The sequence below is a fragment of the Carcharodon carcharias genome, chromosome 18 (assembly GCF_017639515.1).
Source record: "Carcharodon carcharias isolate sCarCar2 chromosome 18, sCarCar2.pri, whole genome shotgun sequence".
Lineage (NCBI taxonomy): Eukaryota > Metazoa > Chordata > Chondrichthyes > Lamniformes > Lamnidae > Carcharodon > Carcharodon carcharias.
In genome coordinates this window covers 68740732-69244029 of record NC_054484.1, presented here as the reverse complement: position 1 = coordinate 69244029, position 503298 = coordinate 68740732, and the positions used below count along the sequence as shown (strand labels likewise).

Here is a 503298-nt window from a genome sequence, read left to right as displayed (position 1 = left end):
GTAAAAACAAAAGAAATATTTACGCTTGCCTTTCCTACATTATACTCAGTGTGACTTCTGGCTGGATCTGTCCTCCACAAGCTTTCTTAGATTAGAACTCAGGGATGTGCAGATACTTCACAATTCAGCACTGAGGTTTCCATCCATTAGTCGCTGGGTCAAATCCCTGGAACTCCTTTCCTAATAGCACTGTGGGAGTACCTACACCACATGGACTGCAGCTCAACACCACCTACTCAAGGGCAACCAGGGATGGGCAATAAATGCTGGCCCAGCCAGCGAAGCCCACATCCCATAAATTAATTTTTAAAAGTCTGTTGCGTTTCTTGCATTTGATGTGTCTCATAGCAGAAAAAGTCTACTCGCATGCAGTGCTTTGATTGGACACAGGGAGCGCACGGCTCTCACAGTCAATGTTTGTGTGCAATCAGCACGCACCTCACTTCATGTGCCCTTGCTTTACCTATGTATCACTTTAGTAACACTGGTAGGGAAAAAAACTAGGTGGACCAAAACCAATGGAATCTGGCAACCCTGCGCATGGGCAAAGGTCAACAAAATGTTTCGCGGGCCGCACTCAGAACCCCAATGGACTGCATGCGACCCGCAGGCTGCAAGTTACCAACCACTGGAACAGATTCAGAACAGATGCAGCCACTCAAAACTTGGTATTCGTGGGAAGAAGTTTCCTGTGGTGAGCGGGGGTGGGGCCCACTCACCGATGCATAAAATGACACGGAATGACTTTGAGCAGAACTCCCAACGTCATCCCGCATCAGTTGCATTTTTAGGTTGGTGGGGGCGCAGCCGAGTCAGCTGTGCACCCGCCGACCTGTCAATAGCCCATTGAGGCCATTCAAAAAACAATTAAACCAATTAGTGGACCTGCCCATCGAACCTTAAGGTTGGCAAGCAGGTCGGGAGCGCTGGCGGCCACCTGAAAAAGGATCAAACCTCATCCAAGGATGGGATGAGTTTTCACAACTGAATTAAAAAATTAAGATTCACTTTTATTTAAAGTTATGTCCATGTCCCAACTCATATGATATTGTCACATGAGGGGACATAGATGGTAAAATGAAATTTTCGACAGAATAACTTTTTCACTTTGGGAACCGATCTCCCTGAGGCAGCACTTGGTCTCAGGGAGATCGGAGCACTCCTTCATGTGCATGTGTGAAGGAGCAGACTATCGCATTTGGCATTCCCCACCGCCTGCAAAGGAAGCGCCTAGCGCAAGGCCCGCCCATGGAAAATGGCAGCACGCTTCCGATTGGGGATGCCAATTGGAGGGCTGTCCGCCCACCCCCGTTCCCACACTTCCCCCTCAACTGGGGGACAATGTTGCCCCATGAGGTGCTGTGGGCCATCAGCATCAGCAGAATTGTATTCCACCACAATATGCAACCTCATGGCCTGATATATTCTCCATTCTACCATTACATTCAACCAGGTTCAACATCGACATCCTCAAAGATGGCAGAACCCAGCACATGAGTCCAAAAGACAAGGCTGAAGTGTCTGTAACCATCTTCAACAACTCAGTGACATGTAGATGATCCAGCTCGCCTTTCTCCTGAAGTTCTCAGCATCAAAGAAGCCAGTCTTCAGTCAATTTGATTTACTCTATGTTATGACCAAAGCAATTGGTAAAGCTGAGTTATTTAAAAATCCCAAAGGGAAACTTTAAATAACCTATAATTTTATGTGTTATGTTTGAGATGCAACTGTAAATTCAGGAATCAGACCACCAGTTCTCAAGGTTTTACATTAAACTAAATGAAACATTTTATTAGTTTAACAGGTTAAAATATGTATACACATGGCTAAAAATTACTATGATCATAACTTTCAACAAATTCCAAAACTAATCTCCTTTAAGGCAACTGCAACCCATAGACTTAACCAAACACCAGGCAAAGCATTTTCACCTTACGAATTCAAAATGAGGTTCTTGTCACTTTGGTTCCTGTGGAGACAGTTGGAGGCTTGCAGCTGCCTTTTGATCTCACATTGCTTCTGCTCTGCACACCCGAAAAAAGCTGAAGTTATATCTAACACCACCCATTGAATGTAAATTCTCACTATATCACCAACCTCTGAACTAAACCTCTCTAACAATAAAACCCCTTTCATAGTACCATTTTATTAATAATATAAATATATTGCTTGGTATCTGCTAAATAGGTGTCAGTTCACCCCACTTCTTGAATGCTCTATTCAAAAAAATGCAAATGTGCGCTATCTCTCTTACATATCAAAACTGGTACACATCAAAGCACCCAGACTAACTGGCTTTAATCCAATTAAGATACACCCACAGACTAAACCTCTATTTTAAAAGAAAAATATTTTCTAAAATATTATATACATTAATAGCTTCGTGACACTCTATATGATATCAAGAAACAGTTTAATGCACTGGATACAGCAAAGACTATGGGCCCCAACAACATCCTGGCTGTAGTACTAGGACATGTTCTAGAACTATCCAAGCCTCTAGTCAAGCTGTTTTATACAGCTATAATGCTGGCATCTACTCATCAATGTGTAAGGTTTCCCAGGTATGTCTTGTCCACAAAAAGCAGGGCAAATCCAATCTTATGAATTACTGCCCCATGCCAATTACTGCTTCGCCTCCAAGTCACTCACCATCCTGACTTGGAAATATACCCGTCCCTCCTTCACTGTCGCTGGGTCTAAATCCTGGAACTCACTTCCTAACAGCACTGTGAGTGTACCTGCACTACGGGGACTGCAGCAGCTCAAGAAAGCAGCTCACCACCACCTTCTCAAGGGCAATAAATGCTGGCCCAGACAGTGAAGCCCACATCCCATGAATGAATAAAACAAAAGTCAACTCTCAATCATCAGCAAAGTGATGGAAGGTGTCATTGACAATGTTATCATACAGCAATTACTCATTAATCACCTGCTTATGGATGTTCAGTTTGGGTTCTGCCAGGACCACTTGGTTACAGACCTCATTATAAACTTGGTCCAAACATGGACAAAAGGACTGAATTCTGGAGGTCAGGTGAGAGTGACTCCACTTGACATTAAAATAGCATGGCATTAAGTAGTCCCTATAGTAAAATTTAAATCAGTGGGAATCAGGGTAACTCTCCACTGGCAGTTGTCATACACAGCAGAAAGGAAGATGGTTTCAGTTGTTGGAAACCAAACATCTCAGCCCCAGGAGATCGAGGCAGCAGTTCCTCAGGACAGTGTTCTAGGCCCACTCACCTTCAGCTACTTTGTCAATGGTCTTTCCTCCATCATAAGGTCAGAAGTAGGGATGATTGCTGATGATTGGACGGTGTTCAATTCCATTTATAACTTCTCAGGTATTGAAGCAGTCTGTGCCCACATGCAGCAAGGTCTGAACAATACTTAGGCTTGAGCTGATAAGTGACAAGAAAGTGGTGGTTACCATTGACCATAAGCTTAATTGGACTAGGTATATAAATATTGTGGCTACAACAGCAGGTAAGAGGCTGGGAATCCAATGGCAAGTAACTCATTTCCTAACTCCCCAAATGCTGACCACCATCTAAAAAGCACAAGTTAATAGTGTGATGGGTTGCTCTCCAATTGCTTAGATGAGTTCAGCTTCAAGAAGCTCAACACTATCCAGAACAAAGCAGCCACTTTGATTGGCACCCAATCCACCACCTTAAAAATTCAATCCTTCCACTACAGTGGCAATAGGATATGCTGTCTACAGGAGACACTGCAGCAACACACCAAGGCTCCTTCAACAGCACTTCTACACCCACACCTCCACCACTTAGAAAAACAAGGGCAGCAGATGTAACCACATGCAACTTCCCCACCAACTCACAAAGCATCCTGACTTGAAATATATCACCATTCCTTCACTGTACCTGGATCAACATTTTGGAACTCCCTAATAGCACTGTGGGTGTACCTACACCACATGGACTACAGTAGTTCAAGAAAACAGATCACCACCACCTTCGCCAGGATAATTAGGGATGGTCAATAAATGCTAGCCTAATGCTCACATCCCACAAATGAATTAAAAGAAATTCCTGCCACACAATTGCCAGGCAATGATCATCTCATACTAGAGAAAGTCTAACCACCTCTTCTTCACATTCAACATCATTAGCATCAAATCTCCCACAGACAACATCCAGGGGTCACCATTGACAAGAAACTTAACTGGAAAAGTCACATTAACGTAAGAGCAGGTCAGAGGCTGGGTATTCCACAGCACGTGACTCACCTGAGAGGAGACTTGTGTGGAGTGTTAATACTGAAATGGACCAGCTGGGCTGAATGGCCTGTTTTAGTGCTGGATGTTCTACGTAGGATGAAACTCTCTGCAAGCTTAATTGTTAGATATGAAGTATTTTTAATATTATGGACAATTGTACTATCATATTGGAAAAAGGGAATGTTTCCCTCCAACCTCTGATGTAATAGAAACCAGTCCAGCAGATCATATTGACTATGGCCAGGATTTTGTCAGGCTGATGGTATCTCTCCCACAAGTTGCAGAACTGCTGGGGAACCCCCGCCAATTCCATGGGAGAAGCCCAGTGGAATCAAGTGCTCTTCAGGCACTTAAGTGGTCCCCAGAAGTGGTAGTCCCAACCACCAAGAGTGGCGACCAACCAGAGGCTGGAAGCTCCTTAGGCCACCAGCATTATTAGGATTGGCTGTTGGAGGCAGCACAATCACCAGAGGCCCAGGACCATCATGCGACCCCAGGCCATAGGCAAGTGAGGACGGGATGGGGAACATGAGGTGAGGGTTGTGAGAGAGGGGTGGACCAAGGGGATCAGAGGCAAGGGTAGAGGGTAGCCTTCCTGCCACCACACCACCCCCCGCACCTACCCCAAGGCCAGCTTGATTGGGCACAGAGTGCCTAATAACGATGGAACCCTCCCTCAACCCCCTGACCCCCCCCCTACTTTTCCAACCCCGGGATACTGCTGGCAAACCAACAGAGGTTTACTGATTTCCAAGGAAAGCCATGCAGCCTCCATTTAATCCTTGCGCCACCACTAAAATCACAGTGGGTTCAGGGATAATGGGTGACAATTGGTTCATTCCCAATTGTGTCAGTCTCTTCCACCATCTGACTTGGTTCAGGTGTGGTTTTGCCACTGGGAGACTGATGCAGGGCCTCTCCCACAATTAATTGGGCCCAGCTACCACATTTTCCACTGTGACAGCTGGATTAAATCCAGCCCTATGTGTGTGTAAACTGCTAAACCTTTTTTATGATGTGATCTCGCCCCAACCAGAAACATCTGGTTTCCTTTTGAAGGCATGCAGAGTCAGCTCACATTGCAGAAGCAGGTAATGCATTCCAGAAGCTCACTAGTCTCTGGGAAAAGAAGAACCTCCTGACTGCACATTTGGAAGAGAACAAAATATTTAAGGATGTAATGGTGGCATGATGAGAAGAACCTTTGCGATCTGTATAGTTTGTGCATGACATCCTTCACTAACACCATTATATTCTGTTAAAATGAACTGACATTATTTAGCACCCAAAAGTGACCACATTTTACAAATGTCATCATAACCACAGCAGAGTGCAGCTTGCTAAACACTCTGCAGAGAAAATTCACTGGTAGTCAGCTGAATGTTTCCTTTTCACTGACTTCAATGTAAATAATAGTTGAAAAAAACTCCAGCCTGCTTTTACCCATAGTATGTGAGAGGTGCCATCTGGAAAAGTTATTAGAAAGCTAGTGGAGCTAGAACTAAAACTTTTTGCAGACACATTTTAATTGGTAATTCTTTCAAATAGTTAGTTTAAAGTCATCAATCCAATTGAACAGATTCTGCATGGTCAAAATAAAGCACTGGAGATCTTTTTGCTTTGATAAGTGAACAATGAGGCTCTCCAGAATTCACACAAAGGGCAGTTTTGTAAGCTCCTAGGATTGCTATCAAGGCAAAGCCAAGAGTGCTTCTAGAAATTGTGGAGTTATGAAAGCAACCTAGGAATAAAATAACCTGCTGAGTTAAGCAGAAATTACACATTTTTTTGCATGGGAAATGTTATGACTAGTGCATTGTAGGTTAACTTCATTGAAAGGTAGATATTTTAAGATAACTGTTTTTGAATTACTTGCTTTAATTGATTGCTGCTGGTAATTAAATGAGCTCTGAAACATAATTAAATGGAAACTATGCTGCGCTTGTTCAGTACAAGCATGAAGTGGCAAATAAACTACAGTTTGCAGTATTGTTTGCGACAGCCATGTTTAGTTTCCATATTTTCATTTTACATTCATTACAGATTTCTGAGTTTATTCATCACTGTTTGACTCCATAGATAGCATGAATTTATGTTTTTTCATGTTGTTGATTAAAATCAATTAGCCCACTTGTTTGCATATTTCAGTTTATCCTTAACTCCGTAGCAACTATCACATTCACAGTTTCACTCTTATATTGTCTCAGTTCAAAATTATTTAGTCGACAAAAGACAAAGTTCATATACAGAAATATCATGAATAAAACCACATCAAAAACATTAAGTCAAATATTGTCCAAAATGATGCCATTGTACTCTATGTTGCTATTTCCTCCTGTCTATATTATTTTAGTCAAGAAGGTGAGGCAGTCCAGCTCCAGGAGGATTAGGTATGAATGTACTTTGATCCTTTCAGCCCAGAAACTGGCCATGGCCCCATGGCTGCTTTGATGGCGAGCTCCTTCTCTTCCACAGGTGTGGGGTCATGCAGCTGTGCCTACCAGTTAGATTCTGCTGCCTGTGATTTTGTGTCATCCTATCCTACAAGAGAGAGGGAAGTGTATCATTGGATATGGTGCAATGTGTTTGAATGTTGTGGTTGAATAGCAGGCAGTTTGTGCAAGCTGAGAGATGCACGTCAGGTTTGCAACAGTGCTAAGTGAAATATAAATGTAAGGTATGAATCATGGTTGATAGAGGTTGTTGCTATGTGGGTGTGGCTCAGTTGTAAGGATATGGCACTTCAAGATGCATTCACTGACTTTGACCACTTGTGTGACATCAATATACCTCTTGCACTGCACCCTGGTTCTCAGAGCTACACTGGTGCATTGCTCCCATTCCCTTCACAGTATCTGGCTGTAGGGCCTCCTGGTGCCTAGTGAATAGACCCCCCTCTCATCCTGGCCACTTCTTACACCAAGACCTCCAATGCTACGTCAGAAAACCTCGGAGCATGCTCCATGCCCTGCTGAGCCATACTTCAGTGTTCTTTCTGCTTGACCACTTTTACCCAGTCAAAATGCACTTTAAGATGTGCAGGCGGACTTCAAGTAGTATAACTTAGCTTTAAGTGGTGCTAGTCACTCATGAATTTGCACCCCGTGTCTAGGCGTGCAGCCACTCAGAATACACTCAGCACTGGCTGCAAAATACAATCATGGTAATGAGTAGGCAGCACAAAGTTTGAGTGCTGTATGTATTAAAAGGAACGAGCACAGGTTAACAGAGTATTGCAATTCAAGTATCCATTTTCAGATCTCAGCTAATTTTGCAGCCTTGATCTCCAGCTTGTGACACGTCAGCTGGTCTCAGTTAAGACTGAAATTGGATTCCTTCGGTTGCTCTCACCATGCCTGAGTCAGGTACAGGAAGGTCAGTCAGATTTCTCATTCCTCACTGGTATCCAATGATCAGTGCTGCAAATGCACTTATGGGATATAGAATGAGGACAGGGTAGGGTTCAGCTGTGCTCATTAACAGTCATTGTCAACACTCACATGTGGAATGGACTGGTTGGTCAGTGTACTGAAGCATTGCCAGCAACTGTGGAACCACAGGCTAACACAGTGTCATGACTTTGGGAGAGGTGAAAATTGGTAGAAGAAACTGACTCAAAGATATAAATACAAATAGTAAATGTTGGGCACAATAAATTACTCTTAAAAGCAGAGGTGGGTCTGTAGCTCACAGCAGTAACATTCCATGACACAGCTGTTGGGCCAACTGTACCCAAACACTACCACCACCAACCCACCACACCCCATCCCCTACTCTGTCATGATAGGAATGTGTCTCATTGCTTCTTAGCAGGATTGATTGGATGAGGTATTTCAAAGTAACCAAAATGATTTCACTACAACCATTGTGGAGAAATTACTGGTGTGCACCAACCCACCCTCCTCCCTAAGTGGAAGTAATATTTGTGTTGGTGGCATGGGGTGTGAGGAGACAACTACATTTTGAAAAGTTTCAATTAAAGCACTAACCATATTTCCTGTCTTTCTCAGCCTGTGCACTATAATTCAGTGTCTCTACATCCTGTTTTGTACTACACCCTCTTTAAACAAGAGAAACAAATTGATGTAATTTTTTCCAAATATTACCTAAACAATAATAAACACGTCCCCTAATTGTTGTTGAAGTAAGAATAAATTTGCATTTCTATAGTATTTTTCATGATCTCAAGATGTTGCACAGTGCTTTACAGCTAAATTTTTTTGAAGTGTATAAAATATCTAACTCAGAAGTTAGAGTGCTATCACTAAGCCAAACTGATGCTAGAGATAGTTAAACTCAGCTTATGATAAAGAAAAAATGTTTGGAATATATGCACAAGTCACATAATATTCATGGTAGAAGAAACTGATGCAAAGATATAAATACAGATAGTAAATACTGGGCACAATAAATTACTTTTAAAAGCAGAGGTGGATCTGTAGCTTATTGCAGTAACATTCTGTGGGCAGCAGATACATGGGAACACCACCACCTGCAAGTTCCCCTCCAAGCTATTCACCATCCTGACTTGGAAATGTATTGCCATTTCTTCACTTTCACTGGGTCAAAATCCTGGAACTCCTCCCTAACAGCACTGTGGGTGTACCAACACCACATGGACTGCAGCGATTCAAAAAGGCAGCTCACCACCACCTTCTCAAGGGCAATTAGGGATGGGCAATAAATGCTGGCCTAGCCAACGACACCCATGTCACATGAATTAATAAAAAAAAGTAAAGCCAAAAAATTTAATTTTTCTTGTGAGGCCAATCAGATGAAGTTCTTGAGATAGCTGACTCAAATGTAATGCATATTTGTCATGGCACCAAAACAGACAGTGAATTTGGAAACCAAAAACAATTAATAACAGGGACAAAATCCTATAATTATTGTGGATTCAATGCCCTTCAAGGATTTGAGCTTTTAGCCTAGCCTGACTGTGCAGTGCAATGATAAGAGAATCTTGCATTCCCTAGAGAGGTCCTATCCTTCAGAATACATTTAAATCAAGAGCCAGTTTGTGTGTTCCGGTGATGATTAAAGATAGGATAGCATGGCTTAATAAAGTTCTCCTAGGTAACATTCTTCTCTGAACAAATATCACCAAAAATAAAATAAAATAATTGTTCTTTTACCACATTGTTGCCTGGAATTTAGCTGTCATATTTTTGGTACAAAATGTCACTAAATTTCAAAATAATCTATTGTTTGTGAAGTGCTTGAGGTATTTTTAAAAATGCAATAATTCACTATGCACAACCAATTATACTTTTAGCTCAGTAAAGAGCAGTCATTCTTCCCTGCAGTCAACTTTTGAACACTAGTTTTACAACCCAATTTTCCTGATTTCTCCCCATGTACGTTCACATTATTCTTCTTTCAATAGTTATTCAGTGCCTTTTTAAGGTTATAACCAATCTCGTCTTGATTCTCACTTGCGTAAAGTGTTCTCCATTCCAATAATATGGGGATAATTTTAACTTTTGTTGATCATGTAAAGGGGACAATATCAGATCAGCTGTCTGTTACACACCTCTCCAGATTGTAGTTCCTATTTCTGTCATTAGAAAATATAAAACACTAGCTCAGTAACAATTTGCTCATTTACTTTAACATGGTCACATGATTCATGTGTATTCCTAATCATTAAAATGAAGTATTTTGAATTGTTGCAAATATCTGATTCCACAAATCATGTATTTTAGAGGTATAACTTTTAGTATTAGGAATATAATGTTTAGGTTGGGGATTAAAATATTAAATGTAAGATAAATGGAAAACCTGATTAAGAACCTAGTCAACAACCATGGAATGAATGCAAACCAAACAAGCTTCAGTTAATTACATTTAAAAGGTAATTTGTGTTTATCTTACAAGGTCAGATGTAGAAATGTAAAACTTAAACAATGAGTGACCCATCTCTATGTTTGTGAAGGATATAAAGGTCTACCCTTATCTCAATACAAGCTTGACATTATTTATGTAGTTCCCAGATGAAAGAAGGTAAAAGCTAGAAATTCTGGGAAAGAGGGTTGTAAAATCCCCACTAGAGATACAAATTATTCGTATGGGTGACAGAATCAAAGGGTTTGGTGTTGAAGGTAAAAGATAGTTAATTTGCACTTTTGTTTGGAACATCCCAAACATGTCATGTTGTAATGGAAACAGGCTGAGGGGTTATAAGGTTCCTTTCTTTAATTTATCCCGGTTTTGCTCACAAAAAGCAGTTGCAGATTTGGTCTTGTGTATTTTCGGGTCATTTAGAGTTCGTGAGGGAAAAAGAAACTGGAAGATTTCCCTTGCTTGGAGCTAGAGGAAGAAACCTACAGTGACCCTCATAGTGAAAACTAGCAGTTAACTTGGAGAATGCAATGAAGCTTAAGTTTGAGCCTAGAATTCCATAATCATAAGGTTTTGGAGGATAACTTAGCCAAAAGCTAATAGAAGGATCCCTATGAAATTTCAGAGATAACTGAAACACTGAGGAATGAAAGTGAATTCCAGAGGGCAGTGGCATACCTTTGGGCTGGTCCCAGGAAAAGTGAATGAACCTTCAAGGTTTTGTAAGATAAGGTAGAACTGAGTTTATAGCATAATTCTTTATAAACTATAGTGTTGTCAGTAGTGTTTGCTTTAATCTCCTTTCATATACCGTAAAGTTTGTTTTTGTTTAAAAACTTTAAATCTTGTGATGTAACTTTTTTCAGTTAATCACTGTTCAAATTTCTCTTTAAACATTAACGTTCTGTATGGGGATAATAGCAGAACATACAACCACAATACTCAAAATTCAGAAACACAATTAATAAGATATTTCATAAATGTATCTTATTACAGCACTCAAGTGGACTACTTATTATAGCAGAGGTTTCATTGAGATGCCTACATAGAGCATCTAGTATTTTTGGGGAGAACTTACCTTCATTAACAATAGGTGGAGGAAAATTCCAACTCATAGATACTGCTAGAATCTCCTCATTAAAGGACAGATTCAATTAGTTGTTCACATAATTCACATTAAGACTTAACTGATTTGTTTGTTAATTGTAATCTGAGGAATCTGACCATAATACCTTAGGCTTTATCTCACTTGAATTTTCAGCCAAAATTACAGATTATTTTATTTTTGTCAAAGGGTTTTGTATCCTGTCTACAATACTTTATGTTTATTATTTCACATGTGTCAGAATCATACTGAATTTGCAAGATCTGGTGTCCATCTTGGAAATAAAACATTTCAAACTTCAGAACTCTGAATTGGAGCAAACACTTTGGACTGACTCACACCAGTTCAGGGTTTTGGACAGAGTAATTACATGGGTTCCATAACCTGTGAATCCTACCAATAAATTAAAAAGTCATCATAGGTTCCAAGTGTTCCAACCCTTTGTAACAAATTTGGCATCTAATCCAGTTACAATTATTTCCTTGACTATTGCTCAAGACTGTGAAAAAGCCTTGAACAAATAAAGATCATACATACTTCATAATAATGTTGTTGACAAATGTAATTCTAAATTTACCTATTCCCCAGCCTCACTCACGATAGTCAATTTGCAGGTATTCCACATTTAGCCCCTGACAAGCATAACTTCTCTTGGCTGAGTATACATATCTATTGGCACAAAAGCTGTGAAGAAACTTGCAGCCCAAGTTTCAACATAGAAGTAAGTCCAGCCTATGGTATTTTGTTTGCTAATGGAGGTTTGAAATGATCATCAGTAGCCTGACTAATTTTGGCATCATTAAGGAATGTACTTTTAAATTAACCAACCTGTAAACTGAAATAAATATATGTAACCTTAAACTGATAAGTAAATGCATTTTTGCATATGGCATTTAGCTCTAATATTTGAACTTCCTATTTGGTGCTGAGGCATCAGCAAGATACCACACATGACTGATGACAGAGGGTTTCCTATAAAATTGCAAATACTTAATTGAGTACATGGATGACTAGGAGGAATATAACACATCAATCAACCCTCCATTTTTTGAATGATAAAGATAGAGAAAGTTTCTACAAAACAAAGGCCATGAGGGAAAAGAAAATTGAAACGCTTGGGAATTAGCTAAGTGTTTGTGAGAAACATAGATAAAGCCATGACAGAAATAGCTTCACTTTTCATACTCCTATTCACTGTCAGAGCTCAGATAAGAATAATGTTCACTTATCTGAAATGTCAGAGGGCACCTACCACCTGAATCTACAAAACTAAAGACATTGAAAGTGCAATTTGAAAAAAAAAGTAAGGATAAAATTGACAAGGTTATTGGCTGCTTTAATCAAACAGGTTGTGATGCTGTGAAGTTTAAATTAATTACAAGTTGGATTTATAAACATTACCAGGACAATAAGATTGCAATTAAATTGTAAACTATGCAGCATTTTAAAAAATGTAAACATCTGTCCTTTGTGAACATTATATACAAAGATGTTTGTTGAATTCAAAATTTTTCCATTTTAAAATTATAGTAGCAAAAATGCAAGTACTATTTTATCAATTGTGCTTTGATATGTTATAATTTTTGAGAAATAAGCTATTTAATCTACAGCAGTACCACTTAGAAAATAAATTATGCTAGATATTTCACCTTACTCTGTTCTCAGAGGGGTGAAGCTGCTAATCAAGCAGTACAAATAAACAAAAGGGATTATGAATTGAAAGAGTAGGAACTGGAATGGTAATGGTGACAACATCAGCTTGCATTTCACTGATTGGCACTGAACAAATGAGTCCATTCAGCCTATTTTTCCTATGCCAGTTCATTGGAGGAGCTAACCAATTAGTCCCACTCACCTGCTCTTTCCCCATACCCCTCAAATATATTCTTTTCCAACATATTCTCTCCATTTTGAAAGTTATTGAATCATTTTCTACCACCTTTTCAGGCAATGCAATCCAAACTATAGGTGCTAAAAAAATCAGTTCCTCCTTGGATTTATTGACAATTATCTTAAATTTGCGTTGTCTTGTTGCCAACCCTCCTGGCACTGGAAACAGTTTCTCCCTATCTATTCTATTCTCAGGGCTTTTGATACTGAACTCTTTTATTAAGTCTCCTCTTAACCTTCTCTGCTGTAGAACAATCCCAGCTTATCTAGCCTCTCTATATAACTTAAGTACCTCATCCCTGGTGTCATTCTAGTAGCTCTCCTCTGTGCACTCTCCAAGGATTTTACATTATTCCTAAGGCATGGTGCCTAGAATTGGACAAGACACTCCAGTCCTAATTCTTTAAGGGGTAGCATAACTTTCTTGCTTTTGTATTCTATGCCTATTTATAACGACAAGGATCTTCTCCATTGTTTTAACAGCCATATCAACTTGTTCTGCCACCTTCAAAAATTTGACTATGTGAACACTTGGGTCTCTGTTCCAGTATCCCTCCTAATATAGTGTTTAACATAGTAAAACATCCCAAGGCACATCACAGCAGCATAATCAGCTAAAAACTGACACCAAGACAAAGGAGATATCAAGACAGGTGACTAAAAAAACTTGGTCAAGGAGGTAGGTTTAAAGGAGCATTTCAAAGGAGAAGTAAAAAGGGGAAGAGGCAGAGAGGCTTTGGGAGAGAATTCCAGAGCTTAAGGCCTAGACAGCTGAAGACACAGGTGTAAATAGTCTATTCTTGTGTTACAAATTTCTGTGTTTTTGCATACTGCACCTTTTACAAGTATCTAAAACATTTCATAGGCAACGGATATTTTGAAATTTAGTGGCTTTTTATACAAGAAAATGTGACTGCTTTTTTTAGAATTTAGAATTTGCCGGTTATTGGTTGAAAGAAGAATGCTGACCACAATGTCAGGATAACTTCTTGATCATCATTGAGCAGTGTCATTCTGTCTCTAATCTCCATTGGAACAAGTAGTTGCCCCTTTAAGATTAGGATTTCCCTAATAATGCAACATTCCCACAATATGCATTGTTAGCCTCGGTCTGAAGCTCAGTTACTTGAGGGACCAGTTACAGTTGATTTTCCCTCTTACTAATTGTTTTTGGTTTCCAAATTCAACGTGTTGTGTTTAATTGGATGAAAATTTGGTTCAGGACTGAATGTTGGACAAGCAGTCTAACACAGTTGAAGGTCAGGAGAAGCGATGGCAAGATAGAGCTGGGTGTCATCAATGTACGTTTAGGTGCTGGATTTTACTGGGTACCATGTTCCTCTAGCTAAAAAACAGCCCACAGAAAATAAAAACAAAAAAACTGCGGATGCTGGAAATCCAAAACAAAAACAGAATTACCTGGAAAAACTCAGCAGGTCTGGCAGCATCGGCGGAGAAGAAGAGTTGAGTGGAGTAGAAAAGAGTCGAAACATCAACTCTTTTCTTCTGCGCCGATGCTGCCAGACCTGCTGAGTTTTTCCAGGTAATTCTGTTTTTGCCCACAGAAAATGCTGGCTTAACCACCAACCATATTACACTTGGCAGGGCGTTAATTGGTTTAAGGGTGGGACTTCTGCCTCTAGCTGGGGAGGAAAGCCCACCTTAGGAAGTTGCTGGCACATCTGATTGGAGGAATATAAAGGCAAAATACTGCAGATGCTGGAAATCAGAAACAAAAACAAAAAATGCTGGAAAAACTCAGCAGGTCTGACAGCATCTGTAGAAAGACTGTTAATGTTTTGAGTCCGTATGACTCTTCTTGAGCTCTGAAGAAATCATACGGACTCGAAATGTTAGCTCTGTCTTTCCCTCCACAGAGGCTGATTGGCAGAATGCTCCGTCATCCCAGAAGTGCCAGGTTTGAGCGGTGGCCACTGCAGGGATTACAACCAGACTCCGGCATGGTGACCAACCATCCATGATTTTCCTGGACTGTTCCGTAATTTGGCCTCTCATCCTGGGTCAGACTTTTCTGGGACACGTTCTGTTCTGATTTCTACTGCAGGCATCGTTCTGCACATGCGTTGGATGCATAAAGGTTGATGGTGTCTGTTCCCGATTGTCCTGTGGATATAGAGTGGTGGTCCGAGCTAGCAGCAGTAAAATCGGAGCAGGTTGCACGGCCTCAGGTCCTCTTCCCCCATCATGGTCTCACCAGCTCTCAAGTTCTTGTTAGCACTTTTTTCCCCCAGAGTAGGTCACCCTGGAAGAGGTGATTATGGGAAGTGGGATTTCAGTTAAACCTGGGGTATTACTGGGGCCTGGCTGACAGGCCCCAAGTGAGGGTAAGGGAGGTGGGGTACCAGGTTTGAAAGGTTGGCAGGGGGGGTTGGGAAAGGATTATGACCAAGGGTTATGGCCTGGGTGAGGGCAGAATTCCTCTGATGGGCACAGGAAACCCCTTCCCTGCCTGACATCAGTGTGCCCAGTAAAACTTGCCTGGCTACCCACTTGGCCTGGGCCTCCCCCTGCCATGGGTAAAATAGCAGTGGAGACAGGGTGAGGCACTTAAGTCACCCCTTAAGGGTCTCAATAGGTCCAAGGGCAGGCCTGAGGTCTCCACCATCCACAATAAAATGGGAGATAGGCTTCTGACAGACAGGAAAGCAGTAGGTGGGCCACACACTGCATTTTACCAGCATTCCTTTCCCCCTGCTCCTCAAACATGCCATCATTGGGCCCTAAAATCCAGTCTATGGTTTAACATCAGATCTGAACGGCAGGACATCTACCAGTGCAACAAAATGCACTAAAGCATTATTACCCTGTAGAGCTCAAACTATTCTGAATCAGATGAGTACTATAAACTCATTATTAATTTACCAGATTTCAATTAAAACAATTGAACAATTTTCTGAATATTTAATTTCAATCCCATTGCAAAAATTAATCTATAGTCCAGAAAGCGTAGATTAGCTTTCAACAGCTTGTATAACACCTTTAACTAAGAATATTCCACGGCGTTTCACAAAACGTAATCTAAAAATTAAACCAAACCAAAGGAGGAAACAAAAAAATAAAGATGCCATAAATCTGAAATAAAAACAGAAACACAGTGGATAATGCGGATAGAGTTCATACATTTCAATTCCTTTATTTTACTCAAGTTCTTTATTAGTTTCACTTCCCCCCCACCCCCCCCGGCGATGGCCGTGGCCTTTGGGTTCATTAGAAAAGCCATCCGTGGAAAGGGAAACAGAGGGTTAACATTCTCCAGTTCTGATGAAAGGTCATAGAGCTAAAATGTTGTCCTTTGAGAAACAGTATTAAGATATTGAGGGCGGAAGCTGGCCAGAAATGGTGGTCTTTAAAGAGGTGGATTTTAACGCGCGAAAGAATGAGGGGGCGGTCGAGAGATTTAGAGAAGGAATTCCAATCATGGGGGTTGGGCGGTTGAAGATATAGCCGTCAATGGTGGAGAGGATGGGGTGGAGTTAGGAATGGAGAGAAGACGTTTAATGGTGGCGTGCCATCCATTTGTAGGACGACTGCATAATCCAATCACGAAATGCAATTATTTATTCTGTTAATAAAAAATCCGAAATTTATCATAATTTAAGTTTACCAGAAAAACGTTGGGTTTTTTTTAAAAACGATTATCGGCATTGAAAATTGTAGCCTGGTTTCGAGTCCTCTGTAACACGTTTTGTACAGCAAATTCAAGCACTTCGTATATTATGAACTGACAAACTCCCATATACTGCCCATCTTTAATGGTGCCAGAGTTTTGACGTACAACTATTCCAAATACATATTTTGAACTTTACATCTTTATTTCCTATATATACACACATACAAGCTGTGCTGAAACTTAAAATTGTAACATTCCGTATAAGCCTTTCCTCATTGTGTCATTAGATCAATGATCTTGCATGTTTTATCAAGGATAGTTCTTTTAAAATTATCTTAAATGCTTCCGCTTATATTTGTGTCTGACGCACCCTGATCTGCGGGCGCATTGTTTCCCTTAGGGTCCTTCATTTCAACAAAATCACATCCACCCAATTCGGTAGGATTTTGTAATAACAGACGCAATGCAATATAATCAAAGCTCCAGGCTCAAGTCAACCAATGATCAGTGCAAGGAGGCAAAATCCAAGCTTTTGCTGTCGGCGGTATAGTTTACAGCCAAGAGGAAGCTAATAGTCATGGAGCTGCCCGGGCAAGGATTTCTCGCAGTTGTAAAAAGGCGGGGAAAGAATGCGGCAGGACTGACAAATGCTTCCACAACCTGAAACAATCCACTCAAGACCGCCTTTAATCAGACAGCACATTGCACAAGTTTCTGTGGGCAGGCTTTCTGTAGCTGGTGCTGAGTAATAAGAGAAATTATGTACTCCTCCCAAACCGAATTAAAAGCTTCAATGCTTGACTTGGTTCCAAAAGAAAACAGGCTTAACTCTACCAGTCAGATACGTTTCACCAGTTTTTCATGATCGACTTCTTCTACTGTGAATTTCAAATTTACCACAAGCTCGTGAAGATCTCACTATTTTCCTTTATTTTTAACATATAGGTTTTAATATACCACCCTGTACAAAAAGTAGGGTTTAAATAAGAAAAATAGGTTGATGATAGTAAGGAACCTCATTATCTTTTAGCAGAAATTCAGTCGGTTCCACGCAGCAACTTATCACACACGAGTAACTATGCAGCTCTGTCATTTCATTGGCCCTTTCAATAGCCTCATTTTGTCAGGGATCTTAAAGCCCTCTTCAGAAGCGTATTTTACAAACTCATGCACCAGAGATTGTAAAAGAAACGCGTCAATTTTGTGCGCTTATAAAAATGAGTAAACGGTTTACAAGACACGTTACAATTTTATACATCACATATATAGTACAAAGTAGTGCAAAGTAAAATGATGTAATTTCCACCGGCACTGCCGCTCATAACCACGCTTCAGTTCCATGAAAGTTTTATTTCTCAAGCACGTCCTACAAAGCCTTCCCTTCTCCCAGCAATAAGACGAAAACACAGAAAAGGGCTTATTAAGTGATCAAGTTAAATCCGTTTTTGGAGCAGAGCAGAAAATAACCTTGCAACTTCAGTTAGGCTTGGTTTGGCTTAACTTCATTAGTACTGGTAACTTGATCTGTGCTTAATGTCCCCAGCTGCCGAAACCGATTTCCTGTTTGTAGCGGTTAGTTAGAGTGTTCGCTTTTCTGGTCAGTTTTGACAGGACGGTGTATAATCCATTTAGATGATAGTGGAATTGTTTCTGCAAGTCTTCTTCTCCTTCCGCCTCGTCCACCCTAATGTCCATGGTGGCGGCTTTATCTTTCTTCCTATCGTCCAGTTGCACCACACCCCACTCTATATCGTTCTTGATGGATTTCAGCAAGACGTAGTAGTTGTACATATCCCGCTTATCAGAGTAATAGTTAGACGCTCCGGTACTGGAAACGCCGTTGACTTCGCTCTTGCCTTCATCTTCCAGAGGGACATCCCGCAATAGGCTGGGCACCATTACCGTCTGGTCCATGTTATTGACCGCACCGATAAACTTGTTCATAGCGTTGAACAGGGAGTGCTTCTGGTTGTAAGTATCCATAATTTGCATCATCTTCCTTAACGCGGTGTTTGCTTTCGCCCTTCTTAGATGGAATCCCTCAAACTGGAGCTTTGCAGTAACTTTGCTCCCGCAGTGCTGACCTGCTCTTCGCACTGCAAACCGGCTCACTTCCTCAGCGGACTTAGAAAGGTGTTACTTGGCAACGCTTTTTATTCGTTGCAAAGCAAGATGGAAACTGTCGTAAGATGACTTGGACGCTGGGCACTGACCCAAATATAATAAGCGCCTCCCTTCTTGTTTCCGGGCCGTTCTGCGGCTGCTTTCATGCTCCCATTGCCATGGAGTGAGTTAGTGAATGGCCAGCCCCGAGTGCAGAACAGACCCTGCCCTGCGAGCTCTCCGGGATACGCCCCATTTCCTGGCAACAAATCAGGACGCCTCCGGCATCATGACGTCCAAACTCACCCTCTCGCTGCGGACCAATGGCGTAGCGGGCCCTTTGTGAGGTCAATATGCTAATGAACCCCGCTTAAAAAAAACAAGCCCTTGGCCATACGTCACTGGAAACCCTGGCAACAGCCTGCGCCTTCATTTTGATTGACAAGGACAGCTTGTGAATGGGAGCTGCTGCTGGTGGCCAAAAGTGACATGTTTCAAAGCAGCATCTCATTAACGCCAATTAACATTCTGTTGCCGTTTTTATTATTTTCGAGCTATTTTATTCCAAATTTTGTACTAGTGAATTGTCTTCAAATCGTCCATCCAATGAAGGGTTGCTGTGTTCAATATGGGAGGGGGAAACATTGAGCGTATTGCAAGAACGGAATGTTGTCCTGCATAGATTGCACGGATTTTATTAAAATTGGACATTTATGGCAGAAAGGGAATCACATCTCACAGGGCATTTTTTGTATTTTCATTCAACGTAAAATTAAATTACTGGAAGATTAGTGGTAGGAAACCCCCGCTCTTTGCAGAATGTCATCTTGGTTGTCAGAGATTTTCTTTAAATAATTTATTTTTAGACGTTTAGCTTCAGCTTACTTTTTCTTTCTGTTCAGCCGTGGGTGGCTCAGTTGGTACCACTCTCACCTCTGAAGTCAGAATGTTGTGGATTAGGGTTGCCAACCCTTGAGGATTGGCCTGGAGCCTCCAGGAATTGAAGATCAACCTCTAGGACACTGCTGTGCGCAAACATGGAAAAATATAGCAACATTAAAATAGATTTTTTTCATAGGTGAGAAACGTGGTTGATGTGGGGGATGGCTTTTCAGCCCCTGAAAACAAATTAATGGCCTATCAAGACAGTAATTCATTGTGAGCACTTGTTGAACTAGGGGATGTTTAAGACTATAATAAAATCAGCAACTTGGTTGTTGGCAGCCTAATACATTTTTATAAGCCTTTCCATGGTCATGGCAACCAGAAGAATCAATTTTGTGATACATCTGACCATGGTGTGTTTGTTACTATTCAAACTGCTATGCTACTGAGTAGGCAAAAAAATCCTGAATATCTGTCAGAAGAAATTCATTCTGTGCAAATTCTAAATACTTCACTTATTTATATTAGAGGTAGCACAGCCTGTGGTGACTTATTTCCCAGCTTGCTCTCATTTTCAGTAACTGGTTCAGGGAAGCGTTCATCAGATCTGGAGTAAGTAGGTGGATTGATGGCAGGGTGAAATACATTTAACCTATAAATGCTGTTGTTCAGTGTGCAATAGGTAGGTTTCCCTTTCACACAACTCTATCAATATGAGTCATGCTTGAGACCGATTGAGATAACTGATTGTGATGTTAACTGTTGAACATTTACAAGCAGAAGTTGCTGAAAACAGTATGCAATTACCATTCATGTAAATATGGATTGGACAAAGCAAACAAACCATATCACAAGAATTTCTCAATGTGATAGCATATTCACAAGTTCATGAGTTCAGGATTGGGAAGGTCATTTGGCCCCTCTTAATTCATTCTTCTGGAAAGATCATACATCTGTCTCCATCCTGCATTGTAGCATTTCATTGATTCTTACATAGTTTCACAGTTTTTGCCACCATTACTCTGCCTGCAAGCTTATTCCACATTTTGGTCATTCTTTGGATGAAGAATAATTTCTTATTACTAATTTTAAGATGCTAAAGTAAAAGGAAAACTTCTTCTTCTCCAATTTCTTCTTATCCTCAGCTGAAAATTCTGAGTCATACTTGGATACGGTTTTACAGGTGTCTTCCCCTCTATATTGCTTTGCACTGATGCCATACCTTATGTATAAGCCAAGCAGGAAGAACACTCACTAATGCTGCAACAGTTGGAAGGATTTGGCATCTAAAGATGCATTCACTGAATTTGATTGCTCATGTCATTCGACTTCTCATGGCACTGCATATACTCCCACTAGTTTTCGGGGTACACTCCTGGCATTGACTGCAATGGCCATCTGCACACATTACCGTATCAAAATTTGTTTGGATGGCCTTCCGTTTGCTTGTAGATTCAGGATGTCCTTCTTCCTTTCTGCCTCCTACACCAAGGCCTCATGTGCTGCATTGAGAGCCTTGGAGCATGCTCTTTGCCCTGTTGTGGCATTAGTGAGTATTCCTCCTGCCAATCTATTTAGCAACTCCTTTATACCTATTTTTTATCCTACCTAGTATCTCTATTCACCATTCCTTTACTGTGACATTAACTTCATCCTCATTGTTTGTGAAGACAGATGCAAAATATTTATTCAGTACCACAATCATTTCCTTTGCCCCACAAGAAGATTTCCGTTTTTGCCCCTAATTGGCCCCACCATTCCTTTCACTATCCTTTTACTTTTTATTTGTTTATAAAATATTTTGGGGTTCTCTTTTATGTCACCTGCTAATCTTTTCTCATACTCTCTCTCAGCCCTTCTTACATTCTTTTTCAATTCTCCTCTGAACTCTGCATCCTGACTAATTTTCTACTATATTCTGTATCTGACATTTGTCATGGGCCTTTTTCCATTTTATTTTAATCTCTATTTCCTTTGTCATCAGGGAGCTCTAGCTTTAGATGCCCCACCTTTCCTCATTGTGGGAATATGCTTGAAGGCCTGTCATTGCTCATTTACTGTTTTCCTGATAAATCTTTGTTTCTACTCCATCTGTGCTAGACTTTTTCTCAAATTACTGAAATTTGCTCTAAGTTGACTGCTTTTGTCTTTGATCTTTCTTTATTGCTTTCCCTAACTAATTCAAACCTAATTATATTATGATCACCATTGTCCAGATGTTCTTCCACTGTAGCACACTCCAGTTGGCCTACTTCATTCCCTAGAGCTAAATCCAGGACTGCTTCCTTCCTTCTTGGGCTGGAAGCATACTGATTAATGAGGTTCTGCTATTCACATTTTTGGAATTCTTCGCCCTCTTTGCTTTTTACCCTCTTTTTTCATCAGTCCATATTTGGGTAATTGAAGTCCCCTGCTATTAGTGCTCAATCATTTTTACATTTCTCTAAAATTTTGCCTACAGAGTTGCTCCTCTATCCCCTTCTCAACATTTGGGGGTCTATGGTAAATTCCCAGCAATGTAACAGCTGCTTTTATGTTTCTTAACTCTAAACAAATAGATTTAGTCTTTGAACCCTCTAGTATATTGTCTCTCTTTAGAACTCTATTATCCATGATCAATACTGTCACTGCCTTCTGTCTTTCATCCCTCTCTCTCTTGAATATAGCCAGGAATGTGTAGTTCCCATTTCTTTCCATGTTTAAGCCAGGTCTCTATTATAGGAATTATATCATAATCCTAAGTGGCAGCTTGCGTCTGTAACTCGTCAAATTTATTTGTGATGCTCTTCACACATGCACTCCAATACCATGCTAGTTAGCTTTGCTTTTTTCCTCCATCTAATTCATGCACACTATTTTTTGTTCCATTGTGTTTTGTCTCTTCTACTTTTCTATGCACCTTCTCTCCTCTCTCTGCTGCCATGGTGCTGGTGCCCCTCCACCTGCCAAATTAGTCTAAACCCTCCTCCATAGGGCTAGTTAAGCCCCCTGTGGGGTCATTGGCCCCAGCTCAATTCTGGGATGATTTCTGTCACTTGAGTGACAGTTGAGTGTTCAGTTCCCTCCACATGTTCATATATAATTCCATAAAAAACAAAAGATGTGCATTTAAAAGAAATAAATGAGAAAGTCCATCAAAAATGTGATACCTCAGCATCATAAATCTATAACATAAACAGAATTACCTGGAAAAACTCAGCAGGTCTGGCAGCATTGGCGGAGAAGAAAAGAGTTGACGTTTCGAGTCCTCATGACCCTTCGACAGAACTTGAGTTCGAGTCCAAGAAAGAGTTGAAATATAAGCTGGTTTAAGGTGTGTATGTGGGGGGCGGAGAGATAGAGAGACAGAGAGGTGGAGGGGGGGGTGTGGTTGTAAGGACAAACAAGCAGTGATAGAAGCAGATCATCAAAAGATGTCAACGACAATAGTACAATAGAACACATAGGTGTTAGAGTTAAAGTTGGTGATATTATCTAAACGAATGTGCTAATTAAGAATGGATGGTAGGGCACTCAAGGTATAGCTCTAGTGGGGTTTTTTTTTATTATATAATGGAAATAGGTGGGAAAAGGAAAATCTTTATAATTTATTGGAAAAAAAAAGGGAAGGGGGAAACAGAAAGGGGGTGGGGATGGGGGAGGGAGCTCACGACCTAAAGTTGTTGAATTCAATATTCAGTCCGGAAGGCTGTAAAGTCCCGAGTCGGAAGATGAGGTGTTGTTGCTCCAGTTTGCGTTGGGCTTCACTGGAACAATGCAGCAAGCCAAGGACAGACATGTGGGCAAGAGAGCAGGGTGGAGTGTTAAAATGGCAAGCGACAGGGAGGTTTGGGTCATTCTTGCGGACAGACCGCAGGTGTTCTGCAAAGCGGTCGCCCAGTTTACGTTTGGTCTCTCCAATGTAGAGGAGACCACATTGAGAGCAACGAATGCAGTAGACTAAGTTGGGGGAAATGCAAGTGAAATGCTGCTTCACTTGAAAGGAGTGTTTGGGCCCTTGGACGGTGAGGAGAGAGGAAGTGAAGGGGCAGGTGTTGCATCTTTTGCGTGGGCATGGGGTGGTGCCATAGGAGGGTGTTGAGGAGTAGGGGGTGATGGAGGAGTGGACCAGGGTGTCCCGGAGGGAGCGATCCCTACGGAATGCCGATAAAGGGGGTGAAGGGAAGATGTGTTTGGTGGTGGCATCATGCTGGAGTTGGCGGAAATGGCGGAGGATGATCCTTTGAATGCGGAGGCTGGTGGGGTGATAAGTGAGGACAAGGGGGACCCTATCATGTTTCTGAGAGGGAGGAGAAGGCGTGAGGGCAGATGCGCGGGAGATGGGCCAGACATGGTTGAGGGCCCTGTCAACGACCGTGGGTGGAAAACCTCGATTAAGGAAGAAGGAGGACATGTCAGAGGAACTGTTTTTGAATGTAGCATCATCGGAACAGATGCGACGGAGGCGAAGGAACTGAGAGAATGGGATGGAGTCCTTACAGGAAGCGGGGTGTGAGGAGCTGTAGTTGAGATAGCTGTGGGAGTCGGTGGGTTTGTAATGGATATTGGTGGACAGTCTATCACCAGAGATTGAGACAGAGAGGTCAAGGAAGGGAAGGGAAGTGTCAGAGATGGACCACGTGAAAATGATGGAGGGGTGGAGATTGGAAGCAAAATTAATAAATTTTTCCAAGTCCCAACGAGAGCATGAAGCGGCACCGAAGTAATCATCGATGTACCGGAGAAAGAGTTGTGGAAGGGGGCCGGAGTAGGACTGGAACAAGGAATGTTCCACATACCCCATAAAGAGACAGGCATAGCTGGGGCCCATGCGGGTACCCATAGCCACACCTTTTATTTGGAGGAAGTGAGAGGAGTTGAAGGAGAAATTGTTCAGTGTGAGAACAAGTTCAGCCAGACGGAGGAGAGTAGTGGTGGATGGGGATTGTTCGGGCCTCTGTTCGAGGAAGAAGCTAAGGGCCCTCAGACCATCCTGGTGGGGGATGGAGGTGTAGAGGGATTGGACGTCCATGGTGAAGAGGAAGCGGTTGGGGCCAGGGAACTGGAAATTGTTGATGTGACGTAAGGTGTCAGAGGAATCGCGGATGTAGGTGGGAAGGGACTGGACAAGGGGAGAGAGAAGGGAGTCAAGATAACGAGAAATGAGTTCTGTGGGGCAGGAGCAAGCTGAGACGATCGGTCTACCGGGGCAGTTCTGTTTGTGGATTTTGGGTAGGAGATAGAAGCGGGCCGTCCGAGGTTGGGCGACTATCAGGTTGGAAGCTGTTTGTTTTTATCATAAATCTATATTTTGGTGTGTATGAAGAATGTTAACAACTAATGTATACAAAAATATTTCACTCTATTTTTACAATAGATTGAATATTCAAGTTTTCTATGCTTTAGTTAAGTCTTCTAATTCTAATTTATTATTAAGAGTAATTTTACCATCCATTGCAAGAAGGGGGAGACCCAGTTTTTTTTTACACAAGCAACTGTTTTATTTTTATGATTGTGACCATGGTTATGACTGCATTATAAATTTTGTAACTGCATGGAAGATTTGTGTGAACAGATATAATTCATTACCATGATTAACTAATTCCAGTGCCTGGTAATGCTTTGCCCTATACAGTAGGATTTCTATCTGCAAACAACTGTTGCATGCAGTCCTTATACAGTTCTACTAGCTGCTATTTAAGTTGGGACTTAAATATATATGTTGGTTTTTGATAATTATAACATTAGTAGGGCAGGGCTAATATACAACAATCACGAAATATAGAGATGGATGACCAATTGGTACATGGACTGACTAAAGAATTTTTAAAAATAATCATTGCTTTAAGCTTTGGCTGAATATTTTTGTTTAAATACATCTGCTATAGTTAGAATTCCAATTGCCAATTACACCAATAGCTAGGTTGGTAATAACCATTACGACCCCATTTAAGCCAGCTGAGTGATTTTGTGACTGACTGACTGACTTGTAAACACCTTCTCCAGCCTTTGGGAGGGTAGTGTGACCATCTAAGTAGTTATAAACAGCAACTTTAAAACAACAGTGGATTCACCAGCTTGCATATGTAGTTATATAGAAACAATGCCACATCTAGTAAAGCCATTCATAAGACAATTGGAAAACAAATGCCTACTTTAATCTCAATTTTCCTTCTTTGGTTCAAAATCAAAACCAGTTTCAAGCTCATAGATAAATGATGCCTGGCATAAGTGACATTTTGATTAACTCTGTAGGGTAGCTCTCTAGAAGTTTGTAGTAAATCAAAATAAGTATAGAGGAACATAAAACTTAGGAGCAGGAGTAGGCCATTCAGCCCTTCCAGCCTGCTCTGCCATTCAATAAGATCATGCCTGATCTGGTTGTAGTCTCAATTCCACTTTGCCATCAAACCTGTTTATGCCTTGAATAAATTTAATCAATACGTAGATTTCAATGTGTCCAATTCAACTGGCGACACTTCTTTCCTTTTAAAACCATGGTACAACATTTTTCCTGGAACATCAATTATAATAAAGCAAAACAAAAAATAAAATCTATTATTTAAAATGGAAACATATGGACCCAGTCACATTGAACACATTGAATTCTTTGTATTTCAAATTCCTACAGATGAACATGGGCTATGTCATCTGACTACACATTGTTAATCAATATTTTGATTCCTGAGATTGTGGATGACTTCTTACTGATAGTGCAAAGTTTAAAAAGATTAAATTTGTACCAAAGACAATCAAAAATGAGTAAAATAGTGGGTGCTTTTTTGCATTTTCTATGATCACTTACATTGAAGCTCTCTACAGAATTTTCAATTAACAGAATAAGCCTCAAAAATGAATCGGGAGGGGAGCAATTATGGGTTTATTTTCAGAGAAGCACATTTAATCAATGGTGGAACCCTGGTTTCCCATTATGATGAAGTACACCTACACTTAGCAGATATTAGAAATAAGCATACAATCCAGTTCTACATTTAATAAAAGCAAAACACCACTGATGCTTGAAATATGAAATAAAAACACAAAGTGCTGGAAAACTCAGCAGGTCTGGCAACATTTGTGGAGAGAGAAACAGAGTTAATGTTTTGAGCCCATATGACTCTTCTTCAGAACTGACGAATATGGGTTTCAAATAAGAGTCATAATGGATGCAAAATATTGGGCTGTAACTTCCAAGCTCCCCAGCATCATTTTGATGCGCTGGGAAATCCTCTTTGGACATTCCCAGGTAAAGTTTGTGTGGCAATTGCATAGAGGTGCAAAGTTCCCCTGGGCAATTGCCCTGCACTGGGAACCATCCGAAAATGTGATATAAATCACAACCGTCAGGTGGTTCCAAATGCGTTACACCAATAGTTACCCAGAAAAGGTTAGAAGGATTTAAACCACTTCTAACTTCTGGGTAACATTTGTACAGACCCAGACAGACCCCTCACCCACCACGCATGACTCCCCACCAAGGCACTCCCTCCACCCCCTCCTCATCGCCAACTACCCCACCCACAGGACTCCTCTGACCCCTGAACTACCCCCCAGTGGGATTCCTTCCACCTGCATGGGACTCCTCCGCTCATCCTGGTGGGCCCAACTCTCACCCGCAGCCCCCCAAGGCCCGACCCCACCCAACCCCGAGGTCCAACACCATCCAACCCCAATGCCCCAGGCCTGAGTTGATCTGAGGCCCGACCCATCGCCCCACCCATGAGGCCCGACATCCTTGCCCCAGCCCATGAGCCCCAACTCATGCCCCCTCGAAGGCCTGACAGCCCACGCATGGCTGGCCCGATCACCCACACATGGCCAGCCCGACCCCATACCCCACACACCCCCTCCAACCACCCCCCACCAACCCCCACTAAGCCTGACCTGACCTGAGGTCCGACCCCTCCCCAAACAAGGCCCAACACCACCCCACCAGCCACCCCTCCAGACCCAACCTGACCTGGGCCCTCCTCCGCCTCACCGAGGCCCGACCCAACCCAAGGCCCAAACCCCTCACGACCTCCGATCCAGCCCCCGATCTCCTATCCTCCCCTCCCCAGAAAGTTGGTTGAGATAGGATTGAAGAAAACTTAATCAGAGTAGCAATCTGAACTTCCTGAGAGTGGCAATCAGTGTCGGTTTGCCACTCCAGGCCCAATTTCTTACCTTAATTTTTCTTGGATCGTATTTCACCCAAATTTCCGACTCAGGCTGGGCGAAATCCAAGTGGTGCAGTGCATCCCAGGGGCCCAGCATCGAAGTGTAGGAGAGACGAAGTCAATGGACCAGCCCCTTTTTTTAGGGCACAAGGGAGAAGGTACGTGTCCAAGGTAAGTGGATAGGATTTGGGGTGTGGGGGGATTGGAGGTTGGGCGGGGAAATTGGAGATTGAGTGGGGTGAGATTGGAGTTCAGGGGGCAATCGGAGGTAAGGGAAGGGTGTCGGGCCTCGGTGGGGGTGGCTGTGGGTTGTCGGGCCTCAGGGAGGGGCAGGGGGAGGCTTTGAGGTGGGGGATTCGGGTCTCCGGTGGGGGGGGAAACCGGACCTTGGAGGATGTGGGGGTGAGAATTGGGCCTGCTGGGTGGTGGGGGGTGGGGGGTGGTGGTGGTTAGAACCCCATGTAGTTGGGGAATCCTGTAGTTGGGGGTGGGGTGAAGATCCCTGTTGGGGGGTTGGGGGAAGTCCCGTTGGTGGTGTTGTTGAGGGAATGAAGAGTCCCCTGTGGGCGTCAGGAGTCCCCTTGGGGTTCAGGGGTGTGGGTGAGTCCTGGGGCGTGGTACCTGGGGGATGTGGAGAGACCCCTGGGGATCGGGGGGTGGAGGAGCCCCATGGTGGGGTAGTTGGGGGGTAGTCAGTGGTGTAAGTGGGGGATCCTCTAGGGGGCTCAGGGCCATGGGGACGTCCCATGGGGGCAGTTAGTCTGGTTCTGTTCAATAGTTACTCAGATGTTAGAAGTGTTTTTAATCCCTTTAACTTTTTCTGGATAACTATTCGTATAGCCCTGGCAGAAACATCTTAAGTTTGCAATTTAAATCGCATTTTTGAATGGTTCCCAGTGCAGGGCAATTGCCTGGGGGAAGTTTGCACTTCTGGGCAATTGCCGTGCAAACCCTTACCTGGGAATGTCTGAAGGGGATTCCCCAGTGTATTTTTGGGATACCCCCGCCACCAATACAATACTGGGGAGCTTGGAAGTTATGGCCCAATGTACAAAAACGGACATGGAGTGTCAATCTGATGTTGATTGCCATTCTGATGAAGTTCAGGGCCTTTTAACTTTATGTCTCTCTCCACAGATGCTGCCTATCCACTGAGTTTTTCCAGCACATTTGGTTTTTATTTTATATTTAATATTTAGATTACTTTACCCAATATTTTGCTTGTGTTTTGTGCTGTTGTCAGTGCAGATAATGTTATTGTTTACAGTCAATCATTTTAAATTCTGATAAAAAGTCTTTCATTATGAACATTTCTTCTCACCAATATTTCTTAACAAATGCTATTGCCCACTAGTTGCTAAATCGATTTCCTTATTATTTCAACTGAGATCAGTGGGAACTCCCTTCCTGACCCAGAAATGACGCTACTCTAACCCTGACCCAACCTTGAATCATACTTGTCTTCACTTTAACTGTTTTCTGACCTTTTTCTGACAGCTTTTTCACATACGATCAGGTACAGCATGTGGATAATGAGAGCATGGATAATCAAGATCATATTATATTTGTTGTTTTCATTTATTTAATTCTAACATTTTAATTTTCCCCTTTAAAATCTCTAATATGGGTCGGGGATGAATCAGTCAAGATTAGGGACTTTTGATTTGGGGAATTGCGTGTGTGTACAGATGGAAAGGTCAAGGGTTGAAGATGTTGAATTGAAAAAAGATTTGCATTTATATAATGCCTTATCACAGCTCTCAGAGAAACCACTTTACATACAATTAATTACTTCTTCCTGTTGTTATTTAGGCATTATGGCAGTAATTTTGTCCAGAGCAAGTTTTTGGCTGAGAGAATAACATTTCCATTAACACCTCCCTGCTTTTCTTCAGTTAATTCAAATGGGATCTTTAACATCCGCTTGAACTACAGGAACAGCCATAAGACCATAAGATGTAGGAGCAGAAGTAGGCCATTTGGCCCAATGAGTCTGTTCTGCCATTCAATGAGATCATGGCTGATCTGCTAATCCTCAACTCCACTTTCCTGCCTTTTCCCCATAACCCTTGATTCCCTTACAGATTAAAAATCTGTCTCTTAGACCATAAAATAGTATTTCATTAGAAGAACAATAGCTCTAATAACAGCATTCCTCGGTGTAGCACTAAAGTGCCAATTTAGTTTCTATGTCCAAATCCCAATGTGGGCTTGAATCTGTAAACGTATAACTCATGGATTTAGCGATACAATTGGGGAAGCTAAAGTGGAAGCTACTTTCCTGTAGATTGTTGTTATGGGGCAGCATTTATGGAACAGATGAGACTGAATCCTCTTATTACTTTGGGCCTTTTAACTTGAGAACAATGTGGATATGGAAATATCTATGGGTATTGTTTCATGAAAATGTGTATGTTTATTTCATGTGGCATTGCAAAGGAAAAGTGCCATATTGCCCCCTACTGTTTGTTATATGGTAAATGCATTCAAAGGTATTAATTTACAGTCACTAAATCAGCCCATTGTTTAAGGTGGAATAGATTGACAATGAATTATGCTATTATTATTTGATTTTGTTGAACTAACAATCCCCTTTAAATGCAATGAGAATATAATTATGTGTTTAAGTTGAATGAGTCACAATTTCCTCCAGTTCAACATCGGGAAAATATTTTCTTTATTTTCTCCATCACAAAAAGTGACAACTTCCACATCTGTACAATTGCCCATCTCTACCTCTGTCTCAGCTTATCTATTGCTGAATCTTACAATGGAGTTTGGTTTTTAACCATAGGATCAGGAGCCATGGAAAATGGAATCAGTTACTGCTAAATGAAAATTCCTTAACCTCAGCTCATCTGCTGTTGAAACCCTCATCCATGACTTTGTTACATTTAGATTTGACTATTCCAAAAATCTTCAGGCCTTTCTCCTACCTTTCACCTTCTGTAAACTTGAGCTCATCCAAAACTCTGCTCCTGTATCCTAACTCGAAGCAAATCCCGTTCATCCATTAGCCCTATCCTTTCTGACTTACTTTAGTCCACCAACACCTGGATTCTAAAATTCTCATCCTTGTTTTCAAATCCCTCCCTCGCCTCACCCCTTTACATCATTGATTTCTCACCAGCTCAGGCGCAGAAAACTATAAGAAACTATAGTGATTATAATGTATTTATTGATAATGTGTTATAAATGTTATCAACATTTTGAAAAGGTAAGAGCTGGTTTTGTCGCAAAATTAGCTGGGGGAAAACCAACAAGTGGAACTATGAGTGCTCAGGAGTAGGCTGGACAGGTAGGGGAACATTGCCCCTGCTTATATCCTACCTTGCAACATATTCTATTCATACATTAACCTTGTCATTGCTTATCTACATTGGCACCTGGTCCTCTAATGCCTCATGTTTGAATCTCTCCGTTACTCACTGCTCCTATTCTTGATTGCTGTCCGGTGATCTTGGTGTGAAGGCCACCCCTTGATTAAACAGTCTGCAGGCAATGTGTAGATTCAGTGTATGAAAAGTGTCTATTTGGGTGAGATATTGCAAACTGTAAGATGTACCACCGCATTAGTTCCCACCTATAGGAAGGAAGGGAGAAAATGGAGGAAGGGATCATGTGCTACTTTACTAGGGTGACAATCTTTCTTTATCATGACTGAATGTTCTGTGAGCAAGAATATCACAGTGTCAGTTTTATTAAAATCAGAAAGCCCAAATAACACACTGCCTTTAAATAAGATTTCAACAGAACAAAGATAAATGGGAAAAATAAAGCAAACAAGCAACTTGATTACATTAATCCATATACTGGCATATTGATTTCAAAAGCTTAAATACGTAAATTCTGAATTTAAGAAAAAAACTAACCTAATATATAAAGTGTTGGAAATTTATGTTGTAATTAAGATTCCCTCTATTGGGTTGCATTGTTTTGAGAATTATTTAATGCAAGGATTAAATCTCGGTTGAGTAATGCTGCCACCTATTGGAAACTCCTGGTGTAAATTGGTTCGCACTGGTTAAGAAATTATGCCAGAATTTTAAAGATTAATAACAATCAAATTTTGGGGATATAATTATTCACAGATCTAAGTTTAAGGGTGGGAGTGGAAACTTCTGTACGAAGGAAAAAACTTGGCCAAGAAATGTATTGATGTATGGCCATTTTGCAGAAATAAAATGGATACCTAAGCATTCAAAATGATGGGCAGCATATGCCCAGCCCAAGCCAAAAGCCCATCACTTATATTGGCTCGGTTTCCTTTGTGGGTGTCCATTCAATGGTAATTAAAATATTTAAATAATTGTCATATGCTTCCTATCAGTCCGTTTTATAAATTTGGTCTGCCCTCAGCCCCTGACACATAATCATGGTAGACTCCTCGTTGTTTATGTCCAAGCTATAAGAAGTTTAATTGTCTTCTATTGGTCCTCTCATGATGAAGAGTCCGATGCAAGATCAGCAGAGACATCCCTAGAACCGGCAGTTCACATTGTTGTTTGTGTTTGGGGGAACTTCTGCGGCTGTGCTGACTCTCACCTTTCTCTGGGCATGTGGTCGTTGCGAGTTTGGCCCTCAAGTTTGGCACGAAACTTCAGTGCTTGCCTCCACACGGGCTGGTTGACTACAATGTTTTCTCAGGAAAGGCGGGCTGGAATTTTCAAGTCCCATTGGCATCGGGCATCATGGTGGGTGGGGGTACAATATGGCAAGAAGGCCAAAAATCGGTTTCATGCTGGTGTGAAAGCACAGCGGGATCATCCAATGGTGTCCACCATAGTGGAACGCCAATCCTGCTGGATCTAGCGTGAATCCGCTTTGTATCCCGCTAATGGGATGCAAAGTAAGGCCTGATGGGCACCGTCCCTGCATGCCAGATTTACTATTATGCCAGCAGGAAAACACGCCAGCCTAGAACATGTCTGGACAAGTGTGACATGCAGAAGTGGGGACTTAGCATTAGGGCCTTGCTCCAATTGTGGACATCTGAAAAGCAGAAGATGCTGGAGGCCTACAGCTATTGGACCCTGGAGAACACGTCCATCGTATGCTGGGTGGATTCTCATGGACATGACTCTGCCGCGAAGCAGCTGGCAGAAGGTGGAAGGCCTCCATTGATGTCTTAGGGCTGTTTTGGAACATCACGGTCATGGCTTTGGGCTGCTACTAATGATCATCAAGAAAGTGGGGAGAGGAAGGTCTATCTGTAAGTTGGAGAGGCAGGTGTACCAGGGCAGTGGGAGAGGAGATCCAGGTGTGACTGCGAGAGGAAGGTGTATTGTGAAGAGGTGAGGTTGGGAGGTGGGGGAACAAAGGTGTCAGTGCTGGGTGGGGGGGGGGGGGGGGGGGGGGGGGGGGGGGGGTGGGTGAGGTTCGGGCAGGGAGGACGGACTATGGGGGGAGAAAGGTGTAATGGGACAGAATGTGGCAAGTGGTGAGGTGGGTGTAAGGGGAGAGGAAAGTGTAAGGGGAAGAGTTTGGGGGGAAGGAGTTGGGAAGGGGTAAAGAGTTAAGAGGAAGGTGTTTGGGGGAAGGAGTTTGGGGGAGGGGAAGGAGTTCAGAGAGAGGGAAAGGAGTTCAGAGAAGGGATGGAGTTCAGGGGAAGGAAGGTCTCCAGGGGAGAGGAAGGAGTTTGGAGGAAGAAAGGAGTCTCGGGGAGAGGAAGGAGTTTGGTGGGAGGAAGGAGTTTGGTGGGAGGAAGGAGTTCAAGAGGAAGAAGGACTTCGGAGGGGGGAAGGAAGGAGTAAGGGTCGAGGAAGGCGTAAGGGTGGAAGGGGAAATAAGGCGGGGATGTCTAGGTGGATGTTCAAAGGCAGGTCTGTGGAGTCAATGACTACCTCCTGGGGAGCAAAAGGAGGTTGGGCATGGAAGAAGGGTATATTGAGTATGAGAGGGGACAGAGTGACCTGAAAAGGCTGAGGGTGAGGGTGTGTCGGTAACGGTAGAAGGGACGGCGAGGGTGGTTCATGGGGACTCAGAAGCAGACACAGACCCAGGGAGTGGGAAGGAAGAGGTCGGGGAGGTCAATGTAATGGGGGTGGGATTCTCAGGAAAGTGGGAAACGTGCACTTTCACCTGGACATCTAGTTGGTAGATGACAGTGGGGAGGTGGAAGGTGATGCCAGGGGGGTCAACAGTGATGGGGGATAGGACATGGGTGACTGGGGCAGAGGAAAGGACGATGGAGCTGATGAGAAGCTTAACAATTACCATGAAAGTGAGCGGAACCTTGTGTTGGATGGGCACAGGTGCTGCATGGGAGTGTGATCAGTGGGTGGGCGGAGATGCAGGTCAGCTCAGATGGACAACTGGAAGAGAACCCCTGTAGGCAGCATTGAAAATGCTCAGGGCAGTCAGATGAGTGTGACGGATGAAGGCATTGTGTGCATATGAGAGTGTACGCATGAAGCTCCGAAAGGCCCTGCCACACACACACACTTCTCCCTTCAAAGTTATTCGTGGTCCTGCTGAATACATCTGAACTGCTAGTGCGAGGGGTGGGGGGTGGTGGGCAGGTGTGGTTGGGAGGACTTGCTAAGTCTGTAAGTGAAGCTGAAAGACATCATTACATGTTATTCAGTGAAAGTGAATATATTTTCAGATTATAAAGTGACTAAACGTGTTCATCTATGTAACACTTGTGATCAGAATTTCTTAACTTTTCTAGGCCTACCACTTCCTCTAGGTGTTGCCCTGACATCCACAGGAAGGGTGGAGTCAGCCTTGGTTGGTTCTATTGCCTCTGATGACTTCTGCATGCATCCTCTGGAGAGCTGAGGCCTTGAGGGACCTTTAGCTGTCCTCCTGTGGACCACCTGCTCCCTGAGGTGACAGAGGATGAAGTTGAGGGGGGATCACAGGCAAACGGCCTTGGAGGGAGAGGACAGCCTCTGAGATTCCTGAGTGGATGACCCAGGGGTATTCAGCTGCTGCTCCTCCTCCCTTCAGGTGTCTGAGGCCCTGGCCTGACTCCTTGAGGGGAAGGAGCACCTGGAGGGACGTCGAAGCTCCCAATTTCCCACTTGCATTGCCACTACAGGAACTCACTCCTGGCTCTGGTGATGGAGTGCAGGTCAACGCGCAACTCCGTATTCTGCTGAACCAGAGTCTCCATGGCGTCTGCCATCCTTCCCATGGAGACCTCCATACACACATGTGGGCACCACTTCATCAGAGAGCAGACAGACGCAGTCCTCCGACTCGCGTGCCACTCTAACCCCCGACTCCTGCTGCCTCTCCACAATAGGTTGAAAGGCCAAATTCAGAGGCTCGTCACCTGACTCAGACCTGACAGATGCCTCTTCTCCAGCAGTCCTCCGAGTGCCGGGGAGCTCGGCTGAACCTGCATCCTCTTGCTGCAGACATGCTTCCTCTCCCTGCTGTTGTGAGCCAGCTTCTCCTGCATGAAAACAGATGGAGAGAATGTGAGTAGGATGCGTGGCACTGCGTGGAATGTTTGTGTGGTGAGCGGAGCCATGGACAGGATGAGGACACAAGCTTGAGAGCATATGAGCCTGATGGAGATGTGAAGATGTGTGTGAGAGTTAGTGGTGTTGTCCCTTCAGGTGTGAGATCCCTGTGGATATGTGATGGGTTTGTGAGTGTGTGAGCTGAGAGTGATGAGGAGGTTGACTTACCCTGGCCGAGTGGATGAGAGCATTCATTCTCTTCCTGCGCTGGATGGCTGACCTCTGTGCTCTGATGGTGCTGACACCGCTGCCACCACTTCCCAGGCTGGATTAGTGACTCTGATGACCTCCTGTGGCCAGAGTGGGGATAGAGGACTTCATGGTGGCCTTCCACTGCATTCAGTAGGTCCCCTAGAGAGGCTTCACTAAATTTGAGGGCTGCTGTCTTCTTTGCTTTCGGGGCCAGCTGAAGTAGGTATGCGCTCTGGTGCGCTTTAAATATGGCGCCCGGAGCAAGGAAGTGCTGAGGTCACGGTGGGCCAGGCAAATCCGAGCCTGCCCTCCAGCGATCCGGCATGTTTCCCGTGAATGCAATATTGAGACGGGACATGCCAGGAATGGGCTGATACAGCGCAAAAACATGTCCTTTCTCCTGTCTGCGACTGCACTTTGTGCAAATCTGGGACCATTCTACCCGTGGTCTGCAATGCAGAAGCCATTCTGCTTCCAGACACGATCATGATGTTGTCCATTGGAGGAACTTGCTCTCTGGATCAATAGTGGCATCTCGAGAGAGCCCACTATTATGATATGAAAATTTTTCTCCTTCCTTGTGACTGGTGCCATCAATGGTTATGTCTGGTGCTTCATAACACGTGCCTAATACTGGCTGAAACATAACTTCAGTTCTGGAGACATTAGCCACATGATAAACTTGCTTAGAAATTCATGGCACCATGACAAGGACCCTACTGCAGCACTATTTATGTGCTCATCCACTATATACAATTGCTGCTTTGTCCTTTAGTTTGGTTAATTTTTGTGCATTTTTGGGCCAATTTTTTCACATTTACAACTGATTTTCAACTTCTGAGAAGTTTTTGTTGGTCTGCACTGTTTTTGGTTGCTTTCAATACAGTTTTATTACAGTAGTGTACTAGGGCTGTCATAGTGGTTGAACGACAAGGGGGAATACCCAAGAGGACAAGAGAGAATTGAAGCAACTAGGATAAGGTAAGAGGGCAGTCATGCTGGCCTTTTCACAGCCCTTTGGATTCCAACATCGAAATATAGAAAAAAATTACTGCACAGAAGTCTATATGACTTCAGTCTGAGCTTCCACTGCAGTATTCCATGGAAGTTGCTTGTGCTACAATTGAAACTAAAACATTGGTCATCAGATCTTGCATCATGCTTGAGTCCACAGGTGTGCTAGTGAAGTTGGCCACCACTTCTGTGCTGGAAAGGTTGGGCTCCAAGCTCTGCACAAAAGCCTGTACCAAGTTAGTGCCAGATTCCTCCATATTCCTTGACATTGAATGCTGACCTCTGGCGAGCTGTCACCTCCTCTATTCTTGTCCCGGACTCTAGCTGCAGGCTACTTATTTCCAGTGTCTCATCACATACAGATTCTGTTCCTATGATACCCTCTAAATTACGTGTAGTGTCAGTATCTGAAAGGGTGGCTGAAAATGTGACAGTGACTGATATGTGTCTACATCAGCCTTTTTGTGCTGTTCCTCTATTGTCTGGCCATATTGCACTTCTTGAAAGAAAAAAGCCACAAGAGTACAGTTGTGGTGTGGGGATGCAGAGAGAGTAAGAGGTACATGCTTGTGGGATGAAATATAGAGCTGTAAAAAGATTCATGGCACAGATAGAGGCCATTTGGTCGACCATGAATAAAATCTCGTGGAGGCGACAGAGATCTCAGCCACCAGCTGGACAGCCAGCAAGAACCCACATCACCTCTTTGAGGAAGGCCTGTTGCATCATGAGCCAATCTTCGGAATTCTCTATCTCAGAGGGTTGTGGATGCTCCATCATTGAATTTATTAAAGGCTTGGATAGGCAGATTTTTGGTCTCTCAGGGAATTAAGGGATATGGGGAGCTGGCAGGAAAGTGGAGTTGCAGCATAAGATCAGTCATAATTGTTTTGAATGGCAGAGCAGGCTTGAGGGGTCTTTATGGTCTACTGTTGCTCCAGTTTCTTATGTTTTGTGTTATGTCATTTACTTGGATTCAGCCCTTGCAGAATCATGTGACTACTGTTAATCCCATAACAGAAAATATGGCTCAGTGTCAAAACCATATAAATACATCTTAATGTGCAATCTGCTCTTTCATGCATAGTTCAAAGTTATTGCCACTTAGAGTCCATTATAACTTAGCATTTTGGGCCTCAATATCTCGTGACATAGTCATCAGATGAAGTCTTAAAATGCAGTCAATTAAATGTTAATTAGTTCTGTTGCATTGTAAAGACAAAAAAAACTTACAAATAGATGTAAAGGAGAATTCAAATACAAAAATTGCAGCCCCTGGCATTATGGATCCATCCTGAGTCCCAGTACAGCTTCAGTGCTGGCAGGTCAACAGTCGACATTACTTTCTCACTTTGGCAGTTAACAAGAGAAATGCTGTGAGCAGCGCAGATCACTCTCTGCATTGCCTTCATAGACCTCACCATGGCTTTCGATCTCATGAGCAAAGATAGACCCTTCAAAATACTGCAGAAAGTAGGTTGTCCTCTTGGATGTCACTTCTTCTTTCCATGAGAACATGCACAGTTCCGTCAGTTACAATCGAGCAACATCAGCACTTTCCAGATCTGCAGTGGGGTAAAGCTGGGCTGTGTCCTGCTGCCAGCTCTCTTTGGTATGTTTTTCTCCACGCTGCTATTGTATGTTTTTGGTGAATCAAATGAGGGCATCTGCATGTATACCAGAGCTGATGGCAAGCTGTTCAACTTGACAAGACTGCGCACCAAGACCAAAGTGCATGAAGTCCTAGTCTGTCCGGTGTTGTTTGCTGATGGTGTCATGCTGGCACCCCATAGCACTCAGGGTGACCTACTCCAGGGGAAAAAAAATTAAGGGAAACTTCACCAGAGGAGTGGGGCTGGGGGAGGGGGAGTGCTGACAAGACCTGGGGAGAGGGGGAGGTGTTCTGTCCAGGCCGGAGGGGTGGGGGTGCTGAGTGACAAGATCAGAGTAGCGGGGGTGGGGCATAATACATGAAGAGGTTGAGAGTGACTACAGATGAGAGCTGTGGATTCGCTTGCTCAGCTCACTACATCACCCTAACTGCCCTCTCACCCTGAGGCCTCCCTGGACTCCCCCTCCCCCTTGGGTTAGCTGGACCTCCTTACCCCTCCTCCTCAGAACTTTCCTGACCCCTTCCCCTTAGGCGCCCCCAGATCCCCCCCTCCCATTGGAACTTTCCAGATCCCCCCTCCCCCTCAGGGCTCCCCGGAAGCCCCCCTTCCAAGGCCTCCCCGAACTCCCACCACCCACCCTCAGAACTTCCCCAATGATCGGACAGCAAAAAGAGATCTTGAGCAGTTTCCTCAGTGGCCGCCCAGGGAAATCCAGGACAAATGGCATCCCAGGAAGCCCAAGCCCGGGACACGGAACAGGAAAGTAAATTCTGGTACAGTCCCAAAAAATCCGAGACAGTTGGTCACCCTGACCGATGTCCACTTGCAACAGCTTGAAGGCTGGTTCTCCTGGGTCTGTGAGGAGTTTGGACTGACATTCAGTGTCGGAAGACCAAAGTTATGGGCCTGTATGCAGAGACTCCAATTCCATCAACATCAACAACCTCACTCTGGAGGTCGTCAACAGCTTCACCTACCTTGGGTCAATGATCACCAGCAACCTGTCTCTTGATGCTGAAATCAGCACCAGGGTTGACAAGGCCGCAACCATTATTTTGAAGTTGAGAAGGCAAGTGTGGACCTACAGCAACTAACTGAAAATAAAAAGCCCTGTGTGTACCAGGCTTGTGTTCTCAGCATTCTCCTTTACAGTATTGAAGCCTGGACAACTTATGCAAGCCAAGAAAAGCAGCTGAACAGCTTCCACCTCTGCTGCCTCAGATGAATATTAGACATCTCAAGGCAGGACAGAGTGCCAAATATTAAAGTAAACCAACGTGCAAGGATTCCCAGCATGTTTACTCTCAAGTTAGCAGCGACTGCATTGGCTGGGTCATGTGAGCCAAATGGATGACGGTCACATTCCCAAAGACATGTTTTATGATGAGCTTGCTATCAGCACGAAACCAACAGCTTGCCCATATGACTGGTACAAGGATGTTTGTAAGCGAGACCTCAAGCTGACCGAGATTGGAGCTGATGCACAGGGAAGTCCTTACTGTTGCCCGGAGCACCTGGAGACAAACAGTCAGGGAAGGCATGGAAAAAGCAGAGGACAAAAGAAACTACCAGATGGCAGAAAAGAGAGACTGGCAGAAGGAAATAACAACAGTTGACCTCGAACCAGTGCTGTTCACTTGTGCCAGCTGTGGAAGGGACTGTCACTCATGAATCAGCTTCTACCACCACAACAGACAATGTTCAGTCCAGAAGTGACACACACTCTGGGTGCAGTCCATTGTTTTCTGAGTGGACAGGTGCCTGCCTATCAAGTTTTGCAGCATTGTAAAGACAAAAAACAATTGCAATAATACTTAGATATAAAGGAGATTTCAAAAACAAAAGTATACAATTTGCATTGTTCTTGGAATAAACTATTTAGAAATAGAAACAAGTCACGTTTTCAAAGGTAGTTGAGCTAACAAAAGGATTATTTTCATCAAGCTTTACCAAAGTGTGAAGTGTTTTGAGAAATCCCAATTTGTAGCTATCCTACAGATTTTTACTATCCCACTTTTCCTCATCATAGATGAACAGCATATCATCTGGACTTCAACAACTAGCTTATTTGAATAGAAAGCTGGCATTCAGCCTAAACCTTAATGAGCTGCTTCATAATCTAAAATCTAAACAACATTAAGGGCAGAATTTGAAGGTCCCCTGTGGGTAGCTTTGTGGAGGAAAGGGGAGTGCGGGAATGGTGGCAGTGTGCCCATAAAATTCTGACGCCACCCATCCACCCTTCCCAGACTTGGCCACAATTTAATAAGTGGAATATGAATCCTTAGGCCAGCTCCTGCTTGGTTGCAATTTTCCAATCAGGGGAAGTCAGCAGGAAGTCTGCTTGGGCCACAGATGAGAAGAAGGGTGCCTCCTTCATGTGCCCCCTTTTCTGGTTGGAGGACCCCACCGCCTTTCAGGTTTCCTCTCCCATTCACCCTGGTCTGTGCACCTTGGCCTCCACTCTCTCTTGTGCCTCCCCACCTCACATAGGACTTCTTATCCTGCCCCACCAAGATCCCCCCTCAACTTATTTGTCACCCAGCTCCTGGCTCTTCTTCTTCAGAGACTGGCTGCGGCCTAGAGATGGCCATTGCTCCCAGTGGCATCGTGTGGACCAGAGAGCTGCCAGCCAAGGGTGACTTTTTAATGGTGGGATGGGAAACTCTGCCACCTGTACAATCTTGCCCTTAAGTGTCCTATCATCCTTTAGTATGTCCAGATCATACTGACATTAAAAATAGTAAAAACTTGCCAAGAAAACTGGCTCTGCTAAATAAGTGGAAGGTTCTAGTACTCTCAGCAGTAGTAAAAGGCATACATAGCAGCGCTGAATATAAAGAATGGCTTATGATTATTTTATCCCGAGAAATGAAAAGCAACAATTCAACAGTTTTCTCACAAAATCCAACAAATTAATCATTATTTGATCGAGGTTTCAGATCATTCTAGCTCCATAATATCACAATTCAATTAATGACCACATAATCTATTGTATTGAATTAGGAATTAAGATTTTAAGACTACCACCCTTTAGGAAGACACCCTGCAGCTGTACAATTTGGCCAAGTGCAAAGTACATTGTCCATATAGCTTTTGGAAAAAGGATAAGCAAATCAAACCTGTAGATTGTTGTGCAGGAAAGATTGTAATTCTAAAGTGTTCTGATACATGCATCACATAAATCACAGCACAGTAACCCAAAGAAAGAGATTGGAAACATGTGTAATTAACAGTATTTATTAATACAGAATTCACATAAGCTCACAATGTTGCAGTCTTGTTGGCATGCTAACTGGTGACTGTTCTAAAATGCATTAAATTCAACTACAATTTATTTCTGAAATGTTCTTTAGACTTGCTTAACACAGACCCATCTTGTTAAATTAACTATTCTGTGGCGCATGAATGAAGAAAACAGGAAATTTAATGGCCGAGTAACAGCCTTCTACATACATTACAATGTAAATGTTAACATACAAATACTCAAAACTGAAGCAATATTATTTACCAAATTCACAAAACAAATAGTACAATTATAACTACATTTTACACAGGACAGTGATGCTACATTTAGTGGCATAAGCAGCAATGTTTAATGACACTATAATTAAAAAACTTGAACTGTAGTTTAGGTTCAGGGAAAGCACTATTCCTTTTCCCTTCAAGCACTACATTACTATTGTACTTTTATTTTTCCCTCAGTAATCCACTTATTTCAATTCTAAGCCGATATGGCAGAACAATAGTAGTGTATGAAACAAATCAAAAACTAGAATATCTATATTAAATAGTCATCAATACTTATTCACTATAAATAAAAGATGTAAGAAATTCCAGTGACACTGCTAAACAGCCTCTACCCCCACCCCCCCAATTAAACCTCATACGTCACTACATGCAGAGCCACATCAATGCAGTTATGGTATCTGTTGTAATGAAATATGATACCCATTAAATTGACCAAGTAGAGAAACTACTGCAGTCATCAGCATCTTAAAAGCCTTGATGTTCAATATGAAAAGAAGCTACCCCTTTATTGCACAACAGTATGACAAGAAATGGGGCACTACCAATAACAGAAAGGGTAGTGTGTTTGGAATCCTAGGATGTTGGCCTGGTCTTCTACAAATCCTATATTAGAAAGTGTCCAATTAGATCATGTCCCTGTAAAAGAAAAAAAGCTATCACAAAATTGTCCAAGAGAAAGATTTTTTTAGAAACTATTCAAATGAATACATTGTCAAGGTTCTCTACCTGACTTTCTTCCCTTATCCATACCTTAAGGTAGCCTGTATATAGTCTGATGGACAGGAAAAGGACTCTAATACTTTACCCAGTTTATCATGTAAGCCTGGACAGTGAATGCCAGTTTACAATTTCACCACAAGCCTACCACATCAAACATAATCCTGTACCTACCTAACTTCCAGGAGCATGAACAATCTTCCCTATTTGTAGAGCAAAGACACCAAAGCTAATTGCAGCATCTACACTAAATTCCAGCTGAAATTGGAAACTTGGCACAGACTAAGGATTAAATCTGGGACCTTGGTCTATATGACCCAGAACCACATCACATAAGGTTTCGTTATCAAGCTGCCTTTCTCAATCCCCACAATTTTTGAGAAAAATTGGGTACAGCAACAACAATTGTTGTACCACATCTCAGGACTTTGGAATTGGGTTTCAAAATTACCATTACTCTACTCACTCACCGCTAGTCTTCCCATGCCACAAACCATTTTTCACTTGACAGGGTCAACAATCCTTCTTAATATCACTAAAATGTTAAGCATGTGCAAAACCACAAATCTGCACCTTCCTTGATAAAAATAGCTTGGAAGGGTACCACTGACTATCTCTCAGAAGACAATTAAGAGCAAATTCCCGCAAACCGAATAATTTGACCTGTTCAGGGCAACATCTTCTAAATTTCTAAAATGGCTCTTCTGACAATCTGAACACAGTTTTTCTCTCCTAATTTTTGCTCTATTTTGAAATCCATTCAGAGACACCCTCATCAGGACAGTTAGACAGTAATAAGAGAGTTTTAAGTACTGCCAGCAGGTGAAGCCATTTAATTGGAACTGATCCAGAAAATTCAAATTCACCCTTTCTTTATCCTCCAATCCCAAATAAAAGAATAGAAATGGATTTATTAAAATGAGAAACACATTTTTGTCTTCAAGATAGCCCTGGATCTGGAATGCATGATTCCCTTTTGATTAGGCATCACTTGCTCAACAATAAAGTATCAGCTAATTCAGAAACCATTTTCTAACACATAAATCTTCTGAAAATGGAGTTTGTTTTGTATTCTATGGAACATCAAAAACAATTTTATTCACATGTAGAACCCACCTTCTTCTTCCATCTATTACACCATTTCATACTGGTTTGCAGTGATGAATCGGGACAAACAACAGGCCAACAACATTCCAATTAACTGTAAAAGTCAAAAAAAATCTTTATAGCTTTTTGTTAGAATTCAGAGCTGGGGAATTATCTTGTGTGCAATGTACATGTTAAGGACAGCTAGGTCAAACATAGCATGGCTCTATTTTGAATCTAGTTCCATAGATTGACAACGGGTGAGTGCAATAACATTGCTACAAGTGTCTACCCTGCTCCCTTCCCAGTCAGCAACCCCATTCCCCTACCCTGAGAGAATGGCACTACTAAAACAAAGCAGGTGACCAAGACAACTAAAAGTGCTGGCAAATTTTGTTACCATCAATAGAAGTGATGGAGAAGAATAACACCACTGACCTTGTTGACTATCACCAAGAGCCTGAGGACCATAAAGAAGGATAATGCACTATGGTTCCAATCAAAGGGAATATGAGAAGCATAGGGTCAGAAAGGTAATTGAGCGATCAGGAGTTTGGTGTGCAAGGGCCATGAGTTGGGTCTTTGTCAAGAGATTAAATTGGAGAAGGTAGGTGAGGAAACGGAGAGAGAAACTACATAGGAATAGGGGATCAGATGTTGAGTGAATGGGCTCTGGTGAGTGATAGAAGTCACAGGAAAGAGCAAGTGGAGATACTGACAGACAGATGTTCAAAAGGTCCCAATTTTAAAAACAAAAATCCAATGGCTCTTAAAACACTTGTTGGAGATGAGGTGGAGGGGGCATTGAAAGAGGTTTTTGAAGGTGATTTGTCATGGCAAACACCTAAATGGAGTAACAGGCAGATTTGGCCAAAGTCTGTGAGGCAAAGTAAAATTTAATATGGTGGAGATAACATGGTAATGAATGACCAAGTCAATCATGCACTTGAATTTGCAACCCTCAAACTTAAGGGAATTATGATAGAAATTATACTGGAAAAAAGGAGAGAGAGTTGGGAGATAGTAATTTGGCGGGAACCAGGGACAGAAGAAATAAATATGTCAAGGGAAAGGGCTGGGAGGTTTAATGTAATAAAGATTGATCTGAATCTTAACAAGATATTACACTGAAGTTAGATGATGTGATGTCCCAGTATGTTTTAGGTAAGAATATGTGACAGGCAAAGTGGTTTACTTGGGCTCTTGTGAAGCCTTTGACAAGGTATCACAGACAAGACTACTGGAGAAGATTAAAGTTTATGGAATTAGGGAGAGAACAGCAAATTGGTTTAAGAATGGTCAGAAGGGAGAGAAAACAGATTGGGAGATGAGGACCAATTCTCAGAGCTGTTAGAAATAGGCAATCCAATCAGATTCTATACTGGACCACGTCAGTTTATTGTGCATGTCAATGATTTGGAAGTTGGGCTACAGAAAATCACATCCAAATTTGCAAAGAGAACTAAGCGAAGAAGCATAGTAAATCATTCTAAGGATCAAAATAAATTCCAATGGGATATTGATAAGAATGTGGAATGCACAAAAATGTGGCAAATGGAATTAATTGGGCAGAAATTTTCGCTCGGTGGGTGGGTGTGCGCCCAACCCAGTCGCGCATGAAATGACACACGTTGATGTCGGCTGAGCGTGCTATAGTTCGGTCAGCGGGCGCGCTGCCGGCTCCGGTGCCCTTTAAGGCTATTAAGCGAACAATTAACTTAAATTTTTCACTGCCTTGTCCAACCTAACGGTTCGTGGGCAGGCGAAAAGGTTTTTGGGCAACCTCAACCACGGGCAGGATGAGGTTTCCAAAAGCAAATAAAAATAAAATAAAAACTTTAATTTTTCATTAATAACATGTCCCTATTCATGTGACAGTCACATGAGGGGGCATATTTCATTACATTTTAATCTCAGGGAGATTATGAAGTGCTCACTTGCTCGCATGCGCAAAGTTTGCGCAATGCCCGCTCACCCTCCTCCACTCCTCCACATAGGCAGCGCTCAGCGTTGCCACTTGTGTTTCACTCTGGGTGGGCCTTAATTGGCCTGCCAGTGTAAAATCGTGGTCCGGTGCTGATCGTGGGTGGCGGTCGGCTTCCCAACCGCCCCTGCCCGCTGAGCCTGCCCGCCAAGGGTAAAATTCGGCCTGTTGGTTCTTCAATAAATGTGTGATAGTAGGTTTTGGCTAAAAATGTATTATATTTGGAATGGAGGAAGACTTGATGATGTGGAAGATCAGAGGGATTTGGGGTTCAGGTTCACAAAGCACGGAAAGCAGCATGTCAAACTATAAAAGGGCTGATGGAATATTCAAGTTTATTCCAAGATTAAGTGGTGATTTGATAGCAGCATTTATAATTATGGAGATGCTAGAGTAGATAGAAATTAATTAATTTCAGTGGTTGACATAACTTTGTGATTTCATTCTAGTCTTAAGATTAAATGTATGAGATTTAGGACATAGACTTGTGAGGCTGTGGAAAGCACCATTAGAGTTAATGATCGAATCAGAGTCCATGCCGATATTTATGAATAGGCCAGATAGCTGGTTGAAGGATAGAGGACAAAGGGTTATTGGAACAGGATAGTTACAAGCCACAAAACATAGCTTTTAATAGGGGTGAGGAGGAGAGAGAAGAACAAATATAATTTAAAATTGACTAATTCATTCAAATTAACTTTTCGCACTTAAGAATATAATTTAATTTAACTAGTTTAAGGGGTAAAGTAATGAATTTACTTTCCTGGCATGTGCCAGAGTTCCCAACAGGCAAAGTTCAGCATCAGGTGTGCAATGTCAGAAAATTATTCCTATAGTGATTGTACCTGTAAGAAGGCAATTCCAAATGCAACCCCAGCAATAATTCCCATGTTTGTCTCCATGAAGCTGGTCACCAATTCATAGCAGCCCTATAAATCAAATCAATGAACAGGTTAATTACATTTTCTACTTAATCCTTATTATGTTTATTCAGTCCTATTTGTGTATAATTACAGGAACCAATGAATTCTGACCATCATTTTCATTTATGTGATTTTTCTTTCTTTCTTTCTAATTTTCTCCCCTTTAGATGCAGATGCTTAGTGGTGGATAGCTTCATTGATGTCAACAATTTGTCTGGTACTTTGCCCAAATGATCATTCTTCACATGAGTCTCAATAATGAGTGCCATCAGACTGTATTCAAACTTCGTGTCACCCAACATTTTCCTCAAATTTGCAAAAGGGCTATGAGGTCAAGTGCTGCAACTGCTACTCAGGCTAAGATCAGCTAACCTTGCATACACCAAGATTGGTCTGTAGCTTATTGTTGCACCAGGAATTACCTTTACCCACTGGGCTATTGAGGGAACTGTGACCATTTGCAGCCCAATACGCTTTCAGTAAAGTCACCTTGAAGCCAAGAATGTGAATGGACTCTTAAATTTCTGAAACAACAAAACCATTTCCTACCATTTTCCTTCTTCAAAATTTATAATAGGAAATAAATGAACAGTAGGAAAATATCTGCATATACCGAGTAGTGCAGAACTGAGAATAAATCTGGCGATTTCATGTTCTGACCAGTAAATATCCCTTCAGATCATTAATCACCAGATGCACAATAAGATAAATTCTGTGTTGTCACCAGCAGCTAGCATATATTTGTTAATTGTGGGAGCACTTCATGAGTACTTCTGAAGAAAAACTCAGCCTTCAACATAGAGAAAAGAAATTCCTCAGTCTTCACTGAATTTCATATTTTTTTAAAGTTTGAAGTAAGAAGTGTTATGGCATCCAGCAGACTATGTTATGGTTTTACAATCATTACAATCTCAAGCCAGATGTTCTTGGGGAATACAGAACATTAATGGGCACTATCACAAAAGGTGGGAGGTAAGAAAACATTGATAGTGTTTGTTGCTGACTGGTATCAGCATGCCTAACATGCTGATTTGCTGACTGAACACTTTCTTAGCTGGGGTTGAAGAGCTCTAGATTTTATTTTAAAGAACAAAAAAGGAATAGCTATAATACAACAGTGCAACATCTCATCACAATGCTCCAGTAACTGCAGACGGTGCAAATAATTCTCAGAGTCCAGCGATTCTACAGTTCATTGACCAACAAACCTCAAATGCATCATTTTATCCCAAAAGGAACTAAAAGAGAAAGTATTTATTTCTATACAATCCATGCCAATGTGAGGTGGTACATTTTGCCAAAAGAAGTAAAAAAAAAGTAAAAAGTTCTAATTTGATATGTGGAATTCTGGAAAAAGCAGCAATATTTGGGTGTTCAGATTCACTTAACATTAAAAAGAGCATCTCACATGGATAAAGTAATTAAAAAAAGCAAATGGAATCCTGAGTTTCCAGGAGGCATAAATTTTAAAAGTAGAGACATAATAATAAATTCATATAAAATTTTAGTAAGATCACAGTTGGAATAGTGTGTGCAATTTTGGGATGCATATGAGGAAAGACGGTGACGTAACAGAGAGAGCACACTGCAGATTCAGTATGAGGAAATAAGAATACAAACAAAACTTGAAAAATGGTGGCTCTTTTCGTTAGAATGGGGATTGAGGAGTGATTTGATAGTAGTTTTTAAAATTTCAAAGGAATGGAATACAATACATGAGCTCTTTGCTTTTGATATAGGAGAGGAAGATGGACGAGAAGGGAAAATATCTTTCAAGGGAATAGTTTGTAGTGGAGAAAAGAAACCTTGAGTTATCTTTGTCTTTCAGGATGATTGTGGAATAGTAGGAAGATTTGGCTGATGAAAATGAGGTATAATAATGCTTGACATGGCCAAGTGAAATCTGGCCATCATGAATTCAGACACTTCAGTTTGTGGCCCTCTGAGGTAATATTAATGGGAATATACCTGGAAGCTACAGCCAGGTTAGGGGAGTGACTTGGTAGGAATGAAGGCAGGTGATATCAAATAGCCAACAGGAACAGAGGTTTTAAAATGGATGAAAGGCAGATAAGAGACAGTTGGAAATTGGAGATATTTTGTGAAGGAGCTGGTTTATCCAGGGGTAGGCAGTGATGGTAGTGGATTGGGGTAGGTTGGAGGATGTAGGAAGTAAGTGAGGCAAAAAAGTAGTCAGAGATAGCCCTCTTAATGATCAAGATCCCAGGAGCAGAGATGGTGATAGCAAGGACGTGGCTGTGAATGCAGAGTTTTAAATGAAGAATGAGATTGGGTGAGAACAAGGGAGCCGGGATGTTTATAGGGAGGGGTACAAAGGAATAGATTTAAATCTGAAAATAGGTTGCTTTGGCCAGAGGCTAAAGGAGAAGAAAAAGGTTATTTCAGTAAGGAATTCAACATGGGGTCTTGGGAAGACAATACATGACAAAGATTTTAACTGCAAATGCGAGGTGAGAAAAAACTTTTTCACACAGTGAGTAGTTAGGGTTTGGAATACACAGCCTGGCAGTGTGGTGGAGGTAGGTTCAATTGAGGCACTCAAGAGGGCATTGGATGATTATCAAAATAGAACCAATGTGCAGGGTTATGGGGAAAAGGCAGGAGATTGGTATTAAGTTAAAATGCTCAGAGAGCCGTGTAGGCACGATGGGCTAAATGGCCTCCTTCCACACTGTAACATTTCTGTGATTGCTGTGATTCTGAGAGCTAGAAAGAATGATCGCAGAATAGGAGCAAAAGTCGTGGGACTTGGCACCAAAAGCTATGGATTGGCAGTGGGACTGGTGATGGAATAATGTAGTAAAGGTGGGGAGGTTTCAGTGAGGGGGGTTAGGGATTACTGCCCCTAAGATAGGATTCTGTCACTCAAACTTCCTTGCCTCTCCCTCGACTTCAGGAGCCGGGATTTTCCAGTCCCTCTCGAAGTCAGTGGACCTTTGGTTGGTCTGTCAAATTTTCCGCCCCACCCATGGCGACTCCTGCCATGTCCCGAAAATCCCGGCTTCAATCTTTTCCACCCACAATGAAGTAATGAATAGTGAGGATGTTGTTCATGAGAAAGTGAATTTTCTCAATAGCAATGAAAATTGGGACTATGATTGATGAACAGCTGAAAAAGGTAACATGAATGGGAAGAAATTAACCCACCACCCCCACCCCATCCTCAAAAACTGGATTACATTGTCACCAGGAGTGGACAAAGAGAATGCTGGGTTAAGTTTGATTTTTTTTCCATGTTACACATGGCAGAGAATATCCAGGATGAGCTGGATTAATTGGTCAAACTCTGCAATAGCAACCAACATTTGCACTTGAAAAGACATAAAGATGGTCTTAGATCTAAATATATGACAAACAGCTAAGCATTGGAAGGAAGGTTCTTAAGGTAACAACTGATAGAAGAAAGCTAACCAGTACAACAGCTGAGTGCGCGTCTTGTGGGGGAAACTACTGAGTGAAAGATAACAGTGGAGAAAAGTCCAGGTTGGGAGCCAGCAGGAGTGTGCAGGTTCAGCTTGGAGCTAGTGATATATAGAGTCTAGACCAGAAAAGTTTAGTTCAGCTGCCTTGGGACTGATATTTGATTCAGAAGTCAGAAGAGGATTGGGGAATGATCGTCATGATATATTTAAAAAAGTAACTTTTCAAAGTGAGAAAGGGACAATGATGCTGCATACCAATTATCATTTTCATTCTTTCTGTGAAGACCACATTAAATACCTTATATCGTATTACATTTTCAGGTGAAGACATATATTTCAAAAGCTAAGTAGAAATTTGGTAGTCATATGTTAATAAAAATTTAACAGTCTATTCGAAATCCTTCAGTGAAATTGAGATTAATGAAAAATATCAGGATACAGATAGTCAAGATACAAGATTGATGTCTGTCTAATTCAGGGAGTATTAACATTGCAGTTGATTTTTGATGGGTCAAACAACTGCCTCCCATCAGTTCATTAAGTATACAGTAATAGCATCAGCACATATGCAGAATGAAAAATAAACTCCATACAAAAGGGTTTCTAGTTGTTGTTATTGGTTGTACAAGAGAACATAGAAACAAAAACCTGCATTAAAACATTGGCCCAGATTTTCATCCCCAGGTTGGGTTCGCCGAATTGGGAGATTTCCCGGCTCAGCGAACCCGACCTTTAAAAATGTCCTTCTGCAGGTCGGATTTTTGATCGGAGGGGACGGGCTGAAGCAGGATTCGGGGTGGGTGACCTTAGAATGAATGTGTAGACTGCTGGGTGCAGAGGCAGACTGGACACAGGGCCTGCCTCTGTGCCCTGGCATAGCGTTTAAATAAATAAAAGACAATAATAAAACCAAAGATATTCCTTCAGCTCTCACATCCTCACTACCCCCACACATTCCGTTTGTCCCATCCATGTCAACCAATGCCAATCCATGCCCCCCAACCAACCCCCACAGCCCCCATACTCCCTATGCCAGTCCGTTCCCCCCACCCACCTCTAAGACCTCTATACCCCTATTCCAACTTAGTTCCCCTCTACCCAACCCCCCATTGCCCCCATACCACCTATAACAATTTAGTGACCCTCTACCCACCCATGGTGCCAATTCCCCTATGCCAACTTAGTGCCAACTCATGTCAACCCATGCCCCCCACCCACCACCCTTGCCCTTACACCCTCCATGCCAACTCACCTTGTACCCTAGCACAGGTCTTGACAGCTTTGACACTTTCTGGATAGCTTTGACAGACTTGACAGTTTTGACACTTCCTGGATAGCTTTGATGGATTTGACAGCTGGACAGCTTTTTAACAGTTCCTTTACAGCTGGATAGTTCCTTGGCAGCTCTTTAACAGTTCCTTGAAAGCTGGACAGCTCTTTGGCAGCTTGACAGTTCCGATGATTTTGCGCGTAAAAAGTGCATAATCATACTCACTTTTAAAAATCTCAAAGAGTGCCTGACTTCTCCCAAAGATGTCCCAGGGCCCTATCCAAACACAACCACCAAGTTCATCTCTTACCTGTTCTGATCTGCACATTCGAGATTCCAAAATCCTGTTCTTCCAAAATTCCACTTCAGTGAAGGCAGCTGGTGATCTAACTGTCCAGCTGCCTCCACAACTTGCGCATGCATGAACCCCAGCCTGACTCTAATCCCGCCCCTGTGAAGATGGAAAATGCTGGGTTTGGGGGCAGACTTAGAAATGTTGGCCATTTCCGGGATTTTCCACCTGCGCCTTTTTCTAACAGTATTTTTTTCTTTTACAATGGGTTTTTAATGTTTTCATGTTTTAAATGATGTAAGTTAATGCAAGTAGTCTGAAATATTGTAGCATCTGCTCTTCCCTCTTTCTCCCTTACTGATCTTCAGTGTAATTTTTTTTTACTGAACTTCTTCCAGCCCAGACAACCTAAGAACTGAGTTCCTCTTGTCCATCTTCCACTTTGGCCCACCATCGTGCTTTCAACCTACTCGGTCCTCTGGTCTGGACTTCCCTCTCTGTCTTGTCACCTCCTTAAAGACACTTCTTAAATATCTCCCTTTGAGCTTTTGGTCACTTGTCCTAATATTTCCTTCTTTGGCTTGGTGTCAGTTTTTGATTGAATAGGTGCCAGTGTACCTCTTGGTAGGTTTCACTGCACTAAAGGTGCTGTATAAATGCAAGATTTTTTTGCAAGAACTTAAATTTATTTTTCAGCAAGTTATCTACCCCGACAGGTAGACTTAGAGAGGCTCTCATTCAAAGTGAACAAATGTCCAGCATCAATTTTTACAGACACTAAAACTGTGACTTGTTATAACTTCAAGACAAAATCAGCAAAGACCTCATGATTTTATGGTAAAAGTTCTAAGAAACATTGGACTGAATTTTGCCCTTGATGGGCGGGCGGGCCTGACTGACTTGGCGGCGGGCGAGCAGCCGATCGCTGCCGCTGAAACAGGCCACGCCGCCATTTTGCGCAGGCAGGCCAATTAAGGCCCACCCAGTGGGTTTGCAACTCCCGTGTACATTGGGAAAATTAAATCGGCGGCGGGCATGTTCGGACCACCGGTTCCAATGTGGAACTGGCAGTCTGTATAAAGAGTGGCCAGGCAGCCTCCTTGAGGCAGTTCACCATGGCCACTCATAGGGAAGAACATGCTGGTTTGCAGGCAGAGGAGGAGGAGGGGGGCAGGCTGCAGGATAGGCTAGCGGAGGGCCACTGTGCACCTCGGTTCTCAGATTCCTGCCTTGCTGTCCTCCTCCAAGAGTTGTCCAACCATCGGGATATTTTGTATCCGGAGGATGGGAGGAGGAGGGCCCCCCATGTCACCAGGCAGGCGTGGCAGGATGTGGCGGAGGCTGTAAGCTCCCATGACGATGTGCGGCGCACCGGAACACAGTGCCGCAAGCGCTTCAATGATTTGCTGCGCTCTGGAAAGGTGAGTACGATGTCAGCTTTGGCCATTTGACCCAGCAGATAGCCTTAGCCTTTGAGCATGCTCCCCCCCACGTCTTAGTATCATTACTGCGGTGGGCATTAGCAGAAGATGGGTTCTCCCCACAGCATATGTTGGTGTTTGTCACATTTGAGTAGTCTGGGGGCAACCTGCAGGGTAGGCAGCTAGACACATACTTAGAACTCCAACACATGTCTCATTGACGGTGATGTGATGGTGGAAGAGGAGCCTCAAGGTGTTGTGGCCAAGAGCCATCTGCTGGCATTGGCAATGCAACTAGTTGTGCCTCCTTGCCATGGGCGCTAAGACCCGTGTCTTACTCAAAGTGATGGAGGCCGAATGTGTCCAAGGTGTCTGTTGGAGGAGGGGGTTGGGACCAGCCATACTATCTTCTGGGGACTGATCACCAGTAGTGTGGACAGGAGCCGCTGGAGGCCTCATATGGGCCACTGTGGTTGGGGTGTGGCGTGTACGTGCAGAGTACATGAGCAATCAGCCCCAATAAATGCTCTTCTCTGTTCTGCAGGCAAAAACACAGCACAATATGAGGGAGCGCCAGCGGACTGGTGGTGGGCATGCCATGCTGCAGCACCTCACCACCTACGAGAAGCAGGCCATGGAGCTGGGGAGGAGGCAGGCAACCAGGGTGGCTGGGGGCAGCAAGGCTGGGGTGCAGTGGCCAGGTATTTGAGGTCCACAGTCCCATCCACTCTGTCTCCCCACCATCCAAAGCACTGATGGTTGCTGCAATTGTTAATGCTGCAACACTGCTCATTCACAGACTGATAGTCAGATGTGTGGGTCATATACAAAGGTCCCTTGGCCCCTTGAGGATGCACGTCTCCAGCAACTTCCAAAGTCGCCTTATCCTAATTGTGACCACTATGCCCATGGCCTAACATGCCAAGGCATCGCTGCTGCACATCCAAAGACTTGTTGCATCTTAGAAGGGTTTGTACCTCCACCATCCTTCCAGCCAGTGCATCCCACATTACTCTGTCCAAAAGGTGCTTAGCACCTCACCTGTCAACCTCAAGGCACTCAACTTAAATAAATGCCACCACGTTAGTCATCACTGTGCCAAGGGGAAATGTTGCCTTCTGTCCACCAGCTCTATGCCCCTCATAACGGTATGAAGGTCAATAATGTGACCTGTCAATCTCCTGTGCTCCAAGGCAAATGTCGCAAGTGTATGCAATGTTTCCTCATAACTCCAACTCTCCAGGCCAGCATGCATCCAGGTCAGGAACCTCTGCACTCTCCCCACTCCAATGCCATCCCTCCCACGAAGCGCAGGTCACAAATGGACGCAGAAGTGTAGATGTGGCTTCGACAGCGTTTTCTACATTTGCAACATGACCTCCCTTTTCATAAATTCTATTCCTTGTCTAATGAAGGCAAGTCTGGTTTCGACCTTGTTAAACGCCTCATGTTCTTGTTCTGCTACCTTAACGGGTCTGCTCAGCAAGGTCCCTGTAATCGTCGTGACTTCCTACGGTCCTACCATTACTCATGTATGCCCGTACCTTGCTTGTCTTGAAGTGCTTAACCGCACACTTATCCACAAAACATTCCATGTGGCATTCCTTAGACCATCTGAACAGCCTGTCTGTATGCGTGTGTAATGTTTGGGCCTCCTCTTGACTATTTACCACCCTACCAATGTTCGTCTCCTTAGGCTCTTGAAGGGTAAGCGACTTCTGAGGCTGGGGCAGAATGGAAGAAAGGTGTTACTGACTGAACGCTAACTGATGCACTGTCCTTGTTGTTAATTTAGCATCTCCACCACATGGCCGCCCCCAACACGTCCGGAGCAATCCCTCCACACCTGAGGGCCAAGGCTTGCAACTTGCGGCACATCATTTCAGACAGCCAGGCACCAGCGCAGCGACAAACACTTCGGTGGGGAATATAACGTCAGCTCATGTCCCGGGCACAGTGGAGAGAGCACTTCACAATCACTGGAGGAGATGGCACATGCTGAGTCCGGCAGCGATGATGTGCCTCTGGAGATGTTACCAATGTAGCAGCTGCAGGACAAGCGGCAGGATCGGTGGGAGCATCTGGCAGAGTTGCATGAGGGTGTGCTTCAGTTGGTCTCTGTGGTAGAGGAGTCTAGGCAGAATGTTAGTGAAGGCATGAACCTCAGGACAGAGCTTCAGGCTTCCTCCCATGAGAGATTGGCGACACTCATGGAAAGGGGCTTCAGTCAGATTGAGACTCTCCTGATTGGGTTATGCTCTGACCTGCAAGCCCCCGCAGCGGTAATGGCCACGGGTGGTCATTCCCAATGTGGGAGATGTTCTGGGCACCAAGTGTCGCCGCTCGGTGCCCATGCATCTGCAGTGAGCAGGGAGGTCCAATGTGACCTCACGCTGGTGCAGCAGCTGCCTGTCGTCGCTGCGAGCTCCCCTCAGGGCGCTCCGGATGAGGGCAGCAACTCCTCTGCCAGTGACCGTTGCATCCATTGAGGCTGCGACAACTGGGGAGGTGCCAGTTCTGGAATTGGCCACTCCCTCCCAGGTGGGGCCAGCACTGGCTCCACGGGCCAGAGGATGCCCACCAAGGTCATCAACGCGAACAGGACAGCAGAGTCAGCAGGCTGTCTCACAAGCCACTCTGAGCGATGGGGCGGCACCTAGATGTAGCACACGCAAAGGAAAGCATAAGGCACGTTAGGCACTCCACGGGTTTGTCACTGGTGATTTTATGTTGGCCCTAGATTAGGGAAAATATAATTATGTATGTCTGAGCGACGTTTCTGCTTTATTTTGGACTGAATAAAGTCCACTTTTCTGACCATGGCTGACAGTGTTTCCTTTGTGCTGCATTTGTATGTTTCACAGACATCTCATGAGTGTTTGAGTGGACATTGATATTTCTGTACTAAGCCCTTAGTTGCAGCTGATGAGGTGGAAGATGTAGCACCTAAGTGCCATGTGTGGAAGCGCCATGCAATGCTGGTCCTGCTGATCGATGTGTGTGGAGCTAGCTGAAGGTTCGTTGGATTAAAGTGTCCCAGATGTCCCTGCCTTCTTGGTGTAGTAACGGGTCAGTGTGCTGCCCCTCATCATCGCCCTGTGCTTCCTCATCCTCTGAGCCACTGTTGGATTCATCATGTGCAGCCTCATCCACTGTGTCAAGGTCTTCATCATCAACTGCATCGCCCCTTTCCAGCGCAAGATTGTGCAGAGTGCAGCATGCTATCACTATCAGAGAGATGCGATCTGGGGGATCCTGGAGTGCGCCCCCGAGCGGTCCAGGCAACGGAAGCGCATCTTGAGAAGACCAATGGCTCTCTCCACCACAGCCCTTGTGGCTCCATGGCTTCTATTGTAGCGCTCCTCAGCTTCTGTTCTTGGATGGCGGAGTGGCGTCATGAGATACCTTCTGAGGGGATAGCCCTTGTCACCCACCAGCCAACCAACCAGACGAGCCGGAGCACCTGGGAGTGTCTGAGAACGTAGGTGTCGTGGGAGCTGTCTGGGTACCTTGCACAGACTTGCAGAATTTGCAACCTGTGATCACACACTATCTGCACGTTCATGGAGTGGAAGCCCTTCCTGTTGACGAAGGCACCGGGTTCACCTTCTGGCATCTTGATGGCCACATGTGTGCAGTCTATTGCACCCTGGATGTGGGGGAAGCCAGCAATGGCCACGAAGCCTCTGGCTCGCTGTATCTGAATTGCCTGGTCACAGCGGAAGTGGATGAAGGTCAATGCTCGTCTGAACAGGGCGTCTGTAATCTGCTTGACACAAGTGTGGACAACTGATTGGGAGACACCACAAAGATCACCCACTGAGCCCTGGATGGAGCCAGATGCATAGAAGGGCAACTGTGATCTTCGGAGCCATTGGCATGGGGTGTTCACCCACACAGTTAGGGGTGATCTCAGGGCCAATCATTTGACAGATATAATTGGCTGTTTCCCTTGAGAGTTGGAGCCTCCTTCGGCACTGCACCTCAGTCATACTGAGGTAGCTGCTTCGTTGCCTGTATACCCTGGCAGCAGGATAGTGGCGTCTTCTGTGGCCCCTTCCAACTTGGACAACCTCTTGGCCCTGCACCCTGCGCCTGTCCTCCAAAAGGTGGCTCCCCTGGAGGCTCATTGTCCAGTCCTGGCCTCCTCCTTATTCTATCCCTCCCTTCCTCCTCAGGGGAGCTGCCTCCATTGGAGATGTCAGAACCCATAACCAGGCTAAATGGAGGCCTCCGGAAAGCTGCAGGCCCGATAAAGATTACTGTCTGCAGACTGCTGAGCTGAAGCTTCAAAGCACACAGAAAGCTCTTGGAAATCGATCTGAACTGGTAACAACCACACAGGCAAGTTTAAAACACTCTCTGCAATAAATACTTCAGGAAAAACATTAACAACCCCTCTGAGCCCACATATCCCGTCCGTGGATGAGGTTTGTTAAAAAATCAGTTACCTGCCTGCCTGTTGCGCCCGTGCGCCGAGCCGAATATCGCAGGGGTTCCTCAAAATCGGCTTCAATTGCTGAGCTAAGGGCCTTAACAAGGCTTTTAATTAATGGCGGGCACGCGTCGCGCTGCATTGTGTGCCAGCCGACATAAATATTGGACTCGAACTCAAGTTCTGTCGAAGGGTCATGAGGACTTGAAACGTCAACTCTTTTCTTCTCTGCCGATGCTGCCAGACCTGCTGAGTTTTTCCAGGTAATTCTGTTTTTGTTTTGGATTTCCAGCATCCGCAGTTTTTTTGTTTTTATAAATATTGCGATGCTGCGTGCTGACTTTGAAACGCTCGCGCAACATTTTAAGCACTAACGTGAGGGCTCCGCCACCCGCATGCCACCCAGAAAATTCAGCCCATTGGCTGTGAAAATAACCTAACAGAGGCTGGATGTCTATGGGGAATGGGATGGTGGTGGGTGCCATGAGAAACAGTGCATTTATATTACAGCAGAAGACAGGTCCATTGAATCAAATGACAAATAATCCTTTACAACTTATTAGTGCAATGCTCACTTCTGAGTCAGAAGATTGTACATTCAAACTCTACTAATGGACCTGAAGCACAAGATTTAGACTGCTGTTGTAAATAGTTGGGAATTTAAAAATGAGGCAAAATAAAAAGGTGCAAATATAGAAAAGAAACATAGCTAATTGCACAAGTCAAGTTGTGGTCAAGTTTCTCCTCACTAGACATTTACATTTTCTCTCTATTTCCTTGCTCCATTAAATCCTCCCCACTCAGCACCAAAATAAATTATACTACACAAAGCCAGGAAAGTAAAACAATCAGAATTAACATGAGCTACATGTGAATTAATAGGCAAACTGTGGTCGAACACACCCAGCGGCATTGATGCATTGTAGAAATGCCATCTTTCAGATAATTTAACAGATCTTCCTGTTATAATGCTTGGTCATAAAGGATTGCCTGTGCATGCTGGATGGGGAAAAGATTGGTGGGCAGGATCATTCATTATATTTTATATATTAAAATTAATGGCCAGGAAAAAAGTGAGCTGGCTGTTCAGCTGGTATTTCTCTGTGCCTTGCCCAACATGCTCTTCCTTTCTGTCTAAGTACTTGAATCGGAAAATCTGTCTTGAAATATTAAACCTAGGTTCTAACTGTCCGGTCAGCTGGATGATTAAAATATCAAATTCAGGACGAGCAAGAAGTTCTCCAAGTGTCTTAACATTCTTTACTCATAAATTATCACCAAAGCAGATTAATTGGTCCTCATTAATTTTCCTCTTGTGGGGCAGTGTGTGCAGTTTGGCTGCATAACAACAGTGAAGGCACATCGAAAGTTGGTTGTAAAGTGATTTGTGGTATCCCAAGGTGATTGAACACAATATACTGTAGTTAGAAGTTCTTTCTTTACTACATGTCACATCATTTGTGTATTTAAAAATAAAGGCGATTTATGTACAAAATCCAAATTACAGTTGCAGTAATAGTGCTTAATGTCCCTATACATTTAACTGGTATGCTTTATACCTGTTGGTAGACTTTAGTGGCAGCAACAGTCATGTTCCTTAAATCCACCGGGTTACAGTCACTGCTGTTTATACAGCAACTCCGAGGAAAGCCATGTTCAGGCCAGTAGACACTGGTGCTCCAATTTGTGTAGTTCTGCACACCACAGCAGCGCAGCTGCAAAGGAAAGACATTTGATTTGTCTAAGTTTGTCATTGCTTGAGAGCAAGAGACAGAGAAAAAGAGAAAATCAAAAGGAGAGAGAAAGAAAAACAGGAGAAAGAGTAAGAAAAAAGAATTTAAGAAAGTCTGGATACACAAAACACCAGGCTTAATGTTTACTCTTGTCCTAAATAAATAGAGACCTTGAATTTCCCATCAGCAATAAAATAATGGCAATCACTGCAGACCTCAAAAGAAAGTTGTGCACAAAAACCCATTGTCAATCTGGCGCCAACTATAGGGGATGGCTAGGAACCAGCAGCAGTAATGTCATCAAGCAGGCTAAGCAACCAATGACATTGAACAATTTTCAAAGATTGCAAATCAGGAACACTGATTACCCTTTATTTCTTAATTCTTTTTACAGAGACCCAAATAAAGATTGGGAAACCTGTCGACAGATGGGCAAAAGGCCAGAAAGATCATCCAGAATATTTTGTGCATCTTTGGACAAGGCAAAGGTCCCACCATATCAAAGAATTGCCCCAATTCTGCAAAAATGTAGGCCTTAATATTAACTCCACTGTTGGGAGAGGGTTGAGTTGGTGCGTTAAACCATCAAATGTACAAAACGTGACCCTAATACAGTGTGCCTGTGTCCAGGGTCATGGTGGGTTTTGCAGCACCTGAATGTCCCACTCTGGAGATGTGGGACACTTTATTAACTCTCCTTGTGGGCCATAAGAAACGGGAGAGCTCCCTCCCAACCCCACTGCCCCCTCAGGAAAACTTCAGTCTCTGGCATGGTCTTTTTCCTCCCCTGTCCCAATGGTGAACCTCCATCCCCCAGCCCCAATGTACTCTCTACCCCTCATCACCAGACCTCCAGTGCAAAACCCCCCTTCCGGTTGCCTGAGACTGGTCCTAAGCATGCCTGGATATGGCCTCTTGGTGCTGGTTTTCCCTTTCAGCCACAAGCCACTTGCTTGGGTTCTTTGGCTGCTTCTTCCTTCCTCCCTGTATTATCAGGGTCATAACTCACACTGGAAAACATGTTTAAGTTGTTCCGAAAAGTCTCACTCTTTGTAAACATGTACTGCATTTTTAGCTTATCCACCCAAGGTGACAAACCTGGAACTAAGTCTTACAGGAAGAGCTGTAACATAGCTGTAACAGCATTGTCTTCATGCAGGGAATATATCTTTCTCCTTAATAAGGTGCCAATTTAGTTGAATGAGAGATAAAACCACATCTTCAGCTAACAATAAGCATACTGTGTGCAATATTTTACAATTTGAAGGCCACATTAGTGCTCAAAGAATTGTCCCTCCTGTAAATAAGCAGAATATTTTGCAGGCAGCAAACAGTCTAATGGATGTGAGTCAGTATTTATCACTGAAAGAATTATAACTTTCCATCACTAGTGAGAAATCCTGATCTGTGTGCAGAGTGAATTAGTACACAAACTAAAAACATTTCTTTGTTTTTCCTTTTCTGTAGGTTTTTTAGATGCTTTTTCACCTTCTCCAATTTTCTTTGTGTACTTTCCTATCCTCCCTTTGGTAGCTTGTAGTGGACACTTGTGACCTTTTGGTACCTCTCCCAATTATCACTAGTGATGTTGGATAGTGAATGTTATTAAGCTACTTGACAGCATCACACCTAAGCCTGGCACAAGGCTATGTATACTTCCAACAGAGGCACTGATAACTGACCAACAGGAGGAACCTTGAACAACTTTCCCTTGTTGAACCTGGCATACCAATTCTATGCTACGATTGTTACTCCAGCTGAGATCTTTTAACATTCATCTTTCTGTGAACTATGTTGTGCTACGATCACAGCTGATGTTAATACTGGACAAGTCAGATGCCAGAGTGAAACCTGGTTTGATAGATACTAACTTAGTTTTTTAAAGAAACAGTGGATGAAAGTTACTGAACAAACTCACAGGAGTCTGCTAACTTTTAACACAAAGAATAAAACATTTATTAAACAAGAAAAATGAACCATATTACACCAGACAAAAAGGTTGGAAAGGTCTCAATACCAACACAAGAAATTATTCAAAGCACACTATTCCTTTACCCGAGCAATATCTTTACAGACACATATTAGTTCAGAAAGATAAACAATTTACAATAACAATATTATAATCTAGTATTCAGGGTAAGTATGAGGCACATGTAAATTAACAGGTGAACTGTGGTCAGACACACCACACTCCAAAATAAATGGCAGATGCGACCAAAGCAGATTCCATGGATTTCTCAACAACACACCCAGAAGTTTATCACATTGTGAGCCAACCAGTCTCACAGAAATTTTGTTTTTTTCATGAGGGTTTCCATTATCCACATTTGAAGAACTTGCCTTGGATTTCTCTTCAAACGTTGCTCCCATTTGAATGGCTTCAACAAGGATCCACTTCCAGCGTTCCAATCTTACATTCCGAGATTCCTTTCCCCTGGACCTCCGAGTACACTCAAGGTTCACCTTCCAAGTACAATTTCAGATCCTCGGTCATGCCAAGCAGAACACCACTGCTCCAAAAAGCCAGCGGTAAGGAGTCACCAACCTTCGGCTGCCTCCTCAGATCTTCAGGGCTTCTCTCAAGTCCACTTCTCTTCAAGTCTGCTCCTCGCAGCTCTCTCTTTAACTCAGAGTCTATTGCTCTGCTCATTTCTTTTGGCTTGATTTTTTGTACTATTTCTGAGCTCTGTCTCTGTCTCTTACCTGGGACTTCTCTCTGGGGCCTCTTTTAGATCCCTGTCATTGACCCTGTTTGGGGCTTTCTTCTGGGACCTTTCCCTGTCCTCCTCCCCATGTCCTGCTCACTGGGGCACATTCTCGGGAATGGCACTCTGGTTCAGGTCACCTGATCTGCAGTTTTGTGACATTTCACTTTGCTTCTGCACAGGTGCGCAGGGCCAGTTCCCAGCCTAAAGACGGTAAATTACACAAACTGTGCATGTGTGACCACTTCCCGGCCGGCGCAGGCGCAGATGGCCCAAGGCCTGCTGGGAACTGGAGTTCCTGATCTCCAAGATAAGTATTCGAGTTTCATAACAGCTGTACAAATACCAATTTGACACAAACTCCCTGGGCACAGTGATTTATCTTGTATGATAAATACATGCCAAAATGAAGGAGCAGTGAAGGGCAATGCCAGTACACAAGGTGTAGCTATGTTTTCAAATCTGGTTTCAGTATTTATGTGCTTTCTGTTTATTGCAGCCAACTTTTTTTTAATTCATTCATGCAATGTGGGCATTGCTGGCAAGACCAGTATTTATTGCCTGTCCCTAATTGCCCTTGAGAAGGTGGTGATGAGCTGCATTTTTGAACCGTTGCAGTCCATGTCATGTAGGTACATCCACAGGGCTGTTAGGGAGGGAGTTCCAGGAATTTGACCCAGCGATGGTGAAGGAACAGCAATATATTTCCAAGTCAGGGTGATGAGTGGCTTGGAGGAGAACTTGCAGGTGATGGTGTCTCCATCTATCTACTGCCCCTGTCCTTCTAGATGGTAGTTGTCGTGGGTTTGGAAGGTGCTGTCTACAGAGGCTTTGTGAGTTCCTGCAGTGTATCTTGTAGATAGTACACACTGCTGCTACTGTGCGTCAGTGGTGGAGAGAGTGAATGTTTGTGGATGGTGTGCCAATCAAACGGGCTGCTTTGTCCTGGATGGTGACAAGCTTTTTTGAGTGTTGTTGGAGCTACACTCATCCAGGCAAGTGGGGAGTATTCCATCACACTCCTGACTTGTGCCTTGTAGATGGCAGTGAGACAGGAGGTGAGATATTCATCGCACGATTCCTAGCCTCTGACCACCTCTTGTAGCCACAGTGTTTATATGGCTAGTCCAGTTCAGTTTCTGGTCAATGGATGTTGATAGTGGGGGATTCAGTGATGGTAATGCCTTTGAATCTCAATTGGAGATGGGGATATTGTTCAGGTCTTGCTGCATTTGGATATGGACTGCTTCAGTATCTGAGGAGTCACGAATGATGTTGAACATTGTGCAATCATCAGTGAACATCTCCACTTCTGACCTTATGATGGAAGGAAGGTCATTGTTGAAGTAGCTGAAAATGGTTGGTCCGAGCACACTACCCTGAAAAACTCCTACAGTGATGTCCTGGAATTGAGATGATTGAGCTCCAAAAACCACAACCATCTTCTTTTGTGCTAGGTATGACTCCAACCAGTGGTGAGTTATCCCTCAGTTCCCATTGACTCCAGTTCTGCTATGGTTCCTTGACACCACACTCTGTCAAATGCGGCCTTGATGTCAAGGGCAGTCACTCTGACCTCATCTCTGAAGTTCAGCTGTTTGTCCATGTTTGAACCAAGGATCTAATGAGGTCAGGTGCTGAGTGGCCTTGGTGGAATCCAAACTGAGTGTCAGAGAGCAGGTTATTGCTAAGCAAGTGCCAATTAATAACACTGTTGATGACTCCTTCCATCACTTTACTGATGATCAAGAGGAGACTGATGGGGTGGTAATTGGCCATGTTGGATTTGTCCTGCTTTTAGTGTACAGGACACATACCTGAGTAATTTTCTTCTAATAGTCCTTGCCAAATGCATTAGAAGAGTACTGACACTGTTATTATAAGTGACTGATTTACTTACACTATTCTGTACATCATCCACTGCATTACTTTGCTCGTCTTTTCCATTGTAATTATGAACCGCATCCGTATAAGTCTTGAGAAAGATATCCTTGATCTGCGGAAGGATGAAACAACATTTATTATTTGGACAAAGCACAAAATCTGTTGTTGATATTACTCAACAACCTGCACTTTTATAACAACTTTCACATAACAAAATATGCCAAAGCACTGTAGGTACTGGTGGGTCAGCCGACTCAACAGAGAGGAGGAAGGATTAGAAGACGCAACCAGTTAAAGAGGTTTTAAGAAGGGTTTTGAAGTTTGGCACAGACAGTAAGACAGAAGAATTGAGAAAGAAAATTCCATACTATATTTGGCTGAAGGCCTTGCTGCAGATGGAGTGGTGATGGAAGATGGGACACGGGTGACGTGGAGTAAAGGGAGATATTAATTTGGAAGAATGGAGGGTCTGTTGTTTTACACAATGATAACAGTCATTTCCTAAAGATTCCATTTATAAACAATGGAAAAACATAGTTCCCAGACACTGTTGTTATTTAAACACTGATTGAATTTTATTTTATTGTAGCGAAAAAAGTTTGTTATATTTTGCAATGTACATTTTTGGGCACTATAGGTCTAAAGACTCATTTTCCTTTCCATCCCCATTTATTGCTAACTTTCTATTGTAGGGCACAATGAAGTGGGAAATTCGCTCCGATACTGATGCGATGTCTATATTTTTACCTTTTAATGTTTGCCATCTTGCTAACTTCCTAAAATGATTAATCAGCTACAAATTAATATCTCCCTTTACTCCACTTCAACCCTCATTTAAAATACCCAGGCTCCAGGCACAACATAGCTCCACAGAAAACATATGCAACAACTTTTGGGGTGAAGAAAAGTTCCAATTTTTAAGTGGATGAACTAAAACACATTTTGCTGTAATGCAATGGAAGTAATTGAATGGAGTCAATATTGTAAATTATAATCAATGGAAAATTAAACTGAAACACTCCCTTTCATAATTATTAGTTCATATATTTCTCATGCTTTTTTGGAACACATACATTGTAAATAAAGCATATAATGAAGAGAATGTGAATATTTGCAATATGGATGAAAATAGTAGAACAAGATAAAGGAATTTTTTTGTGATCTTGTGATCCCAGTTCAAATAAAATTACAAATATACTTACCTCATGTCGAAACACAAACCCAGAAATGCCAGCCACCAACTCTGCCAAGAATACCAGGGAGAGGAACATGGCATACTACAAACAAAGAAGCAATAGTCTAAATGTTAGTGATATTCAGGGTCACTGACCAGATAAACCCAAAAGCATATTGAATGAAATCCCTGCTCCTGCTAACCTACATAGCTCAAAGACCATACACGACACTGTAGTGTCTGACCTTCTGGGGAGTTTCAGAATGCAACAAACAACAGGATAAATATCAAGATTTTGATTTTTCACAGAATAGGTGGCTTTTCTCCTTGTTTTGCAGCTAGTTTTCTCTGCTGTCCTTGATTAGATGTCTTTTTATATCTCACCCAAGTGACTTTTCTTGGTATGTGAGCTCACCAATGAGTGTCGTCAGCAGGGTATTCGCTCACAGGGAAGTACTTAAGCTTAGTCCAATCCTGTTTTCACCGGATGCCCACCCCTATGCTCTTAATTTATTAAGACTGAGAAAATTCCCAGATTTTCTACTTCCTCAGATTACTTCAGATGGTGGTGTGGGTTCTGAGACCAACTGCAGCATTCCTACTAGTTTAATCGGCATTGATTCTGGATCAGATGGTTGGTATGGCTCAGCTACTCACAGCACTGACCAGCTGAGCCATGGGAAGCCTAGTGCATTGAGCACTATTTGGAATTGCACACCATCCAAAAAAAAACAGCATATTCATTTTGTATATGTGCAATGCCACAATAAAATAATGGGGAGACAAATAAGAGGACAGAAAAAAGATGTACTTTACTGTGGAGTGGGAGGGAAGAATATATTTTTAATCAGTCTCAGTGGGAGTAGGTAAATTGCACAAATATTTTTTAAAAAGTTTAAAATGGTGCTGCAGCACCAACTCAGTGCATCACAGAGAAATGGGATACATGGCCATGCCCGTGGTTTGGAATGCACTGTTTGTAGCTTTAGCCATGTTGCTGTGGGAAGGTGAGGAAGTAGAGAATGAAGGCCAATTGCTTATAAGAAATTAATCATATATTTAACCTTCTGGCAGTATCTGTAGAGACCAAGAAGCAAGTTGCACAGGACTGTTAGCCGTGGCTCAGGGTAGCACTCTAGCCTCTGAAGCCAGTTGGTTACAGGTTCAAGTCCCACTCCAGAAACTTGAGCACAAATATCTAGGCTGATGTTACAGTGCAGTACTGAGGAGTGCTGCATTGTCAGAGCGCCTGTCTTTTGGACAATATGTTAAACTGAGTGTCCATTGGCTTTCTGAGATGAAGTAAAAATACCATGGCACTATTTCAAAGAAGAGCAGGGAGTTATCCATGGTGTCCTGGCTAATACTTGTCCCTTAATTGACGTAAAAAAAGATAATCTGGTTATTATCACATTGCTGTTTGTAGGATCATGCAATGTGCAAACTGACTGCCAGATTTCCTACATTACAACAATGACTACACTTGAAGAGTATTTCACTGGCTGCAAAACATTTTGAGATGTACTGAAGTCATGAAAGGTATATATATGCAAGTCTTTCTCTCTTTCACTACTCAAAATGTGGCACAAGGAGACCCAAAAGGAAAGAAAAGAAAGACTTGCATTTATATTGCACTTTTCATGACCACTGGACATCTCAAAGCACTTTACAGCCAATGAAGTTGTTTTGAAGTGTAGTCATTGTTGTGATCTAGGAAATGGAGGAAAAAGAAGAAAGTAAGCTGCTCCTACCCTTAAAACATATTTAAACTACAGTAACTTAGGAAGAAAGGCAATCTTCTTTATGCCCACTGAATTTATAATTTTGGAAACAGGTTGGAAAGCATCTGTAAAGGGAAAACATGGGTTAAATTGTAAAATGTAAGAGCCTACCTCAGATCACCACAGATGTTGACTGACTTGGTGTGTATTTCAAACATTATTTTATTACAGATACATTTGTAGTTTATTATTATTTTTTTAAACAGTTTTGGATTTAAGTAGATTTTTCCCCTCCCATCCCTTTCCTGAGGATATAGTTTGTGTATAGTATAAAGAAGGAATTGATTCCTTAAAATAGAGACCTTCTATCCTTTCTGCAGGACTAAATATTACTAAGAATGTGTGGAAGCCAGTCCGCTACAATCTGCCATTGTACCATGTGTCACCTGAGAAACTAGAAGAGAATGCAATGAGTACACAGCTCCAGTCTGCATACACTCACATATTTTAAATAGCACCAGCCCCCACCACCTTCACCAGGATGTCAAACTTGCCAGGATGCTGGAATGATTGTTAAATTAGCAAATTAACAGAATTGCAATATTAATCTTATATCACTTGAGATGTACAGCTCCAATAACTATTGATGAAGCTGTTTTTTGCTAAGTACAATATCATGTGGTAAAATTGTTGATGCGCCACTTACCAGTTTCAGCATCCATGGGCTTCCACGACATGTTGCAAAGCAACCAAACAGGCCAAAAACGACAATGGTGGTGCCAGTCCCAATGAGTACGTATGGGGCATTTGTGGAATTCTCAGCAACAAGTGAGATGTAAGTGCCTAAGGTGAGTTTCCCCCATACTCCAACAGCCAATAGGACCACGCCTGTGATCTGCAAAAGAAGAAAACATTTGTCAGTAAACAGTGAACTTTTAAAGGAGAACTGCTATCCACTTCTAAAGGGAATGAAAATCCTGGAAGAGAATAGAAAGCCCATTAACTTAAAGCTCCAATTATACCAGAATTATATGAAGTTATATGTCCCTTTGATGATACAAAACACAGGATTAAACCCCAGCTTTAGAACATCAATCCATACAACCACACCTATCAAATGCAGGAATTGTCTGGGACAACCTGGCTTAAGTAGTGAAAAATAGCTCGTCTTTCTTGCACTAACAGGACTAATACTTCGCGTTCAGACAGATGCGTCTCCCTCCTAATGGAAGGTGGGTTATCCCAGAATTCACAATCCAAGTGGGAAAAAAAATTACGAAAAATATAGCTGTTTAAGGGTCTCTGCCAGGGTGATTTTTAATGACAGGAGAGAGCTATTGACACAATCAGCTTTTTTCAGTTATTACAATGTGAATAATGGTACAGTGGGCCACCATAATTAGTTTTTAACTTTAAAACATAATTTTTTGTTGTGACATTATACTGGCTGCTTTCAAGGTTACTTATGGTCTTCCGAATAATATAAAATTGCATAATGGCATATTTTATACTGGATTTCTGATATTCCACTTAAGCAAATGCTGCATTGATGTGAAATTTGCAGAATAAAAGCAGCATAACTGATATAAGACAAGAATCAGATGCCTTATAGGAGCTATTGGCTTAAGATGTGGGTTGCTATGATACACTGAGATGCACAAATGGATATGGAAGGCAGCTTCCAGGCCATCTACACAGTCAAAAACAAGTGAACCTGATTTTGGTAACTTCTTCATCATTTTTGTTGTTTGATTGGTCCAGAGGTTGAGGGGTGTGCATTCTGCACATGCCTCATATACCTTCCATGCAGCATTTTGCTTTGTTGTCTTACTGAATTAAATAGTCAATTGCAAGCTGAGTGTAATATACATAGTATGTTAACTGGACTCTTGGTCAGGTCTAATTCACTCTTTCTCAGTTTCACACTAAACATGTTTTGCATCTACAATCTTGAATCAGTAGTGGGAAGCTATAGGATGAAAGTGTGCTGCAGATGACTGATAGTGAAAAGGCCTAATGGGTCTGAGAAATATCAAGTAGCAACTAAACTACCTGAGCTTTAGACAAAGAGAACACAAAATAATTGTGCCATTGGTGTTGATGTCACATCTGGTAATAACTGTGTTTCTTGGGAAGGAATGTGGATATTTCTATCTAAGTTAGAAGGGCAAGAACTTTGCTGGAAAATGTCTAGAAGATGTTTTTTTTCTGTATTCACTAAATATGATCACACAATGGTGTAACATGTTAAACATTACTACAAAAAAGGTTTAAGGAGGCAGTTAATTTATATATATATATACCTTTAAATATAAATAATGTTAAGTACGTATATGTATGAGTTTCACAGATGAAAAAATGTCAAGGTCAATGACCTAGGGTGGCTCTTTCCCTTAAGGCCGCTCAAGACAATGCATGTGCCCTTGTAACCAGCCTGGTAATGGTGTGAGCCTTCCATCTCCTAAGACATAGGCTTGTGTCATGGTGGTCAACTCTGTGTTAAGCATTACCAGGTGTGGCTCAGGAACCCCATTCTGACACGGAAGTCTCTGCCGTGTTTGCTGCAGAGGAAGACAGTGGGCTGAGAAGGTGCACGATTTGCTGGCCTCTGTTTTCTCTGGGCCCTCTTCTCAGCTAGTTGAGCTTTTTGTTTCTGCTCACTTCTTCTAATTCCTCTATAAACAGTCAGCGACTATCTCCCAGCTCAGTGTCAATGTCTGACATCGTCATATGTCACTTGCAGGTGTCCTTGTAGAAGAGATATGAATGCCCAGGAGATTGTGACCCAGTGGCCAGTTCACTATACAGGTATTTGGATATACAGCCATCATTCCAATGAATGTGGCTGAGCCAGCGCAGACATTATTGGCTTAGCAATAAGTGTATGCAGATGGAGTTAGCACACTCCAAAACCTCTGAGTTGGTGACCTTGTCCTGCCAATAGGTGTCCAGGATACATTTGAGACAGCGAAGGTAGAAACCGTTCACTTTCTTTCTGCCTAGCATTTGTGGTCCAGGTCTCACCACTGTAGAAGAGTGCACTAAGGATGCAGGCTTAGTAGACTCACGGTTTGGTGTTCTCAGTCAGGTTGCTGTTATTCCATGCTGGCTTACTCAGCTTGGATGTAACAGCTACGTTTTTGCGATGACTGCGTCAATTTCAGTACCAAGTAACAGATTGACCACTACCCTGACAGACAGCACTTATCTCAACAATATCCAAAGTTCGAACCCCAAAATTCCAAACTGCAGTCATTGCTTTACATTCTTCCAATAACAAACCACAGTGGTATATGGCACTGACTAGTAAGCACCGGTTGCTTCAATGATTTGATTGTCTTATGTAAGCGCCTGACTGGTACCACAGGGATACTGGCCCTATGTGCAACCCAGAAAGTGGAAAAAGCAATTACCACTTTCTGGCGCTTCCAACCCAAACTCTGACAATGCAGCTTTGATTAAACTTTTCTATGAAAGCTTTGCATTGTTTCAGAGTCATAAATTATTCCATCTACTTATGCTGCAAATAAGAATTTTCACATAAATCATATGCACATTTTTTAACAAAATACTGCATTGCTTTTGTAAGTGATATTTTGACAACATTTCTTTATTTGGCACAACCTTTTAATGGCCTCGATGTGTGTAACTTTAAACAACCAATTGCTTTAGAGTTTTTAGGGCAGCGAATTTCTGGTGAATATTTTTTTCCATATTCCTGAAGGCTGAACATATGAATTTTTTTATTCTTTCACAGGATGTGAGCACCATTGGCTGCGCCAGCATTACTGACCATCCCTAATTGCCCTTGAGAAGGTGGTGGTGAGCTACCTCCTTGAACTGCTGCAGTCCATGTAGTGTAGGTACACCCACAGTGCTGTTAGGCAGGGAGTTCCAGAATTTTGATCCAGCGACAGTGAAGGAACGGCGATATATTTCCAAGTCAGGATGGTGAGTAGCTTGCCAGGGAACTTGCAGGTGGTGGTGTTCTCATGTGTCTGCTGTTGTTGTCCTTTAAGGTGGTATAGTTTGCAGGTTTGGAAATTGCTGCCGAAGGAACCTAGGTGAGTTGCTGCAGTGCATTTGCAGATGGTGTGCACTGCTGCCACTGTGTGTCTGTGGTGGAGGGAGTGAATGCTTAGGGTGGTGGATGGTGTGCCAGTTAAGTGGGCTGCTTCATTCCTGGATGTTGTCAAGCTTTTTGAGTGTTCTTGGAGCTGCACTCATCCAGGCAAGTGGAGAATATTCCCTCACAGTCCTGACGTAAGCCTTGTAGATGGTGGACAGGTTTTAGGGAGTATCTTTAGGGAGTAAGGGGGTGGAATATTCACTGCATAATTCCCAGCTTCTGACCTGGGGCTCTTATATGGCTGGTTCAGTTCAGTTTCTGGTCAATGGTAATCCCAGGTTGTCAACAGTGGGGGATTCAGCGATGGTAATGCCATTGAACGTCAAGGGGCATGGCTTGGATTTTCTCTTGTTGAATGTGGTGATTGCCTGGCACTTATGAGATGCAAATTAATACATGTTGTGAAGTCAGTTTCCAAGCATGTAAAGACTTTCAACTTCTCAATTAGAATCACTTCTTATAAATTGTCTAACTGAAAACTGACAATAAAATCAGCGGCAGTTCCTTGAAGGGTTCATTTTAGACCAGTATTAAAACATAAGAGAACACAATGTAGCCCAGGACATCTTACAGTCTCATGTGAAACTTTCACATATGTCCTGCTAACGTTGAGTGTACCCTAGGGGGGGAAATATAGGCAGAACTTACATCTGACCTCTGGTGGGCTGACAATTTAAAAGGACATGGGGATTTTGGAATGGTGCTAGTGAGTTCCGCCTGGCACTAATCGTACCGGACACTAGCAAGATACCAGCATCAAATATTGCAGTGGAAGTGGGGCCCACAAGGGTTCCCAGGCTGGGGTCATTGCCTGGAAATCCCAAAAATGCTCTAGAAGATTGACTTTTGCAGAATTTAAATTGTCCCTTTACTAAAGGGAACAATTCCCACCAGTCCTGCTGGTGTCTACTAAACATGGCTTTCTGGTACTGCATTTTACATTATAACATGCCCAAAATGCACTAATGCTGGAATAGGCATCCACAAGATACTCTGACAAAAACAAGCTCTCAGCTCACTGGACTGAAATTCCTGCTTTGCTGCAGCTGTGGGATCACAGATTGTCACTGTTTAATCTTGCAGGTGAATAACAGTCGTTAAGGTACTAGAGAGCTGTTGCTATTCATGGACCCATGCACCAAAATGATTTACTGGCTTTAGGCCATGGTAGCTTCACATTTTCAGTCATAAGAATTACAATGATATTTTTAGTTTAGTTAAAAAGAACTCTATTGGGTCAAAACTGAAAGCATACAATTCCTTTAAGAGATTGACATTATAAACTTTGACATTATAATGCACAAACAGAAGCTTATGGTCAGTAAGAAAATTCATGCTTTGGCTCATTTTCAATTTTCAACAGAGAAATAGAAACAGCAAAAAGGAATGGATTTCTGAGCAGAGTGGCGAGGTGAAATCTTGAAATCATTTAAGAACAGCTAGATGCAACATTTGGTGCTGGCAGGGTGTAGGGTTGCCCTGGATGTATTAAGGTGGGTTAAAAATCCTTCCTCATCCATGAGCATTTTGTAAAAAAGAAAACTGAGAAGTGAATAACTTACAATGATTGTGTTGAAATTTGGCGAATAAAAATTATTTACAAACACAAACATGTCTAAATTCATTCCCCCTTCCCCAATACATAACTTAGTTCCATTCTCGGCATCCAAAATTTCAACCTATCCCATACATGGAACAAAAAATAATCTCAACTACTCCTACAGAGAAAGAAATGCTCCAGCCTACCGCCCCTTCCTCATGCAAATACCTAACAAACAAAATTCTAGTCATCGATCATAGGTGCCTCAAATCCCAAACAAATCAAGTTTAAAAATATGGCATGTTTCTCAACACATGGACCCATGTGTTTTAGTGATGAAAAAAAAATGTTTTATTGGTTTGCGTAATCTGCCTATTTCAAACAATATTATTGTGAATATTAACTGAAGATTTAAAGGGATCTACCAGCTAGCTGTGCATTTTTTATACTCTGGCACCAACTAAAGGAGCTTGTTTGTAATTATTTTACATCCCACAAATGCTTTATCAACACATCTAACTTTTTAAAATATGGTGTTCTTGATGTGTTTTCTCAACTCTTACGATAAAAATTCTGAAATTTAAGACAACTTCACAATAATAACTAGCATTTGATACTGTAGAAACATTCAGTCTTTTAACTTGTTTCTTTTACTGAGGTGATGAAAGAACAACCTGCAGGTCACATACATGAACAAATAAATTCTAGGGACTATAAATGGATTTTTGCAGTGTTGGATAATAACTTTGGGTGAATGTAATAGACTAGAATGGATAGGGTTGATCGAAGCAGCAGTAGAGATTCTGCTGCGTGTTTGATGGTGATGAAATCTGCTAGTTTATCACACTGTACATTGTTTTTTTTAAGAGAACAAGGTTACTGAACACATTATTGTTGTGGGAAATGTTACTTTTCATCTAGGAAACATGATAGCATAATCTTAAACCACAACATTTTGAAATAGTTAATCTGTGTCTGAGCTGTTCTGTATGTTTTGAGCAGATAGCCCTACATGGGAAATAGATAAGAAATTGCATTCTGTGGGAATAGGCAAGATAGTAGACAAATGCCCTTGTAATGAGGGCAAATGCTTGCAGGATCTGAAAACCTGCAAAGCATCAGACTCCCAAGGTTGAATAGTTATCAGAAATGGAAAAAAATGTTTTGCTGATGAAGCGCCATGAATTGGAAGTATACATGGGGCAGAATTTTATGTCCCACGGTCGGGAATGCGCTCAACCCGATCGGGCATGAAATTGTGCGAGATGATGTTGGGCAAGTGTCCTGATCTCATCGCGCATTCACATTTTTTGCAAAAGTTGGACGTGTGCCCGCTGATAATTAAACAGGCAATTAAGCCCATTAACAGCCCAAATGTCTGTGATTTTTCATGGTCTGTCCAACATTATGCCGGGCGGCCTTTATATTTTTCATGAAACATCATCCAAGGGCGGGATGAAATCTCCATTAGGAAATAAAATGAAAAGAAATCTTGGGGCTCTGGAGCCAGTCAGGCAGGCCCTGGTGAGGGGAAGGTGGTTGGGGGTTGGTAAAGGTGGGTGGCTCTGTTGTTGCGAAGGGGCCTCTTCATGGGTCAAAGAGTGCCGGGAAAGGAGGCCCCCCCTTCCCAAACCAAGCCTGCTGGGAAGCTACTAGGATTCACCTGGCAATCTCCACACCTGGTGGGCAGGCCCCCCACCACTGCTGGTAAAATGCCAGTGGCAGTAAGAAAAGGCCCTTAATTGGCCACTTAAGTGGTTCAGTTGGCCTCTGGGTGAGTGGGCTGTTTGCCATCTTCTCTGCTGCTCGCAGGAAAGAGAACAGGCATGCCACCCCGCCTCCCTGCACCAAGTTAGGGCTCTCCTCGACCTCCCAGACCATCCTTACAGGGCTGGTGAACTCCCGCTCAGTGTCACTGTGATCACTGTGTTTTGAATGAGAAGGTTGTCTCGTAATGGAACGCTCTCATGTTGCTGCTGTGCTGATATACCTGACATCTGTCAAAATTCAAGATTAAATTGTTTCTCGTTAGATATATATGTACCTGTATCTCATTTCACAGGTCTGAAGTTAAGTTTTATTTAGAGAAACAGTACACAATTTGCTAACTCAGGGCTTTGGACAGCAAAGGAGCATCGAGGCTTATGAAGTCATTGATCTGGTGTTTTGTAGGGAGAGTTTGGACTGGTGGTGGGTCACAGTGGTGGTTGTTACTCAGGTCCAAGTGCCCCTTAAGACAGTCAAGGTACCAGCACGGTCATGCTTCAACTATGTGGAGCGATTAATGACATTAGGAATTCCTCCTTTGAACAGAGAGATTAAGGAGATTTAACAGAAGTGTTCAAAATTGTGAGGGGTTTTGATGAAGTAACCAGAGGGAAATGGTTTTCAGTGGCAAGAAGGTCAGTAAAAGAACCAGAGGGAGATGAGGAGACCGTTTTTATGCAGCAAGTTGTAATGATCTGGAATATATTCCCTGAAAGGATGGTGCACGCAGATTCAGCAATAATTTTCCAAGGGAATTGGATAAATATTTGAAGGGGAAGTAACGTAGGGCTATGAACAGAGAGCATGGGAGTGGCATAGTTATATACTCAGAGCTGGCACAGACACAATGGCCAGGATTTTGTGGCCCCTCCCACTTGGCAGGATATTACAGTCCTGCTGAACCGAATGGAGATTTCAATGACACACCACATCCACTTGGGGGAGACATGCCATGGTGGGGCTGTAAAACCTTGGCCAATGAGTCAAATGGCTTCCTTCTGTGCTGTATGATTCTATCTAAATGTAAATAATATTAGTTCAGTCGACAGCATCTTCAAAACCTGCAACCTCTACCACCTAGAGGGACGAGGACAGCAGACAGATGGGAACACCACCAGCTGCAAGTTCCCCTCAAAGCCACTCACCATCCTGACTTGGAAATATATCTCCATCCTTCTCCATTTGTCGCTGGGTCAAAATCCTGGAACCCCCTTCCTAACAGCACTGTGGGTGTACCTACACCAAATGGACTGCAGTGGTTCAGGAAGGCAGCTCACCACCACTTTCTCAAGTAGGTGTGGGCAACAAAATTGCTGGCCTAGACCAATGATGCCCACATCCTGAGAGAATAAAAAAAAGTGGATTTAGTCTAATGTATGTGGTGATTTTTGCCATCTTGAACATGAGATTAAATTAAATTTGTAAGATTACTTCATGTAGGTTAATTGTAAATTGCTTGGTTATGCATCTTTATAAGGACAATGTACAGAAAGGCTTCATCTTCTGGACCTTAGAACAGAAGATTTGTTTATGGGACCACTGTAAGACCCTAGCAAGAGAAAACCTATTTAAAAAAACCTGAAATGGCAATAGCCAATGTTTTCCCCTTTCTTTCTTGAAGTGCTGGCTCATGCTAGGACACAGATATCCTCAAAGATGTTTACACATGTACATTTCCAACTAGAAATCATTAAACGATGATCAACATCTGGCCTCCTGGCTGATCTCTTTAAAGCTTCCGAATCCAATGCCAGAATTTTCAGGTCAGCGAGCAGGGGCAGGACCCGCTCACCGACGCGTAAAATAATGTGTAGTGATGCCCGACGTCACCGTGCGTCATTCAGATCTAGGGTTCAGTGGGCATGCACCGGAGTCGGCTGCGCACCAGCCGAACTGTCAAAGGCCTATTAAGGCCATTTAAGTAGAAATTAAGCTAATTAACTGAGCTGCCCATCCAACCTTAAGGTTAGCGGGCAGGCAAAGAGCCTAGGTGGCCTTCGCATTTATCATGAAACCTCATCCATGGGCGGGATGAGGTTTCATGAGGGTTTTTAAAGTTTAATAAAAATTTTTAATAAAATTCATTGACATGCCCCAGCTCATAATCTCCCTGAGGCAGCTCTGTGCCTCAGGGAGATTTTTGCACTATTTTACGTGCATGCGTGAAAGAGCGCGGGCCCTGACTCAGCCTTCTCCCCCCACATGCACAGGGAGCGCACAGCGCTTCCTGGTGCGCGTCACGCCGGGGGGGGCCTTAATTGGCCGGCTCAAGTAAAATGATGGCGCGCATCCAATCGCAGGTGGCGATCGGCTACACGCCTGCCCGCGCTCATCCAATCCCCTCCGACAGGGGGAAAATTCTCCCCCAAAATACTGAAGGGGTCAAACCCAAATTCAATGCATACTTCCAGCACTAAAGAATTTTTTAAAAATGAATTTACAGGATGTGGGCGTTGCTGGCTAGACCAGCATTTATTGTTCATTCCTAATTGCACTTGAGAAGATGGTGGTGAGCTGTCTTCTTGAACCACTGCAACCCATGTGCTGTAGGTATACTCACAGCTTTGAGCTGAAAGATGCAGGAAAAAACAATCAACAGCCTCGGCTGCAAGATGCTTTGCTCTAGCAAAATCTGCCTAATATCTTGTATTTGTATAGTTCAATACCATATCTGATAGGACACATACACTTAGCTGTTAGGAGGGAATGGCATGAGCACTTGTACTTTCATTTTACTAGTGACAGGACTTTATTGTAAACCTAATGTACAGAGAAATAAAATTTTTAATTATAAGCTACTGACATTTCTGAGGTAGTGGAATCATTGCCTATCCCTACTCAACAGCTAGATCATTTTCTCTGAAATTAATCTTATGTTGCTTGGAGAATACTGAGGCTGACAGAAATCTGTTTGTCACAGGTTTCAAAAATATAATTAATCATAAATAAAACAGGTTAATTGTTTTTTTAAGTTGAATAGATGGACAGGTTTTGTTATTAGTGACAGGAAATCTTGCTGAGAAGGAATTATATTCTGCTGAATTACACAATGATCCCTCAATGTAATAAACATGGATATCTGTACTTGCGTTACTCTGATGAAATATTGGATAGTGGCCGTGTGGGAGTAGACATTTTGTACAGAACACCCTCTCATGCGTTGGTCATCATGGCATGAATAGGCCGCACTGGATTGAGAATCATGATTGGAAGGTAATGTACTGATGTCATAATACAGCAGATCTATACAAAACATATGCTCCCATGCTGCTTCTATCTAGCAACAATCCTTGTAACCTGATAGGCTTCCTATTGCAAGTATGCAGACTGTTTCAGTGCAATCATTTCCTCCTCAGCTATTGATATTTTGTCTATTTTACATCATTAACCATAGGGCTGACCATGGCCTTCAATTTTATTCCTTTCCTCAGCCTGTTAAGGTTCTATTTGTCTTATTGGTTAGGCCACAGCTAGAGTATTGCGTGCAATTCTGGAATCCACATTATAGGAAAGATGTGATTGCACTAGAGAGAGTGCAGAGGAGATTTACCAGGATGTTGCCTGGGCTGGAGAGTTTTAGTTATGAGGAGAGATTGGATAGACTGGGGTTATTTTCCCTGCACCAGAGGAGATTGAGGTGGGACATGATTGAGATGTATAACATTATGAAGTGCATGGATAGGGTAGACAGGAAGGAACTTTTCCCTTTGGTGGAGGGATCAATAACCAGGGGGCATAGATTTGAGGTAAGGGGCAGGAGGTTTAGAGGGAATGTGAGGAAGAATTTTTTCACCCAGAGGGTGGTGGGGATCTGGAACTCACTGCCTTAAAGGGTGGTAGAGGCAGAAACCCTCATAACATTTAAAAAGTATTTGGATGTTCACTTGCGATGCCATGGCATACAAGGCCATGGGCTTACTGCTGTAAAATGGGATTAGAATAGTTTAGTACTTGTTTGACCGGCACAGGCTCGATGGGCCGAAGGGCCTTTTTCTGTGCTGTAGACCTCTATGAATCTATGACTATGACTGTTCCTCCAATTACAGCCTGTTTCACACTATTGAGCCTATCAGCAGCAAACATGGGACAGAAACAGGCTGTGATTGGAGGAGCAGCGAACACCAGGAACTGCAGTCATGTGAAGGCAGACCTCTGGAATGCGCAGACCTCTGGAACGCACAGGCCTCCACTCATCATGGTTTCCCATGGCTCCAGCCTCTTCCCCTCAGCTCCCAATGCTCTGTCCTGGCTCCTGCCGCTTGTTCCAGGCTCCAGCCACTTCCCTCCAGTTCTGGCCGTATCCCTCCCAACAACACCACCCCCCCCCCCCACCCACCCCACCCCAAAGCACACACACACACACACACACACACACCTGAGTCCCTCATGGCTCCTCCTCCATCAACCCCCAAGTCCATCAGGGTTCTTCCTATGTCCTTCCCGGCTCCCCCCATGTCTCTCCCAGCTCTTGGTGCTTTGGTGCTCCCCTCAGCAGTCACCTACAATCAGGCACTGCTAGGCCTTAGGACTCATTCCAAGTGTCTCCTCCACTCTCACTGCAACACCCCCCCAGTCGATTTACTAAGTGTGTGTGAGTGAATGTGTTTGAGTGAGTGCGTGTGTTTGAGTGTGTGTGTGGGTGGGTGAGTGAGTGCGTCTGTGAGGGTGGATGAGTATGAGTGTGAGGGTGGGTGAGTGTGAGGGTGGGTGAGTGAGTGAGTCAGGCTGAGTGGGTGAGTGAGGGTATGGGTGAGTGGCTGAATGAGTGTGTGTGAGGGCGGGTGAGTGTGAGGGCGATGAATGTGAGGGCAGGTGAGTGTGTGTGTGCATGTGTGAGGGAGAGAGAGGTGTGTGTATGTGTGAGATAGAGGGATGTAAGCATGTGAGAGAGTGGTGAGTGCGAGGGAGAGGGGTGTGTGTGTGTGAGTGAGAAAGGGGTGTGTTTGTATGTGTGTGTGTCTGCGTGAGTGTGTGTGAGTGAAAGAGGGGTGCGCGTATGTGCGTGAGAGAGGGGTTGGGGTGCGTGTGTGCGCACGCATGTAAGAGGGAGAGTGATGAGTGTATGTGTGTGTGAGAGAGAAGGATGAGTGCATGAGAGGGGTGTTTGTGTGTGTGTGTGTGAGAGAGAGAGAGAAAAAGAGGGAGGTGTGTGTGTGTGAGAGAGGGGGTGAGAGGGAGTGGAAAGTGTGCGCCTGCCTCACTTCAGTCTCAGAGCTCTCATTCACCCTCATGCCCACACACCAAAAGGCACTCTCATCCACTCTCACAGGAGATAAGGGTGAGTGAGTGAGCACCCTGAGACTGGGAGTGAGCCAGGCACATGCGCTCTCACCCTTTCACACTCTAATGGTCGTCTTAATTTATTATTCATTTTGAAAAATTATCAATTTATTGTTGTGACTTTTTTTTGCTTAGCAAATTGTATCTTTTTATATGTCAGCTTTTTTTTGAAATTCATATTTAATGTTTTGCCAAACCTTATCATTCCAAAATTTGCTCATGGGCCTCCCCAAGCGTGAGAAAAATTGAAAACTGGCTCCCCCCGCCCATGGGAAAAGGTTGGACAAGCATGTCCTAGTTCATTTGGTTCATTCCAGAACCAAAAATAAAGCGGATCCAAATTGGAAGTTGGTTTGTAAATAGTTACAGTTTTGAATGTTTGGGAAAATTTATTCCTAGATGTTCTGAAAGGGTAGTTCAAACAGATTTTCTGTGTTCTGCTAATACTAAAAGGTTTAGGAAAAAGCAATAATCTATTTTGCCAGCAGTCTGAATGTTATTGTTGCTGTTATGACAGAGTGAACAATCCCAAGTGGCAAGAGGTAATTTACAGTTGCTTTGTTTTCAAGCAGCATGCAGATTCTAAGGTAGTCACTTAATAAAAATGAAGGTCAAGTTATAAATAACTGAGATTTTTCTCTAATATTCTGTGGGTATATAGATCAGCTTATCTGGGAGAAATCCTGCTTGCTTTAGAGGCAATTGACCCCCAGTAACATATGGTGTGGTGCTTCCTGATGGAAGGTGCCACTAAACATTACAAGATTTTAGTATACAATCCATATGTGAAGCCTTTCTTCAAGTCACATCTTAAATATCTAGATTCTAAAGGTGTCAAGGGTTGCGGGGAGAGCACGGGAGTATAGCTTTGAGATAGAGGATCAGCCATGATTATATTTGAAGGGCTGAATGACTTACTCCTGCTCCTATTTTCTATGTTTCTATGATTGAATTAGACTTCATGTAGTTGCAATTCTGAAAAAGTAATGAACTGTTAGATCTGTCAGTATAATAAACTTACTCTCCAGAATAGGCTTTAGTGCGTATAAAAAAAGACTGAATTTTATAATCTAAAAACCTGTGAATCAAAAGAAACTGTACAGTACTAACTCTTACTGACAAGAAACTAGAGCTGTCAGAATCATTAAGGACGTAAGGAAATGTTATTTTGTTGGAAAATACAGCATTTGCTGAAGGTATGATGGGAAATCCTAGTGTAGAAGTAAAACTAAATTAATGTTCTACTACTGATTTCCCTATGCAGACAACCTTTGAACATAATAAGAATGTGCAGTTGCTTTCAATCATTACGAAACCATAAAGAACCTACACCACACTTCTGAATTTACTTTTAGCAGTTTGCTGAATCCATTCTGACATCTGCAATAATTGGTACATTTCTGTCATGCTCACATTAAAAACTTTCCATTTTAAAGAATTTTCTTCTTAGCTCTCTTGAAGGCCTCAACTCTTGCTGGACTCACTCAATGGACATTAGGTATCCTCTGGTACATTGAATCTTCATGGGAGACCAGATAACAGTGCCAGCAGGCCATCTCTTCATCAGATCTGCACACAATTCCAGGAGGGTCAATGAATTGTAATGAGATGAAGGAATCCTAAACAAAAACAGAATTACCTGGAAAAACTCAGCAGGTCTGGCAGCATCGGCGGAGAAGAAAAGAGTTGACATTTCGAGTCCTCATGACCCTTTGACAGAACTTGAGTTCGAGTCCAAGAAAGAGTTGAAATATAAGCTGGTTTAAGGTGTGTGGGCGGGGGGAGAGAGAGAGAGAAGTGGAGGGGGTTGGTGTGGTTGTAGGGACAAACAAGCAGTGATAGAAGCAGATCATCAAAAGATGTCACCAACAATAGGACAAAAGAACACATAGGTGTTAAAGTTGGTGATATTATCTAAACGTATGTGCTAATTAAGAATGGATGGTAGGGCACTCAAGGTATAGCTCTAGTGGGGGTGGGGAGAGCATAAAAGATTTAAAAATATTTAAAAATAATGGAAATAGGTGGGAAAAGAAAAATCTATATAATTCATTGAAAAAAAAAACAAAAGGAAGGGGGAAACAGAAAGGGGGTGGGAACGGAGGAGGGAGCTCAAGACCAAAAGTTGTTGAATTCAATATTCAGTCCGGAAGGCTGTAAAATGCCTAGTCGAAAGATGAGGTGCTGTTCCTCCAGTTGGGCTTCACTGGAACAATGCAGCAAGACAAGGACAGACATGTGAGCAAGAGAGCAGGGTGGAGTGTTAAAATGGCAAGTGACAGGGAGGTTTGGGTCATTCTTGCGGACAGACCGTAGGTGTTCTGCAAAGCGGTCGCCCAGTTTATGTTTGGTCTCTCCAATGTAGAGGAGATCGCATTGGGAGCAACGAATGCAGTAGACTAAGTTGGGGGAAATGCAAGTGAAATGTTGCCTCACTTGAAAGGAGTGTTTGGGCCCTTGGACGGTGAGCAGAGAGGTAGTGAAGGGGCAGGTGTTGCATCTTTTGCATGGGCATGGGGTGGTGCCATAGGAGGGGGTTGAGGAGTAGGGGGTGATGGAGGAGTGGATCAGGGTGTCCCGGAGGGAGCGATCCCTACGGAATGCCGATAGGGGGGGTGAAGGGAAGATGTGTTTGGTGGTGGCATCATGCTGGAGTTGGCGGAAATGGCAGAGGATAATCCTTTGAATGCGGAGGCTGGTGGGGTGATAAGTGAGGACAAGGGGGACCCTATCATGTTTCTGGGAGGGAGGAGAAGGCGTGAGGGCGGATGCGCTGTAGATGGGCCAGACACGGTTGAGGGCCCTGTCAAACACCGTGGGTGGAAAACCTCGGTTAAGGAAGAAGGAGGACATGTCAGAGGAACTGTTTTTGAAGGTAGCATCATTGGAACAGATGCGACGGAGGCGAAGGAACTGAGAGAATGGGATGGAGTCCTTACAAGAAGCGGGGTGTGAGGATCTGTAGTCGAGGTAGCTGTGGGAGTCGGTGGGCTTGTAATGGATATTGGTGGACAGTCTATCACCAGAGATTGAGACAGAGAGGTCAAGGAAGGGAAGGGAAGTGTCAGAGATGGACCACGTGAAAATGATGGAGGGGTGGAGATTGGAAGCAAAATTAATAAATTTTTCCAAGTCCCAACGAGAGCATGAAGCAGCACCGAAGTAATCATCGATGTACCGGAGAAAGAGTTGTGGAAGGGGGCCGGAGGAATCCTAGCCAATTTTACCTTCTCTAACCCAAGGATCTTGGAGCCAATGTAACTCCCTTCCTCTGGCTGATATCAATTAACTCAATTCAAACCAAGGATTAAACTTGGGTAAGTGGGGCTTGTGTTTTTATCTAGCAATGGCACAAATCAGCTCTGGTCATTTGCCTAATGACAAGGGGTGAGGGGAGAAAGTATGGTAAGCACTTCTTTTTGATATTGAGTTGGTCAATAAGAATTTAGAGCCAAGTTAGGATACTACAACAGATTTAACAAACATACCTGAGCTATGCCAGTTCACCTTCCCTAATGGCAGAGCAACAATCAGGAAATCACCAGTGTGAACTTGCATCTTACCATCCTATGGCCTGAAAATTTCAGATGGTGGAGTTTTCCTTCCCTGGGCTTCCCCGAACACATCCCCACTGACTCCGAGTGCCCCGCAGCCATTGCGCCCTCAAATAAACATCAATTGGCTGCAGGTGGGACTTCTGCCCCTCACCCCAGAGGAAGTCCCGCCTTAGAGAGCTGCTAGCCAATCTGATTGGAGGGTAGGCAAGGCCTGAGAGGTGCAAGGCGGTGGAGGGTGGGGGGTGGGGTGATTGGGGTGTTGGGAGAGAGATTGGGAGAGAGGTCCAGCAGCCACTAGACTTTAAGGGGGAGGGGACGCCGAAGTTAGAAGGGGGCATCTGATAGATGTGCTCCAGCTCTTCCTGCCAGAGATCTTGGCCTGTTCATTTTTGGGCTTTCCCCAGGCTAAAAATTGAGGCTGGGCAGGAAATGGCTCTTAAGCGACCAATAATTGGTTGGGGTGGGTGGGAACCCAGAGGGAATCCCGTTCCTTCAATATCACACTCCCCCTCACAGGCAAGTTCAGGCCTGTGTTATGGTCTGCGGGGACACCAGGTTATACTCAGAAGTTCCTCACTTTCTAAAATATTTTGTCTAAGATGGAAGGTTAAAATAAATTGTAATATTTAAGTACTAATCAGCTAATATTTATATGTTAACTGCAACCCTCAGTTTTGTTAAATAGAGCTAATTTTATGATTTGAGTTTTGAACTAGGCAATACTATAACAGCACACTAGTAATAGATATCAGTTACCAAACAAGTAGGGTCTTCTAACAGTGCCAACGACTTGCATGTGAATCTAATTTATGCCAGAAGATATTTTGAAAATTCAGTCCTATCGAATGAATAGATTGGTACCATTTAATTTTTTTGTCAAAGGGAATTGCTAAATTACAGTAAGATCAAGTGGGTCAAATACTAAATCAGAAACTTAGGTAGAACTTGATAATGGGTTAACAAATTTTACCAGATGATTAAAAATGTATTCTTTAAGTTTTGCATCCAATATCTCAAATTGGATCTTTTACTATGGCTGCAAAAGTGAAGATGGCATTTATTTTTCTGTGCTGTTTGCTTTCCTCCCTTTTCCTACTCAGCAGTAAAAAAAAAATTGGTCTGTTACAGTTCCTTCTGAATGATTTGCAATTTGAAGAGACTACATGGGAAATCTCTCCCACACACTTAAAATGATGCCGTCCAAACAGACTCTTCTGTCATCTTCAGAAGGTCAGGCTGGATTAAGGTTCAGACACATTCTTCTCAACCCAACTGTTCATCAGATGTCATCCATCTGATGTAATGTAAAAGAAAAAAAACAGCCCAATAAAACTGTAATATTCTCACTAGGCAGTAAGTGTTCTGATACCCTGCAATAAATTTCTTAAACATTCTTGTTTTTTCTTTTTAACACATCTCTTTATATGGTTTTAAACATGCAGCAGCCACACATGGTTCTTAAACTGGGGCACAATGATCATTAAACATAACCAAAAGATAATAAATACATGGTAACTGCCTGCAAGGATACCACCTTGGTACAATATTCACAATTGGCTGAAAACTTATCTGCCAAATTAAAGCACCTCAGACTGTAAGTGCAGTGTATTATAAAATTAGAAACTGGTGGACAAATGGGTAAAGCATAATTACAATAACCACTCATCATACAATTGATATGGCTTCACTACAGGTGGTGGTCATGCTTCTTCTGGTTGTTTGCCAGCATGATTTTTCAATTATATCTTACAGTTATGATTGCTGAGCTATTAAAGAAAATGGTGAAGACTAGGGTAGGATTTTGAAATGTTGTTGGAAAGGTAATCTAATTACTACACATATTTAAGTTCTAAAGATAGCACGAGCAAAGAATAAACATTCAGACAGGTTCGGCCTGACTGTAAATTTAATTTTTCATGAAGTTTCTTCCCAGAATGCTAGCGTTTTGATTAAAAACTGCAATTGACATCTATTTATTCATTAAAAATAGCTGAATATACAGAATAATATTGATACATCTGATTGTCGTAGCTTTGACATAAATGGAGGAATTAAATGATAAAAGGTGAATTGTTAGGACAGAGTCCAAAGGAGGAATTACAGCTGAGCTTAGTCTTAAAAATCTCCTGGATTGAGACCTGATTTCACTCATTCATTCTGATTAGAAAAACACCCAAATTCATGGGGGTGGATTTTAGAATTTTACATGGTATGGGTGTGGGGGTGGGCAGTGGCAGCGGAGTAGTGGGGAGGGGGAGACTGCTTGTTCCTCTGGAAGGCAAGTAGCTGGCAGCCAATGCACCTGTAAGAATCCCACCCTGCAGCCATAACTGGCGGGCTACAAACAAGCTCACAGTGGGACTTCCGCCCTCAGTGGACAGGAAGACCCATCCTGAAATAAAAACAAAAAAACTGCGGATGCTGGAAATCCAAAACAAAAACAGAATTACCTGGAAAAACTCAGCAGGTCTGGCAGCATCGGCGGAGAAGAAAAGAGTTGACGTTTCGAGTCCTCATGACCCTTCGACAGAACAGTCAACTCTTTTCTTCTCCGCCGATGCTGCCAGACCTGCTGAGTTTTTCCAGACCCATCCTGAAGATTGGCTGGCAACTTCAGCAGTCCTGGCAGCGGCAGAGGTCAATAGTGGGTGCTATCAGGACTGCAAGGAGGAGCAGGAAGTCTAGGGCAAGTCTAGGGCTTTTGTGGGGCGGGGGGGAGATTCTAGAGCCCAGGGAAGGGGGTTGGGATCTGAGTTTTGTAGGGCAGGCAGCAGGCAACAACTGTGTGGGGGATGGGGGCGCCCCTGATGTGCACAGCACATATTCTGAATGATGTGCCCCCCTTCCTTCCTGCCTTTTTTCAACTTGGCCTCAAAAACAGACTGCCCACTCCCACCCACCTGCTCATGCTAAATGTGTTATGGCATGGGCAGCATAATATTCCAGTCAATTGGCTTATTAACAGCTCAACTGACCTTTGAGTATTTATTTCAATATGGGGGGGTGGCTGCAGATTTCAGCACCCACCCACCTATTGCATTATGGAAACAGCTCGGGGATGGGCAGGAAGGTGGTGAGCTGGTGCTTCAGTTATACATGGCATTAGTGAGACCACATCTGGAGTACTGTGTACAGTGTTGGTCTCCTTATTTAAAGAAATATGTAAAAGCGTTGGAAGCAGTTCAGAGAAAGTTTACTAGATTAATACCGGGAATGGGCAGGTTGTCTTATGAGGAAGGGTTGGACAGGTTAGGCTTGTATCCATGGAGTTTAGAAGAGTAAGATGTGACTTGATTGAAACATTTAAGATCCTTAGGGTCTTGACAGGGTGGATGTGGAAAGAGTGTTTCCTCTTGTGGGAGAATCTAGAATTAAGGGCCACTATTTAAAGGTAAGGGGTCGCCCATTTCGGACAGAGATGAGGAAAATAATTTTCTCTCAAAAGGGTATGAGACTTTGGAATTCTCTTCCTCAAAAGGTGGTTGAGGCAGTCATTTAATATCTTTAAGGTAGAAGTAGAGAGATTCTTGAAAAGTGAGGAGGTGAAAGGTTATTGGGGGTAGGCAGGAATGTGAAGTTGAGTTAAAATTAGATTAGCTATGATCTTACTGAACGATGGAGCAGGCTTGAGGGGTCCAGTGTCCTTCTCTTCTCCTAATTCGTATGGACACCCCTTATATTTTACAGGACCCTCCCACAGTAAACTCGCCTAGTGGGACCATTAAATCCAGCCCATGGAACAAGCAGTGCAGGGGATCTGGAGATTTGATGGTGTTGGAGAGCTCAATGCCTCCACCAATACATCGCATGCATCTGGGGTCAGGGGCTGTGGGGAGAGTAAATGATGGGTAAATTAAACTTTTGCAATAAGCCAGCAAAAGCTTCTTGACAGTACAAAATTAAGTAGACTCATATTCATTCACCACACAAAATTTCTCACGTATTGCAAGTTCTATTTTATGCATTACTTTTGTCCATATAAAAAGGCCTTAGCCAGAAGAGTCACTCAGCGCTATCAGAAATTTTACATATAAAGGGACACAGGTAATTTGGAATTGTTGAACACCGAAATAGCAATTTAAGGGTACACTTATGATGTAGGTTACTTTTGCGGGGACGAAGTTACTCTTCTTTAATTCATTCATGGGATGTGGGCATCACTGGCAGGGTGAGAATTTATTGCTAATCCCTAACTGCCCTTGAGAAGGTGATGATGAGCTGCCTCCTTGAATTGCTGCAGTCCCTGTGGTGTAGGTACACCCACAGTGCTGTTAGGGAGGGAGTTCCAGGATTTCGACCCAGCAACAGTGAAGGGACGGTTATATATTTCCAAGTCAGGATAGTGAGTGCCTTGGAGGGGAAGTTCCAGGCGGTGGTGTTCCCCTGTGTTTGCTGTCCTTGTTCTTCTAGATGGTAGTGGTCATGGTTTGGAAGGTGCTGTCTAAGGAGGCTTGGTGAGTTCCTGCAGTGCATCTTATAGATGGTACACACTGATGCCACTGTGCATTGGTGGTGGACGGAGTGAATGTTTGTGGATGGGGTGCCAATCAAGCAGGCTGCCTAGTCCTGGATGGTGTCAAGATCCTTGAGTGTTGTTGGAGCTGCATTCATCCAGGCAAGTGGAGAGTATTCAATCACATCCTGCCTTGTAAATGGTGAACAAGCTTTGGGGAGTCAGGATGTGTGTTAATCACCGCAGGATTCCTAGTCTCTGACCGCCTCTAATAGCCATAGTATTTTTACGGCTAGTCCAGTTCAGCTTCTGGTCAATGGTAACCCCTAGGATGTTGATAATGGGAGATTCAGCGATGGAAATGCTATTGAATGTCAAGGGGTGATGGTTAGATTCTCTTTTGTTGCAGATGGTCATTGCCTGGCACTTGTGCGGCACGAATGTTACTTGCCATTTGTCAGCCCAAGCATGGATATTGTCCAGGTCTTGCTGCATTTGACATGGACAGCTTCAGTATCTTAGGAGTCACGAATGGTGCTGAACATTGTGCAATCATCAGTGAACACCCCCACTTCTGACCTTATGATGGAAGGAAGGCCATTGATGAAGCAACTGAAGATAGTTAGGCCTCGGACACTACCATGAGGAATTCTTGCAGTGATGTCCTGGAACGGAGAAGATTGAGCTCCAACAACCACAGCCATCTTCTTTTGTGCTAGGTATGACTCCAACCAGCGGAGAGTTTTTCCTCTGATTCCCATTGACTCCAGTTCTGTTAGGGCTCCTTGATGCCACACACAGTCAAATGCTGCCTTGATGTCACTGTCACTTTCACCTCACCTCTGGAGTTCAGCTCTTTAGTCCATGTTTGAACTAAGGCTGTAATGAGGTCAGGAACTGATTGGCCCTGGTGGAACCCAAACTGATTGTCAGTGAGCAGGTTATTCCTAAGCAAGTGCCACTTGATAGCGCTGTTGAGAACCCCTTCCATCACTTCACTGATAATCGAAAGTAGACTGATGGGGTGGTAATTGGCTGAGTTGGATTTTTCCTGCTTTTTGTTTACAGGACATACCTGGGCAATTTTCCTCATTGCTGGGTAGATGCCAGTGTTGTAGCTGTACTGGAACAACTTGGCTAGGGGTGCAGCAAGTTCTGGAGCACATGTCTTCAGTACCATTGCTGGAATGTTGTCAGGGCACATAGTCTTTGCTGTATCCAGTACCTTCAGCCATTTCTTGATATCACATGGAGTGAATTGAATTGGTTGAAGACTGGCATCTATGATGCTGGGGTCCTCTGGAGGAGGCCGAGATGGAGCATCCACTTGGCACTGCTGGCTGACGATTGTAGCAAATGGTTCAGCCTTATCTTTTGCACTGATAGGCTGGGCTCCTCCATCTTTGAGGATGGGGATATTTGTGGAGCCTCCTTCTCCAGTGAGTTGTTTAATTGTCCACCACCATTCATGACTGGATGTGGCTGGACTGCAGAGCTGTAAGTTCTGGACCAAGACCTTTGACTATTATTCTTGTTTGTCTCACTGATGGTTTACAACATGGGCATTTCAATGTGTACCTAATTATTTGAGTGTTATTTGGAGAAAGAAGATAAAAGGCAGGTGCCAACCAGGTTAAATTATGCCTGAGATGGACTGCATGCATCTGTTATAAAAGCAAAAAACTGCGGATGCTAGAAATCCAAAACAAAAACAAAAATACCTGGGAAAACTCAGCAGGTCTCACAGCATCTGCGGAGAGGAACACAGTTAACATTTCGAGTCCATATGGCTCTTCAACAGAACTAAGTAAAAATAGAAAAGAGGTGAAATATAAGCTGGTTTAAGGGGGGGTGGGACAAGTAGAGCTGGATAGAGGGCCAGTGATAGGTGGAGATAACCAAAAGATGTCATAGACAAAAGGACAAAGAGGTGTTGAAGCTGGTGATATTATCTAAGAAATGTGATAATAAAGGTACAGATAGCCCTAGTGGGGCTGGGGTGGGGGGAAGGGATCAAAATAGGCTAAAAGGTAAAGATAAAACAATGGATGGAAATACGTTTAAAAATAATGGAAATAGGTGGGAAAAGAAAAATCTATATAAATTATTGGAAAAAAAGGGGGATCAGAAAAGGGGTGGGGATGGAGGAGAGAGTTCATGATCTAAAATTGTTGAACTCAATATTCAGTCCGGAAGGCTGTAAAGTGCTTACTCGGAAGATGAGGTGCTGTTCATCCAGTTTGCGTTGAGCTTCACCGGAACAATGCAGCAGGCCAAGGATGGACATGTGGGCATGAGAGCAGGGTGGAGTGTTGAAATGGCAAGCGACAGGGAGGTCTGGGTCATGCCAGCAGGCAGACAGAAGGTGTTCCGCAAAGCGGTCACCCAGTCTGCGTTTAGTCTCTCCAATGTAGAGGAAACTGCATTGGGAGCAGCCAATGCAGTAGACTAAATTGAGGGAAGTGCAAGTGAAATGCTGCTTCACTTGAAAGAAATGTTTGGGCCCTTGGACGGTGAGGAGAGGGGAAGTAAAGGGGCAGGTGTTGCACCTTCTGCCGTTGCATGGGAAGGTGCCGTGGGAGGGTGTTGAGGCATATGGGGTGATGGAGGAGTGGACCAGGGTATCCCAGAGGGAACGATCCCTGTGGAATGCCGCCGGGGTGGGGGGGAGGTAAAGGGAAGATGCGTTTGGTGGTGGCATCATGCTGGAGTTGGTGGAAATGGAGGAGGATGATCCTTTGAATGCAGAGGCTGGTGAGGGGATAAGTGAGGAGAAGGAGGACCCTATCATGGTTCTGGGAGGGAGAGGAACGTGTGAGGGCGCGGGAGGTGGGCCGGACACAGTTGAGGGCCCTGTCAACCATCGTGGGTGGAAAACTTCGGTTAAGGGATAAGGAAGACATGTCAGAGGAATTGTTTTTGAAAGTGGCATCTTCAGAATAGATGCGACGGAGGCAAAGAAACTGAGAGAATGGGATGGAGTCCTTAGATGAAGCGGGGTGTTAGTAGTCGAGATAGCTGTGGGAGTTGGTAGGCTTGTAATGAATATTGGTGGACAGTCTATCAGCAGAAATTGAGACAGAGAGGTCAAGGAAGGGAAGGGAAATGTCAGAGATGGACCATGTGAAAATGATGGAGGGGTGGAAATTGGAAGCAAAATTAATAAATTTTTCCAGGTCCAGACAAGAGCATGAAGCAGCACCGAAGCAATCATTGATGTACCGGAGAAAGAGTTTTGGGAGGGGGCTGGAGTAGGACTGGAACAAGGAAGACATGTCAGAGGAACTGTTCCACATACCCCATAAAGAGACAGACATAACAGGGGCCCATGTGGGTACCCATAGCCACACCTTTTATTTGGAGGAAGTGAGAGGAGTTTAAGGAGAAATTGTTCAGTGTGAGAACAAGTTCAGCCAGACGGAGGAGAGTAGTGGTGGATGGGGATTGTTCGGGCCTCTGCTCGAGGAAGAAATGGAGTGCGATCAGACCATCCTGGTGGGGAATGGAGGTGTAGAGGGATTGGATGTCCATGGTGAAGAGGAGGCGGTTGGGGCTAGGGAACTGGAAATTGTTGATATGATGTAGGGTGTCAGAGGAATCACAGATGTAGGTGGTAAGGTACTGGACAAGGGGAGAATGGAGTCAAGAAATGAGTTCCGTTGGGTAGGAACAGGCTGACATGATCGGTCTGCTGGGACAGTCCTGTTTGTGAATTTTGGGTAGGAGGTAGAAGCGGGCCGTCCGAGGTTGGGAGACTATGAGGTTGGAAGCTGTGGAAGGAAGATCTCCAGGGGAGATGAGGTCAGTGACAGTCCTGGAAACAATGGCTTGATGTTCAGTGGTGGGGTCATGGTCCAGGGGGAGGTAGGAGGAAGTGTCTGCGAGTTGACGCTCAGCCTCTGCGAGGTAGAGGTCAGTGCGCCAGACAACAACAGCACCACCCTTGTCAGCGGGTTTGATGACAATGTCAGGGTTGGACCTGAGAGAACGGAGTGCAACAAGTTCAGAGAGACAGGTTAGAGTGGCTGAGAGGAGCAGAGAAATTGAGATGACTGATGTCACGTTGACAGTTCTCAATGAAAAGATCAAGAGAAGGTAAGAATCCAGAGGGTCCACGTGGAGGGAGAATATTGGAGGCGGGTAAAAGGATCCATTGAACGGGGAGAGGACTCCTGCCCAAAGAAGCGAGCACGGAGATGAAGGCGGCGGAAGAAGAGTTCAGCATCGTGCCGAGCCCGAAATTCATTTAGATGAATTGCATGCATCTGTTGTCAGCCGCAGATCCATATTTACAGTCAAAGGAACTCCTGTCTTTCAAGCTGTCCTCACAAACTGTACTTCATTCAAGAATCAGTGAAATAATTGTGCAATTTCCTAGAAATTGAAATCTCTCATCATAGAAACAACACTGCAATTGGCTGCCAAGGAGCATTGTGTTAAAAGTTTATATCCCTGGTTAGTTCTGAGCAGCCACAGGGAACTTCAGCAACATCAGTCAATATGCAATGTGCAGACATATCAAGAAAATGACTAATGCATTGTTCACAGAGACAAATATCATTATTTCTCCACAGACAATTCGCAGTGGAATGCAAATGCACTGCCTGTAAAAAAAACAATGGCAGTATGCAAAGTCCAGGGCACCATTGACAAAATAACACTGAGGTCTTAATTTTCACAATGACGCAGAATCTCTGTTGTGCTGTCGAAGGAACCGTGGCGAGTTGCTACAGTGCATCTTGTAGATGGAACATACTGCTGCCATTTTGCGATGGTGACGGAGAGAATTAATTCTTAAGGTGGTGGATGGGGTGCCAAGCAAGTGGGCTGCATTGTCCTGGTGTCAAGTTTCTCGAATGTTGTTGGAGCTGTTTCTCTCTCTACAGGTGCTGTTTGACTGCCTGAGTATTTTCAGCATTTTCTGTTTTTATTTGAGGTTTCCAGCATCCACAGTATTTTGCTTTTGTATTAAAAAGTTCAGGCAGTTCTTTTAAAATGAGGAATACTTTATCTGGTGTAGAGAAGATGATGAAAAGAATATCAAGAGAGGTTTGCATTTCCCGTCAGCTCATCTTGAATGGTGCCAATGGAGGTCACAGCTCAGCCCAAGTTGATCATTTTGTCCTTTCAGTTGCAAGGAAATGGGGAGGTAGCAGAAGGGGATTAAAATCAACTACAATAGAAAATATTCTATTTTATTTTTTGAAGCATTTTCATGAAATGTCATGTGTAAGTATAATTAACTCAGATCTAAAACCAAATGAACTGTAACTCTAGCTAACTTTTGAAAGTGTCCTCCATAATCATTTTATTCCATTTACTTTATCTCTACAAATCCAATAAAAACTTCAATCAACATAAAAGATAATAAAAATTAGCCAAACAGATTAGATCTGATTGTTATTATGCTTAATTAGCTAGTGGATGAATCAACTATAACTCAAGCAAATTAAAATCCATAGCTTTATACTGGTATATTTGAAGGGTGAGCTGTGGCTCAGTGGTAACTTTCTTGCCTCTGAGTCAGAAAGCTGTAGGTCTAAAACACCCCAGAGACCTGAACACATAATCCTGGCTGACATTGTGGTACTGTACTGTGGGAGAACTACACTGTCGGAGGTGCCGTCTTTAAGATGAAACATTAAACTGAGGTCCCGGTCTGTCCTTTCAGATGCACAATTAAGGTTCCATAGAACTACTTCAAAGAAGGGCAGGGATGGTTGTCTTCCTGATGACATGTCCAATAATTTTCTGCCAACCAACATCACTAAAATAGATTTTCTGATTATTATTGCATTACAGTTTGTGGAGCTTGCTGTGTGCAAATTAGCTGTCATGTTTCCTACATTACAACAGTGACTACACTTCAAAAGTACCTAAGGTGCTTTAGGATATCCTGAAGTCCTGAAAGGCACTTTGTAAACACAATTCTTTCTTTTTATTCCAAATTGTGTTAAATTATATTTCTTTTTCTTCTCCAGGTGGCATCCACGGCTATTCGAGAGTTGCCGAAACTTGGCTCATGCCATGGTTTTATTATGGGGCAGGGTAAGGAGGCAGGCCCCAAGTCTACCTGAGACAGAACAGGGATTCAACCTCATGCTGTTGGTGTTATTCTGCATCACAGTGTAGACATCTCACCAACTGAGCTATAACCAACCCCCGAAATTATATTTAAATTCATCAATTAACTTGAATATTGTAGCTTATTCTGCTAGAAGGTTGAGCGAGATTTTGCTCTGAATTGTAATATTTGAAATAAATTCACACTGTAACATTTTCTAAGATATTTAAAAATGTTATTCTTTGAAATAAAACTTCTTCAATATCCCAATTGCCTTGAAATTTTTGTCCTTTACGGTCCTGGTTTTAATTTTTTTCAGTCACATCATCCCTTAGACAAGAGATTTGCTAAAGCAGCTGCCTCTATTTACACAAACCACAAAATCTCACTATAAACCCTGGAAAACAAACATTCAGCAGGAAAATTAAGAATGTCAAGGTCTAATAAATTCCAACAGACACTTGTATCAGTGTTTCACATTAGTTCTGTATATTCAATAAACATTCTTCAAACTTGACCTCTTTTGCCCATTGGTGTCAGTGGTCACCCTCCGTAAATGTTATTACAGAGCCTTGTTAAGTCTATTATGGTAGACGCAAGGTACATGGAAAACCCCAGGAGTATATTTACATCTGAAAAAGCAGGAGAAATACTAATTTTTCTTCCTATTTTAAAACCTGTACCAAATTGCAGGAACGTATAGTTGTATGATTGTGCGAGTCATCATAACTGTGATAACAGAAACCAATGCTAGTCGTTTGGCAGTACAGAACATGAGCATTGCTGAAAAAAGAGACATGTTGAAGCTTTTCATCTTGCATTCATCAGGACACTTCGCAAGAATACCAATTTAAGAGGAAAACAACAATTTATACTGTATGAGAAGAGAGTGCTGATTGTTAGTAAGTGGACTCTGATTGGTGGAGGCGTTGCCATGAGAATGCACCAGTGATGGTGACTGGCGGTTAATTGCCAAGCATTGTTTGAAATTTAAACCTGGCAGCTTGACCCTGATTGGTCAAGGCATTGTCCTGAGGGATGAGTCAGCAAACGCATGTCACTTATTTTGTTTAGCTGAAACCGATGCAATGTGTATACATATTCTTTCCATCTGCAAAGAACAGGGCTGTGTGTATTAATATATGTAGCTTCCAGTACACACAAATTCGCCACACCACAAGCCCGACTGACAATCTTAAATTGGTTGTCAGCATAATTCTTAGCACACTGAAGATTATTTTGCAAATTATATCCGATTGCGGAGTTAAAAGACGAGTGCAAGAGTGCCAGACGAAAAGCTTCGACATGTCTCTTTCTTCAGCAATACAGAAACCAATGAATATATCAGCAATAATGAATTTTCATTTTAACCTGAATGATGGTCTCTAAAAATGACTATTGCTGATGTTAGATTAACTGATCTAGTTGATATATCCCAGCTACAAATTTTCAGGTTCAGCATTGGATTCAGATTCTCTGATCACTCTGAGCAGTGGACATCACAACCCCATAGAGTCTAGACTGGACCTATTTCAGCTCAATATCTAGTTAGGCGATAGCATGAGCCAGGATAATACTTTAAAATCCTGGCTATGTATACTGGCTATGGTAATCTCACATGTGCATTCTCCAGTCTTTACCAAAAGCAGTATAAAAGCAATATAGTAAGATGAAGCATGACCGTAAAGCAACAAGCTGATTTAATTTACATAAAATGAATTAAGCAGAACACAGCTTTTTAAATGATCCATTCATTTGCTATGATTCAGTGCCTCATACAAACAATACAAACATAAACTCCATTGACAATTCGGGCACGAACTTCCCCTCAATCTAGTTCAACCCAATCTACTGGCTAATCTTTTTCTGTTACAAGCTGCAAGGGTGTACGTTATCACTGTTGTGAGAGAGAGGGAGCACGAGTCTGTGAAAGTGAGGAGATAGAGCATGCATACAAGAGTGAAGACAGATGCTTGAGAGAGAGAGAAGACAAATAAAAAGAAATAATTTGTATTTATATAGCAGCATTCACAATCCCAGAGAATTTCACAGCCGATTAAGGGGTGCGGTCACTGTTGTAAGGTAGACAATGCAGTAGATAAATTATGCAATAGCAAGAATTTGAAATTAGCTGTAAGATGGGGAGTGTGTTGGATGAGGGTGTGAGTGAGTAAGAGGGGATGAGGGAGAGACAGAGGGGTGCAAGAGAGATGGGAAGCAAGAGAGAGAGCCAGGGGCATGGGGTGACAGGAGAGACAGGAGGCAAGAGAGAGAGAGAGAGAGAGAAAGGAGGCAAGAGAAAAAGTGTGATAGAGACAGGGGGCAGCAGAGAGGTACATGAGTGAGAGAAGCAGTGGGAGTGGGTGACAAGGACGCAAGCAAGCGAGGGTGAGAGATAGGGCGAAAGAGTGTGGAAGACAGAGGGTGTTGAGTGAGGGTGTGAAAAGAAGGGACTGAGAGGAGGTGGAATGAGGGATTGGGGGCAGGGCATGGGAGGTAAGAGATGGGCCGAGAAAGAGATGTGGGGGAGGGGTCGAGAGGAATGGGGAAAGAGAGAGAGGGCAAGAAAGGAGGTGCGAGGGAAAGAGGGATCAACAGGCAAGGAGCAAGACAGAGGGGTGAAAAAGAGAGGGGTGAAAGAGAGGGGAGTGAAAAAGAGAGGGGTGAAAGAGAGGGGGGTGAAAGAGAGGGGTGAAAGAGAGGAGTAAAAGAAAGGGAGTGAAAGAGAGGGAGTGAAAGAGAGGGAGTGAAAGAGAGGGGTGAGGGGGGGTGAAAGAGGGGATGGGAGAGAGGGGGGTGTGAGTGTGGGTGTGACAGAAGGGGTGAGAGAGAGGGGTTGAGAGAGAGAAAGAAGGGGTGAGAGAGAGGAGTTGAGAGAGAAAGAGGCGTGAGAGGGGGTGAGAGAGAATGGGGCACGAGAAGGTGGATTTGAGGGAAGGGAGGACAAGGAATTGAGAAAGGGAGGGTATGCAGCCAGAGTATGAGGTGGGTAGAAGAAGACATGAGAAAATAGGGGCGAATGATGAGACAGCAATGAGAAGAGAGCCTGTAATTGGGAAGAAAAAGGGTCGAAGGGTGAAAGTGAGAGCAAGAAAGAGGAAACAGGAATGAATACAAGTTAGTGAGACAGCAAAGGAGTAACAATTGAAAAAAAAGTGAGAAAGGTAGAAAATAGAATAGAAAGGGATTCTTTGCTCCCTCCCTTAGTTCCGTTTTTAGGATAATGCCTCATTGAGTTATCACTCTGGTCCCTTTGATATGGGAGCCCAAGACACTTGAGTACCTGTTTATTTAAGGCCTCAGTTGGGCTGATGGAATGAAAATCATTCTTGGGCATTTAGTGTCAGAAAGAAATCATTCAGCTGAAAAGGTGTGAAACGCTTATAAATGTACAGAACAATCCCTATTGTTTACTTCTCACACAATCCTTGTGTTTAGGATTTTAAACGTACTTAAAATGAAATACTGAATGCTGGATTTAAAAGATTGTCAAACTGGACTAAATAAACTACCACAGCAATGAAATATTTTCTTCTTACAATCTCATCTAAAGCCCATTAAATATAAAAAAAAATGGATACAATTTGCAAGTATACTCTCCTGATATGAAGGCTGCTGCATGGGAGGGCAGACTTTGGATTATCACACTGTAGGGTTGATCCTGTATCTCCCAATCCTGTTTTGCGAGGCTCCATGCCAGAAACCTCACCTTGCAAAACGTACCCAGTAGATTTTTTTGCCTTCAGTGGCCTACACGATGTCCTCTCCAATTCTATCAGTTTAACTCAGCTGGAAGCAATTGCGCCCAAGTTAGAAAGTTGTGGGCTCAAAGTTTCACCCCAAGGATTTGAAAATATAAACTAAGCTGATACTTCAATGCAGAAGAGGGAGTGTTGCAGTGCTAGAGTTGTTGGCTTTTGAGACATTAAACCAAAGGCCCATTGATTAATGTTAAAAATAACCATGGGCCTGAATTTTCAGCCGGGCTGGCAGGCAGGATCGGCGTCGGCAGGGAAATGGACCACTGACTGCGATCGGCCCCCAACCATGATATCACGTTGGCTGGCCGAATTGCACACTGAAAGCTCAGTGCTGCCGGGGTGGGGGCGGGAAGAGGGTGGGTGATTATGTTTCCGTGCACGCGGGCGAACGCTGCGAGAAAGCTCCCTGAAGGCAGAGAGCTGTCTCAGGGAGCTGCAGATCCGAAAACCATGGAATAAAGTTTTGAAAATCAGGAAAATATGACCAAGCATCACAACCAAGTACCTGAACATACAGGTGATAAAAATACTGCCCACAGATTTTTATTTTTATTTTATTTAATAAGGGAAACCTCATTCCGCCTTTGGATAAGGGTTGATGAAAAATGTAAGGTTGCCTGGCCGATTCACTTGTCCGCCAACCATAAGGTTGGGCCAGCTACAAAAAATAACAGGCAACTGCGCCATTAATGGGCTTAATTGCCCTCTTAATTGTCGGCAGGTGCGCTTCCAACTTCTGTGTGTACTCGCCTAGTGAAATATCACATGAGTGCAGGATAACGTTGGGATGCTCGCCTGATGTCATCTCATGGGGCTTTACGGCTGATCAGGTGGTGTGCGCGCACGCCCGCCCGTGGGACATAAAATTCAGCCCATGATATTAGGCTTAGAAGAGCAGGCAGTTCTCCTGGTGTCCTCGCCAGCCTTCGCCCTCATATAATACTCAGCACTCGGCACCAGATTTGCAAGCCACTCTCAATCTCTTCAATTTTTGCATACAAGAAACTCGGCTTGTCCTTGAACATTGCCAAAATACAACCCACATCAGCCCACACTTGGTCAGCCAAATATTTCACCTCCCATATAGAGAATATGTTGAGCACTTCCCATACCTTGGCAACTACCTCTCTCAAAAGGCCACCATTGATGAATGGGAGATCCAACACCGGATCAGTCACGCCAGCTCAATCTTCTACAAACTACGGGACTATGTTTGACAACAAAGATCTCCACAAATCAACAAAAGTCCTGTGTGCAGGGCAGATGCCATCACCACACTCCTGTATTGCAGTGAGACCTGGATTGTGTCGTTGTCAGCTGTCTCTTGATTCGTGGATGATGTCTACTCAGGGTCATGAGTTTCTGCCATGGATCTTCATGCCGATTCTTGACTCACAGGTCTTTGGGCACGTGGGTCAGGGTATCCCACAAGATAGTGGGATAAGAAGTACAGGTTTTGCTTCCTTTTCTTTTTAGTTCTGGGCACCACACTTTAGGAAAGATGCGAAAGTCATGGACAGCATGCAGAAAAGATTCACAAAAATGGTTCCAGGGATGAGGAACTTCAGCTACTAAGGTAGATTAGAGAAGCTGGAACTGCTTTCCCCAGAGAAGAGAAGGCTGATAGGAGATTTGATAGATGTATTCATGATTGTGAGGCTACTGGACAGAGTAGATAGGGAGAAACTGCTCCCATTCGTGAAAGGATCAAAAATGGGAGGGCACAAATTTAAAGTAATTGGCAAAAGAAGCAAAAAGGTTACATGAGGAAAACTTCAAGTAGTGGGTGATTAAGGTCTAGAATGCACTGCCTGAGAAATTGGTGGAGGCAAGTTCAATGAAAGCATTCAAAAAGGAAATAGGCTGTTATCTGAAAACGAAGAATGTGCAGGGTTATGGGGAGAAGGCAGGGGAATGGCACTAGATGAATTGCTCATTCAGAGAGCCAGTACAGACACAATGGGCCAAATGGTGATTCACTGTCAATTCTGTGATTCTCTGCTGCCACTCTGTCTCATCAATAAGGCGATGTGACTCAAAGCGTGATGCAGCTCGATGGACAAGTCTCTGCTGCCATTTTGAACGATTGGTAGCAAGCTCCGCCTAGCCATTACTGACAAAGCTGCCACGCTTCAAGCAGAACTTCAGCATGTCTTTGAAATGTTCTTTTTGTCTTTTCCTTGGAACATTGGCATTTGAGAGTTGAGAAAACAGGACCTTGCGGGGCGACACATAAGAGCGCTAAAGAAATTCCATCAGCAATGCCTCTGCCACATCCTCCAGATTCAATGGGCCGTCAAACAAACACCAGTGCCCTTTTTGAAGCCAGCTCCACAAGCATTCAGGTAAAACTCCTGTGAAGAATTGGACACTGTGTCTGAGAGAGAGAGATCTTTTAATTGATTTTTCCCTGTGTAGTCTGGAACAGAAAAAATTATGACACGCACCCAGAGTCCATGTTCTTTTCATCTCAGACCATTTACATGTTCTGAGATAATAAACCAACAGGAGATGAATTTTGGATGTCTGCTAAGATGTAAAATCAGTCTTCTGTCTCCGCAACCACAGGAGATTAAAGTTCAGTCTTTTGCATCTTTCCTATACCCCATTTAAGTGTCTCTGCTTGAAGAAGGCCATGACACCTTTTCAGGTGCAACATTCCATGTTCTCTCAGGACAGGTCTGTCAGTATTTTCCACATAGGAATTTTCTAGAAAGTGATCACTTCACATTTTCAGCCAGCTTTTGCTGAGTGTCTTTGCTTGTATTTCTTTCAAAAAACACAAGTCTTCCTTAAAAAGTTCAAGTTGTCCATAGGTAATTTGTATCATTAGTCTACTGTTGTACAATCTCTTGTCCAAAACCTTAAATCTATGTCCCCTAGTCCTTGTACCATTAACTAATGGGAACAGCTTTTCTTTGTTTACTTTATCCAAACCTGTCATACTCTTGTACACCTCTATTAGATCTCCTCTCAATCTCCTTTGCACCAAGAATAACCAACCCATCTTCTCCAATCTAACATTGCAGCTAAAGTTCCTCATTCCTGGAACCATTCTGGTGAATCGCATTTGCACTGTCTCAAGGACATTCACATCCTTCTTAAAGTGTGGTGACCAGAACTGGGTGCAATATACTAGTTGTGGCTTAACCAGTGAATTATAAAGGTTCATAAGATCATATGAAATTGGAGTAGGAGGAGGCCTTTCGCCCTCTCGAGCCTGCCCTGCCATTCGATAAGAACATGGCTGATCTGATTATGGCTTTAACCCCACTTTCCTGCTGGCTCTTCATAATCTTGACCCCCTTGTTGTCATTTAAAAATTGAACTCAGCCTTGAATATATTCAAAGATCCAGCCTTTGTATTCAATGGACAGAATCGTCCCAGGTTTGCACAAAGTGTGGTAGCTGGCAGGAAAAAAGTTGTTTCACCCATTGGCCACAATGCCAGGTTTTTGCACTATGTCATCCCATTCCCGGTGTGTCTGGCCTCATTATTAATGCATTCCCAGGAAATGTGCCGGATTGCTGGCGAAGCAGCCTCTGATTCACCCACCCCACCATCACCTCAGGCCTTCAGTAATCTGAGTGCCATATTAAACGTGTACCCCTGTACAGAGCTAGTATTGCCTACGGGATCAGAAGCTACTGCAAAGTCATGGCTGCCAAAAGGAGGAAACACGTTAAATTTAGTGATATCTCCCTCAGGCACCTACCAGACGCAGTGGAGGCCTGCCGTGATGTCCTCTATGAAGATAGGCAAGCAAGGTCATAAACCCTGCATGGGGGGAAGTGATAGCGGTGGTCAGTGCCAACGCCCTGCGAAAGAGGACAGCCACCCAGTGCCTAAACAAGATGAATGTCTCCTCCGTTCCGCCAGGGCAATTTACTCTTCACATCTCTCTCAACATGTGCACTCAAACCCTTCACAGCATCCACAGGGATCTCACTCACTGCCAGTTCAAGGGACATCAACATTCACTGTCTCACACACATCTTCATCTGTCCTGCGGATCGTGTCCTCATCCCATCCATGGCACCACTCACCATCCACACATGCCAGGCATCCTTCTCAATCGGACCTGGCAGATGTCCTGCTTTCACTCTCTCCATTTGTGTTCATGCAGGACTAGCTGGCACACAACAAAAGGGAGAGATCGCAGACAGATGGAGGAATGCTCGACATCAAGGTCCTCACAAACATTGAGGCAGCTGGCCAGCGATGATTTGGGCCGTTTCTGTGCTGACAAAGACGGTGGCAGTGCTCAACTAAGTGAGGATCCAGCAGTGCAATATCCATCAGGCAACCATGCTGCAAGTGAATTCCTCTATTCTGCATTAATTATCTCTCCTTGCTTTCGCAGGCACATCTGGGAAGCAGCCAAGGGATCCACAAGCCAGGTCCTCGACTCAAGCCCTGAAGACACCTCGGAAAAAGAATCTGATGACACCCTAATTGAAGACCAGTCACAACGCTCATGTACACCCTCCACCAGTGCAGAGGCGTACCTTGGTGGGACCTAGTTCTAGAATAGCCTTGGGGTCACAATCTGGTGATTTGGTGAGCACATGACATTGTCTGATCCACAGTAGGCGGAGGCAGGGATTTCCCAGGTTTCCAGCACTCGGAGGCCAGGAATCTGCTGTCCATCCACCTTCAGTCTGAGGTGATAAAACCGGCATGCCAACACACCGAGATCAACACTGGTAGGATGGCGGCTGCCAGGGGAGACCTCAATCCAAGACATCAGTCCTGCACTGCCACGCAGTCTGAACTCCATTGCTGATACCACAGTTGGCCTTCAGCAATGTCAATGCAAGAAGGGTGCGGGGCAGCTTGATCTCACTCCAGCTTTCCCTTCTCCTCAAGGAGTCAACTAGGGGCCCTCAGGCACCCATAGGGAGTAAGATCAGCAGATGCACACCCCAGGAGCATACACCCAGGTGACTCCGGCCGATTCAAATTTCCTCTTCCTGTGACCCCAGCAGCTCCAGGTCCACAAGCCGAGGAGAGTGTCACTGCCACACAGCAAGGTCCCGAATGCAGGCCGGGGCCCTCAAGTTCCCTACTCTCAAGAGGACGCCCATCAAGGTCATCACAGACAGGGCATAGCAGTCAACAGAGCGCCTCCACCTCAGCTATGGATGTTGGGAGAGCACCAAGGTGTAGTGGCAGGGTTAGGAAGGTTAAGAAGATGTAACTCTTTTGAATCAACCAAATAATCTAAATTAATAAAATCAGGGACAAAGTAAAAAGCAGTCCCTTAAAGAGAAACTGCAAAAACAACAACAAAATTTAAAGGAAACTTGCAAACATTAAACCAAAATGTGATTAACAGGGTCAATAAAACCATGGTGCCCACTGGGCTTGGAAGGCCTTGACAGTGTCGGCAGACACCGCGTGCTCCCTCTCCAGGGACACACGGCGGCGAACGTAGCCGGGGAAGACGAGCAGACAGTGAGGTCCGATGACCGCCTCGATCACCCGCTGCCTGGCCAACTTGGCCAGGCCCAGAGCAGGTACATGAGGAGGTCCTCCTCCCTCCCAGCCCCCCTCTGCACTGGGTGCCTGTAGATCAGGAGTGTGGGGCTGAACTGCAAACAAAACGACAGTAAAAGGTTTTTAAAATAACTGAAAAGGGAGTGCAGCCTACAACACCCTATAAAGACATGGCCCACGCACTCCACAAGGCTGCAAAAGACGCAGGTATCTTGGGAGTCCGTGAACTGACACAACATACGATTATAGGGGACTGCTGCATGCAACACCCTCCACCCCAGGTCCCCGATAGAAAGTGGGAGGACACCCTGTAGAGGGCCCTTCACTGGGGACCTCCACCACTGGACGGCAACAAGGCACACCAGGGCGTGTCCGGGCAGTGGGCGAGGGCAAGGAAGTTAATGGTGTGCAGCAGCAGCCCATACAGGAAACCCCTCCACACTTGCTAAAGGCCATGGAGGGCATTTCCGTGAGGCGACTCAAATTGCGGGGCACTGGCTCCCAAGGGAGGGTTCGGGGCTTGGAGTCAATGTGGAATTCCGTCTGAACATGTGTATGCTCGGATGGAAGACCACCGCACACCTCGCCACCTCGAGACCCAGAATGACATTGGGGCCGAGCACGACCATCCTAAGCTCTTGAATGGCCTTGGCCACGAGCCGGATGTCCACGGACATGTGATGCGCCAACTCCCGGGGAATCATGCAGCTCACTCCTCCGCCACCCAGCACGTCCCCAATCCTGGTCACCCCGGCAGCCACAGCCCTCCACTCCAGCAGACACTGAAAAGGACGGAGGGTCGGATTCCTGATCAGTAGCTTTCTGACGATAGCCGCTACTCCTGACAGCGGAGAGCTGTGTCATGAGGTGACCATGTTCCAGACTTTGATTAGGTCCTGGTAAAAGACGGGCAACGCCTCCAGTCTAAAAACAGGAGCTGCACATCATAATTCAGCTGTGCACCTGCTGGAAGAAATGCTTCACCAGGGCACACCATCTCGGAGGGGGCTCGATGTAAAGGTATCACTGCAGGGCCTGAAGCAGAAAGTTGCCACCTGAGTGCATAGGCACACTAGCACCTGACCGCCCTCCCTAAGCGGGAGACGCAGAACCTCAGCAGCGACCCAGTGCAGCCTTTTGTCCCAGAAGAAGTCGATGAGCATTCTCTGGATTTTTGTGACAAGTCCGGGGGAGAGGTCAAAGTGACCGGCCAGTACCACAACATGGCGGCAATCAGCTGGTTTATGACCAGAACTCGACCCCGGTAAGACAGCACTCGGAGCAGTCCTGTCCAGCGCCGCAGGCGAGTGGTGACTTTGGCCTCCAGCTCCTGCCAGTTCGCCGGCCAGGATTCCTCAGCAGACCAGAGGTGGACCCCCAGGTACAGGAGGCTGGTCCTGCTCCAGGTGAAAGGCCTGAGCTCCTCGGATAGGGGATCCATCTGCCACAGACTGACCAGGAGTCCAAAACATTTACCCCAGTTGATCCTGACAGAGGACACGGTGGAGCAGACCTCCTGGCACTTGCGCATCCTCCGCAGGTCAGCTGGGTTGGTGAACATGAGGAGCATGTCATTGGCATAAGCCAAGTGGACCACCCTGATGCCCGGCCCGTGCAGAACCAATCCCGACAACCTTCTCCGCAAGAGGCACAGGAAAGGCTCCATGCAAATCGAATACAACTGGCCCTGATGCACCCCTCTCCCAAAGCGAAGGGGCACCGTCAGGGACCCATTAACCTTAACTAGACACTCTGCGGCAGCGTACAGAAGTCGGATCTGGGCAACAAAATGCATCCCAAACCTGAATGCTCACAGGGTCCCAAAAAATATTCGTGACCTACTCTGTTGCGTGCCTTCTCCTGGTCAAGAGACAGGAAAGCGCTTGGCAGACCAGTCCTCTGGGAAAAGTGGATGACGTCCCAGACCAGATGGATATTATCAAAGATGGTCCAGTCTGGGACCGTGTAGGACTGGTCAGAGTGGATCATGTGGTCCAGCACGGTGCCAAGAGAAGACATTGCCTTGGCAAAGATCTTGTAATCTGTGCTGAAGAGGGAGACCGGGTGCCAGTTCTTAAGAAGGCGGAGGTCCCCCTTAGGCAGCAGGCCAATGACCTCCCTGCGCCATGTGTTGGGAATCTCCTCGGTCACGATACTCTCCCCAGGACCCCCGCGAAGTCGCTCCCCAGGATGTACCAGAACGCCCTGAATAACTCAACAGTCAGCCCATCCAGCCCCGGGGACTTGCCCCTGGAGAGGCTGTCAAGGGCACCGGTCAGCTCCCCCAGACTTATCGGGGAGTCAAGCTTTCCGGCACACTCCGGGCCTACCTGCGGTAGGTCCTGCCACAAAACTCTGTGAACATCCTCACTGGACGGATCCGGAGAGAACAGGGCAGTGTAATAATCTCGGGCAATGGCCCTGATGCCCTCCGGATCCGAGACAAGGGATCCGTCATCGCCCAGCAGCGTAAGGAGCTGCTGACGGACCCCATGCCTTTTTCCCAGCGAGTAGAAGGGGGAGCCATAGTCCAGGTCCCGGAGGAACCGGATCCGCGACCTCACGTACGCACCACAGGACCCAACGAGTTGCAGGTCCCGCAGCGCGCCCTTCTCCTCATCGTACACCAGCCGCAGGGCCGGGTCCGCATCGGGCTGACGGGTACGTGTCTCCAGATCCAACACCTCCTTCTCCAACTCCTCGACCCTGGGTTTCTGCCTCTTTATCAACCCCCTCGCTTACTCCTGACAGATGACGTGGATGTGAGCCTTGCCCACATCCCACCATAGCCTCAAGGAGGGGAAGCCTCCCTGCTTCCTTCTCCAGCCAGCCCAGAAACGACGGAACGAGTCCAGGAACCGCTCGTCCTCCAGCAGCAGGTTGTTAAAATGCCAGTTAAAGTGCAGACCCTGTCCGAGCGCAGAACGCTCCACCTACACCAGACGGTGGTCCGTGCACAGCACCAGTTGCATAGAAGCCGATGGAACACAGGACACATACGCCTCGGAAATGTAAAGGTGGTCGAGTCTGGATGCTCCGACTCCACCCACCCTTGACCCTTTCTCTCCTGTGTCTCCCTGTCCTTTACCTCTCTCCCTCCTCTCCTCTCTGTTTTTTGTCATCCTGGAGGGGAAGGTTACACCATCCTTTCCCCCCTCTCCCCCCAGCCTCACCAGCAGCCGAGATGGCGGTGGCTGCTAGCGGCACCTCCTCTTACGGGGAGGGAGATGGAGTGGTGGCGGGGGAGGAGCGGCGTTGCCAGCTGCGGCCACCTGGACGATGCTGGCAGCCTTGGCGGGGCAGTTTTAACAGACATGCCCCACCTCCTTGCAGACATGGCACCGCTCACCATCCGCAGTCCAGAAGACTCTGTAGGCAGCCCCCTCAAACTCCACAGTGAAACCCCCCTCAGTGCACTCTTCCTGGGCCAGGCAGGCAAAAACCTGGAGCCAGAAAGAATATACGTGTCGGAGGGCCGCATAATTGAGGCCGACCAGGATCGGCGCAACCCCTGACCTAACCTCTCCCAGTTGATGGAGGAGGACCTCACTGGGGACAAAGGGCGGGATGTTGGAAAGTATGATCCTCTGGCGTTGGCCTCCTAGGGGTCCACTGCCAGAAATATCCCACCCACAGTGAGCCCCTTTTCAAGGGCTAGGTCCAACCTCAAGAAAATTATGGCTTTATGTACATTTATGTAAATTATGTACATTCGAGGCCATGACAATGTCCGAGGGGCCGACAATCCCAGCCATCATCTTTACGCAGGCCTTGACTGTCATTTCGAGTGGGTGTCGCTCTTCACACACAGGGCCTTGGTGAGGAGGTGGAAAGGTGATGGGGCCACCGGAGCAGCTGCATCCGCATAGGTTTTCTTGGGGGGCCCCGCCACTGGTACCAACACCTCCTCCACATTCGCCCGGGAAGGGCCGGCTACAAGTGACCTTGTTGCAGCCCTAGGGGCTGAGCGACACTGATACCGAGCTCTATATTCAGCAATGGGGGGGCATGTCCATTAAAACTGCCCCGCCAAGGCCGCCAGGCGGCCGCAGCTGGCACCGCCGCTCCTCCCCGCCACCACTCCATCTCCCTTCCCGTAAGGGGAGGTGCCGCTAGCAGCCACCGCCATCTCGGCTGTTGGTGAGGCTGGGGGGAGAGGGGGGAAAGGATGGTGTAACCTTCCCCTCCAGGATGACAAAAAACAGAGAGGAGAGGAGGGAGAGAGGTAAAGGACAGGGAGACACAGGAGAGAAAGGGTCAAGGGTGGGTGGGTATCAGGAGTGGAGAGGAGTGTTGGTGGTGGCCTCGATATTCTTCCCATAGGGGGAAAGCAATGTACTCATCAGGCAGCCGGTACTGCCTGACAGACACGAGTCAGCCCTGTCTCTCTTCACCAGGCAGCACCAACTACCTGGAGTCAGATGCATTCAGTGCGAGGAGGGGTAGCAATGGGTGGGGGGTGGTGGTGGTGGTGGGGGGGGAGCCAGATCTTAAACAACACACACACCCCCCTTCTCCCCCAGGTCCCTGCAGCGGTCTTCTCCCCTCCCCCTATAAAACACATGGCTGTCTTCAGCCCCACCGAACAAAAGTCCAGACATCCATCTCAGATGTTTAGCCAAACAGTCCATGCCTCCTGACCTTCCCGTCCTGCAGCAGCACCACCTCCTCTCTTTCTTGCTCTCTCTCTCTCTCTCTCTCCCTTTCTCTCTTCTCCAGGCCTCAGGCCTTGCAAACTCCAGGTCCCCAGCAACACAGAGGATGGACGAAGTCTTGAGGGAAGGCAGCAACACAATAATAAGATCAGCCACAGGAATACAGCAGCATCAGGAACAGCCACAGCCAGCACCAAGCTCAACCACAGCAACAGCACACAGCTCAGCAGTAACGAGCTGCAGCCTGGGCATGGGTGTTAATCACTTGTACACAATATTCACCATTATAAATAAACTCCCAAGGATGTCTCTTTGCATCTGGCTCCTTGATATGATGAGCATTGTTCGTGTCACTCAGGTGCAAAACCGTGGTTCCTGCACAAGATAAAGGCAGGTCTCAGTCCATTTGCCCCACTGAAGTCCAGGTCACGGCATGAGCCTTGTTATACCATCTGCTGCAGTCTGAGGCCACTGCACATGCGTCATCAGCCACATCCTCTGTGGATAGCCCTTACCCCAGAGGAGCCAACCCTGCAGCCTCTCTGGACCCTGGAATTTGTCAAGGATCTGAGAGCTGCTAAGAATGTAGGAGTCGTGGGCACTCCCTGGGAATCATGCACAGACCTGTAGGATGTGTTTGTGGTGGTCGTACACCAGCTGAGCCTTCAGCAAATGGAAGCTCTTATGGTTGATGTAGTTGACCGCTTGTTGCCATGGAGATCTAAATGCTACGTGAGTGCAGTCGATGGCACCCTGCACCTGGATTAAATCTGAGATCTGTACAAGTCCTGATCCCAGGTGAAATGCGCTCTTGCTTCCTGGCTTTCCTGATCCCGGGTGAAATGCTGTGCCTTTGCGAAGATGGCGCCCATGGCCTCCTGGATACACTTGTGGGTGGACACTTGCAAGATCCCACACAGGTCACCTTGGAGCCCTGGAAAGAGCCACTGGCATAAAAATTGAGTGTCATGGTCACTTTCATGGCCACTGGCACTGATGCCTTCCATGTCCCTGTGGTGCCAAATCCTGCAAGTCAGCATATCTGACCAACCAGTTCCCTAGACATGCACAGTCTTTGGCAACACTGGTTCTCAGTCATCTGCAGGAATGACAAGCACCGTCTGTGGACCCTGGGTCTAGCGAGACACCTATGAGCAACATCTTGTTGTGGATCTTCAGCTGCTTGCACAGTAGGCCCTGCCATCTCTTCACTTTGAGGGAGGTGCTCCTCGTTTTGCTGAGCCAGGCACCTCCGCCACTCTCTTCTTCTTCTCTGCTCCCTGTAAAGCCATGAGGCATAGCGCTAAATCACCAGGGTCCATGGTCCTTATGTTGTCCTCCTGAAGGATCAAAGCAGGAGATGCGTGGGTTAGCATGGGTGCACTAAGAACCTCTCTTGGTTAAGTTGAAAGGCCCCTTCATGCATGCTGGAGAGTGCTGGCCACCACTTGGATGGCCAGTGTGTAGTGTGCTCATTGGCTGTCCGAAACCCCACCCATCCAACTCTGCCCCACTCCATTTGACTGATTGGCGGCAGCTTGGGCCACCAGGCTGCATACTGTGCTCTCAGCTCAGGCTCAGGCATTCTCCTAACCCACACTGCAAGGCTGCGCTGTTAGCTTGAACTATAATGCATACTGGTCCAAACCTTAATAACGAAATTGCAACGGGCTGTGAGCACGTCCACCAGTGAATGCACCATGGCCACCTTTTGCAAGGGGATTGTACAACTTGTCCAATCGGGCAATTGTTCTGATGCCCCTAAAACACACATTAATTTGCAGTCTGTGCCCAAGGGGTGAAAAGTTCTGGAGCATTTGGTGGCACATTCCTGCTTTTGCGTTGCTAGAGTGGGCAGAAAAGCTTCAGAAGCCGGACTCCAAGCATGTCAATGGAGCTGCAGCTGAACGATCTCAGCTGCGGAAGAATGCTCACTTTTGACAAGCTTTTCCAAGTGCATGGCCACTTCCCTCATCACCCAGCCTCCCCCAACCCCCTGCATGCGCTTGAATACTTCCTTCAGTCTGTGCTGCCTGCGCCTCTCCCACACCCTCCCGGCCTGACCAGCACTGGGGCCCTTGCCCCAGCACCGCACTGAAAGCCAGCCAGAAAAAAGCGACTTGCGTGTGCCCCCTGCGATCATGCAGAGCCTCTTCCTTGGTGTTCTATAGGCAATGTTTGCTAGCGCTGTGCAAGGTTGTGGGCACTCATGTCCGAATTTCCCTCACAGTTAAGCTTGCCCGGTACACACCTTTTAAAGGCAGTCATGAAGCATGCTGTTCTGAAGTCATACAGACGTGGGTGGTAAATTTGACAAGGGGGGGTGATTCCAGTGAGCAGGGCTGATAATGAGATGTTAAAGTATTGAAATTATGTCCCTGATGCGCAGCGATAGGAAACACGGCCCACGGGCGGAGCAGATAATTGCAAACTGGTTTCACGGTGGCCTTAACCCAACTTTTGGCCTTCTCGCCATACTGTCCCATTCTCCTTATTGCCTGCTATAACATCCAACGCCAACAGGACCAGAAAATTCCAGCCAATGCCTCTATTTATGAAACCCAAGATCGTGTATGCTTTTCTAACTATTCTCTCAATATGACCTGCCACCTTCAAGGATCTGTGCACATGGATTCTCAGGTCCCTGCACACGCTTTTAGAACTTTGCCATTAAATCGATATTGTCTCTCCCTATCCCTTCTGACAAAATGCATCACCTCCTGCTTCTTTGTACTAAATTCTATCTGCCACTTGTTCGGCCATTCTGCTTATCTAACTATATGTTACAGCTGATTTCTATCATTCTCACTGTTTGCCACACTTTCAAGTTTGGTATTATTATTACATTTTGAAATTTATACCTTTAATCCAATATCTGTATCAAAATGGTGGTCCCAGCATTGAGCCTTGGGGAACATCACTGTCTACCATCCTCCAGTATGAAAAACAACCATTCACTACAACTCGCTGTTTCCTGTCCTTAGGCCAATGTTCTATCCAAACTGAGACTCCCCCTCCTATTTAATGAGTCTCAATCTTCTTAACCAGCATTTTGTGTGGTATTTTGTCAAATTGTCTTAAAATCCATATAGACAACATTCATTGCATTCTCCTCACCATCCTTCTCTGTTACTTCAACAAAAAATTCGATTAGATTGAATTAGTTCATAGCACTCTCACCTCTGAGTCAGAAAGTTATGGATTCATAGTCCCACTCCAGGACTTGAGCATAACAATCTAGGTGGACACCCCAGTGCAGTGGTGACTGGATGAGACATTAAGCCAAAACCTCATCTGCCCTATGAGGTAGATGTAAAAGATCCCATGGCACTATCTTGAAGAAGAACAGGGAAATTATTCCAGTGTCCTGACCAATATTTATCCCCCAGTGAACAACACAAACGCAGATTGTCATTAACACACTGGTGTTTCTGGATGCTTTCTGTGCACAAACTGCATTTCCTACAGTGACAACACTGATTACACTTCAGAAAGTACTTCTTGGCTGTAAAGCGCTTTGGGACGTCCGGTGATTGTGGAAGGTGCTATGTAAATCCAAGCCTCTTTTTATTTACTCAGCAGGTCAGGCAGAATCTGTGGACAGAGAAACAGTTAATGTTTCAGGTCAATGACCTTTAGGCAGAACGATTCTGATGGTCATCAGACTGAAATGTTTATTGTCTCTACAGATGCTGCCAGACCCACTGAGTATTTCCAGCATTTTTGTTGGATCCAGAGCCCTTGATTTGTTGGGGTTAAAGGATCCAGGTTGCATGCGTGTTTCAGGGTGACCGAGTTGATACAGAGACGGAGAACATCAGGAGATCATTGTTAGAATGAACACATGCTGTTTATTTACGAAAACAAAACTCAGCAGCTACACTTGTGTGCTCACAACTCATAACTCTGTCTTCGCTCTTCAGTGTCTAACTCAAGACTCTCTCACAGAGGTAGCCCGCTCTACTCTGCTATTGGGTATTAAGACCATGTGATCTTACATTACAACACTTGTCTTAAAGGTATATTACACATTAGCTTACTACAATTTTCTGTTTCTCCATCAGATTTCCAGCATCCACAGGGCACTGTTACCTCTCCAGTCTGGAAACTGAAATCCAGTAACACCAGTTGTCTGGAAATTTTTTTGAGTGGGCCCATGCAAATCACACACTCACCACTCAGGGCAATGCAACAAATCAAGTAATAATAAATCTGATGCCATTTATGGTAATTCTAATTTTCCTGCTTCTACTGAAGATAAGAGTAACAGCCTTTGGCTGTTCCAGTGTCAGCTCCACAATCTCACAAACCTCTGTAAAAAAAATTCTTCTGCTCTCTGTCTTAACTCACTTACATTTAATCTTATACCTAGGAACATAGAAGCAAGAGTAGGCCAATCAGCCCATTGAGCCTGCTCTGCCATTCAACATGATCATGGCTGATCATCCACTTCAATGCCTTTATCCCACACTATCTCCATATCCCTTTATATCATTGGCATTTAGAAATCTGTCAATCTCTGCCTTAAACATACTCAATGACTGAGCTTTCACAGCCCTCTGAGGTAGAGAATTCTAAAGATTCACAGCCCTCTGAGTAAAAAAGATTCTCCTCATTTCAGTCCTAAATGCCTTCCACCTTATTTTGAAATTGTGTCCCCTGGTTCTAGACTCCCCAACCAGGGGAAACATTACCCTGTCTATCCCTTTAAGTAGGTTTCAATGAGATCACCTCACATCCTATACCTCCTGTTTTAAATTCTACCACTGGAAACAGTCTGCTTCTATCTACTCTGTCCCATCCCTTCATAATTTTAAACAACTCAATCAAATCACTATGTTTAAATAATACCTGCAATTTTTCAGGTGTTTCTTTGTACTTGTATACCCTCATACCAGGCAGAATCCTAGTGATTCCCTGCTGCCACCATTCCACTGCTTCAACACTCATTCTAACACAGCTCAAAACTGTATATAGTACACCAACTGTTGTCATACCAGGATTTTATATAGATTACCTATTTAAATTTAGCATTATGTTTCTATTATAGAATCATTAACTTGTATGTTTTATACTTGTTATAAAATCTAATATTCCATTAACTATTTATTAATATTACCTCAACTGAATAAGGCTGCTTTTAATGTCACGAGCTTCAATCCCCAAATCCCTCTCTGCTCTTCCACATCACCTATCCTTCTCTTATTCAAAGTAGTTAACTTTTTACCAGATGCTTACTAATTTATTCAATGAATTACTATGTATTGCACCTAGATTTACTTTCGATGCTCACATAAATAATAGGCATTCAGAAAGGGCCACCAAGTGCAACGTTCTTACAAATGCAAAGTTTATAAGGTTGTTTTGTTTTTGGGACTGTGGGCGGAATCGTTCCAGATTTGCACTAAATGTGGTAGCCAGGGTAAGGCAGCCATCTCATCACTCTAAACTGCCACACTTCCAAATCCATCACACATTCACTGGCATCTCACTCACTGCCAGCCCAAGGGACATCATCACTGACTCATTCACATAAACCTTCACATCACCATCTGGCTTCATCTCCTCTGGAGACTGCCTCCTCAGCCCTTGCCATCTTGACGCCACTTACACAGATCAACATGGGCCCCCACACACAGCCTTGGATACCCCACTTCCCCAGTACAGCACCTTGACCTGCAGCCTCTTCCCTTGCCTGAGGCCACTTCTCTCCCTTCCCCAAGCAAGCCCTAGCCTTGCAGCCATTTAAAAGCCACCCCGCCTTATGGCTGGTGTGATAGGTAGAGACTGTGAGCCCTTTAAAAGTGACGTGGTGCTGCCTGGTGCTAATGGCCATGAGTGCTGCCTGAAGAAATGCAGGCAAACAAACGTCGAAGTCCCGAATGAACCGCAGCTCGCCAGGTGAACGTTGCTTATGTACAGTTGTGAAAAATGCTGATGTGCTCAGATGATCCAGTATGGGAGGATAAGCAGGGCTTATAATGATATGCAGATGTATTAAAGTGACATTCCCGACATCTGGCGGTGGGAAACACAGCCCGCCATGAATGGGTGGCGTGGATGATTACAAACTGGTTTCACGATGTTGTGAAACCGATTTTTGGCTTTCCTGCCATATTGTCCATTCATTTCCGCCATGACGCCCAATGCCAATGGGGACAGAAAATTCCAGCTTGTATCTTTAATTTAAGGTAAAATGGAGGAATGAATGGGGCTCATGTGACCTGTTCTGAATTCTGCTCAATAATAAGCCTGGGTGGTTGGTTGCTATTGGGACAAAAGGGGCCCCAAGAAAAGAGACTTGCTGAGTAGGTACAAGACGTTCATACCTGTGGACAATGGCAAGAGCATCTGTGCTGACTGAGGGTACACTGCTAGTTTCCAAGTCTCACGGGGAAGTGTTAGGAATGCCAGGTTTTATAAACAGTTATACTTTAAGCTGTCTATTTAATTTCAAGCTAGAATAGAATTGGGAACTAGAGGATAGCGAATTGGCATTTCTACCTGGATACAAGGCACACTGCCATGGAGTTGGGCTTTGGAAAGGGAAGGGTCCAAAACAAGCCACTGTATTATCTGGTCACAGGCTTTTGTGGGCATCTGAAACCAGGCTTTAAGGTGTCTAAGCTTCCTTCAGCTGTCTGCCTCCTGCATTTGTAGGATAAACTCAGATGAACTCTGCATTTTGGAAACTGTACAGGGCCAGCAACAACAGGAGTACCTCAGTATGGGTAAGCAGAAGGCAAACACAGAGATGCAATTCCACAACATTTAAGATTCAGTGAATCCTATTGAATGTGCTGCAGTGAAAAGAAAGTCCCAAAGAACCCAGCTCCATTTTGGATCTGGTGGAGAATTCTGGCTCCAATGAACAGCCATACTAGTCGCTGTTAAACCTTCATCACTGGCTTAGTATCATCAAACATGTTTTTCTGCCCAAACTGGTGTGGAGACCAGAGTCCCAGAAGGGAAACAATAAAATTATGTAATTCTTTCTTAATCACACCCAATTAATAAACTGAGTGAAAAGGCTTAGTATCAAAATTAGGGCATTTTTGCACTATGAATCCACTCTGATAATTTCATTTACAGCCAGCTAAGAAAAAAAAGACTTGCATTTATATAATGCTATTCACGGCCACTGGATGTCTCAAAGCACTTTACAGCCAACAATATTTTTTTTGAAGTGTTGGCACTGTTGTGAAGTAGGAAACATATCTCACTGCAGTTTATGCTGGATTCAAATCCTGGTTCCAGAGGTCAAGCTGCAGTGTTGTTACATAGGTAGCATTCAGTCCCATGTGCTCACTTACTCTCTAAGCAAATAACTGGGGAAAACTTCCTGAAGTAAAATAAACCAAACTTTTTTTTTATATATGTCACATGGAATGTGTCACTGGCAAAGCCAGCATTCATTTCCCATACATAACTTCCTTTGAAAGGGTGGGGGGGGGGGGGGCCCAACTTCGAGAACCACTGCAGTCTGTTGTATAGGTACACCCACAGTGCTGTTAGGAATAGAGTTTCAGGGTTTTGGACTGGATGATGGATTGGTGATATATTGCCAGGTCTAAATGGTGCATGACTTGGAGGGGAACTTGCAGATGGTGGTGTTTATATGTGCCTTCTAGGTGGCAGAGATTTGGAAGATGCTGTCAAATAAACCTTGGCAAGTTGCTGCAATGTATCTTATAGATAGTACGCTCCTGGGCCACAGTGCAGTAGTGGAGTAAGTGAACGCTTAAGATGGTGGGTGGGGTTGTCAGTCAGGTGGGATGCTTTGTCCTGGAGACTTTTGACCTTCTTGAGTGTTGTTGCAGCTGCACTCATTCAGGCAAGTGGAGATTATTCCATCATGTTTTTGAATGTGCCTCATAGATGGCGGAAAGGTTTTGTGTAGTCAGAAGGCAAGTTACTCTTGTAGCCACAATATTTATGCAGCTTGCCCAATCAAGTTTCTGGTCAATGGGGATCCCCAGGACACTGATGGTATTCCTGTTTAAAGTCAAGGAAAGTGGGTAGAGGGCAGTTGTGACTCAGTGGGTAGCTCTCCTGCTTCTGAGTCAGAAGGTTTTGGGTTCATGTCTTGTTCCAGGACTTGAGTACAAAGGAAAATCTAGGTTGACAATCCAGTACTCAACTTAGGGAGTGCAGCAATGTTGGAGGTGCTCCATTTTGGATGAGATATTTATCCCCTCAATCAACATCATAAAAACAGATTATCTGGCTATGATCACATTGCTGTTTGAGGGAATATACTGTCAGCAAATTGGCTGTCACATTTCCTAAAACAGTGACTACACTTTAAAAAAATGTACACCGATGAGTGTAAAGTCGTTTGGAGTGACCTGTGGTTGTGAAAGTCTTTTTTTCTCATTTCCTCATGTTGATGATGATCATTACCTGGGAAATGTGAGGCACGAATGTTACTTGCCATTATCAGTCCAAACCGGAATGCTGCCCAGGTCTTGTTGCATGCGGGCACAGACTGAGGAGTTGCGAATGAAACTAGTGGCAATCATTCCCACTACTCACCTTACAATACAGGGAAGGTCATTGATGAAGCAACTGAAGATGAGATGGTTGGGTCTAGGGCACTCTCTTGAGGAACACCAACAGCAATCCCTGGGATTGAGATGAATGACCTCCAACAACCACAACCATCTTCCTTTATGCTAGGTGTGACTCCAACCAATGGAGAGCTTTCCCCTGATTCTCATTAACTTCAATTTCACTAGGGCTTCTTGATGCCACACTTGGTCAATTGCTGCATTTTACTTCTGGAATTCAACTTCTGCATTTATATTTGGAACAGGTTGTAATGAGATCAGGAGATAAATGGTCCTGGCAGACCCCAAACTAATCATCTGTGAGCAGGTTATTAGTGCATAGGAGCTGCTTGATAGCACTGTCTACTACACCTTCCATCACTTTGCTGATCTATTGCAATGCCAATTCTGTTGGAAATTTTAATTAATGTGCCAGTACTGTTTACCTGTTTTCCCAGCAATTTCCTCATTTTTCTGGAAGTGTAGTCTTCTTGCTGGGATATGGTTCGACGGTCATAGGTCACTCTCTGATATTGCACCCAAGTGATAATACTTGTGGTATCCTGGATAGTTGAGTGTTGGTCTATTGTACTGGAATGGGTATCACAATTGTGCCCAATCCTCTCTCACTGCACAGTGCCCAGTCGTATTACTAGGTAGCAAGCAGACGCAGGGACTTCAACTAAGCTTTCCTCCCCAAACGGCAATGACACTGAGGCCAACTCTATCAACTGTACTGTCAGCTTGGCAAAGATCAGGCATTAAAACTGGAACTTTCTTACTGTCCTTACCAATTAATTAATCAGGAAACTACAGACAAATAAAGTGATGTGCTAATAATCCCTATTGGAGACAGGATTGCTACACAAGAAATATGGACTTTTTCTGCCATGTGCCTTGAAATATGAAGGCTGCCTAATCTGTTGGCATTAATACTCTGGGCAAGAATTGTGAAATTTATATTTGTTTTGTGCATTCACATTTAATTCCCTAAAATTTTCCTCAATGAGAAACAGATATGTTAATCTTCCTTTCCAGCTAATTCTGATTATTTTATCACAATGATATATACTGGAATATATATATATATATATATTTATACACCTGAGGAACCCATGTATGATATGCTGCTTTCAAGATGGCAGGGGAAAATAATAAAAATGTAAACATCTAAACTTTGCCATTAAAAAAATAATTTTGTTTATAAAAAGTTACACAAACACCCACTGGAACAGACTCACTGTTCTCAAATATTCAGTCTGCTATGTACTTTTCTAATAGTTCTATCCTTATATTGGGCATAAAACATTCATCTTTAGCTTGTTTCATTGAACCCCTCCCTCCTGTTCCAGCATGAAAACTATCCTACTTGCTGATTGTAGGTTAATTATGGTGCTGGTTTCATTATCAAGGCTGTGTGAAGGAATTGGTTATAGGCGAGTCAATACACAATCAATCAAGCTCACTTTCACCAAATGCATTCCAAAATGAAATGTTCTCTTCTGGTCACATTCCACAGTTCCCATCTAATGAAAACACTTCTACATTTGGATTCACCCTCTGTACCTCAGTAACCCTTAATTCAATATGAATAGTCAACACTTCAGAAAGAATCTGCTTGTTTTAAACTATTCTGTGTCTTGTAGGTATGGTCAGATTAATGAAATAAATTTCCTCAATGTTCACTGCAGCAGACATAAATAGTAAATGCAAATATGGAATATTTTGTGATTTGACCCTTAAATCCCACTTACTGGTAATAACAGAATGTCAAACAGCTTTTGGCTTATTCGGTACAATGATAAACACTGTGCATAAGTGACAAATACTACATGACCTGGTTGCATTTTCATCAACGTTTGCTGAATTCCTCTATTTTATCTCAGAGTTTAACAGCTGTAATGCAGTAGGGAATTGATAGAAGCTTAAACAGGTGTGAGAAAAGGATGCAAAAAATAGACGGAGGGCAAAAAACACAAGTGGATAGAATTTCCACTTTGGGCACAATTGGGAAATCGCAGCCAAATTGCTCTCGAGCTTATGCTCAAGTTTCTGATAAAATCATTTGCATATTCACAAATGTGAAATCTTACATGAACCAGCACAATTGGGCAAAGTAACAGAACATAATTATTTTCTTCTTTCCCTTAAAAAACATTCCTTGATATACTTAAGAGGAGTAACCTGGAACAGTTTTATTAATACAGCTAACAATGAGTTTATCTTGAAAAATAAGTATTCTTAATAAGTATCCAGTCCTTCACCTGTGAGTAACCCATTTAAAATAACCGAAACAACTTAAAAATATTATACTGAACCATTCATTGACTTTCATTGTTGTACACAAGTCAGTTCCTTAGTAAATTAAGAATTGTTTGACATGGAAAAACTCCTAAAATGTGTCTGAGTGCCTAAGAAAATGAACACAATTTGAGGCTTCCCAAACCAATGCAATCAGTGAACCTCGCACAGTTGACCTGCAGATTCCATTATAGGCAGGGCCTGATCGGGCAAATTTAATCCTAAATGTAAAAAATCACGGAAAACACAAAGTGGTATTATGTGTAACTCACTTATGTTTGAAACTCCCCGCTCTTTTGTGCTGGTTCCACCAATTCCACTTGGATTGCACCAATAGATAACCAAGAAGTTTTACAGAAGTAAAAGGGGCAGAAACTCTGAAGTAGAATTTATATCAAACTTGATTGGATACATCCTCTCAGCCAGTGGATTTCTGGGAATAGTCCATTAATGTAAGACAATTTAATTTAGATATATGCATTCTTTGATATTTTGAATACCTTTTATTAACTACATAATCAAAGTCTTTCAAGGTGGAAGAGAAGTTTTATTGGAATTTTTTATTGTTTTAATTAGGAATATCCAGTTCTTCTGAAATAGGGTAATATTTTAATATCCAATGTTCAGCTTGTTTTTGTATGTCATAAGTACAAATTGTTCTTCTGACAATCAAATGGCACTGTTCCCTCCCTCCACCCATTGCATTGAATAAAACTTGTCTCATGCCTTGCTGTTGTGTTATGGGTTCATTTGGTATCTTATTGATGAGATCTTGAGACTTGTATGTTTAAACATGAAGCACTTATTGAAAATTCCTAATGACGTACAGATCCCAGTTACTGCCATGCATGGTGCTGTTTACATGAAGGTTCACTCTAGAAGACTGTTCTCTGAGTCTATACCATGTGACTCTATACACCATACTATGGGTATTGCTATTCTCCAGTCCCATGTTAACCCTTGCTCTGCTGAGCACCTTTACATTACAGTGGTATGCAGACACACAATATCACCCTTTCTTCTCAAAAGAAAACTTTTCTCCCTTCCAACAAAGTATAGCTATTTACAATACAATCTTTACTTACTATCCCTTCTCCGCCAACCCAAGTCTCTGACTTTATAAATTCAGATGGTCTTGAGGCTTAACAGTTCTTTCACATCTCAGTCTGTCATGTTTGGAGGAATGGTGGTGGTACTGTGTGTTTCTGGTACTTGGTTATATCCATTTGATTCGCCTTTTGCTCTCCTTCGAATTGTGTTTCTCTTTATTAACAACTTGTCTGCTTTTTTCGGGCACTGTGGGTTTGTCCCCTTCCTTCCACAGGGAACGTGCACTCTGCTCATTCCTAGAGTGGACTCAAATTATATTTTTCCATGATGTCCGCCATGTTCTTGCTGGACTTTGACATGTTGCGAATGGAACCTTCAGTTCCACTTGTTTCACCATTTGAGCCATTTCATTTTTCAACAACTCAATGGTTTCAGTAAATCTGAGACATCCAATGCTATTTCTTCTTCCAGTTTCTTGTGCTTCAGTGTCGGATGTACATTTTCTGATTTCGTTTCTGTTTTATCTTTCTCTGTCTGCAAAAGAACTTTATCCTTGTCCTTCATTTTGATTTCACTGTTGGCCTGGTCTGTCTCCGGCAAAGTCTTGTTTCAATTCTGTAACGGTGCTACTCATGGCTTCATATCCACTCACAACTTAGGAAGTTCTATGGCTTTTCTTTTCAATGCCTCCCTGTTGTCACTCAGCTGGTTCTTCAGTTCCTCTGTCTTTTTCTTGTCGATTTTGGCTTCCTCCTGAAATGTGGCACATTGCTGAGGGTTCTCCGCTAACTGGTTCTTCACTTTGTTCAGAGTGATGTTAAATTTATTCTGCTTCTCTTTGTAATTTTCTAGAAGTACAAACTTTGACCTGAGGGATCCTTGTAGCATGTGCAGGTCTTTCAACAGGTTCTTTTTCTTTGCGAAGCTTGCTTGTTTCATCTTGAGTGTTCCTGTAATTCAGCAGAGTCTCCTTGAGTTTCCCCCGCTGTTCTTCCATGCTATTGTTTAGGACAATCTTCATTTCTTCATGTTGCTGAATGGTTATGCATTCCTTTTGCATTTCATCTTGAAGGACAATCAGCTGTTCTTTCAACTGTTTACTTTCATGCTGACCCCTTGCCAACTCACTCTGTGCTTCAGTGCATCGTTTCATTGCCACTGATGGTTCCAACGCAGCTGTTTCTGAAGTACTATTCAATGTTCTTTTTAGCTCCTCATGTTTTTCAACAACTACATATTGATTCTTCAAGGAGTCTTTCAGGGTCACAGCTTTTTTGCATGCTTTTTTTAACCAGCTGTTTTGCCTGGCTGTACATTTGGTCGAGTTTTTCTAACTCCCACTTTGATTTGCCAACTGTAGAATTGAGGGTTGTTATTTCCCTCTGATACCTTTGTGTCATCTCTGAAATTTGTTTGTTCAGATCTCAAACAGCTTGGTTCATTGAAGACTTAAGTTTATTGTGTGTTTTCAAAGGTATGTACTCAGCTTGAATCTTGCACATCAAATCCTCTAGTTCAGCTCTGATGCAAACACTTTCCTGTAGAACAGCTTAATTTACTTTTTGCATGTTTTGCTTCTTTTGAGTTACCTCAGATAGCTTTCCTTCATTCACAGCCATTTGCTCACTCCACACAGCCATCTACTGTTGCAGTTTGGGTACTGAGTCAGCATTTTCAAAAAATTCTATTTTTAAGCCTTTCGGCTGCTTCTTAGCCATTTCTTTCTTCTGCACTAAACTCTTTGGCTCGTGCATTTCATTGCACTGACATGGTCGGCAACCATCTTGTGGTTTACATGGATATTGTCTCCCTCAATCTGGGATCGCCTGTCACCCTCGCTCTGGGGTCTGCTGGCTCCCTCTCTTGGGGTCTTCTGTCACCCTCTCTCTGGATTTTTTTGTTGCCCTCTCTCTGGGGTCTTTTGTTGCCCACGGCACTTTATTGGGGGCATTTTAGACCTTCTTCTAGAGTCTGCGTTCTCCACAACTTGGAGTTTAAAATATCTGTCAAAGCCTTTTAATATCTCACCAAATGTTGTTGAATGTTGATTGTTGGCTGTGGAGTGCTTCACCCACAAATGAACCAGACACGAATAAAAACTTCTCAACTTGTACTTCTTCTAATTCTTTATTTAATCCTGTATTTCTCCTGTAAACTAGAAATTCTTTTCTTCAAGACTCCCACTCTTGGGTATGGTTTAGCCATTTCCTTATTCAAAATGGGTCTGCCTCTTCCAATTTTCCATCCATGATTTTTTTCTGTATTAGTTGCAGCTTTAAATGTTGTTGCCCCTTTAAGGCAGTAACCAATTTTTCACTCAGGCTGTCTGCAACCTATCAGTTCTTTGTTTTTGATTTGTGCGCACTTTTATGATTTTGGCAAGTTCTTTGGCGATCGGCGACCTTGTTCCCTTCCAAAGCTTTCAAATTTTTTTTCTTAGACCTTCTGTTTTTAACTTTATTTTACTTGCAGCTGTCTTCCAGCTTCTGAACTAGCTGAGCCTCTGGGGCTGCCGTCTAATCTGCAATACAAGTACAGCTTCTTTTATGCAGTTTTGCTTGCCTGTCTTGCAATCTGACCAGGTTTCTTCACTCTGTGTCACTCAGGGTCTTGCAATGGACCTCCACTCATTCTGATGGATTCCTCAACTTTTGAAGCTTTTTCAACAGTTTCTTCAATTTTTCTTCTTAGGCGTACGTCTCTCTGGTCAGGCTTCAGCTACTTTTAGTTTTTGATATCTTGGGATTCTATTCTGGGTTAATCATTTAAATGTCACCTGTCATTTCACTGCTGATCACCATGGGTGAAATATTAGGGCCCCTCCCGCTGGCAGGATTTTCCCGTCCCGCCAAAGTCAATGGGCTTTTGAACGGATCGCTGTATTTTCCCGCCCCACTCCTGCCACAACCAGATCGGTGACAAACTGTGGCATGGGCAAAACTCCGCCCCATGTTGTGCTATGGGTTCTTTTGGTGTCTCATTGTGAGATCTTGAAACTTGTATGTTTAAACATGAACCGTTTATTGAAAATCACTATGTACAGATCCCAGTTACTGCTACGCATGGTGCTGCTCCCATGCAGGTTCCTTCTAGATGTTCTCTGAGTCTATTACCATGTGACTCTATACAACATATCGTGGGAGGTACTATTTTCCAGTCCCACGTTAACTGTTGCTCTTCGAGTACCTTTGCATTACAATGGAATGCAGGCACACACAACACTCCCTCACCAGATTAAAAGGAATAGAAGACTAAACATTTTAGGACATGCCTCTTAATTAGCAATACAATACTCCTCATGGTGTCACTACCTTCATCCTCAATCTTCCTGCCAGCAGCTGCAAATCCCACATTGAAGCCCAACCTAGATGTGTGTATGATCTGCCAGCAACTGATACGTATTCACCATCTTCAAAGAAAGTCAGCAGTAGCCAAGAAAAATCTGTCACCACTGATTAAAAAATCTCATTACCACTACAATTACTAAAACCATTACATTGCTCTGTATTGTGAAGAACATTCTAGGCCCCATGTATTATATATATGTAAAGAATAAATAAATAGTTAAAAAGGAAGATGAGGCAAAATGAAAAAAACATTGATGGATAAAGAAAAATGTTGACAGAAGATAACAAAGCATAATTGTAAATGTGAGCAACACAAAAAATTAACATAGCACAAATTGTTAATGCAGAAGGCTGTAAATGTGAGCAACACACAAAATTAACATAAGCACAAATTGTTAATGCAGAAGGCTGTAAGTTCAAGAGGCAACAACTAACAAAATCACTACATGTATAGCCTCTGAATTTCCACTGCATCTCACATTTGTGGCCAAATGTATACTTTACTGATCTCTCTTCAAATTATACAACATAAGATGATTAACTATACTGTTAACTCATGTTATTGTGATACTAGTCAAGCGTCTTGAAGAAAGTTGACCATGCATATCTTAATTATGGGCCCAATTTCATCCTGACATATACTGCATTTTGTATCAGTGTAACATTCTCCCCACCCCACAACACACAGAGCAGCCATATTTAGTATTGTTACTGTGTTCTAATCAACCACTTCGCAGGCTATAGGAGAATAAAAATGCCAGGTAGGCAAAATATGGTGCATAGATCCATCAACATTGCCAGGTTACATATAACATTGAACTAGCACAAGCTCCGCGAACAGGAGAGGCAAGAGATAACAATATACATTCTATTGCACCAACAGCATGGTGTTTAATACTAGCTTCTCTGATACTAAACAGAATACCATGTTACTGTCACTGAATCTCAATGCTAGAGTTTTATGACCCAGAGTAAAATAGCAACATACGTTAAGGTCATGGGCTAAGAAATATCACTTTTTAAACTTAATGGTGCAGTAAGTTTGCTTTGAGGTTCCTGCTGGCTGCAAGACTAGGGTACCAGGAACTGACAGCAGGAGAACAGCAGTACATCAACGTAAAAGTCATACAAGGTCAAACACTGGCTGGGGTAAAATGAACACAGTGTCGGATTTTGGCTACCGAGGTGGATAGCTTGAATGGGGAAATTTCCTGAATCGCAGGACATGCTTCAGTAAAAAGTGTCCTGAATTGTGCGATTCTCACTTCGGTGGAGCGGGTTTGGGATGAAGCCGGGCCCACCATCCCCAGAAGCAGATCCTAGGAGGACATGAAACAGGTGAGTGCTGAGGTGGACTAGTTGGAAGGCCTGCCTCAGTTCTCTGGGACTTGGTCATTTTTGAAGATTTTAGGCCATCTAGCCCTCAATTCTTACACATCCTCACCCTCCCCATCCATTCCCATGGCCCTTCATATCCTCCATGTCAACTCAATGACAACTCATCCAGTATCCACCATAGGCAGAGCTCAGGAGCCATGTAGAGGTGAAAAAAACCTCCTAAAATCGAATACAGTTCTCACTATATAGACTTGATAGTGAAAATGCTCCCATTCCTGAAAGCATCTTGGCATTTAAAACTCATAAAGAGGTTAATGTCTTATAAAAACAAACTTCTGCTCATGCCCTAATCCTTTAATAGATTCTTTAAGCTGTCAATCAAACTGTGAACTCAGAAACCTCTGCTGAGATAATTGTAGCTTTTGAAATTTAGCCAAGCATTTGAATAGTCCTTAGGGAAATAGCAACAATGAACGAGGGATTTAAAATCTTTGGAGCATGACAGTTAAAAAGATCGTATCCACCCTTCGAGAGCATTTACAACTCCTCCATAAATGTGTGACTTCTACACTGAATTAAGGCCTTTGCAAAAGCTAAAATGGGGTCAGTTTGAACTCAGCACTAAGTTTGAATCACTCTACTGATTTCAGGTTTTCCCTTCTGTGTTGAATCATGCCCTGTCCCCTTCCCCTACTGGAAAAAATGGGATCCATCAGAAATTGGTCTGCAGTGTCAGGAAGACTCGGTGAAAATTGGGCCCAAAGAGTGTGTTCCATTTTTTATCATAAACAAACAAAGAAGTAATTCTTCCTGCAAGTTCTAAGACATTTCCCTAACATATTGTAAAGTATGTTTATTCAGTGACATCTTAAAACATAAGATTAAAAGATGTAAATAGGACTGCATGCTTCAATGTTGGAGAAAGCTGAGTTCTCCCCATGGCACATGGCATTATACTTAGATTTTTAAAAAATATTAAATTAACATATAAAGAAAGAAACCATAGCAAACCAAAAATCAGGTATCATTCTCTGTGCCATTTAACTATTGTGAAGTATTTAAGAATACAAGTTCTCCACAAATCAGGAAGATGTTTTTAACTTACAAGAGAAAATAAATAGGCTAACATAGTTTTGATTGTAACTTGATGCTTCTGATTCAATATTCATTCACTAGTGCGTGAGAGTAAGAAATTCTCTCATCTGCTCTAGCACATTAGGTGGGCAAACAGGTTGTAAAATGATTTCGTATAGTATATGTAGGGTGTCTGTTGACAGACAGTAAACCTAACACCAAGCTGTCAAGGGGATTCTTAGGGAAAAATTTAAGACATGTGGAACTGAGGCACTTAACAGCTGACAGACTCATGACTCAGTATAAAAATAACAAAAATAATCTTCTACTTTCAAGAACAACTCAATGTGCACTCCCTGTGTCGGACAGTTTCAGCAGCCAAAGGCTTCTTTGTGTTGTTTCTTTGCAACATGCAGTAAATCTACTCTTTATCACTTGGCATATATTTATTTCCAGAGATGCTGTCAGTTATGGCATCAACCACTACAAAAAACAAATGCACAAGAACAGATTATAGGGGTCATTGTTATAATCTATTTTGTCTGACACATTAACTTCCATGCCTAAAATCTCTAAGTGTCTGTCATGTAGCACTTTGGGAGCACTGACATTCTAACGTTTCTCCCTGACTGTTCTCAACAGCTTAAAAATTTGACACACATATATTTTAAATAATAATCACGTAGCAGTAAGCCATCTTTGGGCTGTGGTGACATTGATAAATTGTTCAAGCTTTGTCCCTTAATTCTATGTTATCTATCAAGGTAAAGCAAAGTTGAAACTGTAGTTATCTCACATCTACAGGAATTGAAGCACTTCACAGCAAAATGACAACCCCGACAGGAAACATTGATTAAGGGAGAGGGGGATAAAAAGACTTTTCAGGTTATAGAAGAAAAAGTGCTGAGCACTTTCTTCTGTAACCTGAAAACAAGCTCAGCACAATTTTTGATTTGTTATTGCCAACTGTATGTTACTCCCATACATGTTTTTAACTTTAGTGTAAGCTTGGTTCGGTCGAAACACTCTTATCTCAGACTTAGAAGGCTGTGACTTCTAACTTCACCGTAGGACTTGAGCATAAAAGCAAGGCCGGCACTTGAATACAGTACTGAGAGTCCTGCACCATCAGAGGTGCTTGCTTTAAATGGGGTATTAAACTGAGGCCCCATAAACCTGTTCAAGTAAATTCAAAACACTCCAAAATTTGGGGGAACATTCCTCATAGCGTGACCAACATTTATTCCTTATTGAGTATCGACAAAACAAATTAACAAGCTGTTGGACACACTTGCAATTTGTAGGAACTTGCTGTTATGTAAAACAATTGCTACAATTGCCTACAACAACTTTATTTATATAGCATCTCTAAAATAATAAAATGTGCCAAAGTGCTTCACAAAGCATGACACTGAGCCACGTAAGGAGATCTTAGTTCAGATGGACCAAAATAAAAATTACAGTGTTTATATTTTAAGACTAACTCATTGTCCATGAACTGCTTTTCGATATCCTGGGCCCATGAAATGTGCTTTTAAAAAATTTTTTCTTGGGACTTGGGCATCACTGGCAGGGCAAGCATTTATTGCTCATCCCTAGTTGCCCTTGAGAAGGTGGTGGTGAGCTGTCTTGTTGAACTGCTGCAGTCCCTGTGGTGTAGGTACACCCACAGTGCTGTTAGGGAGGGAGTTCTAGGTTTTTGACCTAGTGACAGTAAAGGAGCTGTGATATATTTCCAATTCAGGATGGTGAGTGGCTTGGAGGGGAACTTCCGGGTGGTGGTGTTCCCATGTGTCTGCTGCCCTAAATGGCAGTGGCCATGGGTTTGGAAGGTGCTGGCTAAGGAGCCTTGGTGAATTTCTGCAGTGCATCTTGTAGATGGTACATACTGCTACAACTGTTCGTCGGTGGTGGAGGGAGTGAATGTTTGTGGAAGGGGTGTCAATCAAACTGGCTGCTTTGTCCTATATAAAGCTCTTTTTCATTCCCCAGCTCCAGAAATAATTAGTTTTAGCGTTAATATATTAAATTGTTAATTCAACTCGGATAAAATAGTGACTTAATTAAAAGAGCAGGTTAATGCTATGAGTATTACAAATTACATATCACACAAATAACTGCCCCAGTATTGAAAATAGCATTCATACCCTTTTCAAAAACGCGTCTCCCTTCCTCCATATGCTTTAGTAAACAATTTCAAATCCGTTTCCCCCTTATTACTGTTCACAACTTAGATGTTGCCACATATGATTGTCTTGTCTTTCATCTATCCTCATTCCAAGGGTTGGCCGTACTATGAACAATCTTTCTCTGCATATGATTATGACTATTAAATACAATGGTAAATTACTTACTAAAATTGAACAATTCCAGTGTGTCTATATTAGATATTTCCTTTTCCTCTCCTGATTTTCTACAGAGGCTCAGGTCCTTCCTCAAACCTATTACAGGGATGAATCCTGGTGTATGTGGCATACCATTCTGTTTGATCAGCAGAAACAAATTAGAAAGCAAGGAGCTTGGAGAATAAAATGCACTCCAATATCAAGATGAAGGAACCCAGAGAGTGTCAGAGGTAACCGATACTTCAGTCAAAGATTATGCAAAGATTATTGTGCATCCTCAACTTAACAATACTGAAACAGATAAGAAAATTCATCCATTTTGTTTTGGCGTTTTCTCATTCTACAACCAGTTATCTTTACATTCCTCCAATTCTAATTGTCAATGGAGAACAGAGAGTCCAGAGGCCACGTACGCCAGTGGTTAGTTAGTGTAACTATTGGTGCATAAAGAAACTTTTTGGTGGTGTGAAAAAAGTGTCCATTTTTCAGTTTCTCTTGGAAGCAATGCTTCTCCTATATTCAGTGCTCTGTCCTGCTGCAATGACTGCTAAGAAGTGTGAAACTCACTTAGCTGAAGCAAAGCCAAATGACCATCAACCCCTGAACTCAAAACTCATAGTACATGTACAGTGTCTCAAAACTGACAACCTCGGGACCGAGGCTGTGACAGAATTCAGATCTTGCCTGATTTTGCGTCAGGTGATTATGGCCATGGGTTGTTCAGGTCATGCGGGTTGTTTGGGGTCATGGGTCGCTCAGAGAATGGGAACAGACCGGCATGCAAGCGGCAGAGGAAATAACTAGTCCAACACCACGCTAATGAAGCACCTAGCCGAATTGTCCAGGCATGTTTTTTCTATTTTACTCAAGTAAAGTTGATGCATGGCACACTCTAAAATGGTCTGGTTTTCGGCCATCGCCAGTTTTTGGGCAGCCAGATTTGTGGCACTATATCTGTACTTCCAGGTGAGAATCAAATGCACAAGCTCCTAGATTGCTCCACTGCAATTTTATATCCACACCAGAAGCAACATTAAATTAACAGAATTGAAATTGATTGACATTTACATTAATTCAGGCCATAAATTAAAATATTAAATTAAAGTTTATCCCTTAAAAGGTGAGAAATTTGATTACCAACAGTGACATAACAAAATATTTTACAAAATACTACAAGTGCAATTTGACTCTTGTTAAAAACTAGAATACGTCGAAGCATGGTTCCTAATACCAATTACTGCACCCCAGTATATAGGAAGGGAGATGGAAATTAAACAAATATTTTAATTTCACATTGATTGAGGAGTGGAATATTCATACAATTACTGTCCCAAAGAAGGATGTTCCTGAAGTGGGTGCTGCATCTGTCACATTGAACAATTAAATTTGTTGACTAACAACCAGTTAGGTCCACCAGCACTAAATTTTATAGACATTGAACAGGATATCAGCATTTTAAAAAATATTATGAATTTAAGCTTTTTTTTTATTTGTTGATGGGATGAGGGTGCTACTTGACAAAGCCAACATTTATTACTCATCTCCAATCGCCTCTGAGAAGGTGGTGGTGAAGCAGCCTTTTAAACCACTGCAGTCCATGTGGTGTAGGTGCACCCATAATGCTGTCAGGGAGGAAGTTCTAGGATTTTGATTCAGTGACGTGGAAGGAGCGCTGATGGTATGTGATTTAGAGGGGAACTTGAAGTTGTGCTGTTCTCATGTGTTTGCTGCCCTTTTTGTTCAAGGTGGTAGAGGTCATGGGTTTGGAAGGTGTTGTCGAAGGAGTGTTGGTGAGTTGCCGCAGTATATCTTGTACCTCCACAGCTTTAAGGATAATAATACGTACAGGAATGCTTTTTTCCTACAAACACAAATATATACATCCACAATAAAAAAAAGTGTGGTCATGTAAGTAACTTAATTAATAATAACGGCATAAATTTGCAATATTATGAGATCCAGAAAACAGTCCTATGCTGGGTGGAAACTAGATACTCTCCAGCTAGAACCACAGAAGTTTAAGCACATGAAGTCAGCATTCAGCCTTTGATTTTTGTGCTGGCTATATGCAAATCCAAAGCTCATCTCACTTGCTCCCCCTCCAATACTCTGGAAGACAGGAAAGAAATGGTCATGGAGTTTGGCATGTGGTTCAATTTGTAAGCGGTTAACTAAAATTGACATGATGATTGATTTAGGCCAAGACTAAAAACTTGCAAATTGATAAAATGAATAAGAATTTCACAATTCAAATAATTTAATGGCTCCTATGCTATATCTCAGGTCAGATGTGCTAAGTGGATACTGTCCCAGATACAATAATTGCAGCAATCATGTATTCCAGGATATTGTATCTATGACCCTTAAAATCAATAGTCTTCTGGTTATACATCAAAATAGATTATGCCATGATAATACACTAAGGGCTGGATTTGGCTACCAAGGCAATTCGCTCCCTACTAGCCAGACCCGTCTTAGACTGTGGACAATTTTTGCTGTGGGCGTAGGTTGTAGGATGGAGTCAGGCCTGCTGACCTCAGCAGAGTGTAGGCAGCCATGGGCATGGGCTGGTTAGATGGTCTGCCTCCATTCTCTGGGACTTAGCCTAAATTATTTCAGAAGCTTTAGGCGCTCCAGCCCTCACCCCTCACCCTCTCACCCACACCCCTCCATGGCCCACATACCCTCCATGCCAACTCATTTTCAACTAATGCCCCACACCCAACCCCCATGGCCCTTCATACTGACCATGCCAAGTCATGATCCCCCACTGACCCCCATACCTTCCATGCCAACTCCATAGGCATCCACCATGGACGGACCTGGATGACCTCAACTGCAGTTCCTCCCTCAGTTACATTTGCCCTTCCCTCCTTCAGCCTCAACTCTCACTCCATCACCCTTGCCCTGCCTTCATTGGCCCTCGAACCAACCACCATCACCCTAGCTCAACTTTCCCTAGAACTGCCCCACTCCACCCCGTCACAACTGATGTGCCCACTGGAACCCTGGACCTTTCTCCCCATTCTTTTTTACCTGCCATCTGTCATCATCGAACCTCCCTCCATCACCCTGTCCTCTGGTACTCTCGACTCTCAGGGCCACATCATTGAACTTCCCTCTATAACCCTGATTCATCACACAATTATGCTTGATCTCCTGTCTGTAAATATTGACCTTCCTTATGTGGTCCAGCTTCCTCTCTCTGTCCCTGACATGCCTTTTTAGATCCACTATTATCCGCCCTCCCTCCCTCCATCAGCCATGTCCTGATCCCCTCGGATTGCCCCCATCCAATCTCAATGCACCAATGTCTCCTCTCCCATGGTCCAACAAAGCTCCCCTTAAAAGAAAAGCAGCTCCTACTCAGTCCAAATCCACCAGGAAGATTACTTAACTTGCTGCGCGCCACCTTTAACCAGCCTGGAATCTGAAGGCATGTGTTTCTCGTTCACTGCAGAGTTAACTGCAACGGTATCATTTAATCTGGTGAAATGGTGTTTTAATGAGTATGCATGACATGCTAATACATTACAAATAGGTTCCTGCTGCTTGGTGCGGGGAAGCTCGATCCACCTGCAATCCACCGCCACAACCTTAATTCCCTACTGTCACCCTCCATCAGGAAGCTGCCATTCCGCCTCCTGCTTGCCTTGTTCCATGCTGCTGGCAGCAGCACAAGATTCCGGCCGATGAATGAACGGCAAGACATTTCAAAATCAGGATAATGTGTGACTTGGAGGTGATTATGCTCCCACCCGCCTGCAGCCTGTGGGACAGATTGTGGCTGTTGAAGAAGCCTTGGTACTGCTATGTGACCTCAGCTCTTTAAGCACAGAAGAATATTACTGGATCAACAGGGCATAAAATTAAAGAAGAATGGAGAAAATTAAAAATGTTTACAACGAATTTATGTTGGATAATGTTAATTCATGCAAAAAGCCACTTTGTGCTGTAAGTTTCCACTTTGGCATACAAAACATTTATACCTATTAAACCCGATCTAGGTTGCAAATCCATAGTTTCAATTCATGAAATAACTGTACAGTAATCCTACTTCTATGTGTCTATGTAACAATGATTTACTGCAGGACAGATGCACCTAGATTAAATCATTTTCTCCGATAACGAACAGCTTTGCTAGCCCATGTGAAAATTCCAAACCATCTACGTTTAGCAGCTGATCTTCATCGGCTTGTGTAAACACAGCAAAGAAAAAGTCATTTGGACCTTTTCAACTTTTTAAAGCCTATTTAACTTTGAGGTTGATTAATTGAGAAATACACTTAAGATACAGCATGCCCTCTTCGGTGCCCTCTATATTTTTTTATTGAAATTCAGCCATCACAAATCAGCTGAAAGGGACACTGCAACATGATTTAGATTTCTAAATGCATGTCTATGAACCATATTGCAGTGGCAGCAGTAAAAAATATACTTCATGGTAAGGAGCTAAGGTATATCAGAATATGGAAAACATTCAAACCGAGCTCAAAGAGACTCCTGGATCACCTTTTCTGCATGTCAATTTCATCACATGGCAGTACTGATAATTGTTGAGATGATAATTACCCAATGGTCTGAAATAAAACTTAATAAATTACAGTACTTAAAATATATTTTTATTCAACACCATGTTAATTCAGTTCCTAATATTCTGAACACATTTCTATTTCACTCTCAATTACTGTATTGATACCATTTGCAATGCTTAGAGGACAGAACTGGCAGAAATCCTGTTGCCACTGGCAACCTTAATGAGTTGTCAGGGCAAATTTTATTCACACACAAGCTATTATTTGGTTTTAATTATCACATGGACTAGGGCTTACTATAGAGACACTCCACTATATGTCACTATAATTAAACCTCAGTCTTTTATAGTGATTCACCAATGAACTGGGCACACAAATGATTAAGGGAGATCTCTTCCTCCTTTTTAAAAATGATTAAGAAGCCTACTTTTTCCTGTTTTTCCCCAAAAAATGGCCCACAAAATTAGGTGTGCCTGCAATTTTTAAACAGCTGATCTTATGCAACATGGCTTAATCAGAAGGAACAGCAAAATAAAAACAACCAACTAATCATAATTCAGGTTTAAGAGTCTCTAACACTTCTCAATTAACTGAACAGCAAGCTAGCAAGTATAAATCGCAGAGAGTTTGTGCATTCAGCTGTGGAGCATATAACACTTTTGTGAAATGTCTGAGTGACAGGAAGTAAGCTTATTTTGCAGATCAGTCCCAAGTAGCCTACATAATGAAAGAATTGTGAAGCTTTTAACTGCTCAGATGCAATTTTCCAAATGGGTTTAAATAGAAATGAATAACTTACTTGAAAATATATTCTTATGTGATAGCATTTCAAATCAGCTCTTTATATCTAATACACATTGCTATTTTCCTTCTTAGATATACATACAGAATCGACACTGTTCAAGCAGCCACTTAGATTATCAAATTCTTCTCAAAAGCTAGGCAATATGATGTAAATTATAAATCAGCAAAATGCTCCATCTTACTCTCTTAGAAAATACCCATCAAAATACTGATGGAACCGGCATAGTGTAAAACTTGCTCAATCAAGAACATTAGCCTGGCTTTTCGCAACAATGGAGAGCCCCTTCATCATTGCAAAACGACAGATGAGCCCGAAACGTGGAAGTTCCGCCCACGAACATTGAACCTACCATTTTCGCAGGGGTGGGAACGGAGTTGGGTCGCATTTCACACATATGCATTCTGTGGAAGCAGTTGCCCATAGAAATGAGCAGCCACCTCCACTCATGTGATTTTGGTGTGATCTAATGTGCATAGATTAGACCTGGTAGGAGCAGATCTGAACTTTGTGCGTTTGTTTGGATATCCAGGGTACCCTTTTGGAGAGGTAAGATACTGCTTTGGATATGGTCCCAGGACACCTTTGGGGGAGATTAGGTGCCCTTTGGGGAAGGTCATATACCCTTTGGAATTCCTAAAATTAGACATGAATGTGTGTAAAAAGTGCATAAACTCATTGGAACTGTCAAAAACAACTGTCAAAAGTGTCAAGATGAACTGTCAAAGGGAGCTGTCAAGCTGTCAAGGCAATTAAAACTGCTGCCCTTTAACTCTTTGAAAAACCGTCAGGATTGTTAAAAAATGATTGCTTGCTATTTCACTTGGCCTGTTGACATAAGCCTTAGAGCTACCATTGGTGTCACATGACCGATTCACTACTGCCCATTATGACAGTAGGGTGCCTGCCATTTCACAGTTTGATTGACATCTATAAGTAGTGGGACTATGAATTCCAATACTTATTTTATATGGGATTACGCAAATGAATAAAATGTTTGTTGTTCTAATGGATAATGTAGTTGAAGAAATGTAAATGTAATATTTATGAATGAGAATGTGTTTTTAAAAATAAAGTCTGTAAAAGACACTTGGAACTTTCTTTTATTTAATAACAGCATGAGTCCTGAGATCTGCCCTTGGTGGATATTGGGTGCAAGGGCAAAGAATGGTGGGAAGGGGGCATGAGTTAGCATGAGTCATGAGTTAGAACTAGGTTGGCATAGGGGCTATAAAGGTCCATGGGGGTGGGTGAGGCACAGGTTGGCATGGATGTTTATGAGGGACCACTGGGTGGGAAGAGGAGCATAGGTTGGAATGGAGGGTATAAGGGCCATGGGGGAATGAGGTGGTATAGGTTGGCATGAATGGGGCCTGGGGAGTGTGTGCTGGACGTAAGGAGTGAGCGGGTGTGAGGGGTGAGGACTGTTTTATGTTTTCCTGATTTTTTAATAAAACTTGAACACAGTGTCAGTGCACCAAGGCAGGCCTTCCACCTGCCCACCTACCCACCCGACATCCTCTGCACTCATTCCAGCATCACCCAGCCTGACTTCTAGGGAACCCCATCATCCTGGAATGAAAATCCGACCTTCCATGCCACTTTCCCCCGATTCGGGTTGGCAGAGCCGGGAAATCTCCTGACACTGCACTCCCAGATAGGGATCAAAAATGCAGGCATTTAATTCTATAATCGTGGGAAGCCATAAATATATACAAAACAAAATCATTGCCAGGTAGTGATGCCATGCAGTGCCAGCTATGCTTCCAGTTTCTGAGATCCCCATTTTATTTTAAAAAGTCCATTCCTGGTTATACTTTTTGTACAAAGGAAACAGTTACCCCAGCTTTTTATGAGCTCTGATGGCTCTGCTCTGCTGGTCTGGGGCCTGCCCAGTCAGGCACTAGCATTACTCTACATGGCCAGGAAATGGTTCATGCAAGGCAGCTTCTTTGGATCACATTTTTAACCCAGTATATTTGTTAATTGCCTAGCAAATAGATTAGCAAACAAATTGTTTGCCTGTTAGTTCTGTTATTGTGATGTTCTACAGGGTTGGCACCACTGTCTCAAATGCACATACTTATCTGTATCAGATCTAGCAGCAGGTATGATCAAAAGACCATATCCTTGTTTTCTGGTGAAAGACCATCAATTTTAAATGTTCACCATGTCTCTTCTCTGCAGTTGCCACCTGACATGTTGAGTGTTTTCCAAAATTTTCTGTCCTTACTTTGGATTTCCAACATCTGCAGTATTTTGTTTTTAAAAATTCCCATTTATGGGATGTGATGCCACTGGCTAGGCCAGCATTATTGCCCATTGCTAATTGCCCTTGCGAAGGTTGTGATGAGCTGCCTTCTTGAACCACTGCAGTCTGTGTGGTAAAGGTACTCCCCACAGTACCATTAGGTAGCAAGTTCCAGGATTTTGAATCAGCAACAGTGAAGGAATGGTGATATATTACCAAATCAGGATGATGCATGATTTGGAGGTGAACTTGGAAATGGTGCTATTTCCATTCACCTGCTGCTCCTCACCTAGGTTTCAGAGATTGTAGGTTTGAGGTTTTATGAAGAAGCCTGGCGAATTGCTGCATTGCACCTTTTGGATGGTAGACACTGCAGCCATGATGTACTTGTGATGGAAGGAGCGAATGTTTAAGGCGATGGTTAGGGTGCTGATTAGGTAAGCTGCTTTGCCCTGGATGGTGCTGAGTCTCTTCAGTTAGGTTGGAGCTGCACTGATTCAGGCAAGTGGATAGCATTCTATCACCTTCCTGACTTGCGCTTTCTAGATGGTGGAAAGGCTTTGAGTAGTCAGCATGTGAGTCACTTGCTGCAGAATACCCAGGCTTTGACCTGTTATGTTTATAGTCAATGGTGATTGACAGAATGCTGATGGTGGGGGATTTAACAATGGTTTTGCCGTTGTATGTCAAGGACAGATGAGTAAACTCTCTTATTGGGGATAGTCATTGCCTGGCACGAATATTACTTGCCACTAATCAGCCCAAGCCTGGATGTTATCCAGGTTTTGCTGCATGCAGGCACAGGCTGCTTCATTATCTGAAGAATTGCCAATGGTACTTCAAACTGCAATCATTAATGAACATCCCCACTTATGACCTTATGATGAGGGGAAGGTCATTGATGAAGTACCTTAAGATGGTTAGGCCTAGGATGCTGCCCCTGAAGAACTTCTGCAGTGTTGCTCTGGGGCTGAATTGGTGAACAACCAGAACTATCTTCCTTTGTGCTAGTTATGACTCCAGGCTCATTTTTGCTACCGCATTTTCCGTTGCTTAGCACTATTAATTAACAGACAAAGCACTAAAGCAGCTGCGTAAGCAGTACACAATAGCTCTGTAGTCAAAGGGATAATACATAAACTTTTTAACCAGAAGGATGGCAGATATCCAGTTACCACTGGTAGCATTAACAAATTGCTGGACCAAATTTATTTCATATATTATCATTTAGTATTGGCACCTTGTGTAAACACACCCACCATATCCCTACAATTAAGCTCTGCCTTTTGTAATGCTCCCTAAATTAACAGAAATCACTAAAGTTTTAATTAGTAAGCAAAGGTTATACTTATCACGTTTTTAAAAAAGTGAGTAATCATTTTATGTAAAAGTCTTGCATCTAGCACAAGACCATGTCTTTATACAAAAACAGAATTACCTGGAAAAACTCAGCAGGTCTGGCAGCATCGGCGGAGAAGAGTTGACGTTTCGAGTCCTCGTGACCCTTCAACAGAACTGAGTGAATATTATGAGAGGGGTGAAATATAAGCTGGTTTAAGGTGGTGGTGGCGGGGTGGGGTGGGGGGGAGAAGTTGGGGGGGTGGTGGCTGTGGTTGTAGGGACAAGCAAGCAGTGATAGGAGCAGATAATCAAAAGATGGCGCAGACAAAGGAACAAAGAGGTGTTGAAGGTGGTGATATTATCTAAACGAATGTGCTAATTAAGCATGGATAGCAGGGCACTCAAGGTACAGTTCTAGTGGGGGTGGGGTGGAAAGACTAGCAGGGCATGAAAGATTTAAAAATAATGGAAATAGGTGGGAAAAGAAAAATCTATATAAATTATTGGAAAAAACAAAAGGGAGGGGGAAGAAACGGAAAGGGGGTGGGGATGGAGGAGAGATTTCAAGATCTAAAGTTGTTGAATTCAATATTCAGTCCAGAAGGCTGTAAAGTGCCTAGTCGGAAGATGAGGTGCTGTTCCTCCAGTTTGCATTGGGCTTCACTGGAACAATGCAGCAAGCCAGACCCAAACCTCCCTGTCGCTTGCCATTTTAACACTCCACCCTGCTCTCTTGCCGACATGTCTGTCCTTGGCTTGCTGTATTGTTCCAGTGAAGCCCAATGCAAACTGGAGGAACAGCACCTCATCTTCCGACTAGGCACTTTACAGCCTTCTGGACTGAATATTGAATTCAACAACTTTAGATCTTGAACTCTCTCCTCCATCCCCACCCCCTTTCTAGTTTCTTGCCCCTCCCTTTTGTTTTTTCCAATAATTTATATAGATTTTTCTTTTCCCACCTATTTCCATTATTTTAAATCTTTTATGCCCTGCTAGTCTTTCCACCCCACCCCCACTAGAGCTGTACCTTGAGTGCCCTGCCTTCCATGCTTAATTAGCACATTCGTTTAGATAATATCACCACCTTCAACACCTCTTTGTTCCTTTGTCTGCAACATCTTTTGATTATCTGTTCCTATCACTGCTTGCTTGTCCCTACAACCACAGCCCCCCCCCCACTTCTCTACCCCCACCCACCCCCACCTTAAACCAGCTTATATTTCACCCCTCTCCTAATAGTCACTCAGTTCTGTTGAAGGATCATGAGGACTCGAAACGTCAACTCTTTCCTTCTCCGCTGATGCTGCCAGACCTGCTGAGTTTTTCCAGGTAATTCTGTTTTTGTTTTGGATTTCCAGCATCCGCAGTTTTTTGTTTTTATAACCACGTCTTTATACCTCAGTGATCTCTCCTGATATATGTCACATGAGCACATTATTGTAGAAATGTAATATTTAGACAACTCCAGTGAAATCAAAACTTAACCATCCAAAGCAGCGCAATCTCCAGTGAGAAAATAAGGAATTATCAAAATACCAATGAGCAGCCAACTAAATCTACAAATACAAAATGAGAACATGAATCAAATCTCTCCAAATATTTTTTATCAGCCACCATCTTGGACTTTCTTCTAGTGATAAATTTAGTGCTCAAAAAGACATTAATAACATAATGAGGAAAAAAAATTACAAGATAATGATTTGTCTTAGCTATACAACAGCAATTTATATGTTTTAATATTGTGCCAAACAATGGATAGGATTTAATGGAGCTTGACAGAGTCAGCATGACAAAGTTTGGGGGGGGGGGGGGGGGGGGGGGGGGGGGGGAGAGAGAGAGAATTGGATGGGAACATCTGTTTCTGATTCCCAGTGTTAGGAAAACTGTCTCCAATTTAGTGGGTTGCATGAAGGGCCTGACACAGGAATCCAGCCCGCTGGTGGTGGGATGTCAATTAGGCTCATTAATGAGTCGGTTAAAGCCAATTATTCCTGAGCCCACCAGAATTTAAAGGTGGCTCAAAGATTTAACGGGACTCACACAGGTCTCCCATGGTTCCTGTCTACCAGCAGGTGGGGGTGGGGGAGGCAGTCTCCCATTCACAGACACTCAGTGCCTGATTGAACAGCCTGGCATTGGGAAGGGGGCAGAGGCCCGCAAAAAACCACCCCCTTCCACCCCACTTGCAGCAACCCCCTCTCCATGACCTCCATTCCGCCCACTCACCTGTCTCCAGGGATCCAGAGATGATCCCTGGTGAAGGCCTTGGAGCATTACCAGCAGCAACCACCACTCTCTGTGTTGCTTGGGGGTGAGATTTCTGCCCTCTTGGGGCCTCAATCAGGTTGAATGCCTAACACTGGCCAGTTAAGTGCCTCATTGCACTTAAACTGCTTTGGGCATTCCCAACAGAAACTAACTATTGAGTTCTCTGAGTTTCCAGGGTCTTCCTTGTTCACTGAAATACTTAACAATGAAAACACTACAGCCGTCAGAGTGCATTTCTGCCTGTGGTTCCCATTTCAACACTTTTCACAGTAAGGCTGCAATTCATAAAAGCATGCCGGGCTTTGCTGTTTGTAAGCCTAAAAGTACTGGGAGCACAAAATCAGGAAACCAGTATTGGGATTTCAATGTAGATATGACTTTGCTTTTTTTGCACTCTTTTGCTAAACCTGATTAGCAGCTGAGCACAGATGAAATTTCATGAGTTAAATAAAAGAGTAAGAGCTTTACAGTGAAATGACACTACAAAATGAGGATAGATATTCCAAAGTTTATTTTACACTTCTGTATTACACACTTGCATACATTATACTTTGCAAACATTAACCCACTTAAAATAAGGTAAAAATAGAATAGACAGAAATGTAGTGCCAGTGTACTTGTTTGTTAGTAAAATTTGCTCTTTGGAACTCTTTAGTTAAACTGGTACATTTGTTTTTTGGAGATTAACATGCCTTTCTTGTTTACTAATGAACAATCTTCCATTTGGAATCTCAGTTGTATATGTGATACATTAAATGACACACAGACCATATAATCATCATACTTCTGTACTTTACATTAGTGGTTTAGTGGCATGTTATTCTATTATACTTGTTGTGTTCTATTGTTATTCTATTCACAAGTATCTAGTGCCCTCTGGCAATGACAAAACACAAGGTAACCATCCACAAAAACTACCATTTGTTTCCAAGACAGTGTATCAACAATCTTTCTTTCTAAGACCATTCCCACAGAGGGAAAAGCTACCAAAGGAAATAGTCACAGTACCATCATTTAAAATCTTCAAGACCCATCTTTAAATTGTCTCCATTTGTAAGATTTTCATTATCATAACCACCACATGTCATGGCTGGTTTAGCTGGCGCAAACCACATTTATAAATGTTGCAGAATACGGATGCTAGTCTGTGGTGCCGACACAACCAAAGCAGATGTATTGATTTCCTACAACATTACCATGGTTCTCCATTGGAAAGCAGAGAATCGAAAGCAAATTATTCACCTCGTTCGGGGATTAGCTAGACATTGGAAAACAGAGTAACAGAGGGCCAAACATACATAATGAGGTTCGGCTGAGAGCCAAGACTGCTATTAGAATACCAGAACACCTGCTCCCCAGGGGAAACATTGTTTGATTCATAACTCAGGCTCTCTGATCTCTGCTGTCAATTTCACAATGTTTGTTTATATAATTAAGTGGTTTCAAGTGTTTACGGTGCTTGACACTTTAAAGGACCTGGATGATTTTTAAAAATTCATTCATGGAATGTGGGCTTCACTGGCCGGGCCAGCATTTATGCCCATCCCTAGTTGCCCTTGAGAAGATGGTGGTGAGCCGCCTTCTTGAACCATTGCAGTCCATGTGGTGTAGGTACACCCACAGTGCTGTTAGGGAGTTCCAGGATTTTAACCCAGCGGCAGTGAAGGACCAGCAATATATTTCCAAGTCAGGATGATGAGTGACTTGTGGGGGAGCTTCCAGGTGGTGGTGTTCCCATCTATCTGCTGCTCTTGTCCTTCTAGGCGGTAGTGGTCATGGGTTTGGAAGGTACTGTCTAAGGAGCCTTGGTGCATTCCTGCAGTGCATCTTGTAGATGGTACACACTGCTGTTACTGTGCATCAGTGGTGGAGGAAGTGAATGTTTGTGGATGTGGTGCCAATAAAGCAGACTGCTTTGTCCTGGACAGTGTCCAGCTTCTTCAGTGTTGCAGCAGCTGCACTCATCCAGACAATGGGGAGTATTCTATCACATTCCTGACTTGTGCCTTGCAGATGGTGGACAGGATTTGGGGAGTCAGGAGGCAAGTTACTTGTTGCACATATGGTGATGGTGGAGTCTGGGACATTATCTGTAAGGTAGGGCTGCGATTGCCATTTCCGGTGCCTAGGTCGATGCCAGGTAGTCCGTCCGGTTTCATTCCTTTTTTGTGTCTTTGTTGTGGTTTGTTATAACTGAGTGGCTTGCTAGGCCATTTCAGAGGGCATTTAAGAGTCAACCACATTGCTGTGGGTCTGGAGTCACATGTAGGCCAGATTTCCTTCCCTAAAAGGCATTAATGAATCAGATGGTTTTTCAAAAAAAAACAATCGACAATGGTTTCATGGTCATCATTGAACTTTTAATTCCAGATTTTCATTGAATTCAAATTCCACCATCCGCCATGGTGGGATTCAAACCCAGGTCCCAGAGGATTACGCTGGGTCTCTGGATTATTGGTCCAGTGACAATACCCCTATGCTATCACCTCCCTTTACACTTTTATTAGCTTGTAGTGCAGACTTTTTTTTCCAAACATAGGAGACAGTTACCAATGAATTGCTTATTTTTCAAAGCTTTTTTTTAAACATATGGCACTTTACACTATAGGGTTCATTGGTTGTAGAAATTGTACAGCGGGTCAATGGGCATGGAACTGCCACAGCTTGGCATGGGGGCATGAGGGGGCCATAGCATGTGGGTGAAAGGTCAGCTTGTCATGGGGGCCATGAGAGGCCATATGAGGTGGGTAGAGGGACATGGAGGAATGGCAAGTCCCATGGCATTGAGGTGGGCCTTTTGAATAGCCTGCTCTCGTACCCCTATGGCTGCCTTTGCACTTCATCCTGGGTCAAAGGGTTCCCATTGTCTATACAACAACTTACATTTATATAGAGACTATAGTGTAGTAAAAAGGCACTTTGCAGGAACATTATCAAAGAGAATTTGGCACTGAGCTACATAAGGAGACAGCAGGGTAGATGATCAAAAGTTTAGTCAAAGAAGTAGGTTTGAAGAGGATTTTTAAAGGAGGAAAGAGAGCTTGAGAGGTTTAGGGAGGGAATTCCAGAGCTTGGGGCCTTGGCAACTGAAGGCATGTTTGCCAGTGGTGGAACGCTTAAAATTGGGAACCTCAAGAGGCCAGAAATAGAGTGTAGTAATCTCAGAGGATTGTAGGGCTGGAGGAGATTATAGAGATGGGGACATGAGAGTCCATGGAGGGATTTGAAAATGGATATGAATTTTAAAATCGATGTGTTGCTCAACCACAGATCATTTCAACTTGGTGAACGGGACTTGATACAAGTTCGGATATGAGCAACAGAGTTTTGGGTGAGCTTACGTTTATGGCAGGTAGAAGATGGGATGCTAGCCAGGGATGTGTTGCAATATTCAAGCCTAGAGGTAACAAAGGCATGGATGAGGGTTTTGGAAGCAAATGACCTGAGACATGGCAAAGTCACGCTGTTACGGAGGTGGAGTTGGCTGGCTTAATGATCGTGTGGATATGTGGTCAGAAACTCATCACAGGGTCAAATATGGCACCAAGGCTGCAAGTGGTCTGGTTCAGCTGCAGACAATTGTCAGGGAAAGAGATGGGATCAGTGTCTAAGACTTTATGATGAGACTAAAGACAATGGCCATGGTCTTTCCAATATTTAGTTGGAAGGAATTTCTGCTCAATCAGTGCTGTGTGTTGGACAAGTAGCCAGGCAATTTAGGGACAGTAGTAAGGTTAAGAGAGGTGGCAGTGAGGTAGCACTATCCATTGTCAATGTAGAACCTGATGTGGTTTCAGAAGCTGTCGCCAATGGGCAGCTTGTAGGTGAGGAATAGGAGGGGGCCAAGAAAAGATCCTTGGGGACACCAGAGGTAAAGGTGCAGGATTGAGAAGAGAAACCAATGCAGGTGATTCTCTGGCATCAACTGGAAAAGTTAAGAATGGAACCAGGTGAAAGCAATCACAGCTGGATGATGGAGGAGAGGCATTGGAGGATGGCATGGTCAACTATGTCAAAGACGGCAGACATGTCAAGAAAGATGAGGAAGGATAGTTTAATATGTTCACAGTCCAATATAATGTCATTTGTGTTTGATATGAGCTATTCTGTACTGTGGCAGCAGCAGAAATCTGATTGGAGGGATTCAAACATCAAGCCCCTGAAAAGATGCGCATGGATTTGGGAAGTGACAACACATTCAAGGACTTTGGAGAGGAATGGGAGGTTGGAGACGCATGGTGTTTTGCAAAACAAAGGGCCCAATGATTGATTTTTTGAGGAGAGGAGTGATGACAGAAGATTTGAAGAGGAGAAGGACAGTACCTGAGACAAGAGAACCAGAAACAACATTCTTAAGGGGTTTGACAAGGTAGACTGACAGGTATTTTCCCCTGGCTAGGGAATCTAGAACACGGGGGTACAGTCTCATGATAAAAGGACAATCAATTAGGACGGAGATAAGGAGACAGTTTATCATTCATAGGGTTGTGAATTGTTCACCCCGTGGGTTTGTGGATGCTCTATCATTAAGACTGAAATAGACGTTGGTCTCTCAGAGAATCGCAGTATATGGGGAGTAGGCAGCAAAGTGGAGTTGAGGCAGAAGATCATTCGTGGTCGCACTGAATGGCAGAGCAGGCTCGAGGGACCATATGGTCTACTGCTATTTCTTATTTTCTTATTTTGTTACATCAGCAAACATGGGGGCCAGGAATGGAAGTTGGGTTGACAGTGTTAATTGTATATTAACTGTACATTAATTGTGTTTAATTGTAAATGGGTGATGAGCATTGATTGGGGTTTCACTTTAATACAAATAAAGGGACACTTGAAACTGTGGTGTGGCTGAGTTAGGAGGTTTATGCTTGTAATTTTTTTTACTGTCTACAAACCAAATGTTAGACTGAGTAAAGGTTGATTCACTCTCCGTTTGGCTTTCCAGATTAAAATGGTCAGCAATTTAATGAGGATAGTCTTGAGGGAGCAAGAGGTCAGTTTCATGAGCAAAATTAGCTCAGAGGGAATGTGAGGGAGGTAAGAGAGAAACCAGAGAAAAACCTATGTAAGTAAGCCTCTCAGGGAAGCAGATCTTACAGTATCATCCCCTACTGGTACCACTTCTGGCTCTGATATTTTAAATTAGCTTGGCCAAATATTCAGTTTCAACAAATTTTACTGATGAAGGAAAGTGTACCAATGTGACTGTTTTATCTGAATTGGTGAGTCATGTGTATTGCTTTTGAATCTAAAGACAAGTGCCAGTCAAGCCCAGATGTACCAAGTCATGCTAGCCATGATAGACAGTCAATGTATATATATTTTCTTGCCTCCCTCTCCATATCCAGAGGGTGACTTGCTTCCCCGGAAAGTCCATGACTTTGTTACAGTAGTAGCTAACATAAGAATTTCTTCACACATCCAGGTTTGTACGATATGCTAACAACGTAAACACATCCCAAGCAGTTTGGCATTGATTACGGCCTGGGTTTTCATTCTCGAGGCAAGTAGGGGCTGTCGGGAAAATTCCCGGCTTGGCCCGCCTGGCTTAGGAGAAAGTGGGATCTTCATTGCTGGGGGGAGGGCACGGGCTGCAGTTGGGGTGGGGGCTTGTTTCTGCAGATCAACTCCATTACTATTTTCTTTTCAAAAGATTGCAATTCCAGAAATGGCAAGAATTGTGCAATATGCCAGTTAATGCATTTGTATCAGGGAACAAGCACTTTATCTCAAAAACCAGCTGTAACCAAAAACTCAACCTGCATATTAGATGAAAATTAGGCTCCAAAAAAATGTTATAAGAATAATACATTCTTATTTTGAAGAAAATTAAAAGTTTAGCAATTTATTTTTTATGTGTAGCTTATTTAAGGGCAACACTAAATAGTCACATTGGAGCAGAGTTTTAAGTCTCCCATCTCCCCCTCCCCCGCTGACCTGCAGCCACTCGCCAAGCCTCCTTCAACAGCACCTTCCAAATCTCCACAATCTCCACAACCTAGTAGGACAAGGGCAGCAGATGCATGGGAATATCACCACCACCTGTAAGTTCCCCTCTAGGCCACACACAATCCTAACTTGGAACTTAACTGAAACTAGTGGGAAGAGGATCAGCAGGTGAGAAGTCCCTCTGGTTAGGTTTATAGGGCCAGAAAGAGGAGTGCACCTCCAGACCCCCAAGCAAAGTATAGGCCTAGCTCTCCAGCCCAGACAACTCCATCCTCTTCCCAAACCATTGACCGGAAAGGAAATGCCATCCCATCCCTGTTTCAGCCTCCAAAAGCCTGATTTTAACAGCTGGGCAGCCACTCCCACCAATTTCTTGTTACTTTGGTCAGAAGGTTGGTCAGCAGCATGTTATACCATTATAATGAGGCCTGGTTGTTAAAATCGCTACTCTCTCACTGCCACTTTCAGGATGAACCAGCTGCTGGAGCTAAAATTTTCCCCACAAATAATTACAAACTCTCAGAAACTAACTGTTCATTTTAAGCTTTTCTGCCTTAAGTCAAATAATGGGAGAAAGTAACATCAGATTAATTCCCACAGACTCCAAACTACCTTCTCAATGATTTGATTGTTTGAAACCAACAGCCTCCACTACCACTGAAAAAGCTAGCTGACACATGGTTAAAAAGCTTATCGTCAGCTTTAAAAAACTGATCATTGGCATGCATGTGGCCTTTATCCTGCGACCCCTGTGGGAAATGGGTGAATGCAGAAATCAGGCAAAGACGGAATTCTAATCATCTGTAGTATTACCCCTCCACTGAACTCTACCACACCCCATCCCCTTGCCCAACAAATCTAAGTACTTGCCAACACTCACTGTCAGGGCTCAGACATGCATAATAGCCACTTGAACCAGACAATGCAGGAATTATATCTCTGCAAAGACTCAATGACTTTGAGATGGATAGACATTTGTAAAATAGGTTGCAATTATTGAATGAATTAACAAAATGCTGTTGGCTCCAGGTATTCCTGCTTGTAATCAGCATTAGATATTTACCAAGTTAAAATTCAAGTTTTGTGCTGAAAGCATATGTTTACTTTTAAAGTACGGAAGACCTCAGGAAGGATTATATTTTGGTTTTTTAACAGCTATTCGGTTCATTGTCAGTAATGCTCTGCACAGCATGTGATTAAAAATAAATCTTTTTTTCTGCTAGCTGAATATGTGAGTATTCTTTCAGACTTTCTTTTACAATTTTACACTCCTGAGTCAGAAGTGGCTCAAATCTCATATTAGATACCTGAAATCTAGGCTGATATTCCAGTGCAGTATTGAGAATGGCTGGCCAATATTTAGCCCTCGCCAAAGCCATTTCTTCATTCCAAATTGTGGACAGTAAATAGGCAATTTGGGGGCTGCAAGAATATATATGTGGTAATACAGTGGCTCCAGGACACTTAGGTTACGCACTACTATTAGCAATGTTAAAGGGGAAAACAGTTTGTTTGCTACAGCATTGAAAAAGAGAGCTTACTGACTCAGTTGTTTCTTTTCCAAGAGAGTGTATCAGTGGATGCTTATGTGTAAATATTTGCTCATAAAAAAAATAAAATTTTGACCAAAAACACTGGAGTTGGGCATCTTGCCATGTTCCCTATTAGTTACATTCGTTTGTGAGCTTTTAGTTGATGGGAGTACGAGCTGATAATGGTCCAGTTAGGGGAACAGAAGCTGGGCTTTTACCAGCACTCTGGAGATAGGCTGACAGGTGGGAGGGTTGGTAAAATGTTGGCGGAAGGCATGGAGGGGGCAGTCTGCTGTCTTGCCACTGCCATGGGATATTCCTGAAGATTAGATGGGTAGCGTTTCAGCCACTGAGTGCAGGTGGGCGGCCAACTAATCCATCTCTTTAAACAATTCACAACCTTGAAGGATGAGATTTCACACTTATAACAGTTCATGTTCTGACCAAGAGAGGATGATTGGTGGTCATTAGGTTTCCGACTCTGCATATTAAACTTGCCATAGAAAATTAAGTCTATTAACTGTTATTAAATAATATTTTAATGAAGTGATAATTGTGAATGGCAACAACAATGTCTATTTATATAGTACCTTTAATGTAATGAAATGTTCCAAGGAACATTATAAAACAAAGTACTGAAACAGCTCTTATCAAAGTCACAAATCACATCCTATTTGACTGTGACAAAGGTAAACTTTGCCTCTTCGTCCTTCTGGACTTGTCTGCAGCCTTTGGCACAGTTGACCACACTCTTTTCCTCCAACGCCTCTTTACTGTAATCCACCTGGTCTCACCCAGTTCCATCTTTTCTACCTAATCATTGCCAGAATTACTTATAATGGCTTCTCCTTCTGCTCCTGCAGCATTACCTCTGGTATCTCCCAGGGATCTTGTTGTAAGTGGCGGCCGAGTTGATACTGCTGTTAGTTGATCTGCAGACACTTCTTGGGTGGAAACTAAGTTTATGTACAAGATACTTAGCAGCAACTACATGTGTGCTTTCAGCTCAAATTCTATCTCTACACTACTAACCCCTGACTACTGAGGTAGCTCACACTACTTTCCTATTGGGTACTAAAGATCATGTGATCTTCCTTAACAAGCATTATTCTTGAAGGTATATTACACACTAAATAAAACCATAATTACCACAGATATATCCTTAGTCTCCACCTATTTCTCATTTACATGTTGCCCTCAGCAAAATCATCCAAAGACACATCTACACTAATGACACCAAGCTCTACCTCACTACCATGACTCTTCCACTGTTGTTAACTATCAGACTGCAGAAATTTCTTCCAATTAAATATTAGGAAGATTGAAACCATTGTTTTAATTCCCTGTTCCAAACTATATTCCCTAGCTACTGACTGCATCCCTCACCTTGGCAATAGTCTGAGACTAAACCAGTCTGTTCGCAAATGCAATTTCACATTTGATCTCGAGATGAACTACCGGCCTCATATTCCTGCCATCACAAAGACCACCTACTTCCAGTTCAACAATATTGCCCTACTTCGCCCCATCTCAGCTCATCTACTCCTAAAGCCCTCACTTGTGCCTTTGTTACCTCTCAACTTGAGTTTTCCAATGCACTCCTGGCTGGTATCCCACATTCTAACCTCCGTAAATCTAAGGGCATCCAAAATTCTGCTGCCTTATTTTAAACTTGCAGCATGTCCCATTTCTCTAACACCTCTATGTTTGCTGATCTACACTGGCTCTTGAGTAATCAGCATCTTGATTTTAAATTTCTCATCCCTGTTCTTAAATCTCTCCTTGGCCTCGCCATCCCCTCTCTCTGTAATCTCCTCCAGCCCCACAACCCCCTGAGATATCTGCACCCTTCTAATTCTGGCCTCTTGTGCATCCCAATTTTAATCATTTTATCATTAGTGGCAACACGTTTAGTTGCCCAAGCCCCAAGCTCTAGAATACCTTCCCTACACCTCACTTTCATCACCTTAAAACTTATCTCTTTGACCAAGCTCTTGGTCTTCTAATAATATTTCCTTATGTTGCTTGGTGTCATATTTTGTTTTATAATGCTCCCAAGAAGCACCTTGGGACACTTCACAGAATCATAGAATTGTTACGGTGCAGAAGGAGGGCATTCGGATCAGTGTGTCTGCACCGACTCTCCAACTGAGCATTATGACTTAGTGCCATTCTCCTGCCTTTTCGCTGTAACCGTGCACATTGTTACTATTCAAATAATTCTCTAATGCCCTCCTGAATGCCTCAATTGAACCTGCCTCTGCAGGTTCCAGGCAGTACATTGCAGACTCGAACCACTCACTGTGTGAAAAAGTTTTTTCTCACATCACACTTGCTTCTTTTGCAAATAACTTTAAAGCTGTGCCCCCTCTCGTTCTTGATCCTTTTATGAGTGGGAACAGTTTCTCCCTATCTACTCTATCCAGCCCCCTCATGATTTTGAACATCTCTATCAAACCTCCTTTTAGCCTTGTCATGGAAATATAATAATTTTCATAATATTATTGTGATTTATTGTAAAGGTAGGTTAATAGTGAGGTTTGGATTAGTTTCTCTGTGTGGATGTGTGTGCATGGGATTTAATTGAATTGGAGGCAGCTAGTCTGAAACTTGTGAGTTATCAAAAGGGAAGCTAGGTTTGAAATGCTAAATATGTTAACATGGCTGAAGTTTTAGAATGCGAGGTGTGAGGAATATTTGCATTTTTAGATAAATTAGGTTAGTCTGAATTTCAAAGAGATGGTAAGATGTTACACTTAGCATTAAGAAGCTAAGCCCAACAGTGTGTTTATTTTTCCAAAAGTTACTGATAATATGAGTACTATGAAAGGTTTATATTATGAGAGAAGTAAAGTTGCAAAGACATATTGGAACAATGTCATTTACATTAAAAACGGAGAAACACGTATAAAGGAGATAAGGTTATGTGTAAGGGGGAAGGCATTCTAAGATCTAATGCAAGTATGAAAAGCCTCCAGCCTCTATGCATCAAACTGCTGTCTACAAGAGCCAAAGCTAAGAAAACTGACTGTGAATATCACTGTCCAGGGTTGTGTGCTTTGCCTGGGTCTGTTGAAATTTATTTGTTTTACTGTTGCCTTAACGGAGGTGTTACTGGGAGTCAGGTTAATTAGGGCTGTTAGGGGTTATTATAGTAGTAATTTGTAGACTTATGTATGTGCTTAAAATCTTTTTTTCTATTAATAAATGTTTTACTTAGTTTTGTAAAAAAAAACCTCTAAGCCCCAGTGGACTTATTACTACTGAATTCAAGGCACACATCTCAAAATAAAATACAAACTGCAAAACAGTTGTGGCAGCTGTTTCAAGTTTCCCTCTGGGATTTGAGCAACTCAGCATTTACCATCTGCTGTGCCATAATAGTCTTCTCTTCTCCAAGAAGAACAGTCTCAACCTCTCAAATTTTCATAACTGAAGTTTGTCATCCCTGTAACTATTCTTGTAAACCTCTTCTAAATCCTCTCCAATGTGTTCACATCCTTCCTATAGTGTGGTGCCTAGATCTGTACACAATACTCCAGCTGAGGTCTAACTAGTGTCTTATCTAAGCTCAGCATATTCTCCCTGCTCTTGCACTCAATGCCCCAATTAATAAAGCCCAGGATACTGTACGCTTTATTAACTGCTCTCTTCACCTGTCCTGCCACATTCAATGATCTATGCACATATACACCCCGGTTCCTCTGCTCCTGCACCCCCTTAAGAATTGTACCCCTTATTTTACATTGTCTCTCCATGTTCTACCTACAAAAATGCATCACCTCACACTTCTCTACATTGAACTTCATCTGCCACCTGTCTGTCCACTCCACCAACTTGTCTATGCCCTTCTGAAGTTCTATTCCTCCTCACAGTTTACAATGCTTCCATGTTTTGTATCATCTACAAACTTTGAAATTGTCCCCTGCACACCAAGATCTAGATCATTAATATATATCAGGAAAAGCAAGGGTCCCAATACCGACCCCTGGGGTACTCCACTACAAACCTTCCTCCAGCCTGAAAACTATCCATTGACCATTAACCTCTGCTTCCTATTTTTCAGCCAATTTTGTGTTCACATTGCTGCTGTCCCTTTTATTCCATGAGCTATAACTTTTCTCACAAGTCTGTTGTGTGACACTGAATTGAATGCCTTTTGAAAGTCCTTGCACACCATGTCAACAATATTACCCTCATCTACACCCTCTGTTACCTCTTCAAAAAACTCCAAAAAGTTAGTTAAACAAGATTTCTCCTTTAGAAATCCATGCTGGTTCTTCCTAATCAACCCACATTTTTCCATATGACTACTAATTCTATCCCAAATAATTGTTTCTAGAAGCTTCCCCACCACTGAAGTTAAAATGATTGGTCTGTAATTGCTGGGCTTATCCATATAATCTTTTTTGAACAAGAGTGTGATCTTTGCGATTCTCTAGTTCTCTGGCATCTCCTTTGAGTCTAGGGAAGACTGAAAGATTATGGTCAGTGCCCCTGCAAGTTCCAAACCTACTTCCTTCAATATCCTTGGATGCATCCCATCTGGTCCCAGTGCCTTGTCAACCTTAAGTACCGACAGTTTATCCAAAACTTCCTCCTTGTCAATTTTTAGTGACAGAGCTTCCTCCCCTGTCACCATGGCCTCAGTAGCATCTGCTTCCTTGGTAAACACCTTCGCCTCTTCGCATCTGTTCCGATGATGCTACCTTCAAAAACAGTTCCTCTGACATGTCCTCCTTCTTCCTTAACCGAGGTTTTCCACCCACGGTCGTTGACAGGGCCCTCAACCGTGTCCGGCCCATCTCCCACGCATCTGCCCTCACGCTTTCTCCTCCCTCCCAGAAACATGATAGGGTCCCCCTTGTCCTCACTTACCGCCCCACCAGCCTCCGCATTCAAAGGATCATCCTCTGCCATTTCTGCCAACTCCAGCATGATGCCACTACCAAACACATCTTCCCTTCACCCCCACTGTCGGCATTCCGTAGGGATCGTTCCCTCCGGGACACCCTGGTCCACTCCTCCACCACCCCCTACTCCCTAACCCCCACCTATGGCACCACCTCATGCCCACGTAAAAGATGTAACACCTGCCCCTTCACTTCCTCTCTCCTCACCGTCCAAGGGCCCAAACACTCCTTTCAAGTGAAGCAACATTTCACTTGCATTTCCCCCAACTTAGTCTACTGCATTCGTTGCTCCCAATGCGGTCTCCTCTACATTGGAGAGACCAAACGTAAACTGGGCGACCGCTTTGCAGAACACCTGCGGTCTGTCCGAAAGAATGACCCAAACCTTCCTGTCGCTTGCCATTTCAACACTCCACCCTGCTCTCTTGCCTACAAGTCTGTCCTTGGCTTGCTGCATTGTTCCAGTGAAGCCCAACGCAAACTGGAGGAACAACCCTCATCTTCCAACTAGGCACTTTACAGCCTTCCGGACTGAATATTGAATTCAACAACATTAGGTCTTGACCTCCCTCCTCCATCCCCACCCACTTTCTGTTTCTTCCCCCTTCCTTTTGTTTTTTTCCAATAAATTATATAGATTTTTCTTTTTCCCACCTATTTCCATTATTTTTAAATATTTTTAAATCTTTTATGCTCCCCCCACACCCACTAGAGCTATACCTTGAGTGCCCTACCATCCAATCTTAATTAGCACATTCGTTTAGATAATATCACCAACTTTAACACCTATGTGTTCTTTTGTTCTATTGTCTGTGACATCTTTTGATGATCTGCTTCTATCACTGCTTGTTTGTCCCTACAACAACACCACCCCCCTCCACTTCTCTCCCCCCACCCAACACACCCACGCCTCCACACCTTAAAGCAGCTTATATTTCACCCCTTCCTTGGATTCACCTAGTTCTGTCGAAGGGTCATGAGGACTCGAAACGTCAACTCTTCTTCTCCGCCGATGCTGCCAGACCTGCTGAGTTTTTCCAGGTAATTCTGTTTTTGTTTTGGTTCCAGTATATCCAGCCCAGCTCCATTCTTGCCCCATTGAAGTTGGATTTCTCCCAGTTAATTATTCTTACTCTGAATTGCACATTGTTCTTTTCTACCATCATCCTAAACCTTACAATATAATGACCACAGAGATAAAAACAAAAAAACTGCGAATGCTGGAAATCCAAAACAAAAATAGAATTACCTGGAAAAACTCAGCAGGTCTGGCAGCATCGGCGGAGAAGAAAAGAGTTGACGTTTCAAGTCCTCATGACCCTTCGACAGAACTTCAGAAGTTCTGTCGAAGGGTCATGAGGACTCAAAACGTCAACTCTTTTCTTCTCCGCCGATGCTACCAGACCCGCTGAGTTTTTCCAGGTAATTCTGTTTTTGTTTTGTTTAATATAATGACCACCGTTGTTGTTGTTGTTGTTGTCATTAACAATTACTGTGTAATTAAAAGAGCACTTGTGCTTATGGCTAGTTTAATGTGCAATAAATATGCAAATACAGAAAAGGGAGGTTAAGTACATGATGTTTTGTCAAGCTAAACTGGAGCAGCGGAAATTGGCCAGCAACATGGTGAATCGCAATTCATGGGGTATTTCTTCCTCACTATAAATTACTGGACAGTTTGCTTAATAACAGTGCACATTGTTCAAATGGTATTTTTTACCTAGCAAAATCTGGCCCATTATAGCCAATCCTTTGTATAGCCATATGGTAAATAGTTATCCTTAATCAAAATAACCTAGCTTTTGTGGATCATAAACCAGACTGTTCCTGTGCTGCACATTCTATGTAACAACAGATAGCTTGCCGAAATACACAGACAGATTACTGTGTGTATCTTTTAATGAATACTTCAGAAAAGAACACTGGGTAGTGTAACAGTCAATTGTAGCATTCCAATTGCTGGCCCTGCTGAGGTTATCTGAGTTGACAAAGACTGGGGATCAAAACTGGGACATTTCTGGTCTTTATTCTCTGACTAAATTTGCTGAACCAGTAAAAACTGCTTAACTGCAGTCTTATACAAAATAATCATTAAGATACATCTGCAAAATACCACTTTTATTTAAAAAGCTGCATAAAAATCTGTTTAACTTTGTGCAACTAAAATTGAAAGGAAATGTGAGCAATAGGTTTTCAAGATATATTGTATCTTGCATTAATATTTGGAAGTCGGGAGCTACAGTTGGAGATTGTTGACTGAGGGGGTTTTACAGTTTAAAACAGCGAGAGGAGAGCGGGATTTTTACAGTTTAAAACAGCGAGAAGACAACCGGGATTTTCACAGTTTAAAGCAGCGAAAGGAGAGCCAGGAGTTTTCCATTTTAAAACAGCGAGAGGAGAGCCAGGAGCACATGGAGAGCGGATCTGCATGAGAAGGACAGCAGCGGCGAAAGATAACTCCTTCAAGTTATTTCTACCTGCCAGAGCCAGTGTGTGACGTCAAAGGAAAACAGGTGATTGGTGTGTATCTCTTCCATGTCTCTTTTGATTGGCCAAGTGGCTTAAATCAGTAGACGTTATTACAGCTGAAGAGAACAGTTAAGAAATTCACTTCTAAAATATTTAATATCAAAATTAATTAATGGCTGGGCAGGCGATGTGTTGCAGCTGTAGCATGTGGGGGCTGGTGGATGGTGTCGCGATCCACGGTGACCACATCTGCAGCAAGTGTTAGCTGCTCGAGGAGCTTCAGCTCAGGGTTGATGAGCTGCAGTCTGAACTGCAGACACTGCGACCATCAGGGAGGGGGAGAGTTACCTGGGCAATGTGTTTCAGGATGCAGTCATACCCCTTAGATTAATTACATCAAATTTAGTCTGTGATCAGGGACAGGAAGGTGTGACTGCAAGTGAAGCTGGTCGGGGATCCAGAATTTAGCTTTGGAGGAGCCTCAGCCAGTGCCATTGCCCACTAGGTACAAGATTCTTGCTCCTGGTGTGGACAAGGGCACAGACTGCAGGGAGGATGAGCGAACTGACCACAGCACCTTGGCACAGAGCACCATTCAAGTAGGGGGAGAAAAGAGAAATGTAGTAGTAATAGGGGATGGCGTTAGTTAGGGGAATAGACACTGTTCTCTGCAGCAAAGACAGAGAGTCCCAAAGGCTGTGTTGCCTACCTGATGCCAAGGTTAAGGACATCTCTTCTGGGCTGGAGAGGAACTTGGAGTGGGAGGGGAAGGATCCAGTTGTCATGGTTCACGTAGGTACCAAGGACATAGATAGGACTAGGAAAGAGCTCGGGGCTAAATTAAAAAGCAGAACCACAAAGGTAATAATCTTCGGATTACTACCTGAGTTACCTGCAAATTGGCATAGGGTAAATAAAATTAGAGAGAAGTCAATGCTTGGCTCAATGATTGGTGTGGAAAAAATGGGTTCCGGTTCATGGGGCACTGGCACCAGTAATGGGGAAGGAGAGAGCTGTTCCGTTGGGACAGACTTCATTTGAACCATGCTGGAACCAGTGTCCTGGCGAATTGTATAACTAGGGTTGTAGACAGGGCTTTAAACTAATTAGTCAGGGGAGGGTTCAATTGAAGGGAAGTTTAGAAAATCAAAAATAAGTGGGAGAGCAGAGGTGCAGGGTAGTAAAGAGGCAAACAATAATCAAAGTGTGACAGGAAGGGGCAGAAAATATAAACAGAAGAATGCAACAGAAATTAGAGCCAGAATGAGTAATAATGATAAAAAGTCAAAGCTTAAGGCTCTTTATCTGAATGTATGCAGCATTTGTAACAAGGCAGATGAGTTGACAGCACAAATAGAAATAAATTGATATGACTTGATAACTATTACAGAAACATGGTTGCAGGATGACCAAGATTGGGAACTCAATATTCAAGGGTATTCAACATTCCGGAAAAATAGGCAAGAAGGAAAAGTAGGTGGGGTAGCTTTGTTAATAAAGGAAGGTATCAGTGTGATGGTGAGTATTGAAGTAGGTGCAATAGATCGTGATGTGGAATCAGTTTGGGTGGAAATTAGGAATAGCAAGGGGAAGAAGTCATGGGTAGGAGTCGTCTATAGGCCCCCAAAGAGTTGCTTCACTGTAGGACAAAATATAAATCAGGAAATAATGAGGCATGTAAGAAAGGTGCTACAATTGTCATGGGTGATTTTAATTTGCATATTGACTGGACAAATCAGATTGGCAGGGGTAAAATGGAAGATGAATTTGTAGAGTGCATCAGGGATTGTTTCTTAAAGCAATACGTTACAGAACTTACTTGGAAACAGGCTATTTTATATCAAGCAATATATAATGAGGTTGGATTAATAAGAGATCTCGTAGTTAAGGATCCTGTAGGGGGGTAGCGATCACAACATGGTAGAATTTCAAATTCAGCTTGAGGGCGAGCAACTCGGATCTCAAGCCAGTGTCCTCAACTTAAATAAGGGAAATTACAGAGGTATGAAGAAAGAATCGTCTAAAGGGAAAATAGACTAAGGGGAAGGTCAATGGATGAGCAGTGGCGGACATTTAAGCAGATATTTCATAAAGCTATGCAAAAATTTATCCCGGTCAAAAAGAAGGACTTGATGAGAAGGATAAACCACCCGTGGTTAACAAAGGCAGTCAAGGAAATTATCCAACCAAAAACTAAGGCATACGAAGCGGTGAAAACTAATGATAGGCCAGAGGATTGGGAATTTTTTGGAACCGGCAGCGGATGACTAAAAAGCTAACAAAAAGGGAGAAAATTGATTATGAAAGTAAATTGGCAAGAAATATAAGAACAAACAGCAATAGCTTCTACGGGTACATAAAAAGAGAGTAGCTAAAGTGAGCATGGGGCCCTTGGAGGATGTGACTGGAGAATCGAAAATGGGGAACAGGGAAATGACAAATAATTTAAACCAATATTTTGTTTCGGTCTTCATGGTGGAGGACACTATAAACATTCCAAAGATATCAGATAAGCAAGGAAATATTGGGAGGAAAGATCCTGTAACGGTCTCTATCATGAGGGACAAAGTATTTGCAAAACTGATGGGGGCCAAAGGCAGACAAGTTGCCAGGACCTGATGGACTGCATCCAAGGGTTTTAAAGAAAGTGGCTGCAGATATAGTGGAGGCATTGGTCAAAATATTCCAGAACTCATTGGATTCCAGGAGGGTCCCAAGGGATTGAGAAACTGCTAATGTGACGCCTCTGTTCAAGAAGGGAAGGAGACAAAAAGCAAGAAACTATGGGTCAGTCAGCCTAACATCTGTCACTGGGAAAACACTAGAGTCCATTATTAAGGAAGAAATAGCAGGGCATTTAGAAAAGCATAACAGAATCAAACAGAGTCAACATGGTTTTGTGAAAGGGAAATCATGTTTGACAAATTTGCTAGAGTTCTTTGAGTATATAACAAGCAGAATTGATAAAGGGGAACTGGTAGAAGTTGTATATTTGGATTTCCAGAAGGCATTCGATAAGGTGCCACATAAAAGGTTATTGCACAAGGTAAGAGCTCACGGTATTGGGGGTAATGTATTAGCATGGATTGAGGATTGGTTAATACACAGAGGACAGAGTTGGGATTAACGGTTCTTTTTCAGATTGGAAAGACGTAACTAGTGGAGTGCCACAAGGAACAGTCCTAGGGCCTCAATTATTTACTATCTATATTAATGACTTGGAGGAGTGGGCAGAGTGTAATATATCCAAATTTGCTGATGATACAAGGGCATGTTGTGATGAGGACATAAAGAATTTGCAAGGGGATATAGATAGGTTGAGTGAGTGGACAAAAACTTGGCAGATAGAGTTTAAAGTAGGAAAGTGTAAGGTCATGCACTTTTTGGTAGGAAAAACCAAAATGTAAACTATTATTTAAATGGAGAGAGTCTCCAAAAAAGTGCAGCACAGTGGGATCTGGGTGTTCTTATGCATGAAACACTTAGGGCAGAATTTTACGAGTCGGCGAGCAGGGGCAGGGCCCGCTCGCCAACGTGTAAAATGATGCGCGGTGACATCAGGCAGAACTCCCGACGCCACCACGCCCCATTTAAAATTTCAGGAAGGCGGGGGTGCAGCAAAATCAGCTGTGCGCCCGCCAACCTGTCAATGGCCAATTGAGGTCATTGACAGATCAATTAAAGTAATTAGTAGACCCGCCTGTCCAACCTTAAGGTTGGTGGGCAGGCCAGGAGCCCCGGCAGGAAGTAGAAAAAACATGAAACCTCATCAACAGGCGGGATGAAGCTTCATGTAGGGTTTTAAAAGTTTTAATAATGTTTTCTTGGAAATTATGAACATGTCCCAACTCATGTGACATTGTCACATGAGGGGACATATAAGGGAATTTCTTTTTCTATTTTTAATATTTTTGAAAGTAGAGGCGATCTCCCTGAGGCTGCACTTAGCCTCACCACGCGCATCAACCTCCCCCCACGACAGGGGGAAAATTCAGCCCTAAAAGTTAGCATCCAGATGCAGCTAGTAATTAAGAAGGTAAATGGAATTTTGGCCTATATTGCTAGGAGGTTGGAGTTTAAAAATAAGGAAGTCTTGTAATAACTGTATAGGGTGTTGGTGAGGCCACACCTGGAATACTGTGTACAGTTTTGGTCCCGGTATTTAAGAAAGGATATACTGGCATTGGACGCAGTTCAAAAGAGATTCAGTGATAGGCTGATTCCTGAGATGACAGGGTTGGCTCATCAAGAATGGCTAAACAGGTTTATTCATTGGAGTTTAGAAAAATGAGGGGTGATTTTATTGAAAGGTACAAGATTCTGAGGGGGCTTGACAAGGTAGATGTTGAGAAGATGTCTCCACTAATGGGGAATCTCGAACTAGGGGACATAGTTACAGAATAAGGGGACACTCATTTAAAACTAAGATGTGAAGGAAATTCTTCTCTCAAATGGTAATAAATGTTTGGAATTTGCTACCTCAGAGAGGTGTGGAGCCTAGATCACTGAAAGTATTTAAAGAGGAAGTCGATAGATTTTTGAAATATCGGGGAGTTGAGGACTATGAGGAGCTGGCATGAAAGAGGAGTTGAGGCCTGGGGCAGATCAGCCAAGATCTTACTGAATGGTGGAGCAGGTTTGAGGGGCCAAATGACCTACTTCTGCTCCTATTTCTTAAGTTCTTATGTAGTGAAATATAAATTTAACAATTTTTTTAAAAATGTATAAGTTTATTTTAATGTCAAGTTGTCAACTCCTGCACTATATATTACGTCAACAATAGATATTTAGATATTAATGTGGCAAATTCTAAGAATATTTGTCCAGTTAACCTATCCAAACTCCACTATTGCATATCCATTACTCTTGCTACATGTGGAGGCGTTCCTAGCGAAGCCAACACAAAGAAGATAAGGGAGAGGAATGAAAGAAGGAAGGAAAATCTTTATGGTTAAGTAATATAGCAAATTTTCAGTAAAAATTGGTTGGTCAATAGTTTCTTTGGGCAGAATTTTACAGCCCTGTCATGGCAGGGGGCAGAGCCATAGGGCAGAATTTTGCCCTTGGTTGGCAGGCAGGCCCCACCGCCTTGGCGGCGGGTGGGCAGCCGAACCAGGGCCCCCTGCCATTTTGAGTGGGCGGGCCAATTAAGGCCTGCCCAGCGGCCTGCCCGACGGGAAGCGCTATGCGCTTCCTATGCGGGGAGGGGGAGGGAATCCCCAGCTGTCAAAGTGCGCTCTTTCTCGCATGCGCACGAGAAAGCACACTGCTCCCTGAGACTAAGTGCTGTCTCAGGGAGATTACTGACATTCTAAAATACTTTTAAAATAGTAAAATATAAAATTTATTAACATGTCCCCCTCATGTGACAATGTCACAGGATATGGGACATGTTAACAAGAAGCACATAAACTTTATTAAAGTTTTTAAAAATGGACATGAAACTCATCCCGCCAGTGGATGAGGTTCATATATTATCAGAAGTCCCCTGGGGCTCCTGGCCTGCCCGCCAACCTTAAAGTTGGCCGGGCAGGCCATTTAACTACCTTAATTATCCTGTCAATGGCCTTAATTGGCCATTGACAGGTTGGCGGGCGGACAGCTGATTTCACTGTCCGCTTGCCTTCCTCAATATTTAAATGGACCAGGATGAAATCGGGGTTTCCTCCCCACGTCATCCTGTGTCATTTTCCCGTCGGCAAGTGGGTCCTGTCCCAAATTGCCAATGGGACAATTCAGCCCATAAAATGCAGCGAACTGTTCAAAAGTCCATTGACTTTGGCGGGACCATAAAATCCCGCTAGTGTAAAATTCCGCCCTTGGACTCTTAGCTAACTTGATTCATGCAATTTTATGTTGTGGAAAATCACATTTACCAATTTTTTTGTAACTTTGATGATCACTTAACCAATTTGGTTTTCCACGTGTGACCCATATTTAGCAAGAGCTAATAAATGACTTACATTTAGGTGAGATGAAATTAATCACTAGATATTGGAGGCTAGTCCTAGCAGAAAAAAGATGATATTACTGTAGAATAAAATCAGATTGAAAGAGACAAATAAATAGACAATAAATAAAATGCCACTCAAAGTTCTTTGCCAGGTTTACCAACAAGGTTACAAATTCTCACACCACCATCTGCATGCCCATGATATTTTAAGACACCAATTAAATAATGGATCAGAATGTTACAATAGGAGATTTTACCCTGAAGCAAACAGTGCAAACATTCTTGCAAAAATAAAACAATATAAACTATTCAGATGACTTCCGAGACAGCTCAGTCCCAAACTTGCAGTGAGTTCCTGGATGGATGTACTATTTATTCAAATCTAATATCGGTTTTATAAATAAACTCCAGCAAACTGGTGTTTAAATTGGTTCAGAGCCACCCTGGCTTTACATTGGAGTGCTGACCACAAATTAGAGGTGTCAGCTCTACATCTGAATCCTTTGCAGTTAAAAAAATACATTACTGTTGCTGACTCAGCCACCCCTGCCCTTCAATAGCACCTCAAAATTCAACTTGGAGTTTCCATAAGCTGTTAAAGACAAGAAGAAGGAAACATAGTAAAAAATAGGGTAAAGATAATAATAATACAGCACATGAAAGCTTACTTGCTATTGTTTTGCTTTAAAACTTTTTGTTGACTTATTCTTGGGATGTGCCCATTACTGCCCATCCAATCCTAGTTGTCCTAAGCAGGTGATGCACTTTGAACACCATTGCAGTTGTTTTACAAATCAACAGATTACTGGCGGCTTCAGAGTCAACTATGTACTTTAGAAATGGAGTCACATGTAGGTTAAACTGGGAAGGTTCCCTTTCTACAGGTCTTTAGTAAACCAGTTTGTTTTTCACAACAGCTCTCACTAATATCTTTTTCCCCTGCTGCCAGCCTGCAAATTATCAGAGTTACATAATTCAGTTGCACAACCTGCCATATTGGGATCTTAATTCAAGTTCTATAACCAGTCCCTGTTCAGCAACCGAGGCAGGGAACATTGCACAAAAAGGGTAGCCCAGCTACTGTTGGGGCTACAATAACCACATTTTCCACATAACTGATGGTTCATGATTTGAAACTGCCTTTAGTATAAATGGAAGTATTTCAGAAGATAGCAGCATTTTGAATAATTATTCTGCTGTATTAATAAATGTGGGGGAGGGGGAAGTTCAGTCACCATATAGTGCAGTTTTCTTCAGATATCTCCTTTTTACACCACTCTTTTGATCTGCTTTGATCTATTCCTGACCTAAAGGAAATACAGATGACCTGCCAGATCTCCACTAGTGATGCTGGTTGCTGAGAGGTGTGTGAGAATAGCTAGGAGTTACCCTCACACACTTTCCAGCTACTGTAATAATTGTTTGCCAGCTTGAGATCAACTAACTCAGCACAAACTGGGAAAATCAATCCTGGACTCTTTGGGCTTCTATGATTTAATATTATGTTGGTCAAGGCATTTACCTATTAGGCCTTAGACTGAGCTTTCAGGGGAAACATCATTGATCATACACAAAGTGCATGAGGGAAAAATATTTGCAGTGCTACTTCAAATTATCCTGCTTAACTAAACGTGGAAAATTAGCTCTAGGCCTTGTTCCTGTCTGGACAATACTGTATTACACCGTTATACTGCCAGCGTTGCTTGCTTTATAATTTGGCCACCTTCTTAACACCAAAATAAGTCAGGAAACTCCCCACTGTAATTTCTGAACATTCTTAGATTACATTCCATATTGTATGTATACGCCAAATGTAGCTATGAAGGAAGGAAGGAGGAAGGAAGAAAGTCAGCAGCTCCATTCATTTCAACAATATAACTCTTAAGGTATATCCCGTTTAAGTGTCTTAATCTTAGATGCCTTCAAATAATTTCTATTGGTGTCTATTCCACTAAGACACTTTAATGTGTAGATTTTTACATTATAGGTTTTTGCCCTCTATATATAAAATATACACTTAAGTTAAAGAAGCCTTTTAAAAAATGCAGTTCATTCATCCATCTGGCAGACTCAATTGGTGCAAATGCTAGATGCTTAAATTTGTTTAAACGATGCTAATTAACTCTTTTTGTAAATGGGATAGGATTTTCGCTAAGCTTTGCCCAAAATTGGCCAAACCAAAAAAGAAAATGTGAGGAATTTCAAGCTGAAGTTCCCTTAGGACAAATCAAGTTTCTGCGATTTTTAGAAATAGCTTAAAAAATATTGTGCTGGAAATTGGTCCCACCCACTAAGCGGCCACATCTCCAATCAAAATAATCATCATGCTACTTCCACTAATTGGGTAATACAATTCACTATTTAGGAGTTACAAAATACGATCATACTAGAGCCCAAGTGAAGATGGGGGCATTGTTTTTTATCGTGTCGTTGGTTGAGTGATGTAGCTTGACTTTCATGGTGGTTTATTTTATTATCACCCTGTTGGATTTAGAACGTGAGTATATAAATGCCCGAGCATGTTGCTCCAAAATGAATAAGTGGATACTGCCCGAGCTGGTAGCGCTAGGAGTTGTTACTGTGCTGATGTTCGTCACCATGCACTGGTTCATATTTCTGCTCAATCTGCCAATAGCAGCCTGGATCTTTACAGGTACTTGGCAGTCCCCTCTGGTAATGTGGGAGTCTATGAGCCAATCGAGATTCACAATCGCGGACAGCTCAAGACTCCCATGAAGGAGGCGATGATTAAACTAGGATTCTACTTATTATGCTTCTTCATTTACCTGCACAGTATGATCCTGGCCTTGATAAATGACTAACATCATTTGTTGACTTTCCTACATGGTTGTACAAGTACAGGCACAGGGCCGTCACTCCCACAAAGTTCTGTTCAGTTGGAAGTTCTCAAGTAATAAGAGAAGGATGCATCATGCAGTTTATTTTTTGGGCATGATTCAAATGTGTTTTGAGGTTATTTTTTTAAACAATAAAGTTACCATTTAAAACTAAAAAAAAGCCCAGCATTCTACCAGATCAGAACCTCTGGATTCCTGGAGGAGGTGGGCAAAGAAGGTTTTCACTGGAGATAATAATTGGACATTTAGTAGAAGCACCTCTTGACAGAAGATAATAGAACTCTTGCTATCCAATAACAGTTATGCAACATCAGTGCCCCAATTTGTGGGAACAAAAATTCTGAGTGACACATCAGAGCTGGCTATGGTAACCATGTATTAATATGACAGTTTAATTGTTATTGTTGCTCTGATTCATACTGAGCAGGATGAATATTACAACAACACATTATCAAGACTTCTAGGAGGTTCTTAAAATTAAGCCTCTTTTAGACTCAAGAGCATGAATATCCACCTTTTTAAAGATTTTAAACATGAAAAAATATTTAATTGAGGAAGAAACTGCCAATTGTACACCAATAAAACTAATAAATGGCTTTATATAGTTTTTTAAAGTGAGTTTTTAGTTATTTATAATCAGGCCACTCACAGGACGTAGCTAAACATTCTTATTAATAATGCTTATTTTTGTGGCAAATCAATTTCAGCTTTATTAATAAAGGGCAGTAACATGTTGCAGACTAAATACATCAAGGAATATTTTTTAATCCAAGGAAGAACATTTTATCATGTTGCCTGATTGTGCTGGCTGACAGATGATTTTATGTTTGTGATTTTGTAACTGAGTTTGAACAGGGATTGAATCATTAAAATCAATTTGGAAAACTAGCACTGTTTGTGCCTGGGTTGTCAATTATGCTCAAAGCAGAAAATCTACCCCATATCGTCCACTGATTTATATACGGCACAGGTTATATGCTTTCTCTCATGTACTCTACAGAATGGTATAACTGAAATGGCAGAGGAGGGGCAAATCTGTTATATATTTAAGACAACATTTTGTCTTTGAACTAAATAATTAATGATTTTATAATAAGGTGATGGTAATCTTAGGAATTTAATTTCCTCAGCTCAGAGCCAAACATTCTCCTTGCCTAGATGTGAAATTAATTTGTAAGATTTAGAGTGCTGTACTTGGAAACCTGTAAAGCAGATCTGAAGGTTTACACTCTTATGTGAAAATGCTATTTAAAGCTATTAAAGTAATGCATGGTCATTTATGAAATAGTTAAACAAATAAGGAAGCCAAACCTGCTTCTCATTGCATCTAATAATTTCCAAGACCTATTACAACAGAAAAGCATTGATTGAATTTTTTCCTACTTGGTTAAATTATAGCCACTTCTTTTCATAAACCATTTATACTTTATTTTAGCTTTTGTAATTGAGGAGGTAACGGAAATAAGCCTGCAACATTCTTAAGCAGGCTGATCAGGTAACGAGTTCAATAAATACTTCAAACCAATCTCATCATTAAAAAGAGGTGGTAATGTCCTAGTCCCTATATTTTCATGGTCTTGATGAATGACAGAAAACATTATACAACAGCCATTATTATGCATTTACTGTGAATGCAAAGCTACCACAACGAAAATTGAGGGTACTCTGCCTGTTAACCCTTCCTAATTCTAAACACTGCAATGAATAAAAGGTATCCAGTTTTGGAGAAGAAAGCAAACAATTGTAAATTGTGATAAAGGCCTACTTGATGAAGTGTATCAACAATGCAACAACAATTTGCATCTATATAGTATTTGTAATGCGCTGTAGTAAAACCTCCCAAGGAACTTCACAGCGTAATCAGAGAAAAAACTGACATCGAGCCAGCAATGGAGATATTAGGAAAGATTACCAAAAGCTTGGTCAAAGAGGTTACGAGTGAATATTGCTAGGATAGACAATTTCAGCAATGCAGGATAAATTATAGGTTTTATCTTACCTTGGCATCCTATTTGACTCTAAGTTGAGCTTCCAACCCCATATCTACTCCATCACCAAGATAGCCCACTTCACTTCAATAGCGTCATCCATCCTCCAATCCTGTGCCCGCTCATCTGCTGCTGAAACTAGCAAAGACTGTGTTGCCTGTAGGCCTGCTATTCCAATGCTCTCCTTGCTGGCCGACCACCTTACACCATTTGTAAACTTGAGCTCATCCAAAACTCTGCTGCCTATATCCGAGTTTGCAATAGGTCCATCAACCCTGTGCTTGCTGACCTACATTGGCCCCTAGTCTAGCAAAGCCTCAATGTTAAAGCCCTCATCCTTGTCTGCAAATCCATCTGTGGCCTCATCCTTCCCTATCTCTGTAACTTCCCCTAGTCCTACAACCCTACGAGATATTTGTGCTCCTCCAGTTCTAGCCACTAGTGCATTCCCAGCTTTCATTGCTGCACCTATCTAGCCTCTAATTTCTAGAATTCCTTCCCTAAACTTTTCTGTCTCTCTACTTCTCACTCTCCTTCTTTAAAGACATTCTTTAAACCTCTTTGACCAAGATTTTGGTCATTTGCCCTGATATCTCCTTATGTGGCTCAGGGTCAAATCTTGTTTGATAATGTTCTTGTGAAGTGCCTTGGGATGTCTTACAATGTTAAAGGCGTTATATAAATGAAGGATGTTGTTGTAAATGTGAAGGGCTGAACACTTATAATTCTGTCCATTGACAATTTACAGCAATGTTTTACACAAGTGGAGAAATATCTGTAGCCCTTTTATTCTAGAGGCACATTTAACAGCAGAATCCTAAATACAGATTTGCTTGAAATCAAAAATACCTTTCACTGCTGCGATCCTTTCATGGGTATTTTCAACTGCCACATATGTAAACAATGAATTCTGTGCTGAGTGAAACGACCAGCCAAATCATAGAATAAAATTGGATTACTAGACTGTCATGAATTTACAACCAGGCATTAACTGTTAATCGACTTGCTGTAAACATTACGCTTTTACATAGCTGAAAGTAAAACATTCATTAAGCATGGGACCACATTGTTAATTTCCCATACCCAGGCAGGCATAACTCCGACATTACAGGTTTTAAATATAATTGCAACATTTTATACATAACATTTACTGGTTTGTCACTATTGGTTTATTCAGGTCTGAACCTAAAATTAAACTCGGTTCTCTGGCTTTTCAGTCAGATCACGATAAATCCCTACCAATGAAGAAAGTGTTACACCAGTAGTAAAAATTGTTGGGGAAATGAAGCAAATATATATAAAAAAACAATTATTTCTGGTTGAATAAAACCTACCTACAAATGTAACATGCAGGTGGAAAACACTGCAGTCGAATAATAAGACAGTGTGTGAAATGTTGACTGAATTATTTCACGACAGCGTTTGTTTAAAAAAGTACAAGGAAATAATTCAACAATGCGGCAATATTTGTGTCGCTAGTGCTTTATTTAAAGAGAGGTGGATTGTATAATTAAATGTTTGAACCGTAGAATGTCTATTTGTACCTAAAGATGAGGAAAAATAAACCTAACGGAATGCGAAGACGAAGTTGTTTTGGATGTTCTCATGGGGCTGACGCGCTAGCAGTGAAATCATTAATTCACACAATAAGTATTTAAAAATGATAGATTTACTCAGTGAACGAATAATTTGAACTGAGCAAACAAACTTGGCGGGGGGGAGGGGAGGGGGGAGGTTCTGTGTGAGACTGATGATCTTTCATGTTTGCTGCAGTACTCTCGCGCATCACACAGCAACCAGTGCGTCAGGATCAAAGACATTCCCATATCACAAAAACAGGGCTGAGTTTCTAATCGTGGCACTTGCCTATCTGAGATTTCGTAAATCTGGCCAACATACAAATAAAAGGGGGCGAGGGGTTAAATCTGGAGAAGCAAAGAAGCGGCTTCAGTATTCTCGCTTTTCAATCTTAGCTTTTTTTTGTACCAAGCACACGTCCGCAAAACAAAACAATTTTTTTTGTCGCTTCTATTTCGGAGCTAAAAATAGGAAATAATCTATCACCCTTACCCAGAAAACGAAGCTGTAGATGATGAGGAGTGTTTTGAGACACGTTATCACCGGTTTAGTCTCCATTCGCCGCGATGCCATAATAATCTATGCGTTTACGCTCCAGTGCCTCTGCTGTGCCTCCTCCTCCCAGCGCCAGGAGACTGCAGCACTCAAGTCATTCGGCGGCGGCGCTGCGTCACCGGACCAATGAGCAACTCCTACTACGTCAGCTCCGCAATGAGCCCAAACGCAGCGTCTCCACAGAGAGGCACCACTCTGAGGAGAAGCCAGCTTCAGGAATGAAACCAAACATTGGAGCAGCACCAAGATAAAAACAAAAAAACTGCGGATGCTGGAAATCCAAAACAAAAACAGAATTACCTGGAAAAACTCAGCAGGTCTGGCAGCATCGGCGGAGAAGAAAAGAGTTGACGTTTCGAGTCCTCATGACCCTTCGACAGAACTTGAGAACTTCGACTATCACTGCTTGTTTGTCGCTACAACCACACCAACCCCCTCCACCTCTCTATCTCTCTATCTCTCCGCCCCCCACACACACACCTTAAACCAGCTTATATTTCAGCTCTTTCCTGGACTCGAACTCAAGTTCTGTCGAAGGGTCATGAGGACTCGAAACGTCAACTCTTTTCTTCTCCGCCGATGCTGCCAGACCTGCTGAGTTTTTCCAGGTAATTCTGTTTTTGTATTGGAGCAGCACCTTCGCGCGAACTGGAATGATCAAATTGGTGCAGTTTCTCATTTCCGCTTCTATTGATGGAAGTGGAAAAGAGGCGACAAAGCCGACGGGTTTAGAATTGTGAATGATGCATAAACACATTTATGCAGGGAAGTATTTACACTATTTACAATCCCAGAAACAAACCATTCGGCTCAACTGGCGGCTGTTTAATCCGCAGGCGTCTCCTCCTCCCCTTCGTCTCACCCCATCAACATCTTCCTCCTATAATATACTAGCTTTCTCTTAAATTGGATTGTGTGGAAGTGGAGAATCGCATTTTTTGGTTTTAATTTTACCAAGAACAAAATTAATACTAAATAAATATGAAGAAAATTAGAACTATTACAAACAAACCATAAAATAGAAAACATTGCAACCGAATTGTGTGCCATTGCCTAAAGTTTCCCCATTATATTCTTACCTGGCTGAGTAATCCTGTCGTCTAAGCAGCTGTTTAATGGCAATGGAGAAGTGTGATGTGGCGAAGTGAAGTAGAATGGAATTTGCATCTGGATTGTTACACAACTAAAATTGGAAAGGATATTTTAGGGGATCAGAAAAAGAAGCACTTAAATATGACGTTGGTAGATTTGCAGAGATATCGTTTAGGAAACCCTGAGCCAATAATTATTTCAGAATGATTCAACATGTTGCAAAAAATCTTTCAAAACGGTGTTATCTTTGCCTCATTCCTAAATAGTAACAGCAATAATGCTTTTGAACATAAATATTCCATACGTTTGCCTGAAAATTTTCTAGGGTATAACAATAAGGATGACAGCTCAAGATTTCTGCTGATGGGCTTGCTGGAAATTTGTATGGTCATAAGATGTCTTGTCCGACGTGTCCTGAATTAAGCAAGGCATTCTTGTTGCGAACACAAACATCTTGCTCAATAGTTTTTCCAGGTATTTTTATTTTTGTTTTGGATTTCCAGCATCCGCAGTTTTTTTGCTTTTATTTTTGCTCCATCTTCTTTTACTCCTACAGTTGGTGTCACTGAATGGACACTTCTTGTCCTCTGCCACCGAGCCCTGGCTTTCTCCTAGCTTTCGCAGCTCGAACACACTTTACACCAAAAATAACAATAAACAGAGTGGGGAGCTTTAATTTCCACACAAATGTTTGAAATGCTGAAATATTAGTCGAATTGAAAAGCCAGTTCTTTGCAGAATTCAGTTTTATTTTAGTCAGTTTCAATATTTTCACCAGGTATGTCCATGCTTTTGACTCCAAATGTTTATTACTGAGGCTGGCTGCAGTACTTTTCTGTAGCTTTCCCTTTTCTATGTGTTTTGTTATATGTTCATTTCCCTCTCTCCCAGAACATTATTCCTGATCCTTTCAACATCTCACCCTCAGCCGAGGCGGTTGAAACCAACATTTACTGTAAAAAGCCTGTGAACTTGACTTTGTTTCTGAAACTAATCTGTTTTTACAACAAACTGCATGGCCATGCGCCGGCAATGTGTGTGTTTCAAAGCTGCATTGAGATAACGCCGAAAATATTGCAAGTAGGTGGACAGAAGTACTTCAAATTGTTAGATTTGTAAGAATTGTGCATTCCTGCCTCATGATGAGTCTCCCCCTCTAGTGTAAAGAAACAGCTCTATAATTGCTTATAAACTGTTAAATATTTAACATTTTTTCAGGTTTGATGACAGATCATCGACCTGAAACGTTAACTGTTTCCCTCTCCCACAGATGCTGCCAAACCTGCTGAGCATCCCCAGTGTTTCTCTTTTTAATTTCGAATTTCCAGCATCCGGGGTAATTTGTTGTAATTTGTAACTAGCATCTGCCGACAGGGATGCATTTGAAACCAAGAAATCTGCCACATGGAAGATCAAACCGATATTCCACTTGGTACTACGCATCACAGATCAACGCTACTATGGTGCCTCCCCAACTGCTTACTCTGCGAGCTGTAAGGTTATTTCATGTTTTGTGCTTGGGACAAGATGTGAATCTAACTGAAAAAAGTCATTAAAATACCGATGTCGCAAACAATTCTAATGAGATTCTATTTATATATTTAGATTCTAACCATCTCATCAGGGGACTCTTCAGAGATTGAAACTGGGTTTGATTTAGTACACAGAAATCAAAAGGTTATAATCTTTCTGCAAGATTAGAAGATTACATTGGCCTTAATTGAAGGCAATTAACATGTAGCTGCTCAGTGAGACCACCAGAATTCTGTGGTAATAGAAGATTTCCGTCGATCACTATTTATAGTCGGATAGGCAGTTCTGGAAAAGGTATTCGACCTTGTGTTATTTCTGACTCTCCACAGATGCTGCCAGATTTGTTGAGTGCTTCCAACGTTGCCTGTTTTGCTGAAAAGAGAGACAAGTTGCTGAAACCTGAGTGCACTAATAGCTACACCAATTTAAGATAATCAGTCGAACTTGTAATGTCACTCATTTAGGCTTGCTAGAAGTGACATACATTCATTACACAGGGACCTGTTCTCTGCAAGCAGAAGGAATATGTTCAATTTTGCACCTTTTTTGAATTACCAGAGAGTTTGGGGAGCCTATAGTTCCCTATTCTCTCCAGGGCAATGTCTTGGCCAGTTAAGGCCGACTTGCCACCAAATCAGCATCCTTTTCTCCTGTAATGTAAATTGTTGTGATTGTTGAAATTTGGCATTCTTGCTTTTGTCCTGATGAGTGCATGACATAAATCTTCAACAACATGTGTGGAGAATTTTGTTTTTGTATTTTGAGTTTTAGTCTCAGGAATGGGATTTGAACCCAAAACTTTTATTTTACATTCATTCATGGGATGTGGGCTTCTGACTCAGAGGCAAGGCTGGCAGCACATGTAAGGGCAATGTATGCTTTCATGCTACCAAGTCATGTGGAACTTGGTGTAATTCAGAACAGTGCATTTTTACATGGGACAATTTCTTCTTGTAATAAGATATTGTTCTGTGCATGTAACAAAGAAACCAAAGTTGAATTAAAATTATTTTTCTTACATTTAAGTCCATTGCTGGATCAGTAAGAGTTACCTCCTTGAGTCCCTGCTTACCCCCCCCCCACCCAACTTTTAGAGAACATACCTGACCCATGCTCCAAATCTTTTGAGAATCCAACAAATTTTAACAATCCCTATATATTTATGGTTATCTAATATGCAGGGCAAGCAGTTGGCAGATCTTTTTCCTGATTTGGTGAAACCAGCTATTTACAAGCCTGAGCTGCAAAGGAGCACAGGGCAGGGCCTCTCTGGCTTTTTCTTTAATTTGCTCATAGGATGTTAGCTTCGCTGGCTAGGCCAACATTATTTCCCATCCCTAACTGCCCTTGAGAAGGTGGTGGTGAGCTGCCTTCTTGAACCGCTCCAGTCCCTGTGATGTAGGTACACCCACAGTGCTGTTAGGGAGGGAATTCCAGGATTTTGACCTAGTAACAGTGAAGGAATGGTAATGCATTTCCAAGTCAGGATGGTTCGGGGCTTGGAAGGAACTTCCAGTTAGTGGTGTTCCCATGTGTCTGCTGCTCCTGTCCATCTAGATGGTAGTGGTCGTGGGTTTGGAAGGTGCTATCTAAGGAGGCTTGGTGAGTTCCTGCAGTGCATCTTGTAGATGATACACACTGCTGCTACTGTTCATCGGTGGTGGAGGGAGTGAATGTTTGTGAATGGGGTGGCAATCAAGCGGGCTGCTTTATCCTGGATGGTGTCAAGCTTTTTGAGCTTTGCTGCCATGACCAAAGCTCCATGAGATACCCTGGTGACCACGAGCTATAATTGCAGGACATCCATAGGTTTATCAGGAGCTCTCCATCATTGGCTGCTACTGCAAGGGATTGAACATGCCATGAACCTGAATTTTATAATTATTATTTGAAAACTACTAAGTTTAGCTTGGACAGACTTTTACTTTATAGATGGTGTCCCCATTTTGGGGGCAATTGTAGATGTGTGGGCTTTGCTCAAAGTCAAACTACAGAAATCTGAACAGAAAATCATTCACTCTTCTGTACAAGACAGGACAGCCCAGCAAATAAATCAAGAATGTGTAGAGTCTCAAGTACAGATCCAGATCTTGCAATGCAATGACAAAACACATTGCTATATCAACATGCTCATCAAAATGTTGAAAATGTAATTTAATTTTTTAAAGAAATATAATGTGTATGAACACAATGACATTCAAGAAGAGGTTGAAACAGAGTTATCCATCAGAAGTTACTGAACATTATTTAAACATAGTTATTGCCATCTACTTATTATTGTTGGTTGATCCCAAACTATCAAAATAATCTTGGGTTGGAAAGTATGTTGCTGAAGAAGGGATTGTGCAGTCCTAATAAAATAATTTGAAGAGTATTATAAAAGTACTGTATCTTTCACAAATGAATATTATGTAGATATTATTACTGTTTGATTTGGCAAGACACACATTGTATAGGCTGTGTCTCTAAGTAATCCATACCAATGCTCTTGCCAATGTGCCCCCTTGTGGGTTCTAAGCTTTTTCAACAGTCTGTCAGAACATCTTAAATATGTGTTTTTTATAGGGCATTAAGCAAAAACTTTATACTGCACATTGTTTTCAAGTGCAGTGTACTCCCATACATTCCTGCATCTTTAATATCTTCCCAGCGCCACAAACATTCCCACAGTAATTATACATTCACCATTTTTATAAACAATAGCTGTTGTCAGTGGGAATGTATGGGAATCTCAGGAGAGTTCACAAAGGCTAAGTGGTTTCTATGGGAACAATTCAACATACAAGCAGTGGAAGCATGTATGTATAAAATCATAACATTTTTGCTTATTTTGCATAATCTTCCATGATTCATCACAAAATTCAATAGTCTTAATTGTCTCTGTTTACCAAATGCTAATGAGAAAAATATGGGTTGTTTCATAATTCATGTCTTTATGTACAATGCCAACGAACATTACATCAACATATTACTCTTCCCAAGAAGTGCCATTAACATATTTATAATTAAGTTGAATTTGAAATCAGAGTTGATGATCTAAATGAGTTGAATTTTCCATTTTCCATAAAATTGATCAGAAGAAATAAAAACTGAACTGCTGGAAACAGCACATCTGTCAACATTTTGACTGTTTTTCAGTGAGGATCCATCCTTCATCAGAACTGTTCCAGCTATATACTGAGACCGCCACAAAAAATGTTATCACACATCCAAATCATTGCTTCAAACCTGACCTATGGCTCAAATGGACCTCGGAATATCATTGTCAGATGAAGAATATCACCAGTATTGATAGATATTTATAAGGGCAGAAATAGATCTACGCAGCCTAGTTCTTCCATGTATCTTTTCCTGAATCTCACGTTGTTGTAACATGACTACTATCCGTTCTTTTGATTCGTCACCTCATTTTCTCTTTCACAGATGAATAAATCACCCTGTTGATTATTCACCTGGTGTTTTCCTTTCTCTGTCTTTGAGAAGACACCTCCTCTATCCATTGCACTTGTTTGACAGCCCAGCAAATGATCACAAATGCACTATGAATAGTCACAAAAACAAATCTAGATCCTACTACTTTACGATGCTGTATAATGGTTTATCAGTGGGATCCAGCACTAACATCTTGAAAACTAAAACTCAAGACTTATTGATCTCAATCTGTGCATAGAGGTAGCAAACCACATTGGTATATAACCATGCTACACCAACAAAATGTTGAAAATTTAATATTATTAAGAAATACAACGTGTATACACAAAAAGATATTCAAGAAGTAGTTGAAACAAAGTAATTTGTCAGAAGTTACAGCACATTATTTAAAATTATTATTGCTATCTACTTATTATTGTTGGCTGAGCTAGAGCACTGTTTGATCCCAAGATTATCAAAGTAATCTTGGATTGGTAAGTATGTTGAAATTAACCAGTGTTTGTTTAGCTAGGGCCATGTCCAACTGAGACCATTCTACTTATTAGCTCAATAAGACATGAAAAAAAATCCAAAACAGTATCAAAATTTCTTCTTTTTTCCTATCGTTAAAATAGACTTTCTGCTAAACCAAAAAGTTGGCTGCTACAAGTCGCATGACCACAGGACTGGCCCTTTTTTTCTGGAAGCTACCAACAGGAGTTACAAGAACAAAATAATCCTCCTCTCATTATCATGGAATCTCGCACCAACTTGTAAGGATATTATAATCACAAAACTAGGGGACTCGCAGGTCAAAACTTGTTATTCCTAGAGTTGTTAACAGACCCATCTCACACCAAGGACTGTCCAGATCCATTTCAAAAGGAGACAATGGGCATCATTTGCATCTTAATAAGCTTAGCCCTCTAGCAGTGTCAGAGGCTCTGCTTAGACAATGGTTTCCTAACACAAGAACCTCAATATGGATGGTAATTCTTTCAAAAGCTAATGGCTGGGACTATCAGTTCTGAAACCAAAGCCAGTCTAAGACAATAGATAAACATCCCTTTTGACATTATTGTTGAGAAAGAAGATCACATGACTCAGATGGCCAACTTGAAATCTCTATATTCCTTTGAGAAATGAGATATCCTCAGACTGCTGCTTTATCACCAACAGGAAAGAACTCCAGCAACTCCTGGCTGAGCAAGCAGCGGCCACCACCTTTCAACTCCTTGAAGCCTGTTTGATTTTAAATGTCTCTGACCATCACCTGCCAAGTGATCGAAGCACAGAAAGCCCATTGTCATTGTTTCAAGGATTTTTATGTTATTGCCTCCAACCAGAAACTCATCTGGACTGAACTCTGCCATGAAGGAAACACCCTCTGGACTTTGACTTCTCAGACTCTGGGAATCAATGAATTCATTTCAATGTCTTTTTTGTTATTGTTGCTGATAGCCATAAATCTTCCTCTTTTCTATACCTCCATTAACCGAATGTATGTGTGTGTATGTGTGTGTGTGTGTGTGTGTGAGGTTGTGAATACTCCACCCCCACCACCCCAGGTTTGAATGTGAATAAACTAACCTTCTGAGTTAATCATAACGTGAATTTGCCACAAATCATTAGTAAATTGGACCACACAAGCTGAGTGTTTTGGGCGTACTTTAAAAATAATTCAAAAACAATTCTGCTTGTGTACAGACAGGGAGAGAATAAAGAAGTTCAGTTTCTTTCTCTCTCCTGTATATAACATACTCCTTAATACACTGGTTAGTAGCAATGACTCAAACTGAATCAAAAGAATTTTAATCCCGTAAATGGTTATTAATTAGCTTGGCTGAACATAAGAAATAGGAGCAAGAGTAAGCCACTTGGCCCGTCCATCCTCCTCTGCCATTCAATAAGATCACGGCTGATCTGATTGTGGCTTTGACTCTAATTCCTACCTGCCCTCCATAACCTTTGACTCTCTTGTAGGTCAAAAATCTGTTTAACTTAGCCTTGAATATATTCAATGTCCCAGCGCCACTGCTATCTGGGATAGTGAATTCAAAGATTAATGACCTTTTGAGAGAAGAAATTCTTCCTCAACTCTGTCTTAAATGGGAGATACTTTATTTTGAAACTGTGCCCCCAGTTCTAGCTTTCCCCATGGGGGGAAACATTCTCTCAGCATCTACCCTGTGAAGCCCCATCAGAATCTTATATGTTTCAAGAAGATCAGCTCTGATGTTTCTAAAATCCAATGAGTATAGGCTCAATCCATAGGCTGGATAATCGATCATTAACAATTTCCCACAATACTATAGAACCGCATTATTCCGGAATTGGCTCGCTGGGTCAAATTAATATCGATCTCCCTTCACCATGTATTTCATCTCCAGAGACCATTTCATCTCTTAAGATGAATTGTCATTAGTTGTCACAGGACAACAAGCCAGGGTTTAAACAAATGCCCTGGGTTTAACTCCTTGCTAGGCATACTAAAGTACCAAAAACTCCTCCTGAGCAGTACACTCACTCTAAAATATGAGTGCATTGTTACCATACTCTTCAACATATCATCATGGACAAATTTTATGTTTCCTTTTTATTGCCTGTGATCAATATATTTGTGTATTTTCTTATCCTCGGAGTGGTTTACTCAATTTTTAATAACCCAGCATCGAGCTATTATATATTTAAACACAAAAAAGGTCATTTTATTTCTTACACACTTTCCCTGGAGGGCAGCAAAAACGTGATGTCTCACTCACTGGACTCACCCACACTATCACACACACAAAATTAAATACAGATTAAGATAAAAACAATGGTTATAAAAATGAAATTTATCTTAAGTCTGCTGTTTCTTATTTGAGTTTATTTTGGCTGGAGTGAAGGTCTTGCAGGATAAGTAGGGAGTTCTCAGTGGCTGTGAATGTGCCTATAGTTGATTTGCCAGAAGGTTGGTCAAGCCTTCCCAGGAAGTGTTTTGTCCTGGATTTCAGATGTTCCTGTGCATCCGTCAAGCCCTCAAAATTCTTCTCTCACCTCTGCGCCTACGTAGAACCTGGCACTTACTTCTGCTGTTGCTGCATATGCTTCGGACCTGGGCATTCTTTTGCTGATCCTGCATGTGTTGGACCAAAACATGCATGTAGTTTGAGTTTGGGATGTACAGCAGAACCTACCCTGCCCCCCAGTCCCCTGCTATTACAGTTCTGACACAAACCACACCTCCACCCCCCCACCGCCTCCACTGTTCTTATAGCTCTGACAGCACCCCTGCCACCGCCACCCCCCCACCCACCCCCCCCAACCCCTATTCTTATAGTCTCACTGTCATGTCAAAGTGTCCCTTAAACTTTTTGCTGAAAGTTGATCACCCTACTCTCTGATGAGCTTGATGTTGGAATAGGATGTATCAAAAAACCTTCTTTCTCTTTTAAGGTATTGCTGTTGGGTAAAAGCAAAAAACTGCAGATGCTGGAAATCCAAAACAAAAACAAAAATACCTGGAAAAACTCAGCAGGTCCGGCAGCATCTGTGGAGAGGAGCACAATTAATGTTTCGAGTCCGAATGACCTTTCAACAGAACTAAGTAAAAATAGAAAAGAGGTGAAATATAAACTGGTTTAAGGGGAGGTGGTGGGACAAGTAGAGCTGGATAGAGGGCCAGTGATAGGTGGAGATAACCAAAAGATGTCACAGAGAAAAGGACAAAGAGGTGTTGAAGGTGGTGATATTATCTAAAGGAATGTGCTAATTATGGGTACAAAGCAGGATGAGCAAGGTATAGATAGCCCTAGTGGTGGTGGGGTGGGGTGGGGGGAAGGGATCGAACAAGGCTAAAAGGTAGAGATAAAACAATAGATGGAAATACATTTAAAAATAATGGAAGCAGGTGGGAAAAGAAAAATCTATATAAATTATTGGAAAAAACAAAACGGAGGGGGAAAATCGGAAAGGGGCTGGGGATGGAGGAGAGAGCTCATGATCTAAAATTGTTGAGCTCAATATTCAGTCTGGAAGGCTGTAAAGTGCCTAGTCGGAAGATGAGGTACTGTTCCTCCAGTTTGCACTGAGCTTCACATTGCTGTTGGATACCTTGGCTGCTTAATTGACTGTAGCGGTCTGATGGCCTTTGATGGTATTTTGTGGACTCTCTGATGAAATTTTGCTATAAGTCTGCTATTATGTTTTAAAAGGGAGCCTTAACTATTTGACCTTGTATCAAGTGCTTGGTCATTGTCCAAATAAAGTTTGGCGCCAATTCAATAAGTATTCTGAACTGCAGCTTTTCACACCTGTGGTTTCACACAAGTGTTTGAAGGCCAGACCACAATATTACAATGAGGTATCGATGGGTTTTGTTTATCTTTTGGTCTGACCCACAAGTCACATCAGTCAATAATGTACTCTTTTGTTCTCTCTGGAAACAGAATAGCTTCAATTCGGAAGAGAAGTCTGGTGATACCCAGATGCCACCTTTTCAGTCTTCAAGATGTGTCTTTTAAAAATGGCTTCAATATTTTGTAATATCTACATGTCTGTATTGGGCATGACAATGTATACAACCATACCCCAGTGAAGGACAATTTTACCAGTTAAAGGTGAGTGCCTTCAACATCAACTGATTGTCTGTCTAGAATCCAGCTATGGCAGATACTGAACTCTGTGTTTTTGTATAACTGTCTGTTTTAGGCTTCCAAGACCAATACTGCATACGAGGATTACTTATCACCACCTGATTGATCTAGGTCCTCATGTAAGTGTGCACCACAATGAATTCCCTTTCCAGTACAGCCCAAAGTCCTCCCCTCCTACATTTTTCTAGACAAAGAGCAGGGTCTTAAAGAGGTTGTAGTAGAGAAAAGACATATTAATTAGTTGAAGGAAATGTCACTGATGATGAAGCACAAGAAAGGGGCCTGAGAACTATCTCTGTGTTTAAGGAGCAAAGGATATGTCCAAGACTCAACTTGTTCTTGGATGGGCCAGAGAAAACCCTTCCACTAAATGCTGAAAGCTCCAAACCATGCAGATCTGTCTTGACAACTTTTGCAACAGAGGTTTGACCTGCACTTAGGCCTTGTTACCTTTGGCACCAATAAAGATTAGAACATCCTCTCCCTTATCTTAATTCAGTCCTGAAGAACTTGTCTACTTCTGCAATCTCTTCAAGCCCATGCTCCTGTAAGCAAGCTGTTCTCTTCTGACCCCTGTATATTTTTCATTCCCCATTCCTTCCCTTCATTGTTACCAACTGCTTCTTCAGTCACTGTGGCTTCCCCTATCACCTCCTTCCAAAAGCATTAACTGCTTTCTGTGAATACATCTTTCCCCCCTCCAGAAAGCTCTTCTCTTTCCCACTCTTCATCCATTAACCAATAAAGCATTGAGATAAAAACAAAAAAACTGCGGATGCTGGAAATCCAAAACAAAAACAGAATTACCTGGAAAAACTCAGCAGGTCTGGCAGCATCGGCGGAGAAGAAAAGAGTTGACGTTTCGAGTCCTCATGACCCTTCGACAGAACTTGAGTTCGAGTTCGGACTCGAACTCAAGTTCTGTCGAAGGGTCACGAGGACTCGAAACGTCAACTCTTTTCTTCTCCGCCGATGCTGCCAGACCTGCTGAGTTTTTCCAGGTAAAGCATTGAGATGCTTTTGTGTGTGTAATAACTATGGAAATGCAAGTTGCTTCTATTGTTGTTCATGCTAAAGCTGGCTAGAAATCACTTCTATTAATATGAATTAGCAATTGGAACCAATAGCTTAGTACGTTCCTAGTAATATTTTTAAATTCTTGTCCAGAGCCATCATACTTGGGAAACTCACCACCATCAGCCCATTGACTAAGGTGGTGAATGGTGTGCTCTATATTGTTTTGGTCAATGCCTGTGGATCTAATCTATTTGAAGAAAATCCAAAGCTTATTCTGACTCTTTCATCTAATGCAAAGGAGGTAGCAATAAGTGAAAAAGATTGTGATGAGAAATTGAATCCCTAATTCAACAAAAGTTTCAGAACAGGTACTGCAGCAGCCAACATCCTAGGTGCTGCAACCAGGTTGAATGGGTATGGTGTATCAATGGCTGATTTACTGAAAACTATTTCTTCTTCATGCATTTTTGGTAAATAGAACACAGGTAGATTTTCTGATTACAACATTCCTAGCCTTTGAAAACTATGATTTTTCATCCACTAAAATTACTGAATGGAAAAATCATGGATTGTACGCGCAATTCTTGAACTGTGAAACTGGTAGGCAAGGCTCTAAGCTTGGACTTTGCAATTGGAAAATTAATCCTCTTAAGTCGATGCGAAAGTAGCTGGAGCTGTGCTTATTAACCGACACTGACTGAGAAGACTTAGCCTGAGTTTAACCTCTCAGGTTCTATGATTGAGCAATGTCTGTGGCCTTCCAACAATCTGATGACCCAGTAAATATCAGGAATCAGACTTTACTGGGTCAGAATCCAATATCTCCAGTCACATTATGATAAAGAAAGTTCTGCACAAAATATATGCTTCCAGTCTGCCTCTAATTAGCAATTCTCAAGAATAAATGAGAGCAACAAGATGGAGAGATAGAGAACACGTACCAGTATCTCAATAAGATGGATGGATGGATGGAACAGTTCAATATGTTGTTCCTTTGCTCAGTAAATAAAATGCGCCTATAACATATAGCCTAGAAAATCAAAGAATTATACAGTACATTTTGAGGGTTTTTTTATTTATCCTTATGCTTGAATTGTGGATGTTGGATTGTAGCATGGGATTCAGGATGATTAGATGAGATGTTTGTACATCATATTTACATTGCTTCATTGATCAAAGGATCACTTGTGAACTGCCAGTTTCTTTTTGATTACCATTAATAAGTCATATCAGCATCATAGTGTAGTGAAATTAAGTAGTGTATTTAAATATCAAAGAAATGTGCAGTTAAAGTTTCTCGGATTTTTTCATATTATCCTTCCACTGCATTGTGGACATTGGGCTGTAGGACAGAATTCAGAATTTTGGTTTGGTGCTCGTTGGAGAATAATTTGTTAGCATGCTCACCATTGCGGCCTGTAAAAAGAAAAAGAAAAAATTAGAGGCAGTTCATATGTTAACAATGCTAATTCCTTAGCGGTACAATGCTGGGCTTCTGCTTGGAGGGCTTCTATGTGAATGCTGTTTTTGACATTCAGAGTAAGCTAACTTTTGCAGATAGGACAGCAGATGGAATGCTTCATTGTAGTGGATCCTACCAATGCTTCATTGTAAAGGATTCTATTCAGTGTATAAAAAAATTAGCTAGATCCATTTCACACCTCAAGATATCCCAATTAGTGGTCAATGGTTAAATTCACATGAAGATATCAAAAGCTTTAACAAGGACTATCACTGGGGCACATATTAAAAAATATAAACAGGTTCAGTTTATGACTTTCACTTTACCTCTAATGCTTGATACATAGGGGATAGTATACGAACAAATGATTAAACCCAAAGATTGTTCAGCTTGGATATATTTAAACCTCTGTCCTTAACCAAAGCAGTATTGTATTTGGTGGCCTGATGACAGATTGGTTCAACAGCTCCCAGTTTAGCTGGTCTGCCTCCTTTAGAAGTCAAACTTATGCTTCCCACTTCAGCTCTACTTAAAAGTATAATCCATTTCTTCATCATTATCACTAACAGCTTGCATTTATATGTCACCTGTAATATTGCTACATTTATAGGTTCTAGAGTATTACAAAATGTCCCAAGGTGCCTCACAGGAACATTATCCGAAAAAAAAATGACACCAAGCCACACAAGAGGCAGAATTTTGCCCTTGATGGGCGGGTGGGCAGCCGATCACTGCAGCGGAAGTGGGCCCTGTTGCCATTTAAATTGGCCCGCCCAACAGATTGCCTGACAGGAAGCGCAATACCGGAGGGGGGGGGGGGGGGGGGGGGGGGGGGGGGTCAGCAAGCGGGCCCCGCCCCCAACTTGCCGATGGAAAATTTCTGGCCAAGGAGATATTAGGACAGATGACCAAAATCTTTGTCAATGAGGTAGGTTTTCAGGGATGTTTGAAAAGAGGAGGGAGGTATTGAAGCCGAGGTTTAGAGAGGAAATTCCACAGCTCAGAGCCAGGCCAGAATTGGAGAAACAAAGGAGTGTTCAGAGGATTGTAGTGCTGAAGGAAGTTGCAGAGATAGGGAGGTGCACTGGCGTGGAGAAAGAGGGAACAAAATTGAGACAGGTAATTTGCATGACATGGTACCATTATAATACTCCATTAAATGCTAGAAGTCCTGTTTGTGAGCAGAACTTGAGTAATCACAAGTTGTTCATAAATAACCTTTCTCAATGAGGTTTTAGTTTCTTTCAATTCGGTGAAGAAAAATTAAATGAAATTATTTGCACAAAGTGCAAGCGTAATAGATTTGGAAAGGTCAAACATTAGACTGTTAAAAGGAATCGGCAGGCATCATTTGCTCCATCTTCAGGATCTCCACTTCCATGGAAATTCATTGAACCATTGTTTGTGGCAAAGATCACTAAAGGTGCATTAAATGCCGATAGTGCTTGTTGGTACAAGAGTGGATGACGTGCTCCCTAGATCAATGCAGAAAACAGTTGCATGTATCACAAATCACTTCAGTGTACCAATATTCAGGCCATCAGGTTTAACTCAATTTTGTAATTAATTTTCTTTCTGTAATTAACAGGTTTAACCATAAAATCAGAAGGAATATGAAAACTTAAAGCTTAATAGGATTTGAACATATAATTTTCCTTGCATAAATAGCTCTTGAAGTTTTCAGTATCGCAAAAGTTAGCCAAATTTTATGTTGAGTCGAGTGAGGAACACGAAACGTGTTGATTTTCTTGCCGTTAACTTTAATTGAAATATTTATGTGACCACTATAAATTACACTTGAAGCTGTTGAATCAAATGTGATTTCAGCACTACGATGCTAAAAATGGCATGTCAATAAAGATTGCTAAATTAAAATTCCACTGTGACTTCTGCAAATGTAATTCTCTTAAGCTTCCTTTTTTTTTTTACAGAAAATCATGGTTTGACTCTTGTATCTGCTTTAGTGCTTTGAACCACGAGTGTTGAACACGGGCAGCTCAGTTGGCCTGTTCTTGTGATCTTTGTGCATGTGTACTTATTTGCACAATCAAACACCTGCTTGCTAGTTAAAAGCAAAATACCATGGATGTTGGAAATCTGAAATAACAACAGAAAATACTGGAAAAACTCAGCAGGTCTGACAGCACCCTGCAGAAGAGTCATATGGACTCGAAACGTTAACTCTGTTTCTCTCTCCACAGATGTTGTCAGAGCTGCTGGGTTTTTCCAGCATTTTCTGTTTGTGTTTCAGATTTCCAGCATCTGCAGTATTTCACTTTTATTTTCTGTTTTTATATCTGCTCTAGTGTTGGAATGCTGCTTTAACGTTTAATGTTATTAAACAGCTAACTGTCCCGTTGTGTAATTCCTAACTTTAGAAGTGGAAAAGGTGGTCCAACAAATAACTTGGGCTATTTTAAAACTATAAAATTAAAATTTAACAAGATTGTTTTAAGTGGTTGCAGTTCTATTGCAACTGGTGCAAAGCCCATGATCTGCAAGTCTAATTCTTAGATGTGATCTTGCACCACCTGTCAAATATTGAATCACTCCCAAATCAACAACTTCAAAGCAGTTAAGGAATACCTTGTGTAAAGCACATTGAGTTAATCCAGAAACTGCAATATAAATAATCCATTAAATAAAACTTGGATTCTTAATCAAATGGAACACATTTGGCTCATTAAGTATTATGATAATATATCAGCTAGTGACAATATATCAGCTGGTAACATATGCTATCAACACACAGACTGATAGGCAGGTAGATGGTAGCAGTTAGTCCCTAATGGTCTCATTAAAAAAAAAAATCACAAATAACATTGTTATAGCTCATTACATGATGTTCTATCTCTGAACTTCAATGATGTGCAATTTATCCAGTGACTTAAAGTTCAAGTTTTCATGTGGGCTATAAATATTTCAAGAATGTTTATTGCTTGCCCTGCTTCCTTTTGTTCTTATTACAGCTGCAGCTTTCACAAATTATGAAGTCCAATATTCTCAGTTTTCTTACCATTATTGTCCATTTCCTATTTTCAGCTTCTTGGAAGACCAGTGATCTTGGGGAATAAAATACTTCATCATCAACTTCCTCTGGTTTTCGTGGCAAACAATGCAAGAATACCCAGTTGGGTGCAGCTGACTGTCCAGTCTGTGAGACATGTAAAAGGCATCAGTTATTGAATACAACTGTACAATTTTAAGGCAGGGTCTGGTGTTGATTTTTATCTACTTACCGTGGGCAGCCTCGGATACCAGGCAAATGGCACTAACCACTTGTCATCTCCACTGAAGTCAGTTATAAAAGGTACTGCTAAAAGCATATTAAGCTATTTTGGGCAGCAGGTCAGAATTGTCATATTACATAGCATATGAAATAACTAATTGCAAATGCCAGAGGAGGTTTTAGGTGACATCCCACCGCTTACAACACCATCTGAGCCCTTTGTTGGATTAAAACCTTGCAGACCAGACACCTCCTTGGAAGAGAGTTGTTACCAGACCATTCATGAAAGAGATGTTACAAGGGTTGGTGTTCAACCCTTTTGCACTAAGTTTCTTTTGTGGTTTCCATGCTTCCTAAAATATACACTGCATTCAGTTCCTTCCTCCATCTTTCAGAGTATTTTCATTGTCATAACCAGTAGCAAAGAAGCCATTATACAGTCCACTGTTTGTAACGTACAAATTACATTAACACCATTGTGCCACTATAAGAGATGGGGATTGTACTAAAGTGTTGGTAGCCATAGTGCTCCTATCCTCAAGCGCTTAAATAACCAAGTAGAAAAAGAATTGAGTAGACTTGCCACCTCCAGTTTCTCCATATCTTTTTTGAGGTTGATAACTCATAATTACTTATGGTTCTACAGTCACGGCTAGTTTTCCAATACCAAATGGCCATTTTTCATTTGTAAAACCTAGACAGATAGCATGGGTCATGAGCCTTTTCCACATTTTAATTACACACTGTTTGAAATACTAGAGCAATATTCATCCTTACGACTGTAAATTGCCATGTGAAAACAAGAAAGATGTATGCAAGATTAATGAAGGAAAATGGCAGTCCTTACTGTAAAACCAACCAGTACATGAGCAAAATGCAGCCAAGGGCATTAACAAAGAAATACAAAAGTCCTTAAGAGGCCTGCTAAAGCAGGTAAATTCCCAAATACTCCAGTGCACCCATTGTTTATTGCTGATGTTGTCAGCAACTTGCTTGACTTGCAATATTTGACATGGGATCCCCCAATTGTTAATTTAAATTAAGTTAAAATTTATAAAGGATACCAGCACATGCTGGTAACTTAGTGTGCCTGAAATTGTTCAAACTGTGTAGTTCAAGGCTCTGCTCACAACATAGGCATCGCAAAACACACCTTTAAATACACTACAAACAAGCACGGATAGGTAAACAAAATAAAATGCTCAATAGTACTATCATCTGTCTTTCTTTAAAATGTAATTTTTTAAGACTAGTCTAATTTGATATAAGAAAAAGATACTCAAAATAGCCAGGTAAACTTACCCTAAAATATATTCAGAACATTCTGAATTTGGTGCTTCTATCTACAAAAGGGGCCATATGCAGCCTTCAAGGAAAAAAGCCATAGGTGATTGCCCACAACACCTTAGTGATTTTGGATAGCAGCTTCTGTCTACAAGGGAGAGGGGTCACCTGCCACCCCCGTAACCTCCATTTGTTGTGGTCTGGCTTGTTGCTGCTTCCCACTGGGAAGCATGAGTATACCTTTTTACCAATCACAAAGTTGTGCTGCATTTGTGCTTAATTGTTTTGCAAGCTCAGTCTAGGCATCTTGGAAGGCATGATCAGAGCAGTCCAAAAAGTAACCCTTTCTATTGATTAATGGCATGATATGTCCAAAGGACAAATGCAGCTTCTATGTAGGTGCTGTATTTTACCATGGAAATGACACATAAATTAATAATAAAATCGTTCTGCCTTACCAGCCAGTGCTGCATGTCAATGTTGAATAATATTTATCCTGAAATGATTTTATTTATGTTGCAGTAGTGAGTTACATATTGGCTGATCCTACTAATGTTTCCTGTTGCAGACATGCAAATGAAAATGTGCACTAAATTACATGTGCTCTGTGGATGCTGCTCCTTTGTCTGGTTTTAGGAGCCGAAACAATAGATTGTGTCCCTGGGGGTGCACTTTTGCTTGCTATGTGATATAAACGATTCTGAAATTGAATTAATAGACACCCGTAATGGTTGGTTGAAAATTACTGGACGGATCTGTGGAAGCAAGTTGAATGTGTTTGTAAAATCTAGGGCAGGGAAGGAAGAAGAATAAATGATGGGATAAAGGAAAGAAAACTGAGCTACAAAATTCTGCATTTTCTGTGCTAACAACTGCATGCAGGGAAATACAAACAAACCACACATCAAATGTGGACTTATGACAGTGAAACAATGCAGATGCATCTTTCTCTTCATTCAGCCATTACCCCCAAGCACCCAAACCCCACCACTGACATAGGCTTGCAAAGGAGCTTACTTTTTAATGGAGCAGACAGAACAATGTTACATCTATAGCTTTCAGACATAACATTATCAGTTCAATGTGCTTACAATCATACAAAAGCTAAAAATCCTTAATGCTTGGGCTCCAAAATGATTCTCTTTTTCATCTTTAGTAAGCGCATCTTACTGAATGGTTAAAATCACATGACAATCCATCCATGTCCAACCTTTGTCTCTCGCTCCCACTACTGTATTGAAAAATCCCACTATTGTATTGCAAAACGTGAAGCCTCAGGGTCACAATCTGGTGAGCACATCACACTGTCTGATCAACAGTAGGCGGTGGTAGGGACTTCCCAGGTTTCCGGCACTCAGAGGACTGCTGAAAGACAGGAACATGCTGAGCCCGAGCCAGATGAAGAGCCTCTGGACTCGGTCATACCTCAACTTCTGGAGCTGCAAAGGCAAGCACAGGAACATCAGGTAGGGATGTCCGCTGCATTCCTCAGATTGCGAGGCACAATGGAGCAGTCCGTCAGCTTCAGTCTGAGGTGATAGTGCTGGCATGCCAACATACTGAGATCAACATTGGTTGGGGAGCCCTTGGTCCAGGACATCGCTCCTGCTGCACAGGCTGAACTCCATAGCTGACACCATAGTTGGCCTCCAACAGTGTCTACAGGAGAGGGGTGTGGGGCAGCTCAATCTCACTCCAGCTTTCCCTTCTACTTAAGGAGTCAGCCAGGGTCCGTCGGGCACCCATAGGGAGGAGCAGCAGCAGGTGCACACCCCGGGGCCATCCACCCAGGTGATTTCGGGAGTGTCCGGCCCATCAGAATCCCCTCTTCCTGTGACTGAAGCAGCTCCAGCTCCACAGGCCAAGGAGGGTGCCACTGCCACACAACAGGGCCCCAAAGCAGGCTGGGACACTCCAGGTCTCAGCCCTCCAGAGGATGCCTGCCGAGGTCATCACAGACAGGGCGTCACAGTCAGCAGGCTGCCTCCACCTCCACTGTGGATGGTTGGGTAGCACCAAGACATAGCGCAGGGTTAGGATGGTTAAGATGATGTAGTTGCGTAGTCTGGGCATGGGCGTTAATCACTTGTACATAATGTTCACTGTTGTAAATAAACTCACAAGAATGTCTCCTTGCCTATGGCTCCTTACTGTGATGTCACTCAGATGTAAAACCTTGGATCCTGCACAAGATAAAGGCAGGTGTCCCAGTCCAGGGCCTCTCTCCTGTGCAGTGTGTAATCTTCAGAGCAAAGTGCTAGTCTGGCTTCACACTCACTGGATATGAGAGATGCCTGCATTTCGATGGTGCTTGTTATTGCTCCCAGAATGTCATGGGCAGCCGTCACAGAGTTCCAACATTCTCTCTGTGTGTTGGGCTGGCCCCCATCTCTTCAGCATCTGTGACTGGTGACACTGTGCTCCTGAAGGGGTCAGGTGCTGAGGGCTGACAAAGGATCAGGTGCATTTAAAGTTTCATGGCTGCATCTCCATGATATGACCCTGATCACAGAGCGCAAACGAGCTGCCTTCGGCCAGACAGGAGTCAGAAGTTCACAGAGGCTATGTAAAGATCTATGGAGTGTCCTCACTGCATGTTGTCATCATCCTCCTGGAATCTAGCAACAATTAGGGCCTCTGCTTTGTCTCCATGACATAAACCTGCGCACTGAGGGTGTGTGTGCTGCCATTAGCCACACAGGAGTGAAACGTTCACAGATGCAAGGTGAGGATGTCATGACTGTCTTCAAGGTTTCTGGTCATCATCATCCTCCATGGATCTTGCAGAAATGAGGGCCTCCCAAGCACACCTGCCTCCTCTGGCCAGTGTGATGGCCTCATCACCGGCATCCTCACCATCAAGGACCTCATCATTGTCATCACCTTCGATGTTCTCCTCATTGGAGGAATCATGCAGCTCCTTCTCCTCTTCCTCCTCAGCCAGGTCTGTTCACCACGCCCCCCCCCCCCCCACTCCGCATAGACGTCATCAGCCACTTCTCTCTCTGGGTAGCCCTTGACCCCGAGGAGCCGACCGTGAAGCCTCTCTAGACCTTGGAAGATTTCAGGGATCTAAGACTTGCTGAGGATGTAGGAGTTGTGCACGCTCCCTGGGAATCATGCACAGACCTGTAGGGTGCATTTGTGGTGGTCGCACACCAGCTGAACATTCAACGAATGGAAGCCCTTGCAGTTGGCGTAGCTGATTGCTTGTTGCCATGGATCTAAACACCATGTGAGCGCAGTCGATGGCACCCTGCATCCGTGGAAAACCAGAGATCTGTGCAAATCCTAGCGGTCTTGCTTCCTGGCTTTCCTGATCCTGGGCAAATTGCACAAAGTTCTGTGCCTTCACGAAGATGGTGTCCTTGACCTCCTGGATGTACTCGTGCGTGGAGGTTTGCGAGATCCCGCACAGGTCACCTGTGGAGCCCTGGAAGGAGCCACTTGCATAAAAAATGAGCGCCATGGTCACTTTCATGGCCACTGACAGTAGATGCCCTCCATTGCCCAATGGTGCCAAATCCTGCAGCAGGTAGTCTATGTGACTGACCAGTTCCCTAGACATGCACAGCCCTTGGTGACACTGGTTCTCGGTCATCTGCAGGAATGATAGGCACTGTCCGAGACCCTGGGTCTATGAATGACAACTCGCTCTGGATCTTGAGCTGCATGCACAGCAGGCCCTGCTGCCCCTTCATCTTGAGGGAGGTGCTCCTCGCTTTGTCGAGCCAGGCACCCCCACTGCTCTCCTCCTTCTTCTCTGGTCTCCGTAAGCCATGAGGCAAACGGCTAAATCACCAGGCTCCACGATCTTGATGTTCTCCTCCTGCAGGTTCAAAGAGAGAGATGTGTGTGTTAGCATGGGTGTACTAAGAACCTCTCTTGGTGGCCACCACTTTGATCAGTCCACTGGACTGATTGACAGCATTTTTGGCCATTGGACTACATACTGTGGTTTCAGCTCAGGCATTCTCCTAAGCCACACTGCAAGGCTGCACTGTTAGCTTGAGCCATGATGGATACTGATCCATACCTTAATAATGACATTGCAAGGGGCTGTGAGCACCTCCATCAGTGACTGCACCATGGCCACCTTTCGCAACTTTCACAGTCAGCCAATTGTTCTGCTGCCCCCTAAAACGCACATTCATTTGCAATCCGTGCCTGAGGGGTAAAATGTTCTGGAGCATTTGGTGGCACTTTCATGCTTTTGCGTTGCTTGAGTGGACAGAAAAGTTTCAGAGGCCCAAGTCCACGCATGTCAATGGAGCTGTAGCTGAACGGTCTCAGCTGCGGAAGAATGCTCACTTTTGACAAGAGTTTCCAAGTGCCTGGCCGCTTCCCTCACCCCCCCTGGCATGTGCTCAAGTACTTCCTTCAGTGTGTACTGCCTTGCCCCCAACCCCCGCAACCCTGGCCTGATCCGCACAGGAGCCCTTGGCCCCGGCACCAAACTGAAATCTAGCCAGAAAAAGTTACTTGCTTGTGCCCCCTGAGAATGTGCTCTTCCCTGATGTCCTACAGGTGATGCTCACGAGCGCTGCGCAAGGTTGTGTGCACTCACCTCCAAGTTCTCCTCAAAGTTCAGGTCATCAGGTGCATGCCTTTTAAAGGCAGCCATGAAGCACGCCGATGTGGGTGGTAAATTTGACTTGGGCAAGCAGGGCAAATATATTAGATGCAAATGTATTAAAGTGATGTTCCTGATGCATGGTGGCAGGAAGCGCAGCCTTCCATTGACGGGTGGAGTGGACAATCGCAAGCCGGTTTCATGGTGATGTAAAACCGATTTCTGGCCTTCTCATCATATTGTACCCCCGCCCTGCCCGCCATGATGCCTGATGCCAATGGGGCTGGAAAACTCCGGCCTATGTCTGTTACATTACTGGACAAGTGCAATTGTGCATTACTTCGAGAGGGGTAACTAATGTTCAAGGCCTTGGTGAAATTAGATAAAATCTAGTTGATTTAGGAATTGGAAAACCATTTAGCGCAGAGGTGAAGAACTGGGATGCATGTGCCAAGGAAAGAGGTTACTGAGGTAGGAAACACCATCAAAAGAATAATTACAATTTCTGGACATTAAATGATCAGATATGAGGACCAAAGCATAAATACCTATTTTCAGTTTTGAAATTTCACACTTCCTACCTTCATGGTGATTTGATAACCATGAAATGCTTTCAACCTCTCTGCTTTCTCTTCTTCTTGCCCCATGCTGATCCACGTATCTGTTACTAGAACATTGGCTCCACTTGCTGCCTCCAAAGGATCATTTGTGAAAAACATTTTGGTTCCGTGCTAATTTCAATAATAATTCAAAAAAGAAAATCTCTTAGGAATATATAACTTCATCTACAATATAAAAATACCCCCAAAACCTGAAATCCTCTCAAGTAAAAATATAACAAAAGAAATTACCTTTTCAGTCAATGACTTAGCAAATGTGGTGACGGTGGCATCAGGTTCAAAGCCCTATGAAGAAAAAATAATTTATACATCTTTTCTGCTGAAACTGCAGACTGGTTATAGAACAAGTTTACACAAGGTATTAAATAGAGCCCCTCATAGCAATGCTCAAACATTCACAATCCACCATGCAGAAGGGCTGATAGTATACTTTTAGTAATGGGATTATAAGAAACTGGTATCTCAAACTAAATAATCCTAATTGGAAAATTAGGAGTTTGTCTCTTGGTTGCCAACACTTGAGATTTGTCTGCCTCAGTAAGCTGAACGTTATCATTTCCTATAGGGAGTGAACAGGGTGTTGAACAGACTGTGCATAGGCAGTGTCCAGCACCAGTGTTACTGAAGTAGAAATGATCAATCTCTGGCTTTTTGTTAGTGTTCTACACAATTCCATGAGGGAAAGTAAAACAGATGCTTAGAGACAATGACAACAGAGCTTACATCATTGACCGGTAGATGAGAGCTTTAATCTATTTTTCTACGGTCAGGAGTAGCAGTGGTTCTCCAGGCACCACAAAAAGCTGGGCCATTACTGCACCAGAATCCCTACCTTCTGAAAAAGGATTCCAATACCCTCTGCCACATCCCAATAACTATACTGGTCTGGAATATTGTTTACTTATGTCTAACTTCTTGCTAACTTTATTAAAGAAAATAGGATTCAATAGGTCCCTTAGGTACACCACTGCAGTCACCATTTCTTTTTTCTTAACAACTGACAGCATGATGAGCTGTTTGTCTCACTGTGCGGATTCAGCAGGCTGCCCCAGGGTACTGGATTTCAAACACTGATCTGCCCTTCAAATAATCCTGGCCTTCTGTTTGGACTACGGAGTGGGCTTATTCCATCAGTTGGTCACCCTAGCGCCAGTTGGAGGGGAACATTTATCCTAATGTGTCTGGTAATATTTGAACTGCAGAATAACTTTGAAGATTGACTTGCACTGAATGGAAGTGCAAATAAAAAGATCGTGTCAAGGTAAATTCCCCATGATAGGATATATAAAATCTGAAGCACATAAATGCACCTGCAAAATGAACATAATATTATTTTATTACAAAATTTGTATATGTAAAATCAGTTTCACCAGCTGAGTCAAGATATGCGTGATGCCTTGTCTATGAAATTAGCAATAGCTATTCCAGGTCAAGTGTATTTGTTTTAAAAAGAGCATGGTGAGGCAAACAGCTGATCATGCTGCCAAATGTTAAGAAAAAAGAAACGGCGACTGCAGAAGTATCCCTAAAGGACACATTGAATTTATTTTCTTTGATAAAGTTAGCAAGTTAGACATGAGTAAACAATGGCAGAAAGTTCTAACAGACTGTTTATTATGATATTCCCAGGAAGAACATATTTGTTTTGAAACTTATGCATTAGCGCCATATTGTTAACTAGTCAATAAATTGTTATGAAAGGTTTGGGTGTGATTACTGACCACTCAGTATTATTGATCTGTTAGCAAGCTTAATAATGTGTGTGCACACACTTCCACGTATCTATATGTGCACTTCACAGTCGATTGTATTTTTGGTGAACTTTGGGATAATGCTTGGAGTGAGTTTACTCTCCTGGTTATTCTGTAACAGCCACACTCTTTCAAGAGGTTATTTGTTCTCCAAATGAACCTGCAGGAATTAATACAGTACAATACAATACCAAAAATGTACAAATGATCATCTTTTAACCAGTGTAGATTTATAAAAATAAACTCCCATGTGGTCATCAGTCAGATTACCTTAGGTGTAGCAGCACGAAGATGCATTCCAAGCTTAGGAGCACTCAACATGAAAGAATGTAACATATTGTTTCCATCTCCTATCCAAGACACAGTTAGACCAGACAGTGAGCCAAAATGTTCCTACAAAGGATAAATGTTAAAACAGACAGAAAAATGAGTATTTTCTGAACAGCCTTTTGGACTTGAAGCTTTTAGCACAGAAATAAGGCTAAATTGTCCTTGGGGGTTGAGGTTCCCAAAAGAAGTACGTTGGAACGGCACTTTGATCTGCTGGGGTGAGCCAACTCTAACCCTGTCACATTCTTCTGAACGAGCTTTAAGTTTTAACATTGAGTGAAGGCTTCCAGCACTATATGAACGACCTATTGGAAGTTTGCTCATTCGATGTGGGGTGGGGGTGGTGGGGCAGGAAGGAAGAGAGTCTCCTGCAGTTGCAGCTGCTGAAAGGAGCAAGCCAAAAACAACCTAGGGGCAAAGAATAAAACATGATGCTGACAACACTCAGGAGATAAGACAGCATTTGTGAAGAAAAACATGGGGTTAAAATTTTAGGTCCAAGACTTCTCATCATACCTAGAAGCTAAGATTAAATTTAGAGTAAAGAAATCAGATCTGGGGGGACTATTCAAACAAAGTTGCAGTGATGTAATTTTGACATGCATATGATTTCCTGACATTTGTGCATGAATTACTCAGATTAATCTACCCATCATTGTAAATAGATGTTTAAGGTCCATAGGGGCTGATCTATATATACAAATTCATTTGAAGAGTCCAATAAAAAGGATCAATGAACAATTTTTCAGACTATTTATCCATTACCTCTCTTCTGTTGGCACTTGGGTTTTCAGAAGCCCTTTTGGCAATCCTTGAGTTGATGCCTTTTTCCCTTACGAGCTCCCACTAGTGCTACAATAAGTACGGGACTCCTTCTGTATTTGTGCTTTTTGAAGGAAGAGGGCTAACAGGGAGATGATCTGCATTCACCCACTGATGCTACCAAGCCATCATCTAGAGTGAGGCACAACATAATGCAGCAGTTGGTGGAGATTGCAATTTACATGGGACATCATGATAGATATATACTGTATATATACTGTAAGCCACAGCTAAACTCCTCTGTAGACACAATGCCATCAGTAGAAGAAATGAAGACTTTTTATTCTTTCATGTGGTGTGAGCATCACTGGCAAGGCCAGCAGTTGTTGCCCATCCTTAATTGCCCTTGAGAAGGTGGTGGTGAGCCACCTTACTGAATCACGGCAGTCCATATGGTGTAGATAAACCTACTGTGCTGTTAGGAAGGAAGTTCCAGGGTTTTTACCCATTGAAAATGAAGGAACAGCAATATAATTCAAAGTTAGGACTGTGTGTGGCTTGGAGCAGAACCCGCAGGTGTTGGTGTTTCCATGCCTCTGTTGTCCTTGTCCTTCTAGGTGGTAGAGGTCGTGGGTTTAGAAGATGCTGTCGAAGGAGCGTTTGTTGCAATGCATCTTGTAGATGGTACACACTGCTGCCACTGTGCATCAGTGGTGGAGAGAGTGAATGTTTAAGGTGGTAAATGGGGTGCCAGTTAAGCAGGCTGCTTGTGCTGGATGGTGTTGAGTTTCTTCGGTATTGTTGGAGCTGCACTCATCCAGGCAAGTGCAGGGTATTCCATCACGTTCCTGGCTCGTGCCTTGTACATATGAACATATGGAATAGGAGCAGGAGTAGGCCATTTGGCCCCTTGAGCCTGCACAACCATTAAGATTATGGCTGATCTGATTGTGACCTCAATTCCATATTCCCGCCTACCCCAAATAACCTTTGACTCCCTTGTTAGTCAAGAAACTATTCATCCCTGCCTTAAAAATATTGAATGACCCTGCCTCCACTGCTTTCTGGGAAAGAGAGTTCTAAAGACTCTCTTATAGATGGTGGACAGGCTTTGGGGAGTCAGGAGGTGAGTTGCTCTCTGCAGGATTCCTGGTCTCTGACCTGTTCTTGTAGCCACAGTATTTATATGGTTAGTACAGTCAGTTTCTGGTCAACGGTAACTCCCAGGATGTTGACAGCGTGGGATTCAGCAATGGTAATGCCATTGAATGTCAAGGGGCGATGGTTAGATTCTGTCTTGTTGGAGGTGGCCATTGCCTGGCACATGTGTGGCATGAATGTTACTTGCCACTTATCAGCCCAAGCCTGAAATGTTGTCAAGTCTCACTGCATATGGACACTGCTTCAGTATCTGAGGAATTGTGAACAGTACTGAACATCAGTGAACTTCCCCACTTCTGACCTTATGATGGAAAGAATGTCATTGATGAAGCAGCTGAAGATGGTTGGGTCTAGGACACTGCCCTAGAGGAACTCCTACAGCAAAGTCCTGGATCAGAGCCGGTTGGCCTCCTATAACCACAACCATCTTCCTTTGTGCTAACTATGACTCCAACCACTAGAGAGTTTTCCCCAATTCCCATTGACTTCAATTTTGCTAGGGCTCCTTGATACCACACTCAGTCAAATGCTGCCTTGATGTGAAGAACTCTCACTTCATCTCACATTCAGCTCTTTTGTCCAGGTTTGGACCAAGGCTGTAATGAAGTCAGGGCCCTGGCAGGACCCAAACTGAGGATTGGTGAGTAGGTTATTGCTGTGCAAGTGCCACTTGATATTGGACTGTTGATAACAACTTCCATTGCTTTGCTGATGATTGAGAGTAGACTGATGGGGTGGTAATAAGCTGGATTTGATTTGTCCTGCTTTTTGTGGACAGGACATACCTGGGAAATTTTCCACATTGTTGGGTAGATGCCAGTGTTGTAGCTGTACTGGAACAGCTTGCCTAAGGGCACAGCAAGTTCTACAGCACAAGTCTTCTGTACTACTGCCGGAGATGTTGTATCCCATGCCTTCTACTGTTTCTTGATTTTGCATGGTGTGAATTAAATTGGCTGAAGACTGGCATTGGTAATGTTGGGTTCTCAGGAGGAGGCCAAGATGGATCATTCACTCTGGCTGAATGGTTGCAAATGCTTCAGCCTTGTCCTCTGCACTGATGTGCTGGGTTCCCCATCATTGAGGACAGGGCTATTTGGGGAGCCTTCTCCTCCAGTTAGTTGTTTAATTGTCCACCACAATTCATGACTGGATGTGACAGGACTGCAGAGCTTTGATTTGATCCCTTTGTTGTGGAATCATTTAGCTCTGTCTATCTCATGCTGGTTCTGTTGTCTGGCATGCAAATAGTCCAGTGTTGTAGCCTCACCAGGTTGACACCTCATTTTTAGATATGCCGGGTTGTACTCCTGTTCCATTATATACTGGCACCGTCTAAATGGATTTAAAAAAAATCCATCTTCCCAAGTTCAATAACAGATTATGAAAGTCAATTCTCACTTTCCAGGCAGTTGTCACAATACATTATTTTAAAACAGGCACTGTCCCATTAATATTTCAGCCACAAAAGCCAGTCATGGTGCTTCCTGGTACCATGGCTCATGACACCAGGAATAGTGGAACAGGGATCAACCATTTAACCCCTTGGGCCTCTTCTGCTGTTTAATGAGATCATGGCTGAGTTGTAGCATACCTCCATAAATGGGTCTTTGCCCCACTCCCTTTAATACCTTTTGGTTAACGAAAATCTCAGTCTCAGAGTCAAAATTAACAATTGTCCCAGTAGCAACTGTTTGCAGAATAGGGTTCCAAATTTCTACTACTTCATGTAGAAGTGCTCCCAACTTCACTCCTGAAAGGCTTTATACTAATTTTTTCACCATGTCCTCTAGTCCTAGATTCCCCAACCAACAGAAGTAGTTTCTCTCTCTCTCTTGAAAACTTTGATCAAATCATTCCTCAAATCTACTAAATTCCAGGGAATACAACCAGAGTTTGTGGAATCTCTCCTGGTAATGTAATCCTTGGAATCAAGAAATCATTCTAATAAATTGTACCCTGCACCCCCTCCAAGACCAATATACCCTTCCTAAATTGTTGTGTCCTGGACTAAATACGGTTCTCTTGGTGTGATCGAACCTGCGTTTTGTATCCTGGGACATCAGCCGAGCATGCATATAAGGTGCTGAAATCCATCACAGCAACTGTTGAAAACTTTATTGGCATACTGGAGATCACACTTCAGTGAGTGGATAGTTTAGTGGTATTTGAAATACATCCTAGGTAAGGTTCTGAGGACTATTGCAGTGTAGTTGTATGCTGCACAACTTCACCCAGCAATGCAGGATCATCGTGGACAATGAAGATACTCAAGCACAAGGGGCTCATGGTGAAGATAAAGCAGATCCTTTAGAGAACTGATGCCAGCTCAGGTCATTCAATAAGCAGGACACTTATTAATTTACAAATATGGACACCATGTTAACAGTCTTGTCTACATCTTCCTACACATTCCACATATACACCTTCACTTAAAATTACTTCATTTTTTAGGCAACTCCCAAGCATCACCAGTGAAATGTGTCCACAAATCTTGGCAAGAACATTCCCTGCACACGGTTCATTGCAATTATGCTTTTAACATCAAACCACATTGCATGTGCGAATACTTGATGCTTGCTTCCACAATGTGCCCCTTTAGAGATGGTACAATGCATACACACTTAATTCAAGCCCTATGCTGCAGCTAGTCCTACTTTAATTACAGGGTTACATGAAATAACTGCTTGCTGTGTGTGCATGGAGTCCTCTGGGACTGAACCAGGTCTGGCTTCTTACCAGCTGAGTCCAGAAATGCACCTTCTGCCAGACTTCACTACTACTGGTATATCCTGATCTTCCATGCTTTCTGGCACCACCCTAGGCATTGAAGAGAAGCACCAACTGTCCTAAGAGCCTTTTGCCTCAGAGAAGTGGGTGGATGGGTGGAAGTGGGAAGCTCCTCTGCAGAAGTACCTGGAATTGGTTCAAGTTTCATTAAAAAAGTCCAAAACTACAAACTTTTATGTACATGTAGTTGGCGGTCTCCACTACCCAAGCCACCATCTACAGAATGCAGCTTGGCATAGTCTCCAATGTTTGCACAAAGATTGCTGCAGGAAACAACTTTTAACAAACAGGTTCAATGGAGGTCAATATCCCCAGGCTTAGCAGTTGAAATGGGAAACGTGCTACCTCTGGACAGCATGATGTTCCTCCTCCTATTCTGTCACCACCTTCCCCTTCTTACTCAGAAAATGTTTCTCACTCTTTAGTTCACCCTCCAAATCCATTGGGATGAGTTTTTCTCTCAAGAGTAAGTGATGATGTACGGTGAGAAATGCCAGTATGGTTGAATACAGTGGGACTCTAGTTTGTGTTATGGAGAGGAGAGGGGTTAATTTAAACAGCATTAATTTCTCCTCTCACCATCGGTCCATAAACAGAAAGGTGTTTTGATTTGCTTCCCCCTTTATATGCAGTGGCGTAACCCAACCCCTCTTTTTGATGTGATCCAATTTATATTAGTAACCCCACAGCAAACTTGAGATAGGATGAACTCATAGGGCTAGTTTATTTGCTCACACTCAAAATGTGGGAGGAGGATCACAATGTTGCCTCCTTTGCATTCATACAGTAAAAGAGGGATAGGGAAAAGGAGATCTACAGTGCAGGGACCACAGAGAAAAGAAATATTGGTTCACATGGGTCCAGAACAGAATCAAGTCAAATGAGGTATTCCTTCATAAAGATCAGCGGGCTGAAAATCGATGTTGTATAATTCACTTTTTAAGCAGTGTTGCCTTCACATGATGAGATGGGCACAGAGAGATGCATCAGTCTTGTAGGTGAGGGTACAGAAGTTCCAGCTGAACCAGTGTAGATGGAGCCAGAGGTTCAATCTGAGCAGAGCTAATTTTTCTTGAGGCTGCTTGTAGCATGATAAACAGCAGACTGAGTTTGCAGTACAGCAAGGCAATATAACTGGTTCCACAAGCTATGGGTCTATTCACATGACTTCCACCTCTCCATATTGTCTTTGACAAGAGATGAATATGCCTTGTCTGGATCCCAACCATTAAGACTTGAAAGGAAGGTTGTCCTAGCAGACAAGTAGACTCCAGTTGGCTAACCTGGGTTATGAAATACAGATAGCCTTTGTATCATGATCTTCAGGCATAATAAGGCATAAGTTCCATTGATACCGCCAGATAGCTCCTTTTGTTCAAGATTCAGCTGTTTTAGAAGCTCTTTGTCCAGTTTTTAAAGTTTTAGAAATAGCCATGAGGATATCTATGTATATTTTAGATATTTTAGAAAAGTATACAGTGTGAGGTCTTAGTCCCCTCACATCAGCTTCTCTGTGGCACAGTTGGAGATGAGAAGATAAAGGCAAGTTACAATAGTGTCCTGATGAGCAGCATTCACCTACACTTTTGACAGAGTAAATTCAGGTTTTGCTGGCAGTAAATAGGATGAGAAAGAGGAGCAACACATGCTGTGGCAACCCCTCCTACATCTGCCTCTTCAGCCTCTCTTCTAGGGATTTAGATGGTTTATAATTTTTTTTTAAGTTCATTCATGGGATTTGGGCATCCCTAATTGCCCATGTTCAGAGGGCTTTTAAGAGTCAACCACATTGTTGAGAGTCTGGAGTCACATGTAGGCCAGACCAGGTAAGGACAGCAGATTTCCTTCCTTAAAAGGACATTAGTGAACCAGATGGGTTTTTACAAAAACTGACAATGGTTTTATGGTCATCATTAGACTTTTAATTCCATTGAATTCAAATTCCACCATGGCAGGATTCAAACCCAGGTCCCCAGAGAATTACCCTGGGTTTCTGGATTACAAGCCCAGCGACAATACCACTACACCATTGCCTTCCCTTCTCAGGTGAGATTAGATAAGGGATCTTCCTTCTGCAAGTGGATCTCAAATGGATGTTTTGGACTGTTTTCTCCTGCATGTAAAAAGTGATAAATTCCTATTAGGATAGGATGCTGTAATATCAGGTATTAGTATGCAGCCCTCTCTTTTTTGTATTGAATGCATGTCAAAATAATTAGAGGGAGATTTCTGACTGATGGCAGGGTGTCTAAAGAGCACCCTTTAGCATCACAGCATTTGTGCTTGGGTTGAAATATAGCGGGGGGGGGGGGGGGGGGGGGGGGGGGGGGGGGGGGGGGGGTGTGTGTGGCAGACGGAGGAGGAGGTCGTAATTGTAACCACCATACATACTTAATATATTCATGAATATTCATAACGGGTTCTCCTAATTTGGCTAAGGCTAATGTGATAGTGTAGGAGTTAGGAGTTGAATATAGTTATGATATATGTGTACTTTTTGTCCTAGGTTTAACTTCTGTTAGTGGATGATTACCTTTGCAACTCTGCAATCCCTGTTGACTTTTATCACTTGTGACTGTAACAACTGAATGTCTAAGAATATTTTAGCTAGCCCCCCTTGTAAATACTGACAATTGTTATCCTCTTACATTACACACACTTGGTGTAGATTTTTAGGATTACTTATGTATTAGTTTGATATTGCTATGTTTAAAGTCATAAATAAACTTTGCAATCTGTTTTTAAAAAGTAAAACAGCCATTCCAAACACAACAGTCACAGTAAAACATATCACCCAGCAGGAGACCTCCAAAAAGTCATTTAACAGTGACTGATCTAACCAACACACATAGATGCAGTAAGATAAGTACAGTTACAGTAAATTTACAGCCTTCTGGACCGAATATTGAGTTCAACAATTTTAGATCATGATCTCTCCTCCATCCCCACCCCTTTCTGATTTTCCCCCTTTTTGTTTTTTTCAATAATTTATATAGATTTTTCTTTTCCCACCTATTTCCATTATTTTTAAATGTATTTCCATCCATTGTTTTATCTCTACCTTTTAGCCTTTTTCGATTCCTTCACCCCACCCAACCCCCACTAGGGCTATCTGTATCTTGCTCGTCCTGCTTTCTACCCTTAATTAGCACATTCCTTAGATAATATCACCACCTTCAACACCTCTTTGTCCTTTTGTCTGTGACATCTTTTGCTTATCTCCACCTATCACTGGCCCTCTATCCAGCTCTTCTTGTCCCACCCTCATCCCCACCCCCCTCCCCCATTAAACCAGCTTATATTTCACCCCTTTTCTATTTTTCCTTAATTCTGTTGAAGAGTCATGCGGACTCGAAACGTTAACTGTGTTCCTCTCCACAGATGCTGCCAGACCTGCTGAGTTTTTCCAGGTATTTTTATTTTTGTTTTGGATTTCCAGCGTCCGCAGTTTTTTGTTTTTATCTTATTGCAGTAAGATGACTGCCTGATTTAATTAGGAATTCACACTAAATAAACAAAATCTGAGACAATGAGCTAATCATGCTTCCTATCCTGGAAGAATAGACATCAGGAGGTGACCATGCACTGTACATGCTTCACCTAGCCAATCAGCATCTAATCATGGACTGCCTGGACCAATCGGAGCTCAGGGATACCATTGGTCAGGCTGTGGCTGTGATTTGGAAAGGGTTAATAAGGTCCGCTTTTCAGTGGTACAGTTTGCAAAAAGCAGAAAGAAAACAGAAGAAGAATTTCGGAAGAGGCGGCACCCCAGCCAACTGAGGACCAGTATTCCATGGTGAATCGACTGAGTCTACTGCCGTTGTCACTTCTGTTGTACTTGTTTTGATAATTTAATATATTTGTGAACCTTGTCTAAACACACTCATACCTGGAGTGGTTTCGTTTTTGGTCAGTCTTATTATTGTTAAATTGGATTTCAGAATCCTATAATAAAGCTATTAAACATTTTTTTTGCTTTTGACATGGCTTCCAATGTATTCATACCAACGACCAGCTTCTTCTGGACTACCCTTCTTGGGGACCTGCAACGCTCACTGCCAATCAAAGCATGCCTCCACCACTCTCTACTGTTTCATATCCTCCAGGGAAAATCTCTGTGGACCCATCAGAGAAATATTCAGCTTTCTGGCTTCCTTCCAACTGTTGTATTTGCACAGGAAATTACTAATGTCTAAAGTTCTGAAAATAGCATTTCAAATTGTGCAGCAAATCACAGTTTTCTTCCCACTGAGGAGAGAGTTTCCAGTCATTTTCCTACAATTAGAACCCACCATTATATTATCATCTCGGGATTATGCAGCGGGTGGGGTCAAAGCAATATGGTTCCAGCAGATACAAATTGGACACCAACTCACTTCCAGTCAAGTTTACGCCTAATCTGAAAAATCAGTGCTCAAATGTCAGCAGGCCTCCCATCTGTAGTGGGCATCACAGCTGAGTTGAGCCCTGTCCTCCAATTTCCATATTTTCCAGCAAGAGTGATCAGGGTTGACTGTTGCCTTTCTCCTCCCTTTTGAGGGCAGAGGTAGCATTGAAAAGGGAAATGGATAGCAGTGAAGAGGGATGCAATGGAGGAAGGGTGACACAGGTCATACCGAACGGGGAGATTTGTGAAAAGCTTTGTGGAAAAAAGCTCCAAAATAACCAAGATCATGAATCTGCACTGCACCAGAATCAGAATGCCATGACCACTCACCATACATGTTAAACTATAATCATGAATTATATGCGATATTATGAAGCATATTTCTCCTTGGGCGATTGTTAAATTCAACCATGTGAAATGCTTTGTAGATACCTGAAGAGTAAGGTAATCAGCCAGGATCTGGATAGGATGATATAGCTCTGACAACCCATTGATCACAGGGACTGAGCCATCTTCTGCTAACTGCTCGAGATCAGAGTGTTTATAGACCCTGGCCAGGATCAAATCAGTCATCCCAGATAAAACCCTGGAACATGAATCAAGCAGATCCAAATATTAGCAAAGAATCTCCAATTTGGAAAACCAAAACCAGTAAGAATCAAATGTAAATATAATACATTTTGCAAATACTTATTTATTATTTTTATATGCATCAACCACCATCACGTTTGACAATATCTGAACTCACATTCACAGCTACCTTTGCTGAGAACATCTAGTTAATCTCGCTTTCCTAGGTCAAATCAGAGCATTCTAGTTGATCAGTTTGACTCAACTCGAAAGCAGATCACAGACATGAACAGATATTTCAATGCATTATGGCATCCAGCTCACCAATTCATATTAAAGGATAGCAGCTTCTGTGCTAAGATATGTAGTCTGAAATATCTTCTTTATGGCACAGGTGACCATGGCAAGTTATAATTTACAAGGGACCTGTAGAAATGCTCAGGAGTTTCTTGATTGATCAATACCAGCACAAAATCAATTGCACAGGACGTCAACATGGATTGTTTTCAGGTCAACTTAACCAATTACGTAGATTACGGACATTAAACGAAAAACTTTGCAAAACAAAAAAAATTAAAATATCACCAAGGATTCTAAAATATGCACATCTTTATATCTTCTGTGTTTTCTCCCAGTTTTATTCACCTGAAGGTGGCGCTCTTGCTGATATATGGGGTAGGATGGGGGGAGGGAGGGCAGGTCGGGGGGATGCAGTCAGTTGCTTAAGCCTACCTCTGGGGTTAAGTGTGTTGGGTTTTCCCAATGTGGATCTAGCACGCTCCAAGTTTAAAAGGCTCCGCTTAGAGCCTCAAGGGCTAATCCGCCCCGAAATCTCTAAATGGCCAGTTAAGCTACTTAATGAGCTTGTTTTCAGCTTGTAAAGGGCTAGTCTTCAATTTTTGATCAGAGGCATGGGATCCTAGCAACGTCTGAAAAACATCAGGGAAGAGGTGGTGCAAACAAAGTAGACAGCCAGTTAGAACATCGGGACAGCAGCAGGAGACTCCATCAAAGAGGGAAGGCTTGGGAAAGGTCCTCAGCCAGAGGCAAGCAGTTGTACAGATCTGGAGAATTATCTGTCATTTCTCCTCACTCTTGATAAACAGTAGGGAAGGTTAGACAGTCCTCCTGCTTATAAGCCTCACATTTCATGAGAGGAAAGCTCAGATAGACTGCACACTCCATTAGAAAAGAAAGAAGGACATTTTAAAAAAATGGGATATTAAGCTAGTTTGAGATAGGATTGACTAGCAATGAAGAGCAGCATCTCCAGCAGCAGAGGCAGATCCAAGGCAATCAGGGATGTAAGAGTTAGGAACAAGGAGCAGGAAAGCACCGACGGTGATACCCTCTGCAGTCGGTCTACTGACAATGGAGAGCTACCTGGTCAGTGCTGCAGAAGGCTACGCCTGTCCAGGCAGATGGTTGCTGACCTGTATGCCCTCACTGACGGTTACCTGAGGGTTGGTAGCAGCCATTGCCCATGGTGAAATGAAGAGACAGAAGTCTGCCTTAGTACAACAACACGGTCAATGCTTTATCAAAGTCCGTGGTGTGTCTCACATAAATAATATCCCAAGTGACATTACCAACATGGTAGCCTCTGCTTATGGTCACTCCTACAAGTTGCTCCCCCTACGGCTCTCTGCCTGTCTGGGCCTGGGATGCCCGTGGCTCTCACCCTAGTTGTGGAGGTGCTGGGGATGCATCTCCAAAGGTTGCTGCCACCAGTGTCACTATACTGCTGGCGGTCTGTCACAGGGCATGAATCCACAAATGCTTCGCGCATCGGAGGGGCCATCGAGGTGGATGTTAAGTGTGGCTCCCTCATTGTCATTTGTTGCGACCTCAGCCCTTTCATGGAACCCTTGAACACTGGAGGGAATCACTAGCTGGGGCACAACTGCCATCAACTCCATTCTCTGTTGCGTCATTTGTGCCACTGACCAGTCAATGCTACAGACTGTGGCATGCATTCTGTGCTCTCAGTGAAGGAGCTCATGCACTCAAAGCACTGAGAAAGTGGAACACATGAGATGAATGGACTCCTTCATTTTCATCTCATGACTCCGCAGTACCTCAGGTAAGTCCGACATGTGGGCACACTTCCCATACTAGTTCTCCAGGTAGAGCCGCCTGATTCATGATTCCCTAGGGTTCTACATCTCCACTTTGTACAGCAGGGCTGCACTGTTCTCCATCCTCCATGGTGGCTGGCCACAGCTGACTCTGCCTTCTCCATATCCCCCAGCTCTGATGTGATGTGCACTTCACCCTGTGCCACCTTCTCTAATATTGCGGGAGGACCCACTGAGGTGCAAGTATCTGCACCGGTGGAAGGTGCGCAAAGATGTGACGGTGCAGACTCGGAGGTGTCTTTCTCCTCTGAGACCTTGGCAATTTGTCTTTGTGTGGACTCCTGCCCCTCTGCAGCTGGCCCTGTGGGAGATATATAAGAGGATGGTGAAGAGAGATTGGAACAGTCAATAGATGCTCACTTTGCTTAAAATAATGAGATGACAGCTCGTGTTTTGACAGTTTGTTGCACAGGGGAAATTGATATTAACCTGGAGATGTGGAGATGTTTTAATCTTGTCTACAGTGGACCTCCATTTCTCCACCTGCAGTACCTGTGTTTGAACACTGGCCACATCAGCGCCATAAGCTAGGGCAACCTACCGCCCAGGCACGCCCTCTCATTCTCCCAGGCATCCCTCTTTTGGCCTTCAAGATGAGTAAAGATGCACTTAGGACAATGCTTCTTGCCCTCACCACTTGTAACTTTTCAGTCACACTAGATGTTGTGGTCTGGACTCCAACCTCCTGTCCAGCAGCACCAGAGTTCTGACTTTTGCTTGTGACTCAGTGCTGCTGAGCACACATCTCTCCAATTGTCAGGAGACCTCTATGCCCCCTCAGGATGTTTCTCTCCTTTTTTTCTCTGGTGACTGCTGACCATGAGGCATGCCATCGGGATCTATCTTTAGACTCATGTTTCCTGACCCGAGAAGGTAATTGAAATGTTTCTAACACTGCACCACCCCTCTGCTGCTGACCTTGGGAAACTTCCCTAGCTCTCTTGGTGAGCCTTGCAGTCTTTCTGGCCAGTGGCACGGGACAGGATGTTTCTTCCATCAGTACCATCACCAGCACAACCCCCAGTAGCACGAGAGGGGGTGCTGCTCTTCCTGGCAATTATTGGAAGGGGGGGGGGGGAGGTTATTGGAGGAGGGGGGGGGGGATGCGGCAGTGTCAGGTGTGGGGGAGAATTTCTCTTCTTTCTTCCCTTTGCTCAGCTCCTTCTTCTGTTCTTTGGGGGAATGGCAACCACAGCAATGGCTGCTGCCTGGCCTTTAAATCAGACCTTCTGCTGTCCAAGTCCCAACTCATTACTGCGTCTGCCACCATTAATTGGGTGGCAAATGCAACTCCAGGCCAATTAGCTACTTTCCATATTGAAATTACAACGCACGGGCAGGTTTTTGACCCTGGGGTTTTGACCCCGGAATGGAAATCCTGCCCTCAGTTCCCTTGAGGTCTGAAATCCTTCAGTACCTCTCCCAGACACCATTCTTCATTTTTGAACCAAGATACCGTCAGCAGGATACTTGGCAAGTCAGTAGCATATAATCAAGTCTACGCTGGCCTTAACCACACAGGTGTACTTTTCAGCAGGGGTGGGGGGGCTCACTGGACAGTAACTCGGAGCAGGAATCCTGGCTGATCATTACCCGCCCCAATCTCGTGCTGTTGAGACCAACTGACACACCACCTCAATTCATCTTAGGTGAGATTATAGTTAACTCAGCACATACCAAGGTTTAAATCTGGTGCCTTCCTGGTCTACATGGTTGAGTACCATTTTGTTTGCAAACCATAACAAGGGAACCTAAGAACTTCTAAAATTTTGGTTAATTTTTCTTTAATCTCCTAAGGGGCAAAATAAGTAAATGTTACAATGCATTCTATTAGCATCCTACACAAAATTGCTGCAATGTTTTCTAGGGATCATAAATGTAAACTGCTTTGTTTGTATTTAAGGGCATTAGGGCAGATTTTCCTGGTCTAGGTGCCTAAGTTGCACTTGGAAAACTGGCATTGCACTTGGAAAACTGGCATTATGCACAACAAAATTGGACATTAATCCTTTAGCTTCTCTCCTTCTCCTATAAATAGGAGTGCACCCTAAATTTCCAGAACAGCTCTTCAGATGGTTGCACTTGTACAGAGCATGGCTATGTAAATTAAATGCAAATAAATGTATGTTGTAACTACACACAGATTTCCTGCATTAGTGCTGGTATAGTCTAGGGCAGACTGATCCTAGAGAAACCTGGTGCTACAACTTCTGGTGATGTCCTTTCATTGTTGGCAGTCTTAAAAAGGGTCAGATTGGTATGATTCATAAAGGTTTTAATTTTTGTTTTTTTAAAAATAATACTGATAGCTTAGCTGCGTCGGTACTTGGTGCAGAATGCTGTTGGGTCTTTTACTCCTAATGACAGAAATCATGGTTGTTGGTCATCGTTGTGCCCATTTTGTGGATGAAAAATGGAGACAAAAACAATTAATTTTGCAGGGTTAGGTCTTGCACCCAAGAACACCTGAAAAACATATAAATTTGTCATATTGGTCTTAGATGATTTTCAAGCTTCCAGGGCAGCTGCCTAAAACAAACTCCTGCCCTATGCCACTGATGGGCCTAATGGCTGTTTCAGAACCCCTCAGGCAAATTAGGCTGTCATAGGTGGGCCTGCACCAGGCTGGCTTAGTAAGGGGACATCACCAAAAAAGTATATTTATACTTTTGTTCCAAAAAAAGTGAAGCAGAAATGCTTCTCAACTCCATTTCACTCCTGGCAGCAGGCGCTGGCCTTTTATCATTTACCCCACCTACCCTCTCCCCCTCGTCTTCTGAGCTTTAGGCCGGAATTTTCCAGCCACCCCCTCTCCCCCAACCCAGCGGGTTTCCTGCGGCTGGGCCAGTGAGCATTGAAATCTCCATTCACATTGGCGGGACCAGAAGATCTCGCCAGTGTGAGGAGCTGGCAAGGTCTTGCCTTAGCCAAAGCCGATGATGGAGAGGCATGTAGTCCGATGGAGTGCCAGCAGCTTGCCCTGAAAGTACAGGTGAGTACCAATTTGGGCTGGCTATGACCATTTGGTCAATGGTGTACTATTTGAAAATTGCTGAGCAGAAGCTAATTTCTAATCACATTTTCAAGATCACAGATCTCATCTTTTACAATATGGCTGATTTGGAAGCAGAGGAGGAGAAACAACCAAAATTCAGCTACTAAATTCATTTACTTGGCATTCATAAGCCATTAAAAATAGTTTCTCTCATTAATGATATGGAATCCCTCTTTCTCACTTCATTGCACCTCGAATAAAGAGTCAAGTCAATACCCTCTTTTTCCGATACCATAATTTCCCAAATGCACATTTACTTTCCCTCAGATTATTGCTTACTCACCAGCCCCCTCCAATGCAGACTGCAGGGGACAGTGACTGCTGCTGATATTCCAGCTATGGAACATTTTCACTGGGGATGCAACTTTTAGATCAATGTGAAGGCTACAAACCTGCAAATAAAGGCTTCCGTCATACACAAATTACTTTCCCAGCTGTCCTTATATGTAAAAAAATAATTCTCCTTCATTATGTGCAAAAAGCAAATACCTTTTGGTATACCAATGGGGCTTTGTTTAACCTGCCCTGTAATATTGCCATTGCCTTTAAGGTTCAGGCATTGCTTAGACTTCTTCTCCTAATACAAGGTACTTCACCAATAGCCTTCAGCTGGTCCTAATGTCTGCCCTTCCCATAGTAATGATGGTCAAGGGCAAAATTGTGTACTGTTCCGGCCCACAATGTGTTATACTTCAGAACATTATGCTTCCACAGCCCCAGTACTTGTCCAAGAAAATTGGCCCATTTAGGTTTATTGCCACAAGAGCCCAAGGTAAAAAAATGTGAAACAGCTACTCAAGGTGCTATTTTCTTTCACTGGGTTATTGCTGTACAGGTATGAAAGATTGGTGGTGCAATTTCAGCAGACAACAATCCAAAGATTAAAATGCCTTAGCTGTTTCATCGATATCAGTGTTGAGTGGTCCAAATTAAATGCGAGAATGTTCTTGCTCAAGCAAGTAAAAAGCACCATTAGGTGGCTCCACCAGATGTAGGAGCAGAGGCAAGCTATTCAGTCCGTAGAGTCTGTTCCACCATTCAATGAGATCATGGCTGATCTGATAATCCTCAACTCCACTTTCCTGTCTTTTCCCCATAACCCATCATTCCCTTACTGATTAAAAATCTGTTTACCTCTGCCTTGAATGTACTTAACAAGCCAGCTTATACAGCCCTCTGCAGTAAAGAATTCCACAGATTGACTGCCCACAGAGAAGAAATTCCTCCTCATCTCTGTTTTAAATGGGCGACCCCTTACTCTGAGATTATGCCTTCTGGTCCTAGACTCTCCCACAAGAGGAAACAACTTCACAGCATCTACCCTGTCAAGCCCCCTAAGAACCTTATATGTTTCAGTAAGGTCACCTCTCATTCTCCTAAACTCCAATGAGTACAGGCCCAACATACTCAACCTCTCCTCATAATAAAATCCCTCCATACCCGGGATCAACCTAGTGAACCTTCTTTGTACTTCCTTCAATGCCAGTATATCTTTCCTTAGATAAGGGGACCAATATTGTTCACAGTATTCTAGGTATGGTCTAACTAGTGTCTTGTATAGTTTTAGCAAGATTTCCATATTTTATTCTCCATCCCCTTTGAAATAAAGGCCAACATTCCATTTGCCTTCCCTATTACCTGTGGAACTTGTATGTTAGCTTTTTAGGATTCATGCACAAGGACTCCCAAATCCCTCTGTGCTGCAGCCTTCTGCCGTCTTTCTCCATTTAAATAGTATTCAGCTCCTCTATTCTTCCTGCCACTGTGCACAACCTCACATTTTCCCACATTATATTCCATCTGCCAAGTTTTTGCTCAATCACTTAACCTTTCTATATCCCTCTGTAGACTCTGTCATTCTCACCACTTGCCTTCCCAACCATTTTTGTGTCATCTGCAAATTTGGCGATGGCACATTTACTTCCCTTATCGGAGACATTATTATATATTGTAAATAATTAAGGCCCCAGCACTGATCCCTGTGGTGCTCCACTAGTTACAGGTTGCCATCCCGCAAATGCCCCACGTATCCCAACTCTGTCTTCTATTAGTTAGCCAATCCTTTATCCATGCTAATATGCTTCTGCCAACATCATGGGCTCTTAACTTTTAAGTGGCATTATGTGCAGCACCTTATTGAACACCTTTTGGAAATCCAAATATATTACGTCCACTGGCTCCCCTTTAGTTATCCTGCTTGTTATCTCCTCAAAGAATTCTAATAAATTTGTTTGGCATGATTTCCCCTTCGTGAATCCATGCTGACATCTGCTGATGTGATTATGTATTTCTAAGTGCTCTGCCATCGCATCCTTTATAATAGACTCCAACATTTTCCCAATGACAGATGTTAAGCTAACTGGCCTGTAGTTACCTATTTTTTTGTCTCCCTCCCTTTTTGAATCCTTTGGGACTTTTCCAGAATCTAAAGATTCTTGGAAGATTACCACAAGTGCATCCACTATCTTTGTAGGCACTTCCTTTAATATCCTAGAATGCAACCCATCAGGTCCAGGGGACTTATTGGTCTTTAGCTCCATTAGTTCCCTAGTATATTTTCTCTAGTGATAGTTATTGTATTTATTTCCTCCCCCTACATCCACCGCCTTTTGCCCCTTGATTATTTAGTATTCTTGGTATGCTATTAGTGTATTCTACCGTGAAGACTGAAGCAAAGTATTTATTCAACTCCTCTGCCACTTCCTGGTTCCCCATTATTATTTCCCCAGCCTCATTCTAAGGGGCCTATGTTTACTTTAGCCTCTCTCTTTCTTTTTATATATTTAAAGAAGCTCTTACTATCTGTTTTTATATCATCACTTGCTTGTTTACTCTCAAAGTTTATTTTCTGCCTCTTTATTATTATTTTTGGTCATCTTTTGTTGGTTTTTAAAGTTTTCCCAGTCCTCTGGCTTACCACTAATCTTAGCCACATCGTATGCTTTTCTTTCAATTTGATACTGTCCTTAACTTCCTTGGTTAACCATGGTTGGTTTATCTCCTTCCTTAAATCTTTCTTCCTCACTGGGATATATCTTTGTTGAGAGTCATGAACTATCTTCTTAAACATCAGTCCTAAATGTTCCCTCAAAAACCCTATTTGAGTTAGGAGACTAAACAGCACTTTAATGAGGGCTGCTGAGCATCAGCTTGAGTTAAGTACGCTAATACTCTGCTCTGGCTTCAACATTGTTAGGGAGAATATTTTAGAGTATTTATATCAATGCAAAACCATTATTTAAACAATTTTTTTCAATTGCCTAGGCCCGAAAATAAAGAAGATTTAAAGGGTGATGGTGTTAGCCTAACTTCCTTTTTTAAATCTCGTGTGGTTAATTGCTGAAAATACTTGACGACGTTCACTTGATTTAGGATACTACACTGAATACAAAAATAGCACTCAATTTAAGGCAATGTAGGTCAATTTGGCAACCAGCCAGTGCCTCAGATTATGACAACACTGATTTAGCTACATGCACTAATTTTAGTTGAAATAATCTTACAGAAAGTACAGGTACTTCATATGTACATTTGCAAGCAAACATTTACCATTGTTCAGTGCAAAAGTTTGTAGTCTTTGTCTTTTACCAAAGTTTGAAATTTTGACATGAATTTATGAATTTAACAGGCACAGCACATCTTCATGGAGCTCTTACAGTTTTTGTCCAGCAGTACGTTGACTCAGAGTGATGCTAACACACAACGAGACATGCCAGACCCACCCTTGCTCTCCACCCAGAGCATAGTTGGGTCTGGATTGTCCTTTGCCATGATCCACCATGTTGGAGCTGCTCATTATTGGTTGGGCTCACTTTCTTCTGCTGGCCTGGAGCAGTTATTCTGATTGGTCGAACTGACTGTAATGACTGCTCCCCATTCCATACAATGAAGCTGGTGTTCCCATGGTGTGTTTTCAGCTGAGTTATACATCATTTTTGCAAGTAACCAATAAAACAGTAACAAAAAAAGTAAAGCAACTATCAAAAAGCACTCACACTCTGCTTTTACTAATAAACACGCATGAAGGATTGAAGTACACAGGTATGGTCTGTGCAAATATGAGCATTGAGGTCACATGCTCAATAACTGTGACTAGTAACTTGCTTTTGTTTATGAATCAATCATACAATAAGCCACATCTGGGTTCCAATTCACAAGTGGCTAAGATAATGGGGAACATCTAGAATTCTATCATGTTGCTGTTTCTTTTCCATACACATTTCCCTCGTACTTTTAAATATAGGAACAAAATTAGTTAGCAAAGATGTATATTTTACAGTTTACTTACAACATACATCGTGCACCTTTATTCTTTCATCCTCAATGGAGCTCTACAGCTTCTCCTTCCAGCAGTGTACGTGCCTAATACTTTGATGCCTGCTTCTTTGAGTAGGTTTCTTTTGTTTCATAATCATAGGCTATACTACAACTTCATGAAAAGCTTTGTGCAAGTTACAGCTGTGGTTGTACTAATTGTATAGAGGTCCTATACAGTAAACTGGCTAGTACAATGTTTAATTAAGCTCTGTCGCTCCGGAATCACTGTTGATTGCTTTTTGCTTGTTTCACAGCTCAGAGCACCAGATGGCCCAGCCTGATTACCCAGAATGCAGTGCAGAAAGCAGGAGAAACAATGGAAAACTCATCAATAAAATGAAGAAATGCCAAGAGTCACATGCAGTATCAACCACAGGATCATACTATCGAGTAAAGGGTCTGGTATAAAATGTCGCGTCCCTATTGAAAGACTAGTTACTGGTGAAGCATTGCATTAGAAATAAGCTGCCTTCAAATTGTAATTGATTCTCAATCTGATCTATTCCAGTTGAATAGAATATTCCAATCTATTCCAACTCAACAAAATTCCTTTAAAATGTAAAAGCTGTGACTTGCACAAAACATTTTATAGACTATAACTTATCAAGTTAAAAAAGGGTAAAGCAGGCAAACATTAAAAACCATTACTTTAACATGATAATAGATATTCATATGCAAATCTGTACTGTTTGGTCAGTGCTGATAATTTGTGCGCTGACACCAGTGCCTTGAATAAAGGACAAAGATGATTCAAATCTCACTCTGCTCAAATATAGCTGCATTAAAAGGGAAGGTCCCTAAGTAGAAGCTGCACCATCTCCTTGCCGGGGGGGGGGGGGGGCACCATCTGGTGGACAATAACAGGGAACATTGGTAACAGGTTTAAAATAGGCATCACTCATTACCAGAGGATTCAGGCCAGGCAAATGAAAGTGCAAATATATAACTAGAGGATGGAAAGAGAAACAGGAAACTTTATCCTATAATATCCATGAAAGCAGTAAAAAGTGAACATTTATATTTTTTTCAAAGAACTAGATTGAAAGCTTCTTTACTTTTGTGCCTTAAAAAAATCTGCATTTATCGTGATGGATACAAGTTCTTTATTAAAGGGTTTGCACTTGTTCAGTAAATTTTGATAATTTGATGGGGGCTTAATATGAAATATTTTGGCAGAACTTTAATTTTTAGAATCTTCCGAGCAACTTGTGGGAAAGTATAACTAAGCTGTTGAATTGGCACAAGATAAGTTATCTAAGTGAAGAGTCATTATTTATAACCTACACTTTATTCTTTCTATACAAGTAGCCCGCTATGATTCATTTTTCATTACTGTTTTTCCACCTGGAAAGGAACTATTGCTTCATATTTAACAGACTTCAATAGGGCTTCAATGTAGTATGTAGAGGTAAGGTGACACACGGTTCAATCTCTTGATATTTACATACAATTTCTCACTTGTTGGTAGCTCGACTGAATTCTTTTATTAAAGACTATAAATTCTGGAGAACATTACATTCTAGCATGCTGTTGCAAATTCATTTTTGTACTGGAGGTAGATTTTTTAGTTTCAATTACTGTAACATATTCGGCATCATTTTGTCTTTACCCCTTCACTATCAATTTTTATGCTGCCACTCACCTTGCTGTGTCTTTACGACTCTCATTTACCCCCAGATGAATATCTTGTGTTGTAAGGAAGCATGGGTGCCCTCCAAGCAATGCAAATCCTTTGGGAGAAAAACAGAAGGAATATTAAAAGTAACAGTGAATGATGTAGAAACTATTCATTTAATGCTTCTGCATAACATCTTTATTGAAATCTCCAAAACGTATACAGCTTTTCGCTGAGCATTAATTGTGTAATTTGTGTCCGGTTGTCCAAGGATTTTTAGCAGTGCTGCAGGCAGAGTGAACGGACATTAATCTGAGGTGGCTCCAAGGTCAAAATCCCTATTGCCCAATGAATAATGCATGTATTCAATTCCCTCCCATGTCTGTAATAAATAAAGCAATTTTAGGTTTTTCATCTGTATTAAAGCTAACACTAAAAAACATACTACAGAGTGGGTGAAATTTGCTGTAAAGATCTAACAGAAATACAAAACTAAATAACTCTATTGTCCAGGGAATAGGGAGGAACAAATTTTGCAGGAAGTGGTCAGGGACCGGACACCTAGCAAGTTGGAAAGGCTTGTTGAGGATTAAGACAGTGGGGCTAATTTTTAATCCAACCTCTATCTAGGGGATCAGGTCAAACACCAGTTTCACACACCACATGACCTTAATATCGATTGACTTCAATGGAGAGTAAAATAAAATGGGGTAGAAATCCTGGGCTTACCCTGATTCCTTAATTTTCCCCCATTGGGTGGGTTAGATCAAAATTACTCCCAATACCTCGAAAATAACTTACAGGAAGAAATTTACATCTTTTGCTGTAGTTTTGATAGTGATCAGTGTTTATACACAGGGATTTCAAACTTAAGAGTTGACATTTTCTATTATCACTGCCCCTTTAATTACTTTAAAGCAGAGCTTGAGGTGAAAGTGTTAGATTGTGACACCCATTTCATCACCCTTTGTCCTATTTGCTTGCACGAGGAAAGTGAAATCTTTTCCACATGACACTAATTTATTTAACCTGAGATGGCTATGAGATTAGGCCTGTCATAGGATGGGAGGACATCTTGAAAAAAAAAACTATCATTTGAACCTATTATCTGAATGAATATTGTTCACAATGGATGTCAACATTTTAAAATACTTAATGTGGAGTTTTTGTATCTTCGTTCAGATGCAGTTCCTCGAGTTGCACATTTATTAATTATCTTCTAAGCTTTTTTAAAAATATAGGCAGCCCTTTGATGTCTCACCAGAGTCTTTAAGTTTGGTTGAAAGAATACAAACTAAGAGACATTGTTTTAACTACAAACAGGAGCTGTAGTTTAAAGGAGCATTTGATTTTGTTGATTCAACAGTGAAATAAAGATTTCATTAAGAACAGTGAAAATAATTTACAGTTCATTACCAAGGCTGATTCTTCAGTGAAATATAACAGTGGTGCTTGCAAGATATCCGCATGTATTCTTCTACCCATGACGTTATCTACAGATTACAGAGCCTAGCTTGATAATGGGTAGTGAGCTTTCCTCCCCATTTTGAGCTGCCAACTTCTGCTTTTTATACAGGGTGATCAAGCTTTAGGTTCATTTAAGCCTGTGCATTTCCAAATTGAAAACTTCAGTCTGATCCTTGAAATAGCAGTACATTCACTCAGTGCCTTATGATATGGAGACCTTTTCACCCTTGGAAACTACAGAAAACACAAAACCAAGATGTTGTCTTTTGACCTGCTCCTAGTCTTCCCTTATCCAACTTTGGACTTGGCAAAAACATTTGTTTAAATGGCAGATGCTTCAGCTACCTTTATGTGCTCACAGGACTACATCCAATGCCACATTACGTAGACGATATTGGATAGTGGTAATCATTTTGACTTTGTTCAGTTGATTCAAAAGCAGTATTAAAAGCAACTTCAAATAGCCATTAATGTCACTCTGGGCATGTTCAAATGGGTATTTTCAGAAATCACTGTGAACATCAGTCTTGCACCCAATAGGAAAGGATTTCACTGTGTCCTTTCCCTACAAATGTGAACACAGTTGATTCAAACTATTTGCTCTTGACTGGTTATCTATGCTCAACTTCATGCTTTTAACTGTAAAGCTGTTTTAGCCATTGGAGGTGCATTAAAAACATATTTTTAAACTAGACAGTTGTAAAATACACAGAGAGCTCCTGACTCATACTAGGGATAAGTTCTTTTTCCACCCTAGGCTCATGCATAGATGATCAGTATTTCCTTTGCCATTTGAGCCTCATAAGTAGCATGTTATGCTGACTGAATAATGATAGACTATGAAAATGTAAATTACATTGCAAATTTTGTCAGCACAGTATTACATTACACTTCCTCTTGATCTCTAAATCATACCCTACATTCATAACATTAAAATTTCAACCAATTACGACTCTTTTTCTCCTTTTCATTGGGAGTTGGATGACATGTGCAGACGCCAGTGAGTGACAATTGAATGGATACTCTGTCAGATGGTAGACTGTCTGTCTTCCTCATCAAAATCAATTGCAAACTCGGATCTCAGAACAATTCTGCCACATGAAGGGATCATGTATGCTCCCTGGTCAGCGTGTCACTGCATTAAAATATTTGCCTCTGGCACTGCAGACCATCTGTGCATGTGAAACAGAAACTCCACTAGGATGAGAGGACAGTCTTTTAACAGATATAAGGGAAAGAGGAACATGCCTATAGTCAAATGTACCAGCCACATTTAGCATTCCTAACACAGGGAAGAGGAGGACTATATTACATGGTTTTCTACACTAAAAAAAAACAATGCAGAGGTGTGCATGCCTGACTGAATATGTTGATATCTCCCTCATGTCTGAAAGCTACAACTCACGCAAAACACACAGAACATCATTTATATGCAACTTCAATGACTGAATGTAATGTGTATGTACATCCAAAGAAACCATACAAATCCCCAGAATAAAAATGTTAACTTTTGACATTTCCCATGTTGTGGAGCTGGTGCAGTCATTTTTAAGCAGAAAGCTCATTCCTGGCTTTGCTGTTGCAAATGACAAGGTTTCGATTTGTAACTGGGCAATTCCATGATACTGCATTTACAAAATATGATGTAAAAACTTTCCTCCTCCATAGTTGGTTAACTGGTTCCCCACCCACCCACCCCTGGAGCTACAAAGTCCACTAGGATCAGCTAAATATTTGATATGCAACTACTCCTTCCTCCAGGGTTACAGTTCTTATCGAAAGGCGGCACAGTAGGTCACAACATTCCTTGTGGGGCTCAGAGGAGTATCCTTTTCCTCCTGACTCCACAAAGAAAACTTAGATTGGAACACATCTTAGGCCTTTGGTAGCAGCTTTCCCACAGAGGCCAGAGCGAACATGTAAATCAATGTCCCATCAACAAAACAAGACCTTTATTTGCATAAATGAGGCTCCCATCTGCTTCTAGCGGGTGTCTTAGCCACTTCACTGCAGTGAAGTTAAAATGGTGACCAGCAGGATTTCTAAGAAAACAGGGCGTTAAGGCCATTCTGAAGAAGAGTCACACATTCTCAAAACATTAACTCTTTCTCTCTCCACAGACACTGTCAGACCTGCTGAGTTTTTCCAACCTTTTCTGTTTTTATTTCAGATTTCCAGCATCCAAGGTATTTTTCTTTTATATTAAGACCCAATGTTCCCTTTTAAAGCCCCTCTACCCTGTTCCTGTTGAGCAGGGTGGGTTAAATTAAGCCCCTAATCCATGCCCTCACATATTGTTAGAGTTTCTATTTGACAAGTGCACAGATGGCTGGCTGCTGGACAGTAACAATGTTCACCGCATGGTTTATTTTAATCTAACACTTCCCAGCAATGACTGGCCGGATTGGGTCAAGTGCTGGTTCAGCCCAACCAACCAATTTTATTCTCCATTGACTTATAGGGCGTATTTTAAAAACTTAATCCTGCAGATGGGACCATTAACAGGTTGGGAACCTGTTAGGCTCTCCAATGGGCATTGCTGTGACTCTTTCCCAGAAGAAATGGAAAATGCTCTGACCACTCAGGGAGGATGGGTGGGCAGGGTGATGCATCTTTCTAATTAAAAGCTATCCTGGTACGGTTTGCCATGGTTTAACAAGGCCTGGATTTTTGAGACTGCAGGAATGGCGAGGAGATCTGGAACGAGTGCATCCTGGGTCTCTCACTCTTACCTGGAGGACCTGAGGGGCAGGAGGAGAGGACAACTTCTCTAACCAAGCAGGTGTGAATTGAGGTGACCGAGGAAGTCAGTAGGAGGTGTGTTCTCCCTCAAACTTGGAAACGGTGCACCAAGAGGATCCAGTGCCTCAGGAGGCCTTGACAGGTGAGTGATTTTCTCCTCAGGTGCCAAGTCCCACACCGACTTTCTTAGCATTCTCCGGCACAACATGCTGCAGGATACCACACCTAGCAGTTGCATTAACTCCTCTTTTTCCAGGCACCTCACATCCCCATTTGAGCAGCCAACACACACCCTTAACCTCATCTTAGAAAGTCCTCTCATACCTATGCCTCACAGGCACCCTTCACAAATATTGTCCTTCCCTTCTATTCACAAAAGCCACTACTAACTTCATATCTCTCTGCTGTCCTTCGTTGTGGAAGAGAGGGCAACTTGGGGGAGACAGAAACCTTGGAAGGGCTGATTGTCCAATGATAGGCACCTTGATGCCACTGGCAATATGTGCCCACCTGCTCCATTGGGATGGAGGTCTTTTGCCAGGAAGCTACAGATGCCAGCAATAACCTGCTGTGCTTCCTGGTCCCCTGGTTTTCAGGCATGTCGAGAGAGGTGATCCTCTGCCTGGAGATCCTGCGTTGGGGGTCTTGCCTCCTTGGAGCTGGAGTTTCCTTCCACTCTGCCTTTTGGAGGAGCACATGTTGCTACTGCTGGCATTGTTCCTGATGTTGCTGGAGCTGATGGTGTTGGTGCTGCTGCTTCTGTTTCTCTTCAGAAGAAGTGCAAGGTAGAACTGCACAAGCTGCAGCCATGCCTTGGTGAAGGCTGGCAGCATGGAAGTGGAGCTGAAGGTGAGTGAAAAGTGCCTTCAAAGATATTGGTAAGCACAATAAAGCACTGAGCGGAGACTCTGAGTACTGTGAGCAGCAGCCTCACTTGGTCTTGCCTGCAGCTCTTTCAGTTTCAGTGATCAAAGGCTTCCCAGCCTCAGTCTCACTGAGAAAAGCTCTCCCTGCCATGCACTCACCTGGGTGATCCTGGCGAGTTCCACACAGCTCGAGAAATAGGTGGGTTACCTGTTAAAGTTGGAATTGGTGGTTAAAACAGAACTTAATTGTTTATTAGAATAATTGAATGCCTAACCAATAAATTCATGGGTGTTCCCCACTCACTTTCAAACCTGCCCAGGTGAAATCCAGAAGAGGGCAGGATGATAATCGAGATTTCTATCCAATGTCTCTCTTATGGGATTTAACTTCCCACATAGATCCAAACCCATCTACCCGTCAGCAAAATAAATCCCCATGTGTTTTCTCTAGTTTAGGAGTTCTTGTGCTGCTACATTCACTATGCAACATAAATCACTGGAAAAATATGCAATATGCCCAAAATCCACAAAGGATAATTTTGAATTTGAGAGTTAAAATGAATGATTGTTTCACATCTCCCTCAATATTTTTTAAATTTCCATTTTAAAATTTACATTTAAGTCATTAAGTGACAAACATCCCAATTTCCCCTCTCAACACTCCAACATGATAACCAGCAATCTAACACTCTTACATGTACAAAAATAAATAAAGCCCTCATTATTTGCACCTTTTTGTTACGCTGGAGACCTCGGCAGGTTTGTAGTATCACTTATTAAAAATGCACAATCTTTTTCAGTAAATTAATCTCAACAAGATCTCCTGCTGTCCTTTCCATTTACACTCACTGCTGATATGTCTCAGTACCCATTCTAAACAGGTTTCTGCATCTGTGCTAATTGACACATTGACAGCAGAGTTTACTTCAAAGTCCACCCCTAGAGAATGAGCTCACAGACGAAATAGCTTCTGATCTCATGGGTTGGAATTTTCTTCTTCATTTGGTTCTTAATTTAAGCATTTTATTTGCTAGACAGTACTCCATCTCCACTAATATTTCCTGATCAAAAGGAGCTTGATTTAGCAATGCTCTGCAAACTCCTCCCCTCCTCTTGCAAACGATGAATGATGCAAGTTCTCTGCTACTTCCATAATTTTATTGTGCTATACCTTGCAAGCCATGGGCACATTTCTCACCAACTTCTGTAGTAGAGACATTTTTAAACTTAGGTTTTGAAACTAAGAATTTTGTATCATCAAATAATTTAACATTTTTGTTTTCATCTTTTTAAAGTAGGTTAGAATAATACACTGTAATTACTCCTCTCAACAGTAAAGCTGCACTTTGGCTGCAATTCTATTTCAACCAGATAAATTCATCGAGAGTAGGCAAAAATGCCAACTATGTACTGGTAATTAATACAGGCAAGATTTTAAAAGATATGCAAGGCTCTTATTAGCAGCTATCATAGATAAATATGTCCCATAAAACTCTCCTTACAGTTCTCCCCAACTTCATAATTTCAAGAATTTTTTTTTAAAAAAGGTATAATCATTTACTTTCATTATTAGTTTTCCTATTATGTTGTAATTGAATATAAATCGAAGGGAGTACACTGTTATTGCTGTCAAGTGCAATGGATTTTCTTTCTTGTTTGGTGCTATTGCTGTAGAACAATTCCCCATTTTAAAATTATTTTTGACCGTGCCCATAAGAATATTGTACAGCCCATTATGGTGGTTTGAAGTTATTTTTTGGCTAAATATTCATAGACCAAAAAAAAGTTTAAGGAGGTCACATCACAAAATACTACAGGAATTCTAAAATTACTATAACACTTAAAAATGCCACAAAATATCAAAGCAACTATTAAAAGGTACATGATCAAAATTTGAGCAATCTATAAATGCCACAATGCAAAGTTCTGGGCATCCCTATCTGCTGAATTCACATGAATAAAGCCATTCCAGCATTTTACACAGGATTTTGGCCAGGATTTTCCATTCTGGGCCTACGTCCCATGGCAGGGGGCAGGGCCCAGGAGTGTTTCCCGCCGGGAAGCCTGGTGGGAATTCACACCAAATCCAGTGATGCTGGGCTCATTAATTATACAGTCAGGGGATTCCCGATGTATTTTGTGGCAGGGCAGGCTGGATGATGCGCCCTCTGCTGTCATATCCGGGCACCATATTTAAAACCCACCATGGAAGGAGCAGGTGGCCTAGCAATCCCAGGGAGCTCCAGCCCCTAGATCCAGCGACAGTTCCTTCGATGTGTTGCTCAATACAATGGAGGCCGGAAGGAGCGTACCATACCTCGAGGATGGAAGGAGGAGGAGGCTGAACCATGTGACCAACACTGCGTGGAAGTCGACAAGGTGGTCAGTGCCCACGGCTGCCACCAGAGGACTGCCCTGCAGTGCCAGAAAAGGATGGTGGGAACCCTCAATTGCTCACTAACCTCACTGAATGGCAGAGGGGAACATGGGCTTCAGTGACAAGGGCACCATCCATGCAACCCAAATATAAAAGAACTAGTCAACGTGATAAGGTAATGCCTCATAGCCCCACTGCAGTCCACCTGGTCTGCTGGTGGCAAGGCTACTGCAGATCCCTGACCCTCCCACACGCACAGCTTGGATGCAGTCTGGGGGGTGGAGATTGTGGAAAGGAGGTTAGGTGTTGAGGGCACCAGCAAGCACTGCCAATGACATGCCTCTGTGAGCCTTATCCTTCCATCTGCATGGGCTCACTGCTCTGGAGGGTGCTCCTAGAACCCTGGCGGACAACCTGCAGTGTATCAATCACATGGCATTCAAATCCAGCGGATTATTTATCAGACTGGGTTTTAGGCATCTTGCTCATACTTCCAATCACCCTCAACCTCATCTTCTCTCCTTGTGCAGGAAAGGTTATGTCACTACAGGAGAGACAGACAGACAGAGAAGACTGGAGGGGGTCCGTCTGAACTGAGGAATCTTACAGGAGTGGAGGCGTGGTCAGCTGAGCTGGCAAGAGAGGAACTGGACTGAGCTTGTGCAGATGGAGAAGTCAGCAGGTAGCCTTCACCCAATAAGAATCCATGCATAATATAGTCACATAGAAACCTAAGGGTCATGTGTTCCTCCATGTTGAAGGCAGCTCAAGCAGTCACTTGCTCTCTCCTCTCTCAATTATAGGTGCCAGCAGGAAAAGAAGCAGCCCTGTTCAGCCCAGAAGACAAAGGACATTGGGGAGGAGGATGAAAGTGCACTTATAGAGCCGTCACCTGCACCCTCCACCAGGACAGAGACACACATCTTGGTGAGTACTAGATCAAGTTTAAGCAGGGTCTCACATTGTGGTGGTCACAGAGACAGATGTCTGCAGCAGGAGGAGGCAGGGTCAGCCAAGGACTGCTGGGAGAAAGGCATCTGCAATGTCAGAGTTGGATGACGAGCCTCTGGGATCGGCCCTTCACGAGATGCTGCAGATGCAGCGAGAGGCAGGGGAACATCGGGCAGAGGCCCTCAACGGAATGGTGTATGAGGTGGAGGAGTCCGTCTGCCCACTCTCTGATGAAGTGCCTCCAACCTGTGTGTGCATGGAGGTTCTGTGGGAAGGATGGTGAATGCCATGGATAACCTCGTCCAGCAGAATGTCCAGTTTCAGTCGATGTGCACAGACCTGCACTCCATCGCTGTAGCCATGGGTGAGATCTTGCTGTGGCTACGCAAGAGGGTGATGGGGCGCCTTGATCTTCCTCCAGTTGCCCCTTTTCCACCAGGAGTCAGGCAGGGGCCCCTCGGCCACCCAAAGGGAGGAGGAGCAGAAGTTGGACATCCCTGGGACCTCCACTCAGGACTCTGAAGGTGTCCAGGCCTTTGGAATCTTGCCTGTTACCCCTTCTGCTTCATCCTCTGTGACCCAAAAGGGAGCAGCTGCTCCACAGCAGGACAGCCAAAGTAAGCCAGGGCCCTCCAGCCTCAGGTCTCCAGAGGACGCCTGCCAAGGACATCCAAGACAACAGGGCAAACTAGTCAGCAGGCTACCTCCACCCCAACTGCATCAGGGAAAAACCTAGAAAAACTGGTAGAGAACAAAAGATTAAGAAATTATGATTTCACATATGGTTGCACGGGTGCACTATAATTTTTAATGTTCTTACACTTTTGTAAATAGACTACCCTTGCACTTTAACGCGGTCTGATGTGGTTAAATTGCAATTCGTAGTCATTAAGCCTGTACGCTCCCCCCACCCCAACTCCACCAAGCACCCTCCACCATCTTCGGAGGGACACCTCAGGCTAGGTCCATGTTCCCCAGAATGATGCATGTGCAGGAAAGGCTAGGATCTTTGCCAGGGCCCTTGTGAGCCATGTGTAAGAAGCCTCCCATGCACACTGAGTCTTTGCCCTTCACACGCTCATGTGTTGAAATGTTCGAGCATTGTCAGTACCATGTGCTGGGGTGACCCTTCAGTTATTCAGTTGAGCTGACTTGAAGTTCCACCCACCCGATGACCCAACTCCCATCCAGCATCTCGAGATCTCCACCTCGAGGCTCTGGGTGATTGCAAGCAGCCATGGTGCGTGTGACTTTTCAGGCTGAGTCCAATAGCTTCCAATCTCGCCCGTAACACACACCACCCCCCTTCCATAACCATTGACCCTCCTGGTGTGATCTTTGACTTCCTCACAGTCATCCTAGAACTCTTCCCCCACCCATCACCCTCTGTCCCATGCAGGTGAATGCTCACGTCCTCTATGATCCCGAGGAGCCCACCCCCATGACAATAGACATGAACCACCCTGCCAACCCCCAGAATCCAGTTTTACTTCTGTGTCTCCTCCAACAACCTTTAGCATCCCTTCATTCGTCATCACAGAATTTTCACCCTCCCATCCTACCGGCTTCCACAGACCACTTTAACCCTCATCATGCCTTCCTATCAACAATTCTTTCAGCATACCCCCCAGGACGTAGCTGACACCACAGACCCCTCCCTCTGAGCCACTTCTCCTCTACTCCCCCATGCCCATTCACACCTGCACATCCGCCCACACACCCCCCACCGCCCACACACCATCATGGCCCTTCCCACCCACCCAATCCATAAACCTCCTCACCCATTCTGTGACCCCCGCAGCATGGAACATGTTCTGGAGACCAGTGATATCCCACTGGCAGCGTGGATAATTGGGCATGGAGCAATTCCGGTCGGGGCTTTATCTGCATCCCGTTAACAGGGATGCAAAAAATGGCTTCATGCTGGCCACATGCGGGAATGGTGACCTGCCATGATGGGCGGGAGCACACGTTCCCACCATCATTTCACACCAGCGGGAAATCGATTTTTCAGCTCCTTCTGCATTGTGCACCCCAGGCCCTGCCTGCCGAGACTGGAAAATCACGGCCAATGTCTTCTCCGAAATGTGCGAACAAAACCTCCTTGTCTCAAACTAAGTTATTATGTCATAGCTACCACCTTGGATAGATGATTTGTTTGCTTGCAATTCACATTCTCAGGGTGTGCACGTTCTGAGAATTTCATTCACTGTGAGCCAGATTTAATTTAGTAGCCCCAAATTCCTTCCAAGTTAAAAATCCAGAAACATGACATTGCTCAAGTGTCAGTCACTTCCTCAGCATTTGTACAGAATTGGACGCCATGCAAAGGTGGTGGTGGGCCAGTATATGTGCTGGTTCCTCCTCTTTGATTGACGCATCCAACTTGTGTCTCCTCCTCACTCTCACTCCACCAGCAGCAACATTTGTTTGCAAGTGCCAGCAATTTCCATGTTGATCAGCAATCTGAACATTAGAATCGCCTAATCAATGGCAATGATGGATTCAGAACTCAGATTTGCTGACAGTCACAACAGAGAAGAGTTGTGTGTGTTCTTCAGGAGGATGCTGTTGGTGTCTGTGGGTTCCTTAACTGTGACAGATGCAGTTGTTTCTTCACAGCTGGGGTGAATTTACAGCACTGAAAACAGTTGGCCACAGGTTTGCAAGTCCCACAACTTACAACCATCAAGACAATATTTCTGCCTCGAGATGCCATTCTTCACTTAAATTGATCTCAGGAACATGGAATAGGCACGGTGAAGGAGCCTTCAGTATTATAACAATATAAAGCTTCAAGAAATTTATAAAATACTCCGTATTGATGCTTTCTTTCTGTGGGACTGCATTTGTTTCTTCATGGGCGGAATTTTTAGGTCGGCACGAGATGGATAACTTCACAGTTACCAACATTATACTGCATCTGCCACATATTTGCCCGTTCACTCAACATGTCTAAATTGCCTCAAAGCCTCTTAACACCCTCCTTATCGCTCATATTCCCAAGTTTTGTGTCATCAGCAAACTTGAAAATCTTACATTTGATTCCCTCATCCAAATCATGGATATATACTGTGAATAGCCAGGGCCCAAGCACTGATCCCTGCAGTACCCCCTAGTCACTGCCTGCCCCTCCGGAAAGACCCATTTATTCCTACTGTTTCCTGTCTGCAAATCAATTCGCAATCCATGCCAATATATTACCCCCACTTACACACTAACCTTTTATGTGGGACTTTATCAAAAGCTTTCTGAAAATCCAAATACATCACATCCACTGGTTCTCCCTTATCTATTCTGCTAGTTACATCCACAAAAAGTTCGAGAAGGTTTGTCAAACATGATTTCCTTTTCATAAATCCACGTTAACTTTGTCTGATCTGGTTGATATTTTCTAAGTGTCCTGTTATCACATCCTTTATAATAGACTCTAGCATTTTCCCTACTACTGATGTTAGGCTAACTGGTCTGTAATTCACTGTTTTCTCCCTCCCTCCTTTTTTAAATAGTGAGTTTACATTTGCCACCCTCCAATCTGCCCAAACTGTACCAGAATTTTGGAGGATGACAACCAATGCATCCACTAATTTCATGGCCACCTCCTTTTGTACCCTGGGGATTTATCAGCTTTTAGTCCCATTAATTTCTCCAGCACTAGTTTTTTTAGTATTACTAATTTCCTTCAATTCCTCCTTCTCACTACACTGTTGGTTCACCAGCGTTTCTGGGAAGTTATTTGTGTCTTCCTCCGTGAAGACAGAACTAAAGTAGTTGTTTAATTGCTTCACCATTTCCTGGTTCTCTATTATACATTCTCCTGTTTTGGACTGTACATTTACATTCACTAATCTTTTTCTTTTTACATACTTATAGAAGCTTTTACAGTCCACTTTTATGTTCCTTGCAAGTTTACTCATACTCTATTTTTCCCCTCTTAATCAAGCTCTTGGTCCTCCTTTGCTGAATTCTAAACTGCTCCCATTCCTCAGGCTTGCTACTTTTCCTAACAACTTTACATGACTGCTCTTTGGATTTAATGCTATACTTAACTTCCTTTGTTAGCCATGGTTGCGCCTCTTTTTTTGTTGTGTATTTGCACCAAAGGAATGTATAAATCTTGAAATGCATACATTTATTCCTTGAGTATTAGCCATTGCCTCTCCACCATCATGCCTTTTAATGATGTTCCCCAATCAATCTTAGCCAACTCACGCCTCATATCTTCGCAGTTTCCTTTGTTTAGATTTAGGACCATTGTTTCAGATCTGACTACTTCACTTTCCATGCTAAATGAAGAATTCTATCATGTTATGGTCACTGTTCCCTAAAGGACCACGCACAAGAAGATTATTAATTAACCCCTTCTCATTGCACAATACCAAATGTAGGATAGCCCTACACACTCCAGGAATTCACCTGCCACAGTATTATTGCTAATTTGGTTTGCCCAGTCTATATATAGATTAAAATTACCCATGATTATTGTAGCACCCTTATTATATGCATCTCTAATTTCCTGTTTAATGCCATCCCTTACCTTATCACTACTGTTTGGAGGCCTATAGACAACTCCCACTACTGTTTTCTGCCCCTGTTGCTTCTTAGCTTCAACCAGACTGATCCTACATTTAGATTTTCTGAGCCAATCTCTCTCTCACTATTGCACTGATTTCATCCTTAGCTAACAATGCCACACCATCAACTTTTCCTTTTTGCCTGTCCATCCTAAATATCGAGTACCCTTGGATATTCAGTTCCCAACATTGGTCGCCCTGCAGCCATGTCTCTGTAATCGCTATCATATCGTACCCATTTACATCTATTTACACTGCTAACTCATCTACCTTATTGTGAATGCTCCGTGCATTCAGACAGTGCCTTTTGACTTGCCTTTTTAACATTTTCACACATCTTTTTTTGTACTAAAGCCCTATTTGCTGCTAGCCCTTGTTTCCTCTGCTTTCCACTTTTGCTTTCTACTTTTGTCATTCATTCCTATCTTTGTTTCTCTCTCTTGTGCTCAGGTTCCCAACTCCTGCCAGTCTAGTTTAAATCCACCCCCACAGTACTAGCAAATATCCCTGCAAGGATATTGGTCCCGGTCCTGCTGGGGTGCAACCCATCCAGCTTGTACAGGTCCCATCTTCATCAGAATCAGTCCCACTGACTCAGGAATCTAAATCCCTTCCTCCTAGCCCATTTCACCAGCCATGCATTCATCTGGGCTAATCTCCTGTTCCTGATCTCACTAGCACATGGCACTGGGAGTAATCCTCAGATTATTACTTTTGAGGTCTTGCTTTTTAATCTATTTCCTAGCTCCCTATATTCTGTTTTCAGGACCTCATCCCTCTTTTTATCTATATCGTTGGTACCGATATGACTACGATCTCTGGCTGTTCACCCTCTTTCTTCAGAATGGCCTGCAGCCACTCAGTGACATCCTTGACCTTGGCACCAGGGAGGCAATATGCCATCCTGGTGCTATGTCTGCATCCGCAGAAGTGTCTATCTGTTCCCCTTACGATAGAATCCCCTATCACGATTGCTCTCACACTCTTTTCCACCCCCCATGCCTCTCTGCAGCTGAGCTACTCGCGGTGACTTGGCTCTTGCTGCATTCCCTTGAGAAACCTAGTTAATTTTAGATAGAAATTAACAGCCCCTCTCTCACCAAACTCCAACTGTGGCAGTCAAATGCAGCCCAAAGCACCACTCCAGTGCAGTAAATTGGAGAGTTTACACTAATTGATCCATTTTTCTATGTGAAGCAACATGTCTGGTTATATAATGAAGCTGCTCTCCTATGACATTGTTGACTTGTAAAAAAAGTTATTTCTCCGAGAGTGGATTGTCTCTGATTTTCTCTGTCTCTCCCTCTGTCTTTCCCCATCTCCCATTCTTAATATCTTATTTTCCTCTTTATATGCTCCCATTTCCAGGAATTTATTTCTGTTTCTCACTCTCTCCATTCTGTAAACCTTTCCTTGTCTTCTTGTTTTTGTACTCAATACACCTCTCACACACTAACTCTCTTTCTCCATCTATGTTTTTCTTCTTCTGTGTATCTCTCCAGAAGAGTTTTTAAACATTGATCTGGACAGAAGAAAATCGAGGGTTCAAGTTCCACTCCAGGGCTTAGGTGTATCATGTAGACCACCACTTTAGTGTAATTCTGAGGGTATGCTATATTGTCTTAGATGTCATCTCTTGGAAAGATATTAAATGTACACATCATCTGCTTTTTCAGTTAAGCATAGAAGATCCCTTGTCACTATTTGGAGTACAGCAGGAGTGTTCTGACATCCTCACCGTCCTTCAATCAACGGCACAAATCAGATTAACTTTCATTATCTTATGGCTCTTTGTGGAACTTTGTTGTGCCACCTTGGGTACATAACAATGAACTTAAGAACCTAAAAAATAAGAGGAGTACGTCATATGGCCCCTTGAGCCTATTCCACTATTTAATAAGATCATGGATGATCCTCAACCTCACTTTCCTGACAATACTCATATCCCTATATTCCCTTAGGAGGGCAAAAAATCTTATTGATCGCAGCCTTAAATATACTCAACGACTGATGTTTCCACTCCACTTCAATTGAAAAAAATTCTCTTTATTTCAGTCCTGAGTCCGAAATGGCTGTCTCCTTATCCTGAGACTATGCCCTCAGTTACAGATTCTCCAATTAAAAGAAACAGCCTCTCAGTATCTACCCTCTAAGCTCTCTCAAAATTTTATGTTTCAATGAGATCACCTCTTATTCTTCTAAACTCCAGTGGATATAGACCACAGATGAATGTTTTCAACAGAGGAATGAATCTAGTGAATTTTTGCTGCACATCCTCTTAAGGCAAGTATATCCTTCCTTAGGTACAGAGATCAAAACAGTATACAGTACACATGGTGTCATCTCACTAAAGCTTTGTACAATTGCAGCAAGACTTCCTTACATGTGTGCTCCAAAGTCCCTTGCAATAACACACCATCTGTCTTCCTGAATAAATGCTGTACCTTCATGTTAATTGTTGAGTTTCCTATACAAGAACAGCCAAATCCTTCTCAAATCCTACATTTAATAGTTTCCCAGTAGTTAAAACTAATGTTTTTTGATTCTTCCTGTCAAGATACATAGCCTCATATTTCACCACATGTAACGTTCTTGCCCACTGACTTAACATGTCTCTATCCCTTTGTAGACTCCTTGGGCTGAATTTTCTGGGAATGGCAGAAGTCTCAGTGCTGGAGCTGAAAGCTGCCTTGGCTGGTGTCAGGACCTGGGGAAGCATATTGCCACCGGCAGCCAATTAAGAGGCTGCTGCTGGGAGCACCATCCAATTAAGACCTGCCCCCAGGAGCTCCCAGCCCAATTCAGCATCCTTGGGCGAAGACCTGGGCCAGACAAACAGGCCCTGACAATGGAGGTGGTGCCATTAGCACAAGGCTGGCCATTGCCACCCTTGGGTCATAGAATGCCCATAAAACAGGATGCAACCCCCGCCAACCCTGCCTCAGAACCTACTGGAAGCTACCTGGCAGTCTCTCCACATGGAGACCCCACAACATTCTGTGGGCAAAATGTCCGTAGAGGCAAGAAGTGACCTTTAGTTGGTCATTTAAGTGGCTTAATTGGCTTCCCAGTTTGCAACCGATCCGCCAACTTTCCCAGCGGTGGCAAAATGGCAAGGCAGAGGGAAGAATTGGGCACACACCCCCCCCGGCACCAGCCCCCCCAAACCCCCCCATCCCAACCCCCCCCACCACCACCACCCCCAACCCCCCCCACACCCACACCACCACCCCCCGCCCCCCCCCACCACCCAACCCCCCAACCCACCACCACACCACAACTCCCCCCCCACCACCCCACCACCCAACCCCCCAACCACACCCCCCACCCCCCCAACCACGCCCCCCACCACCACCACCACCACCACCATCCCCTCTCCCCCACCCCTCCCCGCCCCACCACCCAACCCCCCACCACCCCACCCCCCAACACCCCAACCCCCAACCCCCCACCACCCCATCTCCCAACCCCGAACCCCCCACCACCCCATCTCCCAACCCCCAACCCCCCACCACCCCACCCAACCCCCCCAACCCCCCCCACCACCCCACCCCAACCTCCCCCACCCCCACCCCCCCCCGCCCCCCCACCCCACCCAACCAACCCCCCAACCCCCCCCACCACAACCTCCCCCACCCCCACCCCCCACCCAACCCCCCCCACCCAACCCCCCCACCCCCCCCCACCACACCACCCCAACCCCCCCCCACCACACCACCCCCCCCCACCACCACACCACCCCAACCCCCCCCCACCCCCCCCCACCACCACACCACCCCAATGCCCCCCACCCCCCAACCACCCCCCCCACCCAACCACCCAACCCCCCCCACCACCCCACCCCCCAACACCCCCCACCACCCCATCCCACCCCCCACCCCCCCGCCCCCACCCCACCCCCCAACACCCCCCACCACCCCATCCCACCCCCCACCCCCCCCCGCCCCCTCCCTCCTCCCCCACCCCCCCTCCTCTCCCCCACTCCCCCTCCCCCAACTCCTCACAACTTTATATCAGCAAACCTAGGTGTATTTCACTCAGTTATTTCATCTAAGTCACTAATATATAGACTGTAAATAACTGAGGTCCAAGCATTAATCCTTGCAGCACTTTACCGGTATCCTGAAAATGACTTATTCCTACACTCTGTTTTCTATCCTTTAGCCAATCCTCTATCCATGCTAATATGTTTCCCCATGAGCCTGTTTCTTGTGCAATAACCTCTCCTTTAGCCAATCCTCTATTCACGCTAATATGTTTCCCCATGAGCCTGTTTCTTGTGCAATAACCTTTCCTTATCGAATGACTTTTAAAATCCAAATATACTATATCCATCTTTAACAATTTTTGAGCATCCTTTGCTCTCCCAACCCTTACTACTCTTATTGACAATCTAATACTACCTTTAACCTCTTTTGGTCACCATAGATAGACCTCTTTTCCGGTGGAGATTTTAATTCTCAACAAATCTATATTGAGAAATATGAAATATTTCTTTAAATATTTGTAATTGCTCATTTACCGTCATACCTTTCAAACTAAATTTCCCAATGCATCTTAGCTTACTTATCCTTCATACCTATTATTTTCATTTTGCTCCAGTTTAATTTATCTACGCCACTCTCAAACTCAATGTGAAATTCTATCATATGATCACACTATGACATTACTAATTAACCCTGTCATATTGCAGAAAATAAGATGTAATGTAATCATTTCCCTGGTTGGTCCCACAATGTGTTGCACTGGGAAACTTTCACCAATTTGATCAGTCTATTAAGATTAAAATTCTGCATGATTATTGTATTTGCATCTTACGGGCTATTCTCCAAAAATAATTTACAAAATGTAAAAATATTCAGATATGAAAGGCTCTATGAATGAAATTTCTCTTTTCCTTGGAAGTTTGACTTTTTTCTTTATTTTCTATGGATGCCTATGGGCAAACTTCCAACTTCAAAGTTATAACACTTTCAGACACACACAAGATGCAGGACTTTTGGATGGTAGTTGAGATACATTTCAAAATATTTTTACTTCAGTTAATCTTGAAAAACAATTTTAAGTATGTGCATCAGGAGTTTTACTACAATTTTTGAATTGTCTGGTCTTTTACATTTACTGTGCTGTTAGTATTTGTCATTCTTTTGCTGACTCATTAATTGATAAGAAAGTAAATGATTTAATTGTTTATCCAGAGAGTCATTCACCTTTGTGAAATAGACAAATAATGTTGCAAGGTGATGGATTAGATGGTTTTAGAGTTGCTTTTTAAAATGTAATTATTTTGTTACTGATTATAACATGTTGAGGACTGTCTTGATGTGGTGAATAAAGTTCTTTCATTTGGAGACTGCACATATATTGTAGCTTTTAAAGCTTGCAACAAAAAAATGTCCAGAGTTCACTCAACTAAAAATTCTGCAGATTCTAAATATGCAGTTTTATTGTTTCTATAGAAAAAAAATGGTCAGCTGAGCTATTTCTAGAGCCAAAATGAATAGCAAAGTGGCAAAACGATGTGCACTGAGCTTTGCAAGGGATTAAATATGTACAATTATTAAGAGGATTCTAAAAAAAAGTTTGATGAGACCAAATTTTATCCTTAGACAGGATTTTTTCTTGACGTACTCATGCCACTCATCTTGCTCTATGTGAAATAAAAACATTTGTAATTATGTTTGCATCTGGTGTTACAGTTCACTCAGCCAGTCCAAGTTGCTGTGGCAACATGCATTTTTACATGCATGTTGTAGTCTGGAGTTATGGATAGTGATGGTAGAGGCTCCAACATTCTTTCCATCACATGGCTGACCAGGAATCTCTCTCACTCTTACAGCCTGCCATTGTGTTGGAAGGATTTGCAGATTGATACTTAACCTGCTTGGCTGCATTATGAAAATTCCTATCTTGGCCATTGAGTCCAGGGGTGGGACTCAAACCTGGAGCTTCTGGCTCAGAGACAGGGACATTACCCACTGCACCACAAGACTACCTTGTAATTATGTTTATGTCATCAATTTTCCCACTTACATATTTTGTAGCCCCCAAGCTGTCTCCTCAGATTCAATTGGCCTATCTAGTTTGATATTATCTAAAAATAGTAGTGGTCCTTCTGTGTGCCCAACTCAGTAGTTGATTCAACTTTGATGCAACTTCTCTAAACAAGTACTGCTTGCTTCCCATCCTTCAACAATTTTTTATTTGTCAGGTTTTAGCGAGTCCATAGTGTTTTAAGCTTAACTAGTGGCCTTTTGCAAGGAATTCCTGATAATGGATCTGCAGTGCCTGGATCAGTTTGTCAACCTCTTTAAAAAGGGCGCCATGTTAGCTTGTTTCCAATCTACTTATGCCATCTAGTATTCATTGATTCTGTTGTAACAAGTTAAATGGTTCACAATCTCAGACTTTATCTTTTTTACTACTGGGAAGTAATAAGAGTTTTGATACTCAATCTCAAATTTCCATTTCTTCTATGTTAAAGCCATTATTTTTACTTGAATGATTGTATTAAGCAAGTTCCTCTTTATATTATTATTGGTATCCTGGACCTTCACCTATGTATTTCATAAGAACATTGAGTAGGCCATTTGGCCCTTCAAATTGCCTTCACCATCCAACAAGATCATGACTGATCTTTTGCCTCAACTCCACCTTGCGACTTAATCCCTATACCCCTTAATACCCAAATATTTATTGAACTTCGTCTTGAATATACTCGATAACTGAATGTCCACAGCTCTCAGGGGTAGAGAATTCCAAAAGTTTCAGAATCTTTTGTGTGAAGAAATTTCTCACCATCCTAAATGCCTGATCCCTTATTCTGAGATTGCAACCACATGTTCTAGATTCTCCAGCCAGGGAAACATTTTCCCGGCATCTCAAGCCCCTTAAAATTTTTATATGGTTTTAATCAGATCACCCCTCATTCTTCAAAAATTGAGGAAATAAAAGCCTACTCTACTCTGTCTCCTCACAGGACAATCCTTACATCTAGGAACAAGTCTAGTGAACCTTCGTTACACTGCCTCTAGGGTAGGTATGCCTTTTCTTAGGTAAGGAGGCCAAACTGCACACAGTATTCCAGTTGTGACCTCACCAATGCCCTGTATAACTGTGGCAAGACTTCTTTATTTTTATATTCTAATCCCTATGTAACAAAAGCTAACATACAATTTGCTTTTCTTTAAATGAGAAAAACTACCAACTTGTGCAACTAGAGAAGATCTACTGTCATATGTACACAATATTTGGAAAGAAACCTCACACCTGTTTCTGTAGAAATTCTTGTTCTGGTGCTCCTTTTTTCAAATATCATGGCAATAGATTTGCCTTGAAGTAAAGGCAGTATCTGTTGTAACACACAAAGTAGGGGAGCAAAGGCAAAACAAGATTAGAAACTTTGCTATAACCAAATGATCTCCATAATAGAAACATCAACAAACATTTCATCAATAATTACTGGACTCAAAGGCCCCAAAACTCCTTGAGTGGGAAAGGGTGAAAGTGAGAGAGGAACTCCACTCAAACTTTACAATAGTTCAGGGGTTATGTGTTACATGGTCCAGCAGTGCACTCACCTGGAACAGTGCTACCCAAAGTTCGAAAAATCCATATGGAGTTAAATCCAAGTTATTTCAGTTTTTTCTCATTCATTCACGGGATGTGGGCTTCGCTAACTGGGCCAGCATTTATTGCCCATCCCTAATTGCCCTTGAGAAGGTGATGGTGAGCTGCCTTCTTGAACCACTGCAGTCCATGTGGTGTAGGTACACCCACAGTGCTGTTAGGAAATGGAGTTCCAGGATTTTCACCCAGTGACAGTGAAGGAACGGCGATATATTTCCAAGTCAGGAAGGTGAGTGACTTGGAGGGGAACTTCCAGGTGGTGGTGTTCCTATCTATCTGTTGCCTTGTCCTTCTAGGTGACAATGGTTGTAGGTTTAGAAAGTGCTGTCTAAGGAGCATTGGTGAATTCCTGCAGTGCATCTTGTAGATAGTACACACTGCTGCTACTGTGCTTTGGTGGTGGAGGGAGTGAATGTTTGTGGATGTGGTGCCAATCAAGCAGACTGCTTTGTCCTGGACGGTGTCCAGCTTCTTCAGTGTTGCAGGGGCTGCACTCATCCAGGCTAGTGGGGAATATTCCCTCACATTCTTGACTTGTGCCTTGTAGATGGTGGACAGGCTTTGAGGAGTCAGGAGGCACATTACTTGTCACATGTTTCCTAGCCACAGTATTTATATGACAAGTCCAGTTCAGTTCCTGGTCAATGGTAACACTCAGGATGCTGATGGTGGGGGATTCAGTAATGGTAATGCCATTGAACATCAAGGGGCGATGGTTGGATTCTCTCTGGTTGGAGATGGTCATTGCCTGACACTTGTGTGATGCAAATGTTACTTGCCACTTGTTAGCCTGAGCCTGTATATTTTCCAGGTCTTGCTGCATTTGGACATAGACTGCTTCAGTATCTGAGGAGTCGCACCTTGGTGCTGAACATATTCAGTGAACATCCCCACTTCTGACCTTATGATGGAAGGAAGGTCATTGATGAAGCAGCTGAAGATAGTTGGGCCTAGGACACTACCCTGAGGAACTCCTGCAGTGATGTCCTGGAACTGAGATGACTAACCTCCAACAACCACATCCATCTTCCTTTGTGCTAGGTAAGACTCCAACCAGTGGAGTGTTTTCCCCCTGATTCCCATTGACTCCAGTTTTGCTAGGGCTCCTTGATGCCACACTTGGTCAAATGCTGCCTTGATGTCAAGGGCAGTCACTCTCACCTCATCTTGGGAGTTCAGCTCTTTTTTCCACGTTTGAACCAAGGCTGTAATGAGGTCGGGGGCTGAGTGACTGGCGGAATCCAAGCTGGGCATCAGTAAGCAGGTTATTGCTAAGCAAGTGCCGCTTGATAGCAGTGTTGATGACCCCTTCCATTACTTTACTGATGATCGAAAGCAGACTGTTGGGGTGGTAATTGGCTGGGTTGAATTTGTCCTGCTTTTTGTGTACAGGACATAGCTAGATAATTTTCCACATAGCAGGGTAGACGCCAGTGTTTAGCTGTACTGGAACAGGTTGGCTAGGGGCGCAGCAAGCTCTGGAGCACAACTTTTCAGTACTATTGCTGGAACGTTGTCACGGCCCATAGCCTTTGCAGTATCCAGTGCCTTCAGCCATTTCTTCATATCATGTGGAGTGAATCATATTGGCTAAAGACTGGCATCTGTGATGCTGGGGACCTCTGGAGGAGGCCGAGATGGATCATCCACTCGGCATTTCAGGCTGAAGATTGTAGCTTATTCTCCAGCCTTAACTTGTGCACTGCTGTGCTGGGCTCCTCCATCATTGAGGATGCGGATATTTGTGGAGCTGCCTCCTCCAGTGAGTTGTTTAATTTTCCACCATCAGTCACGACTGGATGTGGCAGGACTGCCGAGCTTAGATCTGATCCGTTGGCTGTGGGATCGCTTAGCTCTATCACTTACTGCTTCTGCTGTTTGGCATGCAAGTAGCCCTGTGTTATAGCTTCACCAGGTTGACACCTCATTTTTAGGTATGCCTGGTGCTGCTCCTGGCATGCCCTCCTGCACTCCTCAGTTCAGATTCAGCTAAGATTTCGCAGTTTTGACCTCCGCATTGAAATGTGCTGGAGTGGGCAGCAGGAACTGATTTCATTTATGAGGGCAGCTGTTCCTAAAGCTCAAGGTATCATGGGCAATTAAGTCCCAAGTCAATTTTTTGGACTTCCTTTCACTTGAACTTCTTTTTCTTGACCAAATCCAGAAGCTGGCCTATTGGAGAGTAGAATAAAACCTGATTCAAACCTGATCAATCACCTACTGCTCTAAATTCTGTTCCATGGCCTGACTGGAGTAGGAAATATGCCTGACCGGCACCATTGGAAAGAAAGAGAAAAAGAGAGAAAAATGCTCAAAAAGGACAGAAGGCCTTAAGGAATCTAGATATTAAAGAAATTTCCAGTGTTACTGGTGTTATGATCCCGTCATTTACCTCACCCTTCTCTTTTATTCTCATTTTCAGATCAGCTGCTGTCCACAATAGTTGCTTTATTTCTTCACCATTAAAATCCTTGAGAGTTAACAGGTGACGACCTTTTAGGACAGAAGCACCTAGCATAACTTGTCCACATCTGCAATCAGAACATAACAAACTATGTTAAATTCAGTTATATTTTAATGTGCTAAAACAAACCTGGATTTATCTTTTGCCATAATGTGAGCAGAGAACAGTTTTTGTTTCAAAGTTATTCAAAAACAAACCACACTTCATTATAGAAGCAGAAAATGCTATTAATAGACAGCAGGTGAAATGGATCTGTAGAGGAGTAAAAGACAGGTTAGCATTAGAAAGATTTATGGCACAGTCGGAGGCTATTCAGCCCATTTTATGCTGGCATGGAGGACAAAGTCTAATCCCACCATCCAGTTCTTGGCCTGTAGTCCTGTGGATTGCAGCACTTCAGGTGTATATCTAAGAATTGTTTAAATGTGATGAGGGTTTCTGCCTCTATTATCCTTTCAGGCAGTGAGTTCCAGTTCCCCACCACCTTCTCGGTGAAAAATAATTCTCAATTCCTCTCTAATCTTTCCACCAATTACTTTAAAGCTATGCACCCTTGGTTCTTGATCTCTCATAACAGAAAAAAGTCCTTCCTATCCACTCTATTAAGGCCCTCATAAATTTTAAAGACAGCATATAAATTTAATGGACCCATGTAATTTAGCATTTTCATTTTTGTCTCAATTTTTTCTCCCCAATTACATTTCCACAAAGTCATTACAATGGCCATAAACAGAACCAGAATAAAGACTTATAGGGCCTCAGTACAATATGAAACAAAGGCACCAAAACCCCAACAATTTGACTTATTGAATTGATTGACAATGACAAGTTCAGTTTAAAATGTGAATGCACTATGGACATGACAGATAGTTCCTTGGTTACTTGATCTCTTGTTGTAAATAAAACTATAAATTTTCAAAAGGGGCACAGTTAGTATCCAGGGTACAATGTACTTTGGTTCTAATGTGCCTCAAAAATCCCAGCCAACTATTTAATTAAAAAACTCAACTGCTAGTGATCATCAGGTAATGCCTAAACTGCAAGAGCACTTTCAAGACTTTTTCGCTACGCTTCAGTCACATGACGCCAGGTATTTTCCCTCATACATTGATTTTAATTGCCTTTTAAATAAAAATGATTTGGCAACGAGGGTGTCATTTTCAAACAGAAGGAAATCAAACATAACTGGTTAATCTACATCGACCCCCGCCCGGCAACTTTCTGGTTGCCCTGTAGACTTTTGAGTGCAATTTTAATTAGGAACTAGACCCAGAAAAAAAATCATTTTATAATGGGGAGTTTCTGCTTTGGCCACAAATTACATTAAAAGTTGCATTGTTTACCAAAAGTGAAATTACAGTTTAAGTTTCCATTTCACTCATTTGCATAATCAAACAAACAAATCTTCCATGAAGCAGCAAATAGAAGACAGTGCAATGGAAGATAATTGTTTTTGCTTTTTCCACCTTGCATTAGAAAATATTCATGAATAGATTTAAGTGGTAGCTGGTGAAGTTTTATTAATTCGGTTATGGTGGAGTATCACAAAACAAAGCTAGAAAAACTCAGCCTGTTAGGAATCATCTGTGGAGAAAAAGAGCTAATGCTTCAGGTCGACGACCTTTCATCCGAACTGAACCACTCCGGTTGTTGCATCATGAAATCTTTTGTTATTCAATCGCCCCTGGTCTCCACCCGATCACAGAGCTTCTCTTTTGCTCTTCCTGCCCCCTCCCCACTTCCACCGGCTGAAAAACTCTAACATTTCTATCTTTGTTCAGTTCTGAACAAAACAAACAAACTCTTGTTTCTCTCCACAGATGCTGTCTGACCTGCTGAGTTTTTTCAACTATTTTTTTGCCCTTATTTCAGATTTCCAGCATCTGCAGAATTCTGCTTTTGAATCACAAAAGTAGTATCTTCACTAAAACTGTCTAGCGGGTAACGCGATTGTAAATAGTTTCAAAAAACTACGCTGAACCAGTTAATTGTTTCATTGGTGAACTATAGTCAGTTTCTTAAATTATAAAATGTTTAAAAACTTCTAAAACTGACATATAACATAAAACTGCACCCAAAAATAGCTTAATTTTAAGAGCCTCGGAATGGTTGCGATCGGCGGAGCACTCGCCCAGTTCATTACTTTGAACCGGGGGCGTGACCAGTTGTGGGGGCAGGGTCGACTTCCAGTGTATTGTGATGTTTTATAAATCAGGATTAAAAAACGCAAGAACTTGATTTACTCCCGATATAACTTGCCCTTAAGTTCCTCTATTTTTGGGGGGGCTGGTTATGTGGCAAACCGCACTGGCGAAACCAGTTTCTGCTGGTTTGCGCTGACAGAGCAAACTTCAATCAATATGTAACCCAATCCCATGGGGTGTTTTAAAAGATACAAGGATGAAATCGGTTTTCGGCAATGTCAGCCACAATGTAAAACAGGCCGTCACATCGTTATCACCCGTTCTGCACCAAATTTCATCCCTAAACCTAACCTGACCCTGGGAAGTAAAAGTATTAAAATCACTTGTGATTTCTGCCACAGGGAGGATTATAAACATTATTGTAAACAATTCAAAGCTGTGTTTTGGGGGAAAATAAGATTTCTCAATACTTTTAACTAGACTGTGGCCCTTGCATAAACTTTTGCTTGCAATGTAAGTGCATCTTACGGTTTAATTTGAAAGTTATGACTCTCTTAATGAACAATGACCATTTTGTTTCCATTTTTTGTAATTGGATAGTGGCCTGTGGCCTCCTTTAAAAAGCTGGAGTGCTGCTAACGCCTCGCACGCTGCTGAAACTCTGCAGCCTGTGCCTGCTCCGATCCAATACCCATGAAAGAGATTTCATTACAATCATCGCGATATAAAAATCTCAAATTTAAAATAAGATGAACACAATTGTATTAAGTGGGCACCGTATGGATAAGAATACCTAACTTGGGGTGGGGTAGTAAAAGAAGAAGGAGCGAGTTCAGACACGACTTCCACATTCCTAATGTATTCCTGGATTAATTCTCCCTTTACATTTGGATTTAAATAAACTCACCGGAATGAGCGCACAGAGCATTTGTTGCTCAATGAAACCGTGCGTCCCAGAAGGTTCCTTAAAGTGAAGCTCATCATTTCTGATTTGGATTGTGAACTGAGCAGCACCCAATAATACTCCAACTCCCACCTGGCTTTAAGTATTGTGGGTGATCTTTACCCCCCTCTAGCTGAGTTTTATGCTTCATCTGACCCAGTAGCTGATGCAATGAAAACGGCAACCAGACGTCAGTGACGTAGCAAGTGGCCGAGGGCAGACAGCTGCAGAAGAAGAGGCTAAAGTCACCTGGGCTGAATGTAAAGTCAGTGAAGCACCCGGGGGCGCCTTTCCATGTTTAAGGCGTAAAAACATGCGTGTTGTTAGAGCTGAGCGGGTATATACATGGTCATGTACTATTTGCATAATATCCGACCAAAAACAATAAATGCTGGAAACACTCATCAGGTCTATGGACAAGTTAACCCTTCATCTGCTGAAGGGTGATATATCTGCAATATTTTCTTATCTGTTCTCTCCACAGATGCTGGCTGGTCTGCTGTGTTTCCAGCCTCTGCAATGTTTTGCTTTTTATTCAAAAAAGTGATGAGAGTATATTTTGGTTTGAATCAATCTGTTGTGTTCATTGAGGTTGTGTTCATTGAGACCTCTTTCAAGCTAAAGTGTTGTGTTTATTAGTAATGGACTTACCATAAAACCTGCACCAAAACCTTAATGTCATATAGTGTAAATTGAATTGCCTGTTATCTATGATGGTGGAGTGGAGATTAATGAGGACTACCCACTTAGCAATTACGATTGAAAACATTTTCCCCTTGTCTCCTGCAGTCACATGCTGAGTTCCATCACAGTTGTGGATGGAGATATTCATGGAGCACCATCCTGCAAAGTTAACTAGTTAACTTTTGTCATTTTGACTGGCTATGTATGATAGGGCTACTGAGCTTTTCTCTGATCCGAAATGAATTTAAGGATTGCCTCTGTATTAGCAAAACAGCAGACACTACTGATTCAGGGGGAAAATCCTGGTTGATCAACCTGGTTGTTTTTTTTGAGGAAGGAGTATTCCAAGTGGACTATGAGCAATCCTATAACATGATGCCTTGACACAAATAAAACATCCAACAATTAGTAACCGATGAAAGGCTACTAGACACATTTAAAATAGTGGGGTGCAAAATAGATCTTAGAAGTGGGTAGCAAATTGGCTGAAAGTAGAAGGCAGGTACTTGTTACAAGAATTATGTCAGGTTGCGGTGGAGTTGTGAGTTACGTGCCCTGGAGTGGTTTTGAAAATCCTAGTATTCCTAATTTAAATTAATAACGAAAGGAACCAAAATATAAGTTACGCAATAGATGCAAGTGGGAGAAGAAACAATGGCAGTTGAAATTTTATATGGACAAGAAATCAAGGGGTTTTAATACATTCAATGACTATTATGTCCAAGCAATTAACACAACCAATTAAATGTTACATTTTTTAAAAATGTATTCATTTACAGGATGTGGGCATTGCTTATTGCCCATCCTTAGTTGCCCTTGAGAAGATGGTGATGAGCTGCCTTCTTGAACTGCTGCAGTCCATGTAGTGTCGGTACACCCACAGTGCTGTTAGGAGGGGAGTTTCAGGATTTTACCCCAGCAGCAGTGAAGGAACAGCGATATATTTCCAAGTCAGGATGGTGTATGGCTTGGAGGGGAATTTTCAGGTGATGGTGTTCCCATGCATCTGCTGCCCTTGTCCTTTTAGGGGTAGTGTGTTTGGAAGGTGCTGTCAAAGGAACCTTGGTGAGTTGCTACAATGCATTTTGTAGATGATACACACTGCTGCCACTGTGCATCGGTGGCGGAGCAGGTGAATTTTTAAGGTGGTGGATGGGGTGCTGATCAACCGGGCTGGTTTGTCCTGGATGGTGCTTCTTGAGTATTGTTGGAGCTGCACTCATCCAGACAAATGGAGATTATTCTATCACACTCCTGATGTGAGCCTTGTAGATGGTGGACAGGCTTTGGGGAGTCAGGAGGTGAGTGACTCACTGCAGAATTCCCAGACTCTGACCTATTCTTGTAGCCACAGTATTTATATGGCTAGCCCAGTTCAGTTTCTGGTCAATGGTAATCCCCAGGATGTTGATAGTGGGGGATTCGGTGATGGTAATGCCACTGAATGTCAAAGGGCAATGGCTGAATTCTCTGTTGTTGGAGATGGTCATTACCAGGCACTTGTGTGGCATGAATGTTTCTTGCCACTTATCAGCTCAAGCCTGGATATTGTCCAGGTCTTGCTACATATGGGCATGGACTGTTTCAGTATCTGAGGAGTCGCGAATAGTGCTGAACATTATGCAATTATCAGCGAACATCCCCACTTCAGACCTTATGATGGGAGGGTAGACATTGATGAAGCAGCTGAAGATGGTTGGGCCGAGGACACTATCCTGAGGAACTCCTGCAGTGATGTCCTGAGGCTGAGATGATTGACCTCCAACAACCACAACCATCTTCCTTTGTGCTAGGTATGACTCCAACCAATGGAGAATGTTCCCTTTGACTTCAGTTTTGCTAGAGTTCCTTGATGTTACACTTGGACAAAAGCTGTCTTGATGTCAAGGGGAGTCACTCATCTCTTGAGTTCACCTCTTTTGTCCATGCTTGGCTCAAGGCTGTAATGAGGTCAGGAGCTGACTGGCCCTGGTGCAATCCAAACTAAGCATTAGTGAGCAGGTTATTACTGAGTAAGTGCCACTTGATAATACTGTCATTGACCCCTTCCATCACTTTTCTGAGAATAAAGAGTAGACTGATGTTGTGGTAATTGGCTGGGTTGGATTTGTCCTGCTTTTTATGGGCAGAACATACCTGGGCAATGTTCCACATTGTGGGTAGATATTAGTGTTGTGGCTGTGCCGGAACAGCTTGGTCAGGGGTGCAGCTAGTTTGGAGCACAGTACTCCAGCAAGTCTATAGTACTATTCCCGTAATGTTGTCAGGGCCCATAGCATTTGCAGTATCAAGTGTCTTCAGCCATTTCTTGATATCATGTGGAGTTTATTGTATTGGGTGAAGACTGGCATCTGTGATGCTGGGGATCTCCAGATGAGGCTGAGATGGATCATCCACTTGGCACTTCTGGCTGAAGATTATAGCAAATACTTCAGCCTTATCTTTTGCACTGCTGTTCTGGGCTTCCCTATCATTGAGGATGGGGATATTTGTGGAGCCTTCTCCCCCAATGAGTCGTTTAACTGTCCGCCACCATTCACGACTGGATGTGGCAAGGCTTCAGAGCTTAGATGTGATCTGTTGGTTGTGGGAATTGCTTAGCTCTGTCTATCACATGCTGCTTCCATTGTTTGGCATGCAAGTAGTGCTGTGTGTAGCTTCACCAGGTTGGTACCTCATTTTTAGGTATATCTGGTGCTTCTCTTTGCATGCCCTCCTGTACTCTTCATTGAACCAGTGTTGATCCCCCGGCTTGATGGTAATGTTAGAGTGACGGAAATGCTGGGCCATGAGGTCGCAGTGTTTTTCTATTCATTCATGGGATGTGGGTGTCGCTGGCTAGGTTAGCATTTATTAGCCATTGCCCTTGAGGAGGAGGTGGTAAGCTGTCTTCTTGAACCATTGCATTCTATGTGGTGTAGGGACACCCACAGTGCTGTAAGGGAGGGAGTTCCAGGATTTTGACCCAGCGACAGTGAAGGAACGGCAATATATTTCCAAGTCAGGATGGTGAGTTGCTTGGAGAGGAACTTCCAGGTGATGGTCTTCCCATGTGTCTGCTAAGATTGCCCTTCTTGATGGTAGTGGTCATGGGGGTTTGGAAGATGCTGTCTAAGGAGGCTTGAAGAAGATTTGGTGAGTTCCTGCAGTGCATCTTGTAGATGGTACACACTGCTGTCTCTGTACGTCGGTGATGGAGGGAGTGAATGTTTGTGGATGGGGTACCAATCAAGTGGGCTGCTTTGTCTTGGATGGTGTCAAGCTTCTTAAGTGTTGTTGGAGCTGCACTCATTCTGGCAAGTGGAGAGTATTCCATTACGTTCCTGACTTGTGCCTTGTAGATGGTGGACAGACTTTAGGTAGTCAGAAAGTGAGTTACTCACAGCAGAAAGCCTAGCCTCTGACCTGTTCTTATAGCTGCAGTATTTATATGGCTAGTCCAATTCAGTTTCTGTTCAACGATAACAATAGGATGTTAACAGTGGGGGATTGAGCAATCATAATGCCATTGAATGTCAAGGGCTGATGGTTAGATTCTCTGTTGTTGGAGATAGTCATTGCCTGGCACTTATGTGGCACGAATATTACTTGCCACTTGTCAGCCCAAACCTGGATATTGTCCAGGTCTTGCTGCATTTGGACATGGACTGCTTCAGTATCTAAGGGGTTGTGAATGGTACTGGACATTATCAGCGAACATCGCCACTTCTAACCTTATGATGGAAGGAAGGGGAAGCAAGTGTTCAATGTTGAAGACATAAAGGGGAAGTTAATGAGGAGAGAGGGACTATCAAAAAAGGTGATAACTAGAATGGTGATATCAGTAAGGGATCATGGAATTGTCCCTATGGTGTTTGGACCAAATAATAACTGATTTAACATATTAGTATGCTGAAATAATAACTCACTAAATGCCAAGTAATCCAGAGTAAATCCATTCACAGGGAAAGTTTTAAAAAAATAAGTGGAACCTTATACCTCCCATCTTTATTATTTGTCATTTTACAAATTTAAACAGTTGTCGTTTTCATCCCTAATGACTTGATCTCTGCTGTAGACATTCATTACAAAGTCTGGATTTCACAGTCAGCAGTGAAGTGACTGTGATCACCATTGACCTCCAAGAAAGCTGCCCACAAAGACCTGGTGATTTCTGTGGCATGTGTTTCCCTCTTCCCGACGTTAGTTTGATTCTGGTTCCAAATCAAGGAGACTTCCAATCTTCCAGCAGCAGTGAAGTTATCAAGCAGCCAATCACATTTAAGAATTCTCACAGACAGCCAAACTAGGAAGTAAAACATATTGATTCTTCTTCTTCTTTAGATAGCATCTTCAATTATTTGAGGATTGCCAAACCACAGTGTATGCCCTGCTTTTACTGTGGGGAAGGATGAGGTGGCAGTCTACCTCAACCAGATTGGGGATTGAACCCTGCACTGTTGGTATTATTCTGAACCATACTGTTAATAGAATCCAAGCCAGTTAGTGAAGTCAAAATCAAGGCATGTAGATTTTCTTTACTGAGAGAGTTTATGGGCTTTGTTCAGTCTCATACCTCTCCTCTCTCACACCCAGCTGTCCTCTATTTATATTTGCTCAAAGTACTTAAACAATTCTCTTCACCTGTATATCTAAACAATATAAGCAATATACTATTAACACATATGCTAGCTACCTAGCCATCTGAGCTAACTGTGCCACCCACCCTCCTCTTCCCCCAATGCATAGATTATCCTTCACTTTTTTAAAATAAATTTTACGGCATTAAATTAAGGTTGGGACATACAGATTAAAAGCTAAAATAGCGTAAACTGAAAAAATAATTTTTATTGTATTAAAAACCTTGGAATATTTATCATAATAGAAAGATTCGATACTGCACAAATAGGGAATTAGTTTTCCGGGGTCAGAGAAGTTGTTCATTAGTAGTTATGACTTAGTATACTATTAAAATCTCAGTTATAGCTTATTGACAAGAAATAACTTTTTCAGGGTCAGTAACAGTGATATTGCAGTGTAAAGGGGAAGTTTTCATCAGTTCAATGATTTCTAAAGATTGCCATTGTGGGGACGAAAACAACACATCCTGTAGAGCAGCAGTGAATCAGTGAGTCAATAAATTCACCAAATTCTGAATTTCCGTAACATGTTGCTGTCAGTTTCACAGGGTAATGATAAATGGGGATAATTTCTTCATCATTCCAACTGCAAAATCCAGGCCGTTATCTATTCGTTCCATACTCAGTGATAGCCATGTCCCCTTACCCATTATTTGTTTTTTGAGAACACAGTAGTACAACACAATTTGCATATTAAAATGTTCCTGCACATGTAGAGGTTCCATGGATTATGGAAAAAAATTATATGAGTCTTTAAAATATCAGATTCCGGTGTTTGAATCCAATTAAAAGTGCTAATTAATAGTTCTTTCTAATAACTGAGTTATCTCATAACTGGAGCTACAGATAAATAAAGTTTACAAATGTAAAAATAATTTGCACTTTGCAAACGCTTTCATTCAAGCTGATTTTTCACATTTGTTATCAAGAAGGAAATTCACAGTCGCCCCAAACTTCATTTGAGGTCTCAATTCAAATGCATGTTGCATGGTCTCTGGAGAAGAAGCTAGCCTTCCTTCTGTCCACTGCCTGTACCAAGGCCTCCAAGGCAGCATCAGAGAATCTTGATGCCCTCTCATTAATTCCATCTGTCATTTCTTGCTGTTTTGATTGGTGACATCAGTCACCCCATGGATCAAACAGAATCTAATAAACAATCACACCCCCTTTTTAAAGGGGCACCACCAAAAAATGGCCAATTTGGGTCCATAAATTAAAACTGGGAAAATAAACTTTATTAGTTTGCGGTTATCGCTTGGTTTGCTTTTGCACGTTAGTTCCTCTGGTGCCCACTGGTCACGGAAAGCCTCAAGCGTATCCGTGTGCATCACATGACCCCTCTCCAGGGTGAGGACCTAGCTGCGAAGAGAGACAGATACTCTGAATAGATGGTTCCTTTGTCTGCATGTTGCTTGTACCTGTCACATACATAAGATATACAGACCAGAGACAGGCCGTTCAGCCCAACCAGTGAATATCGGTGTTTATATCCACTTGAGCCTCCTCCTGTCTTTCCTCATGTATATCTATCATTGTAACCCTCTGTCCCCTTCTCCCTCATATTTTTGTTAATTCTTTCATGGGATGTGCGAGTCAATGGCAAGGCCAGCATTGTTGCTCACCCTTAATTGCCCTTGTGAAGGTGGCTATGAACTTGTGTGGCTTTCTCTTAAATGCATTTAACTATTGAGTTCAACCATTCCTGTCAGCCCCAGGAGCCACTCATGAGTAGGTGTGCCAGCTAGCCCACTCCCCTCTCCAGGTCAAGTGGCCAAAATTCTGGATCATGGGACTGAAGTACAGCCAGAAATTGAGGAGCAGTCCCTACAAGTAGTGGAAGTGGGGCTGCAACGTTTATACTCCATATAAAAAAAGAAAGTGGATTTATCCAAGCTGCAGGTAGCCTTTGAGCCTGTGAATTTATTTAAAAGCCTGTTGCACATGAATGCTCCGTGTAACAGTCTCTGGGCCAGCTCCCTGATGGAACAAGGGAGAACTCCTGCATAAAGAGCATTTGGGACCCCAAATTCCCACCAGATGGCGAGGTGGAACACCACAGCATGTCCGGGTGGGAAACAAGGGGGAGGAGAGTGCACAGGAATAGTTGGTACATGAAAATCCTACCACAAAGTGGAAAGCACTGAGGAAATTCCCAAAAGATGGTTCAAGTGGCGAGACAGAGGAGCTGATGAGAATATCCTTCTGAATGATAGTCAGCTAGGATGGGCTCCTTCAGCCATTTTTTTAATCAGAAGGATTTTCTTGGTTTGTGCAGCAAGAATGCATCACCCCTTTAAAAGGTGCTGGCTGCCTTCAAACTTCATCGATGCTTGATTTCTGGCCTGCCCTACAGGTGTGCAGTTAATAGTTAATGTGGGTAGAGCAGGCTGCAGGCCTGAATGACCAGGCTGTACAGTTAGCACGAATGGCATGTCCCTTCCAACATGCAAATGTAGTGCATGGCGCATCCCTGCACCCATTTTGGGGGCCATCAGAGTTACAGGACATTATCTCCTTTAAAGAGGGCCTTGGCTTTAATCATCTTAACTATCTGGATCAGATTCTCTCTAATTCTCTCTCTATCCAGTAAAGTATCAAGTATCTTACAATTCATTGATCTTAGAATGGGGATCATCCATGTTGCCCTTATCTGGAGCTTCTGTTTGGTCACTTCCTGAGAAGGGTGGACCGAAACTGAATGCAGTTCTCCAATTGGAGATCATCTTTACATAACCCGGTTATTGAGATGCTATGTCTGGGAAATACAAATGTAAGGAGGGTTGTTAATTGAATGGACAGAAGAGGTAATTAGGGAAAGGAGTTGACAGTGAGATTCTGATGGAGCGTTAGCACCTGGAAAAGGACACTCTACCAGCTGTAACTTGTTGCAAAACTAGAGTACATAGTTCATTGATTTCACCTTCATTAAGCCAGGTACCAGCCCTGTGCAAATGTGCAGTTGGTGCCTTTTACCAGCTTTAGGCCAAGAACTGGCCCCGCGCATGTGCACAGAAGAAAAGGGAGTAAAGAAGTGAAATGGCATAAAAAAGCATGTCAGGTGACCTGAACTGGAGTGCCATTGTGCTAAAGGTGTCCCACGGAGCAGGACAAGGGAAGAGGGACAGAAAAACGTCAAAGAAGGAAGTCTCAGGCAGGGACAAAGATCAGAGATAGATCCCATAGAGTCAAGATAAATGACAGGTGCAGAAAAAGGCTCCAAGTTAAACAAAAAGCTGACTTGAATCAAAGTGACCTTGAGAAGAGCCCAGAAGATCCGGGAGTGCAGCCAAAGATTGGCGACTCTGTGCTGCAGGTTGCAGGGGCAAAGGTACTCCTTTGGAGCAGTGGTGTTCTGCTTGGCACAGCCGAAGATCTGAAAATGTGTTTGGAAGGTGAAGCGTGAGTGTACTCGAAGATCCAGGGGAAAGGAATCTCAGACAGCAAGATTGAAACTCTAGACATGGATCCTTGTTGAAGCTGCCTGAGTGGGAGCGACATTTGGAGAGAATTCCAAGGCGAGTTTGTAGAGATTGGAAACCCTCATGAGAAAGACATAGAGCTGAAGGTTTAAAGTTTAAAAATTTAAATAAAGGAATAAAAAACTTTTAAATTTGCCCCCTCATGTGACAGTGTCACACGAGTTGGGACATGTCAATGAATTTTTAAATAATTTTTATTGAATTTTAAAACACTTCTTGACACCTCATCCCGCCTGTGGATGAGGTTTCATAAAAAATGCGAAGGCTGTCTGGGCTCTTTGCCTGCCTGCCAACATTAAGGTTGGACGGGCAGCACATTTAACTGTTTTAATTTGTTTTTAACAGGTCTTAATAGGCCTTTGACAGTTTGGCGGGCGTGCAGCCAACTTGGCTGCTTGCCCGCTGAACTGAAAATCTAAATGATGCGCAGTGACGTTGGGACGCCCACCCGATGTCACCTTGTGTCATTTTACATGTAGGCAAGTGGGCTCTGTCTCTGCTCGCCGACCTGAAAATCCTTCCCATAGCTTCAGTGATAGCAGTTGGCTCACGATGTGACAAGTGACAAGCATCTGGGTGGGTTGTTGAGAAATCCATGGAATCTGCTTTGGTCACCTCTGCCATTTATTTTGGAGCGAGGTGTGTCTGGCCACAGTTTGCCTGTTAATTCACATGTGCTGCATACCTACCCTCAATATTAGAGTATAAACCAGATGTGGTAAATTGTTTTATCTTTTCTAATTTGTGTGTGTCTGTAAGGAGATAGCGGGATGAAGAAATAGTGAATATTTGAATCATATTCATGTCCGTATTGAGAACTTTCCAACCCTTCTGTCTGGTGTAATATAGTTCATTTTTCTTGCTTAATAAATGTTTTATTCTTTGTGTTAAAAGTACATAAGCAGACTCCTATGACTTTGTTCAGTAACTTTCCTCCATGGTTTCAAAAAAATGTTAGGATCTATCCAGCTAGGTTCCGCTCTGGAATCTGACTTGTCCAGTAGTAAAACAGCTGGGATCATAACAAACTGCAGTTTGTCTCCTTTATATCTTTGTCCTTTTTTGTCTCTCCTTGGTTGCTCCACAGGGATGTATTCATTGTTATGTTGTGAATTGCAGCTTCTTTTGGTCTTCTACAGAGTTAATTTATAGCTTCCATTTTTACGTCATCTACATACCACTCCCTCTAGGTCTATATTCAAATCATTGGTATACATAGAAAACAGAAGTGGACCTATAAACCTTGTGAGACATTGCTACCCACTCCCAAAAACTGTCCTTAATTTTTGATTTTCTGATTTGTGCCTTTTTAGTTTAGTTTACTGTCCTCCCCAACAAAAACGTGAACCGTCAAAACATATATGAAAAGGCATTATCATTTGTAGGGCGACTGCTTGATGCTGGCGCTTCTCTGTGTTGCTGGTGGTTGGTCCTTATGGGTTTTGCTGGTGCAGTTCCTTAGAGAGCAGAGAGAGAGAGAGAGAGAGAGACGAAGATCAGGTGGGAATTTTCAATTCTGTGATCTGGCCACCGAGCGGCGCTGGCGGTCAGCTGCAGTTCAGCAGTGTGGCCACGGGTTGCCGCTGCAGAGGCCGGTGTTTGTTCGGTTGTCAATGGCAGACGGGTTTGTTTACTTCCGGGTCGGCACCCAGCAGCCGCACACCTCCCCACCCCACCCCCCCCTCTCCTCCCCCACTCCACTCCCCTCTCCTGGGAAGCCGGTGCTGGAGAGATGGCGGCGGGGCCGGAGTCGGAGGGAGAGGAGGTGCCCGGTGAGTGTCAGGTAGACAGTCTGTCTGTCTCAGGGCCGCAGCTAATAAATGCACTGAAATGGCCTGAGCTGTGAGTGAGGATATTAAACAGGGGGATCAGACCTGATGAATGAAGAAGTTTGTGGGTGAGCTTAGGGCAGGTTTGATGGACCAGCTGGAATCTTCCTGTGCTTTCCCATTTCTGGTCTTGGTGTTGGCGAGAGACAGGAGAGCAGTTGGTAGGAGGGAGAAGGAGTTCGCAAGGGGAAATGGATTTTGAGGAGAATGAGAATGGTACCTCCAAAGATGAAGACGATTCATTGAATCATAGAATAGTACAGCACAGGAGGCCATTCGGCCCATCAAGTCTGTGCCAGTTCTTTAGAAGAATAGTCTAGTTAGCTCTACTCCTCTGCTTTCCCCATAACTCTGCAATTTTTTTCTTCAATTCCCTCCTAAAGGCATCTACTGAATCTATATCCAATATCCCTATGCAGCGAATGGCGCCTCTGAGGACATAATTCCAATTCATGGCACACACAAAGGTGTAAGTTTTGGGCAGTAGGGAAAATGGTCACCAAAAGGAAGATTTTCACTAGTGAAATTGCTCTTTACACATTTCCTACAAATAACGAACGGTAGAATTCTTCCATCCTTGAAGTCAGTCACAGGGGACATGGTGCTGCAACATGTCAGGTATTTGTGAAAAACAAAGAGCCAGGCAGTTTTTTTTTAGCAAATATGGTATTTCATGCTGAAATGTAGAATTATAATTTCATTCTGTTCATGGTCAAGTAATTAATTAGATTAACCAATGTTATTTGAACTTATAATTTGGAATCTCCTTGTGGCACAAATACTTGCTATTAGATTAACCCACATATTGTACAGAGACTGTTTATGCCATCTGTGTAGCCTGAGAAGCAATGGTTTAGTTTTTCATTCAGCTGTTTTACTGTCTTAGTATCAGCCTCTTTACAGGAGAGTTTCTGAATTAGATTAACTGTATTTTGTACTGTTGAAGTAATGTTCTCTCTCTCCCTCTCTCTTTCCTTCCTGCTAGTGTTCTGCTTCTCATCCTCTGTTTGTTTGTTGGGAATTTGAACATGGATGCAAATGGTGATAGTACAGGCCTAAAGGCGGAAGAAATTGTAAGGTGTCGTACTGAAGTCACTTAAGCCTAAAGGCTACAGATTTGAACCTATCTGATGCATAATTGGCCATCCATTGTAAGCTCTGACTGGAGTATAATAATGTCAGTCTCTCTGCCAAAGCCACTTGCTACTCCAGGATAAGTGGCGAGAGCAAAAGTAACCTTTTCTCCCATACCCAATATCTTTTTAAATGTCTCTTTCATGTTACCTCCACCCTTGTCTCTAGCAACAAGTGTGAGTTGTTCAAGGACTTCTTTGTTAACCAAAGAGAGACCCATTCAGTTGCCTCTGCTGCTTCCTCCCTGCCCCTTGCACAGTTTTTTATATTCTTTGATGGGATGTGGGTTGCTGGCAAGACCAGCATTTGTTGCCCATCCCTAATTGTCCTTGAAATGAGTTACTTATTGGGTCATTTCAGTGGACAGTAACCACATGAAGCCAAACTTTCCTCCAGAGCAACTTGTTTTCCCTATGGTCTCTCTGCTTGGAAGCATAAAATCTTGTAGCACAGAAGACGGCTATTCAGCCCATCGAATCCTTTTTAAAGAGCAATCAAATTATTGGCACTCTTTGCTCTTTCATCATAGTCCAGCAAAGTTTCCTTTTAAAGTATGTATCTGGTTCCCTTATGAAAGTTAATAATGAATCCTCCTCCATCATCCTTTCAGGCAGTGCATTCCAGATCATAATTCACTGTTTTAAAAAAAAATCTCCTCATCTCCCTTTGATTCTTTTCCCAATTATCTTAAATTTGGATCTATTTGTTACTGACTTACCACCAGTAGAAACAGAGTAAATAAAGCCAAACCGTCAAAACCCTTCATAATTTTGAATACTGCTATTACATTTATTCTTAACCTTCTCTACCTTGGAGCATTCCCAGTTTCTTTAGTCACTCTACGTAACTGAAGTACCTCACCATGGTATCATAAATCTTTACTGCATCCACTCCAAGGCCTTGACATAGAGTCATATGGTTTTACAGCATCGAAAGAAGCCCTTCGGCCCATTGTGTTCACGCCAGTCATCAAGACCCTAACTATTCTAATCCCATTTCCCCACCTTTTCTAATGCGTGGCATCTGGAATTGAACACTTACTCCATCTGAGGCCAAGCCAATTATTTATAAAGGTGTAGCATAATTTCCTTGCTTTTGTATTCTGCTTCTATTTCTAAAGCCTGTGCACTTTATTAGTTTGTCCCATCGGCTGTAAAGATTTGTGCATTTGAACCTCCTGGCCTCTCTCTTCCTGCATCCCTTTAAAATTGTACAGTTTATTTTATGCTGCTTCCCTTGACCTGCCTTCCAGTTTGTATCAATCACACATCTGCCATTCAATATTATTTGCCATGTGTGTCTACCCGTTTCACTAGTCTGTTTATGTTCTCAAGTTTGTTATTATTGTCCTCTCTATTTACTCACCCATGAGATTAACTTTCTGCTCCCTTGACCCCATTCTAACTTTACAGTTGATCACCTAGCATTCCCATGCTAGCTGACATGCAGCTCTGTGGCTCTACAAAATCTTTTGACCCTTCCATTCCCTCTATGCTGCCAGCCTGCTTTTCCAACATCCATAAGATGTAGGGGCAGAAGTAGGTCATTTGGTTCATCGAGTCTGCTCCACCACTCAATGAGATCATGGCTGATCTGATAATCCTCAACTCCTTTTCCTGCCTTTTCCCCATAACTCTTGATTCCCTTACTTAAAAATCTGTCTATCTCCGTCTTGAATATACTTAATGACCCAGCCTCTACAGCTCTCTGCAGTAAAGAATTTCCACGGATTGACTACTCTTTGAGAGAAGAAATTCCTCCTCATCTCTGCTTTATATGGGTGTCACCTTACTCTGAAATTATGCCCTCTGTTCCTAGACTCTCATAAGGGGAAACAACCTCTCAGCATCTACCCTGTCAAGCCCTCTAAGAATCTTATATGTTTCAGTAAGGTTGCCTCTCATTCTTCTAAGCTCCAATGAGTATAGGCCCAACCTACTCAACCTCTCCTCATAAGAAAATCCCTCCATACTCAGGATCAACCTAGTGAACTTTCTCTGTACTTCCTTCAATGCCAGTATATCTTTCCTTAGATAAGGGGACCAAAATTGTTCACAGTATTCTAGGTGTGGGTCTAACTAGTGCCTTGTATAGTTTTAGCAAGATTTCCCTATTTTTGCACTCCATTCCCTTTGAAATAAACATTCCATTTGCCTTCCCTATTACCTATTGAACTTGTGTGTTAGCTTTTTGGGATTCATGCACAAGGACTCCCAAATCCCCTTGTGCTGCAGCTTTCTGCGGTCTTTCTCCAATCAAGTCTTGAATGAGCCACAATTTTTTTCAAATTAAACTTCAGAAAGACTTAAGCCAACATCAACAGTCACAAACTCTGCACCCATCACTGATTTTCTTCCCTTTCTCAATCGCTGACAGGTTGAATTATGCACTTTTCATCTTGACGCCCTTTGGACCTTGAACTGAACTCCCAACCCCATATCCTCTCAATCAAAAAAGTTGCCTACTTTCAACTCTTCCTCAGTCATTTGTAGCTAAAATTCTCATGCATCATGACTTTGTCCCTTGCAGACTTGACTATTTCAATGCTTTCCTGCCTACACTCTTAACCTACCCGTATTAATTTCATCCATAAATATGCCCTCATCCCAGCAACGAGTCCTAGTCGATCACCAACCATATCCTCACTGACCTGCATTGATTTCCAACTTAAATTGAAATTTCACATCCTTGCGCTTAGATTCTTCCATGACATTGCCTGTAGCCTCCTTCAGCCTTACAACCCTTCATTTCTCTGACTCTGGTGCCATATGCATCCTTTTCTTTCTTCTGCCCATCAGTTGCATTCTCAGTTGTCTAAGCCCTAGGCTTCAAAATTCTTACCTCTAAACCTCTCTGCCTTTCATGTTCTGAGCCCCTTTTTAAAACTTGCCCTTTATCCAAACTTCTGGTCATCTGTACTCAATCTCTTTCTTTGGTTCAGAATCCATTTTTGGATTTTGATTTCACCAACATTAAAGATGCTTTGTAGCTGCAAGTTGATGATGTTAGGCTGTGGTTTCCTGTCCACACCTGGAGGAAAGATTGAGGGGGGAGGGAGCAAGTTATGGTTATTGCAACACTGGGATTGAAAGTGCTGGTAAAGTGCAAGACTAATTCATGGTGCTCTCATTACTTCCCATTAAAGTCTTCTCCCCCCTTCTCTCCTTATCAGCACCTTTTGACATTGGCCACAGCTGGTGTTCCTCCCTGGTGACCCATCATTTGTTTCCAAACGTTTTGAATCCCTACTTGTATGAACCTCCAGTGAAGTTCTGTTTGTTTTTTCAGAACCAGGAATTGAGTCTAAGTTCTGGCAGCACACGTGTCCGATAAAATCAGTACTTTGTCCAATAGCTGGAAAGGCAGGGAATCAATCTACTTTTTCATACATCAGAGAGATCTACAAAATCCAGCTCGAGTTTGACTTGGTATGAGTTTCAGTGGTGTTAGCAGAGTTCCTAGTAAAGCTCAGTTATTTTTTTGTTTTGTGAGGAAAAATATTGAATGGCACATTTGTTAGCATGATAGTAAAGTGGTGTGGAGGTCTGTAATGTGTTGACGTGGCTAAGGTATTGAAGGGGTCACGAGTTTATTGTTTGGGCAGATAAAATAGAGGGGGTCAATAATTGGTATTCGCTAGTTAAGGTATTAAAGGGTACCAATAAAAAAAATGGGGAGACGATGGCGCAGTGGTATTGTCACTGGGCTAGTAATCCAGAGACCCAGGGTAATGCTCTGGGGACCTGGGTTCGAATCCCACAATGGCAGATGGTGAAATTTGAATTCAATAAAAACCATTGTCGATTGTTGTAAAAACCCATCTGGACTAATGCCATCCTTACCTGGTCTGGCCTACATGTGACTCCAGACTTACAAAGTCACAAAAAGGAATGAAACTGGATGGACCCAACTGGCATCGACCAAGGCACCAGAAACGACAACGGCAAACTCAGCCCTGTCGACGCTGCAAAGTCCTCGTTACTAACATTTGGGGGCTGGTGCCAAAATTGGGAGAGCTGTCTCACAGCAGCGGTCATAGTCATCCTCATGGATTAAAACCTACAGATAATGTCCTAAACACCACCATTACCATCCCTGGGTATGTCCTGTCCCACCAACAGGACGGCAGAGTTGGTGGCATACAGTCGGTAGGGAGTTGCCCTGGGAGTCCTCAACATCAACTCCATGCCCCTTGAAATCTCATGGCATCAGATCAAACATGGGCAAGGAAACCTCCTGCTGATTACCACATACCGCCCTCCCTCAGCTGATGAATCAGTACTCCTCCATGTTGATCACCGCACGGAGGAAGTACCGAGGGTGGCAAGGGCCCAGAATGTACTCTGGGTTGGGGACTTCAATGTCCATCACCCAGTTTGGCTCAGTAGTGCTACTACCGACTGAGCTGGCCAAGTCCTAAATAACACAGCTGCTAGACAGGGGCTAGCTGAGGGAACCAAGAAGAGGGAAAAACATACTTGACTTCATCCTCACAAACCTGCCTGCCGCAGGTGCATCCGTCCCTAACGGTATTGGTAGGAGTGATCACCGTGCAGTCCCACCTTCACATTGAGGATACCCTCCATTGTGTTGTGTGGCACTACCACCGTGTAAATTGGGATAGATTTCGAACAGATCTAGCAACTCAAGACTGGGCATTCATGAGGTGCTGTGGGCCATCAGCAGCAGCAGAATTTTACTCGAGCACAATCTGTAACCTCATGGCCTGGCATATTCCCCCACTCTACCATTACCATCAAGCCAGGAGATCAACCCTGGTTCAATGAAGAGTGCAGGAGGGCATGCCAGGAGCAGCAACAGGCATACCTAAAAATGAGGTGTCAACCTGTGAAGTTATAACACAGGACTGTTTGCATGCCAAACAGCATAAGCAGCAAGTGATAGAGAGAGCTAAGCAAATCCACAACCAACGGATCAGATCTAAGCTCTGTAGTCCTGTCACACCCAGCCTTGAATGATGGTGGACAATTAAACAATTCACTGGAGGAGGAGGCTCCACAACTATCCCCACCCTCAGTGATGTAGGAGCCCAGCACAGCAGTGCAAAAGATAAGGCTGAAGCATTTGCTACAATCTTCAGCCAGAAGTGCTGAGTGGATGATCCATCTCTGCCTCCTCCAGAGGTTCCCAGCATCATGGATGTCAGTCTTCAGCCAATTCAATTCACTCCATGTGATATCAAGAAACGGCTGAAGACACTGGACACTGCAAAGGTATGGGCCCTGACAATATTCCGGCAATAGTACTTGTGCTTCAGAACTTGCCAAACCCCTAGCCAAGCTGTTTCAGTACTGCTACAACACTGGCATCTACCAGCTATGTGGAAAATTGCCCAGGTATATCCTGTACACAAAAAGCAGGACAAATCCAACCCGGCCAATTATCGGCCCATCAGACTACTCTCCATCAGTAAAGTAATGGAAGGGGTCATCAACAGTGCAATCAAGCAGCACTTGCTTAGCAATAACCTGCTCACTGATGCACTGTTTGGGTTCCACCAGGGCCACTCAGCTCCTGACCTCATTACAGTCTTTGTTCAAACATGGACAAAAGAGCTAAACTCTCAAGGTGAGATGAGAGTGACTGCTCAAGAGAGAGTGTGGTATCAAGGAGCCCTAGCAAAACTGGAGTCAATAGAAAAAGGGGATAACTTTCCGCTGGTTGGAGTCATACCTAGCACAAAGGAAGATGGTTGTGGTTGTTGGAGGACAGTCATCTCAGCTCCAGGACATCACTGCAGGGGTTCCTCAGGGTAGTGTCCTAGGCACAACCATCTTCAGCTGCTTCATAAATGACCTTTCTTCCATCATAAGGTCAGAAGTGGGGATGTTCGCTGATGATTGCACAATGTTCAGCACCATTCGTGACTCCTCAGATCTGAAGCAGCCCATGTCCAAATGCAGCAAGACCTGGACAATATCCACACTTGGGCTAACAAGTAACATTTGCACCACATAAGTGTCAGGCAATGACCATCTCCAACAAGAGAGAGTGCAACCATTGCCCCTTGATGTTCAATAGCGTTATCATCACTGAATCTCCCACTATCAACATCCTAGGGGGTTACCATTGATCAGAAATTGAACTTGACTAGCCATATAAACACTGACTACAAGACCAGGACAGAGGCTAGGAATCGTGCAATGAGTAATTCACCTCCTGACTCCCAAAGCCTGTCCACCATCTACAAGACACAAGGCAGGAGTGTGACAGAATACTCCCCACTTGCCTGGATGCAGTGCAGATCCCACAACACTCATGAAACTTGACACAGTCCAGGACAAAGCAGCCTGCTTGATTGGCACCACATCCACAAGCATTCACTCCCTCCACCACCGACACACTGTAGTAGCAGTGTGCACCATCTACAAGATGCACTGTAGGAATTCGTCAAGGCTTGTTCGATAGCACATTCCAAACCTGCGACCACTACCGTCTAGAAGGACAAGGGGAGCAGATAGATGGGAACGCCATCACCTGGAAGTTCCCCTCCAAGTCACTCACCATCCTGACTTGGAAATATATCACCGTTCCTTCACTGTCGCCAGATCAAAATCCTGGAACTCCCTTCCTAACAGCACTGTGGGTGTACACCACATGGACTTCAACGGTTCAAGAAGGCAGCTCACCATCACCTTCTCAAGGGCAATTAGGGATGGACAATAAATGCTGGCTCAGCCAGCGAAATCCACATCCCGTAAATGAATGAAAAAAAACAACTGCAAGTGCTGGAAATCTGAAATGTTGGAAATATACAAACTCCATTAGATTCTGCTAAAAGAAAAAGATGGTTTTTTGATGTAGATCCTTCATCAGAACTCATTGTCCAACATGTCTGCCTGAGTTACCTCTAGCATTTGTCTTCTCTGTGCAAACTTAATAAAAGATTAAATAGTATTTGGCTGTTTAGGAATGGTTAAATGTTTTCCAGGACATGGGGGAACTCCCTGTTTCTTTCAAATTGTGTTATGGGGTCATTCTCACCCACCTGAGAAGGTGGACCTCAGGTTAATCTATCTTCCAAAAGACAGCATCCTTGCAGTGCAGCATTTCCTCTGTACTGCACTTGTGTTGAGCTAGATTACTTGCTCAAAATTGGAGTAAAAAACACAACCATCTGCCTCAGGCAAGAGTACTACCACTGCACCAAAGCTGTCACCACTGTGTATGATCTTGTGTGTTCCAAGTCCAACACCAGTGTTCTAATATAAAATAAAAACAGAAAATGCTGGAAAAACTCAGCAGGTTTGGCAGCATCTGTGGAGAGAGAAGCAGAGTTAATGTCAGTATGACTCTTCTCCAGTGCTGCTGAAAAAAGTTATACAGTCTCAATGTTAACTCTGCTTCTCTGTCCACAGATGCTGCCAGACCTGCTGAGTTTTTCCAGCATTTTCTGTTTTTATTTCAGATTTCGAGCATCCAGAGTATTTTGCTTTTATGCCAGTATTCTAATATTCACTGATTTGTAGCTTGTTACAAATCTTGTGTACAATTCATGACAGTTCATAAGAGTTCAACTGCTGAGACAAGGCAGACATCTAGAAAAAGAATTTATGAAAGAGTTTTCTGAACTGTGTAGCATGGCCTCATTCTGGTAAAAATAAATCAACAGCAGAAGATGCTTGAGGGATAAATATTGGCCAAGATATCAGGGATAAATCTCCTCTTAAAAGCAAAACACTGCGGATGCTGGAAATCTAGTGTTCCTCTCTGCAGATGCTGCCAGACCTGCTGAGTTTTTCCAGGTATTTTTATTTTTGCTATAAATCTCTTCTTTGAAACACTGTCCATTTCTCAATTGAAAGATGGTCCCTCTGGTAGTGCAGTACTCCCTTAATGGCATGTCAGCCGTGATGTTAATGCTCAAGTGGTTGAGTGTGACTTGAACCTGGAACTTTGTATCGTAGAGGCGAGAGTGCCGCCAACTGAGCCACAGCTGGCACACTTGTTTCTGACTTGGTGTCTGTTTTACTTTTACCTGTCTCTAAAGTGCCATGGGATGTTTTATATGTTAAAAGTACAAAAGAGATATGAGTTGTTGGATCCAAATTTGTGTTGAATTAGCTGATTTTAGACAAGGTAGCAATGAGAGTGCTAGAAGTGAACTCCGGTCACCAGTGAGGAAGGGGATAGGGCAGCTTGGATTCATATTTCTGGTTGTTCTCTAGTGACCTTTCCTGGAAAGTGTGTACTAGTGTACATCAGATGAAGAGAGGATCAGTCTTGGCTGCCATCCTTCATAATTGTTGCAATTTAGGCTTGCGCATGACTAATGGTTGATTAAGAAAGGCACCTTTGCAATTATATCCTGGCATAAGTAGGAACCTTTCATGTATACAGTTTAATGTGTTAGAGCTGCGGCAATTTGAGGCAAATCATATTTTCATTGTTTTTGTTGCACTTGGTCTGAGAAATGACCTATCTGGGAAGAATAATATTTTCTTCTAAATCCAATAAATGCTCCAAAGTGATGCATTGAATTAGCCAGATGGAATAACTGCTCCAAGATTAACTGGACAAAATATTTTTCCAATCATGGAAGGGCACCTCATTGCACATCATTACATTGGCTATCAGCTAAATGGACACTTAAGAATTTATTGTTCCAGTGTACTAATTTGACCTCACTCCTATTGCATTCCTGATTTAAATGTTTATGTTCTTGTATCTTGAGATATGCATAATATAATTGGCTCATCAGCTGCAACCCATTACTGTAACACGTCTTAGAAGTTCAATGAATGTTGCATAAAATATGTCTTCAGTGTTTTTGTATAGAGTTCTCTGGTTTTATCTCTAGTTTCACAATATCCAGGTCCAAGATATGCCCTTTTCATTGCCAACTTCTTGGTAAATTAGTGTTTGGTTCAGCAGATTTAGTTTGTCCATGTTCTCTCTGATTGAGGTTGACAAATTACTTGCATTAGTTTTGTACTTAAGGTTCGCTGAATGGTGTTAATGAGCTTGTGAAACTTCTTAAAGCCATTAAACACTGGTCTCTTGAAGCATTCTTTTATCACGCTGGTGCAGGATAAACTAGATTTAATATCGAATTTTTCAGGTGAAAATGCCAAATGACACAGGTAATCTCTTGTCAGTGGCAGCTGCCCCTTGATTTGAGGATGACGTCTACTCAGAGTCGCAATTTATTGTCATGGGTCCTAATGTGATTGAACAGGCCAATTCTCAACGCACAGATCTTTGATCACATGGGGCAGGATGTCCCACAAGGGATTGGATTCCGGAGTGCAGGATTTGCTTCCTTTTCTGCCACTGCTCTGCCTCATCATTAAAATTTTGTGACACAAAATGTAATACAGCTTGGTGGACAAGTTGTTGCCATTTTGAATGAGTGGAATTTTTATATCGTGATTAAATACAGTTTCAGCACAGAGTGCCTATTGTCTCAGTCAAAATAATATGGATATTAGTTGTTTTGTTAGGTTTAAAAATACTTTGGATGATTGTTCTTGCTTTTAAATGTATTTTTGTGTAGTTTTTAAGGACACTAACATTGTGATATATTGCTGTGCATATCAGTGATTGATATGCATCATTCTTCTTGGGTTTATTCCTTATGATTTGTTGACCTTATTTGACAGTTGGTTATATAAAGTGGGAACAAATGCCAAACAAAATTAATGTTTTCCAAGGGTCAAGATTGCCTTTTTTAAAACAATTATAAATATTTTGCCTGTTAATGTTTTCTGTAAAATAACAGTTTTAAAATTATTCATTATGGAAAGATCCTGAATGCCCCTCTCCCCTGCTCTCCACACCCACAAAATTCAATTTGTTCCTGGGAATTCCTGCTCCTCAAACTTTGGAAAGACCGTATCAGTGATCCATAAGGTATATGGAAGCAAGTGTTTCCTCAGCTTTGATGGCATTGTTAGCAAGGGTTGTGAATTGAGGTAACACATTGTGCTCTTTTAGTGGCAGCAACTCTGCAACAGAAGACTAATGTATTTACCTGTCTGTGCACTTCCCAGTCCCTCTGCATGGTTTAACTAACATTGTACCTCACTAATGTTATCAAAAATCTCCTTGATTGAGCTGACACTAAGTAAGAATGAAGCAACATGCCATGATGCGATGTGATCAATCATTTGATGTCCCCCAATTATTCAAAATAATGAAGACAGTCATGCTTACATGGTTGCTGTGTAGTTCCGCCAAGTGACCATCTGAAACTAGATGGGAATTGCTTGTCCATTGACAGAAATCTAGATTCAAGTCATGATTTCATGGATATTACTGCTTTGATATCTTGAGTATATTCAATAAGCAGATGTGTATGTTATCTGAATTGTTTTATTACCTAAGGATAATCTTTTCCAGGGAATGTGGAGCAGCTGCTTTCTTTTCTGGGGCAAATAAGTGCATACAGTTCTAAAGGTTACATAAACACTACAAATAAATATTTGAAATGAGCACTCATTGTGTCTAACCCGGCTGTTTGTTTCTAATTTGTAATGTGAACATCTTGTATTATCATGTTACCAGGTAATACTTGATGCCACTGAAAATACAGTGTACATACAAGTTAGCAGTCATACAATGTCCTAGCTATTTAATGGCTATTGAGAAATCTGCGTAGTTAGATGCTGTCATGTAATATTGCCTGTTAATACATTAGTTGATGGTTATCTTAACTTGTTGGTAGAAAAGAAAGGAAAACCAGAATGACCTCAATGATTACTCCTGCAGTCTTTTGATGTGCCCATTTATATAATGTAACAAATGTTAATTCATGTTGTGGTTGAGGGTAACATAAGCTCCTCAGTGTACCAGGAATATTTCTACAGCACATTGTCTTATTTGCTTTTAAAAAAAATACAGGTTGGTTGGTAATTCATCTGTTTTGCTATATGTAAAACCTGTATGCAAAATGATGGCTGTGTTTGCCTAACAACAGTGACTGCACTTCAAAGCAACTAATTGCATATAAAGCATATTGGAACATTTGAGATATGATGAGCCTGTATGCAAATGCAGCACTTTTAGGGATATAATTTTATAGAAACATAGAAACTAGGAGCAGGAGTAGGCCATTCGGCCCTTTGATTCTGCTCCACCATCCATTATGATCATGGCTAATCATCCAACTCAATAGCCTGCTCCCGCTTTCTCCCCATACTCTTTGATCCCTTTTGCCCCAAGAGCTATATCTAACTCCTTCTTGAAAGTATACAATGTTTTGGTCTCAACTACTTCTGTGGAAACGAATTCCACAGGTTCACTACTCTCTGGGTGAAGACATTTCTCCTCATCTCAGTCCTAAATGGTCTACCCCATATCCTCAGACTGTGACCCCTGGTTCTGGACCCCCCCCGGCCATCGGGAACATCCTTCCTGCATCTACCCTGTCTAGTCCTGTTAGAATTTTATAGGTTTCTATGAGATTCCCCCTCATTCTTCTGAACTCCAGCGAATATAATCCTAATCGACTCAGTCTCTCTTCATATGTCAGTCCTGTCATCCCAGGAATCAGTCGGGTAAATCTTCGCTGCACCCCCTCTATAACAAGTACATCTTTCCTCAGAAAAGGAGACCAAAACTGCGCACAATATTCCAGGTGTGGCCTCACCAAGGCCCTGTACAATTGCAGCAAGACATCCCTGTACCTGTACGCAAATCCTCTGGTTATGAAGGCCAACATACCATTTGCTTTCTTTACCGCCTGCTACACCTGTATGCTTCCCTTCAGCGACTGGTGTACAAGGACACCCAGGTCTCGTTGCACATTCCCCTCTCTCAATTTATAGCCATTCAAATAATAATCTGCCTTCCTGTTTTTGCTACCAAAATGGATAACCTCACATTTATCTATGCTATACTGTATCTGCCATGTATTTGCCCACTCACTCAGCTTGTCCAAATCACACTGAAGCATCTTTGCATCTACCTCACAGCTCACCCTCCCATCCAGCTTTGTGTCATCTGCAAATTTGGAGATATTACATTTAATTCCCTCATCTAAATCATTAATATATATTGTGAATAATCGGGGTCCAAGCGCCGATCCCTGCCGTACCCCACTAGTCACCGCCTGCCAATTGGAAAAAGATCCGTTTATTCCTACTCTTTGTTTCCTGTTTGCCAACCAGTTTTCTATCCATCTCACTACACTACCCCCAATCCCATGTGCTTTAATTTTACACGCCAATCTCTTATGTGGGACTTTGTCGAAAGCCTTCTGAAAGTCTAAATAAATCACATCCACTGGCTCCCCCTCATCAACTCTACTATTTACATCCTCGAAAAATCCCAATGGATTTGTCCAGTTTATTTTATTAACATGTTAGCATTCTGAGCAGGAGAAACCAAAGTCCCTTGTATGCATTTCCTCCTGATTTTTGGCAGTTATGTAAAGATGAGCAACTGAAAAATCTTACTTCTGTAGTTAGCAAATTTGTAGTCCAGATCATTTTATTGGAGCTTTATCTGACCAATTGGGAAAGAATCCTACTCCTCAAACTACCTTTTTTATAAATCTAAGAGGTATCAAATCCGATGCATCTATTATGGATAGAGGGGAGTTCTAGTATAGGAGAGAAAATCAGAAGGCAGGACACATGATAGGTCAGATTTCAGTCAGGAGCTACAGTTTGAAAGTTACAGAATAATTTACTATGAAAGCATCTTTCATGTCCTGATCCTGGAACAATCTGCATCTGAAAGCACAGCGTTAGTTTTCACATTTATGTTGCCAACAAGTCGAAAGAGAGAGAGAGAGGGCACCAACAAGCAATGAGAGAGTGGGAAAGGAGTTGGTGGGGAGGTTGGCAAGGGTGAGACAGGATGTGAGTGCATGGAGCACTAGTTTCTCAGCACTGGGAAACAAATGAAGGAAAAAGAAGAGTCTGTACAGGCCTCTGTCATGTGGCTTCAATCTGCCTATTGGCTTACCTCTCCTTGGGTTCTGGCTCAGACAGAAGGAAGGAGAAAAAGAAAGAGAGCTAGAGCACAACATTAGCACAATGAAAACAGTCCAGTAGGCAGAGGGTGATGGATGCATGGCAGCTAGAGAGCTACACAAACAGTGGTTGATATTTGATCAGAAATGGCAGTACTCCTTCACAACCTGTCTGGCCTTCCTTGGGAAGAGTGTATTTGAATTTATTCTTGAGTTCTTTTTGTTTGGCCATTATTTTGCTTTAGCCCCAAGATCTCTAAATTTTCTGACTGTTTGTCCAACATCCAGTACTGGATCAGCAGATGTTCCCCCCACTCCAGGCGTACCCCTGTCTCCCCACCCCCACACACTGCACTGCCCGCCCACCCAGCCTTAACTCTCCAGCCCTTGACACAAGGTCCTGGGAATCTGCTGCACTGCAGTGTTCTCGCGTGGCCTGAGTCAGAAAGTTGGGCGAGAAAGGGGCAGCCTCATTTCCAGCTAGGTAGGAGTGACATGGCAATCCAACTCTGCCATGCCACGCCACGAAAGTTACGTGTGTTGATTACTTAAACTGTGTATTTGAATTTTTTTTCTCTGTTTTCTTTGTTTGGCCATTGTTTGGCCTAGAGGTCTCTAAATTTTCTGATGGCTTGTCCATCATCCAGTCAGTACTGGATGAGCAGAAATTTGCTCCAGCACTACCTTGCCACCATCTCTCTGGACTCCTCCACTGTTGCCAAATTATCAGACTGCTTATCTGACACCCAGTACTTGGTGAGCAGAAATTATTGGGATGACTATGAAACCATTGTCTTCTGTCCTCACTGCAAACTTCATTCCCTCGCTACTGAATCCATCCCTCTCCCTTGCAACTGTCTGAAACTAAACCAGACTGTTCACACAACCTTGGTGTTACATATAATCTCTCGGTGAGCTTCTGAGCACACATCCCTGTAATTACTAAGATCACCTTCATCTCTAAAGACATTCTCACAAAGGGTAACTGACCAGTTACAGACTTCCACATTGTATCCGTACATGTACGTTCTGTGATAAATTATATAAATAAAATCTACATCTCACTGCTTGTCTATAAATATGTCCTGTGACATGATTTTGAGTAACATGTTTCATGTTGATTATTTAACATGGAGCTGCCTTTCTAAATGTTTATTATAGAAATCCATTAAGTAAACAGTTGTCTTTGTCAATGTTGCAGGCACCAGCTGCTCAATGCAGATGTGGCCACTCATCCAGCTTTACCTTTTAATTGTATCTCAAGCTCTGTCTTCTATCTTGTTTTTCCTCAATTGCAGTTTAAGCTTTTCAGTTTGAATTTGCAAATTTAAGTAGCCTATTACCTATCTCTCATTTTTTGGCAAAGATATACTTTATTTATAAAATATCTGAAAGAACTTACAAAATGTTTCAAAATGGCCATCACAGTGCAATAATATTCAAGTTATCAACATAGGTCATGTTGTACTCTGAGATTCTTGAATATAATTGTGATGCATATAATCACTGCACATGTTCAATGTGAGTCATACAGCTCTAGGGGGTCTATACAATTCCCAGCCCCTCAGTGCACTATGGCTGAAAGGTCTAAGACAGCAACCTTTCCCCATTGCACCTCTGTGGTGGCTGCCTCAAGCTTTAGTGCATCCATCCACACATAGTCCTGGACCTTGGAATGTGCCCGTCTGCAACACTTGATTGGGGACAACTCTTTGCACTGGAAGACCAACAAGTTTTGGGCAGACCAAAGAGTGCCTTTCACCAAGTTAATGACCCTCCAGCTGCAGTTGATGTTTGTCTCGGTGTGTCCCCCTGGGAACAGCCCGTAGAGCACAGAGTCCTGTGTTACAGAACCTTGACAAAAACCACTGCATCTCTCTCCAGACCACCTTTGCAAAGGCACATTCCACAAGGAGGTGGACGACGGTCTCTTCCCCACCACAGTCACCTTGAGGGCAATGTGGAGACAGGGTGAGATTCTGAATGTACAGGAAGGGTCTGATAGGGAGGGCCTTTCTCACCACCAACCAAGCTATGTCTTGGTGCTTGTTTGAAAGTTCTGGCAATGAGGCCTTCTGCCAAATGACTTTGACAGACCACTCAGAGAGCCATCTGACATGATCCACCATCTCCTTTTCCCCAGGGCCTCTAGGACGTTGCGTGCAGACCACTGCCTGATGGACTTGTGGTCAAAGGTGTTTCTCTGCATAAATTTTTCCATGAGGGACAGGTATTATGGCACGGTCCAACTACTTGGAGCACTTTGCAACAGCGTGGCCAGACCCATCCTTTGCAGCACTGGGGGGACAGATAGAGCCTCAGCACATAGTGATACTTGGTGTTTGTGCACTGAGGGTCTACACACAATTTGCTGCAGCCACACACAAAGGTGGCCATCAAGATGAGGGTGAAGTTGGGCATGTTTTTTCCCACCTTACCTAGAGGTTTGTACCTCATGTCCATCTGAACGTGGTCCATTTTTCGACCTCCAGATGAAACTGGAGATGGCTCAGGTGATCACCACAGCGCAGAAGTGAGGAATGGGCCACACCTGTGCCATGTACAGCAACACTGAGAGTGCCTCACACCTGATGACCAGGCTCGCACCTGCAATGGAGAGGGAATGTTGCTCCCACATGCCCAACTTATTTTTTAACCATAGCTGTTCATTCCTTCCAGTTTCTAATTCATGTCCTGAGTCTTTCAGAACCATATACCCAGCACCCTCGGGCAGTCTGACCTGACGGTGAAGGGACAAAGGATTGGTCAGCCCAGTTCCCAAAGAATATGGCCTGGCTCTTGCCACGATTTACCTTGGTATCTGAGGCCAGTTCGAACTGGTCACAGATGTTGATCAGTCTGCACATCAACAGCAGATCTGAACAGAAGACAATTACATCATCCATTTACGGGGAGGCTTTGAACTGAGTGCCTCCACTGCCTGGGATCATCACTCCTCTTATGCCTGAATCATTCCTGATGGGTTCTATGCAACACACAAACAGGACAGGGGAGAGGGCAGCCCTGCTTGACTCCATATTTAATTGGAAAGCTTTCTGGTTCCCATCCATTGATTAAAACTGTGCTACTGATGTTTGTGTAGAGCATTTGGATCCAATTGCAGATTCCCTCCCCAAACCCCAATTTTGGAGAGCACATGTACTATGTAGGTGTGCGATATCTGTCAAAGGCCTTCACCTGGTCCAGGCTGATGAGGCAAATGTCCACACCCCTGTCCCATACATAGGCAATCGTATCCCTGAGTAGTGCAAGGCTGTCAGACATCCTCCTGCTGGGTACAGCACAGGTCTGGGCACTAACCATTCGCTCCCTTTCCAAGTAAGGCTGTATTATTGTACTGTGACCTGCTGGCTCCTATTTATTGGCTTCAGGCTATCCCCTCTTTATTCCCTGCTTCTTCACCCATTTGTTGGGTTGCCTGTTGTCTTTCAAATGCACCACAGGGCACTTCTTTTATCTTTGTCAATTAAATACAACCTGTAAAAGAGTCTGTACAGGCCTCTGCCATCTGGTTCCAAGCTGTCTATTTCCTCACTTCTCCTTGGGTTCTGGCTCTGGCAGAAGGAAGGAGAAAAAGAGAGCTAGAGCACAACATTAGCCCAACGAAAACAGTCCAGTTGGTAGAGATCAGCCAGAAACTGAGAGTCCATTCTAGCGCTTTTAATTGATACATTTTGCAAGTTCATTTTCCAACTGTGGCCACATGCTAGGCTTTCTTCGGTTTACACATTTTATTCCTAGGAATCTGCCTCATCTGTATAGAGAGCTTCCTCCAGTCTCTAATGTTCTTTTCTGATACCTTGAATTCTCCAAATGCTGCACAATTATTTGTCTGCTCTACAATCTCAACAACTTTAAGTTTGAACTAGGCTGTGTGTCTGCTGTTCTTCTCGATATCATGTTGACATATTAGAGGGTGGGACTGGTGGGAATGCAGCATGCACCAGTGAGGTAGTAACCTTGACATCACGTGTTGATGTGAGCAGATGCGTTTTGAACAGCTGCCTTTGATGGTGTGCCATTCTATGATTCTATCAATGACTAGGTTTGCACCACAATGAGTTTGACCTCAGCAATGAGCGGATGGTAAGTACAACGAGTTTGCATTTTTTGGTTAAAAGTTGGGGGTCAATTTACGTACGGGATCAACCATTACTTGAGTGTATGTGGTAAATCTGTTTTCTCCCTCCATACGTCCATGTTGCAACAAAATAGATTTAGTGTATGATTTGGCTATCTTGTCCACTTTTCACCCAGTCATTACATGTGATTATCAATAGTTATTGGATAACAAACGCCTTCTAAAAAAAAAGCAGGAAGGTTCTACAAATTTATCTATCTCATTTTCTGACTGCTTTGATGTGTTCCCATATCTTACAATGCAAAATCAGTGGTATTGTTCCAACCTCCCTTCCAGGAGAAAGCACCACATCTATCTACTACCCTATACTTCCTGCCCTCCTTATTTTCCTGCCATTCTGGACCTGGTTCCTTTAGGTCACATCCCATTGTGAAAGATCACTGGAGGAAAAGGCAACAGATGGAATGAACCTGCGAGGGACACCTCTACTCAGGCAGTGGATAAATAGAGGGCAAAGCTTGGGGCCTTCGCTCCCTTTCCAGGAGCGGAGACAGCTGGACCTGCGAGGGATATCTCTACTCGGGCAGTGGGCTGAGTTTGAAAAAGAAATCCAGAAGTGACATCACCAGAAAACTCTAAGTTCATTGGTTGGTAAGAAGCTACTGTTAGGGAGTGTGTTTAAATAGCTTAAAACTTGAAATACATATCATTTATGAAGAAGTAGCTACTTGGATTCCAATAAGGAACACTAGCAATAGGGAAGTAAAGTGAAATAAAGTAAGATAAAGTTAGCTTAAGCGTAGTAAAGTTAAGTTATTCGTAATTTATTCTACTTCATCTACTTACTCTAAGTGTAATAGTTTTTAGAGTTACAGGATGGCAGGTCAGCTCGGCCAAGTGGAGTGTACATCCTGCGGTATGTGTGAAGTTGTGGACACACCATGTGTCCCAGCCAAACACATCTGTAGGAAGTGTAACCAGCTGCACAAGCTTGAGCTCTGGATTTTGGAACTTGAGTGGCAGCTGGAGTCACTGTTGTGCATCCACGAGGCAGAGGACCACGTGGATAGCAAGTTTAAGGAGGTGGTCACGCTGCAGATCAGAAGTCAGAAGTGTGCAGCCGGGGCGGGGGGGGCAAGGAGGAGAGAGAGCGAGGAGACGAAGAACGGAAGGGCAATAGTGATAGGGGATTCCATAGTCAGGGGCTCAGACAGGCATTTCTGTGATAGTAAACATGACTCCAGGATGGTGTGTTGCCTCCCTGGTGCCAAGGTCAAGAATGTCACGGAGCGGCTGCAAGGCATCCTTTGGAGGAAGGAGGATCAGCCAGAAAATGTGGTCCACATTGGTACCAACGGCATAGGTAGAAAGAGGGATGAGGTCCTGAAAGCAGATTTCAGGGAGTTAGGAAGGAAATTAAAAAGCAGGACCTCAAGAGCAGTAATCTCAGGATTAGTCCCAGTACCACATGCTAGTGGGCATAGGAATAGGAAGATTGATCAACTAAATGAGTGGCTGCAGAATTTATTTAGGAGGGATGGCATCAGATTTCTGAGGCATTGGGACCGGTTCTGGGGCAGGTGGAACCATGGGGTTTCATCTTAACAGGACTGGGACTGATCTACTTGCAGGGAGATTTGCAAGTGCTGTTGGGGTGGGCTTAAGCTAGCTTGTCAGGGGGGTGGGAATCTGAGGGGTGGCCCAAATTGGAAGGAAGTAAAGTTGGTAACAGGAAATAGTAGTGAGACTAGAAGGCAGGAGAAACAAAGCAGAGCATTGAGTATGCTTAGAATGTGTAATGATGTCAAAAAAGATAAAGTTAAGGGCACTCTACCTGAATGCGTGCAGCATTCGTAATAAGGTAGATGATCTAAAGGCACAAATAGAGGTAAATGGGTATGATATAAATGCCACTATGGAAACATGGCTGCATGGTGACCATGGCTGGGAACTGAATATTCAAGGCTATTTGACGTTTAGGAAGGACAGACAAGAAGGGAAAGGAGTTAGGGTTGTGTTAACAATAAGGGATAGATAGGATCAGTGCATTAGTAAGGGAGGATCTCAGATTGGAAGAACAATGTATGGAATCTGTTTGGGTGGATCTAAGAAACAGCAAAGGGCAGCAGGCATTGGTTGGAGTTGTTTATAGGCCACCAAACAGTAGTGGTAATGTGGGGCATGGTATTAATCAGGTGATGAGAGAAGCATGTATCATGGGCAATGCAGTAATCATGGGTGGCTTCAATCTGCATATAGACTGGGTAAGCCAATTGAGCACTAATGCTATGGAAGATGAGTTTCTGGAGTGTGTTAAGGATGGTTTTCTAGAACATTATGTTGAGCCAACTAGAGGACAGGCTACTTTAGATCTAGCATTATGTAATGAAAAAAGCTAATTAATAATCATGTTGTAGAAGAACTTTTAGGGATGAGTGAACACAATGTGTTAGAATTTTACATTAGGTTTGAAAATGAGGTAGTTCACTCTGAAGCAAGGGTGTTAAAGTTGAATAAAGGAAATTATGAAGGCATGAGGGACAAATTGGCTGAGGTGGATTGGGAAAATACATAAAAAGGCATGACTGTAACTAGTTCTTTGAAGACTATCCATTGCCTATTTTATAGCCTACAGCACCTATACATTCCTTCAAGGTGCAAAAACCCCCAAAAAAGTCAGTTAACCATGGCTGACAAAGGAAGTTAAGGATTGTATAAGATTAAAAGAAAAGTTGCCAGAAGTAGCAGTAAACCTGAGGATAGGGAGGTTTTTAGAATACAACAGAGGAAAACAAACTGATGAAGAAAGGAAGAATCGAATTTGAATGCAACCTAGCAAACATAAAAACGGACTGTAAAAGCTTCTATAAGTATGTAAAAAAGACCTGTTAGCTTTACATCAGCAGTAGGAAAAATGCTACAATCTATTATAAAGGATGTGATAAATGGATGCTTGGATAATCATGATTTGGTTGGGCAGCATGGATTTGTGAATGTGAAATCATGTTTGACGAGCTTGTTGGAGTTTTTTGAAGATGTTGCTAACAAAATTGGTAAAGGAGAGTCGATGGATGTAGGACACTTGGATTTTCAGAAGGCTTTTGATAAAGCCCCCCACAGAAGGTTGATTAGCAAAATAAAAGCACATGGGATAGGAAGCAATGTACTGGCATGGATTAAGGATTAGCTAACAGAAATTAGCAATAAACGGGTCATTCTCGCTTTGGCAGGCTGTGACTAGTGGATCAGTACTTGGGCCCCATAGCAATGATTTGGATGTGGGAACCAAATGTAATATTTCCAAGTTTGTGGATGATACAAAGCTAAGCGGGATTGTGTGTTGTGAGGAAGATGTAAAGTGGCTACAGGTGGATTTGGACAGACTTAGTGAGTGGGCAAGAATGTGGCAGATGGAATATAATATGGAAAAATTTGAGGTTACCACTTTGGTAGAAAGAACAGATGTGTAGTTTATGTCCTAAATAGCAAGAGATTAGTAGGGGTAAATGTACAAAGGGACCTGGGTGTCCTTGTCCATAAGTCACTGAAAGCTAACATGCAGGTGCAGCAGGCAATTAGGAAAGCTAATGGAATGTTAGCCTTTATCGCAAGAGGATTTGAATTGAGGAGTAGTGAAGCCTTGCTTCAATTGTATAGAAGCTTGGTTGACCACACCTCGAGTACTGGGTGCAGTTTTGGCCCCCTCACCTCAAAGGATGTTATTGCCATAGAGGAGGGAGTGCAACAAAAGTTCACCAGACTTGTTCTGGGGCTGGTGGGACTGTCTTATGAAGAGAGATTGGGGGAACCAGCCTGTATTCTCTAGAATTTCAAAGAATGAGAGTTGATCTCATTGAAACCTACAAAACATTTAAAGGAATAGACAGGGTAGATGTTTCCCCTGGTTGGGGAGTCTAGAACAAGGGACACAATTTCTGAATAGGGGGGGATCCACTTAGGACCGAGATGAGGAGAAATTTCTTTACTCAGAGGGTTGAGTGTCTTTGTAATTCTTTACCCCAGAGCGCTGTGGAAGCTCAGTCATCGAGTATGTTTAAGGAAGATATTGATAGATTTCTGATTAACAATAACTTAAAGGGTAAAAGGCATTGAAGTGCTCGATCAGCCATGGTCGTATTGAATGGTGGAACAGGCTTGATGGGCTGAAAGACCTTCTGTTCCCATGTTTCTAAAATATCTGTAGCAGATAAACAGGGTTGAAGGGTTACAGAAATAGAGCATGGTAACAAAGGGAGATGTATAAACAAAAGAGAGTAACATAATAAAATAAATGAACAGATATAGGGACTTATCAGAAGCAAAAAGAAACAATAAGAAAGAGAAAACCAAAAGTAATGAGAAAAACGGAGAAAAAAAGGCAGACATATATTTGTGTGGCAAATTCAACAAAGCAGCTTTTTCAGAACTTGATGTGTATGCCAAGTGCTTCCAAGCTGGGCATATGAATTGCTGCAGCATTGACATTTTCCTTGTGCTTTTACGATGGTTTTTAAAGGCAAAAGATTCTGCGAGCAGCATTACTGAAGTCTTTCTGACCTCAACCTTGCTGTCAAAGCCTGTCTCAAGCAGACCTGATCCCTCTATCCACTTTGTAAAATAAACAAAGCCCTCAAGAAATAGCTGCCAGACCTTGTTAAGACATAGCATCTGCTCAACACAATAACATATGAGAGAGACCTTGTCCTAGGTCTAAATCTGTACTGGAATCATATGAGTTTGGATCCAAGTTTCTGTTGAGATGAATAACTACTAGACAAGATTCAGCAGCACAGTTCAGCTAATGCTAATTGCTATGTTTTGTGTTACTGTTGTGAGGCAACAAAAGTATGCAATTATTTTCTATATTTCATTTTCAGGTTTGAAACACCACAGACTGGTGATTCAGAACTTTATTGCAGCCACATTTGCAACAAGGCTGAGAGTATTAATGTAGAGGAGTGCCTTAAATTCAATTCAGCTAGACTGTGAATATTTACAAAATAGATCACAAAATCTACTAAGAATAGTTTCCTTTGAATTACATAGCCTTTAGCATATCTTAATTGAAATTTTTTGTAAAAATCCTTTATATAATCCTGTGCCATATTCAAGAGACAAGGGTGACCCTATTAAAAGGAAATCTTTTATGGCAATGTATCAGAGTCTGCATGCCCCATATCTGAAAGCATGCTGAGCTGTTAGTGGAATAGCATGAATAGTAGCTGTTCAGGTGTCCAGATCAGATTCCGTTCACTTTGGAGAAAGGTGTTAGGGTGATGAAGGAAATAGTGATATGGTGAACTAAGCTACTACACCTCTATATTTCAAAACGAGCTCTATAAATGTGAAAAAAAGCGTTCCCTCAGAGGTATCAAAATTCAACAATGGCTACAAAGAAACCTTCGGGCTGTTGTTTGAGATGCATTAAGGACACCTAGCAATGCCATACAGGACTGAACAGTTTTTGTTTGAGTTTGTGTAAATCCTCACATAGTCATTCAGTTCCAAATTCAGCCAAAATAAAAACTTGACCGTTAACTGTTTGAGAACTGGCTTGGATTTCAGCACTAAAATTATTGTTTTTTTAAAGCATCAGTTTAACCATATCTGATTTCTGTCTGATAAAATATCATGGTAACATTTGTTTTGTCAGGCCCTTTGTGATTTATTTTTAACTTTAGTTTCTTGCCATTTATTCTTTGCATTTTTCTTTTGAATAATTTTAAGCCAAGAGCCCTTGTAAAGAACAAACTCCAATATACAATTGAGCAGTATTGCTGGATCGTTATTTAATACAATGATACAGTTATGAAAGGAGTGAAATTTGATTTACACAGGTGGATTAAGATGATAAATCGGCAGGTAGTTGTTTGTGATTAGTATTTGGAATTGTTTATTTATATATTCTATTTATCTCATGTTGAAAGTAAATATTGTTCATTTGTTGCCAAATGATGATGTACCCTGAGCAGAATTATGCCATGATGACAGTGTCCATCCTTGTTTTAAAATCTATTCTACAACTCCTTTTCGCTGCTAATTTAGCTAGATTATATAGGACCTGATAGAAAGCCAAGGGTAACCGCTGGAAAGGAATGTCAGTGGTTATCAAGGCGAGGACCTGAAGGGTTCCTATTAATTAATAGATAAAGAGAGAAATTTGTTTGTATTATGCCTTTGCAAAATCCTTCACATCCAATGAAGTACGATTGTAGTGTAGTCATTGTTGTCATATAGGAAAATGTCAGCCAATTTGTGCATAACGAGATTCCACAAATAGCAACATGGAAAATCACCAGATAATCTGTTTTAGGAATGTTGCTTGAAGAGTAAATGTTGGCCACAACACCAGGAAATTTCCTCCTTTTCCCTGAATAGTACTGTAGGATTTTTTATGTCAATCTAATGGGGTCATAGCTCAAAGGTGAGACCTTCAACAGCGTAGCACTCCTTTAGTAATCCATTTAAGAGCCAACCTGGATTATGTGCTCAAGTCTCTGAAGTGGGACTTAAAAATATGATCTACCAACTCAGAGGCAAGAATACTACCACCGGATACTGGATGGTGTAGATTTGCTGAGGGAACAGTTCTGGTGCATTCTCTTCCCTCATGTTAGACATATACTTACAAAATAATAACGCTGTTATAGGGCTGTATGACTTGGAGCACAGAACAAGTGAATTTACAAAGGTTGGTTTTTCTTTTTATATTTATTGGATGATGGTTTTGATATTTCATACTCAAACTTCTGCTGGGTGTGAGCACTTTAGCGCACACATTGTTAAAACTAGTAAATTAAATATTCAATTGTGACTTCTCAATAAATAAATCACTTGAATAAAGTAAAATGTTGCAGAGGTAAATGCTATTTATTATAATCATAATATAGGCTGGAATTTTATGCCTTCCCTTTCATCATGGGATTGGGCTGGCAGGCAGGAAGGATGGAATAAAATCGGGTGGAATGGCAAGGACACCATGCCTGTTGCTTACATGTCACTGGTATTTTACCAGTAGTGGGGTAGGTTTCATGTTGCCTACCCTGGGCCAATTGAGGCCCTTAGGTGGCCAATTAATGGCCACTTATGGGCTGCCTCCAGCGGCTGCTGGAAAAATAACCAGTGGTGGGGGGTGTCCACGCCATGTGGTGAGGCAGCCAAGTATACCTTGGCTGATTGGCAGTGGCCTCAGGTTTGGGGCAGGGGTCCCTCCTGTTTGGGAAAGCTGTGTTTTCTTACCCCATCTAGCATCCTAATCACCCTCTGCCACCCTGGGCTTGTCTGACTACCCCCGGCAAGGCTGCCCCACTTACCTTGTATTTCGGTCTCCAGCAAACATCTGGGTTGAGGATTGCTGTGGGTCTCAGCAGTGGCCACTACTCCCAGTGGTGCTGCTGGGACAGCAGAGTTGTTGGAGGCCAGACGCCCTCCCTCATAGGAGGATAGAGTGAGCCACACAAAATTGGGTTGTAGTTTCCTGAGTTGACCTCGCCCAACTTTCCAGCCAGTGAGTGGGGCCACCACCGCCATTGAAATACTGGCCATGGATATTTATTTAAATACGGACATATGTATTTAGTAGCCCACTTAGATCAACATAACAAAATTTAAGTGAGGTAATAAAGTGTAGGAGCACCTTTAGGCATTAGTGGAAATGCCTAGCTTGTAGTTCCGACTACAAATTGGCAGATTTTGGAAAATAATTTATACTATTCCAGCATTAGAACATGTCTTTGGTTAAATATGAATAATTTGTATAATTTATTTTGCTTTCAGATTCTGGAGCTGTTTTTACATTTGGCAAAAGCAAATTCTCAGACAATGTTCCCAGCAAGTTCTGGCTGAAAAATGACAAAGCTATCTCTATCAGCTGTGGGGATGAACACTCTGCATTCATAACTGGTGAGTTGTTGGCTCCAACTTGGAATTGATTTATTTATTTCTCTGTATGCAAAGATGAGGCAGAATTTTTTTTTGCTTTGACTGTTTAACTAGAGCAACAGATAAGGATCACGGAAATAAAGCTAGTTTTTATTGCTTCAACATCCTTTGCAAGAAGAAAAATCCATTGACAATATTTTGAAGCCAAGCATGTCAGGATGTTATTTCCAGGTGCACACAACTTATTGAATCTTGATTGTCCTCCTAAAATATTGTTTGGGAGAGTGAAAAATACACACACGGTACTTTTTGCATTCATCCTGGAGCCTGACTTCATTCGTTTTGGTTAATCTATGCACAGGAGTGTGACACTCTTCCTAGAGAAATGGCCAAAGCTCTGTGTTATAAGTTCTGTGAGAGTTGTAATCTTTGACTTAATACTGTTGAGTTAAACTTCGAAATTTACTTGAGAATTTTCATCATCCAATCAATCATCCAGTCAGGATTCAAACGCAAGCAATACGGTGGGATGTTGAGTTTTTAATAATAGTTTAAGATGGGATATAACATTACTAGTTATACTGCAAAAACATGACCTTGGCAACTAGTGGGCACCAGCCCAGATCAGGCAGGATGGCTGGCATGTGTCAACAGCTCTTGTCTCTACTTTTTCTCTTCGCAGTACTCAAGTCGTCTTGACTTCTGGAACCCCTCCCAAAGGTTTGACTGGAGTCTCCCTTAGTGTTTTTGTCCACCACCTACTGCAATGAACCCTCCCAAAGTGCCTTACTTTATGCTCTTTTTCAGAGGTGGATGCCTGGATGGATTATTGACAAAGCCTTTTAGCCACGTAAAGATTTACTTTATTTTAAAATACCGTATAGAGCGTTGAGTTCTTTATCCAAACTTTGGGTCGAACATCCCGCCGTTTGATGTCACTCACCTGCCTACTTTTTTGGCCAAGCTTTTGGTCATCTGACCTAATCTTTCCTCATGTGACTCAGGGTCATACTTTGTTTTATGATGCTTTTGTGAAGTACTTTGAAATGTCTCATTATGTTAAAGGTGCTATATAAATAGAAATCGTCATTGTTCCACTGAAAGCAAAAGGTGGGCAATAATGCTGGAAGCGAAGCCTTAACTGCTGTGTTTCCCAAGTCTATAATGAATGTGAAATGCAAAATACTGCAGATGCTAGAAATCTGAAATAAAAATAGAAAAAGCTGGAAATGCTCAGCAAGTTAGAATCTTTGCGCAGTGAAATGGAGTTAACTTTTCAGGACGGTAACATAGTAGCAGAAATGCAGCAAAAATGACAATCAAGACATGCATCGTTCTGAACTAGGAGGACATCTACCATGCAATATGATTTTTTCTAATTTAGCAATTCTTTTACTTTCTTTCCTCTATAAAGATGCCCTTTTCTGATCATTTGCCCTAATATCTCCTATGTGCCTCAGTACCATTAATCCTCCTGTGATTCTGCCTGGGGCATTTTATGACATTAAAGGGGCTATATAAGTGTAAGTTTTTGTTGTTGTGGATTGGGTGCGGGGTGGAATACTTTCCTTGAATTTTTGGGCCTAAGGCTTTTTCCTTATATGTGTTTTTAAATTGTCAGCCCTTTCTTTATCTTCACCAATTATTTTAACCTGAAAAGATATTAAGATTATTTCAAGAGAAAAAAATACTCATGCAATTGGAGGTTTGGTTATGAAGATTTGTTGAATATTTTACTCCCAGGCTGCCACCACTGACGCTTTATATTAGATACCAGGAGATTGCTGGCCTGAATTTTTTCCTATTCCACCCTCACACAGAAGGATCCTATTGTATTGATGCATTTGAACCCTGCGTCTCATTGTAAGATGATCTGAAGGGGTTAGGGTTTTGTGGCTCCAATATTCTGTTATTTTGCTAGCTTCACACTGAGGATGTCAAATCATGAAACAAATTTGAGACTGTAAGATCTAAGCAGAAAATTAGATGAGGTGACTTTGGGGAACGTCATGCCAGTTGATGGATACCTGCCTCCTTTCATCAATTAATTCAGACATGAGACACAGACAGATCAGATGTTCAAAGATTTGTATACTGAGGAACAATGTGAAGTACGGAATCAAGAGTCACATAAGGCATACTTGTTTTTTTGACAGAAAACGGCAAGTTATATATGTTTGGGAGCAACAACTGGGGTCAGCTAGGTTTGGGAACAAAGAATACCATCAACAAACCCACTTGTGTAAAAGGTAAGTTCTTTTGCCCAAACTCTCCTTTATGAACTTATGACACCCAGTGTTTCTGATTCTATAATTTTTAGTTTATATGACAGAAACAATGACATAAAAAGCTCAGAGTTCCTTTGTGCAATTTGTTTTCTTACAATACTTCTGCCATATTATTTTATCAAATTCATTCTGACTTAACTTTGTACTAAAAGTTGTCCAATATTATATTTGTTTGCTGTATTTCGTAATATCAAAATATGAGAAATCCAGTTTGTCAATGTCTTAATGTTGTTAAGATCTGGTTAGGGACTAGTAACTTATTTTAATAGTAGACAAAATTTGAAATCCCAGATAGTTAACAAGTGAATAAAGCCACAAGATTCCACTATTTTAAAAACAAACAAACAGAAGAACTTTTATTATACATGAGTCAACAAACCAAACAGTCAATAATATCAATCCTATACTCTAACACCCAGAGTTATCATGAGTTAAACATAAATTAACCAGCAAACTGTGGTCAAATATATACAATAAATTGCACACTAAAAGGCAGACACAACCAAGACAGATCCCACAAATTTTCCTAGCAGCCCACCCAGATGTCAGTGATCACTGTGAGTCACAAATTCCTTCCAACTCTGCCTTTCTCATGAGGGATTTCAGCTCCTCTCCACTGAGGATTTGGCCTCTGATTTCCCTCCAACAGCAGCTTCAACTCACCCTGGAAGCCCTCTTGCTTCTTCTGCCTGCAATGAGTTGTCAGGCAATAGGACTCAAACTCAGAATGCCCCAATGACTTCTCACCTCCCAGCTGCTCAATCTCTTCTCTCAAGACTGCATCTCACTGGGTTATTATTTCCCAGCCCCATCAGTCTACACTTGATCAGCAGTAGAGTGATGGAAGGGGTCATCAACACTGCTATCAAGTGGCACTTGCTTGCCTACAAGAGCAGGTCAGAGGCTAGGAATGCTGTGCTGAGTAACTCACCTCTTGACTCCCTGAAGCCTGCCCACCATCTACAAGGCACAAGTCAGGAGTGTGATGAAATACTCGCCACTTGTCTTGATGAGTGCAGCTCCAAAAACACTCAAGAACCTGACACCATCCAGGACAAAGCAGCTCACTTAATTGGCAACTCTTCCACAAACATTCGCTCCTTCCACCACCAATGATCAGTGGCAGCAGTGTGTACCCTTTACAAGATGCACTATAGAAACTCACCAAGGGCAGCAGCAGCATGGAAACATCACTGCCTGGAAGTTCCCCTCCAAGTCATTCACCATACTGAATTGAAAATATATTGCCATTCCTTCACTGTCGCAATATCAAAATCCTGGAGCTCCCTCCCTAACAGCACTGTGGGTGTAACTATACCACATGGACTGCAGCGGTTCAAGAAGGCAGCTCACCACCACCGCCTCAAGGCCAATTAGGGATGGCAATAAATGCTGGCCCAGCCAGCGAAGCCCACATTCTATGAATGAATTAAAAAAAAGCTTCACGTAGCTGGCCCCTCCTCCCCTCGGTTTCACCCAAGTGACGCTTTTCCTGCGCTCCAGATCCCCAGCTGCACTGCTGAGAACTTCCTTCTGCTAAATCTTGTCATGTGGGCTCTCTCTTCATTCTGCACACCAGGTCATGTGAGCAAGCTTTTTGGACCACCTCCCCTTGCAGGTGCACTGCTGCCTCTGGCCAAGCCCTTCAGCTGAGGCAGGATCTGGAGGCTGATGCTCTCCGCCTGCAGCTGGAACCGAATGAAATGTGAACAAGGCTCTCAGCTTGAATTCAGCAGCAAAAAAAATCTCCAATCCATCCCCGAGTGGCTGTCAAAGGAGACCTGGAAACGAAACATATGTGGCCTCTCCCCCTCCCGTGGTCTGCACTTGCATTGGAGCCAGAGGCTTGCTAGGAGGTGTAGCCCTTCGCTTCACCCCGAAAACACACAGAAACAATTTAAAGAGATGGATTCCCTCACAATATGCCAATACACTTGCCAAACCTTTCTTAATTAATCACTTTAAGTTATTCCTACCACTACTATCATCAGTGATAAAATGCAAGGATCAGTATTTGATCATTTTGTTTATACCTTTTAATGCTTTCTCCAGAGATAATCTACATTTGGAAAGATCTATTAATGTTAATCTGGGTATTTCCCCAGTTCAGGTGAGCATAGTATGAAAGTTCACAAAATAGGTAATGCTTAAAATTTGCACAAAAAACCTTTGCAGAATTAATGTACGATATTAATGATTCAGAACATTACCTGATTGCATAGGGTTTAATGTGATAGTAGTAGTACAGTGATCATGCATTATTAAACTTAATATGAGCTAGGATAAACCACCACCACAGGAAAAGAAAAGTGGAGGAGTTAGGACTCTATATTGTAGTGTCTTTTATAAGGAAAGGATTATTTGAGGTGTCACTATATTAGCAAATGTGGCAGCCATTTGTATATCCCTTGGTTTCACAAACAGCACATGAGAGGAATGCCCAGTTTTGGTAGTATTGGCTGAGGAATAAATGTTGATCTGGACATTGGGAAACTCTCCTACTTTTTTCTTCAAATAATGGCACAGGATCTTTTATGTCCACCTAAATGGACAAGCAGATCCCTAGCCTCCAAACTGCACTAAAAAGCCAGGTCAGAATATTTGCACATGCCCATAGTGGGACTTGAATTTGCAACCTTTTGATTCAGATAAAAATGCCACCACTGATCCAGGCAGATACTGGTATGCAACATTAAAAGACAAGGAAAGAGCTTAAACAGGCCAATGGTGAGATGGTGGAAATCCAGCAAATTTAACTTTAGGACAAAGTAAGAAAATCGAAAGACAGACTTCTAAGCATGCAAGGTAACCACATTCCAACAAAATAAACACAGATTAAAGAACTGTGACCCTAAAATATCTACTAAAGCAGAACAAAAAGAAGTTCGTTAGAAAAACAAATTCTAGAGAAAGGTCAAGAACACCACTATGCAGAATTTGGGACAGTGCAAGAAATGTTTAAAAAGAAGCTGACAGCTAGAGCCAATGAGGGAGATATAAAGTAGCATAACTGTAGAAGGCAAACATAAGAATTTGCATTCATATAAATGGCTTTAGTAAAATGCCCCAGGGTGCTTCATAGGAGAGTTAATTAAACTTTGACAACAAGCCACTTGAGCTTAGCACAGAAAACCAAAAACTTGATCAAAGTGGTGGGTTTTAAGGAGCGACTTAAAGTAGGAGTAAGAGGTTGAGAGGTGGGGAGGTTTAAGAAGGGCATTCCAGAGCTGGGGCTAGACAGCTGTGGACATTTCCTCCAGTAATGGAGCAATTAAAATTGGGGATGCACAGGAGACCAGAAATGGAAGATTTCTGAGGGTTGCAGGGATAGGGAGGGCTGAGGTCTCTGAGGGATTTGGAAACAAGAATAGAACTTTTAAATTGAGGCGTTGCAGGACCAGTAGTGAAAACAGTCAATGAGGACAGGAGTGATGGCTTTGATATCATTTGCATGAATGTCACAGATGGGCTTAAAAAGCTCAAAACCAGTAAATCCCTAGGGTCGGATGCTGTAATAGCGAGGTTGTTAAGTGAGACTAGGAACAGCATTTGTAAACTACTAGCAATCATTAGAAAGGAGTTATTTAATACCAAAGTGGAAACAAGCCAATGTGATACCTCTTTTTAAGAAGAGCAATAAAAATGCTAGGCTTGCATTGGTTTCAAGCAAAATAATGGAATTGATATGAATAATAATTTACTATATGGCAGATGGCGTAGTTTCAGAAAGGATAGATCATCCTCGACTTTTTTGAGGATGTGACAACTCAGGTTAGTGTTGGAAAGCCCTAGACTTCCAGATAGTATTTGAAAATGTAATTGGAGAGAAAGAGGAAACAACAGGTGGGTTGACAGTTTTCTTTTGTGAGAACAAAGATGGCAATCTGAAGGATGTAGAGGCCATGCCAGAGGATAAAGAAGGTTAAATATGTCAACAAACATTTGAGTGAGGAAATTTGTAGGGTCATTAGGAGCTTCCACATGAGGGTTTGAGTGGTGGACTCATGGATGTGAAAACTTTAATAGTAGCAGGGGAAATGGTGGAACAACTATGGAATGAAGACAGTGGAGACCACAGCATATCTTGTAGAAGACAAATATGAAGTTGTAGTCTACAGAAATAAAAATTAAAATAATTAACCTGGATGTTCACTATCTTCAGCTGCTTCATCAATGACCCTCTCTCCATCATAAGATCAGAAGTGGGAATGCTCATTGTCAATTGCACAATGTTTAGTGCCATTCTCGACTCCTCAGATACTGAAACAGTCTGTGCCCATATGCAGTAAGACCTGAACAACTTTTAGGCTTGGACTGATAAGTGGCAAATAATATTCATGCCGCACAAGTGCCAGGCAATGACCATCTCCAACAAGAGAATCCAACCATCGTACTTTGACATTCAGTAGCATTACCATCACTGAATCCCCCACTATCGACATCCTGGGGGTTACCGCTGACCAGAAACTGAATTGGACCAGCCATATAAATACTGTGACTACAAAAGCAGGTCAGAGGCAGGGAATTCTGTAGAGACTAACTCACCTCCTGACTCTCCAGAGCCTGCTCACTATCTACAAAGCACAAGTCAGGAGTGTGATGGACTACGCCCCACTTGCCTGGATGAGTGCTGCTCCAACAACACTCAAGAAGCTCAATACCATCCAGGACAAAGCAGCCTGCTTGATTGGTACTCCATCAACCCCTTCCGATATTCAGTCCTTCCACCTCCAGTGCACATTGACAACAGTGTGTACCATCTACAAGATGCACTGCAGCAACTCACCAAGGCTCCTTTGACAGCACTTTCCAAACCTGCGACCTCTACCACCTAGAAGGACAAGGGCAGCAGATGCTTAGGAACACTACCACCTGCATGTTTCCCTCCGAACCATATGCCATCCTGACTCAGAGCTATATCACTGCTCCTTCACTGCCGCTGGGTCAATATCCTGGAATTCTCTCTCTAGCAGCACTCTGGGTATACCTATAGCACATGGACTGCAGCCGTTCAAGAAGGCACTCACCACCTTGAGGGCAATTGGGAATGGGCAATAAAAATGCTGCTCTAGCCCCATGAAAGAATTTAAAAATAAGATTTACTAGGATGCTGTGTTTCATTGTAAATAATACCATAGATATCTTGAATCGTGCCTATGCAAGAAGTGTGATAGTCATGCTATTAAATTGTTGGAAGTGGAGCAATAATAGTTTGAGTGCTATTCATTTCTCATTTGCAAAATTGTAATGTTTGTGTAAAAAAGCAGCCTTTTGCAAAGAAAATATGCTGCCCCACTGGAGCAAAATTATTTATTTTTGAACAATATATATTGCAGTTTTAAGATGAGAACAGAATTTTGTGATAAATGTGTTCTATTTCAGCACTGAAATCAGAGAAAGTGAAACACGTTGCTTGTGGGAGAAATCACACATTAGTTTGCACAGGTATGGTCGACCAGGTGATGCTGGTTTTTCAAATATATTATTATGAATGCAGATGTTTAAAACTGTAAATATTTGATCTAGGTTGCAAACAATCATGAAATATATTATTGATCTAGTAATATTAAAATAATCATGTTTGTAGTTACTTCCTGCTTACTTTGTTTATATTTTTTTTCTATTATAAATTTAAATGGACATTTATAATAGAAACTGCCTATGTAAACTTGTCATACTGTGATTGCAACCTCCCAATAGCAGTGGTGCTGCAGCACCTTAGTTTTGTACCGCCAAGTTCTTCAGCCTAAACTGAAAGGATGTACTATGTTTCCTAACCAACTCTGCTCCCCGATACCTATAACATTTAAGTTTATCAAATTTACACGTATATCCTATCTACATTGCTTGATTTCATTTTGCTAAGTTTTCCTCGCACTTTGTCAGTTTTTACCATTATCGGTTCTTAATATCTACAGTCATATTGGGATTTGCCTTTGTCGGGCTGTAATGACACAATATAGACACTGCATATGTTGTATGGGGATAATTCATAACCTTCTTTCACAGATCTTCTACCACTGTCTTCTTCGGTAGCATAGCACAAAGATGTGAACCAGGAAACACATTCTTGGTGATCACGGCAGCCCCACAGCCATTTTGTGCTGCAAGGAGCGTTAATTGGCTGGAGACAAGGTTTCCGCCCCTCACTTGAGCACAAGTCCCACCTCAGAGCTGCTGGCCAATCTGATTGGCTGACAGCTCTGTAGACTGAGCAGCGCCAGTGGCAGCAGTGGCCAGACTGGGACTACAAGCAGCCCCCAGATTCTAAGCCCTGGATTCCAGGACCAGGTAATTGTGGGGGTCTCGCAGCAAGGAGAGGAGGTAAAGTCCAGAGGGAATGGGGGAAGGGGGTGGGTGTCTTGCTGGAAAGGCCAAGGGAGAAGGGAACACCCAGGGTGGGGTGGGGGGATGGAGCTGGGTTGGAGGGAAGGGGGTGCTGGATGTGGAAAGGGGTTCTTGAGAGAGGCACATTCAATTTCCTGTCCAAGGCGTGAGCAGGTTGATCTGCTGGGCGTCCCCCTGAGCTACTCCTGCCAGCCCATGTAAAATTGTGGACAGATTGCAGGTGGCTGGGAAGGTGGTAGGAGGGCCACCCAAGGAATTTTACAGCCACCCCTTGCCCCATCTGCAAACTGGCTGGCAAGAACTGTAAAACTTTGCCCTAGGAGACCTCAAGGCCTAACTTTTTTTTTCATTTAATATATTTGCTTTTAAGTTTTGGTTTGTTTATGTATATATGATATTTGTGCCCAAAAGTGACCCTTTTTGACATATTTACTGCCTTCAGGGTTTGTGCTGTCTTTCATCATGGGCTTCCCCTGATGCTCACCATTGACATTCCCCTTGCTTTCCCATCTGCCATTTCATAGGCAACAATTATGTCCCTGGATTCTTTCTCAGCCCATTAAGGACTGACAGGCAGATGTAGGGTAGGGTTAAAGAAAAACTCCAGGAAAACAAGTGATTAGAATTGGCAAGTTGATACACCTGCTGGGAATATTGTAAGACACCCATATGGCATTAAGCAGTTACTTGGTTGGTTTTAATATTAAAAATGACTCTAATATTACTCCAAGCCAATCATCAATAAGATGAGAGGAATCAGAGAAAAAATGTTATTTATTTTCAACCATCCACTTGTTGGCATGGCAGTAATTTTTTTTAAAGCATTACATTTTTTTGTATTTTTCAACTGGTTCCTGTGAGCCGCCCTACTGTGCTTTCCTTCAAAGTGCCTATCATGCTATTTTAGCATGCTAAAGTCTACATGTGCTGCTTTCTACTTCTGTTGGCTGTCTCCTTTTATGTCCCAGTTGCTCTTTCTTGAAACAACGAATACATTATTTACAAGTAACCTAATTTTATTTCTTTGTTCACATTCAACCTGTCCACCTTGGCACATTTTTTCCATGTTAATGATGCTATTTAATTCAAGTTATGGTTTGTTTCCCTTTCAAGTATATACATATGATTTTACTAACTGTTGACTGTCTGCACCCCATTTAAAGAATATTCTCACTGTGCTTTGAAAAGTGTTTTTCTTTACACATTACTCTGTTCCTCAAAGTAAACATTTTCATCAAGGCTGCATTTTACTGATGCTGCTGTCTCTTTCAATGAATTCTGTTTTCATCCCAAGCTTTCATGTCAAAATCTTTTTGTTCTGTAATTTCCCACTTGAACTCTCCTGTGTCTGGTGCTCTGGGAGATCAATCAATGTGTTATTAAGAAGCTGTCTGTCTATACTTTTGTTTACATTACTTGACTTCCTTTTGTCATGGTTTTATTTCACTTTGTTTTTTTTTCCATATGAAGTTCCTATGCCCACATTTCTAATGTATTTTGCCTATTCTAGTATGTTTTTCCTGTGCAATGCATTAAAATCTTGCGCCTACATGTATTTACTGTCAGCATCATTCTGTTTAAATTTCTATATCCTCATTTATAATTGGAACTACCAGAATAAATATGTCATCTTGTAATTACACCCAGCTATGTTTAAAATGGAGACTGAATTACATCTGTCCATCCCGGTTCACTTAGGCGCCTTAAGCTTACCTCCTCTGTACTGCAGAATAGACAGGGCCTTGACTGCAATGCTATGGGAGATTGACCAGTATAAAAATGAATTCTTATGGCTTCAGCTGGCCCTATCATTTCTAAAAGTCAGAAACATGCATGGATTTCTGGTATGGCATCAACCTGTCTGTTTGTGATTGAAGTATCTCCCTCAATTTGTTTTTGTATATCTGTTTTGTACTGTACAACACATGAAGTCTAACTTAGAGTTGACAGTCTTGTCTGGGCCAGGCTAAAATGTTCATTTTATGTTGTGCATTAACAAAGATTGGTTTTAAGTGGGTGGAACAGCTATTGCTTTTTAAAGATAGGCTTGACAATACTTGGGCAAGGGAATATAAGTCCAGTTGTGTATTTTTTTTTCAGAACCTTGTTTTGGCCGTTGTTTCCTCAATTCCACCCCTTTGTGGGTCGGATCTTTTCTTCCCATGTTTCAGCCAATACCAACCATTGTTTATATTAAAGACCTAAAAAATAAATAAATAAAGATGAAATTATAAGGATCGTGTATTCTCTGCCTCTGAAGGCGGTGGAGGTGGGGTCATTAAATATTTTTAAGGCAGAGGTAGGTTCTTGTTAGGCGAGGGAATCAAAGGTTATCGGGCTAGATAAGAATGTGGAATTCAAAACAAAAACAGATCAGCCATGATCTTATTGAATGGCAGAGCAAACTTGTGGGCCGAATGGCCTACTTCTGCTATTTCATATTTATTTGTTCTTAAGAAATGACCAATCTATCTGTTACAGAACAAGGAAATGTTTATGCTACTGGTGACAACAGTGAAGGACAGTTGGGCCTGGGAGATACTGAAGGAAAAACAACATTTCAACTTGTAGAGTTCTTCACAAATAAGCAAAAAATAAAACATCTGGCAGCTGGATCAAACATTTCAGCAGCTTTAACTGGTGAGAGATTTTGAAACAGTATTGAGGCTCATTGTGAATTACTAACTATTTGAATTATGGACAGGATTGACTTCATGGTGGTTACCTGTGTCTCTTCAGAATATTTCCTTTCATTACACCTTTTGCTATTTAATCCTCATCATGTCCTTTATGTCTGAAAGTGTCCTGCTACATTCATGTTTTAATTTACAAATCTGAAATGAACATCAAAATCAAGTGCATTGTTTTCCTGACCCTCAAAGAAGGAATACTGTGCTGTCATAAGGCCGTCCATAAAATCATACACTTCACACAACACATGTATGTAAATTGAACCATCATTTCTGTGCTGGAAACTGCTGTTTCTCTTGCCACAGATGCTGCCAAACTTGGCTTAAATTTTTTCCAGTATTTTCTGTTTAGATTCCCAAAACTACTCCCAATGGCTTGCTTTGTTGCATAGCCCCATGTCTTTCTCCCTTTAATTGATGTAATTGACTCTGCTTTAAACATTCCTTGTGGCAAAGCAATTCATGCTCTAACAACATTTATGCAAACCCCTCAAGCTCCTTGTGACTATTTTAAATTGATAGTTACTTGTTGCTGATGAGTGAACTAGGTGAAAAATATTTACTCATTCACCCGATCAAAAACCTACATGATTAAAGCAAAAAAACTTTACTAAATCTCTTGGCTACCCTGCTGGTCCCAGTATCACAGGTCTCCTCTATAATAACTGTAATTCCTCATCCCGGCATCACCTTTATGCTGTCTGTGCTCTATGATCTTAATTTCCTTTTTATAGTGGGCTGTGGAGGGAGAGCAGAATTGTACACTGTACTCTACCTGTGGTCTAACCATGGCATGTACATGTAAGCACAGTCTCCTTACTCTGTATGTATTGTCTTAATTTTTAAAAATGCATTTGGTCATGTTTTTAAAGAAGTATGCTCCATCAACTGTTTTAGCATCTTTCTGCTGAGCCTTTACTCCCATTCTTCAATTTTCTTTTTAAAATGCATTAGCTCACACTTCCTATTTCAGTGTAATCAATAAATGTCAAGATTGTACTCCATATGTCCAAGTTCAAATCTTCCATATGGACCCAGTACTAATCTCCAGGATACAATACGTACAACTCTTTGTCCAGTCCAAACAAAACTGATCATAACCATTTGTTTCCTGTCTTGTCAACCAAATGTTCATACTGCTCCATTTATCTTATTTAGTTACTGGTACTACAATAAAAGGATACAACTTGCCCAGTTTCAACAATATTTGAAAAGCTGTGAAATCAATTTGACCGTTTGCTTGGTGACGGCTCATTCATTTAATTATAAAACTCTCTGAAGAGGAAGTTTGGTGAAATGAATCATCACAATTGTTTCACCTTGGAAACCTGGGTTTGAATTCATTTTGGATTGATAAGACAAAAGTTTCCTCTTTCAGTGTTGGCTGAAAGATTTATATTGAAATAAACCTGGCAGTCTTGAACTAACTCCTAATGGACACAGATGCCCAGCAAAATCTGATATTTTCATTCAGATGGGCCATAGTAATACAGGTTAAAGAGTGCATTCACAGTTCAATTATAGTATTGATCTGAGGCACTTTGTTGTCAGATATGATACCAGAATGACATTGAGTGATATTCTGTTGAGGAGATGGTCTCATTCTGCTTCCCTTCAGTGTCAGCTTTGGCCTTGATGCCTAGATTACAAGTCAAGTTTATTGTCAGTGCAAAGTGATTTTGACATTGCACCATGCTAAACATGTTGGGTGTGAATACAATGTTAAAAAATCTGTGGAAAGAGACCTTCTGTCATTTGAAACCAGCAAATGTTCATCACAGCTGTAACTGGCGGATTTTGACATTACAGATAATGGTTATTGAGACCACATGATGTCAGACCACTACTGGACCTTGGAGACAGGTTTCTGGTACATTGTTTTAAGAGTTGTAGCTCCTTAGAATATGTTTTAATACGAATCACTTCAGAAAATTTTAATCATTATTGAAGATTATTTCTACTACTTAACAGTAATGTTTATTTAAAATGTTACCTTTTTAAATGAAGGTTGCTGCCATTCTTGTGATTTTGATTCTACAGTTGCATTTGTTTAAAAACTAAAGAGAAAAGTGCCAAGAGGTTGTGAAAGAATAGAGCTCATGTGCATTTCATGTCTAAAATTAAATTCATGAAATAAAATAGTCCAGCAGAGTGCTACACATCCTGTATAATTTAGAGATTTAGATCTGTACCACAGGAATGAGACCAGAGCATTTGGCCATCAAGCCTTCTGGATCATGCTCTTCAGCAACTTACTGGCCTTTCACTGCATCTGTTAATACCCATGGATACCCCTGTCAAACATTTCAATTTACTTTGCATCTATGGCCTTTTGGAGTTGTCCATTTTAGATTCTCAAGATTTGCTAATAACAATTTTAGTTTAAATTTTAAGATGCTGCCTTGTTCTAGATCCCCTTTCTAGTTTGATGAGTTGTTCTCTATCTGGTCAATTTAATTTATTACTTTAAACACCTCAGGTCAACTTCCTCAACACCGAGGATAAAACTCAAGTTTATCTAGTCCCATAGCTTCATTCCTTCATCCAACTACCATCCTGGTGTACTATTGGTCAACTTTCTTCAAAGTCCACTGTATCCTTCCTTAGTGAGATGCTTAATGCAATTGAACATAATACCCCAATTGGCTCTGACCGGTGTTCTGTGAATATTTCATGTAATGAAGCTCATAGCACCCTTTTAGCCTTTTTGTTGTTTTTTGTAATTTAAACCCAGTTTGTAATGGCTTAAGTACATGGACCCCTGAATCTCTTTGTTCGTCAACACCACCCACCCACCCACCCATCCAGCAATTTCTGATGCATATTATATCCTTAGTGCTATATTTATACCCAACTTGGAACTGCCATTGTTTTGTCCACTTGCTTAATTTATATCCTTCTGCAACTTTCTGCTCTTGTTTCTTCATTGTTTATTAAACCTCCAGGCTAAGAATCATCTGCAAACTTTGACATATTCCCTTCTATTTCCAAGTCTAGGGGCTGGATTTTCATTACTGGGGCAGGTAGCTTGAGTCGGGAAATTTTCCGACTCACTGACCCACCTTGATAAAAGGCCCCTGTCTCACGCAGTTTTCACCCTGGGGAGGCAGGGGCAGGATTAAATCAAGCCTGCCAATCCTGGAAGCAAATCAGAGGCAGCCACAGGGAAAGTGTTGGCCCTCCAGCCCTCATTTCACCTCCGCAACCACTTCCCATGCCCCCTCCATATCAACTTGTGCCTCCCAACCAGCCCCCATGCCCCCTCATACTCTCAATGCCAACCCATGTTCCCATTCCCATAGGCATTTATCTAGTATGGGCAGACCTCAGGAGCCATGTGGAAATGAAAAAAGTACATTTCAAACAATCTAATGGAGTTTTCTATATCATGCATGATATAGAAAAAAAACCTCTCATTCATGAAACCCATTTAGAGATTTTAAATCCTCTCAAGTGGTCAATTCTGTTCAGTAACCACATCAAAGACAGCTAATCTTTTAATACCTCTTTAAGCAGTCAATCAAAATGTGAATTTGGCACCTCATCCCCCTTGCAGGGATAACTGCTTTTGGGGCTTTTGAAACTCTGTTGTAATAACAGCCCTTGGGAAATGTCAACAATGAATTAAATTAAAATAGCAGATGGGAATTTTTATAAGCTACACCAGATGGCCTGTCAATTAAAGCATTATAGCAGCCTGGTATTTTCCATGTTTAAAGGGCTGGAGATTTAATTAACTTCAGATCATGACACTTAAACAGACCTTATCCACCCTTCAAGAGCATTTGTATCTAGTCCATAAATTCTTGGCTCCCACCTTGTCGATAAGGCCCTTAAAACGACAATAATGGGTCTGTTTGAACTCAGCACTAATTTCAAATGGCCCTGCTGGGATCAAGCTTCTAGCCTCTGTGATTCATCCCACAATCAGCAAAAAATGGGATCTGTCAGAAATGGGGTGAGACTTCCACATCTGGGTCCTGCCTACCATTTTTAAAGTTCTCTGGAACTGGCCCGCCTCTGCGAAAATCTGAACCATGGGCATTTATACATGGTGTGAAAAGTAACAGTTCTCACATTAAACCCTAGGAGGCACTACTTATCACTGCCAATTTAGAAAAGTCCCCTTTTTCCCCATTTCCCAGCTTCTAATTTCAAACTAATTTTCTATCCATGCATTAAAGGTTGACTCAAATATAATGTTTGCTGGAAATGTTCTGCACAGAGCCTTATCAAATAACTTCTGAAAATCCTAGTAGATAATATTCATTGATTCTGTTTAAGTCACCCTTCAGTGACCATCTAAAAGAACCCGATTGGGTTTGTTACCCACCTTTTTCAAAACCATGTTGGCTTTCTCTGAGTAGCCCATATTTTGCCTCTGTGAATTCTAATAATCACTGCCATGCATTAGCTTTTGCTGACTTCCAGTCTCTGGTACTGCTCCTGAATCCAGCAAGCTTTGAAAATGTATAACTGATGCATTCCCAATTTAAATATAATGAATGATGCAATGTTTATTATTTTTGTTAATTTTAAGTAAATGCTGGAAGATGGGTAATTTCTTTTAATATCCTTGGGTGGAAATCAGCTAGACCTTATGATTTGTCTGGCTTCAACCCTATTAAATAGATTTTCCAAAAAAAAAAAAATTCTGTTTAATAGATATATAACTTCTATTAACTTCTGCTAATGTATACATTAGGTTCCTCTTACTCAATAATTTCCAGCCTTTGCTGTATGTTTGATATTGTATCCTCTTTTTCCACTGCAAAGACCAAGGAAAATATTAATTCAACAGTTTTGATATGTCCTTAGTCCTTATCTGTTATACTTAAATGTATTTTAATGTGTTCACAGTTTACTGCAATAATTGTTTCCTTACTTATTGTTATTGCTTTCTGAATACAGAGCAAGTGTGGAATTATGTTTAATGTGTTATTATAAAAAGTGTGTATGTTTTAGATTTGAATACTATTTTATTTAAATTTAAGGAATAACTTCCACATGTTATAGTTTTCTTTTTATTTCTAATTTGTCTACTTGTTTTATTGAACGTCTTTTTTAGAGAATGGGAACCTCTTTATGTGGGGTGACAATTCTGAAGGACAAATCGGCCTTGATAGCAAAAACAATGCCAGTGTGCCACATCAAGTAGATGTCGGAAAACCAATTTGCTGGGTTTCCTGTGGATATTACCATTCTGCCTTTGTAACAGGTATTAATAACAGCAAATTCAGGGCTTTAAGCTTATTATTTTGTTTACTAGCCATATCCATACAAGAACCTAGGAGCAGGAGTAGGCCATTCAGCCTCTCAGGCCTGTTCCACCATTTGGTTAGATTATGGCTGAACTGTATCTGAGCTTCATTTATCCATCTTGATTCCATTTAATAGTCTTGCTTAAATAAGTTATCAAACTGCTTTGAAATTTTCAATTGACCAAGCCTCAACAATTTTTTGGGGGCGTGAGCTCCAAATTTCCACAACCCTTTGTGTAAATAACATCACCCATGAACTGGTGAGCTGTAATTTAGGTTATGCTGCCTTTTTCTGGGCTCCTGCGCTAGAGGAAGTATATATCCTATCTACTCTATCAAACCCTTTAATCATCTTAAATACCTCAATTAGATCACCCCTTAATCTTCTATATTCCAGAGAGTACAAGCCTGGATTATACAATCTGTCCTCATAATTTAACCCTTTTAGCTCCATGCAGTAAAATGCATTTATTGTTGTCATTGACTCAAAGCACTGCCATTGTTAAATATTTTCATTTCAAACTGTATTGTTCTTTCTATGTACCGAATGCGTGCAATTATCTGAAAAACGTGGTCCATTTTGCTGTAAAATACAGCTTCATTTAATTATCATCTCAACAAAGTGTTTTTAGAGCAGTGCAGAATGAAATGCAATTGAAAATGCCTTTCTCCAGTTAGCCTGGTGATCTGTAATGAGCCAGGAAAAACAGGTCAGATGTGATCTAGCTGAAATGACAAAACATACTGGTAATCTCAGTGGGGTCATCTATGAGTCACTGAGTAGATAATCTTCCCTAGATGAAGGCATGGAAAACCACAGGTGCAGTCAGCTCCAGAGTGGTATCTGCAAAAATTTGAGAATAGATTCCTTGTCCAGTCTCTGACAGAGAATGATGCATTTCCTAAAGTGGGGTGGAAAATATATTTCAGATGGGGCAAGAAGGAATCCCTAGCTGTTGGGGGACAACAATATTTCAAATTTCACAAGGTTTATAATCTTTAGTATCAAATGCTTTAAAGACCAATAGACTTCCTGTTGCATTGCTTGCAGGTTGCCTGGCTTCTCCAGTGATTTTCATGCCCCAATGTGACCAAAATTTATTTCAAATTACAGTGACACAACAAATTTACTGAACAAAACTATCACATGATGGGAATCAAAAATATTAGTATAGCTTATGAATACTTAGAGATGTGAACCTCACAGTTACACTTTTTAATACTGCTTAGCAACCATTTTTAAATACTTGCTGAAGATGGAAGTAATGTTATTCTTTCCTCTATTAATCCTTTCATTCTCAGTTATTTACGTTATAAAATATTTGCAGTAGTTTCTTAATATACTTTTACCCTCCTTCCTCCTCAAAATCCTTACCTTGTTAGCTCAATTATCACTGCAATTATAAATGACAATTTCTGCCTTTTGTGTTCTGTAGTAGATTTGTTTTCAAGCGAAACTGTCATCAGGGTTGTAGGACCCACAAAGATTTTCCCCATGATCAAGGATCCAATGGCTGCCAACCTGAACAACCTGTCATTTGTCATGCTCTGGGCCAAGTTTATTGGCTTCTTTGCTTACAGTTTTCGAAGGCAGTATCAAAATATCTCAAAACATCTTTGTTGACCTTGGTACAAATATCAACCTGGTTAGCCACACGAAAGAATTATCAAACCAAACAACCCAGTAAATTCAGACATTTAATTAGTGGCTTAAACTGCATAAAATGCTGAAAAAACATTATTCATTTTGCACAATTGTTATCAATTATCTATCTGGTTATCTTGGTAGAATTTGGGTATTGTAATTCAATAGGGGCAGGTTGAACAAAAAACCCTTTAAAGTAGCTCTGTTGTATATACAAAATTTGTCTGCAACAGCTGGAAATTTCCACATTGAAATAAAATTCCAGACAAAAGGCTAGGACGATGTGGGGGAAACATTGATGATTAGGTAATTGAGTGGTTATTTGAGCCAGTGGATGGATGGATGGATGCTGCTTTGAAGATGTGTTGCCCTAAGGTGTGACATCTCTGAGGCCACACGTTTTTTGAGTGACCACTTTGAAAGGCATCACATGACACACTACCTGAAAGACTTTAAGATATTGCCAACCTGAAGGTCTTAGAATCTGTTTGACAATAGCTCATTATTGCAAAGAAGTACATCAAAACACACTGTGACAAGTCTGTTTTAAAGTTTTTCCATTATCACTTGTGATGTCTGACCTTTTTGGATTTCACCAATGCATGCAAGGTTTCATGGAATTCAGATTGGATACACAAGTTTTCCAGTCCTTGTCTTCCTCACTCAAACCATATGTGATGATAAATGGGGTGAATGTTTGTGCAAATCAATCATTTATGTACTGAAAATTCAAATGAGTTTATATTTGCCACAGTTGCAAAACTTCATAATAATGAATGCCATGATAATTAGACAATTGCTTTTTTTCATTATTCTTTTACCTTCTGTTCTAAGTTTAATTCACTTTGACCCTGATTCATTTGTAATTTAAATCTGCTGAATTCTTATATAGTGACATTCACACGATCAATTCATTACAAATGTTCCCTAAAACTCCTTGCAAGGATATCCTTTAAAGTTTCAGAATAAACTTAGCTTTTCCTTTCACCTATAGGCCTGGAAGCAATAAGTTTCTAGTGTTGCAAACCAAAAGTAGAGTAATGTAAAAGACCATGACATTTTTCTGAATGGGTAACATTTTTGCACCAAACTTTTAAAAAAAATTATAGTTACAGATTTGATCTTGTTACAGAAATGCGACTGCAATGCTGTCCTTGCAAGCCTGCTTTATGCAATTTTAAAGCATTTGTTCCATTTCCCATCACCTGCTTATTTTTGGTTCTTAAAGTTTTGTGAATTTTGAATCAGCTACCCAATGATTGCAGTTTCAAGTTAGCAGAGTAGGGGCATCAGTAACTGGATTACCACAACACAGTTTTATCTGATTCCCACAGATGATGGACAGCTCTACGCTTTTGGAGAATCTGATAATGGAAAGCTGGGATTACTGCTTGATCACCCAATAAATCATCGGATCCCTCAGCCTGTCAGTGGTATTTCAGGAAAAGTCAACCAAGTTTCCTGTGGGGGAGATCATACCATTGTTCTTGCAGGTACATTTGCTGTTTGTCAAAGTGGATTTCAAAGATTAATGTGAAAAATCACACACCAATATATATCAAATTAAATTGCACTGGTATAAGAGTTGCTTCCCTATATTAAGGCTTAAAATTGACCTGTGTAGATTTATCTAAAATTGCTACTAAAGGGGAAAAAAATAAAGAAGCATTGAGACTTTTGGAAAAACATGTGTACTTTCAAATCCTTTGTTCTACGTGCATCTGTTATAGTATAGGAATTGATAATAATTGGTTCTTCATATTGAGTTTACAGAATTGAAGTTATAAATCATTGTATTTATCCTGTTATTTCCAATGATCCAAATTTTCTTCTACCTGCGCACCTTATTTTTCAGTAAACTTCTTTACATTTTGGTGTAGTAATGAGTGGGTATCAGAATTTTAAAAATAACATCCAATGGAATTCTACATTTATTTTACATCATTTTAATGCAAGCCCTTTATCTCATTTCATGGTAACAAATGTTTCAAATTCTGGTCTGTAAGATAGCAAATTCTTAAGACTATTTTAAATGACCTGCCAAAGAATATTTCCATTTGCAAAATGGCACTAAAATTGTCTATATCTAATGCAAGTGAGCACGTTGATTCCTGACCACAAGATTTGTTTGATAATCAAGGGAACCATTTTCAACTTTTACATTTTGTTGGTAATTTATGTATGCGCAGCTTGACTCCATATTTTGTGTTTGGTCTGTCTACAGAGGAAGATGTGTATGCATTTGGCTTTGGCCAATTTGGCCAGTTAGGACATGGCACATTCATTTTTGAATCTTCATTGCCAAAGGTGGTAGAACATTTGAAGAAGAAGAATGTAAGGTTTATTTCGTGTGGGGAGAATCATACTGCTGTAGTGACAGGTATGTAATATTTTTGTGCTGACGCTCAGAAGCATATAACTGAAAGCAAGGAATTATATTTTATATTGGTTCAGTGTTTTGTCAAAAACCTTGTATATAGATGTAATATTTAAAGTTAATATAATGGAGATAAGTGCAGAATGTGAACCTACAGTTATCTGACTCAGAGGTAAGTGCTACCAACTGGGTCAAGCTAATACTAAAGGAGGTTCCTTTCAAGATTGCATCTATTGTCACTGCGACACCAGGGGGAGCAGTTCCTGCAGAGGTTGACCCTGGAAACCACAATGGAGGTAAAGAACATTCCTTTTGAGCATCCCTTCCCCACTGAGTGTACAAGATCCTAAAATCACCCCTTAAGACATTCAACAGGCCTGCTATTCGTATTTTGGATATACTTTCCAACACGTAAATCACAAACATCTGCAAGCTTTTTTGCATAACTTGGGTTCACTGCACACTCCTCAATCTCCAAATTCGATTTGAGTTCAAAAGAATAAGAAGTCAATTTGTACATATCTTCCATTCTTAAACTATTTTAGTCACTTGTGCTTTAGCATTTGTTGTAAGACAAATATTGGGGCAAACTTCTAGATGAAGGATTTTCGTTCTACTTCTAACTCCTGACATTGTTTTGATAACATCACTGCCCTCATTGTGCATGTGTAAATAAGGCTTGTGCACATAAGTGTCCTTTTAAATATAACTGCACAGAATATTTCAGAAGTCAGCAATACTTTCTAATGCAGTACTGGAAAATACAAAAGATCAAAGGTGTATATAACATATTTAAAATGTTGTGTCTCTGTGCACTCCGTTTGTTCCACTAAGCTCTGAGAGAGAGAGAATGAGTATATATGTCTAAAGCTGAGAGAAAGTGTGTACCAGATATGGAGTGGAAGAAATATTCAACTTTGCCTTTTTTCCTTGCTTCCATCTTAATTTTCTGTTGTGTGCAGAAAATATTCCTCAGTGTTAACGTATAAAAGGAAGACACCTTGTGTTTCAAGTAATCAATTTAAATTAAGTAATAAGTGCTGCCTTGTTCTCGCTCATCACTGATTGTTCACTCTGCAAACTATTCTAAGTTGCACCTGGTGTCTTTCCCCCTTTCTTATCCTCATCCCTGTGCACCTTGTCCTCCTGGTTTTATTTGCTGTTGACTGTGTCTGGCAAATTTTTGCTCCTTTTTATTATTGACTTCCTGGCTAATTCTGTACTACTATGTTCAACCGTTGCTCATTCCTCAGGTGATTTCTCTCTTTCCTCACTGCTTTTGTTTGCTATTCTCAGCCACATTGGATGGCTTTCCATTTTGAATATATTTTGAGAATAATCCATTGTTAATGTATACTTCGTAAGATGTCATGGTCCAAACCTGAATTATGAAGTGAATGAAGACAGCAAACTGAAGAATCGAGGATTTGACCCTGCTTCTTGGATATGTATGACTGGATGGGTTAGCAGGCTTTCTGGTATTTAAAACTATGTGTTTTATAGTGACATTTTCTCACCCAGGTCACCTTCCATTAGCCTGAGACAAGAATCATTATTGTAACATAAAATTCACCATGGGTTTAACTTTACAGCAGCAGTCTTTTCACCACGCTTTTAACAGGTCTTTTAATAAAGAGGGACTTGGTGAAGTACTCTGTGATTAATGGTACACAGAATCCACATCTAACCATGTTTGAAATGTAGCCACAGTAACTCCTTCAAGAAATGAGACTTGTTACTGGAGACTGTACTGTAAGTTTTGTGGAGAAAGGCTGTTTGTTTTGTGCTGAATTTAATCAGTTAGGTAAAGCACCTTGGAATAAGGAATTAATGAATTTGTGTCCAGCGTTTATTAAGAGACTGTCAAATCAAAAACAGCCTATTTTGACAGATGAATGACACATGACTACAAAACCTGAATTTAAGAAACTGTTTGCTGCACTGGGCGTGCTCTCCTGTGTATCCCTTTAAGAGGAGTTGAAGGAGGTCTTTTTCCCCCAGCAGAAAAATGTATTTGCAGCTTTGTGTTGGTTCTTGAGTTTGTCTTGTTTCTTTAATACAGAATTCAAAACTTGAAAGCCCTTTTGAGATAAATTTGTAACGTTGCATGCAAGTTTTGTATTATGGACCATGGTCCAGGTTCAGCATTATTATGAAGTGTAGCAAGGGATATCGTATTTGAGAGCCAAGGAGCTCTAAGTTAAATGCCCTATGTTCATATCTGCTATGTTAAAGATTAACAGTTTAGGATTGACTTTGATAAACCTGATGTGTGAACCTAACTTAATCTGCATGGCGTGATGATCATTATTTTTTGAATGTCCAAAGACTGGAGAAATTCCAGAGGGTTCATGTTTTTTTCTGTGCATTGGTTTAATTTACAGTAATAATTAATCCTGGGCTGTACTATATTATCAGGTTTCGTATGCAGAAGGACACAGTTGGGCTCGTAGCAAGTGAGGGAGCACTTACACTGGTGTCCATCAGCACTGAGCACAAGTGAAAAATCTGGCATACCCTAAAAACTTAGCAGGGCTGTGTCAGTTCATACAATTTACTAAAAGAGAGTGCAGCAGACTTCTCCAACTGTCAATCTTTTATCATTGGTTATATCTTATTGGTAGGTAATGGCCTTTTGTATACCTTTGGAGATGGACGTCATGGCAAGTTGGGACTTGGGGAAGAGAATTTTACCAATCAATTCAAACCTACTCTTTGCTCTAAATTTTTGAAGTTAGCAGTTCAATCAGTAAGTATTTAATACAATATTTTATACTGTCATTATAATCCAGTTAAATGTAATTTTGAATGTGTAAAATGCCATTATATGGCTACATGAACTAGAATGATTTTAAACTTTCAAGCTTTAACTATATATAGGGAGAGCAGTTTGATCTGTGTAACAGGGTGAAGTTTTGTCAACAGAGCTACTGTTAAGGTTGGGATCAATTTGAGGTGACAAAATCAGCATATTGCACAACTATGTATTGACTGAAGTTTTTTTATATTTTCCTACAGTGTATTGTTACTAATGCAGTTCATAAAACTGTTAGCATTGTTACTCCTTTTTACAGCTTTGTAGGCTGTACAGTGTTGCCTCCTGCTGTAATATTTCCTGCTTCTGACAGAGGTTGAGTAGGGCTAACTGTAGGAGGCCAGTTTAAGTTTTATTATTCCCTAACAAGGGGCATTGTAGTTATAACAGAGCATGCCACTGAATGTAAGTAAGTCCTGATTGATCTCTGCCCATAAGATGCACCTTTCCATTTTTTTTGGAGGGGCCTGGATTGGGCAGTGGACATTCCCATCCAAAATAGAGTGGAGCTTCAAAGTATATTGAAATTAGCAGGAAGTAAAATCAATTAGATGTCAATACAATTTTGCAATGTTACTGAGCGAATTACATCAGTTTTTCGTTGTTCCAAGCTATTTTACTATCCACAGATTATTGGCCCAGATTTTGCAGTTGCAGTGACGACAAAACTGTCAGCATTTTCATCATTTCTCTGTGAAACTGAGAACAACTTCTGATTTTCATACATGTGCAGTTGAATGCAGAAATCCAGATGTTTGCTGTCAGTGATTCCCTGTTCCTCCACATGGTACGGTGGTGATGACCTTGCAAGTGGAAATCTTGGAAATCAACTTGAATTGATGTGAACTACCTCTCTCTGCTTTATTAGCTTCACTGTAAGAGCCCTTGAGAAAGTAACACATTGTTGAATGGGGTATAACTGGGTTTTTAAGGACAAGACCCTGAAATCTAATTTTACGCTTGTGGAATATCAAATTTCTTCATTATGATAAAAACTCCTAAATTTTGAAAACTAATTTTTTTGAGTTTAATATTTCAGCTTTTACTTTAATTCATGTATATAGTCCAATTTTATTTTTCTGTCCGTAAAATGATTAAAAAATGAATTATAATCAGAACTTTTTGCTTCCCAATTTGTTATCTAAGAATTCTTCTAAGTGGTTGGCTGCTTAGCCTGCTTAATTACATCACTGTTGCTGGATGCTAGAGATCCCCTATAACTGAAATTAACTTGGGAAATGTGAAATTCCACCACAGAAATTGCTGGATATTTGTGGGCAGCTTTATTTGGAGTTAGCAGCAAATGTTGCCATTTCACTGCTGACCGTAAAATCTGAACCATTGTTAAGGTTAAGCACTGCAGAATCATTTAATGGGCCATGTTGCTATGAATAGGGTATTTGGAATTTTGTTTTACTTGCTTTTCAGAATAGGTTTTAGTCACTGTTTGGAGATTTTTGGAATGTTTCCTCTTTATTTGGCTTATATAAAAGAAGAATCAAAGGAGTTTCATGAAGTAACACCAAGCAGAAGAAGGATTATTCCTACCTGCTTATACCCTTCCAATCAAATATAGGTCAAGGCACACTTTCCTGGAATTGTCAGAGGAGCAATGCACGCAGAAGCTACACTACACCAGGAGATCAATGACAAAAGTTATTTTTCATGTTACGAGGTGATCCCCAGGGCAAGATCACGACACTATCAGTTGCTGTAAATTCCATTGCTGCCCTTAACTTCCATAGAATTGTTTTCTATATCCACTGACTTAAGGACTAGTGCTGCCTTCCTTGATATCTTTTGTAGGTTGCCTGTGGAGGATGTCATATGCTTGTACTTGCCACACCCAGACCAAAAGATTCAGAAAATGTTGTGATTGAGGATGATGACATAAATGAGAATTATTTGACTGATACTTATTCTACGACACTGGGCAATTCAAGTACACCTAGCACGTTACGTCGAGCATTATCAGCACGTATTAGGCGTCGAGAACGAGTAAGTACAAAAAAAATCCATTTATTATCAAAATACAAAAGCTCCAGTTTTTTTTTTGAGAGGCCTAGAACAAAATGTTGTTGATACAAGGATATGTGTAAAGGATTTAGGATATTTATTACAGAGTTGTAAGGCTTACAGGATTAGAGTTTAAGGCAGAAACTATGTTAACATTTGTGATTGTATTGGATAGATGAATGAAGGGTTGAAGGGATATGGGAACAGTAGGTAAATGTGCTTAGCACTATTTGCAGACAGGATAAATGGTGACACAGGTTGGTTAGGGACACTGGCCTGTTTCAGTGTTAGTGGTTCTATGTTTTGATTGTTTTTTTGTTTTTTTAAATTTATTCATGGGATTTGGGCATTGCTGGCTAGGCCAGCATTTATTACCCTTGAGAAGGTGATAATGAGCTGCCTTCTTGAACCACCACAGTCCATGTGGTGTAGGTATGCCCACAGTGCTGTTAGGGAGGTAGTTCCAGGATTTTGACCCAGCGACAGTGAAAGAATGGCGATTATATTTCCAAATCAGGATGGTGAGCGGCTTGGAGATGAACTTACAGCTGGTGGTGTTTCTTTGTGTCTGCTGCCTTTGTCCTTCTAGATCGTAACGGTCATGGCTTTGGAAGGTGCTGCCTAAGGAGCCTTGGTGAGTTCCTGCAGTGAAACTCGTAAATGGTACACACTGCTGCCACTGCATTGGTGGTGGAGGGATTGAATGTTTATGGATGGGGTGCCAATCAAGCAGGCTGCTTTGACCTGGATGGTGTCAAGCTTCTTGGGTGTTGTGGGAGCTACACTCATCCAGGCAAATGGGAAGTATTCCATCATACTCCTTACTTGTGCCTTGTAGATGGTGGACAGGCTTTGGGGAATTGGGAAGTGAGCTGGTCACCACAGGAATCCTAGCCTCTGACCTGCTCTTGAAGCCACTGTTTTTATGTGGCTAGTCCAGTTCAGTTTCTGGTCAATGGTAACCCGCCAGGATGTTGACAGTGGGAGATTCAGCAATGGTAATGCCATTGAATGCCAAGTGTCATACCAGTTACAGGTCTGTACTACCTCGAGGGATGCCAAAATCTACACCTAGATTCCATACCTTTGTTTCGAATATGAGTTTATATTGGCCACTTGGGGGGAATGCATTATGGTAGAGGATATCTCCTTGCTCCGTCTTGTCCCACACTGCCTTCTGTGCCAGGAATTAATATTCACTATTGTGAAATGGTGAAACTTTGTGCGCTGAGGATTGTTTAAATGTTAAGACTGAAAGTTGAACTTGATAATAGGAATTTCATACTTTACTACTAAAGGATATGATAGTTATATCATGGCAGCTTACCCAAATTTTGATTTTGTAGAGGGAAAAATTAACTGATGACATGGTAATTATTTGTTCATTAGCTGTCAAGAACAGTACCAAAATGTAACTCCTGATTTTGTTTATAGTATATAAGATTTTGTTTACTTGTAGTTTTATTTTCAGGAAATGTCTCCAGATAAGTTTGGTCAGCTGGCACGCACATTACCTCCAATTGGAGCTAGTCTCCTTAATTCCTCCCTGCCCATCAGTAGTCAGACAATTCCTGGGATGAAAGTTGCTGAAGAAAACCTCGTTGCCTCAAAGCCAATTAGTGACGTTCAAATCTTTGAAGAATCACCATCTCCCAACATAGGTAATGTACTCATAGCCAGCGCCACTAAATAATAGTGACTAAATAAGTTGTTTTCATTACGTGAAATTACAGGATTTTTGAAGATGTTTTGGGACTTGCATTCCATAGTTCCATTTGCTTAGATTAGTGGTGTGTAATGCCTTAGCAGTAACAATCGAAACAGATTTTATTTATGTGTCTGTACTTAAAGTTTAAGCAGAAACATTGTATATCTTACTCTAACTGGATGCATAAATGTTTATTTCTTAAGTCTTAAAGTGCAATTACAAAGCAGTTATATTCTCTTCCAGGTGTAAGTGGTGATCTGATCCATCAACAACATTCAGTAATCAATGTATTATAAGATGCTTTCATGTAAAAGCAATTTGAAATTTTTGAAAATTAATTACAGTAATACAAAGGCATTAAAAGATTACTGAGGTGAATTAAATATACATTGAATTGGTTTTGGGCCAGTATTTTAACATGTGGCTCAGTAAACCTCAAACTAACCTGGAATATTTTGCAGTCCATGACTCTGATCTACCCAGAACTGTTATTTTGTGTCATGTATGTGAGCATTCATAAAAAAAATGTCTGATGTGTTGGCAAGTTAAATTAAGTACTCGTGTGGAGATTGAGGTCACTAAGAACAGTAGGTTACAGTTCACATGTGCATTATAATGTTAACATTCAAATTTGAAGGAAAATTATTTGACAAGGCCCAGAACATAGTTTAAGTTTCTTAATTTTGAGGAAATAGAGGCAGCGTATAAGCAAATTTAAATCACTTCAAGTTAATGAAGTGAAATGATTTCAATCTGTACTGTGCCAGCAAGTTATAGTACGTTGGCAGGTACCAATCCTTTTCACTGCTGCAGGTTTGGTATGGTATGTGAAGGAAATTATCTCCATTGTACTTTGAAATGCTTCCATCTTGAAATTTAGTCCTACATTAGTGTACACATGGAGTATACAGATGTACTAGCTTTGATTTATTGACATCATTTTTGATATTAATTATTAATCAAATATATGTATTTTTTCAGTTCCAAGGATCAAAGAGATAAAAAATTCTCAGAGAAACTCTGCTGAAGAAGAATCTGAAGAGGAAAATGATAAAGGCCTTGGCGACACCACTGATTTGTTGAACATGGTAAGGTGACCTCAGGATACAGAATGCAAGGGTGGGGATGCATAATGGATAGTTAATGAATGATATTCTGGAAATCTGATGGATGATTAGAAAATAAAATTCAATATAGCAAGGTATGAGGTGGTTCATTTTGGTATGAGGAATAAAGAAGCTTCTTGAAAGTGTAAAACGATGCTGGGTTATAAATAGTCGTTTGGTAGTACAGAACTTGAGTATTGCTGAAAAAAGAGACATGTCGAAGCTTTTCGCCTTGCACTCATCAGGACACTTCACAAGAATACCAATATGAGAGAAAAAACAATTTATACTGTGTATGAAGAGAGTGCTGATTGGTTGGCAAGTGGACTCTGATCGGTAGAGATGTTGCCATGGAGAATACACCAGTGATGTTGTTTGAAATTTAAATCAGGCAGCTGGTCAAGGTTGGTCAAGGCATTGCTCTGAGGAATGAATCAGCAAATGGCTGTCATTTATTTTGTTTAGCTGAAACAGGTGCAATGTATGTACATATTCTTTCTGCCTGCAAAGAGCAGGGCCCTGGGTATTAATGTATGTAGCTTCCAGTACATGCAAATGTGCCACAGTGTGAGTCCGTCTGACAATCTTAATTTGGTTGCAGTGTAATTCTTGGCACACTGGGGATTACTTAGCGAATTCACATCTAATGTTGGATACTGTGTTTTGAGTTTTGCAAGCACGGGCTGGTTGGGTATGGCCTGTACCTTGCCAGTTGTGATGACAGGAATTTCAGAATGTTCCAGATTGCTATGTAGAACTAATCTTTAGGCATTTAACAATTTTAAAGTGGTTGTTACATAAGTTGCGAATATCTATTTTATTGATATTCATAATTCTGTATTTATCATCTGATTATTTTGAAATATATTTCTTGTACATTTTTTGTCCTTCAGACACATACAGTGATTGTGAATCCTCACGACAAGACTTTGACCTTATCACCAGTTCACAAGGAACAGGTAAGAGTAATGTTAATTTTCCTGATCTAAACTTTGAAAACAGTTAGTATTAAATAATTTTGGCGATATGCTTATTTTAAAAATTTTGTAATAAAGCAATTATTGAATATAAAATTGAAAATCCACTTCTACAACGATAGAACTTGCATATGGGGTTTAGTCTCCTACAGTGTAGAATGTAGCAATTAAAAACACAGTTATTTTCGAGATTTATCTCCATCGGTTCTAAATAATGTAACACTGGAAATATCATCTTTATTCAATAAATGTTCAAATAATATTCAATCATGGTGAACACAGCGTACTATTTTTGTTATAGCTCTCTGTAAAGGGGTGTAGAGCTCTCTGGTTCATCGGAGGATGCATTTTTAAAATGGTCTTTTTTCTTTGCTATCTTTTTTCAGCATGCTGAGAAAAATACGCTGACATTGCCTCAAATTAGTGCAGAGCAGTATTTATTTGTGCTGAAAGACCATTAGTTTTGATGCCATAATGAAAGCCATTGGATGGCCATATTGTTGATTATCACATTTTTAGCACAATTTGTGATGATTAGCACAGTTAAATTGACAAATACATTTTTAATCACAATTGTCACCTTCCTGTTTTTAATTTAGCCCATTGCAAAAGTATTTCTGTGTGCTTTGCCCGTTTTCTTGCTCATTCTTCTGCTTCATAATTTAATATTCAGAACACAAAGCTGTGTGGGAATAAAATTCACGTTTCATTTATTTTATAATGTACTAGTTATTAATTTTCTTTTCTCCTTTCCATTCATTGCTTTTCATCTGGAGTAGAAGAGAGGTGAAAGCTCTGGTAAGGGTGGACAAAGAAAGATTAATTACAATGTTAAGCTCCAGGCTAAAAAGCCTACCAAAGTTCCACTGCAAACTCTGTCTCCAAGATTAAATTTGCACGGAAGTATGCTTGGAGCAGTAGGAGATGACAAACATACCAGGCAAAATCATAGTAAAGCTATTAGCAAGGAGGAAAAAACAGCAGGTAAAGAGAATTTTGCAGCCAAATTGAACCAGTCAGCCACACCAAAACACACCTGTTTATATGACAGTGGGACAATGAATGAGGGACAAAGTACTGTGGCCATCAAAGAAGCACAAGCACATGGTAAATTTGGTAAACAGAAGTCCATAAATTATTCTAGCAAGGCTGGGATTGGTCAAATCTTTGACTTGTCTCACGATGATACAAGTTCTAAAATTGAAATACCTCTTACAGCAGTTAATAGAAAAGCCAAGCCAACTTCATTGTTGTCCGCAGAGCAATATGAACAAAACATTCCAAAACAAAGTGAAGAAGCAGCAGGAAATGTTGAAAAGAAAGCATTTATATTCAACAGGAGTACCAAAGAAGGAAATAATAATAGTGTCAACAAACATAGAAATAGTGGTGTAGACAAAAGCATTAAAAAAGCAAATAGAAATAAGAGTCTAAAGAGCCATAAATCAGCGAAACATTTTCTCCAAAAAGAGCACATGGATAAAGAGATTGGAAAGGAACAAATAGAAACAAAGCTTATGCTTTGTGAGAAACAGGTACAGGGCGATTTAGAGGAAAATTTAAATGCAGAAATGGGAAAAGAAATTACATTACAAAAAAATGTTCTGAAACTAGGCAATAAAGTAATTGAAAAGACCATTGTAGATGATGAATTATTAGAGGATAGCACATATGCAGAAAAAGGAGGAAAAAAAATTGAGGAGGATGAAGACAAAGGAGCTGTTGGAGATGAAGATGATGTAACCTTGGGTAAAGGAAATACCATAGCAGATGACATGAGTGCTAAAGGCAATTGGGACCAAACCGAGCAGAGTACAACTGCTGATAAAAATATAAGTAAGGAAGAAGCTCAAGAACCAGGAGAAGATGGAGATGAAATTGATAAAGAAAGAAATGAAACTGAGCAAGACCAGAGTGAAGACAGGGAATGTGCAGTAGAAGAAAAGGAAGTAATAGAAGGTAGCAATGATGAGGAAGGTGATAATAGTGATGGTGGAGATGAAAGCAACAGTAAAGAAGCTAGAGGAAATATGGGAGGTGGGACTAAAAGAAACAAAATTAATGCAGAAGTTGAAAGTGGGACAGCTGGAACTGATGAGGATGAGGGTAATGAAAATGTATTTGAAGGTGAAGGAAACACTGCAGAAGAAAATGAACCAAATGATAGTGAGGAAGGTAAGAGTGCAGAAGATGATTCTGAAGAAGATGAGGCTGAGAAACATGGAAATGATGAAAGTGAGAGGAGGGATGAAGAAAGTGAGAGCAATGAAGAGGAAGATGGGAGTGATAAAGATAAAGGCCAGAGCAGGGAAGATGAAGAGGAAGAAGGTGAGAGCAGGGAAGAGAAATGTGAGAGCACGAAAGATGAAGATGAGGAACAAGAAGGAGAGGGTGAAGAAGCAGAAGCTAAGGGTGGTGATAAGGAGGAAGCTGAGGGCGGTGAAGAGGAAGGGGAAGCTGAGGGCTGTGAAGGGGAAGCTGAGGGCGAAGGAGGGGAAGGGGTAGCTGAGGGCGAGGGAGGGGAAGGGGAAGCTGAGGGCGAGGGAGGGGAAGGGGAAGCTGAGGGCGAGGGAGGGGAAGGGGAAGCTGAGGGCGAGGGAGGGGAAGGGGAAGCTGAGGGCGAGGGAGGGGAAGGGGAAGCTGAGGGCGAGGGAGGGGAAGGGGAAACTGAGGGCGAGGGAGGGGAAGGGGAAACTGAGGGTGAGGGAGGGGAAGGGGAAGCTGAGGGCGAGGGAGGGGAAGGGGAAGCTGAGGGCGAGGGAGGGGAAGGGGAAGCTGAGGGCGAGGGAGGGGAAGGGGAAGCTGAGGGCGAGGGAGGGGAAGGGGAAGCTGAGGGCGAAGAAGGGGAAGGGGAAGCTGAGGACGAAGATGGGGAAGGGGAAGCTGAGGACGAAGATGGGGAAGGGGAAGCTGAGGGCGAGGAAGGGCAAGCTGAGGGCGAGGAAGGGGAAGGGGAAGCTGAGGGCGAGGAAGGGGAAGGGGAAGCTGAGGGCGAGGAAGGGGAAGCTGAGGGCGAGGAAGGGGAAGCTGAGGGCGAGGAAGGGGAAGGGGAAGCTGAGGGCGAGGATGAGGAAGAGGAAGCTGAGGGCGAGGAAGAGGAAGAGGAAGCTGAGGGCGAGGAAGAGGAAGCTGAGGGCGAGGAAGAGGAAGAGGAAGCTGAGGGCGAGGAAGAGGAAGCTGAGGGCGAGGAAGAGGAAGGGGAAGCTGAGGGCGAGGAAGAGGAAGGGGAAGCTGAGGGCGAGGAAGGGGAAGCTGAGGGCGAGGAAGAGGAAGGGGAAGCTGAGGGCGAGGAAGAGGAAGGGGAAGCTGAGGGCGAAGGGGAAGCTGAGGGCGAGGAAGGGGAAGTTGAGGGCGAGGAAGGGGAAGCTGAGGGCGAGGAAGGGGAAGCTGAGGGCGAGGAAGGGGAAGCTGAGGGCGAGGAAGGGGAAGCTGAGGGCGAGGAAGGGGAAGCTGAGGGCGAGGAAGGGGAAGCTGAGGGCGAGGAAGGGGAAGCTGAGGGCGAGGAAGGGGAAGCTGAGGGCGAGGAAGGGGAAGCTGAGGGCGAGGAACGGGAAGCTGAGGTAGAGGAAGAGGAAGGGGAAGCTGAGGTAGAGGAAGAGGAAGGGGAAGCTGAGGTAGAGGAAGAGGAAGGGGAAGCTGAGGGCAAAGATGGGGAAGGGGAAGCTGCGGAAGAGGGAGGCGAAGGCAGGGAGGATGAAAAGGAAAGCAAGAGCTATAACAGTGAAACCAAGAGTGTAAAAGACAGATATGAGGAAGAAAAGAGTTGGGAAGATGATGAAGAAGAGGAGAGTAATGAGGAAGGTGATGGCACTGGGAATGCACAGGATGAAGAACATGAAAGCAATACAGCTGAGGATAAAGGAAGAAATCTAAACAAAACTACAGATGAAAAAGAGAGCAACGATGTGATCAAAGATAGAAGGAAAATGAAAGCTAAAACCAAACATATTGTTTGGAAGGAACTCACAGGTACAAAGCAAAAAGTGAATGAAAAGCATCAGTCAAAGGAAAATCCTAACTCTCAACAGTTTTGGAATAATGTGCTACCTCATTATTTAACACTGAAATAGTACTGGTACCAATAATGAGGAGGTCTTCTGGCACAATGGGTAGCGTCCCTGCCTCTAAGCCAGAAGCTCTAGGTTTGGGTCCCACCCAGGACTTGATGTCCAACGAAGGTTCACAATGCGGCCAAACAGGGCAAACAAACGAGGCCAAACAAATCTTTCTAACAGGTGTCAAAAGCAGGCAGTAAGAGTGGGAGAGATCCCTGGTCAGCCATGTAATGGAAAGAACATTGGAGCTTCTACCATCACTATCCATAGCTTCAGATTACAACATGCATATAAAAGTGCATGGTGCTACAACTCTGACTCCCTGAGTGAACTGTAACATATTACCACCACCAAAAGTAACAGCAAGAAATAAATGTTTAGCTAGTCGGTTGCTCTCCCATGAGATTGCTTGCAGAAAATGAAAGTAAATGTTTTTGTCTTTCTGCTTCTGTCCACTCACAATTCATATCTTATTCTGTTCTTCTGTTAGCCAAAGAAAGAGAATGAAAGGCGTTCATACACTTTGTTCTGTGATGTGTGCCCCTCTGTCTTTTTTTGTTAATTTCTGTATATCTGTCCTTTTTTCTAATTTCCAGTGTATCTCTTTGCCTCTCATACATGTTCCTTTACTAATTTATTACATTTGTACATTTTAAAATATTTTTTAGAATTGAAGTGCATTCGGTAAAGTGAATGACATAGGGGGTAATTTTAATCTAACTCAACCAGCAGGAAAATGAGGGGATTAGATTGGCCACCTACATTACCTTACCTGATTTTATTTGAAAAGTAAAATCAGACTGGGCCTTCTGCTGTGGTGTTAAAATTATCCAAAAATACACCAGAACCTGCAGATCAGGTAATTTCCATAACCCTGTGTCTATTGCTGCTTAGTTTTAATTTTGGTAATTGCAGCACAGTGCTTGGAAAATTACCTATTGAATCTGAATATGAGTGAGACAATTCAGCTACTTAAAATTTATGGTCCTGGCCTGCAATGTTGCCCTGATGTTAGGGAGATAGGAAATGGAGGCACCTGCAAGGGATGGTGCAGAGTTGCAGCATTGAGTTAAAGGGAAGATGTGTAGCTGGAGTGCTAACGGAACATGAGCCTGTTCGTCATTCATTTAGATCATTGCTGATATGTGCCTCAACTCCATTTACCTGCCTTTGTTCGATATTCCTTGACACCATTGCCCAACAAAAATATACAGATTTCAGTGTTGAAATTATTTTTTAAAATCATTTTTTGGGAAGTGAGCGTCACTGGCCAGGCCAGCATTTATTGCCCATTCTTAATTGCTCTTGAGAAGGTGGTTGTGGGCTGCCTTCTTAAACTGCTACAAATCCATGTGGTGCACACCCACAGTGCTGTTAGGAAGGGAGTTTTAGGATTTTGATCCAGTGACAGTAAAGGAACGGTGATATAGTTCCAAGTCAGGATGGTGTGTGACTCAGAGGAGAACTTGCAGGTGATTGTCTTCCTATGTGTCTGTTGTTCTTCTTATTCTAGATGATAGAGATCACAGGTTTGGAAGGTGCCGTTGAAGGTGCCATGGCAAGTTGCTGCATTGCGTTTTATATATGGTACACAGGACTGCCTCTGTGTGTCAGTAGTAGAGGGAATAAATGTTTAAGGTGGTGCATGGGATGATAATCAAACGGGCTGTTTTTTTTTTTGAATGGTGTTGAGCTTCTTGAATGTTGTTGGAGCTGCACTCATTCTAGGCAATTGGAAAGTATTCCTTCACACTCCTGACTTGGGTCTAGAAAATGTGGATGGGCTTTGGGGAGTCAGGAGGTGATTAACTTGCCACAGAATTCCCAACCTCTTCACCTGCCCTTGGAGCCATAGTACTTATATGGCTGGTCTTGTTAAATTCCTGGTCAATGGCAACCCCCAGGATGTAGATAGCGTGGGATTCAGTGATGGTAACGCAGTTGAATCTCAAGGGGAGATGATTAGATTCACTCTTGTTGGAGATGATCATTGCCTGGCACTTGTATGGTGTGAATATTACTTGCCACTTATCAGCCCAATCCTGAATATTGTCCAATTCTTGATGTATGTGGGCTCAAACTGCTTCATTTTCTGAGGAGCTGCGAATGGTACTAAACACCTCAATCATTAGTGAACATCCTCACCTCTGACTGTCTGATGGAGGAGAGACCATATGAAGCAGCTGAAGATGGCTGGGCTAGGACACCACCTTGAGAACCACTTGCAGCGTTGTCCTAGAACTGAGATGATAGGCCTCCAATAATCATAATCATCCTTTGTGCTAGCTATGACTCCATCGAATGGAGTGTTCTCCCCCAAATCCCTCAACTTCCTAGGACTTCTTGATGCCACACTGAGCTAAATGCTGCCTTCTCGTCATGCACAGTTACTTTCTCTTCAGCTTTTTGGTCCATTTTGCAGTTAAAATTCCAGTTGACCCCCAGCATCCACAGCCTTTAAGAGGAAAAAGTTCCAGATTTTCACGTTGCATGAACAAATGCTTCCTAATGTCACTGCTAAATGACATGGCTCTAACTTTATTACGCCCCCTTATTCTGGAGCTCCAGCTAGAGCCAATTGTTACTCTGTGTCTACCATATTGAATATCTTTATCACTTTAAACATCTCATTGGATTACCCCCTCAACCTTAAACTCAAAGAAATACCAGTCACCTTTATATAATCTGTTATCATAAGTTAACTTCTTAAACTCTGGTGTTAAGACCTAACATTATGAAGGAGTTTTGATAGGGTAGAGGTATAGACATTTCCATTTGAGGGGAACTCAAATCTAGGGCCTGTAAATATTAGATATAATATTTCCAATAAAGAATTCAGGAGTAACTTATTTACCCAGAGAGTTGTTAGAATGTGGAATTTTCTGGCATATTCAGAGGTTGAGGCGAATAACACAGATACACAGATAAATGCATGAGGAAGAAAGGGATAGAAGAGAATGCAGATAAGGATAGATGAAGTAAATTGAGAGGAGGAATGTGTGGAGCAGAGAACAGGTGGCTGAATGGGTGTTTCTGTGCCAAACATTCTATGTAATGTAATCATTCTGGGTGAATCTACACTGTATTCCTCTAAGGCCAATATGCTTTGCCTGAGATTTGGTGCCCAAAATGGAACACAAATGGGGTTTGAATAATAGTGACTTGAAGTATCAATTTCTTATTTTTCTGTTCCAGCCTTTTTGAGGTAAAAGTCAACTTTCCATTCGCCTTTTTGATTCCTTTTGTACCCGTGAACTAGCTTTAAGTGATTTGTTTTCATGAGTACCTAAATCCCATTGTTCCTTCACAGCTCATAGTCCATAGTCTTCCCCCATTAAGAAAATATTCTGATTGGATAACCTCTCACCTACCCATACTGGACTCTATCTGTCAATTTTGACCACTCATTCATCCTGTCTAAGCCACTTTGTAGCTTTTTGCCCTTATCCACTGAACTTATCGTGCCTCCTAAATGGTGGTACCTTCAAGTTATTAACATATAAAGTGAAAATTTGAGGACCCAGGACAGATCCCTGGGGAACACAACTTGTTTCAGCAAATGTTCCCCTTATCCCTACTGTGTGTCCTACCTCCCAACCAATTAATGACCCATGTCACAAGATTGTTTCCAATTTCATATGCTGTCAGTATTGCTGATAGTCTCTTGTGTGGAACTTCTTAAATGCCTCCTGGAAATTCATATAGACACTCCCCTATCCTCATGCTAGTCAAAAAATTCAGTTGGATTAGTCAGACATGACCTATCCTTCACAAATCCATCTCTGATCAGCCAAACTGGTGAGAGTAAGATTAAGGCTGTACATACAACCCTAGACTGATTAGAGCATTTTTAACATAGACAAAAAGAATTTGATTGTTTTTCTTTCAAATGCTTGAGAGCCAGCATTTTCTGTAGTGCTCACAAAAAAGCCAGAGCATAGTTTCTTTCTTAACTGTCTCTGTGTTATTGCTTTCTCTCTTGCCTCATCTGGTGTGTATTCCTGTCTTCTCTGCTTCTCTTTCTCTCCTGTTTTTTCACTCTTTTTAATTCTTTCATTTTTGGTGGTGTGTGGTTGATATGACACAAAAAGTGAGTGTCGTGGGCCAAATTTTCAGGCGATGGGTGCAGGACATTGATTGGTGGAGAAAGGAGCTGAGATGGCCACAGGGTGCATTTTCAGGTAGCAGATGTGGAGCATTCTTTAAAGGATGGGATCTTGTCAGCTGCAAATTTGCTCCAGGTGGCAGGGTCACAGAGAATTCTTAGGTCACAGGTGGCATATATGAAGAAAGCTCTCGGGGCAGCAAGCAGATGAGATCGGCAATCTGGCCAGAGCACTGGCCCTGCCCTTCCTATACCTACCTGTCCTCCATGTCTTTACTCATCTCAGGTGAATGGATATTTTTCTCTATTCGGGTTATTTCTGTTTGTTGGGGAGTCTAGGATTAGGGGACATAGCTGAAAAGTTAGAGCCAGATCTTTCAAGAGTGGTAGAAGTTGTAAATTCTTTATTGCAAATTCTAGGTAATTTGCTCATTTTAAATCTGAGATTGATAGCACCTTTGATTAACAAAATCTAAGAGATAGGGGGCAAAAGCAGGCAAAATGGAGTTAGGTCAGTGATCAGCCATGATCTCTTTGAAGGGCGGGCCAGGTTCAAGGAGCTAAATGGTCTATTTCTGTTCCTATGTTCTTCCCATTGCCTTTTCTATCCCTTCTCATCACCCTCCTGCTTCCCCTTACAACTGACTCCTCCATTGTTATATCTTCTCACCGACTGTTCCTGCATCCTCCTTCCCCTCACTATTATCTTCTCCTCTGCTTCAACTCCTTTCCCTTTTTAACCTTAACTGATTGCTTATTTCCAAGTAGTAAACTTGGGAGATGGTAGTTTCCTGTTGAAGCACATTGTACTGCGTACCTCTTGCATTCATGCAACCTCTCCTCCTCCTTCCTTCCCTAGTTTCCTTTCTTTTATCTCTTCTCTAGCTATCCCACTCTCATCTATCACTTCCATATCCTCTTCTTCCACCAGCCCTTATTCCCCATATTTCTCTTCTCCTTTCCCCAACCTCCAGACTAACCTCAAAGCTTATTTCCCAGTACTAAACTGGGTATCCCACAACTCCTCTGTTTTCTTAAATCACTTATTGCACATAACTAGACTATGGTGCAATAATTGCTTTAAACATAAATTATTAGTTTCCCAGACAGGGACAGACATGATGGTCAGTTGTTGTATAGGAACTGAAGCAGCCAGGCCCAAGCCCCAAAGGCTGCAGGACAGCAAAGACAGGAGCTGATGCTGAGGCTCTGTGGTAGCAAGGAGCAACTGAGGATAGGCATAAGGATACTGATAATCAGCAGCAGGATAGTTGGGCCACATTAAAGAAGTGTGACCAAGAATTGCAGTGGAAGCAAGAACAGTAAAGCAGCCACAAATAAAAATTAAGCATTTACGGTGTCATTAAAATGCATTTTTAAAGTATGTATCTGGAATGTTTAACTAGTCTGAAGCAACACTGTCCAGGCTGCAAACTTGGAGGTATTCAAGAGTGCCATCTACCTGCAATGCCAAGTAATGCACACCTTAACAAAAATATGATGAGCTTGCATAATGAACATAGTATGCATGACGCAACCAGTTTTCCATTTAAATTTAGTTGTATTTGGCTAGATTTTTCAGTGTGCAGCCCCTTTGAATTTTTTTGCATGACCTTACAAGCATGGTATTTGTTATGGGGCAAGGCTTGTGCTGTTTCCTTCAGGTTGTGTGCAGCTGCACGACTTAGTGGAAGCATTGAATGCCAGTATGATTGTGACACCTGTCGTCCTCCCACCCCAGGCAGTGACCAGCATTCACGCCAGATGTCCTCACATTTCCCCACAGAGCAGGATATGTATAACCCAGCCCAATTCTTGCTTCACAAAAATTAGCATTTCTACCAAGAATGACACATGATAAGTTTAAAGTAAACAGTAAAAGTATAGACTATGTTTATTTTGTAGTAAAAAGTATAGCTAAAGCTACCTCAGAAAGAAGCCTAGATTCAAATCTATAGAATATGATAGAATTAACACCCTGAAATTAAGTCAGTGTTTAAAAGGAAGTTTCTATTTTACGAGTAGAGGGTTGATGGATGACTCCTGGCAAAAGCAGATATAATTTTAATCAAATTTTTGCAATAAATATCTTTTAAGAATACAATTGAATGATATAGAAGTGAGAATTGATAGCAATGGCCAAATAGCTCAGAGATTGCAAAAGAGATTGTGTTGCTAGGAACATGGATGTGTCACTTGAGAATGCAGCTGACCGGAGTTGAAATTTGTGATTTGATATATTTGAATAGAAATTTGTTTCATTGCTTTAGGAGACTGAAACATTTCACAGATTTAACTTTTATCAGTTTATCTTGTGGTTGGTTGTCTCACAGAAGAGCCTAAAATAAATTTCACATTGCTTACGAAGGCCTTTTGCTTTGTAACACTGATTTAGGGAGAATAGATGAAACAGCTGCAGCCATGGTGTTGGTGCAGTGCACTCCATCTGAGGCAATAGTTTGCCTCTCTTGCAGCAGGTTGCAGGCTCATTCATGGCACTTGCTTGTACAAAATTGCATTGTGTCCAAAACAGTATCTTTAAATATTAGTGTGTTAACAAGCTGCTATCTCAAATTGTCTGATTACACTTGGAAGTGTTGCCACAGTTATTATATGAATGAACTAAATTGTACTATATGATTTTGTCAGGATAAACTTGGTATTTTTATTACACATTTGTATACATTTATATACTTTTTTAAACCACATTGGTAACTGTACATCGTATGTTATGTTTCACAGTGAAAAGAGCAATTTCAAATTATTCACCTGTGTCAATTTTCTGAACTGTATTTGATTAAAGCTGCTCTTGTTCAAACATGTTTGAGAAACTGGTGTTCTTTAAGTTTGATCAACCCTGTTATTCCTTCATACTAGGAGTGTGCATTATTAGAAATGAATAGATAGAGATATTGACTTTGGAAGCAATTATTTGGCAGATTTTGCCTGTGCTGCCACAAGCTCCACATTCGCTATATGAGTTCCAAACTTGGCAATTCAACCCCACTGTTAGTTGGTTGGGTGGGCGAAGCAATTTTGGGCTGGTCTAAATTATAGCAGGTCATCACCTTTTTTAACCTGTTCTACCAGCATTGGAAGCAGGGGCTATTGTATCCACTCACCACAGATGTCACAGAATATTGCAAGGGGAAACTCCCACCAGCTCTGCCTCCCTCACCCTCAAAGCTATATATGTAGCAAGTGTACTAGTATATCAGGATCTGATTTTGGTAGAAGTGAGGACTATTCTTCTTTGAGGCTAGTTTGTCCATTGAGAAAACAGCAAATTTGAAATTAGACTTTTAAAAAAAGTTTAAAGTTCTTCAGCTGGCACAGTGGCCCATGCTATGCTATGGCAAGATGCCACAGCAATATCAACATGAACAGCTTCTGGAAAGATGCTAAGATTGTGCTCTGCACTAATTTGCCTCCAGGAGGCTGTCCTCAGAATATCTATACTGTCTGCTTTGATTCCGTTTTCCTATACTTTTCTGCGTATCCTTGAATACTTTATGATTGAGCCAGCTTCAGTTGCCACCTTGTCCTTCACTTGTTCCCTCCCTTTGCATCTCTGGGAGACACATTACTGCCCTCTTTCAGTGAGGAAATGCAGTGAAACTAAATTGTACCATATGATTTTGTCAGGATAAACTTGGTATTTATTTTTATTACACATTTGTATACATTTATATACTTTTTTAAACCACATTGGTAACTGTACATCGTATGTTATGTTTCACAGTGAAAAGAGCAATTTCAAGTTATTCACCTGTATCAATTTTCTGAACTGTATTTGATTAAAGCTGCTCTTGTTCAAACATGTTTGAGAAACTGGTGCTGTGTCCGGCCCATCTCCCGCGCATCTGCCCTCATGCCTTCTCCTCCCCCCCAGAAACATGATAGGGTCCCCCTTGTCCTCACTTATCACCCCACCAGCCTCCGCATTCAAAGGATCATCCTCTGCCATTTCCGCCAACTCCAGCATGATGCCACTACCAAACACATCTTCCCTTCACCCCCACTGTCGGCATTCCGTAGGGATCGTTCCCTCCGGGACACCCTGGTCCACTCCTCCATCACCCCCTACTCCCCAACCCCCACCTATGGCACCACCCCATGCCCACGCAAAAAATGTAACACCTGCCCCTTCACTTCCACTCTCCTCACCGTCCAAGGGCCCAAACACTCCTTTCAAGTGAAGCAACATTTCACTTGCATTTCCCCCAACTTAGTCTACTGCATTCGTTGCTCCCAATGCGGTCTCCTCTACATTGGAGAGACCAAACGTAAACTGGGCGATCGCTTTGCAGAACACCTGCGGTCTGTCCGCAAGAATGATCCAAACCTCCCTGTCGCTTGCCATTTCAACACTCCACCCTGCTCTCTTGCCCACATGTCTGTCCTTGGCTTGCTGCATTGTTCCAGTGAAGCCCAACACAAACTGGAGGAACAACACCTCATCTTCCGACTAGGCACTTTACAGCCTTCCGGACTGAATATTGAATTCAACAACTTTAGGTCTTGAGCTCCTTCCTCCATCCCCACCCCCTTTCTGTTTCTTCCCCCTTCCTTTTGTTTTTTTCCAATAAATTATATAGATTTTTCTTTTTCCCACCTATTTCCATTATATTTAAATATTTTTAAATCTTTTATGCTCCCCCCCACCCCCACTAGAGCTATACCTTGAGTGCCCTACCATCCATTCTTAATTAGCACATTCGTTTAGTTAATATCACCAACTTCGACACCTATGTGTTCTTTTGTTCTGCTGTCTGTGACATCTTTTGATGATCTGCTTCTATCACTGCTTTTGCCTACAACCACACCACCCCCCTCCACTTTTCTCCTCTCCCCCCCCCCCCCCCCCCGCGCCATACCCTTAAACCAGCTTATATTTCACCCCTTCCTGGGATTCACCTAGTTCTGTCGAAGGGTCATGAGGACTCGAAACGTCAACTCTTTTCTTCCCCGCCGATGCTGCCAGACCTGCTGTGTTTTTCCAGGTAATTCTGTTTTTGTTTTGGATTTCCAGCATCCGCAGTTTTTTGTTTTTTGTTTTAATGCAGTGAATGTTCCTACTTGGTTAAGTGCCTTGTCAGTGCTTTTTTTTCCAGTGATCACTAGGAAGTGCTTGAGGGTTGCATTTGGGAACCATTTTTCCCTTTTAATCTTTTTCCCCCAGATCCAAAACTAAGAAAATATCTAGTTGGAGCTTGGCAGATCCCTTGATGATATGGTACTGCCAGGATCTTGAACTTGCAGCAGAAGGAGGAATTGTGGGAACAAAGCCACATTCTAACTATCTTGCATATTGTGCAAATACACCTGTGCTTTTGCAGTGATGGTTTTAGATTGCAGCTTGAATGAGGGGTAAATGTTTCAAATAATTGAACTACCTAATTTTATCAAAAATTAAAATAGAAAATGCTGCAACTGTTGAAGTGTCCCAACCAAAATGCTATTTTTTCAATGCCAGCTCTATTGCTCTATTTTCCTTTTGTGCAAGATATAAGATTTCCTGCTTCAGCAACTCTGCAATTATGAATTAAAATCGGTTTGCCACACTTACACCAGCCCACCGCAGTTATGACCAGTCTTGTAGGATCGAGGACCATCTTGTGAAAACTTTGTGGGGATTCCAGAGGGTGGCAGGGTTAGGCAGGAAGAAGAATCTGTGTACAATATTTCTCTTTTGAACGTTAGTATTGTTCTCAGTCTAGGTGAAATACAATTCGAAAGAGGAAAAAAATTGTATTATCCTGTTACCTGAGAACAGAGATTAGTGTCAAGATATGAAAACAGTCAGAAGCCAGAGTTGACATTGTACCCTGGGTCTGTTTCCCTCAGCATGCAAGATGTGCAACAGCCCTGGCATGTTTAATGAGTCTCTACAAACTTCAAAATGTCTCACATGCCAAATGTATGTCGCAGTTGCACCTGATTGACTCAAACACTATTCATGAAATGGCAATAAAACCTGAATAAAGTGGGTAGGAGACTGGTGATGTAAAAAGAAAAATCATTGTTAGCTGGCAGACAAATGTTTCTGAGCAACTGAAATTACCCTCATTAACCTAGGGTATGCTTTGCTAAGGTTTACATTATCAGTTGTTGTATTTGTAAAGAAATGAGGAAAAGTTGAATACATACTTCAGTCTTCACATGAAACCAACAAGATCAAGACAGTTTTCCTTGGTGGCCATAAAAGGAAAAAGACTGGAGGTTGTGTTTGGTCTCAAGTAAAAGCTCCTGGTAATTTAATGCAATATTCTTGTTTTATGCAGCTGAAAATTGGCATGTGGGATATTAACTGACACTGTAAAGTGTGTTGTATTTGTCAGCGCCTGAAGCAATGGAGTTTCATTATCACAAGCCAGCTATAATATTCATCGTGTCACACAGGAATAGCCTGTGCCAATGTGGGATTTCAGCAGATTTATTTAGAGGATCCAAATTAAATGCACCAGTTTTTTCAAAAGCCTGTACCATTGGGTCTTTCAAAACCTTGGTGTGTGAAGCACACAAATGACCACTGTTAGGAAAGTAAACCAAATCCCATGGGAGAGGGAATGCCCTGAGGCAAGTTGTTTTAACATTAGCTTTGGATGATTCTATACATAGCAACTGAAGCAGTTTGAGGGGCAATTCAACTTTGGCAGGTGCCCAAAATGAGGCAGTTTGTGAATTGGTTGCACATTTAAACTCATCCAATTTTCCTTTCCATTCCAATGCAGCCTTTTTGCCCTAATCAGGAAAACATTGCTGATGTTGACCACAACTGGAACAGAACTCTGCTGTACTACCTAGTTTGCCGGACAGTCCACTTAGGCTGCTGTTTATTTAATCTGATAATCTTCTGAAATGTACTGTTGATGATCTGGACAGTTTCTCACCTTCCTTCCAAAGCTACTGCACTCAGATTTTCACCCTGCCTTTTCATATTTACTTGCCTACTGCTCATAGACCCATCTTCTTAAGTCATAAGAAGAAAAGATTGTCAGTTCAAGACACACTCAGCCACGGACAGAATATTTATTTAAGTGAATGCAATAAACATTGAGAGTTGATTCAAGAACACACTAATTCCTCCTCTGTGGTAACAAATGAGAACTAAAATATTGAAGACTTTTGACAAGGAAAGAATTGATGCAGAAAAGACCAATTAGGCTCATTTGTTACTTTATGGTAACTGATTGGTTTATTACACATATTGGGAAGAAATTTCTTCAATCTGAATTATGGCAAGCTTCCACTAAATTTGCATCTTGTAGGTTTAAAAAAAAGTTGCTGCACATATAAATCTAGAGAAATGTTGGAGAACTAAAAAAAAATCAAGTTTTCTTTTAATTGGCTTGACAATCAGAAATACAGTCTATGTCAAGCAATAAGAATAAATGAACAGGAATTTCAGGAGCCTGGAGCTTGGCTTAATTTAAGGTCAAGTTTATCACCAGAATGCGCTAATGCATTGTCTGCATGGACAATAGGAATGTAAACCCCTTACACAGGACATTTCAGAAAATTGTCATAGAACCATGTTTTAGTATTTATTGAGGGGCTGAAACCTCAAAATAAGTCTAAAAAGATGATAACAGCATTCTAAGTGAACGAAACAGCAGCTGTTAAGACGGGTGAACATTTACCTAACTTCACCTTGCAAATAACAAAGCTACCAGAAAGCAGCTGGGCTTTATGTGTAAATGGCCCATCCACTGAGCCATTCACAGATATCCAGGCGTAATATGCTATTCAGGTGGGTGCAAACCAAGCCGTGCAAAATCAAGCAGTTTACTGTGACTATGTTTAGTAACTGACCAGTTTGTGAATAAAGATCATGTGATCAGCAAGCTAACCCTTTGTGTTTAAGGAAACTGCTTTTCCAGGGTCAGACAGACCAGAAAGGCCAGGAGTTGCTAACAGTGAGAAGAGAACTCAGTCCCTCTTTCTCCTTCCGGCTGTTCTGCAAGCCTGTGCCCTGTCTGTATCTAACCAGCTAAACACCACAGGCAGTGCCTTCAATGTAAACCATACAGCTGCTGACTGCAGAGGAAAAGACAGAGATCGTATATCAAGTTTTTAAATCACTCAAAATCAATGTGCATGGCAGCTCCCACATCCATAGCTATGCCATTGACTCTACTATCACGCAAGTCCTTAATATCCCTGTTTCGAACGCTGAAAAGGCTATCTATGATCACTTGCTCATCATCTTTAGCTTCATGCTCATCTCTAACCAAATTTACATGCAAGCTCACCTTTCAACCCTCCAACATTACCTTATGCCTGCTGAAAAAGGTACCCCACTGCTTGACAGGGAAAAACTCTTCCCATTAGCTGATGATAGAAGGATCAGGGGATACAGTTTTAAGATTTTGGGCAGGAGATGCAGGGGGGATGTGAGGAAGAACTTTTTTATGTAGCAAGTGATAATGATCTGGAACTCGCTGCCCACAAGGGTGGTAGAAGCAGAAACAATCAGTAATTTCAAAGGAAAATCAGATGGCCACTTGAAGGAAATAAACTTGCAGGGCTATTGGGATCAAGCAGGGGGAGTGGAACTGACTGGATTCTTCTGCAGGGAACCGGCACTGTCCATCTGTACTGGAGCTGCAATGCTAACACGTTTGACTATTCCTATACAATCTCTTGTACCCCACCCCATAGTTTTTAAGCCTGAGCTTTATCAGTTTGAGTGTGTTTTGGCATCTGATTGGATTGATAGTCCATCATCAGACCTGGCTAGACTACCTTAAAGAATGTTGCATCTCCTTCTCCATGGCCAAATTTTTTCACTACTCCAAAATTATCCTCAAAAATAAGGGCTTCTTTTCTTAATGACAGCTCTTCTCCGTTAACTCCCTTCTTCTCCATCCACTTTTACCTCTAACATCAAGTTGGAGAATCTCATTACATTTTTAGTACTGAGCAGTTATCTGTATAGCTGCCACGACCTCCTTTTCTTCCTCCCTTGCTGTTGATTCCCCTGCCCTACCCATACTACAGCCTTACCTAGCTGAAGTAATGTCTTTTGGATGAGACTTTAAACCTAGACCTTTCTGCCCTCTTCGGAAGACATAAGCTATCCCATGACAATAACTAAAGAAAGGCAGGGTCTTCTCTGTATCTTGGCCAATAATATTCTTCAGCCAGACAATGAAAATGGATTGTGTGTTCCGATAGCTCATTGCAGTTCGTTGAACTTTACTGTCTGTAAATTGGTGCTACATTTCTCTCCATTATATGATTATATTTCATAAGTGCTTCATTGGCTGCAAAGAGCTTTGTGATATCCTGAAGTTATGAAAGGTGCTAAATGAATAAGCGTTCAACAATAATGACTACTTTTATCTCACTTTCTTTTGTATGTCCATTCGGGGATACCACCTTGCTTAATTTCACTTTTAAATGTCCCAATCTCGCACATCTCCTGCAGTGGTTCTCCTCCCACTCCTCCATGTTTATTTCTTGTGTGCCTCGAGATTTCATCCTTCATCGTCTCCTATTCTTCATTGATATGTCTCAGTGTGGTGACACCATTTGTAAATGTGAGGTTAGCTTCTTTATACACAATGGTGACACCCTGCCTCTCTGACACCACTCTCAACTTCTTGAACATCACTGTACTGTTTGATTCCTTGACTGACGGCATGTAGCTGATGAACCAGAACATTCTTTAGGTTAACATTACTTAGCGTCTCTCCTGTTCAGGACTGAATATCAGGTTGTGAAAGAATAAAAGCTAGAGCAAAATATTTGAGAAGAATTGGGTAAGTCCTGTCAGGCAGATGCAACCTAGTACATTTTTTACAAAATTCCTCCAATTTCTTCTCCTTTCTGAAGGCACAGACACAGATGGACGTTTATTTTTGAGTGCTATCTGCCTGTTAATGCCTTTAGTATCAACCGGCAGTTCAGCAACGGGGGCATCAAAACCAAGGTTCCCCTCTAATTTTTTTGTGATCTGTGGCTTCTTCATTTAATTGGACAAGCCCTTGAAATTTTTTTGTCCAATATGTTAAAAGGGCTGACTTGTGTTTGTGCTGGCCTGCACTTGACCTTCTCGGTTACTTCACGGCCATGCAGCTAAGGAACATTGTTGACAACCAAATCCAATCCAATCCTATCCTCTTCACCCATCCTGGCACCAGCTAGGAAATATGTCTCCTACCTCTTTCCGAATATAGAGGCATAGACCACAAAATTCAACTCCAAAGCGCCTGTATTTTTGACACTACAGGTGCCATTTTTGTTGAAAAATAACATCCACACCATGTGCATGCAGTTTTGGTGGTAGGTGTAGTGTGGGCATTAGGAGGATTCGCTAGAATTAAGTAGAGTAGGCAGATGTGATGTCAGTCAGTGTGTGACACTGATTTGATACCAGTAGTGCAATTTTTTACCAGGTCCAGCTCATGCCTTCTCTTAACCTTGCGCAGCTGAACATGTTTTCAGCAGCAGGAAGGAACCCTCACCAGAGCTATTTAATGAGATCATCGACTATTGATTTCTACTGGCCCTGTCAGAGTTTGTTAGAGAAGCTGTGAGTTCTTTATTGCTGTTTAAAGTTAGTGAATTGTGCAGGTAGTGGTGTGACATGTAGTGATAGGCCCTGTAGTTACCGTTCTCCTCCAATGTAGCGTGCCAGGAAGATTAAGCAGAGGCCACACAGAGCGCAAGCGACTTGCAGAGGAAGGAAGAGCGGGAGAACACTCAGCAGAGAGGCCTTTTTCACCCAGAATGCTTGGGGAGCATTTCTCACCTCAGTCTCACTGAGGAAACGGTGTGTGTGATGTCTCTATTTTATGAAGGAGCTGCTCGCTGAAAACGGCCATCTTTTGAAGGCAGACCTGCAGCCTTAGTACAGCACAAGGATGCTGTTGTCAGTGACTGTGAGAGCCACCATGAACTTCTTTGCATATGGACCTTTGCAAGCTAAAGCAGGTGACATTGTGAACATCTCCCAGTTTGCTGTCCACTGCTGTACAAGGGAGGTGACTGACATTCTTTAATTGGAGGTGGGAGTACATGGCATTCTCTCTGGTCAGAAAGAAAAAGATGGCACAGGCACATGATCTCGTCATGCTAGCAGGCCTTCCCATAGTGCAGGGTGCATTGACTACACACATGTCGCTTTGGTGGAAAAACAGACAAACTGTCAACTTGCCAACCAATCAGCATCCTCTCTTCATGCAGTATAAATTGTTGTCCTCTAAAGTAGGTGCAGTGCCAGTATCTGAGCGGGTGGCGATGAGTATGAGATCGAGGACAATGTTTCATCATCATCAGTCTCTTCTTTCTCATGCACTCATATACTGCTGCCTGGCCAGGTTCTTAGGTATTTGGAAGGAGAAAGAATTGTAGTTAGGGAAAGTGGGGAAAGCAAGAGGTGTATGCCTACACCATCTACAAGTCTCTTCTGTGTCTGAGGCTAGTAGTTCCATTGTAAGGGTATGGCATTTGAAGATGCATTCGCTGACCTTGATCACTCCTTTGAGGTCATTGAACTTTGTCCGGCACTGCATCCAGACCCTCAGGGCTACTCTGCTGGCATTGACTGCAACACTGGCTTTGCAGCATCCATTTGGAGGCCTAGCCTCCTGTGGATAGAGAACTTTCTCCTCCTGTCCACTGCCTGCACCAAGGCCTCCAGTTCTGCATCTGCGAGCCTTGGAGCATTCTCTCCTTGCCCTATTGTGCCAATGGTCAGTGTTCTTTCTGCTAAGAATGCCTTCTGCAACTAGTTGCAGCACCTGTTCTAACCTGAATCCACCACCTTTTTAAGAGGTGCAGAGTGGCTTTTCGTGGTGATAACATTGTATGATCTTGGGCCGCCTCTGAGGTGTGCAGCCAGCAACATGCTTAGCACCACAATGCAGTCTGTATTGGAAAGAATGGACACTGATTAATAACTCATCGCAATCCCTGCATCCGTTTTTGGGCTATTTCCAATTTTCCCCTTATAGTGTGTACACCTGCTGAGATCAACTAATTCAGTACAGACAGGAGATCAAATTTTGGAATTTCCCAATATGTGTGGCTCTGTTCCACACTGAATATCGAGCAATTGAACCGATCAGTAAGCAAGAAATTAGATTAGATTTGACTGGTGTTCTAGTTCTGTTAACCTGGTTATTCAGAATTTTTGTAGCTTGATTTTCACAGGGTAGTAAGTTTTACAAATTTTTACTTAAACCCTTGCGGAAAGCAAAATATTTCATTTATTTGTGATCCCAAAATATAAAGATGTTCTGGGGATCTGTTCTATTGAAAATTATATATTTTTTGTTAATAAATATTTTTTTGCCAATTCATCTTTGTTAATCTAAATTTCAGGCATTTACTTGTGCATTAGTTTCCCAGATTTGAGCTTAATATTTAGACTAATGTATTGTTTAACACCATAATGAGTTTTACAGAAATCAGCTATCTTGTAGATATCTGAATGAGGGTGGCAGCTGCCAGTGGTGTAATCCAGTTAAAATTAAATGCGAATAACTGTTTAGTTCTTTCATTTAATGCCACTCCAGGGCCTTGTATTGAAATATATAGGATTATTTATTCTAACTATGTAGCAGGCAGTGTATTAGACCGTTGGCCGAAGCCCATTTTCTTGTCTAGATTTTGTGTTCCATAGTCCCTATCTGGGAAGTACCTCGAACCAGTGTAAATATGTTTGAAGTATGTATCAAAAAACTGCAAAAAATTGAGTTACTGAGAAATTGTCAAAAGAGTGAAAAACATGAAAATTCTACGGACTTTCATTTTGCTAGCAGTGGTGACTTATCACCACTACTGCTAAACTTTGAACATGGGTGGTGTAAAGTAATGGCCCAAGGAAGTATCACTGAGGACATCTGAGATGCGGAATTATCTTATGGTGCACTTACGCAAAATAATTTAGATTTGTGTATATCTGTTTCTAAAGAAGAAATCTACCATAGCAACCATTTATCCCATGCAACATTATTTAAACTTCCGAAGGACACTTGCACTCATTTATCTTCTAACGTACCCATATTCGCCCATTTAGCTGTAAATAGTCCTTCGGTCATAAATGAGAGGGAGGTAGAGACTGGTAGCAGAGGTTGGGTTGGGGGTAGGGTATCTTTCCCCATTATTTTTTTTCTCATTCATTATTACTTACTTACTTTTCCTAATATTTGCATATCTATGAATCATCAGAATCGAGGGTATCTACTTCCTGAGCCCTAGAATTCTCAGGCAAACGTGTGGCATTCTCACAATCTACATGTGAGCAGGTGTTGGTGCAAGGTAGTTTGCTGAGAAGACAAGAGCACAATCCTTGTGCACACCTATCTCATTTTGCATGAGCAATGTGCAAGCTCCATTACTCCTGCTAGTGCTGAAGAAAGTGTCGTCCAGTCAATGACAAGTACATAATTTCCCATGGTCCTTTGGAGATGGAATTTCTAGCATGTTATGAAGACGTCGCTTGTGTATTGCAGACTAGTAATTGGCACGCTGTATTAAGCTTGTATAATGAATCTTTGTTTGGTGGCAAACACTTCTCTACATAACTTCCAGTGCTGAACATTTGACATCTGGCCTGGTTTACATCTCTCTATCCAACTTGCCCATAGATTTCACAAGTGTATGCCTCTAGTTCTTTACATAGAGATTGCAAAACAGCAAATGATGTCCCTAACTTCTCAAATGTTGCATGGTGCTCTATGCTGGCAATCAAGACTTTCACTTATTTCACCTTCCCCATTCCATACAGATTATTCACTGAATCACATCCTGAAAAACCGTGAAACCCAATGAGAGCAGAACAGACATCTGTACCGAAGTGATAAAGATGCGATGAGCATCAATATATGCATGTTGGTTCCTCTTTTTATGCAAAAGTAGAGCTTAGCATCAGTGCCCTTGCAGAGTGCCAAGTACTGTACAAAGACATCAGTGTCAGGACTAATTATGACAACATGTGTATTGGATCTGACTGCAAAAGCACTTGTGAAGCAGTGGTCGTCTGTCAGCTTCTCCTTGGTTGGAGAACAGTGCTGGGATTGGTACACTGCCAGATCTCTTTTGTCATTCTGATGAAGAACATGGCACTCACTACCTTGTCCAACAAAGAGTGTTATGTCATCAATGATCTCTCTTGCAGACTGGCACCATATTCCATAGAGGAACTGGTGTAGACTTTCATTGTTGTCACTGCAACACAGAAATTTTGTCCACTGCTTTGGGATTTTCTGTTCAGGATAGAAAATTCTGGTGATTTCTCTTCTTTCAACTGACCTCCATCCCTTTTCACCATTCTTGATGCTGTTGGTCTTGTATCTGTCTGAAACAAAGTATATCACTCTTGACTTATCCATGTTCACTTGTCTCACAAGAACCCTCAGTACTTGGTCAGCAAACCCAAATATTGATTGTGGTTACATGACTTGAATCAATGCCATAGCATCCCATACCGATGTTGTACCACATGGGATCACACCAATGGAAGAGGGTGTGTTGACTTACCCCTTAAGAAAGTGCAAGAGCTTTGCTTTGTTTGTCTTGATGAGAGATCCATCATGATTGGCTAGAGGCAAGGGTAAGATTCCCAATGTATGAAACAGCATCTCATCAATGTCCACTTTTCTCAGTCTCTAAAAACTAATGGTTTGGCAAATAAGTTTTTGATCTGCACTCAGCGCAACCTCCCTATCCTTTACTTTGGTTACTGTACATTTTCCTGTGTACTTGAAAGTCTTCAGTTTCATTTTCTTGACAGGATCATGAAAGCTGACATTTTAGTATTGTAGTCGCTTCTGACAACAAGCCATGAATGCTTCCTCTCCCTTTTCATCGCATGAGCCATTAACCTCTAAGGTCCTTGACTACAGGTGCTGGTGAAACTTGGCGTGGTGTGATGTAATACAACTGACTTGTCTCCAAGTAAGTATCAAAAGGATTAACTGTATTTTGAATGATGTCCATGACATTCCACACATTCGTTTTCATCATGCTTCCTTCTTGCCTTGTCCAAGCTAATGCGGGATCTCATTGAGATTCTGTGACCAGCCATTCCTTGGCAGTTTCTGCTTATAGAAGCCCTTTCATGCTGTGACAAAGGCCATCTTTGTACAACTCACTTATTGAGAGTAAATCCTGTCAAACATCTCTTTGTCTTGGTGTCAAGGTTGGCCATCTGTTCAGTGCCTTGATCACATGCAGACTCAGAGAAGCCATACTCCTCTTGTCTCTGGGCAACAAGTTGTCATGCTTGTAACTCTGCATCAGCAGGACTTTCTTTCAAGCTGCACATCTCAAACTAATATGCTGGAAGATACTTGGCATGGTTGATTCGACCATAACCGAAGAACCATGGTAGCATGGAGCGAACTCTTGAAAGATGAAGATCCCAGCTGGCTACCCTGGTTGCTCTCATAAATTGCAGAAATTCTTCTACTATCTTGGTGTAACTTCTCAAGAACTGAAAAGGTTGTACTGTTTTTAATATTATTAGCAAAATTGTAGCAGCCACTGAATGTCTGGAATCTCTCGGAGTTGAGGATGTTATCGAAGTCATCATTGGGGAAGGCAGTCTGAAGCTCAACTGCTAGACTATAAATCAGGTCTTGCTCATCATCTGTTAGAATGTCAGTGTAATCCTGCCATCTTAATCCCTGTAGGGCTACTCGCACAATCTTTAGACCTGCAACATTACTTTTGTAATGATGACCGCTTACAACGCCATTGATAGTACCTGTCACAACCAATTCAGATCAAATGACGATGTCTTGAAGAGCAACATCTGCAATTCCTTTCCCATTGCAAGCTATAAATGCCATTGCAGTGTGAAATGCCCCCACCACCATGCAAATATCAAGCCTCTGCATGAAGAGAGCATTCCTCCAACAAATCTCTGGGCCTTCATGCAAATTGCCTGGTCCATTATTATGACAATCTTATCCAGTCTGACTTTGCCTGCAACATCAACATTTCATTGCAAGACTGTACTGAGCTCAGTAGGGCTGGTATCAATGACTGGGAGGTGGCCAATGTTTGACTTTTATGGGAATGAAGTTCTCTGAAGCAGAGTATTGAAACTATTCTATCCATACAAAACATCATCATTCATTTCTGACAACTTGCTGAGGAAATATGCATTACCCAAGCTGCGTGCATCTTTTTTTGGATGTGCATGATTTTCAAGCTCTTATTGTGCTCCCTCATCAAACTGCTTTGGACCTGTCCTGTGTCCTCCATTCTACAAATCAATGCTTGTGGGGGATGTTGTAGGATTTATTTTTTAGTTTTCTTCAGGGCAGGCGCTTCTGGTTGTTTTGATCTGGCTGACTCATCCCTTTGAACAATTATGCCATTTGTATTTTGAGCTGTGCCCTTTCTTGAAAATTTCTCCTTTTCAAAGTTGTTGTTACCCCAGACCAGCATTGTGTGTACATTGGGCTTGATATTGGTTGGGATGCTGTTCATCTCGTTGAATCTGGAGCTCAGCCAGCACTGTGTCGTGCTTTACATCTGGAGAGCAGTACCATAAACCATTTAGAAACCTGATTAATTGTGCTGAGCTAGTCACGTTTCTGACAAACATTCCCAGGGCCAAATGTTTTGGCAGGTGCCTCCTTCCCTTCAATTCCAGGTTCATGAAGTTTTGGCAGAAGGGAATAATCTTGCGGCTGTTGATATCACCTACTGGCATCTGTCACAAGATCCTCAACAAAGACAAGATCACTCTCATCACTATGAGATCATTTGAGGAATTTTACAAAGGAATGAGATCACTTGGGGTTTTCTGCATATTTTATAACAATTTCCACTAGATGCTCACTTTTTAAACATGGGAGCGTTGAATTTTGCGATAGGTGGTCTCTAAATTAATAATGATATGAACTTGAAGGAAGGCACTATGGAAATGCATTTTTTTGAGACTGTCCATAATCTATATGAAATATCAGTAAATCGCCATTCTGAATTTCAGTCAGGCATTAGTTACTGTATTACAAATGTCTTTCACAGTCATCCATGTCACCTCATATTGGGTAAACATTTTAACAAAAAGAAACATAATTAATATGTATAATTTACACTTAATGTTATGAGTGAGCAAGGAAACATCCTGCTGATTACTACCTATGCCTTAAGTACTCTGGGTGGGGAGACTCCAATGCCCATGGTCGAGAGTAGCTCAGTAGCACCACTACTGACTGAGTTGGCCAAGTCCTGAACAACACATCTTCCAGACTGGCCTGCAATAGGCGATGAAAGAACCAACTTGAGGGAAAAACCTACTCGATCTCATCCTCATCAACTTATCTGTCTCATATGCATCTATCCATGACAGTATTGGTAGGAGTGACCACTGTACAGAGATTGTAGACACAAAGCCCCATTTCCACACTGAGGACACACTCCACAGTATTATGTGACACTAACACTGTGTTAAATTGGATAGATTCAGAATAGTTCTAGCAATTCAAAGCTGGGCATCCATGAGGTGCTATGGGCCATCAGCAGCAGCAGAGTTGTGTTCCACCACATAGGCCGGCATATCCCTCACTGCACAATTATCTTCAAGTCAGGGGACCAGCACCAGTTCAATGAAGACTGTAGAAGAGCAGCACCAGGGGAACCTAAAATTATGTGCCAAACTGATGAATACAACATAGTATGCTTAACAGTGAAAGCAGCATGCTGTAGGCAAAGATTACTTCACCCAAAGGGTTGTGAATCTTTGGAATTCTCTACCCCAGAGAGTTGTGGATGCTCCATCATTGAATACATTTAAAGCCGGGATAGACGTTTTTTTGGTGTCTTGGGGAACTAAGGGATATGGGGAGTGGGCAGGAAGATGGAGTTGAAGCCCAAGATCAGCCATGATCATATTGAATGGTGGAGCAGGCTTAATGGGCCACATGGTTTACATCTGCCCCTATTTCTTGTGTTCTTGTGGATGTGTTCCCAAACCCAATAAATCAAATCAAAGCTCTGCATTCCAGCTATATAAAGAATGGTGGTGGACAATTAAACAACTAACTGGAGGAGAAGGCTCCATGCGTATCCCCATCCTCAATGTTGACAGAGCCAGCACTTGAGTGCAAAGGAGAAGGCTGAAGCATTTGCAGCTATCAAGTGGATGATCCATCTTGGTCTCCCCTTTGAGATCCCCATCATCAGAGATACCAGCCTACAGCCAAATCAGTTCATTCCATGTAATATCAAGGAAAGGCTGAGTTGGATACAGCAAAGGCTATTGGCCCTGACAGTATCCTGGCTTTGGTGCTGAATACTTGTGCTCCAGAGCTAGTCATACCCCTAACCAAATTGTTCCAGTATAGCAACAACACCAGCATCTACCCAATGATGCGGAAAATTGCCCTGGCATGTCCTGGCCACAACATGCAGGACAAATCCAATCCAGCCAGTTTTCTCTGTCAGTCTACTCTCAATCATTAATGAAGTGATGGAAGATGTCGTTGATAGTACTGTGATGCTGCACTTACTCAAACAAAGACCAGCCTTGGTTCGAACATGGACAGAATCTCTAAACTCCATAGGTGAGGTGAGTGTGACTGCCCTTGACATCAAGGCAGCATTTGGCTGAGTATGGCATCAAGAAGCCCTAGCAAAACTGGAGTGATTGGGAATCGAGGGAAAACTCACCACTGGTTGGAGTCATATTAGCACATAGGAAGATGATAGTGGTTGTTGGAGCTCAATCATCTTAGTTCCAGTACATCACTGTAGGAGTTCCTCAGGGTAGTGTCATAGATCCAACCATCTTCAGCTGTTTCAATGACCTTCCTTCCATCATAAGGTCAGAAGTGGGAATGTTCGCTGATGATTGCGCAATGTGGAGCACCGTTAGCAACTCCACAGTTACTGAAGCAGCCCATGTCCAAATGCAGCAAGACCTGGGCAATATCCAGGCTTGGGCTGATGTGTAGTGTGAATGTTACTTGCCACTTAAGTGCCAGGCACTGACCAGCTTCAACAAGAGAGAATCTAGCCATCACCCCTTGAAATTCAATGGCATTATCATCACTGAATCGCTTACTATCAACATCTTGGGGGGGTTACCATTGACCAGAAGCTGAACAGGACCAGCCATATAAATACTGTGGCTATAAGAGCAGGTCAGAGGCTAGGAATCCTGTGGTGAGTAACTCATCTCTTGATGCCACCCCCCACCCCCCAAACCTGTCCACCATCTGCAAGATACAAGTCAGAAATGTGATGGAATACTCTCCACTTGCCTGGATAAGTGCAGTTCCAACAACACTCAAGAAGCTCAACACCATGAGGGACAAAGCACCCCACTTGATTGACACCTCATCCACAACCATTCAATCCCTCCACCACCGATGTACAGTGGCAGCAGTGTGTACCATCTACAAGATGCACTGCAGTAACTCACCAAGGTGACAGCACCTTCAAAACCCACGACCGCTATCATCTAGAAGGAGAAGGGCAGCAGATGCGTGGGAATGCCACCACCTAGAAGGTGCCTTCCAAGCCCCTCACCATCCTGACTTGGAATCATATCACTGTTCCTTCACTGTCACTGGAAAATCTTGGAACTCTGTCCCTAACAGCACCATGGGTACCGATACCACATGGACTACAGCAATTCAAGAAGGAAGTTTGCCATCACTTTCTCAAGGGCAATTCGGGATGGGCAATAAATGCTAGCTAGCAACGCCCATGAATGAAAAAACATAACTTCCCAATGCTTAATTTGAGTTCCACCCAAACATGGTCCAAAGAGCTGAATTCCAAAGGTGTGGTAAGAGTGACTGCCCTTGACGTCAAGGTAGCATTTGACTGAGTGTGGCATCAAGGAGCCCTAGTAAAATTGATATCAGTGGAAATCAAGAGGAAGACCCCCCACTAGCTGGAGTCATACCTAATTCAAAGGAAGATGGTTGTGGTTGTTGAAGGCCAATCACCTGAGCCCCAGGACGTTGCTGCAGGAACTACCACAGTCTCCTGCCAACGCAGGATGGCTGCAGATACCGATCTTATTCAGATCCTGAAGCCGTTCACCCAGTTTCTTAGCCCCAGGTGGGCACGGCCTCCCCGCAGTTTCTAGAGACCAGGAAGGGGAGGGAGGGGAGGCTTCTGATCCAGTGACAGCTGCAATTCCAGATTACAACCTCCATATCCCGCTCTTACAGCTCTGGGGCTTCTTCCTGGTGACAGGCCCAGGTTAAGGGAAAGAGGTACCTGAGTGGGAGATTCAAAATCTGTGGGAAGGCCGTGCCCTGACTGCTCACCTGCTGCAGGGCTCAGAAACAGGGTAAATTATTTCAGGATCCGAATAAGAACCAACCAGAAGAAGCTCCAAAGGTGGGATGTGGAGGTTGTAATCCAGAATTGCAGCTGCCATTAAGAGGATCAGAAGCACCTCCCTCCCTCCCAGCTCCATTCCCTTCCCTCTCCCTCACTGACTCAGAGAAGGTGCATCATTTTTAACTTTATTAGCTGTTTGATGAGCATCAGTGCTTCCAGCCGCTGCCTACTCCATCGGTCATAATGATGTCACGGAGTAAAACAGTATAACTGCACACGCGCAGCAGATGCAGCCCATGAGTTCCTCAGGGTGATGTCCTAGGTCCAATGATCTTCAGCTACTTCATCAATGACCTTCTCTCTATCTTAAGGATAGAAGTAGGGATATTTTCTGATGATTGCACAATGTTCAACACCATTTGTACCTCCTCGGATAATGAAGTAGTCTGTGCCTGCATGCAGCAAGACCTGGCCAACTTTCAGGCTGGGGCTGGTAAGTGGCAAGTTATATTCACACCATACAAGCATTAGGCAATGACCATCTCCAACACAGGGAATCTAACCATCTTCCCTTGGCATACAACGGTAATATCATATTTGCACCCCAACTGTCAGCATCCCAGGGATTAAAATTGACCAGAAACTTAACTGGAGCAGCCTCATAAATACCGTGTCTACAAGAGCAGGTCAAAGGCTGGAAATTCTACAGCAATTATCTCACTGCCTGACTCCCCAAAGCCTGTCCACCATCTACAAACACAAGTCAGGAGTGTGATGGAATATTCCCCACTTTCCTGGATGAGTTCAGCTTCAACAACACTCAAGAAGCTTAACACCATCGAAGACAAAACAGCTTGCTTGTTTGGCATCCCAAGCACCATCTTAAGAATTCATAACTCCCACCAATGGTTCACAGTGGCAGCAGTGTGTACCATCTACAAAATGCACTGCAGCAACTTGCCAAGGCTCCTTCAACAGCACTTTCCAAACCTGCAGCCTCTAGAGCCTAGGAAAACCAGGGCAGCCTGCACATGGGAATACCACAACCTGCAAGTTCCCACCAAGTCACACATCATCCTCACTTGGAACTATGTCACCATTCTTTCACTATAGCTGGGTCAAAATCCTGGAACTCACTCCCTTGTAGCACTCTGAGTGTATCTACATCAAATTGTCTGTAGCGGTTCAAGAAGACTGCTTACCACCACCTTCTCAAGGGCAATTAAGGATGGGCAATAAAAGCTGACCTTGCCAGCAATGCCTACGTCCTGTAGGCAAAAAAAAATTGATCCTCAGCCTCATTAACATACTTGCTTCAAGCTGCTGGCACTGATCTTCCTTCGCCAGATAGATAAACGAAGTAAAGCCACCTGAATGAAGGCCTCAATTGCAGCAATTCTTGAGTAAGTTACAGCGGGGTGCTGCAGCTGGATATGGGGTTAATGGGAATAACTTGGATGTGTGCAGCTCCCACAACACTCGAGAAGCTTGACACCATCCAGGACAAAGCAGCCCACTTGATTGGCACCGCATCCACAAACTTTCACTCCCTCCACCACCTTCGCACAGTAGCAGCAGTGTGTACCATCTGCAAGATGCACTGCAAGAATTCACCAATGCTCCTTAGACAATACCTTTCAAACCCATGACCACTACCATCTAAAAGAATAAGGGCAGCAGATAGATGGGAAAACCACTACCCGGAAGTTTCCCTCCATGTTACTCACCATCCTGACTCGGAAATATATTGCTGTTCCTTCACTGTCACTGGGTCAAAATCCTGGAACTCCCTCCCTAACAGCACTGTGGGTGTACCTATACCACATGGACTGCAGCAGTTCAAGAAGGCAGCTCACCACCATCTTTTCAAGGGCAACTAGGGATGGGCAATAAATGTTAACCCAGCCAGCGAAGCCCACATTCCGTGAATGAATATTTTTTAAAAACTCCTGTCGTGTCAAAGGAAGCTCTCCAGCTTCTTTGGTTCCACTAGATTCAGTTTTTTTTTAAAGTAATTTTTTTCACAGTCCAGATCTGTTTGGCAGCCTCCAAGGCCACTGAAGATTCCTGAATAGAGCAGGCCTGTTCCAATCATTGAAGTAAAAATTCTAAAAGGATTCCAGAACAGGTACTATGTCCCTCATTTACAAATTTCGAAGTTCCTAACCTGTTTAGGTGCCTTCCCAGTGAGTTTAAAAAGTGGACCCCATGAATTTAGCAGTGGGACCAATGCCCGAGAAGATCAGGCATAGTCAATCCTACTACTGAAATGGTATAGTTGCACCCATTTTACATCCGAATAACAGATGCACCATGTACCAAGTTCAAGTTCATAATCTTTATCTTTTTTCTTATGTTACTTGTGTCCTTCATCTATTTAAAACTACTACTAAGTTTAACAACTGTAGATAGTTGCCTATGCGCTAATGAAAAATAGGTTGCCTATCATGTGACACGTGACTCACGTATCTTTCTTTCAAGAAGTACAATATAATATTTCCTATAACTAACTTCAAGCTTAGCGTATGGGCCACAAGGTGTTTCTTAATCTACACAAGACCAATGAACGTACTTTCGTTCTTTAGCATGAGTGATTCCTTTAACTGAAATGTGTGACAGCCAGATTATTTATCTATCTGGATTTTCATCTGAAAACATGATGACAGTACAGTCGGACAACATTTCATGGTTATTAGTTTGATTACAGGTTTGTTCTGTTACTGCCAGTTCTCACCTGGACGTAGTGGTTTGATATAGCCACTGTATGCAATTTCAAAAGATTAGTAAATTTTAGCGTAATTACCTTCAGTTTTGGGGGAAAAGGGAAACTTTAATAATTCAAAAGTTGTAAAGTAGAACTAAACTATCTTAAAGGAGTTATTGTATAGATTTTATTTATTAATCTTGGCGTGTCGTGTGGATAGACCCATTAAAGAAACAAGGCATTATTAAACAGTGGACTTTGATGGAAAAAGTCCAGCCTAACACTATGAAGCCCTTGTAAGGTGAATTGCTTTCCAGTTTAGCTGTTTGAGACAGAATATTTGTGGTAGCTTAACATGTAGAGTAAAAAGCTCAGTGAGGACATGTTTGAGGTGATGCAGAGGTTTTGAGAATTAGTTTCCCTGTCTGGGAGTTGTTTCTATTATAACTGTTCACATTTCTAAATTTTGAAACATTCTTATTTTGGAAGTAAAGACCATTTGAGGTGTGGCGATGTTTGTTATCTTAGAGACACAAATTGCAATTTAAAATTTGATTTACCAACCAAAAGACTATAGTCCAGAAATGTCCTTCCCCGCTTCCAATCCCCCAAAAGTTTTATTGGATTTCTAAGGATTTAGATATGAAGAATTAACTTGATATGATATGTGGAATAAATCCTAATTGCAGAAACAAAAATGGAATGTTAGGAAAGATTTTTTAAATGTTGATAGAAATATATTGTCAACAGTAATTAACATGAACAGGAAATGGATTGAGTATTGTTGAAATAAATCTTTAAAAACTTTTGGTGTAGCAATATTAAGTATTCTTGCAAAATCTAAAAAAGATTAATGACATGATACATGTATAAACCACATGCTAAGAGGGAAATACTTGATTGTAAATGTCATATAAGTGAAATTATTCCTGTTTGTCAACAGTGAAGACATTGTTTATTTATGCCCATAGGTAATAATACTGAAGGGAAAAGTGCAACCCATATGTAAAATATATAAGGCGCAGTAATGCCACAGCTACGAATGTCTGCCATTTGTGATGCATAGGTGGTAAACTGCCAGGAGGGTGAAATGGCAACAGACCTCCAGGCATTTGTGCTTCAACTTATGCACAGAGCTTTGCTTTGTTACCAGTAGCTAATTTTGAATGCCTGGAGAGGGCAAAGGGAGTGTCCACTTTCTGTCAACATTAAAAAAAAAATCATCCATGTTTTTAAAAGTTCATAGTAATGCCTCATATTAGCATAGGACTGAATATATGCCATACCTATTTGTTATTCAAAGTAGTGTGAGATATTTCTCATAATAATGCTTCAAATAATACTTGGCCTTAATGTGTGTCAGATCAGGACTTCAGAAATGATTTACATTATCATTCCTTGCATCATGTTACCAGAATAAGACCTATATAAATGCTAACACATACTATTACTATTATTTGTTTAACAGTTTTGTTCAAACATTTAACTCCAGCATGTACACTCAGCTGTCATTTTCTTGTAGTTTCCTTTGAATGGGGATATTAAGTACATTGAGATAAATTGATTATTTTTCTATATTGCAGAAGGAAATTCTACAAGATGAAGAGGTTAAAGATGAGAATGAAGAGGAGGATAAAGCGGAAGTGAATGAAAATGTAGATGAGGTGGATAATGGTGCAACAATAGCAAAAAAAGAACAAGAATCTATTAATGAGAGAGAGATTGACATAAGTGAACAGGTTAGATATCTTGTGTTGTTACTCTAACTTTCAAACAGCTAGCTGGTTCAGGGAAGCTCCTGTTACTCTTGTTTGATTTTGTAAGTTTTCAGATTGTGCACTATTAAATTTTAAAAATACAGTCATTTGGTAGTATAGAACTTAAAAATTGCTGACACGAGAGACATGTTGCTGAAGTTTTTCATCTTGCACTCATCAGGACAAACACAAGAATGCCAAATTTCAAATGATCACAAAAATTTATACTACTGGAGAAAAGGAATTGGTTGGCAAGTTGACTCTGGCCGAGACGTTGCCATGGAGAAAGCAATTGGGAAATATAGGCTCCCCAAGTTCACTCGTAATTCAAAAAAGGCACAAGGCTTGAACATATCCCTTTTGTTTGCAGAGAACAGGTCCCTTTTTATGAATGTGTCTCACTTCTAGCAAGTGAAAATGAGTCGTTTTTACTTGTTCATGGGATGTGGGCATCGCTCATTCAGAGGGCATTTTTAAGAGTCAATCACATTACTGTGGGTCTGGAGTCACATGTAGGCCAGACCAGGTAAGGCTGGCAGATTTCTTTCCCTAACCAAATGGCTTTTACAACAATTGACATGTTTGCATGGACATCATTGGACTTTTAATTCCAGATTTTTATTGAATTCAAATTTCACCATCTGCCATGATGGGATTTGAACCCATGTCCCCAGAGCATTATTCTGGGTCCCTGGAAGACTAGTCCAGTGACAATACCACCACCTCTCGCTATGAGCATGATTACCTTAAATTGGTTATTAGCACATAGAATTGTAGAAATCCTGATGGCCAATCACAGAATCACATCTGATAATAGACATTTTGTTTTGGGTTTTGCAAGTGCAGTCTGGTTGAGTACGATCTGTACTCTGCCTATTAAGAACAACCAAAGGAACATGCTGTTTGATTCGATCAGCCAGTCATTGGGACCTACAACCCATGTACCTGGCTTCGCACCAGCGCTGAAATTCATACAAGAAGTTGCACAGTTATGTGACAGACAGAATAACTTTTTGGACTGAAGGCAGAATCCTCTTTGTGGAAAACTCCATTGCTAAGTAATTGTGTAGTAGCAGTGTGAAACTCCTTCCTTAATCTGTTGTTCAAATTTTTGAGATACTTTGCCTTTCCAAAGTAATTTGAGGTAGACAGGCATTTTTTTGGATCTGAAAGGAGAGGCCTATGGCCCACTTGTAGGTTTGCATAATACACAGCAAACAATGATCTGATCAGGATAGCCATTGTCCCACAGGATAGCTATGTTGCACTTTATTTCTGTGTTAAGTTTGCATGGAAAGCAAATGGCTATGGCTCTATTTGCAAGATTGCCAATAAGGCCAATCTTAAAAGCACGAAGAGTTGTATGAATCCCAATGTGTATATTGACCGCTGAAGGTAGAGGCTTGTGGTAGACAGTAGTGGAGAACCCGATAGTGGATTCTCAACCAGCGTGTCGAGGAAAGGGACTGCTTCACTCAAAAGTGAGTTTGAGCGTGGCCTAGAGCACATTTAGGTGTGTAAGGAAATCCTTATACATGGCTGCAGATTTAAACATCGCATAGTTGGTTTCCATGGGAAACGCATTTTTGATGGAATAACTCCTAGCCTCCTACCACGTGCATATTTCCATGACGTGGATAGAGGAGCAAAAGGCAGTTGCAGTTTTGGATGTAAACCTTTCCCAGAACTAAAGATATTGCAGATAAATAACATTTAAGAAGGAGCAGAACAAAAGAAATGAGAAAGAGGGACACCATATACAACGAACACAGAGGAAAGACAAAATTATCTGTTAGATGCTAAGGTGGGGATAAAGAAAAAATCGTGGTGAGCAGCATGTATCAGAAAGATCATCAGTTGAGGTGAGGCCAGGATACATAAAATTAAAATGAATGTATGGATAAAATTAAAATAAAACTTAACCAGCATTGAAAAGAAATTGAGGTAAATGTCAAAATATCAGTTGAACCTGGGTGACTCAAGCCATAGTGTCAACAAGGGTGGGCAACTACAGCATGATGAACAAGATTAAATTATTGTGAAAGCGTTGACATACCTTTAGTAGCATTTTCCCCATTATAAATGTTTACATATGAAGTCTCCATCATGAATGTTAGTCAAAACAAGACAACTGAAAGCAAGTTTTTTGGCAGGAGTGTCAAATACACAGGACTTTTAATCATATTGTCATAGTGTAGCAAATCAAGACTACAAACAATTTTCAGATCGAGTGGGGTTAGTGGGATTAGCAGGACCTATGCCAAGTGAGGATTGTAAAACTGGAAGTCAGAGAGAGGAGGAAGATAAGAGGAAAGGGGAGAGAAGGAGGGAGGAAACAAAGCAGCAATTGAGGGCAGGAAAAATCCTGTGTTAGGTGGGAAAGATGGCAGGGCTGCAGATAAAATAAGGTTAGAGAATATAGGAGATAGGAGTAGGTAAAGCAGGTGTAATGGAAATTACCAAGCTGTTGATGTGGAGATTTGGAGGGGTGACAAAAACTTGATCAAAGGGCTGGTTTTAGGAGGATCTTAAAGGAGAAGAGGTGGTGGAGGAGAGGGAATTCTGGAGTTTAGTGTCTAGGCAGATTAAGGCATGGTGGTACAAAGAGAGCTGGATTGCATAAGAGGCCAGGGTCAGCAGGAGCTTGCAGATATCATTGAATAGTACAATGCAGAAGAAGGCCATTCATCCCATTGAGCCTGCGCCATGGAGAAGACGAGGTAGTGAAGCGATTTGAACATGAAGATGAGAATTTTAAATTTTAAGCTTGGCAGTGGGTTGGGGGAGCTGGCCTGAGCCAAATTAAGTGTCTATAGGGACATGCTGAATGGAATATAAGCAGAAGAGATTTGAATGAGCTGAAATTTAGAGGATGGAGGGTGGGAAGCCGACCATAACAGTATTGGAATAGTCAAGTTTAGTGATAGCTGAGGCATAGATGAGAATTTCAGCAGCAGATGGGCTAAGGTAGGGTTGGAAGCAGGCAGTATCAAGGAGGCAGTCTTTGTTATGGAGAGCGAATGGGGTTGGAGTCTCAGTCAAACAGGATACCAAGGCTTTGCTTCAAAAGCGACACCAGGTGATTGATCCCTTAACCACATGTTATCTGTGAACATGTATGGAGGCACAGCAAATACAAATAGTATTTAAAGGGGCAGTGGAAACACTGTGATGAGATTACAGATATTCAGAATTATGCCGGGTGTTGAGGATGCCAGGAGAGATCTTTCCCACTGCATTCATGGTTGCTGTTGAAAAAAGACAGAGAGTGAGAGAGAGAGCAACAATGGAGTTAATGATAAAAGCTGGAGAAGTTAGGTTGGATGCTGACGTACGGCAGAAAGTGGGTCGGGTGCATGGTTGAGGTAAATGTTTGTTGGGGTTGTTGAAATTTGTTTATATAATTGGGAACAGGAAAAATGGTGGATTATTTCCCTCTCCCAAGACTAGGCCATTGAGATTGACTTTGCCAGACCTCAGACAGTATAGCAGGAAACTTCTTTGTTGGTTGAAGAATTTTCATATTTTTGATAGAAGAGCTATACTCTGTGCTATCTCTATTCCCAATTGCCTGGGAATTAATTGCATAGTTCTTCCTGATTCTTCAAAATTGAAATGGCTTGTCTGTAGCCCACATTAATACTGGATGCCAGGGATGAACTTTTGATCCTTGTCCTCGCTTTTGCTGTGGCACAAATGTTGGAAAATATGTTGCATGAGGCATTTGTGACTTTTTTCATTATGGAGCATGTCTAATAATATATGGGAGCACTAACCGTGTATCATTGCCACTTCCTATGGCAGGCCAAGTCCTAAAAAACTTCCCACTTAAGCCCACTTAAATTGGGCCCCGGCATCACCGTAAATCAAGTAAAAAAAATCCAGACCCTGGCATCTTCCTGAGTGGCATGGTTCAGTGATATACTGTGTTGATTTGCCATCATACATAGATGATTTATCCTACACTCGTCGCTCGTTTTCATTTTACTAAGATCTTTACTGACGGGTTGGAAAACAAATAATGGTGTTTTATTTTATTGCTGGTTTTTTACAAGGTAACATCAATTAATAGTGAGAAAACAGAATCTGAAGAAGATGAGCAAGGTATGTATTTATTATATACCTTTTATACCAATAGTTACAATATTAGAACTTTTGTACTGTTGAATTCAGGCTAACCAACTGTTGTAACTACAGGTCACTCTTTGCAAATCAAATACTAATTTTGGAAATATGTCTCATGACACATTTCAGAACCATCTGATAAATCAACTTTTAAAAAATTGTTTTCAACATCATAATAAAACACATTTTAAGCAGACAAATACATAATTCTTACCCGAGCCATATCTTGATTGCCTATTTTAGTTATTGGCACATTAAATGTTTTTTATTGTTCTTTATTTCATTGATGTTTTACAATTAAATTCAATCGCAATTACGCAGTCATAATAGAAAAAAGGCCTTGATTAAAGTTTAAGGCCAGCAATTATAGGACTGTATAAAATCCTTGGGCCTTTCCACACTGCCAATATGTAGGTGTACTTTGCAACAGTTTTATTCAGGGATAACAGCAAACCCTTACAGTCTTGTTATTAGCACAGCAAAATCCAGGCCAATATACAGTAATTATTTGCTTTTGAAATATTAGACAGACAAGATTCCATTCACTTATGCCAAGAAATATTCAAAATAACTGGCTAACTGGAGGTGCAGGGTCTAGTGGAAAACATATTTTGATGTATGGTCATATTTGAAGAACTGACCAAACAAAATTTGAATTTAAATAAAAACTAGTGAATTTGTTGAAATCAGTTTCTGTGGACTGACAGTTCATGCCTTTTTAACTTAATTATGCTTAAGCTCTATTTTTGAACCTTTGTTACATTCTGGAAAATAAGTTCAAAATACATAAAAAGAAAATTATCATAGCATTGAACATTTCTTATGTACAGTGTTTGTTCTGTTTGCTGTCTCGTCTTTTGATCCACCTTTACCTTGCACCATTGCTGCTGGAAACAGTGGGAGCCCTGCTTCAGGAAGCCTGACAATCCCAGTGTAATACCAGTTCCTGAAAATTGGTAATTCAGTATGTACAGGATTACATCCTAACAATTGGTGCTGGCATTCTAACTTGCTAGGCTACTTTCCTACCTATCTGATGTGTCCTTCTCAGAATGGATTCTAGAGTTAAGACCCAGTTTATTCTTGTTCAAGCAGTGCTTCAGTCACCCACTGTTCATTTCATTACTTAATTTATTTCCCACAGAGGATAGCCCATTGCGAAATTTTAGTCCTTATTGTATAGTGTATCTTTTGGCTAGCTAAAGACTATTTTTCAGTCACTGTTCAATCTAGAAACCCAGTTTTCTTCAGAACTCAAATTGAAAAACAGTGGGATCAGTGATTATGCTCTGCCCTTAGATGCCTTTGGGATGCTTTGACATATAGTAAATTATTTATTAAATATTTTAGTGGTGTCCCACGGCAGAACAAGAACATTGCTCTATTCTTTATCACATATGCCGGGTGTACAGTTTGACTCTTTCTGCGAGAACTAATTGTTTCACGTATCTCAATTCAAAGTTGCTTTTGCTTATTATTTTGCTCATTCTGCTCAAATAGGATTTGCTTGTTCATGCCCAGTTTATTTCATGAATTTTGTTTCGGAAATATGGATGGCACTGTTTTCAATGCATAGTAACTTTTAAAAGCTTGTACTTCTGACTTGCAAGGAATTGCAAGTGAAGGAATTTTAGTTGGCTTTTCAGTAACCCATGTAGCCTTAAGTATTTGAAACTTTGATTAACAATGTATTTAAACTATTCCATTTAAAGCTAAAATGTTAGTTCTTGTGATAACTTTTTGGATAAATGATGTGATCAGTAGGGTATCAAGCCATGCAACGTAGGAGGTCCCAGGATTTATGCTGTTAATTAATCTCAACCAGTATGACAATGTAATTGCTACCAATGGGCAAAAGAAGCTAAGACTACCAGTCCTGAATGCTTTCCAGTTATCCATGCTGAAGATGAGCAACTTAATGTGTCAGACAGAGACGCGTCACCCAATTTGGCTTTAATGTCTTTGGCCAAATAGTCAACTGACACATGGAAAAAGTCTGATGGATGAGGTAGTGGAGAGCTGCCAGTAACTTTAGAATCATACCCCAGCGTAAATCAACACCTTTAAAAAAAGAAGTGGTCTCTTTGGGAAGAATTTTGCAGTAAATGTTCAGTCATATCAATTATACAAATTACATTTTCATATTTTTGCAGTTTTTGTTTCGTGCCATTTTGGAAAAAATATGAACCGTGTTAAGAGGCTCAAATAGATTTTATTATATTCTTCGGAGCAAGACTTAAAAAATGCTAATAGGTACCCATGTTCCCTCTAAGCTGTGCGCAAAGATTATGTATGTATGTTGAGATAAACAGGTGGCACACTACAAAGAAAATTTAGAGGAGTCTTTGATAGGTGCAGTGCAGCATTCCTCGAATGAAGGTTCCATTTATTTTCAAAATGACTAGATGTTAAGCATGAGTTACTTTAAAATGTATATATTGCTCAATTTTCCTTTGAATTAAATAGTCTACATAGGAGCAGGAGTAGGCCATTTGGCCCATCGGGCCTGCTCCACCATTCAATTAGATCATGATCATAGCTGATCATCTACCTCAACACCACTTACCTGCACTATCCCCATATCCCTTGATGTCATTAGTATCCAGAAATCTATCAATCTCTGTCTTGAACATGATCAATGTTTGAGCTTCCACAGCCCTCTTGGGTAGAGAATTCCATAAATTCATCACCCTCTGAGTGAAGAAATTCCTCCTCACCTCAGCCCTAAATGACCTGGCACTTATTCTGATTCTGTGTCCCCTGGTTCTAGACTCCCCAGTCAGGGAAAACATCCTATCTACGTCTACCCTGTTACACCCTGTAAGAATTGTGTAAGCTTCATTGAGATCACCTCTACTTCTTCGAAACTCTAGAAAACACAGGCCCAGTTTCCAAAGAATCCTGCCCGGGGATTAGTCTGATGAACCTCTGTTGCACTTGCTCTATAATGCAAGTATATCCTTCCTTAGGTAAGGAGACCAAAACTGTACATAATACTCCAGGTGCTGTCTCACTAAGGCACTACAAAATTGCAGCAAGCCATCTTCACTCCTGTACTCAAATCCCCTTGTGATGAAGGCCAACATATCATTTGCCTTCCTAATTGCTTGCTGCACCTCCATGTTAATTTTTAGTGACTCATGAACAAAGACACCCAGTTCTCTTTGGACGTCAACTCTTCCCAACATCTCACTGTTTAAGAATTACTGCGCCTTTCTGTTTTGCCTACCACAGTGAATGATTTCACAATTATTCACATTATATTCCATCTGTCCTGTTTTTGCCCATTCACTTAGCCTGTCCAAGTTCCCTTGAAGCCATCTTGCATCTTCCTCACAACTTATATTCCCACCTAATTTTGTCATTAGCAAATTTGGAAATATTACATTTGGTCCCCAAATTCAAATCATTTATATAGATTGTGAACAGCTATGGCCCCAGCACTGATCCTTGCGGTACCCCACTAGTAGCAGCCTGCCATCCTGAGAATGAATTATTTATTCCTACTCTGTTTTCTGACTGTTAACCCGAAACGTCAACTCTTTTCTTCTCCGCCGATGCTGCCAGACCTGCTGAGTTTTTCCAGGTAATTCTGTTTTTGTTCTCAATCCATACCAGTTTATTACCCCGGCTTGCATGTGCTCTAATTTTGTTCACTAACCACCTATGTGGGACTTCATCAAAAGTCTTCTGAGAAATCGAAATAACCCACAGCCACTTTTATCTATGCTACAGGTAACATCCTCAAATAACTCCTGCAGGTTTGTCAAACATGATTTCCCTTTCATAAATCCATGTTGACTCTGCTCAATCATATTATTTTCCAAGTGCCTCGTTATCACATCCTTTATAATAGATTCTAACATTTTCGCTATGTCAAATGAACAGGTCTGTAGTTCTCTGTTTTCTCTTCTTAGATAGTGGGGTTACCTTTGTTACTTTCCAGTCTGCAGGAACCTTTCCAGAATCTATAGAATTTTGAAAGATAATGCATCCACCTGTAGCCACCTCCTGTATCACCTTCTTTGAAGACAGACACAAAGTAATTGTTTAGTTTCTCCACATCTCCCTATTCCCCATTATAAATTCTCATGTCTTTGCCCATAATGGCCCCACAATTGTCCTTGCTAATCTTTTCCTTTTCACATACCTAAAGAAGCTTTTACAGTCAGCCTTTGTTTCTCGCCAGATGGCATTCTCTTTTGCCTTCCTTTATCGGTTTCTTGGTCCCCTTTGCTGCATTCTGAATTGCTTCCAATCCTTCGGCTTACCACTTTTTCTGGCAACCTTATAAGTCACTTCCTTTGATTTAATTCAACCTTTAGCTTCTTTTGTTCGCCCACCATTGGTTTACCTTTCCTGTTGGATTTTTGTGTCTAAGAGGAATGTATATTTGTTGCAGGCCATGTAATAGTTCTTTAAATATTAGTCATTGCCTGCCTACCATCAAATTTTTGAGTGTATTTTCCCCAATCCACCATGGCCAACTTGCCTCACATACCTTCATGGTTTCTTTTGTTAAGATTTAAGACCCTCGATTCTGATTGAACTATATCATTTTCAAACTTAGGGCGAGATTTTCCGCACCTGTCCGCCGCCAGGATTGTGCGGTCCTGCCACAAGACAATGGACTTCTGGCTGGAGGGCCGCCTCGCCCCCGGCACATCCTGCCCGCAATGGGGATGGAAAAACCCAGCCTTAATGTAAAATTCTATCACATTATGGTCACTATTTTCTACACGCTTCTTTACAGCAATGTTATTAAAAAACCTTTTCTCATTGCATAATCTTAACATCTGTCATAGGGAAAACATTAGAAGCTATTATTAAAGATGTTATGGCAGGGCACCTAGAAAAATTTAAAGCAATCAGGCAGAATCAGCATGGTTTTGTGAAAGGGAAATCATGTTTAACCAATTTATTGGAGTTTTTTTGAAGGAGTCACATGTGCTGTGGATAAAGGGGAACTAGTGGATTTACTGTATTTAGATTTCAAAAAGGCAGTTAAGTTAACAAGGTGCCAGATCAAAGGTTATTGCAGAAAATAAAAGCTCATGGTGTAGTGGGTAACATATTAGCATGGATAGAAGATTGCCTACCTCACAATAAACAGAGGATAGGCATAAATGGGTTATTTTTGGCTGGCAGTTGTAGCGAGTGGTGTGCCACAGGGCTCAATGCTGGGGCAATTTCTTACTATTTATATAAATGACTTGGATGAAGGGACTGACAGTATGGTAGCTAATGACATAAAGGTAAGAAAGTAAGTTGTGAAGAGGGCATAAGGAGGCTACAAAGAGGCATAGGTTAAGTGATTGGGCAAAGATCTGGCAAATGGAGTATAATGTGGGCAAATGTGAAATTGTTTATTTTGGCAGGAAGAGTAAGAAAGAAGCATAGTATCTAAATGGTGAGAGATTGCAGAGCTCTGAGATTCAGAGGAACCTGAGTGTCCTAGTGCATGAATCACAGATGGTTAGTATGCAGGTACAGCAAGTAAAGCTAATAGAAAGTTAAATAGAATTAGGAATGCTAATAAGATATAATCATTTATTGTGAAGAGAATTAAATAGAAAAGAGGTTATGCTTCAGTTTTACAGGGCGTTGGTGAGACCACATCTGGAGTACCATGTGCAGCATTGGTCTTCTTAGTTAAGCAAGGATGTAAATACATTAGAAACAGTTCAGAGATGGTTTACTGGACTAATACCAGTAGTGGATGTGTTGTCTTATGAGGAAAGGTTGAACAGGCTAGGTTTGTGTCCACTGGAATTTAGAAGAGTAAGAGTAAAACCTTAAGATCCTGAGGGGTCTTGACAGGGTGGATGTTGAAAAGACGTTTCGTCTTATGGGAGAATCTAGAACTAGGGGTCACTGTTTAAAAATAAGGGTCGCCTATTTAAGACAGAGATAAGGAGAATTTTTTTCTCTTGGAGGGTAGTGAGTCTTTGGAACTCCCTTCCTCAAAAGGTGGTGGAAGCTGAGTCTTTGAATATTTTTAAGACAGAGATAAATAGAATTCTTGATAACTAAGGGGGTGAAAGGTTATCGGAACACGGGAAGATACGATCAGATCAGCCATAAGCTTATTGAATGGTGGAGCAGTTTGACGGGACAAGTAGCCTACTCCTGCTCCTAATTTATATGTTAGTATGCATGTTTGTATAATACTAATCCTAAAATAGCCTGATCCCTCGTTGGCTCTTCAACGTACTGCCCCAGAAACCCATCTCGTACTACTCCAGTAAGTTACCTATTAGCGATAATTAGGTTTACCCAGCCTATGTCCAGAATTTTATGTTCGGCGTGATGTCATCACGCACTCACCTAACGTTTTGTTCGGTGGGCGCACAGCCAGAGTTAATTAAGGCCATTAATAAGCTAATTAACTTGAAAGTTACACTGCCTGTCCAACCTAACGGTTGGCGGGCAGGAGAAAAGGCCAAGCATCCTTTACATTTTTAGGAAACCTCACCCACGAGCAGGATGAGGTTTCCTAAAGCTAATACAAATTAAATTAAAACTTTATTTTAAAATTTAAAAAATGTCCTATCTCATGTGACACAGTCACATGAGGGGACATGCTTCATTAAATTTTTTATTGTTTTTAGTAATTTTTTTATAAAGCACTTCAATCTCCCTGAGGCAGCTCCGTGCCTCAGGGAGATTGAGGTGCTCTTTCGTGTGCATGTGCGAACTGCGCACGAGGCACGGCTCTCCCTCCTCCCACCCGCCTGCACGGGTAGCGCTCAGCGCTGCAGCTCGCAATCCATGCAGAGCAGGCATTAACTGGTGCACCAGCATGAAATCGTGGTGTGGAGCCAATCGTGGGCAGCGGTTAGCTCCCCAACTGCTCCACTGAGCCCGCTCAACGAGGGAAAAATTCAGGCCTATATGTAAATTGAAGTTGCCCATTATTACTGCATTTCCCACGTTACATGCAGCTCTCGTTTCCTGTTTTATACTGTGTCCAACGTTACCACTATAGTTTGCTGGCCAATAAACAACTACCACCAATGTTTGTTGCCCCTTGCAGTTTCTTAGCTCCACCCAAACTGAAATTTGATACCCTCCCTCCTACACTAATTCACCAGCCAGGTGTTCAATTGCTCAATCCTCCTTTTCCTATGCTCACTAGCACATGGCACTGGGAGTAAAACTGAGATTACTGCTTTTAAGGTCCTATTTTTTAATTTCTTTCCTAACTCCCTAAAATCTACTTTTAGAACCTCAGCCCTCTTCCTACATATGTTGTCAGTACCAATGTGGACCACAACCTCTGGCTGTTTACCCTTCCCTAGAAGAATGTCCTCTGTGACTTCCTTGACCCTGGCATCAGGGAGGCAACATACCATCCTGGAGTCACGTCTGCAGCCACAGAATTGTCTAACTAATGTTTCCTAACTAGTGAATCCCCTATTACTAATGCTCTTCCACTCTTCTTTCTTCCCTGCTATGCAGCTAAGCCACCCATGAGCCATGAACTTGGCTCTTGCTGCACTCCTCTGAGGAAAAATTGATTAGTGAGCGAGAGTGAATAAGGGCACTCCTGCACTACCTGCCTGGTTCTTTCAGACTACCTGGCAGTCGCCCATTGCCTCTCTGCCTGCATACTCCTAACCTGCAATGTGACCACCCACTTAAATGCACTGTACAGGTAGTTCTCCGCTTCGCGGATGCACCACAATGATTCCAGCAACTCCACCACTCGAGATCCAAAGCCCAGAACTCAAGCTTCTTCAGCTGGTGACACTTCTTGCAGATGTGTTTGACTGGGACACATGGTACGTTCATGGCTTCCCATGTTCCACATTCCACTCAGCTGAACTGCCCTTCCATATCTTAACTTTTACAAACTATTTATTATAAGTAGAATAAATAGAATAACTTACCAGTTACTCAGCAATCAGCTTCTTTCTCTGTACCAAAGTAAGAGCCAAATGCTGGAGGCCAAAAAAGGTAGAAAAAGAAAGGAGCACCTCCTTGACCTCTTCACTGAACTCCCTCAATCACCAAATCCCAGCTGCTCACTCTGTGAAGTGACACCCTGTACATAAAATTATAAGTATATTTCTAGTTAATTGTAAACATAATTTCCATAAAAATTCTCATTATATGTTTGCATTACTTTTCTGCATGATAAATGTACCTTCACCTAATATGCTCAATGTAACCATAGTTAAAGAAAAGACAACAAAAATGGAACTTTGTTTTATGAACTTTTAGATGTAATTTTCCAGGATATGCAGCAATCCATGCTTTTGTTCAGAAACCTGAACTTGATTAATCTTGGTCTTAACGTTGCATCGAATGCAAAGTATCTTTTCATCAAACCACTGCAAACCTAAGTTGTCAAGTTTTTTTCCTAAATACCAATTATGTTCCTAACCATACAAAATTAACACATTAATCATTTCAGACTAAAGTTAATTCAAACATAACTGATTCTGGAAGCTGTGCTACATTTTTATATAGTGGCCTCTGGCATTTTAATAAAGTTATTGAGCAGTAATTGATCTTTATTATTTTTATTTTCTGGACTTTCTTTTAAAAATTGAAGGAATTTTAAAATGTTCGTTTGATTTTTGTAGTCAGGTGTTTAACAACAACCAAAATTTATATAGTGCCTTTAACATGGAAAAATGTCCCAAGGAATGCCACAGAAACATAATGAAGAAAATAAATGGTGAGACAAAAAAACATTAAGAGAGCTGACTAAAAGTTTGGTCATAGATTTTAATGGGGGGCAGGAGTCTTAAAGGAGGCTGAGATGCAGAGAGGTTGAGGGAGCAAGTTTCACAGTGTGACACCTAACTGACCGAAGGCTGTCAATAGTGGGGAAAAGGGGAAGGATGCATGAGACCAGAATCAGAGGAATGGAGACTTTTGGAAGTTGGGGAGGGGTAGTATGGGTGTTGGAAGAGATTAAAAGAACAGGGAACAGTGGTGCCATGTAGATGAGAGTTTTTGATTTGAAGCTTTGGAGGCACCAGGGGCTAATATAGGTAAATGAGAATAGGTGAGTGAGACTTGGTGTGGGATAGTTTTTGATGAGCTGATGTTTATGGAGAAATTGGGAAGAGCAAATGTCTATTAAGGTGCCAACCAGTATTTTTGCATTTCACTCCCGATGATGGCATATTCAGTGAGATGAACTCAGTAGTAGCTTTCTGCGGTGGATGTTTCTATTGTGGGGGAAAAAAGGCCTACTGATGTCAATTTCTGAATACAATAGTATTGCATTTATTTCTGTACAACTGTACTGTTAAATCTTCGTGATAGTGTCAAAAATTGTTTTGCATTATAAATTATAATTCTGTGACCGGCAAATCTAACATGTAAGGAACATTAAAGGGTATCAAATGGAACTTTAACTGATTTATCTAAATTCCTCATCAAAGAACTGACTGGAGGTTTATGCACTTGTATCTAATTCGTATAAATACTTAAAATTTAGACTCACTTCTGAACTAAATTATATTACTCTGTCCAAAGTCTTATTAACAGTTAGAGAAACCAAACCAACCTGCTAAGGAATGAAGTACACGATTGTGTGAAATAGGTTACCTCTTCTTGTTAAAGTCAGTCTTTTACATACGAATCTGTGAACTAGTTCTACTTTCTTAACACACCTTAGAGAGCACAATCCCATTATGAGATTAAGTTTTAAGGATTACTTAGAACTAGGGTATATATTACTAATCAAGAGCCTTAACCAACATTGGCACAAGTGTGCATCATAATATCTCAACATTAGCTGGGCTGTAACAAAAGCAGAAAATGCTGGAAAAACTCAGTAGGTCTGACAGCATCTGTGGAGAGAAAAAAGCAAAGTTAACGTTTCAAATCCGTATGACCCTTCTTTAGAGCTGGAGAAGTGGTAATGTGATGAAATTTATACTGTTTAAGGGGGGTAGGGCGGTGGAGCTGGAGAGAAGGCCAGTGATAGGTGGGGACAAAAGAGGGATTGACAAAGATGTCATGAACTAAAAGACAAAGGGATTGTTAATGGCAGTGGTTAGTGCTAAAAAAAGGTGCTATTAAATATCCTCCTTGAACATAGGCCTGAACAATCACCATCCACCACTGCTCTCCTCCGCCTGGCTGAACTTGTCTTTCACTGAATGATTTCTCCCTAAACTTGTCTCACTTCCTCCAAATAAAAGGTGTGGCTATGGGTACTCGCATGGGTCCCAGTTATACCTGTCTCTTCATGGGCTATGTGGAACATCCCGGTACTAGTTCTGCTTAGGCCCCCTCCCACAACTCTTTCTTCGGTACATGGATGACTGTTTCAGTGCTGCTTCATGCTTTCGTCTGGACCTGGAAAAATTTATCAATTTGGCTTCCAATTTCCACCCCTCTATCACCTTCACATGGTCCATCTCCGACACTTCCCTTCCCTTCCTTGACCTCTCTGTCTCAATCTCTGGTGATAGACTGTCCACCAATATCCATTACAAGCCTACCGACTCCCACAGCTACCTCGACTACAGCTCCTCACACCCTGCTTCCTGTAAGGACTCCATCCCATTCTCTCAGTTCCTTCACTTCCATCACATCTATTCCAATGATGCCACTTTCCAAAATGGCGCTTCTGGCATGTCTTCCTCTTTTCTTAACTGAGGTACCCCACCGCTGTGGTTGACAGGGCCCTCAGCCGTGTCCGATCCATCTCCCGCACCTCTGCCCTCACACCTTCCCCTCCCGGAACCATGAAAGGGCCCCCTCTGTCCTCATTTTTCACCCTGCTAGCTTCTGCATTTAAAGGATCATCCTCTGCCATTTCCACCAACTCCAGCATGATGCCACCGCCAAACACATCTTCCCCTCATCCCCCCTGTCAACAATCCATAGGGACCGTTCCCTCCTGGTCCACTCCTCATCATCCCCAACAGCTCATCCCCAACAGCTTATCCCCTTCCTGCAGCACCTTCCCATGCAGTTGCAGAAAGTACAACACCTGCCCCTTTGCCTCCTCCCTCCTCACTGTCGAAGGGCCCAAACATTCCTTTCAGGTGAAACAGCGCTTCACTTGTACCTCCTTCAATTTGGTCTACTGCATCCGCTGCTCCCAATGTGGCCTCCTCTACATTGGGGAGACCAAATGCATACTGGGTGACTGCTTTGCTGAACACCTTCAGTCTGCCCACAAGCATGACTCAGACCTTCCGATTGCTTACCATTTCAACACACCATCCTGCTCTCATGCCCACATGTTTGTCCTTGGCCTGCTGCAATGTTCCAGTGAAGCCCAACGCAAACAGGAGAAACAGCATTTCATCTCCGATAAGGCACCTTACAGTTTTCTGGACTTAACATTGAGTTCAACAACTTCAGACCATGAACTCTCTCCTTCATCCTCACCCCTTTTTATCCCGTTTCTTCTACATTGTTTTATTTTTCACCCACTTGTTTTATTTTTATTAATTTATCCGTAGCTTTATCCCCTTCTTTATCCCATTTTCTATTTTTTTTTTCTCTCTCCACAGATGCTGTCAGACCTGCTGAGTTTTACCAGCATTTTCTGTTTTTGTTTCAGATTTCCAGCATCCGCAGTGTTTTGCTTTTATATTAGCTGGGCTGTGCTTTATGTAGCACAACAACTATCCTTGTATCCCAGATAACTGTAAGACTAGTAAAGGTCCTTTACATTTTCAGATTTCTTGTAAAGCTGACAGTTTAACAAAGATACTGTTAGTTGATAACACAGCTATGTAACCTTACCCTTCTGGTGATCACTCAACATATAAATTAGGAGCAGGAATGGCCACTTGGCCCTTTGAGCCTGCTCCACCATTCAATAAGATCATGGCTGATCTGACTGTAACCTCAACTTCACATTCCTGCCTACCACTGATAACCTTTCACCCCCTTGTTTATCAAGAATCTATTTACTTCTGCCTTAAAGAGATTCAAGGATTCTGCCTCAATCACCTTTTGAGGAAGAAAATTTCAAAGTCTCTCAACCCTCTGAGAAAAAAAGTTTTTCCTCATCTCTGTCCTAGATGGGCAACCCCTTATTTTGAAACAGTGTCACCAAGTTCTAGATTCTCCCACAAGAGAAAACATCCTTTCCACCTCCACCCTGTCATGTCCCCTCAGGATCTTATATGTTTCAATCAAGTCACCTTTTACTCTTCTAAACTCCAGTGGATACAAGCCTAGCCTGTCCAACCTTTCCTCATAAGACGACCTGCCCATTCCAGATATTAATCTAGCAGACATTCTCTGAACTGCTTCCAGTGCATTTACATATTTCCTTTAATAAGGAGACCTATACTGTACAAGGTACTCCAGATGTGTTCCCATTGATACCCTGTATAACTGAAGCATAACCTCCCTACTCTTGTATTCAATTCCCCTTGCAATAAACGATAACATTCTATTAGTTTTCCTAATTACTTGCTGCATCTGCAAATTAACCTTTTGTGATTCATGAACTCGGACACCCAGATCCCTCTGCATCTCAGATCTCTGCAATGTCTCACCTTTTAGATAATATGTCTTTTTTTTGTTTCTCCTGCCAAAATGGACAGCTTCACATTTTCATGCATGTACTCCATTTACCAGATCTGTGCCCACTCACCTAACCTATCTATTCTTTTGTAGCATCCTTATGTCCTCTTCACAACTTACTTTCCCATCTATCTTTGTGTCATCAGCAAATTTAGCATCCATACCATTGGTTCTTCCATCCAAATCATTTATATAGATTATAAAGAGTTGAGGCCCCAGCACTGATCCCTGTGGCACACTGCTCATCATATCCCACCATCAGAAAATGAGCTTTTTATGCCTACTCTCTGTTTCCTGTTAGCTAGCTAATCTTCTATCCATGTCAATATGTTACCCACCACACCATGAGCTTTTATTTTCCACAATAACCTTTGATGAGGCACCTCATCAAATGCCTTCTGAAAATCTAAGTACAGTACATCCAACAGTTCCCCTTTATTCATGACACCTGTTACTTCTTCAAAGAACTCCAAAAATTGGTTAAATATGATTTCCCTTTCACAAAACCATATTGACTCTGCCTGATTGCCTTGAATTTTTCCATGTGCCCTGTTGTAACATCTTTAATAATAGGTTTTAACATTTTCCCTATGACAGATGTTAAGCTAATTGGTCTATACTTTCCTGCTTTCTGTCTCCTTCCCTTTTTGACTAAAGGAATTACATTGGTTATTTTCAAATCTAATGGAACCCTCACCAAATCTAGTGAATTTTGGAAAATTGAAACCAACACATCAACTACCTCACTAGCCACTTATTTTAAGACCCTAGGGTGAAATCCATCAGGACTTAGGCACTTGTCAACCCTCAGTTCCAGCAATTTGCTAAGAACCACTTTCCTGGTGATTATAATTTTCTTGAATTCTTCCCTCCCTTCCAATTCCTGATTTACAGCTATTTCTGGGATGTTACTTGTACCCTCTATATTGAAAACTGATGCAAATACTTATTCAATTAATCTGCCATCTCTTAAGTTTCCAATATTAACTCCCTAGACTCACTTTCTGTAGGACCAATGCTCACTTTGTTAACACTTTTATTTTTGAAATATCTAGCGGATCCTTCCCTTGGAATTTTTCTTTCTCATTGGAATGTATCCTGTGTATTCTGAAATATCCCCTTGAATGTCTGCCACTGCATCTCTATTGACCTATCCCTTAACATAAATTGCCAGTTCACGTTCGTTAGCTTTCCTTCCATGCCCTTGTAATTGCCCTTACTTAAATTTAAAATACTAGTCTTAGACCCAGTCTTCTCTCCCTCACACTGAATGTAAAATTCAACCATATTTTGATCACTGCTGCCTAGGGGCACCTTCACTTTGAGGTCATTAATTAACCTTCTCTCATTGCACAATACCAGGACTAGTATAGCCTGCTCCCTGGTTGGTTCCAGAATGTGCTGATCCTAACATTTACCCTGAAAACCTTCTATAAATTTATCATCTACGCTACCTTTGCCCATCTGATTTTTCTAGTCTCCATGTGGATTAAAATCCCTCAAAATAATTGCTGTACCTTTCTGACAAGCTCCCACTATGTCTTCTTTGATACCCTGTCCTACCTTGTGATTACTGTCAGGGGGCCTGTCCACCACTCCCTCAAGCAGCTTCTTGCCTTTATCATTCCCCATCTCTAACCAAACCGCTTCTAAAGCCTGGTTTCCTGAACTTAGATCATCCCTCTCTATTGTGCTAATGTCATCTTTAATTAACAGAGCCATCCCTCAGACTTTTCCTAACTTCCTATCCTTCCTAAAAGTCACATACCCTTCGATATTCAGGTCTCAATTTATGCCATCCTGGAACCATGTCTCTGTAATGACTATTAGTGCAAGTAGAGATAAATAAGTATGATCTATCAGTTTATCTGCTTTTTTTCGAATGCTGTGTATATTCTAGTACAGAGTCTTAAGTTTTGTCCTTTCATTATTTTGTAACCTCTAGCCTTGTCAGTTGGTTTACCTTTAGACGTACTCTCTGTATCTTCCTGTCATGGTATGTTTATCATTCCCCACATTAAAACCTTGCTCTCTTGCCTTGTCTCTACTCTTTGATAGACCACATTTTCCCATATTTGATCCCTTGCCCCCACTATTTAATTTAAAACTCTTTCTACTCCCCTAGTTATGCGCTTTGCAAGAACACTTGCATCAGCATGGTTCAGGTGTAGGCCTTCACAATGGTACAGTCCCCACTTTCCCCAGTACTGGTGCCAGTGCCCCATAAACCAGAACCCACTTCTCCCACACCAGCCTTTGAGTTATGCATTCATCTGTCTAATCTTATTTGCCCTGTGCCAATTTGCACGTGGCTCAGGTAATAACCCAGATTAGGGAGCTGAATATGTGGCTCAAAGACTGGTGTGGGAGAAGTGGGTTCCAGTTCATGGGGCACTGGCACCAGCACTGGGGAAAACAGGAGTTGTACCATTGGGATGGTCTACACCCAGACCGTGCTGGGACTAATGTTCTTGAGAGCCGCATAACTAGGGAAGTAGAGAGGGTTTTAAACTAAATAGTAGGGGCAAGGGATAAAATTGGGGAAGATGTGTTAAATCAAAGAACAGAGACAAGACAAAAGAGAAAGGTGTTATTACAGGAAATGAAAAACAGACCGTGACAGGAAGGAATAGAGAGTACAAATCTAACAGTAAATCAACAAGTGAAACTAGAGGTTGTAAAAAGAATAAAAGGATAAAACTAAGAGCTCTGTATCTGAATGCACTTAGCATTTGAAACAAAACAGATGAACTGATGACGAGTATAGAAATAAATAATTACAATTTTATTAGCCATTACAGAGACATGGCTATAGAAGAACTTGGATTGGGACCTGAATATCGAAGGATACAATATATTTAGAAAGGACAGGAAGTGAAGAAAAGGTGGAGGGGTGGCTCTGTTAGTTAGTGTTAGTATTAGCACAACAGCGAGGGATGACCTAAGTTCAGGAAACCAGAATGTGGAAACAGTTTGGGTAGAGGTGCGAAATGGTAAAGGCAAGAAGTCACTTGTGGGAATTGCATACAGGCCCCCTAATAGTAACCACATGGTAGGGTTGAGCATAAAGGAAGAAATAATTGGAGCCTGTCAAAAATGCATGGCGATAATCATGGGAGGTTTTAATTTACATATAGACTGGAAAAGTCAGGAAGGCAAAGATAGCCTAGATGCGGAGTACATTGAATGGTTTTCAGGATAGTTTCTTAGAACAGCATGTTCTGGAGCCAACCAGAGAGCAGGCTATACTAGACCTGCTATTGTGCAGTGAGATGAGAGTAATTAATGATCCCATACTGAAGGCATCCCTAGGTAGCAGCGACCCATAATATGATCGAATTTTACATTCAACTTGAGGGAGAGACGAGTGGCTCTGAAACTAAATTTTTAAACTTAAATAAGGGTAATTATGAGGGCATGAAAGCTGAACTGGCTGAAGTGAATTGGCAAATTAGGTTAAGGGATAGGTCAATAGAGATGCAGTGGCTAATATTTAAGGGGATATTTCAGAATGCACAGAATAGATACATTCCAATGAGTATGAAAAAGTCCAATGGATGGAGACACCATCCGTGGTTAACTAGAAAGGTTAAAGACAGTATCAGACTTAAAGAAAAAGCATATAATTGTGCAAAGATAGATGGAAGGCCAGAAGATTTGACTGAATATAAAGAATGACTAGAAGATTAATAAGGAGGGAAAATTAGAGAATGGCAGAAAGCTAGCCAGAAATATAAAAACAGATAGTAAGAGTTTTTATAAATATTTAACAAAGAAAAGAGTTAACTAAGTGAGTGTTGGCCCTATAGAAAGTGAGTCTGGAGAATTGATAATGGAAAACAAGGAGATGGCAGATGAATTGAACAGGTATTTTGCATTAGTTTTCACTATAGAGGATACAAGTAACATTCCAGAAGCAGCTGTAAATCAGGAAATAGAAGTGGGGAAGGAAGTCAAGAAAATTAAGATCACCAGAGGAGTGCCACTGAGTAAATTGTCAGAGCTGTGGGCTGACAAGAGCCCATGTCCTGATGGACTTCATCCTAGGGCCTTAAAAGAAGTGTCTAGTGAGATAGTTGATGCATTGGTTTTAATTTTCCAAAACTCCTTAAATCCTGGGAAGACCCAGTAGATTGGAAGATAGCAAATGCAATACCATTATTCAAAAAGGGAGGGAGACGGAAAGCGGGAGACTACAGGCCAGTTCGCTTAACAGCTGTTGTAGGAAAAATGTTAGAAGGTATTATTAAAGAAGTTATAGCAGGGCACTTGGATAAGCTCAAGGTCATCAGGCAGAGTCGACATGGTTTGTGAAAGGGAAATCGTGTTTAACCAACTTATTGAAGTTCTTTGAGGACGGAACATGTGCTGATAAAGGGAACAGGTGGATGTACTTAGATTTCCAGAAGACATTTGATAAAGTGCCATGTCAAAGATTATTGCGGAAAATAAAAGCTCATGGTATGGGGGTAACATATTGGCATGGATTGGCTGGCTAACAGGAAGCGGAAAGTCAGCATAAATGGGTCTTTTTCAAGTTGGCAAGATGTAATGAGTGGCGTGTCACAGAGATCAGTGCTGGGACCTCAACTTATTACAATATTTATAAAGGACTTGGATGAAGGGATTGATGGGGTGGTTGCCAAATTTGTTGATGACATAAAGATAGGTAGAAAAGTAAGTTGTGAGGAGGACATGAGGCTACAAACAGATATAGATAGATTAAGTGGGGGAGCAAAGATCTGGCAGATGGAGTATAATGTGGGAAAATGTGAAATTGGCCATTTTGGTAGGAAGAACAAAAGAGAAGCATATTATCTAAATGGTGAGAGATTGTAGAACTTTGAGGTGCAGAGGGATCTGGGTGTCCTAGTGCATGAAATGCAAAAGGTTCGTATCCAGGTACAGCAAATAAATAGGAAAGCTAATAGAATGTTATCATTTATTGTAAAGGGAATTGAAATCAAAAGGGGGAGGTTATGCTTCAGTTGGACAGAGCACTAGTGAGACCACTTCTGGAGTACTGTGCACAGTATTGGTCACCTTATTGAAGGAAGGATGCAAATGCATTGGAAGCAGTTCAGAGAAAGTTTACCAGACTAATACCTGGAATGGATGGATTATCATATGAGGAAAGGTTGGACAGACTAGCCTTGTATCCACTGGAGTTTAGAAGAGTAAGAGGCCACATGATTGAAACATACAAGATCCTGAGGGGTCTTGACAGGGCGGATGTGGAGAGGATGTTTCCTCTTGTGGGAGAATCTAGAACTAGGGATCACTGTTTAAAAATAAGGGATCGCCCATTTAAAACAGAGATGAGGCAAAATTTGTTCATTCGGGATCGTGAATCTTTGGAATTCTGAAAAGGTGATGGAAGCAGAGTCTTTGAATATTTTTAAGATGGGTGATGGGTTATCGGGAATAGGTGGAATGCAGATTTCAGGTTACTATCAGATCAGCCATGATCTTATTAAACGGCAGAACAGGCTTGAAGGGCTGAATGGCCTGCTTCTTGTTCGTATGTTCATATTTTAAGTTCTGCTTCTTAATTTGGTACCTCACTCCTCATACTAACTATGCAGATCCTCTTTCCTTTTCCTGCCTATGTCCTTGGTACCTACATGGACCACGGCATCTGGATCCTCCCCCTCACACTGCAAGTTCCTCTCCAGCCCCAACCTGGGTGTCGGACAGGAACACAGTTTTCTGCACACTCACCCTTTGCTACAGAGAACAGTGTCAATCCCCCTTGCTATACTGTCCCCTACTACCATTACGTTTCTGTTTGCACTCCCTTGAACAGCTTCCTGTACCATGGTGCAATCGCCAGCCTGCTCATCCACCTTGCAGACCTCGCTTTTATCTACACAGGTTGTGAGCATCTCATGCCGGTTTGACAATTGCAAAGTCTGAGGCTCCTCCACTACTGTCTGCTTGGTTCCTTTACCTGCCTCACTGTCACATTCTCCTGTCCCTCACAGCGGACCAAAGCAGATGACCCTATTCTAAGAGGCGTGACTGTCTTAAAGTGTCCAGGTATTTCTCCCCCTCTATTGTGTTGCGCATCGTCTGTAGTTCAGCTTTCAGATCAATAATCCTGATCCAGAATTCCTATAGCTGCTTACACTTTCTGCAGACTTGTTTGTCATGGATTGCCTAGCCGTCCAAAAGCGCCCACGTTCCACAGCTGCAACATAACATCTGCCCTGCTATTGTTACTTATGTTATTTTGTTAAATTAATTTAATTACTCTCTTAATTAACTTAGAATAATTCCTATGTTTATCACACCTCTTCCCCCTGTGCACTGAATCCCCATGTGAACCTAATTCGCTACTCACTCTGCCTACCTCGGGCATTGGGCAAGATTTTCCGCACCCACCCGCTGCCCCGATCCTCTGGTCCCGCCGCAAGTCAATGGACATTTGGTTGGGGTGCCACCTTGCCCACTGCAGGTCCTGCCCATGACGGGGCCGGAAAATCCTGGCAACAGTCTCCTGTCTCCTCATATGCCCGTTACTGACCCTGTGGTTGAGTTTCTTCTGGAACACTTGGATTCACCTCTAGAACATCTTGTTTTAGTCATATAGTATCTTTCCCTCTTTGCTCGTTAAACCTCTTGTTGCTGGTATACTCAACTTTGTTTGATTGCTATTTTACTGTTTTGTCATAGTCATTTTCTATCTATTTTCACAGATTTGAACTGCTACCTCTGTATGGGATTATTTACTCTCCTTTATGCATACAGAATATATAAAACTGTAATTGGTTTTATTGAATATGCAGCAATATTTGATTTGGTTGATTATTATGATTAGCTAATAACTCCATTATGATATTCAATTTCCAGAATTGTAGAAGGTAAAACAAATGGACCTTGGCCTTTTTTGTCTGGCAATTCCTATGTAAATATACCAGCATTAAATAAGACCATTTTAGCAATTTAAAATGAGCCTAATATATGTTAATTTTGAATAAAACCTTGTGGATTATAAGTAAAGCCCCAGCAAAACACACCCAGTTTAACTAACTATAAATTAAAGCTGTGTTTATTAAAATGTATGCATTCGTTATTGAAATGAATTGAATCATGTTTTAATGTGCAGTAGCCAGGTGAGATGAAACATATTGGAACACCAGAGTGCTATGCCATGGAATGGTAGAAGAAGCTCACATCTATGTTGAATTGATATATGTGAAATTCCCTGTCTCAATCATACTATAATTATAAGAGGTGTTTGCCCACTAGGGAAGAGAGAGTTGGAAGAAGGCAGAATGCAGGCTATTGTCATTTACTTCCAGTTCCTGGTTTCAGAGCTGGGCAAGCCACAAACAACTGATTGCAGATGTCATAAAATGTATGGGGGCCAAAAAAGAAGAAAGAGAGAATGCCTTTCAGAAAAAAGTGTTGCCCTCAACAATAGTAAAATTTCAGTGACTAGAGTATCTTTTTTCAGGTTATTACTGTCAACACCTACTATATTAGAAGTTAATTAGTGGTTTCATATCTTATTGCAACTGTGCTTAGCTATAAAGCTATTATACTTTATAGTTTTCAAAATATATGTTATATTTAATCATCCCTTATTGTTTTAAAGTCATAGCTACTTGGGTAAAGAGTATTCATGACTGTTTCTTTTATTCATAAAGATCATCAGAAGAATGAAGATGCAAGGAGTTTAAGAGAAAATGAAGACTCAAAAAGCATAGGAGAAAATGAAGGCGTAGAAAGTTTAAGAGAAAATGAAGATGTAGAAAGCTTAGGCAAAAATGAAGATGTAGAAAGCTTAGGCAAAAATGAAGATGTAGAAAGCTTAGGTGAAAATGAAGATGTAGAAAGCTTAGGTGAAAATGAAGATGTAGAAAGCTTAGGTGAAAATGAAGATGTAGAAAGCTTAGGTGAAAATGAAGATGTAGAAAGCTTAGGCGAAAATGAAAGTGTAGAAAGCTTAGGCGAAAATGAAAGTGTAGAAAGCTTAGGCGAAAATGAAAGTGTAGAAAGCTTAGGCGAAAACGAAAGTGTAGAAAGCTTAGGCGAAAACGAAAGTGTAGAAAGCTTAGGCGAAAACGAAGACACAAAATGTTCAGGAGAAAACAAAGATGCAAAATGTTCAGGAGAAAACGAAGACTCAAACGTTTCTGGAGAAAATGAAGACACAGAAGGTTCAGGAAAAAACGCAGGCACAAAAGTTTTAGGAAAAAACGAAGACACAAAAGGTTCAGGAGAAAATGAAGACACAAAAGTTTTAGGAAAAAACAAAGACGCAAAAGGTTCAGGAGAAAATGAAGACACAAGTCCAGAACAAACTAAAAAAATCATAAAAGAGAAAAAATTAAATGGCTTATTCAATATAACTAAAAATGTAAGTACATTTGATCCACTCCTTTCTCTTTCTATCAAGTTTCAGTTTTGCAGCTTATTGCTAGACAGTAGTCACTTTGTGATTATTGAAAAAATACACGTGGATGGAAATACAACTGACAGGGGTCAGCTTATTTTTCAACTACAACATATCAACAGGAAACATTTAAATTTCTCTAATATCATAAGAACCAATAACGAACATTGTATACAAGATAGTCACTGTTTGAAAGTACTAGAATGGGCTGACAAATGGAAAAAGTATGCGATGAGAGTTATTCCTATATAGATGTGCAAACTATGCACAAAAGATTTTGAGTAAGATACAAATTAAACTGGTTTTTAAATTCATAGATTACAGAACACCACTGAAGCTGTTACCTTTGTTCTCAGTAGAAGATCGCTGAGAGATTGTGGGCAAAGAGCCCAAGGTCATGGTGAACTTTGAGTTTTTCTGCTAAAGAGAATTAACCTAATAACTTTTAGGATCAGCATGAGATTACTTTAACTTAGTTTATCATACAAAAATAAGTGTTTTTGAATTGTTTTCAGTGGTAACTTCAACAAATATTAGTAACACCAATACCTGTAGAGTAGCTTGTGAACAGAGACTGGATCTCAGTGGAATGTCTATTTTTGTTTACCCCAAAGCTTATGAGTGAGCAACAGGCTTTGATATTAACCATGATGTTATCATCCTTCCTTCATTTCATTACCGCAGCATTTGAAAATACTATAATTAAAAAAATAAAAAGTTTTGATTATTTTCCATGGCTCAGCTTTGAATCACAAAGTTCCGAGTTCAGGTTCTAGTCCAGAGCTTGAGCACAAAAATCAAAGAACTCACTCCAGTACACTACCGAGGGAGCATTGCACTGTCAGAGGAGCTGTCTTTTGGATGAGACGTTAAACTGAGACCCCACCTACCTGCTGAGGTGGATGTAAAAGATTCCATGACATTATTTCAAAGAAGTGCAGAGAAGATATTTCACTATCCTGGACAATATTTATCCCTCAATTAACATTCCAAAAAACAGATTAGCTGGCCATTATCACATTACTATTTGTGTAAGTTTGCTGTTTGCAAATTGGCTGCTGTGTTTCCTACATCGCAACAGTGACTACAGTTCAAAAAAAAACTTTTTTTTAATTCACTTATGGGATGTGGGCTCCACTGGCTGGGCCAGCTTTTATTGCCCATCCCTAATTGCCCTTGAGAAGATGGTGGTGAGCTGCCTTCTTGAACCGCTGCAGTCCATGTGGTGTAGTTACACCCACAGTGCTATTATGAAAGGAGTTCCATGATTTTGACCCAGCGACAATGAAGGAACAGCGATATATTTCAAGTTAGAATGGTGAGTGACTTGGAGGGGAACTTCCAGGTGTTCCCATCTATCTGCTACCCCTGTCCTTCTAGATGATAGTGGTTGTGGGTTTGGAAGGTGCTGTCTAAGGACCCTTGGTGAATTCCTGCAGTGCATCTTGTAGATGGTATACATTGCTGCTACTGTGCGTTGGTGTTGGAGGGAATGAATGTTTGTGGATGTGGTGCCAGTCAAGTGGGTTGCTTGGTCCTGGACAGTGTCAAGCTTCTTGAGTGTTGTGGGAGCTGCACTCGTCCAGGAAAGTGGGGAGTATTCTATCACACTCCTGACTTGTGCCTTGTAGGTGGTGGACAGGCTTTGGGGAGTCAGGAGGTGAGTTACCCGTCACAAGGTTCCTAGCCTCTGACCTGCTCTTGTAGCCACAGTATTTATGTGGCTAGTCCAGTTCAGTTTCTGTTCAATGGTAACCCCCAGGATGTTGATAGTGGGGGATTCAGTGATGATAATGCCATTGAACGTCAAGGGGTGATGATTAGGTTTCCTCTCGTTGGAGATGATCATTGCCTAGCACTTGTGTGGCACGAATGTTACTTGCCACTTGTCAGCCCAAGCTTGGATATTGCCCAGGTCTTGCTGCATTTGGTCATGGACTGCTTCAGTATCTGAGGAGTCACAAATGGTGCTGAACGTTGTGCAATCATCAGCGAACATCCCCACTTCTGACTTTCAGATGGAAGGAAGGTCATTGATGAAGCAGCTGAAGATGGTTGGGCTGAGGACACTACCCTGAGGAACTCCTGCAGTGATATCCTGGAGCTGAGATGACTGACCTCCAACAACCACAACCACCTTTCTTTGTGCTAGGTATGACTCCAACCAGCATAGAGTTTCCCCCTGATTCCCTTTGACTCCAGTTTTGCTAGGGCTCCTTGATGCCACACTCTGTCAAATGCGGCCTTGATGTCATAGGCAATCACTTTCACCTCATCTCACGAGTTCAGCTCTTTTGTCTATGTTTGAACCAAGACTGCAATGAGATCAGGAACTGAGTGGCCCTGGCAGAACCCAAACCTGGCATCGATGAGCAGGTTGTTGTTAAGCAAGTGCCATTTGATTGCCCAGTTGATGACTCCTTCCATTACTTTACTGACGATCGAGACTAGACTATGGGGCAGTAATTGGCTGGATTGGAGTTGTCCTGCTTTTTATTAGGACATACCTGGGCAATTTTCGATATAGCCGGGTAGATGCCAGTGTTGTAGCTGTACTGGAACAGCTTGGCTAGGGGCGCAGCAAGTTCTGAAGCACAAGTCTTCAGTACTATTAAAAACAAAAAAAACTGCGGATGCTGGAAATCCAAAAAAAAAACAGAATTACCTGGAAAAACTCAGCAGGTCTGGCAGCATTGGTGGAGAAGAAAAGAGTTGACGTTTCGAGTCCTCATGACCCTTCAACAGAACTTGAGTGAGTCCAAGAAAGGGGTGAAATATAAACTGGTTTAAGGTATGTGGGGGTGGGGGTTTGGGTGGGGGGAGAGAGAGAGAAGTGGAGGGGGTTGGTGTGGTTGTAGGGACAAACAAGCAGTAATAGAAGCAGATCATCAAAAGATGTCACAAACAACAGAACAAAAGAACACATAGGTGTTAAAGTTGGTGATATTATCTAAACGAATGTGCTAATTAAGAATAGATGGTAGGGCACTCAAGGTATAGCTCTAGTGGGGGTGGGGGGAGCATAAAAGATTTAAAAATATTTAAAAATAATGGAAATAGGTGGGAAAAGAAAAATCTATATAATTTATTGGAAAAAACAAAAGGAAGGGGGAAACAGAAAGGGGGTGGGGATGGAGGGGGGAGGTCAAGACCTAAAGTTGTTGAATTCAATATTCAGTCCGGAAGGCTGTAAAGTGCCTAGTCGGAAGATGAGGTGTTGTTCCTCCAGTTTGCGTTGGGCTTCACTGGAACAATGCAGCAAGCCAAGGACAGACATGTGGGCAAGAGAGCAGGGTGGAGTGCTCTCTTGCCCACATGTCTGTCCTTGGCTTGCTGCATTGTTCCAGTGAAGCCCAACGCAAACTGGAGGAACAACACCTCATCTTCCGACTAGGCACTTTACAGCCTTGCGGACTGAATATTGAATTCAACAACTTTAGGTCTTGACCTCCCCCCTCCATCCCACCCCCTTTCTGTTTCCCCCTTCCTTTTGTTTTTTCCAATAAATTATATAGATTTTTCTTTTCCCACCTATTTCCATTATTTTTAAATATTTTTAAATCTTTTATGCTCCCCCCACCCCCACTAGAGAAATACCTTGAGTGCCCTACCATCCATTCTTAATTAGCACATTCGTTTAGATAATATCACCAACTTTAACACCTATGTGTTCTTTTGTTCTGTTGTTTGTGACATCTTTTGATGATCTGCTGGTATTACTGCTTGTTTGTCCCTACAACCACACCAACCCCCTCCACTTCTCTCTCTCTCCCCCCACCCAAACACCCCCCCCCCCGCCCCCCCACACACACACACACACACACACCTTAAACCAGCTTATATTTCACCCCTTTTTTGGACTCAAGTTCTGTTGAAGGGTCATGAGGACTCAAAACGTCAACTCTTTTCTTCTCCACCGATGCTGCCAGACCTGCTGAGTTTTTCCAGGTAATTCTGTTTTTGTCTTCAGTACTATTGTTGGAAGATTGTCAGGCCCCATAACCTTTGCAGTATCCACTGCCTTCAGCCGTTTCTTGATATCACATGGAGTAATCAAATTGGCTAAAGACAGGCACCTGTGATGCTGGGGACCTCGGGGAGGCCGAGATAGATCATCCACTCAGTACTTCCAGCTGAAGATTATAGCAAATGCTTCAGCCTTATCTTTTGCACTGATGTGCAGGACTCCCCCCATCATTGAGGATAGGGATATTTGTGGAGCCTCCTCCTCCAGTGAGTTGTTTAAATGTCCATCACCATTCACGACTGGATGTGGCAGGACTGCAGAGCTTTGATCTCATCCATTGTTTGTGGGATTGCTTAGCTCTGTCTATCACTTGTTGCCCTGTGTTATAGCTTCACCAGGTTGACACCTTATTTTTAGGTATGCCTCGTGCTGCTCCTGGCATGCCCTCCTGCTTTCTTCATTGTACAAGTGTTGATCCCCTGGTTTGACGGTTATAGTAGAGTGGGGGATGTGCCGGGCCATGAAGTTACAGATGGTGTTCGAGTACATTTCTGTTGCTGCTGATGGCCCACAGTGCCTCATGGATGCCCAATCCTGAGTTGCTAGATCTGTTCGAAATCTATTCCATTTAGCACGCTGGTAGTGCCACACAACATGATGGAGGGTGGGTCTTTTTCTCCCCAGTGACTGTGTGGTGGTCAGTCTTACCGGTACTATCATGGGCAAATGCATCTGTGGTGAGGATGAAGGTAAAGTATGTTTTTCCTTCTTGTCTCTTGTGTGATTCCCTCACCACAGACCCAGTCTAGCAGCTATGTCCTTTAGAGTCCAGGCAGCTCGGTCAGTAGTGGTGCTACCGAGCCACTCTTTGTGATGGACATTGAAGTCCCTCACCCGAGCACATTCTGTGCCCTTGCCACCCTTAATGCTTCCTCCAAGTGATGTTTAACACTGATTCGTCAGCTGAGGGAGGGCGGTATATGGTAATCAGCAGGATGCCATGAAATATTGAAGACTCCCAGGGAACTCTCTCCCAGCTATATGCCACTATGCTGCCACCTCTGCTGGGTCTGTCCTTCTGGTGGAACAGGACGTACACAGGGATGGTGATGGTGGTGTCTGCGACATTATCTGTAAGGTATGATTCTGTGAGGATGACTATGGTCAGGCTGTTGCTTGACTAGTCTGTGAAACAGCTCTCCCCATTTTGGCACTAGCCCCCAGGTGTTAGTAAGGAGGACTTTGCAGGGTCAACAAGGCGGAATTTGCCATTTTAATTTCCGGTGCCTAGGTTGATGCCGGGTGGTCCGTCTGCTTTCTTTCCTTTCTTGAGACGTAGCAGTTTGTAGGCCATTTTAGAGGGCATTTAAGAGTCAACCACATTCCTGTGGGTCTGGAGTCACATATAGACCAGACGTCCTTCTCTAAAGGACATTAGTGAACTAGCCGGGTTTTTACAACAATCGACAATGATATCATAGAATTTTTATTGAATTCAAATTCCACCATCTGCTGTGGTGGGATTTGAACCTGGGTCCCCAGAGCATTACTCTGGGCGGGGGGGGGGGGGGGGGTTCCTCTGGATTACTAATCCAGCAACAATACCACTACGCCATCGCCTCCCCTTATTGGCTGTAAAGCACTTTGTGATATCCGGTAGTCACGAAAAGCACTGTATAAATGCAAGTCATCGTCTTTTACTTTTTTTCTTAATTTTCTTTTCTTACTCCTCCACTTCTAAATGTAGCAACCCTTCCTCGTGTATGGTTCTATGGGCAACAGCAACCCTCCATGGTTCCTTCACCAGTGGTTAATCTTCACATGTGAATGTTAGCTGTTAAAGTTGGATTTGGTCTAGTCCTGATGCAATGCCAACATAAACCATGAGCAGGACTCATGGACAGGTATCTTGGCAGGTTTTCCCCTGTATAGCTTAGGAACGCTGAATCAATTTGTAGATCCCTGAGCTGATACCTGCTATTTCAATTCCAATGGAGGACAGCTGAAATATTGGTCAGTTTTATGATTCGGGACCTTGCATATCTTAGTGCCACATTAGAGTCCTTTCACATACAGAGCCACTGGGTAACTTAATACTTTTTCTCAAACCTATAAATAGATTTTTATTTGACATTATGAAGGCCCTTGCTTATTCTCAATGCATTGATAGTGCCAAGGATGGAACTGTAAGAATAGGGTTGTGGCTGAGTTTGAACATATGGGCTTTGAGTGTTCGTATTGAGGCAGCGAGTGATGTCAGTTTTACTACTTAGACTGTTCTTGAATCACTAAAATATATATAAACTTACAAAATCTAAATATTTACTGTATAATATGTGTTGGATCCGGTGCCCTTTGGTTTGTTTGGGATAAAGGACCCGGGTTGCACGCTTGATTTGGGGTGACCGAGTTGGTACAGAGACAGAGAACATCAGGAAATTGTTGTTAGAATAAACACATGCTGTTTTTTTTACAAACTAAACTCAGCAGCTACACTTGTGTGCTCACAACTCATAATTCTGTCTTGAATCTTCAGTGTCTAACTCAAGACTCTCCCACAGAGCCCATGCTATTGGTTATAGAAATCATGTGATCTTATATTACAACTTGTCTTAAGGATATATTACATATCAGATTACTACATCCTTCCCCCTTTACTGAAAAATATTATTTTCCAATTTTTAAAATATATCAAGTTATTTATTTACACAAATCAATTATTTATAAAGTCGGTGTCTGAGCGTTTCCTTATGCGTGTAGAACATCTCAGCGCTGCAGCTTCTGAAGTTTGATTTGGAACCTCAACTGGAGTTGTCCGAGCATCTGGTTCTTCATTAGGTACCTGTAAATCTGTTTCTTCAATTCTTTCAGGTACAGTCAGCCCTTCAAACATATTTGTACTCAGTTGAGTTCTTTCAACAGGGGATGTTAATTCAGTCTCAGACACTTGTAGAATCGTTTCAGGATATTTGGTTTCTCCTCTTCTTATGTAATCCAATGTCTCCTAATTACTCGATCTTGGACTTTCACGTGGTAGGAAAGAGGTCTGTTTACTGCACTTATCTCACTGAACAACCATGCTGGTTCTTCTCTAAAATTTTTCACAGGTACTTTCTCTCCTACATTAAATGTTCTGTCCTAACTGTAACAATCATGTCCCATTTTCTGACTTCTCTGCCTTCTTTCTACCTTCCCCCCAAGTTTGGCATAATTAGGCTCATTCTCGATCGGCAACAGCGCTTCTTCATCAATTCTGCAGGTGTGACGCCTGTTGTCGAATGAGGGGTGGTTTTGTAATGGAAAAGAACTCGTGCTAATTTAGTCGCTATCAAGTCTCCAGACAATTTCTTCACCCCAGGTTTGAACGTCTGAACTGCTGTCTCGGCGAGCCCATTTGAAGAAGAGTGGTGTGTAGATGTTTTCACATGAACATTACCATTGAGGCTTGTAAATCGGTTAAATTCAGTTATATTATCTGAATCTAGCATTTCAGGTCCGTTAGTTGCAAAACTTTGCATTGCTTGTCTAATGTTGCTGAAGATGTGGGTGTCCATCCATTTTGAATGAGTGTCTATGATAAGTAGAAACATTGTTCCTATAAAAGGTCCCACATAGTCGATGTGTACTCCTTGGCCACTCCCAGGGGTGTAATGGGGCTTCTCTGATGGCTTCAACTTTTTTTTCAACTGGATGTAGGCCTTATGAATATACCTTGTGACCTAGGTAAGCTACCTCTTTTGCCCTGAATGTATACTTTTTCTTTTTCAATCTCACTCTCACCTGCGAAAAATGTTTCAGAACTTCTTCCAAGTTCATCAAATGTTCCTTTTCTGTGAGTCCATTCATGAGAACATTATCCAAATAAACTACCACATTGGGCAATCCCTGTAGTAAATTTTCCGTGGTTCTTTGAAATATGGTGAAGCAGAAGATAGACCAAAAGGTAAACAGGTGAATTGGTACAATCCCTTATGTGTATTTGTGGTGACAAACTTATGGGATGCCTTCTCTAATTCCAATTGTTGGTAGGCATGACTCAAATCTAACTTCGTGTAAACTGTTCCACCTACCAATTTAGCGCAAAAATCTTCAATTTTAGGTATGGGGTGTCTATCCAATTTTGTCACTTTATTGACTGTTAACTTATAGTCCCCACATATTCAAATGCTTCGGTTAGGTTTAAGAACAGGTGCAATTGGAGCTGCCCACTTTGAAAATTGTACTGGTTGTATCACGGCCAATTTTTCTAATCTGTCCAGTTCAGCACCTACCTTATCCTGCATTGCATAAGGTACTGGTCTTGCCTTCACGAGTCTTGGATCTGGATCTACATGAATTTTTGCTTATAGCCCCTCAATTTTTCCAAGCTCTTCCTTTAAAACTGAAGCATATTTTTGTAGTAGTTCTGAAAGCCTATAAGTTCTCAGTTGGAAGATTTCTGTCCATTCCAATTTAATTTCTTTCAGCCAGTTTCACCAAGGAAACTAGGTCCCTCGCCTGCTACTACCGTCAAGGGTACTCTCACTGTTTGACCTCCGGAGCAACTTTACATACACCCCTTGACTTATATGTCTTCTCCCGTGTAAATTTTCAATTTGTCATTAGTTTTTTCTAAATTCAGCTTGCGCTCTCCATGATTCAGGTACTTAAAAATATGCTCGTCCATCACCGTAGTGGCTGCACCAGTATCCAACTCCATTCTGATAGGCTTCGCATTCATTCTCATGGCTGCATAGATAGGTTCTGTTCTTCCCACCTTTATATTATGTAACAAATAGATATCAGGATCTATTACTTCAGGCTTTTCAATGCCGTTTATCTTATTGGGTTTTTTTGTCTGCAAGTTTGCCAGGTCCGGGTGATTTGTGTCCCAGACTGCTGAGGGAGGCAAGGGAGGAGATCGCAGGGGCTCTGACCTGAATTTTTAATTCCTCTCTGGCCAGGGGGGAGGTGCTAGAGGACTGGAGAACAGCTGATGTGTTTCCGCTATTTAAGAAAGATTGTAGAGATAAGCCAGGGAACAACAGGCCAGTGAGTCTCATGTCAATGTTAGGGTAACTATTGGAGAAATTTCTGAAGGAGGGCATCTACCTCGACTTGGAGAGGCAAGGTTTGATCAGGAATAGTCAGCATGGCTTTGTCAGAGGAAGGTCATGCCTAACAAATTTGATTGCATTTTTTGAGGAGGTGACCAGGTGTGCAGATGAGGGTGGTGCAGTTGATGTAGTTTATATGGATTTCAGCAAAGCTTTTGACAAGGTCCCACATGGGAGACTTATAAAGAAGGCAAGAGCACATGGGATACAGGGTAATTTGATAAGGTGGATTCAAAATTGACTTAGTTGTAGGAGGCAGAGGGTGATGACAGAAGGATGCTTTAGTGACTGGAAGCCAGTGTCCAGTGGCATACCACAGGGTCCCCTATTATTTGTCATTTATATAAATGACATAGATGACTATGTTGGAGGTACGATTAGTAAGTTTGCAGATGACACAAAGATTGGTCGGGTGATTAACAGTGAGATGGGTGTCTTGGGCTACAGGAAGATATAGGCGGGATGGTCAAATGGGCAGATAAGTGGCAGATGGAATTTAACCCTGAAAAGTGTGAGGTGATACACTTTGGAAGGAGTAATTTGACAAGAAAGTATTCAATGAATGGCATGGCACTAGGAAGTTCTGAGGAACAAAGGGACCTTGGTATGTGTGTCCATAGATCTCTGAAGGCGGAGGGGCATGTTAGTGGGGTGGTGAAAAAGGCATATGGGACACTTGCCTTTATCAATCGAGGCATAGATTACAAAAGTAGAGAGGTCATGTTGGAGTTGTATAGAACCTTGGTGAGGCCACAGCTGGAGTACTGTGTGCAGTTCTGGTCACCACATTATAGGAAGGATGTGATTGCATTGGAGGCGGTGCAGAGGAAATTCACCAGGATGTTGCTCTGGATGAAACATTTAAGTTATGAAGAAAGGTTGGATAGACTTGGGTTGTTTTCGCTGGAGCAGAGAAGACTGAGAGGCGACCTGATTGAGGTGTACAAGATTATGAGGGGCATGGAGAGGGTGGATAGGGAGCAGCTGTTCCCCTTAGTTGAAGGGTCAGTCACAAGGGGACATAAGTTCAAGGTGAGGGGCAGGAGGTTTAGGGGGGATGTGTGGAAAAACTTTTTTACCCAGAGGGTGGTGATGGTCTGGAATGCACTGCCTGGGAGGGTGGTGGAGGCGGGTTGCCTCACATCCTTTAAAAAGTACCTGGATGAGCACTTGGCACATTATAACATTCAAGGCTATGGGCCAATTCTGGTAAATTGGATTATTTAGGTAGATAGGTAGGTCAGGAGTTTCTCACGTGTCGGTGCAGACTCGATGGGCCGAAGGGCCTCTTCTGCACTGTGATTCTGTGTGATCCTCTGATTCTATCTTTATAATGTCTCATGAGGTGTCCATATTGATGGCAGAAGAAACATTCGATCTTTTTAAACTGTGGCTCATTACAAGGTTGTCTGCTTCCATCTCTGTTACTGTTATGCCATGTTTTTGCTGTTAAGTTATCCCTTTTAATTTGTCTGCTAGAGGTGGCTACTTCCCGCTTCTGAGTAAAGCTCTGCACTTTAGCGGTTTTTGGTTGAGGCTCCACGCCCAACATGGAGGACGGTGCCTTTTAGCGTTCCTCATAAGGCATCTGAGTCTCACACTGCACCTTCTATTGCTAGAGCAATTTCCAATACCTTCTGAAAATCCAAATTTGTTTCAGCCAGTAATCTTGTCTGAATCGCATTTTCATATATACAGCACACCAAACGATCTCAAAGCTTATCATTGATAGATGTACCGAACTTGCAATATTCCGTTAATTGATTCAGACTTGCCACATACAAGCAACTGCCTCCCCTGCAGTTCTAATTCTTGAGTCAAATTTAAACCGTTGCATCTTCTCTGACGGTTTGGGCTGGTAATGATTCTTTATGAGGCTCACTAAGCCATCAAAACTTTTTGAGTCTAGGGCACTCGGCGCCAACAGATTTCGAATTAGTCCGTATGTCTTACTCCCACTTGTGGACAGAGGATCACGCACCTCTTCTCCTCCCCAGCAATGTCATTCACCTGGAAGAAGAATGTGAGGCATTCAACAAAGTAAGACCAGTCAACCGAGTTCGGGTTGAAAGGCTCCACTATTCTAAGTTGCGGCATGCTCCGAGGGGATTACTTTGATCAAGAAGGAATTTTCTTTTACTTACAACTACCATGCGAGGTATGGCCCGATTTTAGTTCTTCTGATTTCTTTCGTTCTTCCTCGTTTTTTTTTTGTAGCTTTTCATGCTTTTACATTCATTGCCAGTTTGTTGGATCCAGTGCCCTTTGGTTTAAGGAGACTAAAGGATCCAGGTTGCACGCTTGATTCACGGTGACCGAATTAGTACAGAGACCTCGAACATCGGGAAATCGTTGTTAGAATAAATACGTGCTGTTTATTTACAAATGAAACTCAGCAGCTACAGTTGTGTGCTCACAACTCAGAACTCTGCCTTCAATCTTCAATGTCTAATTCAAGACTCTCCCACAGAGGTAGTCTGCACAACTCTGCTATTGAGTATTAAGATCATGTGATCTTACATTACAACACTTGTCTTAAAGGTACTTTACATATCAGATTACTACAATATGCTGAAGCATACTTCATACACTTGTAATATTTGCAGTTTTCTTCTGCATTCTTGGGTTGAAGAGGAAAAATATGAGCAAAGCTCTTACCTGTGATTACTATCCAGCCACTCCTGTTTGAAAGCACACGTCAATGGATATTTCTTTAGGTCTAGCTTTGATGGCTGCTACTAGAAATATGCTGTATAATAAAAAAAAGTGACTGAAAAGCATTTTGTTAATATAGTCACTATTCTTGGAAAAAAAGTATAAGTTATTGAAAAAAATGTTCTGTGAAATTTATCACAACTCATTTCAGATATCACTCCCCAATTACCTGTCCCATCAATATGTCATTGAATTCCTATCTCTTTCAGAATTCATCCAAATGTCTCTTAACCATATTTTATGGTGTATAGATGTGAATAGTTTTCCTTTTTAGCTTGCACTTTCATTCCTTGCTCCAGTACTAGTTTTTTTCATACATCCACATCGTATCCAATTTCTTCACTCAAAGGGTGGTAGAAGTGCAGAACTCTTCCACAAATAGCAATGGATGCTAGCTCAATTAATAATTTAAGATCTGTGATTGATAGATTTTTGCTAGCTAATAGTATTAAGGGGTATGGAGCCATGGTGGGTCGATGGAGTTAGGATACAGGACAGGTTTGAGGAGCTGAATGGCCTGTTCCTGTTCCTATGTATTGTGTCTGATGGATATTGCCTTAGTTGCTTAAAAGGTCCAAATTCTTATGAATTTGGCTGCAATGTCCTCATTATTTACCCAGCCTCCTATTTTTGTATCGTCTCTAAACTTTGTTGCCCACAATACCTTAACTCATGGACAGTACTCTGAAATAGGATGGGTCCCATGCTCCCCTGGTCTTGGGGCACCTTCACAATGTTGTTGACTCTTAACTGCTACTAGTTGTTACAGAAAAACCAAAAAGGAATAAAACCAGACAAACCACCTGGCATTGACTTATCCACCAGAAACAACAACGGCACAACCAACCCTGTAGACCCTGTAAAGTACCCCTTACTAACGTCTAGGGGCTTGTTCCAAAATTGGGAGATTTGTCCCACAGACTAATCAAGCAACAGCCTGACATAGTCATACTCTCAGAATCATACCTCACAGACAATGTCCCAGATACCACCTCACTATCCCTGAGGATGTCAGGTCCCACTGACTGGACAGACCCAGCAGAGAGGGCATGCAGTGGTATCCAGTCGAGACGGAGTTCCCTTGGGTGTCCTCAACATTGACTACGGACCTCACGAGGTCTCATGGCATCAGGCCAAACATGGACAAGGAAACCTCCTACTGATTGCCACCTACTCTCCTCCCTTAGCTAATGAATCATGACTCCTCCATGTTGAACACCAATTGGAAGAAGTACTGAGGCTTTCAAAGGTACAAAATGTACTCTGGGTGGGGGACTTCAATGTCAATCACCAAGAGTGTCTCAGTAGCACCACTATTGATCGAGCTGGTCCTGAAGGATGTACCAGGCAGAATGGGCATGCAGGTGGTGAGGGAACCAGCAAAAGGGAAAACCTACTAGACTTTGCCCTCACCAAACCACCTGCCGCAGATGCATCTGTCCTTGACAGTATATGTAGAAGTGACCACAACACAGTCCTTGTAAAGACGAAGTCCCATCTTCTCACTGAGCATAGCCTCCATTGTGTTGTGTGGCACTGACACTGCTAGATGGGATAGATTCAGAACAGATCTAGCAACTCAAAACTGGGCATTCATGAGGTGCAGTAGGCCACTTTCTGCAGCAGAATTGTATTCGACCACAACCTCATGGCCCGGCATATCCCTCACTCTACCATTTCCACCATGTCAAGGGAGCAGCACCAGGCGTACCTAAAAATGAGGTGTTAACCTGGTGAAGCTATAACACAGAATTACTTGCATGTCAAACAGTGGAAGCAGCATAAAATAGACTGAGCTAAGCAATCCCCAACCAACAGATCCAATCAAAGCTCTGCAGTTCTGCCAGGTCCAGTCGTGAATGGTGGTGGACAATTAAACAACAACCGGAGGAGGAGGCTCCAGAAATAACCCCATTCTCAATGATGAGGGAGCCTAGCACATCAGCACAAAAGACAAGGCTGAAGCATTTTCAAACACCTTCAGCCAGACGTGCTAAGCAGAAGATCAATTTCAGCCTCTTCCTGAGATCCTCAGCATCACTGATGCCAATCTTCAGTCAATTCCATTCACTCCACATAATATCAAGAAATGGCTGAAGATGCTGGATACTGCAAAGGCTATATGGGCCCTGACAACATTCCAGCAATAGCACTGAAGACTTGTGCTTCAGAACTAGCTGCACACTAAGCAAAGCTGCTCCAGTACAGCTATAACACTGGCATCCACCTGACAATGTGGAAAATTGCCCAGGTTTGTCCTGTCCGCAAAAAGCAGCCAAATACCACTCCATCAGCCTCCTCTCGATTATCAAAAAAGTGATGGAAAGTGTCCTTGACAGTGCTATCAAGCAGCACTTACACAGCAATAACCTGTTTACTGATGCTCAGTTTGGGTGCCACCAGGGCCACTCAGCTCCTGACTTTGTTACAGCCTTAGTCCAAACAAGGATAAAAGAGCTGAACACATGGGAGGTGAGAGTGATTGTTCTTGACATTAAGGCAGCATATAACCAAGTGTGCCATCAAGGAACCTTGGCAAAATTGAAGTCATTGGGAATCAGTGGAAAAACTCTCCATTGATTAGAGTCATATCTAGCCTAAAGGAGAATGGTTGTAGTTGTTGGAGGCCAATCATCTCAGTCCCAGGACTTTGATGCAGGAGTTTCTCTGGGGAGTGCCCTTTGCCCAACCATCTTAGGCTGTTTCATCAATGACCTGCCCTCCATCATATGGTCATAAATGGGGATGTTCACTGATGGTTGCACAATATTCAGTACTAGAAGCAATTCATGTCCATATGCAGAAAGACCTGGACAACATTCAGGTTGTTAAGTGACAAGTAACACACAAGTTCCAGACAATGACCATCTCCAACTAGAGCAAATCTAACCATTTCCCTATGACATTCAATGACATTACTGTCATAGGAAATTGTGACTGAGTGAGATCTACCTAAACTTTACCAGCTAGCCAAAAACATATTGAACTGTTTAAAGAGGACCTTTTTTTTTAACTACAAGAAAGACACTGACCAAAGATGGCTACCACCAGTCACCGGATGTTTGACATTGTAAGTTGGCTACTTTTCTGGAAAGTTCCTATGTGGATGCATTGCAGACTTACCCTGACATGTTGCATGGAATTTCACACCTGGGCAGGTGTCAAGGTCCTGCTTCAAAAAGGAACTCTTGAAGACATTAAAAATGCAAAGTGTTGCACTTTAATGAGCTGTAATTCTGTAAAGACAATGGGAACTGCTAATCAGCCAGATACCTAACAAACAAACAAAACCCCCTGTGGAGGACGAAATAACTCTGTCTCCTGTTGGTTTCTATTATGTTGAAATGTGTGTTTAAAAAAAAAATTCTGAGATGAACGATCAAAAATCGGATTACTTGTTCAAAAACAATGACTGCAAGGCATGTTAATCAAGTTCCTTCTTGGAATATATAGACAGGAGGTTTTAGAATTTGTTTTGCCAAGCCAGAAACAGAAGTAATTTGGAAAAAAACTGCTGAAGGAAGCATTAAGGAGTCTGTCACCCTCTCTGTTTCTCTCAAGCTAATATTGTCTCCAGCAAGGTGCAGTTACCAAAACTTCAATTTAATTCCAAGATTTTAAAGGAAATCAGCTAACTTCAAGCAGCCGCAACGTTCAACAATCTATGCCTCAAAGACAAGCAGAGGACTTAATCATATATTCTTTTAACTTTTATTTGGGCTCTAACTTTTCTTATTTCTGAGATTTATTTGTGTGTGTTGTTGCATTTATTATTTTTCTTCAGGATTAGTAAGTAATTAACTTACTCTTTCTTTGACTCAAGAAAACCTGGCTTGATTGGCTCTTTATTAAAAAGTAGATACATTTGGATTGGAAAAGGAAATAACGGGGATAAGAAACTAAAGAGAAACCTTTGTTGCAGCCACTTGAGGGAGCTGAATAAAGGGGAGCCGGTTCACTTCTCCTCACCTGGCCATAACATTACCATCATTGAATCCCCCACTATTAACGTCCTGGGGGTTACTATTGACCAGAAACTGAACTGGACCAGCCATTTTAATACAGTGGCTACAAGAGCAGGTCAAATACCGGGAATTATTATGCAAGTACCTCACATCCTGATTCCTAAAGCCTGACCACCATCTCCAAGGCACAAGTCAGGAGTGTGATGGATAACTCTCCACTTACCTAGATGAATGCAGCTCCAACAACATTCAAGGAGCCCAGACATCTAGGACAAAGAAGTCTGCTTGATCGGTACCCCATTCACCAACATCAGCATTCAATCCCCCCACCACGGTCGCACAGTGGAAGCAGTGTGTACCATCTACAAGATGCACTGCAGCAACTTCCCAATGCTCATTCAACAGCTCCTTCCAACCCCTGAACTCTACCACCTAGAAGGACAAGAGCAGCATGGAAACACCACCACCTGCAAGTTCCTTTTTAAGCCATACAGCATCTTGACTTGGAATTATATCGCCGTCAATGTCACTGGATCAAAATCCTGGAACTCTCTGCCTAATAACACTGGGTGTGCCTGCAGATGGACTGCTGCAGTTCAAAAAGGAGGCTCACCACCACTTTCTCAAGAGAACTTAGGGATGGGTAACAAAATGCTTTATCAGCAACATCCACATTGCATGAAAGAATTTTTTGAAGACCCTGCCTAGAACTGCTTACCAGCCTAAATAGATCCAATTTATGGCTATCCTTTCTTTCTGGATTTTAAGCCAATGCCATCATTTTAGTTTTCCTTACCTCAGTTTTTATAAGAACAACTTGTCTTTATTTTGTGCCTGCAACACAGTGAAGTGTCCCAAGGTGTTTCCCAGAAAAGTTGCCAAACAAAATTTGATACTGAATTGCATGAGGGAATATTAGGGCAGATGGCCAAAAGCTTGGTAAAGAAAGTAGGTCTTAAGACAAACCTTGTAGAAGGAAAAATAGGTATATAGGCCCAGAGATTTAGGTAGGGAATTCCAGAGTTTAGGGTCTCGGTAGCTGAAAGCACAGCCACTAACAGTGGAGCAATTAAAATCAGGGATGTGAAAGATATCAGGAAGGCTTTTAGGGTTGGAGGTGGTTACAGAGATAGAGGGGGAGTGGCCACATAGTGATGAAAATTTTAAAATTGAGGCATTGCTTAACCAGGAGCCAGTGTAGATCAGGAAGCACAGAGGTAATAGGTGTACAGGACTTGATGCAAGTTAGAATATGGGCTGCAGAGATTTGGATGAGCTTAAACTTATGGAGGGTAGAAGATGGAGGCCAGCCAGGAGTATGTTGGAATCGTCAAATCTAGATGTAACAGACATGTTAACAGGCAAATAAGAATGTTAATCAATGTCACCAACAAAACCTGTGGTTAATATTCTTCCCAGATATTAGAAAATATTCATTTGGACTGGAAATAAGTATACATTTTATTTGATATATCTATTCTTTAATAATCATATTCCCAGCCTCATTAGAAATAATGATCCATGGTGTAATTGCAGATGACACGACTTAAAGGAAATTTTACCAAAGATTCTGAAGCGAAGGAAGTGCACAAGAAAATAAAATCAGAAGTATCAGTCAAAGAAAACTCAACTGGAGATGAAATGAAAACTGCAAGTCTGAACAATTCTTCAGAAAATATTGAAGACACCGCTTCATCTAATGTGAACAAAACAGATTCAATACGGAGTGGTTTTAAAAATAAATATAAATCAATTACTTGTGTGTTGGTGTAAAGACCCAACGGGCAAGGAGCGGCAACAGATTCCTTCTAAACAGTTCACAAGAACAATTTGCACTTTAACTATATGGCATCCCAAAACGTAGCCTTTTTCTACTTATGTACAATCAATAATTATGTGTCTATATAGGCATCAGTGTTATTAGAATCACTGTCTATGGAGACCTGTAATGAAACCTTCGATAATAAGCAACTTGGTTTTATGCTTACAGGGTTTCAATAATAGTAACAACGTAATGTTTCAATAAATGTTTTGATCAGGATAATGTAAATTGGTATATTTTTATATGATTTGAATGTTTCGGAACTGTGGCTTTAATGGTGCTTTTCTAACTTTGTCACTTGCTAGAAAACTGGCCGTTTTTCAATGTGAATAATTCATAATTTTATGGCAGATGTAAATATTTTGTCAAATGTTTGAAAACATTGTCCTCAATATAATTTCTTAACAGTACTTTAAAACATTTTATATTAATATTAGATTTTACTTTTTGAATGGAAAACTGTCAAATCAATTTGAGGTCATACATAAAATGGGATTCTCCACAATTCTCATGTTTTTCAGAAAGTAACCAAATAAAGAAATTTAGTGTGTGATATTTCAGCAGAATGAAGTGACAAAGTGTCTTTTCACAGTGAAACAATGTTACCATAGATTTCCTGATTTATAGCTGCTGGTTTGAATTTACAATAAGCTGTTAAATATGATAAATTGTAAGTGCCTTTAAGAACATAAATGTGGAATAAAATGTGAAAAATCACAGTTTTGTTTTTTGTAATACAGCTGCATTTTAGCTGCTTTAGTCTTGTTTTTGCAGCAGTAGTTTCAGCTATAACTGTAATATTCTTTTTAGTGAATAGTAATAATTGTGTAGATACTGTCAAAATCTTTCACTATATAAAACGCTGGAATTGTGAAACATGTTTTAATGAAGTGGTTCTACTTTATTTGCCATGATTTTTGTACCTCTGTATTTGACTAGTTTGTTACAGCTGCATTTCAAACTCCTAAATGCCTAAGCCTATGGCCATCCATTTACTCCCATAATGCTGCAGCTCCCAGTTTGCTCAACTACTCCCTCACCTCTTTTTTGATGACCTTGTCCCCAGCAAAACCTTCACTGTCTCCTACACTTGACCTTCCCCTGCTTTGGCTTTTAACCTCACTCCCCAAAGCATAAACTTAGACCGTAAGACGTAGGAGCAGAAATAGGCCATTCGGCCCATCGAGACTGCTCCGCCATTCAATGAGATCGTGGCTGATCTGATAATCCTCAACTCCACTTTCCTGCCTTTTCTCCATAACCCTTGATTCCCTTACTGATTAAAAATCTTTCTATCTTTGCCATGAATATACTTAACAACCCAGCCTCTATAGCCCTCTGCAGTAAAGAATTCCACAGACTGACTACCCTCTGAGAAAAGAAATTCCTCCTTATCTCTGTTTTAAATGGACGCCCCCTTACTCTGAGATTATGCCCTATGGTCCTAGACTCTCTCACAAGGGGAAACAACCTCTCGGTATCTACCCTGTCAAGCCCCCTATGAATCTTATATGTTTCAATAAGGTCACCGTTCATTTTTCTATACTCCAATGAGTACAGGCTTAGCCTCTCCTCATAAGAAAATCCTTCCATACCTGGGATCAACCTAGTGAACCTTTTCTGGACTGCCTCCAATGCCAGATAGATAATGCCTAGATTAGGGGACCAAAATTGTTCACTGTATTCTAGGTGTGGTCTAGCTAGTGCTTTGTATGGTTTTAGCAAGACTTCCCTATTTTTATACCCCATTCCCTTTGAGATAAAGGCCAACATTCCATTTGCCTTCCCTATTACCTGTTGAACTTGCATGTTAGCTTTTTGGGATTCATGCACAAGGACTCCCAGATCCCTCTGTGCTGCAGACTGCTGCAGTTTTCTCCATTTAAATAATATTCAGCTCCTCTATTCTTTCTGTCAAAGTGCATAACTTCACATTTTCCCACATTATATTCCATCTGCCAAGTTTTTGCCGACTCACTTAACCTGTCTATGTTCTTCTGTAGACTCTGTCTTTCTCACCACTTGCCTTCCCACCTATTTTTGTGTCATCTGCAAACTTGGTGATAATACATCTACTTCCCTCATCTAAGTCATTAATATATATTGTAAATAATTGAGGCCCAGCACTGAGCCCTGTGGCACTCCACCAGTTATGGGTTGCGTGTATCCAGGGCTGGTATAAGAGTATTAGGCACCTAGCCTTGCATTTCCCCCATCTCCCCCACCCCCCACACCCACGATTAATATTTGAAAATGAATATTGTGCATTAAAATAAATTCTTCACATAATTACAGATTTATTTTACATGAAAAGGGGGAATATTCTGTTACCTATTGTGCATTCTCTTTGTACACTTTTCACAGGATATGTACTAGAAAAAATGCACATTATAATAAATAATATGGCTCACATGATGTAATACTGTTTTCCTCTAATAGTTACTAGGCAATTATATGCACAATTTACCCAATCAATAACCATTCTGATAGAGTGGGCTAGATTACATTACATTCTTTGATATTGTTTACTGGTTTGCAGTTTTGGATCAGTCATGTATGTGTTCAAATTTGTAAAACTGTCACATAAACAGATGAGGAATATAATGTGAAATTTCAGGAAAGACTGCAATGTAAGTATATTGAAATCTATATGTATGTCAGCATATGTGGATGTAAATCTGTAGATCTAAACCTTCATTCCCACTGCTGAAGCCTGTATGTTTACTTATGCAGTTTTAAGAATAGTTCATTCAGTTTTTTGCCACTCTTGGCGACCACCTAGTTTGCCTCGTCGTGCACTGGCCCTGAGTGCATCTGGGGAACAGGTGACTTGGCGCCTATCCCTAGATTTAATAAGATAATTGAGCTGAATTGCCTTCTGCAAAACCCACAAACCCTTGTATCTGGCAAACAAAGATAACCTGCAGGTTATTTTCTTCACCACTCCTTGAACCTGTCTCCCCTGCTTCCTCTTAACAGCAAGTGCAAGCAGCTGTTGGACCTCACTGTTAAGATAGTGAACATCTTGAGTTTCCCCTCTCTGATTATCACCTCTAGATTTCTCTTCGCTTCAACTTGTCATTTGCCAGTAATTCCTTGTGTCATCTAGATCCCATGCTCTCAAATTCCCTCTTTAAATCCCTCCATACCCCTTAAAACCTACATGGTTGCCCCTCTGTTAGAGGATATTTTTATATTGTTATTCCCAGTACATCAATGTTGATATTACAAATTGCTAAAGCTATTTTTAAAGACTGCAAAAGAGTGTATAGGGATCACCAGACTTGTGGATTGAAACTGCTATGTCTTCACCGAGAACAAGAGTACATTATTGACTGACTAAAACAAAAACAGAATTACCTGGAAAAACTCAGCAGGTCTGGCAGCATCGGCGGAGAAGAAAAGAGTTGACGTTTCGAGTCCTCATGACCCTTCGACAGAACTGTCGAAGACAGTTTCGAGGACTCGAAACGTCAACTCTTTTCTTCTCCGCCGATGCTGCCAGACCTGCTGAGTTTTTCCAGGTAATTCTGTTTTTGTTTTGGATTTCCAGCATCCGCAGTTTTTTTGTTTTTATTGACTGACTTGACTGGTTGTGGGTCAGATCAAAAGGTAGTCAAAACCCATTAAAACCTCATTGTGATGTGATAGTCAGCCCTTCAAGCACAAAGGCCTTTGGCAGTCTGAAACCACAGGCACAGTCCAGAATGTTTATCGAATTGACCCACCACCTTACTTGGGCAATGACATGGCACTTGTCATGAGGTCATGCCATTAAGGTGGCCATCTTTGCTCCCTGCTTTTAAAATGTAACAGTAGACTTTCAGCAGAATTCCATAAGAGAGTCAACAAAACACCTCAAAGCCATTGGACCACTGCAGTCTACTAAATAGCCAAGGTACCCAACAGCAATACTCTTGAAAGAGAAAGAAGTATTCTTTTATATTCCGTTCCAAATTCAAGTTCACCTGAGAGATTAACATCATAGCAAGTCAACTACAGAAACCTTTGCAGCTACTGGGAAATCTCTGCTTATCAAGACCTTCCCTTCAGCCAAAATTTTTTTTAACTCAACTAACATCAGGCCTATGATGAAAGACAAACTGAGAAATGTCATTTTTATTACTATTTTTATCTTCATCTGTACCTAATTTTGTCTGTGTGAGATAGTGAGGGTGAATCGAGTGAGTGAGCCCCTCTGGGGCAATGTGTAAGAAATAAAATAACATTCCTTGTGTTTAAATGCATAAAAGCCTGCTGCTGATTTATTAAAAATTGAACAAACTACTCTGAAGAGAGAAAACACAGGCACAAAAAAAGGAAACACAAAATATTTGTCCATGAGGACCTGTCACAGCGCTTACCCATAGCCACCACCAGTGCAGAGACACAGATCTTGTTGGGGCCTAGATCTAGAGCAGACTCGAGTTCACAGTCTGGTGGTCACTGCACGGACATGTGTCCACAGCAGGAGAAAGCAGGTTTAGCTGTGCTCCCCAGCACTTGGAGGACTGCTGGGGAAGAGGCAGCTGTGAGGTCCGAGTCAGGTGATGAGCCTCTGGTTTAGGCCATACAATTCATCGCAGAGAGTCAGCAGAAGGCTGGGGAACGTCACGCAGATCTGCTGGAAGCCCTCAATAGAGTGGCTTGTAAGTCAGAGGAGTGCATTGCCTGCTCTCTGATGAAGTGGTGCCCACATGTTCACTTATGAAGATCTCATGGGGAGAATGGAGGATGCCATGGAGACCCTGGTATAGTAAAATATGGAGATGTGCGCAGACCTACAGTCTATCACAGTAGCCATGGGTGAGCTCTTGCAGTGGCAACGCGAGAGGGAAGCAGGGCACCTCAAAATCCCTCCAGGTGCTCCTTTCCATCAACGAGTTAGGCCGGGGCTCTCTGTCACCTGGAGGGAGAAGGACCGGCAGCTGGACACCCCTGGGTCATCTACATGGGAATCTCAGAGGCTGCCCATCCCTTTGAGTCTCCCTTGCCTGTGAGCCTCTCAACCTTGTCCTCTGTCACTGCAGAGGGAGCAGCTGGCCCACGAGTGATTCTGGAGGGAGAAGTGTATGTGTGTGTGTGGCAGGATCTTTCGGAGTGTTGTGCAAGCACTCTCCATGCACATGGATCCTTTTAAGTATCAGACTCATCTCAGTGTCCTGAGCATTTTGAATGCTGTCTGCTGAGGTTTGCTTTCAGCTGTCCATCTGAGCTGACCTGCATCTCCGCCCACCCACTGATCACACTCCCATGCAGCACTTGATCTTGCCCACCATGACTCTTATTTCACTTTTGATTTGGACAGCATGGTGCTGATATGGTTTTACTTTTGCTCCCCCATCCTTTACCCTCTCCCAGTCACCCATTTCCTTTCCCCTTCCACAGTCACCCATTTCCTTCCCCCCATCATAGTTGACCCCCCCGGCATCACCTTCCACCTCCCCTCCATGACCCACCAGCCACAACCCTTTTCTTTTGAGGATGTCCAAGTGAACGTGCATGTTCCCTTCCTTCCCGAAAATCCCACTCCCATCCATATTCACCTCCCTGACCTCTTTCCCACCCCCAGAGTTTGTGTCTGCCTCCAAGTCCCACCAACCACTCTTGCCATCCCTTCTACCGCTACTGTCAAACCCTCATCCTCCCACCCTACTGCTTCACTCTGCCTTCGGTCATTCTCATCATTCCCTCGTATCATGCCTACCCTTGGTTTGCTCCCTAGGAGGCAGCCATGGATCTATCAGACCCCTCCATTGCACATTCAGCTAGACATCCCCCCCCCTGCCTCTGGATCCCTTCCTCACCCCGGAGACCCTTGTCACCTTCCCTGCCCCTGCCCCCACTGAAACCCCTTCCTGCCTCCGGACCCCTTCCCTCCCAGACCCCCTTAACCCCCGACAGTCATCCCACCCTGTGGGCTTGCACCCCACTTAGTCCCTCCCACTTTCTGACTTCCTCAGACACCCTTACTTCTTCTGCCAGCCTTAGTCCTTCTCCCCTGACTCCTTTCTCCAGCCTCACCTCTTCCTCCAGCCTCACTTCTTTCTCCAGCCTTACTCCTTCTCCCTTCCCAATTCCTTCCTCCACCCTTACTTTTTCCTCCACCTTACCCCCTCCCTTTTATGCACTCTTTCCTCCCCTGAACTCCATCCCCTCACCGCACTCCTTCCTCCCCCTGGACTCCCTCCTCTTTCTGCACTCCTTCCCCCCCTCTGAACTCCTTCCCTTACACCTTCCACCTCCCCAATTGGCAACTTCTCCTCCCGTTACCCCCTCCTCCCCCTACTCCCTCCTCCCGACACCTTCATTCCCTCCACCCAACCTCATCCCCTTGACATCTTCATTTCCTCGTCAATCTCCCCCCTGACAACTTCATTCCCTCCCTCCCTACCTCACCACCCCCCCACACTGACATCTCCTCCTCTCCCAGTCGATCCTAGACCTTCCTCTCCCACCCTCTCAACCATCATCCATTGTGAGCATCAATGGTGATTTTCCAGTCTTCATGAGCTGCTTTGCAGCAAGGCCATGTCCATCAGAACCCGCTCAGCATGCCATGGACATTCCTCCAGGATCCCGTTGTTGTTGGGTTCTAGCATCATGTTTCTTGGATATCTGCAACATGAGAAAACCTCTGGCAGTAAGTCCCAACTTCTGCACGTCGTAGTTGTCAGGACGTGTTCTGCATTGGTGTGTTTTCCCGCCGATGTGGGCGGATGATCCAGCAGGAACAGGATGAGTCCGGCAGGCTGGCCTTGTAATGATATGCTGATGTATTACAATGGGGTTCCCAACGTCCGATGGTGGGGAATGTGGCCCACCATCAACGTGTTGAGCAGACAATCGCAAACTGGTTTCACTATGTCGTGAAACCAATTTTTGGCCTTCTCGCCATTTTGTCCGCTCACGCCACTGAACACACCTGACACCAGCGGGCATGGATGATTCCGCCCTTTGTGCAGATTGATTTATCACAGCTGAAAATAGGCTTATCACAAAAAAATTGGCATTTTAATCAACTTAATCATAACGCTTATTAATCTTGAAGAAATGTATCTGGTCACTCTTAACTCTTCAGTTCTAGTGAGTGGAGTGCTAATCTCTCAATTCTAACTAAAATCTTTCTGATAAAGTACAAATGAATCTATGCTCTACCATTTCCAATGTTTTTATATCCTTCTAATAGTGGGGTGCCCAAAACTGCACACACTAGTCCAACTGAAAGCTGAGGTATTCCACAATTTCATAAATTATCTGAAGAAAATGCTAGAAATACTCAGCAGGTCAGGCAACATCTATGGAGAAAGTGAAAGAGCTAACATTTTAGGGCGATGACCCTTCATCATAACATTGGCACTGTTTCTCTCTCCACAGATGATGCCAGACCTACTGAATATTTCCAGCATTTCCTGTTTTTATTTCAGATTTCCAGCACTTCTACTAGTTTGCTCACACATTAACTATATATAAAACAATGATTCTATTTGTCTTTTTAAAAACTGATCTTAGCTACTTGTTATAATAATTTTGACAGTATTTATCTACATAGTTTACTCCACTTATGATCTGTTACGGACGGGAGGGGGGTTTAAGTTAATCCACCCTGATTTTTCCCTTCACCACTCTTCCGTAAAGAGAAAGGTGTTTTCTGGATTTTTGATTTCTCCCCTTTATAAGTGGTGGTGTATTTTCCCCAACCCCTCAGTTTTGGAGTGATCCAATCCTCTATTAATAACCCCACAGCAAACTTGACATAGGGCAGAATCAGAGGGTTAGTTTATTTTACACAGACTCAAAATGTGGTGAGCGAGTGTTGCTACATAATCCCGGTACACTCACACAATAAAAGTGGAATAAGGGGGAAGAAAGAGGTCCAGGGCAAAGACCACAGACAAAATAACAATTATTGTTTCATGTGAGTCCAAAGTCCAATGGTGTATTATTCCTTCAGAGAGGTTAGCAGGCTGAAGTTGATACAGGTAAATCCACTTTTCCTCTAGCGCTGACTTCCACGATGGGAGAAGCACGTAGGACTGCATTAGCCTTGGAGTGGACACTGGTACAGAAGTTCCAGTAGAAACAGTGTAGATGAGGGCCAAGCAATTTAAACCTGGACAGAGCTCTGGTTCTTCTGCTGTTTTGTTGATGGAAGATAGCAGACTACCTGGATTCAGCTCCACAAAGTAATTTTACAGGTTCTAGCAGATTGTGGAGTGTTGGGGAAGGTGGGGGGTGGGGGGAGGGAGGGGGGGGGGTTTCATGTGACATTACTCCCACTTATTCCCCTTGGTTTGGACAGAGGATGTATATTTCTGGTCTGGATTCTTTAGAATCATTTGCATTTCCTTGGAATTTGATTTCTGTAGTCACAGGGGCCATCAGCGTCTCCTTAGAGATAAAGACATCCCTGCTGTTTTCCTTTTGTGTGAATCGTAGCTAGGCAGGCTTCAGTCAGTGTAAAGCCTTTGTCCATTTAAAAAATAATAATTTTAGAAAATATATATATGCTCTCCTTCATGTCTTCTGGGCAGGACAGGTCATATGTTTTAAATTATATTTTCTTCTATTCATATTTCCAAAATTCCTTCACAATTCTTCTACATTGAACTACAATCTGTTACCTATCTGCCCAATCTAATGACCTATATTTGTTCCCTTGCAGTCTTTCATAATCCTCATCATGATTTCCTATACCCTCTAATTTGGTGTCCCAGAAAATTTGCATGTTGTTCCTCAATTTCTGAATCTAAATCATTACATATGCATAACGACTACAGGTGGCCCCAGTTTGAGATGCTTGCTTTTATCCCAAACTTTGCTTTTTGATCTCTCTCAGTCCCTATCCTCTGACCTTATTATGCACAATTTGTGTTGTCTACAACACAAGAATAAAATTGTACATTGTTTTCTGTAAAGCACTTTGAGACATCCTGAGGTTGTGAAAGGCACTACGTAAATGCAAGTTATTTCTTTTATCATACTATGCCTATTTCCTAACATATGTTCAACTTTTGTCTGCTTGAGAGACTCAGATGTTTGAATAACTTTGGATATATGCATTCATAGCACTAGGTTAATGGTGATATGACCACAGAGGCAAATATGCAGTCACAATTGTACCAAATATACCAAATATTGCATTTGGTTGTTACAGTTTTGTAACAAATTTATATCTACTCTGTTCTTTCTAGCTGAAATTGTAGAGGATTGAGCATACTTTAAGTGAGAAATTTATCATATTTTGAAAATGTTTGTGACATCTGAAGATTCAAAATGGTGGATCTATTACTTAACATTACTTGACATTACTTAATCCAGAGTGTTATACAGTAAACTAGTCTTATAAGAACAATTGTATGGAAAACAAAGTAACATGCAGCTCTCTACACAGTTGGGTGACATATTTGTCATATTGTGATTCTTACAATCTGTAAATTTTATTGAGGCACAAAAAATGTATTTGAAAATACACTGAAATGTTTACAGCCTTTTTATGAAAAATACAATTTTTAATTATGAAATTCATAAAAAATGGATACCATATTTGTTTAAAAAAAACTAACATCACCCCCATTGAAAGTAAATAGGGCTTGACAGATCTGCTTCTTGTCATGTCTGCTTGGTGTCTCTTCTGCAGGTAAATTCTTACTTTTTTTGCAAAAATGGTTACCTGCCTCCCACCCACCCACCCGCATCCCCCCCCCACCCACCCACCCCACTCCCAGAACCCACCCTCTCACTTCCCCTCTTATATATCATTATTTTACTTGTTTTACACAACGCTAGTTGTGGTAAGAAAGAGAACTAGTCTAGACATGTGGCTAAACTCATAAGCAATTTCCAAAAATATCCAGCCTGAAAGGAACAAACCACTTTAACAAGTTTGGCAAAGATTCAACAGAGTAACTGACAGCAGGATTATATGGTTATGTGGCCTGCCTTCACAAGTGAACTGTTGTAATATTTCACTGCTCTCAAGCATATTTTAGTTACACCATGATGTGGTAGTAGGCATTAATGCTGGTTTTTTTTGAGGAAAATTACTGCTGTTTCATGAGAGTAAAAGAGATCCTTACATGACTAATCCTGGACCTCTTGTTTTTGTCCTTTTGTTTCGTTTGTGATTCTGTTGTGACTTTAATCTTCCTTCAGGCTAAGGGAGTCAATAAACATAAATTAATTTTATAATAGGTTTTCAGAATAATTGTTGAAGCAAATAGTTATATTGTTCTGCAATCCAGTAATTTAACAATGTCATCAATGATTTTGGAAATAATTTGGAGAAGTTTTGAAGTGTAAACCTAAATATTTAAGTATACTTCACTATACTTATATATTTGATACATAAGTAATCTTATGCAAGCTTTGAAACAATGTAAATATCCATTATGATCTACAACAACTCCTTTTGTTTGTATTTTGGATGCTGCCAATCCTTGTCCTGATTGCTCCCCACTGGTTCCCTTGAAACTCCTCGAAAAGAACATCTTTATGGACCCTCTCAATTCTGTGCAAGTGGTATTTACCTAATTCTTACAAAGTGTTCTTGGGTGTTTATCAACTTTTCCACACTACATCACCTTTGAAAATATTTCACACAATTCTTCAGGCATCTTAAGGTTTTACATTTCCTTTATTTTCTAGAGCTGTATTTCTAATTTTTTTCTTCTTTCTATTTCGGCTGTGGTCTTTCAGTCCTTCCTGGATTCCCTCGTAATAGCCTCTTTTACAATTCAGGAGGTGGAATCGTATTGAGGCATCAGGGTCTCACCTGCCAGCTAGAGAGCTGGCAAGAGATCCGTGGTGCCTCTTTTTGGGAAGGCCTGTTGAACCATATGCCAATCAGGAATGGAATCAAGAGCCCAGGGGCAGAAGTCTCACCTAGCAAGAACTGCCGGCCAATCAAAGGCTGGCAGCTGTTGGGCTCGGCAGTGCCACTGAGGAGGCTGTAGCTGCTGCCAGAAGGACACCCCATCAGAGTCCCAGGATTGTGGACGATCTAGGCTACAGGTGAGTAAGGTGGTGGTGGTGGTGGGGGTGGGGGGTGGTTCGTGGCATGGGGGTTGGGGAGGTGAGAGGATAAGGGGGGAGTCAGAAGCAAAGGCAGAGGTGTTCCCCCACCCCCTTCCCAATGTCCAGTTCTTTGATCAGGCACTAATTGCCTTTGATTGAGGGTCCTCCTCCCACCCCCTGCAAGGTGACAAGCAGCACACACATTTTGACCCGTTGTGCACGCCACAAGGTGACATGCCCGCTTGAAGGTGGGTTTAATCCCAGTGGACTTGGGATGAGGCCCTTAAATGTCCATTAATTGGCCACAAAGGCCTCAATTGGTGGAGGGGAGGAGAGGTTGACCAAGGGCCTTCCCAGCCAGAGCTTAATTCTGGTGGAGGCAGAAAGGCAGCTGGGTTCAGGTATGTTATCACTCCACCTAAGTAAATGCCCTTCCTGTCTCCAAGCTTGCCACAAGTGAGAGCAGAAGATTCCACCCTGTGTTGTTTTAATCTAATTTACTTTAAGTGTTTGGCTTTCAAATTTTATATCACTCTTATAAGTCCAAATTCCCTATGCTTATAAGAGTAATTCTATTAGTTTGGAATCTAGTTAAACGTTGTGTGCCCAGGATAATGACAGACCAGTCGTTCTCTTTCTGTTTTTAATTAGTGGAATCATCCTATATCTCTACAGAACCTCTCTTCAAAAAGCAAAAGAGTATCACAAATTCAGATCTCATTTAAATTATGAGTTTAATTATGTTTAAATTATTTATCAACTTTATTTTTCAAAAATTAATAAGGAAACAACTGATATGTTTATTTATTTCTATCAGGTCCTCAAAGTAAAACAACAAACATTACACAATGCAATGCACAGGAGCAGGAGTGGGCCATTCAGCCCTTTGAGCCCACTCTGCCATTCAATGAGATGGTTATTTTGATAATTCTAAACCAACAAAAAGATTTGAACAGCTTCTTAACAATCCCAGAAAGTATTTGCTTGAACTTCTGCCTTTTTAAAAGCCATAGATCTTGAAAATAACTGGCTGTACAACAGAAGGAATAATTTTTATATTCATTCTCAGGATGTGGCATCATTAGCAAGGCCTGCATTCATTGCTGATTCCTATCTGCCTTGAGAAGGTGGTAGTGCTGCAGCCATGTGGTGGCTGTCCTACCAAAGTACATGCTACAGGATTTTGAGACAGTGACAAGAAAGGAATGGTGATCTATTGCCAAGTCAGGATGACAGGTGACATGAAAGGCAATTTGCAGGTGATGAGACCTTTATTCTACTGCTCTTTTTGATAGATGTTTGGTAAAAAGTGCATCTTTTCAGTTTGTAGATAATACAAAAGTTGGAAATGTAATGGGAATACAGCCAGGCTGGCAAAATGGGCAGATGCATGGCAGATGCAGTGTATCATTCTATGATTCTGCACACTGCAGCCGTGATGCACTGATGGTGGAGAGAATACTGAGCATTTAGGCTGCTTTGTCTTGGATGCTGACAAGCTTCTTCATTGTTGCAGCTGCATACATCCAGGCAAGTGGAGAATATTCCATCAGTCTCCAGACATGCCTTGCAGATAGTGGACAGATTTGGCTAAGACATCTGCTGCAGGATACTCAATTTCTGACCTCCTGTAGTAGCCACAGTCTGTTCGCCTGTAAGTGGTTATATCTTCTACTGCCTAGGCCCCACACTGTGGCATTTGTTCTCAGCTCACTCTGCCTGCCTGTCCACCTCTAAAACAGAAAAATAACAGCCTATGAAATCCAACGGCAAGTAGAAAGTTGGATCCAAAATTGGCTTGGTGGTAGGAAGTAAAAGGTGATGGTTGACAAATGCCTTTGTGATTGGAAGGCTGTTTCCAGTGGAGTTCCATAGGACTCAATACTAGGTCTCCTGCTTTTTGTGGTATATGTGAAAGATTTAGACTTAAATGTAGGGGGATTTTTCAGGAGTTTGCAGATAATGCAAATATTGGTCGTGTGGTTCATATTGAGGAAGAAAGCAAGTGCAGAGATGCCTGGTTGATGTTCCTCAGCTGTGACCTTCACAACGCGCCCTTGCACACCAGGCCTGGAACACCAAAACTAGCACACAGAGACCAAGGTTGCATTTGGCTTTTAACCCCTTTTCTTGTGTATTCTTGGAAGGGAACATGTCTTTCATCCAGATCTGCTTTCTTTTCAACACACATCATGTCCACAGTCTGGGATATAACTCATAGAAGATGGCTTCTGCTGAGATGGTAATCAGCTTTCCTTATCTCCTCGACCACAGGAGATTTCAGTTCAGTTTTTGCATTGCACCTTTTCCTTTGAAGTGTCTCTGTCTGAAGTAGGCATTAACACCTTTTTAGGTGTGACATTTCATTCCCTGAACTGATTGATTGAATGTAATCCACGTAGGAATTTTCCAGCAGATGGTTATTTTACAGTCTCAGCCAGCTTTTGCTTGTATGTCCTTTTTGTAAAAAAAAACACGTCTTACTTAAAAGTTCCATATGTCTGTAAGTAATTCAGGCTATGGTCTGCTGTCATGACAATACTGAGAAATGTAGAGGGACACAGGAATTTTGGAGTGCATGCCCACATATCCCTGAAGATGAGAGGACAGGCAGATAAAGTAGTTATGAAGGCATATGGATACTTTCCTTTATTCGCTGGAGCACGGGATATAAGAGCAGGGAAGTTATACCAGAACTGTTTAAAACATGAGTGAAAACACAGTTGGAGTATTGTGTAAAATTCAGGCCACTGCATTACAGGAAGAATGTACTGTTGTACTAGAGAGGATACAGAAAACATTTACCAGGATGTTCCAGGGAATGACTATTTTTAGATGTGGAAAACAACTAGATAGGCTGTGGTTGTTTACTTTGGAAAAAAAGCAGAGATGACTTAACTGGTGTGTATAAAATTATGAGGGACATAGATAGACTGGATAGGATGAGCCTATTTCTGTTAACAGGGGCTTCGATAACCAGGGGGCATGGATCTAAATTAATCGGTAGAAGGATTAGGAGGAAGTTGACGAGAATTTTTTTCACTCAGACAATGGCGGGAGTCTGGAACCCACTGCCTGTGAAGGTGGTGGAGGCAGAAACCCTCATTGCATTTAAAAAAATACTTGGCTATGCACTTGAGGTGCCATAACCTACAGGGCTACGGACCAAGAATAGGAAAGTGAGATTAGGCTGGATTGTTCTTTTTCAGCTGGCACAGACTAGATGGGTCAAATGGCCTCTTTCTGTGCCAGCATTTGTTTTATTCTTTCATGGGATATAGGTATTGCTGGCTAGGCCAGCATTTGTTGCCCATCCCTAAGTGCCCTTGAGAAGGCCTTGGGTGAGCTGCCTTCTTGAACCACTGCAGTCCATATGCTATATAGGTACACTGAGTACTGTTAGGAAGGGAACTTTTCTATGTTACTAAAATCATCTTTAAAATCTACTTTAACCAAGCTTTTGGACACCCCTTGCTATCTGCTTCTTTGGCTCAGCATCCATTTTATTGATGTGATCTGTGATATGCCTTGGGATAGTTTTCTACCTTACAGGGACTATATAAATGCCATTGTTGTTAGGAAACATCTCACAACAGGTTAAGGTATGGCTACCTGGGAAGCATTAGGGGGACCAATATCAAGAGTTCCAGTTCTATGCACCAAAATGTATTGGTCATTACTGCAATATCTTTCAGAATATTACAGTATGCTACTTTCTGTGGATTCTTTTTTCTTGCAGAATTGGGAAATTTACAATATAGTTCTTTTTGTTACCCCTTAAAACTAGATGCATTACCGATCTGGTTCCAAACATATTACGTGAATGTCTACAGATTTTAAAAGCATATTTCATCTTTTGTTTGGTGGTGGCTAGCTGTCTTGTTATTGTGTTGGTGCTAACATTTCAGTCACAGTCAAAAGATATGTGGATAAAAAGATAGCAAATTTAATTGGTACAAGTAACTGCTTGTGGCGAAGTTTATAATGTTTGAGAGAAAGCTGACTAGGCTTGCTGTACCACAAACAAAGTGATGATAAAAAAAGGAAAATAAATTAATAAATTACAGCTCTGAAGAAGTCATATGGACTGGAAATGTTAACTATATCTTTCTCTCCACAGCAGCTATTAGATCTGCTGGGTTTTTCCAGCATTTTCTGTTTTTGTTTCAGATTTCCAGCATCCGCAGTATTTTGCTTTAAATAAATTACATTCTTTAGTTTTATATGTGTATATCCATGCAATTGGAACTTCAGCTATGATTTTTAATATTGTTTTTCTATTCTGTTATTTTCTGCATTAAACTGAATCCTTCAACCATAACATCTATATTTTTTAAAATGCAGAAACATATTCCAAACAAGTTTTCCCATTCTTGTTACTCTGGCAGTTACTTTACCATCCACTTAGTACTTGGGTGCCCACCCCCACCCCCCACCTCCCTACCCCCCCACCCTCCCTCCCAAGCAGCTCCAGCTCTCCTCACTATTGCTGCCAGAATGGGGGTTTGATTAGTTGGGTACAGTAGTTGGACATTGTTGGCTGTGATCAGGTAGTTTGGGACTGGCTTGGGGAAGCGGTTTCCGGTAAAGGCGGTGTTTACTCGGAGTGGTTTAATGTAAATCTTTTTTTCTCTTATACGTTGAAGAGGAATTATCCGAGTTCAGGATGGACATTTCTATCAAATGCATTTTTCTGTCCACTCTGTGCATCTTTACAGCGGAGGCATACGGAGGTAGGTCTGAATTCAACTTATGTGTGTACCAGATGGGGTTTTCTTTTGCAAAATTTCTGTTTCTTGTTGAGTATTTTTTGAGTACAAGGTCGGTCTTTATTAATTCATCGCTGGCGTGCGGAACTGCTTCCTGCAGAAAAATGGGGTTGGATGGTGGTTCCAGGGCTGATTATATATGTTTTTGAGTGCTGGACCGGTTTGAAGAGAAAAATTAACATTTATAACCCCAAACTTAAACCCCACCACTTTAAGGCGAGTGAACTTGAAGCGAGAGTTTTGCTGAAGTGTACTGGCTTTCGGTGCTTGCCGCTGAGAGGGAGGGAGAGGGGGCGGGGAACGGAGGAATGGCTCTGAAAAGCTTCAAATAGTTGCTGGTTGTAGCTTTACTCGCTTGTACAGAGTTAAAAACCCTGCAGGTTGTATTTAGCACTTGGTTTTGAGAGAGAATTGACAGAAATTTAGGATTAACTGTGGAAAGAGAGGCGGTTGTCAATCCTGTGCAGGATGTACCTCAGACCGCGCGCTCCGGACTAAATGGCATCTCCTTGTGTTCAGCGCGCGCCCTGAGCGACTCCAGCTCCGCAATTCGCCGGTCAGCAGCCAACTGGCGCGTGGCATTGTTACCCTGCAGAAAGAGGCACTTCAGAAGCATTTACTGTGGGCAACTTACAGCCAGGATCAAATCACCGCGTGTATCCACTTTCTTGTACCAAAAACAGCTCAAGTTACATTCTTTCACATTTGCAGCCCAATGAGATAATTTGGAACTGTTAAGTGAAAACCTATTGAAATGAGACTCAGCAAGGGCTTCTTCATTGTAACATATACGGGAAGATTTTTTGAAAGTGGCCATTGCTGCTGGATAAAATTACATTCTCCGCTGGTCTGTCATAGTTTAGATCTTGCACCAGGTTCTGTTTGTCGACCCTTGCTCCCTGCCTTCTCCCACATGCACTGAATTTAAAATTCCCAACTTCACCTTACAATCTTCCGTGATCATGGGTTCATCTGACCATTGCAAACTCTAGCACTGAATTCCCATCTGTATGCTTTGGTGCTTTGATTCAGGCCTTCTGTTGTTGGTAGAACCTTTTCCCAACTTGGTCACACTCTAAGCCTTTCTTCTCTGCTTCAAACTCACCTCTTGACCAAACTGTTTGTCAACCCATCCCCACTTAAATTTGAAATAAGACCATTAGACATAGGAGCAGAAATTAGGCCATTTGGCCCATCGAGTCTGTTCCACCATTCAATCATGGCTGATAACTTTCTCAACCCCATTCTCCGGCCTTCTCCCCGAAACCTTTGATCCCCTTACCAATCAAGAACCTACTGCAAATTATCGCTGCTACATAATGTCTAAGTGCATTGTTCTGATCTGTAATGATAGCATCGTAACTGTGTTTATGTAAAACATAAGCTGGAGCAGTGATGATTCTTCACCTGCCACCACTAAGCTCAATATCTGTCCCTTCCACTACCAGCACGGGACAACTGCAGTATAAACTACCAACAAGAGGCACTGCAGCAACTTATAAATCTTACTTTGACAGTGGCCCTCAGTTCAGAAGGGGAAAAGCAGCAATGTATGGGAACATCATTACCTACATGCTGTCCTTTAAGTCATGCAGCCTGAAGGATATACATTGCCAAAGGGTGTAATAATGCAGATGCTGGAAATCCAAAATATAAATAGAAACTTCTGGAAATAGCAGGTCAGGCAGTATCTGGGGTGAGAGAAAAACAATAAATACTTCAGATCTGTGACCTGAAAAATGTTACAGATGTAACAGGCTTTAAGCAAGTACATAGGCGGGGAAAGAAAGGGAAGGTCTGGTGACAGGGTGGGTGGCAGCAGTGACTTGCAGGGCAGAAGGGACAATGGTGCAAGGCAAAAAAAGGCTGGCAATAAGACAATCCATTCATGGCAACTAATCACCCAGATCCTATGATCAAATTTTAAACATAGCACATTTCAAACTTTTCCTTCAGGTACGCAAGCAGTTTTTAAAAAAAACATATATATTGTGTTTCCAGTGGCAGGTTGGGACAAGCAGCACATCCTGTGATCAGATGACATAATTTGAACTGGAATATTATGCTGACTTGTATTTACTACATGATATTAGGTTTCATTTCATTGTATAATGCAAGGGATTATGTTGCAATGCAACCCATAACTGTGTATCTGTGTGTAACAGCAATGTATATTATGGTACATCCTTGTAACAATTCACAGAGTTACTCTGTGCCTGATTGAGACATCAATTTCCCCAGCCTAGACTGATCCTCAAACTACTATCTATCAAGCATGGACAAAAATATCTGGCAGACATTTGGCGATTGAAGTAAGTGAAGATGTGAAGGCTTTATTCAGAACAGAGGAAGGACCAATAGAACTTATTCCTTTCTTGTAGCCCTCTCCCATCCAACAACATCTTGCATTAATATTGTGCCTTTAAAACAAAAAAATCAAAGCTACTTCACTGAGGCATCAGATAAAAGTAGAGCCAAAGATAGGGATTTTAGGAGTAGTGACAAAGCTTAGCTAAAGTGGCTAGTCTTGAGAAAAGCCTTAAAGAAGATACAGGTAGATAGGTGAAAAGGCTTAGGGAGAGAATTCCACAACCTGAAGGCACGGCTGCCAATGGTAGGACAAAAGGAGGAAGGGACTGATTCACAAGAGGTCAGAGTCAAAACAATGCAGAGTTCTTGAGAATTCTATGGCTAGAGATGGCAGAGATAGGGAGGGATGAAACTATGAAAAAGTTTAAACACAAGTATAAATTTGAGGTGCTGGAGGACTGGGAGCCAATTTTGACCAGTAAGAACAGGATTGATGAGTGTGGGATAGGATATGGGCAGCAGAGATTATACAGTATAGTAGCTGCAATACAAATTATTTTGCAAAGTGTTCTGTGGGATTCTGGTTCTGTTTCTAGAAGCAGCTTTTGAGATTGTGCAAAACAAATGTGAGCATTTACTAAATTTAAGTTGGCAGTGCAAACAGTAAACAGACAAGAAAAGAAACTATATAAAATGCTGGAAATACTTGGCAAGTTAGGCTACATTTGTGGAGAAAGAAACAGAATTAGAACTAGAAAAAGTTAGAAATGTAACAGGATTTAAGCAATTACCAAGGCAGGAAAAAGGGTGGAGGGGAGGAAAGAACAAAAGAAGATCTGTGATTGGGTAGAAAGCTGGCGAAATTGAATGACAAAAGGGATAATAGTGCAAGTAAAAGGCAAGAGAGAAAAAATGGTATAAAAGATGGGCTTAGAGCAGCTGTTAATGGTAACAACAACCATTTCCAGCACCAGGTGTCTAGAAAAACTGGTTCTGTGGTTACGATCTAAAATTGATGAACCTAGTGTTGATCCAGAAGATTTTAAAGTGCTTAACTGAATGATGGGGTGCTGTTTCTCAAGCTTCTGTTGAGCTTCATTGGAACAGTGTATGAGGCCAAAGTCAGGGAGCGAATGTGATGGAGAATTCATGTGACAGGTGACTGGATTTTTTGGAAGCTTTTGGATTGAATGGAGGTTCTCAGTCACCTAATCTGCATTTGATCTCCTCAATATAGAGAACATATCATGAACAGCAAATACAGTATATTAAATTGAAAGAAGTACAAATAAATCACTGTTTCACCTGGAAGGAGTGTCTGGGCCCTGGCAGGTGGGCAGAGAGGAGGTGAAAGGGCAAGTGTGCAACTTCAGGCCTGGACAAAATTGCATGTTTGAATCTGGAGTTATACTGAAATCTATTCTAACTTGATGCTGGTGTGTGATTCCTTCCTGGGTATGGCCTCACACCTCCAAACTTAGGTGCACCCAAAATCACCTGAATTGTAGTGCTATTGTTCTGAAGCTAAAGCTGTTTTAAAAGCTGCCAGAACAAGGAGCTTAGAGGCCATTAGGCACCAGGGGTGTTCCTGAATTGGGACCTGGAAGCAGCTTTGAAACAAGCAGAGAGAAATCTGCCAGAGCTGTAGACCACTAAGCAAGAAGACAGTGAAGCTTGAGTTGGGGTGTCCACAATCATGAGGTGCTTGAATAGAGTTAGAGGGTCGCCTGGCTGAATGCTAGTTGAAGGATCCCAAGGAATCTCATACCTTGGAGAATAGCAGGAACACTGATTAGAATCAAAGTGAATACCTAAGAGCTGTGGCACATCTTGATCTGATCCCAGGAGAAGTGAAAGCATGCCCAAGATCCTGGAAATTACAGGGCAAATTCTTGGGAAGAATTATAAATGAAATGGGAAGTGGTTTGTTAAGGTTTTTGTGTTGAAGTAATAAGGGTTTACCAAATATAGTGTTAAATTAGTAGTACTTGCTTTGTTTAATTCTTGTACAGTAAAACATTTTGTTTAAAATGTAAAATATCTTTTGGAGTAATTTTTTTCAGCTAATGACTGTGACTTTGAATTTCTTTTTAAAAGTTAATGGTGTCCCTTGATAATGTAACAGTCCTAACCAGATCTGTTAAAAAGCACCCAAGTTCTTGGCTCATGACAAGAAGGACAGTCCTTGTCAGATCCTTCTTACACAACCTGACTCGCTGCACCACAACATGCTATCCCTGTAACAAAAACAGAAAACGCTGCAAACACTCCACAAGGCATACATATTATCTCTGGACTGAAATGACAGGTTAACTTACAGGCTTTGTCCTTCACCAGCATCTGGTTCTGACAAAGGCAATGCCTGAAATGTTGAGTTGTCACTTCTCTCCACAGATGCTGTGCCTGACTTGCTGAGTGTTTCCATCATTTCCCGTTTTTGTTTCAGATCTCCAGCATCTGCAGGGTTTTGTTTATGTTGTCCTTGTGATGGCTGCAGTGATGAAGAGACCATTGTTCACCTTGGCTTAGAATGCACATTTGCAAAGAAAATCTGGAGAGAGATTCAGTGTTTTTTTTTAAAGTATACCCCTAGCCTCATGATAATACAGGGTTGTGCAATTTACAGTCTGTTCCCAAAAGGAATGTTTTGACACACAAATCAACTTCTGCTTAAAAGCTGCCAATCCAGTGAAAGGTGCCCCTTGGTCTCTCCAAAGTTTGGTGGCTTTTCAGAGCAAAGACATATTTTGAGCATTCTATTGTCCAGAAAAATATACTCAAGGATGCACTTAAGTTTAGTGTATGAGCAAAATGTGGAATGACACCACAATGTGACTCTACAAGTACATTAGGTCCTTAATAGATAATTATGTTATTATTAGTAAATATACTTGTGTTGAGAACTGTGTACACATTGCACGTTTTTGAGTTAAATGTTTACATAACAACTGGATGTAATAGTATAATATTCCCTGAAGCTGTGTACTTCACAAAGAGTGCTTTATACTTTATGAATGACAGCATCATCTCATTCTGTTACAAATGTTTTTGGATAGTGTTTTTATATATTTGTTAGGTCAACAAATAACATTTACTTTTTGGGGGAATAAAAATGATGTTTAATACACATGTTGAGCACTTTATAAACTTATTTTGAATCATTTTAGTGTTTAGTGCCAGCAGGTATTCCAACCTGCTCTCACCTAATGTTAAAAATTACCTTTGAAGAGCATGGCATATAGCTTGGCTATTAAACACTTAGTTGATGCTGAACACTCACTGTTCATCAGCGCAGTATGGTTATAATTTTCTTTAATATTTGATATGAATTCAACTTGGAAATAAAATAAACTCTAGTTGTATTAGAAAGTTTGAACCTTTACAGTAATCTGTTGCACGCCCATGATAATGCTACAGAGGGCAATTCATTTTAGCTATTACAGTGTTAGGAATAAAATCTGAGCACATTGGATGTTAAAGCACGAGCAGGCTATCAGTGTGGCACTTGGTTCTATTGTCAAACACAAACAAATATTTTCTGCATGACACATCCAAGTTTTACAATCCTTTTGGAAATGCCCTCCCTGGACCTAAATAAGATCAGTTTGAAAGCTGCAATACAATATTTTCATTTTATTGCTAAATTTTTCACTGCCAAACCTATACCTCACTCATTTTGAAAATGTGTTTGGCTTCAGAGTATCTAGAATTTGAAATATTTGCTTGCTGTGGATTATCTTAGTGTTGAAAAAAAAGTTCAAAGCATTTTTTGAATGAATTCAGGAATGAGAAATGTTCAGAATTATTTGGTAGTTTTCAATTTCTGCATTTAGTGGTAGGAAATAAGCTGTGAATGTTATCAGTATAACACCAGGACTTCATTCGTTCATCACACGTCACTCCAGAACTGTGATCAAGTGTTGTTTATTTTGCATATTTTCATGGTAGTCCAGGACCTTGACAGGAAACTACATCAGGCAGAGTTCAAGTTTGGATAGGCTGTCCACATTCATATCTGGCATTTTTTTGCAACACCCACTTGGTCAATTTGTCATCAGTATTTGCCACCAATATTCTTCCCAAATTTTCTTTGTGCTGGGTGGGCTATGAACTCCTGTACCCCTGCAGGATGGGCAGCAGTGTGACCAACCAGGCTTGGAAGGTGATGGCAGTGGTGATCAGTGCCAGTGCTGCACAGAAGAGGTTGGCCATCCAATGCAGATGGAGGATGAATGATCTCATGATCGTGCATCCAGCATATAGCAACCATCTCATTATTCTAAACTCACACACTCAAGCCCATCACATATTCACTGGCATCTCACTCACTGCCAGCTCAAAGGACATCACCACCCATTCTCAGACACACACCCTCACATCTCCATCTGGCCTCATCTCCTCTGGAGACTGCCTCCTCAGCCCTCAGCATATTGAGGCCACTTGTACAGATCAACATGTGCTCCCACACACACCCTACAATACCCCCCTTCCCCAGTACAGCCCTTTTTCTGGAGCCTCTTCCATTGCCTGATGCCACTTCACCCATTTTTCCAAGCAAGCTCTAGCCCTGCAGCCATTGAAAAGCCACCCACGTATAGCTGATCTGGTAGGTAGACACCTGCCATGAGCCCCCCTTAAAAGCTGTCCGTGAAGCCTGGCACTGATGACGGCGAGTGGTAACTGAAGCAAGGTAGGCAAACAAACCTTAATGTCTCGAGTGAAGTGCAGCTCGCCAGGTGCACATTGCTTATGTGCTGTTGTGAAATACGTCTGCATGTTTTCCTGCTGATGTGGGCGAATGATCCAATGGGTGGGGGGGGAATGATTCCGGCCAGCTGGCCTAATAATGATATGCAGATGTATTGCAATGATGTTGCCGATGTCCGATGGTGGGAAACGCAGCCCGCCATCGGCGTGCTGACTGAACAATTGCATACTGATTTCATGCTGTCATGAAACCAATCTCGCCATATTGTCTACTCACGCCACTGAACATGCCCGATGCTGGCGGGCATGGAAAATCCCAGCCCCAGTGTTTACAAGTTGATTTTAACTTCTTTGATCTGGGAAACATACATGATTAAAACCTCCCTGGTTTACTATTCAACTTCAAAGTATTTTCCAAAGATGCCTTGAGGCAAACTGGTTCATCCAGATAGATCCAAAGAAGCCATTATAATCCTTGCTCATCCCAGCAGCACAATAAAACTTCTCCTTTGAACTGTAATTACCCTAGGTCTGTTTGATTTGCACTTATTTCAGAGTTGTTTACCAGTTTCTCAATCAGATGTTTCCATTTATCATTTAAAATCCAATTCCTAAAACTAAAAGTTATACCTCTAAAACACATGAATTATGAAACTAGATATTATCATAACAATTTAAAGCAAAGGCCACTTGTTAGTGATCAAGAGGAAGAAATCTCATTTCCATTTTCTGAATTCTGAAGCCAGTTTTAAAGCTGTTGCCTCTCTGGCTGAAGTGACCTCTTTTACCATAAACTTGGATTAAATTTTGGGAGCTTCCTGTTCTGTATGTTTCAGTTTCCTGTTGAGCCATTAGAAAACCATGTAGTTAGTTTATTGGTAATACTAAGAACATATCACAGAATATAGTACTGCAAAAGCAGGTTATTTGCCTCATTAATGCTGCACCATTGTTCTCCAAAAGCATTTATATCAACTTTAAAGTAAAATGCAAACCTTATGGGTGCCAGATTAGCTGAAGGTATGATCACAAGGAATATTTAAATGAAGAAGACTCTTTGGCCCATTTATTCCCATCCTTGCTGCATACCAACTCATTTTTTCATTAATAATTTTTGCTTTAACATTTTATCTGCAACACAGCACCTCCAATGCTTCCACAATATTGTATTGAAGGGTTTGGCCTAGATTATATTCTCAAATCCTGCTTTGTAATTTCAGCACTGAGCATCCTGACCCAGAAAAAAAAGATTGTTACCATCCCTGTGCTTGCTGACCCACATTGGTTTCCGGTGCAGCAACTCCTCAATTTTAAAGATCTCATCCTTGAGTTCATCCATGGTTTCACCCCTCCCCTTCACTGTCACCTCCTCTAGTCCCACAGCCCTTCCAAATCTCTGCACTCCCTTGATTCTGGCACCTTGTGCATCCCTGATTTTTTTCTTTTCTATCAGTGCTGGCTGTGCCTTCATCTGCTTGCTCCTTAGCTCGGTAATTACTCCCCCTAAAGCTTTCTGCCTCTCCACCTCTCTCACTCCTTTAAGATTCTCCTTAAAATCTACCTTTTTGATCCAGCTTTTAGTCATTTGATCTAATGTCTTGATATGCGCTTTGGTTTAAAATGTTAGATAATCACTCTTGTGAAGCACCTTTGGATGTTTCACTACGGTAAAGGTGCTATATAAATACAAGTTTTTAATATTTTTGGTCAGTGCTTGGATCCTAAAGTCTTTCCATAGAGTCTCTGTGTGATAGCTGCAGTGCCTCCTTCTGGGTGATCTCTTCTGTACTTTTCCAAATGAGTGGGTTGTTATATCTCCTGCTCTGAAAGGAGCCGAGCGGGCTGTCCAACTTTATGTCTCCAGTTGTAGATATTCTGGCACACTGATTAATGTGGAAGAATCCCAAATGGAAATTTCCCAGGACACTTCCTCAGTAAGATCCAAGTTTTGGAGTGTGGTAAGTTCCAGGAATAGATACTCTGCCAAATGAATATTATCTGGAGACCCTTGTCTCCAACTTATGTAATCATAAGGTGATTACAGCTGAAATTTAATTTTGAATTGAAGTCCAGATGCGAGGAGCTATTGCATCCCTAACAATAGAATCTGTTGTTTCCAATATGAAATAGAATTTTCAGTGTCATGTAGAAGTTTGTGTGGATTGCATTAATGCTTGAAGATCATTTCACCCACCATGAGAACCGAGGTTAGAACTAATTTTAACAATAATAAGGCTTACTTTAACATTGATAAATATAATAATTTATTACTAAACACATTTTTACATTGTTTTGGCCACTGAAGGAAAAGCAGCTGCCAGTGTAAATATTTTTAAGTTGGAATCAATACATTAAGTTTGGCGAAACAAGCCGTTTGAATAACAGCTTGTAATGGGTGGCTTTGGACTTGGAATACTGAGCTTAATGGATAAAATGTCTCTTTAGAGAATGACACTGTAAATGAATGCTAACTTTTATATTTCTCAGCTCCTTATCAGCAATTGTTTATATTTGTATTTAAGGACCTGATGTATCTTCACTGTAGGTAACTGCGTAGTTCAGGGAACATACTCCTCAACCCCTAAATTTTTTGGATATGAGTTATGGTTCCCTCTTCCCCAGCTCCAAATCCTGGAACTATTTCTACTGTGTTTTCTCCTGATCCATGCACATGGCTACACATCTGTTTTATCTAGTGCATTTTGAAATAAGACTATACAGGACAATTGTTTGGCAATAGGTATCAAATATCAAATAAAGTGTTCAGATACATTTAAAAAATATCATTTCATTACAGAATCACAGAATCAAAATCAGAAATGGCACGAAAGGCCATTGGTCCCATCATGTCTGCACTGGCTCTCCAAAATGAGCATTATGATCTAGTGCCATTTTCCCTGTTACCTTGCACATTGCTTCTATTCAAATAGTCATCTGATGCCCCCTTGAATGCCTCGATTGAACCTGCCTCCACCACACTTCCAGGCAGCGCATTTCAGACTCAAACCACTCGTTGTGTGAAAAAGTTTTTTTTCATGTTACATTTGCTTCTTTTGCAAATCGTTTTAAATCTGTGCCCTCTCATTCTTGATCTTTTTATGATGGGTACAGCTTCTCCATGCCTACTATGTCCAGCCCCCTCCATGATTTTGAACATCTCTATCAAATCTCCTCTCAACCTTCTTCTCTCCAAGGAGAACAGCCCCAACCTCTTCAATCTATCTTCATAGCAGAAGTTTCTCATCTCTGGAACCATTTTTGTAAACCTCTTCTGCACTCTCTCCAATGTGTTCACATGCTTCTTATAATATGGTGCCCAGAACTGTACACAATATTCCAGCTGAGGTCTAACGAGTGTCTTATATAAATTCAGCATAACCTCCCTGCTGTTGTACTCTATGCCCCTATTAATAAAGCCCAGGGTACTATATGCTTTATTAACTGCTCTCTCCACCTGTCCTGCCACCTTCAATGATCTATACACAAATACACCCAAGTCTTTCTGCTCCTGCACCCCCTTCAAAATTTCACTCCTTATTTTATATTGTCTGTCAATGTTCTTCCTGCCAAAATGCATGACCTCACACTTCTGTGCATTGAACTTCATCTGCCACCTATCTGCCCACTTCACTAACTTGTCTATGTCCTCTTGAAGTTCCACACCATCCTCCTTGCAGTTTACTACACTCCCAAGTTTTGTATCATCTGTAAACTTGAAATTGTCCTCTGCACACCAAGATCTGGATCATTCATATATATCAGGAAAAGCAAGGACACCAATACCCTGAAGTACTCCACTACAAACCTCCCTCCAGTCTGAAAAATATCCATTAACCATTACTTTTTCCTTCCTATTTTTCAGCCAATTTTGTATCCACATTGCTACTGTCCCTTTTATTCCATGAGCAATAACTTTTTTCACATGTCAGTTGTGTGGCACTGTGTCAAATGCCTTTTCAAACACCACATCAACAGCATTACCCTCATCGACCTTTTCTGATACCTCTTAAAAAAATTCCAGCAAGTCAGTTAAACATGATTTCGCTTTAGAAATCCATGCTGGCTCTTTCTTATCAACCCATATTTTGCCATGTAACTACTAATTCTATCCTGAATAATTGTTTCTAGAATCTTGCCCACCACTGAAGTTAAACTGACAGGTCTGTAATTGCTGATCTTATCCTTACAACCTTATTAGAACATGGGCATAATGTTTGCAATTCTCCAGTCCTCTGGCACCACCCCTGAGACTAGGGAAGACTGAAAGATTATGGTCAGTGCCCCTGCAATTTCTACTCCCACTTCCTTCGATATCCTTGGATGCATCTCATCTGGTCCCGGTGCCTTGTCAACTTGAAGTACTGACAGTTTATTCAACACTTCTTCCTTTTCAATTTTGAACCCTTCTAGTGACAGAGTTTCCTCGCCTGTCACCATGGCCTGGATAGCATCTACCTCCTTGGTAAAGACAGATGCAAAATATTCATTTAATATCTCAGCCATGGGCCCTTTGTCCATGTATAAATTCCCTTTTAGGTCCCTAATCAGCCCTCCTCCTTTTACCACCCTTTAACTATTTAGATGCCTATAGAAGACTTTGGGATTCTCCTTTAAGTTGGCTGCCAGCCTCTTCTCATAATCCCTCTTCGCTTCTCTAATATGCTTTTTCACCTCCCCTATGAACCTTCTGTATTCCTCTTGGTTCTCAATTGTATTTTCTACCTGACACCTGTCATAAATGCACTTTTTCTTCTTTATCTTAATTTCAATGTCCTTTTTCATCCAGGGAGCTCTGGATTTGTTTGTCTTACCTTTCTCTTTCGATGGAATCTAACTTGATTGTGCCCGAACCAATTCTTTTTTCAAGGTCGCCTATTGTTCAGCTACAGTTTTCCCTGCCAATCTTTCGTTTAAGTCTATCTGGGCCAGCTCCATTCTTGCTCTATCGAAGTTGGCTCTTGTCCAGTTAATTATTTTTACTCTGGATTGCCTATCGTCCTTTTCTATCATCATCCTAAAATGTACAATACAATGATCACTGTTTCCTAAATGTTCCCCCATTGAACTACATTGGTCTACATGGCCCGCCTTATTTCCAGGAACCAGGTCCAACTCTTGTTGGATTGGATACACACTGTTGCAGAAACTTCTCCTGAACGTAATCTAGGAACTTTTGCCCTGCTCCGCCCTTTACACTCCCAATGTCCCAGTCTCCATACGGGTAATTAAGGCCCCCCATTATAACTACTATATAATGCCTGCATCTCTCTGCAATTTCCCTGCAGATTTGTTCTTCTACATCCTTCTCACTATTTGGTGGTCTATAGACTACACCGAGCAATGTAATTGCACCCTTTTCATTCCTTAGCTCTAGCCAAATTGATTCTGTCCTTGAACCCTCTGGGATGCCCTCTTTCTCCAGCACTACAATGCTCTCCTTAACCAATACTGCCACTCTTCCTTTCCTTCCTATCTGAACACCTTGAACCCAGGAATATTTAACACCCAGTTCTGCCCTTCCTTGAGGCGGGTCTCTGTTATCGTCACAACATCATACTTCCACATGGCAATCTGTGCCTATAATTCCCCAATCTTATATACTATACTCCGTGCATTCACATACATGCATACCCTGATTTAGATTTTGTTACTTCCTCCCTTACCCTGACTTTACCTATTAACTTACTATCCTCTATACTAATGCTATCTGTCCCTCCCAGTATTTTGTGCACCTTGGTATTCCTCTCTTATATTTTTTCTTGATTCCCACACCCCTACCAAGTTAGTTTAAAGCCCTCCCAACAAGCACTAGCAAAACGCCCTGCAAGGAACTTGGTCCCAGTTCCGTTCAGGTGCAACCCATCCGGCTTGTACAGATGCCATCTTCCCCAGAGCCAGTCCCAGTGTCCCAGGAATTTAAAGCCCTCCCTCCTGCATCATCTTTCTAGCCACACATTCATCTGCCTTACTGTACTCACTGGCACGTGGCACTGGGAACAATCCGGAGATCACCACATTAGAGGTCCTGCTTACTAATTTTCTACCTAGCTCCCTAAATTCTGATTGCAGGACCACATCCCCCTTCCTGGTACCAATGTGGATCACGACCTCTGGATGATCATCCACCCCAGAATAATGTCCTGCAGTCGCTTAGTGACATCCTTGACCCTGGCACCAGGGAGGCAACATACAATCCTGGAGTCACATCTATGGCCACAGAAACACCTGTCCGTTCCCCTAAGCAATGAATCCCCTATCACTATTGCTCTCTTTTCCTTCTTCCTCCCCTCCTGCACAGCCAAGCCGCTCATGGTGCCACAAACTTGGCTGTGACTGCACTCCTCTGAGGATCCAGCGCCCTCACCAACTTCCCAAACAGAAAACTGAGTTGTGAGTGGGATCCCAGGGGAATCCTGCACTACCTGCCTCCTGCCTACTTTGCTTGGACTGCCTGGTGGTCACCCATTTCTTCTCTGTCTCCAGGCTCTTAAGCTGTGGTGTGACCACCTCTCTGAACATGCTATCCACATAGCTCTCCGCCTTGTAGATGCGTCACAGTGACTCCAGCCGTTGCTCAAGCTCTGAACCCAGAGCTTAAGTTTCTACAGCTGACAGCACTTCCTGCACATGTGGTCAGCTAGGTAACGTCCATGACTTTGCACATCTTACAGGACACACATTCCAGTTGACTGAGCTGCCCTGCCATATCTTAACTCTACTTCCCTTTATTTTATTCTACTTTGGATTATTTATATTCCTTTATTACACTGGTCCTAAATTTCCCTTATCCCTGGCACTTTGCAGTTGAATCCAAGTATAGGAACTTTAAAAACATTATACTTTTCTAATTTACTCACCAGTTCTTACTTACCCCTGAAAACCTGATTAAGCCAATTACCTAATTAACTAGTTGCAGCTGCAACCGGAGCCTGTATGAGCCCTGTTTTAAGGCTGGACTAAAACCTTCTTCCAACCCTAACAGCAACTTTTAGTTAATTGCTAAATTAAAGAAAGACAAGACTTTAGATAGAATTTAACCCTTAAACTCCCTCAGTCACCAAACTCCAACTGAAACTCTCTACTGCAGCCAAACATAGCACTCCATGGCAGACGAAGACATTTCATGATTGTATGTTTACTGCATGAACTTCACTGCCAGTAGGTTTTTTAAAAATACAGACTTTATTTCTGCTGACTTACTTTTAGTACTACCTAAAATTCAGAATCTTCCAGTGTAGTACTGAGGGGAGGCTGCACTGTTGGAGGTGCCATCTTTCAGATGAGATATTAAATTGATGCCTTATCTGACACTATTTCAAAGAAGAGCAGGGGGAGTTCTGCCTGGTGTCTTGGCCGTATTTATCCTTCAACAAACATCACTTGTACAAAAAAATCATTATTTGTTCATTATCTCATTGCTGTTTGTGAGATCTTACTGTATCTCAAATTGGCCGCTGTGTTTCTACATTATTACAGTGACTCACTTCAAAGGTATTTCATTAGCTGTGAAGCACTTGTGGGACATTGTGAGGTTCTGAAAAGTACTGCATAAATGCAAGTCTTTCCTTCCAGTTGGCACAGTCCAGTCTATAATAAGTTACTCATGGAAAGCTTAGATGACAATTATTTGATTCCTAGAAGTCTAATCCTTTGTAAGTTGCAAAAGGATCAGATTTGTTTGTTTCAAACCATGTATCACTAACTTTTAAGAACAAAGTAGATCTCCAGGCATTGCTCAAGTTAAGTCAGATGATGCACTGTTTTATCAACAACTTATATTTATATAGCATTGTAAAACATCTCAAGGTGTGCTTCACAGAAGAATCATCAAACAAAATTTGACACCAAACTATATACGGTGATATTGAGACAGATGCCCAATATCTTGGTCAAAGAAGTAGGTTTTAAGGAGTGTCCAAAAGGAGGAAGGGGAGGTTAGGAAGGCAGAGAGGCCAGAACTGAAGAAATGGAGATAACTTGAAGGATTGTGGTGCTGGCAAAGATTACAGAAATAGGGAGGAAAGAGGCCATGGAACAATTTGAAAACAAGGATGAGAATTTTAAAACGCACACTATAGCATGCAGTTCTCAATATTATTCTGCTGCTAAGTAAAACTATCTCTTTAAGGCTGTTCAGACTAATTGCTGTTAAGTAAATGCTGGATGAGATCATAATTCAAGTGCTTCTCGAGCATCAGGTGGGCATGTGCCTTTTTAAAAATAAAAATAAAATTGATAGGAACAAAAGTTAAACCATTTAGTCCCTCAAGCCTGATCTGTGACCTAACTCTATATACCTGCCCTTTCCCCATATCCCTTAATACCTTTAGTTCGCACAAATCTATCAATTGATCTGGCAGCAATTTCCATTTGCAGAAGAGAGTTCCAAACTTCCCCCACCCCTTCTGCATGGAGCTGTTTCCTAATTTCACTCCTGAAAGGTCTGATTCTAATTTTTACTTTCTGCTCCTGGGTCCTGGACTCCCCAACCAACAGAAATAGTTTCTCACTATCCATCCTGCCTGCTTCCTTTAATATCTTGAAAATGTCAATCAAATCACTGCTAAATTTTCCAAATTCCAGGGAATGCAACCCTAGTTTTTGTAATCCTTTCTAATTTAACCCTTGGAATTCAGCTATGAGCCTGGTAAACTTGCCCTGCACTTCTTCCAAGACCAGTATATCCTTCTTAAGGTGTGGCGCAAGGAATTTCTCCCAGTACTTCAGGAATGGTCTAACCAGGGCTTTGTCTAGCTCTGGCAAGACTTCATCCTATCTCTTCTTGTATTCTAGTCCTCTAGATGTAACAGCCAACATCCAATCAGCCTTTCTGGTTATTTTCTGTGCCTATTTGCTCCATTTTAATTATTTATGTACCCTCTTCTATCATTTTTAGGTACAAAGATCTTACATTTGACCATCCATTTACACAGTTTTGCCCATTCACCCATTCTATTAATATCTCTGTAATTTTATGCATGAACTCTGCTTACGATGCCACCCATCTTTGTATCATCAGCAAATTTGGATATGGGGATTTCTATCTTAACATTTAAGTTGTTGATTGACGTGGTGAATAGCTGAGGCCCCAACACAGCTCCTTGTGGGACATAGGTAGTTACGTCCTGGCAATTAGTGTACCTGCTCATTGTCCCAATGCTGTGTTTCCTAACCAGCTCAATAATTCATCTTCAATTCCATGGGCTTCAATTTCAGCTAACAGTCTCTTATGAGGGACTTTATCAAATGCCTTTTGGAAATCCATATCAATAACATCTCTGTCCTATACTTGAGTCACCTCTTCAAAATAGTTCAATCAGATTCATCTGGCATGACCTACGCTTTACAAATCCATGCTGACTCTATCTGATCAGCTGAAAATTTTCAGGATGTTCAGTCATTCTGTCCTTAATTATAGTCACTAGTAATTTTCCAACAAGAGATGTTAGGCCAATTGATCTATTACTCCCTAGTTTCTCTCTTTCCCCCTTTCCTAAAAATTAGAGTGATGTGCAGAATTTTCTAATCTAACAGTATGGTTCCTGAATTGAGAGAATTTTGGAAGATTATAGTTAGGGCATTGGCAATGTACTCACCTACTCCCTTTAAAACCCTGGAATGGAACCTATCTGATCATTCTATAGTGTCATTATTTTCTTCATTACTGTTATTTTGCTTACCTTAATTTTGATGATTGGTGATTCAATAATAATTTCCTTGGGATGTCTGCCATGCTAACCCCTTCTTCTAACGTAACTACTAACACATGGTAATTATTTAACCTGTCCACCATTCCCTTATTTTCAATGATAACATCAGTTTTCAAGAAGCCCACATTACTTCTGGTCACCCTCTTTTTCTAATATAATTGTAAAAGTTTTTTCATGCTGATTTTGACATCCCTTACCTGTTTCTTATCATACTTCCTTTTTATAGCTCTTTGCGAGCTGCTTTCACACCTTCTGCAGCTCTTTGGACCTTTCCTGTATGTCAAGATCTGTGCTATTTCTTGCATTTTTGTATGTTTTTTCTTTAGTTCATGTTGTCTGTTGACCTCTTTAGTTGCCCAAGTCTTTTTTGGCAAGTTGCTCTTGGTGATGGCAGCCATAGATTACAGACATCCTGACCCCTGTGTCACACAGTAAGTTGAAATATAGTGGATAAGAAATTTTGGGAATAGCTTAGTGTATTGGTTAATCTTATTTGATCAATCGGTATTGATTAAGAATCCTTATTGTTGACTTGGTACAGTTTTATTCAGCTGATTATTGTTATTAACAGAAATGTTATTACCAATTGCAATTAATACACTAAAATATAAATGTTCCTACCAATTACAAGTAACACTTAATGTACAATCTCAATATCTGTGCCTAGGATGGAAAGGTAATCAGTCTTCTTCTGATCACTGACACCGGCATCATAAATTGCCACAAGAACCTGGTCTGATTGTGGTGCTGGATTTTGCTTACATTGTGCCAAACATGCATTCAAACACAATTCCCCATCCTGCTCCATAATCGTATTTGACTATCATTTTACTGGAGAATCTGGAGGGATGATGATCCACCATCGCTACTGTAGTAGAGGAACTTAAGTTCCCCGCTGGTCTGATCATGGCCAGAGGTTCACTCACCTGAGCTAAAGTACATTTCTCTACTGCATCTGGATCTTATGGTGACCTGCAACTTCACTACCATCTTTCTACCTCGAAACTGATTCTGTACATCTGCTGGACCTTCATTTCCATAGAAATACCTCCACCAATGAGTTCTCTGTTATTTTACACCCAGATAGCTTCTGGACTTCACTCACTTGCCACACCTGTCTCTGAACTTGAATAGAAGTTCATGGTACTCCTTGCTGACTCCACTTTGTTTACATCAATTTTATTCCACCACAGGACCTCTGACTTTAACTCTGGTATCCTCTCCTATTGCCTCCTATCTATTCCCTGTTTACTGCTAAGTTTTTATTGTATCCTAATAATTGCTGTGTAACCAGACCAATGTAACTTGGGTTTACCTTGTGCCCATTCGAAAGTGTGTTTTTGGCGTGGTTATTAATCCAAGCCCATCTTTTCTATTTCCAGTATCTTCTTCCCTTTTTTAACTTCTTTTCTCTATACCTTTCCTAGACCCCGCTCTCCTTTCATTTCTCCTCTCTCAGGTACTCTGCCCTTCCAAAACCAATCTCAAAGGTTCAGTACTCATCAAACTTCCTACTTTCCTGCTGCCGTTCCAGGCTAGACTCCCTGTTAGGGTAGTCTAAAGCTTCGCTCTGTGCCTCTCTTGGCATCCTCTGAAGGGTCCTTCGAAGCACTTGGTGCTGCCTCATTGCAAAAGCAATCCCAACTATCCTATTCTACTCTCTCACCAAACGTCTTCCCCCAGCTCACCCACTGGGAGCTAATCTTGCTAATCTCCTTGCTCATTGACCCTTTGGACTCTACCGGTAGATCTGCAAGTTATGCCCCTCTCTGCATCTCCCACTAGAATGTCTGTTCGCTTGTGGACAAGGCCCTTGAATTGGTGAGCTCATTGTGAATGATTGCATTGAAATCATGGCCTTGGTGGAAATATTGCTGTGAGGCGATGACAACTTTCCTTTAAATGAAGCCTCTCTGCCTTCCTATACCTTCCACTACTTCCCTTGCCAAGATTGTCATGGTTGAAATGTGGCTCTTGTCACCAAACCACTGTGCCTTTGCACCTCTGGCACTTTTTCTTCCTTTGAGTATCTCACCTTGTTCCATCCACCTGACCTCTCATTTAAAATCCTTGTTCTGCACTGCCTACCCAAGTGCTATCAAAATGTTCTCACCAAGACACCTTCACTGCTTTCCTCCCTCAGCCTCTGCACTGTATGACTTCTCATCCTCAGTCATTTCAACTCACCGCGCACTATTTCCTCTGAGTTCACTGCCTTCTTTCATTCCTTAATCTCTCCTTCCATTTAAATTGCTGAATCCATATTCACAGTCACCCACTTGACTTGCCATCTCATGGGACTTTGCTACCTCAGAGTCATTTCTGATTACTACCTTGTATCACTCTCCATCCATGACCCCCTCCCAACTCTACCTCCAGTGTCCATCCCTGGAAAATCTTTCTCCCAAGCCACTTAAAACTACTTTCAAAATCCCAAGCCTTTGATTCTCCTTTCACCACAACATTTCTACAGCTACTGATTTGCTTAACTACACCCTCACCTCGACCTTTGATGCCACAGTGCCCACTGAAACCACTATAGTCTTTCAGCCTGACCATTCACCCTGGTACAGCCCTCATCTCTGCTGTGTTAAGTGCAAGTGATGCAGGCTTGAACAGATATGGCAGAGAACTGGATTAGCCATGCACCAGATCTGGCTGCACCATGTAAAGCACTGTCCTGCTCTTGTCTGCCCAAACAGCTCAGAATTCCAGGATTATCCTAGAATGCAAAGATAACTTGCCCTCCTTCCTGCTTCTTTTCTCTATTGCAAATGATCTTCTTAAGCTCCTTTTTTTCTGTCTCCTCTGCTCTCACTGCCAACAATTCGTGTAAGGAACTCATGGACCTTTTTCCCGCTCAGACTGAGACCATGTGAACAGCTGCCTCTGCCTCTTCCCTCGCCTCCCCTTGCCCATATATTGTTAATAGTTCTCTTTCTTCAGGAGTTGTTCCTCTTTTCTTCAAATCTGCTGTCATTACCCCTCTCTTCAAAAAGAACCAACCAGTGGCCCCACAGTCCTTGCAAATTACCATCCCATCGCCAATCTCCTCTTCTTCTCCATAGTCCTTGAATGTGTTGTTTTAAATCCATGTCCACGTCTCCCAAAATCCCTCCAATCAAGTTTCCATCCCTACCACAGCACCTTTTATCAAAGTCATAGATGACATCCTATGTGGCTGTGACAAAGAAAAACTTTTCTTCCTTTTCCTCTTCCCTCTCCATCTTTGACATAGCTGACTGCACTATCTTTCTCCAAAGCCTCTCTGCCATCATCCAGCTGGAATTGCACTTGTCTGGATCCATGCATTCTTATTTATCTAATTGTAGTCAGAGTATCATTTGCAATGGCTTCTCTTCCTGTTCCCATGCTGTTACCTCTGTTGTCCTCCAAAGATCTGTCCATGGCCCTCTGCTATTTCTCATCTGCATGTTGACCCTTAGTGACATCATTCGAAAGCACATCATTAGTTTTCACAGGTATGCAGACGGCACCCAGCTGTACCTCAATGCCACCTCTCTCAACTCCCTCAGTGCTTCTAAATTATCAAATTGCTTGTCTGACATCCTGTACTGATGATCAAAAAATTCCTCCAATTAATTATTGGGAAGACCAATGCCATTGTCTGCTGCATACTCTGTTCCCTTGCTACCTACTCCACCCCTCTCCCTGGCAACTATCTGAGACTGAAACTGACTGTTTGCAACCTTGGTGTCATATTTCACCCCGAGACGAGATCTCAACCAAATATCTGTGCCATCACTAAGACCCATCTATTTCCACCAAATTACAACACCTGACTCTGTTCCTACCTCAGCTCCTCTGCTGATTTGATTCCTATAGACTATTGCAAAGCCCTCCTGACCGGCCCCTCTCATGCTATCCTCGATAAACTTGAAATCATCTAAAACTCTGCTGCCCATGTCCCATTCATCTGTGCTCGTTAATCTGCGTTGACTCCTGGTCAAGCAATTTTAACGTTCTCTCCCTTGTTTTCAATCCCTCCATGGCTTCATCACTTCTATCATTGTAATTTAGAACTATTTAGACTATTTAGAAGCACACTAGTGTGCTTGCACACGAACAGGGGAGAGACCTCATCCTGAGTGAGACACAGCCAGAGTGAGTGTGGGTATTGGCATTTGGGTTTACAGTGGGAATTGAACTGACAAGTCTTTCTCTTTAATTTCTCTTTAGTTTTTGTAAGTTCAGTAGTCTAGTTAAAAGGTTGGTAAGGTAGCTGACTGTGTGACAGTAAACTGTCAATCATCTGAAGCCTGATTAGGGCCTGAAGAGGTGTTGATTACTATTTGAAGATTAACTAGTGTGAGTCATCTCAGCTCACCTCAGCTCTATTTAAGAAAGGGACTATTTAGAAGCACATTACAGTGTGCTTGCACATGAACAGGGGAGAAACCTCATCCTGAGTGAGACACAGCCAGAGTGAGTATGGGTATTGGCAGTTTGGTGCACAGTGGGAAGAGGTGCTCTTTGCATTTTTCTTTGCTATCCAACTTCTTAAATCTTCAGAGAGTGGTCTTGCCCTACTGCAGCAGTAGAGGCTGCAAGGGAAAGGAATGACTGGTACGTAGTGGGTAAGGTCAGGTAAGTATTTACTGCTTTTATCGCTTATAGTTTAAGGTCTTTTTGTGGTTTATAGTTTGTATATTCTGTAGTAACGAGGATCAGGAAAGAAGGGCCCTAGAATAATTGATTTAAAAGGTTTAATTTAAAGGGATAAGTCATGGCAGGAGAGCTCAAAGCCGTGGTGTGCTCCTCACGCTCCATGTGGGAAGCCGGGAACATTTCCAGTGCCCGGGACCAGCATGTGTGCAGGAAGTGTGTCCAGCTGCAGCTCCTGGAAGCTCGGGTTTCAGAGCTGGAACGGTGGCTGGGAACGCTGTGGAGCATCCGCGAATCTGAGAGCATTGTGGATAGCATGCTTAGAGAGGTAGTCACACCGCAGCTGAAGGGACTTGAGGAAGGAAGGGAGTGAGTGACCACCAGGCAGTCCAAGAGAAACAGGCAGGTAGTTCAGGAGTTCCCTGGGGTCCCGCTCACAAATCTGTATTCCATTTTGGAGGCTGATGAGGGTGCTGGTTCCTCCAGGGAGTGCAGACAGAGCCAAGCTCCTGGCATCACAAGCAGCCTGTCTGTACAGGAGGGGAGGAAGAGCAATGGTAATAGGAGATTCTATAGTCAGAGGAACAGATAGGTGCTTCTGTGGCCATCAATGTGACTCCAAGAAGGTGTGTTGCCTCCCTGGTGCCAGGGCCCGGGATGTCACTGAACGGCTGCAGGGCATCCTGAGGGGGGAGGGTGATAAGGCAGAGATCATGGTACATGTTGGTACCAATGACATAAGTAGAAAGAGGGATGAGGTCTTGCATCAAGAATTCAGGGAGTTAAGCAGTAGACTACAAAGCAAGACCTCTTGGGTTGTAATCTCTGGATTACTCCCAGTGCCATGTGCTAGTGAGCTCAGAAATAGGAGAATAGCACAGATGAATACGTGGCTTCAGAGTTGGTGCAGGAGGGCGGGTTTTAGATTCCTGGATCACTGGGACGGTCTACATCTGAACCAGAGCGGGACTAACATCCTTGCAGACGGCTTTGCTAGTGCTACTGGAAGGAGTTTAAATTAATTCGGCAAGGGGAGGGGACACAGAGTGTTAGAAGAATAGGGACACATCATAATACAATAAAACAATCAAGTCAGAGGGAGTACAGCTGCATTAAGTTTCAAGGGAGTAAGGCAAGGCTGGATGGCCTCTGCTTTAATGCCAGGAGTATTACAGGTAAAACAGATGAATTAAGGGTGAGGATTGACACGTGGAATTGTGATATAGTAGCCATCACAGAGACGTGGTTGAGGGAGGGGCAGGATTGGCAGCTCAGCATTCCGGGATATAGAATCTTCAGGCGAGGCAGGGGAGGGGATAACAGAGGAGGAGGCATCGCATTATTAGTTAAGGAGTCAGTTACTGCAGTAAGGAGAGATGATATTTTGGAGGGGGCATGGAATGAAGCTTTGTGGGTAGAGCTTAGGAATAAAAAAGGGGTAGCCACATTGTTAGGTGTTTATTATAGACCCTCAGATAGTCAGCAGGAAACTGAGGAGCAAATATGTGCACAATTTGCAGAGATGTGTAAAAACAATAACAATAGGGTAATTATATTAAGTGATTTCAACTTTCTCAACATTAATTGGGATAGACGTAATGTTAAGGGCTTGGATGGAGTGGATTTCTTGAAATGCGTACAGGAGAACTTTCTGGGTCAATGTGTAGAGGGTCCAACAAGGGACTGCGCAGTGCTGGACCTAATTCTGGGGAATGAAGCCAGACAGGCAGCTGGGGAGGTGGTGGGGGAGCAATTTAGTGATAGCGACCAGAACATGGTACAACTTAAAACAAAAACAGAATTACCTGGAAAAACTCAGCAGGTTTGGCAGCATCGGCGGAGAAGAAAAGAGTTGACGTTTCAAGTCCTCATGACCCTTCGACAGAACTTGAGTTCGAGTCCAAGAAAGAGTTGAAATATAAGCTGGTTTAAGGTGTGTGTGGGGTGGGGGGGGCGCGCGGAGAGAGAGAGAGAGAGAAGTGGAGGGGGTTGGTGTGGTTGTAGGGACAAACAAGCAGTGATAGAAGCAGATCATCAAAAGATGTCACCAATAATAATGGTACAATTTCAGCTTGTTATGGACAAAGAAATAGACAAGTTGCAAAAAACTGTTTTGGATTGGGGGAGAGCGGATTTTTAGTAAAGTAAGGCAAGATCTGGCCAAGGTAGACTGGGAACAGCTACTTGTGTTGAAATCTACAGAGGAGCAGTGGGGGGTGTTCAGAAAGAGAATGGGGAGGTTACAGGCTCAACGTGTTCCTTCTAGGGCGATAGGAAGGAGTAACAAGCCCAGAGAACCATGGATGACCAGAGATATTCAGGATACGATGAGAAGGAAAAGAGAGGCTTTTAGCAGGTACAAGGGAAGCAAATCAGTGGAGGCATTAGTGGAGTAAAGAAAGTGCAGGGTGGAGCTTAAGAAAGCAATTAGGAGAGCAAAGAGGGGATATCAGAAAGCTCTGGCTGGTAAAAGTAGGGAAAATCCCAAGATATTCTATGAGTATATGAATGGGAAGAGGATAAACAGGGAAAGAGTCGGGCCCATTAAGGACCACGGGGGCAATCTACGGGTGGAGCCAGAGGATATTGGTAGAGTGTTGAACGAATACTTCACCCAAGAGAATGAGGATAAAGGTTTCATACTTGGGGAGAGAGACTGTTAGGCTCTTAAGCAAATTGATATAGGGAGTGACAAGGTATTGGAGGTGTTGGCAGATTTAAAAGTGGACAAATCTCCAGGTCTGGATGATTTGTGTCCCAGACTGCTGAGGGAAGCAAGGGAGGAGATCGCAGGGGCTGTGACCCAAATTTTTAATTCCTCTCTGGCCACAGGGGAGGTGCCAGAGGACTGGAGAACAGCTAATGTGGTTCTGCTATTTAAGTAGGGTTGTAGAGATAAGCCAGGGAACTACAGACCAGTGACTCTCACGTCAGTGGCAGGGAAACTATTGGAGACAATTCTGAAGGAGAGAATCTATCTCCACTTGGAGAGGCAGGGATTGATCAGGGATATTCAGCATGGCTATGTCAGAGGAATGTAGTTTATATGGATTTCAGCAAAGCTTTTGACAAGGTCCCACATGGGAAACTTATAAAGAAGGCAAATGCATATGGGTAATTTGATAAGGTGGATTCAAAATTGGCTTAATTGTAGGAGACAGAGGGTGATGACAGAAGGATGGTTTAGTGATTGGAAATCATTATCCAGTGGAGTACCACAAGGATCTGTGCTGGGTCCCCTATTATCTGTCATTTATATATACGACAGAGATGACTATGTGGGGGGTAGGATTAGTAAGTTTGCGGATGATACAAAGATTGGCCGGGTGGTTAACAGTGAGGTTGAGTGTCTTGGCCTATAGGAAGATATAGATGGGATGGTCAAATGGGCAGATAAGTGGCAGATGGAATTTAACCCTGAAAAGTGTGAGGTGATACACTTTGGAAAGAGTAATTTGACAAGGAAGTATTCAATGAACGGCTTGGCACTAGGAAGTTCTGAGGAACAAAGGGACCTTGGCGTGTGTGTCCATAGATCTCTGAAGGCAGAGGGGCATGTTAGTGGGGTGGTGAAAAAGGCACATGGGACACTTGCTTTTATCAATCGAGGCATAGATTACAAAAGTAGGGAGATCATGTTGGATTTTTATAGAACCTTGGTGAGGCCACAGCTGGAGTACTGTGTGCAATTCTGGTTGCCACATTATAGGAAGGATGTGATTGCACTGGAGTGGGTGCAGAGGAGATTCACCAGGATGCTGCCTGTGATGAAGCATTTAAGTTATGAAGAGAGGTTGGATAGACTTGGGTTGTTTTCGTTGGAGCAGAGAAGACTGAGGAGTGACCTGATTGAGGTGTACAAAATTATGAGGGGCATGGACAGGGTGGATAGGGAGCAGCTGTTCCCCTTAGTTGAAGAGTCAGTCACAAGGGGGCATAAGTTCAAGGTGAGGGGCAGGAGGTTTGGGGGGATGTGAGGAAAAGCTTTTTTACCCAGAGGATGCTGATGGGCTGGAAAACACTGCCTGGGAGGGTGGTGGACGCCGCTTGCCTCACATCCTTTAAAAAGTACCTGGATGAGCACTTGACATGTCATAACATTCAAGGCTATGGGCCAAGTGCTGGTTAATGGGATTAGGTAGGTAGGTCAGGTATTTCTCACGTGTCGGTGCAGACTCAATGGGCCGAAGGGCCTCTTCTGCACTGAATTTTTGTGATTCTGTGAATTTCCTCCAACCCTATAATCCTGAGATATCTGCGCTTATCTGGTTCTGGGCTCTTAAGCATCGCTGATTTTGGTGGCTGTGCCTTCAGCTGCCTCGGCCTCAAGCTCTGGAATTTCTTCCCTAAACTTCTCCATCTTTCTTTCCTCCTTAAAGATGGCCTTTAAAACCAAACTCTCTTTACCAAGCTTATGGCCATCACCTTATATTTCCTTATGTGGCTCAGTGTCAAATTCTATTGCATAAGACTCCTGTGAAACATCTTGGAACATTTATTTACACTAAAGGTGCTAAATAAATGCAAGTTGTTATTGTTGATCTCACCCAGCAATATAGTTGATCCTTACAATTATAAAGCCAACAGTCATGAGAAGTACAGAGAGCAGACCTTGAATTGATATCATGCCAGGCATCCCTATCTTCTCGTGCAAACTGCTGGGTTGGGAGTTTGCAATTACAGAACTAGTGGTTATTTTAGTTGTTAATACAAAATACTTATTTCTTTCCTAACTTAGCAATTTTTCTGTAGTTGATCCAGTCAGGTTTCTGATCAACTAGATGTTTCTGGCGGTGGATTTAGTGATGGTAATGCCATTGAATGTCAGTGGAAGATGGTTAGATTCTCTTTTGTTGAAAATGGTCATTGCCTGGCAATTGTGCGGCACAAATGTTGACCAGGTCTTTATGCATGTGGTTACAGACTGCAGCATTATCTGAAGAGCTGAGAATTGAACACTCTGCAATCATCAGCGAATATTCCCACTCATTTACTTTTGCTGGAAGCGACATACGTTCATACACAGTTACTCGTTAATTGCAAATAAAAGGAATATGTTCATGCTTTGCATCTTTGTTGAATTACCTGAGAGCTTGGGGACCCTTTGAGTCTTCATTGCTTTCCCCATGGCAATGCCTCGGCCAACCAGAGTCAACTTGCCAATCAATCAGCATCCTTTTCTCCTATAGTTTAAATTGTTGTGCTCATTTGAAATTTGGCATTCTTGTGTTTGTCCTGATGTATGCAAAATGAAAAGCTGCAGCAATAATCTGTGATTTTTCAATCTCTTTTCACCAATAATCTGTCATTTGATCTCGTAACTGATAGTCAAACTGTAGGCAGCAGCGCTGTCTTGCAGCAGTGCTTGACAGCATAGAATTGGTTGCCAATGTATAGTAATGCAGACAACATGTAGCTGCCGACAACAATTTGTGCTGTTTAGCTCTCTGATAACAAATGGCCTTAATATTCTGCAGATTTCAAACAACATGCAGTATTCCCCATCCCCAGGGTTCACCTAATTTTCAGATAATGCACTTTTGCTCCCCAGTTCTTGGATAACACACCATGGTAGCAATTCCCAGAATTCAAAAAACATAAAAGTACACATACTCAGCTAATTTCAGGTAACAAACAAGCAGTGCAGCGCTTTCCACAGTTCAGACAATGCATGGCACCAAAACTTGAGATACTAGCAGACAGCTGACCACAGTACATGTGGATTTTGAACATAAACTTTGGCACCAGTTATGCTTGAGTTATTTGGAAGAACTGCATTACAGTTTAAACTCACTGTGCCGATGTAACAATTTAGTTTTGGACTGCTGAAGTTTAGACAATGTTCAGGTATTTAAAACAGTACTGCATTGTCACTTGGTGCATTTTAATAAAATAACTGACAACAACCTTGACTTAAGCAAATAAAGTTAATAGTTCATCCTTTGATTACAGTTCATTATATTGTCATCTTTTTAGTCAACATGTTGACTAAAATTCAGCTCCTTTAAATGGAAAAAGCTGCAGAAGTGGAATAGAATGCTTGGTTCAATCCTGCATCAGGTTTGCTTACAATAACTACATTTCAGAAACAATTCATTGGATATGAAATAATTTGGGATATCCTGGGGACATAAAAGAGACTTTATAAATGATTATTAATTTTTTTGTTTATGCTTGTAACTACGCATACTATTGCTAATAAGGTGGTTTTGTCCAGTTTTAGTTTCTATTTTGTGTTGTAGGATCTGGATACACCCCACTAGAAGATGATGAAGATGTTAATGCAAATGAAGCACGTTACGCTAGATATGAAGGTGAATGGTTTGTTCACATGTTAATAAATAACTTAAAAGGAGTTGAGTCCTTTTCAGTTCACAGCGATCATACTGGTTCTAATGTGCACCGACTGACTTGAATCTGTCAGTTGAAAAGCTCACCAAATTTCCTTTAACCTAATAATGAAAGATCCATTTAATACCATGCCATTGACTTCTAATACAGTATTCAGCTTGCCTTCTTGCAGTCAGTTAACTGTGAAGCACAAGACATTTTAGAAATGTCCTTACCTTCCTCTCTGACAGGAACTTGTACTTTCTCTCTTTGTAAATCCTTTCTATACTGGCTCCACTGATTCCCTAATACTGGATTCCTACGGCAATCTTCAGCCTTGTGATAGTTACTTCAGTCACTAACTAACCCTAATACTGGGCAACTCCTCAGCCCATGACAAATGCCCATTGACTGGCAATGTCGTGCAAATGCTAACTTCCTAGCAAGTGCTTGACTCCTTGCATGTGCTCTCCTGGCATGTGCCCTGCTCCTAACTCTTTAACTCTCCCTACAACTGCCGCTCCCCCAGTAAGTGTCCTGTGATATGTGCCAACCTTGGCAACTGCAAAGACCTCAGTGATGCATTTCTATTTTTATCCCTTTTTGCAGGTAGCATTGCAGCATTTGGCCCAAGCATGTGCACTTGGGTCAACATAACTAATGACTTCTAACCCAATATTTACAAATCTTTACCAATGGGAAGAGTTCTCCTAACATCCCCACAATAATCTAACCTTAACTCGTATCTCTTAACTGGAGGTCCATGGAACATTCTCGGCCCAAGACCATTCTTTTAGCCATTCAGCTTTGCAGCCTTGGTGTCCCTACTAACTGCTAAACTACAACTTGTATCTCTGATCGTAAGCCTTGGATCATCTAGTCCTCAGGTTACCTTCCCGGCCAGCATTGTAGCTTTGGCTTCTTTTTACTATTAAGCTAGACTCGATAGAGCAAACATGTCCTAGCTATAACTTCAGTTCATTCCCAAAGCACTCATTTGTTCTTTCTTAAAGCTACATCACAGTATTTGGCACTTAGAGAGATGCCACTTAAGACTCTCTTTACAGCATACCCCAAAATTCAAGAATCATCCCAATAAGACTTTTTCGCCAAGCTGATGTACAGTTTAATTTGATAAGTTAAGCCATATTAATTACATAAATGTGCCAATGAGGTGAAGTCTAACAATATGTACTGACAAATAAACATAATTTTATAACATAATTCACAAATTCAAAAGTACATATCACTACAAATTAAATCTTTAACATGGAAACCTTAAATCTCTGAGTAATATTGTTAGCTGCATAAATCATTTTATCCATCAGCTAATCACAGGGTAAGAAAATATTAAAATATTTGTTGTAAAAGGAACAGTTATAAAATTGACTGAAACAATAAACAGCATTTATACGACAATATATAATGTATAAGGGTGCATAGAGATATCCTTAAAATATATTTTAAAAAGTTTTTCACCAATATAGAATCATTGAATACACCTTTATCAAAAAAAGTTTTATCTGAGACCTGACCTCCATAATTCAATGAGATAACTGTCTGATCCCATTAAACAATGCACTGTAGGGGTTGTATATATTCCAAATAACATGAAGTTGAGAGGTATAATAGTCTTCTGACATCCAAGGTATCTGCATGTTAAAACAATTACTAATTATTTGTGTTAAATTGGACTTTATCATTTAGTCAATTAGATATCGAGGTTGGCTGATGATGTTATTGCACACATTGCCAGTATGATTGTTTAAACATTGCTTTTGGAAAATTGCAATGTTTTGACAGCTAATAGCTGTGATAGATTATAGCATGACCATTCATTCAGTGGTTAACTTGTTTGGCAGCTTTATGCATGCAAGCAAGAATTAATGTAAAATTACCAATGGAATCTACTTTGGAATGTAGTTTCATTCTAGGAAAGTGGGATTTTGAACGTAAGGGATAAGTGGCTTTCTAGGTATAACACTACATTCTGAAATAGCTATTCATATTGTTGATAACACAACTATGCTTTTTTAAAACAAAGTGAAGTATTTTGCAAATATACCAAGCTTATTCTGGTAGCACCAGTGGAGCTAATTAATGCACACCTCTGCAGTTCTGGTTTCTTACCATATAGTTTGGCAGTTCGTCATGCATGCTGTTGCTTAAGTTTCATTTGCTCATGTCAGATTTTTGAATTTTATAACCAAACCTCATGTAAAAATAAACCCTGTCTGTGAGCTGCCTCTGATCATGGACGATGCAATATTGGTATCAAATCAATGATTTTTTTCCTTCTCACAGCTAAAAAAGAAACTATTTTAAGGATTAAATCATCAAAATGTCATCACAGTAAACCATGTGACACCTGAACTAATGAAAATTTGTTTGAAGAGAGAGAACAAAGAAAACATTTACATTTTATTGGACCAAGAACACAAGGAGGAACCTCCAGGACGTGGCAGCAATTGATTGAGTCAGGTGTTCACATGATAGTTGTGTGAGGCTTAGTACAATCCCATGTATGAGTCATCTTTGATTTCATTCTGCATATTGAAAGTAGTGTATAGACATTACATGCAGAGTTATAATTAAAGCTATGAATGTTGGGTGAAACAGATGATCTCTTCCAAAGGTGGTCCTTAAAATTCTGAGTAAGATATTGGTCTAGAATTTGCTAGTCATTCTGAATTTCTGGAATTTGTGGGTTGATACTGTGTCTGGGATGTTGGTGAAGGATAGGACCAATAGTCTAGCTCCTTAACCAATTAAATTTAAGCATAGAAGACGAAACAGAGAAGGAAATGGGAGTGAATTGGAGCCAGGTTAGTTATAGAAATAGAAAGAAAGCAAAAGAAAGAAAGATTGGATTGAGAAAGAGATAGGAAAAATAAAAGAAAAATTTCACAGTCCTCTAGGAACAATTTCTACCTGCCGAAATGAGACTCCACAGTTCCAATTGTCCCCATTCTGGATTTCTGAGATTGAATGGCATTGCAGGAACCATTTATCTCATGAAAAACCAGCCATAACTTTCTTCAATAAGTTTAATTTGTAATTATGGAGCAAATCCAACAATGTTTTGAAATGCATGGGTAGATTAATAGCGAGATTGGTTTTTTTGTAAGGCTAACTTTGGAACAGTGCAAATCATCCAGCAATTATGGCGATTCACAACTTATAACTTCCTTGCTACAAATTGCTTGATTTTTAACACACCAACAATGGTGGGAACCATTGTTATTTTACCAGCAAACTCTGGCCCATCAAATAAAAAAGGCGGTGTGGGGCATGAAAAGCATGTATTATTTTCAATAAATGAAGTGGCGCGATCCATCAGTGGAAGTGCAGGGTAGTTATGAATCAATTTAGTTCAATTTCTTTGTGAAAATAACCATGCCTATATGGTACCATACCCAGAAGTTAGCTTATCACATTTTTACATTTTTGTTAATTATTTTTGTCTTTTATGTTCATAATATTAGCCTGGAATTCTGATATAACAGTAATTTTCATATAATCATTGCAAAAATATATTTTTCATAATTAAGTAGATTCACATTTGTGAAATATTGCATACATTATTTATAACGAAATTGAAGAGAATGAATCCCCAACCAATGTTAAAGATTTCACTATTCAAGTTAACTTGCCATGCAGTGGAATAAAGGACAGCTGTAAGTAAATTACTAACCATGTATACTCAGTATTGAAAATCTGAGTACTCAGCAGCAATAACATAATTTTGGATTGTGCCTTTAAAGTAATGAAATGACCAAAGTTACTTTGGAGATGGATACAAGAATACTGACCTGGGAAGAGAAAGATTAGGAGGATTGGCTGAAAGCTTAGTTGAAGATATGGAACTTAAATTGTATCAAAAGGTTGAGAGGCTGAGAAGGGAGTTCCAGGGAAAGGGCTTGAGACTGATGGCTTGAAACTCCACATGAAAGGGTTTAGAGCGTTGGATGTATTTCAGCTTCTTTTGGGCATGCAACATAGCTCTGCAAAATTAGACATATTTGTGCTCCATTTAACACCTATAAAATGGATACAACAAGATCTAATTTTTGTCCCAGTTTATGGCCCAGATTTTCTCCAAGAAGGAGAGGCTTTCCATCATGGCAAAAACAGCAGAACCTCCTGAAAATCATAAATTCTGCCTCCGAACACAACACTTTTGATTTTTGCAGGGGTGGGAACAAGCGCATTTTACGGAGGTGGGTGGCCATTTAAATCACCGGCTGCCTCCACTCTCGTCGGATTTTGGTATAAAGTAAACCTGGTAAGAGCAGATCTGAGCTTGGTGCATTTCTTTGTATAGCCAGGTGACCACTTTGAAGAGGTAGCGGACTCCTGTGGAATTTGGCTTATAATTTTATTCACAGTCCCAGAAGTGAAACAAAATAAATTCCAACTATCTTCCCTTAGACCAAGGGAGTAGGAGGGTGGGATTCGTGGCCTTGCAGGGCAATTAATTTTGCCTCTACTGACTCGTGCACCCAGATGTTTGAAAGAACTTTGTGCTGGAGAAAGATAGCTTTTCATGTAAAGAGCATTGAAGCGGGACATGGCACCTTGGCACATAAGGGCCAGTCACCATGAGCAGCCGGAGGCCAGAGGGAGGACATCAGGTCAGGAGGGAAAGGCTGCTGCCTGCGCGCCAGGAAGAGGAAGAGAGGACAACCAGCTGCTACCCTGTGGGAAGGGTGTACAGACTTAGGACGTCCTCCCTCAATATGAAGGAGAACCAATGGCCATCATGGCTGAGGCTAAACTGTGAGGTGGTGACAGACATATGTTGCATGGTCCAGCCGCAACTTGAGCCACAATTCATTGACCCCCATGCCCTGTCAGTGAAGGTAACCATTGCTGTCAGCTTAAATGACTCAGGATCTTTCCAGGGATCATCAGGAGATCTGTCTAGTACATCCCAGTCAGCAGCACACAACTGCATTATGGCTGCAACTAATGCGCTGTTTGCTCATGTGGGGAATCATATTAAGTTCCCTGTGGCTTTGGCATCTCAGACGCAGACAGCTATGGCCTTTGCCTAATTAGTAGGCTTCCCGCTGGTGCAGGGTATTATTGATTGCACCCATGTCACCATAATGGCCCCTTTGTCAACTGTAAGTCCTTATACTCACTCAATATACAGGTGATTTGTGACCACAACAAGGTCTTCCTCGTGTGTGCAGCTGCCTTGGCTCTTTCATACTAGGGAATTCTCAGCTTTTCAGCCACCAATGCTGATCTGTGGTTGGCTTCTAGGGGACAAGGGTACATGAAAAGAACTTTGCTATTGATCCCCTATAGCAACCCTGAAACTGAGACAGAGCGCAACTACAACAGCAGCCATGTCATCACCAGGAGTACGATCGAGCAGGCCATTTGCATTTTGAAGATGTATTTCAGGTGTCTCAAATGCTCAGGTGGAACTCTGCAATATGCCCCAGCAAGATATTAAGACTTGTAGTGATGTGCTGAACTATATTGTACAGTGGCATACAAATCAATGATGATGAGGCTATGGAGGAGGCGGAAGCCCCTGTCCATTCAGAAGATTCCAAAATGGATAAGGATGAGGAGGTTGCCAATGTCAGAGCAGCTGGGAGGCGTCGCCATGTAGCCAGGACTGACTATGCAGGACGGGATCATCACCGGACAGGTCCTTGTGCAAAGTAGATTCTCATAAGGTCCTCCCATATCACAGTTATCATCAACCAGTCCCTGGTGACATACTTCCACCTAAAGAACCTTGTACATTGACTCCACAATTACTCAAGGGTCTGCCCAACCCCCACAAGGGAGAGAATCACCATCAATGAGTTGGGCTCAGTCAAATTCATGGCTGAGACCCCTATCATCGTAATCATGGCCTCATTATATTGCAAAGACTCATGGTAATAAGTTATTCACAATCTGGTCCCCTCACATGAATACCAATGGCTGTAAATGAGGAGCCCATGCTGCCACATTGTCCATAATCAAACCGTGCCCACAATGCTGAGAGTGTCATATCAGAATTCAAACCCTGATGCTGATAGGCTTGTATGTTGGACCACACATGCAGCTAAGGTGTCTTGTGCATGAGGAGCCCATAATTGTGTAACAACAGCTCTTTGAAAGAACTTGAGCACAATCATTCGGCAACGGTCAAGTTCCTGACATGGGCAGCACATGCAACATCCCTGACTTCCATAATATCTCTGCTTACTGAACAAAATACATTCTGTGACGCGTGTAATGCAAATGCAGCCAAAGTAGTGGGCACAGCCGACGACCAATATTACCTGCACCTCTTTATGGTCTCTCGAGCTGCGATGCCTACACCTAGGCTAATGTTTAACACTGAGGTGCAGATGAATGTCTTGCACCCAGCACTCATACTTGAGATGCACCTGCTGCTCAGCATCTCCTTGTGGAGTTTGATCACTGAGCCTCCCTTAAAGTCAAGCTTGGATGGGCAATGAAAGATACAAGGAGCATCTCGGTGCTTGAGCTTTTGAACACTGGAATATTATGTAATACAGCGGAGGAGGAAGAAGCCCTCCAAAGGATCACAAATCAGGCAACAGCCTTGATCCTCTTGATGGCACCTCAAGATGGACCTCAGCATGCTGCACTCATTATTACTGGCAAGAACCACCTTAATAATATTACCAGCCTTTTTGAGCTCTCTAGCGTACAAACGCACACCAAGTCATGTACATGTAAGTAAAAGAAGTGCTCAAATGTGCTACATACAATGTGAAAACTGTAACCACGGTGAACCCATTAGCGCTCTAGGTGAGATGACGCCCTTCACTCTCGCACACTTCTATGTGTTACCTGTTGGCCTGCCTCATTGTGCAGGCATCCATTGGGGTCTTCCTTCAGACTGCAGTCTCTGTATGGGCAGCTGTGGTCACTGGTACAGGTGCAGCAAACCAGGGTTCTGGCAGAGGGGCTGGGGAGGTGAAGGAAGATGTGGTGCTGAGGAGCTTTTGGTACTTTCACCCTCCTTAGTGCCCTGCATTGTCCTGGCTTAGCCTTCAGGTAGGATTGATTGGACTGGTTGCTGGTGTGCAGCAGTCATCCATTTTGGCAACCGCTGTGCCAACAGTGTGACTGCCCTGTTCCGGCAATACAGCTCCTCATGTATTCCATGGATGTTAGTGCTTATACTGAATGGACTGCTCCCTTCCCTGGTCAAAACGCTGCTTTTGCATCCACTCTGAGTGTTGCTGCACGTATCTTCCATGAGATTGGCCAATCTCGTATGGTCAGAGCTCATGTGATTGAGTTCCTGGGACAATGTGGAGCTCAAGGTAGTGATGGACCCTCCATTTGCAGTTCAAGGGCTCCCACTGCCTCAGGGAACTTCGAAAGATGCCCACACATCTGATGATTATCTAAATACTGTTCCCCAAGAGGTGACTCCTGAGATGCCATGTCCCTGACCATTGGAGCATCATTGTGACTTTCCTCCCTCCTTCAAGGGGGACTGTGCACAGGTGTCTCTAATTCTGACTCCTCCACCTGCACTCCAGTGCAGTGACTTTCACCCTGTGCCACTGACTCTGCATGCGCACTACATCCCATGGAGTGTTGGTATCTGTGTTGGCGGAGTGTGGGCTAGGCAGATGTGATGCTGCCTCCTCAGACATCTCTTTCTCCTCTTAATGCCTGAGGGATAATCTGGCCCAAGTGGGTGAGGGAGCTGAGCTGGGTCCTGTGTGAGACACACAAGGAGTTATTTAGATACAGCCCTTCTCATTGTGAAAACACGCGCTGATGCACGCCATTGCCTTAATTAGTTCTGGGCTGCCCTCATGATGCAACCACATTGTTGCACACCCTTTCATGCCAATACCCCATTGTGTTCGGTGAACTGATATCATGACCTCCACCATTACCACGAGGTGCCAAGGTGTTTTCAACACCGTCTTTATCACCTGCTAATGGCAATTCACCAACACCAACAGACAGCTGTTCAAGGCATTCGGGCAATTTCCATGACCATCCATTCCATGGAACGAATGTGTCTCAGCTAGGCTGAGCCACCCCAAGTCTGGGCTATCTCCATGGCGTTTTTCGCCCTTTTTGTCTGAAATGATATGAATTTATGTTAGTTTGATATATAGTTCATGGAGGGATATTGCTCTTCACTGCATCTATGCATCACAGCACTCATTCGTTTGTGTTCTGCGTGCACCTACATGAGCTGCTCACACATACAAACCTCAGTGCTGAAGTGGAGATATATGTCTCTCACCTTAGCTGTAGCATGCAGATGTGACCCTTCCCTTAAGTTCTGTGTGGATGAGCCAAGCTACTCGCTTTGCTGGAATGCAACAGGTCATTGAACCTTTTCCTGCACTGAAGCCATGAGTGCTGATAGTCTCTTGCTGTGCTCACCGCTATTTGAATCCAGGCCTTCTTGGTTGATGCAGGGGCATTATGGCGGCCAGCAGAGTAGAGGACTGGTCTCCTCTTCTGGACCTCTTCCACCAAAATGTGACAGTCCTGGTCAGAAAATCGTGAGACAGCTGGACCCACCCCTTCCCCCGCTTCTCTGTGTGACATTCTATCAATAAAAATGTCAGGCAAAAAAGATCGTGAGCCATTCAGATTACAATGCACTCATTCACTTTTTGTGTGCTTGCATGCACTATCCATTTTCACCAGATCATCAGTTACCGGTAAGGTTTGGTGGAGATAATAGCCCTCTGCAAATGCTTGGTGCCATGTATGTTGAGGTTGTGACTCCAAGGTAGTATGCTGTGCTCTGCGACTGACAGTCCTACTTGTTTCCTCCCTCTTAGTCACACTGTTATGGCCATGACAGTGTGCAAGTGTGAGGGACCTAGTCAAGAGTCAACAGTGTGGGTGCATCCAGACAGATTGGTAGCAAGAGGGCAAGTGGATGGGTTAATGAGCATGGCACTGTTCTTCATTCAGTCACCCACTGAGCCTTGGCAGCTAACTACATGACTGCTGAATTTCTGTAGCAGGTCGTGGTGGCAAGATAATGACATCTCCATTGCTGTGTCTTGGGAATCCACTTCATGTTTTTAGTGGTTCAGTCAAGAACACTTTTATTAGTGACAATGACATAGGGAAAGCCCATGATGGGCCATCTGTTCCAGGGTCAGCTAACAGTTGGACAATATTAACAGCTTTGACACTTACCTGGCAAGGCAATGGTCTTTCCCCTGAGGCACACGGACTTCACCAGTGATGACCTACCTCTCAAATGGGCCTTTCAGAGGGCTCATTTTTTACCTGCATCTGAATCACCCAAGCTGTGCTGGGCCTGCCTTCAACCACTCACTACTTCTGGGGTCACCCACGCCGACTCCTATTCTGGTTGGTCCCCCTGGACTGAAAATCGGAAGTTCAGGCAGCCATTTTTAAAGGTTGGGTTCACGGAGCTGGAAATTCTCCCATCTCTGCACATCCAACCCAGGAGCGAAAATCTGGGCCTATGTGTTTATTAATCACAATAAAAGATATAGCAGAAAAGAAGAAAGTTTGAAGGACTCAGCTGCTACTTACCCTCTTTCACAGGCGTCTCCAGCTGCTGCTCTCACCCTTTACCTCACCTTCTGGCATTTCTCTTGACAAGTCATGTCAGCACCACACTGTGCCGAACATTAGATTTGATTCTGCGATTGGATAATATTTGCTAAACAATCTTGAATGTGCTAAGAATTACACTGACCACCAATTTAAGATTACCAGTCAGGCTGATAGTGTGGCACTCTTAGGTGCGCTAGAAGCTACATATGTTATTACACAGGGCCCTGTTCCATGCAGACAGAAAGAACATGTACACACATTTTCAAATAAACAAAACAGGCAACAGCCATTCTCTGGTTCATTCCCTAGGGCAATGTCTTGACTAATCAGAGTCAACCTGCCTGGTTTGAATTTAAACAAAGTGTGGCAGTTAACTGTCAGTCATCAGTTAACTGGTGCATTTTCCATGGCAGTGCCTCTACCAATCACAATCTGCTTGCCAACTAATCAGCACTGGCTTCTCATGAAGTATTGCTGTTCCCTCTACATTCGGTGTTCTTGCGAATTGTCCTGATGAAAAGCTTCAACAACATGTTTCTTTTTGCAGCAATACTCAAGTTTTGTGCTACCAAACAACTATTTAAACCTATTATGTCATTAACAGACATCAACAACAGTGTTAATGTGCTTTATTTACCAATGGAATATGGGAATTGCTGTCAATGTTTATTCTTCCATAGTGAAATAGATAGAATTATACATGGCAAGCTGCCTGAAACAGTAAGTATCGAGGGTAGATATGAGCAATACAAGATGTTAGCTGTACATTTACTATTATTGCTGTTTACAGATATTCCCTGGTGCGCTCCTCTAAAGATCAAAAATGGTTATGTCCGTTGCAGAACACCACAAGGTGGATATTACAAAAATGTACAGGGAACAGTGTGTGATATTTCTTGCCGAAAAGGATATGAAATTCATGGAACTGGCCGTGTCCATTGCCTTTCAAGTAAACGCTGGTCACAAACAGTTACTTGCAGAGGTGGGTAATATCAACTTATTTGTTTTTGTTCAGCGAGGGTGATGGAGTGACTGAAGGTGAAATTTTCACAGTTTATTTTCATGGCATAATGCATAGGGAAGGTGAATAACTGAAACCAGCAGTACAGTGAATCCTCCTTATTACTGTCACGTTTGATGGTATAATGTTCCAAAACATGAGATTACTTTTTTTGTATTTCTTTCTGATTGATTTGGTGACTCTTTTAATACCACAATAAATTATTACATTAAAACTTTGGAGAAGTTTGAGATGATACAATTGGGAATTCTGCACCTCAACATACTCTGGAACACCAAAATGCCGAAATAAAATGAATTAAATAATTTAAAATTTTAAATGGCAACTAAATAAGTTAATGGAAGTGAAACCCCTGCCAGTGATACCCACATCCCATGAAAGAATACATTTTAAAAATATATAGATATTGGAAATGAGTGCTATAGTTGGTCTTGGTACATTTGGACCAGAAAGGTGAAATATAGAGATTCCAATAGAAAAGTGTACATGTTTGGACATGAATTAGGAGTGGTCTGTGGACACAAATAAAAGAAGCTCCTAGGTTGAGGTACTGAAAGACTGCTGGTGCTGAGTGAACCATACCCTGATACAAAGTTACCTTGAGGAAGGGAGGGGAAGAAAGGAAGCAGCTTCTCCAACTTATTACAGTTATTTTTCTGTTCTAGAAATACGTTGTCCTAAGTTTTCATTGCCACTCCATGGAGGTGCCAAGTGCTCAGATGGGGCATATTTTAACTCGAGGTGTGAGTTTTACTGCACACCTGGATACCAAGTTAAGGGGCAAAAAAGTGTGATTTGCATGCACAGTAAAAGGTGGAGTGGAAAAGAACCATCTTGCCTTGGTAAGTTTTGTTCATAAAGTACTATAAAGTGAGCTAACCAGCTGGTTCACCTGCATAAAACTGTGGAAATATTAGAAATACAAACTAAATTTCCTAATTTAGAAGCCAAAACTATTTCTTACATTACAAATCTTGTGTATGTGTGCACATCCTAAGCACAAACTTAACTTTCTGCTGTCATTTTTTGTCACTATTATGTCATCATTTAACATTAAAATTTTCTTTGCAATTATTTATAATTATTTCCTATATAAACATTTCATTTTGTTCCATCCTGCTTGACACTCCTTTATAATCCTCATTCTTTACGCCCCAAGATGTGTAATTCTCTACAGAGCAACTGCAAATGAAGTTACATTCTCTATTTCAGCATTTTTATATGGCCATGCGTTTTGTTTGAAGAGACGATTATACTTTCAAGCAATCTATAATATATTAAATGTCTTACATGGAACATGCATTTCCAAATTGCTACACAGATCTGAAGGGATTGGAGAGAGTGCAGAAAAGAGTCATGAGAATGGTTTCAGAGATGAGGAACCTTAGTTACCAAGATAGATTGGAGAAGTTAGGACTGTTGTCCTTGGAGAAGAGAAGGCTGAGAGGAGGTTTGATAGAAGTATTCAAAATCATGAGGTGTCTGGACAGAGCAGCCAGGGAAAAAATGTTCCCATTGGTGCAAGGATCGAGAACAAAAAGGGCAATTTAATTAATTGACCAAAGAAACACTGTCAACATGAGGAAAAACATTTTCATGCAGCGGGTGGTTAGGATCTAGAAATCACTGCCTGAGAGTGTGGTGGAGGCAGGTTCAATTGAGGCATTCAAGAGTAAATTGGATTGTTATCTGAAAAGAAAGAACGTGGGGCAATGGGGAGAAGGCAGGGCAACACCACCTGGTAAAATGCTCCTATGGAGAGCCTGCTCAAACACTACAGGTCGAATGACCTCCTGTGCTGTAACAATTCTGTGATTCTGTAACTTATTTCCTGGAACATTGTACTTTGGCCTTGACAGTTCATTGCCTGGCTCAAAATAAACAGCAGAAAATCTGATTTGAAGAGGTAAAAACATAAGAAACAAGTGAAGAGAGCACTTAGTAGAGCACATACCTCATACATTAACACAACATTATTACAATTACACAGCTCTTCCTCAAGGTTTTTCCCTCCCTGTTTGATACTCTGTGACTACAAAGCTGGGAAAAGAATTTTTTTTTATTGAGAGCTTCCGTCTCACTGAGGAGGTTTCAGGCTAACCCACATCCAACAACTGCTCTGAAAACTCTGCTCACTTTTTGACAACTGTGACAAATTCTACCATAGCATCAGAGACAATCCACGACATTTAAAAAAAACCTCAATTCGCCCTCTCTCCCCACGTTAAATGATCCTTCAAAAAACTCTGCATCTTCGCTAAAAACTCGGTTTTTCCTTGGGCCATACCCTATCTGTGTTACAAATTTTGTTGAAGTCCGTCCACGAGTTTTTCAGATACATTGTTTATAGACAAATAAACAGGGGTGAAAACATTACCTCCGCCCACCTTCCAGAGGTAACAAAAGTGAGGAAAGGGGCAAGAAAACAGATTTAGAGCCCAGTTCTAACTCTCTCAAAATCTATTCACTTAACACAGAGTTAAAATCGGGCCCTTAGGGAGGGATTTCCAGAAATTTAGGGCCCTGATGGCATGGCTGCCAATGGTGTGTGTGATGCACAAAAGGCCAGATTTGTAGGAATGCAGACTTTATGGAGGCTTCTTGAGGGGTAAGGCCATGAAAAGTGTTGAACACAAAGCTGAGAATCTTAAATGGGGAAATGTTGGGAACCAATGTAAGTCACTGAGCATACGGGTGACGGGTGAGTTGGACAGCAACATTTTGGATGAGCAGAAGTTTATAGAGAACGTAAGATTACTAGGAAAGCATTAGAATAGTTAGGTCTAGAGATGATGAAAGCATGGAGGAGGGTTTTGCAGGAATAGCCAGAGGCAGGCATTGTTCAAGTTACAAGTAAGTGGTCTTTGTGGTGGTGAGGATATGAGGTTGGAAGCATAGCTCTGGGTCAAATAGGATGTCAAGGCTGTAAACAGTCAGCTTCAACTTTTTTTCAAGTTTGTTTTTTGATTTTGAAAGAGCCCTTATCCTGTTTATTGTACATGAAGAGAAAAGAATTCATGCAGCAATGCGTAATATTTGTATTACCTCTTTGAATGGGGTTCTCTGTTATGATCCCTGGATTATGCTGTCATTTATCTGGATATCAGGCAGAAGATGATGCACTCAGGCGAAGTGAAGACTGGTTGTTCAGTCATGTTTATCCAGTATAAAAAAGCTGAGAAATTGGGACAGCTGGCTGTGCCTTCATAGAAATACAATTGCCACCCACGACTACAAAGGAAGCCCAATGCAATCACACATGATTACCACTTGGTGGTAGTATAGATACAGTTTATCTGGGTCAATTTACCTTATGTTATTAAAAATCATTTGTATTTGAGAGGAAATTATGTTCCTTTGTTGAGATTGTTCTGAGAATAAAAAAATGTATGCACGCATTAGCGACAGTTAAATAATGCTGAATAATCATAGAAAAAGATAACATAAAACAGTTTTTCATGAACTGAGAAGAGGATGCATCTTTGAGAGAACAGATTAATAAAGCAAAACTTTATTATGAGATATAGGGGTTTGTTTTACATTTAGCTGTGAGTGGGGTGGAGAGGAACTCTCACAATGTCCACCCTAAGTCCCTTCTGAGAGACCTAAACTATTGTAAGGGCTGGAGCTAGTATCAGTGTTGCAGACAGCTGCAAGCGCTGGTCTAGTGCTCACAGGAAGCGGGCTGATCACGGGATGATGTGGGAGGGCAGGGTGGACTTGTATGCCAATAAGAAGAATGGAAATTCGCTTGGCTCTGATGCACCCTTGGTGTACTGGAACAGTTCTGGTCTCCGTTTTATAAGAAGGGAATAAGACAGATTTATTAGAATGATACCAGAATTGAGACGTAATATGATAGTATAACCTACTGGGAAAGATTGAACGTGCTGTAGCTCTTTCCTCTGGAAAAAGAAAGATTGAAGGGGTAACCTGATCAAGGTCATCAAGATTGTGAAAGGGTTTGATAGGGTAGACTGAGAGAAGACATTTTGAATTGCAGGTAAAATCAGAACTAGGGGCCATAAGTATAAGATAATCACTAAAAAATCCAGTAGGGAGCTTAGGAGAATGTGGATAAAAGCAAAATACTGCAGATTCTGGGAATAGGAAACAAAAACAGAAAATGCTGGAAAAAGCTCAGCAGGTCTGACAGCATCTGTGGAGAGAGAAACGGAGTTGACGTTTCAAGTCCACATGACCCTTGTTCAGAGCTCTGAAGAAGGGTCATACGGATTCGAAACGTTAACTCTGTTTCTCTCTCCACAGATGCTGTCAGGCCTGCTGAGCTTTATCAGCATTTTCTGTTTTTGTCTTCGAATGTGGAACTTGCTTAAGTTCAGGTGGATAGCATAGATGCATTCAAGAAACTGGATAAGCATAGGAGGGAGAAAGGAATAAAACATATTGATGGGAAGATGGAGGCTACTATTAAGAATAAATACCAGCATGGGCTTTTTGGGTGAGTGAAATGGCATTTTTTTATGCTGCAAATATCTTGTAATCACTCAACCATTGTCAAACTGTCTAGTTTTCATTCCATTGATCCATAAACATTCTGATATATTTTTTTTATTCATTCACGGGATGTGGGCGTCACTGGCTGGGCCAGCATTTATTGCCCATCCCTAATTGCACTTGAGAAGGTGGTGGTGAGCTGCCTTGAAATGCTGCAGTCCATGTGGTGTAGCGACACTCACTGTGCTGCTAGAGAGGGAGTTCCAGGATTTTGACTCAGCAACAGTGAAGGAACGGCGATATATTTCCAAGTCAGGATAGTGAGTGACTTGGAGGGGAACTTGGAACCATAGAACCATAGAAAAGTTACAGCACAGAAGAAGGCCATTTGGCCCATCTTGTCCATGCCTGCATGAGGACACCCAGGTGCTCTTTCTAAACGCACCTTCCTGCACCCGGTCCATACCCCTGCAACTTACAGCACCTAAGGTGCAGATGCAGATACTTTTTAAAAGAGTTTAGAGTTTCTGCCTCTACCACCAACTTGGGCAGCGAATTCCAGGCACCCACTACCCTCTGTGTAAAAAAGTTCTTCCTCATGTCCCCCCTACACCTTCTGCCACTTATCTTGAATCTATGCCCCCTGGTTCTAGAATTCGCCACCAAAGGAAACAATGTTATTCTGTCCACTCTATCTATTCTCCTTATAATTTTGTACACCTCAGTCAAGTCACCTCTCAGCCTTCTTTGTTCTAAGGAAAATAACCCCAACCTATCCAATCTCTCCTCGTAGCTACACTTTTCTAACCCTGGCAACATTCTTGTAAACCTCCTCTGCACTCTCTCCAGAGCCATTACGTCTTTCCTGTAATATGGTGACCAGAACTGCACACAATACTCCAGTTGTGGAATTATACAATTCCACCATTATATCCTTACTTTTGTATTCTATACTTCTGCCAATGAAGGAGAGCATTCCATATGCCTTCTTTACAAACTTGTCTACTTGAACTGCTGCCTTCAGGGACCTGTGTACATATATTGCCAAGATCTCTTCATCTACCCCTCTTGGAATATTCCCATTTATTGTGTAATCCCTGTAACTGTTTGACCTCCCTAAATGTATGACTTCACACTTCTCTATGTTAAAATACATCTGCCACTTTACCGCCCACTCCACCAACCCATCTATATCATTTTGGAGATTATGGCTATCCTCTACACTATCCACTACTTGGCCAATCTTTGTGTCATCTGCAAATTTCCCAATTGTGCCCCCCACATTCACGTCCAAATCGTTAATATATAACACAAACAGCAAGGGTCCCAACACCTGTGGAACACCACTTGAGACAACTTTCCATTTGCAAGGGCATCCCTTGGCCATTACCCTTTGTTTCCTGTTACAAAGCCAACCTTTTATCCAGTTTGCCATATTACCCTGAATCCCAAGGGCTTTTACTTTCCTGACCTTGTCAAATGCCTTGCTAAAATCCATGTACACAACATCCACTGCACTACCTTCATCAATCCTTCTTATCACTTGCTCAAAGAATTCAATCAAATTTGTGAGGCAAGACCTTCCTTTAACAAATCCATCCCTGACTAGTCCATGCCTTTCCACATGAGAGTTAATCCTATCTATCAGGATTGATTCTACTAATTTGCTCACCACCGATGAAACTAACTGGCCTATAATTGTTTGGCCTTTCCTTTGATCCCTTTTTAAACAATGGAACTATGTTTGCATTTCTCCAGTCCTCCGGTATCTCCTCTGTATCTAGTGAAGATTGGAAAATCCTCCTCAGAGCATCTGCTATTTCCTCCCTGACTTCCTTCAGCAGCCTCGGAAACAATCCATCTGGCCCTGGTGACTTATCAACTTTCAAGGATTTCAACCCTTCGAGTATTTCCTCTCTATGACTATCCCATCCAATATCTCGCAGTGTTCCTCGCGGACTACTATATCTACATCCACCCATTCCTTTGTAAACACGGAGACAAAATATTCATTCAAAACCCTTCCCACAGCCTCTGCATCTATATACAAGTTTCCATCTTCATCTCTGACAGGTCCCACTTTTTCCTTAACTAACCTTTTAGCATTAATGTATTGGTAAAACATCTTTGGGTTATCTTTAACCTTACTTGCTAATCTTTTTTCATACCCTGTCTTTGATTTCCTTATTTCCTTTTTTACTTCATCCCTGCACTTCCTATATTTGTCTAGGCTATCTGCAGTGCTTAGTTCTTTGTGACTATCGTACGCTTTCTTTTTCTGTTTGATCTTCCCCTGTATTCCTCTAGACAATCAGGGAGGTCTAGATTTGGCAGTACCACTCTTGTTTTTGTTGGGGACATGTCTACTTTGTACAATTAGGATCTCGCTTTTTAGTGCTTTCCACTGGTTTTCCACTGTTTTATCCTCCAGCAGTGCTGTCCAGTCCACTTCAGCCAAGTCCCTTCTCATTTCTGCAAAATTTCCCTTCACCCAGTTCAAGACTTTTACTCCTGCCTTATCTATGTCCTTTTCCATGGTAATGCTAAATCTAACTGAATTGTGATCACTGTCCCCAATATGGTCGCCAACTGTCACTTCACACTTCCAGGTGGTGGTGTTCCCATGTGCCTGCTGCCCATGCCCTTCTAGATGGTGGTGGTCGTGGGTTTGGAAAGTGCTGTGTAAGGAGCCTTGGTGAGTTCCTGCAGTGCTTGTAGATGGTACACACTGCTGCCACTGTGCGTCGGTGGTGGAGGGAGTGAATGTTTGTAGATGGGGTGCCATCAAATGGGCTGCTTTTTCCTGGATATTGTCAAGCTTCTGAAGTGTTGCTGGAGCTGTACTCACCGTCTAAGCCATTTAGTCTCTACAGTTTCTTTTATTTAGAACCACAACTCTTTGCTCGATGTAAAATGTTTTCAATATTGTAGCAATGTTATGACATGGCAGATGATGTGTGCCAGGTGGACCAAATCCACGAGGGAAACTTGGTTGCAATATTACAACAGTTTTGCAAGTTGTATTTATTATGAGATGTGTGGACTGAATTCAGAATACGTCCACCAAGACTTTTACAGATTTTTGAAAATTAAATTAAAATATTTATTTAAAAAAAGATTTCAAACACATATGTAAGACTACAAATTTCTTACGATTATAATGACTCCTAAAATTCCTAATTAACCTGACCCTGAGTTGCACTTCCTTTAAGGCAATGGTCCAAAAATAGATTTAAAATTTTAAACAGATCCAGCAAATTAACACAATACTTTGGACAGTGGAATTCCAAATGACTTTTCTCCAGCTTCAGTTTTGGCAGACAGCAGACTTATGCACAGATACTGGAGGCTTCATTAAGGCCATTTCATACACTTCTGTTAGATCTTACATGACCTTCTCCTCTTACATAGCCCTTCATCCTCCTTTATGTATGTTTCCCTCTTTTTAATATGTAAATTCTGTTTTCCCATATGTCTTTGAAACTGTATCTCCCTCATAATATAAAAACTTTCATTGTGTCAATATTGCCAGTAATGTTTGGTTAAAGTAAACACATTCCTTAGCCTTGCTTATCTGACTAGTTGGAAACAGACTGGGATCTCTTTAAAATCCAAATATCCCTTCATTTATTTAAAAATGCAGATTCCCTTCACACCTTACATGCTAAGCCAGCATCCATGTTTACTCATTAGCATATCAAGCACCTAGCTTCTTTTGATGAGTTGAAGCTTGCAGTCTACTTGACTCCAAATGTAATTAAATCACACAGACAGACCCAACTATACTTACCCCCATAAACCTACTTCACAATAAACCAGAAAAATGTTATGAAAATTATTATACTTTCATGACAAGCAAGCTTTAGTTTCTGATTTTTAATCTCTAACTGAATTTTAAAATGCCCGCATTCTCATCTCGGTCAACAATATTCATGCTTGTAAAAGGAAGGGGTAAAAATGTAAGAGAAATGAGTTTCAGAAAGATTTTATCCATGCTTACCATGACCAAATATTTCCTTTTAATTCATTGTTGATTATTATACTTTACAGTTAATCCTCTAAGTGTTATTACAATTGTACATCAAAACATATACTGCAGTGGCTTTGATGAATCATGGTGACTGCTGACACAGACTTAGTTACAGATGATAATGTACCATTTGATTTCTTATGGCATTAAGAACATAAGAAACAGGAGTTGGAGTAGGCCATTTGGCTCTTCGAGCCTGCTCCACCATTCAACAAGGTCACAGCTGACCTACTTCAACTCCACCTTCCCACACTATCTCCATATTCTTTAATTCCCTTAATTTTCAAAAATCTGTTAACTTCTGTCTTGAGTATACTCAGTAGATGGAATCATCCAGTCCTGTTGGTGGCGGGTGTGAGTGGACAATATGGCGAGAAGGCCAGAAGTCGGTTTTGTACTGTCGTGAAACCAATTTGTGATTGTCCGCTCTGCCCATCAGTGGTGGGCCTCGTTTCCCGCCGTCCAACATTGGGAACTTAATTTTAATACATTTGCATTTCATCATTGTGCCCTCATGCCGGAGTCATTCCCCCATGTCAGATTTCTCTCCGACATCGGTGTGACTTCAGAATGGCATGATTTATGACAGCCTTTAAAAGGTGTGCACCTGGCAAGCTGAACTTGGAGGGGAACTCGGAGGTGAGTGCACACAATGTTGCGCAGTGCTCGCAAGGATCACTCATAGGAATTCGAGGCAGAGGTGCCGCGCATTCATTGGGGGGCACTGGCAAGTCATTGTTCCCCACTGGTTTTCAGTGCGCTGCCAGGGCAAGGGCTCTAGTGCAGGTGAGGCCACAGGTCGGGTTGGGGTGGGGGTGTTGGGGGGTTGGGGGGGGGTGGTGGGGTTGGTCCCAGAGGGTGGGTGTTTGATAGGGGGGGCAAAGCAGCATAGACTGAAGGAAGTACACAAGCACATGCTGGGGGTGGGGGTGTGTTGTGAAGTGAGCAGCCACACACTTGGAAAAGCTTGTCAAAAGTGAACATTCTTCCGCAGCTGAGACCGTTCAGCAGCAGATCCTTGCAAGCACAGCGCAACATTGTGTGCACTCACCTCCGAGTTCCCCTCGAAGTTTAGCTTGCCAGGTGCACACCTTTTAAAGGCTGTCATAAATCATGCTGTTCTGAAGTCACACCGACATCGCAGAGAAATCTGACATGGGGTAATGACTCCGGCATGAGGGCACAATGATGAATTGCAGTCGGGCTTCTGAAGCTTTACTGCCCACTCAAACAAAGCAAAAGCATGAAAGTGCCACCAAACGCTCCAGAACTTTTCACCCCTTGGGCGTAGACTGCAAATTAATGTGTGTTTTAGGGGCAGCAGAACAATTGGACAACTGGGCAAGTTGTAGAATCCCCTTGTGAGAGCTGGCCATGGTGCAGTCACTGGTGGAGGCGCTCACAGCCCCTTGCAATGTCTTTAAGGTTTGGGCCAGTATCCATCATGTTTCAAGCTAACAGTGCAGCCTTGCAGTGCAGGTTAGGAGAATGCCTGCGTCTGAGCACAACAAGCAGTTTAGTGGTCGAAGCCGCTGCCAATCTGTTAAGTGGAATGGGGTGGAGTTGGGTGAGGTTTCGGACAGCCATGAAGTGAACTACACACTGGTGATCCAAGTGGTGGCCAGCACTCTCTGACATGTGTGAAGAGGCTTTCAGACTTAATCAAGAGAGCTTCTTAGGACACATCTGCTGACCCATGTGTCTCTCTCTTTGATCCAGCAGGAGGAGAACATCAGGATCATGGAGCCTGATGATTTAGCAGTATGCCTCATGACTTATAGGGAGCAGAGAAGAAGAAGACTGTGTTGGAAGTGTCTGGCTCGGCAAAGGGAGGAGCACCTACCTGAAGATGAAGGGGCTGCACACAGCTGAAGATCCACAGAGAGCCTTCGCTCATAGACGCCTTCAGTAGGCGGCATCTGTCATTCCTGCAGATGACTGAGAACCAGAGTCGCTGAGGATTATGCATGTTTAGGTAACTGGTTGGTCACATATGCCACCTGTTGCAGAGTTTGGTAACATGGGGACATGTGGCCATGAAAGTGACTACTGCGCTCAATTTTTACACCAGTGGCTCTTTCCAGGGCTCCACGGGTGACCCGTGTGGGATTTTGCAGGCCTCCACACACAACTGTACCCAACAATTCACAGACACAATCTTCCCGAAGGCACAGAACTTTATGCATTTTGCCCAGGATCAGGAAGGCCAGGAAGCAAGAGCGCTGGGATTTGCATAGATCTCAGCTTTTCCACAGGTGCAGGGTGCCATTGACTGCACTCATGTGGTGTTTAGATATCCATGTCAACAAACAGTCAACCACGTCAATCGCAAGGGTTTTCACTTGCTGAATGTTCAGCTGGTATGCGACCACCACAAATGGTTTCTACAGGTCTGCGCAGAATTCCCAGGGAACATCTACAACTCCTACATCCTTAGCAGGTCTCAGATCCCTGATATCTTCCAGGGTCCACAAAGGCTGCAGGGTTGGGTCCTCAGGCATGAGCGTTACCCACAGAGGACATAGCTGATGATGCCCATGCAGTGGCCTCAGACTGCAGCAGAGCGTTGATATAATGAGGCTGATGCTGTGACCTGGAATTTGGTGGAGCAAACGGTAGGCATTTTGAAAATGAGTTTCCGATGCCTTGACAGCTCCGGTAGAGCATTGCAAGATAGTCACCAGAGGATGTCGCGCATCATCGTAGCTTGCTGCATACTGCACAACCTGGTGCTGCAATGGGGGGAGGACCTGGCTGAGGAGGAGGTGATGAGGAGGTTGTCGAATGAGGTGATGGTGATGAGGCCCTCGAAGGTGAGGATACCGGTAATGAGGCCATTGCACTGGCCAGATGAGGCAGGCGTGCTTGGGAGGCCCTCAAAGCCGCAAGATCCACGGAGGATCATGGTGAGATGCAGTGAAGATAGTCCTGACATCCTCACCTTGCATCTGTGAACGTTTGACCCTTGTGTGGCTGACGGCAGCGCACATATCCCCAGTGCTCTGGCTCATGTCATGGAGACGCAGTGGGAGCCCTAATAGTCACTAGATTCCAGGAGGATGATGATGACATGCAGCGCGGACACTCCATAGATCTTCACATTGCCTCTGTGAATGACTGACTTCTGTCTGGCTGAGGTCAGCTTGCTTGCACAATGTGATCAGGGTCATATCATGGAGATGCAGCCGTGAAACTTCAATGCACCTGATCCTTTGTCAGCCTTCAGCACCTGTCCATTTCAGGAGCACAACATTACCGACACAGATGCAGAAGAGATGAGGGGCCAGCCCCACCTCAAAAGGTGCTGAGAGCACACAGAGGGAACGACGGAACTCTGTGACGCCCACCCACAACATTCTGGCAGCAATGACAAGCACCATCGAGGTGCAGGCATCAATAATGTGTCCAGTGAGCGTGAAGCCAGACCATCACTTTGCTCTGAAGGTTACATACTGCATAGGGAAGAGGCCCTGGACTGGGACACCTGCCTTTATCTTATGCAGGAACCAAGGTTTCACATCTGAGTGACATGAACGCTATTCATCATTACAAGGAGCCATAGTCAAGGAGACATTCTTAGGTGTATATTTACAAAAGTGAACATTATGTACAAGTGATTAACACCCGTGCCCAGGCTGTGCAACTAAATAGCCAAGTGGTTATGGTACTGGGCTTGCAACCCCAAGATCAAGAGTTCAAATCTCACAATGGCAAACTATGAAACAATGTAACTTCATCTGAATAAACAGATGGAAACGTGTTTGTACTCGAAAGAGTTATCCTCCAGTCGGCCCTGAGACCCTCACTAGCAAGCCCCTCCGTCCTTTTCAGTGGTTGGCGGAGAGGAGGGCTGTGGCCGCAGGGGTGACCAGGATCGGGGACGTGCTGGGTGGCGGAGGACTGGGCTGGATGCTCCCGCAGGAGTTGGCGCGACGCGCGTCTGTGAGTGTCCAGGTCGCAGCTGATGCCATCCAAGACCTGAGAACGGTCGTGCTCGGACCCGACGTTATTTTGGGTCTTGAGGTGGCCCAGGTGCGCGGTGGTCTTCCGTCTGAACGTTCCCCTGTTCGGACAGAATTCCACATTGGCCCCAAGCCCCGAACCCTCCCTCGGGTGCTGGTGCCCCGCAATATGAGCCGCCTCGGGGACATGCCCTCCGTGCCTTTTGGCACGGCAAAGAGGGGCTTTTTGTACGGACTGCTGCTGCACACCTTCTATTTTCTCGCCCTTGTCCGTCGCCCGGACACGCCCTGGCGTGCCTTGTTGCCGTCCGGCGGCGGAGGCCCCCGATGGGAGGCCCTCTACGGAGGTGTCCTCCCCCTTTCTATCGGGGACCTGGGTTGGAGGGTGTTGCATGCAGCAGTCCCCTATAATAAGAGGATGCATAGGTTCACGGACTCTCAGGACACGTGCCCTTTTTGCGGTCTTGTGGAGTCCGTGGACCATGTATACATAGGGTGTTGTAGGCTGCACTCCCTTTTTAGTTACTTGAAAAACCTTTTATTGATGTTTTGTTTGCACTTCAGCCCCACGCTCCTGATCTATGGGCACCCGGTGCGGAAGGGGTTCGGGAAGGAGGAGGACCTCCTCGTGAACCTGCTCCTGGGCCTGGCCAAGTTGGCCATTAACAGGTCCAGGCAGCGGGTGATCGACGGGGGAGTCCCGCCCGATTGTTTGTCCCTCTTCCGCGGCTACGTTCGCTGCCGGATGTCCCTGGAGAGGGAGTACGCGGTGTCTGCTGACACTCTCGAGGCCTTCCGTGCTCGGTGGGCACCACGGGGACTGGGGTGTTTTGTTGACCCCTTTAATCACATTTTGATTTAAAGTTTGTAAGTTTCCTTTAAACTTTGTCCGTGGTTTTACAGCTGACCTGAATTAGGGGCTGTGCCTGATTTATCCCAATTTTGTTGATTTGGTTTTCATTTAAAAGATTATCAAGAGTTCAAATCTCACAATGGCAAAACTATGAAACAATGTAACTCCATCTAAAAAACAGATGGAAACGTGTTTGTACTCGAAAGAGTTACATCTTCTTAACCTCCCTAACACTGACCTACACCTTGGTGCTTCCCGACATCTACAGCAGAGGTAGGGGCAGCCTGTTGACTGCTACACCCTGTTTGTGATGACTTCAGTGTGTGTCCTCTGGATGGCCAAGATATGGAGGGCCTTGGCCTGCTTTGGGTGTCCTGCTGTGGGCCAGCTGAACCCTCCTCAGCCTGTGGAGCTGCAGCTGCAGGGGTCACAGGAAGAGAGGATTGGGATTGGCCTGACAATCCCAGTGTCACCTGGGTGGATGGCCCTAGAGTGTCGAGCTGCTGATTCTCCTCCCTGTTGGTGCCCGTTGGCCCCTGGCTGACTCCTTGAGGAGAAGGGGAAACTGGAGTGAGATCAAGCTACGCCTCATCCCTCTTGCGTTGATTCTGTTGGAGGCCAACTATGGCATCAGTGATGGAGTTCAGCCTGTGCAGCAGCGCAGAACTGCTGTCCTGGACCAAGGTCTCCGTGGTGGCTGCCATCCTGTCAGTATTGAACTTGGTGCTTCAACCTGTCAGTGCTATCACCTCGGACTGAAGACGAACGGAGTATGGAGTACATTGTCCCTTGCAATCTGAGGTTGCACCAGACATCCCTTCCTTATGTTCCCGTGATTGTCTTTGCAGCTCCAACAACTGATTTAGGAGCAAGTCCAGAGGCTCATCACCTGACTTGGGCTCAGCAGATCCCTTGCCTTCAGCTTTCCTCTGAATGCCAACAGTCTTGGATGTCCCTGCCTTCGCCTGCTGTGGAATAGATTGTGTGCTGTGCTCACCAGTTTGTGATCTCAAGGCTGCTCTACACCTAGGTCTCACTGATGTGTGTATCGGTGCACTGGTGGAGGGTGTGGGTGACACTGTGATAGGTCTTCATCGGTGATGCCTTCAGGGTCCTCATCCGAGGTGTTCTCAGTGCTAGGGCCTGGATCAAGGTTGCCTGAGGGTGACGTGGAAGATGTGCCTAGGACAGAAAGTGGTGATTATTAGTGCTTGGCAGCCATGTTGAACACAGAACAGTGGACTCAGAGTAGCATTGAGAGAGGGATGATGTGGTGCAGGATCCTCATGTGGATGCTCGCTGCCGACATCACTGTTGCTGCAGGAATAGCCTACGTCCTCTCCGGCCAGCTCCAACACGTGACTCTTGAACGGAGTGAGGACCTTGATGTCTGGAACTAAGGTCTGGGACCTTTCCCGTTGATTGTTCGTGATCTTGTTCTGCATAAAGCACATGGAGAGAGTGTGAGCAAGTCTCATGCCAGGCCAAATGAGAAGGATGCCAGGCCTGCGTGTGTGCTGATTAAAGCAATGGACGTGAAGAGGAGATGATCTCCAGAGGAAATGAGGCCAGATGGAGATGTTCTTATGCTCCAATCCCTCTGTAAAAAAGGTTAACATACCATTTGTTTTCCTAATTGCTTGCTGTACCAGCATATTAACTTTCTGTGATTCACATACAATGACACCCAGGTCCCTCCTCACCACTTACTTTCCCACCCAGCTTTGTATTGCATTGTTCAAGGTGGGCATTTTTCAAAAAGTAAATGTAAAATTAATTTCAGAAAGATTTTCTTTTTTCAGAATTTAGTTTGGTTTGCTTTATTTTATAGAAGATGTGTTCTACCATATTTACAGTGAAAACAAAATAAATGAGCTTTAATTCAATATATCTGATCTTGGAGGGAAAAATGTTTTTGAAACATTAACAAATTATGTGATTGTTTATGAGCTCTGAGACTGAGACCAATTATTAACGTTTCATGACCGTGCTTCCTTTAATAATTTTTTCCTTATTGATTATCATGAACTATTTTTCTATATCCTCCATGTACATAAATAAACTACATGGCCATAACACAAATCACCAATTTATATGTAATTTTAAAGAAAGGAACAGGAAGAGAAGAATTTTTGATAACACTAAATCACATAATATTTTGAACTGTAGGGGCTATGGGCTGCTCCAGTGTGTTGAGTGGAATAATTCAGTTGTATACATATAATACGTGGATGACAGCTAATTGAATTGTGTATGAGAGACAAATGGAAGTATTTTGTTATGTTGTTAGGAATTGATTCCAGTGTGGTCTAGCAATTGACAGTTGTATCCTAATATAGAAATATGCTCTCATTTTGGGCTGTTTATGCTGGCTCTTTGGAGCAATCCAAAGCTCACCCCAAATGCCCCATTCTTCCCCAAGCCTTGTATTTTCCACTGCTTCAAATATTCAAACATTCTTCTAAGGGGTTGCTCATTTAAGATGGAGCCAAGGAGAATTTTTTTTCTCTCAGACGGTCATGAGTCTGTGGAAGTCTTCCTCAAAAGGCAGTGGAAGCAGAGTCTTTGAATATTTTTAAGGCAGAGGTAGATAGATCCTTGATCAACAAAGTGGTGAAAGTTTACTAGGGGTAGGCAGGAATGTGGAGTGGAGGTTATAATCAGATCAGCCATGATCTTATTGAATGACGGAGCAGGCTTGAGGGGCTGAGTGGTATGTTTGTAAATTTACAATATATATCTGAGGAATAAACTATTTTTGAAGGCATCTTTTTTATAACAATTAATAATGTACCGTGTATGTAATCTATAGCTAGCTCCTCTTCTACCAGGCAGTATATTACATAATTTTGGTATCCAGTAATGTTATAATCACACACCAACACATAGAAAAAGGTTGATTCTTAGACTGTTAGATTACCAATGTGACTGGCAATTTGAGTGCATATTTTGATGTATTTAACGAGTTTCTATATCTTTGGAATAGCTATCTGCATTGGTAGCAACCACAATTTAATGTGAAATTAGAAAATTTTAAGCATGGGTGGTTTCATTGACATTACAATAAGTAGGAAATTCTGTTGGAAATGGAGATAAAGAATGAAAGATTGGTTGTTGCCATGATGTTTGAAAAGCATCAAATCCTGTATTTATATAGTAGTTCAGGATTATTATTTTAGTAAACCCATTGCAATTTTTTACACTATCTTAGAGTAATCACACTTATGGTGTACGCAAACTGAATTAATTTCTTTATACATGGAGTAGTGAGAATGTTGCTGAAAAGTTTGAAGCAGATAGCAATAACACATGTAAGGGGAGGATTAAAGAATTACTTGAGGGAGAAGCAAATAAGGGTAGGGTGGGAAGGTGGGAAGAGGCAATTAGAGAGGGAGGAGGCCTGTGTTGAGAATAAATCCCAGCATGATCCAGTTGGGCCAATGGCCATTCATTGAAACAATTTACACTTTCCAAAATACAAGTTTGGCCTAAAACTGGTTTAATTGCATTTAATCTTGCAAAGAAACTGGTTCAAATATGACTTAAAATAAAAATTGCAATCTTAAAGTCTCCGAGTTGTGATAGTTTGATATTATTGAAGCACATGCCACAAGTACACATTTTCAATATCTCCAGATTGACAATAAGTGATGTTACTGGATCCCTTAAATATCTCTCTACCTTTGCTTTATAGATTTAGACCCACCAAAAATAAGGTGCCCCAGCTTCAAGGAGAAGACAGCTGAACCTGAGAAGCTGACAGTACGAGTGAACTGGGATACTCCTGAAGGAAAAGACACAGCAGATGGCATTTTGACAAAGTAATTGCTATTTCTGAAGTGAGGGGAATGACATGCAGAGACAATGACTCAGTACCATTGTTGGGTTAACCATTGCAAATTCTGTGGTAAAGTAAGGTTGATGCCTATGTTGGAGCTGTAAAAGCTGATTTCTTCTTTAAATAATAATTCTTCATGTAGTTTGCACTGTGAGCTTTCAAATTATGGAAGTAAGAAATAGAATAGAATTTTAGAAAATCTATTGTTTCAATTTCACCATATTGTAAGAATTATGTTATACTATCGAGAGTAAAATACATTATGCACAACATTATACTATGTCTATGAACTACAATATTTACCAGAAATAGTCAATATATTCCAAGTGTGTTTTGATGTCAAGTATAAATTTCTATCACTTAAAAATTTACGGACATATGAACAAGGAGCAGGAAGAGGCCATTCAGCCCTCGAGCCTGCTTCACCATTTAATAAAATCATGGCTGATCCTAACCTCAAATCTGCATCACACCTAGTGCCGATAACCCCTTGCTTGCCAGGCATCTATCCACCTCTGCCTTAAAAATATTCAAAGACCACCACCTTTTCAGGAAGAGAGTTCCAAAGACTGAGAGAAAATTTTTTTGCCTCATCTCTGCTTTAAATGGGTGACCCTTATTTTTAAAAAGTGACCACTAGTTCTAGATCCTTCCACCAGAGGGAACATCCTCTCCACATCCACCCTGTCAATACCCCTCACAATCTTATATCCAGCATTTATTGCCCATTCCTAACTGCCCTTGGGGCAGAGGGTATTTAAGAGTCAGCCACATTGCTGTGGGTCTGGAGTCACACAGAGGCCAGACCAGGTAAGGACAGCAGATTTATTTCCCTAAAGGGCATTAGTGAACCCAATGGGTTTTTATGACAATCAGCAATGATTTCACAGTCATCATCAGACTTTTAATTCTAGATTTTTACTGAATTTCACCATCTTCTGTGGTGTGATTTGAACCTGAGACCCTGGGATACTAGTCAGTGACAGTACTAGTACACCACCACCTCCCCTGTTGCTGGTGTTTATACTTCCTATCAGTTTTCTTCCATTCTACTTGCCTCCTGCCATCCTGTCCCCATGCCCCACTATTTCTTTTTCTGTCATGCACGTTCCAAACCTCCCCTTAGTCACTGTTATCTGCCTCAATCACTCCGTGTGGTATTAAGTTCCATGTTCTCACCACTCTTTGTGTAAAGCAATTCCTCTTAAATTCTTTATTTAATCTGTTAGTGGCTCTTATTTATGCCTCATAGTTTTGAACTCGCCCACAAGGCAGTTTTTCAACATCATCCTATCCAACTGCTCCATAATTTTAAATGGCTGATTTGCTACTAACATGAGCAAATAGAAAGAAGTAAAGTTATTAAAGATATTGAAAAGGCAGAAAATGTGAATAGCTGAGGCAATGTTCCAGAACCAAGGAATACTGGCAAAATGGAGACAGGATCTGACTGTGTCAGGAAGACAAGAAGCTTGCTGACATTAATAGCTGGATTTTACCAGTCCTCAGAGGTTGTTCTCGGAGGTGGAAGGTGACATGTAAAATGGCAAGGGAAGATGGTGGGGGATGGGGGTTTGAGTGGAGAATTGCCCATCGTCTTCTCAACGCTGTTGGCATTTTACCTGTGGCAGGTGGGCCCTCCACTGCCTGGGTAGATTATCAGGTGAACCCTGCCAGACTCCCTGCAGGTTCAGGGAGGGCTGCCCTCTTATTTGGGCCACAGAGTTAAACCCCCCTCCCCCCACTGGCAGTGGCCACCTTGCAGCAAAGTGTAGTCTCTCCTTGTCAACTTCCTTCTCACCGGGACCTGCCTGACTTACGTAATTGGAAGGTCACCATCCATCCATGGCATTCTCTTCTTCCAGGTGCAGTTGCAGTAGTGGCCACCCCTCCTGATGGCGCTGCTGAGCAACCCTCTGAGTAGCTGGTAGCTCCTGCGGACAGGTTCTTTAAAGGAATGGCAGCCTAACAGTGATCAGTTAGTTGCCTGCTCCTTGTAAAATGCGGCCATTGGTTCTGCAAATCGCTGAGGCGGGGTCTCTGCAGGCCCCTGCCATAAGAATAAAATTCCTGCCTAAAAGTGCAGACTTCCCTGCCAATATAACACTCTGATAGAGGCTTCCCATCTTAAGTGTTCAACAACCACACTTCCCCCACCCGCACCCCCACAATACCCCACCCTTCCATCCACCAACTCCATCACCTCACCCCACCCACTAATTGCTAACCCAAAAATGCTGAAGCACACAACCCACATGGCAAACATCTCCTGCCATATAGAAAACAGGACCTATTGTTAAGGCAGAAGGTTATTAAAGTCAATAATAAGGTCAAAATGCTGTAAAAACAGAATAATAAATAATAGAATGATAAGATGCCGCTCCTTGGATTTGCATTCAGCTTCATTGGATCAAAGCATGAGACCAAATATGAGAAGGTTAAATGGGGAGTGGGAAGTGACCAATGACAGGGTAGCTCAGGTTCACAATTATAGACAGAATGGAGATATTGGGTAAAAGATTCATTTAATTATATTTGTTCTTTCCAGAGTAGAGCATCGCAGCAGATAAAATATATGCTAGCTTAGGGCAAGTACTTGTAAATAGTTGTCTAATGGAACCAGCGTTTGAGCTGGATGAGGAATGAACTGGGGTGATATAGAAGGAGCATTCCCTTTAGAATGCAGGGAGGGAAGGGGAGGATATGTTTGCTGGGATCATATTGGATGTACCAGAAAACAAACATGGAGCACAAGGGGGACACTATCACAGTCTGAGACAGATGGGAAGGGATGACAATAGAAAAATGGGGCAGATATAGTTAAGGATCCTGCTCACCATAGAGGAGGTCTGTCTTGGCTAAGGAAAAAGGAGGACATTTCAGAAAATTTGGTGTGGGCGGATCCATTATGACAGCCTACAAGAAGTAAGATGGGAAGGAATATAATCTAGGTAGGTTTGGGAGTCACTGGGCCTGTAATAGATGTCAATTAATATCATTCCCAGAGATGAAGAGAGTGAGGTCCATGAAGGAACGGGGAGTGAAAGGAAGACCTAAAGATGGTTTACGTAAAGAGTGGAATAAGTGAAAATTTGAGGAATAGTTCATGAAATCCCTAGATCAGGAAAGAGCAGGAAGCCGCTGAAAAAAGGCTAGAGAGGAGGCTGAAGTAGAACTGGAACAAAGAGTGTTCAACCTATTCTGCAGCCATGCGTAGTCAGAAACCGAGCAGGTTCCCATGGCAACACTTTTTTTACCTGGAGGAGATGAAGGAAATTAAGAGTTTCCATGGTGAGAACAAGCTTAGGTAGACAGAGGAAGATATTGGTTGATGGAAAATGGTTAGTCCACTGAGGAAGAAGTGAAGGGACCACTAGTAAAGGATAAAAGTGTATAAAAACGGAGTGGTCATGGTGAAAAAGTGACAGTGGGGCTGGAAAAATGGAATTCAGTGAAGAGGCAGAAGGGTGTGGGTGAGGCTGGGGGGGTGGGGTTGGGGCCTGGGTAAGTAATCACAAAATTTGAACCAGAAATGAAGCCAGGATTAAAAAGAGTCTGAACCCTTGGTGTTGTCTTCCATTTTATCTTTGAGGCTGTTGGTTTCTGATCCAATTTTGCAGGTTTCTCCCGTTTCCATTTCTGATCATATTATATTATATCATAATATTCGATCATATTACTATCACTTAGGCCACTTAACCATCTCCTGCTTTCATTTTAAGAACTTAAAGTGTCAGCTTGTGCCTACTTCCTTGGTCGTATGTATGCTTCGTTTTGTTTTGTGATGAAAGCAGCAGGAAATTTCAAAGAGCAAACATTAATCCGGAATAATTAAGGCAGAGAATGCTTCCGGCTGTGCCAATGAATTTGTTCCCTCATTGGGTCAGTAAACTAATTCTGTGGGAAGTAGTCCCTGAAACTTGCTTTGCTTACCACTTTAGAAGATTCCTGATCAAAGAAAGGTAATTAATATAAATCTTTTGCTAATTAAATTTTCATTAAGTTGAGAGAGACAGTGGAGTAGTGGTAATGTCACTGGACTTGTAATCCAGAGGCCCATGTTAATACTCTGGAGACATTGGTTCAAATCCCATCATGCCAGCTGACGGAATTCAATTAATTAATCTGATCTTGTCTTATTAATGGTGACCATGAAACTATCATCGATTGCTGTAAAAAAAACTACCTAGTTCACCAATGTCCTTTAGGGGAGGAAATCTGCTATCCTTATCTTGTCTGGGCCCACAGCAAAACAGTTGGTTCTTTATTGCCTTTTGAAATGGCCTCGCAAGTCTCTCAGTTCAAAGGCAATTAGGGATGGGCAGCAAATGTTGGCCTTGCCATGGAAGAATTAAAAAAAAATAAGTACAGAAGCCAATTCGTTTATGCTCCTCCCATATCTTTGAATGATTTTTCAGAACTGGAAATCTGCACTTAAGAGTGTCATTATGCTGCAGCACCAGTACTTGTAGAGTGGAGTGCCCAACACGTGTCCTTTTTGCCTATGAGTGATTCTGTTAGTTTTATGTATGGGGTCATGTTTTGGATGTATGGGGGTCAGTCTGCCTTTACTTTCAGGAGTGTCTTCTCTTTGTGGGAATGGAGAGGTCTGATTTTTTTTATTAGTGAGCAGTATTGCTGTTTTGAGTATTGGAGTCTGGTTTCATGGGGATGGTTGCAATTTTTGTGCATTGATGGTACCACTTCTGTGTATATGAGAAGTCTTAATTCATTTTTGTGTATTCGTGATTGGAATCCTTGGGCTGAATGATAAGCTCTGGCACAGGGAGCGGGTTCCACACCCGGAATTTGGTGGCCTTCTGACTTCTGGGCTCACCACTAAAACGCGCCCAATGAAGCGCTAATTGGAGCAATTGACTTCGCAGGGTGGGTTTGAGGCCTTCATCCCGCCCAATCAGTGGGGAGGGTGAGATGGCCAGCCTCCGAGGTTCATGGCTGTGATCCAGAACGAGGTCACGGCCAATAATTTAAAGAGCCCCCTGGTCAGGGGCAATGTCAGGGGACCCAGGAAATGCTGGCATTCATCAGGGTTGTGAGGCCCATTGGGACTCCAGAGATTTGCAGGCTTTTTTTTGAGTTCTGATGTGTCCAACCTTTGCCACTGAGCAGAGGAGGCTTAATTTTTGAACCTAAACCAGTTTTCCACACCTTTGCATAGAGCAGTTGCCTAGTTGTTGCATGTTTCCCGCCAGAGATGTCAGAGCCTTTGGAACGAGGAGAGAAGCAGGGAAGAAAGGCCAAACCAGGCCCTCGATTTAATGACGATCCCCTGAGAGCCCTCCTCCGTGCAGTGTCAAACTGATATGAGCAGTTCACGCCATCTGGTAGGAAAATGAGAAACCCGACCTGGGAGGAGGCATCTGAGGAGGTCAACAGTGCTGGGCTGGTGAGGAGAACCTGGTCTTAAAGCCAGAAGTGGCTCAGTGACCTCATGAGGGCAGCCAGGGTGACTAAGTCCTCAGTTTGTGTAATCTTGTGCCAGTATGCTATGGGGTACCATCGTGATTGCAGGAGAAATGTGAGGTTGGCTGGAGCTCCAGGGTGGCCCTGACATTGATGTCAGTGTGCTCTTAAAGTTTTGGTCCGGTTGGAGGGTGGGGGGTTGGCAGACAGTGCTGATGAGGGATGAGCACAGCATTTAGGCTGCCAGGCACTTTGCTAATAATGCATCAGTGGCATGCCATTAAATAAGCTGACAGTGCCAGTGTGTGCAATCTTACACATCTTTTCAGGAGAAATGTGCCAGGAATGCCCGAGAGCGAGGCTGGACTGGTGGACTGCAGAAACCGATAGATAAGGGGAGAGGGCAAGTGGGAGGTGGATGGAGATTTGCATCTGCATAGTCTCATCTCTTGTGTTGGGCATGAGTAATGTTGCTAAGCTTTGTGACTTGACTTAAATGTGGGAAGGTCTGCGATGACCACTAACCCCCTTACTTATGTCTCTCTGTCACAGATGAAGTTGCTTCATGGACACTCCTCTGGATGTCATGCCACCACTCTCCTGAGAGGACGACAAACCCTCGGAGGATGCAGCATCAAATCCTCTCTCAGTCCCAAGCACCATCACAGACACTGGCACCTTGGCATGGATTTACGCATTGGAACGGGGGCAGGCAGGCATAGCCTGGTGAAGACACTTCACATTTGCACGTACAGTGCCAGAGAGTGTGGTGGAGCAAGCCTCGGGCAGTCAGAGGAGCGTCTGGGGCAATCCAGAGACTGATTCCGAGTTGGATGATGAGCCAGTGAAGTCAGCCGTAAAGTGGCAGATGCTGGATGTCCAGAGCGAGGTCCGTGAAGATTTGGCGGGTATACTAGAGGGGCTGTGTGCTTTGTCCCAGACTGTGGAGGTGTGCGTCCAGGCCATGTTCCCTGCAATCACCCACTCTTAAGAGTGCCAAGCTTCCTCCATGGACAAACTGGTGACTGTCATGGAGAGGCAAACTGAGCATATTGCAGACACAGTTGTGGGTATGCACTTTGACCTGCACACCATCACCCTGAGCTCAGGGGCCCAGAGCTAGGGGGACGGGAGCCTGGGAATAGACACAGCTCCTGGGACCTCACTGGAAGGTAGGGAGGACCAAACGGTCCGAGTGGTGGAGGACGAACTGTAGCTGCCACCATCTAGAAGCACCTCTCAGGGCACTTCTGACAGGGACAGCATCTCCTCCGTCCGTCCACCATTGACACAGTCTTTTTGCATTGCCACAGTGACAGAAGGTCCTCTTGCCTCTTAGCAGGAGCCTTCTAACGTGGCAGGCTGCTCGAGGCCACAGCCACACAGAGGACGCCCACTGAAGTCATCCAGGGCAAGGGAGGTAGCAGATCAGCAGCCTCTCTCCAGTGCGGCAGCGTGAGGTAGTGGAGAAGTGCTGCACCGAAGCACACATAAATGCATCAAAAAAAACTCCTCAGTAGTCACCAAGAGGGCCACATGGATGAGCAGCTTATTCCTGAGAATTTAGCTACTCATTGTAAGTTTGTAAATAAACCCAGACCTCATAGTCCCTCATGCTCATGTTTTAATGCTATGCTGTGGATGTGGACTTGTCTTGGGAGATAGATGAAAGCTTTATAATTTCCATGCAGGGCAGGATACCTCATGTGTTAATGTTTGGAAAGAGTAATTGGGTTGACATGGCAGTGACATGAGTTGCATATGGAGATAGGTTTGGACACATTGTGTCACACGTCTCTGAGGCCGGGACTTTTGAGTCTGGTGATCCCTCTGCCTTGTTAAGGTATCTATGTGATCACAGCCAGGGCCTTCAACCTGAACATCACCATGCTTCACCTCATCCTTGCCCTCATCCTCTGATGAATGCCCCCTATCTGCTGTGCCCTTATCCTCCAAGGCATCCCCTCTGGATAACGAGGTCATGGAGGGCGCAGTACACCAAGACCATGAGAGACAGGTGAGGGTGCGTACTGATCCTCCTAACCTGTCAAGTCAACTGAACCTCATTTTCAAGAGGATGGTGATCTGCTTGATGATGGCCCTGATGCTTCCGTGGCTGTCACTGTAGCTCCTCTCTGCTTTTCTTCTGGACACCCTCACAGGCGTCATTACCCAGCTCAACAATAGTTACCCATTCTCACCTATAAGCCATCCATCCAGGGCTTCAGGGCCCCTGAATAGGTCTGACACCTGTGAGTTTCGAAGAACACCTGGCAGCTGGCACATTCCTACATGATACATCGATGATAATCACAAACCAGCTAGATGTTCAATGAGTGGAGGTCCTTCCTATTGATGAAGGTGCTGGGCTGTCCAGCAGGAGCCTTTAAGGCAACATGGGTAAAATCAATGGCTTCCTGCAACTTGGGGACTCCTGCAATCATCACAAACCCTCTGGCTCTATCCAGTTGTCTCTGCTTGTCCAGTGTGAAGGAGATGTAACTCCCTGCCCTTCTAAACATTGCATCAGTGAATATCTTGACACAGCGGTGTGCAACAGGCTGTGTTATGTCACTGAGGTCTCCACATGCTGCCTGATAGGAGCCTGTTGCGAAGATGTTGAGTGCGACAGTGACCTTCAGAGCTACAGGCATTGGGTGCCCCCAACGCAGTTGGAGGAGATCTCCCCTGCAAGCATGTCACAGAGTGATGTGACTGTGGCTCATGATAGCCTGAATCTTCTCTTGCATTGAGTCTCTGACGCTTGCAGATAGCTCAGTCTCTGTCTGTATACTTGAAGTGCTGCATAAGACCTTCTGCGCCTCCACTGAGGATGTATGATGGCTTCATCTCCCTCAAGGTCTGGCGCAGCTCTGGCCCCTTCATGCACCACTAGCTCCTGATCTGCCCTTCTTCCTGTCACTCTTCTCCTCCTCCTCACTGGAGGTTGTGTCTCCTACTGATATCACTATGCCCATTTTTCTCAGCAACTTTAAAGTCTGAGGTAAAAGCAAAATACTGTGGATGCTGGAAATCTAGAACAAAAACAAAAGTACCTGGAAAAGCTCAGCAGGTCTGACAGCATCTGCGGAGAAGGATACAGTTGACCTTTCAAGTCCATATGTCCCTTTATCAGAACTAAGACATATAGAAATGAGATGAAATATAAACTGGTAGAGGGAGCTGCGTGGGACAGGTAGAGCTCGAAAGGGGGCCAGTGATAGATGGAGGCCGAGAAGAGACTCCCAAAGATGTCATAGACAAAAGGACAAAGGGGTGTTGACGGTTGCGATATTATCTAAAGGATGTGCTAATGGGGACATTAAGGGTAGAAAGCAGGATGAGCAAGTGGCAGATAGCCCTAGTGGGGGCGGGGTGGGGGGAATGGATTGAAATGGGCTAAAAGGTGGAGATGAAACAATAGATGGAAATAAATTTAAAAATAGGAGGGAAAAGAAAAATATATTTGTAAAAAAATTATAAATTATTGGAAAAGGGGGGATCGGAAAGGGGGTGGGGATGGAGGAGAGCGTTCATGATCTGAAATTGTTGAACTCAATATTAAGTCCAGAAGACTGTAAAGTGCCTAGTCGAAAGATGAAGTGCTGTTCCTCCAGTTTGCGTTGAGCTTCACTGATGTGAGGTGATGGACAAGGACTAAATAGCACACTCAGCAGGTGGATAAAAGGCCTCTAATTAATATAAGTTTTAAATGTAAACTCTGTTCCTTGAATGAAGGGTAAAAAAAATTAGAAGCCTGTTCACCAACTGCGCTGGAATCTCGCCAACAGAAACAGATGTTTGCAGCACAGAATGAGGCCACTTGATACGTTGTCGCTGTGCCAGCTCCTTGTTAGAGCAATTCTAATCTAATCCCATGAATCTGCTTTTACGCATAGTCCAGTATCACCCTCTACTTCAAATATTTGTCCAAGTTTCTGCCTCAACAATTTCCTGTAGCAATGTATCTCATACTCCAACAACTCACTGCAAATAACTTTTCCTCTAATCTGTCTCCTTGCTGAGTTACAATTTTAATGATAATTTTCTTCTCACTATTTCTCCAAAATAAAGTCCTTCACTCTATCAAAAATTTTCAGAATTTTAAATTTCTTATTTGCCTTCTAACTCCAGTCCGAGTCCCAATTTCATCTTGCTGAGTCTGTTTTGTACTCTCTCTATGGCTTTAATGTTCTTTCTATAATGGTATGCCAAAAACTGCACACACAAGTCTTGTCCTTTGCCTGGAAACAAACTAGTGACCAAGGGATGCTTTGATGCAAACAATTGTAACACATAATAGGGTATTAACAATGACTTGGAAAAATCTTTGCTTTACTTCCAGCTTTCAATACCAATATAACAATTATAGCACACATATTAAGTTTTAAAATCCTTACATGACCACAGGGAGTGCTTTTCAGAAGGTAAAATGCTAGACTAGGATTATCTGTCAGGAAGAGAGGCTTTAAAGCAAAATAATACATTTATTATAAATCTCATTAGTTTGATGAGTAGCAAACATTCTAGCATCCTGGGCTGTGCTGTTTCTTTAAGTAAGAGCAGGGTTTAATATAAACATGAAAGAACCATATGGCCAGTAATCATTTAACACTGTACAGTGTCTCTAATTAAACCTTTTGCTAGGAAACTAGTTACCTGCAGCTGTTAGCTCCACTCATGCATAAGGATAGGATGATCTAAAATCTTCAGTGAATTATGATTCAGCCTATAAAATTAGTCATCTTTGAAAATTAATGAATAATTTACAGTGCACTATTGGCAGGTATTATCAGATTGGAAGCTGTGGGCATTCATTATTCAGTTGGTAACCTTCAAGGATTCATTTTCCCCAAGGATTCATTTTCATCTGCTGAAACTTGTTTAATTTGTTCATGTCTCTTTCTAAAATATCATGCAGGACAATATTAAAAAATATAACTAATACAAAGTGAAAAGTAATTAACTTAAGTACCAAAATTTCACAATGTTGCTTTGTTAACTTTTTATCCTGATAAATTCTATTATAGTTTGGTTATTTTGGTACTTAATTTCCATTTCAGTCATGAAAAATTCTGAAATTACGTTCTTAGTTGTAACAGTGTGCAGCAGTGGGTTAACAAAAGAAACTAAAGTTTCTGCCATTTTGATGTTGCAAGAAGGTTCCTTAAAGTGAGGCGCTGATTAACATCCCAGCAAAGAGAGAGGAAAAATCAGAAGATAAATCACCCCAGCATCTATTGAACAGATTTATGATTGTATTGGTCAAGGATGGGAAAAAAAAATTCTCTCCCTGTTTTCTCGATCAAGGTATAGTGTGGGATGGTAGGGTGGCGGGTTGGGGAGTGTGGACAGAGCAGGGAGGGAGAAACAAAAAGAGTGAAAAAAGTCAATTAGTCACATAGTACTTAGGAGCAGTAATTCATATAATAATTTGTTATCTGATTAGCATTCTCTATTTCAATATATTCAATTCCATAAACTCCACATCGATCAGTGCAACATACAGTGACCATTGAGAAACTAGCCATCACATCATCCACAATGTGGAGGTGGAAAGCTGCAGATGTAAAATAAAGACATAATTGAAAATAATATGGTAAAAATTTTGAATAACCTTTTTATCCCAAAGTAATGGTTTTGCATGAGTCTATACAAGTTCTAAGAGGAGCTGCGTTGGCCACATGCACAAAGTATTCCTCAAAACAGCAGTTTGAGTGTTATTCCAGTTCTACAGCTTACATAGTGCAGTACTGCAGATTCCAGATTGATAACAGCAATAAGGTGTTTTCAGTACTTTGCTCACTACTAGCCTTGAGGTGATGAACACATTATCTGAGCAAACTTATACTGCTGCATCTTTTTATTTGAATTAAGTTGAATTTGAAAATGTTGTGGTAAAATGAAACGAAGTTCAGTATTAACACATTTTTTTATGTTTTAGCGTTATATTAAAAGGCCTCCCTCCTCGCTCAGAATTTCCTGAGGGTCAACATAAAATTCAGTATACTGTTTTTGACAGGGCTGGAAACAAGGCTTCATGCAGCTTTACAATTAAAGTGCAGGGTAAGTCTTTTTTGATAATTCTATATGCATTTTTACTAATTGAGGGTTACTGTGTTGTAACTAAAAATAGTACAAACGTAATACTTTTATTTTCTAGATTTTTTTCTTTCGCAACCTTTGTTGCCACTTTTAAGGTGGTAATTGTTTTATCCTCCTGAAAGGCATCAATTTAGGCATTTATAACATGTCTTTGCACAGAACTTTGCGGTCCTCCAGTTCTGGCCTCTTGTGCATCTTTAGATTTCCTTCGCCTCACCATTGACAGCTATGACTTCAGCTGTCATGGGCACTAAGTTCTGGAATTACCTCCCTACTCCTCTCTGCCTCTCTACCTCTCTGTCCTTCCAAATGCTCTTTAAAACCTACCTCTTTGAACAAGCTTTTGGTCACTTGTCCTAATATGTGTCTCGGTGTCAAATTTTGCCTGATAATGCTTTTGTGAAGCCGCTTGGGATGTTTAACCACATTAGATGGCTATATAAATGTGAGATCTTGTTGTAATTTACAAAGAAATTTTTTTCCCAATCTGGAAGGTTTTTCACTCTGGTTACCAAAGAGAAATGCTGAGACTTGTAAAGAAAAAATTAACTTCAAAAATGGATGTGCAACATCAGATATGCATTACTTTTTGCAGCCATTTTCTAACTTTCCTTTACCTGTGATTCCCCTAAGTGTGGGAAAGGCCAGCAGATGAATGGTCTCTGGGTTTCTGCCAATACCAGTCTGAGAGGAGTTACAGAAGAGCAGTGCACAGTAATTCTCACTCACTGCTATTTGGAAGCACCTAGCTTTTCTGTGACAGACTTAGAACAATTGGTAATTCACTGTTCAAATGATCTGGACACAGCAGTCAGTTCCTACCAATCTGTAGAAGCTCCTTGCTTCCTCCTTGAATGAAGGTCCAACCGGTTTTCATCACTGACCACCTTTCTCCATCTGGCCAAACTTATTCTCTCATTGAACAACTTCAGACCAGGTAAGAATGGCAGATTTCCTCCCTTAAAGGATATTGGTGAACCAAATGGGTTTTTACAACAATTGGCAATGGTTTAATGATTATCATTAGACTTTTAATTCCAGATTTTTATTGAATTTAAATTTCACCATCTGCAGTGGTGGGGTTCAAACCTGGGTCCCCAGAGCATTACCCTGAGTGTCTCTGGATTACCAGTCCAGTGACAATACCACTATGCCACTGCCTCTGACTCAGACCTCATAGATGCCTCTTCCCCAGCAGTCCTCTGAGTGCCAGGGAGCTCGGCTGAACCTGCCTCCTGCTGCAGACATGTGTCTGTGCAGTGACCACCAGATTGTGAACCAGAGCCTGCTCTAGATCAAGGTTCCACTGAGGTGTGGGTCTCTGCGCTGGTGGAGGGTATGGGTAAGCGCTGTGATGGGCCTTTCAGGCTGCTTATTTCCAGCTCTTCAAAGGAGGTGAGGACCTGGATGGAGCTGAGGGACTGGCTGGCTGAGGGTATTGCTCACTTGACAGAGCTCCATGTGAACCAAAGTACAGATAATATACTATTCATGGTAGCAGAGTCAAAAGCAGGAGAGGGAGTGCTCACATTTGTGTTGAGAGAGGGATGATGTGGTGCAGGATACTCACAAGGGTGTTTGCTGCTGACCCCACTATCACCACAGGCATGGTCCATGTCCTCACCAGCCAGCGCGATGGCACGCTCCTCAAAGTGAGTAAGTAGCCCAATGTGGGTCACTCCATCCCCAGTCTGTGACCTCTCCTTGCTGTTGTGAGCTGGCTTCTCCTGCATGAAAACAGACAGAGAGTGTGAGCAAACCCATGGCTCTGCATGGAATGTTTGTGTGGTGAGTGGAGCCATGGACGGGATGAGGACGCAAACCCGAGAGGGTATGAGCCTGATGGAGATGTGAGGGTGTGTGTGAGAGTTAGTAGTGTTGTCCCTTGAGGTGTGAGATCCCTGTGGATGTGTGATGGGTTTGTGAGTGTGCGAGTTGAGAGTGATGAGAAGAGTGACTTACCTTAGTGAAACGGATGAGACCATTCATCCTCTTGTGGCACTGGGTGGCCGTCCTATTTTAGAGGGCATTGGAACTGACCACCGCTGCCACTGGTCCCATGTTGGATTAGTGATGCTGCTGCCCATCCTGCGGCTAGAGCTGGGGTAGAGGACATCACAGTGGCTCTCCACTCCATCCAAAAGGCACTTGAGAGACACGTCATTAAACCGGGGGGAGCTCCAGTCTTCTTGCCTTTCAGGGCCATGAGTTCTTTGCAGCAATCGTGGCCTGGAGGCAATGAGAGATGCGCATGCAGCTGCATTTTAAATATGGTGCACGGCATGATGAGGCAGTGAGGTGATGGCGTGGCAGGCGAATGAGAACCTGCCCACCATCGAAACGGCATGTTTCCCGGGAATGCGGTGGGATTGGGATGATATGGCGTCAGAAGTTGCCATTGCAGCCAGTGGGTAAAATGACATTTCTCCTGCTCACTACTTCACTTAGTGCAACTCTGGGATGATTCTGCCCCGAGTGTGACACCAAACTATAGGACGATATTAGGCCAGATGACCAAAAGTTTGGTCAAAGAAGTAGGTTTTAAGGAATGTCTTAAAGGTGGAAAGCACGGTAGAAAAAGGAGTTGGGCACCTGACTCACATTGAGCCCAAAACATTCAGATAGCCAAGGGGGAAGTGAAAAGATGCATAGTTCACCTACATTGTTGTAATCCTTCATTATTTTAAAAATACCTCTTTTTATAAAGCTTCCCAATGGTACTGATCAGTGTCAACCACCTGTGAATATGAATAGCAGGTTTGATCACAGTTCAAATATTCACATCCTAATTTGACTTCAAAACTGAGAAGCAGAAGTCTATGAAATAAATCATGGCAAAGTATACTTACATCGTTAATGCAACACAGTTTTATTTACAGAAGTTGAAATGCTGCAAATAAGTTGTTCATATAGTTATTTTGTATTCTAAAAGCAGCTAAATGTAATGTATTTCTATGAAAACTGTACTTTGAATTATCTTTGTTATCAGTTAGACGCTGTGGGAAGCTCACTCCACCAGATAATGGCTCCATGAGATGCTCCAGTGATGGGGATAATTATGGGGCAACCTGTGAATTTTCTTGCATGGGTGGCTATGAATTGCGAGGAAGCAAAGCAAGCGTTTGTCAGTACAACAGTATCTGGTCAGTGGCTGTACCAGTCTGTGCACGTAAGTGTGTTTGAGAAATGCATTTTACATTATTAAAGTTCTTGTAGGAATCGACATTGTAATGCGGGTGGGGTGTGTGTGTGTGTATACTTTTACCTGTCTAGAGCAATAATAAGGACAATACATTACACTGCTAAGCAATCTTAAGATGCTATATGCTTACAAACTTTTCATTAAACTTGACCACGTTCCAACCTTCAGCGCTCCTTCACCAAACAACCATTAAAATGAGACTGATCTTTGAGCTTGTATTTACTAAATAATATTTTCCTTTAACAAAAAGAGAAGTATCTCCATTTGATTGACAGATGATCCAAACATTTGTTTCAATTATGTTGTAGTTTTAAAGGAATATGTACTGTGTATTACAAGCCAAATAAAACATTGAACGCAGTGCATAGCATAATGCTTCTGCACTTATAAAATAACACAACCTCTTAATTATGTGAGCAATACCAGAGCTGATCCATTAGCAATATATTAAAATCTGTCCACAATGTTCTGGTACCACACTGTGATGACATCACAATTTTAATTGATTAAAATAAGTAGTCAAGTCACAGTTCTATCTATGCAGACTCAAAAATAATTCTCATATTCTTCCAGCTGTAATTTTTCTCAAAAACTAGAAACTTTAAATGTTCAAACTATGGCTTTGCAGGTAATGGCATGTAAGCATACATCTTTCACAAAACAGAAGAACAACTTGCTTTGAATTAATGACTTGTGTTGCCATGGGCTTTCACAAAGCAGTCCACAGCCAAGGAATTATTTTTGAAGTGTCCTCAGTCTATTTCAGTAGCATGAGAGCCAGTTTATGAACAAGCAGGCCTTGCAAATGAAATAACTTGCTCATCTATTTTTTGGTGGTATAGGCCAGGGCAGCATATGATTAAAATTAATGATTAAATTTAATTTTTTTAAATCAATCTTTGGGTTATTTTTATTAGGATTTGGAAGGTTAGAAGCCTGGGCATGCAGTTGATAATTTCCCTGCAGTTACGATTCTGTGCCTCTCTTTTCCTGGATGTGTGCAGACTGAGTGTGTGCAGACTGTAGAATTTCACATGCACCAGGATAAAACGAAAGACCTTGCATTTGTATTTCCTTAGAGATGTCTCTCCTTATGTTGCAACAGGACTTCTGAGCTTTAGTAATGCTCCACATATTCAGTTGCTTTATTCAGGTGAGCTTACATAAACTATTATAGTGCTAATGGGCTGGATTTTACAGCCCTCTGCAGGCGTGTTTGAAGGCAGGATGGGGCTCATAAAATGGATCACATGGCCTGCCTACTGCATTCCTGCCCGCCCCCTGACCTTTCTCCCATTTTTACGGGGGAGGTGGAGGCATCAGGTGCCCGCTTGCCCTTGAGCCTATTGAGGCCCTTAAGTGACCAATTAATGGCCACTTAAGTGCCTCATCCTGCGCCTGCTGGTATTTTACCAGCTGAAGGTGGAGACCAAGCAGGTAGCCCAGCAGCTTTTACTGGGTGAGCTGGTGTCAAGCAAGAAGCGGGGTGGACCTCCTTTGGCATCCCCCCAACAAGGTCATACCCTGCCCTTTATCCCTGCCCCCCGCCTCCCCCCCCCGCCTCCGCCCCTCAAACCCAGTGCCCCGCCTCCCTTACTCCACTGACTGGGACCTGCCAGTCAGCTCCCGCCGATACCCCGAGCTTGCCTTCAGTTGGCTTCCTTAAGCTCCTCTACTTCAGGTTATGGATGTAGTCCAGCAATGGCCACAGCTTGAACCTGGCGCTGCTGGGACTACAGAACTGCCGGTCAATCGGATTGGCTGGCAGCTGTTTAAGGTGGGGCTTCCTTTCCAGGTGAGGGTAGAAATCTCGCCCCAAGCCAATTAACATCCCTTCAAGCATAAAACGCCTATGGTGCAGCCGGCTTTTTTGTGGGTGGGCTCTCAACTGATTTTTTAGTTGGGGATTGGATTGGGGAATATAGTGTCCTATAAAATCTAGCTCAATGTTTACTTCAAAGAGAGGAAGGGAATAGGCTTAAAAGCTTAGGTGAAATTCCAGATTTATACTTTGAGCAAATTTTATCATTTTAACTTCAAAGTTCTCACATAATTGCTTTGTATGATGGGTTGTGAATATATCAAGGTTCCTTTTGCTAAAATAGCTGGATGTTTATATGCTGTGAATGATCCTCGAAAATAATTACATTATTTTAAGGCAACTGACAAACTCCAGGGTCCTTTATGGAGATCTCCTTTTGGAGAATTGCACATGTTACATTCCTGTTTAAAAAAGGATGTAATGATAAGCCCAGCAATTACAGGTCAGTCAGTTTAATCTCGGTGGTGGAGAAGCTTCTAGAAACAATAGTTTGGGATCAAATTAATAGTCACTTTTCAAATGTTGATTAATTAAGGAAAACCAGCATGGGTTTGTTAAGGGTAAATTTTGTTTAACTAACTGGCTGTTGATGTGGTAGATGTGAATTTTCAAAAGACATTTGATAAGGTGTCATGCAACAGACTTGTGAGCAAAATTAGAGCTCATGGGAAAAAAAGGGACAGTAGCAACATGGATACAAAATTGGTGAAGTGACAGGAATACAAGGAATGGTGGTAAACAGTTGTCTTTTAGTCTGGCAGAAGGTTTATAATGGAATTCCCCAGTGCTTGGTATTAGGATCCCTGCTTTTCCTGATGCATATTAGTGACCTAGACCTTGGTGTAAGGACACAACTTCAAAATTTGCAAATGATACGAAACTTGCAAGTATGATGAACCACGAGGAGGATAGTGTAGGGCTTCAAAAGGACACAGACAGATTGGTGGAATGGGTGGAAAAGTGCAGATGAAATTTAATGCAGGGAAGAGTGAAGTGATTCATTTTGGTAGGAAGAACTGGGACTGGGATTGGCACTAGCTGAATTGCTCATTCAGAGAGCTGGTGCAGACACAACAGGCTGAATGGCCTCCTTCTGTGCTGCAACAATTCTGTGAACGCAGAGAGACAATACAAAATAAAGGTTACAATTCTAAAGGGGGTGCAAGAGCAGAGGGTCCTGGGTATATACATGCATAAATCATTGAAGGTGGCGGGACAGATTGAGAGGGCGGTTAATAAAGCATACGGCACATGGCCCTTTATCAATAGGGGCATGGAGCAGAAAAACAAGAAAGTTATGTTAAACCTGTATAAAACACTGTTTTGGTCTCAACTGGAATATTGTGTCCAGTTCTGGGTACCATAATTTAGGAAGGATGTGGAAGCATTAGAGAGGGGTGCAGAAAAGATTCCCGAGAGTTGACATGACGGGCCGGATGGCTTCCTTCTGTGCTGCAACCATGCTATGTTCCATTGCAAATTCTTTTTCCACCAGTGCTTCCCCCGCACTACATTTTGCCAAATTCTGAAAATCCTACATTTACCTGCCTAATGCTGTCAAACTGCATCACTGCCTCCTGCTCTAAGCTGCTGCAGCTCATCCTCTCCTGAGATACCAAACCACAAGATTCCCCAAACACGGTAGAGCCTCAGCCTTACCTGTTTAGCAATCAAGACTACCCCAGAAATTCAAATCTCGATTCTGCAATACTGGCAAACTCCAGGAGTTCTCTCCCAAATGTCAACAAAGCTAAGCTAAGGAACTATCCTCCTGCACTGCTAAATCTCAGAACATTTCACTGTGCTACTCAACAATAGCAATGGCAACAATTTGCATTTTTATAATGACTCTGATGGAGAAAAGGGCTTCCTTTCCAAAGGACTTCATAGCATTGAAATCGAAAGAATGGATGCTGTGCCAATGATGAGGAGATTAGGAGGGGAGATGAAAATTTAGTCAAAGAGGCGTGGTTTAAGCAAGATTTTAAAGGAGGAAAGTGAAGTAGCAGGTGGGAGGCTTTAGGGAGGGAATTCCAGAGCATATCAGCTGGAGTGGCTGAATGCACTCTAAAAGATGAGTGAAGCAGAGCAGAATCAGCGGCCACAGGAAGCAAGCAGAAAGCTGCAATACAGTGATCATTCAGTAGCTTTGGAGCAGAATCCAAAGGATTGTTAAGCATGAATAAGCAATAAGCATGAATAGATCAGAGCTAGCTCAGTATAGTGAAGTGGAGGAGCATAAATTGAGGCCTTAGAGAAGGCCACAGGGAAAATGGAGGCAGTCCAACAGAAAACAGTACAAAACAGAGGCCCAGCTGGAGGTGAAAGTATAGCAGACAGTACAGCAGAAATAAGCTTAAGCCCAAGAGAACATGAATTTTTTGTCCAGGTCTGAACAGCAAAGTACAGTAGCACAGTATAAGTTGAGAAGCCAATGATGCATGAGAGCAATTCAGTAACAGCAGGTGGGCAAGCTGTGGAATTAATGTTTTGGCTGCACCCCTTTGTAAAAACACTCAATGCTAATTCTTCTGGCCTTTCCACAAATGCTGCTTTACCTTCTGAGGGTGTCTAGCATTTTCAATTTTTGTTTGAATTCCTGTATCTGATTTTGTTACATTGAATGGAAGAGATTTAGTGGCAGGCAGAGTTATAGCCTCTTAGACTTTCACGTCAACCAGAAAAACAGCACATTCTTGATGGCAGAAGCGTGCACAATATCAAATATGAATGAAGTTCCAGCTGTTGAAAAGAGCATTATAAAAACAGACAAAAGAACAGCTAGTGAATGGGCAGCGCACTTTGTGCAAGTCACTTATAGGTTGAACACATAAATTGAGCCGAAATGTAGTCATTATTCAAAGCAACTAGGGGTCATAAGCTGTGACAGGGAGTAAGGTGAAGGGCAAAGGTTGGGGCAATGGATGGAGATGGAAAGGAGTGGGAACTACCTTCAATCTAGGACCAGCCCACACCATTCTTTGCTCCTGAATATTCCTACTCTCACTGCTACTGCTGCTGATTGCTAGGTACCTATCTCTATGATACTTGGGCTGGATTTTACGCTCTCCTGCCAGCAGGTCTGAAGACAGTGGGGAGCATGTAAAATCCAGCCTTTCCCCTACCCATCCACACTGACCTGTTTGAAATTCTCTGGGGAGGTAGTGGGAGAGCCATCAAGCAGCCTGCCCGCCCTTTTGCCTATTAAGGCTCTTGAGTGGCTACTCATTTCACTTCCGCAGATATTTACCCATAGGGGGCATGGTTGGGTGGACAGTGGGCAGGAGTCCTTCTTTTCAGGGCCCCTTGGCTCATTAGAGGCATCAATCTAAAGGTGATCCCCGCTTTAACTCTCCCCCCAGCCACTTGAACCTGGTCCCCCACCTCCCTCAACAAGACCTCCGACCCTGGACTTAGCTACAATCCTCAGCATAGTGGGACTGCCCGTAGTCCCATCGGTGGCCACAACTCCTGGGGCTGGCGCAACTGAGGCTATAAAGCTGCCAACCATCTGATTGGCTGGGAGCTCTCTAAGGCAGGACTTCCTCCTGAGCCAGGGGCAGAAATCTCTCCTTAAAGTGGTTAACATTGCTTCAATTGCTATAATTGCTGCAGGGCAGCCTTGGGTTTGGGGCCGGGAGCTCTCCCCACACCATCAACATTACTATTACCGTAAAGTTGACCCTTGATAACAAATGCTTGATATTTATTTTCTATATTATGCCTTATAAGATACTGATACACAAACTCATGTAACAGGTGGGTTGTTTTTGTAGTTCACCTTCAAATCTTATGCATGGTTCCTCTTGACATTTTAGCCATGAACATTAATGTGGGTGTTACTACGGCAACAGCACTTTTGGAACAGTTCTATGAGAAGCGTCGATTGTTGATCATATCAACTCCTTCTGGTGCCAATCACTACTACAGATTCCAGCTCGGGATAATTCAGGTAATGTTCTCCTAAAACCAGCAATATCAGAACTACCAGCAATTAAAGTGACTAAGAACATCACAAAAGTATGACTGCTGTTTGGAGGAATTTTTTGGTTCAATTTATGTATTGTTATCATGTTAGTATGTTTCTCCCTTTTTACCCATCCCCTAATGCCACATACCATGTTTCCAGCTTTCAACTAATGCATCCATTTTGAGTGTATCCCTCAACTCCACTGTGCAGGCTGACATCAGGAACTCACTGTCTTGCCAACTGCAGGCCTGGATCTTCGTCCCATCATTTGGAGACACTGTTGCGAGATACTGTTACTGTTCTTCTGTGTACTATCCATCATCAACAATGGGCTTTCAAATTTGACATTGATTTGACCAATGTACTCAATTGTTTGCTTGAAAATTCCACATCAGCATTCTTAAACTTGTGTAAATACAAATGTTTGGCATGCAAGTAAAGATTTTATTACTTTGGTAACATGCTACTTCACCTTCCCCCTCATGTCACAATTTTGTTCTTGTGAAATTGATTAGCTCCATTGAGAAAAGAAAGTAAATCTCCTTTAAGCAGAGGTCTCCATGTTTATGGCACTTTTATCATCTTTGTGCATCAGAATACCACAGATGCTGCAAGGAATACTTGAGGCAGTAGACTTTCATTGACAATAAATTCTTATTGGGGTATTGAGTGATATTAAATGTGCAAACACATTCAGAGTGTGTGTCAGTAATCATTGGGTACAAGATGCAGACACTGGGCTCAATTTTCCCCTCAGTGCACCAAATGCGCAAGTGGATATGAAAAACAGCGTTTTAGCCAATGGCTGCAATGGCAGGTTTTCGTGCCGTATCGTCTGCTTCCCCCTGCGTTAATTATGCACATACAGGAAACACGCCAGGTCATGGGCGGGTGGCCTCTGATTCGCTCACCCCACCGTGAGTTCACCGCTTCCACACTCCAGGCACCACATTTAAAAAGCACCCGTGCACAGTTTTCTTAATGTTTGCAGCCCAGGACTGCTCCTCGGAAGTCATGGCTCCCAAAGGGAAGAAGCGCGCTGCTCTGAAATTCAGTGATGCCTTACTGGAATGCCTGCTGGACACAGTTGAGGCCCGCCGCGATGTCCTCCACCCTGTGATGGCTGGAGAAGGTCCACCAACCTCACCACTCTGGCTTGGGAAGTGGTGGCAGCGGTGGTCGGTGCCAATGCAGCACAGAAGCAATCAGCCACCCAGTGCAAAAAAAGAATGAATGATCTCATCCATGTCGCCAGGGTAAGTCAACCATCTCATCATTCTCAACTCACATGCTCACAAGCCTATCAGACATTCACAGGGATCTCACACGCTAACAGCTCAAGGGACATTACCATTCACTCCCTCATACTTACCTTCATATCTCCATCTGGGCTCATCTCCTCTGGAGCTTGTGTCTTCATCCCATCCATTGCTCCACTCACCACCCACATGTGCCAGACATCCTTATCATCTGCCCTGGCGTGTGCCCTGCTCACTTTCTGCATCTGTCTTTATGCAAGGCATGATTGTACCCAATTGGAGGGAGAGGTCCAAGACCAGGGGTGAAATGCCAGAACTCAAGGTTCTCACTGCCTTCAAGAACAGTGGCAGTGAGCTGGCTGGAGAGGATGTGGACCATGCGTGTGGTGACGGTGAGACCAGTAGCAAACACCCACGTGAGAACCTTGCAGCAGCTCATCCCTCAGACAGCGATACTGTGAGTGCATTGTCCTGTTTTACAGCTGCCTGCCATGCACTAATGATCTCTACTTTCTTTTATAGGCACCTCTGCCAAGCACCCAAGGCCCTCAACCAGCCAGGCCTTGAGTCTGAGCCCCAATAACACTTCAGATGAAGAATCTGAGGACAGCATTGTTGAAGAACAGTCACAGCGCTTACCCATACCCTCCACCGGCACAGAAACACACACCTCGGTGGGTCCTAGCCCCTGGATCACAACCTGGTGAGCACAGCACACAGTCGAGACCACAGCAGGTGGAGGCAGGGACATCCGAGGTCACCAGCATTCAGAGGATCATTGGAAGCCTGGAATCTGCAGAGCATGAGTCAGATGACGAGCCTTTGGACTCAGTCCTAAATCAGTTGGTGAAGCTGCAGTGACAGACATGGGAATATCAGGAAGGGATGTCAGCTCCATTCCTTAGATTACAACAGGTGATGGAGGAATCTGTCTGCCTTCAGTCTGAGATAGCACCGCATGCCAACGCACTGAAGTCAGTACTGGTAGAATGGCAGAGAGTATGGAGATCTTGGTCCAGGACATCATGGCAGTGCGCCATGCATCCTCCATGAAGAGACTGGCGACTCTCTTGGAGAGGCTCCTCCAGGAAACCAATCAGGGCTTCCTGGGGATGCGCTTTGACCAACAAACCCTTACATCAGCATTGACCTCTGCTGGTTCTTGCCAATGTGGGAGATGGTCTGGGCATCAAGTTTCCTACCTTGGTGGCCATCCATCCATGGTGAGCAGGAAGGGCCGAAGTGACCTCATGCCGGCGCAGCAGCTGCCTGTCATCTCTGTGGGCACCTCTCAGGGTGCTCCGGATGAGGACGGCAGCTCCTCCGCCCCTCTGCCAGTGACCATTGCATCTGGTGAGGCTGCGACGACTGGGGAGATGCCGGCCATGGAACTGGCAGCTCCCTTCCAGGCGGGGCCAGCACAGGCTTCATGGGCCAGAGGAAGACCACCAAGGTCATCGAGGCCAACAGGACAGCAGAGTCAGCAGGCTGCCTCAGATGCAACTACCAGCAAGGGGTCAGCACAAGACGTTGCACCCAAAAACTTAAACTTAAGGCATCTTAGGCACTTAGGTTTATCGCTGGTGCTCTTGTGTTGGCCTGCAATGAGTTCTTTGAGTTGGTGTGATTTTTTACAGCTTTGTCATTTTGTTTCATTAAGTTTATTTGGTTGTAAAATTAAATTAAGACATGTCACCATGGCTGAGGGTGCCTCTTTTATTCTGCAGGTGGATGTTTTTCAAAAATGTAATGAGTGTTTTGTGGGACATTCAGCTTTCTTGACAAGGACCTTAGTTAATGTTCCTAACCAGGCAGATTTTGCACTTATGTATTGAGTGTGAAGCCTACAGTCCATGCTCGTTCTGGAGGTCCATATGTGGTGCGCTAGCTGAAGGTTTGTTCGATTAAATCCTCCCGGGTGCAAAAGTGTGGAGAGCGCAGCATGCAACCACTATCACCGAGACACGATCTGATGGGTACTGAAGTGTGCCCCCTGAGCGGTCCAGTTATCGGAAGCGCATCTTGAGAAGACCAATGGCTCTCTCCACCACAGCCCTTGTGGTGCCGTGGCTCCTATTGTACCAATGCTCAGCTTCTGTGCTTGGATGGCAGAGAGGCGTCATGAGCCACCTTCTGAGGGGATAGCCCTTGTCACCCAGCAGCCATCCATCCAGCCGAGCCGGAGCACTGAAGAGCACCGGCACCTGGGAGTGTCTGAGGATGTAGTCGTCGTGGGAGCTGCCTGGTACATTGCACAGACTTGTAGAATCTGCATCCTGTGATCACACACTGTCTGCACATTCATGGAGTGGAAGCCCTTCCTGTTGACGAAGGCACCGGGCTCAGCTGCTGGCGCCTTGATGGCCAAATGTGTGCAGCCTAATGCACCCTGGACGCGGGAGAAGCCAGCAATGGCTGCGAAGCCTCTGGCTCGCTGTGTCTGGCTTGCCTGGTCCCAACGGTAGTGGATGAAGGTCAATGCATGTCCGAAAGAGTGCCTGTGACCTGCTTGACACAAGTGTGGACAACTGATTGGGAGACACCACAAAGATCATCCACCAAGCCCTGGAAGGAGCCAGAGGCATGGAAATTGAGGGCAGCTGTGACCTTTAGAGCCACTGGTAATGGGGTGTCCACCCACACAGTTCGCGGAGATTGTGGAGATCTCAGGCCCAAGCATCTGACAGATATAGTTGACTGTCTCCTTTGAGACATCCATGGTGTGCCTGAAGTGCCTTATGTTTACATTTTCGGGTGCCATGTCTTGGTGCTGACCCCTCGCTGGTAGTGGCATCTGAGGCAGCCTGCTGACTCAGCTGTCCTTCAGCATTGCACCTCAGACAGATTGAGGTAGTTGCTTCGCTGCCTGTATACCTTGGCAGCAGGATAGTGGTGTCTTCTGTGGCCCCTTCTGCTTTGGACTGCCACTTGGCCCTGCAGCCCTTGTGTCTATGCCTGTCCTCCCAAAGATGGCTCGCCTGAAGGCTGAATGTGCACTCCTGGCCTCCTACCCCTTCTAGCCCTCCCTTCCTCCTCAGAGGAGGTGCCTCCATTGGAGAGTTCAGCTCCAATTCCCAGGCTAAGGGAAGGCTTCCTGAAATCTGCAGGCCCAGAAAAGATTCCTCACTGCAGAGTGCTGACCTGAAGGTTGTGGGTCCAGTCCAAGTAGCTGGTATGCGTTTTGAAGTATTGCAGATCACACAGGCAAGTATCAGTAACTTTGAAAAATCAATATTTGACAGAGCACACTCGTGACCTCTCTTATCCCGCCCATGGATGAGGTTTATACAAATGTGTCCTACCCGCCTGCCCGTTGCACCCATGCGCCGACCCGAAGATCGCACGGGCGCCAAAAAATTGCCATCGATTGTTACCTCAAGGGCCTTAAGTGGCCGGTTAATTAATGGCGGGCGCATATCGGAGATCAACGCATGCCTGCCCAATGAAATATCGCGATAGCACGTGGTGATGTTGGGATGCTCGCCCAACGTCACCACATGTCATTTTACATGTGGATGTGTGGGGCCTGCCCCTGCACGTCAACAGGAAAATTGTGCCCATGAGTTCAAATACAGCTGTAAGTTTTAACTAGAAAGAGAATAGTGTGTGATGTATTTTGTCAATGTGATCTGTTAGTGAGCTTGTTTCTAGAGCAGTAACTTTTGAGGCCAGGAGAAGAAAGCGTTGCCATTGCTGGTCTTGACAAAGAATTCTGCTTGCTGAAAATAAATTCTGGTTTATGTCTGTTCTTTGCAGGTACTGCTCATTCTTGCCAACCAAATTTGTACTGTACCACTGATGAGCAGTAGTTATCTCTCCATCTAATGCTAGAAGGATACTTAAAGGTTTGCTGTGACCAAAAGTGATAAGAGGGAGGCATATAATGGAGAAAACTAGCACATACTATAAGACAGTCAGTTCAGTGTGTTGGGTTGCATTGGCAGGACAAGAGGTCAATGAGCAGGAAGCAAAATACATGGAAAAGTAATGAGGAGGTACTTAACAATATTTGTATTTTTTTTCAGTGGCTTTTCCCCACATTTGGTTTTCAGAAATCAGACATTACAATCAAACATTGCAAGTAGAAACAAGTAAACTAGCAACATTTAATACTTAATGGTCCAGTATGAACACTTTTTAATTTAAATTTTAACTTTTGTTTTAGCCAAAAGAGAAAAAAAAGCCCTTTTTTTTAATACTGATGTAGTACTGGCGTATAAGCTCATTTGGTATTTACGGAAGGATACATTGCTATAGTGCAGTGATTCAACACACTTCAAGTCTGAGGCAGAGATGGGGTTAGATTGAGCATGTGGACTCTTCAACCCCTTCCAGATGTTTGGGTCACTCATTAGTATAAATCATCTAAAAGGGTATGTTTTGGGGTTTAAGAGACAAAGGGAACTTTCTGTATAGATTTCCAGGGGAATTCTTTCTTGGTTCTGGATGGACCCTTGCATCACTGCAGTGTTGGACATTGAAACGTGAATTTTGATTTTAATTTATAGAATGTAGGACCATTGACGAGGCCAGCATTTATTGTCCATCCCTAACAGTCCTTGAGAGGGTGATGGTGAGCTGCCTTTTTGAACCGTGTAGTCTTTGTGGTGTAGGTACACCCACAGTGCTGTGAGGAAGGGAATTCCTAGGGTTTTAATTCTGGGCTAGGAGTCATGTGAGCAGAGGTTAAGAGAGATGTCAAACTATCTGGACATAAACACAGTGAGAACTGGGAGATTTTCACTGGCAGGTGCCAGCTGTATAGTTTCCATCCAAATAGGGAAGTTGAGCAGAAGTGGGAATCTGCCTGTGGGAACCCAAAGGAACAGCCTCCTGCACTCATGGTTGGCAGGGGAGTCAGGAGGGCTTCTTAGTCAGGAGAAGAGAAGCTTGGGTCGGTAGAGTCCCAAGTTTCCTTGTGGGACTTGGATAAGCATGTTTTGCTGCTCCTTGTCCACAAGGAAACTAAAAGAAACAATATCCATTTACCTTTTTGGTGGCCTGTACTCCTCTTGGTGATAGGTTGGCCAAGTTGGAAACCACAATGTCTTCTCCACACAGGTCTTTGGTTAAAATTGCCCTGATGACATAATTGGAGCCAGAACTGTATATTTAATGAGTACTCCACCTACCATCTGACAGGTCTCCCTCTTTTCTCTTCAGAAGACCAGTTTAGGATTGCAAGCCACAGGATGGCAGCAGCGTTAGTGACCAAGCTGCATCAGCTATTTTAACTGCCTGCCCACCTGGTTCTTGCTGGGTTGCAATTAGTCGGGACATCACATGATCAAGCCTCCAGGAATACCTCCAAGAATTGGCAACCCCATTCCACCAGTACATCAGATACTAATGAGCTGCTAACCCAACCCACACGCCATTTATTCAAATATTAGCAGTTGCAGTACACAGAAGGAGAGTTCCTAGACAGTGGTCTGCAGGACATTAATCCCTGCAACTAAAGTAAAATACTGCAGACGCTGGAATCTGAAATAAAAACAGAACATTTTGGTCAAGCAGCATCTGTGGAGAGAAACAGAGTTAACCACCCAGATTTTTGTGGAGTCAGGCCAAGTTGGAAGGGCATTAAAAATGGTGTGAGGGACCCGATTCCAGGATTGCTTCACTCATTTCCATTTTTGTCACTGAGAGATAAGGGTGTGGATAAAGAGCCCACTTGCAGCACTCCGATCTTTACTGACATCATTGCAGGAGTGAGCATTTCAAGCCCCCCACAGTTTTGATGTAGTCAGGCCCATTTTGTTACGAGATGTGGCTCATGGTGAACCATGAGGGAACCCTATTCTTGAGTCGGAAAACAAGAAAATTAGGCATTCAACATTCCCTTTGAAAAATGTTGTCTGTCTTACCTTCTCATAAAGCTGTCAATCAATCAATCAATTACAGGCAGTGAAAGTCCCATTGAAGAAATCTTCAATCCACTTCACACCTCTTAATTGTTCTAAATAAACACACAGACATTGAAAAAAGTTCTTGGAAGAAATATCAGATTATTACAAGGTAATAAAGATATCAATCATACAAGGATAGCACTCCTCTTCAAGCTGTGTAAAAAGACTCCTGCTGAGCTCAGTCCATTAGCCATTCTTGGAGCTCAGACTAAACATTCATAATGAGGCCCTCTGACAACTGTATCAGCAAAAGCAGGTAAAGCATTTGGCCAAACATCTGTTTTTCCAGATTGCTCGTAATGAGGGTGCATGGGAAATATGAGGGAACATGAATGGGACATGGGAGAAATGAGGAGGTATGGAGGGTTCAAATGGTGTAAGGGGGATGGAGGTTAAGCAGTGAATGGAGTAAAGTGTAGGGGCTAGAAGGCCTAACTGTCATGAATACAAATGGGCTAGTTTCTCTGTAAATGGAGGCTCAGCGTCCGCCTGCCTCCATTGCCACCTCGCTAGCCTCCATAGGAGGAAGCTTAGTCTGTACCCCCTTCATGCTTTGCCAACATGAATATAAGGCGGGCAGGCTCCTTCAAAATGGAGAAGGGCTTGTGGAGTTGGGAAAATTCCCAAAGCCCTATTCTAGTCTCCTTGACAAAGTCCAGTCCAATGTTTTGTTGGGGGAGAGATCAAGTGCACTTATCAGGACTGATTCGCAAGAATACCAAATCTCAAAGGGAACATGTATTTATACTGCATGGGAGGGCGGAAAATGAAATGGAAGGATTTCCTCCATGGAAAAGGACCCTGGGATAGTAATGAATTTAAAAAACCAATAAACAGAAAATGAATTGAAATCACATGCTGGTGGCAGGGCTGCAGAATTAGGCACAATCCCTGGTGAGGGTGAGGAAAGGAAGGAACACTGCAGGTGATCCTGCTAATCCTGGGACAGTTAACTCAATAGTCATTTTGAAGTTATAAACACCTGTAAATAAAGGGTAACTGATGAAAGTCCCTAAGGTGTCCCTAATTTACAGCCTTCTCTGTCCTATAATCTGGACCAGCCAAGAGCTGCTGTTATATTTTTAACATTTATGCATCAACCATGATAATGTTTCACTTAGGAATGTTTTATAAGACAATTGACCTTTGAAATGAATAAATAACTTGAAACTGTTGAATTTTACATCAAAATATATTTGGTCTCGGGATGTGGGTGAAGCTGGAAATACCACAACATTTGCCTTCCTAATCACTTGATGTACCTGCACACTAACTTTTGTGAATCATGAACCAGGATACTTGGATTCCTCTGACGCATTGAGTTCTGCAGGCTCTCTAGCTCCTCTTGACAACTTACTTTCCTTGTTACCCTGAGAGGGTGGCGGTAGATTGCTCTCTTGGAAAAATGAACTTGTGAGCATAAACATATTAGAATTTCAAGATGAATTTTGAGTTGTATATATTGAAACATACTTCATATGATTCTTTGCAGCAAGCTATATGTGGCTTTGACTTGAGACATGTGACAGTCATAGAACTAGTTGGTGTTTACCCCGTGCTAGTAGGGAGAATAAGAGAAAGATTCTTGTCACCGTTACTTGTTTTGCAGCTGAGGTAAGACACAATTGCAAAGTTGTTTCTGTACTTTTTGAATAAAGTTGTGTGCCAAATTTAAAATAGTTGCCTAATCTGAAGAATGCTTGAAATATATGATGCTGCTCTTGCAAACTTTAAACAACACAGTGACTTGATGTTTAAGAAATGCCACAAGTTAAGGAAGGGCAAGAAAAAATTCAGTCTTTATTCTTGGACAGTTATATAAATATAATGCTTTTTCTATTAAGACAATAAAGAAGTAGGAGCAGAGGTAGGCCATTTGGCCCATCGTGTCTGCTCTGCCATTCAATGAGATCATGGCTGATCTGATAATCCTCAACTATGTTTCAATAAGGTCGCCTCTCATTCTTCTAAAATCCAGTGAGTACAAGCTCAACCAACTCAACCTCCCCTCATAAGAAAATCCCTCCATACCAGGGATCAACCTACTAAACCTTCTCTGGACTGCCTTCAACTATATCTTTCTTTAGATAAGGGGACCAAAACTCAGACTACCCTAGGTGTTGTCTAATTAGTGCCTTGTATAGTTTTAGCAGCACTTCCCTATTTTTATACTCCATTCTCATTGAAATAAAGGCCAACATTCCATTTGGTTCCCCATTACCTGCTGAAATTTCTGGGATTCATCCAAGAGGACCCCCAAATCCTTTTGTGCTGCAGCTTTCTACAGTCTTTCTCCATTTAAATAATATTCAGCTCCTCTATTCTTGCTGCCAAAATGCAAAAACTCACATTTTCCCACATTATATTCCACCTGCCAAGTTTTTGCCCACTTACTTAACCTGTCTATATCTCTTTGTAGACTCTTTGTGTCATCCCCACCACTTGCCTTCCCACCTATTTTTGTGTCACCCTCAAACTGGCGATAGCATACTCACTTCTCTTATCCAATTTTAAATATACATTGTAAATAATTGTGGCCCTAGCACCGACCCCTGTGGCACTCCACTAATAGGTTGCCATCCTGAAAATACCCCCCTTATCCTAACTCTCTGTTTTCTATTAGTTAGCTAATCCGCTATCCATGCTAATATACTACCTCCAAAACCATGGACTCTTATCTTATTAAGTAGCCTTATGTGCGATACCTTATCACGTGCCTTTTGGAAATCCAAATATATTACATCTACTGGTTTCTCCTTATCTACCATGCTTGTTACCCCCTCAAAGAATTCTAATAAATTTGTCATGCATGATTTCCTCTTCTTGAAGCCATGCTGACTCTTCTTGAGTGTATTATGCATTTCTAAATGCTCTGCTATGACATCCTTTACAATAGACTCTAACATTTCCCCAATATGGTTGTTAAGCTAACTGGCCTATAGTTACCTGTTTTTTTTTGTCTCTCTCCCTTTTTGAATAAGGGCGTTACATTGGCAGTCTTCCAATCCTCCAAGATTTCTCCAGAATCTAAGGATTCTTGGAAGATTATTTCCATTGCATCCACTATCTGTGCAGCTACTTCCTTTAATATCCTAGGATGCAACCCATCAGGCCCAGGGGACTTATCGGTCTTTAGCCCCATTAGTTTCCCTAGTACTTTTTTCTCTAGTGATATTATTGTATTTATTCCCTCCCTCACTTTGGCCACTTAATTATTTAATATTTTTGGAATGCTATTAGTGTCTCTACTGTGAAGACTGATGCAAAGTATTTACTCAACCCCTCTGTCATTTCCTGGTTCCCCATTATTATTTCCCAACCTCATTCTCTGAGGGGCCTATGTTCACTTTGGCCCCTCTCTTCCTTTTTAATATATTTAAAGAAGCTCTTCCTCTCTGTTTTTATGTTACTTGCTAGTTTACCCTCAAAGTTTATTTTCTCCCTCTTTATTATCTTTTTGGTAATCTTTTGTTGGTTTTTAAAACATTCCCAATCCTCTGGTTTACCACTAATCTTTGCCATGTTGTATGTTTTTTCTTTCAATTTAATACTATCCTTAACTTGCTTGGTTTACTGTGGTTGGTATACCCCTTCCTCGAATCCATCTTCCTCACTGGCATATATGTTTGTTGTGAGTCGTGAACAATTTTCATAAACGTCTTCCGTTGTTTATTAACTGTCTTTTCTACTGAACTCCTTTCCCAGTCCACTCCAGCCAACTCTACCCTCATTCCTTTGTGATTACCCTTATTTAAATTTAGCACAGTTGTTTCTGACCCAAGTTTCTCACTCTCAAACTAAATGCTAAATTGTACCATGTTATGGTCACTGTTTCCTAGGGGATCTTTTACCCTGAGATCATTTATTAAACCTGCCTCATTACATATTATCAGAACCAAAATAGCCTGATCTCTGGTCGGATCCACAATATATTGTTCTAGGAAACTGTCCTGAATACACTCTATGAATTCTTACTTGTGGCTACCTCTGTTAATTTGATTTTCTCAATCTACATGAAGATTAAAATGACCATGATTAATGTACTGCCTTTTTTACATGCCCTCATTATCTTCTGATTTATTCTCTGTCCTACAGTATAGCCACTATTAGGGGGCCTATAGACTACTCCCACCAGTGCCGTCTTCCCCTTGTTATTTCTTACCTCTACCTGTATGAATTCCACATCTTCCGATCCAAGATCATTCCTTGCTATTGTAGTTATTCCATCTCGTACTAACAAAGCTACCCCACCACCCTTTCCTTCCTGCCTGTCCTTTCAAAAAGTCACATACCCCTGAATATTAAATTCCCAGCTTTGATCACATTGTAACCATAATGGCTAGAAGATCATACCCATCAACCTCTATTTGTGCCGTTAATTCATTTATTTTGTTCTGAATACTGCGTGCATTTAAGTAAAGAGCCATTCATTTTACTTTTTCACCAGTTTTTTCTCCTTTGATGCTTTTGTTGCTGTTTTTTTATGTTTGTATGCTCTGCCCCTTCCTGTCACACTTTGGGTACCATTACCTAAGTAGCTGCCCTGCAATGCTGCCATATCCTTTTGCTTTGTAAGCCTATGTATCCCCTCTCCATAACCCTACCCCTGCTGTATTTAGTTTAAAGCCCTATCTATAGCCTTAGTTTATTTAATTGTAATAAATGTGTTTGTTCCACATTTGTTATGTACACTCCTAAGAGGGCACACATACTTCTTTCATCTTTTCCCCTCTTGTCTCCAAGAGTCAGGGAAGTCTGTGCTCCCGGACTGTTATCCGTGCTGCTGCTGGCTGATTTCTAGGAGCTACTCAATTACACTCCATAAAAAAAACTCTAACCGTGCCAACTTTATGACTCCTCTTCTTTCTTACCTTCTACAATATGGAGACCAGAACCATGTGCAGCATTCTAAGCATGATTCAACTAAGTCTCCACACAAGTCCAACATGATATTCCCACTCCCCAACTTCATCCTTTTAGAAATGAATCCCAGTGCACGGTCAGTTTTTCCCGTGGCCTCCTTAACTTCTGTCACAACTCCCAGCGACCTACATACAAACAAACCTAAATATGAATTCCGAGCAGGAGTATGCCACTCGGCCCTTTGAGCCAGTAACGCCATTCAATGAGATCATGACTGATCTGATTGTAATCTCAACTCCACATTCCCGCCTACCAACTCCACTTTCCCGCCTACCCCTGATAACCTTGCTTATCAAGAACCTCTGCCTTAAAAATATTCAAAGACCCTCCTTCCACCTGAGAACCAAAAGTAAGTCTGTCAATGTCTCCAGCCTAAAGTTGCTTCTTCAGGATCCTGCCAAAGATCCTGCCAAACCTGCTGAGATATTTCCATTTTTTTTTGTTTTAAGGCAGGCATATGTAAATACCTGTACTTTCATTTTCTCGATCAGGCTTTTCTTTGATGCATTTTATTATTGGTTGGCAGGCTGCTGCTTCAGATTTCACAGTCAAACTTCAACATGGTTCTTGTTGACAAGTATGGTATGGACAAGGAGCGCTATCCTTTCCCAGTCACTGCTGCTGAGCTCTTCACATTGATTGATACATTTTCCTTGCGAAAAGAAGAAATCAAGTTGCAGGCTGAAAATGGTCAGTCATGCAATTCATCCTAAAGCTCAAGATGACTCTTCAGTGGAACAATTGCAGTTTTCTAAGGTCCATTTTCAAGCTATAATCTTAAATATTGAAAGTGCTATTAATATATAAAAAGTAACATGTTCTGAAACTTTTCTGTTTAGTTTCTGAGACCTTTGCTAAAGTGCAGCACATAGTTTTATTATGATAAATATGTAAAGTATTGTGCATGATGTAATTTATACCCCTCTTACATTAAACTGTACCACAGGAGCAGAGTTTGAAAATAGTATACCTGGAAAGAAGTACCTAGGTTTGGAAATATGCCAGAATTGTTCATCCTATTGTTTTCACATACTTCAAAAATAATAGATTCTATGTTAGTGCAATAATGAGCATTTAATATTGTTGTTATTGCCAACAAATGCCACTTCTTCTTTGTCACTCTCAATCCTTTCTGTATTCGCCAGGTCAATCCAATGCTTTCGATCAAAAAGATGTACTGTTGATATGAGGATCTATTTTCTAAATGTTGGTCATTTTATGCTGACATATCATCATACAGAAAATGGAGATCCAGATTTTCTGGGTACTTTGAGTGGTTTTAAAGTCAGGTGACATATTTCAATGTAGGCTTAAGACAAGTATAATTATTTTATGCTGGGTGTTGGAGGGAAGGAATAAATATAATGAGCACATGAACTGCAAGTCTGAATTTAAAAATGGCAGATGCCTGTTGCTAAACAATCCAATACAACTTTTTACAGACAAATCTTATTGTATTGCATTATATTAGTTCTTTCTTCTGCACGTGCACATTAGAAATGGATGCAAATGCAATATTTATATGGGAGAAATAATATGTTGTAATTGGCACAAATCTAGTCACATTCTATGTATGTGTGTATGTATGTGTAGAAGTATCCACTAAATAAAAGAATTATAAGTTGGCAATTTTCTAGAAATTGTTGCAGTTGTACTTGGAAAGTTCACAATTCACATGCTCAATGTCCATACTTCAAGGGTTCAAATATATATGAAACACAATTGAAGACCTAGCTTGGAAAGAGAATATTCACTTATCTAAAGTACTGACTGTTGTGCTTGTGTGGATCCTTCACAGAATTGTACTTTAGATCAAAGTCATGAAAGGACTGGACACTTGTCCAAAATTCCCTAGAGAAAAGCCTTCATGGTGCTCATGGAGGCTTTGAACAGTGATGTACTGGAGCTGTATGGAGCAGAATTGCAGATATTGCATTAGTGTCGTAAGCAACTTGACTTGGCCAACACCTTATTCCATTAAAATGCCTGATCTAACTGAATGATATGTCCTAAGATGAATCATCTTCAGCTGCTTTATCACTGACATTCCTCCATCTTCAGATCAGAAATGTGGATGTTTGCAGATGATTGCATCATGTTCAGAACCATTTGTGGCTTTTCAGATCATAGAGGGTCTTAACTTCCAAGCTCCCCAGCATCGTATTGGGGGGGTACCCCAAAGATGCGCTGGGCAATCTCCTTTGGAAGTTCATAGGTAAGGTTTGCATGGCAATTGCTCAAAAGTGCCCACCGGACTCTTCCATCCCCCGCCCCACCAGGCCTAACTCTCACCCCCACTCCCTCCCAGGCCCAACACGACCCAAACCAAGGCTTGATCCCACCACCCACCCTGTAACTGAGGCCTGACACTCCCCCCAGGCCTGATCCGACCCGAGGCTCGACCCACACTGCGAAGTCCAACACCATCCCACCCAGGCCCGACATGACCTGACCCAAGGCGCAAAACCCTCCCCTGCTCCCCCCACCATCCCCTGAGGCCTGACCCGACCTGAGGCCCAGCCCTGGTCTGACCCCATAGCAACAGACCTCTGACCCAGCGATCACTGACCACCCGACCTCTGATCCCCTGACCTCTGAATCCCCCCATCTCTGAATTAGACACTTAGCTTCTCCCTGACCTGTCAAGGACCTTTAAATTTCAATGGACCTTTAAACCTACCTGGTTGTTGGCAGCTTGTGCCATGAAAAAGGGGGGCATGACCTCCTTCCCTCCCGCTCAGCTGCACTTTGACACTGGGTCCTGGGGACACACTGCACTGCTTGGATCTCTTCTGGCCTGAGTTGGAAGGTTGGGTGAGACAGGCTAGGAAAATATTCAGGTAAGAAATTGGGGACGGAGTGGCAATCCGATGCTGATTGTCACTCTCAGCAAGTTCAGGTCCAGAACCACTGAAACACAGAACTGTTACAGCACAAAAGAAGGTGATTCAGCCCGTTGTGTCTGCACTGGTTCTCCGAAAGATAAATTCTCCCACCTTCTCCCTGTAGCCCTCTACATTCGTCCTTTTCATATAATAATCCAATTTCCTCTTTAACGGCTTGATTGAACCTGCCTCCACCACGCACTCAGACAATGCGTTCCACATACTAACCACTTGCTTTGCGAAAAAGTTTCTCCTCATGTTTCCATTGTTTCATTTGCCAATTACCTTAACTCTATGCCCGTATTCTCGATCCTTCTACTAATAGGAACAGGTTTTCCCTATCTGTTCAGACCCTTCATGATTTTGAATACCTCTATCAATCCTCTCTCAACCTTATCTTCTCCAAGGAAAAGAACTTTGCTTTCTACATAGCAGAAGCAGCCTATGTCCAAATGCAGCAAGACAATATCTAGGCTTGGGCTGACAATCGGCAAGTAACATTTGTGCCACACAAGTGCCAGGCAATGATCATTTCCAACAAGGGAGAATCTAACCATCTCCCCTTGACATTCAATTGCATTACCATCACTGAATCCCCCACTATTAACATCCTGGCTGAGGGCACCATTGACCGGAAACTGAACTGAACCAGCCATGTAAATACTGTGATTACAAAACAGGTGAGAAGCTGGGAATTCTGTAGCATGTAACTCACCTCCTGACTCCCCAATGCCTGTTTGCCATCTACAAGGCACAAGTGAGTTGTGTGATGGAATACGTTCCACTTGCCTGGATGAGTGCAGCTCTGACAACACTCAAGAAGCTAGACACCATGCAGGACAAAGCGGCCGCTTTGGCACCTCATCCACCACCTTAAACATTCACGCCCTCCACCACCAGAGTATCGTTGCAGCAATTTGTACCATAGACAAGCCTCTACTCCCTAGATGGACTAAGGCAGCAGACACATGGGAAAACCAACACCTGCAAGTTCCCCTCCAAGTCACACAGCAACCTGATTTTGAACTATATCATTCTTCATTGTTGCTGGGTCAAAAGCATGGATCACATGTCCTCACAGTAGTCTGGTTATACCTACACCACATGAACTACAGTGATTCAAGATGGTGGCTCACCAACACCTTTTCAAGGACAATTAGAGATGGGTAACAAATGCTGGCCTTGTCAGCGATGCTAACATCCCATAAAAGAATTTTTAAAAATGATTTTTGCTTAAAATGTTATTAAGAAGAGTTAAATTTGGCTTGAAATGTTAACTGTTTCTTTTTCCACAGATGCTGCCAGACGTGCTGAGTATTTCCAGCACTTTCTGTTTTTATTTATGGTAGAATTTATATCCTTACATCACTGAGGATTAGATTAATAATTTATGTAGCAGTAGGAAAAAGGAGGCAAAGTACAAATGTATTAATCACACTAATCACTATGAAAAAAGTGCCACCCATTATGTTTTTGATTTATTTGTATGAATAAAATGTATATCATTTTACTAATAAAATGTGTGTCCATGGTTATCACAGGGCTGTCCTGTCTGTAACCTTTGGCCTCTGCAGGATTTGGCATGATGGTGGGTTCTCGTTACCTAATTTGAATATCTTTTACTGGCTTTGTAGCAATCCAATTGTTTAATCAAATCAGTTTTGTAGTCAAACATCAGTCATAATGAATGTAGATTCCGGTTTTGAAGTGACAAGGCGCTGCAGGACTTAAAGGGTTAAAATGGTGTATTTTTCTATTGTGCTAGCTGAACTGTTTATTTCCTGTTCAGATGATAAAACAGAATCAATATATTGCACCTTTTATCTTAAACTTGGATGGAGCATCTTACCTGCTTCTGACCAGAAGATTACTTGTCACTTCAATACACCACCCTAGGTTGAGCGTTTTACAATTTTTTAGTGCGCTATTAGATGGAAGTGGTGATACATGGACAGGAAGCTTACACTCTGGCTTGACATTCATCTTTCTGACATCAAAGTAGCATTTATGTACAGAGAGCTGTGGTTTGGACTGTGTGGACTGGACTGAGACTAAATTAATATGCTCCTTGGATCAGAAAGAATGGGTATCAGTGATTTAAGGAAGCTCAAAGCAGAAATCTTTACGGTTTGCTTTCTTTACTCTACATGTGCAATGCAAAGTCAGCTACTAACATGCAGTGAGGTTGGTATTGCTAGAAAATATTGCAAATTCAGCTCGAGTCCATGGTTACTATTTCTAAATCACAGATTTGTATGTTTTTTGTGTTGCTTTATTAATGAACATAAAGGATTGTAACTTCTTGTTTACCTTTGTAAATGATCTGCATCTTCTATTCTGTTCACAAGCGGACCTATTACTGTGTAAATATACACTTGGATATTTGATTGCTGTTCCCTGTCTTTACATTAATATTAAGCATGTTTATTCTTATTATTGGAATTAGGTGCATTAAAATTAATGTAGTACTTTTGTCATACTCTTAATTTATAATTCTTTTAAAAGTTAAGACTCTTGTGTAGAATGGCGAAGACATTACAATGCTAGTTACTTAACTTTCCTTCTAACTTTACATGTATTTTCAACATTCACCTAGAATGATTTAAATGGTATCTGATTATCTGATTTATTGGTACTGCTGTATTGATTTCAAACTAATCATACAGAGGGTTATTTATCATTTGAAGATGGCCTGGAGTTTCTGCTATGGGTGCAATCAGTGATCCAGGTGCAAACTGTGCTCAAAATTGCACTAGCTTTAATGTTTTCTTGACTCAAGCTTCCATCCAAACTCATTTGCATATATCCGAATACACAAGTTTCCATGAATTCCAGGGGCAGAATTTTCCGCTCGTCAGGCAGGTGTAAAATGAAGTGCGATGACGTTGGGTGAGTACTTCAACATCATTGTGCACTCATGTGATATTTCGGTCAGCGGGCATGTGCGGGAGTTGGAGCCGTGCTCGCCATTCATTAAGAGGCCCTTGTTAAGTTAAGGGAGTTAAGGCCCTTGACAACCCAACTGAAGCTGATTTTACGTAGCCCATGCAATTTTTCGCTCATTGAACGGGCAAAATGGGCAGGCCATAATTTGCAAAACCTCATCCACGGCCAGGATGAAAAGGGTCAGCAGCATTGCCAGAGTGAGTAGTGAGGAGTTTTGGAGATAGTTTGCTGCTGGTTGCTTATTGGCACTTGGCAGCTTAATCTCTGATCGGGGCTTTATTCTTAGCATTTCCAGGCTTCCTTTCAGGACTCACTGGTGCCTCCAAGGACCCCTGAGGATTCGGACCGTGTGGACCTTTCCAGGTATCAGACCGCGTTCCATTACCCTGGTAGTGGGGATTGTGGTCTCTGTTGGAAGCACTTCCTCTGAGAAGGAACAGAGGGGCAGAAGGGAGAGGAGGCCACGTGTCCTGATACAGCTTCCAGGGTAGGGACCTGTGGGAGGATAGGCACAAGCACAAGGGGAGCAGAGCCAGCAGGAAGTCCAAGGCAAAAGGGGCTGCAGAAGATGCCACTATCCTGCTGCCAGGGTTCACAGGTGGCGATATAGCTACCTCAAAATGTCCGACGTGCAATGCTGAAGGAGGGTCCATCTCTCCAGGGAGACCTTGACCTCTATTGGTCAGACGATTGGCCCTGAGATCAGCTCTGACTGTGTGGGTGGACACCCCATGCCAGTAGCTCTGAAGGTCACAGTGGCCCTCAACTTCTATGCTTCCGGCTCTTTCCAGGGGTCAGTGGGGGATCTGTGTGGAGTCTCCCAATCAGCTGTCCACAGTTATGTGAAGCTAGTGACAGAAGCTCTGTGCGGGTGGGTATTGACTTTCCTTCATTTCTGTACGGACAAAGCCAGCCAGACGGAGTGAGCCAGAGGCTTTGCAGCGATTGCTGGGTTTCCCCGCATCCAGAGTCCAATCAACCACACGTGAAGCTATCAAGGCGCCAGCAGGTGAGCCCAGTGCTTTCGTCAACAGGAAAGGATTTCACTCCATGTACATGCAGATAGTGTGTGATCACAGGATGCTGATTCTACAAGTCTGTTCAAGGTACCCTGGAAGCTCCCATGATGCTTACATCCTGAGACACTCCTAGGTGCTGAGGCTCTTCAGAGCTCCAGCCCGACTGGATGGATGGCTGCTGGGTGACAAGGGCTATCCCCTGAAAAGGTGGCTCATGACACTTCTCTTCCATCCAAGAACAGAGGCCAAGCAGTGTTACAACAGGAGTCATGCCTCCACAGAGCAGAGGTGGAGAGAACCATAGGTCTTCTCAAGACTTCTGATGCCTGGATTGCTCAGGGAGTCTACTACAATACCCCCCACAGCGGGTGTTGCATGCTGTGCTCTCCACAATCTGGCACTGGCAAGGGGGGACCCGCCGGAGGAAGAGGATCTTGATGAAGCTCCACAGGCAACAGATGATGAGTCCAGCAGTCAGTCAGAAGAGGAGCACGGTGAGGGCATGGAGCTAGACCTCAGTAACCTCCAGGGAGGCAGGGCTGCCTTGATCCAATGCTCCTTCAGTTAGGCTGCCAAATAACCACCACCACCTCATGCCAGGGCTGCCACCACCATCCTGGATCTCAGAAATGATCCCTTCCTTTTCCCTTAAGATACATTCAGTGCTTCGAGCCACCCACGTCCAGCATTACATACTGGCCTACCCTGCACCTACAAAGCAGATGAAGCATACTCAGGCCAATAAAACAAAAGCAAATGTAATTTAATGTTGGAACTCTCAGATTATTGAACAGAACAATATCAGGTTTTGATGGTCACACCATTAAAAAAGTAGAAAAAATGGGAGAACAAAAGATTACCCATGACCAGACCCTCTTGTGCTTATGGTGCTTTAAACTTACAGTTCCGAGTGCTACGTCTAGGTGCTCCCCCCTTGTTGACACTTGGCATAGGAGACAGCCTGTAGACTCTGGCATCCTGTTGGCTTCAATGACCTTGGCGGTCGGCCTCTGGCCTGTGGAGCCTGTCATAGAAGTTGGGATGGAGCGGCTAGTGCCACGGCTGGCATTTCAGTCACCGCAACTTTATCAGATGACACGGTCACTGGCAGAGGGGCGGAGGAGCTGCTGCCATCATCCAGAGTGCCCTGAGAGGAGCCCACAGAGATGACAAGCAGCTTGTGCGCCAATGTGAGGTCGCTGTAGACCTCCCTCCTTGCCATTGAAGGAAGGGCACCTAGCGGGGATACTGGGTGCCCAACCCATCTTGCACACGGACACTGACCACCTGAGGTCAGTGCCTGTCTGAGGGCTTGCAGGTCCGAACGCAACCCCAGGAACCCCTCATTCTGTTCCTGGAGCAGCCTCTCTGTGAGAATCGCCACTCATTCAATGGAGGAGGCATTGCACTCGGCCATGAGGGTCAACGCAGTGCTCAAACTCTGCAGGGTTTCCTCACAACGGAGACCATGGCACACAGACCCTCATGGATCTCTGCCAGATCTTCCTGCACACCCCGCTGGACATCCAGCATATGCTGCCTAATGGACGACTCCAGAAGCTCATCGTCAGCCTTCGACTGAGCATCGTCCTGGCTTCCAGCAGTCCTCCGACTACTGGTGCTCTGGGTACTCTCTGCCTGCACCTCAAGCGAGTGTGAAGTGCCCTTACCAATGTGCACCGAGATACTAGTCAATGATCTAATGCCCACCGAGGTGCTGGTATCTGCGCTGGTGCCTGGTTCAGAGAGCATGTGTGATGCAGATGCTACTGGAGCCTGGTGGTCCTCCGGTGTCAGGGGTAGCTCCTGGAGGTCCTGCGCTTGGCTGCTTGGTGGCAGGTCTAAGAGAGAAAAAGGATATGTCATTAATTAAAGCCATCACACTGTCACTGTGCAGTGAGACCCTGTTGAGACAATGGAAATGTACATCATGGTGCCATCATCTTTCAATGATCAATGAGGAACCCAATCTGGAGGCTCCCATCAATGAGACTGCACAAGATTGTTTGCAGCGTCTGAAACTCTCACCTCAGTGCTCTGCACTCTTAGCTTCGTCTGACCCCAGCCTCTCAGCGGCCAGTTGACCGAGGTGCATGGCACCCCTCGAGCTTGAAGGCCTCCTGTTCGTGCCTGGAGAGCATGTGGACGTGTGGGGTCCTCTGCCAGTCCGTGACCTCTCAATAATGTTATGGGATATATCTCCTGAAAGGACAGAGGAGCATTGATTAGTTCACTCTGTACCTGGAGCACTATTGCAGCCTGGCCAACCCCACCTGAGGAGCACCTCCCAGGGCACACCCAAATTGTGGCCCCCAAGGCACAAGGCACGCAGTCAAAGCAGCCAGGGCTCGGCCCCTTGGCCAGCTTGGGCATCATTGACAGCTGGCACTCAGATTCTAACACCCCTGAGCTCCACGGGGGGATGGCCAGCCCAAAATACTTCAACACACTGACCCATGCCAACACGGTACTCACCTTTCCTGAGCACAGCAGGTCATTGAAGCGCTTCCGGCACTGCACCCATGTGTGCTGCACCATGTTATGGCTGCTCACCTGGGCTGCCACCTCCTCCCATGCCCTTTTTGTGAGGCGCGATGCCCTCCTCCTCCCATTTCTGGGGACAAGGGTGACCTCCCTGGCAGCCACCTCCTACAGGAGGGTGGCGAGGCACTCTTCGGAATAACGGGGGGCAGAGTGCCCACCCGACCTGCCCTCCCTCCTGGTCTCTGCATCTGCGTTTGCAGCCATGTCCTTGCAGCAACTCCGATGTGGGCAGCCTCCCGGGGGCTGCCTACTCTGTTTATAAACCGGCTGCCGGGTCACCATTGGATCTGGCGGCCAACAGACCCCTGCCCCCGCCCATCCCTTCTTGGATGTTCTGCGGCCGGCAGTCACGCTGGCGGGCCAATTAATGCCTGCTGCGGCCCGATCGCGGGCAGCAGTCAGCCCCCTGGCTGCTCCCGCGCACCCCTCGCTGAGCAAGCCCAACGAGGGCAAAATCCTGCTCGTGCAATCAGGCAGTGATTTAGAATGTAACTTTTTAAAAAATATATTAAATATTTAAAGAAAACATTTAAGTGTGGTAACTTGATTCCGTTTTATCAATACAGCTGAAAATGGGTCCATCAAAAACAAAGCATTTTAAATCAGTGTGTATTTCCCCACATGTCAGCAGCCCAGTTTCAAATAACTCAAATGACTTGTAAAAAAAAACCTCGAACCCTTTACCATTACATTGATGCAGTCAGTTTCTTAGTAAATTAAAAGTATTTAAAAGCTTTTGAAACATGCCTGTTAGCATGCCCATGGTCCTAAAGGCTACTTTAATTTTAAGTGCCTTATCAGGACCTGCAAGTGAGCAAAAAGTCACATTGTTGATTTATTCAGTCTGGGGAATGTGGTCAGTTTAGTGGGCAGTGCTGGCTTCCTAGCGCAGTGTTTTTTAAACCACCGCAATTTGAGCTCGTAATTCCCTGATCTTTTGTGCTTTGGCCATACTGCACTGAAAACCAACACAACCTCATAGAAACTCAAGGCCAATAACTTTGGTCAAAACAACTTTTTAAATGTTTTGCACATTGATACACTGAACCATTTCCAATTTGATCTGTCTTAGAAAATGTACGAATCCTTTATTAAAAATAGCTCTATCATTTAAAATACTTATAAGTTTTACATGGAATATATTTATTAGTTTTGTGCACAGAGGATCCTAATTGTGGAATCACAATTAGATTGGTTACAGCACGTAAGGAAGTGATTTAGCCCATGTCATCTGTGCCGGCTCTCTGCAAGAGATTCCCATGACCTGCCTGTACCCTATAGCCGTGCAAATTATTTCTCCAGATTATTATCCAATTTCCTTTTGAAAGCCTTGATTGAATTTGCCTCCACTGTGCTCTCAAGCAATGCATTCTGGATCCTAACCACTTGCTACATAAAATATTTTTCCTCATGGTGCCCCTGATTCTTTTGGCCATTCACATTAAATCAGCATCCTCTGGTTCTCGAGCCATCTGCTAATGCGAATAGTTTCGCCCTATCTAGTCTAACCAGATCCCTTATGATTTTAAAGATCTCTGTGAAATCTCCTCTCCACTTCCTCTAAGGAGACGAGCGCCTCTTTGATAGACACATTTTCAGTTTCTCTAACCTATTTCACATTATTCTGAAAGTATGGTGCCCAGAATTAGACATAATTTTTGATGCTGAAACATTGTTTTATGAATGGTCACCATAGCTTCTTTACTTTCATACTTTCTGGCCGGGATTTTCCGTGAAATGCGCCAAGTGAGTTAGTGGGCGTAAAAGCCAGCGTTCTTGGTGGGTTTTCACACTGTGTTGTGTGCATTAATTATTCATCCACCAGGAACACGCAGTTTTGCTGGCGGGCGGCTTCTGATTCACCCCGCTGTGACCTCAGCGCTCCCTAACTCCAGGTACCCTATCTAAACTGTGCCCCTGCACAGCACTCACGCTCCCTGCAGCAGCTCCAGTGAAGATATGGCTCCCAAAGGCAGAAAGCACACTGAGCCCAAATTCAGTGACGCCTCACTGGTGCGCCTGTCGGATACAGCCGAGGCCTGCCACCATGTCCTCTACCCCTGCCCTGGCCTCAGGGTTTCTGCCAAGGTGACCAATCCAGCTTGGGAGGCGGTCACAGCGGTAGTCAGTGCAAAAGCCCTGCAGAAGAGGCCAGCCACCCAGAGCAGGATGAGGCCAGCCACTCAGTGCAGGAAGAGGATGAATGATCCTCCATTCTGCCAGGGTAAGTCAGCCATCTCATCACTCTCAACTCACACACTCTGAAGTCCATCACACATTCATAAGGATTTCACTCGTTGTCACTTCAAGGGACATCACTATGCCTGTACATCTCCATCTGGTCTCATCTCCTCTGGAGTTTGCATCCTAATTCTGTCCAGGGCTCCACTCGCCACCCACACATGTCAAGCATCCTTATCATCTGCCTTTGAATGCGCCTTGGTCACACTCTCTCCATCTGTCTTTATGCAGGACAAGCTGGCTCACAATAAGAAAGAGAGGTCCCAGAATGGGAATGGAGTTCCCCATATCTAGGTTCTCACGGAGTTTGAGAACAAAGTCATAGAGCTGGCCGGAGAGGATTTAGACGGTGCTTGCACTGACGGTGAGGTCAGCAGTGCATAGCCAAGTGAGGATCATGCGCTGCAACATCCATCTGCTAACCATACAGTGAGTGATTTCTCCTGTTTCAGAGTCACCTGCCATGCACTAATTGCCTCTCCTTTCTTTCATAGGCACCTCTGGGAAGCTGCTGAGGACATCCACGAGCCAGACCCTCAACCCTAGCCCCAACGATACCTCAGATGAGGAACCTGAGGATAGCATCTTTGAAGACCAGTCATAGTGCTCATCCACACCTGCACCAGTTCAGACACGCATCTCAGTGGGATCTAGATCTAGATTAGCCTTGGGATCACGATCTGGTGAACACAGCGCATCATCTGGCCTATAGCAGGCGGAGGCAGGAACATCAAAGGTTGCTGGTACTCAGAGGACTGCTGGAGGCTATGGCTAGACTCTGGACTCAGTCAGTTGGTGGAGCTGCAAAGACAAGCTCGGGAACATCAGGAAGTGCTGTCAGCTGCTCTCCTTAGATTACAATGCATGCTGGAGATGTTTGTCAGCCTTCAGTCTGAGGTGATAGCACAGGCATGTCAACACTGGTAGGATGCCATCTGTCATGGAGACCTTGGTCCAGGAGGCTTCCTTCACCTCCGCTGTGGATGTTGGTGGAGCAGCAAGATGTAGTGGCAGGACAAGGAAAGTGAAAAAGATGTTGCACAACATTGGCACACGTGTTAACCGCATGTATATAATGTTCACAAATGTAAATAGACACGCAACCATTTCATACCTCCTCTTGGCTATGCTTCCTGCTTATAATGAACTGTGTTACCATCAATCACTTGTGATACCTCAGTTCCTGTACCTACTTATGGTAATTGTCTCCATCCTGGGCCTTTCTTTTGTGCAGTGTGCTACCATCTCACCACAGTGTGTGTCCCATTTAAACATAATTCTCCATATCAGTAATGCCTGCACCTTATTGTTAAGTGTACTTGTGGAACGAACCATGTTCCCATTCTTTGGAGGGTCCTGTCATGTACATTCTTGGCTCTGAACAATTGAGGGAGGGGTGTGTGCCTATCTCATCTGTATCCTTGACAGGTGAATGTGTGGTTTAAAGAGAGATTTGTTAATGCATGGAAAAGGCTCATGTACCATCCAACTCCATCTACCTACTATCTCTTGGCATGGTTATAATGTTATAAGCCGAAATTCAGAGCTTATGTGTACTACCCTCAGCCAAACATGTTTCCAATGTTCCCAGTGTCAACCTGCTGAGCTCAGCAAAAATGGAGACAACCTTGCCACCTCAAGGTGATGAAGCAATGGCACTTTTGTGTGCAGGTGCTGAGAAATCCAACCGTAAGCATTTCTTACCCTGTATTTGTGACTATTGCAGGGAGAAGCGTCTGGTTATAAAGTTGGTAGAGTGGTGTGTGTCCCATCGCCTTGACACTCCAAGTGGCTGCTAATGCTACTTCCAAATGGTGATTTCTGGAGGCCAAAAACAGCCTTTAGTCATGCTCTGGAAACGCATATCATTACTTCAGACAAGGTTCAGGGGTGCAAAGGGATAGGAGCGAATATGTGATAAAGCACAACAGTGCTCCTCTTTAGCAATGGCACATGCTATTGAGGGCTTTATTTTCTCTGATAATGTTGTCCTTCATTAGGGCCAGGGCTGGCCATGAGGGCACACTGGTTGTGTGTAGAAGGAGGCATCTCAATCTCAGGCAGCCAAGTGTCTCACTTCATCATACGCAGGTGCTCCACCTCCATAGCAGGGTTAGGAGGAATGCAGCTCAGGATCCCTACCCTTAACTGCCGGATATCACTGTCACTTCGGGGAGTGTATCACAGCCAGCTGAGTCATCTCTAAGTGCAGTCACAGCAACGGTATTTCATCGGCTGCCCTGTCCCAAGTGTTATGATTCTGTGTCACCATCGATGTAACACATTGTGTATGGCTGCATTGATTCTGATGGATCTCCATGAGGAGCCTTGCCATATTGAACGCATTCAACCACTAGCCCATTGAGGACCTATGGTCTTGTAGGGTGCTGTTGTGACTGGAATGCTGGATGGACGTGTGAAGAGGCAGCACTTCCTGATTTCTGAAGCCACAATGTCCTCCTCGAGGTAGCACCTCATTTCAGCTTGGACACATGCCCTCGAGGCTTGTCCACCCTTCAAAGCATCAGGGTAATGTGAGAGTGTTGTGCAGCGATGCACTGTCATCTGGAAGTATGTGGGTGAAATTAGAGGAGTATCTATGCTGGCCCATGATGGAGGAGAGTTGTCCAGGAGAATCCTCAGTGCATCTTGTCACCCTCCTCCTGAAATCTGCTGGCAATGAGAATCTCACAAGCATGCCTGACCCATCTAGCCCATGCAATGACCTCTTCACCTGCATCCTTGTCTTCCACATCCTTATCATCATCATCCCTTTCAATGTCCTCCTCATTGGAGGAGACGTGTAGCTCCTCCATCCTGTTATCTGCCAAGCCCTCCCCACTTTGCAGCGCCAGGTTGTGTAGTGCGCAGCAAGCCACAATGATGCGTGAGACCATCTTGAGAGTGTACTGGTTCTCGCTCATCTGTAGGTAACACGTGATGTCTATACACGCTGAGTTTAGCGAGGTGCCTATGAATGATGGCTCTCTAAGCAACATTCCCTCAGTCTGTAGGAGGATCTGCTGCCCCTTCATCTTGAGAGTTCTGCTCCTCCCTTTTATGAGCCAGGTGCTCCCATTGCATTCTCTTCATTCTTCTCTCCTGCCTATAAGCAATAATGCAGACAGTGATAACACCAGGCTCCATCTTCTTGATGGTCTCCTTACTGCAGTATTACTAAGAAACACGCAAGAGTCAGCATTTATTGCCAAAGGTCCACTTTCTGCCTCTGACTTTGAGCTCAAGGCCTTTTCACACATGCCAGAGAGTACTGGTCCCTGAAATGATGCCCAGTGTGGGGTGTGCATGAACCCCCACCGCCCCCAGCAGCCCGCACAATCGACTGGCGGCAGCTTTGGCCAGGTGACTGGATGATCTGCTTTCGGCCCAAGTGCTGGGGGAGGTGGGTGGGGGTGGGGGTGGGGGGGGGGGGGGGGGGGGGGGGGCGGTTGGGGGTCATCATTACCTGCTCTCAAAGACTGCTGTTTGGACTAAACGCGAGGGGAGTGTTGATTGTCTACATGAAATTAATTTAGGGGGTTAGGAGGCTTCTCTGTGAGTGGTGAATGGTCACATTTCCAAGTGTGTTCCCAAGCTTGTCCAGTTGCCCAATAATTCTGCAGTTCCATAATACTCTGCTGAATTTGAAGGTTGTGAATGAGGGATTAAAACTAGGGGAACAGTCAATGCCACTTTGAGGGATCCGTGTTTCATGAATGGGCATTGTTGCTTCAACTTACTGACTCCTACTTCCAATTAAATAGCTGCTAAACTGTCTCAGCTGTGCCTCTCTCCTCATTTTGGAACTATCAATTCAATTGGGTGGCCCTTTAGTGTCCTCACGCACCACTCACGTATCTAAGCGCAACCTTCCCAATTCTTTGTTCCCAATGGAGTACTTGGCTGCAGCCTGTTCCCTTCCCTCAGTCCTGTCTGGTCCCTTCCCCAATGGAGCAATTGCCCTTCAGCTCCTTCCCTTCCCTCAGTTCTGTCTGGCCCCTTCCCCAGTGGAACCCTTGCCCTGCAGCATAGAAAAAGTCACCCCTGCCTTCACCCTGCTATGTTACCTGTAGAGACTTGCCTGAGACCCCATTGAAACTGATGTGATGCAGTCTGTGCAGCCTGGCACTTACCCCTGCAAGCGCTGCACGGTGCAAGGTTTGTGGACTCACCTTGGGGTCAAGAACGAAGTGCAGGTCGCCAGCTGCACGTCATTTAAATCCTCTTGTGAAACACGTCGTTCCAATCGCACACCAACGTGGGCTCTTAATCCAGTGTAGAAGGGTGATTCCGGCGAGCAGGGGTCATAATGATGTGCTGGCGTATGCTAATAACATTCACGACGTTTGGTGATGGGGAAACCTGGCCCCCCATTGATGGCTGACGTGCAGAATTGCTTCCTTGTTTTATGTTGTTGTAAATCCAGTTTTGGGCCTTCTCATGAGATTTAGCTCTTGCGCCCGCCACGAGACCCGCTGTGATTCATGAATGCTCCACCATGCAATAAGATCATGGCTGATCTGGTTGTGGTCTCACCTTCACTTTCTTGTTTGGCCCCATAACCCTTGACTTCCTTGCCTCACAAAAGTCTGTCTAACTTTGCCTTAAATAAATTCAGAGGCTCAGCCTCTACTACGTTCTGGAGAAGAAAGTTCCATACACCAGTGACCCTTTGGGAAAAAACTTTCTCCTCATCTTTGTCTTAAAAGAGTCATCTTATATGTCCCCTAGTTTTAGCTCCCCCCTCCCCCCACCCACAAGAGGAAAAATCCTCCGGGATCCACCCTATCAAGTCCCTTTTATACAAATATAATTTATATATTGACCTGTCTGGTAGATTGAGTTACCACATATTTCAGTGGTTCAAGAAATTCACAAGCCTGTTCCCTAAAGTGAAAACCATCACAGAACATTGCAATTTCCTATTTTGTTTTTTCTTTTGACTTCTTTACAAAGAAACTCTGTTTTCCTGTGAGCTAAAATTCCACTGAGTTCAGGATATTTTCCATTCCAGTGTCATTGATCCCGGAATGCTCTGATGTAGCACCATATTGAATTACATATGGCATGCTATGAAATAGGCTTATATTAGGGTACAGCTGGAATGCTATGATCGTCAATTATATTGATTTTTCAAGGAGCTTGTGTTAATGTAACCATTAGCAATCACTCAATGATGTTGACATTGCTAATGTGATTTATAGGTAAGATAACACCCATTGTAAATTGGAAGGGCCTTTAATCTTAAACACAAAAAAACCTGAAAAAAGACAGGAATTAGACATTGGGGGCCAAATTTAAGCCAAGGAGATGGGAATGCTCTGGTCAGTAAATCTCAACTTGGCAGACCCGTCTCTATGGAAATGACCACTGCACACATTTCTAGGGTGGGGGGGTGGGGGGGCGGTGGTGGGGGGGGGGGGGTGTGTGTGTGTGGAGGGTGGGGAGTGGGTGGGCGGTTGCATGATCGAGTCAGGCATGCCATGTCTGGAGGCTATCGGAGGCATCCATGGGCTAGTGCCAAAGTGGGCTGATTAGAGAGCCCACTTTGGTTTTCTGAGGCTTCAGCCCAGTTTTATGAAAGGCAGGCCCTCTTGCCCTCACTGCTCATACCTTCACAATTATGCCTCCCCGCCACCTCATACCCAATGCCATCTTCATGCCATGCCATATCCTCCATGCCACCTCATACCCCCATGACACCTCCATAGCCACTAATGCAATATCCGCTATAGCAGACCTCATGAACCATTTGGAGATGAAAGAAAGTTCTAACAAGCTATGAGAGCTTTCACTCATGCATACTTGATGCAGAAAAAAACTCATTATTGAAACCCATTCGAAATTTTAAATACCCTCAATCTGGTATAAAAGCAACCAAACTTCTAATCAGTAACCACATAAAAGACAGCTAATCTGTTAGTAACATCTTAAAACTGTCGATCAAAATGTGAATCGTCCCCCAACGGAGTTGTGGTTTGAGCTTTTGAAACTCAGCCAAGCATTCACGATGGCCTCCACTGAATAACAGCTCCTGTTAACAATGAATTCTATTGAAACTGCAGAAACAGATGGCAATGTTTTTTTTCTAAGCTACAACAGGTGGCCGGTCAATCAATGCACTCCCGCAGTGTGTGTTTATTTTACTCTAACTGACAGCTGCAGCCTAGTGTTTTTCCTCTTTCAAGGGTTGGGAATTTAAATAACTTTAGATCATGACATTTAAACAGACCTTATCCACCCTTCAGGAGCAGTTATATTGCCTCCATTAGTTCATGACTCCTACACTGCAGGTTGAGGCCATTGGAACAGTGAAAATGTTTAAACTCAGCACTAATTTCAAATGGGCCAGTAGATTTATGTTTTGCTCCTGTGTGACTCATGCCTACTGGTAAAAATTGTATTGCTCAGAAATGAGGGCGGCACTTCCGCATTCAGAACCCACCTATCTTTAAAGGTCTCTAGAGTCGTTCCAACTCCTCGAAAATCCAGCCTTAGATTATTGCAATATTATCTTCATTTAGTGGTCATTTTCTAATTAATGTAGATACTTTTTTGTAGGCCAATGTTAGACGGCTATGTGCTTTATATATATTTAGCTTGAAATAGGTAAAGGAATAGATCTGTGCTGTAAGTTAATTTTCTTTTACTGGACATTATTTATGTTTCATTTCCTTGGAAACCAGGCGATCAAATCATTATTCTTGTGTAAGGTGAGCTAGTCTGAATAAAGGACCATAAAATGCTTGCTGAACTACAGCTGTCCAGTAGTATTTGGAAACCAGAGACGCAACTGCAGTGAACAACAGCTTGGCTCACCAGCCTGATAAGGGTAAGAACAGTTGCACTGAATGGCCATTGTGAATGCTTATTAGCAGGTCTCACAGTCAGTCTTAGCTATAGATAACTGATAGTGGAATTAATGAAATCTTTTGAGGAGCCAGTATGGTACCAGAGATGGAATGTTGTGAGAGGATGAGACTGGTCTGGGAAGGCTTGGGAGGTGATAAGGAAAACATGAGGTAAGAGTAACTAAATATGGCCAGAAAGTATGTGTGAAAGCCATGGAGGGTAGATTGACAGCAAAGTTTGGATGTTCAGACACAAACCCAATGCCTCATATAGTAGTTTGAAATAAAATCAAATTTTCATGGGCTCAAAAGGCCTTGTCAATAATCCACCCAGACATCCACCCCTGAAAAAGGGATAAAGTAAGAAACTTTGGGAAAGTTCTGAGCAGGATGCAGTGGAAAAAGGGCTCTAAAGAAGGACTTTAGTCAAACATTCCTGATAGGTTCCAGAAGTTCAGAAGACTTGAGCAGCGAGATGAGAAGGAATGAAAAGACAAAGAGTGCTTTGTGCACACCCGCCATCCTGCCCGATTTGGACCAGTGCCCTTTATATATTGAGGTTGTAAGTTTTTGCTGTATAACTAGTAATGTTATATCCTGTCTTAAACTCTTATTAAAAACTCAACATCACACCATATTGGTTGCACTTGAATCCTGATTAGTGTTGGCACTATTCCATCAAACAGCCAAAGTATCATTTAAAGTTCAGTGCAAAAGTTTAATTCAAAGATTTGAAAGCCTGACACCAACATATTTTGCCAGTTACAAACATTTTGTGTGTGTAAAGAAACTTGCTTTTCATGAGCATTTTGGCTAGTTTTAAATAACTAAACCCCGGTTAAGACATGTAATGGTAAAAAGAAACTGCAGGTCCTGAAAAATGTGAAATAAAGCCGCAAGTGGTGCAAGTGAACAGCATGAGGAAGTTGGTTATGAGTTAGATGTGATCTTTAACCAGAACTGGTCAGCATTACCTTAACATCTGCAAATTTACAAATCCTTTGTGTACATGCCTATATTAACTAGCCAGTATCTTTGAGATTTCATTATTTATAAATCTAGTTTTCTGAAATTACTGTACAGATGCAAGTATCAAAAGGATGTTTCAATAAGCCTTTTAAAAAGTGTGTGTATGTTAAAGGCAATGTTCTATGTGCTTCATTATATTGCAGAGACCTAGAAACAACATACTATTTTGCAGGTGATGAATATTGGCTATTGTGAGTTAGTGTATGGTTAAGTTTTCAATCTTCCCACTTTCCATTTTTACATAGAAAAAAAGCAAAATAAAGGCAGAAGGTATTCTCATAGCCATTAGAATAAATGAACATATATATGTCAGAAGGAATTATTCTACAAATGTTATTTTTAAAGATGTAGAAATGCGTATAGTGAAATTGCAAAGCTTTAAGACAGAAGAGCTGGGGTAATCTGTTACAAGAATAGATAAAGTATAATACCAGTTTAAAAATATTTCAATCTTGGAGTTGTTTCCCCTAATAACTCAATCATAACAATTGTACAGTTAACGTTGTTTTGTAATAGGTGTAATACAATAACT

At 42.4% G+C, this 503298-nt stretch overlaps 5 protein-coding genes and 1 pseudogene across 8 annotated transcripts; 3 read left to right on the top strand and 3 right to left on the bottom strand.

Moving 5' to 3' along the window:
• Positions 1-16837: 16837 nt before the first annotated feature.
• LOC121290801 (mid1-interacting protein 1-B-like) lies at positions 16838-19000 on the bottom strand. The gene has a single exon (XM_041211737.1). It carries the CDS (start codon positions 18703-18705, stop codon positions 18241-18243), a length of 465 nt encoding a protein of 154 aa, XP_041067671.1. The 5' UTR covers positions 18706-19000; the 3' UTR covers positions 16838-18240.
• A 22356-nt stretch (positions 19001-41356) lies between these two features.
• tspan7b (tetraspanin 7b) lies at positions 41357-166257 on the bottom strand. The gene is made up of 8 exons (XM_041211976.1): positions 166089-166257; positions 67156-67344; positions 64757-64831; positions 63571-63666; positions 58792-58947; positions 46294-46377; positions 43495-43579; positions 41357-42297 (listed from the first exon to the last, which is right to left on the bottom strand). The coding sequence occupies exons 1-7, from the start codon at positions 166167-166169 to the stop codon at positions 43511-43513; spliced, it is 750 nt and encodes a 249-aa protein (XP_041067910.1). The 5' UTR covers positions 166170-166257; the 3' UTR covers positions 41357-42297; positions 43495-43510.
• On the top strand, positions 161576-161994 carry LOC121290924 (annotated as a pseudogene).
• Positions 166258-178897: 12640 nt separating the features above from the next.
• Positions 178898-238276, bottom strand: otc (ornithine transcarbamylase). Its single transcript, XM_041211464.1, has 10 exons — positions 238010-238276; positions 234887-235025; positions 232135-232216; positions 211916-212003; positions 200626-200779; positions 191031-191153; positions 189241-189294; positions 188971-189120; positions 182320-182457; positions 178898-179257 (listed from the first exon to the last, which is right to left on the bottom strand). Exons 1-10 carry the CDS (start codon positions 238084-238086, stop codon positions 179198-179200), a joined length of 1065 nt encoding a protein of 354 aa, XP_041067398.1. The 5' UTR covers positions 238087-238276; the 3' UTR covers positions 178898-179197.
• Positions 238277-248542: 10266 nt separating this feature from the next.
• On the top strand, positions 248543-380598 carry rpgra (retinitis pigmentosa GTPase regulator a). Its single transcript, XM_041211145.1, has 17 exons — positions 248543-248599; positions 274609-274734; positions 276870-276962; positions 282384-282446; positions 285831-285989; positions 291108-291257; positions 294280-294438; positions 295170-295325; positions 297947-298071; positions 299944-300135; positions 301625-301814; positions 302843-302949; positions 303861-303926; positions 336660-336815; positions 340889-340937; positions 361130-361842; positions 379158-380598. Exons 1-17 carry the CDS (start codon positions 248560-248562, stop codon positions 379392-379394), a joined length of 2781 nt encoding a protein of 926 aa, XP_041067079.1. The 5' UTR covers positions 248543-248559; the 3' UTR covers positions 379395-380598.
• Positions 380599-394924: 14326 nt separating this feature from the next.
• srpx (sushi-repeat containing protein X-linked) lies at positions 394925-484880 on the top strand. Of its 4 annotated transcripts, none has more exons than XM_041211149.1 (11): positions 394925-395192; positions 422824-422895; positions 433266-433457; positions 434162-434338; positions 450494-450620; positions 462006-462127; positions 465156-465335; positions 471009-471142; positions 479821-479942; positions 483778-484007; positions 484397-484880. In XM_041211149.1, exons 1-10 carry the CDS (start codon positions 395126-395128, stop codon positions 483962-483964), a joined length of 1380 nt encoding a protein of 459 aa, XP_041067083.1. In that variant the 5' UTR covers positions 394925-395125; the 3' UTR covers positions 483965-484007; positions 484397-484880. The 4 variants fall into 4 exon arrangements, with proteins under 4 accessions (XP_041067083.1, XP_041067080.1, XP_041067084.1 ...); XM_041211148.1 differs by having other exon boundaries at positions 394948-395009; positions 395106-395192; positions 483778-484880; XM_041211146.1 differs by having other exon boundaries at positions 483778-484880.
• The last annotated feature ends 18418 nt before the right edge of the window (positions 484881-503298 follow it).

Bases quoted from the DNA above. Each gene is read 5' to 3' on its own strand.
- LOC121290801 (XM_041211737.1), bottom strand. From the start codon at position 18,705: ATGATGCAAATTATGGATACTTACAACCAGAAGCACTCCCTGTTCAAC.
- tspan7b (XM_041211976.1), bottom strand. From the start codon at position 166,169: ATGGCATCGCGGCGAATGGAGACTAAACCGGTGATAACGTGTCTCAAA. The intron at 58,948-63,570 runs GTAAGTAAATCA...TTTCCTTTGCAG, and splicing joins TGGATGATGTACAGAATAGT to CTGCGCTGCTGTGGTGTGCA. The intron at 43,580-46,293 runs GTACAATCACTA...TGACTTTTACAG, and splicing joins TTGGAATTGCCTTCTTACAG to TTAATTGGAATGTTGTTGGC.
- otc (XM_041211464.1), bottom strand. From the start codon at position 238,086: ATGATGAGCTTCACTTTAAGGAACCTTCTGGGACGCACGGTTTCATTG. The intron at 235,026-238,009 runs GTGAGTTTATTT...TTCTGATTGCAG, and splicing joins TGCTCTGTGCGCTCATTCCG to ATGTGGACAAGTTATGCTAG. The intron at 189,295-191,030 runs GTAATCTGACTG...TTTTCTTCATAG, and splicing joins TTCGTGCTGCTACACCTAAG to GGCTTTGAACCTGATGCCAC.
- rpgra (XM_041211145.1), top strand. From the start codon at position 248,560: ATGGCGGCGGGGCCGGAGTCGGAGGGAGAGGAGGTGCCCG. The intron at 248,600-274,608 runs GTGAGTGTCAGG...TTTTGCTTTCAG, and splicing joins GGAGGGAGAGGAGGTGCCCG to ATTCTGGAGCTGTTTTTACA. The intron at 294,439-295,169 runs GTACATTTGCTG...GTCTGTCTACAG, and splicing joins TCATACCATTGTTCTTGCAG to AGGAAGATGTGTATGCATTT.
- srpx (XM_041211149.1), top strand. From the start codon at position 395,126: ATGGACATTTCTATCAAATGCATTTTTCTGTCCACTCTGTGCATCTTT. The intron at 462,128-465,155 runs GTAAGTCTTTTT...CTTTGTTATCAG, and splicing joins CTTTACAATTAAAGTGCAGG to TTAGACGCTGTGGGAAGCTC. The intron at 479,943-483,777 runs GTAAGACACAAT...ATTGGTTGGCAG, and splicing joins TTACTTGTTTTGCAGCTGAG to GCTGCTGCTTCAGATTTCAC.